Source organism: Phyllostomus hastatus, unplaced genomic scaffold (assembly GCF_019186645.2).
Source record: "Phyllostomus hastatus isolate PE091 unplaced genomic scaffold, TTU_PhHast_1.1 phas_scaffold_78, whole genome shotgun sequence".
Taxonomy (NCBI): domain Eukaryota; kingdom Metazoa; phylum Chordata; class Mammalia; order Chiroptera; family Phyllostomidae; genus Phyllostomus; species Phyllostomus hastatus.
Window position 1 is genome coordinate 25195898 of NW_025334041.1, and position 558096 is coordinate 25753993.

General features: G+C 38.4%; 1 protein-coding gene, 1 non-coding gene and 1 pseudogene across 2 annotated transcripts; 1 reads left to right on the forward strand and 2 right to left on the reverse strand.

Moving 5' to 3' along the window:
- Window positions 1-158538: 158538 nt before the first annotated feature.
- Window positions 158539-445017, reverse strand: NXPH1 (neurexophilin 1). Its single transcript, XM_045828051.1, has 3 exons — window positions 444491-445017; window positions 443452-443615; window positions 158539-162187 (listed from the first exon to the last, which is right to left on the reverse strand). Exons 2-3 carry the CDS (start codon window positions 443503-443505, stop codon window positions 161426-161428), a joined length of 816 nt encoding a protein of 271 aa, XP_045684007.1. The 5' UTR covers window positions 443506-443615; window positions 444491-445017; the 3' UTR covers window positions 158539-161425.
- Window positions 445018-484991: 39974 nt separating this feature from the next.
- LOC123812314 lies at window positions 484992-485118 on the forward strand (annotated as a pseudogene).
- Window positions 485119-492743: 7625 nt separating this feature from the next.
- LOC123812317 lies at window positions 492744-492932 on the reverse strand. The gene has a single exon (XR_006784585.1). It is a non-coding gene; the product is annotated as a U2 spliceosomal RNA (small nuclear RNA).
- Between the last annotated feature and the right edge of the window lie 65164 nt (window positions 492933-558096).

Below are 558096 nucleotides of genomic sequence, written 5' to 3' on the forward strand. Positions count from 1 at the left end.
TTTCCTGCAAATTTGCATTGCAGGGCACAGAGTTCAAACAGAAAGTTGTGGTTTAGAGGACACAAAAATCTTACTGAATTAGGAAGTTAAAAATTGGAGTGTGAGGCTCCAATAAAGCAAGAAGGAAGGTAGGCATTGAAATCATCCTAGAGATAAAGAGACAATAAAAATAAGAGTTCAATATTTGACACAGTTTCTTCTGAAGGCATGTGGGTATTTCTAAAGCAGTGCGTACAATGGACAAGCATTTCAAAGACAGCTGATAATAGGTTAGAATAAAATTTTGGAAATACTATGCTGTTACTAAGACAAAAATTGGGGGTTTAAAGTCCACCAAAGAAGAAGAACATTTCTAAATGCTTTTAACCAAGATCCTAGCATCATCTCAATCACATTGGTTGAACAAAGAAAACATGCCTGTGAGGGGAAGATTAAATTCTCTCCTGGAGAGCTATAGCCAATCCTCATTATTCAAGTATTCCATGTCTGCAATTTTGCTTATTCATTAAAGTTTTTGTAGCCCCTTGAAGTCAATACTTCAAGTGTTGTCATGGCTATTTGTGGACATGCACAAAGGGATGAAAATTTTGAGCTGCTCAGCACTCACGTTCTCAGCTGAGGTCGAACAGGTGGCACTCTGCTTTCTTGTTTCAGGCCTCATACCATAAAACAAACATCCTTTTAGTGCTCAGTGTTTTTCTCTTTTTGTGATTTCATTGTTTTATGAAGTCGTACTGAAGTGTCATCTAGTGTTCTGAAGTGTACAAAGGCTATACTTGCCTTATGGAGAATATGTACACATTAGATAAGTTATCTTACAATCCTGCTGGCTGTGTGTTCAATGTTAATGAATCAACAATGTATATCAAATGAGGTTTCTTCAAAGAGAAACCCACATAAAACAAACTTACATAGTAACTGATTGATGAGAATATCGTAGCCAGAGGCCCTCAGGAATCTAACCTTATGTTTCCCCTAGGAACACTAGTTCAGGTCTCACTAATTTAGTGACTTTATATTACATAACTACCCAAAACAGTGAGAAGTTATTATACCAAGATCCAGAACATCTAACATTATTCTATATAAAATATTAAGCACTTATTCAAAAACTATAAGTTGTAGCAGGAAAAGGACCAAGACACTAAAAGTCACAATAATAAAATACAAACACATGATAGAATGACACCATCAGTGGTCCAAGTATTGGGATTACCAGGAAAGATAGTTTGAATTCTGTTGTGAATATTGACTTTTACTATGATAAAGATAATAAACACAGTAAAAAAAATAACACCCCCAATATCTATAGCTGTGTCTTAATGACTCTTCACTTGGCAGTTTCGGTGAATAATTATTACTAATATGTCCTTATAAATAAATAGAAATAAAATGGGACTGAAGGGTAGAGTCTATAGATATCAATTAAATATAAATTTTGGAATTATAAAATAAATAAATAATGATAAACTGATACGTTTAAGAGCAGACTAGACAGCAGAAGAGAATTAGAAAACAGAACAAGTAGCAAATAGAAAACATCTAGATATAAACAAATGCATGTGTAAAAAATGGAAAATATTAAGGAGTTAAATAGACATATGGGACATAATGAAAAGCTGAAATATAACTTTAATTGGAGTGTAAACATGTGACAGAATATGAGGCAGAATCAATATTAAAGTAGGTGTTAGTCAAAATTGTAGGCATTGGTCAAATTGATAAGTCATATTCTGTTATAAAAATTAGAAGCTCTTTGACATCCAAACATGATCAATACAAAAAAAATCCACTCAGGCATATGATAGTAAAACTACTGTAAACCAAAAACAAAGAGAAAAATGGTAGTAACAGCAATAAAAAATGAGGAGAGGAAGGATTATTTTCGAAGGGTTAACAGAAAGACTGATACCTGGCTTTTAAACAAAAACACTGAAAGCCAAAGACAACAGAATGACAGCTTTAAAGGGCAGAAAATAAATAATTGTCAAATGACAATCTATATTCAGTAAAAGTGCTATTTTAAAATGACTATGCGTAAATACTTTTTCATTAAAAAATAAGAAAATGTGTTGACAGACTTGTGGGATCTTCAAAAGATTTTTTCAGGTAGAAGAAATACAATTCCAAATGATGGTATTATAATACAGAAATAAACAAAGATGACCAATAAGAATAAATCTGCATGTAAATCTAAATAAATATTGACTGTTTAAAACAATAATAGTGATGTCTCATTATTTAAAATATGTGGAGGAATGAGATGCATGAAAACAACAAAAACAAGCAGAAAAGGGTGAATAAAGAAAAAGTCATACCGATATTTACAGTATCAGAGAAGTGGTAAAAGTATTTAAAATACATTCTTATAATGATGGATGTTGTAATCTCTACATTTAGTTATGTACAACAAGTAATATGCAGTGAAATTGACACGATGGGATGTTTGACCCTTGGTCATAATAGTTGACAGGTTTTTGTTGGTGTCTATTTCTTTATCTCTCTTTATATATACGATGTCTATCTCGAAAAAGTCCAACCATTGTTAATATAACAAGACTGGTTTGCATGTCATCAAAGCAACCTGGCAGTCAAGGGAAGTAGACTGGAGTTCATGAGTAAACAATGACAACTTCACTGTACTAGTCAGTGGAAGTGGTAGACCCCATTGAGTGAGCACGTCTACTGGTGGCTGTTACATTCAAAATGACTGAGTGAACAAAGCTTTAAGCTTGAACATTCCTCTGTGGAAACTATTTGGGTGATTCAGAAGGCTGCAGCTATGGGCAACTGGTGACTGGTAGCTTCATCACAACAATGTACCACTCAAGCATCACATCTTTAAAGAATTTTTCAGTGAAACACCAGATCACCCAGGTGACTCGGCCCTGCTACAGCCCAGATTTGGTACCCTGAGATTTCTGGCTTTTCCCAAAACTAAACTCACCTTTGAAAGGGAAGAGATTTCAGACCATTGATGAGATTCAGGAAAATATAATAGGTCAGCTGATGGCAATTGGGAGAACTATGTGAGGTCCTAAGGTGCCTCCTTCAAAAGGGACTGAGGGAATGTTTCTTGTACTGTGTATCATCTTCAATAAATGTCTCTATATTTCATATTACATGGTTGCATACTTTCTGGACAAACTATATGTATAGTTTGTGTGTGTGTGTGTATATAAAGATTATATATATAATCTCTCTCTGTCTCTGGGTACTTTCCCTAGAAATCCAGACATTGTGCTGTGGGAAGCCACAGAGTTATATACACATCCCTATGTAAACATGTGTTTCTGCCATATTCCTAGTGGAGATCGCAACCAATGGGATCTCAGCATCAGGCACTGAATATATAAATTAGTGAAACTTCAGGTGATTCTAGTCATAAGCCTTCAAGGTGGCCCAGATAATGCTATGTGGGGCAAAGGCAATTTGTCCTACCTCATCTTCTCTACATTCCTGATTTCTAAGAAAAATCAATGTTTTGTTTTTAAAGCACTAAATGAAGATGAAACAAATATGAAAAAAATTGAAAATCTCAAAGACTTCTAGTGAAAATGTAAACTGGTACATCTACTATGAAAACTGGTGGTCATATATGACAAAAACTAACATGCAAATACAAAAATCTACAGACCAGTATTTCAATTCTAATTGTATATCCAAATGAAATGTGTACACTATATATATAATATACATTATGCATATATATGTATATTTATATATATAACTGAAATACATAAGAATATTTATAGCATTATAATATCTAGAAACTAGAAATAATCTAAAAGCTAAAATGGATAAATAAATGGTGATTTATTCAAACAATACAATGTAATTCATATATTACAATGTAATGTTACTATACAGTAATATAAAATAAAAATTATTTTATTAACATTTATCAACATGATTAATTCTATCACAAAAATGAATGCTAGCCATAAAGAAGTATATACAATATAATTTCAAAGTATGAAAAAAGTATGCCATTAGTGTCCATTTAAAAAACAAAACTGAAACTCTCCTAGGTTTTCCATAAAGTATTTTTAATACAGAGAATTAAATACACAAGTTTGTGAAAAAGCTAAGAAAGAAATGAAAGGACAACCAGGGTACTCAGAGAATAGTCAGTGCCAAAAGGTGACACAATTCTTCAGAATTAAAAAAAGAAAAAACAACATAACTGCGAGTCCAGGACTGCTGTGCTGATGAGTCTGCTCTAGGAACCACCGCTGTGGATGCTCTACTGGAAGCCAAAACGCCCAGCAACCACAGCACTGCAGAAGCCTGCAGAAGCCCATCAATGTGGCGCCTGCTGCTGGAACCAGAGCCTCAAACACTCTGCATTAAGAACTACTGGAAACATGCTGCCCAAGCTGACAGCCAGATGCCTGTACTTACCCCTTCCCAGCTACTGTTGCCTCAGACTTTACCAGGAACAGATAGAATGTACTTCTCCCTTTCTGCAGTTTAATAGCACGCCTGGTCTTTCCATTTGAAGAAATTAACCAGAAACCTGTCAGAGAAGTCTGTTTAATCTTACTTCTAGCTCCCTGTAATATGGCAGAGAGGCTAGAGGGAGAATAACCAGCATAGTCCCTCTTTCCACACCCATTCAGCCAGGGGATTTAATATAGCAATCAAGTACTGGAGGGGCTGGAAAAAACAGTGGAAATGAGATCATTCATTTGTTGTTTTATTAACTCAGGAAACAACTTACTACCTCTAGGTCAGGAGAAGCAAAAGCGAAAGTCATGTTATCCAGGACCCACAACACTGTGCTCTTGGGGTTTTTGGGTTGTGTGGGGATTAAGGAAAGGGAAAACTCTGGCTCACCTAACTTAGAGAGTGGAGTAGCCATTTACTGCATATGCCATAGTAAAGAAACACACTCACCCCTGCCTTTCAGGAAAGTAAAAATCTGTACTCCCACTTATACTGTAGTGGACCAGAAACCCACAGTCACAGAAAAGGGGGGGATGGACAGGCAGAAAAAGCAAAGAAAGCCAAATAACAAATAACCTAAACAGGGCAAATATTTTTGCTATAAAAATTATATAGAAAACAGCACTCTCCCAGGAGCATGCCCCTGTCTTTTCCCTCCCCCGCCGTCCCTCTCCTGAGCTCCATGAGCTCTCCTTGTGCCTCTGTTACTTGCTTCCTGAACCCATTTCTTCCACCGCTCACTCCAACCTCTGTGACTTTCTAGAAAAAGTTTTGTACAATACTAAACAGTTAACATAGATTACTAGCAAATCAATCATTAGTTTTAATGGTGTTCATTTGAAACCTATGTCTTTTAAAGTTCCATTAAAGAAGTAGAAATATTAAGAAACATTTAAAAATCACTCCAATGACAATGTACATTTGTGTACATGATATCACCAAAGTTGACACAGGTTGACCCAACCAGTGTGTGCCCTAGCGATTATAAACAGAACTAACACAGAAATTTAAATCTAATCACTGTAGGTCAAGAGGAAGCATGAGACACTATGTGGTTTCACTAGTTTAAATCCATGAGAGAGTAAATATCTTCAGAAAATGATTCAAGTCATGCTTCTGAATAGGCAGCTCTATAATTTAAATATCTAAAATCAACTGTTTTCCTGTTCATTTGTATTATCCAAAAAGATTTCATCCTGCTCACAAAAGACACTCTGAAAGCAGTTATTACTGACCTTCAATATCTTCCAAATTATCATTCTGTAATGCTGAACACTATGATGCTGAACACTGTCATTCTAGGATGTTGAACACTATCATTCTGTGATGCTGAACACTATGATGCTGAACACTGTGATGTTCATGAGAGGGAACATATAATGTTTTTCAAAAATATTTCTCCAAAATATTTATTAAAATCCAACTACTTCATTATGCCCCATGTGCTGAGGGAGGAAAAAGGAAATAATGGAGAAAATGATAGATCTTCCTGCCCAACAGATATTTCAATCCATTAAGTAATGGAGACTAACAAATCTGAAAAACATGAAGGAAGCCAGTATAACTGGTTTGAAATGTTTGGAGAAGAATAATGCTAAATGAAGTTGGAGAGCTATGTCACACCCAAATCATTCACAGCTAAGGGAGCCATATTGAAAAGTTTGGTCTTTATGTAAAGGGCAATGAAATTATATTAAACAATATTCAACTGCATAGTGCCAAAATCAAATATGATCCTTTTGAAGGATTACTTTAGCTGCTATGCAGAAAATAGACCAAGTGAGTGAATTTATTGCAGTGGTTAAATAGAAAGACATTGGTGAACCTGACTGGAGAAAAGATGATGTGAGAATGGAAAAGAATGGAGTGGACAGATTTGAGAGACACTTGGTGGGAAAAAATCAATAGAAAGTGTTTGTGGATTGAATGGGAAAAGTGGTGAAAAGCGTACTGAGCATAATGCCAAGGATTAAGCCTAGCGAGAACGAGTGAACACTGATGCCCAGCAGTAAAGCAAAAACACCTCCTATCCTCCTGTGTGCAGCTTCCATCTTCACTGCAAACCCAGCGGCATTTACAATAGGCCCCTAATGACAGTCTTTCTCCAGAACCAACAATTATTTCTTGGCGCTCCTTCTTGGTGTTCTCTGTAGCTATTAATAGGTTCCCTTGGCTGCTCATACTTCTCTCATCTCTGATTGTTTCCCATATGGAGTTTTCTCAGAGGATTTATTCCTAGCCAAAATTTGGCCATTCATTCTTCTTGTTTCCATGGATAGTACTACTCACCCCGCAGGTACTACAGTCAAAACCACAGACTTATTTTATCTTCTTTCTCTCACTTCTTCTGTCAAATTAGTCGGCAAGTCTTTTTGATGTTCACATCTAAAACCTCTCTCATTCATCTTAAACTCTTCATTTCTATACCCCCATTCTACTTCACATACTTCCATTTCTATCTATCTTACAGGTCCCACTGATTTCAAATCTCTTCTTCAGTTCACTTTATACATTATTGACTTATTAACTGTGGATAACTTCTTAATTTTCTATTCAAAAATCTTTAGTTTCTCTGAGAACAAATTCCCCACATTGTCACCTAGTACACAATGTTCTTCATTATCTGAACTTACTCCATTCTTGATGGAAACTGTCCCCTTTACTGGCTATTCTAAGACTTACCAATCCTCATGTCCATGCCCTGGAACACAACATCATTTACATCTTAAAGATATATATGCACATATATCTATATAAAACATATGAAAATGTCATCACACTAGGTTGCATCTATGAATTAGAAATGTGGCTTAGGAACAGAGGTGGAAGGGAAACATATGTTGCTATTGAATCTTTTCTATCGTGTAGCATGCAGCATAGAATAGCTCTAAATACATTCACATAATCTTTTCAGAATATTAAGATGTAATGATGCCACTTTCATCTCAAGAAGCACAATATTTAAAGGCCACCAGGTAAGCTGTACTCTCTTTTTGTTATTCAACAAGAAGAATGTAAGCCTAGAATTGCTGGTTGTGAACCTAGCCACTTCTTCTGCCTGAAATGAAAGACTTTGCCTTTAGCTTGTTGGTACAGAAAACAAAGTCGAATCATAGAGAGAGACTGATTTTCAATAATCTTGATGGAACACCTAAATCCAGCTGTGCCTGAAGCTGGAATACCCCTGGACTCTTCAAGTAGACAAGCCAGTGAGTTGACACTGTTAAAAATAGTTCGAGTTGGGTTTCTATGGCTTACAACCAAAAATCTAATATAGCACACTATTTTTCATTATATTTCTTACAATTATAACTAAGTAATTGTTTCATCATATAGCAGTTATCAATAAAATTATTGTTTGTAAGTATTTGATTGATGATTGTCACCCTTGCTAGGCTAAGAACTCCATGCAGGTAGCAATCATGTCTACCTTGTTTCCTGCTCTCCCTCAGTCCCAGCAGAGGGTCAAAATGAGTCAATGGTTGAGTCAGTTTCCAATGAACTTTAAAATACCTGGGAAATTCTATTTCAAATTCTGTACTGAACATTTCGAGTAATGGTGATGGTAAACTGCCTCTCAGATTTTTTTGGTAATAAATTATCTCAATTCCCAATATAGGGACCAGAACCTAAAACAGAATGTCAAGCCTTGATTAGATTTTCTGACCAAGCCAACTGGTCCGAGTCTCATTTTCAGTAAGGAAGAGCAATCTCAAGATTAATAGCCACAAATAAGCTTTGAAAATTACTCCGGGAGTTCATTATTCAGAAGGAAACTCCATTTGAAAAAGGAATATGATATATGTGTTCACATGTTTTGAAATGTCAGTAAAATAGTGAGCAAGCTTTGGCATTGTTTTCCATTGTTTTGATACTTTGTCACAGTAGATCCATTGATTACATTTATGCCTTAATGTTTGTGTGAATCCCATTTACATAAATAACTATCTTTTTTGTTTTCAAATATTCAAGTTTTTTAAATTATGTGCATGTTGGGTTTGAATATTCTTTTGTTGTAAATTCTAGCCATGGAAATAAGAGCCAGGCTGCATGAGATATCCTTTCCAGAGTTTATTTCAAATAAACTGGGCCTGAAATTATTATGCCAATGGGAGTGGGGGCAGAAACAAGAGCAGATGATTATTAAATGTGTTCAACATTGATACTTCAGAAAGATTACTGTGCAATTTGTTTACTTCTTTCATTTTCAATATATAATCACAAATTCTCCATGGCTGACCTTTTTTTATTCAAATGAATTTTAATAATAGATCTCTTTTATCAGATTATTCTTTATGCTATCCACCACCTGCTAGGACAAAGCTATAGAACACAAGGCTTATTATCATCAAATATAATGCCAGTAGCATAGTATTACTAGAATTTTACAAATTTTATGACACAGAGATGTTTATTTAAAGCCACAAGCAAATTTTCTTTCCTTATAAATAGTTACAAATATACTACAATGAAAGATCAGTCAAAAGGGTTTTGAATCTTAATAAAACATATTTACAGATATCTAGCAGAATCATATCTGCAAAATTTAACAAGACAATAGTTGCATGCTATCTATATTAGTTACCTTGAGCTGCTCTAACAAATCACCACAATCTTGAGTGACTTAAGAGAAATTTATTTTCTCACAATTCTGGAGGCTAGAAGTCAGAAATCAAGGTGTCAGCAGAGCCATGCTGCCTCTCAAGGTCCTTAGGGAGGACCCCTCCTTGCCTCTTCCTAGTGTTGTCACCATTCACAAATAAAGTCATGTTCATGGGTTTGCAGGAATATGAATTTTGGGGTTATAGTATTTAACCCCATATACTATCTAATAACACCTGACTTATGATGTATGCTTTTATGTAAAATATTTGAAATATTACAAAGAATATTCTGAGTTGTGATGACTGCAGAACAGGTGACGGAATACAAGCAGCACCATGTCGTGGGTAAGCGTGGCCTCGGGAAACAAATCGCCTGGGTCTGAATCCTGCATCTGCCACTAGTAACTACGTGATCTTGGGAAAAGCACTCGACATCTTCCAGTCTGACTTTCCACATTTGTAAAATGGGTATAGCAAGGGTATTTTCCTCATAAGGTTTCTCTAAGTGTACAATGAATTTGTGGTTTTAAGCATTCAGAACTGGCAATGAAACATATTTAGCTCTAGATAAAGGTTAGCCACTGAAGGATCTAACTATAGATTGTCTTCTGAATACTCATAAGAACTGTTTTAAAAATAACTTTTATCATGGTGAAATATGTATAACATAAAATTTGCTATTGTAACCACTTTTAAGTTAGAGTTCAGGGTCTTAATGACATTCACAATGTTGTAACAGCAACATGACAGTTTCCTAAAAGTTCACATCACCCCAGACAGAACTCTGTAACCATTAAACATTAACTTCCCATCGCCCTCTTTCCCCAGCCCTGGTACCATCTATTCTACTTTCATTCTCTACAATTTTAACTATTCTAAACATTTCATATAAGTAGAATTTTATAATTGTCTTTCTGTGTCTGGCTTATTTCACTTAGCCTAATGTCTTCAAGGTCCATCTATGTTGCGGCATGTATCAGGACTCTATTACTTACGATGTCTGAATAATAGTCCATTTTATGTATATAGCACATTTCATGTGTTCATTAATCTGTTGGTGAAGCCTTGGTGAAGGGTTGTTGTCACCTCTGATTATTGTAAACACTGAGATACATGTACCTGTTTGAATCTCTTCCCAATCATCTGGGGTATATACTTAGGAGTGGAATTGCTAGGTCATGTGATAATACTATGTTTAGCTTTTGAGCAATCACAAATTGTTTTAAAAAGTGGTCACCTTATTTTACATTCCCATCAGCAAGGTGTAAGGGTTCTGGTTCTCCACATCTTTGCCAACACTTGCTATTTTTTCAGGTTTTCTTTATTTTAGCCATCCTAGTAGGTATGAAGCACTATTTCATTGTGGTTTTGATTTGCATTTACCTAATGACTAGTGATGTGGAGCCTCTCTTCATGTGCTTATTGGTCATTTGTTGGTCATCTTTGGAGAACTGTGTATTCAAGACCTTTGCCCAGTTAAAAAATTATTTTTGAGTTGTAGGAACTCTTTTAAATATATTTACTTATATTTTCTGGATATTAAAACCTTATCAGATATATGATTAGAAAATATTTTCTCCCATTCTGTAGGTTTTCACTTTGTTGCTAATGTCTTTTAATGCACAGAAGTTTTTTTAATTTTGATAAAGTTCAATTTGCTTTGTTGTTGTTGTTGCTCATGCTTGCTTGGAGTCATATCCAAGTATCCACTGCCAAATCCAAGGTCATGAAGATTAACCCTATATGTTCTTCTAAGTGTTTAGCTGTTATATGTAAGTCATTTAACCATTTTGGGTTCATTTCTATATACAGTATAGGTTTAGGTCAATTCCATTTCTTTTGCTTGTGAAAATCTAGTAGTCCTCGAAACATGTTGATGAGATTCTTTTTTCTTTTATTCATTGTGCATGGCACCATGTCAAAAAATCCACAATTGGCCTCAGATATAAGGGTTTATTTCTGGGCTCTTTAGACATACATAGTAGATGTATGCCCATACCACACGATTGTGGTTACTGCAGCTTTGTAGTTAATTTTGAAATTGGGAAGTATGTATGAATCTTCCAACTTTGTTCTTTTCAAAATAGTGTTTTGGTTATTTGGGGATTCTTGCAATTCCATGTGAGTTTGAAAATGAGCTTTACCACTTACACAAAAAGAAGTTCATTTCTCATCATAGATGAGCATTTTCAGTCTTTCAATTGAGTGTGATGTTAGCTGTATCTTTATTATGTTGAGAGAATTCCTTTTATTCCTAGTTTATCGAGTGTTTTTTATCATGAGAGGGCATTGGACTACCTTAAGTGCCATTTATGCATTAATTGAAGTGATCACATGTTTATTACTTCATGTGAGTAACATATGGTATTACACTGGCTCATTTTCTTATGTTGAACCAATCTTGCATTCCTGAGAAAAATCCCATTTGATCATAGTATATAATTTAATGTTATTAAACATTAAATTCAACATGTTATTAGATTGGGTTCACTAGCATTTTCATAAGGACTTCTGAATCTATATTTATAAGAGATATTGCTCTATAATTTTCTTATGATGTTTTTAACTGGCTTGATATCAAGGAAATACTGATCTTATATAAAGAATCAGGAAGCATCCCCTCTTCTTTTAAATATAATACTAAAAATATAAATATCTTGTAGAATTCTGATCTAGGCTTTTATTTATTAAGGGGCATTCCATTACTAACTCAATCTCTTTACTTGTTATAGCACTGTTGAGATTTTCTTTTTGATTCCGAGTCAGTTTAGATTTCATTTGCCAGTTTAATTTGTTTGTTTCTAAGAATCTGCCAATTTCATCTAGGTCATCTAATTTGTTTACATATAATCTTTACGGAACTTGCTTATAATCCTATTTTGGAAGGTCATTAGTAATGTCCCACTTGGATCTCTGACTTTATTTATTTGTGTCTCACAAGAAGTTTTTAAAAATTTTTTTACTTATGTCTCAACCTTATATTGCTCTGTCCAGTGAGTATTTATGCAATAAAAAAGTGTATTTTATTATTCAACAACAAAAAATTCTGATATTTTACATTAATATTCCTAAAAAATCATCAGAAATCCATACATTTAGTGAAAAAGATGTTTCAGAATCTTTTATAATAGCAAACACCATCTACATTCCCAGTATTAGAAAATGTTATACTAACTATGGAAACTCCTTGCAATGAAATATCATCCAAATGACAAAAATAGAACATAGTATTTAATATATGTACTAGAATGGAAATCCTAAAATGCAAATATTTTAAATATTAAATTTAAAAGGATATGTTTGAAGTGTCAAGATATCTTTAAGTTTTAAAAGACAACATGGGACACGGGTTTTTCTGATTTTCTTTGGACTTACTGTCAGAGAAAATTCTGGAAATAATGAACTAAAAATCTGACTTCAAATTCTCTCGCTTAGGGGAAAGAATTGAAACCAATGAGAAATACTGAACTTTCATAGGCCTGGTGTGAGTCCTCTACCAAGAATCGGCTAACGTATTTTAGCTTGTGCTTGCCTAATCTGCAGATCAAGCTATCAGAAACACAGTATTTCCTTCTGTTTTCAAAATTGTATTTTTCTCTAAATGTGACCAGCCTCACTCACTCCTTCAAAAATAATCTAAATTGAAATTGTTGATAGTATATTAGTAAAAAGCATGTGAATTTGATTTTGCTGATTTTTAAGTGATTTAAAATACGTAATGGTTGGCATGTTCAAATATATGCCCTGAGGCCTAATGGAATGTGGCACAGTTATAAAAAGAGAAAGAAAGCGATCTAATTATGTTACTTGTTGAGGAAAATGCAGCAATATGTTCTGCTGTCTGGATTGCATCAATGCCAGTGAAGCTTGCAATGATCCATCAGTGCCGCTCCTGCCTCGGGCTACAAGGCTCTGGGGTTACATCCTGCACCCTGAAGAGAGCGAACCACATGTATCATCTGACCGCTCCTGCTCTGTCACAGCAGCTCCACCCACTTCTTCCCAGGGACACTCCCTACATAGCATCACTATGTAAGTGATGCTATCCCCACATTCACAAACCCAGAAAATGTCCATGCAGGAATAATTTGGACTTTGATTAAAAATTTGTTCTAAAAAACTATTTTAATATAGAAGACCAAAAAAATACTGTTGAAAAATACTACTACTATTACTACTGTGGCTATTAGTACTACCCATACAATAAGAAGCCAAAAACCAGAAGTGATAAAAGACAAAATAATTATTTGTGTGACAGATACTGCCCCCCACCCCAACCTCCATCCGGTCTGCTAGTTTTCAGTTCTGGACCGACAAGAGAATGAGCCACGAACATCACCTTCCTTTGCCATACATTGGCACTGTATTTGTCTCTTCCACAAAACTCTGAAATCTTTAGAGTTTTTCCTATGGTTCCCACGAAATCTTTATACTGATGGAAGTCCTACCTTGCAGGTGAAGACACACTACCTTAACATACTTCTCTAAATATACTTGAGTCAAAGGCCAAAGAGAAATAGTTTTTAACTTTATTAACTTTTCCAGGAACATGCAGGTCCAGTATTGGATGGCCTGCAGATGAGTCCAGGCACGGGGAGACCACAGAGATGGTAGTGAGCACGGACGCTGTTAGCTGTGGACGCTCTAAAGTTTTCCATTCCCCCTTGATGAAACTGCATCTCATAGTCAGAAATGCGCTCTCTAAGCCAAAGCCATGGAAGTTCAAATGTATGCTAAGGCACCGGCATAAGTAAAGCCATTTACTTCAGTATTTTTCTCACTGTGTGATCTCTACTCACCCCACAGTAATGTGACTGGAGAACTGCCATCATAAAGCACCAGCTGTACAAAAACTGATACGTTATGAAAGGGTGTTTCTGGTCCGCCAGGACATGCCATGGGTGACTGGCTGGCAACTGTAGCATTTTTAATTGATATGCAGTAGCTGAGCAGTAGTTCAACCCACTGCTTGGTGCGTGGTTTCAAGTCCTCTTAACTAAATAACATCAGTTCAATAAATTCACGTCAATAGGGACAAAGAATCAAACCCAGGTGATTGACCTAAATGAGTCCATATGATTTAAAGAAAAAGGAAGCCCTAATATTTGAGACTTATGTTTGTGATGTCGCTGAGCAATTTATTTTATGATTTATTTCTCACTCAACCCTGAAAGGTCATTATTTTTATCCCCATTTTACTCTTGAGGAATTCACACTCAAACAGTTAAGAAACATGTCCAAGATCACATATTTATATGTGGGGAAATCCAAATTAAAACTGACCTGCTACCTCCCAACCCAGTGCCCGTTCCCTCCCACCATCATACTGCCTCTCTCCAGCACTAACACTCACTGCACCTCAAAATAGCAGCACTGCAGTGAAGCTGGGGGATCTGAAGCCTATCACTGTGATTCCCATCAGGAACAAAAACAGCAACAGGGCTGACTTTTAAAGATGCTATGGCTTCTACTTTGGTGTTGGGCACACAGGACAAAGTGCAGAACATGTATCACAGAAATGTACACTTGAAACCTATGTACATTCCTTAACCAGTGTCTCCCCAATGAATTTAAACTTAACAAAGAAAAAGTAAAGATGCGGGGGTCTCAGTGTTTTATATGCAGTATCTCCCTTCCTCCTAATGATTCTATGTGCAGGCCTCACTGTTACGTCCATTTTACAAATGAGAAACCGATGTGTGATGTGTAAAAAGAGTAAGAGGCTCACTGAAGGTCTCTCAGTCGGAACGCAGGACGATCCACACAGAGCTGCTGCCAGCCAGGCTGAGGGCGTTTGAGTCATTTTACAATGCTTTCACCACAGCAACTTTTTTCATTAAATACTGTTTCTTTTCATTGCCTCTTGTCATACTGTGTTATTATAGTTTCTTGACAAATAAAGAGAGCAGGAGATGTCTTTTTCAAATGTCCCCCTGCTCACCCACAAACAGGAAGTTGCATATTGACCTTTATTTCTCACAACAAAGACTGTGCCCGCAGAGAACTGGGTAATAAACATTGCCCGACTTTTCACTCTTTCTATGTATCCTGCATCCATGTCTATAAGCATTTTTCTTGCTATAAGTAGAATTAAAAAGTAGGAATTTTAAAGAAAAAAGCATTTTCACAAATATGAAATAATTTATTTATTAGAAATAAAACATTTTCATAATTATTAGAAATAAAACATTTTCATAATTATTAGAAATAAAACATTTTCATAAGTATTATAAATAAAACATTTGTTGGCTCTGGTGTTTGTTAGCCAAACTATGAGTTCAATGTTTGGTCACAAGTTGAACCTATATATATGCAGTGAAGAGGATAATAATTAAATATATTGCCCTATTAATTAAAATGAATAGATATATCATTTGATATAGTCTATCTGCTTATATTATAGTCTAAATAGGCATGCTGTTTAAAGCCTACCCTTCATATACTGACCACAGCTTTTTACCATGGTAGTCTCAATTTATTTAAAATGTATCAGAATTAATGCACTTGGGGTTATTTTATCACTAAAATTGTGTAACAGAGAAGTAAAGTAATACAATCAGATTTAAAATAAAAAAAGAACTTTCAGAAATCAGGCAGTATTGATGAAAACAGAATAATTCTGACAATAAAAGAAAAATACAAACTGTAAGACAAAAGCAAACACAAATAATAACATTAATAAAAATCTGTTCTATTGTATCAATAAGTCACAATTAACACCAGAAGTCTTTCTTAGAAACCATATACCAGTTCCAAGTACGTGTTTGATATAGTATTTTCTTTTCTTATTAAACAGATTTGTGTATACTCTTTGCTAGGCAAATAAAAACATTCCTTATTTATAAACAAAACCTGTGTGATGATGGGAGCTTGCCTAAACCCACTGGAAGCAAATGATTTCAGAGGTAGCACCTCACTGTAGCTTGCAGGTAGTAAATGGAAGAACTCTGCATGGCATGGGGGTGCAGAAGAGAAGCACTTCTGGGAAGATCTGAAGGGAAGCCTTTGTTTAACTTACAAACAGGACTTCTGAGCTAAACAGTCTTTAAAGGAAATCAGTTGAAAGCCCATTATAAGTTTCAATAAGATTTGTGTTGATAAACATTTACCAACACAATATAACACTCTACATAATAGGAAGAAAACAGAACATTGTAGTCAAAGAAGACCACTTGCAAAGAGAAGGATATATGTGCTCTGGAAAAAGCAACTGCTGCGGATAGAGTGTGTCTGCTGTGCAAGGTTCAAACTAAGGTGCCATAGCTGATCTGACTACAAAAGTAGCTTTGTTAACCTGACATCTCCATTATACCCCGCATGATGTGAAGGGAAAGACCCTGTCTTATTCACAACTGCAAGCCCAGAATCACCTGATACGATACATCATAGGAGCCCAGTTAACATGCACGGAAAGGAAAGACTTCAGAAAGCTCCTATGTCTTGCTAAAAGGCATAGGCTTTATTCTGCAAACAATTTATAGCAAGTGTTTTTTGACCAGTGAATATACTGATCCAAGTGTGGAGAAGGCCTGAGAGACGTCAGAAAGGAAGACGAGTTTGAAAATAGTTGCAATGTTGCTGTGTTTTTTAAACCAATTGTCACAAGGCAATAAAAATCGGGTGTAAATTTTTAAAACTTTGCAAACAGTACAAAGGTATATTTTGTGACTCTACGTGGCTTTTATGAAAATGAGGGAAGCCACAAAAATGAGAATGACTTCCCAGTACTGCCCATCAGAAAATCTTTTTCCTAAGCTTTACTTTTTATTTCCAATACCCACTCTCTGAAGGCTCCCACACAATTCAGCATCAGCATTATGAAACAAGCTATTTTCCAGACGCTTTTCAAGTTCCTGCCAAGGTAAACAGTCAGCTTGTTTTGGTTCCCATTCTTGTTTAGTAAACCAAGAACCCTGGCTCCACAGTCTTCCCAACTAGGTCTCTCACCTGATCTCACGTAGCAGTGCCCAGTAAACAGAATGCAAAGGTATATTGTTCATTAAGTAGGGGAAAAAATAGCTTGTAAAAAGTTAAGTTTTTGAATGATAGCTATAGTTCAAAAAATGTGTGAAAGTTTGTGAGTGCCTATGGTGGAAAATAATCTTAAGGGACTCACTGTGATCTGGAGTTAGGGCAGCTGCCTGGAGAGCCTGCCTTGAATTCTTCTGCTTCAAACAGGTGGGATGTTAAAACTGGTAAAATAGCCTTTGGGTTGAGCCTAAAACAGCACTGCATTCCAAACGACTGTTAGCAAAGCCAAAGGGAAGGCAGACATCCTGACCACAGACTAAAAATTAAAGGCATTCTTTCGAATTAGCATCACTGTGTTAGTTTATCAGCACCTATATAAACTCCTTCCTTAGCTTATTAATAAGCACAGATATTCCTTCTAGTCATGTAATCATTCCCTTTCCTTTTCTCCTCAATACCACTTGCCTTGACTTCCTAATCCAGAACGCTATTTGGGCTTCTGCCTGAATCAGTGCTTCCAGATAGTTATTCTTTTTTATCTCAACTAACTGCTTGTTGCTTCACACTTTGGCCTTTCATTTGTAGCTTAAATATCTATGTGGTGAAGATAGAAGAGGGAGGAAGGATAGAATAGTATCTATATAAAAATCATTTAAACATGTAAACAATTTTTATGAGTATTTGAACTAAAAATGATGACATGCGCTGAGAGCAAGATCTCGAATGCTCCAGAGAATAAAAGTTTTGCGGTTTCAGAAAAGTTATGCATTTGAGATTAAGGCGAGAACAAGGGACAATTACATGAAGGTGGGAAAGCAAGGCCAAGACTGGATTAGAAATTCATTAAGATTATGTGTTCTCACACATTAGAGGGAGGGGTCTGAAAGGGTGCTCATGATAAGGAGAGGTGAAAAGGGGGCACCTCAAAGGTGTATTAACCAAGATGCCCAGAAACAATGCGCAGGACATGCTTAAGGCAAAGATAACCCTTTTAGTAATGTGATGTGCCTGGGCCATGACTACCCACCATGACCTGCCCAGTTAGGAATTTATAACCAGATCACTCTGTTAGGTTAACTTTCATAGAACATTTTTTTTTCAGTCTACAAGACCAAAAGGTTTCATGTTCTATTCCCAATCAAGGCACTTGCATAGGTTGAGGGTTTTATCCCTGGTTAGGGTACATATGGAGGCAACCCAATTGATGGATGTTTTTCTCTCACTTCAACAGTTCTCCTTCCTCTCCCTCTCCCTTTATCTCTCTCTAAAAGCAATGAAAAATCTGTCCTTGAGTGAGGATTAAAAAAAATTTAAATATGAGGGGGACTCCCCAAAAACTAGAATTTATTTGTAAAAAAATTGTATATTTATTCTTACATATTTAAACTACAATTGCCTTCTAAGTACTCTCCATTCAATGCAATATACCTATTAAGACATTTTTTCCACTGCTCAGAACAGTTTTGAACTTGTTGATTTGGGTACCTTTTAGTGCTTCTGACATTTTTTGTTTCTCCTCTTCCACATCAGTAAAATGTTTCCCTTTGAGGGCTTTTTTCATCAAGGAAACAAAATAAAGTCACTCTTGGCAAGATCCAGTGAATAGGGAGGGTGGAGTATGGGGCTCATACCATTTTTGGTCAAAAATTGAGGAACATGCAGCACAGTGTGGGCAGATGTGCTTGCAAATCACCCACCATGAAATAGGCAAATGTGTTGAAAGAGTCTACAAAAAAAAATTCAGTAAAGCCAAAGGGTTCTTAGAACACTCACACTCACGGGAAACGTGTGCTACAAGGGGCCCAGCCTCCAGAAGATAATGCCAGTTTTCTGGGGGGTCCCCCTCATACAATAAAATGGACCAAGGCAATGCATTGGACTCACAGGTAAAAGTAAGGGTCAGAGGCAGACAAGAAATTTGCCATTCTTTGTTCCTTCTAGTTATTTGGCTTAAAAGAAGAAAAGGCTGAGTGCCAGAGTCTGGCGGGGGCACCTGAAAGCCACCCGTGAAAGTGTAAAGCAGAGGTATCTCTGGCTCTCAACACAGACACGAAGATGCCATAAAGGAAGGGGTCTTCACAAGATCTTTAAAAATCCCAAAGCAGTATTCTTCCAATACTCTAAGAGTGAAACCATTTGGGACCACCTCTCTGAACATGTTAGTACCTCTCTAGTATATTTAAAGGCAAAAATAAATATCATAAGGAAGAGGCAAGAAAAAAGGAGAAGGGAAACAAAATAAGGGGTGATAACGACCAAACTGGGACTCTCCCACATGCTTAGTCTCCTTCATGTTTGTCAGCATCACCAGCTTTTCTGGGACTAACTAAAAACTGGGAGGAAATAAAATTTGAAGAAAATTCTGTTCATAATAACACCAGAAAAATGAAATATCTAGGAATAAACAAAATATGAATTATGCAAAAAGCCTGGGAAGAAGACTAGAAAGGTATACCGAGGAACAAAAAAACAACACAACAAATAGAGAGCCATATATGTTACCCTCAGTTTAAAGCTAAATATTGCAAATAACGTTGATTCTCTTCAAATGAAACAATAAACTTAATCTAATTCACCTTTAACTAAACCCTGAATTTCTCTATGAAAAACAATTCTATGTTTCCTTTGACATATACAGGAAGAGAAAATAAATAAATAAAATATGTGGGAGGACTTGTTTTTTTAAAATTTTAATATTTAAAAACAAGCTTAATTAAAGGCATATAATTTTAGTCTATGAATAAAAAAAAACCTTCACATGCATACACACACACACACACACACACACACACACTATGGGTCAATATAAACATAGCAAGGATTTAAGAATATAATTCAAGTGACTTTCCAATGTGTATATATTATTGAATAGATAGTGTTGAGATAATAAACTTATTTGCAAAAAACAAAACAAAACAAAACAAAAAAAATGGATCCTTTTCTCATTGTATCAGTTTTCTGGGGATTTTGCAGCAAAGTAGCACAGACTGGGCAGATTAAGCACCACACAATTTCCCGCCATCCTGGGGCCTAGAAGTGAGAGCAGGGTGTAGATGGTGCTGGCTCCTTCTGAGGTCTCTCTCCTGGCTTGTAGATGACCATGCAATTCCCATGTCTTCACACGATCTTCCCTCTGCATGTGTCTGTGTCCTAATCTCGTCTTATAAGAACACCAGATAATTGGAATAGGGCCCGCCTATGTGTCCTCTTTTTGCCCTAATTATCTTTCATAAAGGCCCTGGCTCCAAATGCAGCCACATGCTGAGGCACTGGGGGTTAGGGTTTCAATGTAGAATTTTGGTGGTGGGGGGATACAATTTAGCCCATAACACTTATAAAGATGCATTTTTTAAAAATTACCTTTTCTAAAAAAAAGAACTAAAACATGACCTTTTTACCTCAATGTACAGGTTTCACAGATTCTGTGAACTCCCTGAAATAACAGGCAAAATTTTCTACATATGGCCATTTGTGCATGTTTCTGAGTGAGAGGCTTTATATTTCATAAGCTTTATGAAAGGATCTGTAATTGAAATTATTTTAAAGCTTAGAACACTAAGGTAGGGAAACATATAAATGATATTTATGTAATACTGGAGCAGGTAAAGACTCCCTAAAGCTTAACAGCAAAAGCAAAAGCACACACCCTAAAGGAAAATATGGATGGATTTGACTACATAAATATTAAATATTTTTTTGAGAAAGAAACTGTTAACAAAGTTAAAAGTAAAAGCCTGAGGAAATAATTACAGCATAGATAGGAAGGGAGCATAAAATGGAGTTAAAAATATGGGTTTGCAATTTTATATACACAAATCTTTAATACCAGCCTATCTATTACTGGTTATGTGACTATCTACAGAATGTGTAAACTTCTCTCATTCTTTCTTCATCTTTAAAATGGGGATTATAGTAGCCATGGCTGGGTGGCTCAGTTGGTTAGAGCATCATCCCAACACACCACGGTTGTGTGTTTGATCCTCAGGGCACATACAAGAATCAACCAATGAATGCACAAATAAAAGGAACAACAAATCAATGCTTCCCTCTCTCTCTCCTTCTCTTTCCCTTTCATTCTCTCTAAAATCAATAGTTTTAAAAACTAAAAAAGTCACAGAAAGAATACATAATACATAAAATAGGGACTGTAATACTATTAAACAGGGTTATCAAGAAAATTATAAAGGATAATATATTAAAAAGTATAATGAGTGGCACATAATGTGAGTGAATAAATATTGATTTGTAAAGCAAAGATTAAATATTAGTATTAATTTACATGATTTTATGGGGTTCTTTTTGAAAATTAATATAAAAAACAAATACCTCAAGGAAAAGTTATCAGACATAAACAGAAAACTAGTAAATTAATGCAAATGGTAAAAACCAACAGAAACAATATTCAGTCTCACACTCAGAATAATAGACCTGTACAGTGTTTTACCAATGGTCCAAAATTGAACCTAGTTTACATATTATTCATAGATAATGTCTAGTATATGATAAGTATTCAATGAATAAGTCTGAAATCAATTGTTCTTACTTTCATAATAATAGATGATAAATTTCAGTTATATTAATATTTCAGAAGTTAAGAAAATAGAATTAACCATGAGAATAAACAAGATTAAAAGAAAAGTAATTTTAAAGGAAGTAAATGTGTAAACCAAATGACAAAACAGGATTTAAAGGAACTTTAAAGAAAAAGCACAAATCAAGGCAGTAGAGTGGCATAACCACTTCCAGTCGCCATAACCTGAATATTGATAACAGAAACTCCGGATGGTCCGGGGAAAGGAAGAATTTGTTGGCACCAATCACCCATATAATTAGAATGAGGTCGTTTCACATTTTAAAGTCCTATGTTTTGGTAGGTCCCACTCTCAGATGGAGAATGTCATCTCCTTTCCCCTCACTCACTCACCTTTCTCCATCATTTATTCTCTTTTCAGCACCTGTTGTCATCACAGGTGCAGCCGCTCTATATCTGAAATAGAGCCAACTGTGTCACTGGTGGAAGCACGGACAGCCTTTCTCCAGGCTCTCCTTCCACTATCACAAGCTCCTCCTTCATTTGCTCAAAAATTGTCCTGCCTTGGTTTATTGTGAGAAGGAAATTAGATACCATTTGTGAATCCACTTGAAAAGTACAAAGCAATTGGATATGTTAACTTTATGAATATCTGCTTTGGAGGAGGATTCAGAAAACATCTGACCACTGAGGTTTGAAAGCCTGTTTCTGACTCAAACTTGTATACTACTGCTGACATTCAATCTCATCATTTGTTCCCCAGCAATGTATTATCATCACTCCCCGTGCGTGTATCTGGAGAACTTTGATACCAGCCTTCCACAGAGAGACTAGCAAGCTCAAGGATCTATGATGGATCCTAGCTGACAAAAAAGAATAATGAGACCACAAAACTGCTAATATTCCTATCCTGAAGATAAAGTATACGAGGTCTGTCCGGAAAAAGTCCAACCATTGTTAATATAATGAGTAGGTTTGAGTGACATCAATGTAACCTGTCAGCCAAGGAGAGTGGACTGGAATTTACATGAGTGAACAATGATGACTTCACTGTACTAGTCAGTGGGGGTGGTAGACACCACTGAATGAGCATGTGCACTGTGTGGCCATAGCATTCAAAATGACTGAGCGAGTAGAACAATGAATCTGCATCAAACTTTGCATTAAGTTTGACCTCCTCTGAAGAAACTGTTCAGATGATTCAGAAGGCCCACAGCTATTGGCAACTGGTGATTGGAAGCTTCATCACAACAATGCACTTGCTCATGCATCATGTCCAGGGAAGAATTATTTTTTTGGCAAACATCAAATCACCCAGGTGACTCAGTCCTTATATAGCCCAGATTTGGCACCCTGCAACTTCTGCCTTTTCCCAAAACTAAAATCACCTTTCAAAGGGAAGAGTTTTAAGACCATTGATGAGGTTCAGGAAGATACAACAGGGCAGCTGATGGTGACTGGGAGAAATGTGTGAGGTTTCAAGGTACCTACTTTGAAAGGGACTGAGGCATTGTTGTCTTATACAAGATGTTTTTGTAATCTTGTATCTTCTTCAAAAAAAGGTCTCTATTTTTCATATTACATGGCTAGATACCTTCTAGACAGTAAATTGATCAAGCATCAATGTCTCCTAAGTTTTTGTCTAGTCAATTAGAAGAAAAAACTAATTACCTTGGAATAGGAATGGGAAAAAAAAGAAAAGGGAAGCAAAACATAGACCCACATCACAACAGCAAGAAGGCTATAATCCAAGCCTCTGAGGCAGGAGCACAGTGAGTGAGAGTGGTCAGGAAAAGGTGATGAGAGGGAGAAGGCATTTTACTTACTTTGCGTAAGCCAGCCTTCCAACTCCCAGACTCACATCCATGCCCCCATGTCATGCCACTTCCCATTAGTCTCTGCGTTTGTCAGGCTGAGTGTTTTACAAAGGGCTTCATCTCATCCAGTATATTATAAAGCAAATTTTTGTCATAAGGTTGGATCACATAAGCAGGGTAATGGGGATCTTCAAGTAACAGTGAGTAAACTCATTCTAAATTATTCATGGGAAATATGCCTGTGGACTGAACTCAGCCTCTGGACTGAAAAAATATGTCACATGTGATCAACCCACAGCGGCATACACCTGCCCTATTTTTATTTCCCACTCTGGCTTTCCACCTTGCATACACAAAGTCTCTCTGAGATTACTGGGGTTTGGTTGATTGCCAATTGCTATTACATCGTTGAGATGAAATCTACATTAGCCATGCACTTGATGGGCCTTGCATAGAGTGGAGATGGCAGGATGCGTCCCTGAGTATATGGACCCTACACGTGGCTGAGACAAGGTACAAATTCCTTCTACATTCTGTGTTGCATTGGTTGAAGTGTTAATTTTCATGAACTGAGGTTTTATTGAACCCACCAAATTAATTTTCTCAAACACTAAAGTACAGTTGATAATCTTAATATAAAACTCTCCTCATTATTTTTCCAAGTTTAATTTTGGCCTCTTTACAGCCCATGTAGATAAAGCAAATTAAAGAGGCCATTCTTTTGTTTGTGTTGTTTGCTAGACTGTACACTAGCATGCAAATGAGGGACATCTCAGCTAGGTGGGCAATTAGTAGACACATTGACGTATTTGTGTCTATGCATAGATAAATGCACATAGACCTTGCTGCTACTTTGCAAAAATATACCTACATTTATTCTTAGGTGGGCCCAAGAAGACATTTTGCTTTTAATTTCCCTCTGAAGTAACAAATTATCTAGCTCCAGAATGTTGCTTACCATTACTGGTTGTGGCCTTAGGGACAGTTACTTTATTACCTTTCTGAACTGTACTTCAAAGGAATTAATTAATTGATGCTCTTAGCAGCTTCATCCTGACAAAAACATATGATACTCAAATGTTAAACATGGAACCTCAGATGAAACTGTCAGGAAAAAGCTGAATGTGGTTATTAATATGGCTTTTGATAAATATCTGTTCAACCTCACACTGTGCCTCGTCTGTTTTCATCTCGAAAAGTAGTTAATCTGATTGATGAAGATCCTGGTTCAGATTCTCTCCCATGCTGAGTTTAATAATGGCACTTTTTTTCCAAAAAAAAATCCTATTTTCAAGTGGAAATGTTTGTGCCTTCTGGTTTGACTGCTTTCAGGAGCACAAGTTTTCAGTGGAGTCCCTAGAATATCCGAAGATGATGGGAGTCCCTTACTGTCACACATCACATAAGCACAAGAGATGGTTTTCCAGGCCCCAGCTCTTCACAAAGTGAGGTTTAATGGGGATGCTGTCAAATACTAATGCTAACCCTCCAGGCACAGAAGAGCAAGCCTATCAGGACAAATCAGGCAGCCAGCACAGAGAGCCTATGAGCCTTGGCTCATTATCATTATCCTCCATCTCCCATGAGCCATGACATCTTTTCATCATAATTCAAATCACTCCGCTGCCAGTTTAAGCACGGTCACAACAATGGCTGACACAATAGAAAACAGGCTGCGCTTCATGGCATTCATGCCCTAGCTTGCAGAGCCACTGAAGTTCCCTCTGCCCACCTAAATTGCCAAGTGTTAGCACACATTGCTCCCAATTTTAGTGAAAAAGAAATTCAATGCAGCCCTGGCTGGTGTGGCTCAGTGGATAGAGCATCGGTGTTCGAACCAAAGGGTCTCAGGTTTGATTCCCAGTCAGGGCACATGCCTGGGTTGTGGGCCAGGTCCCCAGTGGGGGGCACAGGAGAGCAACCTCACATTGATGTTCCTTTCCCTCTCTGTCTCTATCCCTCTCACTCTCTCTAAAAGTAAATAATTAAAAGCTTAAAACAAAAAGAAATTCAATGCGAGAAGATAGTTCCAAAATTAATCTGTTGGATAAAGTCAAGATTAGTTTTGAAATAATCTCATTTCCTAGTAATTGATCTTTATGGCAATTCAAGAAATAAATAGAAAACATTTTTGTGGTCATCTATATTTGGATTACATGAATGTGGTCACATTACAAATCGTGCCTGAAAAAGAAAATTAGGTGCTGTAATTCCCTTTCTATCAGAAAAAGGCCTACAGTCAAGTTCCTGTGTTTATTTATTACCACAAATCAAGCAGAGAAAATTATGTTTGTCACTTTATTTGTAGATGCAGATTTCAACATCCCCCTTCACCACCTGATTATGTAGCTTGGATCTTCAAACTCTGGAAGCTATGCATTCTTGTTTTTTCAAGGGTTCCTTTTCTGTCAGTTCCTAATGGGTTAATGGATACGAAGCTTAGTTCACTATCTTCAGTTATTTTCTAAATGCCTTTTTAAATGCTGTGGATGTGTGGGTTTTCATAAACATCATGTATGTGAGTATGTACATACATACTTGCATGAAGTCTCCCAAACAATGTGCATCTTAAAGAAATCAGTATATTTTACATTAACTCATATTGGATAACATAAACCTACTCTGAACTGAAATTGGTCTCTTTATTCAGTGCATTACTAGTAAGGATTTTAAACTTATTTCATATCTCACAAAGTTAATTCTGTAAATTTAGCACATTTTATGTAATGAATAACCTAAAAATAATCACTTTCCCCTTTATAAAATTATTTCTACCCTAGAAAAATATTATAGGTCATCTGTGGGAAAAAGGCTTTGATAATACACCTGTCTCTATGGTAATATAACTTCATGTTGAAATATCTAGTGATAATTATCCAGATATGGCTACCATTCAAGGAAAAAACAAAGCCATTAGTATAAATTAAGACAGTTGTTTGAGTTTAATGAGCACAAATAGGATATCACTTGGCTTTAGAGAAGCAGTTAAGATTGGCAGGAAGATTCCAGGACAAAGAGACTTGTTTTGATTATTATATAGCTCTGGGAAAGTAAATTTATCTACTCAGTGCCCCTAAAAAGCAAATAGACGTTTCCTTAAGTTTCTGAGTTTCAGGCATTCTATGATTGTAAAAATATTTTTAAGTTATCTCTGGTACCTTGTTATCTGGTGATGAAATTTTAGGCACAAATAAAGAATAGCATTACCAGAGAGAGGACTCTGGTCTGTATCTTGAAGAGGCAGCTGCAGAAGCACATTTCACGCAGAGGCACAAGGCATGCAAAGCCCCGGAGGCACAGAGTAGGTGGTACATACAGAGAAGTTCCAGTGTGAGGCTCCCTGCAGGAAGGTTGTTGTAGGCAGATTTCAAAAAGATGCCCCTCACTTATCCTCACTTTATATACTCTTGCTTTTTTGTAATTCCCTTCTCTTGAGTATGGCCAGGACTTAAAGTATGCCCAGGTTCCCAGCCCACAGAATTTACGAGATAATAAACATGTGTTGTACTAAGCATATAAATTGTTGCACAGCAATAAAAAACTGATACAAATGTAAAATTCATTAGAAGAGGGAGTCTGGCATACTTAAAACAGAATTTAGGTACCTCACATGTAGAAAATACAGAATATATATTTTTCATTGATAGAAGGGGGGAAGGGTGGAAGGAATGACTACAAAACACATAAATATTAACATTAAATATTTTTTACCCATCATATTGCAAATGAGTCATTCTTAATGTCAGGAAAAGTGTAAACAAGTTCATTTCTGACCTTTGGGAACACATGCCATATAGACGTGTAAAAGGACTGCTTAAGAGACCAGCAGGGAAAGTGGTGTCCTGGGGTCATCCCAAATTCAATCAAGAGGAGAATGAAGGAAAATGTCTATATTAACTTAAAGAAGCTGGTGAATTGTTCTCAATGTGAAAAGAGGTTCTGTCCTTGGGCTAGACACAACTTCATCAGTTAATCTTTAAACCACTAACATTCTTCTATTATCTCCAGTACATATCCTAAGAGATGCAGGATGAACTCAGCTGCCCTCGTCGAGAGAAGGTGGAAATTCCAGACTAGCTACACCTGCCTGCAGGAATCCAGTAAGGAACCCAAGGACCACCACTAACAAACAGGTTTACACCAGAAAAATCCAAGATAGCTCTTGAAACCCCTTCTCAAATGACCTTTTGATGACCTTTTCTTCAGTAGTATACTAAAAATTAAGTGCAGGGATGAAGATTTAACATTAAAATGAGACATGCAAGGGCTAGGCACATATAATGGGAATGGGAAGCAGTGTGAAACCCTAGGGAAATTTTAAACCTTACATTTCAATAATTTGACAACCCACAAAACCTGTATAAATGTTTCTCTCTATAGCAGAACACTTAAACACAGAAATAGTGTATCTGCCCCAAAAGAATATGTTTTTGAGGTATTGTTTCATTTTAGCATTGACCATTCCCTTAATTGAAATGTTTAAATGTTATTTTACACTTCAATTCCAAGTTAGTGGAAGAGGTGGGGAGGTGTGGGTTAGGCAGCACGAACATTAGTGACTATAAAAAAAATTAAAAATTGAATGAAAGAACCTTGATAATGTCTTTTTAAAATTAAAGTCAGTAAATTTAGTTCCATTATGAAGATTGTAAGTTTTACCCCCCAAAATAATTATTTGAGAAGCTTTGCTTTAACATTAATTATTTCATAGATAAGCATACAAGATTCCATTATCTCACTGGTTTATATTAAATCTTAAAAATATAAAGTATACATCAGTGGCATCAAATTCCATAGTTTGATTAAAAAAACAGTGTATCTTTTTCTAAAAGGCCACTCTGTTAAACCAAATGCTATTAATTCAAGGATGGGAAGTTTAACAAATTATGTAAAAAGAAAGAAACAAACAAACAAAACAATAGGATACTTCACTCCTAGCAACCAGAAGAGGTGGTGATTCATTCTGATCTGCATTCATTTTTCACAACAGAAGTAGAGCTGAAGATATACAGATAAATGCAAATAGACGGGATTCATGTCACATGTTTAAGGGTGATTTATAATATATTTTCCTAATTCCTAACTAAATAAATTGGTAAAACAGAATAAGATCAAAGCGGCGGGCGGGGAGACCCTAAGAAGAATTATTCTAAGGGAGATACAAGAAAATATCATACTTTATTTGAACTAAATTTTTTCTTAAAATAGTAGCATAAATTTCAGTCAAAATATTATTGTTCTTGGAACATTGTCTGACTACCTCCAGTGTATATAGTACATAATTAGTAAAAAATCATACAGTATAACTTGTATTTAGTGTTCTACATAAGTCTATGGAATTATAGAGGGCAGGACAAAAGTAGGTTTACAGTTATGAGTAGGTGAAACAGTATATTCTTATATTTTTACTTATTAATTATTTTCTTATTTTCCATAGAAACAACTGTGAACCTACTTTTGCTCCAACCCAGTATTATATTGTGTTGCACACGTTTTTCCCTCAATTAAATGCACTTAATCTGCTTTCAACAACATTTATAGAGCGGCTACTCCATGGGAGGCAGTTTGGTGCAGTGGTGAAGAGTGCTGGCTCTGTAAGGAAGGTGCTACACTTGTATCCTGAATCCACTGTGCACTAAATGTGTGGTGAGTTGGGCAAGTTCATTCACCTTGCTAAGTCATAATTTCCTCTTCTGCACAAAGGGAATAACAAATAATAGCATACTACTCAAAGATTGAAAGCCATGATATGAGGGAATATATAAATTTTGAAGATACATATATATACACACACATATACCCACACATCAGGATATGCCATATATATCAAATAATATGTTATTATCATTATAGTAACAGGTCTTTTATTTTCATTCAAAAATTGAGAACATATGTATCCATAAATGTCCTTCTATATAAAGAAGTTGAAAGAATTTGACTTGCTCACTCTATTAGTCCACTCTCTGGTAGGTTGTGCTGCAAGGACCAGCAAATTCATATTTTCAGTGGATTTACCTTAAAAGAATAAAGAATTGCTTCTCACTCATGTCATATTCATTTGTGCTGGCTGCAAGATTCATTTCTACTGGCTGCAACTCAGCTTCTTTCCTCTTCATTTCAGGACCCAGGCAGTCTAGAAAGGAGCGGCCCTTATCTAAACAACTGCCAGTGGTACAAAAGAACAAAGAGCACTATGGCAGAACCATACAGTGACTCTTAAGGTACGTATGTAGAAGGCGCACAATGGTCCTGTACTCACATGCTATGGCCTAGCCAATCATACATCCAGTGTGGTGACAATAGAGAAGGAAGCAATAGTCATCTTTTCAAGATGGATAACACAAGTCACATGTCCAAACAAGACATTAAAAGTGTGGAGGGGAGTAATCCCACCATAGATATGGAGACTTACAATAATTATATTTGAAAATCTCCTATATCGACTTCAAAAGATGTGTGTGTGTCACAAGTATTTACTTCAAATCATACTTGAAAGAGCATTTCCATAGGTAATAAAAACAATAGCCTTCATTATGGTTAAATTATCAATTTAGCCAATAATGCATAAAATAAAATGAATTATTTGGTTACAGTGATTACCATTAATTGTGAAACTGGCAAAAATGGACAATTTGTGTATGCCATATTCTGCATTCCTTGGAAAGAAACAGGAATTGTGGATCTCTGATTACTAAATTTAGACATTTAATAAGACTCATATTCTAAAAAATATTGTATGTAAACAAAATACATTTTACTTCTATTGCTTAACTAACTGATTTATGAATAAATATCTATTCATAAATACCAGGAACTGAGGTGCAAGAAAGATTGACTTGGTCTCCTTTATATTTATTTCCAAGCAAGTTCTCCAGAGACTAAGATGCAATAATTTTTGTAATTTCATGGAAATTTTCAGGGAAAAGTACCAATTTCATGGTAACATCTAGGGAAATGTGATGATTTCATGCAGATTTAATTCTCTGTTTCTAAACCATCCACAAACACAGTTCACCAGTGTAAAAACAGACAGCTCTCTGTAAAACCTTCAGTATTGTAGTTATAAAAATGAATAAACAGGTGAAATAGAGAAGTTTGGAAGTTAGAAGAGTCAATCCTAGAAAACCAAATGAATGATTACATATTCTCTTGAAGAAATATCTTCAAAAACATGAATTTATGTTAAAAAATTATTTCAAATCAAATACAATTCCCCATTGGCAAATTCCTAATTTAATTTTGCCACAAAGTTTCCAGTCTTCTCATAAGTAACACAAATTGTCATCTGACAACTCAGTTTACAAAAGTGTGAGTAAATTTGGATTCTTGATGTAATTCAAAGATATGTTTACTTAATTTTAAAATATGTTTTAAAAAATATTATACCATGATAGGACAACTCCTGGTTCTAGGGGACAAGTGAACATTGTTCTGTGTATCCTTCATGAATGCATCAAGTCATAGCTAGCCAGACCTTTAATTTCAGTCTTTTTCCCACATAAAAATGATAAACCTTTTAATAATTTTTTTCAAATACATAGAGTTCTATAACAACTAGTAAAACAAACACACACACACACAAAAAATAATGCAACAAAAATGTATTAAGGGTTGATCTACTTCCCACAAAAGATTTTCTTCAAACTCCCAATTTAATTCACCTATTATCTTCTGATTCTATTTAAGCTCATTAAGAGTTTGATCTTTGGGGGAAGAGAAGGAAATAAAAGATCTGAGGGAAAAATGTGAATATATGGGGGAAGATGGTTACTAGCGTTTTTGGAATCTCCCTACTTGGTTGCAGCAACTCAACCTTCCTTCCTTCTCTCCCTGTAGCACACAATGCGCAGTTCTTCCATTGACAGCAGGCCTTCCATGAATATTAAATTATGAAACAAGAATTTGTGTCTATGAACATAAGTTAATGAGACTGGTACCCGTTTATTGGTGAAACAGATAAAAACAGTACCAAGAAAAAGTGCTAAGTGTAACTTGAGTAGGATAACTATTCTTGAGTAAGAAAACTAAAACTGTGGAAAACTTGGGATGACTATTTTAAAATCTGCTGAGATTGTGACAAGTCTGTCTTTTTCATAGAAACATAACACTTGGTATGAAAACAAGCTGTATAATTGTAATGTCTGTGGATGACTATGGTCATATGAACAAAGTTGTGTATTCATATAAATGCATCCAAACTCATCAATTGTGTAAAAAAATCCCAACTCAATATTCTCAGACTTCTATGATAAAATAAGGGCATACTAATAAAAATGTCTAGTGATAAAAACCGTTTTCAGTTTTTGTTAGTGATAATGTGAAGTGATCTATAGCAATTATTCTCCATGTAATTCTCTCCTACCATTTTTTCAAAGTCAGCAAGCCACATTATTTTCTCTGCCATCCTGATTAGTACTTAAAAATACCTTATTAAACATGCATTCTTGATTATTGAGGACAACGTTTCCAGAACATAGCAAGCAAAAGATAAAGTGGCACAAACAGAATTTGGGAAGGTAGGAAGTCACGGTCAGATCACAAACAGCCTTTCAGCTAGGGTATGGAGGTTGGATTGTGTTCTAGGAGCAATGGGAAGCTTACGGCATTTGTTATAGGCAGCATCAGGGCTTTCTCTGATTTGTTTTTTATTTTCATTTCTCAATTACAATTTACATTTGATGGTCTGTACTAGTTTCAGATGTACAGCATAGTGGTTAGAAAATAGTGTACTTCACAGAGTTGTTCCCCAATATTTCAAGTATCTACCTGGCTCCATAAATAGTAATTATGATATTATAATTATATTTCCTATGCTGTAATTTATATCACTGTGGCTACTCTGTAATTACCAGTTTATACTTCTTAATCCCTTGACCTTTTTTGCCCTGGTCCTCAACTCCCCTCCTTTCTGTCTACTGTCAGTCTGTTCTTTATATCCATGAGCCTGTTTCTATTTTATTTGTTTTGTTTCTTAGACTCCACATATAAGTGAAATCATATGGTATTGTCTTTCTTTTTCACCATCTTACACCATATACAAGAATAAACTCAAATGGATCAAACACTTAAATGCAATACTGAAAACCATAAAACTCCTAGAAGAAAACAGGCAGTAAAATCTTATACATTTCTCTTAGCAATGTTTTTTTCCCAACATATCTTTTCAGGAAAGGGAAACAAACAAAAAACACATAAGCAGACAAATGAGACTACATTAAACAAAAAAGGTTTTGCACAAAAAGGGAAACCATCATCAAGGAACATATATAAAGGACACATGGACAAAGCCAAAGTGGGGTGGGACTGATAGTGGGAGATGGGGATGGGTGGGGCGGGGGGGGAGGGAGTGGTGAGGGGAAAATGGACACAACTGTAATTGAACAACAATTAAAAAAAGAAAAAAGAAAACCATCACAAAAGGAAAAGATATCCAGCTGAATGGAAGAAGATACTCACCAAGGATACAACTGATAAGGGGCTACTATACAAAATGGATGAACAACTCAGACAACTCAATGCCAAAATGCAAATAACCCCATTAAAGAGTGGGCAAAAGACCTGAATAGACACTTCTCCAAAGAAGACATATAGATGGTCAATAGACATATGAAAAGATCCTCAACGTCACTAATCATCAGAGAATGCAAATCGAAACCACAATGAGATACCACCTCACACCTGTCAGAATAGCTACCATCAATAAACAAACAACAAGGACTGGTGAGCTTGTACAGAAAGGGGGAGCCTAATGCCCTGTTGGTGGGAATGCAGACTGGTATAACCGCTATGGAAAACAATGTGGAGGTTCCTCAAAAAATAAAAAATGGAATTGCCTTATGACCCACTGATTCTACTTTTGGGGATATATCTGAAGAAACTCTAAGTACTAATTCAAAAGAATATAAGCCCCCTATATTCATTGCAGCATTATTGACAATAGGCAAGATATAGAAGCAACCCACGTGCCTATCAGTAGATGAGTGGATAAAAAAGAAATGGTACATATACACAATGAAATACTCTTTGGCCATGAAAAATGAAAGAAATCTTCCCTTTGCAACAGCATGGATGGACTTATAGAGTATTATGCTAAGTGATTTATATTTTTAGACTGTTTTGGAAGTGGGGTGAGTAGAAGCAGGAAAACCAATGAGATTCATGTGTGAAGGGCCTTGAATATCAGGTTTAGGAGCCTGGAGTGAAGAGGTAACAAAGATTTGCTAGCAATCAATGGATAGGCCCAATTCTGTATTTTCTAATGAGAACTCTGAGCAAATGTACGTTGGGAAGCTACTGTAATAGGTAAATGTGTGTATGTGTGTGTGAAATCAATATAGCCTGAGGTAGAGAAATGGTAGAAGGAATGAAACATAGAACACCTGTATGAGAGGAGATTGAAAAATGTGTCCATTTTGGTAACTTAGAGATAGACATTAGGATGAGGGGATAAATAAAGTCATTACTAATATTTAAAACCAGCTAACTGAAAGAGACAACAATGTGAGAAACATAAAATGTGAAATAGAATACGGAGCACCGCTCTGTTAAAATGTGAAGATTCTATAATAAAAAGAAAATATAAAAATGTAGAACAAACTGTTAAAAAGTATCTTTAGGAAAGTTGTCTAGATGTGAGAGTCATTAAAATACTTAAAGTCATAAGAACAGACATTCACTCAAGGCAAGTATAAAAATGAAATATAAAAGGGTTGGTGACAGAACCTTGAAGTCACTTAAATACTTAAGGGATGGGTCCAAACTGAAAGCATGCTTTCTGAACGGCCCGTGATAACGTCTTATGCAATCAAGTAAATAATGCATCATTTGATTCAGTCCTGATTAGTGTCTCAAGATTCTAAATAGCAAATTGAGGACATTTAGTCTCTTTGGTATCTTAATAACATCTGATAATCAATAATTCTTAATCATTCCTAAATGTCTCTTTCTTCAGGGGCCTCATCAATAATGGAGATTGGACTTTTCTATTTGGGCTAATGCTTCTAAGATCATTGAATGGCATCCACTGCTGGAAGCAAATTTTTATAAACTGCACCAGTATATGTACAACCCTGATAAAGGCACTGGTGTTATCAGTGAAGAAATAGCTATTATGAAATAGCCAGTGATCATCACTACTGAACCCAAAAAACAATGGTAGATTCAGGGAAAGTATTTCTTGTTATCAGCCTAAATTATATCATGTCCATTATTTGTTTTCTATGCATTGCATTACATTAACAAATTAGAAAAGGGACAGGGATATTTTAATTTCCTAAATTTTAAATATTTAAAATTTTAAAATCTTTCCACAGGTTGGTACTGTGATCTTGTAAATGGATATACATTAAAAAAAAACACAAAAAAACCTCTCAAGCAATAGGTGAACAAGAAGAGCAACCTGAAGCCAGAACAAGTAGAATTAGGATAAGAATTACTGCAGTGCTTCCATGGTAAAATTTGGACCTCTGATCTCAGACCAACATCCAAAATGGTAAAACTGATTGCAGATACAAGAAAACGTGGGTCACTGGATCATAGTAACTATGTGTTATTTTACAGCAAGAGTTGATATCATGCAACCCTCGTGGAGGCAGCAACCAGTTATTGTTTTGCTCACTACTGGGCACTGAACAGATTTTGTAGTACTTATTAAATTGATATATGAATAAATATGTGAATGTGTACAGTGCAATAATTTAGCCATAGCACTAGTGCAACTCACGCTAAGTAAAATATTCCTATCAAAAAATAGGAGGCAACAGAGAACACAGGAAACTCTACTTTCAATTGAAGCAATTAATTTACATTCTTTTCTACACATTCACATATACATTCATATCCATGTTTCTAAACCTGAAGTTATGTTTCAGATTTTACAACTTTCTAGGGAAAATGATACTGACTTTTTGGTTTATAAAATTATTTTACCCTTAAAATAAAACACAATTTATAACTTTAACATCTTTTCAAGTGGACGGGGTACAATATGTTGTTGATAACAGACATACTTGATTAGACTGTCTGGTTAACTGATCATGCTGGCGATTGTGATCAGTGAATGTGGTTGAAATAGTCAATTATGAAACTGAAAAAGATGAAATGAAGGCTAATATTTCAGAGTCCTATTGCCAAGTGAAATAAATGAATACTTATCCTGGTGTTTGGATTCTGTTTGAATTGGATTCTGTTTGAAATGTTACATGTGGCATTTTCCAACAAAAGATGCAATTAATGTCATGGCTGGCACTGTCACATTGCATCGGAAACACTTCACTGGATGTCTGTCAAAATCAAAGCAGCTGTCACAATTTAACTAAAAAAAACTGTTTTAAAGAATTTCCTGTATATTGATGTTAAGTCAAACCAGTAATTACACAGATAACAGCCAGAAATTTAGACTAGAAAATGAATATATTTTCACCCCCAAAATAGTTTTGCTCTACCCTTCTGTTGTTTTTTTTTAAGATGTGACTTTGAAAAAGGAACAACTCAAAAAGTTCGTAACACTATTATGACATTAACTTCCCATTCTATGGAGCAAAAGGCATTTTTTTCCCTCCACTAAAGGCCACCTCAGATATCTGCCATAAAAAAAATGAAGCCTTTTATCCTTGTAACTTTTCTGTCCTTAGAACAATGTGTTACTCCTTTCAGTACCAAAATTACTGGGTATCTCACAGACATTCATTTCAGTGATTGAGAAGAGTGAGCCTAGATAACTCAAAGCCGGAAAGTGACCTTGCAAATAAGACAAACCTCAGGGACCAGACTGTATATATTGTATACTTATGAAACACAAGTTTGTATTTCTTTTTTTCTTTCACTATTCTTCAAATAAAAATTTTGAACATGAAATCTAAAAGAAAATAAATTTACAGATCTCCTTAAAACTTTTGATTGGTGTAACGATTCTGAGAATATAGTTATTATTTTGCAGGTCTCTGTCTGTAACACAGTTTAAAGATAAATTGCAAATAGACCTGGGCCAGAACTTTTAAAATGACTTTTAGAGGGTCATTTCTACCTTCCTAACTCTAGATTTCTTGGCTTTAGAAATTGTTTTTTTTTATTCCCAACTCTTTTTTTAACTTAAGCTTTAGAAAAACATACATGATACAGATATTAAGAATACACAAGCCTCAAGAAATATTGTGAAAACTGATTATAAGATCAAATAAATATGGAAACCATATTTATTTTATGCCTTTCTCAGAGATTAAAGTGGCTTTCATTTGATGTATTTGTCAAAGACTCATTTTTTCCTTTTTAATCTAACTTTTATTGTGGACACTATTATAAATGTCCCCTACATCCCCCCTCCCCCCCACTCAGCCTCTCCTCCACCCCCCAGGGCTGTGAACCATGCACATGCGCAGATATGTCCTTTGGCTTATCTCTCCCAGTTGCCCCATCCTCCTCATTCCTTTTTTATTTGATGAGAGCAGGACCATGAATTCCCCCTGCTGGATTTGAAGTAAATCATGTTGATATCTGTGAGAGTAGCCTTTCTTGGAAGATCAGATTGAGAGTCAGTAGCTCAATTCTCTAGAAAAGGAGTTCAGGAGACCTCTGTGTTTTGGGAATTTAAAAGGTAATTCACCAACTGTTTGGGTAAACTCAGATTAGGATAGAGTTGAGAGGGTAGGGGAGAAAGTGTCTCTGAAAATGCTAGGTGGCAGGTGCCCTAACCAGGGCTGATTTATTACTCTCACGTTTACCTTGTACATAGTTAGGTAATTTTTATATTAACTGGAAGAGCTTAAGGTTGGTTCTTCAGCTTCAGGATGTCTTCATGCAGCTCTGTTAACTAAGTGACCACTGAAGAAGGGAGGCCGCCCTCTCGTAAAAACCACCATAGATCTAGCAGGGATCGAAACTTGCAAAAAGTCTATATAACAGGGCATAGGTTTCATAGGTCAGGCCAATGTCATTGTTTGGCAGTAAAATAAAACGGTATTAATAAACCAATCATTTGCCAATTGGCTTAGAAGAGCCCAAATGACCCCATTTGAACTGTGCAAATGATTCTGGTTCTCTTAGAATATAAAAGACGTGCAAGTATAAAGGGGAAAGTTGTTAATGCCCCTGTTAATAATACAAGTGATAACTTAGGCAACTTATTGGAAAAATTTAAAAAGTGTCAACAATTTGTACGTACTTCTGTATCATTATAAAGGCATATGATGGCATGTAGAGTTTGGGAAGTTTTGACCAAAAAAAAAAAACCCAAAGTATAAAATAAGTTTGGGATGGGAAACTAAATTCTATACTTCATTTGGAATTCTCTTTCTGTTTGGAAAAAAATAGACTGTGCAATTAAATGAAAGAGACTTTTCAACAAAAGGTGATGAGCAATCTAAAAATCCTTAGACAATAAGTAAGCAAAGAAAGAAACAAACAAACCTCATTTTAAGACCCATATTATACAAATATAACTCTAAATGGATCACAGGTCCAGGTGTAAAATGTGAACTATACAACTTTAAGAAAAAAACATAAAGGATAATCTTGGGGATTTAGAGCTAAGCAAAAAATTCTTAGCTATGACACTAAGGGCATGATCAATAAAACAAATATTTGGTAAACCAGACATCAATAACATTATCAGCTTTCATCCATGTCCATGAGTTCTTTCTCCTTCTTGTTCAATACCTCCACCCCCTTACCCTCCCTACTAGCTGTAATCTGCTCTCTGTATGTCTGTTTTGCTGGTTAGATCAGTTTGTTAGATTCCACATATGAGTGAAGATCATATGGTATTTATCTTTCTCTGACTGGCTTATTTCAAGTAGCATAATGTCCTTTAGGTCCATTCATTCTGCTGCAAAAGGTAAAATTTTCTTCTTTTTCCAGTTGAGTAGAATTCCATTGCATAATGCCCATAGCTGTTTTAACAGTGTGGGGTGATTGCTGGGAGGGGGGAACGTAAGGGGACTAATAGGTAATAGGAAAAAAATACAACAAAGGCATAAATTAAAAAAGAAAACATTATCAACTTATTCTTTGCTAAAGGTTCTGTTAAGATGATAAAGACACAGAAGCACAAGCTACAAACTGGTAGACAATATTTGTAGCTCACATATTCAACAAAGATGAGGATATAGAATATATAACTCCCATAACTCAATAATTTAAAAAACTCCAGTTATAGAGTGGAGAAATCACTGGGTGAATCTGAAAAGGTATAGCACCTCTGGAAAACAATTCAACAGTTTCTGTAGAAACTAAACATGCATTCCATATGACCCAGCAATTGCACTCCTGGGCATTTATTCCAGAGGAAAGAAAAGTTACATTCATATAAACAAATAAAATATCAGTACACAGGTGGATGATTAAACTGTTTACCACAAAGAATACTATTCAGCAAGAAAAATGCACAAACTGTTGATGTACACTTACATGACTCAGAAAATTATGATGAATGAATAAGGAAAATCCCCAGACTTTTATATTATATATTATAGACTGAATGTTAGTGTCCATCCAAAATCCATGGGTTGAAGCTCAAAACCCCAATTGAATGGTGTTTGCATAGGGTGCTTTAGAGAGGTGATTAGGATTAAATGAGGTCATGATGCTGGTGATTTCATAATAGGAATAGTGACCTTCTAAGAAGAGACACCAGAGATCTTGCTTTCACTCTCTCTCCACAGCATGAGGACACAGAAGGTGGTGTCCTCCAGGAAGAGGGCTCTCAGGTGGCTCCAGGAACCAACCTGGCCAACACCTTGTCTCCAGAATGCTGAGAAAGTCAATTTGTGTTGTTTAATCTACCCAATTTATTATATTTTGTTATGGAAACATGAGAAACTAAAATGCTATATGATTCCATTTATTTAATATTCTTGAAATGGCAAAATTATGGAAATGGAGAACTGATTAAGGAATGGGTGGGGGCAAGATAAAAGGGGATGTGGCCAGAAATGACAGCTATGGTAAGGAAAAACTTCTGTATCTCTGTTCCATCAATGTCGATAAACTAACTGGATATTATATTGGAGTTTTGCAAAATGTTGTTATTGGAGTAAACAGAGTAAATCATACATGGGATCTCTCTACCTTATGTCTTAGCAGTAAATGTAAAGCAGTTATATCTCAAAATAAAAATGTGTAATTAAGTCTAGCTATAAGTCTCAGGGAGGCGGGAGGATAACAGGTTCTAATATTCCCAGCAAGAATCAAAAAAAGAAAATGAAGATGTGGATAAATGAAGACAAAAGTTCATTTCAGAGAGTAATTACAAGAGGCAGAGTTATCTCTTTTATATTTAGTGAAGAGAGTAGATTTGGAAGAGATTTGGTTTGGAGAAAGTCCCCTCAAGCTAAGAATATTCTTTATTTTCAAGGTGGATTGCTTTTGAGAGTAACCCATCTAAGCATCTAAAATGGAGTTTCATCCTCACAAATTGCCAAGGATTTTATTGTTATTGTAACCTTCTCTTTGCTAAAATATTTCATGTTACAGCATTTATTTTATGGTTTTGTAGGTCGGAGCAACATTAAGAAAGAAGTTCCAGTGTCATAGACAATTGTTTTGTCATAGATAAAAATCTGCAAAATATTATTGGGTACTATGATAAATGAAGAGGACTTGATTCTATGCTTCCTCTCACAAAAGAAATATAAATACATACATACATATATACATACATAAATTTACATGGTTTACATTGCAAGTATTATCACTTGTCAAAAGGTTTAGGGAAAGAAGCAGATGAACTCTTCACCATTCTGTTTACTATTTTATTTTTTACCAAGTAAATTAAATCTGGGTGTTATGGACCGATTTCACAGCAGGAATACCCAGAACCAGACTTTAGAATGGAAAGAATTGTCTTGTTAAAGTGTAAAGGAATCCATGTATTTATTGATTGTCTTATCTTTTTCTTAAAATCCTTTGAAATATGATAAAAAAAGTCTCCATTTTATACACCACACTTATTTTAATAGCTTTTGCTCCACAACAGAGTTCTTCTTTCCTAACTAAAGAGGAAAAAGCTGTCTCAGAGGGGGAAAAAAAATACCAAGCAAGCTAAAGCCAGCCCTAAACCACCATGAAACGTGTGAACATTTGAAAGGTCAGAGGAAAGGCCATCTGGTGACTCAGCTCTCTGCCTCAGCGCCTCTGCCCAGTGGGGCCTCACTGGCACAGACCTAGGGGACAAGCTTCACACCTTCGCTCATCTCCTAGGCATCACCCGAGTAACCTCATTTCCCTTTTTACTTCCTATTTTCCTATTTCATTTCTTCTCTGTTTCCCATCCCTATAAATCAATGGTATTTTATTACCTCCTAGTCCCAGCTGCTAAGGAACACTCTTCTGAGCGTTCATGGAATATTTAGGCCCTTAAAACATGTGTCTTTTAATTAGTTTCTGATACTTGAATCCCATCAACAAATTTTTACCGGAAGATGTCAACCAAACTAACATGGAAAAACTTCCAGGTATGAGAAATTTGCTCTCTCATAAAAGGTTCTTGGAAATTATTTTTAGACTGGTCTGACAGGGAGAAATAGCTTTTTCAAATTTAGGTGAATACGTGCCTAATGCTTTTAATTCTAGTCTTGGGGGAGCTATTCAAGATAAGTTAATTCCTGTCTTATTTGGCAGCTTGGATAATACTTGAAGACAGGAAACATATCAACCCTACATTTTCTCCTTATCACGTTTGTCCTCTGTCTTCTTGTCCCACTTCATTCTAAAATGGCTTTAAAGTTATTGTAAGTTCTTTTTCTTTCCTGAGTTTTACCTGTTGGGTAAGCAACCATTAGACAGCAGCCATACTAAAGAACCATATCTTTTGGTAAATACAATATGATGGTTATAAAAATTTGGTTCTGGCACTAACTCCATGAACTTTGGAAGTAACTCACCCCTTACTGCCTCAATTTCTTCACTTGTAAAATACTAATTTTGACATCTCATAAAGTTTTTATGTGAATTAAATGTGTTCATACATGCAAAAACTTTAAATTGGCTGTCAGATACTGCTCATTAAATGTTAGCTAGCATCATCGTTATCCTTGATAAATTCATAGAAGAGTTAGGTGAGACAGGACAATTGCTACACTCATTGCTAATTTTATTTACTGTAGTCTAAGCTCTGATATGACTTTTGAGACATAAATAACACATAATCCACAAATCTATAAGAATTCATCCAAATGGACTGAGGGTAAGCATATAAAGCTTTGACAGAAACATTAATCTTGAAGCAGATGCTAAGGACTAATAGAATTAAGGACAGAGCAATGCCAGGTGTTTTTAAGTAAAGACATATGGACACAGGGTGTGTGCTCCTGGACCAACACCTACTCTGCTAGTTTTAGCAGAAAAGGCAAATAGTTCAAACCCATTAAGACCAATCCAATTATACAACACTTAGGACTCTTGCAGTGGGGTTCCATGTAGGGCACAGTCTATGGTCGCTGAAAGTAGGTTTCGAACACAGCTAGAAACAGTGGAGTGAAGCGGGGCGGTGGGAGAGCGGAATTGAATATTACACTAGTAGTAATGCCTAACTGCCTAGAATACTGCCTCTGGGGTTTTCAGTCATTTTAAACTAGAAAACAAGCCTCATTTAAGTTTAACTTGATTTCCTGGTAGTTATAATTGAAAAAAATGAGGGGCCATATAACAGTGTTAACAAAGAACAGGTTTGACACCAAATGGAACTGAATTATGTCCAGGATTTGTTACTTAAAAAACAAATTTAACTAGCCTTCCTAATTTCTTTATCTGAAAAAAAAAGGGGGGGCATTTGGAAGGATCATGCTTGATTCCAAATTGAAGATATGAAGTAACTTTACTTATCTAAGGAGGGGATGAAAAAATCTGAATTATAAGAGGTAGAAAGAGACTTAGGACAGTGTATTTGGGGCGGGGGGGGGTCACATCTACCTTAGCAAAACGTTTTACATAACTCTGACATTATTTCTAAAGAGAACTATAGAAATAACTATGTAGTGGGCCTCTTTTGCTATCTATCCCTAAGTCTGCTGAAATTACACATTTTGGTCACCAGTGAAAGCTGCTTTTCTTGAGGCAGGTCCCTGCCTTTCAGTCTAGAGTGAACCATTCTTTTATAATATATTCCCTTTTTTAAAAAATTACTTTATTGTTGTTCAAGTACAGTTGTCTGCATTTACCCCCACCACTACACCCCACCCCAGCCATCCCCACCTCCCTCCTCTGCTTCCACCTCCCTTCCACCTCTGCTTGCTTTTGTCCCTGTGTCCTTTATAGTAGTTCCTGAAAACCCTTCTCCCTTCCCTCCATTATCCCCTTCCACCTCCCCTCTGGTTACTGTCTGATTGTTCTTAATTTCAATGTCTCTAGTTATATTTTGCTTGCTTGTTTGTTTTGTTGAATAGGTTCCAGTTAAAGGTGAGATGATATAGTATTTGTCCCTCACTGCCTGGTTTATTTCACTTAGCATAATGCTCATCCATGCTGTCACAAGGGGTAGGAGATCCTTCTTTCTCTCTGCTGTGTATGCCATTGTATAAATGTACCCTAGTTTTTGGATCCACTCATTTATTGATGGGCACTTAGGTTGCTTCCAGCACTTGGCTATTGTAAATTGTGCTGCTATATTTTGTAATATATTCTCAATATGCAGTTCCTTCTCTTCAGAAATTGTTAGGGGATTACCCGTGTGGTGCTATTGCAAGTTCTATGCAATGTGATTCCAAAGGAATATAGATGCTGTCCTTCCAACAATTCTACCTAGAGAAAACTTCAACTCATTAATTCTTCTCTGTTTCCAGAGCACTTGACAGTTGCAACCATAATGTAAGTTACTGGATCTTCCCCTGAGTTATAGGCCCTGGCACTTCCAGCATTACCTACCCCCTTAATACCATAACCATAGGCCCTTAAATAGTCTTCTGCTGAATTACAGAGTAAGCACAAAGCACAGTACTTAGCAGCAAAGACAGAGCTGAGGCATTCCATCACAACCCCATCTCTGCAATGGAGAGTGCAAGAGTACTTTCATGAATGACTTTAAAATGGGGAATGGAACAAGAAGTTTTTGATCACTAGGTCTCACTGGGATCCTTGATGGCCTCACCCTGCCCTGTGGAATATCCTAATGAAGGGGAGGAGAGAAGCTCCGTCAGTGAGATCATCCCCCCAGAAAACACTGTTATTTACACATGAGGCAAAGCTGTCCTCACCACCCCGCTAGCTACTTCTCCCAGCCTCACTTCCTCAGACACAGTATTATTAGGAATGACATCTTGGCACGGAAAATGCCAATTCTCTAGTGCTGTAATGACATTTCCTGAAGTACTGTCTAAGAAAATGCTCTATGAAATTGTGTTTTTGTGGCCAGGTCAGTGACTACAGAATAAAAGAGATAAACTCACCAAAATTATATTTATTACACAAAATCGTCATTGCTAAGAACCTGAAACTGAAGATGGTAACACTTTTTTACTTGTCAGGAAACTAGAATAACATGGGAAGGAAATCATACTATTTCATTTTATTCTATACCCTGTAAAAGAAAAGAATTTGGGCTATAAACAAACTGCAGCTATGCAGTATTTAAAGAGCACAAAACCACGCAGTGACCACACACAACACAGATAAATATGATCATATCATAACACCATAATTTTTAAAAGGCAATTTTATGTCCTGATGTACATGTGGAGATATGTATATTACACCTTACCTAAATGTAGCAGTTATCAATAAAATAATTTAGCACTCTATTACAAAATTTTGGGACAGTGGTAGATAAACTTAAAAAATGAAAACCCAGCCTCTGCATTCTAGAATTTGATAATTTCAAGTGCACTTGTATGAAGGAATTAATCATTACAGTCAGTGCTCTTTTTGTAAAAAATATGTAAATATATTCTGGAATGTACTCATTCCTCATCTTCCTTACACTGCAAGATCCTTCTCTAATAACACTAGATTTAATGACTTAGATTTAATTTGATTAATGTTAAATTTTAAAATCTAATGAAATTTTATCAATTTAAATAAATCATAATGCTTAACTATTAGTGAGGATTCAAAAGTTAAATAAATCATAAAATTTCATGTTAATGGCTAAAAATGCACAATCTATTGAATTCCTTAAGATGATGACTGTATTTTCTCATAAAACAATACCAAAGTGCATGACCCACTTGAAACTCTGTGCCTTGGCCACGGTCTTATTCCCCTCACTGTCAACAATGAAGAACAAGCAGGATCCATAATAATGTTACACATTTTATTTTGAATGGAGAAGAATTACAAACAAATAGTAGAATTGTTAATTAATTACATTCTCAGAAATGAATACATATCAAATAAAACATCCTTCTTTTTTTCATGGTATTTTTCTGTGACAGCAACAATGAGCTATTCTGCGATCACTCACCTGAGGAGAAATGAGAGAATGAGGCACTGACTTAAAGTAGTGTATTATGAAAATATTCTTTATATTACATGAGCAGAAATGAAAAGGACTTTAATATTTTAACAAATGGCAGTTTTTCTAACCACAAAAGCAATAAAACTATTCTTGTTGAATGAAACAGTCTCATAAAGTAAAAATTAAAGTCTCCAATATTTTTGACCACTCTTACATTTCATAGAATGAATATACCTACTATATTTTAATGAATCCCCTATGATGTATACCAATCATTTTTATTCTAGTTTTTCTTATTATTAGCAATGTTGTAATCAACATTAGTGAACACAATCTTTATACACAAGTGTTAGCTTGTAAACACTGAATCCCTGGAAGGGGAATTGCTAAGTCTATGAGATTTGCATATTACAAAATCTTGATATATGTAAACTAAAATTAAAGTTTAACTTTATATTGCCACAAACAGTATGTAAGAGTCTTTTTCATTTACCAGAAACTATCAAAAGTATTCTCTTTTATTGCTAAGATAGTTAACAATATTTTTTTGAAAAACTATTTCATTATTATACATCTATTTAACTAAGGAGACTGAGCACTTTTTAAAAATGTGCTTAACAGTCTTCATATTTCTTCTCATGTGAGTTGTCTTATATTCCTTTTCCAGTTTTTTATTTTATTTTTAGCTAAAACTATATTTAGGAAAGTGAAAAATGTAACAATACTGTCCCCAGTAAACAAACAAACAAAAATAATGGTGACATCTCTCACTATTCCCTTATATTTAAGAAATAAAAACATCAGTGATAGCATTGAAGTTCCTCAGTTTCTCATTCAGGTTTCTGTCCCAGACATAAATTCATGAACACATATTTGAATGTATATTTTCTATCTATATATTTCTACTTATATGTGGTATACACAGTGTTTTATTGTATTAATTTATATAAATGCTGTTTTACAATACTTATTGTCCTCTAACTTCACGCCTCATTCAATATTATAATCCATTTATGTTGCAACAACAGATCTAGTTGACATATTTAACTGCTATAAATTTCATCATACATCTCATTTCATTCATGTTTTCTGACAAAATGACAATTGTGTTGTTTTTCTATTTGTCTCTTTAAGAAGAAATGAACATTTTTAATACATTTTTCCTTGAAAGGTATGTGAGAGATTCTCTAGATCCCAAGTGGCAAACACAAGGCCTGTGGGTTGAATCCGGCCCTCCACCTTGTTTTATCCAGCCGGGCACCTTGTTTCTAACCAGCAGCAGCACGGAGCCCTTGCTTAACTGTTAAGGAGCACTTACATTTATCCAGTCCTGAAACTACATTCAGCCCTTTGAAAGCAACCTTGAGGCTGATGTGGCCCCCAGTGAAAATGAGTTTGACACCCCTGCTCTAGAGTAATGCTTCATAGATGTTAATCTTAATAGGAGTTACCAGGGGATCTTGCTACACTTCAGGTTCTGATTCAAGATCAGGGGTGAGTCTGAGAGGCTGCATTTCTAACAACCCCCCAGGTGATGCTGCTACTGGCCCAAGGACCTCACTTGAAGTTACAAGTGAAGTGTGTAAGTAGAAAAAGGAAAAAAGACTTCTAGTTACTGCAGGTGTGCATTTACACTTTTACCAAGTACTCCTAATGTGTCCTCGAAAGAATTTGAACTATTTTTATTACTAACAGATGTTTAAGAGAACCCTGGCTTCTTACCAATGCTTAGTATTGTGATGCATCTTTCCTTAAAAGTGTGTGACATGTCATGTCTGGGATTTCCTTTTAATCAGCTGAAGCCTTTTCTACAAATTTCAGTTTGTTTTACTTTTTGACTAGACCCTCATTTTTGTTTCTTTCTTTGACTGAATCACACATTGCTAGAAGTTAAGCAGCTTCTCTTCAAAGAAAAGAAAATGGCTGGTAATGTCTGATGTTTTAATGCTAGAGTGACTAGTTCTATTCAAACTAGTTCTATTCAAACTAGTCACTCTAGACACTCATTACATTTTCATCAACTCCAGGGGATAAGCCAATTTCTCCTGCCTTGATTTGCATTACTTGATGATTAGCAGCAACATGAGTAGAAATTTTAAAAAGCACATTCCTGTGTTTAGATGACAACTGTCACCCAATAGGTGGCAATTATAAGGTACCATTGCCTTTGGGACACACTGTGGTTTCAAAGATGTTTAAATGCTAAATAAAAGTGCATTTTATATTACATTATGGTGAAAAGCCAATTATCCTGACACTATTTGTTGAACAGGTAATTGCTTTTCTACTGACCTGGGTTTCTGTTATCATATTCTAAAACGCATGCAGAATCAGGTCTCCCTTGGGAATATCTTTTCTTCTCCAAAGGTCTATTTCTCCATTCCTTCACCAGTATTATTCACCAGAGTATATGTCTTGATAACTAAATGGGTATATCATACAACACCCCTTTCCCTTTCTCATTCCTTATTTTGGTTATGATCTTGCTTCTTCTTAGATATTTACTATTCTATATAAACTTCAATTTCAGCTAATCAAGTTCCATACCAAATCATGTTGAGTTTTGATGGGAGTTATAGTGAAAACTTAGTATAAATTTGGAAAAATGACCTCTTTATAAAACTGAGCCTTCCCATTACTGAGTTTTGTTTTACAATGCCTTACATATCCTTCAGTAGGATTTTAACCTTCTTTCACTGATGTTTTGCACATCATGAAAAATTATTTCTGTAAATCATATTAGTTTTATGATTACTTGAATATATTTTTCTGTACTTTCTTATTAAAAGTGCAAGTGATGAAATATTTTGTGTTATTCCTATTGTACATCACAATTTCTTAATTATCTTATTCTAATTGTATGTGTAGATTCTTATGGATTTTCCATGTACACATTATCATGTCCACAAGAATCAACTGTCTTACCCCTTCTCTTCCCCTCCCTCTTCCTTCTCACCTCTCTCTCATCTTTCTTTAGCTGCTTTCACCATCCAGGACCTTCGTTACAACATTGAATGAAAGGAGTAAAAACAGGCATCTTTGTCTTGTTTCTGATTTTGTTGAAATGCCTCTAGAAATCATGATTAACTGGCTATGATTAAATACATTTCACCAATTAAAAGCATACTCTTCCATTTGAGTTGGCTTAATGTTATGAAAAGGGAGATTTTCTTTTCCTGGGAAATTGTCCATTCAATCTAGGTTTTCAAAGAAACCATTACCTTTCCCCCTTTTTTAAACTTCAGCTTTAGGTATAATTGACAAAGCTGAAAAATGTTCAAAGTGTCTATTGTGGTGATTTGATATATGTATACATTGTAAAAAGATTCCTCCATCTAGTTAACACATTCATTACGTCACATATGCTTTTTATGTGTGAGAACATTTAATAAGTTCTCTTCACAAATTTCAGTTATACAAGACAGTGTTATCAACTATAGACATTATGTTGTACATAAGATCCTCAATCTTTCATCTTACAGATGACAATCTGTACCCTTTTAAGTTATTTTAAATACTTTAAGTGTAATGGATTACTACTAGATGAATATAGTATTTTCATTTAATTTAATTTTGATACCACTCCTGTATTCTGGGTTTACTACCTTAATACTCTTTTTTGGTATATATTTTTAGTATTTCCTCAGGAGCAAAATAGGCCAGACAGAAAAAGTTAAGAACCATATTATTTCACTCATACATGGAATATAAAACTGGATGCAACAAATGAACAAACAAGAAAATAAACAAAAACTTATAGACACAGACAACAGTTTGGTAGTTTCCAAAAGAAAGGGGAGTGAGGGGGTAGGAAACAGTAAAGGGGGTCAAATATATGGTGACAGAGGATGATCTGACTTTGGATGGTGAGCCCACAATGCACGATGCAGATCACATATCATAGAATTGTACACTTGAAATCTATTTAACCAATGTCTCCCCACTGAATAATTAAAAAACATCTTTAAGCATTTCTAGGTGAGGGAATCTTATGCCTTATTTTACCATTAAAAAATTCTATGAAAAACAAGAAACAAAAAAGAAAGATATAAACAATAAACAAATGGAAAAAATAAATGCAATTGTAAGCAGTGCTGTGGAGATTACCCAGTGGTAACTGAGAGACAATAATATAGGGGTGGGGATATTTGTTGGATACACTACATTTTGTGCTTGGGGAAGAACCATCCATTATGGGGTCGTTCAAACAGAGTTCAGGAACTGAAACCCAAAGAGTAATGGAAGTGTCTTTGTAAGCCAAACAAAGACACTAACGCAGGCTTTGTGTTTGGAGGAGACATTTTAGGAAAATACAAAAGTACAGGGGTATCTGTAGTCCAGGCACTGGGAGAGAGTGGGTTGAGATGAGGTGAGAGGAGCAGAATCAGATCCCACAGAACTGTATATCCCATAGTGAGGAGCTTCTATATTATTCTAAGGATTATGGTTAGCCATTAAAGAATTTTAATTAATTGTAATTAATCAGCTTGTAGCTATATGGAGAGTCAATGGCAGGGAAGATATGGAGAAACAGGGAGTTGGGAGCTGTGGTAGGCTCAGTGACCCAGACAGGGGTGGAAGCAATAGAAATGGAAAGAAAGAGATCAATTTGTGGTATATTCTTGAAGGAGAAATATCAGTAATTACTGAAGTCAGGAAAGACGAGGATCAAAGCAATTGGAGGGATGGCAGGCTTGAGGACGGGAGATAATGAATACAGAATGTGGCACATAGTAGGTACTTAAGCCATTAGTTTTATAGTTTCATTATTTTCAATTCACTATGTTCCTTTTTATAATTATAATTTCAATTTTGTGAGGTTTTTAACACAAAAAATGCAGCAATATAATTCCTATGATTTGTTAAAATTATGTTTTTCATTGACTGGCACAATTTATAGATCTATGACTATTAAGCATAGAATTTCAAATAATAAAGCATGCCTCCCTGGGAAAAAAATATGCTCTTAGGTAACAATTTACTATTTTTATAACAAAACTAAGGTGCTGTGTGCATGTGTCTCTATGTGTGTGTTATTAAGTTTTCCTCTGTAAAGAAGATTTTAGAAAAGGATTTTAAAAATTCAGTTGTGTCATTTCAAATAGAACTTACCTAATTAATTGAGTTATTCAGATATATTTCACTCGCTGCACTTGGAATTATTCTCTATTCCTCTTCTACTAATCACCAGTAATTTGAACTTTTCCAAAAGTGGTGGTTTCTATTTTTTCCAGCCCTTATCAGGCAGCATCTCACAAAGAAAGTCTTAGATACAGACATTTTTTAATTAATAATTTTATAACTGGAACAGTCTGAGAGAAACACACACACTCAAGCTCACTCTTTGTGCTTTTTTGTGTGAAATTATTCACTCTGTGCCAAAATGTACATGTGTATAATTTAATAAACAATATAGGAAAATAACAAACTAAAAGTTTGGCTTTTGTTGTTTTGAATTTGTGGCTTTATTTTGGGTTACTTTTTTTTTTTTGATGAGGACTGCTAAGTGACTGTAGAAGATGTTTTCACATTTTTCCATCCATTTTGATGATCATTTCATGCTCAAAATATCAATGAGTTCTGTAGAAACTGCTTGGGTCCTAATTAATAAGCCACACTCCTGACTTACTTTCTGATAATATTGTGTCAGTTTTGGGGATTAAAAGACTTCAGAAACTAATCCTACTATCTCCACCGCAAAGCCATTCTGCAGTACTCGCTCTCTGATACTGCCTCTGCAAGCTCCTTTTTCCTTATAAGAGGTATGTATTGTACCAGAATCCACAAATAGCCTGCCAATATATGCTATTACTTGATAATAATGTAATACCGAATTTTTAAATATAATTTTATTTTTGAATAGATATCCCCACATGACACAAGATTTAAAAGTTAAAAATTGTGCATATTAAAAGAAATAATATACTGCGTTTTGCCATATATAATGTGCACTCTTTTGCCCAAATATTTGAGGGAAAAATAAGGATGAGCATTATACATATATAATTATAACATATCATGGGTATAATGATGTGTTTAATAATTCCATGTATGATATGCACAAAAACCATGGGAGCACATTATACATGACAAAATACGGTAGGTAGCCTCACTCTTTCTCCGGTCCCTTGGACAGCTTTTCCCTTTCCTGGAGATAGCCTCTTATGTATTTCCTGCATTGGCATCCAGAATATTCTACTTATTTACAAACATACAATGAGAGTGTGTGTGTGTGTGTGTGTGTGTGTGTGTGTGCACAGATGCATCCAGGCATGTCCATTTATATATTTATGTACATCGGTTACCTATTACCATGGTATGTAACACCCAAAAGTTAGTAGCTTGAAATAACAACCCTCTACTTTAACCATGATTCTGCACTTTGGCAATGTGGGCAGATGTCTTTGGGGATCACTCATATACTGCAGTCATCAGGAGCTCAAATGGGGCTGAAAAATCCACTATGACCTCACTCCATTTCTGACAGTCGGTTCCGGCGGTGCAGCTGGACTTTGTCTCTCTATGGTCTCTCATCCCAGAAGGGCCAAGCCTGGCTTCTTTATACGGTGGGCTCAGGACAGCCACACGGCAAGAGCAGAAGATCTTTGAATCCTGGACCCGGAGTTCTTACAAAGTCAATTCAGCTGCATGTTATTAGTCAAAGCATGTCACAAAGGCAGCTCAGGTTGAAGGATGCTGAATAGCCATACTTTTCATAGGAGAAGCTGTAAAATGTGGACATACTTTCATAGGTGTATATGTGTGTATGCACACAATGCATACTCACATAAATAGTAAAATGCCCTACAACTGTGGAACATGTTGCCTTTCCTACATAACATATAAGTTGGCAATATTTCTATGAATAGATATTCTCTACTCTCCAGTCATGTTTATTGCATTTCCACACATATGAACATATCTATAGAATAAATTCCCAGCACTGACTTACTGGCCATGTAAAATTTAAATTCTAACATATATTTGTAAATTGCTTTCTGTTGTGGGTTAAACTGTTGTCCTCCCCCACAAATTCAGTACCCTCAGTACCTCAGGATGTGACCTTTTTGATAATAGGGTCACCGCAGTTTTATTGAATTGGGATGAAGTCTTGCCGGGACAGATTGAGCTCCTAGTCTAACGTGACTGGTGTCCCTTTTAAAAGAGGGAAATTTGGGAACAGACACACACTCACACACTCCATGTGAAGACGGGAGTGGTGCTGCTGCAGTTGTCTGATAATGCCAAGGAACCACCAGCAGCAGGAAGGGAAGGGGCCTGCCAACACCTTGACTTTGGACTTCTGGTGTCCAGAGTTGCGAGATATTAATTTCTGTTGTTAAAATCCCCACGTGTTCACTTCTTCGTTAGAGCAGAAAACTAATGGGCTCTCCATGAATATGGTATCCGTTTATATGCTCACGAGCATGAGGCATGAGAGTACCCCTTTCTCCACTTGCTTACATACCAGGTTTTTATTTCTGCCAATTTGATAGGTAGAAAAATCATAACTTGTAGTATTTTTCCTATTCTTCATTTTAGTAAGATAGAGTGTTTTTTTTCATATGTTTAATAGCCATTTGTATTTTTTCCAGGAAATTAGCAACTAGGCATAATCCAGGCCTTGGAAATAAAATATCAATATTATGTTTCCTCTAAACAATGCATTTCTTAATGGCTTAGTGGTTCTGTAGAATAAAAAACTAGTGCTTAATTATATAATATCATAGTTCTTTTTCTTTCAGGCTACAGTCTTACTTGAGGATATTGAACTTTGTCTCCTTCCTCAACCCACCTTTTTCCTTATACTCTTGCTCCAAAGTAGTTGTGCATTCCTATAAATGTTACCAATACCTATGCCTTGTCCAAGGGGTCAAGAAGTAGGTGTGTGTGAGTGTGTGTGTGTGTGTGTGTGTGTGTGTGTGTGTGTGTGTGACACAGAGAGAGAAAGAGACAGAGAGAGAGAAACAGAGAAAGAAAGACGACAGAGACAACCCAGAAATGTACAATGAAGTTGGTGGAAGTACTTGATAATTATAATTATAAAACAATTGAATTTCCCTAACAAGGATAAAATTAGGACTTTGATTTTAAAGAAATGAACCTGTGTTCTGAAGCCCAATCCTTGCTCATTAGCCAAGATATGGAAAGAGCTATTGAAGTCTGAAGGCAGCTGACTCCATCCCCTTGAAAATTGCTACATCTTGGAAGGGAAAAGCTGAAAAAATACAGAGCCTTTGTCCCATTAGATCAAGCAACGAAAGGCATTTCTGTGGCTTAGTGGGCTTTAGTGGCGTCCGTGCTGGGTATCAAGCCCAAGTCACTCTTTGCACGTATTATTGTAGTATAATCTCATCTTCTCATTGCATGAGCTTGTGTTTAAGACTTCTTTGAAACATAGAGAATTGTTCAGCTGAATTATGCCTCTAATCTAATTCAGGAAAACGACAGATTGTGGTCCAAGTGGGGAAATGGTGGAAATAAAGGAACCCTCATCCACTGCTGGTGGAAATGTAAACTGGTAGAGCCACTATTTAAAATAGTATGGAGGTTCCTCAAAAAAATGACAAATAGAGTTACCATATGAACCAGCAATCCCTCTTCTGGATATCACCCCAATTTTTTAAAATTTATTTGTAAACATATATGTATCCCTCTGTTCACTGCAGCATTATTCATGGTGGCCAAGACATGGAAACAACCAAAGTGTCATGTTGATAGATGACTAGGTAAAGAAAATGTGATACATATATACAATGGCATACTACTCAGCCATAAGAAAAGAAATACTGCCATTTGCAAAAACATGGATAGATCTTGAGAATATTATGCTAAGCAAGATAAGTCAGGTGGAAAAAGTCAACAACCATGTGGTTTCATTCACGTGTGATCTATAACTAAAAAAAAAAAAAAGCAAACAAAACAAACTGAAACTCACGGACACAGACCACAGCATGTGGGTTACCAGAGGGAAGGGGGTAGAGGGGTCCAGAAGGGTAAAAGGGGTCAAATAAATGGTGACACAAGAAGACTTCACTTAGGGTGGTGAATTCACAATTAAATATACAGATGATGTATTTAAAAAGTGTAACTTGAAACCTATATAATTTTATTGACAAATGTCAGTACAATAAATTTAATGAACCTCAGAAGATTCTGGGAAGATTCTAATGTAGCTACTGTTGCCTGAAGTAATACTGACTCCCATGGAAAATCACAGTAAAGTCCTTCCTATAACTGACTTTATCCTACTACTGTAAAAAGATTTTCCCACATCTGCTTCCCAGCTACTGCTTTTAAAAAGACTCCAATACAACCTGGTATTACTGTTATTTTTCACATCCCCAGTATAGCATTAATAGGGATGCAACACCCAACAGATGAGCTGAAGAAAGGATATGAAGAATAAAAGTGTGTAAAAAACTTGGGAAGTTTTTTACTTGGGAATACATAAACTGATACTATTTCCTAAATAATCAAGGATGGAAAATATTGATACCATGTAACTTAAAGTGTACATAACATCTTTTTCATGTTACCAAATTCTGAGTAACAAACCAGTCCAACATTTAGTAGCTTAAACGGTAAGAATATCTGGCTTCCACACAAATCTGTGGTTTGAGCAGAGCTTAGCAGGAACAGCTTGTCTGTGTTCCACTCCGTGCCAGCTGGAACAGCTTGAAAACCGAGGATGGAATCATACGAAGGCTGCTCGCTCATACACCTGGCAGGTGATGTGGGAAGACTCAAATAGGCGGGGGCTTGAACAGCTGGGGGTCTTCAGGCATTTCACTTTATCTCCCTGTGGTCTTCCCAGCATCAGGCTTCAGGGATCCTGATTTTTGCATACAGCCTTATAGCTCCCCAGGCTTATTTCCTGAGAAAGCCAGAAAGCTCAATCCTGCCTTTATGACATAACCTTCAAATGTTCTACGTAGTGTTACTTTCACTACAATCTGTTCATCAAGGCAGTCACAAAGCCCCACCCCGTCCCAAAAGGAGGGAAAATTGACTCCATCCCTTTTGTGGTTTGACAAGGTCCTAGAAGAATATGTAGGACCAGAAATATTTACTGTAGCCATTTTTAAAAAATATATTCATCCTCGTATCTCAGGTTAGCAACTAATTTTACCCTGTGCCACTTTCTGCCCTCTTTACAATCCTAGCTCCTGTGTATTGTTCCTCGTGTAAATAAAAATAAATAAACTGCTGCTATAAATTGGGCTCTATCATAAGTGTGTATTTTCTTGAAATCGTACATATAGATGGACTAGATAGAACGAAGTTTATGTATCCAGTATGGCAGCCCACTACCTATTTTTTAATGTTCCAGATGAAATTGCTAGTGTATTTTTCACAAATACATCCATTTTTTTAAGTTTAGACTTCTTAGCAAGCACAAGTGACTAAACCAAACTGGTTTATTATGAAGAAGATGGAGCACAGAAAGTTTTCCAGAGTTAGTTAGAAAACAGCTAGACTGAACGGCAAATCTCATTCTAGCTCCTGGCTTTTGTTTATGTCTGATTCAGCTAAAATTCAGATTTGCATTTCCTTCTGGTTCCAAAGCATGAATAGTACCTAGTGGAAAAGATCAATTAAGAAGTTCAAATGAAAAATAAGAAACCTGTTTCAGGGACCGCTCTGGGAGGGCTTTGAAGTTCATGGCTAGGGGGAGTTATGAGACCACAGATTTAAGCTATTTGTAATGAAAGGAATGGATTTCATTTCACCAGTTAAGATAAATTCTTGCCTTTAGAAATAACTTTTCTCCATAACTAGTGTCATGATGTGAAAACTTCACTTTTTTTACTTTGTACCATCATTTGTAGTATTTCCTGGAGTTGAAAATGAGGAATTTTTAACACATTAAGGATCTATAAAAAGAAGTTACATAATGAATATTACATCAGGAACTCAACCCTTTTAGATAGAAAGAGATATGAATACATGTTAAAAGCTATGAATAAGCATCTAATTCATTTCAAAATAATGTATACAATTCATTTGCATAAGGGAATGTTAAATAGTTAGAATGTGGATTTCTAGCAGCATAGCAGAAAAACCACTGGACTTGTAAATTAAGGACCAGAATTTGATTCCTGGGCCCACTTCTAAGTTGCTCTGTGACCTTCAGCACATCACTGAATTTAATTAATCTCCCCGTCTGTAAAATGTAGATATCAACTGCCTTATTTCTTGCCCTATTTTGCTATGAGGAGAAAAGTGGATATTATACTAAAATTGCTTTGGAAAATATAAATAATGGTATGATTGCATGTTTGTGTGGCTAATTGTGAACCTGATGTCTTCATTCTTCCATTGTGTCTATATTTGTACCTTGATAAGGAGCATCAACATTCACGGACTCACCCAATCCAGAAACATGGGGTTCCACTAAACCCTTCCTTTCCCAGGGGCTCTCTATCCAGAGTGCCTTTGTGTGCTCTCCCATTGCCAGGCCTTCCCTTCCCTCGCTTCTGACGCTAACTAAAGCGGTTCACTGTGCAACTGAATTATGAAGCTTCTCCTCTGAGAAACATGTTACTTAGGACATTCCAGTAAGAGTAGATAAGCAGAAATTTGGGTGATTTTTAAATCATTTCCCTGGAATTCCTTTTCTATTATGCTCATTGACATAAGATAAAAACTACCTTTTAAATGGCATTTTTAAGCTGATAACAAAACTGATAGTTAAGTGTGAGAGGTAAAAATAATCAACCTCTTATTGTTAACAATTCATAACCCTATTAAAGAAAAACTTTAAAGTCAAATTAATATAATTATGTAGTCTATCTTCTCCCCTCATAATACAATAAAACAAGACACTAACCTTCAGAATATGAACAAAAAACCAACTACTGATATTTTTAAAAGGCTACCCCAAATAAAAATAATTTAAAGATAAAATCTATAATAAAACATAAAACTACATAGAAATATAATAATTAAAATTTACAACTATATTTGAAGTAGTCATAAACCAAAAATTTTAAGTGTGTTCATTATAAGAAATCAATCATAAATTTAATATAAAAAAATTGAAACTAAAATGAAACCAGGTAAGTTATAAATCATTTGTAAAATAAGAAATTATAAAAAGAAAATAACAGTAAAGTGAATTATTATAAAAACAACCAAAGAATATTAAGTGAAGTTATACTCTAGCTAAACCTGAAAATCTCTATGAAATCAATGTTATTCATATAAAAACTTAACAGAAGATTAACCCTGGAAAAGTACATCTAAAAAGATAAAGAAAATACAAAGTGAGAAAATTATCCTAAAAATTTCTAGTAATTAAAAAAAGGAACAGGTTATTTCCTTATGTTATAAACTCTTTCTAAAAAAATAGGATTATCCATGACAAGCCCTGTTCTGTAGCATAAATACAGACCAGATTACCCTGTCTTATGGTTTTACACACAAAAACCCCTTTGCCCAGCTGAAAATAACAGCTTAACAGCAAACCCATGACTGCCGTTTGATCCTCTGACTTTCGAAGTTTGCGCCCGTCCACACAGGGGCCTTGCTCTGCTCAGTGACATCCTGTCGGCAGCTTCCTCCCTCCCTCCCCCCCAGCCACCTGGAGCAGGACCGCCCAAGTCTTTAGGTGTCTTCTGGGCTCCCACAGGGAAATTCCACATCTGCAAAGATGGCTATTATTTAAGCCACACCATCTCTATGATAGTTTCCAAGCTCTAAAATACTCAACCACTTGAGTGATCTAATAAATAGTTATAAATTTACAGGGTGGAACAAAAGTAGGTTTACTTTTGAGTATGCAAAATGGTTTATTCTTGTATTATTATTTATTAATTATTGTATTATTTTCCCTATGAACAACTGTAAACCTACTTTTGCCCCTCCCTATGTTGATGTTTGTTTTCTTTATTCATTTATTTACTTATTGTTTTTAGGCATTGTAGCATTATAGAGCCCCATTTTAATGTTTATAAAAAGAATAAACTGTCAGAAAAGTCCCTGGGTGGCAGGTAGCTAACAGCGTGCACATGGGAATGAGATCTGGACCTTTTGAGGCAAACAAGCCCACAGTCCCTCTTCTTTCTTTTGGAAAGCCAAGCATCTTCTTCATAAAAGTCCTTTTACCAAGAGTCCACGAAAGTCTGAAAATCTAGCCTTTCCAAATGAGCAGATAATTCTCAGATAATTTCAGATTCTCAGGTAATTGCCTAACATAAGATTTGTGGTAGCATCATTGAACATCAAAACAAAATATGCCAATTTGGACAAAGGTTGATTCAATATATATATATGTATGTATATATACATATTTTTTAAATTGGTCAATGAACTTGAACTAGGACTCTAAGACTACAAGTGTTTATGTTGTCCTGTATCACTTACCTACAGGCTGCGTTCCTTTATCAATTACATGTAGTAAATCAGACATGAGGACTATGCACCTAAATATGTGAGTCAACTGTGCGTGGAAATTCACGAGCTCAATTCCAGTTGAAATCAATGATTAGAACTCAGAAGGCCATAGAGAAGCTTACACATGAAGAAAGCACCACTACATAAACTTGGCTCTTAAACTTTTCTCTTTACAGCACCAAATTACCTAATCAAGAAGGTCAAAGACTTCAGAGGAGCTGGAGGTCAGAACAGTGGGGTTAACATGCCAGAGACACCAGGTCCATTCCACACACTCTTGTTTAATGCAACACAGCAGCATATTTACCAGGTTTTCACACTGATTTTTAAGCCAAATAGATAGTGGTATATTCTCTATCGTCCTGGATGGTAGTGATTTTATATCATTTTATGAGGGTATTCAAAATTTTTTTCCTGGAAACAGTTTAGTTACAGTAGCACACTGGTGCAAATTCCTTAGTCATGAACTTATAAATCAACAAAAATCAAATCTTAAAGATGAGCAGGTTCTTACCCAGACTTTTTAATGGTATAATCAAAAGCAATATAATACCACCACTTGGAAATATATCAGTAGAAAACAATAAAGCAGAGAGAAACTCAGATAGCAATATATTATTGAGAAATTTAAAGCATATGTCAAGCTGAAATTCCAATAGAATGTGGTAGTCATAATGCACGGTGTTGATTTTTATCCACAGATATTGAGAATCATCTTACATATATCACAGGATCTCACAGATGCTTGGAAGCCTAATGCTGAATATAAGATCTGAATAACTAACTATGATATGTCTCTCAGATTTCTAACACCTAGATCTTTGTCCTTCAGACTACTTCATTAATATATCACAAGGGTTCTTTTCACCTTACACTAAGATCTCTTCCCTTTGAAATCCAGATGCTGAGGCTAAAAGATCATTTTGCTTGATTGTGTCAGTCCGGATCATAGCCTAAATCCCATCTCTTTTCTCATCTTCAGGCACTACTGGATTATAAACTGAAGAAATTGACATTCTATCTCTGTTAACCTTTAGAGATGCTCAAGGAACTATTCTTTTTTTGTGAAGCCATCTAATTGCTAATCTATAATCCTTTTAATATGCTCTGCTTTCTGGATTGATCTATTGCCAGCTGGCCTAACACTGCCCATAGCTGTATTAATCCTATTATTCACATCCTATTACAGAGTATCAGTGAAATTCTTTAATGAATCCTGAAAAGCCTGCTTGCCACAAACCCATATTAAGGATGATTACACATGTATTCACTCTCCTATTCTTAATTATAAGCTTCTCATTGTACTAATTGTATTCAGTGGGGTTCAGAGCTTTTCTTTCCCACAGCTATCTGTGAGCTGACACTAGGTTTTGGAAAATGTCAGTTTTTCTAAATGTCATTACCATACATATTATTTTGATCTTTCTCAATGGTAAATAAATTCACAAGATGAAATGTAATATATTTAGAGAGAAAATCCTGTTGTAAGGTAAATAAAGTGTATGGTATATGGCAGAATTAAGTAGGATTTATCAAGAGTAGATAAAGTATTCTACAGAAAGGTCTGCATTTTGAGTTCCTGATATATTCACAGTACCATTAATCCCCTAATAGGATGGGTAAATCTGTCCTGGATGATAAGCCTACTTGTTAAGGGAAGTACATTCTTTATTGAATTAATCACCTCATATGAAAGCTGAAACTATCATCAGCCTGAAAAACTATGATACCTTATCATCAATTTTAGTCTGACGAGTGGCTAAAGAGAAGAGTTTTTTTTTTAATCCAGTGAAATGTATTGGCAATGGTACTTCTTTTATTAAAAAAAATCTGAACAAGTATATTTATAAAACAAAAACAATATTGTTGTCAGTGATGTTATTGTGTTTCATGAAAGGGCAAATAGGTGGAGTTCTGTGGTTATAAAGGTTCTGGGGACTGGAGTCTGTGGTTGGATGAGGAGTTCGGGAGCCGCAGAATGAAGGCACATGTCTGCACAATGAGACTGCAGCCAACACCGAAGAGCTATGTACATTGGAAGTACCTAGAATCTTGGGAGACAAAGGCAAATGTGCACACACATGGGTGTTATGGTAACCTCCCTCTAAGGAATTTGTCATGCAGAAAAAGTTCTAGAATGTAAAGCCATCATTGTCCTCTAATGTGTATTTATTGCCCCTTTATAAAATTATAATGATGCCATGAGTTATATTTAAAGATCAGGGTCTTAAGCAAAGCTTTACATTAGTGTCTCTTCTAGCCCTTCACCCGTAAAAACAGTGCCCATGATTTCCTCTTGACTGTGTGCATGTGAGAAAGGTAGGATGCCAATAAAACATAGGACATCAGGTTAAAATAAATAAATATGCTTTTAAGGATGAGTATGTCTTAGATGTTGCATGGAAAATACTTATATAAACAAAATATTCACTGTATATCTGAAATTCAAATTTTACTTGATATTATGTTGGGTTTTGGGGGGTTTTTTTGTTTGTTTGTTTTTGCTAAATATGGCAACTCCAGAGAAGGGGCCCAAAACTTTGGGGGAAAGGACAGAGGAAACATTCTATACCAACACTGCAGGTATTTCTTTAGCTATGGCTCTTCCTGTACTGGTACAACAATATGAAAAAATCCTCCAAGTATATGGCCATGTGGACAAGGATAATAAAATTATTAATCTTCATGTTTCACCATTTTCCTGGACACTAGTTTTTCCTCTTCCTGACTTTATATTTTTAATTTTCACTTTGAAGCAGTATTATTTTAACTTAGCCTGTGGAACATGGTTTTAAAGAAACACTATATATAAAAGTAAAATAATATTGAATTAAATGAGACCTTTCTCTATACAGGTGCAATTTTCAAAACAGCAAGAGGGAGATTTTACACAGTGAAGTAAAAGCATTTAGAACTGAAACTCAAACCAACTAAAATAAATTCACACTTCAGTTGTGATCTTGGTAGCCTCTAAATGCATTTTAAACAGTAGGTTGCTTTTCTTTTTATAGTGTAGAGCTGCATGTAACCTTAAGGGAGAGCAGCAAATGTATACACGGAGCCAGTTATGCAAGAAACATGCCAGGTCCACACTTCCCCACCTGCCAGCCCTGCTTCTTTCCTGATTTGTTTATCTTAGAACTGTGGCTCGAGTTTGATCAACAGTGCAATGCTAAGGCGAAGCAGGGAAATAAACATAGGCATATTCCCACTAATGCACAAGTGGTCCATACTTACTCAAAGTCACTAGCTCTGGTAGAAAGAGAAGTACAGTTTAAATTGGATACAAGTCTTTTTTAAACAATCCAGAAGTTGTACAAGTACCACTTTCATGGCATTGTCGTTTATTTTATTTGGCAGTTTTTTTCTTCAATTCTAGCTTTTGGGAAGTCCTTAATACAAAGTTACCTTAAGTCCTTATATACAAATAAAATGATCTCTTTTTCTCTTTCTCACTCACAAATACTGTTAGAGATTTTTCACCTTCCTCAGTGTTTTGTTTCAAATCATCCCCAACTCTCCAAGAGTAATTATTATTTTTTCATAGTACAACATTATAATAATTCTATGTTATAAGCTTTATTAGCAGCTCTTTATTATAGATATAATTAAATTCTACAAAGTTCATAGCATCCTACAATTTACTCACAAATGTTTAAAATTTAAATAACACTTTGCAAGTCTGTTGAGAAAATTTAGAAACAAAGATCAAATACATGCTTGGTAATGAAATAACTGTGTATCCTAAAAGGCTCTTCTAAAGGCTTAACAGTTTGTATGGATCGAATATCAAAACAACAAAAAAAGCAGGATTCAATGCAACTGACCAGCAGATAAGTGGGTTATACTATCCTTTCTCATTTAATTTATATTATTTTGAAGTCAGTAAATAAAACTATTAACAGAAAAATACTTTCTAAAGTTAAATTAAAAAATCATTCAGGTAATTGGCTACAGGGGAACTTATCAACTCCTTTTATGTCAGTATTCAAAAAAAATTAACGTTGCACTGAGCCCAAAAAATTAGTCAAAATTAGTATGGATTTCAAATTTCAGGAATAAAATATTTCCCCATTGGCTTTTTGTTTTTGTGAGGGTGTTTTGCAATCTACAAACAAAAAATATATTTAATTGTCTTTTCATATAATTGTGCTCAATACATAGATCATAATTACAGAACTGTCTGAGTTTTGATGTGTGTATATATACACTACACAACCACACAATCAAAATACCTAATATTTCCATCACAGCAGAGAGTTGTCTCAATTACCAGAAAAAGTAGACGACCACTATTCTGATTTCATTAAACACAGATTACTTTTGCACCCTTTTAAACTTCATATAGATGGACTTATTCAGTATGTACTTTTCCCCTCTATGGTTTTATACTCAACACAAAGTTTCTAAGATTCACCCATGCGGTTGCCTCACCCTTTGCATCAGTGAGTAGCATTTCACTCTGTGAATGTAACAAGTTTGCTTCTCCATTGTCCAGTTGATAGACATATAATGTGTTTACAGTTTAAGACTACCATTAAGTAATACTGCTGAATATATGTTTTTATTGTTCTTGAGTATATTACTCAAATACATTAGGTAGGTTCAAATTTATAAAAAATAGCCAAAGAGTATTTTATCTAGTCCATGGTTGGCAAACATATTCTTAAAAGTTCACCTACCTAACATTTAAGTTTTCTTAAAAGTCATGTTACAAACACTCAATTCTGCTATTACAAGACATAAATAGCCATTGTCAATATGTAAGTTAACAGTTACAATAGTATTCCCGTAAAACTTGATTTATCAAAACAGGTGGCCGGCCCGTAGACCATAGTTTGCCAACTTCAGATCTGGCCCTACAATCTCTGTCTTCTAATTATTTAGTCCATTGACATTTCATGTAATTATGAATGTTGTGATGCTCAGTTCACCATTTTGTTATTTTTCTACTACTTATACCACCTGTTTTTTTCTTTTTCTTATCTTGCTTTCCTTTGGGTCAACTGAGTATCTTTTAATATTCTATTTAAATTGCTCTATTAGAAAAGAATGTACATTTTGATTCTTTGGGATGAAAGGTTCTATATGTATATCAGTGAAGTCCATTTGATCTAGGGCATTGTTCAATGCCACAATATGCTTGTTGATATTTTGTTTGGAAGATCTATCCATTTTTGACAGTAGGTGTTAAAATCCCTGGTATAACTGTGTTGCTATCTATATCTTTCTTGATGTCCTCCAAGATTTTCCTTATATATTTGGGTGCTCCTATTTTGGGTGCATATATGCTTATAATGTTTATGTCTTCTTGATGGATTCTTCTCTTGAGTATTATGAAGTGTTCTTCTTTGTCTCTTTTTATGGCCTTGGTTTTGAAGTGTATTTTGTCCAATATAAGTATTGCTACCCCAGCTTTGTTTTCCTGTCCATTTGCTTGGAATATTTTTTCCAACCCTTAGCTTTCAGTCTGTGTAGTCTTTTGTTCTGAGGTGGGTCTCTTGTAGGCAGCCTATGCTCTATTAGTTTGTACTTCATACTTTGTATTATTTAGAGCTAAGGGTTAAGTGTACATTTTCAAGTTTTCATAGCTACTCAGAGTTATCATTGTATAATTTCACACAAAATATAAGAACTTTGAAGCAATGCAGTTTTATTTATGCCACCTAAATCCATTCCTTGTGATATTGAATGACATATTTTAACTATGCACATATTTTAAACATAAAAAATCATAATTTTTGTTAAATAATCTGTTGTCTTTTAAAGTAGTTAAGCAAAGGTAAAAAATGAAAACCTCTCATCTTTTCTCATATATTTACCAATTATGGTGCCCTCATACCTTTTGGTAAATTGAAATTTTTATCTTTGGTCATTTCCCTTTAGCCTAAAGAACTTCTTTCAACATTTTATACACTGTACATCTGCTGATAAAATGTTGTCTTGTTTTTTTTCTCTCTGAAATAGTTTTTATTTTACCTTTAGTTTTGAAGATTATTTTTGCTGAATATATAATCATAAACTAGGTGCATTCTTGTTTGTATTTATCCTGCTTGCTCTTTGCTAATATACTTGGATCTATATTTTAATGTTTTTCATTGAAATTTAGAAAAATTTAACCACTAGTTCTTCCAAAAGTTCTGTGTATAATTTCCTCCCTTCTATCCCCCTGGGACTCCAATTAAACATATTTTAAACATCTTGGTACCACCACATAGGTTACTGGGGTACTGTTATTATTTTTAATTTTATCCTTTTGTCTTCAGATTGGGTAATATATATCAATCTGTCTTTGTATTCACTGACCCATTCTTTGTAATCTTAAATTCATTATTAGGTCTAACTATTAAATTTTCTATTTCAAAAATTGCAGGTTTTAATTTTAGAATGTCCACATTTATAGTTTCTATTCTTTGCATACGACCCATACATTTACTCATTATGACTATCCTTTCATTAAGCCCTTCAGCGTAATCATATAGATAGATAGATAAAGCACAAAAATAGCCATGAACGATATGTAAGTTAATGAATATAATAGTGTTTCAATACTAATTCCAACATTTGAGTCACCTTGTGATCAGACTCTTTGTCTACTTGTTCCCTAAGGCATAAGTCATTCTTTCCCATGTCTTTGCATGGAACATTGGTGTGTGTCGAGTTGTTTATTGGGTACTAGATTGTAAATCAAACATTATAGGGGCTTCGGGTTCTTGTCTTTCTCTGAAGTGTATGGATTTTCCTTCTGGCAACCAGAACAATTAGTAATGCATCTTGCCTTCATAATTTTTTAGAAGACATCTGTTTTTGTTTTGCTCTTATTCTGGGGCAATCTTTTTAGTTATAAAATTTAATCACTAATCCTAAAGTATAAGCATTCTTGGGTTTCAATGCAAAACCCACAGTATTCATTACCAAATACGTCATACATAGGAAAATTCAAACTGCAGATTCTGTCTACCTTGCAGTGGGAAGATAGTCAAATTCATGTTCAACTTTTAAGAGTTCAGCTCTTGTTTTTCCTTGGAGTTTTGATGTCCCCACTGGTTGTGTGTAGGATTTGAAAAGAGGATATTACAGCTATTTGGTGTCCCTTTCTGTGAATTCTTCCTTTTCCTAAGTTTCTCTCTTAATTGATAGGTTCCTTTGCATCCCTGAACTTCATACTCTACTATGTCAGGTTTTTTCCTTAAGGTCTAGCTTTCCACATGCACAACATTGGGAACGTCTCTGACAGAAAGCCACATCAGCATGTATCTCACTCAATAGTCTTTCCTTACTCCAAAGGTTATATAGGTTCTAGTTTCTGTGTGTTTTAGTTACTTTCAATGTCTTCACATTGCTATTTAATATTTTTACCAGAGATTATAGTTGTTACCTCTAGGTGAAATAGCCTCATTAAAAGCTACTTTTTGCCCTGGTTGGTGTGGCTCAATGGATTGAGTGCCAGCCTGCAAACCAAAAAGTCACTGGTTCGGTTCCCAGTCAGGGCAGATGCCTGGGTTGAGGGCCAGACTCCCAGTTGGAGGCATGTGAGAGGCAACTGATTGATGTATTTTTCACACATTGGATGTTTCTCTCTTCCTCCCTCCTTTCCCCTTTCTCTAAATCTTTTTTTAAAAGCTACTTTTCTACATCTGGAACAAAAATTCCAAATAAACTGTGTTTTGAATGAGTTAAATCAGCATTTAACTGTCTCTCCTGTATTGGTCAGCATGACAGGCCGTAGAGTGGCAGGGATGAGCTGGACACGATAGGTTGTTGGGTGGCACACATGGAAACACACATGAGGCTGCAGAAGATGCACATTTGTGACCCGTGCAGCACATGTGAATGTTGGTAATTGAGGACTCACTTTGGGATCAGCATCTTTTCTCAGAACAATGACTCATATTCTTTGAACTACAAGCGCTCACTTTTATAAACCATGAATAACAAAGATACACAAAATATTTTGTCATTATTTAAATTTTGTGTTTTGTATGACACAAAGGATAGACTAAGAAGAAATCAAAACTGCCTAATTAATTGTATTTCATAATACTGAAAACTACCTAAATTTGAACCTTTTAAGGTGTACTAGTAAGATATTTGAAAATATAGAAAGACAATTGGTTTCTACAATAATATGCCCATTGATTCATATATGGATTCACATTCATATATATTCAATGAGAAATTTTATGTAGCTATAAGCCAGAGACCGTGCTATAATTATAGCATGTGCTATAAAAGATGGAAAGTGTCAATAGAGGACTACACACAGCATTGTGTTAACACTGAAGGGTGGTTGCCCAAGAGTTCTCTGGGAAGGTTGGTAATAAGCTGGTCACTGGAGCCTTCTCAGAGAAGATAATATTAATGCTAAGCAAGCAATCCTGGGAGCCGTCCTTCAGTCTGTAATAATGATCTGAAAATACTTTCTGTGGCTTTGCAATGGTGTGTGAAATGCTCCTGTTGTACTGACTCAGTCAAAGCTGGGAGCAATTTAACCAAACTCGGGGTTTTGCAGCATTGCTTATGAATAGATGCACCTTCAGGAGGTAGAAGATAATATAGCTAAGTAATACTTTAGATCTTATTTTCTTAAATTACTCATAGTGGCAGAAATAATGTCACCATTGACTACAATTTTTCTGCATGCTACAATGAATTTTTGTGTTGTGGTCACTGGGGTGACTGGAATCCCTTAGCTTTCTTTGAAGAAACACATCAGGAAGGAAAAGGGATAAGATTTTAATTGTTGTGACTTTAAAAAGATCTATGGCATCTAAATTAGGCTATAGAAAGTTGTTCTAAATAAAGGTGAACAAAATTATAATAAGTTTTAAATTAAATCATTATATATGAAACAATATTAACTTTATGTTCTTTATGTATACTTTGCAACAATAGTATTTAATCACTTTTTATAATCAGTGTAATGAGCATGGTAGATTTATACCTATAATAGAGTCCTATTTTTTTTTAATTATTAAAGATACGTCAGGGTCAATGTCAGAGTTAGAGAAATGAAACTAAATAAAAATCTTAAAAGATGCACAAAATGGTTGTTTCTCTACTTTAAAACACAGATTTATTTATGAGTATGGTTTATTTGACATGGAGCCTGGCCACAAACACATATTATAATACACAGCATCCAAAAAAGTGCATTCTCTATTACCTCTTGCCTTCACAGCTATGTTTATTTATTCTGCTTGTGACACCAGCATACTTGCCCCTTGCCAGCTGGAACCAGGAAACACTTCCTAAGTAGAAGGTTCTGGAGGGACAATAGAGGAGAAGGAATTCTCCTTCCTGGAAATGTGCTGCTCTGGGCAGGCTTCTGCAGTGAGGCAATCAGGAACATGCAGCACCTTTCCATGAGAAGGTTTCCCTGGGACCCCAGAAATTAGCTTTCCAGACCACTGTCCCCACAGACAGCTTCCCAGAGAGTTCCATGGTGAAGTATCTCAGTGGCTGTTCCACCATCCCAGTGTCATGTCCACACCCTCTCCAATAACACTTGATCTTAGCCAAAAGGCAGAGAAGTGATATACAACCTCTCCAAGAATATTGGGACCTCATCCCTGGGGGAAAGGAATTATTTTCCACATTAGTTTCTGTCTTAGCCCTAGGGATAGTGGCTACTGCTCTCATTTGCATTCCTGTGTTTTCTAGATTTCTCCTTTCCTCTCAATAGGCAATCCTCTGTTCTGCATAATCATTTATATTAACCTTTCACACTTCAAATCACTATATGGTTCTGTATCCTAATTTGATTTTGAGTGATAGAATGGTATTTAAAGACATAAATCTAAAAGAAGTAGAGGGTGGTTGTAAGAAAAGAGGTGCAATGATTGAGTTCTGGGCCCTCCAACACTTAGGGATTGAACTGAGAGGAAGACTTAAGCAATGGGTCTGAAAAAAGGGTGACAACAAAATAAGAGAAGGACAGAAAGCACATGGAAGTCCAAATGAAGAAACTGATAGGTCACATAAGGTATGAGCTGAGAATGAGCCATCCTGTGTGAGTCACTGCGGCCTTGGCAATAGTAATTTCCACAATGGTTTTGAGAGAAGGGCAGATATGCATAGATTTAAGATAGGTAGAAAAGAACTGGAGATCACCAATATAGATAAATTATTAGAGAACTTTTGAAATAAAGGGAAGTACAGTATTGAAACAGCAGGTGAACGAAAAAAGTACAATCTAAAGATGTTTGTTGTGATTGGTATTGTTTATAACATGAGATACAACATGATATTTCATTACTAATATGAATAATCACTTTGATGAAGAAATTAATGATGCAGGAGAGAGATGCAAGAATTATTGTTTCCCCAAATAATTTGAAAAACATTTAAAATCATTTGTAATTGTGGTCCAACAAGATAATGGTGCATTTAGTATTAGAACCCTTGATTCAGGCCAAAGCCCTGGCTGCAACAGGAACACCTGGGATGAATCACACATTTTGATGTGAAAGTGATCAAATTGAAACATATGTGATGTGTGTATATCATATATATTAAATTGTAAGTTTCTACTTAAAACAGTACTTTATATTAGAAATAATTATAAATGCAAAATTATTTCAAAACAATGTCTAATAATTTATAACTGCTTTGTACATGTATTTATATGCATATATATTCACAAATGTAAAAAGAAGGATGCATAATATTGGTATGTGCATTCCTATATACATACATGAGTAATTTGTGATAAAATATTAATACCTACATTTAATGTGGCCTATATCTTCTTATATTTAATTACACTATACTATCCTCATTTCATGTAAATTATCTCAAGTTCCATAAATATTTCAAGAGGTATAAGAATTTAAGAAACTAGAAGGTGGAGGCATTAGTCAAAGAAAAAGTATGAAGGACCCATGGACAGTGACAACAAGGAGGGTACTGAATGTGGGAGAGTAGGCAGGCTGGGTGGAGGGGGGCAAAGGGGAAAAAATTAGGACAACAGTAACAGCATAAACAAGAAAATATTTAAGAAAAAAACAGAAGAAAGCTACTTTAATATGCTACTGCTTTGCTATATTTCCTATCAGTTGACAATATGAGAATAAATAGTTAACTTTGTTCAGGCAATGACACTTCCTTTCATTTCACACAAAGGCTTAATTATCAGATATGCAGCTCCAGGATTCTCTTGCCCCAGTCCAGCTGTATAGAACTATATGTCCAGTTCTCTGAAGAGTATTATTCTGTGTATTATGGACAAAAAATCATGGAGTTCTGATTGATCCTACTACAATGACTGTTGAACCCCTACTGAGTTCATCTGTATTGTTCAGCCCTGATATTTTCAAAATCACCATTGTGTGAGGAAATAGCCAGTCATACTTAAAATCAACATGAACATTCTTCTATCAAGTCATGTGGCTCTTCCAAAAGAGTCTCTTTTTCTTTGCTGTCTAACATATACTACCAATTAAACCATGGGACACTGACAGAAAATAATAATTACACTGATTTTCCCAAGTCAACAGAGGGTTCTGCACCCAGAAAGCATATTAAACTTTTATCGTGTTTTTCCTCTCTGGAAGATGTACAATCTTAGACCCATCTTTTATATCCTTTGTGAAATATGGTAATGCTTTATTTATTGACAATCTGACTCATTTGATTAATATGATACAAGAAGTACTACGTATACTGACAAAGTTTCTATGCGGGGGTAGTTGATCATTTATATTTGGCTACATTTTTGTTTCTATCAGTCAATTTCTGCATTAATTACAGAGTATTTATACTGATTTGAACAAGCCAGTATTGATAGTGCTCACAGTTCCCCTTTGGATTTCTGACATCTTCCTCAGCCATGAGCAAAATAAAATCATCCATCTGAAAAATATAGCTGCTTGGACCCCAAAATGTACCTCACTAAATGTCAGTCCCTCTTCAGGTTCCAAGAAGCACTAGCTGCATAAATATGTACAGATTGCTAATGACCTTCAGTTGTCTGTGTTTGATTGTGTTCATACTTATTTTTGAACACTAGTAATGTATTATCTATATTGTACCACAAAATAATAATGTTTTGAGGATGTTTACTATTCAGTACCCTTTATTTTCCCCCAAATCATGAAAGGCCTCACACAGAATTCAATAATATAGTAATCCATCCACCATGTAATTTTTAACATCCTATAAGCTGCTATATCACTTTTCATATTCAAATATTTTATAAAAGATAAACCATTTCAGATACATGGATGGCTGGTTAGTATGAGTTATACTGAAGACCTCTGAAATACATTATCATTTAACTTTTAGATTAAAAGATATTTATAAATGTTTATGACTATCTGATATGGGAATTGATTGATCTAACAAGCTTAAACTGCATTATGTTCCACAAAACAGTAATAACCTTGAGGAAAACCCATCAAACAGAAATAGCAACATTAATCAAAAAAGGGCTCTCCACAATAATTGGAGCTTTAATAAGAATAAGTGTATTGAAGCAAAAACAGTTAACACTGTGTACTCTGCTGAATAAGCAAACCCATCTTAACATTTGTTACAACAGAGAGGACCTTCCTCAAAATGATGGATTCTGATCCCAGCTGGGAGCTAAGTATCACCATCAAATCAGCCTTGTTCTTCTGCTGAATATTTCAATTCAACAAGTATTTATGTGCTAGATGATATGCTACACTCAAGGGTTTCCTCCTCCCTTAGAGGATTAAAAATCAGACCAATGAAGTTCTTTCTTTCAATGTTATAAAGTAAATCAGTCATGTTTCCTTAATTCATTATCAAATGGCCCAAATTTGTAATTGTTAAATAATTGCTGTGAAAGGACACATTTTTATTGGAAAGTTATGAGTGTGTAATTATTAAATACATACAGACCAGATAAAAGCATGGGCCATCCATGCTATTGTTTTATTTCCAACAAGTTTAGCATACATAGGCATGTTCGGCTATATATAGCATGAGAGAAATTAGCCATTGTGCTACAACCCATTACTCATTATTTTTACTAATGTTTGAGGACTTTTATCTATAGGAGCATTTCAAAAGTTTTCCAAGTGTTTCATCATTAAAAAATATGAAAGTCTAGTTCTACATTTTTAGTGCTTTCTGAATACAACCACTCCAAAACATCTCAGGATACTTCAGTTTTCAGCCTTTTTGCAGTCTTCATTACTTTTCCGTTCCTGAGCGCTTGTTCCTGTTGCCCCCTGCCAATGGCAGTCTTGCATCACCTTGCCAGTCACCAGCTCTGCTCATTCTATGCCTTATTTTTCATTATAAAGTTTACTTATGTTGTGAGATATTCTCAGCACAGTCAAGCACTGACCTATACATTTGCAACACTTTTCTCTTTGTCAGTACACACATATATTTTATACATAAATGTATCTGCATGTCATTTTCTGTGATAAAGAACAAAGATGTTAATGTCCAAATACATGAAAAAGCCATAAGATAAGTTCATCATTGCTGTCTCTTTTATTAATGGCTATATTGTAAAGCATAACTCTCTAATAATCTGACTGCAACCCTATTATGTTGGAGAATTGTCATGCCGTGAAATATTGACCAAAATTGGTCCTTTCTGCCAAATGTAAGCCAGTATTATTCACATACTCATGTCAATTTCAAGCCAACTATTTCTTACTGAAAGGCAGTAAAGAGAGTAATATAACAGGGAGATCTAAATTAGATCTTTTTAGATTTTTATATGACAATAGAAATGCAAATATGATCCTAATTAATATGTTAATAGCTCTTCTCTATTTATAGATAGCAACTGGAGTCTGGCTTGGGCTAATACAAATATAATATCTTTCCACTCTCTTCTCTAATAAATAGGCAAGATTTTTTAGGGTAGGCCACATTTATATATACTTTTGTATGCCACAAAGTATATATAAATGTGATATTGCTTAAATCTCAGACTTCCTCACTATGTGTTATGTCAGTTGAGAAGAGAAAAAAGGCTGGAAAAACACCATGGGCTTTTTCAAGCATAAGGTCTGTAAGGTAACTTTTTAGTTCTTTGAAAACCCAGTCATTAATTCACTTAGGTTAACCACTTCTACAATGTCAGGATATTGAGTTTCTGAAAATGATGTGTACAGAAATTTATTGTCCTATTTTCTTTATTTGTGTGTGTAAACTTATAATAAAATCACAAAATAAAAACAAAGTGTTATTCTTCTGTGATGGAGAAGTAGAACTGCCTTTAAAAAAATCTCTTGGAACAATTTAGATTTTGTAAGCATCTTAGAAAAGAAGCTGATATTTCTAGTGTTGCAACCTGACTTTCATTCTGTCCGATCTTTTCACACAAGGAAAGGATATACCAGCATCCCTTGAAAATATGTGGAAATATAATGAGTTTTACTTTAGCTGATAGAGCATAATTAGAATACATATTGTCCTGATAATTCCTAAATGGAAATCTGATGTGAGCTCCGAGGGATATTAAGAAAAAAATACTCCTTGCTAATAGAATCCTGTGCCAGGTTACCAGTTACCAGAGAAGGTAGCAAGGCTGAAAATGTGGCAATGAAAAAAGTAGTTCCTGGCAAGCAGTTAGCAAAGTAAATAAATCTTCGGGTTTCACTCTTAATTTAGTCACAGTAATTCAATGGCATGGTAAGTGTTCCTATGTCAAAAACAATTCGAAATAACACCAAAGCAAAATATAGTATTTGAGTGTGACAAGTAACTTAATGAAGAGGAGAAATCCTCTTCTGCTTGGTGGAATTCTAATTTTCTCGAATATCTGGTTAGTATCTATGCTGATGAAGAATTCAATTCCAAGCACAAAAGGAGTAAGACATCCATCTTAGTAATGGATTTCAATCTGGGGTGGAAGACAAAAATAGGTACATGTATTAAAATATGTTAATTTTAGCATTCACATAATATCATAATGCTTTTAATGTACTTTGACAAACTAGAAACAACCAACATTAACAGGAAATAACAAATGTGGTTAGTCTATTCATCCAGTTGTTAATTTACTAGCAGTAATTACTATACTTCTTGTCATGCATTTATAGTAAAATAGCAGAAAAATAAATTAACCTAAAAAGCAGTAAGGAATGGCACTGTCATTGAATTTATCAGCACTTGAGAACCTAAAAGAAATAAATGAGAAGCACCAAAAAATCCATTTTAAGTACTATATCCTATTACCAGCACAAAGGAGTTCCATGAATGCATGGAAGAGTTGCCAGAGCCCTGGGAGAACCTGTTCTAGGTACCTGCCAATAGCAAACCTATCAGCTTAATGGGACTGCTGTTCAGGCTTCCAAGTGTATTGAATGACACTGATGACTCCATTCACAAGAATGGCCAATGTAAAATATTCTTTTCTTGATAGGAATGGGTATAATACTGATTGTTAAATAAACTTGTAACAGTGAAAATTTCATGTACACGGAAATGCTATGAGTCATTTAGCCTTGACTTGAAGTAAGAGATAAAAAATGGTAGACCCATTTATAAACATTCCTTTGCTTACTTTGGAAGCCTCTTTATCAATTTGGGCTAAATTGTAACCACAGTAACTTTATTTTGTCCTTAAGTGCTATAAAATTGAATAAATTATGGAGTCATAATCAAAGGATGAGTCAGGATGGATGAAACTAATCTTTAAAGTTACACATCTCACTAACTGAGCATCAATTTCAGAGATGTCAGGGGTATTATTTAGTAATAATAGGTACTGTGGCATGGCATTTTCTTTCTACTTGTTCACTTATTCAACCAACCAATATTAAATTCTTGTTTATTAAATGCTAGGCAACACAATTAGGCTCCAGGTATAAAAAATACTATTCAAAATAATTATTTCTGTAGACAGTTCAATCGTTTAAAGGTGGGAATTGAAATAGAGTTATGAATATTTAAGGAAAGAGCAGAGATTTGGTCATTGTTTCTTAATAATTTGGGAGATGATTGATTTTAAATATCATTCTCTGAATATTGATACAGCAACATGACTCATCTGTCATCCACTTACTATTCATTTATGCCTGTTAGTGCTTAGATGTTTAAATGTATCTTAACTGAATTTATTTTGTAAAGACGAGACATGTATAACAATAGGAAATTCTAGATATGAGCACAATCCTCTGCATGGAGGCATGTTTAAATCATTTGGCAACAAAAATAATGTTTAAAATAAATCTAACAGAGAAACTTTAAGTTTCCAGAGCTATGAAATATTATACAATTTGCTGTAACTTAGAAAACCATTTTGGGTTGATTCTCATCATCATCCTTCTCCTAAAGGAAAAGAGGAGTAACTTTTATCTACTGTTTACTGACTATATGACTTTCTCAATGTCTCAAATTGCTAAATTAGAATCCTTCCTTACCGGAAAGTTAGAGGGCTCAAGTGGAAATGGCTGACCCACACATGGTATTAAATATGTGGTAGGGTTTTTTTCCATCACATTTTTACAACTGGCCAAATTTACAATGCCTTGAAAACCTTCACATTCCATAGAACTGGGTAGAAAAAAAAAAGGACTCTGGTTTAGAATAGCCCTCTTGGAATTGCTACATTCTCCAAATATAATCAGTGAATGCGAGTGTGACATAAGACTCAGAAGAAGCCATAGGGAGAAGCCAATGGAGTAGAATTTGGATGGTTTTAGTGCTGCATCTGAAACACCTCCATGTACATAACAGGTTTCTACCTCTCTCTTACTATTTCAGAGAACGGAAACTTATCAGCTCCCTGCCATTTCTCTTTCAGCTTCTCTATACATGTTTCCTTCAGTCCAGTTAGGTGCACGTGGTTCTCCTCAAATTAAAGGCAAGTCTTCCACCTGGACTATCACTCCTGTCTCTTACATTTTTCTTTCTGTAATGGATTTGGTCCATTCTGAAATCTGTGCTGTCTCCCAAACTAAACATTCATCAACTCCTGTGTTTCCAGGCCAACTGCTATCAATACATATCCATTCAGGTTCACATTCCAACTACCTGAAGAAGATCTTTGAATATGTAGCCTGTCACGTAAACCTACTCCAATATGGTTTCTTCCTCACAGCTAGTATACCTGAACTGTTTTAGGCAAGATCACCAATAAGCTCTATTTAGCTAAACCTATTGGATGCTAAACCTAAATGAGGCTTTTCTGTTCTCATTCTTCTTATCTCTGAGCAAGATGAAACACAATTGACCTCATAACTCTTTGAAACACACTTCTCCTTGGCTTCCATAACAGAAAAATATTCTAGTCTTTTTTTTACATCTGATCTTCTAACCTTTTACACTCAGATCCATCTCCTTTATCTTGCCTTTAAATGTTAGAACTAGCCAGCCCATGGTTCATGAATTCCTTCCTATTTTCATATGTTCTTCCTAATAATACCAATTATCCTATAGACTTGAGTATCATACCTTTGCTAATAACTTAATTTACATCTCAGTCTCAAAAATCCATAAATATCCAGTCTGACCTACAAAATCATATATAGCCAGCCACTTTGTGTTGTGAATTAATTCTTCCCCATATCCCTTCCTCTTGATAAAATGTTCTCATTTTTCAGTTGGTCCTTGCCTAAGGTATATATTATAGTTCCCCTTTCCTCCTAACATTCCACACAATGACAGATATATCATTGTAAGTAATACTGTATCAGGATTGTAAATATCCTGGGATGCATTCCTCTGTCCTTAAATCTGAGGACAGAACTGAAGGCACCCTATGGTCAGCCTAGCTCCTGGGCCTCAGCAATAGCCATAGTCTGGTACCATACTTGTTCATACTTGAGGTTCCTCTGGAACTCCATAAGTACACCTTCCCTCTTTGTAGCAGTCAGCCCTTGAAGAGTATTACTAGCAGAATACTAAGATTCTCCCTAGTTAAGAACATGGTTTCCTACTCAGTGAGAGTGGACTCATATGTCTAGAGAAGACCTGATTCCTATCTACAATATAATCCAAAGGTTCCCAGGGAAAAAAACTGAGTTGATCTCATATCTGCTTGGTGTACACTCTAATGCTGTTCCTTCCTATTTCTACCCAAAGTAGTCGCATAATAATTCTAATAAAGAGACATGAGGACATCAAACTTTCTCAGATAGTACCCTAAGCTTTTGAAATTAAGTCATGTTTTTAAAGTGGAAGTTAATTCTCGGTTAGCTCATGCTTTTTATCCCTAGAGTAGGATAAGTAAGTGTGCAATTGATTTTAATTTAATATTCATGGTATATTACAGCTGCCAGAGAATATAAGAAATTTTTTTAAAGAAAGAAAGCACAGCCTGGACCTAAACTTACCATTAGAATTTTGTCAGAGTTGAAAGGCTATTCTTGAATACTAAACAGCATGTGTACAGGAAATAACTGGACAAACATATTTTTAAAAGGCGGTGCTTACCCCAAACATTCAAAAACAGCTATGTGCTATGAGGAACTCAAACAGAGGCTTTTCTCTGTCATAGTCTACTTGGCATGAAAAGAATGCTGTAGAGTCTCCTCATACAAATTTCCACTTGAAACATTTCTGTTCTGATCTTGGCTGTCTCTTTTTCATTATACAGTCCCCAGTTCAAATGTCACTTGCTGAGAGACAACTTCCCTGACCACTTAATTATGCATAGAATACCTCCCTCCCACAGCATTTACCACTACAGTAAATTACCTGTTTACTCACTTGAGTTCTTTTTCTGCACCATAAGAACACATTCAAATATAAGCTCCATAAGAATGTGGACATTGTCTACTTTCATCACTGTACTTATGATAGCCATTCCCTACATACATGCATGTCTGACACATACCTTTGGCACGGTATGACACAGAAGCATTTCACTCTTTCAAAGAGTCAGGATCCTTGTCTAGAAAGTGAGTCTAGGTATTATGCTACAAGATTGTTGGAAATTAAAATGGAAGTCAAAGGTGTAAAAGCATTTTATACATAGAAAAATCCTTAATGTATAAATTTAAACTGTAAATGCACATTGTTTCCATAGTTATATATAAAATGAAACTTTCAACAGTCCTTATTTTCACTGAGTGGTGCCTAGAACCAGTAGGAAACTATCTGGTTAATAATACCTCTGAGCCCTGACCACTGTGGCTCAGTTGGTTGGGGCATCTCCCTTTAACTGAAAAGTTGTGGGTCTGATTCCTGGTCAGGGCACATACCTAGGATGTGGGCTTGATCCCTGGTCCAGGTGTGTATGATTTCCTGGTCCAGGTGTGTATAGGAGGAAACCAGTCTCTCTCTCTCTCTCTCTCTCTCTCTCTCTCTCTCTCTCTCTCATTCTATGCATGGATATTTCTCTCTCTTCCTCTCTCCATTTCTTTAAAAGCAAGGAAAAAAATGTCCTTGGCTAAGGATAAAAAAAATAATGAGGCCTCTGAGTTCTTGGCTCACAAGATACAATGTAAGGGCAATGTTATGAATTTCAGGGTATTTTTTCCTTTTTACTTCTGGCGCAAGTCATGTCCCATGTTCCAAGTTCTCCTCCATTCCTTTCCATTAATCTGCTAACTTGGTACTGCTGTTAAATAATGAACCAGTGTTCATTTTTCTACAAAGGCTCATTTCGTAGAAAGGGTTTTGACACTTAAAATGACATTGCTTCTGCAATCAGGTCTAGTGCTTTTATATCAATTTGCAAATGGGCTAGTTCTTTGATGCCAACTCTATTTCATCTTACTTTTTAACCTAAAAATTTAGAGAAAAAAACTAGAATATTATGACAGAGAATTCTTTTTGATCTTTACATTGACAGCAAATTTTCTCTTAATAATAAGTTGGTTGAGGTCATTGAAAAGAAAGTAATGAGAATATGAGAAACAAAAAAATAAGATTGTTGCATATTTTGCTCTTAGAAACCCATTTTAGCCCAAAGATTCCAAGCTTGTTTTGTAACTGCTTTATTACCCCCATAAGATTTTAGAGATTGAAAGGATTCAAAAGGATATGTGAAGACTAAGGAAAACCTCAGGCCATACCTAAGTAGCTTAGGTATGGATGAAGCGATCCACACTGGAGAAGCTGTTTGTCAGGTGTATCACGGATGATCTCCCAGCAGTCTCAAAACAGGACACATCCAATCTGGCACAAATGCCACCTGTTCCAAAAGCCTTCTCAGACCTCTCTAAGTAAGATGAAGCATTTTATTCTTTTCCTTGGTTTGCATGAACCTAAAAATCACTTAACTTCCTAAGAAATTTTTTTTTTTAGAAAATTTCTGAAATATTTTTCTCCCAGTAAGCTGACAACTTCTGTGAGGCACAAAGATTTTGTATTTTTAGATTGAGTGCTTGTTGAATAGCTAGAGTTTTCATTAAATATAATTAATTATTATACACAGCTGTCCTTGGAGCCTATGGAGAAAGCTAAGATATTTTCCCTTTCTACTTCAATGCACCCCCAGACTGTTTTATTTTCTGAGGCCTTATTTTATTTTTTCTCTCCTATCTCTGTTGTCACATTACTTGTACCTATAGCAACCTGTGTTATTAATATCTACCTTGGTATGTACATGGAAACCACACAGGTGCCCTCTGGATTTGAATAGGACTGTGTAGTCACTTCCTATATACCTGCCTTGCTATGACTCTTGGGGCTTCTCGGTGGCCTTCTTAACTGGCAATTTTTGACATGTCTCAGACTGAATTCATTCAAACTTTCATGAATATTTATTATGTTTAGACTTATTTCATAGGTAAGAAAGCTGAACCGCAGAAATGGTTAATTAATTTGCCAAGGCGTACATAACTACTACAGGCAAAGTAGAGACCAGACTTGGCTCTACCCGATACCTACTTAGCATTCTCCTCACTACTGCCCAAGGGAAGAAAGTCATCATTTTGTCCATTATGTATATCAGACATAGGACTTAAACGTATTTTAAAAGCTATTTGGAATTCTTTAAAATACTTTATATTGGAACTTATAAACACTATCAGATGGATTGCATTCTTGTCCTAACACTAAGACTAAGGGACAAAATTGTCCAGGTTTTCAAAAAAAGTATACACACACATATGCACATCCAAACACCCAAAGAGAAATGAATACCAAGCAAAATATCTGCTTAAAGATACCTCAAAAATATCTTTAAATACTTCAAGAATTTAGAGCTTGGAATCAAATAGTAAAACCTAAAACAGAAGCTTGCTAAAGAGTCTGTCATCTGTTAGAAGGCCGCTAACTATGAATTCATTTGTTCAATAAATAATTCTGGGATCAGGTGCTATTCTAGGCACTGGTGAGTGTGATAGTGGAAAACACCAGTGGTGTTCACGTTCTCTTGGGCTATATGTATGTTTTGTGTTATAGAAAAAGTGTCTCTCGTTCTGATTCTAGAGTAAGCCATGGTCTCCCCCTCCACTGTCTTCATGCCTGCATTTGCTCTCCACCTAGAAAGTCCTGCCATACCACCTGCTCAAACCCCACCCAAATTCCTTTTTACCTGACTAGCACTCATGTACCTCTCAATTCTCAATTTAATACCACTTCTCTGAAAGAATGTTCTTTTTCCTCATCAGAATTACATACCTATTTTCATGTTTATATGTTTAAAATAGATCTCCCCACTGAGTAAAACCCTAAAATATAAGACATTAGGATCTGTTTCGTTCACTAATATATATCCAGCACCTATCACAGTGCCTGACACAAGTAGCCCCCATGGTTTGATTCTAGTTTCTTTCCTTACTACAGGCTGAACTAGCTCTATCAAGACTTTTGGCTCCTGTTCCCTCTGAGATCAACCAGAAAGGAAGGAAACAAGGGAAACATGAAATCAAGACAACCATGGGTTGATGGGACAGATTTTGCTTTGACTTGGGGCAGGAGGAAGCCAGGGAAGTTGCTGGAGTTTAAATTGAAAAGCACTGTTAAGAGTTCTAGTTTTTCTTATCCCTTCAATTTCCTTGGAGCAAACAGTGTTTGTCTCCTCCCGGCCAAAGATGCAGACCTTTCACCCAAGTGTTTTTACAAGTAAATCCGTATTATACAAATGTCCTTTGTCTTTGAGGAACTGTGAAAAAATAGATATATTTCTTGGATGCAGAGGGAAGTGAACAACTAGTATTTACTAAGCACATTTCCTTTTAAAATTTTTATTTATTTATTTTTAGAGAGGGAAAGGGAGGGAGAAAGAGAGGGAGAGAAACATCAATGTGTGGTTGCCTTTTGCACACCCCTACTGGGGACCTGGTTTGCATCCCAGGAATGTGGCCTGGCTGGGAACCAAAACAGTGATCCTTTGGTTCACAGGCTGGCACTCAATCCACTGAGCCACACCGGCCAGGGCACTAAGCACATTTTCTCTGCCAAATTACAAAGTGTAATGTTACCTTTATCTCATTAAATCCTCTGTCTTGATTTTCCTCTTAAGAGAAGAGTAGGAAGAATCGCTATTTTAGAGATGAATAAACTGAGGTTCAGAAATTACTTATCCATAATCACAGAGTGTTATAAAAATATAAACAAATTATAAACCTAATTATATATAATTCTAAGACACAAACTTTTTCTAATCAACCAAAATTCTGTTAAGGTACTCAGAGTCATGGTCTAATGCATAACGCCACAGGTTATGCAGTGGTCTAAAACTCAAGTATTGTAAATGAATATCCCATAAGCAAGTAAAATTTTTGTCACACATAGATAGATTTTGGATTTTATATTGGGGTGTTGATGAAAACTATATCTTCAATAGTTAGCACTGCCAGATCCTCTAAACAATAAATACAGGTCATAGAGCTAGACGGTCATATAACTTAGACCCAACACTCACTTTGACGAGAAGTATGTTGGGAAGTAATTATTACTCTATATCTAGAAAACAATAATCTATTTCAATTATCTTGTGTTTTTTAATAGAATTCTAGCTCTTTGGTACATTTTTTAAAATATCACCCAGCAAAAGCAATACTATAGGAACCACTCAAAACATGGATAAAATCTATTCCTACCCACATTATATGGTTTTAATTGAAATGCAAACAAAATATTCATGAAAGTTAAGAGAAACCAAAGTTACCAGAAGAAGGAAAACTCAGTTTACCAGGGATAACTTTGTTTATATATATTTCTGTCTTAAAATTGAGTTAAACACTAAAGAAAACATCTAAATATGGGTAAGCTTAAAAAAACACTGCAAAATTAGAATTTTGTGATTTATGAGGTGACAACATTTGTTAGGTAGGAATTTCTGAAAAAAAAATTTATAATAGTGATAATGTTAATTTAATATTGTAAGAGTTGCACACATGGATTTGCTAGAAAGTCAGTGCCCTTTTCTTATTTTTTCTTCTTTAGTCTCCCATTCTCCCTTAACACCTTTGTGTATACTACAATGTGTTCAGGAAAGAAATTCGTGATGACTAAATTAGGTCATTAGCAAGTGAACCATTGTCCATGTTGTTGTCCTGTCATTTCAGATGTCCAGATTTGATGAAAAAAGTCAAATTTGAGACTGATAATGAAAATTTGAGACTGAAAATCTAATTTGAGACTCAAATTAATTTGAGACTGAAAATGAAAAGTAGAAGTTTGTGTGTCCTCTTACAACCATCCTACAGTATGTAGCCACTCAGTCATTTTTAGAAAAAAGATCCATTCCTAATTGTGAAGACAACCATTTTAAGTGATAAGTCACTTCATTCTGACTCAAAATCTTCAATTAATTTCAATAGCAATTCTGAGTGTATATTTAATACTACTATCAAGCAGGATGGTCTCTATTCCCATTTCCCAGTTTCATCTACTGCCATCCCAATAATCACTTCCCCCAGAGACAACCCCTGAGACAGAATGAAACTACTGTTGTGAAGGGCTGCTCTTCATCAGCTTCATTTTTAACTTCTAATCACAGAAATCTAATTAGATGTGCTATTTTCTTTTTCCTCAATTTTTGAAAGTAGTGGCTTAAAAAGAATTCTTCACTTTTCCAATTATCAAGTCTGGTTTTAGTGCAGACATAAAATTTGGGTGTTGATTTTCCTGACATCTCAAACTAAAATTTAAGGAGACAAAAAAGAGAAAACTATTAGAAACTTAGTTATTTGTAATAAAATTATGTTATTTCTACTTACTATATTGCTTTAGAACTATCACTTTGAAACCTGTCACAGGTCTTAAAAATAAAATTGCTTGAGTAGCTGAGGAGAACTGCATTAAAATGCAAATTTCCAGCTGTTAATATTCCTTCAAAAACCAATAATCCCTCAAGGCCACCAATATGTCATAATACTTAATGGAAAAATATCTCTTAGGCAGAATGGCCTTTCTAAGTTGACTTTTGATTAAACTTAAAATATTATATGGCAAAAAATGAAAATTTAAAAAAGGAACATAAATATAGAATTCAACCAAAATGTCATCCTGTATGCAACTAAACAGAAAAGAGGGGGAGAACCATTTACATTGCTAATTTGTGAATAATACACCCTGCTTATTGTTTATTAGTCAAGTAACAATTGGTAATATAAAGTACATCTTCCAAACCAACCCAATAATTGTGTATTTGCGGTGGTTAATGTGTATGCAAGGATGTTTTATTTTGTAATGGTAAAAAGAATTATTTTCTGGCACCATATACTCATTAGACAAAAATGAAAAAAAAACTAGACATGAGAATTAAATATCTTTTTAAGTAAGACTTTTAGAGGTATTAAATGCACAGAAATTGAGTTTTGTAAATAGTTTGTTGCTGTAATATTTTTGGGATTTGCAAGAAATGAGATCCAATTGTCTCCTATTTTATGAAAAATTATAAATATTCAGAGAAGTCTAAAGAACTGCACATTGTACATCTATATATCTCCCACCTAGATTCTATAAATAATATTTTTACACTTGCTTTGTTACATATCTAAGCATCTGTACATCATAATGAAGAATTCTTACTCTAGATTGATATGTCCTAAATTGGTAAAAGTCTAGCCAATTCACCAGTTAATTACCAAGTACTTAAAAATTGACCCTCCTAGACATGAAATTTTCTAAAATTCGCATTTTAAGTAGTTATATTAGGGCAATATCTACACATGGTTAAGGTAATTCAACCAAATCTCTAGTCCAAAGATGTCTGTGAAACCATTTTTAAAAATAGCCCAAATAATGTAAACTAATAAAATAGAGGACTAGCACGCTTTAAAACATCTTTGAATTTCTCTGACTCTAGACTACATCAAGAATTTTCTTTGTTTAGCTTTTAGCCTTTGGTTGAGAAATTAAGTAGTCCATTTTACTGATCTACAATCCAGCAAGTTAAATACTTCTAGGATGTGTGCTGTCACCCAAGTACTTTCTGTCACACCAACTGCCATTATTTTGCCCTAAGGTCTAATTCAGGTATCAACTAGTGGCAATGAAGGGAACTAGGAATAAACCTCAATATGTGTGCTGGCTCGTGTCTATGGGTGGATGACAGCCCACATATTCACTATGTGCTGGACAACCTCGCAGGCGCAGCTGAATTCAAGTTGTCCCAAATTGTAAATGAATGACAAGTTCGTGTGTAACAAGTAATACTTTAGATTTGAAAAACTCTCATTAATGAGAATGGTGTTTAGAGATTTTTTTTCCTATTAAAGAACTAAAACTTCATTTCACTTATTATTAAACTAGGTGAAATGAACAAAGTTTTATATGACACCTCAAAATTAATTAATGTTAATAGAGTGATCCTTAAGACCTGCCTGTTCTACAAATTGTCCCCCCCTATTTTATTTTCAGTTATAGTTTTATATGTGTTACACAGTAGGAAAATTAGTGACAAATAAAATGAGAAAAATAAATCAAAAACCATACTTTTTATACTTACATCTAATAAAAAGCCTTTACAAAATAAACTATAATTAATATTTAAAAGGTTCTTAGTTTACCAGGATCACTTGGCAAAAATAAATAGTAAGCAAATAATTTACTTCCGAATAATTCTCAGTCCCTAAGATGAAAAAGCTTGTGAAAATGACACCTATGCTTTCTCATGACTTTCCAAATAAAAACACTGATTCTTAAATGAGTCAAAATAAAAATGAGTGCTTGTGTAGGAAGTCAAAGCATGAACAATACTACTTACTGTATCTACTTAAACAAAATATATCATAATTAATTAACAAAGTCTATTGAGGTGCATCCAATGTCCCAAACTACTGTGGACAGTTCCATCAGGTTGGGAGGCTGACATTTGTCCTCAAATTCTGTATCTCTGACCATAAACTCTTATCACTACTCCCAGTAAATTTGATCAAGCTGTTTTGACACTTGTTTTCTTCCCAATCTGCTATTTAATATGCTGCCAAAGCACCTTTCCCGTTTCTAATTTATGTCAAAAATGAAAGGAAACCTCGAAACAATTCCTAAGAACAAGTTCACTTTTCACATATTTAAAGCAGGTCCTTCATTTATAGTTTAGGTTTCTTAGAAAATCAACTTATTACAAAACTATGTGCTGTCTACAAGAAATGTGTGTTAAAGGCAAAAACAAAGACAGGTTACAAGTAAATGATGAAAAAGTTATAATATGCAAACAGTAACCATAAGAAAGTTGGCATGTCTAAACTATTATCAAACAAAGTAGATTTCAAGGCAAAGCATGTTACAGAAAAGTAAGTAATGTTTAAAGGAAAAATTACCAGGAAAACAAAGATTCTGAGAGTGTATGCATTTAATAACCAAGAATTAAAATTAGTAAAAAGAACAAACTACAAAACATCTGTTAACAACACAATTGCAATAAACCCTTTCTTTTTTCAGTGAGCATGAATCATGCTCAGAATGGACCACATGCTGTCCATACAAACTATATCTCAATAAATATGAAATAATTGATTTCTTACAAAATTTGTTCTCTGATTACTATGGAATTAATGTGGAAATCCACAAATGCTAGATACCAATAAATTTAACAATAAATTTAACAACATAAAATTAGACAATGTTTTTGTGAAACAAAATTTACCAAAACTAATTCATGAAAAAAACAGAAAATATAAACAGCTCTAAATCAGTTAAAGATTTCAATTTAAAAGTCCCCAAAAGGAGAAAATTAGTAAGTTTACTATGGGTACATCTGACTTGACCAACTGATCAAAGTCAGCAACACCAATAATGAAGCATGTCAACATTTCTAATCTCCTGATATGATGTAATGAGAAGTGTAATGTACTTCTATGGTGTCCCCCCAAACTCAGAACCCATGTCCAGTCATCAGAGGACATATGCCAAACCTAAATTGAGGGGCATTCAGCAAAATGCCTGGCCAACACTGCTGGAAAGTGTCAAGGTTATTAAAATCAAGAAAAGACAAAGAGTAAGTCACAGACTGGCCAAGACTGAGAAATAATGCTGCTTAATGCAACATGCTATCCAGAATTGTATTCTTGAAGAGAATCAGGGCATTGTTCATAAAACTGCTAACATCTGAGTAAACTTTGCAATTTAACTGAAAGTATTTTACAAATGTTAATTTCTTAAATTTGATAGAGGTGCCCTGAGTGTGTAAAATGTGAACAATAGGGGAAGGTGGACTAAAGGTACATTTTAAAAAAAACCCTGTTTTATCTATGTAACTCTTCTATAAATCTAAACCTATTTCAAAATTAAAACTTTTAAAATATCTCACATAAAATCCTCAAGGCCCAAAAGATTTTACGAGTGAGTTCTATTAAATATTAAAGGAAGAATTATCATCAATTTATATAAACAATTTTAGAAAATAGAGAACAGAGTTTGAAAGAATAATACCTAAATTATTTGAAACCAGAAACAACTGATACCAAAACTTGATAAAAAGTTTACAAGATAAGAGCAATATAGACTGATAGCCCTCATAACCACAGATCTAAAAATTCTCCACAAAAATTAACAATGTCTATAAAAAAGATAATGGATCACAAGCAAGTAGGTGTGTCCCCAGATGGCAAGTTTAGGACATTTGGAAGTCAATCAATATAAACAACCACATTAGCAGAATAAAATAGATGAAAGTAACATTTAACAAGATTTAAAACTAATTGGTGATAGAAACTCTTAGAAAATTAGCAATACAATAAAACTTCAACTTTATTTACAAATGTCCATTGTGAAAAATCCACAGCTAGAATTACACTTAATGGTAAAACACCGAATGCTTTGTTGGTAAGATCCAAAATATGGTAAAATGTCTTCTCTCTCTCACTACCTCTGTTAATAGCAAATGGCACCAGATATTAGACCTCTGTACATGAGTTTGGCTAAGAGAAGAATTCAGAGCCAAGGAACTCAAATCCAAATGAAAGCTGATTTAGCAAGTCAAGGAACAGAAGACCCTTGGGTATGGACAACAGGGTAGGGATTGACTGTGGGAGTGGGGGGGGGGTGAGGGACAGCCCAGCAGGGGAGAGCAATGGGAAAATGTGGGACAACTGTAATAGAACAACAATAAAAAAACAGAAGTGACATATGCATTTAGAAAGAAAAGAAAGTCATGGAGGGAGAAGTGAGTTCCAGCTGGACTGTGTGGGTTCAGGACACAATTACAGAGGAAAAGAAGGGCCCTTGGAGCCAGGAGAAAGAGAGCAAAGGTATGAGCATTGAGGGAGAGGGGGTCAGAGAGTAAAAGGGAGAGAGGGGGAGAGAGCACAAGAGTGCATAGGTTCCTTTGTCTTAAGGGTTTTATTTGTTTCCAAAGGCAGGGATTTTAGGGGAGGTCTCAGGGAGGATCTCAATAGAATATTCAACAACTTTCCAGATGTGTCTTCTTGATCAGGCTTATGGTCTCTACTGATTGGTTGGCACTAGGGTAGGAGATCATTAGTCATTGCACCTGGTCCTACCATCAGTGGTTTTGTTGCTTTTCTGGGCCTGGAACTGAAACACAACTGAGACCTACATGTCATCTCTCACTTGGCCAAAACTCTGCCTCTGTGGTCAACAGACCCAAGGCTTCGTTCCTAAGAGTTTTTCATGTGGTCAGAACCGCACTGTCCTGAGGGCTTAATGCTTAAGGGAATGGTCGTGCAATGGCTAGTATGAGAGTCATATGAGGCTATTCTCTGGCCCCCTTGTTCCTCCACTTAGGGGGTCTACACATGACCAGTAACATGCCAGGGGACAAAAGGTCTGGGGAGGGTGTGAACCACATGACCAGACATATGAAAGGTCAGGTTGTCTAAACCGCATGACCAGTGATATGCTAGAGCTGGAAAAATCACCCTGGGGTGAGGTCCTACTTTACAATTGTCCATTGCTAAGCACCCAGAGCTTTCTGCCTTGGTCACCTTCTGTACCTGGCTTATAGTTCCTACTCTGCTCATGTCTGTCAGTTTATTATATTAATTACTTCTACACAACATTGTACTGGGAATGTTAGTGCACTAAGTAAGAAAAAGAAAGTGGGGAGGATGGGAAAAAGAGGATGCAAAGGGAAGATAGAATGGGAGGGAGAGAGGACAGGGTATAGGAAAAAAAGAGGGGAAGAGAATTTTGTCTCTCTGGTATATGTCTAATGTTTTCTTTTTCATCTTTTGCTTTTTTACTTCCTTCTCTTGTGTGTATAGCAGATATTCTTTAGTGTTCAACTTAATTCTTTTGTTTTTAGGTTTTATAGTTTTAAAATTATGTTCTCAGTAGTTGCTCTAGGGATTACAATATGCATTAATTTGAAAAAATCTACCCCAGATTAATATTAATTTAAAAACATAGAGACTTTGTTCTGCTATACCTAGATTCCTCCCTTTGTATTATTATATTTTTGTATAATAAACCTAACAATATTATTTTATATTGCTTTGTGCAAGTGTTTTTAAAAATCAGTTAAACAAAGGATAAATTATGTTTATATTATATTTACCTACATAATTACATTTACCAATGTTACTTTTTGTGGGCTCAAGTTACATCGTTATCATTTTCCTTCAAACTGAAGGACTTCCTTGAGTATTTCCTATAGGTAATTCTACTAGCAGCAGAATCTCTGACTCTGTTTACGTGGAAATGTCTTTTTTAACTTGCATTTTGAACAATAGTTCTCCTGAATACTGAATTCCAGGACCTTACATGTGCCATACCACTTTCTCCCTGCCTCCTTTGTTTCTGATGAGAAGTTAACTGTTAATCTTAATGTGTTTTTTTCATATTTGATGAGTTGATTTTCTCACTACTTTCTACATTTTTCCATTGTCTATGACATTCAACAGTTTGATTTTGGTATGTTTAGGTGTGGATCTTATTGTGTGTTCCTATTTGGATCACATTGAAATTTTTGGATGTCTAAGTTAATATTTTCCTCAAGCTTGAGAAGTATCAACTATTTTATCCTCAGATACTTTTTCTGTATTTTTCTCTCATTTCCTCCTGAAAACTTATGAAAATATTGATATTCTTGATGGTATACCACAGGTCTCTGAGGGCCTATTCATTCTTATTGATTCTTTTTTTTCTTTCTTTCCTTTGATTGATCTATTTTCATGTTTTCAGATGTTTTTCTGATCAAATCTGCTTTCAGCTTCTTTTCTGAGAGTTTTACTTCAATAATTGTGTCTACTTTCTGAATTTCCATTTAGTTCTTACTACAGATTTACACTCTTTATTGATATTTCCTATCTGATGAATCATTATTACCATACTTTCTTTAAATTATTTAATGGTGTTTTCCTACCTTTATCCTATGTATAGGTTACTCTTTCCTATTTCTTCCCCTGTCTCATAATTATTTTGAAAACGACCTCTTAGATACTTTATTGTAGCACTCTGGAGTCTGATCCCTCTGCTGTTGCTGTTTTGTTTTGGAGTTGTATGTCTAGTTGTCTATTTACTTACCAGGGTTAATACAGTAAAGTCCATCTCATTTGTGATGTGTCCATTTTTAAGCCTGACTTCTTAGGCTTTACACAATGAACAACATAGCTTAGTGGTCAGCCAATAACTGGTTTAAGAGGATGCCCTTAAACTCCTTGACGCAGTTAAGTTTGATCCGTGGTTAATAGACCTGTGTGTGAGCTGGGAGATGCTTTCCAACTTTAAACAGTTTACAGCCTGCCCTGGCTTTTACTTTCAGGTATATGAAGTTGCACAATCAGCCAGAGAGAAGTAGGTGACTAAGACTCTCTCCCATCTCTCCTGAATGTGTTCCCAGCTTTGAACATTTGCTTAGTCTTCCAGACCACCAGGAATATGTTATGTTCTGAAAGAAAATATACCAGATTCTGACTCTAAGTTTGATTTATATCCTTTTACTCTCTGGGTCATATGATATAGAGTAGCAATAATCATAAGTATTCCCATATTTACTAATTATCTAATTTATGCAGGAAACTATGTATACATGTATGTACAATTGTCCATTGATATCTTTGGGGGATGGGTTTCAGAATCCCCATGGATACCAAAATCTGTGAGTGCTCAAGTCCCTTATATAAAATGTCATAGTATTTGCATATGCCCTATGCATATCCTCTGGATATGTTAAATCCTCTCTAGATGAATTATAATACTGAATACAATACAATATTATATAAATAGTTGTTATACTATACCATTTAGAAATAATGACAAGAAAAAAGTCTATATATGTTCAGTATAGATGCAGCCATCAAAGACATAATACATGTTACCAACAAGTAACAATTAATTTCTGTGTATTTTTGATCCATGGTTGGTTGAAATGGTAGATACAGAACCCATGGATACATGGGACTGGTTGTATGTATGTATAATATAAATGTATTATATAATTATATAAATCTTACACATGTATATTTAACACTGTGGGAAATGATCATTCATTTAACAGATGGAACTAGAAAAATTGGATGCCCATATGGAAAAAAAATGAACATCAACCAATGTCTCATCCCACGTGCAAAAATTGATGTGAAGCATATCATAGAACTAAATACTAAATTTAAAAATTAAAACTACTTGACCCATTATAATTTGTATTCTAAATCCCTTTTCCTTCTATCTGAGTAGGCTGTGATTTCTTTGACGAACAGATGTAGCTGAAGTTGTAATTTGTGAGTTCTGAAACCAGATCGTAAAAGGTGATATAGCTTTTGCATTGATCATGATGGGAGCTCCCAGCTGAGACCACAAATACTATGGAGAAGTGAGATGATATCATCACTGTGCTGTGTCTGAATCCCTGTCCCACAGAGTCCATGAGCACACAAACTGGTTGTCTCTGATGCCACTAGGTGTGGAGATGACTTACTACCCAGCAGTAGACAATGGGAATATACACATGCACAAATGTCACATGTGTATGTGTGTGTGTGTGTGTGTGTGTGTGTGTGTGTGTGTAAATTTCCTTTTCATAAAGTGCAGGGAGACTGTTCTTTAATTATACTAACATAGAAGTAAATTGCTGATAACTGCAAAATATAATAACCTGTACAGACTAAGTTCTATGTCGCAATAGAATTCTGAACTTACTTAGCTGCACCATCTCCTAAGATAAATTATTTTTAAATTATTTTTGTAAAGCCTGGCCAAACACCATATCTTAGTAATTACAACCCAAATAAATTCATTTATAACAATAAAGAACTGAGAGGTTTGCCTCCACCCCCATTTTTGGTGTCTTAAAAAGAAAACACTATGATCTTTTAAATCTTTTAAGGAAAGATGAAAATGTTTCTGTATATCCACTCAATACAGGGAGGATAGGAATCAATGACCAATATAATAATATTTTTGTAGTTTACAGAGTCCATTCATATACCTTTTTATTTGTTCTTCATACTTATCCTATAAAGTAAGTAGAGCAAGTATCTATGTCCCCATTTTATAGGAAAGTAAGCTGAAGCTCAAAACAATTAAATGATGCAGCAGGTGTCAGACTGTTCACTAATTTAAAAAACACTCAATTTCAGGCCTCACTCCAATAACCTTAAGAATGTACCTCATAGAAACTTCAATATAGGTCACCACCTTTGAGTCATTGCTCTTGCTACTCAGTTTTTTACTTGTATAAAATATACAAAGCACTATTGTTTAGAAACATACTATGCTAACCATAAGAAGTGATTTCTAAGGGTAAAAGGAGCTAATACTCATTGAGTACTGACTGTATATCAAGAAGTATGTCAAACTAATACTACCTCCATTTTGGTAAAGAGAAAATTCATTAATAAGAACAGGTCAAATTTTAGAAATAAAGAAGCACAGAAAGGTTTTGTAATTACACAGGATCCCACAGGTAATAACAGATGAATTTGAGTTAATGACTAAATGGTATTAACTCTGAAGTTATCCCTTTTCTGTACCAGATAGTCCTCTGAAAATCACCTATGTGTCAGTTTCATCTGTAAATTTGGTGAGGTTGCAGTCCTCAGTTGTTTAACCACATGTGAATGTAGGTATTGCTGTGAAGGTATTAAGTAAGTGTGCCTTTAAGTAAGGGCGATTATCCCAGATAATCTGTGTGGGCCTGATTCATTCAGTTGGCATGGCCTAAGAGCAGAGCTGAGGCTTCCCTGATGAAGAATTCTGCCCAGGGCCAGTAGCATCAGTGCCCCCCATGCCTGATTGCTCCAGCATGCCCTTCTGGACAGGCTCGCCTGCGGATTTGGGGCTGGCATAGCCAGCACTCACAATCCTGTGAGGCAATTCTTTGAAAGAAATATGTTAATATATATCTCCCACTGATTGTTTCTGTGCTTGCTCCCTGACTGATACATACCCCAAAACTTGAATGTTCTGGACCTGCATTTCATAAAGTGGATCTCTGTACTAGAAATTTCTTGATCATTGCTTGATCGCTGTTGGTTTTGTCTGCAGCAACTGGCCACCTTTCTACGGTTTGCTAATGGCCCCATAGGAACTATTTGCATGTTTACAGGGTCCTCAGCAGTATTATGAATGTTTTTGGAGAATAGTGAGGATATTATCTGCTTCTTATCCCCTACAGACATAGGGAAACCAGAAGAGTGTGGTATCACACAGACTGAAGGAATATAGTTTGGGTAAGAAATTTGTAAAGGGGATCAAGTCAGGATACTTTATTTAGGATTGTGGAGCTAATTCATGGTTTGTATATTCTCCTAGCTTTGCCATTCAGTCACTCCTCTTCTCATTTAATAACTTTTTTTAAATTATAGAACAAAAGCCCCAATAAAAACAAGAAAGCAAGCAAACTCTTACAGGTTTTCAAAGAGTAGCTAGAAGGCCATCCTCTACCCAACAAGCATGGGTTTCTGATATTTGGGGATAAAATCATGGATAAAGAGTTTAGAAATAAGGGGATGAAAAAGAATGAATAGAAAATATATTTTCTTTCCTTTTTTTTTTAGAATCATGTAGTATCTCTTCTTGGCCTTTTGGCTCAGATCAAGTGTAGAACTCATGTGGCTAATTCAGACCATTAGGATAAAGTTCATGCCCTAGTTCTTTTCATATGTTAGATTTGCTTAGTTACTTAAATATTATACTTGGGGTTTGTTTTTACTGACTAGAGGTCTTTTTCCTATGCTTCATCTTCAAACAAGGACTTAGAAAATAAATATTCATCTAATCAATTTTTACAGATGTTTAAATATCCAGGAATATTTCCTTCATTTTAAAGGATAAAATTGTCCCATCAAGGTCTCATCAATTGCTCTGTAATTCATGCAGAGCATTGACAAAATTCTTCATTATGTGTAGGTTATCATAATGAGTAAGCACATCATATAATCTTTACATAATTATCTAATGCCAAAAATATAGCAGATCTCCCCCAAACAGACCTCTAAAATTATAATGCAATCCACTATGAAAGCTCCTAAATCCTAAAGTTGCTTTCAAGCATAGTTTTGTGCTGCCAGCTGAGTTGCTGATTTTTCAGCTCTCTCTTATAAAATATTTCTTTTTTTCCTGTCTCTGATCCTCTACCTTGCTGGGCAGCCTCATGCCTGGCAGGAATTTTTAGTCCCAAACTAATTGGCAAAAATCCTCCTGGGAAGATGGATTTCCAGCATTTTAACATCTCAGACTATGTCTGTGATCTAGCCTATGTAAGGGCTATTGGAAATAAGCAGCTCAATGTTCAGTTTGTCAAATGGCATAATTAATATGGAACTAGATTTTATTGTTTTATTTTTCCTGGAGCCCCCCTGTTGCTTGTATATTAACATTAGAGTGAATTGCATTATTTTGCTGAATTTATTATTACATTCAGAAGACTTAATCTTTTTTATACATTCAAACTAGAATGTCATTCTTTTATTTCCCACATTGTTCCCACAGATTATGTACTATCAAAGTCATATTAAATCTTAGAGAAAGGGATAAAGTCTGTTTTTTCCTAATTACTTCAATTTGCTTATGCATATTTCATCTGTCTACATGGGTTCTTCTTCTTCTTTGTATGCCAGGCTTGGTGACACCTCTCTAAAAAGAAAGTAGCCCAAAGGAAGAAAATATAAGCAAATTTACATCAAAATAAGCGTGCTTGAATATCTACATGCAGATGACCGCCTTCCTCTCCACGTTGTGGCTTGGATACCATGCAAATCATGCAAGACAGCACACAGTTCTGAAGATTTGGGAGGCCCTCAGGTTTAAAGTGTGATTAGAGAGGAATAGTAATGCTCTTCTGTCAACACAAGTCTGGGCGGGAACCAAGACTAATTAAGGGGCTTGAGACCTCATGATGGCAATTGTTTTTAATGTTCTATTAGTTGTTGTTTATGGCCTTCTCTTTAGTTTTCTACATTTTTTTCTGCAGGAAAGAATTTTGTATTCTACTTATAAAGTATTTCAAAATTGCATTCTATGGAATTATAAATCTGTACCTGAACCAAATCAAATGTTGCTAAATTCATTATACCAAGTGATCAACATCAAAGCTGCCAGATATAGTAAGGTGCCCAAACTGATGTATGTAATACAACAAAACAATGTCTTGTTCCCACAAAACTTATTTATAAAATATTAATACCAGAAATAAAATCCCTGGAAACAACTCACCCTTTATTTTTTAATAAATAAACTGAAGTTTAACAAAGTCTTAAAAATCACTTTGTGAAGGGATTCTCACAGAAGCTTAATCTCCAAAGATCTTATTTTATACATTGTATTTTCTTTGAAAGTGATTTAGAATGAACAGAACACAAAACTTACGCAAAATTAAGTTGATATTAATTTATGTTACATAATATCATTCAAATTCTCCAAGCCATATTGTAGAGTACATGAATTTTAGAGTTCAGATTGAAAGCCTCCAAATAAGATTTTATTTTATCTTGTTTTAATTCATAAAGCTATACTTAAACTTTAAATACTATCAGAAGCTGCAGTATTGTAAGCCTATAAAATAAATAGGGTTTCAAAGTCACTTTCAACTGTATAAATTTATATATTATATATGCACATATAAATGTGCATGTATGACTAAATTAAAGTTATTATGATATTTCTACAGCAAAAGTCTATTTCATATCTATTTCCAAAGATTGATCGAGTTTATGCAAGAATAGTCCACACAATTTTATGATGACATCATTATCCCTAGAATTACTTACCCATACTATTGAGTAGGGGCTGTAAGAAAAAAGGAAAATATATTTCTGATGTGGAAATACAGCAATTTGAAGCCAGAGGAGCCTACTGTTTGCTATGATTTAGAATGTCTGGGAAAGGCTGGTAAATATTGGATATTGCCTAAATATTATTTTATTCAAACTAATCTATCATGAAAAATGAAGAGATCATTTCATGATAAGATTTTACTGGTATGACTGTGAAGCAAACATTATCAATCATTTACCCCAGGCTTAGGTCATTAAAAAGAAGAAAATCATTGAACTATTGTTGCTTGAGATAACACTGCTTGAAATTAAGGGATAGCTCATTCTTTCATTTTTGTCAGTTTCAGGAAGCAATGTTATTTGGACAAAAAAAACATTTTTTAAATGTTCTTCATGCAACAAAGAACTACTATAATTTAAAAATTGCCATTTACTAATCTCCTGTGAGTATAATATCTTATCCCAAAGCCTGCTTGTGCACAAAAAACAAAAATCAACCCTGTTCTCTCTGGACATTGTGGCTGGTTTATTACTTCATGAGGTTTAATCAAAGTATCCCCCACCCCAACCCCCACCCCCATAGCTTAATTGTTTAAACAGAATTGCTTCTCAGTAATTGTTTGCTCTCTAATACAATTAATCAGTAGTTGCAGTTTATCCATTTCTCGATCAAGAAAGGGAATTTTAGTAAGTAAACAAGAGTACAGTACCTCTATATAGTTGCATGGCAAATAGCACTGATAAGAAAATCTATCACTAAAGCTCATGTTACTAGTTTCCCAACCTGTTGGGTGTGCAGCACAGAAGAAAATGAGGAAGAGTAGTAATGAATTAAGTTGATGAGTCATATTCATATTGTTTTTTGTTCTCTTCTGAAGGGTAAGAAAGAGGGTGAAACAGCTGAGGAGTACCAGGATGAAAGAATCTTGGCTTTAATTGCAATAAGATATGTGGTTACTACACAGTGAAGATGATATTGGTGAGTGATGGAGGGATGTACAACAAACGGACTAAAATAGACTCAAACTCAGAAGTCATCTCAGGGTTGAAGAAAAAGAGATCCTTTATTGCTTTAGGACTTAAGTCTTGTCCTAAACACCTAATTTAGTAACACTCTGGAAACTTGTCCTAACACCTAATTTAGTCATGTCCCTGGTGATCTAATTTCACATTTTCTCAATACTTATAAATATGCATTCTATGACATAATATTATTCCAAAATGCAAACTGGAAGTGGCTATGAAAGCAAGGGATCAACCAACAATATTAAATACAAGGGACTCCAGAACAACACAGTCCTGTGAAATAAGCCAGTTCCTTGGACCTTGAACAATACCACTGGTCACCGGCCCAGAAGTTATGTACTTTTATTCCCATAAGCAATTCTGTTGGTCATTTTCAGTACCTCTAATGAGCCTTGTACACTTTAACTGATAAATCATGTGACAGCTGAGTTTAAAGTTATCATCTCCTTAGCACCACGGCAATACTCTCTCTAAGAATAAGAATCCCTTAAGTATACTTCATATTTTCCTGGCAGAGGGTGGACAGTTGTGGGAAGCCACAGATTCAGTGGTTATCCCCTCTCTCTCTCTCATTTGTATGATTCCAAACAGTGTTAAAAGTGTGACAAAGTATCATTATGCTCATCATCTCCTAGTCCAGCTAATCTATCCTCTTCTCAGTCATCCAGAGCAACAATAAACTAACTAAAAAGAAACATTTTTAAAAAGAATTTTAAAAATTGATTACCACAATATTAGCCAGCATAGGAAAAGGCACATAGCCATTTGAGAATGTGAAAACATCAGAATTCAGGGAGCAGGAGCTTCAGCATCAACATAAAGCCAAACTAGTTGTTGACTCAGTTAAGAGGAATTTAAGAGAGATTACACCCAGGGAAGGCTGCATTTCCAAAGACCTCTTTGATGTCAGGAGCATATGCATTATTTTAATTTCTCAGAATACATAACATTTATATATATATATATATATATATATATATATATATATATATATATATCATGTTATATATAAACATTTTATATATAAAACATTTTTATATAAAACATGATATATATATGAATAAACTAAGCTAAAAATTAGCAGAAGGAAGGACTAATAAAGATTAGATACTGATATCTCTAAAAGACAAAGGATCATAAAAGATGATTGTGAGCAATTCTATGCCAAACAATTGGATAACTTAGAAAAATGAACAAATTGCTAGAAATATATGATTTGCCAAGACTGGATCATAGGGAAATAGAAAATCTGAACAGATCATTAAGGAGGAAGGAGGTTAAAATGTGATCAAAAGAAGCCAAGCACCAGATGGTTGCCCTGGTGAATTCTACCAAATATTTAAAGAAGAATCAACACCAATTCTTCTCTTTCAAAAAATAGAAGACAAAACACTCCCAAACTTAGTTCACTAAACTAGCATTACCCTGATACTAAAGCCATATAAGAGCACTACAAGAAAAGAAAATTACAGGGTGATATACACATGTAAAAGAATAAAACTGTACCCCTATTTTACAATACTCACATGGGTTAACTCAAAATTGATTAAAGACAAGATGAAAAAAGTAAAACCTGAAACCATAAAACTCCTAGAAGAAAACATAGGGAAAAGTTCTATAACGTCAGTCTGGGCAAGAAAAGGGGAAAAAAAGCAATCAACAATTGGGTGATATCAAACTAACATGCTTCTGCACAGAAAACAATCAACAAAATGAAAAGACAATCTACAGAATGGGAGGAAAATGTTAGAAAACCAAGATATATAAGGAACTCACACAACTCAATAGAAAAATAACATAATCCAATTAAATAAAGGGCAAAGACCTAAACAGACATTTTCAAAAGAAGTCAAAGAGCCAACAGATTCATGAAAAGATGCTCAACATCACTAATGATTGGGAAAATGGAAATCACACCTTCTAGAAAGGCTATTATTAAAAAGCCAAGAGATCAGAAATGATGAGAGTACAGAGAAAAAGAAGTCCTTGTGCATTTTGGTGGGAATGTAAATTGGTGCAGCCACTATAGAAAACAATATGGTAGTTCCTCAAAAAGTTAAAAATAGAACTATCATGTGATTCAGCAATCCCATTATTGGGTAGATGTCCAAAGAGATAAAAATCACTATCTGGAAGAGACATCTGCTCCCCCATGTTCATTGCCACAGTATTCACAATAGCCAAGTTATGGAAAAAATCTAAGTGTTTATCAATGAATAAATGGAAAAGGCCAGGTACAAATACACAATGGAATATTGGTTAGCCATTAAAAAAATAAGAAAATCCTGTCATTTGGAACTACATGGATGAACTTTTAGGGCATTATAATAAGTGAAATAAGAAAGAGAAAGGCAAATACTGTATGATCTCACTGATATGTGGTATATAAGTTAAATTCATGGAAACAGAGTAGACTGATGGTTTGCAGTGTATGGAGAAGGGTGAGGGAAATGGGGGATTTGAGTCAAAGGGTACAAACTAATAATTATAAGATGAATCATTTCTAGGGACCTGATATATAGAACAGTGACTAGAATTAACTACGTTGTATACTTGAAATTTGGTAAAGGGTAGGTCTTAAGTGTTCTTACCACACACACACCCCCCAAAATACAAGTGAGCTAATGGATGTGGTTACCAACTTTATTGTGATAATTATTCCACAGTATGTGTATATCAGTCATCGTGTTGTACATCTTAAATTTATACAGTTATCTGCCAATTATATATCAATAGATCTGGAGGATAAAATGTCCTTTAATTAAGTTAACTCCATGACATTAAGCATCACTGACTGAAAAAGAACATCCCATTTGTTACAGGCTCAGTTTATTTACCACCCAGATACGGTCAGCCCATTCCTGCTCCCTAAGCACTGGCCACTTGCTTAATGGCCAGGCTTGGCCATCACCACCCAGTCCTCATTGCTGTCACCCCAACCTGTTCAGGATCCTTCACAATATGCAGAAATTAATGTACTCCATGTTCAGTTACTATGTTCTTAGAAAAAAAAGTAACTTATGTTCAGCTCATATGGTAATGAATTCATTTTCCCACCCAACTTTTTAATTATAAAACACTGACTTAAGAAGGTATAGGAAATACACCCGATGTGTTCATTTGTTATTATATCCCTTCCTTTAAAATATATTGATTTTAAAAAATCTGTATTACTATAAAAGAATCTATACTAAAACTATTTCAAATTTTTTCTTTTGCCTTTTCCCTTTTTTCCTAATATTTTAACACTACTACCTGTGTGGGTTCAGGAATGTTTGAGAATCTTGAGGACATGCACAACCTCAGTAAGGGTCTAAAAAAAACTACACAATGAATAGATGTGCAGTGAAATTTACAAAAATGTGCACTGACATTTTAGGATAAGGCCAAATTGCATTTTTTAAGTATAATAACTAAGGAATATTAAATAATCTGAATCTCATTCTGCCCGCCTCACACTTGAACTTCCTTCTCATTATCTCAAGTGAATTGTTTTGTGAACTTTTGTCAGGCTCACTCAAGCTCTGCTAATGTTTTACTGATGTTTTGATTCAATGTAGCACATACTTGAACTTTTCTCACATTTTTAAACATGTATTTGAGCGCATTGGGATTTGTTCATTACTTTTCCTAGAATGTACCTGAGTTTGAGTGGTAAAAAGCAGTTAGTTGTTCACTCTTGACCATCCCATTAATGTGGAGAAGAAAAGGGTACAGATTATTTAAATTATGGCTAATACCAATGCTACATAGATCTAATTTTCTGAGTAGTTTAATAACTATAGTTAAATATAAATAAAGATGGTGTTCTGTAAATTTTCTTCAAATAGGATGACCAAATTCTACACAATCAGACTTTGCACGACTTACCCAGGAAATGCCATGAAATGGCATTTTCTCTCCATTCATTCTTTAAAAATGCAGTGTGTCTTCCCATGAGGGGTCTTGGATATGTTTTCCTTCTGCTAGAATGGTGTTTCTACTTGCTCCTCCTTTATGCATTAATTCCTTCTCCTCTTTCAAAGCTCAAACCAAACATCAGTTCTTTAGCGCTGTCTTTTGGTGGCTGTATATTTGGTTAGGTTCTCTGGAGAAGCAGAACCAAAAGGATGTGTACATAATGAAAGTGACTTATTCCAAGGAATTGGTCAACACTATGGTGGGAACAAGTGCAAAATTTACAAGGCAGCCTGGTCGGCTGAAGACTTGATATGTGGCTTTGAGTTCAAATGCTGTCTGGAGACACAAGACATTTTTTCTTGGGTACCTGTTTTTGTCTCTCAAGACCTTCAACTGATTGGATGGAGTGTGCCCATATATAGAGGATAATCTGCTTTACTCAAAATACACTGATTTAAATGTAATGTTATCTAAAGAATACCTGCAAAGCAACAGCTAGATTCATGTTTGACCAAATATTTGGGTACCGTGACCTAGCCAACTTAATGCATAAGATTAGCCATTACATGTTTATAAGTTTTTGTTCACACTTTGGTCAAGATCCTGTCACAAACTTCTATTCCTATCATTATTTTTCTTGTAGCACTCATAATAATTGTAATCCAATGGCCCTTTTTGTGATTGTAAACAGATCCAATTTACAATAGTTCCCCTGATGATTTTTCAATTTGATGATGGTGCAAAAGCAATGCATGTCCAGTAGAAACCTAATTTTGATTTTTGATCTTTTCCTGGGCTAGCAGTATGTGGTACAAGGATCTCACATGATGCTGGTTATCCGCAGTGAGCTGCAGCTCCCAGCAGCCTCATGATCACAGGTGTAAACAACCAACATTCTACAGTATACTGTGTTACCAGCATTTTTTAATATTGTGTTTTAGCATCTCATTATGTCTACGAAACGCTCATCTGTGTTTCCCGCTTCCAGTGAGAAGAGGAAGGCCATTGCCCTTGAGTTGAAACTCAATATAATTGCCCAACTGTACACTAATGTAAGTTTTCTAAGCACGTTTGAGGTAGACTGGGCTAAGCTATGATGTTTGGTGGATCAGGTGTATTAAATGCATTTTTAACAGAATACAGTCAACTTACAATGAGGTTACACTTGTAACCCCATCCCAAGTTGAGGAGCATCTGTACTAGTGTACTATATTCTTCCGTCTCTGGAATGTGATGTCCATTAAGCCAAAATCTTATGTGTCAGGTATTTCATGTTTATGGATGAATTCCAAGTTCACATTCAGTCATTTAAATATTTGATAAGTTTTATAGAGTTCCCCTCTTAGTAACAGAAACTGGGGATTTAACAATTAAAAAAGACACAGTCCCTACCCCCTTACAATGCAGTAAGAAACCCAAGTAAATAGTTTTAACATGGTGTTGTAAGTGATGGATTGGGTAATATGAGAACATATAGAGAAGGGACATTGAACCTTACCTGGAAGTTTAGAGAAGACTGTCAGAGAAAATGGCATCTAAAATGAGACCTCGAGGAATAGCAGGATTTAACCAAAGTTACAGGTAGGGAAGGGTGCAAGCAACCCACAGGTAAAAAAATACTTAGAATATTGATGAAATTTTAGAAATCTGCATGCAGAAGATATGTTAGGTATAAAGAGAGTGGCAAGAGAAGAAGCTAAAGTAAAAAGCATGGGCCCAAAAACCATAGCTGCTAACTTATTCTAAATACTATGTGCTAAGTTGATTTTGTAAATTATTTTTTGTTCTGAAGTTGATATTAATTATACTTCAAATCTAAGACCAAAATGGTTGAGATTATAAAACTAGTGAGTGGTCTAACCAATGTTTGAACACAAGTCAGAGCTCTGCTTTCAGAGCTCCAGTTCTTTCCACCTCAATGCAATGTCTCACCAATGTTCTGCCGGGAAAGTATTGGTTGGCCAGTGTTCTCATTCTAATACTTGATCCCAGTCTCACCTACATGAGGCTTCATGGTAGAATAAGATTTCAAACTGGACAGTTGTTACTCTTTTCAAGGACTAAGACTATTTTTGTATCATTGCTCAATGACATCTAAAAAATAACTAAATAGAAAGGGTGATGTCATTAAACTCAGTTACAAAATTTGTGGCAGATAAACTGAAACATTGAACCCTGATGGACTCTGTTTTAGACTCTGAAGTAACACTGATGTTGTCCTGTGCACTGTTATGGTTTCAATTCTTTACATTCTTGACTCTACTTCCTCCATGTATACGCTCGCTGACATCTCTATGAGGTACTACTCCTATCACTGGTCAGTAGAGTGGATTTTTGAACCATTTAATTAGCCAAATATTTACCCCTATATTAATATTCTTCAAGATTTGCCTACATTAATTTTTTCACAGAGTCCAGAACTTTTGTTTGGCATTGTCAATTAGTTTTTTTGCTCATGGTAGCGAAGACTCATGTTGTACCCAGTGAAATAGTTATATCTTAAATAGTTTCTAAAATTAACCTTACAGTATTTGTTATGTAGGGTGATAGACAGCAACAGTTTATGCAGATATATAATTTTAATTCTTAATGATATTCTTGTTTAAAATGTTCAAAATAAAAAAAAACACATCCAATTTTCCAGAGTTGTTTAGTCAACCAAACAACTATCCAACACACAGTAAGAACTGGGCTAGATGGTAAACACAAAATAAAAGTAGCACATTTGAATTCTACAAAAATTTGCTGTACCAAATGCATTAATTTTGTCTCTGTCTTTTTTCATACCCCCAATATAAAAAGCTGCTAATTCATGTTAGAAACACTAAAAGCTCAGTGAATTGGAGAGGCATAAATTTGAAAATGAAAAAACTGGTTGAAACTCTGTATAGGGACCTGCTGGACCCTTTAGTTCCCTGTTCATGTATTAAGAAGCCATACTAAAACCCCTCCTTGTACCATCAGAAAATATAGGCTTTCTTTGTGAAAAATGTAATCAAGAATTTCAAGATCTGGAAATACCAAACACACTTCGAGGTGGGGAAGGGTAGGAGATAGCTCCTTTAAAAATTGGGAGACAAAATAAAAATCAATATATTTAAGTGACAAAACCTCAAATCCACTAGCACTGCATGGCTCCATAAACATGATCAACTTATCAGATATACAATAAGCAATATATTGTAGAGTTTTTCCTAGGCCCCAGGGGAAGTGCACACACACACACACACACACACACACACACACACACACACAGGTACACAAAGCAGCTGATATCCCTTGAATAAAAGAAAACAGTTCTAATGCCCCAACCCGACAAAATGAATTGTTTAGTAGGAATGTAGTATAGTGCTCTTAAATATGAGTAGTCACAACAAGTCATCATATGCTCTGAGAAAATCTCCACTGTAAAGAACATGACCAAGAGAAAAGAAATGTGCAGAAATCTTCTGAAATAGCACTGGACTTAGTAGAAATAGATTATAAATTTGACTACATTGAAATTAAGAATTTCTGTTCAATAAAATTCTCCATTAAGAGAGAAGAAAAACAAATGGGGGTGAGACAAGATAATTGCAGTACATTTAATGGATAAAATTCCCACTGAGAATATGTAAAACTTCTGACATATTAAGAAAGGACAACTAATCCAATAGAAAAATGGAGAAAAATTGAACTGCCATGTCAAGTGAGAAGATAATCAGACGGCCAATAAACACATGAATAAGTTCATAAATATATGAATAGTTTTTCAGTTCCATCAGTCATCTGGCATACAAAAATTTAAAAACATTGTAAGATAGCACCACACACTAGAAAAAGAAGGCTAAAACTTAAAGGATCAACAATACCACATGTTTGAAAGGACTGAGCTTCTCACACATTACCGGTGAGAGTGGGAACTTGTATAACAATTTTGGAAACACCTTGGTAATATTCTCAAAATAGAAACACACATATTTGGACCCAGCAATCCCACTCCTCGAAATGTACCATATACACACAAAATATATAAAACAACAACAATATTCATAGCAGCCTTATTCATAATTTCAGGCAGTAGAACGACACCCAAGAGTAGGATGCTGGTCGTTCCCACTCAACTGTAGGATAGATATATAAATTGTAGCATATTTGTACAATGTGTATTTTAGCATTAGACCACAATGAAAATGATCAAGCTACTGCTAGACAAAATAACAATGAATATATCTCACAAATACAATTTTAAGATGAAAGAAATCAGACCAAAAAAGTATAAAATTATATGACTCTATGATTATGAAATTTGTTTTTGGTATAAAATATTTGTGTTTGTTTTTAATCAAAAAGTATATATTTAAGGCATATAACATGATGTTTTGTTGTGCATATTTATAGTGAATATAGCATCAAGCTGATTAACAGATCCATCTCCTCATGTGGTTACCTGTGTTGTGTGTGTGTGTGTGTGTGTGTGTGTTTGGTGAGAGTATCTGACATCTAATATGAAGTTTTATTTAAAAGCTAATTTACGGTGTTAGAAGTTAGGAAGATAATTATCTTTAGGAATGAGGAAGGTATGAAGAGCATTTCATCTGTTGACTTGGATAATGACAGCACGTTGTCTGTGCTTTGTGATGACTCTTTGGACTGTATAGTAATGATTCATGTATTTTGTATTTAGCAAATATTGTCAAAAGATTCAAAACAGTACCAGCAATAAATGGTAAATAAAAATGCTAGCAATAAAATTGAGAAAATATTCCAGAAAACTGAAAGGGAAAAAGCGGAAAACAGATGAGAATAAGTAAGAAAATAACAATCCAGAAGGTTTAATCTGTTAGAATTTCCTGGAGTGAGAACAAAGGGAAGTAGGAATGTATATTGTAAATAATATTAAGAGAAGAAAGTTTCCCAGAAGTGAAAGGAAAAAATGAAGAATTCTTACCTGACATTAAAAACAATAAATAAAAATAGACCTACTCTAGGTCACATCACTGTAACATTTTAAAAGATAAATAATAAAAAAAATTATTAAGGACTTCATGGAAAAAATTATTTATATAAGAGTTGAAAGGCAAAATAGTCTTGTGTTCCTCAGTAGCAACCCATTAAGTCATGCTTCATGTAGAAATGTTCACCCAGTCAAAATGAACTAGAGAATGAAATAAAGATCTTTCTAGACACACGAAATCCCATTTCCTCTTTCTCTGGAAACTATAGAAAAATGTGCATCTGTACCAAATGAGGATATATAGCAACAATGAGGAGAGCCGAATACCCCGCATATGAACACGAGAGCTCCCTCCAACCATGGGAATTGAATAGGGAAGTCTCAGAATGATGACGTTTCAGAATTGGAAAATATCTCATCTAGAATACAGCAGAAATATGAAGGGACTTCAGAGAAATGACTCCAAGGAAAGGGGCAGGGAGACTTGTGTAAAATATTTTATGATTTTGATGGAAAATTTGGTAAAAATCAGTGGTTATAACAAAGAAACCTGAGTAAAGAGAAAAGCAATAGTTAATTATAAAACTAAACAAAACAAAAAACAGAAATGTAATCTGTAATATATATTTGACCAAGAAACAATTCTTACACAGCCAAAATAATGTGAATGCTGAATATTGATTTAAACAACTGGGCAGAGAGGGCTATCTTTATTTTCTCTAATAGTAAGTCAGTTTTACCTCTAAAATTGCTGAAGAAGAAGTGTGAAAAGAAGAATACTCTTTAGCCACAGAAAGTTGCAAACTTGAGAAAGGGTTCTTTGAAATATTGATGACCACAGCAAGTATCTATTTTCCTTTAGAGTAAAATACAATATACATGTATGTTATAATTATATGTGTACAATTATAATGTGTAAGATATAATAATACACATTACTTTGTTACGAATAAGAATAATTTAAAATAACATCGTCCCTGTTCTCAAGTTGATCACAATTTGCTTATATCTCTGAATATTCAGTCTTCACACTTTCAAATATCGTTAATGTGACTAATATTTAACACCACATAACATGAGAGATTTTCCTAGGTATTTACTTAACAAGCTTTCAAAACTGGTTTTATTTCTGAGATGGTGTACTTACAATTCAAAGCAGCTACCTCCAGATGGTGGTGAAGTCTTGCCTTCTAGTTACCCAGGTATGGCAACATACATTGTTCCCTAACTTAAAATCATTTCCATGTTTAAAGAATATGGGTTTTGAGTTCCATTTAGTACAGAGAAATTAGGATTTATTAGAAACCAGCATCAGAAGTACTGATTTGAGCCAAGTCCCATTGCATGATGCCCACCTTCCCACCCACCCTCTGTCCTGCCTCTTTTCCCTCTCAATCATGTTTTACCTCACCTGTCTGATCCCTAAAGAGCATTGCTTTCAGAATTCCTGGCTGAGTATCTAAAAGTAACCCCAGGTCTATTTTATCACCTTTCCCCTCATTCATGAAAGTGTCATAGGAGAGCCTTTCTCTGTCATTAGCTTTATCAAGCTAAATATCACAGTCCTTAATTCTCTGGAGGTTGAAGCATAAAAATGCCAGTTACATCTTATAGTTAGATTTGCTCTATTTACCCAGCACACAGAACAGTTTCTGTATCTGGCTTCTTGCTCTCAGGATCAATTACTAATGTACACTTTCCTCAAGGATTGCTTTCTTCTATTTTATTTTGCTGTATGTATTTAATTTTATAACTCCAAGTTTTATAAATCTTTTGAATTTTGCCATAGATATAAGGAATTAGTTCATTATAAATACCATTACAATTCTATTGTAATCAAAAGATTTATTTTCAATAGAAAAATGAAATAAAGTCAATCAAAAGGCATAGTTTTCTCTCTCACTTCCTTGCAAAATCACAAGTACCTGCCTGCATAGTGTAGTAAGTACAAGGCTCTACACTTCCCTCTAGCCAAAAATGCAGGCACAAAGGCCCACGTCAGTGCCATCTCGTAGATGTATTTGTGAGGGTGGAAGTGTACATTTGCACCATCCAACACAGTAGCCATTAGCTGCATGTGGTTATTAAAATACTTAACATGTGACTAATGGAACTAATTAATGAAATTTTAATTAACTGAAATTTAAATAGTCACAGTTGGCTAGTGACTGCTGTATTAGTGCAGGTCTGTAAACTAAAGTCACTGTGAAGGTAAGTGTTTCTCAGTGTGATCAGGAGAGGAGATGCTGTGTGCGCTCCTAGACTCGCGGTGCTGCAGTGTGTGCTAGTGTGGTGGGAGCTCCGAGACTGTTCCAGCCACCACTCCCTCAACACAGCAGGCCAGGAAGGTCCCCTGTATGAGTTACAACCATATGAGACCTTTGTTCCAGGGAACAGATTTTGGAAAAGGCAATAATGGAAGTTGAATCTAGTACGTGAACAATATTTTTGTGACAAATACAGTATGTTTTGAAATATGTCTGAAAAGAAACTAATTAGGTGACACAATGGACTTTGACATCAGACTGCCTGGTTTCAGACTCTGGCTCTGTCGCTTAATGGATGTGTCACTTTGGGTAAGTTGCTGAAATACTCATTTTCCTCATCTGTAAATGTAAAGGAATGTGAGCACTCTCTCACGGGACTATTTGGAAAATAAATGTTATAACTTACAAATTACTTAGAGCTATTACTGGCATATTGAAGTTCTCAATAAACAATAGCCATTTATCATTCATAATGGTATCTATGTGTATATAGTAAGCATAATTATGTTGGTAACAATATGAAGATATCAGAACCAAACACACCATTATACTAGTTCACTCCACCTTTGCTTTAAACATTTAAATTGTGTTAAGAACCAGGGGCTGGAGGGGTTGAGCAAAAAGGAGAAGGACTCATGGACATGGACAACAATGTGGTGACTGCTGGGTGGGGGGAGTATAAGGGGAATAAATGGTAATGGAAGAAAATACAGTAAAGATTAACTTTTCAAAAATAAAGTGGCATTATATACATATATATATTTTTTTAACACAGCATTTAAATGTGGAAACGGAAAAAGTTACCTAAATGTTGCTGACACAGGAATTTTTTGGAGAAAGTTAAGAAATGTCTCCTTTTTAAAATCAAATTAGTCAAAGATTGACTGAAAAATGCAACTACATCTCCTTACCTTGGCTCTTACATGTGTGAAGACACATAAAGACACTTTGATTTGGGTAAAAACATAATCAGAGTAAGCAAAGAAATAACCATCTGGATGACATATTATCTTTCCCCCTTCATACTCACCTCAGCCTTCCCAAATCCATCCTAGAAACTGGGATTTTTAGTTATAGGGAGACCTAGAGTTGTTCTTTATATTTTATCATCACTGACCAGTGAGTCTGTAAAAAAATGTTAGGTACACAATGACAATAAACAAATAGTTAGCAATTTATTCTGATCAACAATCAAATGTGAATTTTAGGAGAGAGTGATATGATTACAGAATATATTGATATCATTTGGCTTGGGAGACAATAATTACAGGTGTTCTTTAATTTCCATTTTGTTTTTTTCTTTTCTCATTCTACTCTTGTAATAACTGTCATCTGCTCAGAACTATTGCCTCTTTAACCACAGGGCAAAGAGGATAAATGCAAATATTTGTACTTACTTCATTGTATTTATGAGATGCTACAGTTGCTTGGCTAAGAAGCATCTTTATTAAATTCTCATAAGTGAAATTATGTATTAGATAAAAAATATTAATGCTTTTTCTAGCTTTCTAGATCTTTAGAAAGCCGATATTTGAAGGTAGTGTCACTACAGAGTGATGAAAAAACCTATAATAAAGGAGGTTCCTTTACAATAGTTCTTTCCCTGAGGTAAACATTCTCAATTAAGTTCATTTCTAAATATTCTCTATTTATTAAGGTTTAAAGTAAAATTATAAACTCCTTAATGACAAAGACTGTATTTTGCTTCCTTAAATATGATCAGCAATTGTTCAGAATAAGGAAGCCTCTGAAAATGGAAAAAAACTAGAGCTGCAGAAGCTTCAAAGTGCAAAAACCTACAAAGCCAAGATATATCCAGAAGTACTCTGACATTTAATGAAGACCTGGGTCTGGGGAAATTTGAGAAGTATAAAATTTATTACTCAAGTTGTCTAATTGTCGGATTACCCCCAAAAAATACTGGACACTTTCTCCACTGACTCAGTGTTCTAAGGCTACTCCTCAGCCCTGTAAGGTTTCTAGCTCCCACTTGTAGAAATCCAGCCTGCCTGGCAGGTGGAGTTCTGCCAAGGATTCAGTGTACCAGCTGAATTGATGGATTTGTTAGTCCTGGGTATGCTAAGCCTACATAAGGCCATCTGGGAATCCAGGCCATGGTTGTGAGAAGGATAGCAAAAGGGCATGTTCATTCCCAATTCACAAGTAGAAGGCATGGTTATAAATAAGAAGATAAATAACAAAGATAGAATCCAGTAACAAGGCCAGCCCCCAGGCCCTAATGCACATGGTACAGATAGACCATGCATGTTCTGATCAGATCATTCCATTCATGATACAATGGTAGATAATATGCACTAAAGGATAAAATATCTACATCTTCCCATAGCATCAATTAATTTAGGAAGTAAATTCAATCATAGGAATAAGAGAAATCCACGTAAAGAACTGAGTTTCCCTCTTATATATCAGGAAATACAGAATCAGAACTTCCAGGTTAAAACAGACTTCACAGAGCATGTGGTTCACCATCCATACCGACAAGAAAACTGCAGAAAGCTCAGGTGCCTTGCCTAAATGCGTGGAGCTGAGTCAGTATTTGGTGAATCCCACTTAGGTCCCAGTTTTCTTGAATCTCAGTCCAGGACTTATTCTACTCTAAAATTATTCTCTGTAGTCTTCTATAAAAATGACCCCCTCTGTCCCCTGTCGATCATTGAGCTCAAGGAATGACTCAAACCAGACGAGAATAGAAGGGTTGTATCTTGACAGAACAATGAGTGAGATATTGGTGGGAGAGGAGTTTTTGCTGTATCCTGAAATCATTTCATTTATGAAACCCCATCTGGGCAGAAAGCCAGCCTTGACTTTGTAGCCCCTGTGACCAGACTTTCTGTTAAATAGCAGTATAGGGGGAAGAAAAGAAAAAGTGTGTCTGGTTGCCCAGCACTGTGCTCCAGAACTGGAACAGGCAAATTTTTTCTTCAAAAAACCAGAGTGTAGTTTTTTTTTCAAATCCTCACCCAAGTATAAGTTTATTGATTTTAGAGAGAGAGGTAGGGGAAGAGGGAAGGAGAGAAAGAGATTGGGGGACAGAGAGAGAGGGAGAGACAGAAACATTGATGTGAGGGAGAAACAGGGATCGATGGCCTCCCATACACTCCCGGAATGGGAAATGTGTCTGTGTGTCCCTTTGGTGTATGGGATGATGTTCCAACTACCTGGGCCACGCGGTCAGGGCCAGAGATTGTATTTTCAGCTTTGTAGGCTAAAAAGTCTCTGTAACAACCGCTTGATAGTGCTGTTGTAGCACGAGAGCTGCCACATACCTAGTACATAAATGAGCGTGTAGCTGTGTTCCAATAAAACTTTATTTACTGAGACTAAAATTTGAACTCTGTATAATGTTTACATGTCATGCAAGTTTTTTTCAATTATGTAAAAATGTAAAAGTGAGTCTTAGATCATGAACCATACATAAATAGGTGGTAACCAGAGTTTGTCAACTCCTGCTTTAGAGGAACCTACAAATAAAAATGGTAAAGTGTACAATGTAATACAAAATGTGCATTTAAAAAACCATTGGGGGGGCCCAGTACTGCAATGTCTGCTAAGCCATTGTCCTTTATAATACTTATAGCTGCCCCTCATATATATTTCTTAAATTCCTTTTTAAAAGTTTCCAGTCTTCACGATATATTACTGCAAACTTCCTAATGGAAGAGGCTTTTTTCCTTCCCTTGTGTCATGAGCCAGACCTTCCACAACAACTAACCCTGCAGCCAAACAAGGCAAGAATAGTTTCTGTAGTCAAAAGGGGTGCTTTTCTCCTCCTGCCCACCCTAAGCCTACATGGCACCCTATTATACCAATCAGAAGGGTAACAAAAAGTTTCTTTCCAAATCTAAAAGAATGATCTGTGGCAAATACGAAATGCCCTTACAAAGCCAAGCAAGGTAATTTGAAAAAAAAAAATGTAATGAGTTTCAGGTTCATGAAATGTGATATTGACAACAGCAGAAATAAATTGCTCCTATTTAACTGCAGTCCAGCTCAGAAGAGATGAGCATAAGCCATGCTCCAATAATGCAGCTGAAGCTGGGCCCTGAAAGACACACTCTATTAAGACCAAAGTGCTATTAAGGAGACAGACGTACTGTAAAGCTGGAAGGGGTAGAGGAGACGAAGAAAGCCTCAATCTATACATCTCATGGACTTGACAGCACTTGGCTTCTTATAAATCTGTCTAAGTAAAGTTATTAAGTGGCTGAGAAATATACCATTGGCAGCCAACCTGGGACAACAATGGAAAACGGAGAGCCAATAGACAAGACAGACAAATAAAAGGACCAGGAAAGATGCTTGCTCACTGATTCTGAGAGGTAATAAACACTGCAAATGGGATTGTGGCTGCATCTTTCAGCACCAAGAAATAGCAAATTCTGAACAGAAACTAGATAAGTGCATTATCACCTGCTATTTCCTAAAAATGGTTGAGTTAGAAGATCTGAATTCTATTGGGAAATGATCTGGAATTTACTACTTATAATAAATGTGCTGAACAAACTCAAAATAAAGGCACCAAAAAACACTCTGAGAAAGCTTACTCATCATAAATTCCAGAAGAAAATTAAAAATAATGAAAGTAGCACAGTGCATTCCCAATTCCTGAGGCTTTACTATCCAATGCTAAAAATATGACCAATAATCAAATTAAATGGAAAACTAGTCATTTAGCAATATGTAGAATAAGGTACCAGATTCCCAATTTTACTTCTGCTATCACTAAATTCAAGTTATGTTAAAGTATTATAACAAAGCACACATTTACGAAGTCATTTTAAATTTTGCTAAAAATTAAAGTGCCAGAGACATTGGTATCTTGCCTTATGAAAAAGATCAGTGGGAAAAATGTATAAAGAAGTTGTGTGTATTCAATCTTATTTCCTAGTCCTTATAATAACCACATTAACTAATAACCACACTGAAGGCACAATAGTAAAAGGGCAGAGCAGTATTAAAGTGATAGAGATCCTGATTCTACCACTAACTTAGATGCACGAGTCTTAGCAACTTCATTTGCTTCTCAGTTTCTTTGCCTGTAAAATGAATGGATAAAATTTCTCTAAGGACACTTCCAGCTGACATCCTGTGACACCACAGCAGTCTGAATATTTGATCCAAAAGTTAGAAAAGTATAATTTAAGAGCTGCATAGAATTCAAAATTTAAAATCTTATTTTTGATTAAACATAGAAAAGTAGTGCACTCCATCACGACGGATTAACACCAAGGATCCATGGTTATCATTACATCTGAAATAATTAAAGGTCTAGAATGGAGGTTACTGGGTGGTACAAAATGGACATGCTTTGATTGCCTTCAACTGTGTAAACCAACAATATGTGTTTTTAATAGTTTTAAATTTATTTTCATCTCTTAAAAATATGGGGACATTTTAATCAAAAAGATATGAGATCCAGAAACACTGAGTCTTTATTTGAACATTGCGACCTGAGACAGTGAACGAATTGTCCATTCATCATCTTCCTCACTACTCCCTGGTGTCTCCGGACGCTGAAACCCTGTGTCAGCTGCCATTTATCATCACACCTGCACAGTCAGTTTTATTAAAAGCAGATTTAAGAGAAAAAATGAAATATTTGGAGTCATCTCTCCATTTAAAAAATGGCATGGCTTTCAGGAAAATGGGAAGACTATGTATGCCTGAGAAGACTATCACCACATATATAACCTGCAAAGAAAATGATACAGAAAGAACTTAACTTAGTCAACTAAGAAAACCATTTTTGCAAAAGTCTCTGCCTACTTGGTGCTTGCAGGCATTTAATTTTGCAAACCTGGAGTGAAGAGAGAGCTATGGCCGTTTGGGTAAAGAGAACTCAATGGAAGGAAAAGGGATTGAACTTCTCTCACATTCCTCTTTCATGAAGCACAGCTGCATTTTATTTCCAAAAATTTTGTACAAATTGTCAGCTATTAAACAACAGATAATTCCAAGTGTAAGCACAGAAGCATTTCAGGGAATTATCTCCCCAAATTTCTGTGAACATGAAAAATAATAAAAAGGTGTCTTTTAGCCCCAAGAGGAGAGACTTCTGTGAACTGGCGGAGATGCATCCCTGGACTGATGTGTTCTCCCTTGGCTGACACAGCCCAGAGGGCTGGGATCCTCACACATGGAGGAAACCAGACAGCAGTAACTTCAAGGTCTGCGTCATTAGAGGGGTAAAAGAGACAGGGGAGAGCACATGTGCCCCTCCCAGCATTGCTAAAGAGTAACCCTCCAATCTGGCACACCATAAGTACCATAAGAGTGCCTTTACTCCATTTCACTAAAGGTGTAACATTTCTAAAAATTAATCTGCAAATACAGAAACAATTGCCACATTGGCCTGACCATCAGAAGTGCTCCCTATCACACACATAACAGACTGTCTGGGAACCCTAATGCAGGAGGTCAGAAGGGGACCCCAGTTTTTGAATGTCTTCAGATTCCCCAAGGAAATTCTGACCATTGTCTACCTTTGGTAACCACTGAGCTATTTTACATTACAGCTATTCCCAAGAACAAATTATATAAATGCTCACATTTACATATTAAGTTCCTGGACAATAACACAGACTTATAAGTAACTTAATAAGAATTCTTAGTAAGAATCCCCCTTCAACAGACATAAGGGAAAGCCCATTCTACTGACTAGAGTAAAAAGAATCATTTGGAATTTATTTTTAAGTGTAATTTACAGGAAAGTTGAATCCAATGGAATGCTACCTGTATTTCTAACAAATGACATAATCCCCAACCAAATAAGTAAATCATCACAATAATGGTAACAGCAGTAGTAGGAATAATAGCAAAAAGAGCAAATTAAAATAATATAGTTATCTTCTGAGAACAAATGCCACATACAAACCTACACAATGGACACATTTTTGTCTTTTTTTATATTCACAATTACCCAATGAGATTGCTATTATTTTCTCCATCATATAGATGAGGAAACTAAAGCTCAAGGAGATTAAAGAATTTGCAATTTAGCTAGGAAGAGATGGATGAGGTTCCATCTCTGTGATGCCCAAGTCCATGGTCTTATTCATTTTTCTGAGCATGTCTAGCTACAAAAAACAGGGGTGGCATTTGTACAAGCCAAACATAGTCACAGGGAGTAAGGGAGCAACAGCACTGGGGGGAGTCAGGCTTGTTAATTTCTATCCCCTCTCTCCTCCTTGCCATACTTAGCTCTTCATCCCTGCTGCCTGCATAGTTTCTCCAGGCTATTCGATAAGCCAGTAACAAGCTGTCTATCAAAGAACTCCCTTTTTGAATGAAAAGTAACCCAAAATTATGGGAACATTTTTTATATCGCTTTAAGTTCTGGGTTAATTTTAAGTTACTATAATTTTTTTTCCCTCATTAGCAATATAGAAAAATACTGAGGATCTTTTGAATTGGTGTTTCAGGATTCTTGAGGTATAATCCCAGCAGTGGAGATGCTGGGTCAAAAGGCATTTCCATTTTCAGTTTTTTAGGAAATTCCATACTGTTTTCCACAGTGGCTGCACCAGTCTGCATTCCCACGAACAGTGCACTCGGGTTCCCTTTTCTCCACAACCTTGCCAGCACTTGTTTTTTTTGAGTTGGTTATGATGGCCATTCTGAGCGAAGTGAAGTGCTATCCCATTGTGGTTTTAATTTTCATCTCTCTGATGGCTAGTGATGCTGAGCATCCTTTCATATGTCTCTGGGCCCTGTGTATATGCTCCTTGGAGAAGTGTCTGTTCAGGTCCTTTGCCCATGTTTTAATTGGGTTGTCTTCCTGGAGTGGAGTTGTGTGAGTTCTTTATATACTTTGAAGATCAAACCCTTGCCTGAGGTATCATTTGCAAATATATTTTCCCACATGGTTGGTTCCCTTTTCATTTTGCTGATGTTCTCTTTAGCTGTGCAGAAGTTTTTTTATTTTGATGAAGTTCCATTTGTTTATTCTTTCCTTTATGTCTCTTGATCTAGGAGACCTACTGGTGAAAATATTGCTACATGGAATATCTGAGATTTTCCTGCCTATGCACTCCAATGTTTATAGTAGCACAACTTACAGCCAAGTGCTGGAAGCAACTTAAGTGCCCACCAGTAAATGAGTGGATCAAAAAACTGTGGTACACTTACACAATGGAATTCTACGTAGCATAATAAAAAAGAAGGTGCTCCTACTCTTCACAGCAGCATGGATGGAACTGGAGAGCATTATGCTAATTGAAATAAGTCAGGAGGTAAAGGACAAATACCATATGATCTTACCTGTAACTGGAACTATATCAACAAAACAAACAAGCAAGCAAAATAAAACCAGAGATATGAAAATAAAGAACAAACTGACAGTAACCAGAGGGGAGGGAGAGGGGATAACAGGGGAAAGAAAGGGAAGGCTTGTCAAGGAACATGTATGAAGGACCCACTGGCAAAGCCAAAGGGGAAGGATTAGGGGTGGGAGGTGGGGGAAAGTGGTGATGGGGAAATGGAGACAACTGCACTTGAACAACAATAAAAAAAGAAAAAAAAAGAAAAATACTAAGGAGTCCATGAGTGCCCAGATTTAAAAAAAGAAAAAAAATCCCCATCTTATTTATTGCTTTATTTTACATTCCTCTTTGATTTGTAATATATTGCAATCTCATCTACAATTTGCACTTTCATTTTTATAGCAGATCAATTAAAGATAACTGGACAAATGCTTGATTATACTCTGAAAGCCAATTTTAATATTGCTTTCAGATGAGACTCTAATCTTACCAGAGATGCAATCTCTCTCATTTCCTTTTACTTATTGGGAATTTCCAGTGTTGTAAATCAACTAACTGGTATTTATAAATATACATGGAATTTTGTTTATCAGTTCTGTGTCATGCAAACTAAATAAATAATAAGATAATAAAAACAAAGTTGGAAAAGAATGAGTCACAGAACTAAAATTGCATAACTCTCTTACATTAAATCAAGCCAATTTAACATTAGACAAAGGGAAGTCATTTTAACAAATGGGTATGGATGCCTTTAACATCAAAGAAAAATTTCTTTCAAAGTTTCCAGAAATATTACAAAAGTGGGAAGACTATCAACTAGTCTAATTGAAAACAATTTGACATTGATATATTTTTGCTGATAACTCATGACTTTCTCTTGCTTTGTGAAATTAGAGAATATTAAGACAAGGAAATTAAGAATAATCACATGTAATTAAAAGATTTGCTTTGAAATGGCACTTATGCATCACTAAAACCCTAAGTACATTGTGGAACTATGTTTAAATCAATACATCCATGGTGAAAGACAATTTTACAATACATTTTAAAAGTTGAACTATAAAACCCTTTGGACCAGATTTCCACATTTAGGGGTTTTTCTGAAGAAATTCTTAGACATAGATAAAATTCAAGGATGATTGTCTTGATTTTATATATAATCTATTGATGCTCAAAAATAGGAGCCTGGTTATAATGTGATAATATAAAATATATTAACATTATGTATTGCAAGTATTAATTTGTTCTGTATCACTTAAGTGGAGGTAATGTATATGATTTTATTTTTCTCAATCACTCATGCCCATGCCCCACTTACCAATGAAGCAAAAACCTTACCTTAATTATACTTGGAGGTGGGCATCTCACTCCCTGTAATGCACAAGTCTCCCAGGGCTTACAAAGCAGAAACTGCTGTTCGCCCTTCTGCTGTACCTGGCTGCCCTGGGGCATGCTCTCTGCAACAGAACCCTGGAGAGCTGGTCCTCTAAGGGACCAACAGAGCAAATACACCTTTATGTACTCTGCCCTCAGGGTCTCCATTCAAAGTAACCATGGCAATGGAACCTATCCCAGTTCCCACTTTCCAACCTCTGGGCAAGTAGAGCAGTCTCAGAATTTTCCAAACCAACAATCCTCCTCCTTTGCCTAATTATAGGAAAGATCCCTGGAGCAGACACCATCAGGCCCCACCCCTATCTCTTGGACCTTTAATTGCACTCTGATGAACTCTCTAGGCTTGCGGGAATTTTTGACTTGTTTCTTTCCAGAGACAGAAAAGGCCTTTCTCCAATATAGCAACCTGGAAATTCCAGGGAAGTAACACCAGCCTCCTACCAGAACAGGTTTCAATTCATTGGAGTTGGTGTGTAGATATTCCAGCTCCCCCACCCTGACCCCCACCTCCCCACCCTCCCTGTTAGGGAGGTGAGAAAGCGGTACATAGATGACTGAGTCAGCTGTGTACCATTTCATAGTTTCCTTACAGGACTGACCTCCAGTTGCCCTATGGGAGCAGGCTGAGGGGAGTGCCCTTTGTCTCCTTCCCTTTCCTGCATCACTTCTCCCTTCCTTCATTGTTGTCAGTTCTGCACTTCCCAAATGAGTCTCTGGCACCGGAACGCATGTCAGTTTCTGGAATGACCTAAACTAACACAATTTTCTTTTCCTCCTAGAGGAAAAGCACTCTGAACACTCAGCTACAAAGAACTAGCTTCTCTCAACAGATAAAGACAAAGCAAATTCTCTGTGTTACTACAAATGCCAAGGTCCTCAAAGATCATTGATGCAAGAGAGGTCAGATTCAAGGCACGTAGACTTCAGATACTTTTTTGGAATGGGAAGGGAAATATATTTCTGCCTTTACTTACTTTTCTGGTTTTCTCTAGCCATGGAGAGAATAACAAAAACAAGTATCTTACCTCATATGGAAAAAATATTATTCTAATTATTGTTCCATGTGGTGATATGATCCTATTTTTTTCACTGCGTTTGTATTTATAATCATACAGGGGTGGGGAAATTAGGTTTATAATTATAATACAAATAAATATAATAATTAATAAATAATGATACAGCCATACATTGTTTCACCTACTCATAGCTATACACCTACTTGTGCCAACCCATGTATACAACAGAGAGATGAGTGGCTATGCAAACCTTTTCTATGTGAAACAAATTAATCCACACTTCAGCGGCTTGAAGCCATATTTGTTAAGTCTCACAATTCTTCTGATCTGATTTGTGTGATAGCTACATTCAGATATCAGATATGAGATCCCAAACATTGGACCTTTTCATGTGTTGGTGGTTTATTTTTGAAAGATTTTCCCTAGAATGTATGACCAGGGCTAGAATTACCGGATTGAATGTTATCTATACTCTCAACTATATTAGATAATCCCAAATAGCTTTCCACTGAGGATGTATTAATTTATATTGACACAGTGTAGGAGACCTATTTTTTCATATGCTCATAAACATTTGAAACTGTCAGACTCTTTTATTGGAGTTCAAAAAGTTCCTCACTGATGTCTGACTTTCATTCTCCTGTTTACTATTGAGAATACACAAGTTTTCACGTTTATTGGACAGTTTTCCTTTACATTGGATTGAGAATTTATATTTTTTGCCCACGTTTCTTTAGAGTTATTTCTTGTTGAATATAAGAATCTTTATGTATTCTGGGTCATAGTTCTGGAGGTCCACACATTGAAAATTTCTACCCTAACTTACCTTCTAAATTTGTGTATGTGCCTTTTTTTGGTTTGACTATAAATTATTCAATTTATAATAAGCCAAATTATCAATATTTTCATTTGTTGCTTTGATTTTTCAAGGTTGAGTAATTTGAGGCATCAATCCTCTCCAGATGTGGTTGTAGAATTCGTGTGATGCAGCATGAAAAAGGCACTGAAATAATTTCCACAGTGTACCAAACACAGCAATTTTTTCTCAGTTTTTATAATCTAAATGCATATATGTTATAATTTCCTTCCTTGATGTTATATAAACTTTAAAAAATCACTTTATTCTGGGACAAGAGAGGGACTTCATTGCATTAATGACAAGCTTCATTTTAATCAAGGAGCTTCTTTTTTCTGTAGAAGCTAATAAATCTGTGCAGTGTATTTAGTCGACTCTAGTTTCTAGAGTCAACTGCCAAAGCTGGTTCTAAGGATGGATAAATAATTTCTCACTACATGAAAATATCTATAATTACAGAGTTAGGGTAATAATCACATCTGGTGTGTCGGTGCCAGCGCTGACCAGCAGCAGCACCACGGAGTGCCCTGTCTCCAGGCACCCTGAGATGTGTATGGAACATACACTCTAGAATGTAAAGCTTAACATTAGCAGATTACAATGTGACAGAACAATTTAATGCAGAAGTGGCATTTTACCAATGTCTTTCTTTGTATGTGTCATCCAGTAAAATATAGACAAAGATTCTAGTGCAAGTAGTTTATTTTGGAGATGGGCAGTGTGAGAGGAAGGGGAAGAGGGTCTATCAAGTGCGAATTATCAGGCAGTTTCCACCACAAGTAACTGGGTCTTAATCTTTTGAGAAACACCTCAGATATACCCCAACCCAGGGACAAAGAAGTTATGCTATTTCTACATCAACTTTCCTCCATAACAGGTTGAGGGTTGCTCCCAGAGTTTTATTAATTATTCTTCATTTCTGATGTCCCTTAAAGAGGTAAGAAGGAGTACATGGAGGTTGGGTATTGATTTGCACTCCTCGATTTTAAATTCTTGGAAGGCTCTGTAAACATGGTAGAGGTATACAAATAGAAAATTGATGTGCAGGATGGGTTAACAAATACAGATCACTTTCCAACGTTGTTAGAATGCAGTTTATGCTTAAGACACTCTTTGACACCTCACCCTCATATTGAGAAAAAAATGTTTAAATTTGCTTCCTGAATGATGAATGAAAATTTAATAAGTAGAATAGAGGGCAGAGAAAGTCTGGGGTCTATTCAAGCAGAGAAAATTGAATATTTAAAGGCAAGCCTACAAGAACACTGAAAAATGTTTGATGACCAAGAGATTGCCCAGTATTACTAAAATACTGGATGCTACCAGGTAGATAACACTGAGAATCAGGTCCCACAGGTCTTACACTATTTTAAGGTGTTAGTACCTTACACCACAGGCAATGGAATTTATGCATTTTAAAGAGGTTTCTGATAGGAAAATTGGAAGAAAAATTGGAGAGAAGAAATGGATGCAGCAAATTGGGATTGCAGAAATAATGGTGGTTTGCATAGACAGTGACAGAGAAGAGAACATATAAATATATTTCAAAGATATAAGGGAGGCAGAAAAATAAGAAAGAAAAAATTTTAAATAACTTCCAAATAGTTGCCTTCATATACAAGATGAATAAAAAGCAAATGGCAGAAGCAGTCAAGAAAGCAATATCTCCTCCAGTCTGAAAGAGAGAGATTATTCCTCACAGGTAATGTTACTTACTATGGTAGTTTGTACAGAAATGTTTTAAGTTGTTATTTCTTTATTTAATAAAATTGTTACATGTAGTTCAATTAAAATTGAAGGAGGGAGTGGTAAAGGGAATAAAATATTCACTAGGAAGCATTTCCAGTCAACCACTTGCTCATGCATAGATCAAACATATCTAATAATTTCTTGTTAAATTCATGAGTTTTCATTAGAAGAGTAATTGTATTTGGTAAAAGGTAATGGTTACAATGTGTGACACAATTAACACAATGTGAAATGAATTACAATATATTCTTTATAGATGATTTTCTGAAAACACTAAGTGCTAAGATTGGGATATATAAATACATAATTTTTCTAATCACTCTATCATTTTGTTAAATCATATTAAGGCTTATTTACATTTACTGGTAAGTTGAAACATTGCTGTCATTTAGACATAAAAAATTTATAATGTTTTAACAGGTTGCTCAAGACTGAAAAAACAGAGTTTAATTTTTACAAGTGATTATGATTTCCATATAAAATAGTACAGGAAATATCCTGGATTCATCTTAATAAACCTGCCTAATAGGTCAAACCATAATGTGTATATTTCAGCCTTGGAAACCCAACTGTTTCTCTTTTAATACTTTTTTGTACTCATAATGTAAACATGGGTTTATCTGAAAAATACAGAAAATAAAATATTGAAAAAACATAATTATTATTAAAAAGAAAATATTTTCAGCCCTGGCTGGTGTAGCTCAGTGGATGGAGTGCAGGCCTGTGAACCAAAGCATTGCCAGTTTGATTCCCAGTCAGGGCACATGCCTGGGTTGCAGGCCATATCCCCAGTATAGGGTGTGCTAGAGGCAACCATACATTATGTTTCACTCCCTCTCTTTCTCCCTCCTCCATCTCTCTAAAATAAATAAATAAAATCTTTTTAAAATCTTTGTAAAAAAGACCTATTTAAAATAAAATATTTTCAAAATCCTCATATGCTAAATTACTGTTATCTAAAATATACCAAAATAACCCTTAAAACTCAACAATATGAAAAAAACTCAGTTAAAAAAAATGGGTCAAAGACCTCAACAAATACCTCATCAAAGAATACACAAAGATGACAAATAAGTATCTGAAAAAATGTTCTACATCCTATGTCATAAGAAAAATGCAAATTAAAATAATGAGATACCACCACACATCTTATAAAATAACCAAAATCTTTAAAATCAATAGCACCAAATGCTGGTGAGGATGTGGAGTGACAGGAGCTCCTACTCATTTTTGGTGAGTTGCAAAAATCAGACACTCTGGAAGACAGATTAGTAGTTTCTTACAAATATGAATATATTCTTGCCAAACAATCCAGCAATTGTTTTCCTTAGTATTTATCCAAAGGAGCCGAAAACTTATGGCTACAGAAAAACCTGCACACAGACATTTATAGCAACCTTATTCATAATTGCCAAAAGTTGGAAGCATCCAAGACGTTCTTCAGTAGGTGAGTGGATAAATAAACTGTGGTACATCCAAACAATGAAATATTATTCATCAATAAAAATGAAAAGAGCTACAAAGCCATGAAAACACATGGAGGGATCTTAAATGCATACTGCTAAGTAAAAGAAGCCAATCTGAAAAGGATACACACTGTGTGATTCTAACTATGCGACATTCTGGAATAGAAAGAGCTATGGAGACATAAAAAAATTGTGGTTGGCAGAGGTTGAGGTTGAGGCTGAAATAAACAGACAGGACAAATAGGATTTTTAAAGCAACAAAAACATTCCATAATACCATAATAACAGATATATGTCATTATACATTTATCCAAACTCATAGACTATACAACACCAAAAATAAGCCATAGCGTAGACTATGGACTTTGAGTGAATGTAATGTGTCAATGTAGGTTCATCAACTATATAACAAATATAGCACTCTTGTCTGGGATATTGATAATGGGGAGGCTGGGGTTAGAGAGAGTGAAATCTCTGTATCTCCACCTCAATTTTTCTATGAATTTGAATATGCACTAAGAATTAATGATTTAAAAACAGAGCTAGAAAGTATTTATTCTTTATTTTAGAAAGAAATTTTGACAGAATTCTAAATTGAAAGTAATTTTTTTCTTTAAACACTTAAAAATGTCATTCCATTGTCCTAAGTATTATATAGTTTCTGATGAAAAATCTCTGACATTCCTGCAAGATATACATTATTTTTCTGGTTGCTTTTTACCATTTTATCTTTGATCACTGGTCTTAATTCATTTGATTTTGATATGGTATACTATGTGTATATATATCCTGTTTGAATTTATTGAGTTTCTTGAGTCTGTGATACTTTTTCATCAAATTGTAATGTTGTAGAACTTTATTAGTACTATTACTAAAATACTTCTTACTAAAATACTTCTTCCTGGTCATCCTCTCTCTGTGACTCCAATTTCACATATGTTAACATAGAAGTGGAACCTAATCAACAAAACAAACAAGCAAGTAAAATATACTTTGATGACACTGAAATAAAGAACAAACTGACAGTAACAAAAAGGGTGGGGGGAGGGGAACAAGGGAGAAGAAGGGAAAAGTTCATCAAAGAACATGTATAAAGGACCCATGGACAAAGCCAAGAGGGGAAGGATTGAGGGTGGGAGCTGGGGGTGGGGGGGGGGAGTGGTGGCAGGAAAATGGAGACAACTGTACTTGAACAATAAAATAAATAAATAAATAAATAAATAAATAAATAAATAAATAGCAGGTGTGGGAATTGAGGATGGCTGGGGTGGGGGGAGTCATGGAGGGAAAATGGAGACAACTGCACTTGAGCAACAATTAAAAATGTGAAAAAAAATAAAAACTATATAAAATAAAATAAATAAATACTAAAATGGGAGAAAAAAAAGAAATATGATAGTGTCCCACAGGTCACTGAGATGATATTAAATATTTTTCACTCTTCTTGTTCTGCTACATCTTGAATGATTCCTATGCTATGTCTTAATGTTCACTAATTCTTTATTCTATAATATATAATCTGTTATTAATCCCATCCTGTGAAATTTTAAGTTTGAATGTTGTATATTTCATCTCTAGTAGTTCCAGCTTACTGGGTTGGCCAAAGTCCATTATGTTTTTTCCATAAAATAAAAGACACATTTTTCATTTTTACCAATAACTTTATTGATTTGGATATTTGGAGTAAGTTGGCTATCTCCTGCTACTGGATTCTAGTGGGTAGAAACTGGGGTGCTGCTAAACAGCTTCTAATACATAAGATAGCCCCACAGCAAAGTGTTGTTTGGTCTACATGTCAATAGTACCAAGAAGCTTCACAAGCCACTTTTGACATGTTCAATCAGTCACAGCACCTTCTCCACAAAGTGCACATTTTTTTTTTTGCATTTCAGTTACATTTTTGCCCGTCTTGAAATGATAAAGCATAATACACCAAAAATGTTATGTATCTTCTTTTACCTTCAATGTTAAAATGGCTGCACAAAAATTCACCAACTTTATAAGTTATTTTAAAGGCATGCTGATATGACAGCTGTCATAATACAATCTAACAAAACTGTTTCAAATGAAGTTAAAGACAACTAAGCACTACTAGAGCCATCATATGGAAAACATGTAATAGACTTGTTGGCCAACCCAATCCTTTTTACAGTTTCATTTTTAAAGAATCTTTGTGTATACTGAGCATGACAGCTTTTCAATAATTTTGCCTGACAAATTCCATCATGCTGGTCGTTTTTTCAGCTATTTCTACTGACTGATTTTTTTTTCTTGATTGTGGGTCACATTTATTCATATATCTACAATTTCTGATTGAACAATTCCTTGACTCCTTAAATCAGCAATGCTTACAGACTTTTCATGGATTTTCTTTTCTTGTGCTGCCATCCAGAAACTACGTCCAGACGTAAGCCTGTAAAAACTAAGCCCAATTATTCATTTCTCTTCTCCTAGGGATCTCAATTCTGTGCTGCCTGATGTCCAATGTCTAAAAGGAGTGGCTTCACTTTGTTTCCATTTTTTTCCTGTGGAGAGGGTAATTGCCAGCTATTTCCTTATGTTCAAAAGCAAAAGTTCACATTCTTTTTCTTGCTAGTTCAGCATTATATATAGTAAATATTTTTGTCTGTTACATGAGTTAGAGGTTGAACTTGGCTAAAATGAAAGTAAACCTAAACTATAGTGATTTAACCAAAAAGGAATTCTTTTTATGCATAAGTAGATCAAAGGTAGGTAATGCAATTCTGTTATACAGGACCAAGATGTCAACATGAATACAGTCTCCTTAAAAATGATATCATTCTTATTTTTATTGTTATCTTTTTAAAGCAAAATGGTTGTTCTACCTTCATCTTTGTATCTGTGTTCCTGGAAATGAAAGGAAGAGATAGATGAGCCTGCTTCTACCTGGAACTTCTTTTCACATCTAACTAACCAAAATTATTCCACATATCTGTGGAAGAGGCAAAGCTGGGAATTACAGATTTGGGAAGAGGCAAAGCTGGGAATTATAGATTTGTTGAAATCTGGAACATTGTCAACATTCTCATATCTAAAGGAAGCATGTAGAAACTACACTTTATTAAATATTCTACATTTGTAATAGTTGGATTGCATTCCATAGTATGTAAACACTATAAATTCAATAATTGATTCTCTGCTATTCAACTTTTAGATGCCATCTCAGCTCTGGGATCTATTTTTTTAATTTTTAAGAGCACAAGTACAGGCAGTTTATATAAACTCATCAACTGTCAGGAAATGAGAAGCCACAGTGATAGTGATTTTTAAAATCTAGAGATATATAGGTTATAGATTAAATAGTCAACATTTAATTTTCATCAGGTGAATAAAGATTTTACAAATCATATCACTTTAAAAGTCCCAGGCAACCCAAGAATACAACAGGGTATATTTTCTACATAATATGTGCCAAATTGTTCAAATATAAATCACAGGATCAGTGAACCAATGAAGCCAGAAGTGAATATATAAATGGCTTATCAATGCGAACAGTTACTGACTATCTGAAAAAGAGAGACAGCAAACTCACTGGCATACATTGGATGTTTAAAGGTTCCCAAACCTCTTTCTTGTTGACTACATTTCCTAATAGTATTTGCGTGAAAAACTTCAGTGGTGTACAAGTGCATAAAAATCTAGAGACTACAGTCTTGCAGTGAAAATGACATGCTAATATCAAGACAAAATAGATAAGAATTAAGTACTAATCAAATCAATTTCTAACTCAGTTTTTCTTATCTGAGCCTCAGAAATCAAAAGCAGACTGGAAAAGGTAGTCATTATTATAAATTCTGTTCTATCCTGCACAGCTCTCCTGGAGCAGTCTGAGGGATGAGGAAGCTGCAGTATTACCTTAAAGTGACCATTCCGAAACATCTCTTGGCAGCTGAAAAAGAATGAGACAAATCTTGAAAGAGGAAACCCTACAGAGGCTTCAGACATGCTATTTGTTAACCCTCACAGATGCTTAAGTACAAATAGGATATACCGAATTCCTCTCTACTTGATCTTGCACTCAGCATTAACACTCATTGGGGGTCAAATGACATCAACTGTGTATATTTTCATGTACACTCAGCATCATATCCTTTGGTTTGACAAACTTTCTTCACTTAAAATTGCTGAGTATGCACTTAGTATGTATTTTTTTGTCTCTGACCATCCATGGCAGCTCAGTTTAGCTATCATCCCTAAGTAATATAGTCCATCTTTTGTCTTTATATTAACTGCATTTTTTAAAGAGCAGAGTGCGAGGTTCAAGGTAAGAGGGTTTGCATAGAAATAGGTTGTATTCTAGTATATATATTTGCAAAATTAGAATCTGCTGTTTTAAGACATGTGGTGGTATTCAAAGATGTTTAGAGACAGAGATGTTAAATTTTAGTTGAGATGAAGCCAAAAACTGCCTTTTCACCCATTTACCATTAAGAGGGAGATGCTCATGAAACATACCACTTTCATTGCTTAGATTGTGGTCATTTTGTAAAACAATGATTTTTAAGAAGTAATATTTATAGATGATGTACAGATGAAGTAATATTTATAGATGATGTATCATATGAGATTACAGGCTTGAAACCCTTATAATTTTATCAGTCAATGTCACCCCAATAAATTTAGTTAAAAAAATAAGTAATTTCCATATATACTTGTTTATACTGACTAGTTAGATAAAACATGTTTTCTGAAACATAGGATGTTTGGGAACTAATTTAACAAATACCTCGTTTAATTGCATGTGGTTAGGTATTTTTCTACTACTAAGTCAGTACCTGCTGTGTAGTGCCTTTGATACCTATCCTTAGCATGACACATCGTGTCTGCCCTGATCTGGCCCCTGCTTATTTCTCCAGGCTCATTTCTTCACTTCTTCCTCCCATCAAGTACTGTCAGTGTCACGGTTCTCATGTGTGTGAGTCTTTGATCATACAGCGTCTTCTTCCGGAAATGCTCTTCTTTCTCTGGCCTACCTGAGCCTCACGAAGACCTATTTGTCTTTCAATATTCAGGGGAAGTTTTACTCGCGCATTGAAGCCTTTTCTGGTTAGTCTATGTCCTGTCTTAATGGAATGACCACACCCTTCTTTGTGTTTTACTTGGCATTTCATAAATGCCCCTTGAGTGGATGAGTAAATATAAAAATAAATCATATTTGGGAGATAGCACACACTTATAATATTAAAAATAAGTCCACAGTCCCAACAAATTGGATTTTTTTGTAAATATAAATGCCTGCTTCCAGGAAAACAGTGGACCTCAACAAGATTTCAAGAATTTTAATATCTTCCATATGATAGAGCCATGAACTGTACTGTACATGTTTAAAATAAACAGGGAGTGATGCTTATGTCTAAAAAACTCAAAATGTAATTGGGGAGACTATACTATGAAGTGCTGATTGTTGTCACAAAGCATCAACATTATAATGGGATTTTAAAATATGTTCCTATAAAATTCTGAATTAATAATTTTGGTTTTGTTTTTCTTTGTAACTTCCTAATTTTAAAGGTTTTCTTCATTAAGCATAAATTATTTTGTAATAATAGATAAAAATATATCCTGTTTGACAAAAAAACGTAAAAGGAGTTAAAAACATTACCATTTTAGTAATGCATATTTGTAACTGAAAAGCACAAATTAATAGAATTGAAAAAGGTAACTTGGTAATATATCAAGGCCATAAATTAGATCATACCCTCTGACACAAATACAATAACTAATAAAAAACAATTCCTCACAAATATACTAAAATTTATAAAAACAGAAGAATGTCCATTGCAATGTTACAATAATTTAAGAAATGAATGCATGACAAATGTCCCAAAGTGAGTGAATAATCTGTATTCATTAAAGTAGTATAAACTACAGAAGCATAGAAAAACATTTAATATGCTGTTAAAATAGAAACATATATTTATTGTAAACTATGGCTACAATGATATAAAAGATATGTTGGTAAAGATGATAAAGTATGCAAAATTAAATATTTACAAAGTTACAGAGAAGTGCTATGTGTTTTTTATCTCTTTAAAACTTTTAATGTTGTGGTTTTCTTATTGCTTTATATTTTAAATAATGACTTTAAAAAGAAAGTGAAGGAAACTATATGATGCAATAAATAATTTTCTCTTATACATGGTTTTCAATTACATTTTAAAACTCCTTATATATGAGCTATGTTCATCTTCTTTGGTATATTAATTATGTATCCACTTAATACTAGGTTTAATATCTTATTTTGTGATATTGCCTTGTGCACAGTGTTGTAATATTTAAAGGATTCCACTTTAATATATAAACATGTCAAGACTACCCCACACTTAGTGAATATATGCTATTTAATTGACATAAATGCCTTCAAATGTAACTACCAATAAATTTTACTAGGATAGTTTCCCTATTACTTCTCAAAATCTTACTGCATTATCTCCTTTAACTTGATCTTGTTTCCTGGTTTATTGAATATCAATCAATTATTGAACTTAGGAGAGCCCTCATTGTTAAAAATTCACTCATTCCTCATATTGTCTGGCTGTTTTGTTTATCTCTTAAGAAAGTTAATTTACAGAAATAAAAGATTACTTGGCTGTTTTTTAACAGTGAGAAAAGTCACAGAAACACTTCCAGGAAAACTGAGACTAAGAACCTGGGTTGCTCCAAATGCTCCCTTGCAGCGCGTGTCCCATCAAATATGAGATGTACCAAAGTGGACAGGATGGCAGATGAAGGGGAATTCCCCAGTGGCAGAACGTTCCCCTGCTCGCACAGAGCAGGTGTACCGAAGACAGAAGAGATCAGAACTTGTTAATAAGGCAAGCCAAAAATTCAGGAATTTGCAAATTGAACAGGTGAAAATGTAACTGGTGATAATTGAAAGCTAATTATCATCAGTTAGCAATTGGCGACCAGGTGTTCTGAGTCACCGGAAATGCAAAGCAGGAAGGACTGTGAAGATACTTGCTTTTGGCACAGATGAGATTAATGAGTTTCCTGACTGAGGCTTCAGTATAGGAAAATGATTAGTCTGTGTATTTCAGCCGTGTTTTAGTCTGCTAGGAGTTAACCAGGAAAGAGCAAGGGTTGCAAAGAAAGCAATTATGGCTTGTGTGTAAGAAGTGCCTCGATTTTTTCTAAATGAGTAGTGGCAGAAATACAGAACCACCAAAGCCACATCTACTGGCTGCAGACCATCCTGAGAGTATGGTGTCTTTACTTTTCCAGCAGGGCTAGACACAAAAGTTCCAGGTAAAGAAACCGCTTCAGGTCTACTAACACATACTACATACTCCTTAAAGGCATTTGTTTAGAAACTGAAGATTAGATGAATTAAGTAATGTATTCAAGGCCATAAAACGAGTGAGCAGTCAATTTAGGATTCAAACTCAAAACCTCCTTATGCCATCTTGCTTTCTGATGAAAAATTTTGCCTTACTTGAAACAAATTATTTTCACATTTACTCCCTGTAACTCTAGATATTTCAAATTGTAGGCATGTCCAAAAATTTTAAGGAAGGTTGATATTCATGTATAAGATTTATGTAGACAAGCACACCATCAGAATTGTATTGCTCAATTAATGTTAAATATAGTAAATACATCCATCCAACTCTCCCCGACCCAGAAGCAGACCACTGCTATCAATCCGGAAACCTCCTTCCACCCTTCTTTTCACTTTCTCTCCCCATGACAGTAACCAGTGTCTGGACTCCTAGCGCAGTTTGCATACTCTTGTTTCAGCCTTCTTCCACTAAAAACTATGATTGTGAGATATGTCCTTCTATTGAGTACAGAAATCATTCATTTTATTTACCGCCATACAGCATTCCATTATTCAGGGATGAGCAAAAGTAGGTTTACAGTTGATTGTATGGAAAATAATATAATAATTAATAATAATACGAGAATAAACTGTTTCATGTATTCACAACTGTAAACCTACTTTTGCCTGCCCTGTATTAATATATCATGACATGTTTATCCATTCTGCCTTTGGTGAACATTTTGGAATAGATTCCAGTTTTTGTCCATGACTATTAATACCATGAACATGTTTTTTTTTTATTTTAATCAACATGTGTGCATTTCTAATAATTATATACCACATATGATAGTATTGATTCATAGGGTCTAGATAGGTTCAGATTTACCAGAAAATAGAAAACAATTCTCCAAACAGGTTGTGCTGACTTGTACTCCCACCAAAATCTATGTGAGTCCCCATTACTCTACAACCTTGCTAATCCCAAATAATATCAGTCATTTAGTCTTAGCCATTCTGGGAAATGTGCAGCTGGAGCTCAGAGATTTAATTTGTATTCACTTGAAGCCTAATGAGATGGAGCTCCCTTCATCTTATTTTGGCCGTTTGAATATCCTTTTTTGTAATGTACTTGTAAAGGGTTTTATCCAATTTTCTGTTATTTTTCCATCTTTTTCTTATTGGCTTATATAGTATACCATTATATATTCTAGATAAGACCATAATATTGTAATGGTCTTCTTCAACTCTGTGGGGTTTTTTTTTTACCAAAATAATGGTGGTTTGGGGTAAAAAAAATCTTTTAGTGTTGTAAAACTGTAATATAGTTCTTTTTTTCTAAATGTTTAGGTGTAGTATTTTTCATTCTATTTCAGACATCTTTGTATACCCAAAGCCATGAAGATACTATCTTATGATGATATTCTGAAGCTTTTTTACTTCCCACATCCTTATCTATAATCTTCCAGAAGTGGGTTTTGTACATGGTGTGACATAGGTTTATAATTCACTTTTACGTGGATTTTCAGTTGACTCAGCAGCACTTATTGAAAAGCCTATTCTTTGCCTGCTGCCCTGAAATTCTGCCTTTGTCATAAATCAAGTATTTGCATATGTAATATTCTTTATTCTGACCAGCTTTTCTGATAAATTGGTCTATTTTTCTCTCCTTGAATAATTAATACACTTTTTGATTAATGTAACTTATAATATCTTAAATCTTGTATTATGCCTTACAGGTTTAGTTTTTGTCTTCAAGTTTGCCTTGGCTATTTTCATATGTATTACTATATGAACTTGAAGTGAAATCTTGTTCATGTTACAAAAAGAAACTTTGATATTTTTATTAAGATTGCATTAAATCTATGAATCAATTTAAGAACTGACATTTGTACAATGTGGAGATTTCTAATCTACTAATTCCAAGAATCTACTATATTCCTTCATTTTATTAAGTTTTGTTTAATGTCAAGAGTCTACATTAAAAGTAATTTTTGCTTTAGTGTTTACTTTGTGTATATTCTACCAGGTTAAAGAAGTTGTCTTTCATTCCTGTTTTCTGAAAGTTATTATCATGGCTGAATGAAGAAATTATCAAATGACTGTCCTGCATCTATTACTTTTGTGATATAACAAGTATAATTAATTATCAAAAGTTAACCTTGCTATAGGTAGCAAGCATTATCTGCTGAATTTTGACAAGTTTTCCAATTTTTGGTAATATAAAATACACACACATATTTTGTGTTTATGTGTGTATATATTTATATAATTATATATTTTTATATAATATGTACAAATAGACTTGTATTTCATATAATTAATATAATTATATACTGTTCATTACATTCTTCAAATCTCTTCATACTTATCTTTTGTCTGCTTATTCTATTATTTATTGAGAGAAATACAGTCAAATCAGACTATGATTATGGATTTGGCTAACTGTCTCTACATGTTACTGTTTCACATGGTTTTGAGATATGTTAGTAGGTGCACAAGAATAATATGTCTTCCTGATACATTAACCTTCTATTATTATAAATTCTCCTTCTACATCTAGAATGTGTCTTAGCTTAAAAATCTACTTTTTATAATATTGGATTACAATATTAACCTTTTTTGATCAGTGTATCTTACATTTTGCTTCAAGCTTTTCATGACTTTAAATTTAAGCTTTCCCTCTTGTGAACAATATCTAAATGATTTTAATCTTTTTATTTATTCTGCCAATATGTTTTGCTTGCAGTATTTAGTGCATTTACATTTAATGCAATTACTGATAATTTAAGTTTTAAATAGTACTACTTCACATACAAAGACACACACAAACACATTATATGTATACATGGATGTGTATATATATGGATACATGGATACATATCCATGGATACATGGATATGTAATGTATACATTACATATGTATACATGGAGTATGAAAACATATGTAAACTCCACAGGATATTATATTGTATTCTGATTATTCATTATTTATTTAATTTGATCAACACATTTACTCTTCCTGATCATAAGTACTATGTGATTTGGTAAATCTCTCAAGAGCTTCACATTATTTTCCAGTACAGTGTTACTAATTGTTCTCCCTGGAAATTTTGTTCTTATACAAGAAAATACAACAAACCATGTAAGCTGAAAAGGAGTTTATGAACTGTGAGTCAAACCAGGGAGTCATATTAGAAGGAAGAAGTAGTAGTAATTAAAAAAAAGACTTCATTTAAATATTGAAAAGACTTCACGGTTAAACACAGAATTTTAAAGTAGTATATTACTTGCAAGTCAAGTCCCTTTGCAATATCTGACCCAAACTAGAAGATCTCAGAAAGTGAAATTTATGTAAAATTTGTGGACAGAACACATGCTGTGCTAAATATTTTTAGAACTTTTTTCTATTTTAACTTAAAAACACATTTGTCATAATTTTATAGTCTCTGTAAAAAAAAAAACTATGTTGTGCTTCCATTTTAAATTCTCAGTTGCCTATGGATATGCTTCCACAGTCCCAGTCACCTTCATACAGTACACATCAAATTCTGTTGTTAATATTTGTCTAGTTGCCAGTTTCCCCACTAGACTATAAGCCCATTGGAATGGAGGGAGACCTCTACTGCACATCCCATATCCCCAACATTTAGTACAGTACAGTTGGACCTTCATAAATATTTATTCAGTGGTTTTAACTCTTTTGTGCAGGAATAGTCTTTTCAAAATAAAATGTTTTGCTAAATTATCAAAATTTTCAAATAATTTTTCATTTATTCAACACTACTTACTGAGTATTGGACAATGGCTATGAACAATTCCTTTCAGAAGATATGCTACAAAACATTAATTTTTTGATGTTTTGTGGTGGTTTGAATATGCTTAATTGTCACTATGAATAATCCAGTAGATGGGAAATTGGAAGTAATTTAAAAAGAAGAATAAAGAAATAATAACATTCAGCTTCTGAGAAGACAGAGTTACTTTACACTCAGCCAGGAGAACTTGGAGGGCTAGCTCTCCCATGTAATAGGAGGAGAGGATAATGCATAGAAGTACAACTAAATTTGAGAATGAGTTCTCTTTTGTCTATTCCTATCTTTTTTATCTCTATAAATAGAAATTAACATAATTCTGACACTGAGGGAGTCAAGTTAGGACTTGGATGTGGGCATTAGAGATTTGAGAAGAGTAGAGAGTGGGAGGGTTGGCCAGAGAAATGTACTAGGATTGCTGAACAATACTAAGAGTGAATTTGAAGTTAAAAGGCATGAATTAGTAGGAGCAGAAGTCTGTTTTATTGTAATATTTTCTCTTTGGGCTACCTGGGCACATATACAAATAAAGCAACTAGGTAGGCTATCCAGGAATAGGATTCTGCCGGAAAGGTGTCACAAAGGGAAAAGAGAAAGGAAATTACAATATTAGTGAGAGATTTTTGATGTGATGGGCACTGGCATTTAAAGTGAGTTATGAGGGTAGAGAAGAAAGGAGGGAGCTGTGAGCTGGGAAATGAGGCAGGGAATGGAAGAGCTGAAAAGACTTAAAAATAGGCATCATGAGAGTTACTGAACGAGTAAGCTGGGAAGAGGGGACATTTGGGTCAGAAAGTTGTAGTCCTGAATTACAACTTTCAGTTACAGGATGAAGCACATAGGGGGGAAGATATGACTATAGAAGTATGTTGTTGAGGTAAAGAGAGAGGAGGTAAACTGAAAATGAGGTCAATGAATTGACAAGCAAAAGATACTCATCTGCCTTCTATACAGAATAGCTTAAAAAAACTCTCAAGATTATGGAGCCCCTTTAGTTCAAAAGGAATGGTCAATCAACTCCATTTTTGTATTCTCTAATGCTTCAGATATTCCTCTGTCTGGGATAGGAAACCCCAAACACCGAGGGTTTGAAGAACCTTGGTTTAAGTTAGTCTCTTTAAAAACTTAAATTCCCTCTCCTTATTTTTCTGCCAGTGTCAAAGCAGACAACTGTTCAATGGAGAGGGTATTATTTCGGAAAGGTAGCTCCTGAAATGAGACGATATGTCAAGCCACAGTTATATAAACCCACTGAAAACTAGTGTGCATACTTTCATTGTTGAACCACTACTTCAGAATCAAAATAGTTGTGCCTGCCCTGCAGCTCTACTGCTATTTCATCCAAAGCTAAAGTGGTATGAGTAGGAGACCATTATTCTATTTTTTAAAAAAGACTTTACTTATTTACTTTTGAAAGAGGGAAAGGGAAGGAGACAGAGCAGGAGAGAAATATTGATGTGCTATAGAAATATCAATAGATTGCCTCTCACATGCCCCCAACCTGGGACCTGGCCTGCAACCCAGGCAAGTGGAATTGAACCAGCTACCCCTTTCCCTTTGTGGGACAATGCCCAACCCACTGAGTCACACTGGTCAGGGCAGAGACCGTTATTCTTCATGTTCAGTTATAGTTTTGGATCACCCACAGGGGAAGAAAATATTTCTGTGTCTATAATCCTCACCCTTACTCACATACTAAAAATAGGAAAGAAATTCCAGAAAGCTTTTATCCACATGAAAAGGCATGCAGCGTTAAATTTTCCATGATTTGTTCCTAGAGACACTTACACTCTTATTTTTCAGGAAGCAAAGCAATAGACTTAAGGTACACTTTGTGAAAAGAAAGGAATAAACAGCACAAATAGAAACAAGACAAATAACCACTTCTGATTGCTGGCAGAAGGTGAAGAGAGGTTAAGTGCCAAGCAGTTCTCTAGAAAGATTCATAGAACTAATTCAGCTTGTCCTAGGTTGGCAGGAGAGAATTCAGGTCCCTGCAACCACAGCAATAGTTTGGGAAGAAGAGTGAGTGCTCTTGCCCTGCCGGTAGTAGGTCAAACAAGCACCAGGCAATGCTGGATTACTTAAAGGGGCAGTATCTTCTTCGCAAGTTTCCCCTTAGACCTTGTTCTCTACCTGTTCCTTATTCATGTCCATGGTTTGATCATTTCACTGCCCATTAGCATCTAAATTAAAGAGTTGAGATTCATTAGATACTTTGAGGGGAGAAAACGTGGGAGAGTAGCAGCAGGTTCAGGAATAAGGTTCAGCTGCACCAGTTATTCTCTTCCTACCCCCACATTCCCAGCTTGGAAAAACTCTCCATTTTTTCTTCTCAGACACCATGCTTTATGCCCCCACTGAGTGGGCACTGGTCCATGTAACCTAGTACCCTGACCTTAAGTGATGGGAGTGGAATAATAGTCATCTCAAGATGAACCTACGAGGATTTCTTTCTTGTGATTCAAAACAGTATCACAAAAACATTAGGTATTTTTCTAGGGGTCTTGACTGCAGAGATTGCCTCCAGTCCAGATTGGGACCTCCAGTTCACACCCAAACAGAGCCAATCTTTAGACACAAGATAATTGAAACAGGTACATGGTGAGGAGCAGCTAAGAGACCAAGCTGCTGGTGAAAGAGTCAGCAAAACTAACATTCCAATGCCCAGTTCTTGTTGCTCACAGTGTCTGCCAATGATTCCTGACCTCGCAGTCTGACTCCTGAACCTTTCAAAAAAAATCCCATATCTTTTCTTTTTATTTTTTAAGCAAGTTGAGTTCTGTTCACTATATCTAAAGAACATGTGGTATCCCAAAATTCATGACTGGAGGACTAAAAATACTCGGGGCCCAATCAGAATTAACAATTAAAAAAATAATAAACTATTGCCATATGTCAAGAAATGACACTGTATTACATACATAAAGTAAAAGGCCACTAAAGATTTTATTCTATATATATGGAAGGTTGAAAAAGGTGTTTTAAAGGAAAAGAAAGTGACTGGTCTATGAGGGATGAATTGGGGGGAAATGTCTGGACATTTGTTAATAAAGCTGATATACTCTCAGCACAAGGTGTCTTTAGTTTTGATTGCATAATCAGATGTACATTTCACTTTGGGGAAAACTATATCATGGAAAGAAATTAAATGGAAAAACATACAAGAGATAAACAATTTAAGAAGTGAAACATTTCTACCGGGGAGGGAAGACTGACATGAGCAGGCGAGGAGGCATTGGCACCACCCAGAGTAAAACCTGGGTCCCAGGGGCACCCTCGCCCCTGCCTCACCACAAGCAGAATCACCACTCCTTCCTTGAACAAGCAGAGAAAACCTCTGACCTTTGGCTGTATATGGTGAATTATTCCAAAAACAAAAAGGAATGTTACCTGGATCTACTAACATATTTGCCTTTCAAACCCCAACATCCTTCTTGAATACTACCTCTGCTCAACAACCAAGTCCCATAAATCCCTCCATCACTGAGTTCAATAATATCTATCTATTTATCTATCTATCTATCTACCTTTCTCCCCTTCTCTTTCTCACTCACTCAAACACCCCACCTTATGATGTGTTGAATGCCACCTACCCTAACCATAACTATTTGCCCAGGAGGGTCCACCAATGAGGTCCCCAAATGAGATTTATTAATGACCCTCATTGCCTACAGGATAAAAATCTCAACTCTTTAGCCTAGCATACATGGTCCCTTGTGATATGGCCCTTCCCACTTCTCTAGCTCCATCCCCTGCCAATCCCTCTCACTCTGGCCTTGTTTTAACTCAATGTACTGCCTTCTCACCCTATTCCATCGCACATATTTTACATTCTACCTAGAGTGTCCTATTCCTTTAGCTCATCAGACCTGACTATCAATCACCTTTAAAAAGTCAGATTCACTTCCTCTGAAAACATTCACAAATAAATAGCCACTGCCATTCCCTCCCTACTCTCTAAGACTGGGCAAGGCATAATTACCTATTTATGGTACTTTCTCTTCTACTTGACTATAACCTCTTCGAGAAAGGGAGTATGACTTTGCTTTCTATCTTCCCAACATCTATCATAATGGCCAGCCCATAATAGAAGATCAATACATGTCAGTTTAATAGATATTAATTTAATTAATTTTTGTTTGGCTTTGATGATAGATGATACCTCTAACAAGTTCACTTTGGGTCTCCTATTTAACAGGATTAAAATTTAGCTAAGAGCTGTTTGGGACACACCTTGAGGCTGACTTCTTTTATTGGATTTTTTTTTAAGATTTTATTTATTTACTTTTAGAGAGAGGGGAAGGGAAGGACAAAGAGAGGCAGAGAAACATCAGTGTGTGATTGCATCTCATGCATCCCCTACTGGAGACCTGGCCCACAACCCAAGCATGTGCCCTGACTGGGAATGGAACCAGAAACCCTTTGGTTTGCAGACCTGTACTCAATCCACTGAGCTATACAAGCCAGGGATTATTGGATTATTTTTAGAGATAAAGTATATTATTGATATGAATCTTCACAATCCAGTTATTCATCTGAAATTTTGGTCTAGAACAAGATTTCTGTACAAATGAAATATACTTTTTAAATATTAATATTTTAATAAAAGATAGTTATACACAGGACAAAGTATCTACTTATTAATGATTATAATTATTAGTAATTATAATTATAATATCTTAATTAGCAGCAGAAGTAAAAAGGCAAAGCCTGTTTTCTATTGCTCAGATGATGCTGTCAGTCTTTCAGAGAGGCAGCTTTGGTTGCATTTGCCTATCCTGTCAGGTATCTAAAACCCAAGTCATTACAGAGATTTGCTAATCCCAGGAAATGCTGCTGTTCAACTGAAATAAGGAATGCTCTCCCAGGAAAAAAGAGTCCCGGGTGGAGTCTTTTGCTACATTAGATGCAAAGCAGTGCAATTCTGTTCGAGATGGCCTTGAGATGGAGCCCATTCGTGGATTTTAGCATCCATGAAATTGGAGGAATAAGCATACCTTGAAAATGGTTTTATTTTCTTTTAGCAAGCAGGATAGTACTTTCTTGCTTTGCTGCTTCTTGAAAGTTTTTGGATCTTCAAATGGCATTAAAAGCTAGAGAATGGAAAACAAAAACTGCAAGCAATTGCCCAGCTAATGTGTGCCTTCAATGCAAAGTTGGGGAAAAGTAGAACATCTTCAAAGAGGGTAATCAGCTTGTAATGAGTGATAAAAATTCGATTATCTACCAGTGGAAATTTGTGCAACAAATTGCTATCAGCCACATACAGCCTAGAAAACAATTTGCTACTTTCAAATCATTTTGATTTTCAAAAGAAAAAAATAATCACAAAGTCCTCAAAATTTTTCAGGTTTGTTAATGCCTACCAAATACAGATTTATCTACCATTTATGAGCTTCAAATTCTCTTCTTCACACAATTATCTTTTAAATATAAAACATAAAACACTTTAGAGTAACATTTTTAAAGTGTATTCATGGGATGATAATTGATATCTCTTGAAACAAGAAATTATCAAAATAGATAAACTAGATTCCATGGTCAAAAAATTTTCAGAAAACTCTGAGAAAGCAAAGGTAAAGAGGTTTCTTTATTGTTGCATGTCTTAACTGAACGAAAATGCACTGTGAACCTCCACGATGAAAATGGCTTTCCAAACTCATTTGACCATTGAATCTTTTCTTCCAGAAGCATCATAAGATCACTACTCTACATTTTCCTAATAAAAGTCATATTTAGTACTTGTAGCCAAACAGTCATAGAAACATACCATCTCTATGGTATTTCATTGGACTTTGCTTCTGTGGGTGTGTGTTTTATTTCACTTCAGTTGCTATACTTCAGTGATTCAGTGTGATCCCATTCTCAACATGATATGAAGAGAATGACTTGAAAACAAAGTTGACCATTTGGTCTGACCATTTGGCTTGAAAACAAAGTCAATAATGTTAAAGGAAAATACCAAAAATTTTATGAAGTCTATTCTGACCAGCATTTTCATTGTTCAGCTTCATGGCTCATCTCTTACCCATATTTACTTCCACTTTTTTCCAGCATGAATGTAGAGTACATTCTTTCTAGAGAATTATTCTCAATCCAGCCATTCTGTGGGTTACTTGTGCAAGAAAGATGATGTGACTCTATTTTGGCCCTAAACCTCTAAAATCCCAATATTAGGTCACTCAGTAGCAAAACTCAGCATAACCCAAAGCTGTGCTAAGGTAACATTCTCATCTTCTCACACCTGGTAAAGTCCTCATAATGTCGTTTCAAAAGAACTACTCTTTTAGAATACAACTACATGGGCATTTAAATGCAATGAACTTGTCGGTTTACATTTCCCTATTTTTGTAGTTGATTATTTTTTCTCTGAGGTTTTAGAGTAGCTGTAAGACCTATGAGAGCAGGCTTTTCCTATGTTGTATGAATCAGTGTAACCCTACTGCCTGCAATTGTGTCTGATGTACAGCATAAAGTATTGTTGAGTGAATGAATTAACTTTAGAAAGTAAGTTCCCCTACCTCCGTGATGTTACAAAGGTCTTCTATTAGAAGAAAAATGGGCTTAGGCAAGGGAGATTGACCATTATAATTTTACTCAATATCAGTGGGATCATTATTGAATTCCCAGGCTCATATAATAAATTCTACCTTTTACAACTATAAATAATATGCTAACTGGTATCACCTTGCCCTTTGAAATGCAAATAAAAGTGGGTCTTGCCAATCAAATGTGAAGGGGTATCTCTTAATGTTTCTTGGAATTATTGGGGGTTTATGTCACTCCTCGTCAACACTTGCTTCAAGTTCTTCTTTCCTCTTATTTAGTTCAGGTCATCTTGCTGTTCCATATATACTGTCCCTTTCATTCACAGAGCTACTCCATAGTGGAAAGCATCCTGATTCTTTCATTCCCCAAAATAGTCACTAATAAAAAGCTATGTCTGCAACTTCCTTTTACTAGAAATCTGAATCAATGGATGAGGTTAAATCACAGCAGAACGGACAAACAAGAGCTGAATACTTTGTATCTCAGCTCTTAAAATCCCTTTGGCTACCCTACTACAAGAAAAGTGTAACTGGGCATTCTCTTCACAGATTCCTATGTTCTCATCACATCACTCTCTCCTGTCTTGCCACTTACTTCTTACATAGAGATTGGAGCGATTTTCTTCAGAGTTGTCTGTGAAAATTCAAATAAAAAAATGCTCAACCAAACTCATTTCCAATCATAGTTTTTTCATCTTGAATGGTGTTCCCAATGCCTTCTCATACTATTTCCCACACCACTTGCCGATAAATAGTGACCCAGGGCCTCAAGGGTGAGGGTCTGGTGTACTTCTGGATGCATGATGAGCCTTATTTGAAAACAGATTTTTATCTGTCTTGGGACTAATAGATGTGGACCCACTGCAAGGACTGAGCCATATTTAAGGTGACCTGAAACATTTGAGGGCATTCTTTAAAGGACCCATTTCTTTTGGAAATATTCTATTCTAAAATCAGACAGTAAAAAATTTTCTAACACCACCACTTTACAGCCATGTTTATTTTGCCTTAGAAAAGGATACTCGGAAAAAATAGGAATGTAGAGAAAAGCAAAAGAAAAAATTACTCATTGGCCTACCTCGAAATAGAATCATACTCATCTTAACAGTGGAAAATTATAATGGTGGGAAATTGACCCACCCCACCACCATTCTTTTGACATTGTTTCTGTAAGTTCTAACTCTGATTAATATATAGCTTATAGATGAGTGGCATGTTTGTATAAGAATCCTAGGGACTAACTTCAAAAGATACAGACTCTGACCTTTGGGAATTCCAGTCCCAGGTTGCTTGCTGACCTTTAACTGTGGAGCCAGGATGATGTCAATTCTGGATGACATGAAACTGGGATGACATGAAACCAGGATGACTAAGCTAGGATGATGTACACAGGACCATCACTTGCCTTAATCTTGACCTCTGTGTTCTGTTCCTATCTCCCTCCTTATAAAAACCTCTGCCTCCACTGAGAGGCAGAGGAGATGGGCTTTGTGACATGAATCCCCCATGTTCCAGGCGGCCAGCACCTGAAAATAAACCACTTCCCTTTACAACAGCACCTGCCTCTTGAGTATTGGCTTTCATGGCAGCAGGCAGCCAGACCTGTGTCCAGTTACATAATCATTTGGGTATATCTATTCCATTCTTTTTTCTATACAGAGGTCCTCTATGCAAAGTTGTTAAAACCTTTTATGTAAATTCATTGATACATCATGCTTTTTTACTTAACCTATCAAGCATTTTCAAAATCATTGTCATATTTTAATACCTTTATAATAGTCCATCAAACAAACATACAATAATATAATCAATTTAATGATTCTCTTATTAGATATTTGACTCCTATCTAATATTTTTCCACTGAAAATAATTCTTTTCTAAACATATTCATATATAACATATGTTCAATATTTAAGATTGTTTCCTTAAGATGTATCTTCAGAATTGAAATGAATAAATCCACAAATCTGAACATACGTAAGTCTTCTGATATTTATTGCCAATTGCTTCTAAAAATTTTAGATCATTTTTTCACCCTATGGTGTTTATAGCCTTACTATATCAGCTTTTTGTTGTTGGATCTGAATCAACTATTTGCTGTTACCAAGGCTGTTGAACTTGAGAAGAACAGAGCTGACCCAAAGCTTTTGAGCTGGCATGCGATGGGGTCAGTGGGGTTTCTGAATACTTTTCATCTCTCCCTGTTTGACTGGGGTGATCTACTCTGTTGGTTATGGAGCCATCACCTTGCAGGCTGCTTTTCCCTAGTCACTAACAACAATTGTGCTTTTAAAATTATGGTCTTTGGGGTTTGTTATTATCTTTGTTAGCTAAACAGTGACTGTTTCCATTTATAACATTTTTCTAATAGCACAATTGTACATTTAACTATGAAAATATAGAAAAACTATAGACAAATATAAGGAAGAAAATTTTCATTACTTGTTGTGCCACCAGCTAGCAATAATCTCTAACAGCCAGTACATTTCCTCCCGAAGGTAATGAAACACACAACACCACACTCCCTGTGCTGCTCCTCCTGCCACCGTGCAACAACCAGGGCCACGTTATACAAACAGCCTGCATCCCGACTTTTTCAGGAGACATCATAATGAGAGATTTCCTCATGCCATTAAACATTCTTTGATAATATGAATTTTAAAAGCATATAATATCCCACAGTATGGATATACCATAATTTATTTAACAGTTCTGTTATTAGACATTTAACCTTTTTCCTTTTTCATTTTACATGATTTTCTTGCATGTTAAAAGATGTAATAAAGGTCCTTGTACATTAATCTTTCCACGGAATTTTGATTACCACCTAAGGATAAATTGTTATGAAGAATTTCTGAGCCAACATTTATGAGCATTTTAAAGGTTTTCAGTAAAGACTTCCAAACTACCCTTCAAAAAATTTATGCTAATTTACTCTCCTTGTTCTGTTGTAAAATGGACAATAGACTGCAAAGATAGAAAGAATAGGTAAAAGACTATAGCAATTTAACTAATATTTATTAATACCCCACCATCAGCATTTGAAAAGTTCATACTGAAAAAAGGAAATATACAGCATACAGTGTGCCTGAGTAATTTTTATGGACTGCTCATGATGTAATTTGGAGCAACAATATTTTAAAAAATAATACGAATTTCTTTAATTTTTAAAAACAAAACTAGACCAAAAGATGCTTCCTTATGCATAATTTTGTTTCAAGAACAGACGAGATCAGGTATGTTCAGCTATGGTATGGCCATAGACAATTTGGCTGATTTTCACTGGAAACCTGTGCAAAGATCAGTACAAGCCAAAAATGTTACTTTCAGGCTTGTAGATCCTCTGTATCTTTTCTTAGTTAAATTGACTATGATTATAGAGGACATTCCAAGCAACACATTTACTCATAGTAGTGATTTTTTTTTCTGAATTCTTGTTCAAATTCCTTCTGCTTATGGTGTGACTCCCTTTTCCCAGAGAAAACAATGAGATTTTTTTAATGGTTATTTAATATATTCATGTGTGGTGGTGATGGTGGGATATTTGTTTAAATATGCATATTATTTTAATATAGTTGTTTTATGGGTGGGTAACCTTTAGAAAATATTTTATAATATTTTAGAAAGTAATAAATAACAAACCTTACCAAAAAAAGAACAGAGCTAAGTTACAGTGTACTGCATTTCTTCCAAGTTGGATTTAACATTTTTTAAATAAAATTATTCTTCAAAAGTCCATATAATAAAACTAAGCTACCTTATCTTCATGGGCAAAATTATGGTGCCTAATATAATTTATTATAGTAAGCAACTTGATCATACCTTTAAAATGTATGAAATACTTTTATCATTTCTAGGACACAACTCTATATAAGAGCATGCATTGTTAAAATAAAACAAGCTTTCTTTTTAAAGAAATTAACAGCCAGGAAACTACTATTTACTGAGAGCAACATTGAATGGCATAATTCAATTCAATTCAAATGCATTGAGCATGTAAGATACAGGGGTGGGCAAAAGTGGGTTTACAGTTCTGATTACACAAAACAGAGTTTATCCTTCTATTACATACTAATTACTGCATTATTACTTGTATTATGTCTTCTTATTATTGTTATTATGATTTCATATCCTTACATATGATTTATCTTTTAGGTAATGACGGCTGGTAATTTAACCTACTATTGCCTCAATGGGGCAGGAGAGTCTGCTGTTCTACGGGAGGCCATCAGGGAGAATGCAGGCTGGTGAGAAGGGGCCGCAAACACCAGAAGGGGCTCAGCCACATAAAACCGTATATCAAAAGAAATGGCGCAGCCAGATATAAAGAACAAGGGGCAGAGAAACCAGATAACTTGTATATTTTTTAGTACAAGAGAGTCAATCCAAATTATCTGAAAGTTAAGAATTTTTTTAATACTATGTTTTATAATTTTGGAAAATATTTTCTTTTGTATGTAAATCATTCTCCTCATAGGATCCACATAATATATCTACTATTCCAGATGAGGCCATGTCTTTTCTTCAGGCACTAGCACTCTCAGTTCATAGATAATTAAAGCATAATATATTTTTACTAATACTGTGACCAATGTATAGTTTTGCAGAGGGAATAAGAAGGTAGAGTCATATATATTAATTATAGCTTTATGCTTTTTAGAAACAGATAGAGGCACACTATCTAAACAGGCTATCTAAATGTGCCCACGTAGACATTTACTATAATATCTGTGCACATAGAGAAATGTGTTCTTCCTTTCATCAAGGATATACAAGTTTTATACAAAATGACAACTATCTAAACCACATGGAAATAAAAAAATCCCTTATTACCTATACTGAAATTACTGTCATAGAAAGTCCTAAGAATGTCCCGATCTCCAACAGAGGCAGAGAGATGGATGCTGTAAAGGAACACCACTATTGCTGACTGCCAGGGGGATATTAATATGGAAGATCACAAACACTGATTAAATCTAGGGTTCAGAGTCAAAGCAAACTTTGGCTGCATTACCCAAAACAAAACAGAAGAAAAGAAACAAAAAATCAGCCAGCCATATAAAAGCCCCAGGGCTTGCTCATTCTCACCAGTTAACATTTTCTGAGATCAGCCTTAGTTGAGAATTGATGACTTTTTTACAATAAAGCAAAATGGGGAACTTACTTGTATCAGTAATCTACTATTTTCAGTGTTTCTCCAAACTGACAATTCCTGTGTCTACTTACAGTTCTTGTACTTGCCAATAGCCTACAAGCAAATTTTCTAAACTTGACTTCATTGCTAGTTTCTAATATTCTCATAACCCAGATTAGGAGGTATGATTAGACATTACAGGTTAAGATGTAACTCATTTCCTTAATAAGTTGATTGTCTTATTAAAAACAGAGGATGCAAATGAGGAATCAGTCTTGGAGCCAGGGGACAGTAGGCCAAAGGTTCTCATCTATGGCTGCATCTCATTCAAGGAGCTTTTAAAAACTACTGATGCACAGGCTCCACCCGGGAGGTACTAATTTAAGTGGCGTGAGGTGGGAATCTGAGTATCTATATTCATTTTTAAAGCTCCATAGCTCCCTTATCAAATCTAATAGACAAATTGTACAGAGCTACTGGTTTAGAATAAATGTACACATTTAAGGACACATGAACATAGGTAGTGAAAACAACAGTCATTTATAAATAACGTTGGCTCAAGGAACTTCAGAAGCCTGTGTGCTTGCTTCTGTGGTACTGAAACAGTACTGTGTTGTCATTAACATTACATTTGAATTCTCGGGTTAAAAGATATCCTGCACTAAAGTCAATAATACTAGCTAGGATTCATGAAGTATCTACTATGTGTAAAGCACCATGCAAAGATACTTGATAAACTTTATTTTATTTAATCCTTATAACCCTCAGAGGGAAGTGTTATTACCTCTTATTTCACAGGCTAGGAATCTGAGACTCAAGGGAGATAAAGCGATTTGCACTAAGTGAAACCAAAACAGCTTAAAAAGCAAATCCGTGTACAGATCCTTTCCCAAATGCTGCTATTTTCCAACCCTACCTCCAATTTCTCAAACAAAAACTCATCTGGCTTTATACCCACTGATTGTGAAGTCAAGTCAACACATCTCAGAGTGTGGGAACTGACCTCCTCAACTCAGTAATACAAAGAATTAAATGTTGACACAATTGTCTGTATTTGGGCCTCAAAAAGATACCAATAATTAGAGCAAACTTTAAGAAAATATCTTCAAAAACATATTAACTAATTTCTCTCCCTCCAGGAAGACTTGAATCCAAAACAAGATGCTTGCTGACTGCCAAAGAGCAATGGAAATACAGCACTATGTGAGCTATCAATATGCTTTGGGATGATGATTTATAGGACTCACTTGGACATAAATCATCTCACAAACAGACTTCACTCCCAACTATTTCCATACAATTTCCAGCTACTAGAAGTAGCAAACCTGAGAAAAACACTCATTACGGAAAAGAGAAAAAGAAAAGGTTGAGAGGAAGGACCAAAAACAGTGGAATCTTTTAATGTCAGCTGGTACAAAAAAAAAAGAACTGTTCAAAGTAAGAATTTCTCCTTCAGGCTAATTGTTTCACCAACTCAGCTTCAGGTTACAGGGACATTTGACCCATAAAATGGCCTGCAAATGAGTCAAAGATGAAGCTTTTATGACCGAAATTATAAAATCATTTTTAGAGAGGTTGAATTATCAAGTTATCCCATTCCTGTATCTCAAAAATATGGCTTTTCAGATATCAGGATCAGGTACATGTTTATTTTCTTCACAATTTTCAGCAGAGAACTTCCTATTCAGTAGCTTTTAATTTACATCAGTGGAAAAATGTATCAGTGAACACTTCATCTTCAAATACCAAGTGAAAGAAAAATTTTTCTAATATATTTAAAAGAGAGTGATTTTCTATTCACATCACACTGAAGATTTTTTAGAAAACTGGTGCCAGCTCAGTGATTTATCTCATAGTCAAAGAAATAAACTGGATTCAGATTCAGGAAAATCATTTGACATGAAACATTGTCATTTGATCCATATTACATAACTCCCAACTAACTCATCAATCTAGTAAGAGGAAATAAGTCTAAAATATTTATTTTGAATAATGTAGATCTTCTCATATTATATTACCAATCATGTAACATTAACTGCTTTTTCCCCTCCACAATGCGTCCATTCTTAAAAACATCTATCTTAGTGTTCTCAGCAGCTACTGTGATGCCTGGAACATCACAGATACTCAATAATCTGTTCAATGATATTTTGAAAATACAATGGTAAGGTCAAACTATGCAGGCAGTAAAAATATTGGCAGTTGCCAGGTTGGGAGGGAGGGAGAGATGAACAGGCAGAGCACGGATGACATTCGGGACAGTGACATTCTCATCCACTGAAATAGACCATGTGCTGAACCATAAGATAAATCTCAGTAAATCTGAGAGATTGAAATCACGTAGAGTGTATTCTCTGACCATGACTGGATTACAATAAATACCAAAAACAAAAAGATGCCTGAAAAATTCATACATATTTGGAAATTAAACAGCATATTTCTAAATATATCATGGCTCCTAAAAGATGACAAGGCAGGCTAGAATATATACTTAAATGTGAAATCAAAACACATTGAAGTGCAGACACATGCCGACAAATGGAACAGAATAGTGTATAATAGCAGACCGTATGTATACTTCTGATTAGTTTTTGTAATATTGTCAAAACAATTAAATGGGAAAAAGTCCATAATTTCAACAAATGTTGCTGGAAAAACTGTATGTCCATTTGAAATAATACTTCAACCCGTAACTCACACAACACAAAAGCTGACTTCAAACGCTGCATAGATCAAAACAAAGAAACAAAAAAAAGTAAAATTCCAAAACCTCTGAAAGAAAATAAAGAGCACAGGAAAATTTCTTAGGCAAAACACCAGAAAAGAAATAAACATAAAACAAAAATAAATTGGACTCTACTCTTCTAAAGACACTGCTTAGAAAATGAAAGGCAAGCTAAGACTGAGGGAAATTATTTGCAGCATATACAAGGGTGGGCCAAAGTAGGTTTACAGCTGTTCCTGTGGAAGAAGACATGCAGGTTATGATTATTACAATAGATTTATTAACACAAGAGAATGTCACAGTGCAACTGTGAACCCAATTTGGGCCACTCCTGTATATCACACAAAGGGCTGATACCCAAAACACAGGGAGGGGCAAAAGTATGTAGGTTTATAGTTGTGAGTCCATGAAACATGGAGTTTATTCTTGTATTCTTATTTATTAATTGTATTATATGAACAGCTGTAAACCTACTTTTGCCCTACACTGTATATAAAGAACTTCTGCTACTTACTCAAATATTTTAATTGTCAAATATGTTAACAGATATTTTACCCCAAAAAGATATATAAATAGCAATATGCACCTGAAAAAATGTCTAACCTCATGCAAGATCATGAGGAACATGCAAGCAAATTACAACCTTAATGAGATATACAATTACAAACCTACTACAATTGCTAAGATTAAAAAAGACGGACAATACCTAGTGCTGGGGAAGACACAGGGCAGATGAAACTCCCACTCCAGGAGGCAGGAATGTGAAATGTGTAAAGGCACTTGGCAAACCAGTTTTGTTTTGTTTTTTCTTAAAGGTACACATATGTCTATCAAACAACCTAGCAACTGCACTGTTAGGTATCTACCTAAAAGAAATAGAAACATAAGTCCACACAAAGTCTTGTTCACAAGTGTTCAAAGCAGCTTTATTCACAATAGCCCCACACTAGAAGCAACTCAAATGTCCATCAACACATGAATGGATAAATATATCGTAGTATTTCTACACAATAAAATACTACTTGACAATTAAAAATCTATTGATTCATAGAACACACGACGAGTGAATCTAAAAAAAAAAAGATAACACAGAGCAAAGGAAGCCAGACAGAGTACATAATGATTCCTTTTCTATGAAATTCTAGAACAAGAAAAACTAAAGTGAGAAAGGGAAGTCTGGGTGTGGTAGGAGACTGACCACGAGGCAACACGGGGGACTTGTTAGGGCCTGTATGGAGATGGTCTCTGTCTGGATTGTGACAGTGGCAGTTACACAGTGGTGTACAAACTTACTCAACTACACAGCGACAGTGACTGCACTTTATTATATGTAAATGTATACCTCAGTAAAGGTGATTTTAAAATCTAAATTCATAAAATATATTATTTTACAATTATGATGGAGAGCAACTAACATGACCACAAAATGTTTTGCAATCCACATATGTCTTAACGTGAATTCCTCAGAGGAGTTTCCTGAGACAAAGATCTGAATGAGAGTAGTTAATACTGAATGTGATTATAGGAGGCATTGGAAATGGCATGAGGAAGTGAGGCAGGCAAGAAAAGAAAGTCAACAAAGTGTGCTCCATTAAGCATGTCACTACTGTGGGGTTTGGCGAACCACTGTAGAACACACACACACACTAAAGTTATCCTACCTGAGGATCACTGGTTTGAAGGATTCTCCTGTCAGTGTCGGAAGCCTGCTTGTCCCATGGGCACCCAAAGAGCATTATTTCCTGGGCACTTCTTACCTGCTGCACAGGTAGGTAGCAAAACAGGCTCCCATAGACAGAGAGCCTTTGGGAAAAGATATTCAGGGGCTGATGGTTGGAAGTTGAGCTAATATGGACTGAAGGGGTAAGGGGAGTAGGCAGTGTCTGCTACATTACTGAAAAAGAACACCTAAGAATTCAAAGTTCATTTTATTGTTCTTGTGTTAACTTACCTTTAAAAACCCTTTTGTAAATGTGATGGGAAATAGGATCCCTCTTCCAAGAAAATGGTATATACAGGGTGGGGCTAAAGTAGGTTTACAGTTGTGAAGTACATTAAACACAGTTTATTGTTGGATAATTATTGTATTATGTTCCATACAAACAATGGTAAACCCGTTTTTGTCCCCCTAGGTACACACAATTTGGGGAGTTTCTTGGCCTCCATAAATGTCCGCTCTGGAGCCCCTGCCTTATCTGTAGACCATGTGCAGATCTGCCTAATGCAAATCAGATATCATGGGCTTCAAAGTGAACGTGAAGAGATTTACATATTATGTATTTCTATCTACTTGTTTCTTCCAATTTACAAAGCAAGTTTTCTCTCAAATTTTCAACAATGGATCAATATGAAATAAGTCTTGTACTATGAAAGAGTTATTTATACATTTTTTAAAAGCAATACTTAAAGGAACTATGCAAATCTTACAATGCTTTAAAAAGCAATAAAGTGACTGTCAGAATGAACCCAAAGGAGATATACACACTTTTAAAACTACAACATTCATTATTTTTCCTTCCATGGGTTCCAAAGAGATGGAGCAAACTTATTTATTAGTTAACAGAAACCAGAAGGTACAGGTGTATCTGTAACTTCCCATTAATTTCTTATAAAGCATCTATATATGTAACCTAAATATAAAAAATAAATAAGGCATAGTTGACGCCTTTCTCTCGCACATCCATCAGTCAGAACTAGGCTCCACCTTTAGAATATACCCAGGCCCTACTGATTTCCCACTGCCAACACTGCTCCCACTGTGTCTAAATCTGAGCCATCGTCACCTCCCACCTGCATTATTACAGGAGCTTCATACCTGGTCTCCCTGCTTCCACCTTATCCCCTTATCTTCCATTCTCTACCATGCAGTCACTGTGGTCCTTTAAAAACGTGTCTCCTCATATAACTCTTATCCTCTAAAACTTCTAAAGGTTCTTTTTCCATTCATAGGTGAAGTCAAACTCCTGCTTCCTCTTGTAGATCATCTAGTAAGGTTTTCACCAGTGCTCACTCTGTTCCAGACACTCTAGCCATTTTGCCTTTTCTTAAAAGCCCTTGATTCTGACACTTATTTATTGTTTTTTTTAATTTAAATCATTTTTATTTATCAATTATAGTTGACATGAAATATCATATTGTTTCAGGTGTACACCCCAGTGATTGGATATGATGTTACCTAGTGATCATACCAATTAATGTAGTACCCATGACAGCATTCATCAGGGATTTATGATTGCATTTTTCTGTCCATGGAAAGAATGCTCTTGCCCTATATAGCTACATGACTAGCTTCCTCACTTTCCTCAAATGTCACCGTAAAAAGCTTCCTCTAAACCACCATTTTAAAAATATGAATAAACCCCTCAACATTCTCCCTCTTTCCTTTGTCTTCACAGAACTGATTAGCACCAGATTAGCACCAGAAATGTATTTCTTTGGTAAGGGCTGCCTTCTTCCACTGGATTCTAGGCTACACAAGGACAGGAGCCTTGTCTGCATTGTTTACTGCTGTATCCTTAGTGCTATACCAATGCATGGCACATGGTAGGCATTCTTTATGTTCTGAGTATGTGAATCCTCATGTGAAAGTAATGCAGATGGGTCAGTACTACCTCCTTTTGGCCTCCTTCATGTCCCACTGCAGACCTCAGAGGCACTTTGTTGGAAACTTAGGAGTTCTTGGAACATATTTACAAACCATGACTTAGCTTAAAAATACTATCTTACAAATGCATAAGTGGGAACTCCCAGGGAACGTGGGGAAAGTATAACTGAAGTGTAATGGAAAGAGTGTTAGATTTGAAGCCTGCTGAGTTAGGTCGAGTTCTGTTTTCACCATGGGGCATTTTCCTTGATGGGGCCCTATGAGATATCCTAAACATTCTATTTCTTTCAGTGTGTCAGGAATTGAGTTCTACATTTATCCATAAGCTCTAAAAATGTGACTGGAAAAGAAAGGGAAAAAGAATGATTGAAGGTGTGAGTTAAAAACTTTATTTACCCTGTACCCATCTCTTCCAGACCTCTATAATTATCCCTTTAATACAAAACTATTATGTATAAGGTTATTTAAGCCAATATAAAATTAAGGATTTATATTAGAGAGAATACATCATAAAGGTCACAAAATCCTTTTTGCATTTTAGTAGATTACTTTGTCCTTCACTATAGGTATCTCTGTATTACAATTTCTGTTTCTTTGTGCTAACACAGCACCTTCCCCAAAATAGATATCAACAAATTCTGTCACATGAATGAAATAATATCTAGCAGATGTTAATTTCAAGTCACATAATCAATTGTGGAATAAATGTAATTTTACCTTTCTATAACTCAATTTTTATCTTAAGCCCAAATTCCACCATATGGAGAACTAAAATCTCAGCCAATTGAGGCCAATTTCAGCCTATCTAGGGGTTCTCCCCACCTGTTCCCAAGGTCCCTCAAAACTTTCACAAGCCATATAGAATTCCATGGTGTTGGCAGGAGACAGCACCCAATTCTCACTCACATCAGTGCACTCTGGTCTCCCCAGAGACAACATCCCCCCTGGACTCCAGCAGTCAGGTCTAGTGGACTACGCCTGGCCTTATCCCAGCTCCAAGGCCTTGTGAGTATATTGGACTCTGTCAGGCTTATGCCACTCTTGGATAAAATAGAAAACTGTCTGCTTTCTCATGACACCTTTTATAACCTGTCCCCAATGGCCTAGATACTTCATACAGGCATCTCTACTCCACTGCCAGGCTTGTGACTTCCCCAGGTTCCATCCCAAAGCAGTGCCTTCTGTTCTCAGATCCCCAAGCCCAGACGTCCAAGGCTTTTCCCCAGAGCCATGCTGGGATTCATAATCTTCCCTCCATCACTGAATTTCTTTTGTTCATGGTGTGAATAAGGAGCACAGGTTCCAAGTGGGGAAATGAATGAGAAAGGACTGGATCTGTATGACCTTAACTTTTTCCAATAAACTCTATTAGATATGATGTAGAATGTGTGCCCTACTACTCCAAGTCCCCCCCCCCGTCTTTGATATACATAAGTCAAGCTAAAAAAAAGCAAAAAGAAACTTCCTTGATCAAAGCCATTAGCTTTGCTAAATTTTCAAAAACACAGTTGCAGGCATAGCAGAGGCTTCAGTGTGGAAAGATGGAGTTGCCCAAGTCAGAGGAAGCTCACACGGCCCAAAGAAGGAAACGTGTGTACAGAGGGGTTGGGAAGGGCTGGGAGCATGCATGTACTTCAAAAGGCCATGCAGGGATAATATCTGACAAAAAAAGGAAGAAAGAAACCTGTGAATTAAAGAAAATGAAAAGCTACATTCGTAAACTCAGCTAGTCCCTTAGTTTTTATAATTTATGTGGAATAATATATTATAAGTAGTTCAGACTTGAACACAGATGTGATTTTAATGATATGCTCAATTTTTCCTAAAATTTAGGGGAAATTAAAAGGTGGAGATCAGTTAACAATGAAAGGACAGCTCCTAAGTTTTTTATATATGAAAGTATTTTCAGCACAATTCTAGTAAAACCACTGGAGTATAACTTACCTTCATATTTATGGTTTCTCTTAAAGAAAGTTAATTTTGAACATTAGTAGGAAGAAAAAATGGAACAAGTGCCACTGTTACATTCACAGGGCCAGGTTACAACAGGTGAAAGTATTAAGTAGTCTAATCCCTGTTTTTGTATACAGATCAAGTCTCTGAAAAACTTGAGGAAGTAAAGCAAGAATATGGTTAAAAATTTTTGGCATGTTTCATTTAAGAAAAAGATGTGGCAAAAACAAAAAAAAAAGAAAGGAAGAAACATGTCAGGAAAAAAAAGAGAACTGATCAATCCTCCCAAATTTTCCCACCCACTTAAGGTTTATGCATAAAACACCATCATGCACTTTTGCTTTCCCCTCTGCAGGAAAAAAAAAATCCAAAGTGTATAGCAGGATAGCAGAAGGACATGTGAAATGACATGAAAAGAGTTGAATAAAAACTATATTAAAGTTACTTGAATTGTTTTTGAGAAGGAAAAAACTAAAGTCATTTTGTTGAAACTGTCTTAAACACACAGTAGGATTACCCTGAAACAAGACCCCTATGCAGGGACTGGGTAATTCAAAATTACATCATTTCCATTCATCCCCTGACCTACAGCTTTTCATCCTCATCACGCTCAAAGACACTTCTGGCTCCCAGTCAAAATAATTTCACAGAAAGTGGTTTGGGGAACAATACTGACTGTCACAGTAGTAGTCTGGCATGAGCATTTCTGGGCAGAGCTGAGTTATGCCCAAGCTGGGGCCAGGAATGAATTTGCCACAAGACTCTGAGGGGTTCTTAACAAATTAGAGAAAAGCAAACAGCTGAAGAAAAACAAATGGGATAAATGAATTATTCATGTCTTCTCCATATAATGATACTATGCATATGTTCACATGAAATGTGCTAATTTTGTCTATAAGCTCTTTGAATGCAATTTGAAAAATAATAAATTAGAGCAATACAAAAGAGGTACAGTGTAAAAAGTCAGAATCTGGAGCCCCAGGACTGGGATTTGACTCCTAGACAAATTACTTAAGAGATTGGCTATGTTAGGTAAGTCACTTTCCATCTCCAAGCATCAGACTCTTCTTTGCAACAGGGTCGGAATAAGAGCATTTATCGCATAAAGCTGTGATGCCCAAATGGGGGCATGCATTAAACAGCTCAGCACAGTTAAAGGGCTCATCCCTAAGTGTTCAGTAAACATTAGCCATTGTAAAGGACTTGCACCCCTTTCTCTTTGAGGTGAAGGGAGTAGTAAGAGAAAATAATAATTGCTTACCTCTTTTTAAGGAGGTCATAAGGAAGTTCTGGTTCAGATGGCAAGGCAGAAAAAGATCCTGAAGTCACCTCCTTCCATGCAAATGTATTAACTACATATGGGGAAATTTCCTCTGAAAAAAACTGAAAACTAGCAGAGGCCCTCCTTCTCTTGGGCAAACAAGAGGGAATCCACATGGAATCCACAAGCAGGAACCCACATCTACATGTGGGAGGCTGAGGCACAGCCTTGCCTTAAACTCCACCACAGTCAGGAAGAGACTCACTCAAAACCATGAGTGTCTTACTGAGGAGCAAAGGGTACATATAGCACATCAGACACCCCAACTTTTAAGACCTGCACCTGAGAGATGAGCCCCCAGACATCTAGCTTTGAAAGCTTGCAGGACTGGTCCTTCCACGAGACCCGTGTGGAATTGTGGGGAACCAAGGATGGGCTTTTAAAGGGCCAATGCTGACCTGCCTGACTCAAGGCTCAGCTGAGAAGCAGCCCTTTTCAAAGGCCCCAGACTTCATGTGAAAGAAGCTTTTTAGCTAATTTTAAAACATGGGGCTGAGGAGCAGGGGCCTGCTGGGGGACAGGTGCTGGTGGACACCACTTCACACACTGTTTCTGCCATGCTGAAGGTGACAACGGGTGCCATCTTTGTTTTTTAATGCATTAAAATTGAAAATACACACACACAAAAAACAAAAATGGAGACTAACCATGAAACTTTCCAAGCAGACAAAACTAGTGTAGTCATACAAAGCTTAATTTAGTAGACTTTGCAAGTCTAAGCTGACCTGCATCATCTCTTGCATGTACCTCCAGTAGTCATAAACAAAACAAATTTTCCCAAAATTGATATGCAGTAATCACTACCCACTCCCTGTCGCTTAAGAAAATTTGAGTATAATATCCAATCACCGTAAAGAATAAACAGTCACTGCTTTCTCACTATGTAAGCTGCTTATAGCAACATACCCGTAAGTCTCATTTGGTTTGAGTGATCCCAGTTTTACAAGCTGTTTTTTGGTGTGTGCACAATAAACTTTGGTTAATCACTGCTTTCTGTGATGCATTGGTTTCATTTATGTTATTTCCAAACTTTTGACAGTTCATGGCATCAAAAATAAAATCCAAAGAAGACCACAACAACTCTGACGCCAGTCAGCAAAAAGGTGCTGGAACCCCCAGAGTCCACTGAGTTCACTGCCTCCTATCTGACTCTGGGATTTGAGAGCAAATCACTCTTAGATCTGAGTTCTACCCTCTTTGAGTTTTGAGTTTTCTGACTTGATTGTGCATACCCATATTTTTTGTTGAAGCTTCTTGGTAAGTAACTCTTTTCTATTCAAAAGAGGGGAAAGTGGATCCCTGTTTGGGAACAGCTCTTAAGAAACAGCTCATTCCTCTCTGGCTATTGGCAAAAAGAGTCAGTGGGACAGCCAATTGGGCCTCTCTATAGGCTGCCTGAGGTGAGGGTCCTCAATATATGGCAGCTGGCTTCTCCCAGAGTGATCTAAGAGAGAGAATGAGAACACACACACACACACACACACACACACACACACACACACACCCCCAGCTCATATTTCAATGTAGGAAAAGGTGGGTTCCACCTGGTCTGAAACTCTTTCCACGGAAAACTCCTGCTCCCCATACATACATCCACTGTGGACAGGGTCTCATGCCTTTTTGAAGAATGATTAAACTTATGGATAATTTGGAATTGTAGTGGCCACTGTGGGGAAACTAACTTAGATCTAAGTCGACCTGAAGGAGCAATGTTAATGAGAGTGACTTTCAAAGCTCTCAGTGGCAATGGAGAAAGCATTCATTGGTATGCAGAAGTTTCTAAAAGGCAAAATGACTTGAAAAACAGCTTTAAAATGTCAGATGATTTCGAGAATTCATAAAATTGTATTTCATCAACCCCTAGGAATTGGATTAAAATGTTCAATAAAACCACATTTCTTTCTTCCCCTAAAAATGTTTAAAAGAAAGAAAAATAGCTCAAAATCAATCCTTATGGCATACAAATAAAAAATTTTAATAAAAATCTTTGACCATCTGAACACAATTTTGTTCCAACTGTTCTTACATAAACTAGAGAGTTTTACATTGTGCCTGACTCATGGCTGAAATTTTAGAATGAAAACTATAAGGTTTTTGTTTGCATCTCTCTGTATGTTTATGTGTATCTAGGTATGCATATTATAAATATGTGATATTTTTCTATTTCTGGATGGTATTGCCAAAATTAGCTTGTAAAAAGAAGTTTTAATATCAAAAGTATACTGGTGCAAAACTAGAATTGGGTTTTCTCTCTGTTACAAGAACAATTTCCTTGTGTTATTGGTGGATGGAACTTGAAGGTATTATGCTAAGTAAAATAAATCAAAAAGAGAAATATTGCATAATCTCACTTACCATATTTTTCAGACAATAAGATGTACTTTTTCCACCCAAATTTGGGAGGAATAATGGTTGTTAATGCTGCTGTTGAGTTCTGTTTACATTTACATTGGTGAAATATCATGTTATTTATATTATTAAATATTTTACCACATTTTCCACTTCAAAAATTTTTTTCCTATTTTCCTCCTCTAAAACGTAGGTGTGTCTTATGGTCCAAAAATATGGTATGTGTGGAATCTAAAAACAAAACAAAACCAGCTCATAGATATAGAAAATAGATCGGTGGATGTAGGTCAAAGGGTACACACTTCCAGTTATAAAATGTCATGGGAATGTAATATACATATGGTGGTTATAACACTGCACTACATATTTGAAACTTGCTAAAAGAGTAAAGTTAAAAATGGTCATCACAAGAAAAAAATATCCTAACTATGTATGGTGACATAAGTTAACTAGTCTTATTGTGGTGATCATTTCATAACATACAGTATTTAATCGTTATGCTCAGGTATACCTGAGATTAATATAGTGTTATAAGTCAATTATACTAAATTTTAAAAAATTCCATGAAATATTTTCAACCTGTTTAGGATACATCACTTGACTATGCTTTCTACTTAAAACTTTTTTATAAAATGCCAAAAAAAATAATTTTGATAATAAAATTGCTTTTCAGAAAATTGATGGCATGAACTTAAGCAGTAACAAAAATAATTTATTTTTTAAAAATACTTATTTGGGAACAGCAGCATTTTAACAACTTTCTTGCATTATTTCTTTAAATACAAATACAGTTGACTTCTGTACTTGAGTCAAGGAATTTGACCATTAGAAAGCAGTAACATTCTAGTTGTCTCTGTGGAAGCCTGACATAGAATTAGGAAATAGAAGGCTAGCACCCACGGGGAGTGTATGATGCCAACAGATCTTTTTAGCTGTATGTCTAATTCGCCAGTTAGAATTTGCGAGAACCAACACCTGGCACCTCCAACAGAAACTGCAGTGGCAACAGCCACTACAGCCACTGATAGAAGGTCTGTAAATCTGCATCCATCACTTCTGGGACCTTTAGAGCCATTCTCCAATCCATCAATGATAAAAGGCACATTCCTGCAAATGCAGAGCTATGAATATTAAAGTGCTTTTGATCAAACTTGGGACACTTGGCCAGCTGCTCCTAATTTTAGCCTGTCTCTCTGGACCTTGCTCGCACAAACAAATTGAAACGAGTACTCTCTCATGGGATTTCTGTTCTTGGCCATCCTAGTAAAAAGAGAAGTGATTATAAATTTGTTACTTCAAAATATTTCTGATAGAATCCAATATAAAAAACAATGATACACTGCAATTTTTTATTAAGAAAGATTGTTTCTTTCTGCTACCAACCCCTGAAATCATTCAATATGCATGGGACTCCTGAGAAAAGCTTGACCTAGCAGTTTTTCAGGATTCAGTTCTGGCTATTAAGGTTCTCAATATTTGTTACTTACAAACTAGGTAAAGAGTAATTATTTTTATGCAAATAAAATGTTTTTTAATTTTTAATTTTTGAATGCATCAAATGATTTGCATTTTATTTATATAAAATGAACAAGATCAATATAAAATAGATAATTGAATAAATATTAATAAATGTCCGAAACTGGTATATCAGTCAAGTCTTTCAAAGTTTCCTAAATACAGCCATTGGAATTTGCTTCAGGCTAAAACTTGGCACTCAGAGTTGATGGTGGAGACGCAAATGCTTTTCCAAAGAGCTATTTCTGTGGGTTATGCTCTTCTTGCATGTAAAGCAATGGAAAAAAAGGGAAAAGACAAACACTTTCTCAGGCTTCTCATGATTTTTTAATCTATTCTGTGCAAAAATATGGCTTACAGTTTATTGCTAAAATGTAGGAACCTGAAGATTCCCAGCCCGCATTTTAAATATAACAAGTATCTCAATCACTTGCAGAGTAGTAACTTTCAGAACCTCAGTGCTGAACTATTAACAGTTTGTATCTTTTTTACTCATGCAGAGAAGTTCCCACAAGTGCAGTGGACCCAAAAACGCCCATTATAGCTGTACGATGACAATTCATTGTTTTTACCATAGGTAAACCGATAACTTGTATCATTTTTCTTCCGTGAGGCAAAAAGCTGCAATAATCATTTATTCATATTTCCAATCTTACTAAAATGTTTCTGAAACAAATCATAGGCAATGACAAACCCATGTTCACATCAGATATCATCAGATGTCTTCTCTTTCCACCTTGAAGTTTTTTTCTGTACCTTAGCTAAGGTGTGAAATCATATTTGAGATTCTAGAGAAGGTGATTTCTTTAGTGCAGTTTAAAGTTTACTTTGGCCAAATAACAAATAATTTTCTAGCATACTGAAAACTTAACCAGTTTCTTGAAACAACAAGTTGTCCTAGTGAAGCTCTTAATCTAGATCTTTGAACCTTCCTATTCATCATCTTCTTTAACCCATCTCCTTGTCTAAACCAGGAAGAGTATACTGGATACAAATAAATTGCCTTTTGAATCAAAGATTTCTATCATCATGGCTTTCCTGTATTACAGATGGAGGTGTTGATACATAGGAGTTCAGGATAAGTGTGTACAGACCCAGAAAACAAAGTCCTGAAAGTTTGGACTTTTAAAAATTGAAAACCTTATTGGAAGTTTGCTATGTTTTCTTCTTATTTTTCTTCTAAAGAAAAAACTACAGAACAATAGTTCAGTTCATTGAATGTTAGCTAGTTATCTATGTTCTGAATGTTTGTAAAAATGTAAAATAACCTTCACAAGGAGGTTGGAGAGCAGTGCAGACAAGTGGAGCTTAAAGCATATTTTCATCTCATCTTGAATTTTGGATAACAAAAGGACAAATTTGACCACATAATGAAAATCATGGTCCACGGATCAAATGATCCCCCCAAAATTATTTTTCCCTCTCAGTTTTTCCTCTTTCTGCTAAGAGAGAACTACATATCATCACTCCGATAAATAAACCCCAGAATAACAAGATTTATCTGTGGACAGTATGCCCCAGAGATGAAATTCATGAAGCTCTCACTGCCCGTCATGCCAGAGAACTTTGCTTCTAAATCCCATGGTAAGTTAATTAATACATTGATATAAATAGTTGTCTAGTTACATTGGGGATTTTGAGAGATGGACATTTAACAGGATGACATGTCTTTGATTTGTTCTTGAAGGCTTTCGTTAGTTAAATCAGAGTTCTCACTTTAAAAACTCTGTGGTTTGGAGTTCCCTGTAGTACCTACTCTCATTTTCTACAGGAAATCATATTTATCCCTATGCAGCATGAAGAGACGATGAGAATGTGTTCGTGTTCTTTTTTGGCTTCTTTAGTTGACCTTTAAAGCTCTTCAGATCCTAATCCCCAATTTGTGCATTTAAAAATGAGATACCTTACATATTTCTTCTTCTGTTTATTTTGCTGGGATTGTATACAGTAATTACTTTTTCAAAGAAGGGTTAATGTCCATAAACAGTGCTATGTAGAGAAGTATACCTCACTTGGTGCAGATAAATTGAGCGCTGAAGTCTTCCACTGCTATTGTAATTTTCTCAGTTGAGTTATTACAGTAGAAGGTCAGCCATAATCTCCAGACACCTTCGGGTTTTTTTAAAGAAAAAAAAATCACCTTTCTCTCAATTTTCCTGGTAAATAAAGACTCTATACAAGAAAAAATCCAACTAGTTACAATTAATTTAGGAGACCTTGATTATCTTCTTATTGTCATTGATTTCTGGTGTTCTTGAGTAACTGGCCTGACAGTAAACCAAAACTGTGTGCAATGCTGCATGCCGCAACTGTGTTCCAGAACTGAGATTGAAACTCCTAAGTTGTTTTAACCAGGCAACTAATCGAAATTTATATAGTCCTGTACAAATTTAGAGATATGAGATGCAAAATCGTGAATGTATTTCCAACACATTCTTCTTATCAGAACCATTTAAATCATCATCTTACACAAGTACATATTGAAACTCAACTTTAAGCATTTTATTTTTATGTACATTTCATTTTGTCCAGAAATAAAATATCTAAATACAGACAGACTGTAATGTTGTATATGTATAGCTTTCAACAATACTTGAGCTGAATAAATGCTTTGTACATTAAGTTTCTTTTTTAATGGAATTCACAGCTACATTGATAAAATGGATTCCTCATATCCTTTTTTTCTTTTTTAACCAATAACAGGCAGAGAGACAAATACAAGTTAATATTAATAAGCAGCTCAAATAACACTTGGTTAAACTATATACAATACAAACCATTCATACAAATGAAGACTAGGATATTGAATTTGTTACAATATGTGTAGTAAAGATAAGACAGACACTTCTAACTTACACGGTGTCTGTCAGGCATTTCCCTTCTTACATAATGATCAGAACTTGTTTTAAGCAGCTTTCGCTGGTCTCAACTTTGCCGAAGTCCAAAGGTTGATGATGAGTGCTGTAATCCAGTGTCTGCCCACATGTAAATTCCAAATGTTTGCTCATCTTTACTGAGAACAGGCTCCCTCCATAGAAAAAAAGAGCCATCTCGTATCACCTTGAATGTGCCTACTGTATGCTGGAAAAAAAGTTACTACACTTTGTTGTTGTTCATAAAATAAAGGATACTGAACTCTAAAGACATATTGTTTCCATGTGAACAAGCATATACTCCTACGGTAGTATTGACCAGCACAGCTACTCCAAGCAGTAGGAATGCATGAGTGGGGACTATTGATTAGCATGTACTCAAGACTTTAAAAGAGATTTCCACAACAGCAAGGGTTAGAAACCATTCACTGTCTAGTTAATCCTTTTGCTTGATGATGTTTTTATCCTGAACCATTATGAGTCAGACAATGAAAGCCCTCTCGACAGGAATCATGACAGATGCAAGCTGAAATGTGTGTAAGTGTGTGTCTGTGTACATCTATGTGTGAAAGCATGTCTTCGAGTGTGGCTTTAAAATCTGTGATTTACAATGACACCGAGAGATGGAGCTGACTGGGCAGAGTTACATCAGATTGTTTTCCACTAGCGTGTTTGCATCCAGTTGACAAGAGCAGCAGTGTAGACACATTCCAGGCAACAGATGTGACCTTCTTCTTTGAGGTAACGGCCCTGTCATGTGACCTAGAATTCCTCAGGCTTCAGTCTCGAGCTCACGTTCATCATCATCCGGAGGGGAAGTAAGGTGTGTCGCTGTGGTAGTTGTAGTCGGGGCACACTTTCTGTACTAGTTTATAATCTGTACTATAAAAAGAAATGTAAATACAGATCACCTTGAAGGGCTTGGAGCAGAGCCAGGACACATGACTTTGGGTCTGCTCCTGGTAACAGGTTTTTGAAGGGTCGTAATTGCAGAGTGTGTTCTTGGTAGCCTTGTCAACCTTTTCATACTCAATGCGACAGTTAAAGGACTTGGAATCTTTGGCATCAATCACGGTTTGTTGTGCCAAGTCGAATTCCACTATTTTTGTCGGGGGCACCAAGCTGACGGATACATTCCCTTGACCAGTGGAATTATGTCTGAAATAAACACTGAACGTCCCATTGCCATGATCTACAATTTTCCCAGTTATCAATAGGTTTAGCTTCACTGTTTTGATGTTGGAATGAAAATCACCCCATCCAAACATTTTCTTAAACTTGCCCGTCTTAACGATGGGCCTTCGCTTGGCCCTGGGCCGAGGCTCTTGAAGGTCTGTGGAGTTCCTCAGCCAGTCCCAGAGATCTTGCTCAGAATAAGGTTCTGGGGTGTCATATCGCAGGTCTAAATCTGTGTCATTTTCTTTGCCACGAAAAGTCTGTGACAGGAGTCGGCTGATAGACAAGTCTTTGCTGCTTTCTGTCCATATGTGCTTTAGTGTGGACTTGCTGCTTCCTGATCTTAGAAGTTCTGACTTTCCACCATTTGTTAAATTGGCACATGTGACCTGAAAACAGAACAGAAAATGGCATTTACATCTCTGTATCTGGGAACATTCCACACACAGATCAAAGCCGTTTCAAAGAGACTCAGTTAGATGATGACACTTCTTAAAGTGCCTTTAGCATCTGGACAATATTTATTAGTATGTAACAAAATACCACTTCTATTTTTACATAATGATGGGAGAGAGGAGGTGTAGGTGGATTAAAAAACCCCACAAAACATGACTGAAAGACTGTAGAAAATTGACTTTGAGGAGTGAAAGGCCATCTAACATGAATGAAGCAAAGTGAATTCAAACACAAATCCAGCTAAAGTAATTATTTCTCAGCACCAAAATCTAAACACCTTTAAAATAAAACTATAATTCATGATGTTATTTTTCTAGTTCAAAATTACTATAAGCTTTGAACTGTATGGCTCTCTGAAATGCATCAACCAACATCCCACAGAGGTTCATCAGTCCATGCACGATCACGCTAGAAAGCTAATACTTGTGCAAAGAGTCTCTAGCACACTTTAACTGGTCAAAACAAAATAGCATGCTTATTATCACCTATTACAAGTAAGGACCAAATTATATAAGACAGAATTTTTATCTTAAGGGTTTGAACGTGTGGTCTAGGAAGAGGGACATAAGTGAAGACATCTACTACACAATGCCTTCTACATCATTGTCAAAGTAGAGAAGCAAAAATAAACAAACAAACAAAAAAACATGTGGTCAATAACAGAGATTCAGGTTAGACTGGGAGGGTCACATCCAGCAATTATTCTCCTGGGACCCCATTATTGCCTCTTTAGAAAGAACAAGATCCCCAGCCAGCCCAGGGTTTCAGAGAAACTCTGAATCTAACTGATTCATCAAACAGCCACATCTGTACTTGCGCAATTCCGTAAGCATTGTCTTTATAGCAGCCCCTATGTAAGGAAATAAATGCATGTCCATAATGGCCTCATTGGCCTAAAGTTAAAGCAGTGATTTCTGGTCCTCACATGGAGGGCTCAAGGACAGGAGGGGACAGAGTCAGGACTCACAGGAACCAAACTGGACAATACAAATAAAGTCTTTAAGATATGGATGGGCTGTTCTCCTTTAAGGCTGTTGAAGGGAGTTCCCCACAGCTGACCATTAAGAAGCTAAGTTTCACAATAAGCCTCTATTGCCAGACGCCTTCAGAACCAATTCTGAATCCTGCCTCAGACCTGAGCCTCACTACCACTCAGCAGCCTCACTGGGCTCTCTAGTCTCCTTCCAAACTGGTCTCAAAATGAGAGGTCATTCCTGGAGAACGTTTTGAATTCAGGCTGAGTAAGAATTAAATCTGTATCCTACGGGCCTCCTTTAGCATACAACTCTGGCCTGAGACTAGACTTTCACGCAGTCATTTGTGCTAAGAGGACACTATCCTCACCCCTAGGGAGAGAGAGCATGACCTTCAGAGCCAGTCTCCCTGAGATCTGCACTTAGCCTGCCACTGCCAAGTGGCATGCCTTTGGCCAAGTGAGGGTAACACTGATGCCTACTTCATAGGGTCACTGTGAGGACTGAGTGACCTAAGACATGTAAAACCTTTAAAACAGTGGCTGGCACATGGGAGTGGCTCAATTAAATTTAGCTATTTTTATGAATCCCCAGCTGACATGTGAAGATAATTAGAGAAAGAAGGCAACCAAATGATATACATGGAGGTCTAGCCTGAGAGTAGTTTTGTGCTGGAATACAGTCAAGTACTGAGAACCTGCATGGGATGGTTCCCACATGCAGGGGACCTTGGCAACCTAAGCTAAAACAAAGTCACTTAGATCTTGTAATCTCGCCTATTCAGAAATCCTTTAGGGTCATTGAGCTCTTTACTACCAGCTACCAGCTAGCAAGCAGTCTCTTCTCTCCCCAGTTCAAACTGAGGCAACGTGAGTGGTAAGTCCCACCTGGGGAAAAAATACCAGCCAAAGCTGTTCTCTTCCATTAATGCTGAGCTCAAGAAATCCTTAAGTTTAGCTCCATATAAATGCATTGCTGCTGAAAGAAAATGAGGTTTATCGTGGGTTTATGTCTCATGACTGCACCCTGAAAAAACAAAACTAAAAGAGTAGGAGGCTAATACAAAAAGCTATGTCAACTATTTTGGGCTCCCAGCCTGGGTCCAGTTGCAGATGCTGTGATGCAAAGGCAACAGCAGTGCCCTCGTAGAAAAATCCAGAGGCTCTGGTGCACAGAAGTTAGTGAAGGAAAGACAAACATGACCAACAGCAAAACAGATCCTAGTGACAGGATGAGGCTCAGAAATAGTGGACAGATTACGGTGGGGTGGGGTCACATCTAGGGGAAGCACAGACATGCTTCGTGCACAGTCACTTTCAGGACTCTTAAAAATGTCACCTAACCAAAAGGGACAAATTCCCTTGTGTGGAATCAGAGGTGGTTTTCAGATGAGCCATGATTGATCTTGGGGCAAATACTGAGAATCGACAGATTGTCTTTGCTGTCAACTCTTTTAGCTCTAGATACTTCCACTTCACTTCTGCTCAACTCTTGAATTCTCCTCTCCTCTTTTCCCCAGCACCTGAATGCTTTTCTGTTTATAGATTCTCTTCACGCCAAAACATCATTCAAGAAATGGATCACACTCAAGGAGCAGGTGACTATAAGAATAGCAAAATGTTTGCTTTATCTACATCCATTTTTTTAACAGGAACTAAATATTAAGTCCTAAAAGGATAATATTGAGAGGGAAATGCTCTTTGGAGAAGGGGACAATGCATAGAAACGTAACATTTTCTTAAAGAAAAAAACATAAAGCTTTCCACTGATTCTCTCTGTATGATGATAAAGCCAGTCTTCTGTAAGACAATATTGATTTTAATATCAAAACCTTCATAGTTCCATACTCAATATGTAATAATCATTATAATCACAAGACTGATAGAAACAACTGAAGTTTTCTACAAATTTACTAAGAGAAGTGCATTTCAAAATATATCATTTTTCTATAACAGAGCATCCATAATATAAAATTAAAAGTGAACACTGATGAAACGAGTAGTGCAGATCTTTTGAATTTGGTGTTTATCATGTGTGTGCTTTTGTTTTTCTTTGTTTCATTGAAATCTAATTGATTTGGTCAAACACCCAAACTTTTACTTGCCTAATTAAATAAGCATTGCCCTTAATGCAGCCTATATATTTATGCCCTATTCTAAAAGAAAATTAGAAAATGAATGCATAACTTATTCTCTCATTTTGATCTGGAATTACACAGCTCCCCATTCTTTGAGTGGCAGAAAGAACAACAGCAGCTCACACTCAGCACCAGCTGGATACTTGTATCTCAGCACCAATGCGCTTGATCGAGGAGAGGGGCTGTAATGAGACACATCCACGGTGCGCTGGCTCATGAAGCAGTAATGAAATTGTCCCAAAGAAGGAGGCAAAAGGGAATTAAAGTGCAGTTTCCCAGTGGCATGGGGAGGGAGAGGGTGGAGAGAGGGGAAAACATGTGGAAGTAGGAGATATGATTTCAAGGAAAAAGATCCAATATGTATAAAAGGACTATAAGACTATGGCAGGCAGATAAACATCTGATTTTCAGGCAGAACAGAAATTTAGGGTTAAATTATGCCCTCCACAACTGTAATAATTATGAACGCGAGCTCCAGAGTCAGGATGCCTGGATCCCAGTCCAGGCTGTGATCTTTCACAGCCGTATGACGCTGGCAGGTTGCTCAGCTTGTTTACGCTGCTCCTCTGTAAAATAGGAGAATAATGCCGTCCCTTCCCAGAGCTGCTGTGAAAATTAAACAGGATACTCCACTTAAGGCACTAAGACAGTACCTGATCTATGTTGAGTGTTCAACATCAGTATTACTAACCATTGTACTATCATCCTCTGAATCCCATTGGGTAATGTTTTATTACTTATAATAGGATTTGAGAGCAAAAGGATTTTTCAAAAAAAAATTTTGTCCCTTACATAACCCAAACCTAAAATAAATAATTAAAAAGAAGGCATACATTCTTTTTTTAATTCTCACCTGAGGACATTTTTTTTATTGCTTTTAGAGAGAGGGGAAGGGGAGAGAGACAGACAGACAGAGAGAAACATCCATGTATTTGGTGGGATGAGTAGAGAGTAAAACCAAATTGATGGTGAGCATAAGTTCAGCCATTGAACTGTTTAACTACCTAAGATGCAATGGATTAATTTGCCTTCAGGGGGATGACATGAAAGGCTTCCTCCAGTAGTGCTGACAGTCAGGAAAACACTCTGGAACAGGGGTTGTCCAAACTTTTGGCATCTCTGGGCCAGACTGGTAGAAGAGTCATCTTGGGCCACACATTAAATGCATCGCAACACATAATCACAAAAAACCTTTTAATGTTTTAAGTAAATTTTCAACTTTTTGTTGGGCCTCATTCATAGCCATGCCGGGACCCATGCAGCCCACAGGCCACAGGCTGGACACCCTGCCTGGAACATCTCAGTTTGGGTGCAGAATCCAAGCAGATTTCAGCTGTAATTGTCAACCATCAACAATGTCTTAAATATTCTTTTCTTTCTTAATTTTTACCTGAGGATATGTATACTGATTTTAGAGAGAGAAGAACGGTGGGAGAGAGAGAAACATCCATGTAAGAGAGAAACATCAATCAGTTGCCTCCCATAGATGCCCCAACTAGGGATCAAACCCGCAACCTTTTTGGTGCATGTGATGACACTCCAACAAACTGAGCCACCCAGCCAGGACTATCTTGAATGTTCTTATTCTCTGTTCCCTTACCTTTCACTTAGACGAGGAGAGGAGCAGAGCAATGTTTAAAAGAGAATATCAATCATGAATCATGAAAAACCAAGGAGGGTCCTTAGGAAAATTGCCAGATCTTTCAGTATAAACAACCCCAATTTATGTTGTTTTATTAACTCAATAACTACATAATGAGAATTTGCTAATACTGAGTTAAATAATAGAAATACAAAGATAAATGAGACACGGTCTTTGCCCTCAAGATGTTCACAGTATAATGGGTGACTCAATTAAGCAAAGAACAGTGTGATGTGACCAATACTGTGTGCAAGCATAGTCGAAGTTAAATATAGAGAAGATGTAGCAGAAGAGATGATCCTCAGATCTGGAAGATAAAAGAGGTTTAGATGTTGAGCAGATTAGACAAGAGGAGTTCTTCTAAGCATAAGGAGCAAACTGTGCAAAAGAACAGAGCTGAGAAGGACATGCCAAGTGTAAGACTGGAAAATAGTTCCTTACTTCTGAGCCTTGGGGAGCATTGACATGGAAGAGAAACAGACAAAGAACTTGCAAGAAGTCGATAGAACTTGAACAAAGTATGCTATGGTCAAATTGTAAATATCCCACAAAGTCAGTTCAATTTAGTCTTATCAGTAATGGGGAACCACTAAACTTTGTTCCATTTTGTTTTTAAGTAGGTCATCCTGGCTCTAGAAGAATCAAATTAGACTTGAAAGGGTGCATTGGTAGGGAGAGACCTTGAAGAAAAAATGACTAGGTAAATAATTAATTGCAATACTTGATTTGAGAAAGTCAATGATCCTTAACCAAGGCAGTGACAGAGAAAAAAAGAAAGAATAAATAGATATATGAGATATTTCAGAGGTAGGATTAACTCAACTCGATGATTTATTGGCTAAGCAGGAACATGAAAAAGTTAATGAGTTTGCTTATACTGTAAGGGATACAGGAGTAACAAATTAGCTGAAAAATAAAATTAAATTGCATAGGGACATTGGACATTGAAGTGCCTGCACGTTGTTCTAATGAAGCTATTTGTTTATTTATTTGCTCTTACTTTTTAAGATTTAATTTTTATTTATTTTTCAGAGAGAGGAAGGAAGGGATAAAGAGAAGAAGAGAAATATCAATGTGTGAGAGCCACATTGATCAGTTACCTTGTGCACACCTCCAACTGGGGACCTAGCCCACAACCCAGGCATGTGCCCTGACCACAAATCAAACCGGCCACCTTTCCCTCTGCAGGATGACACCCAACCCATTGAACCACACCCTTCAGCACTGATGAGGCAATTTAAAAGAACATTTGTTAGATGGATCCGAAGGTCTGGAAAAAGGAGGAGGTGGTGATGTTGATTTTGTAGTATGAGTGCATGGTACTATGTAGATACAGTACGGTGATAGAAAAGAAGGCTGGTGGCAATATGTAAGAAACATCAGTGCTTTGAGGACAGGCAGAAGGGGAGCCAAGCCAGGCAGAGACAAAAGGATTATTGAAGAAAAAGCTAGGGAGGAGAGGAGGAAGAAAGGCAGGCATGGGAAAGATCTAAATTCCAAGGAAAAGTCTAATAGTAACGCACCTAAAAACAAGCCCCTTGACTTTTGAAATCCACCTTATTAAAGCTACTTGGGATAGTGGTAAAGAGATAATGCAAGATGAGAAAGAACTAGCTTGACACATCCAGATGCTATCAGAAATCATCGCCTTTCTCATTCTACCATACTGCTTTACGTCTTACGGACTTTCATCTTTGAAACACATAAATAAATACACAAAATAGAAATGGATTTTGAGCCTTACTGAATAAACATCGCCATTATAAAAGAAAACCTATCCCCAGAACATCCTCTACCATTGATAAACATTGAAAGAGTTCCTTTCTCAAAGTCACCTAAAGATCCTTTGATGTCAGCACATCTGAGTGGTCACAGGAGTGGGCAGGGTATGGCATGAAGATGAGCACAAAGAAAAACCAGAAAACTTCAGATTAATGCAATTCCAAAAGGACAAAGCATTGTGAACCTTTTTCTACAACAAATCATTTTTTTTAACAATGAAAACACCGAATATACTGTACTTCCTAACCAAATATAATTTTCCATGTCAAAAATGGCCAATACCCATTTGAAAGGAGCTGGCTTCTGATTCAATGATACCATTTCCATAAATTATATGTGGCATTTGTCTCACTGTTTTTAGAAACATGGAGAATAATAAAGATTGTTAACATGATGAGGTATATACATTTTAAATTATGTGTTTATTTTGAAAATGTTGCTAAGTGGGTATAAAGAAAATGGTCCTTTCTTTTAACCATAAACAAAACCAGGGTCTAAAATGAAGGGAGCTTGTGTGTCTGGGGTAGAATCTCTGTAAAAGATGAGGGAGAAAAAGACGACCTATGTTGGATATTGGCTGTTGGAAGTGTTAGCATGTAAAGAGTTGCCACAGTTTGATCAAACTCCTTTATATGTCTTAGGGCCATACTTTCACATTGCTATCTCTAGTTTCTTTCTGCTATAGGTTTATAATCCTAACATCAATACCTTAGCTTTTAGAATATTGTTGAAAGACAGCACTTTTGGATATTTACCACTCTCCAACTTTATTGCAACCTCTATGATGTTCCTGGCCTTATGAGATTTTTATACAAAAACTACATTCTTTTACATATATGATCTCCAACTACAGGTATCTCCAGATGTTTGTGTACCTCTTTCTATAAAAGAGCAATAAGATGCCTTCTAATTTCTACCAACCTGCACATTTTACTGTTGATCTATTACTGTTCAATATAAATAATCTCAAATTGCTTTGAAAATCATGTATTTATTTCATCAACTGTATGAATACTTGAAGCCAAACAAAAATTTTAAACAACCTGATGCTTAAGTAATATCTTTCATCAGTGAATAACTAATCAACAAAATGGCCTTGCTCTATGATTACAACATCATTTTGGCAGTTTTATGATTCACTATGTTGAATATATGTTGCATACTATTAACGGCTCCTGGTTAAGGGCACACTACATGCCAGACATTGTAATTAGCATCTTACATATGGATCTGATTTTATTTTAAATCACACAGTGTGCTCATGCTTTCTCTCTCTCTCTCTCTCTCTCTCTCTCTCCCTGCTGCTCACATATACACACATATACATACAAACTTAAAAACGTTAAGGTCAATATTTTTATCTTCAGCTTACATATGCCAATATGAAAGCTCAAAAACAGCTGTCAAATATCACGGCTGGTAAGTAAAAGAAATACTTCTTACTTACTCCACAGGGGGCACCCTTTATTTTTAAAAATCATTTTAATCATGCAGTTCAACATTCATACATACTTATCAAAACAGTATAGGATACAAAGGAAAAATTAAAAGCCTGTCATTGTCATCAGCCTCTGCTCCCTTGTAAACCCACCTCTCTCTCTCCTAAGGTAAAACCTGTCCATTCTTTATTCCTAAATATTTTCAGTATTTTTTCATATATAAATATTTTACATAAAAAGTGTCATACTTAATGAATTGCATTTTATGTGTTTTCAATCAATAACATCTTTACTAAGTGGGAATATAGTATTCTGTAATATGAATGCATCGTGTTTCTACTTCTTGCATACCTTTTTGGTAGATGCTTAATTGTTACATTGTTTCACAGCCAGGTTACCTACAGTTATTTTTTAGCCTGAGTCCATTGATTTTTCTGCTTATTGTTGCTTCACACACCTCACCCCTCACCTCTCTTGAGTCATATTTTCATTTTAATGGGTGTACATATTTATGTGATTCTCTTAGAAAGAGTTCATAGGCAATCAACTATATGAGTTGTTCATGCCTAAAAATGTCTTTATTGGCCATAAGCTTACATTGAGTGTGGTATCCAGTCACCTCTTCATTCACTTGGTTCCGCTCCATATTTCTCTCACTGCAATTTTAGGATTTCCTCTGTTTCAGGCATTGTGAAACCTTACAAGGTGGGCTACATATGCCCTTGCTTTCCCTAGCCCCTTTTTTAATTAGTGTAGAGAAAAGCACACAGATATATCTAAATATGTTAGGCTCCTTTTCATTAGGTTTCCCCAAGAGGACTATAAACTCTTTGAGGGATTTTTTTTAATCTTTAATTTTTTTAATTTTTTTATTATTGTGCAAGTACAGTCATCTCCATTTTGTAGCTTGGGGGAGGGGGCACCTGGCAGAGAGTGAGCACTCAATAAATCATCCGCATAGTTTATGGTCTTAGTAGATCTATTTCACTGGTGTAGACTCATTGATTCTTTAATCACAATCAAGATTTGGAGGGGAGGACATGTGGCCCTCAGAGATTTCTCTTACAAGTTTAGAGGCTGCACTTCACTGGCAGGATCTGGAGTGCTTGTGTTATCTATGATAAGCCAGAGGAAATGGGTTAGTGTTTTAATACATCAAAAATACATTGTTTCCATCTGCTACAAAGTAGTGCACCAAGAACGGCAGTGCTGCATGAGAATGGAAAAGCGGAAAAGAAACTCCGTGCCTCTCCCTTAACCCAGTCGGGGCTGGCAAGCTGTATTGCATAGAAGCAAATAGAATGGGCTTTGCACTACAGACCATAGGGCTAAATCCAAAATCGGCTACTCTATCACTAGTAACCACTTACAGCCACGCTTTCTCCAGTTACAGAGTAGAGATGTTACTTCACTCATTGAATTTTTGTGAAGTTAAAAGTTCTACATATAAAGTATGGAAAAATAGTATGAGTTCAACACATGAAAGCTATTGTGCTTAGCTAGGTTATGAAATCCTGGGGGGCAGGGCGGGGGAGGAAAACAAGGCTTTCAGACTGCATATTGCTGTTCTATTCCTGTCTTCTGACTGGTGACATTACATCTGCTCAAACGGTCCAAACAAACGGAGGTGGAAGTTAGTTATCACTGAAACAACGCTGTGGCCATCTTTTGCAGTACATGGTGGTAGGAGACTGTACTGATTATGTTGTGATTTAGTATTGGCAAATGTAGACGATAACTTATCTCTAACATAACTTTAGAAGACATTCTGACCAGTATAGACATTGTATGCCATCCTCAAGGACCAGAAAGATGGTATGTTTCTACCAGTTTGAAGAATCATCTGACAGCTAAGAAGTTTAAGAATTTTAGGTATTTACCCCATGAGTTCTCATGATCCCATGAAGGACGGCTCACTTCTAACACAGGGTGCCCACTGTCGCCTACATTACTGTACTAGAGACTGGTTCTGAGTCTTGGGTAACTGAGCTTTGCACATGTTTCTAGCACCATAATAATTAGCTTTCCCTCAACTCCTTTTCTTGTAGGGACGCTTATAAAAATGTGCATGGTTTTTTAACCACAGGGGGAAAAATACGCCTTGTGAAGAGCCACAAACTATTGTTTCTGCTACTAAGAAACAGAACTTTTCAGTCTATGAAAATATTGTCCCCTCCCTCATGCTCATTGTATAAACACATAAATATACACATAAATTTTGATATGCAGACACATTAGCATTGATGAGAAATTAAGAATTGCTATTCCACAGAGTCCCACTTAATCCATTCTCTCAAAATGTAATTACAGATTACCCAAGTTTGCATTATAAATATTGCTTCTTTTGTTAGTATTTTATATTATTTCCACTTAAAATATATAACTATCTCATATGATGGCCCCTGGGTATGGAGTTAGAATAATAAACAAAACATTTAAAATAATGTGAAACACTATATATTGGCTGAGAAAAAGCCACTTGAGCATAATTTTTAATTACTGATGCAGAGATATGAGTATCAGTAAATTTAGATGCTTTTTAAGGGAAAGAGAAATGCGATATATGAAGGAATAGCTGGATTAGGTCCAGGGCCTTTCTTTTTGAATTAGAGGTAAATATCAGTGATTGTCTATAATAAAGTTTGTTATATAGATGCTAATGGAAGTTTATAGCTTCTATAAGTCAAACAAAGCACATACATTTCTAGAATGGACCAAATGAGGAATGATTGACTCACCATCCAACACTGTTTTCAGCAACCTGTATGAACATACATTCTCACTCACAGCAGAAGTGTATAAGAACATACTGAGTAGTGATAGTAGTATATCCAATCCAGCAGGGGCTCACATTCCTGAGGAAACTACAACTTTGAAATTTTTAGAGACAATATACTTGATATCCTCTGGTTATCCAGAGGTGGATCTGGAAATCTTTCAATAGACAACAAAGGAAGAAATTATATAAATGAAGTGATAGAGAGGAGTTTGCAGGGGAATAGCATCCCTGTGAGATTTAGATCCCGAAATTTGTTCAGAAATTCTTTTAGGGTCTCTCTCTCTCTTCAAGTGGACACTGCACAGAGCTTCCTAGGTGCAGAGGGGACAGCAAGCCACTCAACCAGAAACACGAAAGAGGGCACACATCCTGAAAGAACAGATCTTCCCCACTCCTGTCAAAGTGTGTGGACTAGGAATCTCCCATATTCCAAGAACAGACAAAATCTAGCACGGTGAATGAGCCCCTCACCCCTTCACCAAAGGCTGCTGAGGCTGGACCCCAATATTTCGGGCCATGCCCTGGCCAGAGTAGGATGTGATAAAAGCACATCCAGCCTAGAGCACCAGGCCCCACGTGGCTCTTCAGCACAGCTCAGAGAAGACACAAGGAATGTGCCAAGGGGACTTCAAAGACTTCCCACAGCAACCGTGAGAAAACCGTTCCCTTCAAATCTCTTAAGCCACCTGTTCTTCTACTGCCCCTCCCATAGGAAGACTGGCACCTCTCCTGGACCTTCTGTTTCTTCCTGCAGGATTCCTAGCACTAGGTAAGCACTCTGTCATCCACAGATCTCTTACCCAGTGACTACCAGCTGTGGAACCAGATGCACCTCCGTCCACTAGTCGGGGCTAGATTTCGTTTTGGTGGGAATGCACCCCTTCCCTATTCCTCACTTCTTAAAGCATGGTATGTGGAATCTCACATCAAAGAGCCAGTTGTCAAGGAAAAAGGATGTATCAGCAGAAAGATCTCATATACAAGCAAAACGATGTCTTCAGGATTTAGGTGCTGTAGCTTTAGGTTCATCAGATAGAAAACTGAGTGGTGTTCCTGGAGCCCCAAAAGGAAAAAGACTTCTCTCTTTTTGTTACCAAGGGAATTCAGTGAACAGTTTCACTAAATCAAAGAGGGATGTTCACCCAATGATTATGCTACAGGAGGAGATGGGTCATGAAGAAGATGAAACAAACAGACTCGAACTGCCTCAAGATGCTGTCAGAGAAGTCAGTCAGGAGAGAGAGGTTGGGTGAAAACGTGTGTGGTCAGAGCCCTGAGATCCCCTTGGCCTGTAATGGGCTTTAAAGTGATTTACCACAGTATGAGTAATTTGCCCTGCTGTGAACACTGTGGACACAAGCTATCCTGGAGAGCTGGGACAGGACAGGTTGTCAGGGTTGTCTTTCCTCCCCTGGTTTGTCTCTACACTTGCTTACTTGAGAACGTGGAGAAATAAGTTTAATTACCCTTCTCCAAAGAGCTGGGTCCTACTCCAGCTGCCACTAGAGGGCACAGGTAGGACATCTGACAGCTGTCTATTTGTGGTTCTGAAGTCAGGCAAAATTTTGTTACTAAGGGTCCCAGAGCTCTTTGCAGAAAGATGGACCAGCAATGTTTGTCGCTCCTGCTAACTGATGAGGACCCTGGGAGCCACTGCCTCTCTGGGCTGCAGGGACCAGGAAGAAACCGCTGTTGCTCAAGGAACTGCTACAGAAGCCATCGCCAATGAAAGCAGCTGCAGTCGAGGCTTCAGTTCCCGACAGAGGAGGTGTTCAGTGATAAAGTGCTTAAATTTATGTATTTACAAACTAGTCTAGGTCAATGCAACATGTTTCTACATCTCCAGCCTCACCTTAGCTACTCTTCCCTTTGGCATCCAAGTTCAGTTCACAGCAGACCCTGTGTGTTCTCTTTCTTTCAACTTCAGGGCCTTTGCACAGGCTGCATCCCTGTCCTAGAATCCTTTCTACCCATTCGCTCAGCTAATGCCTGCTCATTCTCTAGCCCAGTTTCAATCTCCTTTCCACAGGGATGGTTGGTCCTCTCAAAGTAACCTGTACCATTTGTTCATAAAAGTAATACTATATCCCCATTTACCATCTATCTATCTATATTGTTTCCCTGAAGCTGTCATCTTCATGGTGGATCCATCTAGTACATTGGTCATGATTTTTGTTTATCATACTTTATTAAATGCCAGGTTCCACTTAGGTCTACAAATATTGGTAGAATGAATAAATGCATGTTGGAATGGATCATCTACCCCTATATAATGATATCCCTTTGTAGATGAGTTTGTTTCATGTACAGATAAACAGTTCATTTTCTTTTTTTTTAAGATTTTATTTATTTATTTTTAGAGAGGGAAGGGAGGGAGAAAGAGAGAGAGAGAAAAACATCAATGTGTGGTTGCTGGGGGTCATGGCCTGCAACCCATGTATGTACCCTGACTGGGAATCGAACCTTCTACACTCTTGGTTCACAGCCTGCACTCAATCCACTGAGCTACGCCAGCCAGGGCTTCATTTTCTTACATAGATAAATGTGTTTATATTGTAAGCCTTCATGGAGGCTTTGTGTAATTCTGTAAACATGCGCAGTGATGCAAGAGAAAAGGTGATGTTTTTCTAGGAACATACAAGTGAATGACTGCTACAATCCATTATAACCAGTCAGGAATGTTTCATCAAAAAATCTCCAAATAAATGTGAGCATTTCTGTTTAAATAACAATAAAAAGTGAGTAAGAATAATAATGCCTAGATGAACATAACTATACTTCGGAGGTTTGACAAACATCAAAAATGCTTAATGAAATGATGTGTGTGGTCTCCATGGTGGCAAAAAAGTTAGTGCTACCCTCTGGATTTTCTTTCTTGAATTTCCAGAAGTTTAATCCTAAAACTATAATGAAAGAAAATGCTGATGAGTGTCAAAAACAGACACCCGTAAGCACTCAACCAGAGGCTGCCAGACCTACCAGGGGCATTTTCTTTGCACTATCCAAGTGGCCATTTGTATTGACAAATAATAGTTGCTTTTTAACAGGCAGTTAGGCCTACACTACACTATTTCTTTGCAAAAACACCCATTTGCTTGGAAAACGCAGTGGGGTTTTATAAATGTAAAGCAATACAACCAATTTTATGGATGTGTTTGTGAAGGCTAGAATTGAGCTGTAAAAGTGTCTGTTAACAGCACAAATGTAACTTATCAAAGATATGAGTCTTAAAGGCATTTTTGGCGTTCCTCTAGTGGGATCGAGTGTAGATAAATACACTGCGGCTGTGACATTTCTGCTCTGTGCCTACGTAGTGGAAGCCCATGACTGTTTTTGAGTTAGAATCACAAAACGTCTGAAGCTGAAAGGGACCTTAGAAATTATTTTATACTTTAGGAAGCTGAGTCCCACAGAGCTGAAGTAATTCACTTACAATTCCTAAGATGGCTCAGGGCAGAGTTAAAACTGCACTGAAGGTTTTCTGGCATCCTCTGCTGCTCCAAAGTTTCCTTTTATCGACAGCTGGTGCTTTATATCTACTTCAGAGTTCACCAAAACTCTGGGAACTAGAGTGTCAACTTGAAAACAACAAACTGGCTTATCTTTGCTAAAGAGCCTTTTAATTCTGTGGGGAAAAAAGGATATGGGAATTTGGCATCACTTGCCCGTGCTAATGCAGCAGCACTAACAATGCATCGCAGGATCCCCTGCACCTGACTGTGTCCCCCGAAACTGTACTCAGACCTGCCAAGACTTTAGTCTCAACAATAACTGCTCTGAAAGACCAGAGAATCAAAATGAGGAAAACACTGCCACAGGTTTTCAGGTAAGCAAATTTTAACACAGAGGGAATTATTCTTCAATAGAGCTTTATACTTGTTTCTAAAAGTCTTATTTGTTCCTATTTTCTGAAGACTTATTTTAACAAAACGAAGGAAAGTTGAAGCAAAAGTCTGTCAGTTTATCTCTTCTATAAATCCATCGAGCAAGTACTTGTTACATAATTAGGACTTTTAAATTTTTGAAAAATTGCCCCTGGGATTTTTACTCACTTCTCATCCATCTGCATGCCCATTCATTCTAGAAAACTTACATCAGTACTTCTTACTCCATACTGGATAAAGGCCCCAGTATTTTGGACCAGCCCTCCTGCCCCAAGCCTGGGAGGACAGTGGTTCTCAGCAGAGAGTGCTGCAGGAGAGCCGGAGCAGAGCGGGCTGCAGCGGATGCCGAGAATCATGTCGGCATTGACACTGGGGTATCGGGATGTGTTCAGTACTAAACAGCATATTCCACGGTATCAATGATTTGCTTATAATCAAAATATTTATGTCACAATTTGACATAATATTAAAAGAAAGTGTGCGATTTATGTTTTTCTTGAAGTGGCAGTTAGCTTTAAACAGTCAAGAAATGCATTTCTAAGTGAAATGATCTTTTGCTAAGTAATCTTGGTTCTTCAGATAGCCTGCAAGGATGACCCATGTTCATTTGAATCTGTCCAGAAAATAGTATTTCTGTTTACATATTTTTGTAATTTTAAATTTTGATATAATTTTCATGTTACAGAAAGTTACAAGGAGCATACATATACTCTTTATTCACATTCACCAATTAATTCCATTTGATCATATGTTGCTTTATTGCTCTCTTTCTCTTATTTACACATGTATGTACGTATGTATATGTCTATAAAGACTTTTTCATTTTCAGAGTAAGTTGGATACATCGTGCCCACTTACCCTTAAAGAGGTTCTAGAGTTGTTCCTATAAAAAATTACATCCTCTCATATAACCATAATATAGCTATCAAAATCAGGAATTTTAATCTTCATACATACTATAATTTAACCCAGAGTCAACATCAAATGTCATCTTCTATCCCGATAATACCCCTTTATACTTACTAATTTTTCTCACCCAGGATTTAATCCTGTGTCACGCATTGCATTAAGTTGTCATGGCCCTTTAGCAGCCTTTCTTTCTGTTTTTTTTTTTTTTGTCCTTTATATTTGTGTAAAATGTAAAGATTATAGGCCAGTTAATTTGTGTAATGTTCCTCAGGTTGGGTTTTTCTGTGTGCCCTGCAAATAATTTTACAAGAGAAGTCTAGAGCTTTGGACTGACAGAGATGATTGAGAGGAAGGAATGTTCCTTGGCTTGAGAGTGAAGGAAGCAATGCTGTGAGTAGATGTTGAGAGAAAAAACATTACTGTGCTATGTGAAATCATAACCTTGTAAATCAGGCTATGTAATATCATTTCATAGGTAATTAATTTATATTATACATAACTTTTACTATTTTAATAATAAACTCATTAACTTTGGTCATTTTTAGCCTCTCTCATTTCACATTTTGTTTAAATAAAGTTAATATTTAAAAATATATATTTCCTGGATTGACTAAATGTATCCAAGTCTGACAAATCTGTTTTAATCAGAAAGATTTTTTAAATAATATTTGCATAGTGTTTGTCATTTTCATGTGTATTAACATGGTATGTGTGTGGACCGACCTCCAACAACATTTCTGGGATGTAGACACCAATAACTCAAAGACAGAATAGAGGACCACTGGCAAAGAGACTTCCTTAGAATCACACATTCAGGCAGCAACACTCAGGTTCTGACTTCCAATCCCAGGATATGCTGTTCTGCTGCTACCAAAAGAGAGAATTTTATGTCTCTTTCTATCTAACAAGAGTATACATGGTGATTCAGTCTCTTAATAGTCATGAGCTAATTAACCTTGACCGAGCAGAGGTATCATCATGCTTCAACTCTGGATGTAGAACTTCAAGTTCAAATGTACCTTGAATCATTATTCCCCAAAAATAACTGATTAGCATATCACACTCTTCATTATATACCAGGTGCTCAGGTGTACACAGACACATAACTGTATATCCAGCAGGTGCTTCATGGCCAAATAACAATTTTAAAGCTATAATCTCTTAAACCTCAACTTATACCTCATTAAATATTAGGGATAGTAATACCCTTGCCACAGCATTATTTTGAGAACTAGAGACAATGTATGTGAATGTTTCTTCTCAGTGAATAGTAGATATTAATAATACTTGCTTTAATTTGGTTTAGTTTGACTGATCAAGAGGGCTGTATTGATTCCCGCAGTTAACTTTGTATGAAAGAATTTAATTTCCATAATTTAAATTCGTGTCAAAAAAGTGCATGTTTTAAGTATCTTGGCATAATGGTGAGAGTGTGGACTCTGGAGCAAAGCCACGGGCTCATGTCCCAGCGCTTAAGGCAAATGCCCTTGGCCATGGGCATTGCCTAAGTGGTGACTTTCCAAGTCATTTTGGCAATGGGAGAATATTAACTTCTTGAAGTGGCAGTATCCCAAGCCTAATATGATTTTCACTAATAATCCTAGTTTTAGAATATAAAATTATTACTATACAAAGAAGCCTGATTCAAACCATAGATTTTTGCATTTCTTTTCTTTCTTGTTTTTGGAAAGCGAAACAGGAGAGAGAAATGTTCCCATCAGAGTGGTACTATCCCAGCCATGACATTTTTGATCTATTCTTTACAGAGGATCCCATTAGAGTTCCATAGAAACCCCTACTTTCTATTATGTCAACGACACCTTTGCTGGCCTTGAGCCATCATCAGCTCTCGAGCACTGAACCAGGAAGCAATATCTCTGTAAGCGGGCCAAGTAGGCCACGACCTGACAGGCTATAAAGTGGTCATTATCTCCTATTAAATCTGAAATCTGTGCTTTGCATATTTTAAAACAACTATTTAGATGTGCTATAGGGGCAGAGCTGCCAAATGAATAATTAGATTTTTAGGAGACTATAAAGAAGACCAAAATGCCTTCTACTGTGCCAAAAACAAAGTCAATTCAGATTTTATTTTCCCTCCTCCCCAGTTTTTATCCTTACTCCCTGGCAGTCAGACCAAAAATATTTCAATAACCAATAAATAGGCTTCTGTTGCACCATTAACTATAGTCTGGGTTGGTGTTACGTGGAGGCCAAAGCACCCTGTGCTCTGCACTGGGGTCCATTTCCTCATAGTTGGGTAGAACACTGTGGATGCTCAGCACCTAATATTTGTTTTGTTTGCTTGATGTGATTACAGAGTTTTATAAAATGGAGAATGACTGAATGAACCACTTAAATGCCAAAGCTCAAAAGAGATTTGCTTTTATGGTTTAAAATTTAAGTGTGTTTTTCCCCTACTTCCTGAGATGTCTAAGTAACTCATTTCATGCAGCTTTAATGGTAGAGATGCAAGTGTCTTTAGGAAGATTTGGAATAAGATTGAAATATAACTATATAAAATATCCTATTAACTCTTGCCCCCTGTTCTACATTTTCAGGAAGATTTTTAACTAAACTCTTGAAGCTCAGTACCTATGATGTCATTAAACATTTTTCACTTCAGTGGGTTGTGACTCTGGAAAATTTGCAACTACTCTCTTCAGCAGTGGATTAAACTTTCAGGGAATAAATTAAATTGGGTTAAAATGTCTAACAGAGTTTTCAGATGAGTGCTTTATTCAAGTAGCACAGAGACATGTTAACTTTGAAATGAAACTCTAGTTAAGTAAATAACTTTTGTCAAGAACCTATTGCTCAGGTGCTACACTACCCTAAGCCTACTTTATTAATATTGGTTTGCAATCTTCAGTACAGGCACAGAGAGGAATTTCAAATGCAATTAAAGATGAGCTAGAAGGCCACACAAGTACGTTTTAATCAAAAGCTGAGTTCAAGCCTACTTTACATATAATATGTGCAAAGAAAGACCTCTTTTTCACATTAAGTATGACTGCATAAATACTGTTTTGAGAGAAGCAAATGCATTTCAAGGAGCAATGCAAAGAAAGAACAGTGCCACATCATAAGGAAGGTTATAAGCACCTAAGGGAATATTGTGTCAGGAATATATTAACAGTTATGACTTTTTAAACCCTGAATCATCAAGCCAAAATGACTGTGTATTTATGTGCATGTGTGTACATACACAAATCATATGCTTTTTGTGTACACACACACACAACCCCATTTTTTTAAATTTATGGCTTAATATTTATTAGTGAAATCTAGAATTGATTACTCTCAAAGTAATTTAAAATTAGACAGATGTATAAAACAAATGTATAAAACAAAATGTTTGTCATTATTCTACCTTATTCACAAGTGGCAACACAATATAGAGCAAGAAGTTAGGAAATCAGCATGCTCAGAGGCATGCTTAATGCAAGGGAAGGGGTGCATCATCTACAGAGTCGTGCTTTTATGGTTCTTTGGGAACCTGTGAAGGGAAGGAAAGTAGAAGAAGGATGAAAGAATCAGGCAAGTTGAGTAAGAGAAGAAATGGATACATTTCCAATCACATTCAACCAATTACTTTGACATGTTAAATGGCTAATAACTGTATACACAGAGGATGGGTGCTAGTCCCGGAGCCTTCCTGCCATGCTTGTCATCTTTTTAGATGCTGGACCATAGGTAGGTGAGGAAATTCTCCTGGGGGAAGGGCCAGAGGCCTGACTGGCCAGAGTCCCCATCATAGCAGCAGGGCCAGAGCAGGGTAAGGGGAACAGTCCGATGGCCTGGGCAGTGGCTATTAGCCAACTAGTACATATGCATTTAAATATTTTAACACTGGTACATACTAGCTGAATATCCGCCTGTTCTTCTTCATCAGTTACCCATCGCTTTCAGCAGCCTAGAAACACAAATGTATCTCAATGATACCCATTTAACTCCAAAAGCCAAGGAATTCAGAATAGCTAAAAGGCAATTGAAAGCCCAGAAACATACTTTTCACACTTTTAACAAACCCTTAATATCTTTAATATTTACTCTTCTGTAGTTTATAGGTAGAATTCTTTTGAATTATTGGTGATATAATAAACTGGATCAAAATCTACTAAATTATAAATTTTATTAGTGAATATTTTTTATATTTTATATAAATGGACGCTTGCACGAGATTATGAAACAACGTTGGTGATTTTTCCCCCATTGATTCATTAATCCTAGCCCCAGAGTTCACGATTTTGAAAATTTATATAAACTAAATTCCTTCCCTAATACTTTTCACAAAGGAGTTGAGATTAAAGTCATAATCCGGGCTGCCTTGGAGGGAATATGACATGACGGGGCTTCCTGCTGTTTGCTGGGGGCTGGGGGGTGATGCTGAAATGAGGTAGCTGAAGTTTACCTGACACTCGTAGTACTGTACTACTGTAGAGAGTTTTAAAGAATATTTTGAGGGGTTTTTTTACCACCTAGAGACGCCAATCCTTCTCCCTGTCTGCAATCCCTCTTTGCAGTCTTCACAACGTGAACCCCCATCAGCCCTGGGCGCCACAGACACCATCATCGCACTATGCATCGTCAGTCCCACTACATGAGCCCAGCACTCCATGTTCTAGCCAGGACTGCAAGTCTTAGTCACGCTCCTACTTTGGGGGCACATCTTCCTCCATCTTTCACCTCAACTGACTATTCCCGTTTACTGCCTCCCTCCTACAGTCTGTTGTGTTCAGTTTATGAATCTGCCATTTTCATGACCTAAAATGTTCTTCTGCCCTGGCTGGTGTGGCTCAGTGGATTGAGTGCCCGCCTGCAAACCAAAGGGTTGCTGGTTCAATTCCCAGCCAGGGCACATGCCTGGGTTGTGGGCCAGGTTCCCAATTGGGGGCACACAAGAGGCAAGCACACACTGATGTTTCTCCCCGTCTCTTTCTCCTGCCCTTCCCCTCTCTCTAGAAAGAAAGAAATAAAATCTTTTTTTTAAAATGTTCTCCTGTAGACACTGATCTAATTTGTTACTTTTTTTCTAAAACTCCAGTTGCCTTCAAATCATGACTTTATGTAAACTTTCCAAATCATTTTACTTGGAATTAAACAGTAACCTTGGCTTTTTTTTTTTTTGGCCTTTTTTATAACTAATTTTTGCAGCCTGAAAGGAGGCCTGGCTCAAAAGTTAGAGAGCCACAGTTCCAATTCTGGCTCTGCCATCGTGTGACCATCCATGAGCAAGACAGCCAGCCTCTCTGAGCTTCAGATTCCTCACCTGCAAAATTGGAGATGCTAATAATATAATTCATAGGGGATACAAGAAGTCAATGAGATGATGTTTGTGAAGTGCCTGCTACAGAGTAATTATTTGATTCAGAGCTGTTACTATTTTAGGGGCCTTCTTAGGTTTTAGTTAAATGCTTAATTTGTGCTTTTCCTCTCTCCCTCATTCGACTGCAGTCTTACCAAGGACAAACCAGTCATCTCACTGTTGCATGTTCCCAAGTCACAGGGGGAAGAATTCTTTGTCCAGTGGGTGATCTTACAACACAGACTGACTTTTCAAAGGAACCTAAACTGCTCATTTGTTGGAGCAGTTGATTTACTTTGCTATCTTAGAGTGCCATGAAAATGGGGCAATATGAAACCTGGAGAGATAACAATAGTTGCTGACACAAAGATGCATTATCTAGATGAGATATTAAAGGTACATTTAATTCAGGAAATCAGCCTTGCAAAAATGTTGGATATTTTACTTCAAAAAGAAGAGAGAGAACTAATTCTGAACTTGAGCATGCCTAATTGTGTTCACTGTCAATCTAAACATAGAATCCAGTACCTTGATTCCAGGACCTAAGAGGCAATACCAGTACTATGGTCATATCAGCAAACACCCAATAAATCAAAACCCACCTCTCATATTTCTTTTGACAAGGGACAACCTTGAACTTTCAGAAAACTAACAAACAGAAAACAGTATGATCAAGTAGAATTTCTGGTTGTGAAGCCAGAAAGTAAATGGCAGGTAGTATAAACACAATTGTCTCACAATTGGATGGCATTCAAACCAGTATCTCTGACCCCAGCCCTTCTCTGCATTAGCCCACCTTCCACAGGGTAACCATATTATTCTCCCAAAAATAGGCTTTCAACATGCCACTTGTCTACTGAAAACAGTCAACGGTCTTCCTGATCTCTGTAGCACATTTCTTAGCCTGGCATTCTAGTTCCTCAAGGATCAGGCTTCTCCTTACCTAATCCTGTTCCTTAGTATCATTAAAACATACCCTCAGTTCTTCTCAATTCATTCCCAGCTCTTTCTTGAAACAAAGTGTTTATTTGTGTTGCCACAATCTGCATCCCCCACCATGTGCATACGTGCATGCCCCCAAATGTGCTACACACACACACACACACACACACACACCAATTCACACTCTCATGCCCTCACCACAGACGCCTAATTTCCGACAGATCATATGTACTCCTCAGGCCCAGCAAGTCTTGCCGCCAGCCCAGAATCATGCCAGGCCGTGCCGACCGCCCTTTCTCTGAGCCCACACAGGCCTCTCTGACACCTCTTATTAAGACACTGCTCTCAGTCAGTCTAAATCATATTTAGTTGCAATGCCCTAGCTTCCCAACCAGATTATTGGCCTCTAAAAGAAAAAAAGTTGCTGCTTTCATTTCAACTTCCAGGCCTGCCTCAGTGATAGTCTCACAGAAGGATACAGTAAATCCTTTGATGAAAAATCATACTATTTTGCACTAAAAGTAAATATGTCTCACCCATGGCTGTGTCAGCCACGAAATAATATTTGACTGATTTCAAAGTGGAAACAGAGAAAAGGCAAAGAAAAACAACTTTACGAACATCTGGAGGGGCACTGGGGTTGATAAATAAGTAGGTCAATAAGGTTTTTGCTTTCCTACCAAGGAGTCTTGAATATCTAGGTCACTCAGATGCCATCATTATTTGGAAATAATTTATTCTTCAGTTTTCCTTTTTACTAGGAACACTCCTGGGATATGACTTGAAAGTTATTTTGCTTTTATCTAAATTGAAAACTGCTGAATATCGAGGTGTAGCAGAAGGATGTGGGAAATAAAATTCATTTTCCAGGGAATACAGTATCCTTGCTTTATCACAAAACCATGTTTAACATGCTCCATTCAATAACCACGTAGGTAAACCGGAAAAGATTTATGTTGGCAGTTGATTACACTTGGCCTTCAATGCCATTTGATTAACAGGGTTCCCCTTGAGCCTGTTTTACTATAAAAGAACTCAAGGTTTAATTCTCCCAATCCTAGGGAAATATGCCTTTTTAAAATGTAAAATGTGAATTTCAGAAGAAAGAGAATGAATCTCACCCATTAGTAAACCACTCTCCCCCCTTACAAGGAGTCTTGATTAAAAGATAAAACTCCACCACAAGATTTCCAGACAGGCATGGAGGCCCATTTGCTCTAGCTGCCTGGAGACGCTTTAATAGCAGGCACTTTGAGCTTTTAATGAAAATCAGGATGAACAGTGTGGCACCCAGACTCTGCCCAATGCGACTGTCTGCCAGAATCAGCTGCTGGACTTGCAGCCCCCTCCTCTTCCAATCAAGAGTTCAAACACCCCCACGAAGACGCAGAATTGTTCTCAAAACCAATGCTCATTTTTATGAAGAAGACTTTTAAAATATCAATACAGTCACTGCTTAATTATTGAATTCTGCTCATGGGGCAAAGGAGATTCTTTTCTGACCCCTGCAGTGATTAATTTATGCCCTGAAGCATAAGATTTGATTACCCCTCTCTTAACACATGTAACGTGTGAGCCTTATTACTGGTTATAAAATTATGCGGCCACCATAGTTGGTTCAATGGCCTCCTGAGGCAGTAAGTTCAACTGTTTGGCTGCCTGCTGGTGAAGACATATAGCCTGACATTAGCTCAGAATTTACCTGCTACTTGTTTTATCAGTACATGTTTGATGTAAATGATTTCTAAATTCCCAGAAAATTATTGTACCTGGTAAAGAAAAAGAATAAAAAACTAATTTGTCCAGAAAGAACTTAAACCCTCATATTCACCACTGTTCTCTTGAACTGGGATATTTTGATTGACGTGAATGTTCTGATTTAAGTCAGAAATCTTTTGAGTTTTCCACTCTTGTTTCAAATCTTCGTGAAACACATTAGCCCGTGTTTCTGGCCCAGTGAGTCCAGTATAATGAAGACTTCTCCGATACCTGTAATCCCCAGAGTGCCTCAAGAGCTCCATACTAAACATTAACGATGATGCTCAGAAGGGTCAAAGGCAAAGAGGGAAGGTCTAGGTTTGCAATGCTCAAATCATGTTTCAGATCCTGGAAATATTTAGGCTGCTTATGTTGGTTTTATTTCTTTATGTTTCATCTCCTTTCACAAAAATTGAAGGCATCCAGTGTACCGCACAACAACTTTTGGTTTTAATTGAAAGTATTGGGTGAAATGAAAACGTGGATGACACCCCAATGAACAAGTAAAAGGGTGAGTAAAGCACTTTTTAAAAAAGCCTGTCATATAGTGCTCAGATCCAACATGGCTGCAAGATGTGACTGAGACAGACAGAGAAGCAGGATCAACCACAATTCAGTGTTCAAAAGATCAAAAGACACCTATAACAACAGCAAAAAACAAACAAACAAAAAAAAACCCTTATTTTGGAGAAACACAGGCTTTTTTTCTTAATTATGTGTAGTCATAAAAATTTTATTGTTTTATGATAAATAAATTTATGATAAATTAATTTGATGAGGATTCTCATAGAAAGGACACTACTGGGTGATGTTGTCCAGTGTGTCTCACACTTGAACGTGAACATGGATCATCTGGGGATCTGACTAGAAGGCAGGCTCTGACCCAGTGCATCCACAGTGGGGGCCTGTGATTCTGAATTTCTAATAAGCTCCCAGGTATTGCCAATGTGCTGGTTTCTGGACAGCATGTCGAGTAGCAGGATATAAAGCCTATTAAGGATATCTTGCTAGCAATCCATCAATAATGAACTCAACTTCCTGTAGCATTGTTCATAGAATGCTGATGGCATGGCATCAATTCAGTAAACGTAACCCTGTAAAGATAATTTTATGACGTGGAGTGTAAAAATATGTATGCCAGGCACACCTCATCTCTTAATGTCTACTTTGGCCCAAAGGCAAAATTTAAAACACCTAAATAAGCAAGGGGTGGAAAACCTGCTTTCCTCTATAGCAGTTGAATGAAAGAATCAACAGACATTAAGTCCCTCATGTCTGATAATTTTTCTGAGTGAAGAAAACAATTAAGATTTCTTTCTAGACTATGATTTGGTTCTTTGTCAACTACCATGATTCAAAATGTGGGGCAAACCCTTTCTAATAGCATGTTATAAGTATTTTCAGTTTAAAATTACTACCATGAAAATTTGCATGTTAATACATATGAATAAATGTTAAATTATTTCAAGATTTATGTTTTGTATTGGAAGAACATTTCAAGCATTGATCATCTTCAAAAGAAAAAAATGATTTTACTGGTGATAACTAAATGATTATTGTAAACTATGTAAAACATAAAGAATAAAAAGAAAATATTTAAGAGTAAATTGTTTCTAAAATAATGTATTTCATTTTGAAATAATTTATTTCATTTATTTCAGTTCATCACTACCAAACCAGTATTACAAGAAACGTTTAAAGGTCTTCTTTAAGAAACAGGAAAATATAAAAATATGAACAATAAAATGGCAATAAATACATATCTATGGGTGAAAGAGGGAAAGGGATTAAGAAGTTCACACTGGTAGTTACAGAGTAGTCATGGAGAAGTAAAGTACAGTGTAGGGAATATAGTTAACAGTACCGGGGAGAGCAAAAGTAGGTTTGTGGTTGTAAGTATGCAAAACACAAGTTTATTCTTGCATTATTATTTATTAAGTATTGTATTCTTTGCCATATGAACAACTGTAAACCTATTTTTGCCTACCCCTGTATTGTAATAACCATCTATGGTGTCAGAGGGGTACTAGATTTATTGGGGTGATTACTTAGTAAGTTATATAATGTCTAATTACTCAGGTGGATACCTGAAACTAATACAATATTGTATGCCAACTGTAATTGAAAAATACAAAATTATTTAAAGTAATAAATAATAAGCCTCCTTTTAGAGAAAGAAAGATTGAGGCCCAGAGAGATTAAGGAACTTTCTTAAGGTCACACAGCTAACAAATCCCAGAGGTTGACTATGAGGTTGACCAATGTTTATCTCCCACACACAGCTTTATTACCATTATTCCAATTGACCTATAGATTCTAACATTATTGTGATTGATACTGTGGTAACAATAGGAAAAATGGAAAGAGGGGTGTATTTCATTCACTCACTGAGTATGTATTGAGAACAATTAGTGTGTTAGTCATGGACTAGTCAGGGAACTGAAAGGCAGCATGCAATAATGGATAGCATTGCCAGCTCCACATGGGACACTCAGCTTAGTGGGGGTGAACGTGTGCTTATAATATGACCTTGTAATAGAAGCCTGAAGAGAATTACACTATGAAACGCATAAAAATGTTGTCAGGAATTAAAGGAGGTGACCCTTGACCTGAGTTTTGAATGTTGAGCGTTCTTTGGCTAGGCAACACAGAAAAGCTGGGTCTGTCAAGAGCACAAGGATGTGGAAGAGAATGTGTTGAGAAATGCTAAGTAAGTTCCTTTTTACTATAGGAAATACAGGGCAGGAGAGAGTGAAAAGCTGGAGAGAGATGGAAATCAAAGACACAAACAGGTTTCTAGCTTACTAGTTAGCAGTCAACCTAACAGAGTCGCTAAGCTCTGTGCCAGCGCACTCTCTGAGGACTGAAGTAAGGCAGAGAGGAGCGTTGACAGAACCCAAAGGGAAGGCCATGAAGATGCATATTGATCCTGCTAGGTTGCTCCTGCTGCTGGTGATCTTTGCAAACTATTATAAAGACAAAACCATCTTTCAGGTCAATAGCTGTGCACCAGGTCCTAGGTGCCCATATCTTTGCCTCTACAAAGATCTTGATAATTATCTACAACCAGAAAAATCTATGAAGCAGGTAAGAAAATGCTTCATATTAATCTGTCCCTGCAGCCTTCTACTAATGTCCTTACCTTAACTCTCACTTGAACCTTGCCCCTCCGTAATTCCAAAGTCCCCAGTGAATGCAGGGGTATAGAAGACACAGTCTCAGGGGTATTCTACTCGTTAATGTATTTCCAATGCCTGATGAAAGAAATGCGCTTTGGAATTTGGGAATATGATGTGCATGTGTGGTGATGGTGGTGGTGATTGCAGTGGTAATGGCTGGGAGAAGACTGATTGTAACAGACATATAAGATAATCAACCTCAGAAATATCTATTACTTCCATATGTTTTTGATAATTTTTCTTATTATCACACAACAGTTCTGGAATTTCAACCTCATTGAATGTAGGCTACCATTAAGTCTAAGTTCTAGTTAACAAACCAAGAACACTTTTAGAACTACTTTAACTGCACAAACTAAAACACTAAGTCATAAATTTCTACCAAGTTTACCATAGCAATAAGTAGAGCATTATTCAGTTATATGTTTCCCCTCTTTAATCTAAAACTCTTAGGAACTATTCAATATTGTTCAGTGTAAATTAGCAAAATCTCACAATTATTCTGGAATACAAGCTATCTCATCCTGTATCACACTTTATTCTTTTTTCCCTGGAGTATTCTGAGATCTGGTTTTAGGCATGGGTCTAGAAGCAATAGTAGGTGTTTGGAATGGGTCTTGGGAAGAATGGGCATCCACTTACAGGGTGGGTGCCCCAGGTTAACTAATTATAGGAACATTGTGTCTGTTTTTAGTGAGGTTAAAGCAAAAAGAAATAGGGAATCTTTCAGAGCTGCCACGAATACTCTCCAGTTCTCTGACAGTGATTTGAAACAAAAGTTTAAAACATAAGTTTGTTCCTTCTTTTATTCAAGCCTCCCAGTACTGTCATAAAAAGACATCCCTCCCATAGTCTTTATAGCCATTATAATTGCCGTACAAGTCAAGTTAAGCATCCATTTGATCCCCCACACCTTGCTTCAGTAGACACTCCATTCAGTCAACCACAGATAATAGTTTAAATGTATGCCACTGCATACCCTATGCCAGGAGTTCAGCACTACTTTCAAGTGCAGTATAACCAAACCCACGCCAGAGTGTCATCTTTGAGAGTGTGTTTCCCTGGACCATTCCTGATACTAAGTATATGGTCATTCAGCACTTCATCAGGAAAACAACATCCAAACCAAGTATTTCAACAGAAAGAAGATAACATAAGGAATTGGTTTTGTAGGTGTTAAAGGGCTGAAAAAAGCACAACGGAGACCCTAATGTAACATGGTATAATAATTATAAAAAATAGCTACCACCTCTGAGGCTAGAGAAGCACAGGAGAGGAATGTGGTTATCAGAACCTAGAGGCAGACAGGGAGAGTGGGTCTCAGAGCTCTGACAGAGGCACTGCCTTTCTGGTGCGGTGGTTCTGAAAATGTCTGATGAAGCTGGTTCAGGGAAGGCATGGGAAGCTTCTGTTCAACTTGTATTGCTAGGTATTTGCCAACAAGAGCAGCACGCAGAATATTACCTTCCTAATGTCTAGTCTCCTCATGTACCCCGACTTGGTACAGCCTAACAAGAAGCCACCTGGTAAAGAACACAAATCGACAGAGTCCCAGCTCCAGGGCCACAAATCAGAGTATGGAAGGGTGGCTTTAGAGCCGAGAGACAATGCTTGATTACCAGTGTGTATTTCACATGAAGAAAACAAAATCACGGAAAACTGACATGGGGTTAGGTACTAGGCTGTAGTCTCAGCCAAATCTCTAATGAGCTGTAAGAACTTTATCAGGTAATTTTACCTTCCTGCACATGTTTCACTTTAAAAAATCACTATAACAATACCACCCATGCCTTCCTCACAGGAGGCGTAATGTAGGTGAACGCACTTGGAATAAGTATAGAGTACTACATAATGATAAGCTTGTCTCACTATTATTATCCATACTAAATGGAGCCAGGAAAATAATAGATGAATGAAACGCATAGGAAATCTTAAAATCTTCTTTTAGACAGTTTTATATTCTTTCCCATCTAACCAGGCTTTCCAGGGCACATGCAAAATAGCTCAGCAAGCTCCATGTTGCTCGCCTTTGTGGAGATGCTAACAAGCAGTAATGCAAGTCCAGGGGCAGTACCTGCAAGAATAATAGAATAACAGGAGCTTAGCTAATTCTCCAAATGAATGACCAGTTGGAATGATGGAAACATAGACACAAACCATTTATACATAGCTGGTTCCTCTTGAAAGCTGAATTTTAAAATTTGCTGATTACCTACAGAAATTGTATAAACAAATAGTAGGCCAACATAAAACAAGTAACAAAATTTTGGAATACAAAGTACTCTTTCTGTTGTTTACACTGAGGTCATAAATAATTATTTGGGAAGGAAATAGCTAACAGATAAATCGGAGCCTTTGATTCAATAACTTTGCAAGCTAGGAAACCACGAAACTAAATAATAAAGACTATAACACTTCAAAATGTCTATCAGAGACTTCTGGGTATTTACCCACAAAGATTCAGAATTTCATTTCAAACCAGACATAATTAACAGACTTGATGATTATTATTTTAGAATTTTAGCTCTGCTGACTTCAACGGAAGAATCTCTCTAAAAGTATATGAGCAGTCATTCATTCAGCCAACAAATATTCACTATCTTCTTTGTAGAGAACGCAAGGCTCTGAGGACACAAAAAGGAGGAAGAGCTCCAATACCCACACAGATGAAGACAACCCAAGGAAGTGCTGAGATGCAGTGGGAGAACAATTAACTTTACCTGAAGGCTCTACGAAGGGCTTCTCGAATGTGACATTTAAGCTGAATCTCAAGAAGTTAAATCGAGTTTGCAATTTAGAAAGTAGTAAAAGGGCAGTAAAGAAAAAGGCAGCTGCGCTGCAAAGGCAGAGAATCATGAAAGACAGCAACGTATTCAGGGGACAATGAGAAGCACTGTGCCGCAGGGATTTAGCATGCAAGGGTGGGAGTGGAACACACAGGCAGCCCAAAGAGATGACCCTAGGGAAGCAGTCAGGGCCAATGAATGAAAGAATTTATTACCACGCTAGGGAGTTTAGACTTGCTTCTGTGAGAAGCAGTGTCCCAGTGACATCTTTAATAGCATAGTAAAATAATCTATTAACTTTTCATACTACAGCTTGGATACTAGTATAGACTTTGAATTTTATTAGAGAGAATCTGGGGTTAAGGAGAACTATTGAAGTTGTCCAGGCAACAGACAGGAGGAACTATGTGCTAAAAGTCGTGGAAGTGAGCATAAAGAAGAGGATTGTGGTCTGGAGATACTCCTCATATACGCCAACAGGATATGCCTCTGTGCATAGGTTGCAAGAGGAAAGGTTGGAAGGAAAGAGGAAAGGTTGGAAGACGATTCAGAGGTTTTGGCATTGGGAGACTAAAGGTTGAGAGACTGGTGAAATCTTTCTCTCAAATAGAGAAGTCAGTAAACTTTTTCCGTGAAGGTCCAGATCTTAGGCTATTTTAAGCCTTTGAGAGCCAGACAGTCTTGATCACAACTACGCAGCTCTGCTATTGTAGACAGAAGCAGCCATGGGTAATACACAAACAAGTAAGTGTGGCTGTGTTCCAAGAAAACATTGTCTATGGACACCGAAATTTGAATTTCACCTAATTTTCATATGTCACGAAATAGTCTTCTTATTTTCTTTTAAAGGCATAAAAACCATTCTCACCTTTCTGAAATTCCATGCAAAGATAGGCAGTGGGCTAGTTTTGTCCCAAAGACAATCATTTATGCAAATTTTTACAATAGAAAAAAACACGAGAAGAAACAGTATTCGGGGTAAGTGTAAGGTGCTGTGGGACAACCAGGTGGGGATGTCTGGAAGGCAGGTAGGTACTCAGGTCTGGACCTCAGGAAAGGGAGCTGTCCCAGATGCTCTAGAAATACCATTCTTCACAGCCATAAATGACCAAAACTGTGAGAAGGCAAATGCAATAGAAAATGAGAGACCATATAATAGCCTAAGGGTGCTTTAAAAGTACTTTTTAATTGCAGGTAAAGCAACATTTGAGGATTTTATGTTCTCAAACCCAGACACTTATCTCTGTAATAGGTAGTTAGAAGCCAAGGCCAAAGAGCTAAAGCATTTATGACAGAGCTTATAAAAGTAACGAAAAATGATGGAGTACAGGACCTGTCTAAGAAACAAACAATAACTCATCCTTTATGGGTGAAAGACAGAAATGAAGCGAGATTTAATTTTAGAAAAGGAATTTCATTTGTTACCTGTCAAACACCGATGGAGAAGATACACAGAAGTTATAGAAACTTCCTCCTTAGGCAATAGGTACCACTCCTCCACAACATTATGCTTGTTGAGTAACATTCAAACCACTCATGAATGGCCCTGAAGAGCAATATTTACAATTCGATCTGGTAGAGAGAGGGTGGCAGAGCCTCCAGTGCCTCACAGGGGGCCTTGGACCAGTACATTTATCTCGAGCTTTCACCATTCATTTGGTTGAGGCATCGTATTTCCAGTCCACACTGGATTTTTAACAGATGAAATATTTCCTAAGCCAAGTAATTTGATTCTGTGCAGATAGTAACCACAGGCAGTGTAATTAATTTCTTTTATATCTTCAACACAGTAAGTGGATCTTCCCTTTCTATCCATAAGACAAAGCCAGACACAAATCACCGTGAAAAGCAAGGTGCAACATGAAGATTAAGAAATCTCTTATGATGTTGTGAATCCAACCTGTTCATTGCCTCACAATGAAAGGGGAATGTTAAAAATCAATCTTTTAATACCATGTCAATTTCCAGCGTAAAGTGGGCCCCCACTTTAACAGAAGAAAACAGATTTAGTATTTTAACTTCTGTCCTCCTCATTGTTGAAACCCTATCAAAAAATCCTTTGAGATAGTAACAAAGCATTGTTGATATGTTCCCGCACAACTATTTATATTTTTCTTAAGTGTTGCAAATTCTTACAACATTAAAATTAAAGTGCTTTGGTGATAGTCCCTAGAACTATAGGTCACAAAACTGTCATATTGGTTTAAGATTACTTTTTTACATGAGAATTACTGCCACATTAAATCCCCAGTATTCCTCTACCAGAAGAGTAATATCAGTGGTACTTCATACCATAACAGATTGACACTAAAAAGAAAATGTTACTAGGTGAATTTCTACAAAGGAAATATTAGAGATAAAAACTGAACAGCTTTTCCAGCAAATAAGTATTCATTTTAAAAAGCTTAAAGTAAGAGTCTATACATGTTTTCTATTGGTAATAGTCATGAAACATTTACCTAACAAATATGAGAGAAGCTTGTAATAAGAGGAAGATAATTAAAAACAGAAACATATTTTCAAGTTTAAATTAGAAACCATGATAAAATCTAGCCTTTTTTCACAAGACATCCCAACAACAAGAAGTGAATAAAAGCCACAATCTGAATTTGTCCTTCAGATAATGGACCAAATAATTATTATATCTCTCCTTACCCTCTGAGTTCAATTAATTTAATCACTAAATTGGCTGAATTAACAACTTTATTTTATTACCAGTAGAGACACAGCTTTCAAATACATTCCTCAGGCCAGGAATTTTAGCAGGACATTCTACCATAATGAATAAACTTCTGAAAATAAATTCTTACACTGATGGGTATGATGCAATTAATATGGGCTGTGGAGACATTCTGAGCTAGATTCAAAACCAGCCTCTGTGGATAATTAGCTATGTGTTCTTGGGAAAATTACATTAATTTAAGAGCCTATTGGGTCTAATTCTATCTAGCTGAACATTAGTCGTCACGAAAACCTAAGCTTTCCAGGTTATCATTACCTAGATCTGTGGCTCTCAATTTATCAGAGCCATGGGCTCCCTTGATAAAACAATAGTTTATCACTCTGAAATAAAAAGTAATCAGTATTGTAAGTTACATATTTTTTCAAAATATCAGTATAGAGTCCCATAAGATGTATTTCAATCTGTAAAATGTATTGATACTATTCTACAAGACATGCTGGTATCAGATGCTTACACCTATACATAGAGCCATTGATAAGATGACAACAATGAATGCAGATAGACGTGGATGTGAGGTACTGGTCACCTAAATACTACAGGTGACATTGCCATCAATGACTTGATTTTCCAAACTGGTGAAGAGCTATTTGCATAGTTGTGAACAAGACGGGTGCAGTATTTTCTTCAATATGCACAAAGTTTGCATTCCTAGAAAACTCAGTGCAAACTAAAACCATGTGAAAAAATTATATATTATGTATAATATATATCTGTAAGTAGGTTTCCACCTCTATGACTCTCCAACTGGGTGTTCAAGGATCACATGGAATATGAGTGGGAAAATGTGTGATTGTGTAGAACTCACCCACACACTGTAAGACATCTCCCATCCCTGCTGCCAATAGTCTTTTCCCTCCTCTTCAACTCTTGCTCCCTGCCCCACCCTCTCTGCAGCAATTCTTTGCATGACAGCCAGAGTGATCCTTTAAAAAATGTTAGTCAGACTGTTACTTGGACTACACCCACGAATGATTTCCTGTCACACTTAGAAAATAGTACAAACTCTTTTGTGTGTCCTCAGACCCTGAATGATATGGCCCATAGCCAACCTCTATGATCTCATTTCTATCAGTGTGCTCCTTGCTTCATGCTCCACACACACAGGCTTTCCTGCTGGTCCTAAAACTCATCAAATTAATTCCCAATTCTGGGCTTTGTATGTGGTCTTATCGCTGCCTCTCTCTCAGGAAACTCAAAGGAAGGGGTCATAGAAACAGCAATGCAGGGAAGTCTGATGATGACAACCTGGTAAGTAAGGGATGAAAAGATGTTCAACAAGCATTTAAGTCAGCAGTAAATTGACTTCCACTAAACTGATGAAAACATAATAATAATAACTCTGGTAAACAAACTGCATTCTGTAAAGAAGTGAGTAACGATAAGGCGTGACATTGAAAACTGTCTCTATCAACAACTCTCTGGGGGACTTTGACCAAGGTATTGTACTAAGCTCAGTTTCATCATCTGTGACATGGAGATAATACCCAACTCTTAAAAAGATTTGGGAGCATTACATGAGACAGTATACATCACAGACCCAGCACCCACAACTCTCTTAAATTGCAGCTGTTATTGTTATAGGGTAATACACCCACCATTACAAAAATTAAAAGTACTTATTCTAACTTCAGATTTAATATAAAAGGGAGTTTGGTTTAATATTAACAATGAGTATTTCATGTTTTTTTCTAAAAGAAGTGTTTTAATAAAACTTGATACCTTAGTTCTGCCAGACAACTCAAATTATGTCCTATGCTTTAAAAAGTCTGCACCATCTAATGTTTGGTTTTAAAGTAATAAGGTATTCATAAATTTTCTTTGCTAAATGGACTGATTAATCAATATAACCCCAAATCCTGTTCTAAAGTTTTCTTTTTTAACTTAATTTAGCCTAGGGTTTTATGCCATATTCTCATTTTCTTCAACTTTTTTTATGTGTGTACTTCTAAGAGCTAGCAAGCTATCTGAAGGCAGCAGCTATTTTGTGAGACTGCTTTGTGTGAATTCCTAGGTACTCTGTGGTGGGCAGTGGGTTGGTACAGAGAGGGTAGTGAGATGAATGTTAAAAGTGACTGACATTTATTAACTATGACATTATGAATGCCTTCACTTTCCTGCTGGAACGTGTAATAGTCAATTGAATCAAATATCACCCTATGAAGAAAATAGATGTGTTATTATAACTGGTTAAGCAGAAATGAGATATTCAGAATTCACAGTTTCACGGTTTCTCCAGTCTAACCAGGTGTTAGGAGTAGACCCAAACTAAATTTTCAAAGAGCTTTTTTCTCCACCATATGGACAGGTCAAGGAATGAAATCACCATCTTAGAAAAATGTCATTCCAGTGTTTCCCCAGCATTTTTGTTTGCTGGGACATTGAAAGCTCATTTTCTCAAAGGAAGCAGAAGCTCTTAGACAAGTACACATGACTTGGGTGGCAAAGTAGGATTCCACCTTCCCCCCAGGTGCACATAACGAGACACCTGAGTCACAGGGACAACCATTCACTTGTGCTTGGAAGAGAGTGAAGCCATGAATGTTTTCTCACATCATAAGCACTTTTGTGGCATGCAGTTTGAGGATACTACTCACAAGAGTGCATCGGGTTGGCCCCAGAATGTTCCAGGAGCAAAAGGTCATAATGTGTATCCCCATACATCAGGGTTTACTGGTGCAATTATTGCATAGTTGGTAAACAAGATATTGCGTTTTTCAGGAAGTCATTTTCTGGACTTGAATTTTCTTTCATAGAGCACTGAATTTTCCAAAGATATATTTGGAAAAAATATTTGAGCAACTGTAGTACCAATTACATACTGAAGGACTACATGAGTAATAAGAACCATAAGTAGAGTGACCACATAATTTGTTGTTCAAACCAGGACATTTGAGAGCAAAAAGGGAAACTATTAATAATAATGCCAAACAGAAAGGAAGAATTCATATCGTTATCTTAAAACAGTTTAAAACAAGCATATACATTTATGCAAACTTAAATACTTGACCATTGTGGGGGAGGAAAATTTTCTATGATGAAGAGGAAGTAGTAATAAGATAAAGAGATGAGGGAAACAAAATAGAAAAAAATAATATTTATTGATTGTCTGCTTTGGGCCAAGCTTTTAAACAGTAAAAACTCCAGCAATGATATGTATAGTGGTGACAACAACCTGTGACATAAATATTAGTCCCACTTTACAGATAAGGAAACCAAAGTTTTAAAAGGTTAAGTCTCTTGCCAACAACACTTAGATAAAAAGGCATAAAGTACAGCATGCAGAATAAAGTCAACAATATTGTAATAACTATCTATGGTGCCAAGTGGGTTCTTGAAATATCAGAGGGAATGCTTTATAAAGTATATGGTTGTCTAACCACTATGCTGTTCACCTGAAACTAATACAAAATAATGTTGAATTCAAACTGCAATTGAAAAATAAAATTAAAAAAAAAGATGGAACTTGGATTCAAACACTGTGCCAAGTCATTAAATTTTTTCCAAGGTCACTACGATTTAGGCATTGTATCCCTACTTTATAAATGAGGAAACTGAGACAAGAGACTGTGTGCTATTAAAGGATTCACATGCAATGTGAAGTGTGCATTCAAACTCTAACGTCAGAGTTCTTTCTACCAAAATATTGACTTGGCCTTGTTCAGGCACTGAGGTTTTGTTCAGTTGGCTGGTTTGGTTTGGGGTTTTTTGAGGGCATTGGGGAGTGAAACTCTTCCCTTCTTCTTACCTTGACTGTACTTAGGCTCAGTTCCCACACTAAACTTTTCTCTTCTTGACCTCTTACTTGCCTTTTTTTTCTCCTTTTCTTAGAGCTCCTTCTAAACATTTAATCAAATGTCAGACCTGGGCTCATCCAAACCCTTTGCTCACTAGTAAGGAATTCCATAATTTATCCTTCACATCATTTAATGGGCTGTGTTTTGTCTAAGGGTGGTTTGTTTGAACCCCCTTCTTTCTTATCAAATTCATTCAGCATGGGTCATTTCATCCTCCAAATCAACTTATCGACAGCATCTCTTTCTATCGTACTTGCCCTTCTCTTGACTTGGGAATTTATCATAACCCTTTTCTATACAGTGTGAAAACCTATACACTACATCGTGTACACAAATGATGTAGATAGGCTAATACAAAGCTCTCCATCAGTATGAGCAAATTGAGGACCAACTATGAGGAATATTCTCACAGCATTGTATATAAGTTTCAGCAGCACTATTTTAGACAAAAGGCCAAGAAAACTAATGAAGGAAGAGTTAGTATAGCAAGGGCATATATAAATCCTTCTTGAGTTCTTATTTAAGAAACCTTGTTCTGTTAATAAGAAACAAACAATCCTCTGATGCCAGTATTGATTTTTATATTCAGACAGACTTTATTCTAAAATCAAAGTGTTTTATTTCATTGATTTGAGAGAGAAACATCAATTGGTTGTTCTACTTATTTATGCATTCATTGGTTGATTCTTGCATGTGCCCTGACTGGGGATCAAACCCACAATCTTGGTGCATTGGAATGACACTCTAACCTACTGAGTTACCCAGCCATGGCTGAAATCAGCTATTTGCAAAGAAAGATTTCCTCATTCTACTTCTCTCCATCCCTGTTACTAGCACCTTAGTGCAAGTCACCACCATCTCTCATTGGTGGTGCCATAACTTTTCAGTGGTCTCCGGACTTACACTCTGGCTTCCATATGGTTAATTCTCCAAACACCATCCAGACTATCTTTTAAATAAGCTCATCAGATCATGTCACTCTTTTATGTAATGCCCTTTCTGCCTCTCATGGCACTCTCCTCCTTGCCCACTCAAGTCTCCCTGACCTTCTTTCAGTGCCTGGAGTGTGCCCAGCTAATGCCCACCCCACGGCTGTTGTGCCCACTATTCCTACTAACTGGAGGAGTGTCTCCCCAGGAGATGGCTTAGCTGGTGCCCCTTGTCACTAAACCCATTGTTGACACTCACCTTCTCTGAAGTCATTTTTTAACCTACAGGGCCTCCACTCTGTCAGGCCCTTACATAGTAATCACCACACAGCACTTAATACTCTCTTGTATTTTTTTTAAATTTACTTATTTTGTGATTGTTTATTGCCATTCTCCCCACATGAAAATGTAAACTCCATCAGAATAAAGAATGTGCCCATCTTACTCACCGCCACGCCCTCTATGTCTAGATGAACATCTGGTGCACGACAAGACTCAGAAAGCACTTGGTCAACAAATAAATAAATAAGTCAGACAATGTATTTATGAATATTTGCTTTATCTTCATGTGACAATTGTAGGGAATAAAAATTTTCAGTTTCTACTTTCTAACTTAAAAACTTGTATTTGGTATAAAAATATTATATTATAGTTACTTATGACCTTTTAAAAGCATGTTTATCAATGTCAAAATATGCAAATTCCTTGATTGTTTCTTGTTAGAGTGACTTCAAAAAGTTCCAGAAAGAATCTGACTGTAACTGCAAACTCTTGCACGGACTTATTTTTTAAAATTAGTGATGCCTATAATCTGTACTTTTAGGAAAATTTGATTCTTAATTGGGGCTGTGACCAATATTGGTTTAGGAGGCTTTCTGATAGCATATTAATTAAGGGACACAAAATCCTACCTCTAGAATGTTGTTGTATCTGCCCCAGTTGAACAATTTAATATAATATACGGTTAGGACACCTTAACTCTAGAGAGCTAATATTTCATTGAAAGCACAGAATAGGTTGAGTGTCCATATTGAATGCTTGCTTACCAATAAATTGTTTAATTTAAAAAATAGCATCAGTGGAAAGGTAGCAGGCATTTTCTTAAAGAAAATACTCTGTCTTCCAACAAGGTTGAAAAAAACACCAGGGCTGAGTGGGCCATATGTCACCCTAACCAATTAGGGTCACAGTCAAGTGATTTTCCCAGTACTTAACTAAAAAGAAGTCTCTGGAGGAAAGAAGTAAGTCACTCCTTGAGGAGACCTTGTTCAAATCTGGATGGATTGCGGAGGAGCAATGCAACAGCCTATGAGCACAAACACTCATCCAAGCTGGGCAAAGGTAATACCTTCCAGAAAGTCAGTAAGTTACAAGCAAGAACACTGGAGATGGGTTCAAGTTCACACTGCCCATGATATCAGTAAAATTCTCAGGAAAGCATGAAGTCATTACATTCACAGCTGTCACAAACAAGGCAGCAAAAACATATATATATAAGCTAAAATATCAATAAACAGAAATAACCAAAATTATTTATTTCCCCAGTGTGTTGTCCAAAATTCCAGCCAATACATATGTAGGAGGGAAAACCACAAACCATATTCACAATTAGAACTTCCTGTGTTCCAAATCCACTCTGTCACATTTGATCAGACCGATGCTTCTTGTCTAAAACTATTTTTGTCTTTGAACTTATATGAACCTATCAGTATATTTGAAATGTTTGTTATCTCCTAATTCCCTGCATTCATTAGTATTCTCCTTTTTCTTGTTCTATATTATATATAATGACATTAAAAAATACTCCTGGTCAATTGCCAATATTTACACAGACTAAAAATATTAATCACAGGTGTCTTCCAAATCAAAGCAACCACAGTGTGCAGTAATTGGTTTTAAGATAAAAATAAGACAGGCCGCAGAAGAATAAATAGCTCCCCAAATTCCCCTGTGCATAGTAAGTACATCCATTTATTCAGAAATAGACTCTTTGTTGCTTCTACTTCTTCTGTGTTCAAACAAGGCTTCTAAGCAGAGCGAGCCTACTGAACAAGATAATCAGGTCTTAAGTTGAAAGAATAACCTAAATCCTTCACATTCTTCTGACAGACTTTAGCAAGGGACTCAGTAATAATTACCAACTTGGAAAGCCTGCCACAAGGGGATGAGTCTAGATTGCTTTATTAAAATAATTCAATCTTCTTTCTCAAAATAGCCACATTACTACAAGATGAAAAAAATCCGAGAAACGTGATAAAGGAAGGGAAAGAAACTCACATTTACTTGTGCTTATTATGCTCCATTAGTAAGGTGACAGTAGTCCCGATTTGTCTGGCACAATTCATAATCTAAGTCTGTTGTCCAAGTGTAATTACTAATAGTGGTGTCCTCTTTCATTATGAAAAATGTTGCAGTTTAGACAGTAAATTATATAGTTACCTGTGTGTTAGGTAGCAAGCATTATGCCCATGGTGTAGCCATAGAGCTACCGACACTGAGAGAGGAACTCTCCTCTTCATTCCACCCTGCTCTGTTCCCAGAGGCTGATCTGTATGAACTGCATTAGTGCATTTCCTCTGAGTGACTCAGATGCCCTAGCAAGCATGTGGGGACAAAGAGAAGTCAGGATATTTATTCCCCAGTCTCGTCCCTCTACCAAATGCCACAGCTGCAGATGGCTCTCCCCCTCAAGCACAGCACTATTTCTGGGCTCTGTGAACTCTTCACCCGCTTTCCGTGCAGACTTAGTCATAGCAATGGCTCCACTGTTGCCAGCCCCGGATACTCCCTGATACCTTGCAGATGACCCCTAACCTCACCCACACCTTTATAATAGTCTCTCCCCCGAGTCTCCCATGTGAGTGTTGCCTGTTTCCTGCCAGGAAGTGGACTGAGAGAGTGTTGTTATTGTAGTTGTTGTTGTTGTTTTACTTCATCTACACAAAAAACTTATTTACCTACTTTAGTTGTGAAAAATTAAGACTCAGAGAAGCTACTTTATTTTTCCCACTAGTATGTTACAGAAGAAATTCAAATCTGGGCGCCCCTGACTCTGAAACCTGTGAGTTATCTATCCTCCTATATCAAGTCAGTCAACCTCTAGACTCCCTTCCTGTATCAGATAATGAGGAACATAATAAGTTCTTTAAAACTCCATTGATATATGAACATATGTACATTCACTCACCAAATACTTTTTGAGCAAGTGACCATTATGAATTAGGTAATGTGCTAATTACAGAAAGCATCAGAAGAGGTTACAAAAGAGGCCACGAAAAATAAAAGTACCTTAAAACGTTAACTGATGTCAGTTTTAAGATGTGACAGTTCAGCAGCCAAGAACATCTTGAAACAGATGTGCTTGAAAGCAATAATCCAATTCTGCAGTGTTTATCAATTACATTCTGATATGTTGAAATCTTGATTGTTGGCTGTGTGCTAACAAGGAAAACTATCTGTAATCTGAAAGCCAGTTTCTCAATAAAGCCGTCAGACAATGGGCTGGGAAAGGAGAGGACCCACATTTCTCCTTCCCCGGCATGGGCTCCCTCCTGCAAGGACGACTACCTTTGGATGAGTGACAAAGTCTTAGAGTTAAAGGAAGGTAAATTCATTCATCTACTTTATAGAAACACACTAAGCTAAAATATCACTTACTTTCTAGTCTTTCGTCTGCTATGCCCAAGCCAATGACCTATGACCTTTTGTTTTCTTAACAGTATTTCCTGCTTCCATTGGGAAATTTTGGGTTTGAGACTCTACAGATTGGTTGGGCCTAAGGAGAGGGAACATGCACAATAAGAACAGAAGCAGCAATCTAAGATATTGTGATCACTGGAAAAAATGAGAACCAAATTTACCAAGATGCATACTAGATTAAATAATAAGAAAAAAACAAGCTTATTGAAAAGGTTGAGTTAACCATAACATATGCAAAAGGATTTACGACATAACAAATTATTAGTGTTATTAATTATATTAGTGTTACTAAAAGGTTTTCATTTTTGTTTATCGAGTTTCTGGACAATGAGTCCTGACAAAGTGAGCAGGGTTCTCTGTCCACAATGCCAGAGAAAAGCAGGTCATAACGTGTGTTCCACAGAGAGTCCATTTGCACAAAGACCCTCAGCAAGCTTTCACACATGGACTCTTTAAATCTATTGATATAAAAAATTAGACCAAGATTCTCTTAACTGACTTGCTTGACATTAAGTTAACTATGTACACATTTGCACCATTTGAGGAGAAAAAGGAGACACAGCCCAATGGTTCTGTTTTTAAAGTTCTAGAGAAATGAAATTTCATCTATTTGTATAAAATCATACCAATCGGCTTATTTTCAGAGAGAAATAATTTTCACAATGTGCCAGCAGGGAAGCGGCTGTATCGATAATGATGCCTTGTACCAGCATCACCCAGATGCTATACAGGCATCCTGTTTCTCCTCAAAGATCTCATCAAGGTCATTATCTCTATTTGACAATGAGAAAATGGATGGTCAGTGCAGTTATTTTACTAGCCTAAGATCACTTTGCTCCTAAGTAGCAATGCCAGTATTTAAACCCATTTCTTTCTCATCATGTGTCCAGACATTCTGAGGGGCAAAAAGCATGCAGAAATATACATTCAGCAGAAAGGGGAACTATGTTTAGAAAATTAGGCAAAAATGATGTTTCGGTGTAATATTTTTCCCATCCAAGTATCATCATGTTGATTTTCCCCATTATATATCTAATGAAAATAAATAAGTAAATAAGTAAGTAAATAAATAGCACTAGATGTAAAACTAGTCTTCCTCAACTGAATTAAAAGATTTAATGAAATTTTGATTACCTGTCTCCACATTTTAGGTCTTCTCTTTTTTTTTGGAGTTCCTTTCCCCTTACTTCTTTTCTCTAGCTACACAAGAGCCTCACTTATCTGCGTGTTAGTTCACTCAAGCAGTGCCCAGTCCTCAAAAATCCACACCCAGCCTTATGACCCCAACACTCCACCAGGCTCACCCCATTACAGTTCCCCAGCAGAGCATGCGCAGAACCTGAGCCCACTGGTGGGCCATGTGCTGTGGAACCTTCCTAAAGAAACAGTGTGGTGAAGGATGACTATGATATGGAGCACAGCTTTAAGTCAGAGAGGGGACTTTTTCTTTTGGGAGACTAAGAGAGCTTTTTTTAACACTTCCCAAACAGTATTAGATTGACAATGATTTACTTTGTCTTCATGGAAAACGTATCTTGTCACACAGTACAACTTCTGGCCTGCTCTTTCCTTAAAGTAACTTTTTTTAATTGTACTTATTGATTTTAGAAAGACAGAGGGAGGGGGAGAGTGAGAGAGGAACATCGATGTGTTGTTCCACTTGTGTATGCATTCATCGGTTGCTTCTTGTAAGTGTCCTGACCAGGGATCAAAGCCGCAATCTCTGTGTATGAGGATGACGCTCTCATGAACTGAGCTCCGTGGTCAGGGCTAAAATAACCTCTTATTAGGCAAAAAATTAGCATAATATGTATACCATAATGTGTAGGTCAGAATAACATACAGCTTTCTTGGCCACAAATACAATAATGATGAGAATGACAGCAAGGTTATCATAAAATTAAGCTGATTTGAAGGAATCTAGATTCGAGTTGCATGCACATTGCTGACCCAACATTTTTAATGTTATTCTCCTTTCTCCTTGATTTAACAATATTAGCACTTAGGCAGGTGAAATAATGTCACTTGTCCCTTTGTCTTTAGCACATGCATGGGGCTAACTTTCTTGAATTTTTCCCTAACTTGCCAGAGCAGGAACCTAATTCTCATATGGCAATTGCATTAAGAAGTATAGTTTTCTGTGTGCAGAGGACCATCCTTTGCCAGACTGTGCCATTAGTCCTACTGTGCAATACAGCCAGGCACTCTCCAATATTATTTTTCCAAAGGTCATATGTAATAAAGGTATAATAAATTCACCTGATATTCTCTACATTACGTGCATGTAATTTGCTTACACCTAAACAGAGTAAGATTTTGAAGAGTACAAACCTAATTTAAATTTTCCTGACCTACTACAGTAAAATGATAACTGCGCTTTCTGAATTTTGACAGCAGTACAGAAATTTTCATTAGATATAAGCAGAAATCACCCAACACCTGAGGAACAGAACATATTCTAAATGCAAACTAGAAGTGGGAAGCTTGTAGGTATAAAATATCAGGCATACCTGCTAAAATTAACGTCATACCTAGAAAGGAGCTTTAGTAAAACCTAACAAAATACTTAACTTTTAAAAAATGGCCCTTTTTCATTGGGATGGGAGGGGGCACAAGATGCATTATTTATTTTAAGAAGCCCAGAACACTTCTCTATCTCATACATCCCATTAGAAAAGAACTTCTTTGGCTTAGGGTATTGTAATATAAGTTATTGAAAGCATGATAAAGGAAAAGCACTGAGAGTTATCACTTTATTAAACCTTAGTTTGAAGGCATTGAAGGGAGCATTGCCAAAGAAAAGGTTCTGAAGGGAACAGGCAGAAGCTGCTCCTCTGAGAAAAGCCTGGGCCACTGGCGAGAGACAGAAGGGACAAAAGAGAAGGCAAAGGAATCAGAAGATAAAGTTTCCCTGCTTCCAGTTCTTCCCAGAAGCAGCCCCCAAAAAGCACATGATGCAGTTAGACAAAGAGCACAGTGAACCTGAGTACGTTCAAACCTCACATTCCAGGTCATCCACACTCCACATGAAGCCCACTTAAAAAATCTCTAAACAATTAACACAGTTAATACATGGAAGATTCTAAATGTCACTTAGGGAGCAAAATTAATAGATCAAAAGAGGTAAGGAAAATGGTTCCAGAGGAATGATAAACAGCATAGAAATACCAGATACTGAAAGAACTGATTTGGAATTTTCTTCTCATGGTATCAAAAGGAGGTTTTAGAATATAATTAATCATTATATCAGGATTGTTCTATACAGTAAAGCTGCTTCAGAGACATACAATCTCTTCTCCCAGTGACACATCTGTAAGTTTGCTGGTTGTTCATAAGGCAATAATGAATCTCTGAACTCCTAAGGATCTCCAGTGCTGAGAACCAGGGGGCCTAAATTTCCTCCTTTATTTCAAGCAGCAGTCTCTTCTTCTAACATACATCCCACCTGAAAACGCAGAGGATGTTTCAAGATTAAGAATTAATAAAGATCAGAGTGTGGCCTGAGAGAAAACAGACAAGTGGAAAGACTGACCTAACCCTTAGCATCCCAGTCTCATATATCAAAGTCCAACACTCAGAGCCAGGACCCCAGTCAAATGCCCTCTTGAAAATAAGCCTTGGTGTGAGGAAGCACACACACTCTCACAGTGATCACAGCCAAAGGCAGCGGAGCCTTAAAGGCAGAAATAAGAAATTACGTAACAAGCTCAGAAATGGCTGGATACGGAGAAAATAGCTTGCTGCAAAGTCAAGCCCGTGAGCCTCGTGAGACGCTCACCGTTCTTTTCAGCTCGTTTGTCAGGGTGCTCATTCGTATGTCCAGTACACCAAGCTCAGTTATTCGCTGTACTCGAGACAGGAGCCAATTCTTTCATCTCCCTGTGCTGCCTGACATGCTGTTCCCCAGCAAGTTTCTATTTCCAAATCCTACCAGAACTTTAGGATGCAACTCACATGCAGTATCTGTAGGTATGAATCATCCCAGAAAGAAGCTCTCCTAGTCTGAACTCTGATGATAATCATTTTCTAACAGTGCCTCCACTTCTGGGAATATTGAATATTTCTTATCATCTCTATTAATCTTTAAATTCCTCGGGGAGTAGATTTTTCATAAGTACCACAGTGTCTTGCACATAGTATGTGTCAATAGTAGTTAAATGAATGAATAAATGAATGGATGACAAGTTAGAATGGTCTATAAAAAGAAAATAGATCAAGGAACCAGAAAAAAGTGGCTTGTCATTTTAAAAAAAATAATTAAATGACCTTTAAGAATCTAGGGAATATAAATGGCAAACCCCAAAATGATCTTGTCAGTTGTGACCTCATATTGGGAGAGTGTAAATGGATTGATGCTTTTTCTCTCTGCAAACCACTATCGGCCGGACTACAGGCATCAGGCCCATGTCTGTCTGTGCAGAGGAAGCCTGGCTCTTTCCTTCTGGGACAGTGGATCAGTAGCTAAATGAGAGGTAAAACCCAGATTTCTTGAATTGAAATCAGAGCTCTTTTTGCTCCAACAAGCTGCCTCCGGGTAAATCCATCTTCTCTGATATCTGAACATATTCAACATCATTAACGACTTGAACTATAAAAAGGTTAATAGTGTGTGCATTCCTTTAAATGGCATACTTTGTGCTCCATTTCTGAAGAGGCATCATTCATCCTTTGTAAAATGCTACAGTGACTTCTTCCGACTGATGGTGAATACTTCTGTTTATTCATGCCAAGAATTTAGTCACTGGGTATTCATTTCCATTAAGCACTGGGGACATGAGATTATGTTTCAATTTTGTATCTGTATGATCCCACTCATGCCTATTTCAAGTGATACATACACATATTTTGCCCCAATGATATAAGAATAGGAGAGGAGAGTCTTGCCTCTTATTTTTATGATCCTTATATGAACCAAAGAAATTTGGCAAGGTGAAGGTAATCTCTTATAAGTATTGCAGATACTATGCTAAACATTAAAATACAATCATTGAATCATTTTGTTTATACTATAAAGAATTTCCAGAGGGACATAACTCTATACCCAGTTGTATGTCCGAATCTTTTAGGATGTTTTTAAAAGCACAGGTTCCTGATCCTGATTAATGACCTATGAAGTCAGAATGCATCTCCTAACCACCAGCCTGGGACTCTCATCCCAGGGACCTTCTGACACTTAGTTAGGTTAAAGAATTACTACTCCAAAGGCCTATGCCTCTAACAAATGTCTGAATTCTCTTCCCACCTGTGTATGTGCACTCAGCTTCTGCTCTTGCTGAACCAGCCATCCTGGTTGGGAGCTCTGTATTCCCTCATGCCCACCCAAAGTATCCCGGGGGTTTCTATGTCCCTCTGTTTGGTTTAGGCCTTAGACTCCAACCTTGGCCTCTCGCCAGGACCCTGCGCCATCCCCATCCACCCTCACTAAAGGCTGTGCCACTTGCCTGTCCTTTCAGTGGTGTAGGCTCCCCCACGTGTATTGCTGAAGGTGATCAAGGGCCTCTACCTCCAAGACTCAGCCAGATCATCCTTCTGTCTGCCACTCATGGCTAGGTGGCCAGCCATGGACACCCATGGTCCAGTGCAGGGAAGGACAGGGGTACCAGCCTACCCAATGGGCTTTTCCCACTCCGAGTAGTTTTATTAAGTTATGTATCAAATCGTATGTCAAACATATATATTGTAATAAGCACAAAGTCCCTTCATCTCTGGAAAAAATTTACTGGTAAAATTATCTCCAAATATCTCAAGATCACTTAACTTTTTCAGAAAGAAATATAAATCGGTTCCAGTTGAAATGTGGTATTTATCATATAGAACCTGGATCACAAAATAAGTACTTATTCACAAAATGTTGTGGGATATGATAGAAAGATCTCAAATCTTAAAGTGAAAATGCTAGATTATTATTATAGCTCTGAAATTAAAGGACTTGGAAAGGCCACTTAATTTCCCCACAAATGTCTATTTATCAATTTACCTAACATGTGATATAATAATTTTTTTTCTTCATCCCTGGTTCCTGGCAGAGAGCTTCTAGGACCATTGGAAGGTCCTGAATGATAGAAGTGTTAAGAATGTCCTGTGTTAAAATATAGCCAGCCTTTTTCAACCTCTTCTGAGTTTATGTTAATGAATGACTTTGGGGGATAGCAGCTGGTTGCCAGCGGAACAAACTTTGTTCCTGTGATTAGAGGGTTGGACCTTTCAGCCCTCCTCCCAGACCTGCCCGGAGAGCAGAGGGGCTGGAGACTGAGTTCAGTCGCCAGTGGCCAATGATTTATCAGTCGTGCTTAAGTAATGGGACCTCCATCAAAGCTACCAAATTGCTAAACACAGGAAGGTTCTGGGGGAGGGCGTGGAAGCTCCACACCCCTCCCCCATACCTTGCACTATGTTCTCTTCCATTTGGCAGTTCCTGAGCTGTATCCTTTGTGGTAACCAGTGATAGTAAGTAAAGCACTTGCCTAAGTTCTATGAGCCATTCTAGTAAATTGATGAAAGTAGGAGGGGGTCATGAGAACTCCTGTTTTATATAGTATGCTGATCAGAAGCAAAGGTGACAGCTGGGGCTTGTGACTGGCATCTAAAGTGGGGGTCAGTCCAACAAGACCAACCTTAACCTGTGGAGTCCAAGCTAACTCCAGGCAGTGTTAGAATTGCAATGTACGGAAAACTCATACACTTGGTGTCAGAAGTATTAAAAGTACAGAAGAACATGATTTTTTATTTTTGTTTATTTGTTTATTGGCTTTATTTTGGATTTTTACTATAATATAAAGGGACTGCAGCAAAATGCATGCAACAAGCTTTTTACTGGATATTAGGACCATCTCTGTTGCTAACCAGCTGGGTGACTTACAGCAACTCACTTTACCTCTCTGAACCTCAGTTTGCCCGTTTGCAACAGCATGGGTGGAACTGGAGAGCATTATGCTAAGTGAAATAAGCCAGGAGGTGAAAGACAAATACCATATGACCTCACCTGTAAGTGGAACCTAATCAACAAAACAAACAAGCAAGCAAAATAGACCCAGAGACATTGAAATTAAGAACAAACTGACAGTAACCAGAGGAGAGGTGGGAGGGAATGAGGGCGAAGGGTTTTCAGGAACATGTATAAAGGACACATGGACAAAGACAAAGGGGGGTAGGATCAAAGGTGGGAGGTGGGGATGGCTGGGGTGTGGGTGAGGAGTGGGGGGGGGAACTAGAGACAACTGTATTTGAACAACAATTTTAAAATGTGAAAAATAAAATAAAATAAAATAAAATAAAATAAAATAAAATAAAATAAAATAAAACAAGGGATTGAACTAGATATGCTCTTCAGGCCCACCCCAACTGAAGTGTTGGGAAGGTTTCTGATAGCTTCAGAGCACAGTGATCCTTTCCCAGCACTAACACTGTTACTAGAAACTCCCCTTGTGGGTTAGGTGGGAGCTGTTTTAGCACCTCCTTGCTTATATAATGTGCTGATAGCAGGTATTTCCAACCAGTGCTACCTCATTAGCACTCCAGGTGCTACCTTCACATCAACAACTCTTCCAGTGATCTCCTTCCTGTATTATGTGAATTTCCTCCTTTGATTACTGCATGATAATTCTACAATTTTCCAGTCTCTAGTACATCTTTTGACAAAGTACTTCACTTTTTGAAACATACCTACACCAGCTTCCTAATTCCACCAGGAACATCTTTTTGTTTTTGTTTTGTTTCTAAATACTTTCCTGTCACCAAATGAGTGTTCCTTAAGCATCTGTGTGCACTACTACCTAATATTTACTCTTGAATTGTTTGGGAAAATAATCTATAAGACAGGAGGTGTTTTTCTCAGAGTACAATCTGCCATCTTAGATTATTTGGTCTAGAGAAGCATGCTCCCTATTTTGACAACCTTTTCTGGGGCTGACTATTCATCTGACATCACTCAGCCCATGTTACTTTCCACACTCTGTGCTTTCTGCGTGTGCTGTTCCCTCCCTCTGACTCAGACTCTCCCTCTGCCCTCTTCTCCACCACCACACCCTCGCCGTGGTTAACGCGCCTCCATGTCCCCAGTGTCACGGTACCTTAAGCACGAAATGTTTGAAATAAATTTAACTTCTTTTGTACAATTACCAGATGGGCACTGAATGGAAGGTTTCCAATGATGGGCAGAGTAATCCTACCATAAATACAACCCCACATCTGAAAAAAATAACAGATTCTTCAAACAGCTAATTTAGCTTAAATGTGAACAAAGTGATTATAACAAATAGACCTGGGCGATTATGTCCACCAAGAAACAATCCTTCACCCAGTTCAGACACATCTGCTCAAGAAGACATTCATTCTTAGTCAAAGGACCTTCAATTCACACCAAGAATAATATTGAGAGTTAATTTATGACAAGTGAGAATTAATACAGAAAATTGAAAATAGGACTCTAATAATAATTTCCCATGACTGGAGTGGCCCTTTCTCTACCTGATAATTATCAAATAAACATTTTAAATTGATTAAGGTAAAATTCTGCCCAATATGCAAAATATGCAGATAAATAAAGTGCAGATTCTATTTCATGAACATTTCTAGTACCTCACTACCTTGAGAATACATTTGCCTAGCTCATAAAGTTGAAAACTGTAGTGAATTACACTTAATTGTAAATATTTCTTGATGTGTTAGGGGGTGCTAAAGTATTATGGTGAGTTGAGTGAAGCAAAGATCAATCTAGAAGGATGAGCCAAAATGAAGGGCAGAGAGGACTGTGAGAACAGAATAGATGTAATATGAAGAGTCCCAAGCAACTCTCCTGTGGGTCCACTCTCAATAAACAAAATGACAACAAAAAAATGAGAAAAGGAATACCTTATTATGAGTAGTTTCTGTGCAGACCACGAACTTGGAGGCAGTGGTTGGCGGCCTAGAGTTGCAAATGGCAGAAGCGACAACCCACACAAAGTGACCCATTACCCAGCAGGCCCCGTGGGACCAGTGAGTCTGTGACATGGCTAAGAACAGTGCAGGGAGGACAGTAGGAGCTGGGGAGCCAGGGGAGGCCTTTGTTCCTGAACACCAGCAGTACTGCACATTGATGCAAGCAGCTCCAGTGCAGGTGTCAGGAAGCAACAACCAGAGGAAGTTTAGATGCAACTGGAGAAACACTACACTGAACTGCAGAGACTGGACATGAGCAACTCCCACAGAGTTGTTCTGGAACTGAGGAGTGTACCTCAGAGAGGCAAAAGCCAAAGTCCAAGCTTCTGAGCAAAAGCCAAAATAAGGAAAAAAAGTTCCTCTACAAAGGGGGAGAGGTGTGAACTTCAAAATCAGCTGTTAGACCAATCACCCAACCAGAGTTTTACTGACCCTTTGACCTAATGACCAGCATAACCTTCTTCTGCATCCATAAGCTGATGAGTCCCATAGTCAATCATACTAGCAATCTGAGACACAGGAAAAACACCTTCTTTAGGGAGTGCTTAAAATAAGGATGAATTTCTTCCTCCTGCTCTGCACATTAGCTCCAAAATTTCCTCCAGCTCCACCATACTTTAACTCATTCTAATTATTCATTTTTCATTAGTGCCATATAAAATTGAGATCCTTACATTTTCTGATACTACAGATTATTTTTTATAATCTCATATAATCTATATCAGTTATGCACAGTTTTTTGACAACTGATTGATACTCTAATCTAATCACACTGAGGACATAACATGGATTGAGGGTGCCTTTTATCAATTAATTTCATAAGTGTCAATCCTATATTAATTGAAGCCTTAAATGCATGATTTTATTATCAAGAAAAATTATCTTGTTTTCACTTGTAAATTTATCTTTGGTTTCTTGTTCTAAATTAAATACATTTGAGTCTTCTTTTAACTTGTTCTAAATTAAATACATTTGAGTTGTCTTGTGTCCTTTGAAACTAAGGGTGGGGACATGGGTTTATCTCTTCCTGTCTCCGTGTCACAGTTCCTGGCCGGGCTCCATGTCCCCCGGCGCCTGTGTCAGATTGTGCGTTCCGAAACTGTGATCATCTGGTGTTGTGCTACCCTAGTCCTTCTTACCTCTCTGGGGAACATCATGTCTGTTGCCGGCATCTGTCCCCTGCTTTTCCTTGTAAAGTTTTTAGCAAATAATGCATTTACTATCTACAGTTCCTGTTAACAAGCTAGCACTTTGTCTTCAGTCTCTCATTTCTTAAATGCACTTCTAAATATTTTCCCATTAAAAACTTAGACAGTTTTTATATTCACACTCTGTTAACCTTATACTCAAATGGAATAGAACTGAGACACTCCTAAAGAGTCAAAATTCTCTGATATAAATATAAGTTTAGAAAAATTTTAGTTTTAATTCCCCAATTTTGCCATTACCGACCTGGTTAAATGTAGCATGGGAAATTTTGGTTTTCAAAATGCCCTTACTAACTGTTCTCTTTGTTTCCTTAGGTCTCAACACCAGATTCATAAGGATGAAATACACCCATAAACTTACTGTTCTTTGTCATCACATCTACTCTGACCTATCAGACAGGACAACAGAGACGGACACCACGTCCTATCTGTAACACTCTCTTGGAGCCTGTAAGTTAGACGGGGTGGTTGAAACAAACAAAATACAGATACCCGGTATTTGTTCAAGAATATAAATTTGTGCCTAGGTTAGCTTATCCGCATTAACCAGCACCCTTTAGAATGATAAAGGTTCACACTCTCTTACAGGATTCAGAGTCTCTTTCCCTCTTAATCATTTCAGTTGGCTTTTGCCAGTTCTTGATAAGTAATGAGATTTTAAATAATAGAATATAAAACTATAGGTTTCATCAGTATGTTTACTTCTGAGCTTTTAGTTCCATATGTCATGAAGTCTCAGATTTATTTGAATTGCTGGTCTTGCACCCAGTGAAGCAACATGTCACAAGCACTGGGAACTCTACAGGCACAGCCAAGCTCCATATAAACAAATAATCACCCCCTGAATTCTTGAGTCGCCGGCTACCACTTCTCTTCTAGTAGCATGCTCAGAACATTCTCTGTAGATTCACGCATCTCCCTGTACTTAGATTTGGCTAGGCACAGCAACATTTTAAAGAATACATTCCAATAATATACAAAGAAAAAGCTCTTTGTATCGAAAAAGTCCTTTCTAACTTGTTTTCCTAGCTAATAAAATTCACACGTGCATGGGGGAGACTGACTTGGGAAGCTCAGGTGGATCTTTATGCAAATCGCTTCAGTTTCCTGCTACTCGCTTTCACTCACTCAACCCCACCAAGGTGCCGAGCTCCAGCACTCTAGCCTTTGCGCTGATGGAATACTTTGAACAAAATTTAATGTTCTTAAAGCTCATTCTTTTATAGCACACAACGGAAGCTTAGGATAACACACATCTTAAGAGTAAGAATTCACAATTCTTACTGGTTATTTCATCTCTAATACTCTTTTTCAAGGCTATATGTAAAGTATAGAAACAACTGCTTTGAAATGTTAATATCTAATACAACTTTATACATTTTTTAAACTAAAACATTTGTGACACTGACCTCAGGGGTTAAATTGTTAAATTGTTTAGAAAAATATCCAAGCCTGTGCCTGTAATTGTGAGGCCAGGCTCTGGAGCTTGGTTAGGTCGCGTAGCCAAGAAGCACAGAAATCTTTTGGAAGTTAGATATGATGGGACAAAGTGTGGCCATGGGTGACAGAGGGGGGCTAATGGAATTGTGTGTCCTCTGTTAGAGTTGGATTAACTAATTTATTGGAAGCCATTTAAATTTCATAAATAGCCTTTAAAATACCAGAAAAAGACCCATGGTTGTCTACCCAAGGCCTTCATGTCTTTGTAAATGTCACACTTTTTGGGGAATACCCCATCACCCTCACCCTCCTTTCCCTGGGTAATCCATACTAATACTTCAGAAGGCTCCACAGACAACCTTTCACCTCACCGGTATGTGGTGCTCCCACAGCATCTTGTCCTCATCACATTGTATTGAAGTTGTCCACAAACTCTGAAGTGGTCAGTACAACCCCACTACCTGGCCCAGGTCCTAGCACACCATACATGCTCAATATCCAATTGACGAATAAATGAAGGAATCTCAAACTTTAGAAAAGCACCAACCATGTGAAGAAATTATAATCAGGAAAAGATAAGTAGTACATAGCATATCAATTCTCATCACTAAATAGAAGGGTACTGACAGAAATCAACATATATTAAATACGTAGTGTGTGCCAGGGTATTACTACATATGCTATCTTAGGCATTTCAAAGTAAGCTTAGTCTTGCTTTAGAGATGAAAAAAAAAGGACTTACCAAGACAGAAAGTAACCTACCAATTTGATAGCAAATTAATGGAAGAGCTGGAATCCAAATCTAGGTCTCTCTGACTCCAGATTTCCTATCCTCTTGCCGGCATCCGAGATGGGGAGATTTAGCCTACCCTTGCTTTGATCTATTTCAGGACCGACCCAAGCATGCCATGTCCAAAAAACTGTGTCAGCAATGGTAGGAAAACTCAGGGCTGCTCTGTCCCTAACTTGGCTTAGAAAAATCACATATTTCATCTGGAAATGCCTACACTGACTGGTAATGGGCTTGGCTATAAGATACCCCTTAAAATACTCGCCTGTTTCTAGGTCAATTGTTCCTGACGAGCATTCATCTGTACCTCATCAGAGCGATGCACAGACTCTCGTTAGCTGCTTTCCTTCTGCGATAGGCCTCCAGAAAGCATGAGTTACTCTTTGGTGCACACTGCTGGCTGTCAGCATGATTCACCCCAAATTGACAAGAACCTGTTTCATTAGCGCAGCCACAATCCCGCCTCTGTCAATACAGACACATTTTACCAGAATATCTCATGTTCAGGCTCTCCCATGCTTCTCATTTCTGGCCTTCTGCTTTTCTGAGCACCTCAAGTCCTGGATTCCTTTAGAGTAGTTCACTTCCCCTTCTGCCAGCCTCAGACCTTCCATGGCTCTCCATCTGAACAGACCCTTGTGTCTTGATTGAGACTGCTTTATAAGAAAGAACTCTCTTTTTAAATAATATACACATCCTGAGCATTAAATATAGCAAAGGCCCACAGAGTGGCATAACAGTAAATGATATACTTTTACAGAGACTAAACTATTGAGAATTCTCCCATGTGCTCAGTGTGTGCTTTTTTAAAAAGATTTATTTATTTTTATTTTTAGAAAGGGAAGGGAGGGAGAAAGAGAGAGAGAGAAACATGAATGTGCAGTTGCTGGGGGTCATGGTCTGCAACCCTGGTATGTGCCCTGGCTGAGAATCGAACCTGCGACACTTTGGTTCACAGCCCACGATCAATCCACTGAGCTATGCCAGCCAGGGCTTCAGAGTGTGTTTTGACAAGAAACACAATCTTTCTCATCCCCAGTTTTGCAATATGCACAACAGAAATATTAATATCTGCCTACGAGGACTGAATTGAATGTGTGTGTATTGGAGATTGAAGTTGCATCTTACAACAAAATAAAGGTGTGATTCATGTTTTCACAATAGATTTATATGTCTTTTAAAAAATCTACTTTTTAAATTTAGACATGACCCCAACACTGTATTTTATTTGTGAATGCAATAGGTGATAGACCCTTATTCAATCTTACAGAGTATTTTCCCGAACCACAGCACTTTTTTTTTAACTGTCACTCTATTTTTTTTAAAGTCTGTTTTATTTTAAAGATTTTATTTACATATTTTTAGAGAGAAGAGAAAGAGAGGGAGAGACACATCAATGTGCTGTTGACTCTCACATGCCCCCCCCCTCACCTAGGACTTGGCCTGCAACCCAGGCATGTGCCCTGACTGTGAATTGAACCAGCAACCCTTAGGTTCACAGGCTGGTGCTCAATTCACTGAGCCACACCAGCCAGGGCAACACTCTTTAACTTTATCCATGAATAAATAAAATACAGATAATATTGATCTCCCTATTTTAGGCTCAGATAGTGGCAATTTTGTTTTGTTTTGTTTTTTTTAGTTGTTGAAGATACTTAATGCTTAGTCAACATTAAGCATAAAATAATTCTGGGAAGGTTACCAAATATAATTATTTCCAAATTATACCATTGCCTATAGCTACCAGTACTATTAATGATAATAATAATAGCACCCAATAAATGTAGAATACTTATTCTTTACCCAGAACTGCTGTCTCTCTTTACATGTATTAACTCAGTTAATTGTCATACACCCATGAACACACACACACAAACTACATTGCACAGAACTACTATTATCCCACATTTATACCTAAAGCACAGTTAGGTAGCTGCCCACATAATGTAGTCACTGATGAATCTGTAATGCTAACCCTGGCACTTGGCTCCAGAACCCACGCTCCTCACCCCCAGGACAGACAGGTCCTCTAACCTGAAACACACCACGGGACAAATGGCTTTCACAAAATAGCACACAGCCTCTACCTACACTGGATTTTTAAGAATATCTCTAAAATATTTTCTCCAGGGTGGCCTCCAATTTAGGAAGAGGACCACAGGCATCCATCATCAAATTATATTTGGGAACTTCATGCTACCATCAGTATTTATTTGGTTTAAAAGCTCAATTGAAACTGTGTTAATATAATGCTTGCTTATTTTTATTTTTGGCTACTCTTTAAAATATCTGTACTTTATCATGTATTCTTTTTATATAGTCAGTTGGTAACCCTTTTATCAGGTTTAACATAATTTCTATATCCAAATTGACAATGGTATTTTTACATGACATAGGAAAACAGATCAATAATTACTGAGAATTAATTTTGTCAGCAACTATACTAAGAAATTTTCTAGATATCTAATTTTGTATCAACTCTCAGAAGCATGAATTACTTCAGTAACTTTACATAGGCAATCCCGACAGTAAGTGACAAAGGAAGGTATAAACCGAAGTCTATCTAAGACAAGATGCAGGCACTTTTTACTCCATCATCCTCCCTCTTTCTGTAACAGTGCACAGGGGAAAAAACAGATGCTTGGGCTGGGAAACGTAATACATAAAGAGATGGCAGAGGGGACTCTGGGAGAAAAATGGCACAAAATCCTCAAAGATGGAAAGGGATAAAAGATTGCTCTTGTAATCCACAGCAGTTAGTACATAATGTTGGTATGAATTGAAACCATTTAGCTCATCTCTATGAGACAATATTGCTTCCTTGACTTTGGTCCTGACTTTTTATTTCTTCAAAATATAAACTTTTTTTTTCACCAATTGCCTCAACTGTCACAGCAGTTGAACTGTGTAGAGATTAGAAAGCAATTAGATAAGATGATTTTGAATTTCTTATTTGGTCTTTTCTAAACAGGCAACAGAATGTTTATTATTTATTTCATCCTTAGGCACTCTCTTCAGAAATGTTGAAAAAATTAAGATCTATGCAATAACTTTATGTCGCACCCAATTTTTCTAAACAAGGGTGCTTTTTCTGAATGAAACTTATCTAAGATATTAGAACTACTCAAAATGACACCTAGAATGACTTCAGAAACCATCACAGAATAACACCTTCACTACAAAAAGAAGAACTTCATTAAGAACTCCAGGAATATAAATGGCCATTCTGTTTTAAAAGGCCTTAATGGAATGTAATTGTATGACCTTCCACAGGTCATTACATTACATTTAGAACATTCCAATGTTCTAAACTGTTTCTCTTGCTGAAAATGAAAGAGAGCATCAGTACATTCATTCTTTCTGGAAAATATCTGAAAGATCATTCAGAAGTCAAACTTTATATTGGCAATTTAAAAAGTGCTATTAGAATGCTCTGGCATGTATCTGTCCAAGAAAGCTTCCATGGCCCATGACAGTCTGGTGCTTAATATGATAAAAGCCTTAGTCAAACATACAGCCTTCTCCACATTACAGTACTTTCCTATAATAACTTACCCAGTTTGCTTATTTTTCACACAGAAATCACACTATAAGCACCACTACATGCATAAATAGTATATGTTATTTATTGAACATAATTGTACAGAAATACTTTTGCAATTATAATAAGTGATCTAAACAATGTACATCCTCTATTAGAACTGAATGACACTAAACTGGAATGCCAGACTCGACATTGCCCACAGCCCATGGTAGGGCAATTTTAGAGGGATTTCTTATGAAAGAGCATGATGGTGATTCAGGGAGATAACCACATCACAGGTAGGTCAGACCATGTGAGAGGCACTATCAGCTTGGGTGCATCTAACACACTGTGTATTGATCTCAAAGATTAGAAAGCAATCCCTGGGGTACACAGAGGAAAAATCTTCCAGATCAGAAATCATTGGAGAAACAGGAACAAGACACTGCTGTCCTTATCTCCAATGTGTTAAAAAAGGAAAAGAAAAGAAAAGAAGGAAAAAAAAAGAAAAGAAGGAAAAGAAAAGAAAAGAAAAGAAAAGAAAAGAAAAAACTCTTCTGTGATGTAGATACTTTAGGTATCAAAAAGTTGTTAAACCTTCTTTTATATTGAGATATATTATATATTATATTGTTATATAATATATATATACCTGTTTTACCACTGACTATTGTTTCAAAGAGTACTTTTTCTTTTTTTAATGAAGACATAGGGCAGCCTAAAAATGAAGGGACTACAAGTAATGTTCAACTGAAAGAGTGAAGGGTTAATTTTAGTAGGGTTAAAGGAAAAGGAAAAAAAGAAAATAACTTGGACATACTGGCAGAAAAAGTGTAAAACAAAGAATTGATATGATCAGGTTTGCATTGGACAATTCAGATAATAGTTAATATCAAATGAAAGAACAGATCAAAACTCCAAGAAAAAAAAAAGAATTAAGCAACAAAGAGATAGCCAACCTATCAGAAGGAGAGTTCAAAACACTGGTAATCAGGATGCTCAAAGAAATGGTTGAGTACAGTCACAAAACAGAGGTAAAAGTGAAGGCTATGAAAAGTGAAATAAAGACAAATATGCAGGGAAACAACAGTGAAGGGAAAGAAACCGGGACTCAAATCAATGATTTAGAGCAGAAGGAAGAAATAAACATACAACCAGAACAGAATGAAGAAATAAAAAATTCAAAAAAAATTAGGAGAGGCTGAGGAACCTCTGGGACAACTTTAAGCACTCCAACATCTGAATCATAGGGGTGCCAGAAGGAAAAGAACAAGAGCAAGAAGTTGAAAACTTATTTGAAAAAATGATGAAGGAGAGCTTCCCCAATCTGGCAAAGGAAATAGACTTCCAGGAAGTCCGGGAAGCTCAGTGAGTCCCAAAGAAGTTGGACCCAAGGAAGCACATACCAAGGCACATCATAATTACATTACCCAAAATGAAAGATAAGGAGAGAATCTTAAAAGCAGCAAGAGAAAAGGAGATAGTTACCTCCAAAGGAGTTCTCATAAGACTATCAGCTAATTTCTCAAAAGGAACGTTACAGGAAAGAAGAGGGTGGAAAGAAGTAATCAAAGTCATGAAAGGGAAGGACCTACATCCAAAATTACTCTATCCAGCAAAGCTACCATTTGGAATGGAAGAGCAGAGAAAGTGCTGCCCAGAGAAGGTAAAGCTAAAGGAGTTCATCATCACCAAGCCCTTATTATGTGAAATGTTAAAGGAACTTATCTAAGAAAAAGAAGAAGATCAAAACCATAAACAGTAAAATGACAACAAACTCACTACTATCAGCAATTGAACCTAAAAAAAAAAAAACTAAGCAAACAACTAGAACAGGAAAAGAATCACAGAAATGGAGATTACATGGAGGGTTATCAGCTGGGAGGGGGTTGGGGAAGAATGGGGTTAAAGGTACAGGGAAAAAGAAGCACAAATAGTAAGTACAAAATAGGAAGAGGTCAAGAATAGTACAGGAGATGGAGAAGGCAAAGAACTTATATGTACAACCCATGGACAGGAACTAAAGTGGAAAGGAAATGCTGGGGGGAGGTTGGGTGCAGGGAAGAGGGGAATAAAGGGTCAAAAACAATGGGACAACTGTAATAGCATAATCAATTAAATATACTTTAAAAAAGAAAAGAAATCTGAAGGTCACAAAAGTCCTGAATTTAAGCCAGTTAAGTTCAATATTACATAGGGTGGATGAGTCCAAATTGTTTTTAAACATTGCTTTTAGGTAGAAATGTTTATTAAGGAAAGAAGTGATAGTAATGAGATACATTTCCAGGCAGAAAAGGTAGATTTGGGAAAAGTGGATTTTCCAGATGGGAGTTTATTGCAGTAAGAAAGCCAAGAACACTGCCTTGAGGACCATCTACATTTAGGAAGAAGAAAAAAAATAAAGAATCAGAGCAAGAGAACGAGGATCAAAGGCCAAGGGAAGTTCATCTCAGGGATTCAGCAGCTACTCCAAATGCCAGAAGATGTCATTGAGCTGGATGACTAGCGGTCATTGATAACTTTGAAGAGAGCAATTCCAGTATTTATTTATAACAGAAAAGTTCTTAACAAGTGAAGATTAAGTCTTGAAGTTAGGGTACATAGCAAAATACTAAACAATCATTAAAAATCATATTTTCAAATAATAAATGAGCTAAGGTAGTTTTCATGCTATAAATGTGCAAAAAATTATATCTATTAAAATTAAGAGAATTATACTTTTCTATATATATGCTTTTTATGTATATTATATGTACATATCAGAGTGTACATGTATATATCAATGTATGCTTGTATATATTACATATATGCATAAACACCACTATATTCATAGATAATATATACATAACTACAGATAAAGACAAAGAAAATTCACCAATGTTAGCATATAAAATCATATGTTATCAAATATTAGCTGTGGTTATATCTACCTATGGAGAATGGAATTAAAGGTGTTTCTTTTCTTTTTTATATCCTTTTAGGTTTTTACAATAACTAGATAGCATTTTTAAAGTCAGAACAAAAATAAATGCCAGCCAAAGCAAGGGAGAAGCAATTTTAGTTGGACAGTAGAACATTATCAACTTCCAGAGAAGGTGAAGTGCATGGAAAGTGAATTTAGTGCAGATTACTCATTTAACAAGTGTAGCAATGAGAAGGGTAGAAAGAGGGCAGTTGCCCCAGGGAGCACCAGGTGTGGAGGTTTTCTTGGTCCTGGCAGTGTGAAAGGAGACAGCAGAGAGAAAGATGAGGGAAAACTTCAGGGAGATAAGATGGGATTAGCCTTCTTTTCTTCTGCAATAGGAGACAAAAAGAAAAGAATGAGTGACAACTGAGACAGAGAGAATGTGCTGAAGATGGAAACTTACAGCATGATACAGGATGTCCAACTTCAGTAAAAAGATAGTGGAATAAAAGACCCAGGTAGCCAGGCATAATCAGAAATAAAAAGATGGCTAGCTGTCTTCCAGAGTGGGAAGGTATCTTCATGAATCAAGACCATCAGACACTGAGAATCTGATTGTTCCTGTGTGTTGCAGGATTAGATTCCCTTCAGAAAGCTACCTTTGGCTCACCTGGCTGATGAGTCTAATAATTAATGAACTCCTTAAGAATTTCCATATGTTAGGTTAACTTTATTCATTTTGCAAGGGATACCTGTATTTTCTTGGCAACTGAGAAAATTGGAACAAATTTAAAACAGGTCTTTTAGCCCCAAAACAGCATGGTGTGTAGCAGAAGCAGACCTTAGCTATATTTGAATGCAGTGACGTACACTCAGCCAATTATACATAAAAAAAAAGCCACAGAATTTTTCAGTAGAAAGAGACCTTGGACTTCATCTACATTGGGGCCAGATAAGTAAAAAAATGTGTGAATCATACAGATTGTGTGAATCATACTAGATTATTAAGACTAGAGAGAGGGATAGAACCCACAGTGAAGTGTCAAGTGTGCGATCCTTCTAAAGGATTCACAAAGGAAAATTGTGTGCATTATGCCCATCAAAGGGAAGGGAAAGAGGAAGCAGCCAGCAGACACCATAGGGAACACTATTCTCTACCAATCCCCTCATTTTTACAAGTGAGAGTATTTTATACTCATGTATGTTAAATGACTCCATGTACACTAAATGACCCCCAGGTCCCAATTTTAGCCCAGACCTCTTTCTCTTGACATCCTCTGACCTGGTTCTCAGTCCTTTGCAGGCAACCATTCCACCTCCCAACATGCCAGAGTGTTGCACCCGTATCACATCAGAGTGTTGCACCCTCATCACATCAGAGTATTGCGCCCATCCCTTCCGTACTTCAGCACTTACTGTGCTATAACCACTGAACATCTGGACAGAGATAAGAACAGGTAACATGGATGCTCTAATGTAGAAATGGCTTCACTTGCTTAAAAGTGCATCACCTGTATGGAGGTTTCTCAGAAAAATAAAACTATAACTATCTTAGGATCAAGCAGTCCTGCTGCTGCGCACATATACAAAGGAAGTAAAACAGAATCTTGAGGAGACAGCAGCACCCCCATATTTACTGCAGCAGGAGCCACAATAGCCAAGACAGGGAAACAACCTGAGTGTCTGTCAACCAGTGAATGGATTAAGAAAATATAATATAAATACACAATGGAATATTATTTTGCCATAAAATGAAAGAAATCCTACCATTTACCATAATATGGAAGAAACCTGAGGACATTATGCTAAGAGAAATAAGCCAGAGAAAGACAAATAATCTCATTCATATGTAGAATCTGAAAATGTCAGACTCAGAACCAGAGAGTACAATGGTGGTTACCAGGGACTGGCAGCTGGGAAAATGGTCAAGGATACACACCAACTTTTAGTTATAAGGTGAATCAGTTTTGGGCATCTAACATACAGCATGGTGACTATAGTTGGTAATACTGTATATTACTTGAAATTTGTTAAGAGAGGGGATCTTAAGTGATCTCACCACACCAGAAAAAAGTAATTGTGTGAGGCAATGAATGTGTTAATTAGCTTGATTATAATAATCATTTCACAATGTGGATGTATATCAAACCATCACATGCATATCTTAAATATATACAATTTTTATTTATCAATTAAACCCCAATAAAGCCAGAAAATAAGGCATAACCTTTTTGTTGCATCTTTGAAATATTTAATATAGTCATGGTGCTTGGTGACAGGGATATGTTCTGAGAAATGCATAATTAGAATATTTTATCATTAATCGAACATCGTAACATGTGCATGTATGCAAACCTAGATGGTACAGCCCACTACACCCCTAGGCTACATGGTACAAAACAACACCAGACTCAGTCAAGCATAAGAGAAAATGATGTAATCAAGGGACATAGTAAACACAAGATGTATGAGTCTCCTGCCTCTATAACATGGCACACTGTTTTACACCAACTTCTTGTTTAAAAAGTAGAAAGAGTATACTCTAACATAATAATAAAAATATAGTACAGTTAAATACATAAACCAGAAACACAAATTGACTATGTTACTCTACATAATGGTATGCACTACACTTTGATACAAATGGAGTGCATCACCACAAACAGGTGAGTAACGCATTGGGCTCCGATGTCAAGACAGCTAAGATGCCACCAGGAATTTTCCAGCTCCATTATAACCTTATGGGACCACCATCATATATTTGGTTTGTCATTTGACTGAAATGTCCATAAGTGCCATGTGACTATAATCGCACATATCTGTGACTATTTAGGTAACACCAATGGCAGCAGCACAAACATCACAAATTATGGCTTATAAATAATACAGCAGTATTGAATAGATTTTAAACACTACTTGTGCTTTAGTGCAAAAAGTATTGAGCCTGAATTCAAATGGCCACGGTTTAAGGCTTGACTCTGACACCTACTTTCTGTCTGACATTAGGTAAATCACTTTGCTTTACCAATGTTCTCGTTTGCAAAAGGGCAATATGGTAATGCTGACCTGTGACCCAGAGTTGAAGAATTACAAGCCTTTCCTACTCAAACTTTACAAATATATCTACATTTAAGTAAAATTTTAAGTTTTTCACAATTCCAATTTAAGAAATAAGATCATACTACTGTTTGAAAATATCACAGTACACTTTTTCATTCCATCTAAAGAAACTCACAAATAAGTTTGAGCCACTTAGGCCAAACTTATCTCCAAAGACTGAGGGAGCCTGTTCTAACAACTGTGAACTGAGTTAAATGACAAGCAAGGTCCTGCCTTTCTCAGTTATGGAAATAACAAAGCATTACCATCACTTAGTGCCAGTTAGAAGTTTATACAGCAGTGTTGAACCAAACATGGAAACAAATTCGAACTATGCATCTCCTCTTGAGATGTACGTATGCAACACGCATTATATTTTACAATGTGTAATAATCATTCTAACTGGAAACATGAGCCAAGGCATAAGACACTGATAAAGTCATTTTCAAGCTTCTGAGCCCATTATGCTTGAAAAGTCTTATTTTTATTCACTCAGCATGTAATTTAATTCACAACTTCAAGTTAATTACTTTTTCTACTTGGCATGTATCAAATATCTGTAAGTTTTCCTCAGTTTTAGAATGCATAGTTCTACATGTCAGTGATACCTGGGGGTTCATTTTTGGAAACATGTGCAATGGGTTACTTTTAATAGTGTAGAGGACCTAGGACTTCTCAATATTTAGGAAATTAAATATTTAGCAATATTTTATACTCAAAAAATTATCTCAACCTCATTATTTCTTGTAGTGACTACATATCTCGAATTTAATTGGGCAAAAGTAATTCCATTTATATTTTGGTTTGCCTTTGTTTTATAGTACCTTTTTAACATCCACCCTCTGTATCTGTTAATTTTTGCTCTAGGCAGTTGTAAGATCCAACTAGATTGAGGGAGACTTATCTTTTGATAAGTCTGGATTTGATAAGCCCAGTTGTTATTTAAGAAGCAGTAGCTGTAGAAGATGATCACTTTGATATTGGTATTACACAGGATGAAAAAGATGTCCTTTTATAACCCACCCTAAGTCCCAGCTGTTCTCCATCAGTATTGATCTGTGTGCTGCAACTTTAAGACAACTAAAAGTTTCAAATCTATATTTTGAGGATAAAACCATTACTGAAATGCTCCGAGGTCAGAACATGAAAACACCTCAATATTCCAAGTTTTCTTGCTTCGACTACTGGTTATTCAGACGTAATTTGGAGAGGGAACAGTTGCTGCTGTCCGCTTTGGTGCCACTGAGTGGCTTCTTCATCGAAAGAGATGACCTGAAGAAGAGATCATTCCATCTCATGCTATGCTATATGGAATGGGGTTAGCCATTCTTTTCTACAAGGGACTGACATGGCAATGATGTCCTCTGATTTTCATGTAATTGGCATTTCTCATCTGTAAAATTAACCATTTCTAAGCTGGAAATTTTTAGCATAAAGAAGACAGCGAACATTAAACCAAACATTTAACCTTCAAAAATGAGCTTAAACTCGTTCTTGCACTGCATTACAAAAGATGTTTGCCTATTTCCAAACTGATTATTTGGAAAGATTGTGAATCTTTTCCTTGCAGTGCTCCTTCAATTATACGTAAACGTTTCACAATTATGCATGTGCCAAAGAAACCTTCCATTGTTATTACTGAAAAGGATTTCTGCTCCAGTGAGCGGTTTCTCTGCTGTCCAATTCACTTTAAATGTACATTTCCTGCCTTCAGACACCACAAAGTTAGCTCTACATCTGAGCCTTATGGATCTAAAAAGTTCAACAAGTTTGTAATTTAAAAAATGTACCAGTGACTTGAAAGTGGGAGGGCTTGCTCTGAACACTGAGTACTTTTGCTAGTTACACACACTATATTTCTGCTAATGTCTCCTTTCAGAAATTCTGCATGTGTGCTTATGAAAATTAAAGTATAGGTTTAATTTGTGCCCAGTCTACTCCAGACTAGTTTTGCGACCATCAGACAGTTAGTTATACAACTTTTTTAAGTCTTGCTTTCCTTATCAGTAAAATAGTAACCACAACGAAACAAAGCGGTGCCTATTTGGTAGGGTAGTTATGAGAATGAAGATGAGATGATGCACATTAAGCATTTTCATTAACATCAATGTTAGTGTTCTTCCATTAACATTATTATATTATTATCTATTTAAATTAATTTAAAGCACTATTGCAAGAGGAAGAAAATTACATTGGTATTTTTTCCAAGCAGGATTATGCCACTCCTACGTGATTCCAAAAGACCCCACACCAATCCCATCCCAGCACTTCTCTGTGCTGGGAATGTCCTCCCTTGCTGGTCTGTGCAACTACTCACATGTTGCTAGCACAGGATGAGTTGCCTGCGGATTTCATCCAGGCTGAGACTGAGTGACTGTGCATCCTCAGGCAACTTCAGAATAAACAATAATTTTTGAGTTGACTGAATAAATAAATCAATGCATTTATTACTAAATTATACTAACTCATTTCTCTTTAAAGGCTATATTTCCTTTATTTAATAAAGGGTCTAGGAAGCCATAATTCCTAGTACTGGGGGCACCTGAAGTTTTTCTAGATAATAAAGTTTCCTGGATTAAGAAAACCGTTTAAATTCCATTTTATCTCTGCTTTGTTCTTGTCAGTGGCACTCAGGTAGTCTTCCTTTTTAACCATGTTAATTAGCCTTCAAACTGCCAGGGTCCTCCTACAGCACTTGGAGTAGGGCTCAAAAGCATAGCCACACAAAGCCACCTGTCATTTGGCTCCAAGCCATAAAAGAATCCCATTTGACAGTTGATCCAGTTCAAACTTTTCTATTTCAGCCACACATAAAAAATTTATTCTCATGCTAACTTTCCCTTTATCACTATCATTTCCCTTTATCATGAGCCACAGCATTCACATATTAAGGATTTGTAACAATTCTTACCCATATAATTCATCATTTCTTTTAAACTGTTCAAAACTAATCTACCTTCCCCTAAAATGTTCTAATGCAATTTAAAGAACTCTGTCTTACACTGTTATATGAATATATTATTCTATATTCCTTTATTTGCTAATATGTAATCTGAATTGGTTGACTTTGTCTTCCCTACTAGAGTGTAAGCTCCTGGAGAGCAGAACCATATCTAATATTATAAAATAACAGGCTTTTTAGAGAGAGCTGGATATCAATAAAGTTTTTATAAGTAAGTGGTAATGTAGGGCCAGGGTGGATTTCAGGTGACTGTTTTAATCTTACTTGATTCTATACTCTACAAATCAAGGACAAGGATGATAAAGGGACTCATTTAAAAAAACAAAATCTGTGCTTGCTGGGAACCAAAGTGTCCCAGATTCGATTCCCAGCCAGGGTACATGCCTGGGTTGCAGGCCATAACCCCCAGCAACCGCGCATTAATGTTTCTCTCTCTCTCTCTCTCTCTCTCTCTCTCTCTCTCTCTCTCTCTCTCTCTTCCCTCCCTAAAAATAAATAAATAAAATCTTTTTAAAAAATCTGAAATGAAGCCACATTTAATCTACATTATTTTTAAAATTCTCAAAACCAGTTCATAACCAGCAATCAGGATAAAGCCAAGTCATGTGATTTGTAGCACGTTAGGCTTGTTGTGGCAGTGGTTACAATTGTTCTGATATAATAAACAAATTGACACTCAAGAAAGAATTTCTTAAATACTTCACACTCATAATATGCTAAGTAGAAATTTGTTCATTAGTCAAACATTTATTGGGTACTTAAGTATAAGTTAGACACTATGGTAAGTACCAAGGATAAAATGATGAATAAAACATAGCATTAGGAATACATAATTTAGGCACTTAGATAACTATGAACATGTAAGTATTAGAGCTAATGATTCAAAATTTATGTGAAAAGTACATACGAATGTGTCTATTAGAAATGCTGTATTTCTGAAGTCACTAAATACTTCTTTGAAAACACTCATCAAGTGAAATGAATTTTGAATTGTTGCATTTTACTGTTTGTTTTTTCCTTCAAAAAACTGCTGCTTTTCCAAGAGTTTCATTATTATTGAGGCCAAGAAACTTCATTTCTGAGGGTTATGATATTAGCATTATCTTTGATGTCTTATGCTGCTCAGCTGCTGGTTTTAAATGATACCTGAATCTTACAGCCCTATCGCCGTGATGACTGCCATGTCTCACAGGACGTTTTACAGGCCAAATTCTTCCGTCACAGCTGGGGGAGGGCCAGTTTTCAAAGGGGTGAGTATTTCTTTTGTACCTGAATCCCTCTATGTGATACTACATGTTAATAAGCTTGTATTATATGTTCCTTCAGTAGAACATGTTTCTAATGGTATAAATTCAGATTAGGAATAATAAATCAGTCATATTCATTTTGTGGATGTTTATAAATCAGATCATTTTCAGATCAGTTGAACTATAATAAGTGCTTGTCCCTCTTTGTCTTTAACTCCAGCTAAAAATTCTTTCTGAATGTCAATTTGAAAAAGTAAATACTAGTTGAAATCTGACCTTATGAAATCTGCAGTAAGTGACCCACTTGAAAAAAATCTAACAGAGTTTGTTTTTGTCAAAAAGGAAAATAAAATTCCAGAATGCTAATTCTGAATTCTCCCAGAAGAAATAGGGAATATCCAAAAGTAATATGAAGAGTTTGCCAAGAGTTGAAGGCTAGAGAGATCTTTGATTTCCATAGTCCTTCTGGTATTCCACCTTCTGAAAATATATTTATATACCAAGAGATGAAAAAAGCAAAATTACAATGAAAGCCGAATTAATTCTCTCTCTCTGAACTTTCACACATTGAATCCAAATAAGGTTGACTAACTGTTATGTTAATATTACTACACTTTTTAAACAAAAAGGTAAAAGGACTCATTGTCATGAACAACAATGTGGTGATTGTGGGTGGGGAGGAAGTATAAGGCGGCTAAAAGGCAATGGAAAAAAAGAAAATAAAAGAAATGAAAAATCCCCTGAAAAGTTCAATCAGCAAGAAAATAACTTAACAGTTAAGAAAATTCTCTGAGGAGGTAGATGGGTTGTTCTTCTGCATTTGAGAGGATACGTGTTTCCCAAAATTGAGAAGAGATAAATCAATTCTAAGTTGTTAGTATAGACAGTATTTAATTGAAAATCCTGCCATTCCTGTATTGAGAAAAACAGTATAACATATTTAAGGGAAATCAGAATCAGAAACTGAGAGATTGTCTGGCTATGTGTATACCAAAAAGGTTTGAAGTCATTTAATCCAAAGTCGTAAAAACTATTTTATGATTGTGCAATGCCTCTCTGTCCGAGCACTGCAGAAATCACCCAGTCAAACTCTTTGTTTTATGGTTGAGGGTATAGAGCAATGTCATACAAAGCAGTATTAGAGTACAAGGTGCCTTTTAAAAATTCTGCCACCAAAACAACTACTAAAATGTATACAGCCTATGAGTCAGATAAAATTATAGTGTAATTTATATACACTAAAATGTGTTCCATTAGGAGAATTTATTTATAACGAGTGACATTAAAAGATGACACTGAAGTCAATAAATACTGATAATTCCAGCTCTGGTTTTAGATTTCTACAAGAAAACAAAGTTCTCATTACCACCAAAGTCTCCAAACAAAAGCATAGAAGCCTAACCATTCCTTGTATAGTTGAGGGTAGAGGGACACAGAAATACACCTAAGGCATTTTTCCTTTAGCTTGTATAAAAAGAATCATCTGTAGAAAACAAACTAAGGTACCTATGTGATCATGAGGGAGAGTAATTTACCACCAAAAAAGAGAGGTTATTTGAATGCTACTCTCCAAAAATAAGTTTCATCTGAGCAGAAACTTACTTGTCTTGTTTACTGAAACCTCAGTGTCTGGAATAGGCACTGGCACGAAGTAGAAACCCAAACATGTGTTTAATAACTTAATTTGTTCTTAGAAATCTCCTGAATTTCTAATAATTAAGGATAAGTTCAGCATGTCTTGGCATAACCATGAACTGAATTTGGAAGATATAAGTTTTAGAGGTATATTCTTTGATACAATAAAACACCCATGAGGTAGGCTGCTCTCCTTGTTGAATGAATAAAAAGAGACTATAAAGTCATAAGCCACGTATGATTCCATTTTTTATCTGTATAAGATAAAAAAATAACAGCTATACTTACATATAAATACTTTGAGGGATATATACCAAAATGTAACATTGGTTATTTCTGGGTAGTAAAGATATAGGGGATTTTTATAGATTTTTCTAATGTTTTATAATGACAATTTATTGCTCATGGAGTTTTCAAATCACTTTTAAAGGAAGCTTGGCCAAATATGTGCTTACATGGAAGGTTGATCTGGTCAAATACAAGTTGACACTGAAGCTAGGAACTCCAGAAAGTAAAAACGTCCTTTGTAAATTGGTGATGAAAAAATTAAAAACCCTCTGAGATAGAGACAGATAAATAGAGACGGGGGCGGGAAGAGCAGGGAGTGGAGTGGGAGGTGCAAAGACAAACAACTCTATATTATTCTGTACACCAGAACATAATACAATTGAGTAGAAGCGAGTCTTCAAAGGAAACTTATGCTCGTTCTCAACAATACATAGACTGCGTGAAAAAGAGGACTAGATAAGCATTTTAACCATGAATTACCCATGATGACATTTGCAAAAAAATGTATTTAAAAATATTCTAGCATGCTCACACGGATTTGAAACTGTTTTGAACCATTTTCCTTCAAGTATCACAATATGTAATAAAGACAAAATATGAACTTGAAATGGACCAAAGTTAAATGTTCTAAAGTCGGTCATCCAAAAAGCTTGCAGGTACAGAGGAATTCTATTTGACAACTTAAAATTATACTGTCCCAGATTAAATCTCTTCTTTTGGATAAATCTTCAATGATATGTTTCCAACATTTCATCCATGCAATTTAATTTTGTTCATTTTCTTCACAATTGAACTCATAATCAGTACAATGAGTGTCTGATTAAGGCTAAGTATTTGCTGCTTCGGTTCATCTTAATGGCTTCCACCTTTGTGGCAACAGCATTTCCATCTCCCTTTTTCTAATCATTCCCTATACACTAACGAAGAATGACAGGCATGTTGTCAAAACTGAACTGAGGGCTGGAGAGAATATTGTCATGTGGCAACTAGAAATATTTATTAAATGTCAAAGGGAGCATATTATATTATAAAGTATAGACAGGCAAGCAGTTTGAGCGTTAAACTTAAAAAGAAGAGGGCTGCAAGAACCCCACGACATTCTCACATCTCTTGGAGTTCAGTTAGGCAGGCACTGGTAGAAGACAAACCAGAAACAAAGAAACTAACAGAATTGCATCGAGGACCAAGACAATATCAAAACTCAGACTGCCTGTCCTCCTGATTAGTTTTCACTCAAACAGACTGAGTTTTTATATGATAAGACATTATTTTAAATTTTATATTAAAAAAAAAACAGCCCTGTCCAGGTGGGTCAGTTGGTTGGAGTGTCATCCCACATACCAAAAGGTTGTGGGTTCAGTTCCCACTCAGGGCACATACTTGGATTGCAGATTCAGTCCTGGTGGGGATGCAAATGGGGGGCAGCAGGTAGATGTTACTCTCTCTCCTTCTCTCTTTTAAATCAATAAGCATATCCTTGGGTAAGGATTACAAAAGAATTATAAAAAATACGTGTGACTGAGTCTTCCTTAACTGAATATGTTCTTTTATGTAGATGAAAATCACCTAGTAAACCTTAATATTCCTTTAAGCAATCTTTTAATTTGTCATATTTTTAGCTAATAGATCATTAGGAAGCAAAAAATAAAAGAAGACTTGGAAGTTTCCAATTCGTTTTAATCTCAAACGAAGAACAAAAGACCCTGGATAAAATTTTTTCTATATGACTCAATGACTATATCTTGTCCTTCTTTAAATCAAAAGAAAGTTCAATAACAATTGTTCCCTGTATTCTACTTGTACAGCTGTTTTAAAATACCAGCAACATAGCCCCTGAGTAATAAAGACAGACCCACAGGTAGATGGACTTCACCAAGTACTGCTGTTCAGTGTCCAGTCCCTCACCATACATCACAGCTTCTCAGCCCCTCTTCAATGTAAGCCTCATTTACCTGTCCAGGTAATAGCATGGAAAAGGGCCAGAGAGTAAAAGAGCACTTTAGGCTTCTAGGTATTCCCTGAACATTCCCACTACCAAGCACAGAAAAGGTGGGATTTTTTAGAAAATTGTCTTATAAAATGTATAGCTGATTTTGAAAAAAAAAAGGTAAGGAAAATATAATAATAAAGCAGGAGTAAAGTAGGAAGTTGTAAACAGTAAGCTAAAGCCTAGGCTATTATAAGGGTGTCTGCTAACCCAATAAATCTGACTTCTAACATAGCCAGTGAGGGCAAGAAACAAAGCCTTGCCCCACTTGCAATAGACTTGGGATCTGGACACATAAAGCTGGAAAAACCCTTTTTCTAAAGGGCTACACAGTCAGTGAAAAAGAAAATTTTTTAATAATTCACCCTCCAAAGGGATATGGTAAGGAAATAGTTTCCCTGGTCTGCTTGTGCAGAGGCATGGTAGGTTTTGTCTATGTGAAATAGGAGGGTTGAGTGTAAATTCTAAAATAAGTGGAAAAATAGAATAAGAAAAAACACCAAATACTAAAATAAAATACTTTTTATGTAAAAATCACAAGCCAGCCCCTGCTGGTGTGGCTCAGTGGATTAAGTGTCGGACTGTGAACCAAAGGGTCACCAGTTTGATTCCCAGTCAGGGTGCATGCCTGGGTTGTGGGCCAGGTTCCCAGTAGGGGGTACCTGAGAGGCAACCACACACTGTTGTTTCTCTCCCTCTCATTCTCCCTCCCTTCCCTCTCTCTAAAAATAAATAAATAAAATCTTTTTAAAAAATAACATGACAAATAGGAGCACAAAAAAGATAAAAGTAAATTTAAGTATATTGATAATCACAATGAACATAAACAGACTAAACTTTCCAGTTAAAAGACAAAGATATGTAGACAGAATTTTAATTTTTTAAATCCAGCTTGGTGTTTTTTAAAGAGATGCAAATAAAGGTTGAAAGGAAAGGGGTAGGAAAGGAAAGGAATATAAATCAACTACATGCCATCAAAAGCAAAGAGGTATAAATATTATATATCACAAAAGACAGATTTTAAGGCAAAAAAAGTATAATTGTGTAAAATTTCCTTACAATAACATTTTAGGCTAAGACAAAGACATACAAATTTGATGCTTATATGTATTTATCAACATAGTTTCATACATACATACATAAAGTAAAAATTACTGTATTTTTCAGACTATAAGATATGCCCCTCCAAATTTGGGAGGAATAATGGTTGTTAATGCTGCTGTTGAGTTCTGTTTACATTTTTACATTGGGAAATATTAGGTTATTTATGTTATTAAATATTCTATCACATTTTTTGCTTCAAATTTTTTTTTCCTATTTCCTCCTCTAAAACCTAGGTGCGGCTTATGGTCTGAAAAATACAGCAATAGAAATATAAGAAATTGACAGATCTACTGTCAGAGTATTGGCTTTTTAGGTGGTGTCCTCTCTCAGTAATTGATAGATTAAGTAAATAAAAGAAAAATGAATGAGGTTCATATGTCTCCAGAGCAATTAACACACTTGATCTAATAAACATATAGAAAATTCTGCTCCACAAAATAAGAGAATAAACATTCTTCTGAAGTACATATGAGCAATGTATGTAAATTAACAATGAAAAGGTATAGAGAAAGTTTCAAGAGTTTCATATAGGCCATGCAGTTACTTTGACCAAAATTAAATTAAGATAGGACTTAATAATAAGAAAATAACTTCAAAAAACCACCTATTAGAAAATTTAAACATAGTTGTAGGTAACCAATGGACCAAGAATAAGTGAAGTGAAATGTCCAAAGTACTTAAAAAGAAATAACTTACCAAAAATGATGCAAAAAGAAAAAGAGACCTGAATATTTAAGAAAGTATAATCAATGGTTGAAAATATCCACATAAGAAAAATACCATGCCTAATGGAAATTTTACTAAAGTTGAAGGAACACATAATTCTAATATTACACAAAATGTAAGTACAGACTAAAAAATAGAAAACAATCACCAAATTATTTAAAGATATTAAAACTAGACAAAAGTATTTCAAATCAACTCATGAATATAGCCACAAACACCCAAACCAAAACACATATACAATAATAATCAAATTGGGTTTATTCTAGATGTAAAGATTGGTTTACCAGTATAAAATTTATTAATACATGGAGAAAACTGTAATTGAACAAAAATAATTTTTTGAAATTTACTAATACATTACATTATATTAGTACATCTAATAAGAAAAATCATATGATCATCTTAATGGATTAGGAAAAACATACAAAAGAATTCAATTGGCATTCAAGATCAAAAACAAAACAACTCAGACATGATATAGAATAGACTTCCTCCATCTCCATAAATTGATGAACATTACATTCAATGGAATACTCTACATCTATAAAAATGACAAATAAATTAGAACTGCATTCATCAACAGGGATGAATCTCATAACCAATTTGTAAAGCAAAAACCTGAAGCTATAAATATGACATTCCATTTATGTAAAGTACAAAAGTATGCAAAATGAAATATACTGTTTAGAGATATAAACATAGAGTAGTCATTGCTAAAAGCAAGAAAAAATTGCACAAAATTTAAGATAGAGATTGTCACTTGGAGAAAGGCATTGAGGTATATTGAGTAGTAATACACAGTAAGATCCAATGGTCATTATAATCTTCTAGGTCTTGGACTGGGTGGCAATTATGTTGTTTCTTATATTCAGATATTTTAGATAATTTATACTCAATTTTTTAAATCCTAATCTTTTAAGGAATGTGACAAGATCAATTCATGACAGTAGATTGAGCTCAAATGTTCTTATAAATCCCAATACAACAGAAAAAAAATAGATCCTAAGAAAAGAATTCAACAATAACTGTAGTCATCAAGATTGAAGGGATGCTGTAAACAAACCAGAAATATGGAAGAATTTCTAGAAGAGAAAATAAAGATGGATCCAAGAGTAACCAAATGAGAAAACTTCAACCCAAACGACCTGCAAGGAGGCTATTGCCAAGGTGAGAATTTTCCTTCCCAAAGGAGCTCCAGAGAAACTCCAAGCTCAGAGTCAGCAAATTCCAAGAACAGGGCAATCGTCGGGACAATTAATTAACAGACCATCAGTGAAACAGCAGCAACCGTGCCAAAATTGGCCCTCCTTCTCCAAGACAGAAAACAAAGCAGCAAGAAGCAATGACATTTGCTTCCTAGGGTGAAACCTTAAGAATTACTTTCCAAACAAAGAAGAATATTCCCTGAAATAGCTCTTATCCTAGATATCCAGGCCAGAGAAATAAGCAAACCAAATTTCCACAAAGGACCAGAAGATAACTGCATAGTAATTGCAGCTCCGAAGTGAAACATATCAAGCTTCCCTATCCCAAGATTTTTGTTGCCCATGAACCTCAAAGAAAGCCTCTATGAACACACATTATTATTCTCAGATAAAATATAATACCAATACAAGACCAAAGGCATCAAATAAAACAATGTATATCTACATTGACAAAAGGCATAATCTATAAAGAGTTTTAAATTTTGTAGATCAAATAATATAGCATTCCAAGTTAAAACTCATAAATATAAGAAGATACTGTTAAAAGTTATAACCATAGCAGGATATATTAATACATCTCTATGCAAAAATAGTAACTACCAAAAAGTAAATTTTTTGTGATTTTAATAATAATTAAACTTTACAATAAGTAGATATTCAGGCAAATTTTGTATATGGCAGAAGTTACACGTGCTTTCAACTGTTCCTTACAATAATTATAAAATCTGACCATGTATTAGTCTATTTTTAAAAAATCAATGCATTCATATGAGTGATATTTTAACAATCAGCCAAATTCTCAAATTAACAAAATGCTAGCTAGAAAATTTCCAAAAACTATGATAACCAGATTACAAAACAAAAGGAGAAAAGCATGATAAAGGTAATCTCCAAACCCATATTTTGTGAATATTTATGTAAAATTCCTAAAAAGTACATTAGCAACAATCCAGCAGTTTCTTTTTTAAAAAGGCAACTTATCATAGACCCATATGAATTATTCAAATATATATCTTAAAAATTAATGCAAAAATAACAAAAATTTAAAACATTCTCTAGTGCTAATCATATTAAGCAAATAAGAAAAATCAAATTTCCACTTGAAATGTATATTCCCCAGATACCAATAGCAATATATTAGAAACATTCCTATTAAAGTCATAAAAAGAAAAAGCTATCTGCTACTACAGTTGCTATTCTCTGTTGAGACTTCTAACTATCCTAGCCAGTGAAATAAGACAAGAAAAAAATAAAAGAATATAGAACTATAAGAGGAAAAAAGTCATTTTCATGATAATATTACACACCTATAATATTCAAGAAAATCAACAGAAACCTGTAGAATAAAAAAGTTCTATTAAGTGGCCAACTAAAACATAATACTTAAAAAAAGCTTTTCTATGTATTTAAAAATATTAATAAATCCCAGAGGGAACCAGTCATGTATTTCCACCTTCAAAAAACCTGCTAAATGAAGGATAAAAATGGCACCTAAGGCATATCATCTTAATGAATACCCAGGATAAATGAGAGAGAGAGAGAGAGTTAAAAGCTTCCACAGAGAATGAAAGGGGCCAGCTACAAAAGATGTGAAATGAGAATGGCTTCAGACAATAACAGCAACATTGGAAGTTACAAGAATAGCAATGCCTTTAAAGTTCTGAGAGAAAACTAATTTCCAAATTGAATGCTGTCCTCAGTTCAATTATCAACCAAATATGGGACAAGAATAAAGATATGTTCAGTCATGCAAAGTCCTCCAGAAAAAAAAAATGTATCTCCTACCCACTCTTTTTAAGGAAGCTAATTGAGACTGCTTCAATATAAAGGAATAGCCCAGGGGTAATGGTGAAGGCAAGTCTGCACTATAGACCTAGAGAGCAAAGTAGAATGGGAAGGTGGAGAGCTCCAGAAGGAATGTTTCCAAAGGGGAAGAAATAAAATCGATATTTACTACCAAATGTGTTTGACTTAACTGAGAGGAGTTTCATGTATTTGGTTGTGAGGGTAGGAGATTCATCAAACACTGGGCAGAGAAAAGTATGACAATTATTAACTCGAGCAAGGATGAAAAGGTTGTGTAAGAATGGAAACAAAAATTGTAATATATAATATAGCTTGTGTGAAAAATACTAGCATAGTTATGATAATGTGCCTGGATAATGAGCTAACTTAAAACAGATGTAACTATAACAAGGTGCAAAGGGGAGTGATGGTATAGGAAAGTGAAACACTTATCACCCAGGATCACAAGTAAATACCATAAACAATGTCTAAAAAAATGAAGAAAAAACAAACCCTTACCAGTAAAGCATGATATTTAGCAACATATACAGATGGTCAAAGAAACTGCTACAAATGTTGAAAATTGTTGTTTCTGGAAGTGTGAATAGGAGTGAGGACTATTGATCCAGTGCTACAGACTGGTATATGTTTAAAATTTGGTCTCCAAAAAAAATACAAAACCCTGATTTGTAGCATATGTCGACTCTTTCAGAGGAAATAATGCCACCACAGTCGATTTAAAGCTACCAGTGTATTGTCCTTGAACACAGACTTGGGAAGAGACCCACAGGAATGGGCTCCTACACGTCAGAGCTCCAGATCCAAGGATATCTGGCTTTATTGTTGATGGTAAAATTCTGCACATATATACTTTTAAAATAACAATCAAATATTTATATAGATTAGTTGGCACAATAGCTTAAAATAAAAAGAAACATAATAAAAATGATCCCATAATTATAAATAATAAAAATTATAATATGTCTGAGAATAGATGTAATTAGCGTTAAAGATCCACATCAAGAAAATGAAAAAAAAACTTAACTAAAGATAGTTAAAGGCCAAAAAAGAAAACTTTGTTTTTAACATGAAAGACTTCATATAATTAAAATGTCAAAGCTTCAGAATTAATGTTTTGATTAACAGAAAACTTAATCTAAATAGGTGTTTAAATAGAATTTTATAAACAGATACTGAATGTAATCTAAAAGATTAAGAACTATGTGAGGTTATCATGTAAAAACAGCACTCGTCATACTCTTAAAATATATAATAAAGCCACATTTATTAAAACATTATGTTATTGGCATAGAGCACAGAAATATACAAATAGACTAGTAAATGTAGTATTCAGTTCAGTGGGAGAAAATGGATTATTCAAAAATTACATGATGAACAGTAGATTTTTTTACAGGAAAAATATTAATTTGAATTATTAATTTAGATTGCTGTTTTATATAATATTAAAAATACATTTCAGATAAAAGTACAGATATTTTTTAAAACTTTAAATCATTTAAATTAAATTTTTTCTTTATATTAGGAGTTAAAAAGATCTTCCTAAGTCAGGCATAAAACTCAGAGGCCTCAAAGGAAAAGAGTTACCCTGACATAAACAATAATAATTTCTATGGACTAAAATGAAACATAACCAAAAATTAAAATTAAAAATTAAAACCATAAGTCAAAAATTAAAAGACAAGTACATTAAGAATAAGGATTTGCTTTATATATTATGAATCAATAGCTATATAAAAAGAGTTCCTATAAATCAGTGACAAATACACAAATAAGTGAATAGAAAAGTGGTAAAAGCACAAGATCAATTCACAGAACTATATAAATAGCCATAACATATAATATAGATGCTCAACCTCACTAATAATCAGATAAGAATGATGAGATCATTTTTAACCACCCAATTTAAAAAAAAATTTAATGTCTTTTTTGTCACTGCTGGTAGTAATACAAACTGGTACAATCATTTGGAGGACAATTCACCAATGTCTATCTAAAAATAATTCTGTCGTAGTGTCTTGGGTCCTAGTTACGAGTCAGTTTGACTACACAGAGTCTAACTCACTGGACCGTCCCTCACATCTCCATCTGCCCGTGTAGCTGCAGTCTCAGACTGTTCCCTTTCCACATTAAACAAGATCTCAGGTTGGCTGATGTGATATTTAAAAAGTCAGAATAGTCATTACCTCATTAATTAATTACTGGAATTTCATTTTAGTTTATATGAAATATTTTGACAATTATGTGATTATTTTTATGTATATGCAGCACTGACAGGAAAAAGAGTGATGATAGCTATCAGTTATTACTGACTGCTTGCTTCACACCAGAAACTATACTAAGCACTTTACATACATTTCGTTTCATACTTTTAATATGTTTATGAGGCTTATTACCTTCATATTACTATCCAGTTTGAAAATGAGGTTTAGAGAGACTAAGTAACTTATCACAGTAGGTTAGTGGGTAATTTGTGCCCAGATTTGACTGTCTCCGAAGATCCCAACCCCTAAGTTATGATTGTAAAATATGAGCAATAAAGCATTTGCAAAGGTAAAAGTAATGCAGTCAAGACTGGTTATATCATGGATTTTATTGCATAGAGTAAACTATAGACTCTATTGTTAAAATCATCCTATTAAAACATTTTTTTAAAAAACACAAATCATCCACTGAATTAATAAGTGCAGAGCTGTACAGACAGAGCCAAGGAGGTTTAAATGTGCTCTTCTCCCTCTTCTTAAAAACCCCTCAATGTGATTGTTATCTATCCAAAAACACAACTATTTATGAAAAATAGGAGATAATAATCAATCCCTAAATAAGCCATTCATTGATTTTCCCCATTCCTTTTCTTTCAAGGTTTCTACTGAAGATTGCAACTTCTTAAAGTAATATTTTACATAATCTCTCAGTTTGCTGATATATTTGAAAGAAAAAATAACACCAACCATATCTAATATGCAAATCTGAAGAGCCTTGCTGGCACTGGGATGGCTCTAATTCCCTTCAGTGACTGCTGGCCCATAGTGAATGTGAGCATCTACAGATGGGTGGTCCTTCTGCTTTTCCTGATACGCTCAAGACAATGAGCTCAGTAGTGCCAATTTGGGTTCCTCGCTGTCTGACATGGTTACCGAGGTGTTTGTTCACTTTTATTAGTCCATTGTAGATGTTGGCTCTCCTCCCAGATTGTCTGCTTTGTTTTCCTAGCTAGTGTTTGTCTGGGCCATCTGCTTCACCAGATCAGCATTCTCCTCTCCAGGTTCTTCATCTTTGTCGCTGCAAGTTGGAGAATTTTCTTTTCAAAGTAATGGCCACCTGCACCTTATCCATTTTTATATTCAATTCTCCAATTTTCTTCAGCAGATTTTTCATTTTGGGGAGGTTTGTCTTATTTAATTTCATAGTTTAGAATGGAATTTCTATTTCAGGTAAGGGATAAACGTGTCCAATGCATTTTTTAAACCCAATACCACATTTAAAATAAATTCCTTTGGTTTGCTTTATATCATGTCACTGGAGTTCCTCTTATTAATATATTTACCCAGTTGGATAACTTATTTATTTTCTGTCTTCAACCACATTCCCAATAGAAACACCAATCTTGATGTTAGCAACAAATTCAATTAAGCTGAAAGAGCAGGGGAAGCACCGTGAGTTCATTCCATAAATTAATAAAAGCTAAAAGATACCATTCACGATATCTAAACAAAAAGGAGCTATTAGAGCAGCAGATTAGTCTGTGGTAGAAGCAGGCTAACCAGGAACAGTCCAGCCTCACCAGCCAGACCAGGATATGAGTTAGTCCCAGTAGCAGGCAAGATGAGGAACATGAGGGGAGGGGGGAGGGCATGGTTTTAAGGGATTGTAGCTGCACAAAAGGCAGAGGTCTTGGAAATTCTTTGGTTTATGTGTAAAATCTGGCCGCACGTCTATGATTGCTACTCCCTAGACAGAGAGGGTAGACCAAAGTAGTACTCAAAACCACTGGAATACCATACACAGGGTTCCCAGGGAGAGCAACCCAGGGAGTTTAATTAGAACTGTCATACAAAGAAAGGTTATGGTCATAGAATCAAAGCCATATCCCTAGTTCTGGAACTTGAGGACCAACAGCAAAGCTGGCCTATTACTAAACTTTCACTTGTTTCTAACATTTTACTTATTGAGCGGTCCAATGGCCTTCCAGTCTGAAGAACTGAGACTTCACTTGGGGCTAAGCAGGCCAAGCTAAGAGAAGATTAATGATCTAGATCAGAAAACCAAACAGGTCACAATAATGGAAGGCCCAAACAAATTCAATGTGGAGGATTTAAGCCGGAGGTGGCATATGTCGCCATTTGAATGTGTGCTCAACTAAGGGGCTTGCTCTCCCACAGCCCTGGCAGACATCAAAGGTCCATCCCAGCATGCTTTCCTACCAAATGAAAATACATTCTCATTGTCTACCTTACCCTGTGCTTGATGCCACAGTCACTAATTGATTAGAATTGGCATTCCAATGGAAGCAAAATCAATTTTCTATCCTTGATTTGCCCTTTCCTTTTTAATCCATTGCTGTTAGGTTTCTATGGAAAATTTTAAAGAAACATCATTATCTTCTGTAGGCAGATGTTGTTGTTCCCTCACCTATTAACATGGGGAGAAGGTGGCTCGCGAACATCAGAGGCACTATTGGAAATTCTGCTGACAGATGAACACTTTTGCAAGCCAAAAAGTATTTTTTGGATCTTATCTGGAAGACAGTTCTACAGATAAATTTCTTTAAATATTCCCATAGTGTCCTGAGTTAAACTTTTGTTTAAAGCGAAAACAGAGACAAACACAGGGAGCTTTCACTTACATTTACTCAAATATCCCAAAGGGCTGTGGCTGGAGTTTAGCTATTGAGTAAAAGAGTCTCCTGAGTCTACAAGCTCAAACACAATCCTTTTCAGGGTATAAATGAAGCTGGGCACAATTAGGCAGGAAACGATATCTTTAAAGGAAAAAGAAAGTCTATGCAGGCTTCAGGCCAACTTCAATAAAAAATAAAAGGGAGGAAGAAAAGCTTTACCCTTGGATAAAGTCACCTTCAATGGGTGTGAGTAAGAAGCATTACTTTTAAGCATCATATTCCTTGGATTTGCTCTCTCTCAAAGAGTAATACTCTTTAGTAAATAGGAGGTGATATTAATATACATTTTATAACTCTACCAGTTAATTGAAACACTTGGGCAAGCTGATCAGTTGCAATTGTGTATATTCTAAATTTAGATGGACCAATTATTTTAATTGTTAAAAAAATGTTCCATGCTTCCATAGCTACTCAGGCAAATGCTTCAAAAAAAAACTATTCAGGAGAATGAAAGATGATTTCCAAATGGTGAAGATTTTTGAAAATATTTTCATATACTTAGTATATTTTCATATACTTCACCAACATTCTAGCAAATGATTAAGCAATGTTTCCGCATCCAAATTATCTGTCTTGATGTGTCTTTATTTTCTTTTCTCTACGACCATTCCATTGCCCTAAAGATTTAACCATGGTCTTGATAATGTGGGAAGTCTCAGAAACCAATTACTAAGATCTTGTAGAATTTAATAGAATAATTCAAGCCATGCCCATGAGATTCAATGTATTTACAATGCCAAAAAGAGAAAGGTAGAAAAGAAACTTGAAAGAAACTCTAAAGTTCTTTTGAGTTCAATGGCTGTCTAAGTAAATAGAATGTGATGTGAGCTTTTAGGGCAAAAGACAGAAAAAACTGCTGTCTATTAGTTCTTAAAGAATTGTACCTTCAGCTTGCTAATAGCTGTCATTCCCATAACCTTTGAAAAACTCCAAGTTTACCTCTACCTCAATGACATGGCTTTTTCTTCTTTCTCTATTTACAAGTCTTATTCAGCACTTTAGTTTGCCTCTTGAAAAACTGCCTACTGGTTGACTGCTTCAGACAGATAAGACTTCTAGACAGCTTTTAACAAAAATGATTACAGATTTGCTATTTAACATATTCCCAGTATTATAACTACATCCTCAAAATATTGTTTGTGCTTTCAGTTATATGTTGATGGTAGAAAGCAAAAGAGTTATTTCTACATACGATAGAAGGTTGTATAGAAATTATTAGGTATTCAAGAACTTGAAAAATGCCTGGTAAAGGAGTTGCAACTTTTGAATTCTGGAGTTCTCAATATTTATGCTTGGAAAAATTATCAGAGATCTGGGCCATAGATGAACTGTTTATGTCTTATTGCTTTCCTATTAGGTAAGCAAATAAATATAAGCCCTATCATTTCCTGGGCCATTTCCATCACCAAGTAAATCACATGCTGAAGGGGAGGCAGCTTTTTGGGGACAGAAATCTTCTGAACAATCTCTATAATGCAGATAACTGCAGAAGAAAGATTTCACTCCAAAGAATTCCATTCCTATTACTTTGTAAATTAATGCACATGTGGCTGTATTATGGGCCTGAGATGCTCAGACAAGTGTGACAGCCGAACAAAACAAACTTTATCATTATCCAGGAAATGGAAAAATAAATAGGAGTTACCATGAGACAGATTTCAGCCTAACATCAAACTCAACTTTCAAGCAATCAGAATTGCCCTATAATGACATAAATGGTTCCATTATGGGGAGAAATCCCCATTTACAGATGTTCTTAAGCAAAGGCTTTTTAATAAATAACAAAATGAGGCCCCACATATAACTTTGTAGTTCAGATTCTTAAGTAAATATTTCACATTCAAATGTATAGATATATCTTTATTGTTAGTACTACCTGACAAGCCACTTCCATCTTTTCTTCTGCAAAAAGAAAGAAAGAAAGAAAAAGGGGGGGTGGGGTTAACTGAAACAGTAATTGTCAAATATGCACATTGTTGTCAGCCTACACTGTTTTTATTCAGGCCAGCTTGATGAACCACAGCCTGAATAAAAATTTCAAGTCCTGTCCTCAGTCTTTATGAATAATTGGCTGGAAATTTCTTTTTATAAATTATTGAAGGCTACTAATAACATTTTGAATTGTTTATTAAATGTTTCTTAAGTTGGGCTTCATAAAAAAGTGTTGATGCATTACCAGAGCTTACTGAGGATGAAATTAAGAATTCTATTAAGAAAGTTGGTTGTCACACAACACTGGAGAACAATATGTGTGTTCTACCTTCCCACAATTGTAGGGAAGGATGCCTTGTTGTCAGAATATCAACAAGAATGTCTTAAGGTAACTGCATCATTTACCTGCTGTTATTCTTATCTTAATAATACTTCATGGTTATGGTAACATCATCATTATTAGAGTTCATGTGAGTTATTTGGTTTCATGTGGATGTGCACAGATTCCTTATTGAAAATGTCTATAAAATTCCATGAACTGTTCATTCACACATGAGCCACATGAATCCCTGACAATCTGATAAAAAGAATCATAGCCAAAGTAATATCATACTGCACAGAACAAAATCTTCTCCAAAATGTATCTGCCATGGTTCCTTTTCATCACTAGATAATTGACCTACTAGAATGCTCATCTAAATAAAATATGACACAAAAATTCCAGAAAACTACATTAAAAATGTTTTAACATATTAGAAGATTTCTAGGAGACTTCATGGACCTCCTTTATATTTCCAACTCTATGGCATGGAAGCCCTTCTTGTGTTGGGGAGGGTGATTTGAGAGAGAGTTAAGACTTCTGTCCAAAACAGGGGCAGAGGTAGATACACTTTGCTTCCTTGCACAACCAAAAGAAGGACAATAACAAAATAAAAACAAAAAAATCAGAACTGCCAAAAATCAAACTGTATGGAAGTCCGACAACCAAGGAATTAAAGAAGAAACATTCATCCAGACTGGTAGGAAGGGCAGAGATGGGCAGCCAGGGTGGAAAGGGCACACGGCAAAGTGCCAGCTGGAGGACCAGGTGGGCAAGGCAGTGGCTGGCAGACTGGGTGGTCCTACCTTGTGTGTGGATAAGCTGGGAGGAACAACTGGGTAGTGAGTCAGACTGTGCAACCCAGGGTTCCAGTGCAGGAAAGTAAAGCCTCAAAAATCTCTGAGTAAAAATCTGTGAGGGTTGCAGTGGCATAAGACACTCCAAGCTTCATAGGAGAGTTCATTGGAATGACCTACAGGGTCCTAGAACAGACACAAACCCACCCACCTGGGAATCAGCACCAGAAGGGCCCAATTTGCTTGTGAGTAGCAGAGGAAGTGACTGAAAGTGGGGCAAGAGCAGAACAAGCGGCATTGTTCCCTCTCATTCCCCTCCCCAACATACAGCACCACAACACAATGAAGTGGCCTACCTCGCCCTGATGAATACCTAAGTTTCCACCTCTTATAACATAATAGGTGTGCCAAGACAGACACATGGCCCAAATGAAAGAACAGATCAAAATTCCAGAAAAAGAACTAAGTGACAAGGAGATAGACAACCTATCAGATGCAGAGTTCACAACACTGGTAATCAGGATGCTCACAGAAATGATTGTGTATGGATGCAAAATACAGGAAAATGTGAAGGCAATGCAAAGTGAAATAAAGGAAGGGAACCAACAGTGAAGGAAAGGAAACTGGGACTCAAATCAATGATTTGGAGCCCAAGGAAGAAATTTACATTCAACTGGCACAGAATGAGGAAACAGGAATTCAAAAAACTGAGGAGAGGCTTAGGTACCCCCAGGACAACTTTAAACGTTCCAACATCCAAATCATAGCCATGCCAGAAGGAAAAGAGAAAGAACCAATTAAAAAACTGATTTGAAAAAGTAATGAAGGAAAACGTCCCCAATATGGGGAAGTAAATAGACTTCCAGGAAGTCCAGGAAGCTCAGAGATTTCCAAAAAAGTTGGACCCAAGGAAGCATATACCAAGGCACATCATAATTACATTACCCAAGATGAAAGATAAGGAGAGAATACTAAAAGCAGCAAGAGAAAAGGAGACAGTTGCCTCCAAAGGAGTTCCCATAAGACCATCAGCTGATTTCTCATAAGAAACTTTGCAGGTAAGAAGGGGCTGGAAAGAAGTATTCAAAGTCACAAAAAACAAGGGCCTACATCCAAGATTACTCAATCCAGCAAAGCTATCATTTAGAATGGAAGGGCAGATAAAGAGCTTCCCAGATAAGGCCAAGTTAAAAGAGTTCATCATCACCAAATCCTTATTATATGAAACATTAAAGGGACTTATCAAGAAAAAGAAGAAGATCAAAACTATGAACATTAAAATGACAACAAATTCACAATGATCAGCAAATGAACCTAAAAAACAAAAGCAAAAGCTAAGCAAACAACTAGAACAGGAACAGAAATACAGAAGTGGAGATCACATGAAGGGTTATCAGCAGGGAGGGGGATGTGGGAGAATGAGGGAAAAGGTACAGAGTATAAGAAGCATAATTTTAAGTAGGTACAAAACAGACAGGGGGAGGTTAAGAATAACACAGGAAATGGAGAAGCCAAAGAATTTATATGTACAATCCACTGACATGAACTACGTGGGGAGAGTGCTGCTGAGAGGGGGAATGCAGGGAAGAGAGGGATAAAGGGGAGAAAAAAATGGGACGACTGTAACAGCATAATCAATAAAATATACTTTTAAAAAAATGTTAAAAAGGCAGTGAGTTGAGATGACATCCTGTCAACTTACAAGAAGAAAGCTGGTTACACAGCTACCATCTTTGAGAAGAGTGCTTTCTAATCTAGTTCAAAAGAATCATGAGGAGTCATGAACAGAGAAATTGCATGCCCCAGTCACTGTTCCAGCTGTTACATTTGGGAAGCATGGAGAGTTAACACTATGGATATAAGTGAGAAAAATTAAAGACTAGTATCTAGAAGTGACTGATACCCCACTCACCTCTGACAAGCCTCAAAGTAGCCACAGCTAAGGCATTCAGAGAAAAAGACAAAGACAAAGATGGCAAGTTATAGATAGACCTACATATAAAGAGGTGAACAGCAGAATCAAGAACACCAGTATTGAAGTAAATAGCAATCTGAATAGATAAAAACACTAAGATTATACTATTAGATGAACTTTGAGATATTTTAGATCTTAAATCTTGCTTCAAGCTAAAATTCTGCTTAGTCACCATAAACAGACTTTCCTAATTCAATATATTTATTTTAAATAAAGACATTAATTAAAAGACAGAAAATTCGGTTATAAGTAAATCTCTGCTCTCCAGTCACCAGTCCCTGGAGAGAAGAAGTAAAGTCAATTTCAAGTTTGTCACAGCCATCTGATGGGCTCCCCAAATGACAGATACGAGGTCTCAAAGCTTCATGAGTCTCTAGCTCTCTTTCAGTATGTAGGTATCTCAGGGTGCACTAAAGAACATCCTATAACCCACATTCTGTAACAGTGTCCTCTGTCAGACCAGGGGACTGAGGACATTTGTCCTATGAATGATGCAATATCAATCTTGATCAAATCCACTTGAAATACTGTAAAGACACATTAAAAAAAAGAATTATGGTTTCAAATTCATGTCCTGACAAGAGTTATAAGGTATAACTTGTTTCTAACAAGAGAACACTGAAAAAGAATGACATAAAATTAAAATGAGTTAATACCTGGAATATCCCATAACCCATGGCCCTGTGGATGTTAACCACAGTATTTGTGAACAACTTAAGCATTGGGGTGACTCAAAATTGTTAAATGCTTATAAGCGGTAATTTCATGGGCACACTACTAACAAAACAAAAAATTAAAATAATGGAAGTAAAAATGGTGAAACAGTGCTAATTCCATTAATAATGGCATGCTGAAAAAAATTCCTGTATTTGTACTTTCAAACAACAAAATGAAGTCAAATTATGCATAACAATCTTCAATGGTTTGACTTTCTTTGGCTCATTAATATCACAGGCAGAAAGAGAACTAGAAAATTTAAGACATAAAAATTAGCTCCATAGTTTTAATTAGTTGGCATATCTCTATTGCTAGTAAAAAATCAACTTACTGAGAATGCTAACAGATTCTATTACCTATGTTTATAAAATATTTTTATAAATATCATGCCAAAATGTCTCATTCTGCTTGCATTATTTTTTTTTCAAAATATCCATTTGTTACATTTTTCTTTGGTCAAATCTGGGATCACACACAGGGAATGCATTGAATTTGGAACAACATTCAAAAGTAGGTGCAAAATGCAGCATTAAACATCTTGAGAACAGTGAGTAATTACTAAACACTGTACAATTTTAAACCTTGAATTGGCTTTTTATTCAGTATTGGATTGAATTTAACTCAACCCTTATAATTTTGGAAAATTTCTTATTAGGAATTACTTTCTATGTGAAATCTCTTAATGAGTACAGGACCCAGCAGTATAATGTCACTCTCTAATTGAATCTATTATAATAATATTATGTCAATGTGATGCTACTAAACTACCATCAGAAGGCCTTATAACATGAGTTGTTCTGGCACAGTTAATATTATATATTTTTTCTAAAACCTAGGGGTGGAATGTGGGGGAGGGAAATATTCATCAACCCATCCTTCTTGTCTGTTTCAGCACAGGACACCCAAATCAGGTGAAGGGATATAAAAATTTAAAACCCTTACAGAGGATATTCAGGCCAAGAATACCTAATGCTTAGAGAAGAGAAGATTTGTAGAATTTAAATTATCCACAGTGACTGCCTAAGCTGATAAATGTAACTAGATAATTTCTAAACTCTCCACTTCGCTTTGCCTCTGTAGCTACAACTGTGTTTAGAGAGTCCCACACACGGCTTTAAATTGACTCATTTGTAATATACTGCAGATGGTACTTCCATTTATTACTGGGGGTTGCTCAGCACTGTATCATAACTTCAGCCTTTGGACAGCAATCTGAACATTTTTCACCAGTGGGCTCTACTTAATAGACAATACTATGTAGTTATTACATACCAACATAAAGAACAATTTCAGTAATTTTAATGAATTGCCCACATAACAGCTTGTAATATTATTTTAACACAGCAAAGTTAAATGATTTTATTCATTTCTATTTTTAACTAGCTATGAAAACCTATTCAAAGATTTTGAATAAAATGCTATCTCCCTCAACTGCGCATAAGTCATTGCAAGCCTTAGATCAGAAAGCATTTATTATGGCTCCTACCAATTCAACCTTTTCAGAAATTATAAATTGGCTATAAATTCCAAAAGTTGTCTCAGTTCAAGAACAAACTTTTCAGAACCAAGCTCGCCTATTTTCAATATCCATGTACTATAATTTTCTAAACTCTTAACTTTAAAAGCTGAAAATTTGGGGGTATAAAATGAATGCTTATGAAACAAATACTGCATGTTTTTTTTGTTTGTTTCCATATTGGATTTTCATAAATATCTGATTAAATTTTTTCTGTGACCACAAACTTCTTTAATAGTGTGGACAAATAATAATCTTTCTTAGAATGACTTTGATAACATAACAGTATTTTTAAATAGAACTTTGTATACCTGAAGATTTGTTTTTATTCATTTCTTAGTTCTTCTACTCCTTCTTTTCAAAAACAGCACAAAGCCATTAGAACAGTTTACTAGATTTATCTTAAATTTTGCCAAGAATTAGAATGCATGTGGCCTTGACCAATCTCATTAGCCTAATGATAGTGAGATATATGAGGCTTTCGTCATTCCACCCCATATGGGGTCTGGCTTCAAGGGAAAATGCAGCCCTCGTAAAATAACCTCAGCAGATAACAACTGCACCACAGTCTGTTCAAGCCAATGCATCAAATCTCTGCTAAATTTTCACATTCTAGCTCCAAATTTAGATTCTTTGTTTATCCAGAAAAGACTGATTTGCATTTCTTTTCTTTCAAGTACATCAATCTTTTTGTATACCACTCAAGAACATACTGGAATCTTCCTGAAGACAATCTATGCCTTGTTTTGGCATATGAACGGAATCATTTTTTTTGCATACCCCATAGTTCTCTTTTGTTACATATACACAAAAAGGCTTCATTTAATCCAGAGGAAATAAAACTTCCAGTTTAGTAAATTTTTTTCAATCATAGCACCAGAAATTATATTCTTGCCATTGACTTTCTCTTTAAAAAATGTTTTTTTTATTTTTTGGTATGGGTCTTTTCCTTTTTTGTTTTGTTTATGATTCTTCTGACCTTAAATTATCAAAGAACTATGCATAAGTGTCCCTACCTAGCTGAATCACTAAGAACCAAGTACTTGCACAAAATTTCATTGAAAGTTTGTCTGAAGACAGATATCTAGCTTTGTAACACATTAGTGATGTTTTCATTTGCACCTTTTCATTTCTCTTCACTATGAAAATTTTTTGAGAACATATTCTCAAGTTACCAAGTCATCCACATATTCTCCCCCTCCATTTCCCTTACTTTGATTCAGGGGAAAATATTGTATCCATTATGATAAAAATAGTAATAACTTCTGAATGCTCTAATGATTCTAGTTGACATGATATTCTCTCATTTTCACTTTGGCGATTGCTTTCATATATACCCAAGATAACCAATTCGGTCCAGGCATCACTTCTTCCTTGTCCTTCTCCTTTTATAAAAAATACTTTATGCCCATGCTGTGCCTTTCATCTAAAAATCTCAAAGTGGTTCTTTTTCTCTAATATGCCTTTATATTCTCTAGAGAACCAAAGAAGCTTTTTTTTTCTCTAGCTTTTTTTTATGAGTGAAATCTGGTCTGGTTGCTAAGAAGCATAGATTTGAATACACTCTCTAGCAGCTTCTACCCTTCTGCTTTTAAAATGGTTATTCTTTTTAATCCATTGAAGTACATTTGACTATCATTTATTAAAATCTCCTTTTAAAAGTCAAAATGCAACTCTCTGGAAACCAATGAATCTCATTGCCACGGTATGGTAGGTTCTCCTGCTTCAAGATCTATCTATAATCATTTCTTCAGTGTCAGTAATAAAATGCTTCAGTAACTTCTCCCAGCCCCTTGGCAATCTGCCTATTAGTGTCAGACCATTCTCTCCTGCAATCCCACTACTCAAAGACCCAGGAATGATGGTGCTGCTGCCATGGCAATTTGGAGCACTGAAAACCTGGAAGTCTTTGTTTTATGTAAGATATTAGATAAAGAATGTATATTGCATAATTAAGAAGCATATTTCATTGTCAAATTCCCCTGAGTCTATTTTCCTCTCCCGTATAGACTTGCCTATGTATATATGGGCTTTATTTCTAGAATAACAAGCGTTTTTTTTAATCCTGCTTTATCTATCCAATGAACATTCTTGCTACCTTGCCCAAGGTCACACGAATGCCCAGCTCCCCACATAATAGTTGCTGGGATACCAAGTGTACATGAAAACTTGCATGAATCTATAATTTGTTCTTTGTCCCAAGTAGGCCAATTCATATAGACATGTATCAATCATTTACTGTGTACCAAGCCCTGAGCTCTGCATTGGAATACAATGATTAAGAAAATCCTAGTCTTGTTTTCAAGGAGATTGTCTAATGAAGATAACATACATAAATGAAATTTAACCAAGATGGGAGGTTTATAGGCAGAGGTAGTGCCGAGTATTCAGAGAATGTGCAGAGAGGCCTTTAGCCCAGTTGAGAAAGAGAGTGAGGATGTCAGGAAAGATAAATTTAGAAAGAGAAAATCTGAGCAGAGGTAGATTGAATGAGTAGGAGTTAAGTAGACAGAATGTGGGAAAAAGCATCCCAAGAATAAGGGAAGCATGAATAATGGCTTGGAGATGATAAACACCACATTGCATCTGGGAAATTACTAGTTTGCTGTTATTCAAGCATAAAATCTGAGTGGTTATGCCAGTATGAAGAATAGAGGACATTATCATGAACCAGATCATGAAGCGCCATATGCAGCTTTTGAACTTGCAAAATGGGAAATTAAAGAACACTTTAGTTTTGAATGACCTGAAGCCACAAACTGGAGTGTAATATTAGCACAAAGTACAGGCAAAGTGTGCTAATGAAACCTGTCTTTATCAGCCATTGTAAAGAGCCATTTAAATGAAAATGATGGAAACTCAGGTGCTTGCTCAGGGACCCTCCAGGGCAGTGAAAGAGACTTGGGGTCTAAATTGGGAGTCAAGTTACCCTCAACAGAAATGAGGACCTGGAGTAGGGAGAGCATTACCAGTTGTCAAAAAGAAAGTAAACTGCATGGCAATGATTATAGTCTTTTGAAATGTCAGACTTACGGTCCATGAAATTCAATAAAATTGTCGGTCACCACAGAGACTAAGACCCAAAGATGCATGACCCATTAGGCGTGTCCCACCAGGCTGCATCACACCCACTATGATGAGGTTGCCAGCACTCTCCTTACCAAAAGTGTCTCCCTCAGAACTGACTTTCCTCATCAGTGAAGTCTACTATGCTTAAACAGAAAGGTCCCGTTCCCCCAAATGTAAGGAATGGATCACCCCACAATGTCATAACAGCACCTTGAATCTCCTATACTCCTAAAGCAACAAAGAGAAAAACAGTGTCCACTTATTGCAGATAAGATAACTGATTCACAGACCAAATGAAAATTATGCAACCACACAACTGAAGGTCACAGAGCAAAATCAGTCATCTCCAGATTAGATCCCAGGCCTCTGACTCATTGCTTAAAATCCCTCATTATGTCACTTATCTAATGGCATGCTGTGGGTTAAGCTACAATTGCACTTTGCCAAAATCCTTCCCAAAAATCTTTAGCTTGACATTGATCTAGGATAACAGATGATGCCTGAATCATAAGGAGGATTTGGGACTTTTTTATCTCTTTTTGTGAAAACAAAGATCTGAAGGCTTTGTTAAGAAAACTGGTTATGAGCCAGTTTCTGCTCAAGCCTCTGGTAAATGTTCTGAGAATTCAGAGCTATAGAGTTAAAAGGAGTTGGTAGATTTCTAATGCAACACTACCCTCTTCAAAAGGTCTGTAATTCCTGTATTTTATAGTCTGATGTACACTGTGTTTCACAGCATTTCTGTTAGTCATTGAGCGCTCTGGCAGAGGTTAATTGACCAGGGAAGGCGTTTATCATTCCAGGCTTGTTGTCTGAGCGGAATGGTACCATCTGCGTGATTCTTTTCTGCATATTTGGACCTGCTAGGACTTAGAGATGCTTCTAATAGAATAAAGAAAGGTACAGAGTTTTGAGTAGGTCTTCCCCTTAACTTTCTACTAGAAATAGCTACTAATGCATAGCTAGCAATTATGATAGTTCCTTAGCTCTTAAAAAGAAATCTTTGACATTAGAAGTAAAAAATTAAAAGTTCTGCTATTCAACCAAGCCACATTTTAGTTCAAAATGTTGTATGAGCACATTATTGACTGTTTCGGTTCCTAATTTTAAATCAGTGAGGATGCCACTAAGAGAGGAAAATATTTCTAATTCTACATATGGGCTCTATGGTCAACACAACATGACAAAAAGGATTCTCAAATGACACTGTAATATGGAGCTTGGAACAGTTGTGTCTAAATATATTTTTTTAAAATAGAAGAGCCAATAAAATGTGAGTGTTGGAAGAAACATTGGGCATCACTTAGTCCAAATGCTTTTTTAGGAAAATAAACATTGAAGCCCAGAGAAATCTTTCATAGCTGTGGCGTAGGTCCAGGTTTTTCTACCTCCAGGCTCCACTAAAGAGTAGTCCTCAACTCAGCTTCTCCTCTTCCTGATGCCAACTTGTGCTTCACCAATGACCCATTGCAAAGTCCACTCATAAACCTCTAGTCTGAGCTAAAAATAATCTCTTCAACCTCTGCACTGCCAATTCCATATGCCTTTTTTTTTTCATTTTCTTGATGACTGTATCTTTTTACTTTGATGATCTTCATTTCTTTGTAAAGCTCCATTCATTCATTTGTTCAAAAAAGATTTATGGAGTACATACTGTATGCAGTATCCTCCCTCAGTTTTTCTACATGACACTAACCTGTTCCTTCTGACTGGCTCTGTTCCATGTGTTTTACAGGCACCACTTTTTCTTCCTACCACCTAAAAATTGGCATTTCTCAAGCCTTTTCTCAGTCTTACTTCTGTATACTTCTTCACTCATAACTTTCATTCAGTTCCAGTTTCAGCCAGCACCCTCTGTGACTGAATGACTAAGTGGCATCTCTAGCCCAGGTCACTTCAGAGCTTGGACCATCTTCCTCCAGTAAGTGTTCAACTGGAAAGCTCAGGTTCTCTTGAAACTAGCCCCTTCTGAAACTGATTCTGTACTCTTTCCCCAGCCTACTTCCTCTGAAGACTTTCCTATCTGAATACACAATGTGACCACATGCATTCAGCAAAGCCTTAATGCCAAGACACATGTTTAAGCCAGTCCTGTGATGCTTTGGGTTAAACTAACACCCCAATGTTAGCAATTATCCCCACACATCTGCTCCTTCTTTTCCACACATAATGCTTCTGCTTATGGCTCCAAGGCCTGACCTATTTCTTCTTCTTCCCTCTGGCTCAATTATTATTATAAAAATCTTTAAAAAAAGAAAAATTGAAATAATAACACAGTGTTCATGTGCATAACCACAAACTAGATTTAATAATTTATAACATATTTTATTTTTCTATGTGTATATCTGGATCTAGCTATAGGTATAAGGATACATAGAGGGATGAGTATGGGGTTAGATATACATATGAATATAGATAAAAATATAGACATAGATAAGATGTAGATATAGATACAGGTACAATACAGATATACACATACATATATTCTCTGAGAAATTTGAAAATAAGGAGTAGAGATCATGAAAATGTTTAGCATACATCACATATCTCTTAGGAATAAGAAATTTCTGGGCAAAGAACCTGAATAGACACTGCTGCGAAGAGGACATATAGATGGCCAACGGACCTATGAAAAGATGCTCAACATTACCAACCACCAGAGAAATACAAATTAAAACCATAATGAGGTATCACCTCACACATGTCAGGATGGCTATCACCAGTAAATCAACAAACAACATGTGCTGATAAGGATGTGGAGAAAAGGGAACCCTTGTTCACTGTTGGTGGGAATGCAGACTGGTGCAGCTACTGTGGAAAACAGTATGGAGGTTCCTCAAAAAATTAAAATGGAACTGCCTTATTACCCAGGAATCCCACATCTAGCTGTATAACCAAAGGAACCCAAAATACTAATTTGAAAGAATATATGTACCCCTATGTCCAAGGCAGTGTTATTACAATAACTCAAGATATGGAAGCAACCCAAGTGCTCAACAGACCAGTGGATAAAACAGTGGTACATATATATAATGGAATATTATAGTCATGAAAAGAAGGAAATGTTACCCTTTCCAACAGGCCAGATGGACCCTAGAGGGTCATACTAAGTCAAATAAGTCAGGCAGAGAAAGACAAATACCATATGATTTCATTCATATGTGTGCTGTAAAGAACCAAACACGCAAAGTGAAAACAGACTCATGGATACAGGGAACAGACAGATAGTTGCCAGAGGGGGAGGGGGAGGGTTGGGAGATAGGTGAAGACAATTTGGTAGCTACAAATTAGTCATGAAGATGAAAAGTACAGCATATAGAATACAGTCAATAATATTTTAACAACTATGTATGGTGGCAGGTGGGTACTTGAAATATCAGGGAGATCACTTTGCAATGTATTTGATTGCCTAACCACCTGTAACTAACACAAAATAATATTGAATGTAAACTAATTTTTTAAATGTTTTTAAAAACAAATGTAAAAATAAGGTGAAAAACAATAAGAACTTTTTCTTACATAACTACAATATTATTATCACAGCTGCAAGTTAACAATAATCCACAATATTATCTAAAAGACCAGTCCACATTCAAATATTCCCTCTGATTGCCCAATGACTTTTATAGCCATTTAAAAAATAATTATTCAATCACAGTTCACAAGCTATAGTTGTATTTAATTATTTTACTTTTTGGTCACCTTTTTATTTTACTCCCTTCTATAAATTTTTCACAATAGTTTTTTTTGTCTAAGAGAATGTCAACAAATTCAATTATTTCCTTGAAATGCCATTCATCTTCTACCCTTTCCCTATAACTGTAAAGGCTTGACCTGTTCCAATCACTTACTAATTGGCCCTCTTTATTTCATCTAATTTTCCCAGCCTTTTATATACCAAATAAATCTTTACTCTCCTCACTTTCAATTTCTCTTCTAAAGTTCTCCCTGTTCCCACCCCTCTGTTCCAACCCCTCCCAACCACCATTCCTCCTGCACCATAAAATCCAGGCCATCTGGTTTTCCTTTAAGACCTCCTCAAGATGGTCCTGACCCACACCTGCCCTTATCCCTAACTATTCCCCTATTTAAATCTTTGTTTCAGACACTCTGCTCCCTGGAGCAATCACACACTTCCCTATCTCTCTGCCTTCATTCTTTGCAGTTTCAGGAGCTCTCACCTGTTCCAGTCCTGCCTCCAAGGCTTAGATTAAATGAAGCTTTTCCTGACAACTCCAGTGCCCACAATTATTTTCTCCCTCTGAACTCATCCTCCATAATGTTCATGTGATATTATTCATTTGGCAATTAGTGATGCATTGCCTCCCAATAGTCATTTAATGTTTTCTCATAGATTAATCATCACTTGTACTATATAACTTATCATACTGATGTGTAACTTTGCCCATCCACCATATTTTAAATTTCATTAGTGTAGGTTTTAGGCAACTTGCCTAATTTCACCCAACAAAGGTGCTCAATGAATATTTGTTATCTGGCTCATTGATAGATCATGGGAAAAAATAACCAAATGAGAAATCCAAAGTTTAAAAGAGGTTTAACCTCTGTCAAATCATTTCTAACATTTAATAATTACATTGTATTTTCTTACTAACCAGTAATGAAACGAAACATAAAATGTCAGAAATGTACACTTCAGCCACTGGTGGTCTAAAGTAGCAGGAAAAAGCCAGACTTTAGAGTCTCTTTAAGTCACAGGTCTGCTCACACTAACTATATGCCTCTACACAAGCTATTTAAATACTTCCATCTCAGTTTTATTGTCTATACAATGGGAATAAGGACAACTTGGCCTCACTTTGTTGAGGAAAAATAAAATCCTAATGATACAAGTACATTAACTCAATCTCTAGCTTAAATGTTCTCAGTACTGCTCTGTTTATCTTACAGAGGAGAGGGACTTTCATGATCAAAGTAACTATATGAGTTTCAGAGGCAGAGTGACCTCGGGTGGTTCTGCCCAACCATGTACAGGCTTGGTAAACACATGCAATTCTGTATAAGATGTAGGCAACAATAACATTTACTGGAAGGTACTATGGAGTAAGACAATCCATGTGAAGTGCTTGACCTAATGCCATATACTATAGTAAGTGCTCAATAAAGGTTTCCTATTGTGTTGCTGTTCCTCAATACAAACCCTAAGCAAAGCGCTTTGTTCCAAAGTTGTTCTCAAAAGTAATAGACAAAAATTCCAGAGCTACTTTTTTCCTCATCCTCCCCCTCTGTTTCCACCCACCCTGTTGAGTGGCTACCTTCACAGATCACACGTCTTCCCTGTACCGGAGTACTTGGGCTACACTACAGCTCCTGGAGAGGCTTCTCCCTCACTGCCCATCCCAGTCCTACAGGTCTGCCTCCATCCTTGTCTCCTTCATAAAGACTGTCTTTTTTTCGGTCTTGGTGGCCTTGTCCTCTCTTGACCTTTCCAGTGACACTCACATTCTTTCCACAATAATGTCTTTTCTAACCAACCAAATTATACATTTTTTGAAAGCAGAGATGATATCCTCTTCCCTGGCCTACTTTGGTGTCTTCACAGTAACTATTTATTGAGTTAATTTTGGTTACTGTAACTGTCCGTGACAAAAGCACCTTCTAGAAACTCGTCGATTATGTGAAACTTTATACAGTGACAGCTTTTATTCATAGGTTATGAATCATCTTCTCAAAGGTAGAAGAAAAACACACTTAAGCCAGAAGAGATCAGATCAAATTGGAGCATTCATTTCTAAATCTCTCCTGTCTCCACAAGGCCTTTAATGTAACAAATCAGTGTTTCACAAACCATTTGTGAAAGTGTGCAGATGATTTTTTTTTGCTTTGACCGAATATATATTAGACTTCTTCAGACTTCATATGACAACAACCTAATCCAATTATTTTAAGGAAATGGGGAATTTATTGGTTCATATAATTCTAAAGTACAGAACTGGTTTTTGCTGTTTTGTTCAGCTTAATATCAAAAGATATCAGCAGTGCTCAGTGAATTTCTCAGCCCTCCTCAGCTCCAGTGCTAGCTTCAGGAGAAGTCAAGATGGAGGCAGGAGCTCCGGCTTGCATATCTTCTTGTTCAGCTCCAGAAAGGTAGCAATGTTCTCTCTCTCAAAAGTCACAGAGAAAGTCTGTAAGATGCAGCTAACTCTTGTTGACTCCTATGACTATCCTTGAGCCAATCACCATGACAAGAGGAGCCAGCTCACAGACCTGCTGAGGCCCTCCCCGCAGCCTGGGCCAGAGATGCGGTTAGTTGGCCTCCTGGAACCACACAGTCTGAGAGTGGGGAGGGGACGTTCCTCAGAAGGAAATGGATGCAGATGTCAGTGGGTAGGTGAATGCCCCCTGAGGAAACACTTCCAAGACTCACAGACTGTTATGCACATAGTAATCTTTCAATAAACTCATTCAGTGACTTAAGTAGGTCTCCCCTCTTCCATTATATGCAATGATTGTGCTTCCAAGTGTTTCTAATGTCTTGATATATAGAAAATAATAGTAGTCCTATGTCACAACAAGTGCTGGGAGAGTATCTCAACACAGCACGTGACAGCAGCATGTGGGTGGAGAAGCTCCACCCAGGAGGCAGCATGACGTGGTAGAAAGACCACCTAATCAAGTGAACGTTCAAGTTCTGCCTTGTTGATCTAGATTCACCACCCACTTGCTGTAAATACTTGAGGCAAGTTTCAGTTTCTCTGTACCTTAATTTTCTCATTGGTAAAATAGGGACACTAATAATAATGCAATAATAATAACACTCTCAGTATTGCTGAAGAAAAATCACATAAAATAAGGCCTATTGGTATACTTTGTAAACCTTAGTATGCTATACAAACGTGAGCCATTATTTCTATTTTATGGGACTCAGTTTCCCATTTGAAATATAATTTGGATGACAGGAGATCTCTAGATACTTTCTTACACTGAATTTATACCAGTACCTGAGCTTCACAGCTGAATGAATCCACAGGGACCAATGGGGTTTCTCAACATAAAGACAGCTAACACTACAGGTACATGTTGGTAGAGTCCGCCAGGATACACACTCATCGAAGCTTAAATTATTGATTCCATTACTTTAAAGAGCATTGAGCATCCTTTGCCTAAGCAAACATAAACAAAATAAAAGCAGGATTAACCTAAACCGTAAGTGTTCATAATGATAAGACGATTCTAAGAGTCATGCGCTAAGCAGGCATTATTAACAAATCTTAATAAGAGGATAGAAGCAAATTATAGAAGTTAAGTGAAGATAATAGAAGATTTAGAGAGGGTAATCTGAACAAGGCGATCAAACATGGACTGCTGACTAGATCAAGTGCCTAATTCCTTCCAAACAAAATCAATGCTCCCCCAAAATAAGCGTCATCTCAGAGCTATGTCATGAATACATAGCAAGTGCAGAAATGTTTGCACAGGCAGACGCAATCTTAAAAATCAAGCTTAATGAGTTCTCAACTTTCTTCTCAAAAAGAGAAAATAACGAACTGACGCCACAGGAATTTGTTGACATCCCCCCGTTAGTTCACACTAAACTTTTCTGCTTAAAAATAGCAAGACATAAAAGAAAGAGATGTGGATTTTATAATTTTCCTCTTCTACCAGATTCCCTCTGTGAAATATGCAGTGACAGAAGAGAAGGAACTGGGGTTCGGGTAAGTTTAATACGTCACACCCAATCAGATATCACTGGAATTCTGGGTAGTGTGTTTAGTGTAAACAGATACAGAAAAGTACATAGGAAGAACACAATCAGTTACTCTTATACAAATTCAACATATACAGATGTTGGCTTAAATATCTTGTACAATCTTAGGAGGTCCTCAAAATGAAAAAATGATTCAGTGGTTACACTTCTGGGAACATCCATACGTTAGCGAAAGGCTAAATCCTGCCTCCACAGTTCCAGTTTCTCTCCTAGTTTGCAAGTGAAATGTGAGTGTCACAGATCTCTCAGTATCTCAAAGTTTGTTCCATAACACATCTAATTTGGCTTCTTCTTGTCACTACAGGGACATAAAGAGCATGAAGGAAAAATGTACGTAAAAGTTGCTTTTTTATAGGAAGTTAATAAAATGTTTAATTATCTTTACATAGTCACTCATTAGCTGGACATCCAAGTCATTAATAGTGTGTTAATGTTCCCAAGGATGGATTCAACAGCTGTTTTGATGAAGCCAGCTCTGAGACTCAGTGCTATACAGCTCAGCAGTCTGAACACAGTGACTCAGTAACTTAGTTGAGTGAAATGAAATATCAAACCAAATGTCGTCATTCCTAACGGGCATATCACTGCCATAAAATATACCCCACAAGGCCCCCATCCCAATCGTAAAGGACAAACATGACTCACCACTCTACATTTTCAGTCAGTATTGTCACTGTCCAAGAAAAGACAAGACATGGAACGCCCACTGATTCCATAGGGGCAGAAAAACCTAGAACTGTCATAATTCTTAGGTAAATGACACTGTTATCCATTCAGTTACACAAGCCCCCAGTATAGGAGTTACCCATGATACCTCTCTTTTTTAACTCTCGTATCTACTCCAATGCCAAGTTCTGAGTTTTTACCTCATGTGCCTATAATAGAGCTTCTCAACCTCAGTACCAGTGATGATGGAGCTAAAATTCTTTGTTGTGGGCACGGTCCTGTGCATTGTTGATTATTTTGCAGCACCCCAGTCTCTACTCGCTAGATGCCTTTAGCGACTTCCTCCCCCTGCCCCCCACCATTTTAGATGACAAAAAATGCCTCCAGCCCTGGCTGGTGTAGCTCATTGGGTTGAGGCTGGCCTGTGAACCAAAGGGTCATGGGTTTGATTCCCAGTCAGGGCACATGGTTGTGTTGTGGTCCAGGTCCCAGTTGGGGAGGCATGAGAGGCGACCACACATTGATGTTTCTCTCCCTCTCTTTCTCCCTCCTTTCCCCTCTCTCTACAAATAAATAAGTAAAATCTTTTTTAAAAAAATGCCTCCAGATATTGCCAAATATCCCCTGGGAGGCAGAATGGCAGTTGAGAACCACTGGTCTCCAACCACCCATTCCTCTTCCGATTCATAGAAGTCGCTGGCTTACACTGCCACCATCTCTCAGCACAGATTCCTAACTGATCTACCCACGTCCATGTTGCCCTCTCCAATCTTATATGCACACACTAGTGAGAGTGGGGCTTTTTGTAACATAAGCTTGATCAGATCGCCCCACTCCCTGCTTAAAACGCTTTGGTAGCTTCCATTTGCTTTTAGAGAAAAATTCTTAGTAACTGCATGATCCAGTCTTTTCCTACCTTTTTAGACTATTACTCCACACTCTCTTGTGTTCAGTGTGTTCAACAGCACCTCTGTCTTTCCTTCAGCTCCCCTTAGTGGATATGCTTCCACCTGCCCCAGGGCCCTTCGCACATGCTTCTCCCACAGCCTCAAATGCTCTTACCTCTATGTCTCTTCATCTTTTATTATTCCCCAATTATTGAATGAGTGCCTAGTACCTTCCAGGCACCTTTCTGGGATCTGGGACTTCAGCAGTTACACATAAACCCCTGACCTCATGGAGTATGCAGTAAGTTGAGTAGAGATAGAGAATAGGAAAAGAAAGTAAATATATGAAGTGTGAGGTGGTGGTGGTAAAGGCAATGTAAGGGTGAGGTGGAGTGCTGATGGAGAGTTGCCATTTTGTATAGGGCCATGCAGAAAGTTCTCACTGAGAGAGAGGGAAGAGTGTCTGCGCAAAGAGATCAGCAAGATCAAAGATTCTGACTCAGAGTTTGCCTGAGTGTTCAGGAAACAGCAAGGAGGCCAGTGTGGCTGGAAGCAAGTATGTAAGAAGAAAGTAGAGGAAGAAGAGGAAGAAGGGGAAGTAGAGGAAGAAGGTAGCAGGAAACCAATCACATAGGGCTCGATAAACTGAGGTGAGGACATGAGATTTGCTCTGAATGAGATGGGAAGTCATGACCAGAGATCCAATATAATCTCACGTCTATTTTAATGGAGTCACTCTGGCTTCCATGTCAAGAATAAACTATAAGAGGGCAGTGGCAGAAATTGCGAGACTAGATAGCAGTCTACTGCATCATCTATTTAACTTTCATACTTTAATATCCCTGCTTTGTTTCCTCAGGCAAGTCTTCCCAACCTCCTAGATGCTCTTATAACCCATGTGTCTGTCATTTATGTAGCACCTGGCATACTTGAAATTTTATATTTATTTGTGTTGTCACCTGATTAATATCTGTCTTCTTCACTGGTCTATAAGTTACTTCAGGAAAGGGATCCAATCAGTTTTTCTTTTTCCAAAGCCTAGCAAAGTATAGAATACTGTTGGTGCACAATTAATCCCAGGGAAGGGGAGGGAGGGGAGGGGGAGGGGAGGGAGGGGAGGGAGGGAGGGGAGGGGAGGGAAAACAGAAAGAAAGGAAGGAAGAAACAGGGGAGAAAATATTGATAGAAGAGTTATTCTAACAATTCTAATATAATTGCTCCAAAATGATGCAATTGTGGGGCAGAGTAGAAATTTTTGCAAAGAATGTAAGAATCTTTAGGCCCTACCATCCAAGGGAAGTGTGGCCCACCAAAAGATAACAGCAAAAGCTAACATTTATTGAGAGATTACTAGGTCCCAGGCACTTTAGTTAAAGTATCTTGTTGAATCTTCTCAATAGCCTTAAGGGGTTGGCATTATTACATTTTTCAGATGAGTATATGTACTTAGAGAGGTTAGTTACATAGCCAGTAAACTGCAGAGCTGAGGGTTCTGGCCTTCCCATTCAGCACCATGCACACTGCTTCCTGCAGGGACAGTCAATAGCAATTTTATTAAAGATTTAGCTCCTGCAATCACATTCTTGAAAATCCATTGTGTCAAACAAATAGCAGGTTCAAATGCAGCTGAATCTCTGCTGCACATCCAGTGTGTACATTTCCCCCCAACAGAAACAATTCCAATCAGTGTCAAACAGTTTCATTTGAAATTTTAATGAGGCACAACAAGTGAAAAGGAGGAAGGAAAGAAAATGGAAAATCAGAGGCACTTAACGTTAGAATCTAAGAAATTATATTTGCTACAGTATTAAAGCACAAACAGAATCTTTAATCTCATTTAAAGGCTTTGGTTTGTTTAATATATTAACAACAAAAACAGTTTGATGTCACTTTGAGGCATAGAATAATTTTTATTTTAGGATGTTCAATAAAACAATGTTACAAATATGAATATCTCCTTTTGATAAATTTTTAGAGAGAAATCAGAGAAAAGTCAATTTTGGGCTATAATTTTGGAATTATCTCATCATAGCTATATAATGAAATATGAGGTTTCTAAAATATTTATGGAATTATTCATCATTTAAATATTTCTAGTGAATTTTATCTTTCCTGAGGAGCTTTTCTCTTAAAAGAGAGGGAGGGAGGGACAGACTTAGGGGGAAAGAAAGAGAGACATATATATGTCTATAGATACTATATATACATATATACATATATATGTATACGTATATATAGTAAACTGGCTCAACCTTTTGGAAGGCAATTAGGGAGCATATATCAAATTCTTATAATGTCATATTATAACCCAATAATACAACATCTAGGCATTTATCTTATGACAATATGGAAAAATTTAACTATAAGTATAGTTATCCTAGAATGGTTTATATTCACAACAACAAGAAGGATGTAATCCATCTAACAAGAGATAGTCAGTCAATACATTACGGCAATCCAGATAGTGAAACACTATGGAGCCATTAGAAATGATCTTGTAAAGCACAGCTGCCAACTTGGGACAATGTTTAACAGCATATTACTAAGTGAAAACAAATTAGTTTTAAAATAGTAAGCACAGTATATTTCCACCTTTAAAAGGGGATCTTTATATTCCAATAAAAATATAGATATTATGAACAGAAATAAGTTTGAGGAACAACTATCAAAATAATAGTTGTATATGGTATTGATACATATATATCATATGTGCATGTATGATATGTGTATATGTGTGTATGTGTGTGTATAGAATGTTTACAATTTTCCAGTGAAAACTAATTGGCCAAGCCCTGACTGGTGTGGCTCAGTGGGTTGGGCATCACCCTGCAAACTAAAAGGTTACTGGTTCGATTCCAGGTCAGGGCACATGCCTGGGTTGTGGGCCAGGTCCCCAGTGAGGGGTGTGCACGAGAAGACTGATGAATTTTTCTCTCATACATTGATGCTTCTCTCCCTCTCTTCCTACCCTTCCTTCCCCTGTCTCTACAAATAAATAAATAAACATTTTTTTAAAAGAGAAAACTAATTGACCAAGGTATGTTTCTTCCTAGAAAGAAACTAGCAATGTTAATTTTAAAAAATCAAACCTCTATAGGTCTTTTAAAAACTATGAAAAATAAAATATATACAACCTAAGTCAAAATTTAAAATATTTAATGAGCTATAATTAATAAAATAAAATATATCCAACAGTTTCTCCTAGTTATATATTAAACCATAGATAAATAATGAGTACTTACTCATTTTTACAAAGATATCTTACATTAGCCAGCCATTTTACCTAAATCTGCATTTTCCCTAGGCTTTTTAAAAAATTTTTTACCATTTTTCAGTTACAGTTGTCCCCATTTTTTCCCATTACTTTCCCCTGCCATGCCCAACCCCTACCCCCACATTCAATCCTTCCTCCCCCATTGTCCTTGTCCATGGGTCCTTTGTACCTGTACTTTGACTTGACCCTTCCCCTCCTTTCCCCTGTTACCCCATTCCCCCTCCCCTCTGGTCACTGTCAGTTTGTTCTTTATTTCTATTTCTCTGGTTCTGTTTTGCTAGCTTATTTGTCTTGTTGATTAGATTCCACTTATAGGTGAGATCATATGGTATTTGTCTTTCACTGCTTGGCTTATCTCACTTAGCACAGGCCTTTTAAGAATATTCAGAAGTTACATCAAGTGCTTTTCTATAATTAAAATATCCACTGTGTTCACAATCAGCTTGTAAAGAAATCAAAGAAAGAAATCAAGTTAAATCTGGCATGACTTCTTTTTGATGAACCCATGTTGCCTCTTAATTATTTTCCTCCAGATGTTTGCAAACTGAGTGAGCATGGAATGTACCCTTTGTTGAAATGTACCATAAAGGCCCTGGCCAGTAGACTGTATTCAAAAGCTCTTCAGTTACTGGGTTTGCCAGCATTTGAAATGAAGCTTATCTGGGTGGAGGGGAAATGTGCGCTTATTTTAAAACACAGGTATAATTATTAAAAGTATCTAAGTAAAAGTAATGAAGCTAATGATGAAAAAATGTTTCCGAATCCTATACACTAAGGAAGAGACAGGATCATGTACTCTGAATCACCCAAACAAATGGAAGGTCAAAGTGTCATGAAAAGGCAAATATATGGTTATGTAAATGTAGATACATTATGTATAGCTATACGTTGGCAACACATTGATCATCTTTATTATGGTTTATTCTGTTTATGAATACATAATCCCCAGGTGCACACTTGAGACCTAACTTCATGTAAGATAAACAAGGATTTGAAGCTGCACTTTTTTCAATGTGGTTATCTAATAGCAGCAAGAGCAGTGAGTGGACAAAACACTTGCCAAGACTGTTGACCTCTGTGTCTCTTTATCTACAAAACAAGGTTAATGATACCAGGCTGGGAAGAGGAGTAGATGAATGAGTGAGACATACTGTGAAGACAGAATGCTAGCAAAGTGAGTTGTCATTTAACATCAAAAAATCAGAAAATAAACAGAATACCTTAAATATTCACTTAGATCTGTAATAAGAAGTACTGTCATACTGCAGATCTGATTAGGTTCCTTTATAACCTAAGGGATATAAATGCCTATTAATCCATTCTTGGCAAAATTGGCCAAGTTGATACTTTTAGAGATCTAATGTGATAGCATGAGAATGCTTACGCAATTACAAGGTAAGTCAAATTTCTGTTTAGCATTCCTACTAGCCCTCAATCTCTTCTTCTGACAAATATTTTTGAGAAAATAGAGAAGCAAATGCTCACCAAAAATAATACCTTTATTGCAGCCTAATTTCCTGAGCTGGTTGATTAGATCACTATAAATATTCAAAAGGACAAAGAAAATAAAGAAATAAAGAAAGGGAAGAAAGGAGGGGGAGAGGAAAGGGAAGAGAAGGGGAAGGGAGGGAAGTACAGAGGAAGAGAGGGAGAAAGGAAGGAAGGTAGGTAGGAAGGAAGGGAGGAAAGAAGAAAGGAAGGAAGGATATAAATGGGAAAGAAAAAAGAAAGGAAAAAAGAAGGTAAAAAGGAGTAGAGATAAAAAAAAACTACAGTATTGAACATGCCTATAAAATAAACTTCACGTACTCACTCACCTTTTGATACTCTCGATTCCCAGGGAGTCAATTCTTCATATTCTTTATTAACTTGTAAACTTCAAGAAATTCACAACCTTGCAATGTTTACAAGTACATCTGGTTGATTCTAAAAGTACATTTCCTTCCAGAGTTACTTGTGTGCCAGGAACTTTCTGATACCACAAATTCACTGCCTAAAGTTCCACTGATGACACTATTTTAAATAATGCTCCGTGGCATTGTTACCGGAGATTTCATGGAACCAGTACAAACAGCCAAGCCCTGCTGAGAAGCAGAGGCTGAGGGGTTGGTCAGTGTACCAACACTCTTGCCATTACCTCACCACAAACCTGATTTAAATTCAGCAAAGTTATAAATTCCAACATACCAGATCACTTGGACTTATTGGAAAGGTATTTGTCAGATGTGCCACATGGATTTACTGTACAGAACATCCTCTTCATTTTCCTTTCACTTTTTTCGTACCATCCTTCCTTCCGCCAAGATTTTAGGATCCTCACAAGGTACACTGGGGGCTCAGAACCCTCCACTGTGCTTCCATCACCTGTGTGCTTTTAACGGTGATCCATAGTTCAAGCCATGCTCTCCCCTTTCCTCTGCCAAGATTCTTGTTTTCTACCCATTTCTCCAGAAGTTGGATCACTGGCTGATAATCTGTGTAGGATGACCATCCCTCCCATGTAACACATTTATTTTCTAAGATACTTTCTGAAGACACAATGGTTTCACTCAAAAGGATGTGGTGATAACTACATGCCATAGGGCTAGCTGTGAGAGAGAGATTTAGGATAAAAGGGACATCACAGGACCCATCAAATCATATCACGTACGTAGTTGCCTGGCCTTCAATTTAAAAAAGCCATAAACTATACTGGCTGTACTTGTATTAACACATCAAGTGTGACATGATCATAGGGATGAAGATATGAAAATAGTAATAAAATGAAAACAGAAGGGAGAATGTGGATAGGTGTATAAAATGGCATTGAACTGGAAATGCCTAGCTAATTCCACTTTCCTGTGTTATGGAGAGTTCTTGGATTACATATGGCTGTATGTAATATGTCAAGCTACATTTTGGTTTGCAGAAAGGCACTCAGCACTTTTTTAGAAAATTCTAAGGTGGGAAAATGAAGACAACTGCATTCGAACAATAAAAAATTGTTAAAAAATTAAAAAGAAAGTTCAAAGGGAAACAGTTGCCACCTCCCTTCATTGGAATTATCTCTAATGCTGACAGCCAAATGTGAAGTTGAAACCAAAATTGTCTTGGATTATAAAGTGCAGTTATTTTTTTAGCATTTTTCCAGTTAAAATCAAATGTTATGAATTCTTCAAAGCTATCACTCTAGCTGGCAAATAAATCAAAATTAAAGTTCAAAACTTTTACTGTGTCCAATAGCAATACCTCTAAATCAAAAACTTTAATAATGCACTACCTTCCTCACCAAGGGATTTGAAAAGCTGAATGGCAAAAATAATCATCCTCATTTATTTTAACTGTAAAAATGTTTTCCCTAGCAGAAAATAAGACAAAGTTAGTTCTTTCTTTGAACTGCAAAATAAGAAAGCTACCATCTCTGTCACATTGAAATTAATAGAAAAAAAGTGTTCTAAGATCTTGGCAAAAAAATACTAAAATCGTATCACGTTGAAATCATATATTTTTACATAAAATTATGAGACCACTGAAATACAGATACACAATAGATGGTAACACGGGTGACAAGGATTTTTCTTTGAAATATCAGTTCAAAGATAACTGTGAAAAAACACTCATGAACAATAACGTACTTTGTACCAAGAAATATGTTTGCCTTAAGCCCTTATGAGAGTATCTTAGGGTACTTCACAGTCTTAATCCCAATCTCTTCCTCTCATAAAATCTGTTTGTGTAACACCAGTTGCTTGTTATTTGAAGCAACTCATGAATTAGCTAAGGCTTGTGCTTCTTCTGTCTCTCTTCCATAAACAATCTCTAAGACTGTTTTCTGTTTTTTATATTCTCCATCAATGAAGAGTAGAGAAGGACTGGAAAGATCTTTTTCATAATGCCTGCTATAGTTTTGGAGTAGAAGTTTGAAGAATCATCAAACATGATGATTTTGGTTCTCGGTTGCTTATATATATATATATAAGTTCCACAGCTTTCTCTAGTTTAGCTAACATAGATGATTATCTCTTTGGACCTAATACATAGTAAAATTTTGCATACATATGTAAATTTTATATATATATATAAAATCTCCCTGGTTCCCTTTTTAATGTTGTACCTACTTATATGGATGATTTTTAATGTGACCCAAAACTCCCCTACCAGAGCTGTCAATCACATGACACAAAGGATTTACATATAAATTATTAAAATTACTTGTAATCATGTAATCATTTGCCATTCACATCACATCAAAAGCAGATTTTTGTTTTTGGTTTATTGTGTCTGAAGTTCGTGATAGTATCTTAGTGACACACTTTTGTCATTAGAGACAGGCAACGCACAAAAACCTTCAAAGTTTTCAAAGTGGCATCTCCAAAAGGACAACCAAACCCCCATATGTTCCAAAGGCACAGGAAGGGCTCTTTCATTTGGGTGACTCCCTCCAATTCTGCATTTTACTTCCATCTTCTCTCTTTCCATCTCTTACCCTTTCCTTGCCACTACCCCCATTCCTATTCCTACTCCTCTGTTAAAAATGTCTCTGCATTTTTTAGAGTTTGTCCTGACGAACAGCTCGTTGACTTCTGAGCCTCCCATTTATTTAATCTTGAGAACAACTGATCAAAATATCCCTATTAATTTAGCGGTTAATTTATTATGGTTAAAATGAATCTATTAGTTTCCTTGTGCTGCTATAACAAAGTACCACAAATTGGATGGCTTAAAACAACAGAAATTTAGTCACCCACAGGATGGTGTTGAGAAGTCCAACGTCAAGGTGCTGGCTCCCTCTGAGACTCTGGGGGAATCTTACCTCTTCCCAGCTGCTGGAGGTCACTGTCAGCCCTCGGCACTCCTTGGCTTGCAGCTGCATCACTCCTATCCCTGCTTCTGGCATCCCCTGGCATCTTCCCTGTGTCACTTCTCCTCTCACAAGGGCATGAGTTCTATTGGATTAAAGGCTCACCCTACTGCTCTAGTATGGCTTCATCTTAATTTACATCTGCAAAGACCCTATTTTCAAATAAAGTCAGATTTATAGGAACCAGGGGTTAGAGTGTATTTTTAGGGCACACAATTCAACCCATAACACTGTCCTATAAAGGCACAGCAAGCTATAACACAACAAAGGTGTCAGGTAAAATAGTGCCAAAGAGCAATGTCAAACCATTGGTGCTATACGGAATATTCTAAGTGCACCCAGGAGGATTTAATGATGAGTTCAGGGGGGAAAAAAAGCCAAGGTTATTACCAAAGCTAAACTGATTTCTTGTCTGCGGAGGCAATTCTCCTAAGAATAAGTTGCAGAAGTCTGCTGCATTAATAACCAAGGGCAAAATGTAGTCTGTAGCAATTATACTGATAACATGATCAACTAATGAAGTTCATTAGTCTAGTTGATAGAAACAGGGATTTATTGACTTTTTTATTTGCTACTGGTAAATGAATACTGTATAGAGAGACCATCCAGGCAAAGTATGAAGCAAAATGCATTCTTTCAGCATCACAATGGTCTTAATTAAATTGTGCTTTTAACTCACTTAAGCTAAAATTATCCAGAGCATGTAAAATTTAAATACCTATTTAAGCAATAATACATGTAAGCCCTGTATTAATTATGAACAGGTCAAATATTGTTACTAAATTTAAAACAATCTAATGTGATTTCACACTTCTCAGGTTTAAATTTCTTGATTTAATTGTATTAATATTTACTATATCCTTAAACTTCTTGGTCCTACAACAAACCAGAACCAAAGTCCCAAGAAAACTTGCTCAATAAAATATGTTCTTAGATGATCAAATTTACTAAGAATGTATTATCTCCAAAAAGTACCCAAAAAATACATAATCATTAAACTTAGCGTTTTACTTCTCAAGACAGAAAAATATCTCAAATAAAGAAAGAAGTTATTTTTCAGTGCCCAAGAAGCCACTTGTTTTCATTTAATAACCACTTCCTACTAACTTTATGCCCTTTTAGTTCTTCAGATGTTGTCATCAGTATCACTCTTTGATTTACATATATTATTCTATCCATATTCACTGATATAAGAGGATATATACCTAAATTTGAACTAAGGACCCTGCATAAATATTTCAAATTTACAATATTATGGAGCCAATTCATTTCACAAGGGTTTTTTTAAGATTTTTATTTATTTACTTTTAGAGAGAGAAGGGAAGGAGAAAGAGAGGGAGAGAAACTTCAATGTGTGGTTGCCTCTCACATGCCCTCTGCTGGGGACCTGGCCTGCAACCCAGGCATGTGCCTGACTGGGAATCAAACCAGCAACCCTTTGGTTCGCAGGCTGGCACTCAATCCACTGAGCTACCCCAGCCAGGGCTGATTTAACAAGCTTCTGAAAAGGCTGAGTGTGAGAGGGCAACAGTCCTGTATCTTTGCCTATTACAAAAGTGGGTCAAAAACCATGCCTTCACTTCCAATGCCCGGCAGGGGGTGTGTGCTGTTCTTGTTCCAGACTGTTTTTCTGGATCCCCATTAAGTTGTTAGCTCAGCAGAGGAAAGAGACAGTTTTAAAAAATGTCACAGTGGGAAATGTTTTAACGGTGAGTGATAAATTCCCAGAGGCAAATGCAAAATATATCCACATTGTTAACAGTGTCTTTGATGCAGGCACAAGATTGTTAAAATACATGACTGGGGTTTTTTTCCTTCCTTTGGTGGAAGTTGCTTTTGGTTTGGGGTAGCCTGAGAGTGGGGAAATGAAGTGTTTTCCATAAAACATAATTTTTTTATATTCCTAGATATTTTACATTATACCACAACAGATGAGAACTATCCCTCACATCTTCTATCATATCTCTTAAAATTAACAGAGTAAAATACATATAGAGCCGTGATGTTAAATTGGGTATTGAACACATCAAAAGATAAACATACCTGCTGTACAGTGTTTAATGTGTGATTGTGGGTTATTGCTACCCTGCCCGCCATCCCCCAACAATCACCAAGAACTACTTTTATACATTAGACATGGGAAGAATTATGACTATTCAAATATGATCTAACTACTGTTCTAGAATGACAAATTTTGTCTTTCAGGGAAAAAAATATGGCCTCATTTTAGTCATTGTATTGAAGAAAATAACAAAGATATCACAAACTACAGTCTGTGGAGATTAAAATCAAGAATGGGCGCTGATAAAAAGCTGGAAATAAAAGTCTAGGTACCTTTGGGAACTTCCACACATCCCTCTCTGATGCCTTTTGTTGCTTTTGGTCCTAATATCATTTGACCTTTATTGTCCTCACTGGAAAAGATTTAAGTTATTCATTTTCAAAGTGCTTAGGTTTTTGGTATACACTGCAACTCCTTTGTAGGCAAAAATTGATATTTTGATCTCTGACGTTGAACATCTGCAAACTAAGTTTATATGCATGATAATGACACACAGTCATAAAGAATGTGAGATAATCTGTCTGTGTTACAACAGATGTCAATTTTGGTTGCTTGTTATTTTGTCGCTTCTAATTCCTAGCAATAAATGCACCTAGAATATGTGCAGAAGTGGCACTCAGCCTGAATATCCATCACCATTTTGATTGTTTGAAATGCATCTGGTCCCTTTGAGTATATTTACTGTGATTACCCAGTTCAAGCCTTTTCACACTATTGTACGTGTCATCAAATGACAGTAATGAAAATAACTGCAACCATTATTATAGGTTTAAGGACTTTACCATCTGTTGAGTATTAGCCTTTGCCATTCCCCAACTGGCATTCCAGTGAGCCAAAATTACACAGAAGCTACCCTGCAGTACTGCATTTTATATCACCTTTCATTTCCCGCACACAAAAGGTAAGGTATTCCTTAAACAGTCTTCCTGGAGTCTAGTAATTAAGAGTCAATCTAAATGTACTCGCCTGATGCTATTTCAAAGCTTAAAATACTAGCATAAAGCCTTAGAAATAGAGATGGCATATGCTACACAGTTCTAAAAATTAGCAGTGAGACATAACATGACATTTAAGCATCAATCTAAAGTGGGGGGAAATGACTAGTATTATTATTTCCATGTAATGTAAATTATTTGGAAATACCCTATCCATTTCCTATGTGAAGTGAGTAAGTAGGGTCAGGCTTTTTTCAGGCCACAGACTTCTAATTTATCACAATGTCAGCATTTTGACCAGACACAAATCTATAAGTAATTTGTATTAACAAAGCCAAATATATATTTGATTATGCTATTGTTAGCAGTAGTCTATGACCACAGTAGAACCTGACCACACCACCTTTTTAACAAAAGGATTCGATATAAATTCTAAGTACAAATAGGGTATGTAGACATACAGATATATGTAGTATGAGATAACACATTAGATTCCAAAATGCAAAGAAAAAGATTATAAACATGAAGCTCAAACTTTGACTGCAAACTGTATTTCCAGTATTGTTTGTTTCAAAGTCCTTTTTGCATAAGTCAATTTTAATAAAAAAATCTGTGAGAGAAAAGCATTCTGCTATGGGAAAGAAAAAGGCAATCATGTAGTAAGAAAGCAGGAACAGTGCAACTATAGAGAAAATGCAGATGAAAATTTAATGTTTTCTCTAATTGCAATACCTTATACTCCATTTGTTCCCTTCAGAGAGCCTACTTCAGTTTGGGGATGTTGTAAGGACTCAGGAAATATTTGTAGAAGATACTGAAAATTAAAGCACCAGGCTGCATTAGAAATGGTTGTAGAGAATGTTGAATCAATGAACAATTTAAAAAAAAATACATGGTGTTTTTAACAAATGAATCCAAATCACTTATTATATAAAATTCTGAATTTCTTTAAAAAGATTTTATTTATTTATGTATTTATGTGTTTGTTTGTTTGTTTGTTTGTTTGTTTGTTTGTTTGTTTTTAGAGAGAGGGGAAGGGAGAGACAAAGAAAGGGACAGGAACATTGATATGAGAAAGAAACATCCATCAATTTCTTTCTAAAGAAACGCCCCCAACCAGGAGCCTGGCCTGCCACCCAGGCAGGTGCCCTGACCAGGAATCGAACTGGTAACCTTTCCATTTGCCAGACTGATGCCCAATCCACTGAGCCACACCAGTCAGAGCTAAAATTCTGAATTTATTAAGTAGCACATGATCCTGACCAAAACAATGCTACCAAGACTGAAGGCAGGTGCCAGTTCAGTCTTCAAAAGAAGGGGCGGAATCCCCATACTTTTTTCCTTTTTTTTCTCAACTATATGCACTATATTGCTCATACAATGTAGCTACCACTCTATTATCACATATTTGTCCCATGAGAGTACAATGATTTGGGACATTTATTTTAATGTAAAAGAATAGATTTTAATAAGGATTCTTATACTTTTTTCAGTTAGAATTGAAGACTAATTTTACTCAATTAGTTTGCCAGAAAGTAAATGAAGTAAGAATGATGAATATGGCAAAAACATAACCAGGCATGATTTTTTTTTAAATTGAAAGAAAACCCCAACAAATAAAAAAGAGGGACTAAGGAGACTGTACAGTGTGATGAGAAATATATGTACTATTTCCTATTAAGATCCTAGACAGAATGAGAAAATTCATGTACCTTGCAATGTCACTTAGAGAACAATCAAATAAAGTAAAATCATATCCTATTTAAAAGTAGACTTGGAAAAATAATTCTAACCATAGTAGCTAAAATCTGAAAAAGTACCATGAATTGTGGAAGAGCTAAGCAAATCACAATGATGAGTAACAAAAGCAGACTTGAGTGATCTTAAGTAAATGGATAGTACTCCTCCTGGAATGTAGTTGAGGACACAATTATTGATCCAGTCTTAGTGATGATGTGGCCAGCTGAACAGAAAACAAAAATAGTAAGAGCAATACTGTTCCAAAAGGTTATAGTGGCTACTGAGGTCACTAAGAACACTCTGTAATGTCACTGCTGCCTGGAATATTTACTTACTGAACTTTTATTCAAAATGCTATATACTTCTGAATAACTTTCTAACTAATGAGCTTATTTCCTTTGAAAGTGTTCCAAAGGATTTGCCCAAGTCAAAGCCTTTGTTGTTTGTCACATGCATGTTCTTTACTCTGGTGGTCAATAACAAATAACTCAATTCAATCAATATCTCTAGATATTACCATGTCCTAGGCATTATGCTAGAAGCTGGAAACTACACAAGAGTAAATGGGACTCAAATATTGACTGTACGTTTATATCCCCAACCAATGGGAACACGACGTTGGGGCTAGGGAGGTGGCCCCTGTCTTTATTTGGATTATAGCAGAGTGGGAGAAACTGACATTAAACAAGTCATCACAACAAATTATGAGAATGATAAAGCCTTCACTCTAGACTTAAAATCTAGGGGAGAAAGAAAGCATGCAAACATAGAGCAAAGGTAAGGCTGACTGAGAGATATGCTTAATAGAGAGAAATGAGTTGTGCAACAGAGTGAAGCAGGTCATTAATTCTAGCTGAGAACATTCTGAGTGAAGGATGATTTGAATAGGTTTAACACAATGGATAATGATGGGGGAAGGGCATTTGAGACAAAGGGACCAAGTACCCAAAACACCACCTACTCAAATGACAGAGGCCAAAGAATTGATCAAGTTTAAGGGAGATAGGAAGCTATGAAGTCTTAAAAGACAGGCCAAGGAACTTGAGTCTGTTCTATAGACAAGGTATGGCAAGTAAAAATTTTTGAGTTAAACAGAAATGTGATCAGACCTGTGATTCAGAAAGAAAATTTTGGAAAGGATTTTTGAACAATTTGCAAAGTTATTTTAAATAGAAATGACTAAAAGAATTCCTATCAAAATAGTCACAAAAATAGTATCTTTTTAATGATAACAGGTAAGTGGCTCTTGACTTATTGATATTTTCTAAATATTTTAGAGTGAACATGAATGACATTTGTATTTTTAAAGAAAGTTGTATACTTTTTTGATATACTACATCCATCAATATAAATACATTATTTATTGTTACTATTACATAAATACAAGAGGTTGGAAGCCATATAAGTATTTAACTTTCAGAATCAATTAAGCCAAAATACAGCCATTGGTCTTTGGTCAGGACTTTTACTGAAATTGGTTTAAAGCCAAATATTTCCAGCAGCCAGCAAATGATGGCACTTCCCTGAATATCCTGCCGTCTGGCCCAAGAATAGCACTGTTACTCCTTGAGTTACAGGAAGAAGAACCAGTTGGGTCACAGATCTGGGAAGTGAAGGAGCTTCTCGTCATAAAGCAGGAAGACAAAAGGGCACACCGACTTCCTGTATTTTAGGGAATCAAGCCCTGACATGGTATATGCCAGGGACTACATGTCCCTTTGCCCATTTTTAATTAAAGGTCATCTAGATGTACCATTGGTGAGGGCAAGAATCAGCACCACTTCCCCTTCCTGGTACAATATTACTTGTTCTCCATGTGAAAGAGAAAAGGAAAATAGTGAAGGGGCTTTTTCTGGGAGATGCCATCCTGAAGAGCAGGAGTAGCATACTGAGAACTTTGGTTAACTGCGGGATCACTGGATACACAACTTTGTTGGCATTGTTTTAGTGCTTACCCCTTAACATATTAAAAAGTGATTTGGAAAGAAAAACAATTCTTCTGTTTTACTTCCTTTTATTTTGATTCCCCTCTGACCTAACAGCATTGTAGTTTAAAATTTAAATACTAAAAAAGAAGTTTGATTACTTTAACATGAGATTAAAAAAAACACGCAAAGAGGAGTAATGATGGTAACATTTCATAAGCTTCAGAAAAGTTTATGATCACTAGATCAGAAATACATATGGAGTTGTTGCATTTGTATGAAGTCTAAAGAGAACAAAGCTGTCCATTTATATTATGCAACAAAATTTAAATATGCTTCTAAACCAAAGGTCAAACATAAATCCTTAGTGGGGCAGAGAGAAAGTTCAATGAAGGCAAGTGGCTTAAAGGTCAAGACTTAGGACTGTTTGGTCATACCAAACAGTTCACAGATCTTCTCTGGACACGTGTCTGATTTTTCCCACCATCCCCTAGGAAGACAGAGCCTAGAAGCTGCTACAGGTACAGACATCAGGGCCTGCAAACCACTCTAGTTCAGAACAGTGAATCTCCCACCTATCAAATAAAGGGCACAGAATGCAATCTGAAGCCCAAGTAACCAAGTTTAAATACATCAGAAAGCAGAGCCAACACAAGAAGCCAAGTGGGTCAAGCACTGAGTGAGCTGAAGCATAAAGAGGAAATAAACTGAGCCTTGCAAAATCCCTAGAGCTGGATTCCAGTTTTTCAAATTAGTTTTATACACGGTTCCTCTCAACCACTGGCATGGTTTACCAGGATCCATTAAAAGAGTCAACATAGAAAAACAAAAGCAAAACAAAACAAACAGTCAGAGGTCCCAGATCAAGCATGTACCTGGTATCTTGTAACTAGCCTATTTCAGTAATTATTTACTGAATAAATGAATGATCCCACTTTTCATCTGAAGACCAAGATCATATAAATACATATTTTATGTATGTTGGAAAACACCCTCCACCATGCCAGCTTCTCCTCTTCAGCTACTAATATTACCCTCAGATACTTCTTGTTCCCCTACTCCTTTCTTTCATTTCTGAAACTCTTCAAAATCAAGCTATTCTAGTATCTGCTTAATTATCACAATATGACTAAATGACACATAAATAAGCACTAAAGCGGAAAATTATATTTACTAATAAACTGACATCAAAAACCCCTCCCCCACAAAAAAAACCCTACCATATGAGGTAAATGGGCACAACTAAATATGAATAAACTTGGTTAAATAGCACTCTACAATGGTGCTATTCATCTACTCCATTCATGCTACCCTGCAGTACTAGTTGAGTAAACCAGGTCTTTATTGCTAACTCTAGTAGAGGTAGAAGTGAATGTATTTAGTGTATGACCTGTAGATGAAAGTGGAGGACATTAAAGGCAAAAAGACAAATAGGTATAAATGTATGCTTGTCAAATGGGTAATTCTGCAGAAAGACATGACATGGCAGACACAGGTACATATCAGATTCTGGCAATCTTCATATACGAAGGCAGGAATCTTAGTCTTTGTTTGGGAACAATGGGATATGATTGTACTGACCAAGCAGGATGGGACTTGTGAGTTACAAAGCTTATTGTGGTAGCAATATAAAGAATGAGATTTGAAATAATGAATGAGACTGAAAGAGTGGAACAACCATAGGAAAGAGAAGGATCCTAAAGACCAGGACAAAAGCAGTGCCAGGGAATGGTTGAGAAGATGAAATCGTAGAGTTCAATGCCATTTGTGACTGTGATGGCATTCCCTCAGCCTGAATGTGAAACCCCAAGCTGCCCATAAAAATTCTTCTCGGTCTCAAGGTTCAGTTTAGTGTTTCTCCTTCCATGACATTATCTCTTTGAGAAACTGGTCCTTCTTCTGTTCTCCCACAGCCTTTTGTTTGATTCTCTTATAACACTGAGTTCATTCTGCCTCATATTAGACTGAGCTGTGTACTTCCTTCATTATACCACAAACTCCTTGAGAGAGGGCCCTTCATTGACCCATGCAATCATTCCCCTTCACCCAAGAACATCTAGCACAGTATCTTGCATGTAATAGTTTGGATGAATAAATGAAGAAAATGAAATGCGTCAAAGAAACACTTTGCTGGTTTTGCAATGCTATAAAGATAAGAAAATTGCAGAGCCAAGAGCATGCATAAAATGATGAGAAGCAATTGGACTAACTTCAGAAGACTTTAACTAGGCTACAGAGAAAAAAAGGAGTAACTGGAACATGAGGTATTTCTAGGTAAGCATTGATATTTGTTTCTTTATAAAAAATACTTCTCTTTACATCTCCCTGCAAATCATGACAACAGTTGTAGATCCAAGAGCATTTTATTTGTAAATTGCAAACTGATAAATACTGGAATTATACAGAGATACCTGTGACTCACTACAAGAATAAAATTGTTTTTACCTCTCCCCTTCTTTCAGCCCAACACTGAAATGGAAAAAGAAAACACACCCTAGTGGTTCCCTAGTAGAAAAAAAACACAAGCCCTTGGGGCCCAGAAGACTCTAGTGATGAGGTAGGGTAATGGGGGCAGAGATAACAGCAGCCATCCTTTAATTATGACTTCACCACCAAAAAATGAACTATGTCCATTTTCCTCAATATTAACCAAAGAGAAGATTGAATAGTAAGTTACTCATTAACAACTTAACAGGCATTTTGGGTATCATAACTGAGAAAGGGTGAAACACAATAGGGGAGTTATCTCAGGCTACTGGCTTTCTAAAAATTTCTTAGTATTAATACCACTCCTCTTAAATCCTTTTGAGGGTAGGTGCTTAGATGCTGAGAGGCAATAATTGAACAATTTCATGGTGACATTAAATAGCAGCTTATAATTGACCTTAATATGAATACAAATAAAAATGAAGAGAATGATGTACATTTTATATAGTGAGCATGGGCAGGATTCAAATCCTAATGCCTGCTTCTGGTCAAGATGGAGGCATAGGTAGACAAGCTTTGTCTCCTTGCGCAACCACTGAGAGAATTACAACGATATCTCAAAACAAATAACCAGAACTGTCAGAAAACTGAGCTGTTTGGAAGTCCACCAACCAAGGATTTAAAGAAGCCACATTCATCCAGACAGGTGGGCGGGGGCAGAGTCATGGAGACACAGTGTGGTGTGGAGAGGTAGTGGTGGCAGTGGGAGAATGGGTGGTCCCACATTCACATGGAGTGGATAAAAATCATAAGGGACACCTTGAGAGCAAGCAATCCCAGCTCTAGGTGAGACTGCACAGACCAAGGTTCCAGCATCAAGAAGATAAATCCCCATAACTTCTGTCTGTAAAAACCAGTGGGAGTGAAGTGGCAGAATAAACTGCCAGATTTTCAGGAGAATCCATTTAAAGGGCCCATGTGGACTTAGAAAATACATAAACCCACCCACTCTGGGATTCACCACCAAGGCAACAGCGAGAACAGTGCCAGTTGCATATAGGGAGTGGTTAAAGTAACTGGAAATTGGACAAGTGCAGAGCAAACCTCCAGAGCCAGGCAGCAGCACTGTCCCCTCTCTGCGCCCTCCCCAACACAGAGTCACAAAATGGTAAAGCAGGTTGCCCCTGGAGATTACCTAAGTCTCTGGCCCACGCAATTTACAAGTGCCTTTTCTGAGACAGAGAATCAAAGCAGCTACACAGAAACAAACACAGGGAGGCTACCAAAATGAGGAGACAAAGAAATATGGCCCAAATGAAAGAACAGAACAAAACCCCAGAAAGAGAACTAAATGAAATCGAGATAACCAAACTATCAGATGCAGAGCCCAAAACACTGGTGATCAGGATGTTCAAAGAACTCATTGAGTAAGGCAAAAACATAGGGGAAGAAATGAGGGTTACCCTAAGTGAAATAAAGAAAAATCTACAGGGAACCAACAGTAGAGAGGATGAAGCTGAAAATCAAATCAATGATTTAGAACATAAAGAAGAAAAAAGCATTCAGTCAGAACAGCAGGAAGAAAAAAGAATTAAAAAAAAATGAGGATAGGCTTAGGAAACTCTGGAAGATCTTTAAACGTACCAACATCGGAATCATAGGGATGTTAGAAGGAGAAGAGGAAGAGCAAGAAATTGAAAATTTATTGAAAAAATAATAAGAATGAAAGAATACTTCCTGAAGGAAAAAGACATACAAGTCCAAGAAGCACAGAGAATCCCAAACAAGTTGGACCCAAAGAGGACCACACCAAGACACATCATAATTAAAATGCCAAAGGTTAAAAATAAACAGAGATTCTTAAAAATAACAAGAGAAAAGCAGAGAATTACCTACAAAGGAATTCCCATAAGACTATCAGGTGATTTCTCCAAAGAAACTTTGCGGGCAAGAAGGGACTGGCAAGAATTATTCAGGCTGATGAAAAGCAAGGACCTACAACCTAGATTACTCTATCCAGCAAAGCTATCATTTAGAGTGGAAGGGCAGATAAGGTGTTTCCCAGACAAGGTAAAGCTAAAGGAATTCATCATCCCCAAGCCCTTATTTTATGAAATGTTAATGGCACTTATTTAAGAAAAAGAAGATCAAAACTAGGAGCATTAAAAGAGCAACAAATTCACAACTATCAACAACTGAATCTAAAATAACAAACTAAGCAAACCACTAGAAGAGGAACAGAATCACAGATATGTAGATCATTTGGAGGGCTATCAGTTGGGAGGGGGAAAGGAAAAAATGGGGAAAAGGTGTAGGGCTTAAGAGCATAATTGGTAGGTACAAAATAGACAGGGGGATTTCAAGAATAGTACCAGAAATGGAGAAGCTGAAGAACCTATATGCACAACTCATGGACATGAACTAAGTGAGGGGAATGCTGGAGGGAAGGGGGGCTCCAGGCAGAGGAGGACAAAAGGGGAAAAATTGGGACAACTGTAATAACATAATCAATAAAATATATGCTTTAAAAATACAAAAATAAAATAAAATAAAATTATCTTGATTCTGTAAAACAAAACAAACAAAAAACAAATCTCAATGCCTTTAACCCCATCAAGAAAGGAACACACAAGAAGACTGCTTAATAATCACCAAAAGCCTGTTTGCATCTTATAGCAAAGATAGACATTTTTATATCACCTCTGCTAATTAACTACACTGAAATGATAGGACCCATTCTCTGCAGCAAAAGAACTTCTGGGTTTGCATTGATCCAGGGATTAACCAATTTAGTAATGCCACTTGTTTCTTAAAAGGGCATTTCAACTGGCCAAATCAAAGTGAAGTGCTGTAAAATTTTCTGTATAATCAGCATTAACAGAAGCTAAAGAATAAACGGTCTTCAGAGTAGGAAGGCATATTGCCAAATATAAATGTTATAGCTACCATTTACCCCTCCCTGTTCCCTCCTTTTATATCTTGGATGTGACTGTATGAGCAAAGCTGGACACAGTTATTCTCAGCATTCTGATTCTTCTTTAGAAAACTGTGAAGTCCGGATGAGCAAACAAAGAGAGGCTGTTTGTTTTTTAATGCTGGCTCCCCTGAGTATCTATTTTCACAAAATAAATCATTTGGAGTCAATATTTAAGACATCTGCATATGCTAAGTTGCATTAAAGAAAATTCTAGACAAAAAAGAAAATACAAAATTCTACCAAGTGACTCATCTAGTACAACCCTGTCAAACTCACTGTCTTTCCCAAGTCTGCTGATGCTCTTGCTCTTGTATTCTCAAACCCAGGCACTCCACCATCCACCTACTTGCCCGTTCCAGACCTGGCATCGCCCTTGGTTAATTCCTACACTGTCCCCTTAATGGTCTCCCATGCATCCTATCTGTCCACCACAAATTTGTCCACCTAAGCAATCTAGATAATTAACAAATCTGACCCTTTAATGGCTGACGCCCCTCTGTCTCCCTGAAAATACCCACCTCTCCCCATTATTGCCAAACACTTTATTCTCATCTCTTATATACTCCACCTCTTCCCACCCCATGCAACAGGTATCATTACTAAACTACTCATAGTTACACAAAACAGACTCATGTAGTACCAGGTCTCCTGCATTGCCTATACTCTTCTTCAGCCAGGAGGGGCCATCCCCACTCTGCCCACTTAGAAAGCTTCTCTTTATCCTCAATACTTTGCCTAAGTATCACTATCTCTAAAACCCCTTTGCTAAGACTACCAATGCAAACAACATTAACAGTCCCTTTTTTGGTAGCACATAGTTTTTTTATTGCATTTATCCTATTACATTAAAATCACATGTTTCCCGTACTCTGCTAGACAGTGAGCTTTCAAGTGCTTCTCCTAAGGTAAAGCAGCGATGAGAAACATGAGCTTTGTTGCTCCCCGATTTCAAACCCCAGCACCACTCCTTTCTCTGTGACCTTGAACAAGTTACCCAACCTCTCTGTGACTCCGTCCTCAACCGTAAAATGAGGATCACGACAATATAGACCTTAGGGAGAGGTTGTAAGGATTTTAAAATCTGATTTCCTGGAAAGCATAGTAAATGTGTAATGAATGTTATTTATCAGACTGAAAAGTCAATGGCATTCCTAATCTTCAATGGACACATGGTAAAGACCTACACATAATAATTGAACGGGACTGAAAGAAACAATAATAAAGTTCATTTCAAGAAAAACACTCTGGCAGTGGCTGATGCTAGATTCTGTGGGCCATCTTAGCAGGAAACATTCTTCTAAGAGACTCAATACCTGAATGTCTTCATTAACTTCTTCCACCAATGTTATTCTGTGTCTTTTCCAACTTTGATTCTCAAGCACACTCATCTTTTCTAGGGTTTTTATTTCTGTACCAAAGCTGTCATTCTTGTCCTGAACAGAACTTCCCCAGGTGAGTCAGAAAGAGCTAATGAGCTTACTTACTTACAGAGCAGGAAATAACTTCCCAATCTCAGCTTCCCTGCTCACCTTAAGGAAAAAAATCACAATTTCACAAGTTCTTAATCTTATCTAATTTTATATCATTTTAACAAGGAATAATGCAAGATCCTCAGGAAAAAAAACCTGTAATATATAAGTGAATACACGTACCATTTGTCTCTTCTGTGACATGCACACCAGAACCATATCCAATTTATATACTGAGTTTAAAAGTGCTTGAGTGTTAATAAAAATATTAATGTATAAATTAATTCACCTGAGTGCCTTAAAAATCATTATATCGATTATTTACCTGCCCTCATAATAACCTTTGAAGAATAAACAACACGTTATAAAATGGGGCCACAAATAGATATGTGGCCCACAACCATGGCAGAGAGGATGGTCTTTGTGCACTGTTCTTTCCATTAGAACAGGAAGCTTTACAATCCAAAAGAAAAACAGCCCCTCAAACAAACACAAAGAACAACAAAATTAGGTTCAACTAAAATATACTCTGAACATTCCGAAGTCTGTAGAAGTGAGTTACACTTTCACAAATTGTGGGAACTTATAGCATTAGAAATTTAATTTTATCAAACATCTCTCAAAAATGCTTAGTATATTAAGTCCATATCATATCTCAAATTGCTAACTTATACTTACAGTGATTAATGCAGCTAAACAATATAGGCCAAATTATAAAATATATATATATATATATTTTTATTTTTGACAAACTCATCAAATCATTTCCAAATGGTTGTTAGCTTTTCAGCTTGTGGGAAACATGACTTTACCATCCATTTTTCTTTAGTCGGAAATACATTATTATTTATATATCCAATTACATTTTAAATGTTCTAAAATTTAGGCCACACCTTTCATAAACCCATATTTGTTGTCTGTATTTTATATTTTCTTTCATTAGTGTTCCTCAGAATGATATAAACCTAAATATATACAATTAAATGCTTAATTAGTTACATTCCTTCTTTATACCACAGAAAACTTACTTTTACTTTTTAAACTACAGATAAAGTATGTTTCCAAGGGAGATCGTGGTGATAATGCTATTTTAAAATTGAGGACAAATAATTCACCAGGATGACCCTGAGATTTTACCTTACAGTATAGACATTAAAACTTCATTTTGTCGACTTAGGTAGCTTTTAGTCACATACAAGAACACTTGCGTCTTACCTAGGCTGGCTCATCTTTTGGCTTCTTTGCTTCCTCCCTTGCTGATTAATGGAAATACTTACTCAACCTGCAGCAAATGCAGGAAGTGTATTCCCCATGAAAACCTAATGAAAAGGCTGTGCTCCACAAGACAATAATTTGGTTAACTTTGAACATGCCAGCTGGAAGCAGCACTGATTCTTTGGGGACACCAGGACTCCATTAAGCACAATCTTCCTTCACTGGACCACAGTACAGTTAAGTAGACGTCCAAAGATATATAACTTGCCACCACCTCTCCCTTGAGAAGACTCCACTGAGCCCAAACTCCTTTCCCCTTCCCCTTTGTCCTCGCTATCATTTTGTGGAAATCAACTGCTGAAGTCAGAACCTACTCATTTAATTTATTTTTTTTCACAGCTTTGTGCCCACAAACAAGCAAAGAGAAACATACTTTTAAGCTTGAATGGCTGCTCTCTGGGCACATAGACTGTGCATCTATGTTGCTAATGTACTCTGTAGTTAGGAAAATATGCTTTCTTCTGTTTCCAGACTTCTAAACAGGGTAATGTTAACTCTCTTCTGCAGCTGCTCAAGGCAGTTATCTTCTCCAGCTGTTTACCATTTTCAACAATGACATACTTCTGCACGTCTAAAATATGTGAAACTTCAAAACAGCCCTTTCATGTACCTATCCAGAGTAAACATCAAAACATTTCCTCTTCCGGCAAATACTGGAAGGGAAACGCAACTTATTTCAAAACTACTATAGCTGATGTGCATGTCATTACCTCTCCCTTATCTCTTTTTTTTAAGATTTTATTTATTTCTGGAGATAGGAGAAAGGAGGAAGAGAGGGAGAGAAACAATGACCAGTAACCCAGGCACGTGCCTTAACTGAAAATCAAACTAGTGACCTTTCCATTCACAGGCCAGTGCTCAATCCACTGAGCCACATCAGCCAGGGCAACTCTCTACCCTATTACATTTACCATTCAAGCAAATGTGAGGATCGAGTAGGATGGCCCAGGAAAACATCTGCCTATAAGGGCAGATAATTATTAAAGATCTTGAAGACGTCCATCTTTCAGAGAAACCATTTTAGAAGAGATTCCCTAAATCAGTGGTCTTCAAAATGTGTGACTATCATACCCTCCAGAAAAAACTTTTAATACCATGCTCACACATTTTTAAGTTGACATCTTAAATTTTTAACATGAGCTGAAATATTTGTAAAACAAATGTATTGTGGCATGTGACATATTATATATCTGTACAATAACTACTGTCCAGAAAGTATCCAGTCATGTAGTATGAAAAATAAAGACATTTATTGAAGATACAAGAAACATTGTACATAGGACAATGGTGCCTCAGTCCCCTTCAAAGTAGGCACTTTGGGACCTTAGGGACTGTTCTCCCAGCATCTTTTCCACTGTTCAAAATACTCTGCAAAGTCCTTTGCTAGAAGAGCCATGAGCTGCCCAGTCACATTCTCCTGAATCTCATCAACAGTCTGAAATCTCTCACCTTCAAAGGTGATTTTAGTTTTGGGAAAAGCCAGAAGTCACAGGGCACCAAATCTGGGCTGCAGAGGGGCTGAGTCACCTGGATGATTTGATGTCTCACTAAAAAACTCTGTACAATTCTGGTGCATAAGCAGGCACATTGTCGTGATGAAGCTGCCAATCACCAGCTGCCCATAGCTGAGGCCATATTCATCATATTGCATCCCTCAACCAATGAAGAACATTGAGGTAGTATTCCATATTAACTGTTTGGCCTGGAGGGGTGTACAGCACCTTTCCAATTCAAAAACACAGCTCACATGGTTTTGATCTTGCTGCAAATTTGCTGCACCTTTGCTGCACCTTCTTCAGGCATGGAGAACCAGGCATCTTCCACTGGGATGTCTGGGCCTTTGTTTCTGGATCATACACGTAGCTGCAAAACCACGATTCATCTCCAGTTATGAGCTTCCTGAGGAAATCTGGTTCATTGGTAGCAGTTTGAATCGTCATTAGCAACTGCAGCTTAATGGTCCTTCTGCTCTGGTAGCAGAAGCTGCAGAATGAATTTTGCCACAACACATTTTATGCCAAAATCCTGCACCAAAATCTCAGACACAGTACTTTTTGGAATCCCCAGACCAGCTTCCAGTTCTCGCACTGTCAGTGCCGATCTTTGTTGACTGCAGCCCATACACGCTCAACATTCTCAGGTGTTCTGTTCTTGCAGGCCTTCCAGAATGTGGATCTCTTTCAACAGATTCTTGACCATCTTTGAGACATCTGTGCCTCTCTTTTACTTGTGCTGTACTCATTGCATCATCCCCAAAGCTTTCCAAATCATCAGAATGTTTTCCACAGAGGAATGCCCAAGCTTAATGTAAAATTTGATGCAGATCTGTTGCTCTACTTGCTCAGTCATTTTGAATGCGAAGGCCACACAGTACACGTGCTCACTCAGTGGCACCTACTGAAATTATTGTTCACATATGCACACTCCAGGCCACTCTCCTTGGCTGCAAGGTTACACTGATGTCATGCAAACTGTCCCCGTTATATTAAAAATGGCTGGACTTCTTCTGGACCGACCTCATATATTTTTTCTGGCAAAACCTCAATACTATATATTTTAGATCTTTCAATTCATAGATAATATCTGCACAACCAGTACCTTAAATGACAAAGTCAACATCTCAATTTGTAGCTTAATAAAAAGAAGTGACAAAAAATAGTAACAAACCAATTCTCATTGTCAAAACAATCAGCCATTTTTTAGATGTTAATAAATTCAATTGACAACTTTGTCACCTCTGAATTTTAATTTTAAGGTAACTAGGGAGAGAGATGGAGAGAGAAACAGGGAGACAGCAAGACAGAGATAATCTGCCCACATATTATTAATGATTATGAAACTTTTCAAGCATTTATCATTTATTTACTCATTTTTTTAGGTTTTAAAAGCTCTTCACCTTTAATTGACTCCACAGGCACAATTTCAAAACAAGAAATTAAAGAATCCCCCATGGTTCAGGGGACAGGCAGGCAATTTATTCCACAAAGAAAGAGAAATCAAGTGTTTTGTGTTTTACGAGATTTGCATGTGAAAACAGGTAATCTGACACTAATTCTACAAATGTGACAGGAGAGATGCACCTGGAATTTTAATCACATTTCTAATCAGTCTTCAGGGCCACATTTTAGGAAACTAAATTACGTTGGCGATAGAAATACGATTGTGATATATTCCCCAAAATCTTACAGTTTCAGAGCACTTTCAGAGAAACTGAAGGACAGTTAAGCCACTTTTGAATGCCTGCTGCAAATCCATCATTGCCATGACAGGAAATAAGAAAAAGAGAAGAGTCTCTTCCTCTGAGAAACATGCAGTCTGGTTGGGGAATAAAATTTATACACCAGAAACAATTAGGAAATCATTCCATGAACCCAACAGAATTGTTAACGCTGTGAAGCTTTGGAGGTAAAGACATGGGCCTTGGAACCCCCCAGACCTGAATTTCCATTCTGGTAATAAATTACTTCTCACTGACCTCAGTCCCTTGTCAGCTAAATGGGGACGATGACAGGGACCACAAGCTACAGTCCCTGGGCCACATCCTGTCCAACACCTGTTTTCACGTGACCTGTGAACTAAGAATGGTTTCTACATTTTCAAATGGTTGAATCAGTTTTTTAAGGTATATATTCTAATATTTGAAAATTATATAAATTCAAATTTCAGTGTCCAGAAACAGTTTTATCAAACCACACCCATTTGTTTACATATCTTGTATAGCTACTTTCATGTTAAAATAGCAAAGCAGCAGAGGCCATGTGGTCTGCAGAGCTTAAAATATTTACTGCGTGGCCCTTTACAGGAAAATTTGCCAAGAACCCTGTTGCAGAGAATTAAAATAAATACATAATGTGAATAAAATGGTTAACACAGAACCTGGCATAGAAACTCTGAATAAATGGCATATAATAGGACTGTTTGCAAGATCTATAATTTGAACCAAATGTACAGCTTCAAAGGTACACAAGGCTACAATAGGCATGACTTACTAATTAAGTTATTGGACAATTAAGGCTCCTAAAAATTTGAAATATTGTCATGGTCCAACCTACAACCAGGCAATCAATACAAATAGAGCTTGTCATGCATGCACGATGGAGAACTGACCGCCAGAAGTAATTGTTGCTGTACTCCATGACATTTGGGTGGATGGTGACTCACTTCTTCAAGCCCTTTTCCATCTCGGGACTCTCTCACAGGACGTCCCTCCCATCTGCTAAGACCACTCTTCTTCCTGTTAACCTCAGGGTTCTCTCCTTCTCCATCCACTAACTCTTTGCTTAACTATCGTTTCCTCAATTATCCCATCCTAGCACCTTCTTTTTCCTTCATAATATGTTTGTCATTATATATTTATGCAGCAACTTGCTTATGATTATCTGTCTTCCCCCTTAGGTTCTAAACTCCAGAAGAAGAGTGATACAATCTGCCTCTGTCAGCAGTATACACACCCAGCTCCCAGGAGACTGGAAGTTGACCCTTAGTATCTGGTAAATAAATGCTTATAACCCTGGAGGTCACTTTTAAAGAGCTTGCCCTCAAACATAATGAAGTGCCACGAGGACTGTCAAAAAGGAAACAGCCTTGCACACTTTCTTTCAATTCAGAATCAGAAAAATGCAATACTCATTAAGTTGTTAGTGATTTGGAGCACGTACCACATTTAAGACACCATTCCAGGTACGGGGGCAGGGGGTGGGGAAATATCTCACCTAAGCTAAATTGCTGACTCTCCAGAAACTCACAGGACAGATGCACGATGCTAATACAAGGTGGACTTGGAATATGATAATAATGGAAACAGAAAGTGTTATAGGATTGAGAGGAGAAGAATGTTAATTTTGGCTGGAGACAGATGGAAAGTCTTGTTGGAGAAGAGGAGATTTAACCTAGCTTTTAAAGCAAGGTGGAACTTCAAAAGGCACTTAAGAGGGGCAGAGTATTTTCAGCATAGCCTGAGGAAAGACGCCTATGGTAAGGTACAGAAGTGCTCAGTACCAGGTTCGCCACCTCACTCAACTAAGCTAAAGTAGTGGTTAAAAATGTGGTTTTGAGAATCAAATCAGTTTGAGTACAAACCCTAAATCTATCACTTACCAGCTTGTTATCTCTACAAGCCTCAGCTTCCTCATCAGCAAAATGGGAATAATAACATTACCTACCTCAAACCATTCTTGTGAAGGTCAAATAAGATAAAACACATGAAGACAAAACACAATGCTTATCTCATGGTAGTAGTTCAACAATTGCTTTTCTTGTTCTTAGTAACTTTGCTTCCTCTCCACAAATGTGGGAAATAGTGCCCTGTTCTCTCCTTTCTGCTTTCCTCAGGCTATTCTGAACTGAGCCATTCCCTGGTAGCAAATTAAACATTTCTGAAACTGCATGAGTACTTTAAAGCTCTCGGGGTGCCATTGTGTACACAGCAGCAATACCTAATTGAGTAGTAGCCTAATAGCCTCAGAAAGCTGCTGCAATTTAAACAAAAAAAAATTGAGTTAAAAACAGAAACCGTTCAGGGATTGAGAGAATGAGCTCCTATGAGTTGCCTTGACATTCTTCCTCAGCACCCTTTTAAAAGGAGCATAATCTAGCAAAAAAATAAATAAACTTACAAATCCAAATTGCTCACCAATTTAACAAAATTGGAGTCAATTACTGTGATAAGAGGCTTATATCCCTAAGAAAAATCATTGATTAGGGCAAAGAAAATCTTAAAATAAGCAAAGTCAAAGAGTTAATATTTCCAAATGGCAAAATGTGGAATCCATTTTTTAACATCTTTTTCCCCCTATGAACAGATTAAGTTTTTGCAGGAAAATATAAGCTTTAGTTTCATTATCTTAAACGGCTGCATTCTTGGAATAAGCTAGGGGCTGTCTGTATATGAAAGGGCATTTGGAAAAGTATCTCCCTGACATAGCTGAAGGATTGGCTTTCACCACTAAACTCCAGACATAAGGAGACTTTCTCTTGCGAAATGAGTGAAGCCAGGACATTGGTCGAACCTGCAGGTTCTCTGACATGTCAGGCTCCCTGTCTGTCAGAGCCTCTTAGTGCTCTCCAGTAGAACTACCTTGCTGCAGTGGAAATGTTCTGTGCCTGCACTGCCCAATAACAGCCTCTAGCTACTGAGCACTGGTGAAACAGGAACTGCATTTTTACTTTACTTAATTTTAATAAATTCAGTACACATATGTATCCAGTGGCTACTTACTAGACAGTGCCATCTGATTTGTTTGTCCTTTCCATGAACTCATTCTTTTTTTTAATCCTCACTTGAGGATATGTATTGCTTTTAGAAAGAGATGGAGGGAGAGAGACAGACAGCAAGATAGATAGTGAGAGAGAGAGAGAGGGAGAGATTAATCAGTTCCCTCCTGCATGCACCCCAATTGAGAATCAGAACCTGACACACCCCAATCAGGGATCAAATCCACACCTAAGTATGTGTCTGGGCTGGGAATTGAACTTACAATTTTTTGGTGTGCGGAATGATTCTCCAACCAACTGAGTCACCCACTCAGGGCCCACGAGCATGTTCTTTAACCGCCACCAACTGGTCTGTTTCATGTTTGTTTCCAGATTCAATACTTGTTCACCAACTTCTTTTCAGGTCATCTTTTGTGTTTGTTTATTTACTGACTCACTGACCTGCCCTCTTTGATGTTTGTGCTGCCCACATGCCATCTCCTGTCCCTGGAGTCCAGTGTCTGAGCTGATCTCATCACCCTCACATTTGCTGAGCACCACTGATCCTGGTATTCTGTCCGGTACAGACTCATGCTCACTCAGAAACCACTCTGCCACCAGCTCCTGTCTTTGGCAAGCTTGCATCCACACAGTCCTCAGCTGTCTGCTCCTGACTACTGATGAACATAGTAACACTTTAGGCGTCAATATTGTACCCATTAAAAATTATAATTTCCAGAAGCTCTTAAATCTTACACCCTGTGGTTTAATATAATAGAAGTGGCCAGGCCTGCCAAACAAAGAGAATTCAGCTCCACCTCAAATCCTCTGATTCCCAGATTCCTATTTTAGGTATTTATTTTCATCTTATTCTTTAAGATTCATCTCCCTCTTTGATTGTTCATCTATAGCCTGCTTCCACAGCCCAGAACAGAGGAAAAATATTTCAGAAGTTAAATTTTCTTTTTCTAAAGGTCAGTTATCCAGGTGTGAAAGCAGGCAAACTTTCCACCAGAAACTTGTTTTGAATTTTTTTTTCTGTGCTGATAACAACACAGTGCTTTATTATCAGATTATAAATGTTCACAGTCTAGATATTTCTCCCATAAGTTTCTATATAATGCTAATGTATAAAGGGGTAAAAAAAAGAAAGATGATCACATGCATATAAATAAATTGTACATTAATCAAATATTATTTCTATAATTGTAAACAATGAACTGCCAGAGTGTCCTCAACATTTTAACCATCACTCCCTTGTTTCTATAAATTTTAAGCCAAGTGTAGTTTTATAAACATATTTGACACCAATTAGGGGAAGAAGGCTGCTCAGCTTCTCACCTTGGAACACACCAGATATATAGGAATGAGCCCTTCATTGCCACACATGTACCAGGTGACCACATCCAAAATCAGTTGGGCACCTGACCCAAGCCCAACAAACCAGACCTTCCTCCAAACCTTGCAAGCCAGAACTAAGGGAAGAGCACTTCTCTGGAGGGCTGTGGGATATCAGGCCCAGCGGCCTTGAGCAACCATGTTTGCCACCTACATGTGAATGTGTGGTTGGCTGTGCAAAGGGAAGCCAACCTGCAGTGACCAGCAGAGAGTCAATTCCCTACTCTCCCCAGTCCTGGGGCCTGTCTTCCCCTGTCCTTCTTGCTTTACATTAGGTGACCCAGTACAGTTCCAGCAAATTCCATCTTCTCCAATTAGTTCAAATTGTGTTTCTGCTATTTGAATCTAACAGTATCAATCAATACTATATTTTTAATATTAAAAATATCTACCCCTGGGTAAGTGCAGCATTCTGGATAAGAACAGGAATTACATACACAAACCCAGAAAATTGAAAATCAAAAATCCCATAATAACTATCCTCAAATAAATATCACATATATATTAAAGTTTCTGAGAAACACAGTGCTTGAAATATGACTAGCTAATGAAAAAAATGTCATTTTGAATTCTCTGATGTATCAATGTTTAGTTGTAGTTTAAAATTCTTTACCATTAAAAATAATAAAAAACAGAATTCTCAAAGCATGTACAGTATGATGCTCTTTTTATAAAATTAATTCTGATTATTTATCAGTTATCTATTCACCCATCTTTATACACACATAGAGAATTGCCTGAACCTTTACCTAATGTCAATGATGGCTTTTTTTTCCAAGGGCCATATTATTACATGATGTTTTATTTTTCTTTCATAGTCCTATGAATTAAAATTATCAAATCAATTTAAATACTCTACCCCAGACGTATCAGTACAGATTCTATGTGAATACATAAAAGCAAGGGAGAAAAACAAATCCAACAGGAATACAACAGGTTAAAAAAATACAGAGGGCCCAGAGACATATGAAAAGATGCTCAACATCACTAGCCATCAGAGAGATGCAAATTAAAACCCCAATGAGATATCACTTCACACCGGTCAGAATGGCCATCATAACCAAATCAACAAACAAATGTTGGACAGGATGTGGAGAAATGGGAACCCTAGTGCACTGTTGGTGGGAATACAGACTGCTGCAGCCACTGTGCAAAACAGTATGGAATTTCCTCAGAAAATTAAAAATGGAACTGCTTTTTGACCCAGCAATTGCACTGCTGGGATTATACTAATCCGAAAGAACCTATGCACTCCAATGTTCATAGCAGCACAATTTATAACAGCTAAGTGCTGGAAGCAACCTATGTGCCCATCAGCAAATGAGTGGATCAAAGAACTATGGTACATTTACACAATGGAATTCTATGCAGCAGAAAGAAAGAAGGAGCTCCTACCCTTTGCAACAGCATGGATGGAACTGGAGAGCATTATGCTAAGTGAAATAAGCCAGGCAGCGAGGGACAAATACCATATGATCTCAACTTTAACTGGAACATAATCAACAAAAGAAAAAAGCAAATAAAATATAACCACAGACATTGAAAATTAAGAACAATCTAACAATAGCCATGGGGAGGGAGGAAGAGACAGTGGGGAGAAGGATTTTCAGGAACTACTATAAAGGACACATGGACAAAGCCAAGGGGAGAGTGGAAGCAAGGAGGGAGGGAGGTTTGGCTGGGGTTAAGGGGTGTGGTGGGGGGGGGGAATGCAGACAACTGTAATTGAACAACAATAAAGTAATTAAAAAAATAAAACAAAAATCCAATTTTCTGAGAGATCTTGTCTCACAAAAAACAAAGTTCAAAAGTGACTGCTTTCATTCTAAGACAAATCTTCAACTTATTTTATAGTATGTAAAGCTCTTGCTCAATGTATATCTCTTCATCATTTTCTAAATATTCCATTCCTACTACTGGAATTTTTTTATCACGTTCTTGCTTTGTCTATTTTCCACTTTTCTGACTTGCTTCTACCCTTCAAGAATAAACAAAACCTACATCTTAATGCTCTGGGCCTCATTTCTTCTCATATCTCATGGTCCTTACTCCCATTCCAGCACTACAATTAGCCCCTGAACATATGGCAAGAGATCTTATTAAGTTTCTATGAATCAGTCCTGAATTCCAACCTGTCTACTCTTGGGGGTCAGAATCAATTCTGAAACTCATTTCACCACAGTCTCCCTTCATAATTTCCTCCCCTTCCACTCTCAGCCTCTGGGGTTGTAGTACTGTTTCCCAGAGTGTTGTTGGATTTGAATTTTCACTGTTTCAGTTTCCTCAGGAAAATCTGGGGATGGAAAATTTTATTTCATTTTAGTCAACCAGTTCTATTCTTACCTCATCAGCAAAGACAGTGTGTTCATTCAGACACCCCATGCCACTATTTCGCAATCTCTCTTGTCCAGATCCCTTCATGGTAACTGGTAATGGGACCATGTCTACTCCACATGGAGCTTCCTGATTATTAATATTATCCCAAATATCTCCATGGAAAAATATTTTGAAAAAGAATCAGTTTTATGACTCTAGCCAAAAAGCCACCTAGTCAGATCAAGAAGTAGTCATTTCCGAACCTCAGTAAAACCCTCCCGACAAAAACATGGTGCTGTCACAGACTGCAAATTAGCATGAAAAAGGATCTGAAGAGATTGCCAAGGCTGGCAGCCTGCCTTCCCTACCCAATCACTTAGAGTAACACCAAGGAATTGCAAATGTTCCAACATATGTGATGCATACTCATCCTTTTATTTTTAAAACACAAAAGGAGCTTCTTGAAATAAAACAATCCAGCCAAAGCATATCACATTGCCAAACTGAGGGTGAGAATAAAAATACCTTCACAAAACTGATTTAAGATTTAAGGCTAGATATGAGCCCCTTAGATGTAAGACTGGCAAAGCTGGAGCGTGGTCTCCTGGTTCCTAAGATTCTTTCACTACACCTGACTGTGTTATCAAAAACTCTGGTTATGATATACCCATGAATGAGAATATCAAGTTTTACTGAAAGAATTGAGTTACCCTGTAAGAAATTCGGTGTTATATGAAAACCTCAGTTCAAGATCCCTAATGAAAGATTGCTTGTAGCAGAATCACAAAAACTCAGTGACCTCCCTACCCTCATGCAGAGTAAGTGGGTCTCACTGGACACTACAAGTAGAGATGGGCACCTCTCAGCAGGTTGCACTCCTTATAGAAAGACACCAATAAATAGAAAAGGCATGCATCCTTTATAGTTTAAAAACACAAAAGAAAGGGGCTTATCAAAGTATAAACACTATAGATGAAATATGTGAGATTATCAGATATTGCAGATATAGAATGAATGATTTTAGAGAAATTCCCACAAATTATTGAACTGTCCCAACAAAAGGAATCTATGATAACACTTTGTAGATCCATTCCCCAAACTTTAACACTACTGGTGTTTCAGGTGTCAAGAAGCAAACAAAATGTAAGATAACATTTCTTAGGCTGAACACCTTTTTATGTCCAAATACCCTTTACCTGAGCAATTCCTATATGGTCAGTCTACAGAGACTAAAAGGAACCAGAGAAATGTTTCAGGATCCTCAATGTGAAGAAACATAAGATTGTGAACAACGATAAGAGGTCACTGAGACACACAGTAACCTGAAGTAGGCTACCTGGGCCACAATAGGATTATGAAATAAACTAGGTATTTTAAAAAATGATCACAAACAGCTTCCAACCTCAAGGACAGTCTCCAATCTGATTATACAGGTTCCGTTAGAACCAGTGGTTAGGGATCTAATGAGGTGCATATGCCTTTTGAACAAGTCATTGAACTCATAATATTGATCATATTTCCATGTCACTCTATGGTAGCAATTGATACTTTGTCTTGGGTTGAATTACAGGTGCGTGTCTGTCCCTCTGTATGAAAGTTTGGCTAACTGGATCTGGACCTCTTGTAAGACATCTCATTCATCTTTAATCCCCCAATGGAACCTAAAGTAATACTTTACACAATAAAAATATGAACACATATTTTTTAAGTCAGGAAAAACTACTTTGTCTTGCTAGGAAGAAAGTCTGAAAGGAAAGAAGGAAACCTAACCTATAATGAGCTCCAGCAGTGACTGGAGCACAATTTAATTGATGCTTCCATAGTATGTTCTAATTTTCACAACCAGAAAGGTTCTAAGTCTAAAGGTTAAGAGTGAGAAAGTTCTAGAGTCTGACAGCCTGAAGTTAAATCTTGGTTTCACTTCTTAACTGTATGAGCTCCAGCAAGTAGTTTAACTTGTCTGTGCTACAGTTTAATCATATGTTAAATGAGGATAACAATAGTAACTACCTCACAGATGTGTGATTTTCACTGAATTTATACATGTAAAGTATATGAAACAGTGTCTAATGTAGAGTAATATCTGAAGAAAAGTTAGCTCATTAGCTAATTGAGAGTTTGGGGGAACTAAGGACCTCAGATGTGTTAGGTTCATCACAACAACTGAATTTCTACTACATATCATCAGTAGATGAAACCTTGAGCACCTTTATATCTTCCCATTTCTGCAAGAGGTCCACGACCAGGCTCTGCAGAGTAAAAGAATAACTTTCTCTCCCCTACCTCTTGGAGGAGATCCAATAGGAGATAAGGAGGGAGCCCTCTCTTTCATCAGGTCTGATGTTCTGACCACCGGACAAATGCCTGTGAAGCACTGTCATTGGGCTTGTAGCTCTGGGGCCCTTCGGGACTTGCACCCCCACTCCTTGGCTCAATGTCCTCTCCCTCTTTCAGGAAAGGAAACTGCAGCCTCCCTCACCCAAGTAATGCCAACCTCCATCCTGTCACTAAGTGTTGCACAACACTCTACTGAAACCCCTCAAAGCCCAATTTCTCCGTCTGTCAAAAGGGGAAACAACAAGAACAATGGCAATGTACTGAATGCTTAGAATCTATTGAGTACTGACCTTGTGTTACTTAAAATTCACAGGGTCTTACAATATGAGTATCTAAGATTTGCATATAGATAAGGAACCCAAGGTGCAGGCAGGTCATGAAACTTGCCTGAGGCCACACGGCTAATAAACGGCAGCACCAGATTCAAACTCACACATTATAATGCCAGAGCCTATAAACCAGTGCACAATGCCTGGCAATGCTGTAGGTGCTCTGAAAACGCCAGGCCTCTGTACCCATTTTGTGAAGCCGTAGTGCATCTGGGCAGTGACAGACAAAATAGAAGCCCGTGCAGCAGTCATTACACCCTGTGGGTAAGAGAGCCTCTAGCCTATACTTGAGAAGATCCCTAAACGTGACTTTCACGCTTTTCATAGGCTGGCCCTACTTATCTCTCCTGTGTTACTTCTCACCACCTGCATCCCCACCCTCAGTAGCATCCTCTCCCAACATCATGACGACCGACTTCACCCCGCCCAAACAAATTTCTCCCAAAGCCTTAAATGTGTCACAATCTGTCATCTCTGTATTCTGCATCTTTTCAACTTGCTGGTCACTGGGCTTAAAATACTCTGTCTAGCTTCATTTCACCTTACTCAGTATTACTTAGTTTAAAAGACATTTCTCTGAAGAGTTTTTTTTCTACCCGCCCCCTCATCTTCCTCCCAAAAGAGTCGAGTATCACTGCTTTGTCCTCTAGCTCCTACAATTTCCAGGTAAGACCCTCGGACACTCTGAACAGTAATGGGATGTTTCACAGCTGTGTTTCCTTCTAGAGTCTAAAGCTCTCTGAGGACTCGAAATATGGTCTGCTTAGTATAGTTTTCCCCACTGCTTGAAACAAATATGTCTTGAATAACTATCTACTAAAAGGAAAAAAGAAAGGATGTGAGAAAGAAAAGGCATAAAATACTTGCTTCCTCTTCTTTTATCCTAACCCCTCTATAGAGATGTCAGTAAGCCTCAAGCATTGTAGGATTTTAAACCAATGACCTTCATGATTGCAGAGGTGACAGGTGAATGGGCTGGACTCCCACCTGGTCCTTGAGCACAACTTCTTTTCCTGCTCAGGGATTGGGCATTTCTCAGGGGTAGAGATTTATTCAGAAACCCCAGAGGACTGGATGGATTGATAATCTCCAAATATAAAGGAAAATGTGAAGAAAGTGAGGCTAATTCCATCTGCCAAGTGCCAGAATATAAACTATTTCACTGACAGAAGGTCTGAAGCTTGAAGGAAGGCGGTTCCTAAATGGTCTGGAAGGAATTTAATTTGTTGAGAAGCCTAACAGGGCACTTGTCTCCCTCTCCACAAGAAGGAAAAAAAAATATGAATATGACCACACAGGTCAGCCTGCATGAACAGAGCAGATTCATCTTGGATGTCAGAGAACATGAAATGCCAATCACCGGAATTCTCAGCTATCCAGGGGTTTGGCTGGATCACTGCCAGTCAGTACTATGACTGATATCTTTTTTTTTCAGACATCGCAACATTCAAAAATAAAAGGAAAATATGTTCAGCTGCTACCACTGTAGCAGCTTTGCAATTTTCCAAGGATCAGCCCTTCTCCTGTTCTCAGTCCCCTAATCTCAAAGCAAAGTAATAGCTTCTCCTGGCCTAGGGGAGCAGTCTCTGGTTAGTAATCCAAGAATCCTCGGCTTCCTAATCTCTTTCTGCCAGGAATAAGTCAGTGGATGTTAGTTAAATGCAAGACCTCATGCAAAACCCTCTTTTTCTCCTTCTCTGGCTCTTCAGTCTTTCAAGGTATCATAGACAATGAAAGTATAAACTCTCGGTAATAGCAGTCTGTGGCTATCTCCCATAAACTCCCCATTCAATCGCCATTACCTTTCACCCACATCACCACTCTAGCAATGCCCAGAGATCCTCATGCACTTTCCTGTTCTCGATGTGGGCGGTCACAGGCCCAGTCCATATGCTGGTATGTTCCTGCCCCCCCCCCACCCCCATGAAACAGGTCACAGAGAATCAGCCTGTTTTGTACTTCTTACCTAGCAGCCACCACCCATTTCACACTTTTCAGTTCTTGGCCAAAACAGCTGTGAAACAGCATAGACTCTTCCCAGCTGTCTCTAGTCACTGCTCCTGATAACAAATACAGAAGTCATTTTTCTTAATAAAGACTTTGCTTCCAGTCTCTATAGGTACTGAAGCCAGGGGCATTCAAAGCTGGCAAATGCTTGACTCCCTTCTAGGTGGTCCCTCGGAGGCCCCATGGGGGTTGACAGGGTGGGCTGTAGGCAGACGAGCCTCGGGGCTTCCTAACAGCCACCAGGGATCTACCCTCTGTGGCACACAGTCAAGACACTTCTAGCAATCAGGTGGAACAATCACGTGGGTCAAATGAAATCAAGTGGATAAAATGAATTACATACTGAATTTTGAGTCCTAAATCCTGAATTCCATGAGCATTAGACCCACATCCAAGTTCCTGGCTCTACCACAGATGAGTTTTTAAATGTCTTTCCTTGCCTTCACTGAATCTCGGTTTCCTTCCTCACATTTAAAGCAGTTATGTGGTTGCTTACTGTCTATCTGCCAAGGATGCTGTAATACAGAAATAGTAAGTGCTGTAAAATGAAAGGGGTGGAAAGAAAACCTGAGTTCAAGTTGTAGTTCAGCCACATACAAACTTTAACTTCAAGTAGTTCCCCTTAACTCTTATAACCATGTACTATATACTACTTGGTCTAGGGTAATAAATGCCTGGCTCCTGCCTACTTCTCTAGCTTCATCTAGGGCCATTTGTCCCTTTCCTTGTCCTACTCCATCCATACCTGACTTCTTCAGTTTTTCAAACAGAGGTAGAGCATGTTAGGGAGCATGCTCGACCCCTGACTCAGGGCTTTTTATACCTAGACTATGTGGTCTCACCTTCACCTACCACATCTTTACTTTAAATAACTTCCTCAATCTTGTATGTCACAACTGAACTATGGCATTTGCAGAGAAGACTTCCTTTACCCTCATTTACTTTGGCTTTCCTCTGTGTTACGTTTTCACGGTGACTGGTTGTTGAATCCTGGCAGCAAGCAGGACTCTCGCAATCATGTAAGCGCTTCTGCCCTCGTCAGTGAGAATGGAGGCTTTTGTCTCTGCTATTACTCTCATTCCTAGCTCTCTGACTGGCATATGGTAGAGACTCAACACAGATTTAGTAACTAGCTCCTCTTCTTAAATCCTCACTAGTTTCAATGGGCTATGGTTGTAACATATTGCAGGAAAGCATCTTGTAAACTGCAAAAGTAAATTGCAAATGGCTATAAAATTCTCAGTTGCCACTATTATTTAACATATGTTTTGAATTCCCCAAAAAATCTTAAATTGTAACTAAATTTCTATGCGCTGAAGTTATGGCTGAGCTTTCTTTATTGTTGGTTGGTACATGTCTGAGATGTGAACACTACCCTCTTCTGCTATAGGAGGAAGTACATGATTGCAGGAATCTGTAGTAGCATCTTTTGCAGTAAACCAAATTACCCCAAAACTTAGTGCCTAAAACAACAAGAAATAATTATTATCTGTCCCAGTTTTGTGGGAAAAAATTTAGGCATGACTTGGCTGGATGTCACTGGCTCTGGTCTCTCAGGAGGCTGCAGGAAGGCGTGGGCGGGGGATGCGGTGATCTGAAGGTATGAGCGGGGCTGGGAGAACCACTTCCAAGTCTGCTCACTCATATGGCTAACAAAACCGCACTGAACAGAGCCTTGGAAACCACACAGCACCCCCTCCATCACCCCTGGTCAGTCACACAGAGGAGCCCTCACTCACTGCGGGGGGACACTACACAGAGAGTAAGTGCCAGGAGGTAAGGAACATTGCGGTCCATCCGCATTGGCTTCCACAGTCTTTCTGTCTGTCAAGAGTCACTAGAATAGTGTTTCATGCACAGTATGCACTCTAAAATAAATATTTGACAGGACTTATGGCTGGGATCATGGATGGAGCAATGAAAGGGCGGGCCAAGGAGTGGATGTTACATCGTTTCTGATTCTAGCAAAGAAAAATCAGGACTACTGATGCAGGTGATGACACTACATGCATATGATTTCCCAATCACCACAGCGAAGGTTTTGACTAAGGGTTTGGGGAAGAAATGCAGAAGAGACAGTGAGACATTAAGAGTGAGAGAGGACATGCGTCCCCGGAGTGACTCTCAAGTGTCTAAACTCAGTCTCACTTCCCCTTAGCCCTCAAACATAGCCGAGAACCAAACGTGTAAATAAATGGACTTTTCTTTTCACTTCAGTACATTACAAAATTTAATGATGAGAAGCTTAGATACTACCAAAGTTGATATTTTTTGCATTATCCTTATTATGGAAATTCATAATTTAGCTACCCTCATGAATATTCTGCAAATACATCAAACAATACAGGGGGGGACTTTAGCTTTTAGAATTCTTGCCTAATACCAGCATTACTATAATTTTCATTTCAAAGTTCTAATAATAAGACTGTTTTTGACATTGTTTTTTAAAGAATTTCTAAATGCTTGAGTAAATATTTGTAAATTACATGAAACAGTAAAGGCCACTCACGGTAAGGGAACACTGCAGACCAGAATTGATTACTTTAATATTCAAGCTTATTAGTTCACTCCAGAAACATAGCTCTGACCATATAGGGGTGTGTAATCTAATGAACCCAAGAGTAGGAGAGTGTTTCAATGAAGAGTAACTGCCATCCACAAAGAATGCAAGTCAGAAACCTGCTAGTTATCCCGAACACCTCCCGTTTCTCCACCTCCCTTATCTAATCCCTATTCCCTGGGTCCATTCTCTTTTTGCTACCACCACCTCAGACCATCACAATAGCGCCACACACACAGTTTAACACACATGCTCTAACTCCAAATCTGTACACCCCTTAACAACCAGACTGGCCTTTTAAAAAACAAACATCTATCATGTCTCTTCCCTCTTCAAAGGTTTTCTATGGCTTCTTACATCTTGAACATGGACTACAGATTACAATTTCTAACATGGCATACAGAGTCATGTATGAACCATGCAGATAACACTCTCCCATTTCAGCTGACAAGACATCTCCTCACACTCTGTGCTCTGGCATCTTTCAGCTTTAGAAGACACAAATTCTCTTATGACTTTCTTCTGTGGGCTACTTTGCCTAGATGGTACCTCTTTCCCTTCTTTCTTGAAAGTAACTTTTTCAGGGAGACTTTCCGTCAGTGGACAGGCCTAGTAGAAATGAGTTCTTCCCATTACACACCTCATAGCACTAAGTATCTCCTTAAAGGTCTCCTTAGTAGGTCTTAAAACAATGGTCCTTTTTACTCCCTGTGGGACAAATTGAGCACTACTGATCTCCAGTTCTCCCCCACTCCTATCCCAAGGGCACAGACATGACTATTGTGTTCATTATTGTGTTTCCTATGCCCACCACCCAGCTCAACACACAGCTGCCGTTCGCTATGTGTGGAAGGATTGGATAAATGAAGGTTTTGAGAGCAAACCTAGAATGTAACTTGGACCATGGAAGACTTTGGTGCACTTATTTAAGAAAAAGAAAGTAAAAAGCAGAAGCCCAATGTATGTCTTGGTGAATTCTTTTGTTACTATTGGTGGCTAGAATAAAATTGAGTTGGGAGGTTTTTACAGATAAAATCTTTCCAGAGAGGTTTGAAATGTAAGCTTGTGGATGACAGATCTTTTCCATTAGAAGCCCTTCAAACATTCAACTGACAGGGCAGGAAAAGAGAGGGAGGAAGGGAAAGTAGGGAGAGAATGTGATGTGGTAAGAGCATGCAGAATAGCTTCACTGGTATCAAAACATTCTCCACTGCCCACATATAACCACTGCTAGCGAGCCTTCACCAAATAAGAGCCTATTTTCTTAAAAAAAAAAAAAAAGTAGAATGATCGCGTAATCTCTCACTTTTTGGTAGGATTAAAGAAAAAATACAATGCTTCTCAGAAATACAGGAAGGCATTATAGAAAGTTCAGTTAAGTGCATAAGACCCACCTAGACAATACAAATGGAATGAATATATTCACACTGAAAATATGAAGTGTACAAAACTTGTGTCTTTCTGTGAAAAAGTTAGCAGCAGACACTCAGGAACAGAATGACAGCATTGGCTAAGGGTAGAAGTAATTTCGTGTACTTCAACTCTTTTCAATAGGGTTTTTATGCTTTTTATTCACTTTAACAAATTCTAAACATGAACTCCAAATTTCTATTAGGACAGTTACATATAAAACAAATGAATTTTAAGGAGGTTTCTCCCCAAAATACCCAGAGGTACCAATCTACATTAAGGATTAATGACCTGTCAGAGTGTACTTAAAAAAGAGAAGACAAACTTCAGTTGTAGAAATTTAAAAATAAAAAGTCTGAAATAAGAAAACGTATCATTTTTCCCTTTTGTGTCATAAAAAGAATCAATGTGATTTATTTGCTTTAAATTGGCCAAAAGAAAAGCATATTAAATGGTTGGCCTTTAAGTAAAAATTCATTCTGGGCAAAGTTTTATGGCAAAATTAGAAAGCCTGATCAGAACTACTCTTTGAATCACTTAAATGGTACAGCATTAATGTCAGAGTCAAGCATTGTATGAGAGGGAGAGGCTATTTACACGTTGGATTTAACCAAATGTCTCCAATGGCCACGGTAACACAGAAGGTGTGCCTCACACTCAGCCAAGCACATCAGGTGGTAGGCACCATAAAATACTTAAATAGCTATTTCAAACCATCAGTGCAATTTTACCCCTACTTTTTAAAGTCATCTACTTCAAGTAAAAGTTAATGCTCAGTTTTCTGATCCATTTACACTGGATGCATGGCCACACCAGAGAAGTCCTATTTGAGTTGCTATGAATCTCTTTTTTCCCCTATGAGTCAAGAAGTGATGTTATGACAGCAGGAGACAGAATCCAAAGGCTGAAAAGATCAAGCTGAATCTGACACTCAGAACCCACGGTGTTTAAACAGATTCCAAAATGGAAGCTTGCATTCCCCCAGTCCCAGCATACCTGACACAAGACGCCAAGAAAACAACCCATGAGGAGACTCATGATTGTTAGAGTTAGTGCCTTGAGTTCCTTTTTGTGGGCATGCACTCATATAAATGAAGTAAACATACTCCACATTTCTCCCTCAGAAAGGGACAATCTCTGTTGATCATACTGAGCAATGTCAATCTGAGTCTATGCTTGCTTCATGAAAGCATCTACGTAATAGGAGAACATAAGAATACCCAGTTTTGCCTACAAGATGTAAAATAAATCTGGACATTAGGATGGTTTCTTTAACTTTCCATATAAATACTTGGTGCCATAGAGGAATAGAATCACTTGGGGCAGGGGGAAGTGCGGTGCTTCCTGACTTGAAATAGGCAACATGTAACTGAATGGACTTTTTTATGGCATTTTTGCTCTTCTGGTTCTGCTCTGAGCCAGGAATGGTTACAGGGCACATCATTAAACAAGAAGGTCCTAGAAACATCTTAAATCCTCAATAAATCTTTATAACACTCACAGCTCTACATTCCACCAGAGTACACATTAAAAGGTTCCCGTGACATAGAGTTGACCCAGCAATTTCTGCCTTCCAGGTGCTTTGTGCAGTCACTGACAGAAGTGTGTAAAAATCAATTTATGTTCAATAAGGTAAATGTCAATGATATCTTTAAACATGATGAACCAATGGAATGGTTTATTTCCAGACATTCAAATTTTGATAGTCAAATGACCTTAAATATTATTTGGGAATCATCCAAAAGTTCAGAGGCATTTAATAACCTATAATTAACTGGAAGAAAGTTCTAAAATCATGGCATTCTCCTACCCAGAAGCCTTCCATGGTTCACAACTCCCTGCAGAAAGAAGGCTCATTGCAATAGTTGGACAATTAAGATTTGCCATAAACTGGTTCTAACCTACCCTTCTAGTCTGATTTCACTTTTCCATCACTCACCCCTTTACATTCCAAACAGATCTGACTACTCCTTGTTGCTGACTGTGTACCACACTTTCCCATGTCTGTCCTCCAATGCTCCCCTTCCATCCTTTCTGTCAATTCTTCAAGTCTAAACCGGGGCAATTGATTCAGAAGGCAGTTTGGTAAGATGTGTCAAGATCGTTAACGTTATTATTTTATACCTTTAACCCAGTAATTCTACTTCTAAGTCTTAGAAATAATCAGAGCTATAGATTTTTTTAAAATGTACAACAAAGAAATTAAAAACCCTGGAGGTAACTATGACCCCAAACTTAAAGAATTATATTAAAAATCATTATTCACCCATATAGTGGATTATTGGTTAGCTATTTAAATGATAACATCTTTTGATGGCAAGACATATGTTAAGGGAAATAGCAGGATGGAAAAGAGCATGTATATAATATGATCTTAATTATGTAAAAATCTTTAAAAACTGAAAGAAAATATATCAAAGTAACATTGGTATTTCTAGGTCTTGAACTTCGGCATAATTGTTTTCTGCTGCTTTTATAAGGTCTCCTCTGCTTTACAAAATTTCTGCACTTACTACCATAATAATCAGAAAAAGGAACACACTGAAAAGGTTTTTGAAAGTCCTATATTTTAGGTAGATGCTCATAAGCCACCATCTGTGAAACCTTCCCACATGACCCTTGATGAAAGTAATTCCTTATTTCTCTGTAATCCCATAATACTTTGTGTTTCCAATTATATTTGTTGATCACGTTTTCTGCATGATATACTTGATGAATTGAAAAAGAAGACCTAACATAGATATGTGTCTTAAAATTTCTAAAAGCACGCCCACTTGAAGAAGAGGTTTCTATATATATAAGATACTACCTGAAATACAGTTTTCTTTTCAACATTGCTGTGTTCAGTGGAAGCACATCTGTTTAACATGAGAGTCTCCTTTATAAACCAAGCACCAGGCCTACTCTCATAGTTCTACATCTGCAGTTTGTTGGAAAACGTATGCCTTAATTATAGACTGTCTTCCCACTAAATGCTGTGTTAACATTATGAAGCAAGGTGCTAAATGTATGCAGGGGTTAAGAAATAAACCAGTAATTTTATCACAAGCATAGGAGGAAAAATTATAGCACAATTCTCCCAGCAAGCCTGTTCTGATTTTTTTCTCCAAATTGCAGAATTTATGTTATAGATCTTCATGCCATCTTACAAAATTCTCAGGTTATCCTTTAAACATTAATATTGCTATAATTACATATATATTTATAATCTTGGTTATCATTAGGGCATTGGAGTACGTTATACATAAAATACATGACACCTAGTTAAATTTGAGTTTCAGATAGTGATTCTTTTTTTAGTATATGTATACCCCATGCAATATTTGTTGTAAAATTTATCTCTAAAAAATTATTTGTTTATCTGAGATTCAAAATTGGACTGTGGGTCCTGTATTTTTATTTGTTAAATCTGACAACTCTGGGTGGCAGAATGATTATATACTTAGAGGTTCTACAATCTGGCTGAACAACCTCTCAAATCCATCCCTGGGTAGCATTTCATTTAAACTCAGCAGGTAGTGAAGTCAGATATCTGAATTCCCCACATCCTTCTGAACTCAGGTATAAAAAAAAGAAAAGCCACTAGTCTTGATGGCACGGAATCACCAGGACTCTCTAACCTCTCCAAATTTGAATCTGCATTCTCGCCAAGTCTATATGGGGGAACTGCGTACAAATTGTCAAACGCTGTTGTGCTGTACGGTTTTATTTTTATATATTCATACTTAACAGAGGAGCCAGGAGTGTTGACTTTACAATCTCAAAAACCTTTCAGAGTATTTAATGCACACTAGAGAACCAATCCTAATGTGCTCTTGCTCTTTCATAGAAGAACAGTAGAGAAGATATGTCTAGCATTTGTTATTGTTGGATTCATCCTTGACGATAACTTACTTTCTACAGATTTTCTTCTTAATAATGTGATTCCATTTTCCTCAGTCCTTTTTTAATGGATCTTCTTCCATGTTCCACAGGCTGCTTAAAATCACTTTATCGTAAAATGCATCCTTTTTCCTACCTTTATTCCTCCAAATTTCCCCCTTTGTGTGTTTTGCACCATCCATCCAGAAATTCTAGTAAGGAATCACAGATTTCTTTTCACTGCATCCTCTTCAACCACTCCCTCCTGGACCCCCATACCGTACCAGTCAAACCTTTTCAGTTTCACCTCTTAAATGTATGTCAGTGGTCCCCATTTTCTCCTTTCCATCCGCCATCTCTGCCTTAGCCTGGGTTTGCCTGGGCTATCTCCAGACCAGTGTTTCTCAAGTTTCAATGAGCTCCTGAATCACCTGCAAATTTTGTTGAAATGTATGCTCTGAGTGCATGGATGGGGTGGGGCCCAGGAATCCCTACTTCTAACAGATTATTGGTGACACTGATGCTGATGGTTCAAGAACCACACTTTGAATAGTAAAGTTTTTGCTTATTTTTATAGACCACCAGCAAGTCTTCCTTTCATACCAACTAATCACTACATTGCTTTAACTATTTTGGGTAAAAATTTTGCATGATCCTTTTTGTCTATTAAATTGCAAAGGAGCTCTAACTACCCAGGCTCCCATGAGAGCTTCATGCCAAATTCCTCTCAATGGACTTCTTTGTGCTCTTGAAACCCTCCTTTCCTTCTTCTGGGACTTTATACATTCCAGTCCCTTTGACTAAAATATCCTCAATCTTGTTTGCTTGTATTAATATTATGGAACATATTAATATTATGGAATAAGGGGATAAAATGTATGCAGCAGTTAAAAAATAAGCCAGTAGCTCTGTCTGGGTTGGTCAATTGGTTAAATCGTCATCCCACACACCAGAATTTTGTGAGTTTGATTCCCAGTCAAGGCACATGCCTAGGTTGCACATTCAATCCCAGGAGGCAACCAAGTGATCTCTCTCTCTCTCTCCCCTCTTCCCCCTCTCAAATCAATGAACATGTCCTCCTCAGGCAAGGAATAAAAAATAAAGAAATAGGTACTCAAACCAGTAGTTTTACCAGAAGCACAGGGGAAAAAATCACAGCACAGTTCTCCCAGCAAGCCTATCCTGTCTTGTCTCTCCAAACTGAGTATGTAGACGTTTGTATGAGTTAACTTTCTACCATCCCCTCAGCACCAACCCCCAGCACCTAATAAAATTATATGCACCTCACACAATAGGGTATCCTCATATATCACTTTGTACATGCATTGGCAACTATAATATACAGGGTTTATTATGTACTAATAAGTACTGTTCTGTATATTTTACATGTAATCATCCTAACAATCCTATAAGGCAAGTGCTGTGATATCCCCACTTTACATACCACAAACAGAGGCTCTGAAGGTGACTTTGCACAAGAGCACCCAGAGCCGAGTTTCAAACACAGACAGTGTGATACCAGCATCTACCATGTTAACATTACACCGTTCTCTTCGCCGATGAAATGTCACTTCAGTTATCAGGTTGAACCATATAAAACTGCTGGTATCTGACTCTATCAAATCTAGAAAGCAGTAGTCTCCTATGATACAACTTTTTTAAAAGATTTTATTTATTTATTTTTAGAGAGGGAAGGGAGGGAGAAAGAGAGGGAGAGAAACATCAATGTGCAGTTGCTGGGGGCCATGGCCTGGAACCCATGCATGTGCCCTGACTGGGAATCAAACCTGCGATGCTTTGGTTTGCAGCCTGTGCTCAATCCACTGAGCTACTTCCAGCCACAGCTGATTCAACTTTTCCAGTAAATTAAGAACTCTGTGGGCAGATGCCATATCTTTTTCTCCGTAGAAATTTCCTGGATTTAGCACAGGTTTGTCACATACATGACACTTAATTGGTCTTTGTTAAATGAGGCAAAGATAGTAACAGCTCCATTTATTGAGGAGTGAACACATGCTGGGCACTGTACCAGGTGCTTCGCATGTAATGTCATTTTTAAATCTCATTGTAAACATATACTGTGGATCCTATTATTTTCCTAATACAAATGCTAGCTCTACTGCTCATTAGGGGTTAATGCCCATGGACATGCGGTCAATAGTGTAGCAAAGTAGTAGCTACTGCAGCCCTGTCCTAAGAGACAAGTTGTCAGCCTTCAGTGTAGAGTGGTGTAAAATCTTAAAGAATATCTATTTTTGTTACCAAGTCTAAAGTGATTTCTGGTTTTAAAAATCTTCCATATTCTAGGAAGAAGTCAGAGCTCTTTTTGTTAGCTTAATTTATTAATGTTTTATTTTCAAAAATTTGAAACATACACAGAAATAAAGACAAGAGCATAGTAATCTCCCATGAACACATCACCCAGCTTCAAAAATTATCAAAAATACACTATTCTCGATTTCATCTACCCTCCCATATTTTGCTTATCACTGAACTATAAGTATCATACCATTTCACTTGTAGATTTGTTACCATGTATCTCTAATATGTATCTTTAAGTAGCCACAGGACTTTGTGTTATCACATATAACAAAACTGATAAATACCCAATCAGATAGTCTAATATCCAGTCCACACTCAGTTTTTCCGGATCTCAAAGAATGTCTTCCTACCACAGTGATGTGTGAATTAGGAGCCTACCAGTGTCTACCCACTGGATCTGTTATGTGTGTTGTGAAGTTTATTTTAATTATAATCGTTCATCCTCTATTTTTTTTCTCATGCCATTCACTTGTTGAAGAACTGGTAGCTGTGTCTAGGGGCTTAATTAGTTGCAGCTTCAATCACTTTTGGCAAACATCTCCAGAGGTGGGAGGTGCACCTCTTACGGCACTGATCGGGATGCGCACAAGGTCAAGGATCCTCACTAAGTGTAGTGAGATGAAGACTAACCGGCGGGTTTAGGACTGTCAGCCTCATCCGTTAGTACTCAGTGTTCCAACCAATTCTATCAAATTCATTTTAGAAGTCATTAACTTCCACTTTCAAGGGCCAATATGTTCGGGTTTTTTAATGATAATTATTTCTAATTTTATAATTCCTTTGCATTTGCAAATTGGAATTTTTATTGATCTTCAGCCCCTTGTCAGGTTGCTCAGCAGAGGGGTCAGGGTACATGTGCAAAGATATCAAACACTGCATCAGTGCTGGCTTGCAGCCAGATAAAGGGCCCTCATCTTAGAAATTATAATTTATATCAAGATAAATGTTAAAATCCTCCATCAAATTATAGTTGACATCGACCACAAATACCAACAGAACACTTTTTTTATATAGAACATTTTGGCACTGATTCAATAAACATTTGTCCTGTTAAAACTATTATTTTGTGAACTCTCTTTTATATATTATGAAAGATATTTGATTACCTGCTGCTTGTTCAAAATATCAGATTTGGAGATCTACACACCAAATAAATAGAACCATACTTAACAGGTCATAATACTGTGAAGAGAAACTTAAATTAAAAAATATTGTCCTGCATTAACAGAGCTGACTCTACAAAACACGGCCCTTTTTGATGTATCTACATGATAAGCTGCTGTGCTGGACACTATGTAAAAATGACCATCTAAAACATTTGCACAGAGCATCAGATAAAATATTTCATAGTATCATGGAGAACATAGCTAATAAAAGTACATTATTAGTTCTTGTTTGCCTATTCATTGGCAAAGGATATTGGGCCTCAAAAGAAACACGCAAAGGAAATTTTAAATGCTGAAAGTATTTGAGGAAATTAAAGCCTGGCATCTTGATTCAAAACCAGTCACAGGGGACAGTGGTCTCTACCATCCGCAGGATATTTTTAGTAAGTATCTGCATAATCTGCTCTGAAGCCTTCATGATGAGTATCACTTTTAAAGTCATATGTTTTATCCATCCTTGGCATGGGTCATTGGAAAGAGCCTTGCCCTACAATTCAACAAAATTAACTACTAATTTCCACATCAACACTGATTATCTGGTTTTGGAAAAATTCTTTCCTATAAATATAAAGACATTGGACTAGATGGTGTAAGGTCACTCCCGGCTCAACCATCTATGATTGTAGTAAGTACTATACACACAAAAAATCTATACAAGTGAAATTAGCCCAATGAAATAATGTCCAGAGCAACACCACAAGACCATATGTTCTCCCTGAACTCAACTGTTTAGATCTATAATGAACAGCACACTCTATCCACAGAGCCTCACTAGCAGAAAACTAATCTTAGTGAGCAGCAAATACAGTTCACCTCAGAGAACTGTACAGGTTTCCAGCCAGAGGCGCTGAATACCCAAGACAAAGAAAATACGAGACTTTGAAAAGATGTGGTACAAATCACAATATTTCAATATTTTTTCATTTCACATTTTTTTCCTCTGTCATTCAAAATATAACAGATTAAAATGTTCAAGCTCAGATTAAAGTAAAATGTGTCCCTCCTTTATCTTTAAATATATGTCTGACTCATAGGGATTCTATAAATATAGATCCATCCTAAGGATGGTATAATAGGCACACAGGTGTTGGTCACTGCAGGTGCTGCTCACAGCCTTTTGCACAGAGAAGTGTCCCAGTCACAAGTCCCAGACACAGTACTTACCCTAAGGCCCCTGTCAAAGATGATTTGACCGGAGGTGTAAACATAAACCAATGGCAAATAATTCAAACTTAGCAACTGACCTATGAAAGGACTGGATACTTAAAAATGAAACAGGATTTTTCAGGATATAGTTTCTGGAAAAACCAGAAGACCTTTAACAATTACTTGGGAGGATTAAAGCCACAGTTGAAGTTGGAATTGTACGAAGTAATCTCAAAGTATGAGGGTGCAGAGGTGATCAGTAAAGAAACCAGTTAGCAGAGAAGGTGTGATGGGGGATGAGAAAAGCAAGACTTCCATCAGAGAAGTCTGTGCAAGGCAAGAAGAAGCAGCCAGCTAGTCAACAGAGAGGCCTAGATTTCTCACAAAGTTCCCACCAAAATTGTGGGCATGGGAATCCTTACTCTAAACACAACTTTGCTGGAAATAATCTGAGTAAGTGATGGGCCTCTAGCCATTCAACTGAAATTAAGGAAAAGATTTTAGCTTGGAGACAATTTCATGTTCATACCAAGGAAGGTATCACAGTGCAGTCACATAGAGGTTTCCTATGATTCCATAGGGACAAGTGCCTGAGTTACCAGGAGAAGAGATGGTGCCAAAGAACTAGAGAGTAAAACTCCTTAACTGATGTCTGTGGGAAACTCAGGCACCACAATGCTGGGTTTTCTGGGAAACCAAAGGGAACAAGGAGGAAGCAATGAAGACTGGATTCTCTTGACAGTTGAAGTCTTACCTGGTATCACCCCATCTAGTTAGGAATGGTCAAAGGCAATGGAAATTTCAAGAGTAACGTCAATGTTTTAGGCTCACAAGGAATCTTTCATCCTTGATCCAAAGAAAAAAGTTCTGCTATAGTGAGATTTGTGGGAAAAGACTGAACCAAAAGAATGTTTTTTGCCATTTATTTTGTGACCCTGCAATTCACAAGGTCATGGCCTTAGAAATGTAAATCCATTGTAAAGCTGTTTTTCCCAAAACACTGGTAACATTTAACACAATGTCAGTGTTAAGAATCAGTAATTCAGCACAGCCAAGACCTGGTGTCAGTTTATTCCAAAAATATGTGATGGAAGCACCTAAATAGATCCGTGGATCTGAAGCTCTTTAGATCCAGATTTAAGCAGCAAATCTGGATTTTTACCCTTTGATTTTTCTGTTGACTCATGTTCTTGTTGGTGTTTTTGGCTTTAAAAATGCCAAGGTCCTATATTGTATGCATGCTTAAAAGCTGGGTATAAGACAAAGATTCTGGCCATTTTCCTGGGAAATACTCTTGAGAGAGAGAAATGAATGCTCTAATGACAGCAGAAGCACACTTTGCTTGTTTTGAAAGGAACCACCCATGGTGACAGGGGGCTGGAACCTATCCGTCTTCACTCTCCAGGATTCTGGGAATGAGCCTGAAACCAGTGGGAATCACCAGGAGAAAAAAGTGCACCAGGTCACATCTGCTTTGAGTACTGTTTTATAAGCCAGAGGTAATCAGGCTGGAAAGCGTTCTCAGCAAAAGTTTCCTATTTCATCTCTACTACTTGCTACCTCTTACGCAAAGTTTTAAGGGGACTTTTGAAGTCCACTTCCCGGGAGGACACAGTCCAGCAACTAATAGAAGGTTCTGCAGAACGACAGCCCCAGCCTTCCTTAACTAGCACGGTACTGTCAAACAGTACTAAACAAGGAACAAAATAACCCTATGCCTCCTGCTCCATCACTTATTTCCAGCCAAGACTGTCTCAAACTCGGGCTTTTTCTCAGCATAGGCAGCCATGGACTCCTTCCATCTAATGAGATTAAGAACAAAAATGGGCCACACGTGACCAGGATTGGGTTCTGGGCTGAAAGAAAATCACCCTGCCTTAATGGATCTCCAGTGAGCAAGGCATTCAGCTGACATTTATCCTCTTACCCTCCTTCCGGATTTTCTCCTCCCATCAGGAATTTGGAGGAGATGTTCAATCCAGCAGGGAAGCTGCAGTGTTTACTAACTGAGATGGCAGCCACTATCCCTCGATTCGAGATATGCCTACAACTCGGTGGTGCCAACTCTTCTTCCAGATGGCTGCTAAGCACCCACCACCAACAACCAACACAGTCTCTGGCAGCAGATGGGAAGAGCTGGGAGCTACGCCGCATCCCGAAGTCACATCTTCCCGTATACTCATTCCCAAGCCGTAGAGCTCTATTTTTATTAGCAGGGCAGTTTAGAAGAGGCATGAAATTAATTTATTGCTACACTGGCTTAAAATATTCACTTTTTATTATCTCTGCAGTTGGCATGAATCTGTCTTGCTAGAAAAGATTAGGTTGGGGAGCAGAAAATGAACAAGGGAAGACTACACGGCCCCATCAGAGCAAGCGTTTGGCAAGGTTATTGGGATTCCGGCCCAAGGAGTGAGCCGTTAGGCACACAGTGTGGGCCAGATCTACGAGTTTTTGTGCCCTGCGTGCAGCAGGAAGAACCGAGAGGCTCTTACGTCCTTGTCGCGGAACTGGGATGGACATTTCCCCTCTCCTTTGCACAAGTTCTGTCTGGCAGCGAGCAGGTCTGGCATTAGCTAACTGAGGAAGCATCACTTATTCATTGGTTTTGTGGCTATTTGTTTTGCTCTTTTAATTTCAATGGACCATCAATTTTTAACTAAGCTCTCTCCAGGATTTATAGTTTGGACAGGCCAGTTAGCGAGGATAAGCAGCACTCCTATGGAATTTCTGTGTGCATTACTAGAAGAACACAGTGGCCTTGAACTCCAGGCAAAGAGATAAAGCATTTGCTGGTGAAGTTTGTTTCAATCTATGAGAAACAGGAATTTCCAAGAGGGTAACTCCTTTTTCCTCAACCAGAATTGTCTCAAGATTTTACTTCTTCGGAAATCCTTTTTCTTTATCAGCGCTCATACTACATCGCCCCTCGTTTGATCATAATCAGAAAGTGCTTCCTAAAGTCTCATCTCAATCCCCTTTGCTTCCTCCCTTCTTGTGCCATTAATGAAAATAGTAACATTAACACATAATACTTTCATAAGTTTAGCTCTCTGGTCTCCAGATAATATGTACTGATTCCACTGTCCATTCTAGTAGCTGAGTAGGAGCGTATATACCCAAATTCCTAATGAATGGGCACTCTCCAAGAGCTCCATGAATTCATACCCAATAGTTAATATATAGCTTACAGAAAACAAGGCTGATTTTCACTTTGAAACATAATTTTCTCTTTTAACACACAACATTGTTTTTCTTCCCCTAACTAAATTGTGCTGTATACTAAGAAAGCCACAAAAGATTCCAAGGACCTAAAGTTTAGAATGAGAGCTGACAGTTTTCTTTGTGATGTGTGATAGAGAGTTGGTTCCATTTTGAGCTTCTAAAGCTTGACTAACCCTGTTTTAGATTTGGAAGTCAGCGTTCTACCTGATTATTAAGTCAGAAGATTTAATCCGAATAAAAAGCATAGCTGTATGATGGCCGGTTAGGATTCATAACTTGATTAAGTATCTGCTGGAGCCATTTCTAAAACATGATGCTGGAACTATATTTATTTTCACTTTTAATAGCATTTTGCTGCTTATACAGGTAATACATGTCATTTTTAAAAACTGGGAAATTCAGAAGAGCAAAAAGAAAAGCATATGAATTCTGTAAATTCTCAGAGATAACTGAAGGTCTTTCTTTCCAGTCTTTTAGGATATGTACACATACATATATACACTTTTAAACAAAATGGGGCTCATTCTAAAAGTACTATTTGTATATCGTGAGCATTCCCAATTATGTTATATACTGGGAATATATGTCCTAGTATAGTATTACTATATCAACTGTATTTATTTTTTTAATTAAAGTTTCCAGTTAACATTTCTCACAAGCCCAAAATAGTAGCCATTAAAGAGTATCTGTAAAAAACACATTCAAGAAACTTCATGGTTTAAAGAAAAGAAAAACTCATTATTTCACTGTACCCAGAGCTGAATACAAAGTTATGGAAGCAAAAGAAAGTAATTTCACCAGTTACTTTACGGAAATTAACCAACCTTGAAAAAGCATGTCCTCTTGTGTGGAGATATCCATTTGCTAGAGTGTTTTTGTTAATACCATCCATCTGCCTGGCTCAGTTATACAAATTTTGAGGACCAGTCTTCCCCATCTACCTGGCTGCTCCAGTGTTTGCTTTAAAAAGCTCTTTTATCTCTTGGAAGGAAGCTCGAGTATAATGGTTAAAAATAAAATGTTAATCTTGAGCAAGCTATTTAAACTTTGCATGCTTCCAATTCTTCATCTGTAAAATGGGGATAAAAATATTCCCTTCCTGATAACATTGTGACAGGGATCATAAGTCCATATATATCAAGCATTGACAGTGGCTCTTGGGACACTGCAGATATTCAATAAGTGCTACATATCATTATCTCTAACTCTCATTGATCACTTAATCACATACTGGTTTTTTTGTTTGTTTCTTAGCATTTATTTGTGTTTTCCTTTTTTTTTTTTTAGTTTTCCTATTTTAGCACAACCTTCTTTTGATATAAATACCTAAATCTTTCCTTGCCCAGTGCTGTGCTCTCCATTTTCTTCCTCCTTTCTTGCTGTTGAGAACTCATGACCTTTATGCTCTCCAAGTGTAAGGCTTTTGACTGTACGCCTCAAGTTAGGGAGTAGTCTAGCAGAAAAGTCAGTCTCGAAAGATTCCCTCCATGGATCTGTTCCTGACAACAGGCTCCCTACACCACGTGCCTCGGCCCGTTTTATAATCTTTGCTCATTTGTTTTCACCCTTGGGCTGAATGTCCTTGGGCTCAGAGGGCCTGTCTTTCAGGTGGTAGTTGAGGTGAAAATAAAATCTATTACTACATTTCCTGGTACACTATTCTGATTACTGAAAACAGCCCAGAGGAGTGAGGAGAAACTGAGAGAGAGAGACATAGAAAGAGAGACAGACAGACAGACAGACACAGGCTTCCCTCATCGCCACAACCGAGTGTTACAGGAATACAGGAGGAGACCCCACCATGCACCTAAGGGCAATCTCCTACACAGCTAACTCAGCAGTTGTGAGTGGCTCTCCCTCACCAACCAAACCTCCTTGCTGGAATCATTTTTCTCTTTTAGAGTCTCAGTACACCAAAGCACAGGAAAGCATCCCAAGTATCAGAGCCCAGCAGAGTGTCTGTGCGTGCATCTGTGTATCCCACTGGGAGAATATATAAGATTCCTGTAGTTATAATTGGAGCTGCTGCCCTTCGGCTTAGAAATGCATTACTCCAAAAGCAGAGGGGTTGCTGTTGTGCTTACGATCATTAATATTTCAATCCAAGGGGGATTGTTTCCTAAACCCTAGGAGAGAGAACAGAGGTTAGCCTGGTGAAACGCAGCCAAAATGCCATAACCTGCAGCCAGATGTGGTATAAATAAAAACGGAAAGGGGGAACAAACTGCTAGTGCTAAAAATCTTAGCAAATTGGGATTTTGTTGAAGTATGTGGGAGCTAAATGCCACAGAGAAGCCCCTGACCTGCACAGCTTGCTGAAAGTGGCTGTCCATAATTCAGCTCCTCTGCCTGGGAAGTTACACACAAAGGTTGAGAAAATCTGATCTAATGGATCAACTAATGCCCTGGAAGGAAGTTATAGGACCAGACAGCTCATCCCAAACTTGTCTCCTTCTCCCTCTTTACATTCCCTCAGGGCTCCACTGCCTTGGAAAAGGAATTTAACTTATGCCATGCAGAAGGGATAAGAAATACTTGCCAACAACCTACCATTGGAGGGCACAACAGAATTAAGAAGGGTTTAAATAAGGGGCTGCTCCCAAAACGACAGCATCTCTGTGACCACAAAGTATATTCCCTTGCAGGGTATCACATCAAATACAGCCATACATATCAGATCATCTTTTCTGCTGGAATTACAGCGTGTTCTTTAGAGACCTGGCGTTCAGCTTCTCTGGTTTTCAAATGTCAGCAGTCTTTGAAGTATGTACTACCAAGGAGTAAAGCAGGTATGTGACAATCTCTAGTTTCATAAAATGAGAAGATTACATCTGAGAAATCAAACTTCACAACCTGTAATCTTTTGATAATGATAAACTGCTACAGATGCTGTTATTTTTTGTATGGCCTGACTAGGTAGATAGAAGTAAAGTGAGTGTTAGCATGTTCAGAAATGAGTCATGCTAACTTTTCAAGTCGAATCTTGTTTTGTAGCTGAGGCATCTAAATGAAATGAAAATGAGCCCCCCTTTGTTTTCTGAATAAATAATAAAGATGGTAGATATGTGGTTCTTTATTACCATGCTTTTCTTCAGGAAAGGCATGGAGGGAGCTATCAGCCCTGGCAGTCTTTCGTGTCAGCCTGGTTGTGATCACAGAAAGGCAGTGCTTCCAGCAACCTCTACAAATGGATCAGAGTCGGCAAGCAAGTTGAGAACTGCGCCAGGATGTCATGCCCACTTCAAGTTGGTGACATCATGTAGCCATTGAAATATTTGTGTATCTATGACTGCAGTCTACTTCTCTGGAGAGTTGTAGAATACGAGTGAAACAATATGAGATAAAATATACAGACCTAAATTAATAGGGGCTACACCTGTCTCTGCTTGGCCACCAGAACCAGCCTAAGCTCCCTATCAACACTGAATGGACTAATTACATCTAAATGAGAAAAACAAGCAAACAAACTCATGCACCTATGTACTTAACTGCTGAAAGTTTTAGGAAGCTCGGCTAAGAGACAAAAGTGAGTATTCTCAGCATAGTCAATCACTATTTCTTGAGGAAATGGGAAGAAATAGGAATCATAAGCATTTATATTTTCATTAAATTTTGAGATCCAAATAATGAGTTTGTCTGGTTTTGATTTCCAATGAAAACACATAAAGCAAAAGTGTGGCTTAATCATCTGCAGGCAATTGTAAATAAAGATCTCCTAAGCCACCAAGAAGTGACAGAGAAGGAAAAGACACGGTTTTTAATCACCTGAAAAAATGTTAATGTTTGTATTAATGTTCAAATTATTACGATGTGATCAATTTTCCAGTGTCTTACTTTTTTTGTTTGGTTCACTATACCTCCAAAACCAGCCAAGCAACAATAGCAAAATGATAGTAAAATAGAGCATCAACACACGGGATGGCAGTTATTACTGAAACAATTAACAGGAAAAGCAAGTAAGACGGCTAGGCAGTTCAAACAATCAATTCTAACTATAAAATAACTTGAAGTCTGCTGTAGGTTGATGAAACTTAAAAAAATAGCAAAGAGAAATGAAGGAGTTTTTAAATATCAGTAACGAGCACATAAAAGGTAAGGGTTGGCTTCATAGATGACTTGAGTCTAGGACATGTAAGAATCCAGCTTAGCCATCTTCCAAATTTCGAAGAAGTGAACCAACCACTAGGAAAGATGACCAAGAACAAAAAAAGAGACCAAACTGAAAGCATCATTAATATATGTTATTCCAAATAGTAACCAAGTTTTATTGGCTCCCCTGTCTCCCAGACACTAAAAAACAAAAAGATAAAATCAAAAGCCTATTTCACACTTAACCTTTCATCAACCTTTCTTAAACCTCAGCTGCTCTAATTCCTCAAATCTAGAAGGATGTCCAGGTGGTCATTGAGAGACAAGAGACGCACTCTAGAAGAATCACCAGTTCCACCTCCATAGTACACAGAATGTTGTTCATGTTGTTCTTTAAAAACACAGATAAAATTCTGCCTTAATAAAGAAACCCTCAAAAGCCTAAGTCATTACAAGAATTTAAAATTAAAGTGCTGCTGAGGTGTAAATTTCAAATGAAAACCTCTCTCAGATCTTATTAAGAAAACCACAAATTAGGGAAGGCAGAAGAGAAATGTTACTAGTGAGCACTTTTGGAAGTACTTTGAGCCTTTCTTTTTATAATAGTACTGGGTTAGGGTAAGGGAAGAAGGGTGGTTACTGGTCTACACAGAAGAAAGTGTATTAGAAGCTGGGAATAAACTGGGAAGATCTGTATCCCTTCACTTGGTACTAAATCTGCAGGATGCTTTCACACAAAGAAGTAAAATATGGAGCCTGGCCTGCTATAGAACACTGAAATGTAAGCTGAGCCATTTATGTAGCCACGTGTAAGGGATTTGCTGTATGGATTTCTTTGGAGATTTGCTCTGCCTTTGGAGGGTAACAGCTACTCAAGAAGGAAATGGTTTTAGTGCACCAGTTCTGTGCGACACTCAAAATACCTTTAAAGGAAATTACACCGATGAAAACTTATTACTGCTAGGTACATTACCCATGGTATATTATTTTGTACTCCCAGCCCTTAAAGGTCATTAGCCCTGTTCTAAAAACCAGGAAACTGGGCCTTGAAGGGATCGGTCAGTAATATACACAATATTCTAAGGATCACAAAATAGTGACTAGGATTTTTTACCAAACCGCCGACCCCAGTATACCTTGCATGCCTCTTTCTGAAGGTTTTAAAGGAACAAGTTAACTGATCTTGCAGGATATGTGAGAGTAAACCCGCCTTAGGAATGGAGGGAAAAATTATATTTTTAGACATTTAAAAGTTTACAACACGTATGTTTTCAGACTCTGATGGAAGCAAAGGCCACATACACATGATGCTGTGTAATAATCAGATACTTCCAGTGCCCTTACAAACACAAGAACCCAGACCCAAGTTCTTTTTTGTATTTTTTTCCTATTAAGTCTCTTTTAATCTCAACATTTCTCCCATCCTACTCTTTCAAACCCAGGTTCTTAATTCCTGGACTAATGACCGCTGGGACTTTCTTGCATCCCTGTGCCACATTACAGTGTCTCTCTATAATAACTGAGCAGGAGACAGAGGAGTGTGAGTTCTAAGGTTAGACCACTTGGATTAACATACTGCCTTTGCTATTTAGTAGTTTTGACCTTGAGCAAACTACATCACTTCCTCCTGTCTCAATTTCTTCACCCGTAAAGTAGGAATGGTAAGAAATGTCCAATTCATTATGTTGCAAGAACCACATGAGCAACTGTGCATACACCTTCTAACCTACCACCTGACATAGAATACATGTTAGCTATCATCATCAATATTGAGAAGAGTTCACTATCAAGGGGTCCCTCCCCCTTTATTTAATGTAACTGTGTAGTTTCATTTTAAAGCAGTAGTTGGCAGACTGTATTTCCCAAATATGTCAAAATAACGTCTCCCATCACATGTGGTCTTCTACAATATGACCATGTCATGCCCCATTAAAGAGGCAGAATTTGTTTCTGATAAAGCAAGGCTATTCCAGTTCTAGACATAGCCCTTAACCAGCCTGTTAGCTTTACTTCCTGCGCTTTGGAACACCATGCTGTAAGGAAGCACAAGTAATCTCATGGAGGTACTCACATGAAGAGTAACCAAGGCCCCCAGCCAACATTTGCAGCTGAACTCTCCATTAACAGCCACAGCCAGCTTGCCTAACAGATGAGTGAGCAATCAAGAAAGTAAATCCTCCAGGCCCAGTCAAGAGAGCCCATCTAATACTATTTGGAGCAGAGCTAAGCAGTTCCTTTGAAATCCTACTTAAATGACAGATTGTCATTGTGTCAAGTCACATTTTAGCATCATTGATTATGGGGCAGTAGAGTCCCAGAACACAACATTTTATGTAATTGCTCTTTTTTTTCCACTTCCCTGGTACTTACCTTCTCTAAGTGGGTCCATCATAAAGATACTTTTTCTGTTAAGATTTATAACCATAACATGTGCATAGTGTGTGCTGTTTACCAACCATTGGTCTGTCCTGGATGAGGGAGGAGGAAAGGCTACATCGTGTAAGTAAATACGTTTCTTCCCTCGGGCCACAACAGTACAGCTGGGGAGGATATACCCATGTGTATAAGTAACCAAAGCACACAGCTACCAAATACCTCGTCCCAGTGTAGGGGGCTCAAATTACTGCCAGTTCCATTTCTTCCAAATACAGATAAAAGGCCAAGCAGGGTGTACACAGTCAGGACCAGCTCCATTATGGTGTGTTCCCCCAAGAGTTAGATTTAAGGCAGACTTTTTTAAGATTTTATTTATTTATTTCTAGAGAGGGAAGGGAGGGAGATAGAGAGAGAGAGAGAAACATCAATGTGCGATTGCTGGGGGTCATGGCCTGCAACCCAGGCATGTACCCTGACTGGGAATCGAACCTGCGACACTTTGGTTTGCAGCCCACGCTCAATCCACTGAACTATGCCAGCCAGGGCAAGGCAGATTTTTAACAAAACAAAGTAAATATGCGAACAGCACACAGAGGATATGTTCTGTAAGTTAGAAATGGTGTATGGAAAAGTTCAAAACTAGTGATGAACAAATCATAGGTAAAAGCCATGAATGAGAGTGCCTAAATTTCAGCAGAGGGTCCTTGTCAAGAAGAACAAAGAAATGAGGTTGGGGAGATCGAGACAAGGGGTCAACAAATTTCCACTGGAAGCTTTGACAACCTGCTGTGCTTTGGCCTTGGGAAAGGTTTTCTTTTCCCCTTGCAGACAGAAGCCTTCTCTCCAGCCCTCAAAGACAAGCAAGGCCAAACAGTGACTTAGGTGCTTCTGTCACAGAATGCAGGGTCTCTTTACAAACTGGCTTGCTGTGTTTTATTCAGCAGTCTGTGTCATCTCTTCTGGGGAATGAGGATTTCTCAAAATCCGGTTGTATCTTCTGCCTTCTTCTGTCAGAGGTGTCTAAGCGGATTCCTCACACATCCATCAAAGAGACAGACTTCAAAATGGGAACTAAAAGCAAAGTGACCATATCAATAAAAGCTGCTCTTAGTTGATTCATAAACGCAGCCACCAATGGAGTGCTGAGCAGAAAATAGCTCCCACTGGACTCCAGTCTGGGAGTGTGTGTGTCAGTTTTCCCCAGCCAGTGGACTGCGCTCACTCCTGACCGTTCAAACCACAGGTTCTTAACACCAGCATGTCTGGGTTGCATGCTATCTTTTCATTCAGTGCCTTTCATGGAGGACCTGCCCTTTTCAGAAACAAAGCCCAACTGTAGGGAGCCTTTGATACTGCCACTCCATAGCTATCCTTCCCTACTGTCCCGCTTGGCAGAAAATGGCATCTACATATGTCCTGATTCAAAAGGGACCTAAAGCCCATGTATCAGGAAATCACAGCCATTTCCCACCAGTTTTAGGTTCCCCTCTGGAATTTTGATGGAATCAAGTAAAATTTTAAACTGCAATTTAAAAAGCTGAGGTCTTACTATTTCTCTATTTTTTAAAAAAATCCTTAAAATACCCCTTTCCATACTGTTACAAACACTATTGTTCTGGTGACCAGACTGTATCATTTTAAGCACAGGGCCTTTCTAGGGAATAGGAGGACCTCAAATTCAAAAAGCCTAAAGAATCCAGAAAATAGATCAGCCATGTTCTGTGTGTTTGTAATATCAAACAGATATTTCTAAAGCCTCTTTTCCTCCCAAATACTACTTTGTTTTTCCTGAATTGTGAAAAAGAAAAAGGATGTGGAAGTATGAAGAAAATGTAAATAACATATAATAATAGGAAAAGAACGCTTCTACTTTAAGTGTATTTATGTATCACAATTCAGGCTGCTGAGGACTGTCATTCACTTACCTACACACACACACCCAAGCACACATGCAATCCCATAAACACAACACCCCCAGCGTCAAGGCCAAAGGGCACCAATGGGCTCATCCTGAGGGATGGGAGCTGACCTCACACCACATGGCCCACCTCCCTCCTCCACTGAGGAGTACATCATCTCCAGGTTTGGATCACAAATGTCTCATTGGACTGAAAGACGGCCCTGGCTATCACAGTATTCTTAGACAACTTCAGTATCACCCTAAATGCCAGAAGGCTAACACGTAAACAATGGCACTCTGCAAACATTTATGTATCCTTTTTTCTTCCTTCATGTTATAAGCTCCCTGGGTCCCACATCCTATAGGGACCAAGATTTTATCTCCTAACGAGTTTCGTTTCCACCCTGACCACTTTGTGTATCTCTTAAGGCTGTATGCATTAAAATCACACACTGGCTATCAATATGATTGTTTCAGCTCTCTAGAGATTTGGTACTAAACTCCAGACTTAAACAAAGATTTTCCTCTAAAAAGCATGCTTGGAAACATAGCTGAAAAGCTTTCCCATTGCCACGGGAACTCCCAATACCAACCAGAGAACTGTGGTGGTAAGAAATTAGTAATATGTCTCAACTGCAGATGACCTATACACTTCATAGTCTTTATGAAACAGAACCAATGATTAAGATGATCACAGCCCAACAGGACTGATTCCCTTCTTTGAACATGTTAGCCTGGTGGTTCTTAGTGACTCATTAAATCCATGGAGACAGGCTACTTGAAAGACTGAAGGACACGGAGAATATTGGGTGTATAGATCAACCTTCAACTGGACTGCTACACACAGTTTCTCCTCAGTATCTGAAGGGAATTGGCTCCATGATGCCTGGGATACCAAAATCCTTGGATGCTCAAGTCCCTTATATGTAATGGTGTAGTATTTGCATGTGATGTACACACATACTCTTATATACTTTAGATCATTTCTACATTACTTTTAATACCTAATACAATGTAAAAACTATGTGAATAGTGGCATGTTGTACTACTTAAAGAATAACAACAAGAAAAAAGAAACTCTGTACACTTTCAGTACAGTCACAATCACCTTGGCCTGACTGCATAATACACATCAGCAAAGGTAACATTTTCTTTGAATATTTTTTATCTGCGATTGGTTGAATCTGCAGGTATGTAACCTGTGGATACAGAGGGCTAATTGTATATGCTAAATTAGCACCTTGAGAAACTTTGCTGAGCAGCTCCTCCGCCCCTTTGAGACCCATCCTGGATGAGGACTAAAACCCGGGCATAGTACCAATAAGTCAAATGGTCATGAAACTGGTCCAGGCTTCAGGCCACAACTATGCCAAATAATATTTCATCTAACAAGCATTTACTTAGCAATAACCATATACCAGGCAATTTTGGCCTTGGCATTTAAATATAGAAAATTACCAGATTGTTTCTGTTTTTCTAATAGATAAAATAAGCAAAAGAAAATTCCCAGCACCTCCCTCAGGGGAAAAGAATGAACCATTGTCTAAAACACTACCAAATTTCCAATCATTTGGGATGTTGTCTTTTTAAACTCCAGTGAGGAGATAACTTATTTGTCCACTGGAATCCATTTTTCCATTCAGAGCAATAAGGGCAGAGAAACAGATTTGTTTGTCCATTTCTGTTGTTTCCTTTCCAGCCAAACAGTCTGCACAATTTCCAAAGGCAGCTTCACTAAAACTGTCTTTCAGTCCATAGTCAATTTTGACAGAAGGGTTTGTTTGATGGGGGTTTGTGCACATGTGCATTCCCCCTCTTCTGCTTCGCGGCTACATTTGGTTTTTGTTAAGGTGGCTGCCGGAGATCTTATATGGACCTGGGGGCTATTACTTTTCACCACACTTCACACATGACCTTCAAAGCTACATCTTTAAAAAGTGAGTATTTTATTCGCCCAATCCGATTTGCTTAAGATGTACTGCATATATCCTGAAATGTAATATCCTGGGCAAAGAGTAAACACAAGTAGTTTTCAATTAAGGCTAGTTGAATGGTGACATTGAGGGAATTGTGGAAATAAACAAAATGCAGTAATCATGCAACAACGAAAAAAAAACAAATTGAATTTTTTTTCTACGCACTCAAATTCAATTGGAAAACTTGACAGTACACAGTATATTTTTAAATCATGGAACTGATTGCCCATCGTAGACAGAAAACAGTTTAAGAAAACAAAACTCGATACTGTACAAGGTTAACGTTATTCAAAATGCAAAAGCTAAGAAGATGGAACCCCTATTACCTGATATTTTCAACATTTATGCACCCAGGAGCAGGCCTGTTTATCTTTCAACTTGACGTCTGATTGCTGTACTAATGCCATTTAAAACTAGATGGAAGAAAATTATATTCTCCTAAGGAGGTGACTAATCCTTTTCTTCAAAGAAGAGAAAAAAATAAAGATAGCCATTTTGATTCAAACAAAGTGCTACATAGAAACCTCTGGGCACAAATCGCATCGGGCCTCTCTAATTTTTGCTTGCTGTCGGTTATTGCTGGGATAATTGCACGGGAACACCATTTGTGTAATTGTCAGCAGTAACGCTCCTGGACCAAGGACCAAGGCTTCCTGCAGGTTTCTACAAATCATTACTCTCTTTACAGTTTGTGCTTTTTTTTTCTTTCTGAAGACCACTGGAGCTAAGCCAAATGGAATATTGTTCTCAGACTTGGGAAGAATCACATTAATTTCTGAAAAATACAGACAAAATTTTGCAGCTAAGCAAACTGTGTCCTTTGTTTAAGAAAAAGAAACACCAGAGGGTTAAAAGGGAAAATGTTCAAACAAAATGCACATTTCCAAAGCTATAGATCTCCATGAACAAACTGAAAGCTAATTTGGTGAACAGGGCCGAAGAAGTCATTAGGCAGTTTAACCGATGGGGGTTGGATGGAGGGGGGGCGGTGGCGGGAAGGCATCTGACAATGCTTTGACAACTTGTTTTTCTCGCTCATTTGTTTTCTCTTTCAAGTTGTTATAATGCATTGTAGGAATGCAGAAGCAATGAATTATACACTTAGAGTAGTAAATAAAGCTCAGGAATGCATGCGTATACACAGAACCGTTTTCTCTTCTTCCAAAATTCTACACTATAATTCTGCCCTATAGGAGATATTATTAACATGCTACTCATGTGGACCACATCTTTGCACACATTTCATAAAAACCACTCTTGAGCACTGATAAAGAAAAAATTTTAAACTCTTGTGTGGTTGTTTGATTGGCATTTAGTATGTTTTGTTTTCAACAAATTTGTCCAGAATTTCCAACATTTTGTTCATAACATATAATAGCAAACTCTTCTTTAATATGTTAAATTTAAGAAAAGAGTGTAAGCAGATATTTCATTTGCAAAAGAAGAAACATAGATGACAAACATTTAAGAAATGGGAATTAAATAGGATAGGATGGTTGGACTATCAAATTAATTAAACACTTTTAACAATAATGCTCCAGCATTCAAATATAGATAATTTCAGGGGAGAGGATTTAATGAAACAAACATCCTTTTATGGAGCTGACAAAACAAAACAAAATCAGTAAGAAATTTCTGTAAAAAATTATAATGCATATTAAAGATTTTGTTTTAAACTGCATAGTCTTTGAAAACGAATGCCTATCCTAAAGAGGACTATCTTTAAAAATATAATAATTTTAAAAATTCAGACAATGATTCATGCATAAAAAGACCTTTTACTCAAAATAACAAACATCTATAAAGAACCTAATCATCCAAGAAGAGAGTACATTAAGTTATGGTACAATGTGCAAGTTATCATTCACTCATTCAATGGTGTTTGCAAACCCAAATTTTAAAAATATGTAATGATCTGGAGAAATATTAATATAAAGTAAAATACATTCATATAAAGTGAAAATTATAGATGCATGTGATCCCAAGTTGTTAGAACTACAAATATGCACAAGGACAATTCTGCCCTATGATACTTTATGATAGTTTCTGAATAGAGGGATTATAAATTATTTTTATTTTGCAATTTGTGTTGGTATTTTAGTTTGTTTGCATATAATATGCTTATTTAACAGCCATTATTTCTGATATAAATTAATACCATACTTTCCCAATCAAGAAAATACAGAAGCGCTATGATTCCCAGTAAGACTAGGGAAGAGTTTGTGGGATTGCCCATGTGTATTTGCCTCTGGAAAAAGATTTCAGGGATTAGAAATATGGGCTAACTCCAAAACATGGATGTTTGGAAGCATTGGAATAGTAAGATCCTTTTGGAAGGCCATTGTAAAATATATCATCAATCTTATATTAAGTTGAGGGTGGCAATGAAGTTATTACCATCAGCCAGATCCCTGCAACCCTCTTTTCGCCCCCAAGCATTTCATGTTCTGTCACTTCCCTCTGGAATTACTAATTGTCTCCCAGTTATTTCTATCCTCTACAGCCACTGATGATTGTCACTGGAAGACACATTCTCTAGTGGCTTTAGCTAAGAAACAGAGTCAGACAGAGGCTCATCCCTATTCTTGCTCTCTTTCATACCTCCAGATCACCTCGGGCAAGTTTTATAGCCACCTCTCAGCTGATTCTCCTGTTTCAAAATTGGGCTGCATTTCATATCATATTCTTCCGCACTGAGAAACAAAATAAGACATAAATATTGCCAGGTCCAAACTTGCATTCTATGGTTTCAGTCTCACCATTCAGCATTTAGTGTGTCTGCCTGCCTGCCTCTAGGAAACCAATATAATTAAGGAGAAATGTGAGAAATAATAGTAGTTTAGGGGTTGAAACTGCAGACCCAAACTGGACTTCCTGGATGTGAATTCAGCTCTACCACTCACTAGCTTTAGGATCACGAGTAAATGGCACAGCCTCTCTGTTCTTCTATTTCCTCTGCTACCAATAGATTAGATGAGTTAGTTAACACATACACAGCATGTAAAACCATGTCTGGTACAGAGCAAGTGTTAGCAATTATTATTAGAAGGCAATGTGTCATTCCTTTTTCCAAGGCTATAAATATGTTTACAAAATTCTTGGCTATCAAAAAGTGCAGATTACACTCTAATCTGTTTACAAACAGTTAATTCTTCAATAGAGGAGCAAAATCATATCTATTGAATTAGTCTTTGAGGTGACTTATTTAAAAGAGGATAATACTATGGAGTGGTTTTATATTGAGTTTTTATTGACAGAGCCTCATTAAATAGGTTTGGTATTCAGCATACTTACTCAGGATACAGCCTGGATACAGGAGGTTTCCCAAGTCGTTTTGCATGTGTTTGTATCTGCTTGTGATGTGCAACTACAGGAAGAGGTTTCAAATCATTACGTTTCATTTTTGTGTCATGTCAGCCACAAGGTAGCTCAGCACAATTTAATGGAAAAGTGCATAGTCTTTTGCACTTAATGAGGCCACATTTGATAAGAGACTCTAGCGGGATCTGGCATCATAATAGTAATGAAATCCAAGGTTTGGGTTCTTGGTTCATTAGGCACCAACGCTGGCTCTTCAATATCCTTGTTTCCAAAGAGAAAGAAAAAGGCCAACTTGTTGATTTTTTTCACTTATTTTTTTAATATGCTAGAGAATAAGTGGGCTTTTATTTTTCAATTATTTAACAAAAGACTTTCACAACAACTTCGACTTCAAAATAATTTTTCACAAGTGTGGTATATACAGATCCAAGGCTAACCCTAACTGTAATTTCACTACTGAGTGTCACCAATAAAACATGCTTGCCAATGCCAAGAGGCAATTAGCATTGAAGGCAAGATAAAGCATAATGACAGCAATTGTTAGTATTCATTGAGCTTTTGTGAATCACAATATTAGTTCATTCAATCCTCAAAACAGTTCCATTTAACAGAGGATGAAAATGAGCTGGCACCATAGGATTAAGTGACTGGTCGAAGGTCACACAGTAAGCAGAGGGCACCAACTCCAGAAACTGCACTCTAAACTGTAACACAAGGCTGACTCTAGTGACTGGACACGGGACATCCTTCTTCTGTCAAAGCAGCCTCAGAGGCATCAGAAAATATTAAACCTCCTTTCTATTTCCCAAAATCTACACAACCACTCAAGAGCCTTCTTAAGAAGTCACAAGTTAACTATGCCATAGAATTTTGACATCTGGAAAAAATAACCTAGTAGTTAGGCATCATATAGTTCTGAATTCCTTTTAAGAAAAAATGGGCCCTAGTTGGTGTGGCTCAGTGGGTTGAGCACTGGCCTGAGAACCGAAAGGTCGTTGGTTCAGTTCCCTGTCAGAGCACGGGCCTGAGTGGTGGGCCAGGTCCCCAGCTGGGGTCAAGGAAGTGGCAACCAATGGTATTTCTCTCACACAATGATGTTTCTCTTCCTCTCCTCCCTCCCTTCTCCTCTCTCTAAAAATAAATAAATAAAATATTTTTTTAAAAAAGAAAGAATAAAAGGAGCTTATGCACATAGAAATTTTCTTGGAGAGAGACTATTACTGCATAGCTTGCTCCCTGAACCAGGGCAATGCTAAGTATGAGCACCTCAGCAACAATTGACTATACAAGAAGTTTTCATTGCTGAAGCATATGGCAAAGTTCATGAATAGGAAACTTGCTTTTTAATATGAATATCATTGTATTAAATTATATGACTTCAAAAGTGTTGCTAAATTCCCCATCTAAAATGTTGGGAGAATAAGATTTACAATTTTTCCATTCATTCATTCATTCATTCATTCATTCATTCTGTGTCTGTTTTGTACATCTAGCTGCAAGGTGTCTATCACTGAGCCTGGTATGGACAGAAGTGAGTTTACTGAGAAGCTAATGAAGCTTGGGTTGCACGGCCTCTCACTCACTTGGGCCTCTTCAAGGGAATGGCTGGCAGAGGAGGACAACAATGTGCTCTAATAATCATATATTTCTCAACACTTTGCAAAAGAAGCTACTTTAACATAATCAATTAAGGCCACTATCTGTTTCCCCTCAGCTCTTCTCTCTCATACCTCCTTCCCTCATGTACTGTGACTTTGGAACGACTAAGGGATGTTGGGCATCCACCTACAGGGAAACTGAGTTGTAAACAGTTACATTTGATTAGAGCTTCATGGGATACATTTTTGTGGCTCACAGCAACTCCCATGTGCACCTAAGTTTTTGCTAACCATCTCACTTCAGGAGATGTCCAGGAGCACTCCTACGTCCCAATGTGCGCAGTCATCTACAGTGATCACACAGAAGTCCAGGGCCAAGGTCATCTTGCAACATGGAAATGTCTCACAGCCTCTGATACAGGAAGTATATGGGTAAAGGGTAAAAAGACACAAGGTTTGCAATGCATAGAGCCATGTATAATAATTATTATTATTAATTAAAATAGAAATGCCCACTATCTGGCCTAATGGGCATTGGGCTGTTTCCAAATCATGGCTATTATAAATAGCACTGCATTGAACATAGGAGTGCATATATTCCTTCAAATTAATGATTCCGTTTTCTTCACATATATTCTCAGAAGTGGAATTGCTGGGTCATAAGACAGTTCCATTTTTAATTTTGTAAGAAAAATCCACACTGTTTTCCACGGTACCTCTACCAATCCGCATTCCCACCAACAGTGCACAAGGGCTCCCTTTTCTCCACATCACCACCAACACTTGTTATTTGTTGATTTATTGAAGATAGCCATTCTGACAGGTTTGAGGTGATAGCTCATTGTGGTTTTAATTTCTGTTTCTCTCATGATTAGTGACACTGAGTATCTTTTCATATGTCTATTAGCCATCTATATGACCTCTTTGGAGAAGTATCTATTCAAGTCCTTTGCCCATTTTCTAATTGGATTGTTTGGGGTTTTTGGTGTTGCATTCTATAAGTTCTTTATAGATTTTGGATATTAACCCCTTATCAGATGTATCAGCAAATATGTTCTCCCATTCACTGGGTTGTCTTTTCATTTTTTGATGGTTTCCTTTGCTGTGCAAAAACTTTTTAGTTTGATGTAGTCTCATTTGTTTATTTTTTTCTTTGCTTTCCTTGCCCAAGGAGATATACCATAAAAAATATTGCTACAGGAAATGTCCAAGATTTTACTTCCTATATTTTGTTCAAGAATTTTTATGGTTTCAAGTCTAACACCTAAGTCTTTAATTCATTTTGAGCTTATTTTTGTGCATGGTATAAGAAGGTGGTCTACTTTGGTTTTTTATGTGTATCTGTCCAATTTTCCCAACATCATTTATTGATTAGACTATCTTTCCCCACTGCATGTTCTTGACTTCTTTGTCAAACATTAATTGACCATGAGGTGTGAGTTCATTTCTGGGTTCTTTATTCTGTTCCATTGACCTATATGTATGTTTTTATCCCAGTACCATTCTGTTTTGATTACTATGGCTTTGTAGTATAGTTTGATATCAAGAAGCATGATTCCTTCAATTTTGTTCTTCTTTCTCAAGATTATTGTGGCTATTTGGGATCTTTTGTGGTTCCATATACATTTTTGGAATATTTGTTCTAATTCTATGAAATATGCTATTTGTATCTTGACGAGAATTGCATTGAATCTATAGTTTGCTTTGGGTAGTGAAGATATTTTAATGATGCTAATTCTTCCTATCCCTGAACACAGTATATGTTTCTACTTATTTGTATCTTCCTAAATTTATTTCTTCAGTGTCTTATAATTTTTCAAATACAGGTCTTTAACATCTCTAGTTAAATGTGTTTCTAGATATTTTATTCTTTTTGAAACAATTATGAATGGGATTGTTTTCTTAATTTCCATTTTTATAGTTCATTATTGGTATATAAAAATGCAACTGATTTCTGGATATTTATTTTGTATCCTTCTAGTTTACTAAATTCATTCATCAGTTCTAGCAGTTTTTTGGTGGAATCTTTCAGGTTCTCTATATACAGTATCATGTCATCTGAAAATAATAATAGAGTATCAGAATCACCTGGACATTTTGTTAGAAATGTACATTTATTCCTGAGCTCTATCACAGACCTATAGAAACAATATCCGGTTGTGAAGCTAGGATGTACGCATTTTAAAAAATTTAGGTGATTCTAAGGTAGGGAGTCTATAGGACACACCTTGCTCTAAGGAGATAAATTACTAAGAAACCTAATCCAATTAATTCAGCTGGAATATCCACAGATACCTGACTAGAGGCCTGACAACCCCACTGAAGTATATCCCTGTCTGGTTTCAATAATGATCTGATGAAACCTACTTTTCTCCATGTCTGCAATGTTGTTTCTCAAACTCAAATGCCCTTTGGCATGACTAGGAGGAACATACATTAATGGACTCAATTTTGTAAAGGATAGAAGAAACAACCCCAGGAATGTTTTCCTCACTATTCTTACAAAGGCTAACAGTGTAGATTTTCTGGGCACTCACACATCTACATCCTTACTCCAAAGGGTACAGTCATAACATATATGAAAAAGAACTTCTGCTTTACACTCACACCCTGATCCAAGAATAAGCTTACAAGGTACATATATCATTAATATTTTAATTACTTTGCATCAAAAGATCCCTGACCTTTTGTTGCAGTCTTTAGGGTGAAATCAGAAGTACAAGTGCTGGGCTCCCTACACACAGTGAGCATTTAGCTTACCTACAAAAAGGCAACTTTTTTTCTCATTAACATAATTAAGACCAGATATCGATTGCCTGTGTCAGACTTTGGCCAGGAGCTAGCTTGTATGAGGGCTTGACATAGTCCTATTAAGAGCTGACAGTGCTTCCTTGCCATGGACTGAATAAGAAAAATGGTATCAATAATGCAAGTGTGTATTCCCTACTGCATGCTAATAAGCTAATTGGAGTCTAAGCAGTTGATATTTATAATTTCTATATTTTAATTATGAAAATCATCAATATTTTAAATGCTGAATATTATTTCCTTTAAGTGTTAAACCCCTAATGGACCTAATTGAGCAGAATATTGCTCAGAGCAAATGCAGTATTTTGTTTTAGCCATAGAACAAGAAAGTCATTGGAGGTTAGTATTTTATTTTAATTAGAACCATTGTGTATGAGGTCTCTAGGGGCATATGTCCTCCAAGTAAAATCCCATGTTTGACTCTAGAACAGGACAGTTTTTCCTGATGAAGTTTACATTATTACATGGAGCATTTCTCTAGCACTCTTTTTCTTCTTTCTGCCAAAAAATATTTTATTCTGAGCATATCATAATTGGAATTTGTACTATAAATGTGCAATACAGGCTTAAACAAGATCTTCTAGTCCAACTCCATCATTTATAGATGTAAACCATTCTTCATACCATAACATAACATACCACGAAAAGAAACAACAAGCACCGTAGCACTGAGGATAAAAGGAAGTGTAATAAAAATTTGTATAAATAAAAAAGTCATAAAAATCCATCTAAATCCCATCATCACATGCCTTAGTACACTCTCTAACACTTTATAGCATTGCACTGCACTCTTAATGTCACTATCCTTTTGTTTGCAACATACGTATGGTATCTTCAGAGACTGATGGCTTAAAATGCAAAGCATCCTCCCCTGCACAAATCTCTGTCTTGAAATGATCTTGAAAGACCTTTTATGAGTCTTTCCAAGACTCCAAGAATCTAAGAACACAAGAATGTATGTTTTCACGTAAATCAGGGGTCTTCAACTCGTAGTGATTTTGTTTCCTGGGGACACCTGACGATTTCCAGAGACATTTTTATTGATCAAACTAGGATAAAGGATGCTGTTGGCAACCAGTGATCAGAGGCTAGGGATCCTGCTAAAATTTCTACAATGCATAGGACAGGCCCAAGACAAGGAATTATCTGACCCAAAATTATCCAGACCAAATAAGTGAAAGCCAACAGCCATTGTAAGTTCTTTAGAAAGACATGAAGTTTTCAGTCACTTATTGAGAAATGCATGTTTAAATCTTATCACTTGCATCACTACCAAGAGTTACAAGCAAATTTCTTAGTGAGGAATAACATGTACAGCAGCAAAAGCACTAGGCTGGGGAGGCTGAAGACTTGGCTCCTGTAGGTATAGTTCTCTCAGCAATTAGTTGTGTGAACTTGATTAAGTCACTTAACCTCTCATACCCTCAATTGCTTCATCAACAAATGAAAGAACCAAGCTAAGTTAATTCTAGAAATCCCTTTCAGTTCTAAAATTCAATGATTCAAGTGAGAAGTCAAATCACAAGTTTAGGGGGAAAAAATTTAAATTAAGAAGCGTGGCTATGCAATCATTAAAAGCAAAAATAACTGAAGAGTACATACATTAAATGTGTAACTACACTGCTTCAATAATTTCACTAGCATTTCTTGAGCATCCATTATATTCTTAGCACTTTTACTTGTTAATATAAAGATACAAAAGAATTAGATGCTGTGCATCTCTATGAGTGAACTGGGTTAAATCACTGAAATCCATTTAAAAAGTGAGGGTTTTATACAAAGGGTAATATGCAAATGATCACCTCAGGATATCCTGGCAGTTTTGGTAAAATACAAATTCATGATTCCCTAGTCTTATTGGACTTGAGATTTCTGAGGTTTGGCTCAAACCTTGTATTACTCTCATCACTCTCAAGTGGTCATGATGTATGCTGTAGTTTAAAACCCACTGAATTAAAAATTAATAAATAAAGGAGTCTGTATTATACTTCATTGTGTTGACTGTATATGAAATTCTGTAAGATTTCAGAGTAAGGAACATTATGGACAGGTCAGAATACTAGAGGGGAAGTCTTTAGCAGGTAAAATAGGAGCTTAAGTAGACAGGGTTTGGAAGGCCAGGACAGGCATTCATGTGGAGTTGCAACATGAGCAAAGGCACAGATGTGGGAGTGGATGCGAGGTAACTGCAAGTCAATGAACAGGCCCAAAACAACAGTTTTCATGCTGAGCAGAAATAATTGATAAAGTGAGTTAGCTGCAAACATGTATGGTAGAGCCAATTTGAAAATGTTGGTTTCCCAAAAGGACAACCATCATGAAAAAAAAAATTTGTTCAAAATTTGCAAGTCCTATTTAAATGTTATCTGATGGAAATGTGTTTCACTGATTTTTGGCTAGATGTGCAATGCAAGAAGAAAGTACAAATATTCCCTGCATTAAACCTTCTAGATCTCAAAGTCTCCTAATTCATTTCATTTCTCAAGAGCACGTTTATTGCTGAATAAGCATTTCCTCTAGTATGTACCCTATTTTGCCAGTGTAAATTTATGAACAAAATGATACTCCTATGTCGGCCATTTGTAGGTACTCTAACATGATTTTTTTTCTTTTGAGGGGTGAAAACCGAGAGGTTTTCTTTCCCCCCAAAACCCCAAAATATTTTCATTTGAATTGTTGTACAGTATGAATAATTCCATTTGTTAATTTTTAAATGGACTACAACTTTATTGATTTCTAGTTTATTTCCATTGTGGCTGGAAAACATGCTTTATGTGACTTGAATGCTTTTAAATTTATTCAGATATTTTATGGCCTAGAACATGATCTGCAACCTCTTCAAACTTCTTTCACACATTTTGTCCATCTTTGGTTGTTTTGGGTAGAAGTATAAATCTGCTACTTAATTTTTTCTGAAAGCAGAAGTCTCAGTTCAAGTGACTTACTATAAAGATATTGCCATGCTTAAAAATAATTTGACTTCCTCTCATTAATAGTATTTTTAAGCCTTCTATGAGAATATCAGCTCTTATTACAACCATGGAATTAACATATTGAGTTTACAATATAGTTCTCAATAATGTCTTACTAGAATCAACCTAGGGAATATTTTCAAATAGCACTTTTCTCAGATCCTGATGAGAACCACCCACCAAGCCCCCCATGGTACTGGAGACATATGTTGAATATTCAAGGTGGAAAGTAAGTTAATTTCTCAAATAATTTCCCATGTGACTCAATGATTACACTGTGACATCACTCACCTCCTTTTCCAAATAAAATGAACTAATCTATTGTTTTAAGATTACAGAAATGAATAATATAAAATTAATGTGTGATAGGATATTTTTCTGAAAAGTAGAAAACAAAACACCAAAAAAGCCCACCAAAATCATCTTTTTGACTAAGTAAATCATTATAAAGCTTTGCTGTTTTATATAAATTCATAAGAAGAAATGCCATGTAATTAAAGTAACTAATGAAATGTGTAATTCATCTATTCAATATTGGGTTCTCAGAGTTATCAAAAATAAGTAAGATTCGGTTCCTGCCCTCCAAAAGCTAAAAGTACATTAAAAGAATAAGAAGTGTTATCATGTATTATCATGACATCTATCTAAAAAAAATTCCAAACTACATTTCGTTTGAAAATATAGACTTAATCATTTATTAATATAAGCTTATTTGTAATATAATCAACATAAGTTTCATATACAATACTAGTAATACTTTAAGTTTGCATCTAAGTAAATACTGCTGCCTTATTTACTAAGCGTAGATATTATCCTTCGACTTCTTGTCATTTTAGAAGAGAATTTAGCTCTTACTCACCACCACCCTCAATCCTTTCCATTTTCCCATCCACTTTCCCACTAGAACACATTTACTACTTTGGAGTACACAGTGCTTAAATAATTTTGACCATATAATATGTTCATCAAGCCAATGATATACAGTGATGACATTGCCTTTACTACCCATATTTTCTTGAAGTTACTTATCTCATTTACTTAGATTTACATGAAATATCACTAATATTTTCAAAATTTTCCACACATCTGTCAAACAGCAATAATATTTTTCATAATCAAAAACACACTGGATAATCTAAGTTTCATCTCTTTCCTGGAGACCTTTCTTCAATGGCCTCCACCCTCCTGTTCAGTCCACACCAGTTGTTGGCTAGGCCTTAGGCACTGTCATCTCCCAACATCCGGACTGAGCTGCTCTGACAATATTTCCAAGGCAGTGTTTGATTTCGTATCTTTGTCAGCCATGACTGGCAGTGTCCAGACCTTGCTTCAAGACTACATGTAACAACTTCAATGTAGAGAATGTGGAGAACCCCACCACCTAGCAAGGTGGAGCTACTGGGAGCTGGTGGGGCAGATAATCAGGACAGGATACCTTACTGACTTTATCCATGCCATGAACACTGCCAAGAGCTTGATATATATTATATCATGTAGTCTCTCCTCATCTATTTGAGACTGGTACCTATTATTATGATCCTTATATTACAGATGAGGAGACTGAGATTCAGGAACATTCATCAAGTTATCCAATATCACACAGATACATGGTATGAGAACCTGCTTTCAAACTCTTGTTTTATCATATTCTGAAGGTATGCCCATAACCACTTGAGTACTCTCTTCACAGTGTCTGAGTGTATTCAGCTCTGATGCTAGGGGAAAAGACAGGAAGGGCCTGGAAGAGAAATGGAAGGCTTGTGCCTCTTTATTTTTTAATTGATTTTATTTCATTTATTTTTCCTTCTTTTATTTATTCTTTTTATTTATTTTTATTTTTTTATTTTCTGTTACCCCCATTGCCCTTCCCTGCCCCATTCATCCCCCACTCCCAAAGACAATCCCCTCCCCATTGTCCTTGACAATGGGTCCTTTGTACATGTTCCTCTTCCTTCCCCTGTTACCCCACTCCCCACCTTCTGGTCCCCATCAATTTGTTCTTTATTTCCATGTCTTTGGTTCTTTGTTGCTCATTTGTCTGTTTTGTTGATTAGTTTCCACTTATGGGTAGAAGGTTTGTGCCTCTTAAGGAAAAAATTTAGTCCCAGCTGGGCCACTCGCTGGTCAGATATTCCTGCACAAGTCACATGACATCTACCAATAATGATCATTGTGAGAAAACCAACATTTCTGGAAGATGTATTCCTAAACAGGCAATTTTGATGTTTTTCTAATTTTAGTCCCACAAGAATCTGTCGATGTAGGTGTTGTTATTATTATTATTATTATCATTATTATTATTTTCAATCTCCTTTTATAAGTAGAGAAGCATATCTCAGGGTTCCACATCCTCACCTTTCATGTGTTTTGAATGAATCCTCTCTAAATTGTGTGTTTCTAAAAATACATTTCTTCAAAAAGGTTATAAAAACCTGAAAGTGCTTGTTGGATTTGCACATCTGAAAGAGAAAAATACCAATTACAGAATTTTCAAATGAAGAAATCCTCAGAAAAATATTCGCTGGAGCTTCCAGAGTCACAATCAGCTAGTGGAGACCTGTACCCAAAAGAAATGATTCCCAGTTCAATGCTTTTTCTTAAATGGAAGGAATATGCAAGGGTATGGCCCAGAGAGTTAATGGGGCAGTACGGGGATAGAGAGAAAGAGGCAAGGCCTGGCAATAAAGAATATGCAACGTGGAAGTCTCTACCACCATATTTTCATTTATTCATCTAAGTGGCAGGCCCCAGAAATATAAGGAGTGTGAAAGTGAGTATAAAAGCCTGTATCGTTAGAAGGATTCCACAATCAAAAATAAATTTTAAAAAATACAAAAGGTTAAGAAATTATTTTAAAACATTATAATAACTGTAATTATTTGCACATTTAGTCCAAAAGAGAATTGCATGTACAATTTGGCATCTGAAATTTAAAGTATTCATAATGGAACTCTTATTTTCACTCACTCACCAGCAAAGCTTCACCATCTCAGTAAGTACCACCACCCTTTAGCCAGTTGCTCTTGGCAAACCTCACCTCCTATATACAATTCATAAAATAAATCCTCTTGATTCTACTACTTCCAGGATACATGTCAAATACGGCCATTTCTCTTTTTTCCACAACTCTAGTCTAAGTGTCCCCTATTCCCTTGTCTGGGCTATTAATATATTTTCCTAAACAGTCCCTCTTCTTCCTACAATCCATTCTTCATCTTGCAAGTAGAATGTCTTTAAAAACAAGTGAACCAGATGATGTCACTCCCTTTGTTAAGCCTACTAATGGTCATAATAGCCTGTTTTTGTTATTATAACTGAGCTCATTAGTGCTTTTTCAGATAAACCCAAGACTAGCATCCCTTGTCAGCTGCAACTTACTAGCAAAAGAGCCATTCACAACTTCAGTTACCATAATATATTACATGATATGGTTCTTTACAGAGCAGAAAGCACCAGCAGAAAAGTCCATGGCTAGTTAAATCTTCACAATGCAAAAACAAATGTTCTAAAATCATTCCCTTATCACCCCAGAATCCACTACCTTCACCTCAATATGTGCTAAGAACTGCACTTCAATCATTCTATGTTACTATATGTATTTATACATGGGAACCCAATTCCCCTAAATAGAAGATAAATTCTTATGTTATTATCGTAAGTCATGTTTCTAGGGATAAAAAAAAGAAAATGCAAAGCTGAACAGGGAAGCGTGATCTTAACACTCTGGTAACTCAGTCAGCAGGACAGACTGGCATTAAACATAAAATTACAAGTGTCATTACTATTTCAAAAGTGGAAGTATGGAATATTTAGAGAGAATTGAGCAAGGGATCATCTAAGCCAAGACCTGAAGAACAGATGGATGGAAGTCACCAGAACTCTGTGGGTAAAGGGGAGAGCTGGGTGGGGTGGCAGAGTCAAGGAGAAGCTCCAGTAGCAGCAGCAGCAGCAGGGCAAACAAATGAGCAGGATGTGATTTTGCCTTAATCTTTTCATATCTACTGTCTTTAAAAAACTCAGCCTTTTTACATAACCATAATTAATTAAAATATACTATTGAATTTTACCTTGTCAAAGAAAAAAAGGCTTTGCCTAACCAACTACCCTATCTGAAACAGCGCCTCAGTCACTCCCTTCTCCTTCTTCCTACCTGTGTTTTCCATCCTAGGACTTACTACTGCCTGAAATGGCATGCATTTTCTTTCCTTCTTCACCCACTAGACTCTTAAGTGCCTTGCAAACAGGGTCTTGGTTTGTTATTTTTGTTCGTTCTGTGCTGTATCCCAGTCAGTCACAGTCAGTAAGACAGCATTGGCTCAGACTCACATCAGATCCCTATGGTCAGAATCCCCATTGCCTCCTTTCAATCTCTTTGACTGTTAATAGCCAAGGGTAGTGAGAAACACATCATCAAGGACTTAAATTGGAAAATCCTTCCTTTTTAAATACTTCAAATTTCCCAAGTGAAGCATGAGATTCTACTACGTATCTCTCAATCTGTCCTCATTATTTCCAACAGTTGCTTTTTTGGCAAACAAACTTAAAGGTGGCAATCATCTAGCTGTACTCAAACTTAAATTACAACTACTATAGAATGCATAATTTAACCCCATCAATCTTTGTTTTGTGTCTCAATGTCTAGCCATATCTTAACTTCAGCTGGGCGTAAATGGTGTCAAAGCATCTGGATAAGAAGAAAAATAGTAGTCAATTACCCAAACTTTTTAAAACACTGCACTTCACATTCATTGACCTGGGCATGTCTATATATTAAATGTTATTCAGACAAAGCAAACTGGGTGGTGGTTTTTTTGTTTGTTTGCTTATTTGCTTTTACTTTGCGTACAGACATGTTTGTGCCATAACAACAAATTCTCAAGACAGACAATTACAGTGTGTAAGCCCCAACTTAGTAGCTATAGTGGCCTGTGTTGTAAGTTTCATTCTGTCAGTAACTTTGAGCAAATGATTCAACCATACTTCAGTTTCTTCATGGCACAGGGTTGTGACAGAAACAGAGTGACAAAACAGATCTGAAAACACATCAAAGAGTTGAGAGTATTATAATTTCTAAATGTGAGATCCCATTATTGTGTGGTATCTCCTCTTTGGCGTACACAAATAATAGGCTTTTCCTCTCTACATTCTCAAGAACTTAACAATAGCATCTCTCCCCACTTCAGAAACTCCACTTTCATAGAAAAGATTTTGAAATGTCTTAGTTCCAGAGCCTCCTTTCCCACTAGCTACTAAGCAACTCTTATTATAAGTAGTTTTAATGGATCGATGTAGCTGGGAGATTATTACTGGTGTGGAGGATTGTTCCATACAATCTATAATTTCTTTATATCCAAAGGTTTCCAGCCTAGTAGTAAATGGATTTCACTGTGCTATCAAAAAAATAAAATAAAAAATTAACAATCACTTTGTTAGAAAATGAAATGTTTCAATGGGTCTTTTATGCCCCTGAAAGGTATGAGAGCCTTTTTCATTCTATTTCCTTTTGCACCATGGCATTTTTATAATTACTCTCTTTCAGACACCAGTATCTGTTCAGAATCCAGTGTGACCTCTAGCCGTGTCAGCTGGCAACACCTGAACAGATGAGAAATTCTATCTATAAAATGATAGCTTGATCTATAAAATGACACCCATATTGATTTTTGAGTGTTTCCAATGGCTTGACTGATGTTGTTTTTCATTAGATTAGTAAGTTTCAGCATCGTGGAAACATAACATGTTGTTAACATTTGGTCAAAATTGGAGATGAATTTTCTTTCTTGTTTATTTATTCTGGGACTTAGTCCTCTGGTTACTCTAGGTTAATTTTCAAGGTCAGTGAACTGAGGCATACTTCTAACGGAGCTCGCAGGATTTTTAAACATTCCCTCTCTCACCATCCCCTCCCCTTGGCACCAAAATATTGATCAGCTTTTCTTTCACAGTCCTATGGAGGTGACCAGGATGCATGCCTAGGAGTGAGCAGGAGCCTGAAGCAATACAAGAATAATGCTGTGAGCTCCTATTTGCAATCAACTTGCCTTTTATTTGAAGAAAGCACTTTCTTACGATTACAAAAGTAATATAAGTTCATTGTGGCATAAAATTAAGAAAAGGCTAAAATTCTAAAGAAGTAAAGAAATAACTCACAATCCCATGATTAGCCATAAACGATACTAAATTTTCAATTTGGTTTTTAAGTATTTCTCACCAATTTCTCTTAAGGATTTACACAACCCTGAAGCAAAAACATCTATGCTGATTATTGTGATATGTCACCTAACATTGGTTTTATCCACATGTACATATATTTGGAATAGCAGATCTTTGCAGTTCTTAAGTTCTATGATGTACGTTTTTATTCTACAATGTATATGTCAAGAGTTCCTTTCCACCAATAAATGTATCAGTGCTGGAACATCTAAAGGAACAACAGGATGAACCAGGAAGACAAAACGAAAGTGGAACTGACCATGGCAAGTTGTAAAGCTAGAAAAAAAGGAGACAGGTGGGCCCCAGCCGACAGGAAGTACCAACAGCCAATCAGGCACGTGGAGTCTGACATCACACTAACCTGGATTCTTGTCTTTGCTCTGCCACCTTTCTGCTGTGTGGCCTAAAAGAGGACTCTTCATTTCCTGGTGCCTCAGTTTCCTCAACTGTATAAATGGGCATAAAGCAGTGCTTACCTGGGATGTAGCCAAAGAGGATATAAGCATAACTCATAGATATAGATAAAACAGTATGGTGAAGGCCAGAGAGAAGGGGAGCAGGGGATAGACAGAGACAGGCAAAGGGGGATCCGTGGGGACATCTGTAACAGTGTCAACAATAAAAATAAAGGGGAAAAAGTGAATACATGTAAAGCACTTCTAAGAGGGCCCTCAGACAGTAAGCAGTACATCTTAGCTGCTGGCAGTAGCAATAGTACAAATTTATCAGACTCTGAGGTAAGTGTTTTATATATATTGCCTCATTTACTCCTACACCATCCTATAAAGTAGGATTAAATGAGAATGTATCCAGAACACTTTAATCATCCATAAGCTCCAATTACAAGTGAGAAAATTGAGGTTTAGAAAACGATTCATTATCTCGCTCCAGGCCACAGAATTTGTGCATGATGGAGCCTGGATTCTCACCCAGGCTTTGTGGCGGCAAATGGCACTCTATTCTGAAGTACGGTGTTGGGACTACCCCAAATATAATCAGAATTAAATCCACAAGTTTACCAACTTCCCCAAGTGGATTTTAGCCTCGAGCTCATGGCTCTTTGCTTCATAGTGATCTACAAAGGAAAAGTCACTTAGTCATGTTTTTCCAGAAATGGTTAACTTTAAAACCTCCATGTAAACACAGAAACTCAAATTTTATTCAGAGCCCTGCACAAAGCAAAAGCTCAGAAAACACCACAAAATAATCCTGCAGCTGGTGAGAATAACCTCCAAGAAAAGACCAACAGGGTACAGTGTAGGAACGGGGCTGTAGCAGATGCCTGGCTCTTTTCCCACCTGAAGATGTCTGTTTGCATGTGATTGATTTCTATCTTTCACTTGATGGATTGATACATAGATTTAATTATATCACGTGTTGTCCCATCAATACTGCTTTGCAGCTATTTTACATTCAGCCTGGGTGCCAGATTGAATTAAATGGTTTTTTTAAAGCCTATAAAGGAGGAAAATATCTTTCCCTAGTTGGTATTTTTTACATATTGGTTACTAAGAGTCTGTAAGCTAAAGCGGGCAGTAAAGTTCATTTGCTGGTAAGGAAGCCAATTTGACTTTAATGGCCATTAATTTTTTATGGGGCACCGAGCAGAATTATTGGTGTTGCTCCTAACTAACACACTTCTGTAGCTGTCAGGATTGAGGGCACCTCTATTTGGGAAGCAATTATGCTAACCATCTCTAAGGAGATAAATGATCATATACAAACAACGTCCAGGTCCTGATCATAAGATCCATCCATATGCAGGGATTCCTACTATAGCCCCCCAAAAGGATAACTACTTTTCTTGCCTTAAAACTGGATGTAATATATTATAAACTCTGAGTAATGATGGATAGAGTGAAACGGGCTTGATCATTTAAGAAAAGTTACTTTCACTGCTGAAGAATCCCCAAAAGGTATCATTAACCCCTCATCTTTTTTGTGTGCCTACTATGTGCCATGTACTATTCTACAAATGCAGTACCCATTCGGGAGAAAAGACAGAAACAGGCAAAAGACCTGCTTTCCCAGATCTCACAGTCCAACATGGTGAGTCAAATAAAAAACAAAAATAGACTTGGCAAGTGATAGTGTGAGCTGAGGTGGAGGAAAGGCAAGACAAAGGGTAGAGAGTAATGGGAGGGAGTTCTATATTAGATGGGGCAGTCAAAGAAGGTATCACTGATGCAAGATAACACACTAGCAACATGCCATCTACCTCACTTAGGTAGGGAGAGATGTGTAAGATTTGAGGGTTTTTCTACAGTGCTGCTGTATGTGTGAAAACCGTTGCTTCAGTCAACAAACAGAGGATAACATTCTTACTGGGCACTTGCTTTGAATTTATTTTGACTTACTTTGAACTTCACATCTTTTTTTCCTTTTTTCCACACATCTTTCTTCATTCATTCATTCAATAACTGTTCTTGACTATTTCTAGTCTTCCAAGTACTGTACTAGGACTGGAAATATACAGTAAAAGCTAATAGTTACGGAGCATTTACTAAGTGCAAAGCATTGTGTAGACCACCTCACATAGCTTTATGGGCTGGTAGGACAGACGTTATTATTATTTCCACATCGCTAATAATGGATGGGACCCAGATGAGTTATAGATGCTCATGTTCTCATCATCTCTAGTTACTGTCAGAGCTCACACTGAAGTCAGGTTTTCAGATCTCTATCCTACTTTTCCTTAAATTCTGACCGATAAAATGTTAGATTAAATTCTTTGTCTTCTTGTGAGGCAAATGAGATCGTGTACATCCTGAAATAAATTTACCTCACAGATAAATAAACAGAGAGCTACATACCTTGACACTCCCCTCCAGCCTTCAGACAAATAATTTAGCATTAGCCTCATGTACAGATGAAACTTGCACAACAGAATTCAGTAACTAGATGATCCAGTCAGAAATTGTCAGCCAGGCTGGGAAAGTGGGCAAGGGCCCGAACGGCACCCTGTTCTCCCCTGTCACCCATGAGACCTTCTCCTCCATTGATCACCTCACCCTCGTGCCCCTTGAACTCCGACCCCATCCAGGTCAGTCCTCACTGTTGCCCACAGAAACCCTACGACAGCCTCCCTTCCTGCCTGCCCCTCAGAGTAGTCCTTCTGGAGCATGTGTTGCTCACTGGAGTGGTTGTGCAACTTTTATGCATGAAGATCAAAAATTTTACAAATCCACCGTCTCGGCTGTCTAGTTTGTAGAATCTTAAAAAAAGAACCCCAGAGATCACCCTAGACCAGCATTGGTCATTCACAAATGGAACCCAGAAAGGATATGTGATTTATGGTTAATTAGTCCTAGAACCAAACTGGAATGCAGAGTCCTTGCTCTCAGTTAAAAAAAAAAAGAAAGAAAGAAAGAAATCTCTGAAATTAGTATTTGGGGCACTTGATGGAAGATTGACAGAAGAGCTTGTGGGGGAGGGGGCATTTGACTTTTTTGCACCTCTCAACTCACATTCAGTTCACATCCTTTAGCCAGACGGTTACTCTGTCCCCCACAGGGGATGTCCATTCCAACATGCTCTTCATGATGATTGGTTTTCTCTAGGTCCAACTGAATGACAGGAAATTTTCTGGACTTGTTCTTTCATTGTAGGGTGACTAATAAAAAATGAGCTCAAGGAAATCAAGATTGTTTTCCTCTAGATAATCATACACATTTCATAAATAACCAGTGATGATTTCAACGTGCTCTAACATCACAAACTTACTTTCACTATGATTAGCATAATTAACCTAACCTTCATTTTTAAAAGTGACAAAACAATGACACGAAGGAGGGAGGATCACACAGCTAATGGAAGGGAAAAAAACAGAAAAAATAAATCCCAACCATTGCCAGCTTGATGTGAATTACTCTGAACTGTTTTTTCCTGATACAGGAAAAGAGGGAGGCAATAAAAAAATTACAAACATGGATTGACCACTGATTATATGCCAGGATATTCCTAGCTCATTTATCCTTACCACATGTCTATAAACTAGGTATTATTATCTTCATTGTGTGTGTGAGGAAATCCAAGCTTAGCAGAATTAAATAATTTTACCAAGGGAGTAAACTGAATAAATGGAAAAGCCAGGCAAAACTTGAACATCAGACATCTCCGTCTGTTTGCGCTTACCCATTATACTGTACTAGTAGGGGAGCCCTTCCTTGCCAACATGAATAACGGGTCTGGCCAATTGTAGATCCCCATCATAGTCTTATCCCCCTTCAGTAGTCTTATCTCCAGTGTTCTTTCCAAACTCAATCATACAAATGATTATAAAAACACTGAAAGTACTATAAATGTCTCTCTTCACATTATATGCATGCCAGGCCCACACCTTCGTTCATACTGTGCCTCCTGCCTTGCATCTCCTTCTCCCTCACCATGGCAGGCAGAGTTTTGCCCTGCTCCCCCACCCCAGTGCCACAGCCGTGAATGTTACCTCTTATGGCCAAACAGATCTCGCATGTTGTAGAAGGGCAAAAACAGAAGTCAGACAGATGCAACAGGGAGAAAAGTCAGAAGTATAGAAAGCATGAGAAGGTTTCAACATACCACTGTTGACTTAGTGATGAAGGAGCCACGTGTCAAAGAAATGGGAACCAGTCTTATAGCTTGTAAGGGGCTGAACTCTGCCAACCAGAGAACGTGGGACAGAACTCTGAATCTCAAATAAGAACTGCAGCCCCAGCTGATGGCTTGACTTTAGGGTGGAAAGACCCTAACCAACATACCCAACCATGTCCTGCTGAGCTGCTGACCTACAGAAGCTGTGTGATAATAAATGGCTATTGTTTTAAACTGCTAAATTTATAGTAATTAGGACAGCGGCCATAAAAATAAATATACCCCCTCTGTCTTGGAAGCTTCTATTCTTCAGGGTCCACCTGAAATAAGAAAGCAGATAGCTCAACTTTTTATTTAATTTTATTAAATGTATTAAATTTATTTCAGTGCCATTTGCCAATAAAGTTATATAGGTGTACAATTCTATGATATATCATCTGTACACTGCGCTATGCATTCACCACCCAAAGACAAATCTCCTTCCCTCACCATGTATTTGACCCCCTTTACCTTTAAACAAGAATGTGCACTTTTCCCCAATGTCTCTCCTTTCAGCCACTACCTCTACTCTACTCTTCAACAAAGTACACACTTTATGCTTCTCAATAGTAAACTAGAGCTGTTCCTTGAAAGAAAAAATGAGAGGGAAGAGACCACTGCAGAAAAAGAACATATTTCTCATATGCAAATAAGGCATCATTCCAGACAAAGAGTCTTAAAACAAAGACAACTCAATATGGTCCCTGCCTTGCACTTCATCTGCGCAGATTTCATGTTAAAACAAATCATGTGTTGGTGCACGCTGTTTACTTGTGGGATGCAATCTGTTGGAAAAACAAGAGCATTTCTGTAATCCAAAGTCATGCCTAGTCCCACCACATCCTCCTGAAAGGTGTCCAGCCTATAGCGCCAGGCTGGGGGTTGGTGCGCTGGCCCACACCGGCTCCCCACAGAGCTGTCTGCACTGCAGGCAGTCCAGGCACTGTGAGGAGGGCACAGTCTGTACTGGGCATGGCCTCAGGCCTCTAAGCTCACCCTTCGGGGGAGGAAGGGTCCTTTGCAAGAGAAGCCTTTGTTTCTTGCACCCTTCTCACCTCTGTTTTCTATAAATGAAACTGCTCCTGCACACCACAGCTCCTGTCTCATTCAAAGCACCAGTTACTGTGCTTTTGGAGCTGAGTCAGGAAACCACCCTTGTGAGTTCTGTCAGCTACAGTGTGAAAATGAAGCAAAGAAAACAGTCTACAGAGGGGAGCTTCTCCCCCAGGAAACTGTGCACTAAACAGTTAGAAATAGATAGTAAGCATGCCATGGGCCATTAATAGTGGATCAAAATCCATTCAGTCAATTCCCACATCCCATGCTCCTCCTTTTCCCTAACTAAAAAGTGCACCATATTATGTGTATCTTCTTGCCATGTGAAATCACTGTAGCTAGGCCTCTTAAGGAGGGAGAAGTGTCTGTTGAATGATTTGGGGTTGGATCCTGGATAAATGAGCTGTTTGGAGGACACATCACAGATTCAGCTAATCCAACCAGTCAATTTCTCTCCTTGCCAGAGATGATCCTTATGAAAATATATGCACTTTGGGGTTCAGAGAAGAAATCTCATTCAAAAATATGGACTACCTATACCACTTCATGAAAAACTCACAATGATTAAGACCTGGTCTGAACTAACGCCCTCCCCTTCTAACTGTATGGACCTGACTTGTCTTCTCTTTTGGTTTGTGACACTTATTATCATTTTTCTAATGAGGAGACTTGTTACTTTTATCTAAAAAGACAAAATGTTAAGTAGGAATACTAATTGAATTTACTGAAGAGAAGGTCCTGACAACAATTCACCTGATCTTCCTCCTCAGGAGCCTCCTCCTCCCTGTCCTTTGCCCCATCATCTTGCATGGATTGGGCTTTTGGTCCTTGGTGCTCTGCACGTGAGGTGACAGGTCAATGTATGAGCCCTGGCAGCAATAACCCCAACCAGAATCTCTGCAAAATAGGAGCTTCACCTTCTCCTACCCAACGGCCATATCTCTCCAGCTAATAATGAAAGAGGAGAGGGTTGTCAGGTAGCAGGAAGATTCTGTGCATTTTCTTTTGGAAGTTCTATTGGGAAATGACTGTAGAGAAATTCTTCATGAGATACCATCATAGTGTAACAAGGTGCCTAGCATATCCCTCTCAATCCTTGATTGGGGGAAGGGAGGAGTGAATGATATGCTGAATGGGCATTTAAGATATATTGCATAACAATGGCAAAGTAACAGACGTGCCTTCCTGAAGAAAAGACAGGTGGCCCCCAGGGCAAATTGTGTACTGACTGTGACAATGTTCAGGGACTTGTGACTTATCAGGGTGGAGGAGGGGAGGAGATTATATAGCACCTGCACCAGAGGCAGTGGGTGGATGCCCAACCCTGGATGTCCCTGCATTGTTGGGAACTTTTGCCCTGATCAAAATGGCAGCAAAGAGAAGGTAAAAGACACGGGGGAATTGGCAAAAATGGTACACACTAACACACCATAGTAAAGGCCAGATATGAGATCATGCAGGAAGTTCCAGTCCGAGCATTTAAAATGAGGGTGGACTAAAAGAGAAGAGAGAAAAGCTACTCATCTGGAGTAAGAGAGGAGAGAAGCCATGCAGTCTGGAGTGAGAAAGGAGGTACTTCTGCTTCCCTGAGGAATGTACTGAAGGATGTATGGGGAAGCCACTCTCTTGACATGTGTGCCTCCCTGGACTCCACCACGATCCAGTGTAACATGCACATGTTTTTCTGAACCACTACATGGATCCTGAGAATAGCGCACCCCAGATCCTGAAGGAGAGACCAGCTGCGAGAGGATGGCGACTCTGAAACCCACAAGTGCACATTCCAGATATTGGAGACCTGTTCGCATGACTGGCTTAAGGATGGATAAGGAAATGGAAACTTCTGGGCATGGTTTTGGCTTAGGCTTTTGGGGAGCAAGGGAGACTCTGGGGTTTATGGAGGGCTTTGAGCAGGAGTACTCTCAGCCCCTCCTCCAGAGTTGGAACCCTGTTAAATCAAAACCTGTTTCCTTTAACACTAATTGTTGGGTCATATATCAAGGTGCCAGGAAGCACAGTCCTGGTTTGCTTGGTAACAGTAGCATTTCTGGCTGGTATTAGGAGAACAGGAATTAAAAGCTGTTATAGTCCATATGCTCCAAACAGAAAAATGCATTTACCTGTGGTGGGACACCTTTACATTGTCTCCCTAAAGCAAAGGCAGTACTCAGTTTTTCAGAGGGTCCTTTGTTTCAGCAAAGAGTAGGAAACAAGCCAACAAGCCACTCTGCGATTTCCAAAGGGCAGTTGCCAAGTCAGTACAAGCAAGGAGGAGAAGGACAGGGCAGGTGAGCCTCTGAAGCAGCCTCAATGACTGGCTATTATTACAGTCAACTCCTGCCTGCCTGGGGTGCTCCTTCTAAGAGCTTAGCATCTCACGGGGAAAAGGGTTCAAGACCATATTGACTGAGAAGTAGCGGGGTTACTACATCCAACAGAAGACCTCACAAGTATGGACATAGCTTTCCTGAATGTTTAACGCACCAGAAGCACTGGTGTTTTCTCTCACATCCTAAGGATCAGAGCAGGGGCATACAGTTCTTCAAAAACATGTAGCTAGTGGAGAAGGGGGGCAAGTCAGGTCCAGGCTCATGTAAGGAAGGGATGAAATGGGAGGGGAGAAGGGAAGCTGATGAGGTGCAAAACTAGACCAGAAGGACCTAGCAATCTAGGTCTAACTCAGCCATTCATTTATTTATTCACTCATGGAACAAATATTTGTTGCCTGTCTGCTCTACAACAGGTCTCTTAACATCCGTGGCACAAATCAGAATATAAAAACTCTGAGAAATCATGAACTAAAAGGGAAAAAAACCCCTGGCTGGGTGAGTTGGTTGGAGCATCATCCTGTAAACCAAAAGGTTGCAAGTCTGATCCCCTGTCCGGGCACATGTCAGAGGCAGCCAATCTCTCTCTCCCTGCTCTTCCTCTCTCTCTAAAATCAACAAAGCATATCCTCAGGTGAGGACTAAAAAAAACTGTTTAACCCAAGTTTCCCCAAATGTTTTTAATCCTTAGAATCCTATTTTTCCTTCTAAGAACATGTAACCATCTCAGAAAAATCAGTATTCCCTGGGAACAGTTTTAGAAATGCTAGAATAAATTGTACTTAAATCTCATTAAAGGGCAATTGTATCATCGTGTTTATCAGATTCTTCGATCATTTTCATACAGTCCTGAGATTTTTTTTAAAAAATGAAGAAATTTCATATAGTGGTATCTTGGTTGCAAAAACCCTGACTTTAAGATGCAGATAGACACCACGGAGGTCAAATGTCAGGGAATCGTGAGTGTGCTTGTTATGAGTGAGAGGCAGCAACGGGCTCTCTGCCTGCACTCTAGAAGACGTGGGCTCAACGTGGACCCTGAGTCGGGCCCAGGGAGGCCACAGGGAAGTCCTGGGAGAGCAGCGTGTCAGCATAGCCAGTTAGGTTCATTCATATAGTGATCAAACTGAGTGCCTGTTATCTTCAAACATAAAACACACCTTCTCTTATAATGTTCGCAACTACCATCCTTGCATCATTTTCATTTTACAGGTGAGGAAATTCAAAGAAGTAGAGGTAGCTAGGTTTGCCCAAAGTGACAGAGCTAATACATGACAGAGCTGGGACTGCATCCAGGCCCGTCTGCTCTCGAAGGAGTCCCACAGGTGTCCAGCAGATTCTGCGGAGACTGCAGGTCTTGGAGCTCAGAGCCTGGAATAACCACTCTCTCTCACTGTCCGGGAAACAGGGTGCACATAGGCCCAGGTGAGAATCAGCAATGAATCCAGCTTCGGCCATTTAGGAAAGATACAGGCTGCAGGAAACCAGTCTTGAGCTGGCAATGCAGCCTTTAAATGGGAAAGTTTGTTTTCTGTAACCTAGGAGGGAATTAATCTAAATGACAATGGAATAACATTAACAATCACAAAATGCAGGCTTGAATTTTAAGTCCCTCACCAGCATGCTCCACGCTTTAAAAGAATGATGGTGGAGTTGATAAAATTCATGAACAGATCTCACAAAGAATTGTCTACTCTATAAAATCAATAATGCATACTCAATAAAATAATATTAACAGCATAGAACAAATTAGATCCATTTTCCATGGGACTTTCAATAAAGCTGTGGCATAATTAGTCATCCCATTCAGTGGTGTGAACCAGCTGATTTACAGGACAGAACAGTGTGTCATAAATGAATGCTGGTGCTGTCAAAACCACAGACCTCTGGAAAACTAGCACAGCAGAGAGGGGGCCCATGAGATGGAGCTAGACTCCTGCTGGTCTCATCGATTTCACAAGAATGGCCTCCTACTGCCCAGAGGTCTTGTTGTCCTTGTTCAATTATAACTTGTCTTGTTCCCTTCCACATAATAAATTCTGATACTCTCTCCCTTGAATGTTAGTAGTATCACAGCCCCAAAATTTGAAACACTGTCTTTTAATTAAGAACAACAACTACCTGCGTGTGTCTGGGTTTATAGCAATTAATATTTCATGAGAAGAACTTCTGTTTCCTCTCCAAGGCAGCAGTGCCAGTGTCCTCTGCTGAGCTCTCCCCCACGGCCATGGGCTCACAGCAGCCTGTCAGCACGGCCTTCCTGCAACATGGCGCCTCCGGCCCCTGTCTGCCTCCCATTCAGAGCTTCCACAGCTTTCAAACCACTTCTATGAACTTCGATCTCACCCCTCCCTTTGCTAAGGAAACATGTTGACCTTACTTTGCATCTGGTGATTATTCTTATACTTCCTGGTAACAATTACTTTGTCATTATCTTATACTGACATTTAATTCTTAGGGTTTTGTTTAACATCACATTAAGCAGGGTAGGCCAGACTATGCTGTGGTGTCTAAAAAAAGAAACTCTCCATCTTCATTTTGTAACCTTTCAGAAGTTCATTTTTCACTCGCATAAAGTCCAATGAGAATGATCAAGGTCTCTCCATCATTCAAAGACTCAGCGATCCAAGTTCCTTCCATCTTGGGATGTTGCCATCTCAATACCTGACCCTCAAAAAATCCATAGTGGAGGAAGAGAGAGCACAAAGGTAGCTATCTCAGTTCTTCCATGCCCCAGCCTGGAAGCAACACACACTGAAATCACTAACATGTAATTGACTAGTCAAACAACCCCCAGGTCAACAAGGAGGCTAGGAAGTACATCATTCCCCAGTGTTCCAAAAGAACAGGAAGACTGCATGTGGGTGAGCCCTGGCCTGGTAGTCTCTACCACAGTGAGTTCACGTCAGGTCTCTCAAACAGCCTGGCACCTCAGTGATGACAAGTTAGACAGAGCTTCAGTTGTTTGGTAAGGGGTTGGCTTGCCTGAGCTCTTTGGGGTCCTTCAGTTGAAGGCACTCATCCTACACATCCTTGGCATCCTGCCAGAGCTCCTAGACTGTACCTCGTATATACTGCACCCACCTTAGAGTATTCATTGATGGATTTAATCTGAAGACCAACAAGGAAACATCATATCTGTTCAAGTTCTGTCTCCCCCACAGTTCTTTGCCCCATTTCCTAGCTTCAGGAAAAGTGCAGCTTACAAGACAAATGATGCAGCAAGGATGGCAGACTTCCTTGTGGCTATCTCAATTGACACATGCAATGCTACAACTTTGAAATTTCTCCCTTCGCTGGTCTGTACTCTAGGACAGGATAAAACCAACAATGATAGACAAGACCCTACAGAGGAGAAAATGCAATGGCAAAACCTGGCAAGAAATATGTTTATGGTACAATACAACCCGTTTGTATTGCATAATACATTTCCCCTGAGCAGGCTTAGACAGAGGGGCTCAGAGCTCGGACAGGGTTCTGCCCATTAACAGATGGGAAAGATGATACCTGAAACGGTTAAGTTTCCTGGGCATAGTCATACAGCCACCCAAGAAAAGCCAGGGAGAGCACCAGCAAGGTTGCTGGCTTCGAGCTGTTCCTATTAAATTAGATGATGTTCATTCGTCACTGACAGCTTTGGGGGAAAACGGATCAATAAGCACTTCCCTTTGGGTCACTTTCCTGCTGTGTCAGATTTATATCTGCAAATGTTTAAAGAGTTCCCATTTACCTGGGGTTTTATGACTTGGTTATAATTGCCAACACTGAGAGAAAGCTGCCTTCCGTCTGGCTTCCCCTCCTGCAGGGAGCAGCCCAAAAACCATGTCATCTCCTTCGTAGAACAAAACTGCTTTGAAGGAAAACAAATGCTGCTTTTTTTCCTTAAAAAAAATTGTTGAGTGCCTGGAAAAGTCAGATAGTGACTTGCAAGATTTAAAAAAAAAAAAAAAACCTTTATTTTAGGCTGTCTAGCGACCAGCAGGGGAGGACAGATCTCTTCGATGGGTTCACTTGGTGCCTCATCAGGGTGGGCGTGAGAGATGGAAGGTGATTCCACAGCCACATGGCACCATGGCCAAGGAGCTTTTCAGTCCAGGCTTCCCGATTTTAAATTTGGCAGTTACACTCGCATTTCTCTATATAAAAAAATATACTGGGTCTGACACAAATAATGCCCCCCTTTTTATGAGGTGGTAATCTATACCAAATCTTTTATTAAAAAATCATAAGCATGTAATCCTGTAACATAGCAATATCACACTCAAGCACATCATATGACATTTCAGGTGAAATGTTCAAATTGCTGTCCACCTCACACAAGACATTCATGTACACTGCCAACCATACTCAATGGTGTTACTTCTGCCAGACCCTGAATATTGTATATACTTTTATATAAATAATTATGATTAAGCATTATCATGATGATAGCTAGGATTAACACTGGCACATGTATCTATATCTGCTTGATGATGTGCCATTGAGTTTTTAACATATTTTTTCATAAACTTTCCATTTCAACTTACATGTTAACATATATGCAAGTACATGCCCACCAATATATATTTTTTCATGTTAACAAAACAGTGAAAATCAATAAGGTTTTGTTTACCAATTTCTTGTTTTCTCTACTATAATATCCTTCAGCTCATAGCTGGCTTTCAAGTAATGCACACGAATGTGAAAAGGGTAAAAGATAGAGGGAAAGAAGAAAGCAGAGGCAAGTAAAATGCTCTTTTGTAATTTATCAAGATAGGAGTATTGACAGTTCAATTTCACAACAAAAAAAGTGGTGAATGTGCTTGTTTCATATTATAGCTCTTTCTCTGTGTATTCTATTCCTTTTCTCTCCTAGGAATCCCCTAGTTCAAATGTGTTTTCAGTTTAAATATATTCATTGCTAAAAACAAAATAGCATTTGTAATGCTGAGAAAGGTTACTACTAAATTGAATATGGTAAAGCCATTCTGAATTTGAGCAAGTGAATTACAGACTGTAATATTAATCAACTCTTTTAGGAACTATCTATATATATGAAAGGGCAGCTTTAATTAATATCTGTGTCATTTGCTTCACCATTTAAAATTGGATATTTTTTAGTGTATTTAACACATTTCCTATCATTTGCTTGACACTATTTAAGAACACTTGCCCTTATAGTGTATACAAAGGAAACTTCTGTCTGTCCCTGGCAACATAATAAATAATTTGGAATACATAGATAATACTAACACAGCTCTGAAGCTTGGATCTTCAGAGCCAAGGAGAAGGTATTAGGAAGAAGAGAAGAACAATAACAATTAAATACCTCCTTTGAGCAAATACCTCTTCCTCCGCTACATGCTTTACATAAAAATACGTATCTCATTGTATTGTCACAAAATCCTATGAAATGTATATTACCTTCATTATGAAAGAAAAAAAAATGGTCAGCAGGTAAAAGGACCTAGAGAAAGAGACACAAAGAATTTAAGAACTTTCCCCAAATTCTTCCCAGAGGAAAACAGCTTTAAGCACAAACTTGTATGGCTCTAAAACTCATAGATTAAGAAGAGCTACTTGTAGCTAAGAAAATAAATGTATATTTTACAAAATTGTCTGTGTTTTTACTATCAACATCCTTTCCTCCTTTTTTGTTCTTGTAAGTTAGGACAAGTACATATGAAAACACCTTGGAAAAAGCAAGACGTCATAATGAAAGTTGACAATGAAAATACTTCTTATGCTACTCTTACTAGGACTACATTCCTCCGTATGTCAACAAATATTACACACCCAGTCCCCGGCTCAGGACGAGGGATGGTGTAAAGAAGTAAATAAATTGTTCTTCATATGGAGAAAAATCTGGAGTTTTCCTTGAATTTCCTATTGATCTGTAGTCTTCCAATTTCAATAAAATGTTTGTACACCTACTGTGCAAAAAGACTGTGTCGTAATCTAGTTGGGGGCATACCTGAGGCTTGCCAAGGACCACAACATGACAACTAAATTCAGCACCTAAGTATGGCTATTTCTATCTAACTTTTACCTGTGTGTCTGACAAATATGGCAATGGTGGAGAGAAACTGCTTCAGGTCATTAAACATACAGGAAACTTTCAAATTCAAATACAGTTTTATTCACCAAACCCAGTCCCAGGCAGCTCTGTTCACTTCTAACAGTTCTTTAAAGACATCAAGGATCATCTCTGTAGCCATCTCCCCGGCCCGTTTTATGTTGTCTCAAAGGATTGCTAGAATCTGCCTCTATGTAAACATCCCTAGTAGAGTATTCAAAAAATTAATGCTACTCCTCCTCCTTGTCCCTGAGCCCTGCTCTGCTATCCCTATAAACTGAAGCGCAGGTGCAAATACGCGCAGAGATCTCTTCCAGGGAGGGCACGGCATCCCAGGGCCATGTGTTCTTTTTAAAGAGAAATGATCAGAGCACCTCTGTAGTCTTTGTGTATCGGTCTGCTCCAAACTCAGAGTCAGGTCTCAAGCATCCCATGTGAAAGCCACTGTGCAATGACCATTTTAGACTCTGCTTCTCTCTGCCCCGTCCAGGAGAGGGGCTCCCACAGACACAAACCTTACATCCGGGCAGCACAGAATTGTGCCCCTGGCCTCTGTGCTGCAGCCGCATTGACCTTTGTGCACATCACATTCTGTTTCATCCCAGATCTTCCCACGCCCTTCTCTCTGCTCACAACCATCTTCTCATTCTGGCTAGTTAACTCCCACATAGCCTTCACTTCCCATTTTTATAGGACGTTCCTGTGAGCCCCACATCTGGGTGAGGTAGCTCTCTATGTACCTGTAGCACCCTGTCATTCCCCTGTAATGACCTGGTCACACTCCACTGCTGCCCACTGCCAAACTGCTGTTACACACACTGGCCTACAAGCAGGGCTAGGGCAAATGCTGCCTCTACCCTTTTCACTGTTGTGCTCTTGGTGCCTCACATGATCTCTGCACTAAGTAGATGCTCAGTAAATATCTGTGGGTTGAATTAATCCTTCAATGAATGAATGCTTGTTGATAATATATTGATTTATGCATGCTCTCTTAAATATTAAATGACAAATCCTATGAGATTTAACTTTAAAGGGAATAAAACTCTATGGTGGCCAAACATGGGATTGTGATAGAAAAATATCTGTCTTCTTTCTTTTCCATCTACCCTTCTATACCCTGGTACTGAACCTCTCTGCAGTTATTCATGGTTTTGTTTGATAGAGAACTTTAAAAACCCATTTGAGTGGGAATAAATGACAAGATATTCATTCTCTTTCTCTCCTTACTTCCTACTAAGCTCTAAATGCAAAAGATTCCAGTGTTCTACCACCTCTTGGCAATTAGACGTAAGGACAGGAATAACTTAAATAAATCAATTCCCCTTCTCCAGTGTTGTTGGTCTTAAGAAAATACTTTCCTTGAGGAGGGGGGAATATTACTTTTATTGGTCAACTTAGTGAAAATATCAGTAGAATCAAGCCATCTCTGGAATCCAAATAATATCTGAAATGTTTCAAATGATACTTCATACAAAACAATTTAATTCCTAATCAGAAAAAAATGTATTAAATAGACCTTTGAGGTTCACTATAATGCTCTTTGATCTGTATTTGTTTTGTTACTTCATGGTGGACAACTGAGCAAATATTCTTGATTGATTGATTAAGTTATTGGCTTATTGATTGATCATTGCAATGTCTCATGATCCCAGAGAGCACCCAGAAAATGACATGAGATATTCAGGAATTAATAAGCAAATCTTAGTTAGATAGAGCATGAGAAATTTGAGCGGGGAGAGAGAAAGTTAGAATGCATGGTCCAAAGAACTGGTGGAATTTGAGCAGTTCCTTAAAGAAGGCCAAGATTTAAGCAAGCAGAACTTGGTTAATAACATATAGTGTTACAGATGAGAAAACAATAATAGCAAAGGTTTGGTGGCAGCAAAATATATGGCTAAGACAGAAGATTTTAAATAGCCTAGCTTGGCGAGAGTACCGGATACGTGTGCATGAGTGTGTGAGTGGGTGAGTGGAGTGTGGGGTGTGGCGGGGAGTTAGAAAGGAAGGGGGAGAGTTAGAGGGAGATAAGACTATAGAATAACAAGTAACTCATGGGCCACAAGAAATAAAAATTTATTCTTCATTCAATTTTCCCTGGTTTGGAGGGCCCATGTGATCAGATCCATGTTCCATATGTGAGTTTACTGATGTCGTTAAAATGCACAATGTTTCAGTTCTCCCACCTTTTGAGTGGAGATAATGATAACACTGGCAGTAAACACATTTCCCAGCAATGACTTGAAATACGTCTCAGGTCTTGTCTAAAGCACCTTAGAATGCATTGTTGAAAAGTAATATGCATTTGTTGAGTTATGTTATTTCTGTACTCTTAGCAGGGGGAAAAAAGCTAGTTTTTACTCTAATATATACATTTCTCTTCCTCTCTATGATAATCAGCTAAAAACGACACATACTTATAAGAGTTTTCTCTTGATTCCAATGACTGTGAAGTAATTTTATAAACACCCTACAAATGAGTCCCTTTAACCAAGTGTTCAAATCTCTCCCATTTAGATGTGAAATGTAGCAACTCTCCAGGATCCCATGGCAGGAGATAAAATATTACCCTTTAGAACAGCACACAGTGCCGTGTGGCCCATGATCTATCACTCAATAGATATTAATTGATGATGATGAAGCGAATCACGCAGACTAGTGGGAGATCCGCAGAACTGCTCTCTTATTTATCCCACCTGCCGTCTAGACACACATCTGCCCAGAAATGCAGGCCTCTCGCCTCACTCAGAATCAGTCCCCATGGGAAACATGTTCAGCCCAGCCAGAATAGAAACTAGTAGAAAAGGTCATTTTAGCTGCCAAGCGTTTTGTAAACTACAAACCATCTCTCTCCTTCTCTCTCTCTCTCTCTCTGTCTGTCTGGTCTTTCTCTCTCGCTCTTGCCCTCAGCGCATGTGCACACATCCCCTCCTGCAGCGCTCTGTTTATTCTCATGTTCTCTGGAAACGGAGGAGAGGATTAAGTATGCAGCTGCTTCTGTGTGGGACAAGGACATATAGGCCATATGAATTAAACTGACTGTAAAACATTGGAAAACAGGACGGTAAATTCCCTGTAGAGCGTGTAATCTGTATGACATCATTTTGTGTGAGACGCTGACTTGTAGCCAAGGGAGGTGAGAGGAGGGGCAGGAGGGTAGGAGGTGGGGTGAGGCGAACACTCATCTGGTGAAGCAGAACAGTGTGGAAGTGGGAACCTTGACATGTCACCTCGCAGAGTGCCTGTTTGGATCAGAGTCGAGAGTGTATTTCTCAGAGTCAAGAGATGGCAGGTCCTAGTCATCTGACACATAGAGCCCATAACATTTAAGAATTCACAGCCACAATGTGAGCAGCAAAGGGGTAAGTGAAGTTTTATATACCATTCTGAGGTAGCATCTGGGGACAGATTCTTCTTTTTCTGGTTTAACCATTTTCCTACAGAGGTAGAAAAGCCAAAGACTAAATCCAAAATTTACTATTTACTGTGTAACCATAGGGATGTTACTTGATCTCTCTGAGTATCCCTTAGAAATGAGGTTAATAATAATCAATGTACAGGTTTTGTGAATATTAAAGGCTTATGCTTGAAGAGGAAGTGTGGCTATGAGAGAAAAGCAACACATCTTCAGTCTAGTAAAACAAGAAACAGAAGGAACTGAGACCAGGCAAGATGCGGAGGGTTTATAGTTGAATTGTATACCCCCCAAAATTCATGTGTTGAAGTTCTAACCCAGTACCTCAGGATGTAATTTTGTTTGGAAAGAGGATCTTACAGATGCAATTTAATTTGGTAAGATGAAGTCATTATTAGGATGAGTCCTAATCTGACTGGTGTCCTCACAAAAGGGGGACTTTGGACACGGAGATGTACGCAGAGGAAAGACAATGTGGAAAGGCATGGGAGAAGACAGCCTTCCAAATCCGAGGAGAGAGGTGTGACACAGACTCCTCCCCACAGCCCTTAAAGGGGCCAACTCTGCTAACACCCTGATTTCAGACCTGTAGCTCCAGAACAGTGAGAGAATAAATTTCTCTGTAAGCTGCCCAGTATGAGATACCTCATTATGGTAGTCCTAGGAAACTAATACATGGAGCAGGTACAGGCAAGTCCCGCAAACCATATTACATCTACAAGGTCTGTCCAGAAGGGATCCAGCCATGTACTGTGAAAAATAGAGACCCTTATTGAAGAAGATACAAGAGACACTGTACATAGGACAATGACACCTCAGTCCCCTTCAAATGCAATGGGGCAGTTGCATTTTCCTGAATCTCATTGATGGTCTGAGATCTCTTCCCTTTCAAAGGTGATTTTAGTTTTGGGAAAAGCCAGAAATCACAGGGCACCAAATCTGGCCTGTAGGGGGGCTGAATCACCTGAGTGATTTGATATCTCACCAAAATCTGTGCATGAGACATGATGCGTGAGCAGGCACATTATCGTGATGAAGCTGCCAATCACTACTTGCCCAAAACTTAAAGTGGGGTAGAGTAATATGCCTTATAATCAACACTTTAATATTTCTGCAACTAAAGGTATGAATATTAACATTAATGGGGATAAACAAAAACTACTAGTAGCTGGCTTCATGTCAGTTCAGGTCAGTTTGTTGCCAAATGAGTTAAGAAAAACCTTCAGGTTTTAAAGCTACAGGGATTTCAGAATTGCAGGTAAGGCACCGAGAACCTATTTCTCCATATCCCTGCACATTCGGTTTCCTTCGCCTAGAATGCCCTTCAGGTATTCTCACCCACCTGCAAAATTCCTATACCATGTTTATAACCCAGTTCAAAGAGCACCAATCCCAAGAAACCTCCATTCATTATCTAGGCATTTGGACATTGTTCCTGATTCTTCCTCAACACCTTCTACACACACGCCTGCCTTTTAGCAATTCTCACATGGACTGTTTCCACATACAAAAAGAATACCTTTCTCCAGGTCTTTAAGGATAATGAAGGTCAATACCATACACCTTCACCTTAATGTAGCACTAAGGGCTCCCTGCTAGTGTCAAGTGTGCCAGAAGATTCTAACACATAGTATTTTCAAATGAAAATTAGTGCTTCTAGGAGTGCACTTAGAATGCAAATTCAGTTTCTACTAAGAATTCTGGCTGCCATGCAGTGCTGATCAACATTGCAAAGCTCCTCCTCTGCACACACACAGCCAAATAGACAGGTTCTGCATGTGGAGGAAAAACATCGGATTACCACCACATTGTCAATACTATAAAGTGGATGTAGTTTGTATTTGTTACAAGGAGTAAGAAATTAGTATTAATTTAACTTCATCATCATGAATTTACTTTAGGTTACTTGGGTTATCCTACAATGTGAAGAAATGTGTATTTGCATCAAAATTATCTCAGTCTGCCCTGACTGGTATAGCTCAGTTGGTTGGAGCATCATTCTGTAAGCTGAAAGGTGGCAGGTTCAGTTCCCCAGTAGGGCACAAGCCTAGGTTATGGGTTCCATCCCTGCCTGGTGGAGGCTCCTACAGAGAAGCAACACATCGATGTTTCTCTCTCACAGTGATATTTCTCTCTCTCTCTCCCTCCCTATCCCCTCCTCTCTCTCTACAATCAGTGAGCATGTCCTTGAATAAGGATAAAGCATTATCTTAGTTTATAGTGTGTATATTACTAGACTATGCATTATGATTCAAAAATGAACCACACATATCACTAATCCCAAAGTAACTTCATCATAATTATCCTCTCAAATTTGCACCACTGAAAGAGGGGAAAAGATGGGGTTGCTGAGCCACAGTCTTTGGACCCTCCTAAGTGGGCTGTGTTCAAAAACTTTGAGAACCACACCTTAAGGTAACTTACTATATGTTTATTTAACTTCTTTATTCTCCCTTCATGCCATGTAGTGGGCATTTAATAAGTATCTGTTGAATGACTGCATGAGTGAATACTTGAAGAATCAAAAAGGAACACAAAAATATACAGGATTTAGCTCACAACCTCCTCTAGGTATCGCAGTGAGACACTGGATTCAAATTATTGTGTGATTCTTCATGCTTCTTAAACTACAGTGGAAATTGTAATGTTCTCTTGGCTTCCCTTTAATGCTGTATTTGGAGAGGCGCCACGGCAATCCCTCTGGTTCCTTCCTGTCATCTCCATCAGAACAGCCAACTCATTTGGGCACTCGGGGGGCTAGTTTGGCAGCTGTCAAGCTCTGGATTATGCTTCTTGAGCCCTGGCATCTGCAGCTGTGGTGAGATTCATCTCTAGCGTCTGGCCTGGCTGGGCTCCAAGGGCCGGAGCTACTGGGGCAGGGTTGCCCATCCCTGGGCTGTTAGAACCTCCTGGTGGCTACTCTCTTTCAGTCAACCTTGATGAAAGGAAATATGCCTTCAATTCAGTCCCCTGGCCCATGTCTTATTGAAACTGCCTGCACTAGCACTGAAATTGTGCCAGAATCTTCAGCAGGGTCTACAGACCTGCTGCGTGAGGATGTGAAGCAAAGAATGTAATGCAGCACAAAACAGAAATTGCGGTTATTAGCTATATTGTGTTGCTGCCAGTGGCACATAGCTCACCCATGCTCTGCAGCCAGAGGGTCGGTGCAGATGGGAATGTCTTCCTCACATCCTTTAGGTACAGTGTGCAGCTTCCCCTATGGTTCTATGTAAGGCTGCTTATCTCCAGGCTTCATAAAAGGAAGGGGACATTTCAAGGTCTCTAGCTGAATGAGTGATCAGTCTGCACTGCACACAGTGGCCTCACACCTGAGAGAAGGGGCAGGGTGCCAGATGTCATTGGGCCCAGGACCAGTTGCAGCAGAAACCTGAAATCCAGGGCCAAGACAATAGTCATAGGCAGGACAGTTTCCACAGTTAGGAAGGAAATGCAAAATTTTGGTCAAAGCCTCCAACATAAGAGTTGTAGCCTCTATAGAAAAGGAGACAAACTTTTCAGGAATTAATTCAGAAAGGCACCAATACAAAGCCTGGTCCTACAGCACGGAGTTATAAGTGAGGTATTCATAATGTCCCATTTTGCCTGTTATCATGAAGGGTTAGAATGATTGTTTTATGCCATACACAATGCCTTATTTCTTCAGAAAACTTGTCTGTAGTTGTAACTGAAGTCTGACTTTTTTCAGATTCGAGTTCAAACCAAGCCCCATTGTTCCGCTGAAAATAAGGTTTGTTTGCAAAGCCGAGAACAACTACTGCAGCCTCACCTTTACTGATCCAAGGTCAAAGCAGCAAAGACCCGACCAGTGCCACATAGTACAGATATTTATTTCCCCAGATCCCGTGACAAAATAAATGGAACTTTCCAGTGAAAGGGAACAGAAGTTCAAGCTTAAATAAATTGGAGCCAAAAGGCAAGTGTTTATTGAGAGAGGCTGTAGCTCCAGCTAGGAGTGACACGTACCTTACATTTGTACTATTTCCTCACTTTGATCCTATAACAAAATATTTAAAATAAATATTAATGACGGATATATTTAAATACACACACATATGAACAAATGCATGTATAAGTACATTTTAAAGTTATACATTATTACATTTTATATAAGTATATATTTATATAATTTCCCCCAAAGAAGAAGGTTTTTTATGCTTTTGTCCCCATAGTTCTCATTCTACCTAAAACCAAAATGTAATAGTTCTTTAATCATCAAACAACAAAAACTTTCTAAACTTATACCTTTCCTTGAGACTTTATATTTTTTCATGGGAATAATGCTAGAATTGTACGTGTTAAGTATATGAAAATAAACAAACAAAACCCTTCTGGATTCAAGTCTCAATCCTACTACAGACAAATGTCTCAAATTCTCTGAGCCTCAATTTTGTCATCTGTGAGATGATTATAATAAATGCCTCACAGAGCAGTTGTGAAAATATATGAATAGTGTTTGTGAAAGTATTGCACTTAATACTTAAATACAGTGATGCACATTAAGAATTGCTAAGAAGACTATGATTACATTCATCTCTGACTTACAGTGATCTCAGGGCCAGGAATAGGCAAAATGTCAAGTTTATGTTTCTTGCCTTCTGGCACACCTGGATTTCAGCCCCCCTCGTCCCTCAGCTGGGCTGCCCGGATGTAAACGACCATCTTAGTCACATGCAGGAGCGCTCCTTAGAGTAGGGCCTGGCACTTAGCATGCCTGGGCCTGCACTCAGCATTCTAAAGTTTGGATTAGCTCAGAGCTAGTGATTCTGAAAGAGTAAACATCTAAATATACCCCTTCAATGCAAGATTGATAACTAAGAGTTTTCCGCTAACTCTTTCCTGATGAAGTTTAAAAGAGCTGTCATTAAGCAGATGCTTTCAGAAGAAATAATCATTGCTAATTCTCAGCTACATGATAAAATGTCATCCCCCATACTTCCTGTTCCTCATCACACAAAGACATTGATGAGACATCCTCACACTGGTTTTGCTTTTGTCGGCTGCATTAACTGTTTCACTGGTGTTAGTGAAGCTCCTGGTTACAAACGTCAAAAGAAACTCAGGTCGCACTGAGTTTCCCAGTCACGCTCAGCTTCCCCAGTCCCCTTTTACTACTCTCCTCTCCCTCAGATAAAACGCAAGCTTCTGCCCACAGGAGACCCTTGCCAGTTCCTTTACAAACCCTCCCAGACAGGAAAAGTGGGGAGAATACAACAGAGGGGAGAATCAGAGTCACTACCAGTTTCCTCGGGCTGACTCTGACACTGTAGACTCTTGGCGAATGAAGATGCTTGTCCTCAGAGACAGAGAAGAGAAAAAAGAGAAAGAAAGAAAATGATGTCTACATATGATGATATTACTCTCAAAGACAGGGCAGAAGTGGATCCTGCCTGGAAAATAAATGTGCTCCTCCAAAGCTAGGTGTTTATCCTAGACACCACAACATATTTATTAATGTGGAATTAAGCTACTCAAATTATACAAATGCTTTCTAAAATTAATTCCACCTTGCAATATTAAATCAGCATGACTTGGATTCTTCAATAACTTGGTGTAACCAACATTTTAATTTTTAAATAATATATGTAAGTTTTGCAGCTCCTCTCCGGCTGGTAAACAGTGGACTCAGCAGTCGTGCATTAATGGATAATTTCATTCAATAAAGATATCAGAATTATGCAAAGTGTGGGAATGTTTGCTTCGTGATGCTTCGTGCCTACTTCAGGCAAATCTGATCATCTAAAATGAGGAAATAACCGCAAGTATGAGGTTGTTTTTACAAATGTCACTTGTTGAGACTGTAATAAGAAATCATGTTGCAAGCACCAGCTGTCTATTTGCCATGGGTCCAGTCCCATTTTCTGTACTGTTGCCCACTTCCCCAGTGGCCACAGGAATGGTAATGACAGCTTTGGGTTGATTCCTCTCTTTTTAGAAGACCCTGACTTCTCCCTTCCACAGACACTGAGGACCGATAAAAAGCCTACAGACCACTGCACTCTGTATTCGTGTATGCAACATACATTGATTGACCCTATAGAGTGCATGGGGCCAGACACAGCAGTTATAAAGAAAAGCAGATGAAGCTTCTATCCTCCAGGATTCACAGTGTAGAAAGAAAAAAGATGCCTAGCAAATATGAGATCTCATAAGTAGAAAGGCAATTTCTTGTGGTCTGGCTTGTACTCTATCCACAATGCTCAACCAACAATAGAAAAACACTTGCATTCTCTCTCTTCATGTTGCACTAGAAAGAGACTCCAACAGTAAGCATAGCCCTCACCAAATGAATGCATATCGCAATCCACTGAATGTTTATGTCCCTTATAATTCATATGTTGAAACCTAATCCCCAATGTGATAATATTTGGAGGGGTAGCCTTTAAAAGGTGATTAGGTCATGAAGGTGCAGTCCTCGAGAATAGGATTAGTGCCTTTATAAAAGAGACCCCAACCCTGGCTGGTGTGGCTCAGTGGATTGAGTGCCAGACTGTGAACCAAAAGGTTGCCAGTTCAATTCCCTGTCACGGTACATGTCTGGGTTGTGGCCCAGGTTCCCAGCTAGAGATGTGTGGCAGGCAATGGATTTCACCTCTCTTTAAAAATAAATAAATAGCAGAAGGGAGAGGGATAATGGAGAAAAGAAGGGGAAGGTCCAAGCGAAGGAATGTGTATAAAGGACCCATGGACAAGGAAAATGGAGTGGGAAGATTGACTGTATGAGCAGGGAGTAGATGGGGCAGGGGAGACCAATAGCGAGGACAAATTGGGAGAAGGGTAATTGAACAACAATAAAAAATAAAGTGTAGTAGGGTATGGGAAAAAATATAAATAAATAAATTAAAGTTTTTAATAAACAAATAAATAAATAAAAGAGAGCCCAGAGAGAGCCCAAAGAGCTGCCTCGCCCCTCCGACAATGTGAAGACACAGCAGGAAGAGTCATCAATGAAACAAGCAAGTGGGTCCTCATTGCAGCTTGAATCTGCTAGTGTCTTGGTCTTGGACTTCTCAGCTCCCAGAACCATGAGAAACAAATTGCTGCTCTTTGTAAGCCACCCAGGCTGTCGCATTCTGTTATAGCATCCTCGATGGACTAAAACAGTTATGTGGTAGCCACTGTTCAAAGCATTTTGCAGATGTTTACAACAGATATTTGCTTCATTTAATTCTAGCAATTACCCTATGAGGGAGGGAAGATAATATCATTTCTATTTTATAGATGAGAACAGCAAAGTTTAGGGAGGTAACTCAACATAGAAAATGCCACACAATTAATGAAGCCATCAGAATACTAACCTAAATCAGACAGACACCAAAAAACCGCTCACTTCATGTTCCCTTAGCAATCTATCTAAATTTGTCAGGCAAAAACATCAAAATATTCCATTGGGTTGAAATACAACTGTAATTATGTAAATATTCATCTAATTATGATTTTGCTTCTCAGGTAAAGAGACAACAACATTTATTATAGAAAAATAAAAGCCAAGTCACAATTGCCTGAGTATTGTTGCACTGAAAAAATATCAGCCATTATTTAATAATGGTTAAACGGGCAATTGTCTAAAGTTGAAATCAGAAACAGTGGATGGGCACTAGGTGACCAGTGATATGAGATCTACTTACACCAGTCTGGCAAAGCATAAGGATTATTTCAAAGTGTGTTCCTGATTTCATCCTTAACCAGCTTATTCCCCCCTTTTCCCTATTGTCTGGCTATCTACTTCAATAGACCACTTTTGGCTGTTTTCAGAGCTTTCTCATTCAGCCTTTAAATGAGCTAACTGCCCAGCCACAAGGCAGGTAGCAATTTATGCCAAACAAATCGTGAGGTAGGAGGCACTGAGGAAAGACTGCTTATTCTCCTTCTGCTCTTTTGCAAGGAGGGGGGAGTGTGACAAATGTTTGTGGGTTGGTAAACTGTACTAATTTACAAGCCTGCTGTTATCTTTCTAATGTAACACTCCCTAGAGGAGCGTTGAGGAATGATCCAGTTGAAGCTTTCAGCTTCAATCAATAAACTTGGAAGATTATGAAACAAGGGCTTCAATTTAATACAGTGAAAATCCTACTTTCACACCATTGGGGAAGGGCTTAATGCTATCAGTGATTTTGAAGTATAAGTTAAATTAAAACTTGAATTAAGATATGGCTTGCCCCATTTTATGACTAAAATAATAGTTATAGCCAATGTTTGTATAGCTCCTCACAGCTCAAGATACCGACTAGTATGCTTTGATGGCATCTTGAAATCACCACCACCACCACTGTTCCATCCATTCATTGATCAGCCAGGCTGTTCTCAGGGCTTTACATGAACTCTGTTCATGGTCCCCCTCTTCACCTTCCAGCCCTTTGTCTTTGAAATGTTCCATATCCTAGTGAATGAACCACCACTATTTGATTACAAAAGCCAGAAATCTAAAAGTTACCCATATACCACTCTCCAAATATAACCCACAGCCAAATCCAATCAACTTCATCCACCTAAATCTATTTCAAATGCACCAGCATCTGCTACCTTAGCCCATCATCCATCACCTGAACTGTAGCAATAGCTTCCCAGTTGGCCTTCTGGCATCCTCTGCCCTCCCACCACTCCCCATTCATCTTCCCAGAGCGGGCACTGGAAATGCACATCTAGTCATGCCACACACACACCTGTCCATACACTGGACACCCTTCAAGGGTTAGGCCCCGAACCTTCACTTGGGCTACAGAGTATGCAGGGTCTGATGTCTGCTCCCTAGTGGGTCCTTCCCCCTTGAGCTTTGCCCTCCAGCTACTACAGCATTTGTTCACATCCTTCTAATGTACCATGTACCCTCTGCAATGCTGTCCCCCTCTCCTTCCACCTAGAATGCTGGCACCATCACCCCCTTTCCTAGTTAAAGCCAGTCCGTCTGTCAGCTCTCACCTCAAATATTTCTCCCTTGGGTAAAACTTTCCTGACTTTTCACACAGGCTCCCCTCTCCCCACTCAAGTCAAACTTCCCTGTTATAACCCCCATAGGGCAATGATCGTTCTATCTACTATCTGTTCTGGTAAGCAGAGATAGGTCCGTATTATTCATTCATACATCTCTGCTTCCTAGATCAGTAATTGAGCAACCCCAGGTAGGTACTCATTAATTGAATAATTTAATACACTTACAAATTGCACTCCAAATCATTTTTCCCATTTAATTCTCTCAAGAGCCTTATAGAAGAGATATTAATATTATCCCCATTTTATAAATGAGGTGATTAATACTCAGAAGGGCCATGTCCCTTGCCAAAGCTCAAACTTGAGTGTTTTGACTCCCTGGTGCCCCCAAAACACTTTGCTGCTTTCCAAATAAGAAACCACACCACAGTGTACATTGTCACCCATTGGCATAATGGACTGGGCTGAATATTAACCCGGGCAAGGGAGGGAAGGTCACAATCATCACAATAATAATTGCACAACTCATCGAGTATGCTAAAAATACTGGATTGCCCACTAAATTAGGTGAAGTATATGACATATAAGTTATACTTCAGTAAAATTATTTTTGAAAATCACCACAATGTCCTCAGTCTTATTCTGGAGTTCAACACAGAAAGGGCCTCTAAAACTGCTCACCTTCCCTAGACACAAATTTAGTGCTTCTGGAAGTGCAGTCCACACTACATGCATCAGAACCTCACTGGATGCTCTAAAAATGCAGGTGTTTGGGCCCATTTCCAGACCTACTGACAAAAGGGTTGGGGACGAGGTCCCAGAAACCTACATTTTGAATTTGCATGGAAAGTGGTGTTTATGCACATCAAAGTTTGGAAACAGTGATCTATGTACAGCAAGAGTGCTTTCAACAGGCAAGTGTCCTCAAGGAGAAGGCGGACCACCTGGTAAGACCTTGTAGGGAGACATCGGCCTGCTCTTCAAAGTTAACTTTCTAGCAAACAATGAAATTTCTGATAACTGAGAACAAAACACTGTTCAACAAACACCTATTAAATGTTTAATGTATGCAAAACTTGAGTGCACACTGAAATCTTCAGTCACATGGGAAACCTAATGGGCACAAAAAGTGCAAGTTTTACAAAAACTTTTATGAAAATCATCTAATAAGCATACACGGTTATGTATCTCTAGAGTTTGCTAATGTAAAAATAGGATTTTACTATTTTTCTTACACAGCTTCCACCAGGAACTTTCACTGAGTGGTGGCTCAGGAAGCCAATCTGCAATGCTGAGCTCTGTTGTTCCTTCCTAGATACAGGCTCTCCAGTGGTGCTGGGCTCACACATTAGAGCTGCATCTACTCAGGTCACTCTGGGGAAAATTATACACAGTGTGGACCTAGAACTGGAGAGGACATTGGAGCAAACCTTTAAGAATCAGGCAGGTTGTCAGCCTTGAAGATGAGCCCAGGTCATCAGAAAAGTTTTGAATATGAAATTGTACCTGTGGACGAGGTTAGGAATTATATAGAAACAGATAGGTAAGGGCATGTAGAGACCGAAGCCCAGCCAGCAGAGGGTCAGAAGCTCAGCATTCTGTTGATAAGCAAGAAAATGTTGATTCCTTAATGCAAAGCAAAACAAAATATTTAATCCACAATGACATAAAATCAAATTTTTAAAAAAATTTAAATCTCCTACTCTGTTCATGCTATGGAATGTCCTTTATACTTTTAGGGCTATGTAGCTAGCAGAGAAGAACAAATGATCTCTCTGGTACAACTTGCTTTCATTCATTTACTACTAATCTTCATAGAAGCATGTCTCAGCACTGAATATGAGACAGAAACTGCATCTGAATGGCCGCTGCCTCTGTGATGCTGCTGCTGCTGGACATAGTTGTTTTCCCTGTTTTACATCCTCTCAAAGTAAACTCGAGGCTAAGGAAGTCTATTGGAGTCTTGTGACCTTGACTGATGATCGAGACTTGGAAACCTGTGTTAGTGGTCTCTTTATGTTAGACAATATGATCAGTCAATTAGGTGGGTGGGTGGGAAGGTAAATGGATATAGATGGATGGGTGGATGGAGGACGATAGGAAGGAAGGAAGGAAGCAAAGAAGGAAGGAAGGGAGGGAGGGAGGGGAAGGAGGAAGGTCCTTCAAGGAATTTGTGATTCAATAATGGTCAAGAATAATATTGCTATTGCAAAAAGATATAATAGAGAAAATATAGCACTGTGGAGCTTCAAAAGAGAAAGAGATTATTTGAAAATAGAAGAGGCTTTGTGGAAGGTGGGTATTCTGAGATGAGGTGAGACTTGACCCATACAACCAAGCAGAAAAGCCTCCAGCAAAATGCATACCTAAAACAGAAGGTGGAGGCAGGAAGCAATACTGGAGGAGCTCTGAGGGCTCACTTCATCCAGGAGAGTGGGAGTTAGGAGAAGAGAGGGGAGTTAGGGCTAGAAAGTGTTTCAGTCAGGATCATAACATAGAGGGTGTTGCAGGCTGAATGGAGGGAACGTGCTTTAGTGGGGTAGCGAATGGGGAGACACTGGAGATGATGGAGGAGGATGGTGACGTGACCAGGACTCCTCTTCATGAAGGCTAGTGTGGTGATGGTGTTCAAGGTGACCTAGACCTCTGGTTGGCGGCAGACAGACTGGTAGACAGGCTGTGTTCATAGTCAAGTAAGAGGCACTATGGATCTGCGGGTATGGCTCTATTGGATCTGCACTAGTGCAGTGAGATGGAAAGCATAAAACAGATACAGAAATGTATAGATATAGACTGTACAGGTGGAGAATGTATAGGTAGAGAATGTATGGATACAAAAGTGTGACACAGAGCATCCACAGTCTGCTCCTTCAGTTTCTCCCTCATACACAACAGGAAATGTTAAAAGAGAATAGGTTTGAGATTTGGTTTGTATATATGATTTTTGACAAAAATTGAAGAAATATGGAAAACAAACAGAATAGTTAAAAAGAAAAAGCAACAAGAAAACTATGCGCTAAAGTTTAAGGATCGTATCCAGTGATCCATAAATGTAGAAACCCATCATCAAGTGGGACAGTCATGAGGTTTGCACAGGAAGCCACGGAAGAACTAGACAGCCATTACAAGCAAGAAAACACACACAGAGGCTGCACAGGAGAGTAAGATAGAGAAGATGTCAGAGCCAGAATGCCAGGGTTTAAATTCTGGCTCTGCCACTCACTACCCATGTGACCTTTCCTGGGCACCTTGTTTGTTTCAGTCTCCTTGTCTATAAAATGGTGATAATAGTAGTACCTATTTCATAGTACTTGTCGGAAGGTGTGTTCCAGTTACAAATTTATTCCACCAAAGCTCTAAATTCAACCTTAATTTTCTGCTCTGTGCAATTATAGATGGGACTTTTAAGTATTCTCCTTTGCTAAGTAGCATGATAACTAAGCATCACCATTAGAGGTCACTGCAGGAACAATCGAGGAGGAAGGGGTTTCCCTCCCAGTTCAGCAGGCCCCTGGGCCCTATGGTCTGTCCAGTATCTTGCATGGAATGGGTTTCCCAGTGCCCAGCTTCTGCAGCGTGCAGCAGACAGCCACACCCAGCACCCAGCACCCAGCAGCTTCCCTGCAACCCCAGGACTTCCTTGGGCAAGTTCTGAGTTGCACACACAACTATGAACAGCTTTCTCCCCATCCCCACTCCCCACCCCCCAGAAGATGAATTTCCAGCAGGTGCTACCAGAGAGGCACCTTGGCATCTCCCCTGCCTTCTGATGGCAATGGCCACACCTTCTCCATTGAGGTCAGGATCTTAATCCTGGGTAGTGGGAGACCACTTTCAGGTTTGCTTCTTCCGTGGGAGCTCTATCTCAGCCCAGGGCAATGGCTATTCTTGTACTGGTTACTGCTATATTTATTAGAGTTCTCTTTACTGCTTACTAGCCAATCTTTCATTACCCTGATCCCACATTATGGTTATTAATGATACATGTTTTACGTGCACTATTTAAATTACCACGGTTTTTGCCCTGGCTAGATGGCTTGGTTGGAACATTGTCCCATACACCAAAAGGTTGTGGGTTCAATTTCCTGTCAGAGCAGATACCTAGGTTGTGGGTTCAGTTCCTGGTCAGGGCGTGTAGGGGAGGCAACCCAATTGATGTTTCTCTCTCTCCCCCCTCCTTCCTTCTCTTTCTAAAATCAATAAACATTTCCTCAGGTAAGAATAAAAAATAAAATAAAATAATACATTACCATGGTTTCTGTCTCCTAATTGGAACTTGACTGGTGTAGAATTATTAATAAAATCTTATTTGTTAAGTATAAAGCAATGCCTTATATATAATAAGTACTCTTAAAGTGTTTATTATAGTAATCTTTTAATATGAGGGCCAGAAAAGAAAGAAACAGTATAGTTTCAGATCTAGTATCATACCCATGTCCCCTGTGACTTGGGAAAAGAGAAACTATTCATTTTCCTTCTATTTTATCACAGTTTTTGCCATTAAGTATAGTATTCAATACAATAAAACCTATTGCCTGACATACTAGGTAAAGATGAGGGACTTACATTAAATAATTGATATTAAAAACAAATATACAGTGAAAGTACATATATCTTAGTGTTTTAATTGGTAGGAAATATTGTCACTGGCTGGGTGATAAATCAAAGTTGTTTACTATCATACTTCTATTTCATAAAAAGACATTTCCCATATAACAAGGTTAAAATGAATAAAATGTTATACTTTTCAGTTTTTCTTGTACATTTTAAATTTTTGTGTTCCTAATGATCCCATAAAGCACTTGGGGAGACACTGTTCCTGCGGTTTCTGACACACACGGAGCAGTGACACTGGAAGAGGTCAAATGACGTACCTACCAACCCACAGCGCTAATTGGCGATGGGTGTGGGGAGGAACCTCAGATCTCACCGTTCTCAGCCAAATACCTTTTTTCTCTGCTCTGTTAACTCCCTGAAAATAACGATCAAGATTGATCCAACCTTGAATAACATTTTAAATTATGTTTTTCCTCCAAATGTGAAATACTGAGAAAAGAGCTTAGAAGATATATGCAAACTAATTTGATGGGTACATAGGCCTTGGACCTTGCCCTCTGATTCTTGTCCCCACCGCCTATGGGTCCACGACCTTGGAAGAACCCTGAATGTGCCCTATTACAGCCCCGTTACCTCTGTGCTGGGGGCTGGGGCAGACCTCGGCCTGGCCCTCAGACGGTGATCTGGGGCCAGACACACAGCCTGGGCTCTCAGTTCCTTCATCTCTAAAGTGTTAATGATATAGATTATTTATGAGCTTCTTCCTCCTCTAAACCTCTAGCATCCTAAAGTTGATAAGCCATTGTCAATCTTACTTTGTTTACCTATAAAATGTAGCATTAGACTGCATGTTACATTAAATTTTTACCAATCCCCAAGTGATTTGATTCTAATATTTGAAATATGAGTCCAAAGTTTTATGACTGTTTTAATGTGTCATTTGGGAAAGTAGTTCATCAGAATCACCATGGAATTTTTTTGAAACAGTTTCACCTGCTAGACATACTAATTCCAAGGGCTTGAATGATCCCAGGAATCTGGATTTTAAAAGGCTTCGGGAGCCAGGGATTGCGTGGCTGAGTGTAAGAATCGCTGTTTCCAGGCACTTGGGCTCATTGTTTCACAGCCATATCTCGTACCACGCAAGTCCTAAAAGCTTCTGGGAACCAATGATTTGCCATCCGTTACTTGATAATAAATTACAGTTTCTCATTTTTGCATTGTGAACATGAATAGCCCTACTTCAGTTCAGTAGTGAGAACTGATAGCCACATTATATTATGAAATTTAGACACGACAGGTCCTTAGTGCTTGAAAGAGCCAGACGACAAAATCACACCCATGACAGCTGACAGATTTTTTGAAAGCTCTGAAAGCGAAGACCAAAAACATATGCTGCAGATTACAACTCAAAAATAAGTATCATTAAAGGATTTAATAGGACACCTTCCACGATCACAGACCAAATTAGAGTTACAGAGTCCTCATTTGTGGTATCTGCCTTTGAACGCTGTTTTATTGGAGACTTCTTAGAAATACAGGTACAGAGACCAGCACTCAAATTCGGACTCTGTAACTATGACCTAGGGGACTGTTACTACTTATTGTACTTAACCTTCAGCCATCTGTCTGAGAAATGAGGAGGTCCAAGTGCAGAAGGTCTGCATCAAAATTTTATGATTCTGTGAAGGATGAGGTGAAAAAGTAAAACGTGTTGAATTTTTATTTTGCTATCAGAATTGTGGATAATACATCAGCTGGTTCTAATGGCTGTAGACAGTGTTATTATCATTCTAGTTAAGAAACAAGCCTCTTTCAAAAATTCTACATTGCAGCAGCAGGAAAAACCCTGAGCAGTCCAGACAATATGGTGCCCTTCACAAAAGAGGCTTGTGTTTGGAAATAGTAAGAGCAAACACTTACATGTTAGGCACTCTTATTAAGGCTCATAACACAGAAGCTTACTTAATCCTTGCAACAGCCAAATGCGCAGAAACCATCTCGGAAACACAGAAAGGTTAGCAGCCCCCTCAAGATTGCACAGCTAGGAAATACCAGGCTGGGATTCAAACACAAGCAGTCCGATTCTAAAGTCTGTCCTCTTAATCGTCGTGATACACTGCCTCTCCCCAGCTCTCCAAACAAAAAAACTTCCCAATCAGGAATTGTTTCCACAAATCAATGAGTCACAAGTTTTATAGAGTCATACGTTTTACAGAGAAACCATAAATAAAAATTCAAATACCAGATCCAATGCTGTTACTATCAGGGACTATTTGACAGATGGGAATTGATGCTGTCGAAGCAAAACCGAGATTTAAAATGCAAAAATGACCATTACTCAAGAACACAGAGCCTTTTGCCATCTTTTTAAGTTCACACACACTCAGACACTAAGAAAGCCTTCCTTGTTTTGCTTTATTTTGGTTCTAGAGTCTTGACCTTAATAGTCAGGGAACTTCTGCTAGTGCAAGTCTACACATAACAATACCTGGACGTAGCATTTTAACTAATATATGTGGAAATGACAGAAAATTCTGTTCAGAATGTGGAAACCCACACTCTATTATAAAAACATCATTCACTTTATTTTGTAATTCACTGACTTCACCCAAAATGTGGAGAGTTTTCTGTCTGTGGTTCTTGCTCATAATGGAAATGGAGATCAGCTGGAACTAACTGGCTGCAGAAGGAGTTCTTTTGCTGGTCCAGTCCTTCCCTCTCCAGGGCTGGTGCAGGAGCATGGTTAGGTCAGTTGACCTATGCTCAGGCCCACGCTCAGAAGTCTGCAGCTATGGTTTGGAGAGGAACGACCCCCAAAATAGACCTTTGAGGGCTGGCTGGGCCTTTCCACAGCCTGGTCTCATAGGGAGCCCAGCTTTTGCTGTTCTGACCTGGTTTACCACCAGGCATAAGCATCAAATATAGAATTTGGGGACATCTATCTCTATGCAAAACTAAGAAGCCCTAGGAAGGTGCTGTGCCCACTCACTCACTGTATCCTTATCTTCACACTGTTTCCTGTAGCAGCTCAATAGTTAACCAAATTGCAAGCAACATAAGCTAAATCCAAGTTTCATTCTTGCTTTAATGGGCTGGCATAGCCCAGCTGCAATCTCCGCTGTTCATATCAGGGTCCTTATTACCAAGTCTCGGTCTTTGCCTGGGCATTTGATACAAGAGCAGTGTTGGAGTACTGACTGTTTACTGTGCACCTGGGTCTCCTGAGCATCCCATCTGAGCTGTCTCAGCCAGAAAAAGCATTCTGACGCTCACCTTGTTCCCTTTTGTAGTAGTGATGGCAAGGGTCCTTAAGAATACCTCTTCCTGCCTGATGTAGGAACTGAAAAAAAATCCTCCACTGGCATAGCCCAAAGATACTTCCCAGTCTCACCTCATTAATCATCACCCAGACTCTGGTATTGGGGTTCCTACTGGCATTACTACTTCATCTCACCTCAACTGATATGAGGTTTACACTATGTAGAATCTATGTACTTTGTGCCAAATAGCCACAAGTCCAAGCTGCTGGTATGCCAACCACCATGTTAAACACAATATGTACCATCTAATCAGAGCTAAAATCCCAAATTCTTACCCTGACTGGTGTGGCTCAGTTGGTTGAGCATTGTCCCACAAAGCAAAATGTTGCCAGCCACACCCATGCATTATTTTTCCAGTCCTAACCTGGACGCTATTTGTTCATATCACTCTTTCGCCTGACAGTCTTAGGTCTAAGTCTAGCTGAGTTCTAAGAACAACGTGGAGCAACTATCACATTTGACATCTTCCCTAGGACTTAGCACAAAATAGCTTTTCAAAATAGTGTGATCATTGAGTGCCAGCAATACTGAAGTTCATGCCTCACAACCACCAGGATCTATAAAATCAAAAATTTGTTGTGCACTAATTCCCCAATAGAACTTTAATAAGTTGTTCCAATAAGAATAAGCAAAGTAAGGAAAAACTTTCCATAAATGGAACTTCAAAAACGGTCAATTTCATCCTTAATTTCCTTTTGGTTTGCAAATGTTATGATATTCACCTCACCCAAGCCTGGGTCTGTATGATGGGCAGAAACATTTTTGAAAGTGGAGTGGGGTGGGGAGGGCAGAACAAAAGTAGGGATTGATCAACCAGTAGTCATTAAGTTATTCTAAATACCCAATTTTAGCCTTGACAAAATTCATCAACTCTATTTTTTTTCTCCTCACTCAAGTCAAAGCATTCAGCCATGGTTTGACAAATTTTCCCCTCTGATTTGGTTCTTCTGCTTGACACCTAATTGGTTAGTGGTAGGAACTGGTTGACAGGTGTGATAATGAAAGCAAAATGACCAGCAAACCCCAGGGATATCACTTTCAAAATGAAGTTGATATCCATGTAAATAAAGTACTTGTAATAATAATAACTTGCATATGTACAGTGCTTCGTGGTTTAAAAACATTTTCAAATATATTAGCTTATTCAATATAATATTCTCACAAAGTAAGCAGAGCAGAGGTGGTTATCTCCTACAGAAGAGGAAACATCAGTTGTAATATTACTGCTGTAAGGAAACAGGTTAAAACCTTTGTTGTTTACATATCTCCTTGATATTTATTATTAGAGGCACTGGCCATTGAATAGATTTACCTGAGCATGGTAGGAGGATACTACCTATTCTTGTGCTATTGTCAGACATTTATCCTAGCACAAAATTTTGAACTAAATTCAGTGATTAGCATGCATCATAGTCACTCGAAGGGCTTAAGACCGTTGAACCCGAGTTTTGGAGTCACTAGGTTGAGAGCAGAGGTGCAGGGGTGGGGAGTTGTGTTGCATGTCTAACACTTCCCAGGCAACACTGAAGCGAAGGGTCTGGATGGGGACCAGACTCTGAGAACCGCCTGTCGGGGACTCAAGACATGGTTCTCTTTTGACTCCCACTGACCCCAGATGAAAACTTGAGCAGGTTCTGAGGCTTTTCTGCCCATCATTGGTTTCATCTAAATTGCAGGTACAATTGTTTGATGTTGCACATGGGTCACCGGCCAGCAGTGACCACGGAACGCTGTGGATGGCTCAACGAAAACACGCGAAAGAAAACACATGCACAGAGACAAACTAGTTTCTGTGGGGAAGTAGGGACGAAATGGCCACCCCCCCTAGTAGGGAGTGCGCCGATTTACAGTCCATACCTGCTTTTATTGGGCTCATTCTGCATAATAATTCAGGTAAAGTACAGTACTCATTAGGGGGAAGTAAGGAACCATAGAAAACAAAGAACTCTGCCAGTCTATTGAGTTGGGGGGTCAAAGAGCTGTAAGACTGAGGAACAAAATAACTTCCTCCTAAGACCCTTCTCATTCAACTGAGAGCATTCTAAACAAAGAAGGTTTCACAGTAATTTACATGTTCTTTCTTAGGCCTGATCACCCTGGGGAATCCGCACTTCTCAGTACCAAGCTGCACCACCCTGTCATTGTTTCAGGCTTAGGTGGAGCAAGGGAACTAAGGCAACTGGGAGACAAGGAGGGTTTTTTTTCCCAGATGCTGAGAACTCAGGCTATGTCAAAGCCGAGGAGCGAGGGTCCATCACCCCCCTTTGCTGCAGCCCCCCCCAAGTCCTTCTTTTGGGGGTGCCTCCCAAAGTGATCGTGCCTGGCTTAGGTCGTTCCCCCCCGTGGGGAATCTTACCCGTCTTTGGCTAACCGACCAAGCTTTTTGGGGTTCAGTCATGAATAAAGCAGCAGAAGCAGCATTCCTGCCAGGAAGATAAGCTTTTGTCTCCTTGCTGGCTTACGGTTCCAAGGGCGTTCCCTTAGCCTTAGCTAGGCGGGGGTTTCAGCTCCTGATACCAGTCAGGGCGGTTCCCAACAGTTTGAAATTATAAACATAATCTCAATTTAGAAAGTAGAATGTCCAGGTTATGAGCTTAATCAAAACTGTGAACTGAATGCTAAAACTTCTCCCTTTCTCTGTAGGCATTTTTTAAAAGGCAGCAGGGTGGGAAAGAGGGGCATGGCTGGCTTCTGTTTTCTCTGCCTTGTGCTTCCCCCCAACCCACATACCAGGGCCTCTATGGTTGATGGGGAAAGTCTTATGAGGAAGAAAGAAAGATGAAGGATGAAGAGAGACCTTACACGAACTCGTACTGTCTGTAATGACCTTCACACACTCTCAGTCAGGCAGAGTTTGAAGCTGACTCTCCAGAGGGTGCTTTAGTGGATGATTTGGAGAATCTCCATACTGTGAGAACTCTGATATGTATCTCTTCTGACTAACTGCCAACTACTCCTTCCTCAGCCCCAAGAAATCTAGTGACCGCCCTCAAGGTTCTTGCTATGGGTTGTTGTTGTTTTTTTTGTCTCTGCAGGGGGTCTTACTGCTGAGACCATGACCACCCACATAAATCTCTCTCCTGTGGTTCACCATAAACACTACCACACCTTCTCCAACAAATTCTGGGAATCCACACCAATCCCATGCAGTCACTTCTATGCTGCTGCCGCAGGCCACTTAATTCTCACACACGTGTAAGTCCTAGTCCTCTGGGTCATCTCCCAACTGCAAGAAATACATTTCAAGTCCTCCAGGTAGACCTATGGAAATCTCCTCACAAAGCTTGAGGCAAAAGAAGTAACACCCACCCCTTTCCTTGAGGCAAGGAGGGTTGGAGGGAGTAGGGAGCCACAACACACTCACTGTACCTCTCTTTGATTACATCTCCCCCAAATCTTGACTCCTCCTCTTTGTCCCTGGACCCTTTCATATACTCAGAGTGTGAAAAGGCTACAAAAGTGTTAAATTGGCTCTAGATCACTTATTCTATGAATTCAACCTAGCTTTGGAATTTCTCAAACATTATATCATAATGTATAATGGTTCATTTTATGTGTCAACTTGTCTAGCTATGGTGTCTAGTTGTTTGTTCAAACACTAGTCTTGGTATTCCTACAGAGGTATATTTTTACATATAACCAAGAGTTCGATCAGTAGGCTTTGAGTAAAGCAGATCACCCTCATAATGTGGGTAGACCTCATCCAATCAGTTGAAGCCTTAAGAGAAAGACTAAATAAGCTCTCCTAAGAAGGAAGGAATTCTGCCTCCATACTGTCCCTGGACTCAAGGCTGGAATATTAGCTCTTGCATCAGCAACTCAGCCTGCTGGCCTACCCTGCGAACTCCAGACTTACCAGTCCCCACACCCACAACCATGTGAGCCAATTCTTTAAAATCAGTATCACAATCTCTCTCTGTTCCTTCCTCTCTCTCTGTCTCTTTCTATACATACAGAGAGAGATATAGATATCAAAGCAGTAAAATAAAAATAATACCCACCTCAAAATTGATGTTTATCTACATATCTATAGATATATATCTACATATCTATAGATATATATTTACATATGTTTCTCTCTATATATAGAGAGAGAAAGAGATAGGATATATATATCCTATATATATCTGAGTTTGTTTCTCTGGAAAACCCTGACAAATACAAGATATTGGTTGAAATTTTATTTTAATATCCCTTTCAAACCTCATAAAAACCTAGACTATCCCATTTACAGATGAGGAAATAAAAGTATAAACTTAACCAAGGAGATAGCTTTCAGTGAAGGTGTGGTCAGGACGTAGCCCTGGGATGTGAACAGGTCTCTCTGACTGCAGGGACCATATTCTCACCACCGGAAGTGTCACCACATGCCCACAAAGGCTGAACCACTAAATCAGTTGTATCTCACATGTGGATTCATCCATGAAATTACACATGCCTAGAACAAGATCAGTTAATTCAGCAATCTAAGCTCAAGATAATTCTGTCTATTTGATTGAACCAATTGGTTGGCACTTCATGAAGATAAACCATTCAGATGATTGACTACATTTTGTTTGCCTTGTCAAAGCAATTGGGGGAGAAATATACATGTAAAAATAGTAAAAAAAAATAAGCAATCATTTTCCAAAATCTTAACTATGTGTGATCTTCACTCTTTATGCATTATGTCATTAAACATCTGTGAAGAAGGTATTATTAGCTTCATTTCACACATATGAAACTGAGGCTCCAGATGTCATGTAAAGTTGCACAACAAATAAAGTAAAATAATCTCTCAGCAGTAAAATGGTAATTAATAATAATAATACTTACCTCAAAATTTGATACAAAGAGAAAAATTTAATAATATATATAAAAGTGCTTATCACAGGTTTTAACACAGTGTACGTACTCAAGAAATATTAGTTCGTTTTTCTCTGTGTAAAAATAAATATCTGCCTAGAGAAATTATACTTCCCTGCCTAAAAACTGTATTCTGCTGTGAAAATTCAAGAAGGAAATAGACAACAAAGTGTGCTGTTATATATCTCTGTGAGCCTGCTGACTTCCTGTGTCTCTGTAAGGGCCTCCAACATTGAAGACGGAAAAAATCTAGGATCCACAGGTATGATCCTTCCCAACACAAAAATAATTTTAAAAATCAACTATGCTCCCTATGCTTTCCTTCATTGTGCTTTTGCATTCTCACACTTATTTAAGCAAACAAAATTAGAACATCATGTCCCATTCTATGGATCTTACCCAGCAGTACCCTCATGTCATTCCTGACACCTCGAATGTGCAGGAAATTCTCCCAACTTAAAAAAGGAAAGTGAGCTCACTTTCATTTACATATGAGGATCCCACCTGACTAGAAGTGGCTTCTTCCAGACTTTTGTTCGTAAGCCAAAAGGTAGACCTTGACCTCACTGGAAAGTTTCCTTGACCATATAATCTTTCTGATTGCATATATATGAGCATTTTATTATATTGCTGACCTCAGTGAGCTGAACAGAGGCAATTAATTTTCCTCTAATCCCAAAAGTGGACACTTAACTCCAGGTCAAGGTGAGAAAATATATTGTAGTCATATAACAATGAAGTTTATACTACTCTCCAGGTTCCTTCAAGGTAAATTAGCCTGAACTGTTCCCTCATTCTATCAGAACAAAATGTTCTTCCTTCACATGGTACAGACAAATGTTCTAGGAGACTAAGAGGTTCTGGGAACAGCAGGAAGCAAAGTCAATACATAAGGTGGTCTGACCATTTTTCACTTACTTACATGCTGCCATTTTTTATGCCAGCGAAGCACTGGGCTTGAACCCCACCTTTCTTCCATTTTGCAGTGTTGAAATAGCCAGGGCTGTGCAGTTAAAATTACAAGTAACTTAAAGCACATTTCCTTCCATGACTAGTAACGAAGGCTCAGAAGGGAACCTCCCTCCAAGTAAGCTAACCATCATCCCCACATTAGTTGAGAGATATAAAATTCTATCATATAGCCTTATCGATGACAGAAATTTTCTAGTTCAAAGGCCCACAACCCCTTAACCACAAATTTGTCCTGCCTCATGAAGGCAGTTGAGATGACAGTGGATTATCCATCACTGGGTAACCCAAGAGAAGACCCTGAGGGATCATGGCTGAAGCAGGAAGGTTTATTCTGTGAAAATGAACTTCCCATGTGCATTGACTCTGACAGATTACATTTTAGAATATAAATAAGAGGCCTTTTCTTCTTTTTCTTTCTGTCTCTTTCACTTAGAATACCCAGACTACAAGGAAAGTAATAAATAGAGCTTCCAGACAAATGTAAGGGGATAGACTAGTAAATGCCAAGCTCTGGAGCATTAAGAAGGCTCATCGTGCAGTTTTACAACAATTTCCAAGTCATTAGCTCTAACAGCTCCTTCCACCAATGGGACTGACTGTCAGGAACAGCATCAGCATCATTTTGCTTTCTGGCCTCAGGAGTGACAACAACAACAGCAATATACAGCAATGATGATGGTGATGTCACCTTCCATAGGTGTAACATATCAAGCACCTGGAGTTTATTTACATGCCAAGTAAGCTCCATGAGGGCAAGAATCCTGTTTGTTTCATTTGCCATCATCTCTGCCAACACCTGCCAAAATGCCTGATAGGTAAATATTTGTTGAGCAAATAAATTAAATATCTCATTTAATCTTCAGCAAACAACTCCCATGAAGTGCTCTATTGGTCCCATGTTACAGAGGATAAAACTGAAAACTTAGGGAAATAGGCAGTGTACCCAAGGTACAGACTATTAACTGGCTGAGTCAGAAAACAAACTAAGGTCTTCTGACACCAAATTTAGTATTCATCGCCTAATAATGCTGTCACACTTAATGAGAGCTATATCATGGATAAGGCAAGTGATAAGACTAACATGTCAAAATACAGGAATAACCCTGCCTCTGAAAAGGACTGCAAAAGAACAAAAAAAATCTAAGGTCAGATCACAATAAAAGTGCAGTGAGGAGTCAAGTTCAAGAGATTGGTCATTATTAATCAAATTATAGATCAGCCCCAGTAGCCACATATTTCCTTGCACTTGCACTCAAGAGACCCTTTTGTAAAACATTCACAGAAAAAGATCGATACCTCTCTGGAGGTAAGTGGCATAAATTATGTCTCAACATACACACCACAGGAGTTTTACTGTGTGTTGTATACAGTAATTGCATTTTATAGATGGCCGTGGAAAGCTTCAGTCCTCATTGATTTTGATCATAAACTAAAAGGCGACAAAAAGAAAGAAACAGCACTTTATATGAAGAAGTCAGTCAGCTAAAGCTGCAAAAGAAAATGAAAATTCCACATGCTCAATGTGATCAATTCATGTTTCTTGGAAAATGAATGTAGATATTTGAGGGCTTTCATTATGAGTCGGTAGCAAGACTTGAATGGTACTATGAGAATCTCTGTTCACCTAATAGTCCTTGGGGGTACCTATCAGCAGGATTTAAGATGACAGGAAGCCAGCCTTATCTAGAGTCCTTTCTAACTTTTCACATTATGGATGCCATCAGAATGGCTTATGAGCCACATGAACTGAATATTTGTGTTTTTATTATTGCATTTAATGTGTCTGAGATTTACAATCGAAATTAAATGGAGATTGTGATGTAATCTGGGACCATCAATATGTCACTAACATTTCTAACTTCCAGAAGCATATTTTTCAAGCATTATTCTCTTGATTTCCTTCATTTCTTTATGCCCTTCACAGCAGGCAATTCTGAAGGGATGTTAATGCAGCATAACAACTCTTTACCCTTTTTCAAGGCCAATTTTGCAATATGGGCAAAATGATTGGAAATGGAGTCCTGAAAATGCTGAAACCATCTGTCAGGGACTCAGTTAAGAAGATCCACACTGTTTCACAGCCAAGGTTGGGGATAAATTATGCCTGGCTAGAAATGGCCAAAGCAAGTAGGTTCCCATTCGAGCTTATTAGGATAAATTACAAAATTTTTTACTAGTCATTGCCCTGGTAAAAATCACACCTTTTGATGATGATAAATTCATAAACACAATCCTGTAAAATGTTCCTGTGAACATTGTAAAAATAACCCTGTTAATATTTAATCGCAAACTCCAGAAGTACTTGGCTAATATTTATCCATGAAATGTGTTTGGTAAAATATTGAAGAACTGGAGGGTGGGGCTGTTGTGATTAAATTATATAGCTCGAGATGTCAAGCTTTAGAGTGACTTAAATACTGTGCCTCCTTCCTCCCTTAAATATTTATTGCCATTATAAAACTGTTGACATCTCACATAGAAAACAACGATTCTCACATTTTTAACACAGATTTTTATACCAGTAAACAGTGGTCGTCAAGATGTTCTCACAAATGTTGGCACTGATCTGCTTCGCAGGAAGCAAAGCTCTCCCAGTTGTGTGACACCACACACGATGAGTCATCACTTCCATATTTCTTCACTCATGCAGAGTTGAGTAAAATGAAAAATTGGACTCTTTCTATGAAGTACCAAATAGAAGGTATGTTTACAAAGTTGCAGTTGGTGAGTGAAATGTGTTGGAAAAACAACCTGAGTATATGTGACAACAAACACCGTTACTCCCCCTCCCCCAACCTCCTGCTAAAACATGGAAATATAAATAAGTGAATCGAAAAGTTAGTCCGGCAACGACTGTGCTAATTAGAATAGCATTCATGGATTCTTTTCATTTCTCTTGATTTATTTTTGTTATTTACCCTTAATCTGAAGAACTGCCAGAGTGATTTGCTTAATTTCTCTGGAAGCAACATTCATGAAAGCCTTTTTCCTTAGTAGAAGAAAATATTAATACTAATATTAATATTAATATTGTACTATTAATGTTCAGAGAATTATGACATTTGAATGAGTTTACCTTGAGAAAAATGGTCAGTAGGCCAGATTAGGTCAGTAGGTAACTCAGAAGGAACACTGCTTAAGGCTGGGTCTCAGGGTTGTGAGCTCCTGGCTTTACCAGTGAGGATGCAACAGGACGTGAGAGCTGGAGGAACCAAGGTACAGGCTCAGAGAACGAGGTGGAATTCTGCTTAGTTAAATCAAAGATCCAATCTCCCTGAATCATACAGAGAAATCCTCCAATCATTAAACTGGTCCCTGAACACAGAGCAAAGAATTGAGATTGAGTGTCCAGCTAGGGAACCGAGAGAATGTCATGGTAGGCCCTTTCAACAAGCCACTCATAACACTAGCAAGCCTCCTGTCTAAGTGACTTTGTAGATCAGAATCCCAAGGCAGAAACTTCCAGTTTTTCATCCTAAATTGGGAACTCCTGATATTTGACAACTATTTTTGGAGGGGCCACTGCTAGCTAAGTGAATGTTTCCACTGAACAGCCCAGGGACTCATGAATGAATCAATCATTCAGATACAGCTACAGTGCCACCCACTCAACCATCAGCCCCTGCTAGACCTTTAGGGCTGTTGTAGCTATTAACTGTGAGGATGGTTCTAAATCACCCAAGCTCATCATGTAAACTTTACACTCAGTAAATTTTAATCCCTTTCTCCTTCTTCATTTTGATGGTTAGTGGTTCAATGCCCTGGACTACAGCACCAGACTCTTCTGGAACTGAAACAGATGACTACTGACACCATAAAAACTCACCCTTGAATGCAGAAGAGTTATCTTCCATCTGGAAAGGCCACTCACCTTCCAGAGATCCCAGATGGAGAACTGAGAGGAGAAGAGAACATCCCACAAGCAGACAGGCCAAATCCACCCTAGCACACGGGAGGCAGATGTCACTGTGATGTTACCCTCACAGTTCAGCCTTTGGTAATGAGGCTGCCAATCACTTGAAATCCCCTTAAGCAGGAATCCTATACCCAGGTCCTATCCTTCAGAGCTCCATATGTTACGATTTACAAATCCAAGGAACTCAATAAAATGCCTCTGAAAGGTTTGAGTCTGAAGCCCTTTATCAGAACCAATATTGAGATGAGGAAGACTTACTACAGAATTTAGAACAGTTATTGAGGTTCAGTGGGATATCAAATGATAGCCTGATAGACAATTTCATAACAGGATCAAAAGCTGTTATTTATTGACCTCTTATGATCTATCAGAAACTATATAATGTGCAAGGCACAGATTACCTCATGTAACCTTCATTGCCTTTAAGATTAGTCCTGCCATCCACCCATTTTACAAATGAGGAAAGTCAGCTTGGAAAAGGTTAAGTCACTTGTGTCAGGTCTCACAGCTAGTAGGTGACTGACGTAGTTAGAGATGCCAATGGGAAAGGTTATGTGACAGAGAGGTCCTCCATTAACTGTCAGAAGGTCAAAGTAATCTAAATTAGAATAAAAGACACAAAGTAGGATTATAAGTAAAAGACATATCAGGTAGCTTCTGGGAGCACCATAAGTGGCCACAGCTGGAAGAAAGAACACAAAGCTAAGAGATGTGAGGCCTGGGTTTTGGTCATTTGGATTTCTATAATATTTGCTTTATGCTTTTGGGAAAATCACTTAATCAGTTTAATCTCTAGAGTTAACCACCACTAAATGCCCAAACATAATAAGTTGTAAGAGGGAAAGTCATTACTTTTTTAAACTTGATATTATAATTATGAATAATTTATAAACTGATAAGTCACATTATAACTGATAGTATAAAAATGTTTAGTATATAATATTTATAAAGTACCAGAGCATAGTATGGTAGAAAAGAAATAACAGAAGCACCTAAAATAGGCTGATGTTTTCTATGCAGTATTTTCATCAGTCTTATAAGTTAGATATTGTTATTAACATTAAACAAATGAACAGAAACTGTGAGAGATAAAACGCTAAAGGTGTTAGTAAACTGGGTAAATACCTAATCCCACCCAGCTACAACTGGTAACCCCTATAAGCCTTGTGATAGCCCTCTATAATTTTTTTTAACATATGTTATTTCCTATGGCCCTTGATATTCTACAGATGAGGAAATTAAGATTTGTCCATTTTAAATTACTTAATCATATGATTAAGTGTTGGAAGAAGGACTCAGAATCACATCTGATACTAAACTCTCTCTATTGCCCCACACCGTCCCAAATTCCAATGCCTCATGTCAGATGGGGAAGTTTCCCTTGTTAAGTGAATTCCAAAATTTTATTCTCTAAGACTTTCTATTTTGTAGAGAGTTACTTATTTCAGGGCAAGCTGGAGAATAAAGTTAAATAAAAAGATTTCTATTTCAAGAAACATAAAGTCTTCCACAGCGATTAAAGAGATACAGTACTAATTCATAAGTACCCTACTTATGGAGGTAGAGATATAAAATGAATAGACAAGAAAAAAGCTTTTCAGTAATACCATCACGTAAACCAGTGAGCTCATGATTTTTGAGGGGGAATAAAAGGAAACTAATGTTGATGGAACACTGCATGCTAGGCACTTAACATATTAATTCAATATATATTTATTGAGTAACTGTTATATGTCGGGTTCTCTGCAAAGCTCCCAGTGTACAATAGTAACCAATATAAACACAGTCCCATTCTCATATGCATAATATCCAGTCAGGGAAAATAGACATTAAACAACTAGTCACTTAAATAAATATAAATTCTGAATTATAAGAGCTATAAGGGAAAAACAATAAAAAGCAGGTAGTAATAGGAGGTCAGGAAAGGCTGAATTAATGAGTCTGAGAACTAAAGAATAAGCGGGAATTAACCAGATCAAGAAAAATGGGAAGGCCTCTCCAGGTAGAGATAACTGCACACCAAAAATCAGGAGGCACCAAAGAGCTTGAGGCATGCAAGGGCTGAAAGACAGATTGTGAAGCTGGAACACTGAGAGTAACAGTGGGGACAGAACGAGAAGAGTTTTGGAAAGGTGGACAGTGTACATCCAGCTTATTCTATCCATCAGTTAAGTGAAAGAGATAGGTCTTTATTGTGTACCTTACAGGTGAGGAAGCAAAGATTCAGCACCGTTCATGAGTTATCTGAGTTCCCACAGCTCAGTGGGAGAGCAGAGTGTCTGTGGGCTCCTGGCTGTGTTCCTCCCTGTCTTACAGCAGGAGCCACACGAGGCCATTTTGCTGCCTTAAGCTGATGGGAATTCTGCCTATCTCTGCCTTCAAAATGAGAAAAACCCACTCGCAGGCAGATAAAAGCCACACGCTCCAAAATCAGTTTTATTGGAAATAAAGATAAGTTTTGGACTTATCTTCCTGACACGTCCTGTCTCAGCTGGTCCAAACTCAGGTGGGGAATAAGTGATATTTATGAGGGCATGTCAAATTTCATAATATGTTTTTTAAATCTAAGGACTAACTTCTTCTAAGCATGTTATCCTAACTAGTCGAGCTGGAAAGGGAAAACCAGGTAGGCTGACACTGATCTTTAAGATCAGAGTCAATGTCAGATGAACACCAGGGGAGTATAACCCACAAACAGGTCCGGCAGCTACTGCTCTTGCTTTTATGACCTTGATTTGAGCTTATCAACCCTACCTTCCTCTCATTTTCACAGAGGGCCTTAATCAATACCTGAATCCAAAAAAGCTCTCATCAGAAAAATAATTTGCGGTTATTGCCTCTCACACTCCATCTCTGATGTATCCCTTGAAATGTGTTAGCCTGAAGTTGACAAATAGGTTTCCTCTCTTTAACACTATGTTAAACCACAAGAAATGGCTGCCAGACGGGAAGTTGTGTCTTTTGAGTCCCTCCCCCCACCGTCTCCCCTCCCCATCTCCTGAAAGAAAATGGAATCTCATGGGGCCTGGAGAATAGGGCAGTTGTGTGTGTGTCGTCCTTCTGTGGAACAAGCAGAGGTAATGAGAAGTCACAAGTTCCTCTCACAGGAACATCTGAGATCTCCATGAACAGGACACTCTGAAGGAAGAGTTCACAGGTTGTCATGTAGTTCGATTTCAGTTCGGGGGTTGCTACACTTCATGCTCTCAATGACCTCACCTGTCTCTTTATTCCTTTGGTCAGAAGCTTACACATTTTGTAAGTCACATAGGACAGAAATTAAATATTGGTTTTGGACTAATTTCATTATTGCTGTTATTTCTAGAGTTTTTTTTTTTAAACATATTTTTAAAATATCGAACTTAAGTTTTTCTCATTTTTGTTAAAAACGAGGTCCAAATGGTTTGTAGAAATCACACACAGGGCCAGAACCTCTTCCTGGGCAGCAGCCACCCCCGGACCCTCGGCCACAGGCATCGCATCAGCCTGCTTCGTCGTGTGGACTTAGGCAAGCCACAGCACACAAAGCAGATCAAATATTTCAAGTATAAACATCAAACTATTTTGTTGCACCAACCCTTCAAAACCAAATAAAGTCTTGGTACATAAGACCCAAGGTACGAAGTTTCATTTATAATTTGTTGAGCATGGTTTTTAAATTTGTGTGATTCTGTGAGGTCCCTGAGGTAGAGCTGTGTTTTAGTGACCTTTGTAGTGCTAGTGTCAGCATTCTACCTGGAACATGGATGACACTAACTATCTTCCTGTGGCCCTGAGTTTGCTGCAGGAGAGGGTATAGAGAATTCAAGGCTGGATGAAACAGACGTCTCCACAGAGAGTAAGAGATGTTTCAGGTGTCCTCTACAGTCTACTTTTTAAAAGAAAATGAAGGAACAGCTGTGTCATTTAATCTAGCTGCTGCCTGGGTTTACATAGGCATGGCTAAAAATTTCCAGTGTTTCTACAGAATTATAATAAAGTTGATCAAAGCATTGAGAGATTATTCTCCTTTGCTCAGGGGGAATCACAGAATGTTAAAGATTAGAATGGACCTCGTAGAACACCTGGTCTACTGGTTTTCAGATTATGGTCCAGGGGACCCTAGGGCACCACAAGGGTGTCTCTGGGACACTGGCAGAGGCAAAATAGGCAGGCATCTGGACACCCCACCCCCTTGTGATTTGGCACAACTCCTTTTGTAAAGTTCACTTATATATTAGGGTTTCATAGCATTTCGTTACAAAGTAATTTCAAGTGCTAAAAACAATGCTTTACACCTACTCACCTAATTTAACCTTCTATTTTTACAAATATGGATGTAGAGCCTAAACACCCAAAATTTTGTAAGTAATTAGCTATAGAATATAAACAAAAACCCAATTATGCTGAGAACCATTATACTGCTTGCTCCACAGCACTACTAATACTGGAAATTTTGGGAATTCAGTTAGAGAAACTAGCACCTAACAGCTACTGTGAGTCTAAGAGATGGGGAAGCAGAAATTCGCAATATACTACATTACAGCTTTTATGTATGTCACACTAGGCCGTTTGTGAAAAACATCCATATCCATTTGTTTATTCCGACAGAGTTACAACAAACTTCAAAGTATTTGGAGCAGGAATTCCATTTATTCCAATGAGGAAAACTATGTTTTGAAGAGATCAAATACAGGGTCCAGCACAAATAACACCCTTTTTTATTACAAAATCATAAGCATGTGATTCTGTAACGTAACAATATCACACTCAAGCACACCGTATGACATTTCAGGTGAAATGTTCAAATTGCTGTCCATCTCATACATGATACTAATGTACTCTATCAACCACACTTAAGCAAGGCTTACTTCTGCCACACCCTGTATATTTGTAGCAAACTGATAAATGGCAGAGCTGAAACAGGAACACACTTCTAACCATTCTATACAAGACCATTTATTCCAATGCTGGGGCAAGGACAGCCCACCAGTCTCGTGGGTCACTCCACTGTCACTCAAGCACCACTGACCAAGGAAAGGAAAGAGGATTCGACACATAGCTGATTCATTGATTGGCCAGATTAATAAGTATTCTGAGATCAAGTACAGATTTAGCAGAAAGGACTCAGTGATCATGAGCAATGGAATGGAAAAAAGGAAAAAAGAAATGGAGGCATGGATGGTAAATCATCACCATTGTGATATAAAAGACCAGAAGTTCAATAGAGAGAAAAAAGGCTGGAATGCTAAGACTTAGGTCCTGAGCTAGTGCAAGCTAACTTTCACTTTAAGTCACATTATCTGCCAGTTTAGGCTTAGGAAGCCCAGAAGGGGACCTAAAGACCCCCCAAAGTCATATGAGCAATAAGTGCTTCCAGATAGTTCCCTCGCCTAAACAGCTCCCTGCTAAAAACAGAAGTAAGTGGGCCTGACGAGAGGAGGTTTGATTGTGTGGGAAATGGACTTTAAAAAGAGAAATAAAACCACCCTCATTTCACCGAGGCACAATTAGATGGTTGTGTTTGGGCACTGCTGACAGTGGCCGGGTTCCACACACTTACTTGGGAAAGCCGGCAAAGCTCATGGAAACACTCTCCCCTGCAATTCAGCCCCAGCTGTTCAAGCTGAGGCTGCTCTTTAAAGTGAAGCAAACTGGTGAAAAAGCTGAAGTTCAGCAGTTTCACTCTGTTGGGCCAAAACTTCTGCATAGTCCCAGCCCACGGATTCTGCTACATTGGCCAGATGCTCAGGGCCTCCCCAGCCAGTCTTACAGTGAGCTCCGTAAAAAGTCAACAGGGCTCCACAGGCCAAAATGAAGCAGTCCAAAGGGGGCCCTGGGTCCTGGTCAGCCTGTTCTGCTAGCACTGAGTCTGGCCTGGGCAAAAACTCCGAGGGCGCTTGAAACTGAAGTCATCATGATCCATTTTAAAAAGTAGCTATCGAAGCAGGATAAAGCATTTTTCTGGAAGCGGAGGCTTTGTTTCTTAGCTTTATAAATTGTATGCTTACTCTGCACACTATCTTCTTCTTGGTAAAACATCTCTAAATTTAAAAAAAAAATCTGAAAACAATGCATACGAGCCCACTCTTTCACCTCTGACCGCTGTGGTTAATTTCACAGTATTTATTTTATTCCCCAATGCTCTGAAACCCTCAAATCCAGAAATCTTTCCCAACCACCAATGAGTGTTTTAATGAAATTTTTTTCTTCTCTTTAGATGTTCCTACACCCATCTGATCACCACTGCAACTAAAACAACTGCACATGCCTCTCTGATATGTATGCTGCACGGCCTAATGCCAATAATTTGCCTTCAGCCCTCCCCAGGCACTCTGTTCCTTACTTAGGAAGCAGTTAATTTTACATGAGTTCCGTAAAGAAGAAATAAAGAGTTGACTGGGATCATCTTCACTGAGTATCTCTTTTACTTTTTAAGGTATTGACTGAAAAGGTAGACCCCGAATGGAGTTTCAGAAACCTCCATCATGAACGAGACTGCTGTGGCTCATCAGGCGGTGCACTCAACAGGGTACATGCGTGGCCCTCGTCCCTGAGCTCTGACGTACAAATGAAACCTCGCTACTTGAGCCTCTCATGTCCAGTTTCTGCCAGTAATTGAAGTGCCGAGAAGATAAAAAGAATCTCACCATGAAATGAAAAAAAATAATTCTCTTAGAAACATCCATCTTGACAAAACCTAAATGAGTGGACCATGATTGCAAACACTTAGTGAGTCACTAAGGAAAAAAAGATTTAAGTTCTAGGGCTGCTTGGAGGAGGGAGAGTATGCCCTCCACAACGTACAAGTCTTGGTGACTCATTTTTCTTCTTACAATTCTCAGGTGGCCAAGTTCACACAATGGATGGATAGATTAAATAAAGATCAACTCCAGCTTCTGGAAAATACAGCTCAAAATCATTGTCAGCGGCTATTCAGGGAGCACTAAGCCACTTAGGGCAATGGTTTAGTCCGCTGAGATTTATTGCCCAGCTCCCCAATGCCATTCGCACTGATGACAACAAGACTTTAAAGTCACATTGTTTTCCCTGGAGGCAAATAAAATGGAGAAAAAATGCTGGATTCCAAAAGGAAAATATGTCTGTTTTGAACCATGTCGATTCTCTGGATCATTGGGCATACTCTCACATAAAGATGGATTTGACCTCTACTTTAAGAGTCTTTGGACTTTTGACTTTAATAAGATCTCAGACCTCATACATGAGCAGAGAGAGAATCACAGAATTTACTTAGGATTACACAGAAGAAAAAAGAATCCCATCCAATCTTATTTTCCTTTTTGTTTTTAATGTTTTAATTATAAAAAACCCAGACAACACTCATGTGTAACTTAATGAGTTACTATGAGGCAGACACCCTGCAACCACCACTAAGTCACGATAAAGACCTTTGACCCCACGGAAGATACACCTCACCTTCCATATGTCAAGACCCATCTTCCTCCCAAAATTAACCACTCTCCTATCTTGTAATCAGTTCTTTGTGGTTTTATCATATAAGTGCACATTCTTGGACACCCTATTTTAGTCTTGTCCTTTTATTAAATGTGATATATTTTTTAAGCTTCCCTCCCTTTTTTTTTTCACAATTTATTGATCCACAGATCTGGAGCATTTGGCCCACAGAGCTTCTCACAGTGCAGATATTGCTGACCGACGTGGCACAGTGCAGGTCCTGTGCCCTGTGTATTTCCTGCGAACTGGCAGCCAGAACCAAAACCTTGACTTGCTTTGGGTCCCACCCCTTTGCAAAGATTTTAATAAGTGTGGTCTTTCATCAAAAAGCACTTGATGTCTGGTTCTGTGTTTTCCTGTTAGCCCCTGTTGAGGCCTAATGCCTAAATTTAGTAATAATTCATTTAGGGTTTATAAAATGGTGATAGTTAAATTTCATCCATTCTTTTTCTTTTATTAGTTAAAATATTTTTGTCAGTAAATGCTTCCCCTCCTCTACTATTTGGTTTCCTAATGGTTCATCTTGGAAAGACAGGATAAATATTTGATTCTTTTGCTTTATTGACCCATTTTCAAGAAAATGAATTGGTTCCTTAGAATCTTTTGAAGATAGCTATATTTTTAACATACAGTTGTGTACTCATGAATTTAAGCATACTTTATAGGTTTCATTCAATTATAATTATTATCTCTTTTGAAGCTTAAATTATATTAATGGGAAGTTCTTAAAGTTGGTTCCTGAGTTCTTTTGACATAACTCCAGTAGATCTGATAGCTTCCTAGTGGTATGGCATGACAAGATGTGCCAAATTAATATTGTACTTTTCCAGCCCCAGACCTAGAATTAGCCAATTCTCCAAGTCCTAGTTACTTTTTATGGAAAATGTTATTTCAAAGCCACCTCAATGTAGATGTTAGGTGTGTTCTTTGCTATTGGTTTGCTCATTGTTTCTAGAACTCTTCAGTAGGCAGAGATAAGATGGAGATGTACATTCATATATTTACACATCCAATACTTCATAAGTTCACACTGATATTTCTAATTCAAGAATATGGAGATTTTTGGTCAATCATTTCCAGATTACTTCTATATCTCCTTTCTTCCAACCAAAAATTGTAACCCTCAAAGCACATAGGAAGATAGAATTAGAAAATCACATAATTTCTAATTTACTTTTCCTCATATTACATGCATAATTGTCTCCAAATAACAATGCTAATTAATAGTGCCAACACCAATACAAGTGAGAATAGTTTTTAAATGTTTATTTGCATATACATATGATTTCCCCAATTTTGCAGTTATTTCTTATCTACCATATTTTTCAGACTTTAGGATGCACTTTTCCCCCCAAATTTGGGAGGGAAATGGAGGAGGTGTCTTATAGTTCAAATGTAGCTTACCTGGCTTGCTGGCAGGGGGGTAGCAGTGGAGCGGGGTCACAGGTTATTAAATACTTTACCACATTTTTTGCTTCAAAATTTTTTTTCCTATTTTCCTCTTCCAAAACCTAGGTGCATCTTATGGTCCTCAAAATATGGTACATTTTACAGCATACTGCTATTTTATAAATACTTGCTCCATTAGGCCTCCGTTATTCTTTATCACACAAGTAACTCTATGTTCGATATTCATCACCACTCCTAACGACAATATCTCTCTAGTTATTTTCACTATGTGAAGTTCATTCTCTTGTAAATTCCTCAAAAAGAATCTCATGGGAACCATAGTCATTGGGTCATCATACGTTAATGACAACCTTTGTTCTTTACAATTGAAGGTCAGTTTTTCTAGCTATAAAAATTTTAACTTGTATTTTCTTTCTTTGAATCTCTTAAATATTTTACTTCATTTCCTTCTCACATAAAGCATTGTTGTCAAAAATAAAGACGCCTGATAGTAATCTAATTTTATTTCCTTTATAAGTCACTTTCTGTTTTGTCAAGATACTCAAAGGATTTTTCTCAGCAAATTTCACTTGAATAAGTCTTGACATTAGTTGTTCTGGAGTGATAATCTCAAATAAATCTTTTTTGTATAGTTTTAAGTCTTTTTATTAATTTCAGGAACATTTTTCTGAATTACGGTTTTTAGAATTTGTTCTGCTCTGTTCTCTTGGTCTGCTTCTTCAGGGATTCCTAGTATACTTAGGTTGGATTTTTTTTAATTTCTCTTCTTTTTTTTAAGATTTTATTTATTTATTTTTAGAGAGGGAAGGGAGGGAGAAAGAGAGAAAGAGAGAGAGAGAGAAACATAAATGTGTGGTTGCTGGGGGCTGTGGCCTGCAACCCAGGCATGTGCCCTGACTGGGAATCGAACCTGCGATGCTTTGGGCCGCAGCCTGTGCTCAATCTACTGAGCTATGCCAGCCAGGGCTGGATTATTCTCTTTCAAAGTTTTTACTTCTTTGTTCATTGCTTTTTGATCTTAAAATTTTTCCTCTTTTTACCTTATATTTCTTCTGAAGCAATATCTGTTCTGTTGATTCATTTTTGTGTTAATTCTATTTTAGTCTTTAGTTCTGAGCTGATTTTTTTAAATTGCTGATTCTTTCCTGCATTATATGCCCTCATTTCCAAGTATGTTTCATTTTGATTTGACTGATCCATGTACCAAGCCATTTTCTTAATGTTTTTACTTATTTTTAAATTAGATATATATAAAATTTAAATATCAGTTTTGATATTATCTTTTAACTTTTTTCTCTGGTGGTTTTTAAGAGGGTTAAGAAGAAGTGGTAAATGTTTGCCAGTGCTTAACACAAGCTAACTTCTAACTAAACAATCCAACTTAAACCTCAGTGAAATCTCTATCTGCAATGTCTTCCCAGTTACCATGCTTCCATTCTTTTATTCATTCTGTAAATGTCTAATGAGCAACTACCACCTGTATGACAATGGGGATCGAATTATTAACAATATTATTAATGATTAATAACATGATTATCAAAAAGACATTGTCCAGGCCATTACAGGTATACCTTATTTTATTGTACTTTATTGTGCTTCACAAATTTTGCATGTTGTATAAATTGAAGGCACAACTCCCCGCCACAAGCAACAAGGCTATAAGTCACTATATTGCAATACTGGCGGTATTGTGGTGGTCTGGAACCTGCAATATGTCTGAGGTCTGCCTGTACAGATTTACAACCTATTAGAGGAATCAGAAAATCAAAGAAGTAATTATAATAAAGTCCTTGAAGGTAATACACTTCCTTGGTCCTCAACTTTTTTCCACCATAACATATGTAAGGGGTAGAACATCAACAGGCAATAGGTCAAAGAGGCAGTGATGACTGTTCAGCTCAGAACATGTTCCCTTAAGGCAGCACATCAAACACTTCTCTTTGTGACACAGCCATCCTCCCCACCACCACCCCTGCAGCAGGAAATGATTCTTATTAAGGATCATTGGTCTGATTCAAACACTCAATTGCCACTAACCCTAGAATTATATTAAAGAGCCCATTAAAGACTTGTGATGAAATTAGGCACATTTACATATTCCTTTTTTTTTAATTATATAGTTCACTCTGTCTTACAGGACATTAATATGTGCTTCTTGGTGAAAAGCTAGGGAGGAAAGAGAATGACTGCTGTTTCCCAGTCATGCTCATCTTCCCAGAGATAGATATTTACCTAGCCGATGTGAGCACCTAGAGTCATCCACCACCTGCCCTCTAACATAATTATAAAGGAACAAGAAAAGGTAAACAATCGCAAAGTGGAGACATCTTTAAGCAGACCAGATTTTTGCTGCTGTGGTTGCTTAAAGGGAACTATGGCAGTTTGCTGCTCCAGGTCATGTACCAGGCAGCAAAGTATTTTCCATTTGTATCTTTTTTGAGTTGTGCCTCAGACTGTTGTCTCCATTTTAGAGCCAAGAAGAAGGAGAAGAGGAATCCTTCCTCTGCTCGCTCTCCCAGCTATGCAGACAACAATGCATTCTGGTGTAAGATTTAAGATAGACAAGCTCCGAGTCTCACAAAAATGTGACCACATGTGAACTTAGATACCTTCCTTTAACTAAAATTCCAGCCAATCTTCACTGGGAATAAATTTGGGGGTGGGTATAAGAAAAGAGGAACACTTGTAATCTGCTCTAGAAGTCAGCTCTGAGAACACTCCTGCAGTGCTGTTAGATTTCAAATGCAATGACAGATTTATTGTCTTTTAACATAAAGCATGTTAATATATTTGTTAAAAGACAGCATGCCTTTCGTTGACATACTTCATAGCGTAGGCAGAGAAAACAACTAAGGCACAGAGTTGCATTTAAGGATGTCAGAGCAGAGGAAGTTTAGTGTAAAAATATCATTAAATACCAAAATAATGTTGTATGTGTCAAATAACATCAAATATGAATCAAGGAGTCTTGAGGCAAAGAAAACAAGCTAAGATTTGAATAACATTGAAAGGGTAGACAATGAATTCAGTTTGATCTCAGATAAAAAAATGATTTCAGGAAATAAGGTTCTGTAGGAAGAGAGCCAAAGGGCACATCAGTGCTGGGGACATGAAGACGCAAGCCCAAGCCTGAAAGAATAGAAAACAATTAGATAAAGTAGGTCAAGTGCTTCAGGATAGAAATGATCAGCTTACAGAGAAAGAACCACAGTTTTCTCACATTTCATTGACACCACTCAAGTAATGATAAAAATAGGTGCCATAGACAAGAATTTGTGAACTTCCTTTAAATACATACATAATGGGAGAAGGGAATACAATCTTTTTTAAATGAGGAATCCAGTCCTGGCTATTGTGGCTCAGTGGACAGAGTGCCAGCCTGTGACCCAAAGGGTCACTGGTTCAATTCCCAGTCAGGGCACATGCCTGGGTTGCAGGCCAGGTCTCCAGTTGGGGGTGTGCAAGAGGCAACCACACATTAGTGTTTCTCTCCCTCTCTTTCTCCCTTCCCCTCTTTCTAAAAATAAATAAATAAACTCTTTTTTAAGAAAATAGAAACCATGAATATTTTCATATTCAGATAAGGGACAGAAATGTTGAGAAACTTGCCATAGGAGAATGTAAATTACTTTCAGATTCAACAGAATAATGCATCAGATCAGATTTCCATTGACCTAAAAGCCAACTAAAATATCCCTTTTGACAAGGTGGCTAGAAATTGGAGGGGTTGGACAGAGATGAATGGCATGCCCATTATCTGGAACAAAAGTTAGAAATACAGATCAAAGATCAAAATGTCAGTTTGAGATATCATTTTATTATACATTTTACTTCAGTAAAATTGTTTAACAGTACCTAATCCATAATTATATATGTGATATCAGATCCTCTTTATTTTAATTGGGGAAAAGAGGTAAGGAAAGAGGGGTAGACAAGTAAAGAATAAAGATATCGGAAAACGCTACCATTAAAGCCCTGAAAGAGATTCCCACCAAAAAAGAAAAATCTTGCACACTAAAATTTTCCCCACAATCAGTCCTGATTACCATGCTCTAAGCAGCAGAGCGCTGCAGCACATGTAGCTGTCAGCTTCACGTGATTCGTAAAGGGTTATTTTCTGGTCTAGCTGGTCTTTCAGTGGGGTTATTGCTATTTCTTTTTTTATTTTACATTTTTTAAAGATTTCATTTATTTTATTTTTAGAGAGGGGAAGGGAGGGAGAAAGAAAGAGAAACGCCAATGTGTGGTTGCCTCTCACATGGCCCCCACTGGGGACCTGGCCCACAATCCAGGCATGTGCCCTGACTGGGAATCAAACCTGCGACCCTTTGATTCTCAGCCTGTGCTCAATCCACTGAGCTATGCCAGCCAGGGCTATGCTATTTCTTATAAAGTATCTCCATTCCATGGTTTTCTGTAATCATGCTATAACTGTCAATCACATCCAAATTTGCTTCATATACTTAATGCCAAATATTCCCAAATGATCTATTACTTTTCAAGCAAAGATAAATGGCATAATTTTATAGTTTGGCTATAGAACAGGAATGCTCCTATTAAAAGGAAACACCAGCCCTGGCTGGTATAGCTCAGGGGATTGAGCACCAGCCTGTGAACCAAAAGGTCACCTGCTCAATTCCCTGTCAGAACATATGCCTGAGTTGTGGGCCGGATCTCCATTTGCAAGTGAACAAGAAGCAACCAATTGATGTTTCTCTCACACATCCTTCCCTCCCTTTCCTCTCTCTGAAAGTAAATAAATAAAATCTATTTAAAAAATAAAATAAAGGGGAAACATTGGAAAAAGCATAAAGTTCCTGAGCTTCCCTCTGAGGAGACCAAGGAGAAGAGCTTAGATGGAACCGTGGGGGACAGGCCAGAATGAGAATCAGGCCTCCCATTCCAGAGCTCTTTGCACAAAATGTAAACAACTGAAGTTCAGGGATTTCTGAAGAAGGAGTCTGAGAAGGTGACAGTAAAATCAAAGAGAATAACACACTGCAGGAAAGCCATGCCTAATCACCCTTCAAATCAGAGAGCATGGCCAAGGATGACCTTCCAAAAGTAGAGGTGACTTCCAGGACTTGGCTAGAGGCATCCCTGCTCTCATAGATTCATCTATCCTTATATTCATGCCTCAGCTGTATTTATTCTTCTCACTCTGGGAGAAGGTCATGGAAGAACCAGTGTGGCCACAACTTCATAATGTCTTCACCTTGAACTCCAACTGAGAGAGAAGAAAAAGCCAGTGGGAAGTGGATAAAGCAGCATGGAGAGAGGAGCATAAAAGTGAGGTTGGAAAAAATAAAAATGAAAAGGCTTGGATGAAGTGAGCTGATGAAAAAAAGAACAATAATCAGGGCTGGATTAGGTAAAACCCTATGAACTACTATTCAACTATTGAAATCATACATTTTCCTAATACATGTAGTGATATGAGGGAGATGTTCCAATATGATCAACTATAAAAGCCAGTTACAAATAGTTTGCAGAGTATTTATTTACTTCTGTGAGTATGTCTGAACATGAAGAACTTACTATATTTGTATATGTATTATATTAGATGTGTGTGATAAAGAGATGGGGATAGAGATAAAGGTAAAGAGACAAGCAGATGTACAAGGAAGGGAGGAAGGGAGGAAGGAAGGAAGGAAGGAAGGAAAGAAGGGAGGGAGGGAGGGAGGGAGGGAGGGAGAAAGGAAGACAAGCAAGCACGCATTCATTTTGTATAATGGAATTATGGGTGATTTTTACACTTCTCTATATTTTCCAATTTTGTACAATGTATACAATAATAAGAATAATTAATAAAAACAAGAAAGTTTTGCTACTAGTTCTTTTTCCATATCCTTTCTCCCAGAACCCATCACATGGACACTTGTGATCAAAATTGTTTGCACCAACAGTTTTCAAGAGAAAGAACAAAATAACAGTCATCACAATCCTAAACTTGTCTTTACCACCTGATTCTTAATTCTAACCAAGTCCTCCAGTGTTTTCCATTTCAGTAAGAAAAATAAACACCATGAAAGAGAACATCACTAAACATCATGAAACAGAACATCAAACAGATTTCCGACAAGGCCACAGTTAAAATTCATGAGGGTACATTTTGCTGTTAATTGGTTATCCACCATTAGAAACCCAGCTTTTTGATTCAGAATAGTCACAGCAGGCCCTCCAAGACTGGCTAATGAGCTGTCCACTCACTGGTGAATGCAGCTATTCATCAAGCCCCTGGGTAATTTGAAGGGAGAGCAGGATACCTGCAGCAGTTCAAGTGGAAAATGAAATCTGAGTAGCCTATAAAGGGGAAATGACATCCTGCCCAAGCTGAAAACGTCTGTTCTTTTGGGGTAGATTCATCGAGACTAGTCAAATTGGACTGAGAAGTTAGCTAAATGCAAGGTCTCTCATTGCCGGAGAGTGGCAGCTTGCCCACTCTCCTAGAAAAACACGGCACTTGAGCATCCACCTCAAGTCACTGTCGACTGCCTTGGAATCTAGTAAATGACAACATATGCTTATTTATACAGAAAACACAGCATAAGGAAAAGGGACTACTGAAAAAAATAGAACTAAAGTTTGGCAGAGGTAGACAAGATGTTGCAACTGACAGTACAATACAATAAGTGATATGGGAGGAAAATCCAAAAGAGGAGCAATTATTTAAGTGGGTTTTAATCTGAATCTTCCCAACCATGCACCAGTTTTAAACAGCAGGAGGTATAAAAGGACACTAGAGCTTAGCAATGTCAGCCAACTGTCATCCTGTCAAGTGTGCAGACAAATTAGTCACCATAAGAAAATCAATAGCCGTGGGAAAGAGGCTTTCTAGTACATTTATGATGGATAACACAGTCTGGGTGTAATGCGTTGAAACAACTAACTTAGATGATGCAGCCTGCTTCAGTCTGCATCATGATTTTCAAACCTTGGATAGGAACAGTCGCACTGCTAAAGCATTTACAGTTCTAGGCACTTGAGAGTGGCCATGTGCCTATATCAAAGAATTAAACCAAAGGTGTCCCCTGGAAACGCCAACTCTTGTAGTTGTAAGAAAGAATGGAAAGAGTCATCATTACGCCATGTCTGAACACCCTAACTAGAAAAGTGTCTCTTACCCATGGATCATTCTCTGCTTCTAGAATTGGAGGACAACACATAAAACAAATAGTAATTGATCCCTTTTATGTAAGTCCCACAAGGTGATGTTTCAGTGAGGAGGTCAATTAGCTCTGTTGTTGAACTAATGGGAAATTGGAACATCAGAGTGGTAACGGTCCTTCAAACTTCTTAGAAACCCGTGGGAAAGCCCAGACTAGGTGCTAAAACCACCTGAGGTTCCCCCTTTCAGTCCAGATCCTTGTATTCAAGCCTTCTGCCTCCAGTAGGCAAATGGAATCTATCATGGTTAATGAGCTGGTTCAGTTCTCAGCCTAGTTTCACTTTTTATTAAGCGGAGAGGGATGATTTGCAATCAACAGCTCCTCTGCCGTGGCTGGTGATTTCCTCTGTCTCTTCCCCTGCCGTGGGGGCACTCTTGGGAGGTAGTGTCCCAGCCAGAGTCTCTTTCCTGCCAGGCAGTTGGTCCCACCCAGAGGGAATGTATCCACAGTATTTCCAGACACCAGCACTTCTAAGAACATTGGAGACAACAAGACAGGCAGCCTGGTGACAGAAACAGGGACCCAGCCCTGGCTGGTGCGGCTCAGTGGATTGAGCGCCAGAGTGTGAACCAAAAGGTCGCCAATTCAATTCCTAGTCAGGGCACATGCCTGGGTTGTGGGCCAGGTCCCTGGTTGGGGGCATGTGAGAGGCAACCAGTCGATGTATCTCACACACATCAAAGTTTCTCTCCCTCTCTTTCTCCCTCCCTTCCCATTTCTCTAGAAATAAATTTAAAAATCTTTAAAATAAAAAAGGAACAGGGGCCCAGAGGACAGCCACAGCCTCACACACTCTGATGCTGATCCAGGGTGACTTTGGACAAACCAGTCAACTGCTCTGTGGCTCAGCCCCTCATCTGTAAAACAGCAATGATCTTAATCTCCCTCCCTGGGAAGTCAGGGAATCAAAGGAAGTCATGAATATGAAAGTACTTTGAAAAATGGTCGCCCTCAAAATTACAGAGATCAGTTAGTACAGCCCCTTATTATACAGATGAGGAGACAGTCCCCAAGCGATTGAATGACTGGAACAAAGTCAAACAGGAGCAGAGCTTCTATACAAGTCAAAGCACAGTTATTAAAAAGTTAGTACAATTCCAGTGTGACTGAAAACATATTAATAACTTATTTTCCTTTCTTCTTAGCACAGAAAGAAGACACATCACCTATAGAAATGAAAGGAAATAATCAGAGAGGCCACCGAGCCTGGAATACATAATAAATGGCTTATTGCTGTTACATTTAAACTTGATAAAGTAATATTTTGTATTTCAGTTTTTATGACCACATTCTAGATAGCAAAAAATAAATAAATAAGACTTTCCCATTATTTCCCTCAAGAAAAATATCAGTGTTAACATTATGGTAAGTACCATTTACTATGAGATTATAGTCTATATATTGTTTTGTAATCTACTATTTTGAATAAGAATTAAAAGTATTTTATATCTTCCAACAAAGTAATGTCTACGGACCATATTAATGAGAAATATGAAATAGTAGTAAGGTGCTTGGTTTCATGAGAAAAGGAAGCCCCCATAAAATTCTTGATCAATTCTCCAAAGAACAAAAGAAAAAGGTAGGTAATTCAAGAATGAAAAACCTAAAAGTGGTTTCTCCCATTAGTGGAAGGCCAGGAACAAACCCATCCTGCTAATGTTGCATGCTAAGTCAAGATCCATTCTGCAATAAGCAACAAAATGAGTTCCTAAGAGAAGTGACTCCTGTTGCATTTACAATCTATTTCCAAAGCAGTCGCTGACTCAGCAGTTCCTACTCTGAGTTGCAAAACTGAGATACCGTGACTTTTAATATTTGTCTTCCTCAACCCTCTGCCCTTTCATCCTTTTGAATGAAAGGTCAGTTTTGTGAGAATGTATCTTTTATGTTAATGATGTTCCTGTGACCCAGAGTTTTTATTCCTCACATATCCTTCCTCTCAGAGTGAGGGGCTCATTCTACTTAAATTCCCTTAAATGCAACCCTTATTACAGAGTGCTGCTTCAGTGGCCTGAAATTCGCCTAAAAGAGTGAAATTCAAAGATGATCATGTCTCATCGCTTGTTCTCTTTAATTCTGAGATGTTAAAGTTGGCAGTTACATGTAAATCACTCAGATTCAATTGGGATAAAACCAGGCCTGCTGAAGTAGCTCTGATTTTCAAACACATACCCACTGGAAGCTCAGATGCCATAAGTTTGCATCTTCCCACTGTCTGATGGCCCAAAAGGAAACCCGAGAGGCTCCAAGTAGTTACTCCCGTTCCTGCCCATGTCCTAACTTCCAGTTATCTTTCTGAGTTACAGAATGTTGTAAGACCCCATCACCATGACCAAGCCATCTTGCTGTTTCTTTCTTTTTTATTAAAAAGATCCTTTTTTGTCATCCCAGAGAAGCAGAGTTCACAATCATTGGCGCTGAAAGCATTGTATAAAAGCAGCAGCTTGCAACAAGGTTTTTATGGTTATTAAGAAGATACTTGAAACAACTTGGTAAAGAGCCATTATAAAAATCTCTAGGAAAACAAGACTGTGGAATGCATAAACAAGGATCATAAGAGTGGATGCTTGTTTCATACACACCCCTGACCCACCTGCTGGACAGATCTGCCCTCTCCCACTGACCCAGCCAGGTACTAGGTCTCTCTCCCTGAGAGTTGTCTCTATCTCCCCATTTTCCCCTACAAAGCTGAAGCTGGGCTTAAATGGTCTAACATTTAAACATGCTGCAGCTTTAGAGAAAATATAAATTTTCTGAGAAATTTTAGAAACAACACACATTGAATAAAGTGAAATGTTTTCCTTTGTAGGAAAATTATTACCCAATTCAGGATTTGTTGGGAATGTTAGTCTATAACTCTTGACCACTTATCAAAAACTTCAACTTCTTAAATCCCTCTCATTCTTAGATGTTGGATATTATTGAATAACAACACTTATATATGCACCAAATCGTTGAAATCTACATGTAACCATTTTAGCGGTCAGTGGAGATCTCCCCGTGAGCCATCGGGCAACGCCAGTACAGCATAAATGGCAAACAGTCTTTTCTGAAAGTCTGGCACCTGCAGCCATGGCTAACTCTAGATTCTTAAGCTCAACTCAGCCCCAAAATACTTTCGATCAATCTGACTGCACCTGAGCTGGATTTTTATAACACATGCACTTTATATAGACAAGACATACAATCCACACTGTGTAATTTTTTCAACATTGAGATATATCCAGAGGCCAGGTAGTAGAGTGTGAGGGGCATCGGCTTTGAAAGCAGTTCACAACTTGGATGGAATCCGAGTTCTGCCAATCATAGGCCATGTAGACTTGAGCAAGCCCAGTACCACTGAAGTTCAGCTTCCTCATATAAAAATAGTCATGATAATGATATTTCACAAAAACGTTTGCATGGGTTAGAGATAATATATAAAAATGTTCACCATAATGTCTAGCCTACACTAGAAGCTGTACACATATAGTGGACTTCTATAGCTAGCAATAGTAGTAATGGGGTATAATTTACCCTCAATGTAGTGTGCATTTCAGTCTATAATTAGATAGAAGAAGTAAAGTGTCAAGATTCTGGGAGCCTTCATGGTGTACTTATTTTACTTATTCATAGTTAACTTACTCAAGATTAGATGTAATTATCTAATCACCTGACTGGTTGCTTCCTAAGACAACATTTTGAAAAAGAAAAATGAAAGACCGGTAGTTTCATGAAAGATTAAGGGGAAAGAAACAGAAGGATACCTTACTGGGGGAAACAGGACTCAGAAAAGAAACAGCTGAGCAACAAAAACAGATTCGTCTCTCTGTATCATTGTGTGCTAGAGGATTGTCCTCACAAAACTGAGAGCTCCTGGGCTAGAGCTGAGTCACTTAGCACAGGGTGCAGCACCTGCTAAGTACTCAAAATAAATGCACTGACAAGTAAAAATCATATTTATGTTCATGTGACTATTATCATGGAAAGTAAACTGGTCACAGTAAGAGAAGTCATTTTCAAAAGTCTATATAAATTCGTTGTGCAAGTCTAGAAAAGCCCATGTCTTAAAATTTTAGAGACTGCTGATGTCAAAAATTTACATTATACCTTTAAAAAAGTTTTAAGGTGTTCTCCTTTTTCTTTGTATGATATGAAACTCTAAGGAAACTGACATGATTTTTATGTTTCTTTTTTCTACATCTTAAAGATACTTGTGACTAAACATTTACTTTTAGGTGAGGTTTGAATTTATCAATTTTTAAAAATAAGCATTTTAACATAAGCATTTAGTTAAAAACAAAATTATTATATCAATATCATGCAAGAGAAATAGTCTTAAAACCACAGATAAAATGTAACAATCCTTAAAAATTGATTAATTGTCTTATGTGTTTTCCCAAAAATAGAAAGAAATGAGATAAATTTTTCTACATGAAACCACCTTTCCAGAATTTTATCTCAGGCAATTTTTCACACTAACACAATTAGGATTATAGCTCAAATCTAAGAACCAAAGTTATCAGGATGGCATAATTACCAAGGAAAAGATTAACAAAGAGACAAAAAGTACCTTAACAGATCAGCTGCAAGCACCAAGGAAAACTAGCCCAAAGCTTTGGACCTTCTAAGGCCAGCATTATCTCAGAGGATCCCAGGGACAGTGCGGCACCTTCCGTGTGGAGGAGCATCCCAGGCCACCGTGCCCTGATCAGTGGTGAGTAATGATGAGGAACAGGCTACACAACACAAGTTCAAAGTCAAAAACCAAGCAAAAGATTTTCTATTCATGGACTAAATCTCATCAATAGAATGAGACACATGAAAATACATGAAGATTTATTAATGATGGCCATTCTGGCAGGTGTGAGGTGATCTCTCATTGTGGTTTTAATTTGCATCTCTCTGATGGCTAGTGATATTGAGCATCCTTTCATGTCTCTAAGGGCCAGCTGTATGCCCTCCTTAGAGAATTGTCTGTTCAGGTTCTTTGCCCATTTTTTAATTGGATTGTTTGTCTTCCTGGTGTTGAGTCCTCTGATACCAGGACTCAACACTCATATTTTGGAGATTAAACCATTGTCCAATGTATCACTGGAAATATGTTCTCCCATATGGTTGGTTCCCTTTTCATTCTGATGATGGTTTCTTTAGCCATGCAGAAGCTTTTTAATTTGATGCAGTCTCATTTGTTTATTTTTTCCTTTATCTCCCTTGCCCTAGAAGATACTGTATATCAGCAAAAATATTGTTATGTGGGATATCTGAAATTTTACTGCCTATGTTTTCCTGATGTAAGTTATGATATAAGTCATGATATCATGACTTATATTTAAGTCTTTTATCCATTTTGAGTTTATTTTTGTGTATGGCGTAAGTTGGTGGTCTAGTTTCATTTTTTTGCATGTACCAGGCCCGTTCTCCCAATGTCATTTATTGAAGAGGCTATTTTTACTACATTGTCTGTTCCTACCCTCTTTGTCAAATATTAATTGACCATAGAGACTTGGGTTTATTTCCGGACTCTCTATTCTGTTTCACTAATCTATATGTCTGTTCTTATGCCAGTACCAGACTGTTTTGATTACAGTGGCCTTGTAGTATAGTTTGGTATCAGGTATTGTGGTCTGCTGGTGAGGATATGCAGAAAAGGGAACCCTAGGGCACTGTTGGTGGGAATGCAGACTGGTGCAGCCACTATGGAAAACAGTATGGAAATTGCTCAAAAAGATTAAAAATGAAACTGCTTTTTGGCCTGACAAGTCCACTACTAGGAATATACCCTAAGAATTCTGAAACACCAATCCAAAAGAACTTATGCACACAAAAGAACCTATGGTCACAACATTACTACTGACAATAGCCAAGTCTGGAAATAGCCTAAGTGCCCATCAGCAGATGAGTGGACCAAAAAATGGTGGTACATTTACACAATGGAATACTACGTGGTGGAAAGAAAGAAGGAACTCCTACCTTTTGAGACAGAATGGATGGAACTGGAGAGTATTATGCAAAGTGAAATAAGCAAGGTGGTGAAAGACAAATACCATATGATCTCACTTATAAGAGGAATCTAATGAACAAAACAAACTAATGAGCAAAATATAACCAGAGGCATGGAAACATGGAACAGACTGACAGTGGCCAGTGGAGGGGAGGGGAGGTGTATAATGGTGGAAAGACAGGAAAGGGACTAGTCAAAGAACATGTATGAATTACCCATGGACACAGACAATAGTGTGTGGATTTATTGTGGGAGTGGGAGAGGGGGCTGGGTGGAGGAGGACAAAAGTGGAAAAATTGGGGGGAAAATTGGAGCTGTAATAGAAAAACAATTAAAAAAATTAAAAATTTTTATTTGTCAATTATAATTCAATAAGGCTTAAAACCTAAACATAAAAGGAAAAGAAAATCTACAATATGCTACAACATGGATGAACCTCAAGACTATTATGCTAAGTGAAATAAGCTAGTCACAAAAGGACAAAAACGGTATGATTCCACTTGCATGAGGCACAGAGACTAGTAAAATTCATGGAGGCAGGAAGTAGAATGGTGGGGCAGGGGGGAGGGGAATGGGGAACTGTTGCTTAATGGATACAGAGTTTCAGTTTTGCCAGACGAAAGAGTTCTGGGGATCGATGATAGGGATGGTTGCATAACAATGTGAATGTACTTAATGCCATTGAATTGTACACTTAAAAGTGAGTATGTTGATAACTTTTATATGTACTTCATCACAATTAAAAATAAAGATAAAATTAAAATTTTAAGCCCTGGATGGTGTAGCTCAGTGGATTGAGTGCGGGCTGCGAACCAAAGAGTTGCAGGTTCAATTCCCAGTCAGGGTACATGCCTGGGTTGCAGGCCATGACATCCAGAAACCGCACATTGATGTTTCTCTCTCTCTCTCTTTCTCCCTCCTTTCCCGCTCTAAAAATAAATAAACAAAATCTTAAAAAATAATAAAATAAAAATTTTAAGTTAAAAAAGAAAGAAAATACATGCAGATTGTGACACACACAGCTTTCATCTGATGGTCAGTATTTTCAGAGATCAGGCTTTTAAAAATAAAATGCAAATGGGTTTTTAATTTTTGAACTAATTTCAAATCTTCAACTTCTCTAAACTGATCTGTATAACCATGTCAGAAGAAACTCTAAAATAATATTATTCCTTCTTGGCCATTTGCTAAGACATTTGTCTGACTTTATTTGTAATGCTCTAGCCAACTTCAAGATTTGCTTTCAAATAGCATCCTATATATTATATTCTGGAAGGATTTATGTTAATCATTTATGTTTAACCTGTATGTTTGTTTTAGAAATTTTAGTGAAAGCATATTAAAACACGGTACAAAATACTTTCCTTCCCTATTTTTTCTGCTTCATTTAAATAGGATATAGACAAATCACAATTTCTTTTATCTTTTTTGTTTTTGTGCAACTTATTTCACAAGTAAATGCTCAATAAACTTTATTAATTAACTGCATACAAATTACAGACATCTCTACAAAGTGCAATCAATAATGCTGATTACACGAGATGCCCGAGAAAACCTGGAATTGAACTCAAAATAAACTGTGGTGTTTGGTAATAAATGTCTAGAAGAAAATAGGCAGAATACCCAGTAACTCCTTTCTTCTAAGAAAATGTCTACTTAAGATTAATCACATTAGAATCAACAAGTTCTAAATTGAGAATGGTTACAAATCTTGTTACTGATCACCATATTAACCAACTGGTCCTAATTGCATACTGATATCCATGAACTTCCAAGATGCCCTAGCGACACTAAAGATGCTAGACTGAAAATTCAACACTTACAGACACAGGCTAAAATGCCCTGGCAAAGGTTTATGCTGGCCCCCTACTCTACCCCTCACTTTGCTTATATATCTCGTGTCTTAGGCTCATGCTTTTAGATAATTAACAACATCAAGAGCAAAAGATATAAGAAGGTCTACGAGAAGATTAGGGAAACTCAGGAAATTAGTGTCCTGAGGGGAGCTATAATAAAAGCCTAAATTGAAAATATCTCAGAACAGATAGGAAGCATCTGTAAATCATATGGCAATTATATGCAAATTACATGATATTGCCTTCGGGGAATTCTGGAAGAGGCCTCATCACCTGATGCTTCTATAGGTCCTCATTTACCAATTTTTAGCTACTAATCCTTTCTCAGGCCTATAAAATACACTGACCTTTTAAACCAGATTTGAGTTAAACTCGGCCATACTAGAAGAAGCCCAAAGTAGTCACAAACTTCCATATAGAAAAATGTACTTTACAATAGGGGGATTTTGCAGGATTCACACCCAAATAATAAAAAACATTTACACAACGCTGTATCAGGCAGTGCACTGAATGTTTTATATTTCTCTCACTTATATTTTTTCATCCTCAAAACAGCCCTCGGGGAGCTATTATCTCCATTTTACAGATGTAGAAACTACAGTTGAGAAAGATTAAGGAAAGGGTCCCAGATGACATAGTGGGAAAGCCCATTTTACATCAGCCCCAGCAACTCCAGATCCTGGGCTCATTACCGCTGCTCTGCACCACCTCCTGCACACACACCTGGGGGAACAAATGGACTGGGGAACAGAGGACCAGGACTCAGCATCTCCTAAGTTTTTCTCAGTGTAAAACTTTTTTAATGGATAATATGAGTAATATCACAGCAAATCAGATAAAAGGATTTTTACACCTCATCTTCCTTAATAATATATTAAAAACTAAGAATATGTGAATTCATAATGTCCCTTTGAATCTTTATCTAAAGAAAAGTGAAACATAAAGAGATCAGAACTGCAGCAAGCATCGCAGACACCTTTGTTCTCCTGGTCTGTGTTTTATTCTTCTATTCATAAGCATTCATAATTAAAATTGCAAAGAGCAGCCTAATCTGCTCCCCCGTTTTAGTGCCTCCATACATCACTGGTTCTGCTGACCTAATAAAAAGAGCTCATCTTTCCCATATCAATTGATGTACCAAATCACTAATTAGCTCGTGTCCATTTTGTATTGGACTAGGGTTGTATTTAATATATCAACCCCATTAGCTGCTTAATGCCATTTTCAAGAGTTAACAAAGCAAATTCAAAAAACCATTCAACAAACTTCCTGACAATGTGATGGCCCTGGTCTTTATTTCCTTTAACTCATTGATTCCTTTGTATTTTGTTACCACTTTTCAAGATGCCCGCGAAAGTCAGGAAAGGTCAAGAGAGGCCAACAGTACCAAATCCCCTTTCACTGTTTCCCAGTTTTCACAGATCATTTCATTAGGAATGAACTGAGTGAAGTGAAGCAAATCAAGAGTTCCCCTGAACACCTAAGAACAGCTCGCTGAGGTTGCCCTGTCCACTCAATGAGACTCTGGAGTGCATGGGGGAGGGGGAGGGGCATCTCACCTTCCTCTCAAGGCTGGGAGCAGAGCAGTCTCCAGTTTTGTTAATAGTGTGCCACACCATCACTTCTGCTCAGGGGGCTACTGAAATCCCCACGAGAGTCCCAGTGTGTGACATGAAGCCAGCTATTGCTAAGTGAGGTCTAGGGAATAATTAGAAAGCAGGCATTTTGACTTTTAAATATTCTACCGTCTTTAAGGAGTTTAAATAATTCCTAAGCATAAGTGCCACTGGGGAGAGCAGGGTGTCAGCAGCAGAATGGATGTTGTTGCTGACAGCCAACAGCTGGAAAGGGACTGTGACAATGCCCCCTGCTTTTCGGTACTTCCCTGGCATCCCCGCTACACTGGCTCCGGAGTCTAATAGCACAATACGGGAGATGAGAGCTCATCTATCTACTTGTCAGGGCCACTGCAGGCATCCCACATACAAGCCTGCCCAGCTCGACCCGGCTGAACAGGACCATGACCTAAAAGCACGGCTTTCAGGGGTGAGAGGCCTTTTATAGTAATTAATCCTCCAGGAGAAACAATCCCCAATGTCACCTGAGCAGAGGAGTAAGTAGGAAATTCCACTCTTCTAAATTCCTTACATAGATCACATTGAAACAAGGCTATATTAGAATTTCTAAAAGAAAACCTGTATTTCTATATGGATGCCATTGTAATCCTCTGGGTGTGTTCATCAGATTTCACTCATGTTTTTCCATCAAACAAAAACCTTGTGCAATTGAAAACTTTGTTCTCTATCTTTTCCTGTTATAGGTGCCAGCATTTCCCTAGTGAGAGCTGCTTTCCCCGCCCCTCCCCCTCCGTCACCCATTCTAGCATCTACATCCACCACTTAATTGGTCTCTGTGTCTCCTTCTCTCCCATCTGGCCTATATCACACTGCCAGATTAATTTTCCAAAGTATACTTTGATCATGTCTCTCTTGGACTCAAAAAACATCAACAGTCCAAAGTCTAAACTACTTGGTCTAACTTTAAGGCCCTCCAAGCATGTGCATATGAATGCTTGGCAATAAATGCTTCCAGCCTAATGAGCAGCGCACTCACCATCTGAATTCTCAGGAGACGTCCATGTGAGCTGTCAAGGACAGTCTTCAAGGATAAGAAACCTGCATGCATCACAGAGCCCCTGAGTAACCTGCACTCTACTAAACTCTTCAACAATCATCATTTTATTATTTTTATTCTAGATTTTAATAAATGAGGAAATTCAGTTTCAATAACTTTTCCAGGTCATCTTACCAGAATTAGTGTTTAAATCTAGATCTGCTTGACTCCTATCATAAAACAAGTCACATTATCTTAAAAGGCTTCAATGGGTGCAAAGTGCTGTTTTCATATAAAGAAAACTAGTTCTGGCCACAAACATGTGAGAATACCACTTAAAGGACTGGCATTTGAATTGTCCCTAAGGGTAAGGGACGCGTGAGGCTTCAACAGACAGTGGTAGGTGTAAAGGGCAACAGCCTGGGCATGTTCAGGGATGAAAGAGGAGAGCAATTAGTATGGTCAAGTATCAGGAAGACAGGAAGACTGAAACTGAAAAGTACTTTGGAGGCCAGGCTGAACTTGTGGACAACGGGCAGTTATCAAATAATTTTTAAAAGATGCATAATAATTGATTTGTTTTATACAAAGAAAAACTACCAAAACAGTGAGCAGAATGGATTGAAGAAGCAAGAGGTCATAGTTAAGGAAGGTAAAAAAAGCTCTACCAATGGGCACAAAGGGAATGTCTAGAGAGGACTAAGAAAGGAAATTAAATGGATTGATTATTGAGATAGAATTGATAAGATTTGGTACCTGATTCAATATGGGGAAGGAGAAAAGGGGAGGAGTGGAGAGAAGCTTTGAGCATGGTCAAACCTGAATATGTAGGAGCATGAATTAGCCACTAAGGTAGAGAAGAAAAGTTTCTGGAGATATACTGTTTTAAGCAAAAGAGAGGGATGAAAATATGAATCTGGAGCTCCAGAATAATAAATCCAAGTGCCAGAGAAAAAAGATTCTGGTACATAGTGATTGTAGTAGTAGAAATAATAAAACAATAATCACAGTCAACCTTCATTAACTGCTTATTTTCTGCCAGGTACTGTGCAAAACTCCCTTATATTCTCATTTAGTCCTGAAAACCCTGTTTACAGATGAGGAAACTGAAGTTTGAAAAAGCTTCAGTGACTAGCCCCTGAAAAGGACATGAACAATCCATAGAAAAGGAAATTCGGCTGGCTCTCAGCACATGAAAGGTAGTCAAACCAAGTCAACATTAAATAAAGGCAAAAAATGAAAAGTTACTATTTTTATGTATGAAAATGCTAATGATCAAAAATGTGGTGAGGATGTGCTAAATAGTTCTCTCTCATACTTTGTTTGTAGAGATATAACTTGGGCCAACATTTTTGGAGGACAATTTGTAAATATCATCATTTTAAATGTACATGCCTTCTGGCCAATTCCGTATCTAAGAATTTGCAGCATTGTTCTATTTGCACATGAAAGCATATGCATGAGAGAGAGAGAGTCAGTCTGTGTTATTCTTAAAGTCAGCAAAAAATAAAGCTATTTGGATGGGGAGAATTCAATGACCTAGATAATACTATCTACTTCAAATTAATGATACTATTTCCAGAGTCTAAGGCCTTCCAGTGTCTTCTGGTTTACTTAATTACTTTCATTTACCTTTTTTCTCTCTCTCTCTCTTTTTTTACCCTCACCTGAGGATATGTTTTTTATTTATTTTAGAGAAAGAAGAAGAGGAAGAGAGAGAGAAAAATCTCGATGTGAGAGAAACACATTGGTTGCCTCTCCTACACAACCCGACCAGGATAGAACCTGCAACCTTTTGGTGTGTGGGAAAACACTCCAGCCAAGTCACCCGGCCAGGGCTACCTTTTCTTGTTTTCTTCTTCTTCCTTAGAACCTGGTAGTAGGTAAAATTACTCTGTTCAACTGGCATGTGTGTGAGAGAAAGAGAGAGAACCGGAGAGTGAGAAAGAGATTTGTGCCAACTGGCACTTCCTCCTGATCATGTGATGTGAGAGAAAGGGGAAGGAGAACTGAAAACGGAACATTTAGACAGTAGGTGCGGAGGGGCAGGGTCCACTCTCTGAACGTTCTCCTGTTCTGCAAGGCAGTGCTGAGCTCATCACCAAGCAGCTCTCCAGTTCTGGTGTCTTCCCAGTCCTCTAAGCAGATGATAGCTATACTTCTACTAGTCCTAGTACTCTGTCAGCAGTGTAAGTCAGTCATTTCTATTACCTAATATTGAAATGTTCCAGACACAAAAAAGTACTTAGACAAATTCAAGGATTTTCAAGGCTCATAATGTTTTGCTTTCCACTTCCCATTATGCCAGAAGGCCAAAAAAAATTGAGTGCAAGAAGTAAAATCCATTCAAAACTTTCATCTGGAAAGATCAGTGCTAGGCATGTCCCACCGTCAATGCAAGGTCTGAAAGTTAGCCTTCCCACAGAGCACCTTCCTGCTAATCCTATTCTGTTAGTAACATAACAGATCTGCTTTAAGAAACTCCTAAACAAAGTATCATTCAAAGAGGAATCAATTTTGCTATCAAGGCTCAAATACCTAGATTTGTACACTGCTGCTTGATTTTTTAAAAATTGATCCTTTATAGAATCAAGATCAAAATAACAACTAGGTAGACAAGAAAAGATATAAAGAGAGTTTCCCTTCACTTCCATCTTCCTTTGGAATGGGAAGTCTGTGGCCATTAGGGAGAATGAATAAAAAAGAACAGAGACACAAAACTGGTAAATGATAAAATTAATACACATTTAACTTCAAAATTTAGGCTGAGTAAACAATGATATAAATACACAAAGAAGATCTGATTTACTAATCTGAACAAAAGTAATAGTGGACTTAAAGTGAAAACAAGAAATGTCACAGCTTGAACAGTAATCCTAAGGAAAGCCACTCATTGTATTCAACTCTGTGGGTCATTGTGGCATTGCTCAATCTGGGTAAGCTTCCATATTTTATATACCTCATAGTTGCCTTGATTTTCAGGGGGTCTTCGGCACTGTATCATTCATTCATGAATTCATTCATGCAACAAATATTTCTCACCTATTTAGGTCTTTCTTGCTTTCCATCATTCTCTTCACAGACACACAAACTGCGTAATGGGATTCGTATCTACTACACATCCTACTCTCTCCCCTTAAATTTCCCTTACTTTTCCCACTCTATTTGGATGTTTTTTGACTCCCTAACCTCACAGTTTCTTTCAGCCTTTAGAACCTGCAGTACGTAAATTTTAAAACCTGGAATCAAAGCTGAAGGCAATAGTAGGGGGAAGTAGTGTGCATTTGCATTAATATTTCTAGAAGGAAGAAGATGGCAGGGCAGCTCACAATTACACATTGTCACAAATTGAACTGAAAATGCCATTTAACATTTCACAATTCTGGCCCTCAAAGTTGTTTTCAACTGTTGTCAGTGTTGATGAAACTGTAATTAAACTATTGAGTAATTTGATTAATTATATGTTTTATTACAAAAGTCTATGATTCTTCCTAAATACATTTAAATTAATGGAATATAAATCAGTTTGCCACATCTCCAAGAACTTTTGTGAAGGGTATTTGTCTTTAATTTGTAAAATCCAGTAAAGTCTCTGTGTGATAAAATTAATTATTCTTCTCTCATATCATTTCATCTAGAATTCAGGTAAAAATGAATAATTTTATGTGCTCACTAACCACTTTGCCTGAAAAATACTAAAATTCTTAGATAAGCATTAAATTATTAGACCACAGAGACAACACAAGATGTTCATTAAATTAACTCCTTCTGTTTAGAAAAAAAGTGAAAGAAAAAGCCTCAGTAGATCAGCATCATAAAGCTACTATAGGGTAGAAGGCTGTTTTATGTAATTATCGGTTTATGGATAAGAACTTCCCCTGGACAATAATTAATTTATAAATCTAGTTTAAGAAAAGAGACCGTCATTTGCTCCTTCTCAAATCTGCCCCCAAATTCCATCCCTAGGCCAGACGCTGTCTCTTCAAAAAGTCATGCAACTTGATTGTTTCCATCAAGATTATTTCAACCTGCTAAATTTGCAATGTTTCCTACCCCTTCTCCACTAAATTATTGTAACATTCTCCCTCTTTCTCTCTCCCTCTCCTCCTACCTCCTTCTCTCCCTCCTCTTCACTTTCTCTCTTATTTATTGCATCCCATTCTTTTCTCCAACCCTATTAAATACTGAAGGAAATACCACAGTCATCACTCCACAGATGAGAAAACAGACTTGGAGAAGCTGAGCAACTTTGAGAAGAGTTTAGCATAGGAGAAATACTGAGGGATTTGAAGTTAGGAGTTCAGGATTCTATTCCTTTTTCCCCCTGTAACTACATGATCCTGAATTAGTTCCTTTATTCCTCAGCTCGTTTTCCTTAGCATTAAGATTAGATACTAGTGTAAATTAACTCTAAGGTATGTTTCAAACTCTAAATTCTAAGCCTTGCCCAAGACAGAGAATCAGAATTAGGTTTTCAATTACTCATCTGGTCCTTTCTACACTGTTCAACTCAATAAACCTAAAAGTAAAAGATCCTCCGTGCCTCCTGGAACATCTTTATCTTTTCACATCAGCACGATCCTACAGACCACGAAGGAAAAAGAACAATTTCGTTAGACAACAGTTCATTAGGACCACTATTGTTATGTTTGTGGAACAGCACTTATTTTTAAAATATATTGTAAAATATAAAGTAAATATAAATATAAAAAGTAAATATAAAGTAAAATATACTTTGAAAGTATTTTTAAAATATATCGATTCAATTCAAAGAGGTCTCAAGGAATTAAATAAAAACATTTTGTATAACATCATGAAGAACTGCTCTGGGACCCAGCTCAGGCCTTGGATTAGCATCTGAATGCAAGCAAGTGAGTAAACTGAAATCGGTCTAATAATTTTTAAATTTTTATAGCTCTAAATTTTTAAAAATTATTTTAATCGATGGCAGTAAAGATGATCGAAATGCCTATCTTAGTCTCAAAGACACACACGCACACACAGGTGAGGTGTCGGAAACACTCCGCGCCTAGAGTTTGCCAGCAGGCTGAGAAGCAACGGACCGGTATGGGACTACTTCACGAGGCCCCTCGCCGAGAGCTGAATCCAAACAGATGATGAGATGCTGAGGAAAGCCTAAGTGCGAACAATGGGGGAGAGTGCCAGCAGTTATGAGCCCTAATGGGCCAATGAAATTGGCTTACCTGCCTTCTGAGTTTCCCTTTCAATGCTTTTTAAATTTTTTTTAAAGAAAACTTGGCAAGAATTAAGGCAAAAACATCCTACCAGTAAAAGCTATGGTGTGTGACTAGACCCTCCGTTTCTCGACTACGCTGAGAAATGAGGGCCTCCAGGCGGAGCGGCCACAGGCTCCAGGGTTCCAAGGTGCACAGAGCTTGACGAACGTTGACTCCATGGGTGCACCACTTCCGAGGCAGCATCTACTAGTCACAGATTGCATCTGTGGGCTGCTGCTTTCCCCTGCTCAGGAAGAGGCTCTGGGACTGCCTAAGAGAAATAAACTAAGCAGGCCAGAGAAGTAGAGATTTGTTTCATTTGCATCAGCTGCCAACTGTTGTAAAACGGTTGCACAGTAAAGAGCATTTCTTTAATCCCCCCAGAAATTAAGTGGAAACAGCAAGAAGTGATTCCTCCTCCATAAGCAAAGAGTTTGAAAATACCTCTTAAAAGCCATTTAAAATGAAAAAAAACTTATAGCTCCCACGAAGTGTTTTTTTAATGTCAAAACTATTTTATTATTCATAGTGGGACTATGATATTATTTTATTTATCAAAGTGGGACTTAAAACCTCTGCCAGTTATACACAAACAAAATTATGCTAAATTCTCAAGTATAAAATATAAGATTTGATTAACTAACTAAAGAAAGATCAAATTATCTTTATATTCACCCTATAGAAAATGATGTTTTGAATTTGTAGTTATATGAAGAGATAATAGAAGACTATGCTGGAAAAAAATGTTAAAGTATATACAGATGAATATTCTATAATACTGGGTAATAAATATACAGTATTAACAAAAATATTGCATTGTTTTTCCGTTTAAATGTTTGTAATTTCTACATGTGTATACATTAATCTAGTTTACTGAAAATATAATAATTACTATTAATGACATTTATATCCCTAGCCTAAACATCAAAGGCAAAGTAAATGATCTATTTATTATGTCACAGTTAAAACTGGAAAAATTTAGTGGTACAATTATCATATTCTTCACCCAGATCTCATTAGTTTTTCTTTGTCAATCATACACTCCACAGATCCCAAGTGATACTTTCTAATAGATACAGATTATTTAGTAATTCCAGAACACTTTTCAGAAATGACTTGCTTGGTTCTGTCATTACGATGATATACATTTATAGTGACTGAATTATGGCCCCAACTCCTGTCAGCCAATTGCTTAACCTCAAATTCCTAGTAAAATTATTTTCTCATCTCTTTCTTTATCCCTTTGTCTGGTGTGTCAATAAACCCTATTAATTCTACCTTCGAAATATATTCAGAATCCAATCCACGGTTCCACAAAGCGTTTTTCAAAGTCTACCTGTTGAGCATCAATATGCAATTGAGCTTTGTAGAAATAAGAGATTCTCTGTTATAGATGTGAGTTATAGTGACTGGAAGTATACTTAGGATACTATGCCACCATTTTGACAATTTAATATGGTTTGAACTTCTAAGAAGTACGGAATAGCCATGGGGAAGTAAAGTACAATATAGGAAATGGAGTTGCCAAAGAACTTTATACGCATGACCATGGACACGAACAATGTTGGGGATGGCCTGAGGGAGTGGGGTTTCTGGGTGGAGGAGGAAAAATTGGGACAATTGTAATAGCATAATCAATAAAATATAATTTAAAAAATATGTTCTGAGAGTGTATTTAGACAATAATAGGGAGAGTGGTATAAATAGAGAGTTAGAAATCACTGGCAACTAACATAATATAGCCTTATGGATTTGGGTGTACAAAGTATGGGAAAATCAGCTACTCTTGTTTTTGTTGATGTTTTTCTGCTCAAAATCAAATAGACCAGAAAGAAAGTCATGTTTTCAAGTCTGTCGATTTCTTCTTCCACCACGATTCACTGATCCCTAGTATGCCGTGTCTGGCCTGGAAGAGAAGCAGATGTCATTCCAATAAGACCTTTGTTTCCTTGAACCTGCATCTCCATTCATCATTTTTGTCACATGCTGAGCACACACGGCCACTTGGACCAGACTCAAGGTCCCACAGCCTCTGTGAATTCTAAAGAGATGGGCATATTATTTCATGAAACTGTTCAAACCACAGCAACCTTGGCATTAAGAAATAATAATGAACAATCACAACAATTACTCATTATTTATTATTCCCAAGCCAGGGATCAATGAGTTAATCAGCTACCACCAGGATGAAGAGAATTCTTTATCTCCCTTACAAACGTGCATTTAGGTTAAGATCCCCTAAGTCAATATATTAGAATTTCACCCTTACATATAGAGAAAGTAATAAAAATAGTATGAAGTCCTGTGGCTCTTAATTTCTCTTGCTGTCAAGAAAAGTCAGTAGCATTCCAATTCCACATGTGTGACCCAGGTAAGACATTTAACTATCCTGTGCCTCAGCTTCATCACCTACATGGTAACTTACCAGCACCTGGCTTCCCTCCCTTCCCATTTCAGAGCAGAAGTTATGTCTAGAAAAGTGCCTGAGGATTTCATAAGAATGATGTGTACCATTCCCAAGAATTGTCCTGTTCTGTAGGGGTCAGCAAATCAACAATTAGCAAGAAATAGCCCTTAGGACACATGGGAAAAAACCCTGCATCTCATATTTTGTTTGAATGAATAAAAGGCACACCAATATGCATTGTAACAAACCACTTAATATTTTATAGGTTAGTGGCTTCCAACAGCATCTGATATTGAATATTGGCCCAAACACTTTTGGGAGAAGTGACAAAAAGTGGATTTTGATAAGCATCAGGCAATTTCCTCCCAACTTGTGCTTGCAAACGGCTTGTGAATGTTAAAATTCCAGGCTGGAACATTGCTCAACTTCGGATCCTTTCTGGGAAGCGCCATTCTCTCCAGACAGGAAATGGCAACCCAGGCCACAGGGCTGTGCGGATGGTGTGCAGAAAAAGGAAAGCCTGTTCTCATTGTGGGCACAAATGCCCTGGCTCGGAAATAAAGCTTTACCTTTTACCCTTCTGCTCAAGCTGTAACAGCCCTGATTTCCATTGAAAGATCCACTCATTTCCTTTTTTCAATGGTACCACAAAGAAAAACAGGACCAGAGATTACTCACCAAGACACAATGTACACTACCTCAATTTTCTTCAGGCATGGAATATTACGCCAGCTGATTAGAGTCTCAGGATTAGTCTTTTTAAGTGGCCACAAGCTGATCTTTTATTTAAGCCAATTCATTTTCTTTTCAGCCCCCGTACTACATTTCTGCAAACACAGCTTTAGTCCCCTTTTGTTAAATTTACATATAGGAGAACTAACAGTATAATTCCTGAAATAATTCACTGATTCATTTGTAGTCTTATGGTAAGTAACAGTGTGGCATACCATCGCAGTTACCTCTGATGATTTAAGGAACAGATGCCCAGCCCTTGTAGCTCATGATTCACACATTCTGTCATGCATGGCAATTTAAATGATGAAATTAGTAGCATAAGTTAGATTTCTGCACTATTTTTAATGTCCTGTCTTTTGCATTTACCAAAGAAAAAAGATTTCTACATAATCTCTTTATATTTCCATTTCTTGTCTCTCAAACACAGCTTACCAGGAGCACATAAATACAATGCAAGGCTCCTAGGAAAGATGAATGTCTAGTGTGATAACCCCTGAGAATAGAGAAATTCATGATTGACAAAAACTATTATATCACCTAATAGGGATGCGAACTCTGGTTTCAATATTGGGATTCCAGTGAATGCTGATTGCTAGAAAAATTGACTCATTCTTTCTACCTTTACCATGAACCAGCAAAGTTTCTCCAGAACCATGTTTTTTTTTCAGTGCAACCCTTTGCATTCATTCTTAATTTTGTGTATATCCCAGATAGAGGGAGGAGAGATAAAGTATGGGTCAGAAAGAGGAGTTGGTGGCCAAAACACATCATCAGAGGATCCCCCACATTCTGCTCCATGAACAGTCCTAATTCTACCACTTCCCCAGTCATTAGAAGCCAAATATGGAAAAGAACTAAGAGCTGGGGAAAGGTGAAGAATTGGGTCACAAGGGAAGTGTGGTATACAATGGAGGGGAGAAATGCTTTGTCCCAAACCTTGTAGTACTTAAAACTGATCATCCTCTCTAAACTCTAAACACTAAGGCACAGAAAATCATCTATTATTTTAGCCATATCTCATTGTTCATTGGTAATCCACCAGGCCCAAACCCAGTCCTCTTTTGTTTTTCTGCAAAATTTTGTATAAGGCATATGTTAGAAAAGTCATGCACTTTTGGAACTCACTGGTATCAATATCATGGTAGTCTTCAGAACAGTTCTAACATACACAACCCAGGAATTCCTCATCTAAGAAAATTAAGTAAATAAAAAACACTGACCTTTTTTTAAGCAAATGGTTCTTTACAGCTCTTAAGAGTACATTTGCCCATTTACTATATTTTAAAAAACAACCTCACTGCAGAATGCCCTGTTTGGAACATACACTCATCTTCAAAACCAATGAGACATTTCCATAAAATTTTAGGTGGTTGTACATGATTTTTGTTTTGATGAGGGGAGGTTCCCTTGGGCTCTTTCTTATGCATTAAAATATTTAGAATCATGCCTAGCCAGTGTGGCTCAGTGGTTGAGTGCTGGCCTGCAAATCAAAGGATCACCACTTTGAATCCCAGTCAGGACCCGTGCCTGGATTGGAGTCCAGGTCCTCAGCACAGGGCGCACAAGAGGCAAACACATATTGATGTCTCTCTCCCTCTTTTTCTCTCTCCCTTCCCCACTCTAAAAATAAATAAATAAATTCTTTTAAAAATATGTAAAATGCCAGATGTTAAATGGCTAAGAAGGTAGGATCTTACATTAACCGTTCAGCTCATTGGAAAGGGTAATATTTTATGGTAATAGTTTCTAAACACAGAATAGATGCAAATACTAAATGTTTTTCTCTCCTCCTCCTCCTCCTTTCTCCTCTCTCTCCCTCTCTCTCTCTCTCTGCCCCTTCTCCCTCTCCCTCTCCTTCTTTCTCTCCCTTAATGCTATAGAAAGAAAAGACTATCTTTAAAAAGAAACCTGATCATTTCTATCTTCTAGTCCATTGTAGTTTCCAGGCTGGAATAAAATTCCTGGCATAGCATATTAACTTCTTCCTTCCTTCTTGATATTGGTTTTGCAATGATTTTTTGGATTTGACTCCAAAGCACAAGAAACAAAAGCAAAATCAGTAAGTGAGACTATGACTACACTGAATTAAAAAGCTTCTGTACAGCAACAGAAACTATCAAAATTAAAAGGCAATCTGTGGAATAAAAGAATATATTTACAAACCATATATTAGATAAGGAGTTAATATCCAATATATAAAAGGAACTCATACAACTCAATAGCAAAAAGTAATCTGATTTTAAAATGAATAGGGGACTTAGAAAGACATTTTCCTAAATAAAGACTAAAAATGTCAACAGGTACATGAAAATGTGCTCAATATCACTAATCATCAGGAAAATGAATGTAAATCAAAATCACAGTGGCATATCACCTCCCACATGTTAGAATGGCTATTATCAAAAAAATAGAGGTAAATACTGTTGAGAATGTGGAAAAGGGGGAAGTGTGTTGGTGGGAATGTAAATTGGAACAACCACTCTAAAAAACAGTATGGAGATACCTCAAAAAATTAAAAATAGAATCACCACATGATCCAGCCATCCCACATCTGTGTATACCCCTGAAAGACATGAAAACACTAACTCGAAAAGATATGTGCATGTCCATGTTTATTGTAGCATTATTTACAATAGCCAAGGTATGGAAACAACCTAAGTGTCGATCAACAGATGAATGGATTAGGAGAATGTGACATATATAAAATAGGAGTATTATTCAGCCATTAAAAAAGAAAATCCTGCCCTTTGCAACAACATGGATTGACTTTGAGATCCTTGTGCTAACTGAAATAAGTCCTAAAGAAAAAGAAAAATACTGTACCATCTTGCTGATTTGTGGAACCTAAAAATAGAAAAATTCAAGAAACTGAGAGTAGAATGGTTGTTGCCAGGGTCTGAGGGGTGGGGGAAATGGGGAGGTATTGGTCAAAGGGTACAAGCTTTCAGTTGTCAAATAAATAAGTTCTGGGGATCTACTGTACAGTATGGTGACAGTAGCCAACAATATTGTGTTGCATACTGGAAAGTTGCTAAGAGAGGAGAGCTTTAATTTTCTCAGCATAACAACAACAAAGAAATGGTAAATATGTGAAGTGAGAGAAGTGTTAACTAACATTATTTTTCTAAACAGTTCCCTAGATATGTGTACCAAATCATCACATTGGACATTTTAAACTTCCATAATGTTATATATCCATTATATTTCAATAAAGCTAGGGGAAAGCTATGAGAAGGAATGCACTCCAACAGAATTAAATAAAGCTAGACTGCCTTTACAACTAACACAGGGTGGTGCTGGTACATACAGAGGTCAACAGAACAATCAAATAGAAATAGATGCAAGGATATTTAGCATATAAGAAAAGTGTCATCTCAGATCACTGAAGCAAGTATAGGATTTTAAATAAATGATACTAGGATATCTGTTTAGTCATTTGAAAAAGTAAAATAAAACTATACTTTACATCACACACAAGATATAAATTCCAAATGGATAAGGGTTATAAATTTGAAAAAATAAAACCACATATGTGCAAAAAGTATATATAGGGATGAATTCCTGTATTAACTAGGTATAGGCTAAAGTTCTCTAACTATGACTCCAAATCAACAGGCTATAAAAAGATTGATAAATATGACAATATCTTAAAATAAAAAGGAAGAAAATTCTGGCACATGCTACAACATGGATGAACCTTGGGAACATTGTTTTAAGAGAAATAAGCCAATCACAAAAGGACATATACTGTATGATTCCACTTATAGGAGATACCTGGAACAGTCAAATTTCATAGACATTAAGTAAGGGTGGTTGCCAGGGCCTGGAGGGAGGGGCAACTGGGGACTTGCTGTTTAATAGATATAGAATTGCAGTTTTACAAGATGAAAAAAGGTCTGGAAATTGGTTGAACAACAATGTACTTAACACCACTGAAATGGAAGTACACTTAAGACTGGTTAAAATGGATTTATGTTGTCTGTATTTTACCACAATTAAATATAAAAATAAATAAATGTTTTAAAAACTCTATCCTTGCCCTGGCCAGTATGGCTCAGTTGGTTGGGGTGTCATCCCGTGAACCAAAGGATTGCAGGACAGCGGGTTCAATCCCCGGTCAGGGCAAATGCCTCAGTTGTGGGTTCAGTCCCTTGTTGGGCATAGAACAGAGGCAGGGAGGCAACCAACTGATGTTTCTGTCTTGAATGGATGTTTCTCTTCTCTTTCTCTCTCTCCCCCTCCTTTTCTAAAAAAATTTTTAAAATATCACCAGGTGACGGGGGGCAGGGCGCGGGAAACCCTAACCTTTATCCTTACCAGAGACCTGCACAAATTAGATTTCTAGGGAACAATTCCTCATGAGATTTTCCCAGAAATGCTAAGTAGGCTGCAACTCATCCTCTGAGCTTTCAGAAGGGGCTATCGACCTTTATGCTTCCTACCAGGGACGATCCAGTTCATTTTTGCAAGAGCATTTGCAACATACAGCAGAATTTGTGAAAGGGCTCTAGGGCCAATCCCACAGCCACTCACTCTACCCCCTCCTCTTCCTAATGTTTTACCAGGCATCAACTTCTATAATCTCAAGAAATTTAGAGAAACCAGGACATGTCTACAGAATGTCTACTATGAAACAAATAAACAAACAAGCAAACAAAAAAAAACGGATTAAGCATTTGAAGAGTCATGGAAAATGGTTTCTTCTTCCCTCCTGCCACCACACACAAAATGGTTTTGCCTAGGAGTCCACTTGAATTGTCCATCATTAATAATCCCTGAGTTGAGATGTGAACAAGAAACCTATTTAATTAACATCATGTGTTTATTTTCCTAGTCTCGAGGCCTTAGAGAGCCCTGAACAAAACATGTGAAACATGGTAGAGTTAAGGGTGTTAATGAGGTTCCAGTCCATCAAGAACCAATATAAGAGCAAAAACAATCTTGAGGGGATCTATCCCCTTGAGGGGAATAAAATCCACAAAAAAATATGGCCACAAGAAAGGCTGTTTGACATTTCATCAGTGATAGTGGCACATTTAAGGAAAGGATATCAAAAAAGACCAAATGGGTTTGTCAGCACAGGAAACAGAAATTCAGAGAAGTAAGCAAGGTGATGCATGCTCTAAAGGATAGGAAGACACAAGACAGAAAAAAGGAAGCTTCAAGTCCACTTTGAGTTCCACCATGGTCTCTTTTGAAATTACCTCAAAGATACACACACACACACACACACACACACACACACACACACACGAATGTGCTCCAAATAGTGTTTAAGAGATTTTTCTCATAAAAAAAATGCCATTATCAAAATCACATTCTGACAGTGAGTCTACTTCTCAGTACTGACTCTAGAAGCATTGGCAAAGTTCAGTTTCTGAGCCCTGGACCAAAGCAACTTCACCAAACTGGTACCACCCTGCAAGAGCTGTCAGACTTCTACAAGCTTCTCCCATGACTGTAATGCTCAGTATTTAACTTAAAAATTACTAGATTTCTAAACAAAAGAATATGGAATACATTCCACGAAGCATGTCATGGTAGTGAACACCGGCTACCCAAGTGTGCAAGTACCATCAAGGCCTCATGAGAAAGGGAGCATAAAATAGCAATGGGAATGCTCTTCTTGCCTGTTCAGCAATCATTCCTAATCATCAGCCTTCCACAAAGGCTTATAATCAACCTTTCTCATCCACTATTTGAACACTGCATCCTATGTAAGATGAGTATATAATTTATTATCCACACTAAGACACTTTTGAAAATAGGAGAAGGTATTTTTGGTATAGACAACAGGCATAGGACAGGACTGTCTAAGTAAACGGGAATGTATTATCATCTTAGTTTTATGGCCTTAGTTGAATATTCATTACATATCTACTCAGAGGATTAATATTCTTTACCAAAAAAAAACTAGAAACTTGAAACAGAGTGATCTCAACTCATTATTCAACAAACTAAATAATTACCCAAACACAGAAAAACTTGGGATGCCATTGGTCTACTCATCTTTCCCAAAATAATTTATTCAGATCAAGGTTAGTAAGAAAAAGAAACTCCTACTATGTCTGATAAAGCCTTCTGTGCTTCAGAAACAGCTGACAGATGCCTCCAGAAGAAGCAATCAAAGGTCCATAACAATCAAAATCATGACAATTAAAAAAAAGGATCTTCAGGGTCTTATCCAAATTCCAACACAAAGAATTCAAACCCCCTTCCCTTTCTTTCCCTTCCAGCCCCTCCCCTTTCCTTCTCTTCCCTCCGTTTCATATCTCCAGCTCCATCTCCATCTCCAGCTCCAGCTCTAGCTCCATCTCCATCTCCATCTCCAGCTCCAGCTCCAGCTCCAGCTCCAGCTCCATCTCTAGCTCTCATGGAAGATCAGTACTTTACTAAGTCCCCCAAGAGTGGTTGCACCCTGCTATCAGGTTCCCCAAGCCCTGTTTTCTGACTGATCTACTAGGAAAATAATAAGGAAAAGTGAAATGAGTGATACCTGAAATAAGCTTGAGCCATCAAAATTTTTCAAAAGCCCATTCTTCTCTCATTGCAGACATTCAGCCAAACCAATTTTATAACAAAGGAACTGTTTTCTGGGAAGATTTGGCATTTTTAAAAGTTCAAAGTTGAAAGCACATACTCTATAAATAAATCTACAATGAAGTGCTAAAAGGTTTATTTCTGATTTCCTATTTCACAAACTAGGAACTAGGCATAAAAATATCGCATCATAAAAATGCTTAAAAAGTAGATTACTAGAAACTAATAGAAAACATTATTATCTATTGAGCCAATGATGGGTCAAATGGCATTTTGAATTCTTGCAGCGACTATGAATATGACCTTCATGTATACCATTTACAGAAACCAATTTTATTTACATTTTTAAATCCACATAAAGGTGAAAGATGACACTGCTGCAAAATGGAACATTTAATTTTTTGCCCCAAGGCATAACTAAGCTCTTCCAAGGTCAAATGTAGTACATGACTGAAATGGAGCCAGGCTCTCCCACCTCGTCTCATGCCAGAGGGCTTCCACTTTGGGCAGGAGGATCTTGGATCTACTTTTATTCTTCAGGAATAAAAAATTCTTAAATCCAACACATAGACTGAGATAAATCTATAAAATATTTTGTGAGCATTTTTCTATTTTATCTTTAAATCACATATCCACACAACAGTGAAAATGCCTGTGCTAAGCTAGTTGAATATTTTGGACTATTTCAACTAGAAGGTGTTAAGCTAAACAGATTTTTTAATGTCTCTTAGTTTGCATCATTGTGCAAAGATTTTATTTTTAAAAGAATATGGATCTGCATCTCTCTTTTATATCTGGGAAGCTGTGAGAATCACCGGACTCAGGAGAATAAATGCCATGAAAGAAACTAGAGTTCATGCTTCTTACACAGAGTTATCCCCTTATAAATAAACTCTCCTCTCCTCTCCCCACTTACTCCTGCCCAAATGTGACAAGTAATTCAAAAACCAGGTGTGTGATTTGTTAGGAGAGATACAGATGTTATGGATCATTTTAAACTCCATCACAAATGACTGTGAGGGCTGTGCTTTATGCCCTGGTCTCACTTATTACCTTACCCTGAGGCCCAGGGATCATTTTTCATAGCACTCAGGTCAATAGATGCAGACTTCCTAAAGAGATTGTGTCCCACACACCATCAGCACAAACCAGAGTCACAACCATCAATATCAAACCTATATGTGCTGCCTTGTCTTCCCCATTTAAGGGCAGACTCTCAAGAATAAGAACTACATCTCATAAAATTACTAAATTACAGTAGCGCCAACTGCACACTCCAGTTACCCAAATAAGATCTACCCAGAGAAGTGAGAAAGAAGAACTATTCATTAGAATGGAAAGTAGCATAGTTTCTCCTTTCAAGGATATTTTTAATTGAGACCACCCTTTTCCCCCTGCCATTATCTGCACACAAGTGTGCATGTGTGTGTGTGTGCACACACACAGTTGATATAGGAATAAACGGCCTGCGGTGGAATCTTGCCACCTTGCACCAGACTCATACTTTCAATGCCTCGATTTCCTCATCTATAAAATGGAATGTTAGTGATGATATGACTAGGCTGGGTATATTAATATATTAACACTAGTAATATATCTTACTGATATCAGCAGTACCTATCATTCCATAGGGTTATTAAGAGAACTAAGTTTTTTAAAATCATGCTAATGTCTTGACACAGTGTGTGGCTTAGGGTGTAAACAGGAAAGAGAATATTTTGTCCTTTGCCATCAGCCCCACACCATCCCCATTCTCCTGTCAAATTCAAGAGACAACGCTGTGTTTCTGTATAGGAACTTTTCTTGGGTACCCAGGGTAATGCCTTGGCAGGAGGCATACAATAGCATACAGGAGACATTTTGAGCAGAATATGATAGAGGTGCTGTGGCTCTCATCCCACCAAAGCATTTCTTCTAGTACTCCAGGGAGTGAAGGTGCTGTCACATCCAGTCATCCAGTTATAATAAACTTCAGTGAGGAAAATAGCCCCTATACCCCGGCCAAAAGTTCCTTGACTTCAAAATACAGTAGTCTATGTTTTGCTTACCTTGTGTGCAAATTTTAAGGTAATTCCAGATGTTAGAAGTAATTAAAAGCAAATACCTCTCACAAATAAATCAATGTTTTAAATCAGCTCTTAATAAACATCCATAGCATTTGCCACATGAAATTAAAACATCACAAGAATTCTCATCTCAACTAGGCAATCTGTTCATTGGATCTCTCGATGACTTGTCTCATCGTTTCTATAAACACTTGACTAGTTGCTGCAGAAATGGCCATTTTCTTCTGGTAGAGTCACAGTGATTACTATTCGCATTAAATACATATGGCTTTCTAGGCAGCACTGGGGGCAACTACACAACAATCAACCAGCTGCAAGAGGAAAACAAGAGACTGAATGGTCCTTGGGCAGAATTAGGCCTTGCATTTCATCTCTAAGAGCTGGGCTGAAAACATAGGACCCTGGTCCAGAAACATTTCTCCCTGAGGGGAGCAAGACTTTTTCTTTACTAGGTCACCACTGCTAAGTGCCAGGCACCTTTTTATGCTCTTTGTCACACATTAGTACAGTTAAACCTCAACAATTCTGTGCGGTAAGAATTGTTAGCCCCATTTTAACAGATAAGGCAATTGAGGTCTAAGAGGTTAAAAAGTTCACCTAAGGTGACAGAATTAAGAAAACAGTTTGCCTTTATCTTCTCTTCCTTTCTCCTAATGTCTTTTTCAATGCTGCTTCCCTTAAGAAGTAAGTGAGGGGGGGACGGGAAGAGAGGTGGGAAAGAGAGAGAACGAGAAAGAGCTTGATTGATTGATTTGGGGACGGATGACTAAAAAGGGCCTGTTTTCTCCCTCCCATGGCCAGGTACTCGTTGGAGCCAAGAAGTCACCCACCTGCTCATCAAGCTCATCTGTCTCTACCATGCATCAGTGTTGACACCTGCACAAGAGCCATGACTTACCCACCTAGATGCAAGTACTGGTCTTTCCTCTGCCATCAACCATCTTTTGGTATGTGGATTTGCATTTAAAGCCTTTCATTCTTTTCACCATTTGTTTAAGGAGAGGGTGTGTGAGAGGGGGAATCCATCAATCTGAAAGATGCGTAATGCATCTAGCCACACATTAATTAGAGCCATTCTAAGTGTGAAAGGTTTCAGTCAAGAATGCAAGGCAGGATTAAACACCCTGGGTGAAATCATTTATTTTTCATTCCTCTTCACTCCAGAGCTTTTTCAGCCTGAGAGCGGAGCTGCAGGTTGAAAAGTGGTAGTTCTGCTCATCTGCATTAGCTTGGTAATGATTAAATGTTGTGGCTGCCTCTTGGTGCAGCTGTTCATAACTCTGCCTCGTTAAACCGAAAGAAATAAGGTTGAAAATCTAACATGAGGCACTCATCATTCAATTACATATTTCTTGTGAAAGAGGCAAAAACTCTGCCATGTTCTGCAAAATATCCCCATCAATAGCAATTAAGTTTCACATCGAGACCAGAGAAATACTACACTGACTGTGCATGAATAACTTCCTTTCATATGCAGTGGTTTGCATCTTTCACTGCATTTCATTCTGTAAAACAATAAATGATGGTGCCCTGGTACCAGGAACTATTCACACACACACACACACACACACACACACACACAAATGGAAAACATAAGTGAGTAAAGGTATTTTACATTTTCAATTTCAGAGACCAGCCCTGTTACAAACAACATAGCTGCTCTACCAACAAATCACAATTCATCATCCTCCAAATAGGTTTCAGATCCAACCTAGGATTAATTATGGCATTTTCATGGAAAACTTCTCAAACAGAGAATATAATGACTCTCGTGAGACAGTCCATGTTTTTAGGAGTTCTCCATTGAGTGTTGAGCAGTAGGAGCAATGTATGTAGCTGGTCAGTAAGTTAGGGCATCGTTCCTTATTTAGAGCAGGTGTTAACACAATAGTCTGGTGGCCATTTTTACAAGGAGGAAAAAGAAAGTACTTTATGTCTATACTAGGTAATCTTCAAGTGAAATAGTGGGGAGGGGACAAAGTTTTTGAAATTGTCACTATGCTTTCCAACTATGGATAATTCTCAGCCCAATAAGGCAAGTGAAAAAAACTGATTCATTCCCCAAATGAAAATGCACTGTAAGGAAAATAAAATTTATAGTAGGGCTTATGGCATGTCTTAGAGATCCATAAGTCAAATAACAGAATATAGAGAAGTGTACCCTTTAATATATGTTCCGAGGAAGAAAAGAATAAGGACCTCCATTTTTTTTAATTTCACCCACACCTATGGAAAACATGAAAAGATTTATTGTCATAATTTCACTATATTCAGAAAATTTTACTTCATGAAGTTTGATACTAAACTAAAACTTTTATTCATTTTTCTTTTTTCAAAAATGTATATTAAATATTCAAAGTATACAACTCCAATAAATTTGTTGTTAGTCATTTTTAAATAACAAAACAGTGTTAGAGGGCTTTTTATTTCCTCCTCATCTGTGACCTCACAGTGACCCACAGATCTGTCTGTGATCTGCCAAGTCAACAGATGCACCTTTCCCGAAAATTTGACTACATGCTTAGAAGTTGCCTGGCAATCTCACAATTAGTTTAAAAACTGGTCGAGTACATAAAAGGAGGGGGAGCCTTATGATTAGCACATCAGTGAACAAAAACGGACAATAAATTTTCATCACATTATCAAACTCACTCAAAACAAATATTTCACCGAACCCTTTACAACTATTGATTGCACACAGAACCTGACTTTATATTCTTCCTATTTTAAACAGATGTGATACTTTGCAAGGGCTTTACAAGTAAGAGATAGATTGTGAATGTAAAGCAGTCCATTAATTTTATATAAGCTGTTTTATATACCCGTGGGCCTCTAATAGCGTTCAGCTACAAGGTTACAAGGAGAAATACCATTTTCTAAAGTTCAGCTGGAGAGGTTGGCATATATATACATAACTAAAATTCTCACTATCTTGCCAGTAGTTCTTTTCTACCAAAATTTCTTTCATTCTAGAGCTGAAAATATTGACATAAATAGGACAACCATGCAGTGTCTGGTACCAGATTCGTATCGAGGAAACAGTACTGTCAAACCCAAGTTAGAATTTCAAGACCAACAATTTTATGACAACAAAAGATTCCCTTCCTAAAATGTTCCATAGAATCCTTCAAAGAGTAGATGTACAAATGTATATCCAGTCTTGGCCTGTTGTGTGTATGTGTGTTTCACCTAAAAATACAGGCTCTTCTAAGCCAGGAAATGTTCTCCAAGTCTTTCTAGCGTAATTTTTCTGGCAATAACCTATCTTTAAAAAGGAAATCTGTGCCTTCTGCCTATGAGTCTGTGAATTTCAGTTTTATTAAGATTCTCGCTGGTTTGCAGCATGATGCCTTTGTGTTGGCTCCGGAAGACCCTGTGTGTAAATCTGTGCGTTGTGACGTGGTTAAGGGCAGGAAGGGGCAGGAAAATGGAGGGCCTGGCAGCCACGTGCAGCCAGCTCTCTCTGCTCAGCTTCCTGCATCCTACTGCAACTTTGCCATGCGAAGCCTCATGTGCATTTCCAGTGAGTGGCTAGCTTGGCCTTTTGTTCCACTGAGTTAATACAAGTTAATATGTGTCTTTTTCACTCGATTGGGATCTCTCCTGAAAAAGGCATGACTCTGGGGTATGGTCTCACAGGAAGAGTCTTTTAGACTAAAAAAAAAGGTAAATTAAAAGAACATTTCTGTTAATATAGTAGCAAGCATACTACTTCAATATAAGCATTTCCTTAATTTTCCTTTCTCAGCATGCTACATAAATAAAAATAAAAAGACTCTCCACTGGATGTATGCTACATATAACTCACAGAGTTTAATTATAAAGCCTCTAAAAGTGAAGATGGCGGGAGGAAATGATTCCAGCAGGTCATACAGTCTGGCACTGTGTTGGCTGGCTGTCTCTGAAGGCAAGGAAACAAAGACACTCAGGTAATCACAACACACGTAAGACTGGGCTGAGCAAAAGAAAATTCAAGGGGAGAAGTACCTTATTACTACTTTAGTGCCTGGCAGTCCACAATTTTTAATTTCGCTCTCATTAATGTTATAACTATGATTAATTTGACTGCAATTAAGGAGTTCTATTTTTTAAGTGCCACGCCCTATCTTCTCTGCAATAATCGATCTGCTATAATAAAGGAGGAACCTGCCAGAGGGAGGCCAAGCACTCAAAAACACACATACACATGCGCACATACTCACACACCCCTGTGTTGACCAGAAGAACTATGGTGCTTTAGAGAGCTGTGAAGACACCCGTCCAAGAATACACATTTCATCCCAGCAGCTGCCCACCAGGGCCATCAGACAACTTCTAAGAGTGAGAAAGGCTGTGCCAGGGAGTGCAGGCTGCGGAAGGCTGAAGAAAGGGGGGATGGGGGGTACGGAGGGATGCTATGTAATCCAGTAAGCAGACCCTGAACGGTTCCGCGCCTTCAGTGGATGGAGGCGGGGCCGTATTCACAGCGCTGTGAAAGAGTGGAGGGCTGGCCCAAAGGCAGCTCGCCTGGAGAAAGAAGCAGGCAGAGGTCACCGGGGCCTCGAAGAATACCCTGGTGGCGATGCACCTAAGCCTTTCCTTCCCTTCCTATTCAATTCCCAACCTCGCTTCACCTCCATTCCTTCTCTTCTCGAGGGCTTGCCTTTCTCCGAGTGACGTCTCACGTGGAAGGATGGAGCTCTACCGGCCAGACCTCTGCTCCTTTCAGTACTGCGGGGATGCTTAGAGCCCGGTGTCCACAAAGGACTGACTCTTAAATAAGACGAGAAACACGGACGAAACTTCCCAGGCAGTCTTCGCCTTTGACACAGAGAACCCCTAGCGCCAATGCTCGGTACTCGCGGGTTTATTTCTGGACCCAACCACACGTGTGACCGCCGCCTGGGAGGAACTGCGCACGTTCTAAGTAACCGCAGTGCCTGCTCTGGAGCGCTCAGCGGAGCTCCCAGGGAGGGCGCCGCAGCCGCGGCAGCCGGGGTGGGGGAGGGGAAGGGGAGGCAGGACAATGGCTGTGCTTGTGTGTTTGGGGAGTTGTTTAGGGCTTTGGGGGTGTTTGTTTTGCTAAGAAAATAAATAGAAACTTCCCCACCCCCATCGCAGGCCTAAGGATGATAGATTCCGCGCTGCATCAGGCCCCACGCCGGGGAGTTTAACCACGAAAACTAATGAGGCTGCACTCCTTATTCGTCCGCATTACAGGCGAGCCAGGCACTTTCGATAGCTAATGCATCGATTCCCTTACCCGGGCAGTGGTTTGTCCTGCTCCCCGTGAATAATCACTGCTCCTTTAGAAATTCATAACAATTAGGACTCCCCCCGCAACACACACACACACACAGCCCCACATGCGCCACTTTTTAAAGGCGCCTAATCGTGGTGGGTCCTTTAGTGGCTCCAGCCGAGTTCTCCGCAGACGGGAGATAGAGCAGGAATTACTCCTCCCCACCTGGTTTTACTCTTGCGAGAAAGTTGATTCCGCTCTCAGTACCTCAGTTTCCTTATCGGCCAAAAGAGGCCTTTACGCTGTTAGGGGCACTTACAGCTCTGCATTACACGATTCGCGTCGCTGTCTGGGAACTGGGCGAAGGAGTGGGAGCAGGGGAGGTGAAAGTGGGGGAAGGAAGAATTCGCCTCGGCTCAGGAGGAACTCAGTGGGGATCACGTGACGCCGCAGCCCCGCAGTGGGTGGGGACAGGGGTGCAAACGAGAGGCGGCAGGAGCTCGTCTAAGAGTGAGCTAAGAGGGAGCTCCCAGATGACTGGGTGGGAAAGCCGGGTCTTTTCAGTCTCCATTGGACTGTAAGGAGGTGTCTGCGGGAAGCGCCAAGTCTACCTCTGAAGCCTTTGAGCCAGCGCAGGGAATGGGCGGGGACGCGGACACCCAGACCCTGTGGAGCGTCAGCGCTGTCCGTGGTCCTGAGGGACCGCTCTCAGAAACCCGGCCGGCCCGGGCGCCCGCCACTGCCCCACGCAACCTCGTTGCCAGCGGCCTCTAGGCGGAGAACTGCTGCAGATTTGCCTGCTGCGTCCGGAGCCCCGAAGCTGGGCGGCGTCGATGAAAAGTTCCCAAGAAGCAATGCTTTGGTGTGAGGGCTTGGGTTCAGAAACCAGAGGACGGCACCTGTGCTTTCATAAATCAGTAGGGACCGCTCGAAGTCACCTGAGGCTTAAAGCAGACGATAGAGCTCGCAGCTGTGGAGGCAGCGACTCCTGCTGGGAAACTTCCCTGGGCCCGAACACTCCGCAGCTTCGGTCAGCGGACTCAGATTCTGAGTCGAGGGTGTGAAGTCTATGTCGAAGAAAGTTTCTCGCTCCTACCTGCAGAAGACGACCTGCAATGGCCTTTAAACCAATGGGTGGGGAGTGGGTCTGAGACACAGGGCGAGGTGTGTCCGGAGAACGGACCCTCCCTCCGGTACAGCGAGGGCGCACAACCTCCCTGTGCACCCTTTTCGGCCGCTGCCTCGCACCCTTCCCGTCAGGATCCATGAGGGTGGCGAGGTGATGGGCGAGGCCCTGCCAGAGTCAGGTTCAGCAAAGATGCGCTGAGCTCCCACGAGCCAGTTCCTAAGGAAACACTCGGTTTTTCTAAGCAGCAATTTGTCTTATTGTGGGAGAAAGAAACAATACAAGAAAAGCTTCTGGTCCACCATTCTTATGCAGATGAGGCGATGCGCTCCGACTGTGGCCTCTGTATGCCCCTCCCCATCGTATTTCCATCTTGAAAGAGTAAAATACCCTCATTGATTTAAAGGAAGTAGGAGCGGAAAAAGGTCTTTCTGCAGCCGCAGCGGCAAAAGCACTTGCTGCACTCTCCCGGCTCCTGGAACCCCGCGGTGTGCACTGTGCCAACGCCCCCGCTGCAGGTGCCACCCGCTTTCCACCCTCTGGAACCCCTCTGTAGACGCTGAAGGAACTTTCTAGGACGAAGAGAACCCGAGCAAGGGAATTCTTTCTGCCCTACCCCCACCCACCCCCCGCCAGTCCCCACCTCCGTACTAGGGAAAGCTGTTTACAGAGGAGGTAATTAGGTTTTCAGCCCCAAGCAGAAACGCGGCGCGCTCAGCAGAAGTTTAAACAACAGCCAGCAACCCGCGGGGGCAGACGTCAAACTTGGAAAATGCGCAAACGCACTTCTGGGCGCGCGGAGGGGCATGAAGAAGCCGCCAATATATATCATCTCAATAAAAAGCCGCTCTTGGAAAGCTTGCATAGTAATTGAGATGGGCGCTCTTTTCTGATCTGGGTTGGCATTTCCTCATCTCAAGCTGACAGAGCCAACTCAGGAAATTGCTGGTAATATTCATCTGGGGAGCACTTTCATTAAACGTAATTCATTCGACTTTCACAATAAATTGAGTGACATCCTTACAGCAGAGCCTTTTTATCCTTGATTAAGTGCTTGCCAAGCTTTGGTTTCTCACTTTATTGTCACATTCCTTCAAGCGGCGTCGTCAACATGCCAATCGGCAGCAGAAAAATGCGCGCGCCGTGTTTACCAAGCTCCGGGAGGAGTTAGTGCTGACATAGAGAAAAAGGGCTGGTCGCGAGCTTAAGTAGCGGATAAATCAAGACAGCAAGTTCCTGCGAACGTGAGGCGGGCCTAGACGAACGGTGGCTAGGCAAATGTAGGGGAAGGCGAGGGAGCAGCCCCACTTAGCCGCCCGCTGCTCCGGGAAGCCGCTGACCCCTTGGCTTCCCCGCCCGTAGATTCTCCGGCCTCCTTCTATTACAGTAATTAAAACGGTGAGGACTGTTGGGGTCTTAGAAAGAGATCTGAAGCTCCTAAAGGATGTGGTTGCTTTAAGAGAACTTTCCTGAATCGAATCAAAGCTAGACAGACACTTTGTTTAAAAAAAAATCAGAAATAATGCACACTTCCTAACTTGCCACCCTACAGCAGATAGACTTTCAGAGCTTACAGTGGCCTTCTTTATGGGCGCAGGAGTGCAAGAAGAGCGCTATTCCTTATTCTCGGGATTCCCTTTTGACCCTTAACAACAACGCTGGGACAGCCGCACTCACGAAAGGCTGGAACTTCAAACCTCAGAATTCCAAGTGAAGCTGATAAGCACCTGGGTATTTAAGGTCTGAGCCCAATGGGGAAGCCATCCCTTTGCCAATACATGACCCCTTCTTCCCACCCCCTATAAAATCAAAGAATCCCAAGACAGAAAATTGTTTATTTGAAAAGGCAATATCCAAATGCTTTCATCACTCAAATGTCCTTTTGAAAATATTGTCAACGTGGTTATTACCTGGACAATGCGGTCAATTTTTGTAGTCTGCAGAAAATCTTCCTGCAGATAGAAAAGTAGGCCATTGGGCACCTACCTCAAAAAAAAATAAACCAATTTCTCTGCCACCCGATATATTTTTCACCCAGACAACGCTTTCATTAAGGAGGAAATCACCGCCAACAATTCAATGCCAAATAGAAATCAACTTCGCACAAAGAGGAGCCACGAACTTAATGGCTTTCTGGGGAAAGTATGGGCTGAGAAAGTTTGAGCAATTCTGAGTCAGCCCTTCTAATACTGAAGACAGTACCCCCTCCCAAGCTATCACTAGAAGAATCCAGACCATGATAATCCTCCTGGAAGTGAGGCAGAAGAGTAACCTACCCAAGGGTTTCCCACACACCCAGAGAGCTGCTTTCCTGCTCAGTGAAGAGTTGAATGTTTTAGGAAAATGTAACTTCTCTCTAAGAACCCTGGAATATGTCTTGGGACTGGTGAATTCTCATGTGCTGCTGGGGCACAGGCTGTTTCAAAAATCGAGCTTTAATCCTATGGCAGGAAGGCTGCCATGAAGCAGAAGAGTAAAGGAATGCAGTGGGGTGGGGGAATTCTAGTACTGCCTCTAAGAATTGGCCTTAATAGGGAACACGGCATAGCCACTGTTAGGTAGTTAATTTGTATGTGTGCTGCAGGTATAAACTCAAATTGATTAAAGTTTTTAATTGGCAGCTGGCTTAATTGGCAAAGGATGGGAAGTGCACATACCCAGTCCAAAGAATAGACATGTCCAAAGGATAGACTTTACTGATCTCTCTCTTCTGCTGCTTTCCCCCCAGCTTCCACATTTTTTAACAGCCACCTTCATAACCAGGGAATTCACCCAAAGGGTCTGGTTTTCAACAGTGCAGAGATAGTATTCCATGAATATACTAATCATTATTTATTCTCTATTAGACAATTGCTGTGGAATTGACATTTTAAGGATACCCTAAATTTCAGGGAATAGATGATTCAAAATGTTTTTCCAGCACTAGGTTTAGAAAGAAGTTTCTATTTTGCCCATACTGGTTAAACAACAACAACAACCAGATCATTAGCAATTTTAGTTCCTAGCAGAACTGGTTGGCAGTGCCTAAACTGGAGGGTGAGCGTCTCTTTTCATTAGAATAGTACTATGATGTGACTGGCCACAGTGACATCATTCAACCCCTTGTCAGATTCTCTGGACTCAATTTCTGAGTAAGTATTTTTGTTGATATGCCCAGGAAGCCCTCGTTACACTCGATCCTGGGCTCTGAAAATTACCACAGGTGAGCCCCCAAACACGATACCTTTGCTTTCTGCTGGGAGATGCTCTCCCTGTGTGCTCTGGCCTGTCCTTTAGCTTGACTCATGAAGAATAACTCAATTCAGGATGCCCAGTCCTCAGAGCCAGAAATACATTTCCCTGGTTCAGCCAGGGTGTGCTTCCATTCAGTTAAAGTGCTACAGTCCTGTTACCCCATAAAATCATACTGAAAATATCCTGGAATCGGTCCAGAATGGATAGAAGGATAAAAACTGCAACACTTTTTTATTTTTAACAAGTACATTCTTTATGCCATAGGTGTCTCTCCTGATGAATTCAGATTTTTAAACCTGCAATACACAACATTCAATAAATAGAAAACTTCCTTCTCTTTATTTTTTAAAAATAACTTCCCACTTCTCTGCATTTATGACTGGAATAAATATTGTGGTAATTTTTGAGTATCCTAATATGCTTTAGAAGGCAACTTTGAAGATATATTTCTAATTAACTTCCCACTGCAGTAGTAAAATAAGCTTCTAGTTTAAAATAGGACAGACCCATCTCTCAATAAGCACACACAAAAAATACTCAAAATCCTCAACTTAGAACAAGCATTCAAAGAACCCAAAAAAACAGTTCTTGAGAACATTCACCCAAACACACAGGCAGACAATTGTGGCTTAAATATGGAGCACTGATCTGCTGGATAGAGAGTTGTTTTTCATAAAAAGTGCCTCCCAAATTTGGGAGTATTTACTGTATTTCTCTATGAGCAGAAGCCTAAATACTTTTACATAGGGGATACCTAAATAAATCTTGCTCTTTGTACATAATGTGCTGAGCACTCCCTGGAAAATATAACTGGGATTCCAGGAGCTTAAAGGCAAAGGTGTACTGTGGTATCAGGAGGCAATGCATAAACAGAGTGTCCCTGTCACCAAACTTGTGGTGTGAGCTCACAAAGACAAAAATATATATTACTGCTTAAACTCCTCCCTTGCTTATGTCAATTCAAGGGGGGAGCAAAATAAAATACTGTCATGATTTGCCACTCCTTCCTTCTTGAAGCATGACTTGAATCAGCTCCAGACAATGTGCATGCATCTACTGCAGTTGCTGGCAAAGGTCTGGATGTTCCAGGGTGAAGCTACCAATAAATGCTAAATTCAGTTACTGTATCTGATGTTTAGTGAAATAGATGGAGAGAGAAGCTTTGGCCACTTCTTGGACTGTCTCATTGCCCTAGAGCTTTAATCAGGGCTCTTCACTTTGTTAGTTGCCTAAAACCAAACTATCCTGACTGCCCAATTCACCAATTTAAATTCATCTCCATGATAATATTCAGCTTCCAGCTCCTCCAAGAAAACAGCTCAGGATTCCGCTGGCAGTCAATAACCCTGGGATGACAATCCCTGTAAATACTGCCCTGGGTCAGAGCCAGCAGTCTTTTGTCTTTGTGGTGGGTGTGGATTCTAATCCCCAACACACAAAACAACTTAAGATCAGAAAGAAAAGAATGAACTTGTAAATTGCCTTCTCTATTTTATTGTTCACATTTGGTATTGTTTTGAGTGAAACTGGAAAAATTGTCTCCTTTCTCTGTATTGCCAAAAGGCATTCAGGTAATGAAGTCTGTAACTAAACGGTAATTGAATCAGCATAATTTGCACACTGAACGGTTTTCAAATGCTCCCAGTTTACAATTAAAGGAGAATTAATGCGCTTGTTGTTGAGAACGCAGCGCATTAGAATAAATCCAGCACTGTTGTTGTAATGAGTGGAAAACGGTTTAACTGCCAACAAACACATTTAAAATTTAACACAACGTATTGATTTCACTTCTGCTTTTGATAGATTATTTTCCAGAATATCGAAATACTTGCCCCAAGCAATAAACTGAACCGCAGCCGCGAGCCTTTGCCGTGTATCTCTGTGTGTGTGTGAGAACAGTCCAGGGCGTAAGAACGGTCCTGAGGTTCAGGTCGTGCGCAAAGGTACGCAGAGGAGAGAGGCAAGAGGGTTTCCATGATCGAGGGAATGGTTAACGTTTTCCCTCTGGAGCTTTCACTTTGTGGTCCCTCCCCTTTCTTTCAATAAATAATTTCTGTATTTCCTCTGGCCAAACTTTCTGCCCTCGGTCTCTGGGCTGTCAGTGTCAGTGTGTTTACTGGACACAGGTCGGGGCAAGAATGATTGAAGATGGGAAGTGGGAAGGACACTTTTTGCATTCTGTCTGCGTTCCAGCCAGAGCAGGCACAGACGCTGGTGACAGTCAGAAAGGCTGTTCTTTTGGATTGGCTGCCCCGGCTTTCACCTGTTTACCCCAAGGTGTCCTGTAGGCGAGGACATTGACACGCAGCGCCCTCTGGCGTCCTTAGCTGCCACAGTCAGGCGATGAAAGTGCTAAGATCGGCAACATTCAGGGTTCTTGGATTGAAGGGGACACCCATTAAATGCACACACCCTCACATATCCACACAACGTATACTTACACACTCATTTACACAGGGCTCACACAACTAGCAGCCCTGCTGTCACATGCACCAGGGCAATGGCTGGGAAATGTTCTCAATTGCAGGGATGGCAACTCCTTTGCTCCCAGACTTGTGGGTTCTGAAGGTCTTGGGATGATGGAACAGCATCACCACCCCCAACCCATTTATCCAGCCCCATCAGAGATCTCAAGCTGCTCCAGCACTCCTAGCCCGTAAATAAAACTCATTGAACCCTCAGTGCACTCTCGTGGCCCACAGACGGGCAAATGGGGGTCAGTGCACTGAGCGCAACTTCACCAGCAGGATGTGAGTGCGCCCGGCCCTCCCTGAAGCTAGACCGAGAAATTGCACTCTGCGTCTCAGTTCTGCGCGATGCCCACAGCTACCAATCCACAACCACAATAAAGCGCTTCTCGCCACCCCGCCCCCACAACAGTGTGCAAAGTCCAGTCCCCCAGAAACAGCTCTGGGAAAACTGGGACGACAGCTTTAGCTAAAATTCTCCCCCTGACAATGTCTGCCATCCCTAATACGGGTCTCGGCCCTGGAACTGGGGTTTGGGTTTTGGTTATTTGGTGAAAAAGGTGAGTTATGGAAAGAGGGAGGGGGAGCAGCTACATGTTTGCCAGAGTATCTCTGACCTAACTCTGCCTGATCTGCTTATGATGCTCCTAACTCATCGTCAAACTTGTCCTGTCTCAACCCTACAAGTCAAACAAAGTTACCTGCACATTATTTGCATTATTTGCAAATCTCCAAACTGGGGGGCTAAGTGGGTGGGCTGACTTTGCAAGTCACAGAGCAGATTCGAGTTCCCCACTCTCCACCTCTTCCCTTTTGTTTAAACTCTGTGGATGAATCAGTGAGAGTTCACGCCTCCCGCCCCTTCTCTCTGCCCTCTCCTGTAATAAAGCATCCTGTCCCACTATCTCTTCGGTTTCTGGGTGTTTAGGGTGCCCTAAGGCGCTGTTCCGAATCACACGCAGGAGAGGGGGCAACAGAGAAGGAAATGGGAATGGGATCTCCGGAAAATCTCGCAGGAATCCGGAGACCAGCTCGCCAAAGTTGTTTCAACACAGTCTTTAGGAACGCTGCTCTCGCTGAACTGACGGTCTCCCCCTCCTCCCGCGCGCCCCCAGGTGCCGAGGCTCGCGGTCAGGGTGGGATGCGGGGGGTGGGGGAGCGGGACCCGGGGCGACTTACCAAGTAGACTGTGGGCTGCAGGAGGAGAACCACGCACCAGCACGCAGCCTGCATCCTCCCGCGTCTCAAACTTCCTCGGCGGTGCCTTCGCTGAGTCTTTGTTCCTTCAAAAACATAGATCCACCTGACATCCACTTTACAGAGCAAGGAGCGCTCTCAGCAGCCTAGATACAAATGAAATTAGACATCCCATGACCACGCGGGCAAGGTTAGGCTTGGCGACCAAGCAGGGAAAAGGGGTCGTGGTGGGGAGGGGCGAACAAAAAAAAAAAAAAAAAAACACGGAGGCGGGGGAAGAAAAAAATGGAAAAGCGAGTGAATCCAGAGCCTGAAACTAGCGAGCGCTAGGTCCGCAGGCAGGCGGGCAGGAGGTTGGGAAGAGGAAAGGCTCCTTGCGCCCTGTGCTCCTCGGGTGCGAGTTCCGGGCTGTGGGGACAGGAGGTGGCAGAGCACAGAGCCGCGTGCAGGCTGGTTCGGAGCCCAAGCGTCTCTGGCAGCGAGACTTGCCCTAGTGTTTGCTGGCGGGGCGGCTCGGACTAAACGCGACGGCTGGTTCTTTGCCAGCCCTGGCAGTGCTCACACACGTACACACCAGTAGAGAGAGATGGAGAGAAAAAGCGAGAGGGAGAGCAAGCGAAAGAGACTGAGCGAGGGGGGCGCAGGAAGAGGAAAGGGTAGACAGAGCTGACCAAGATTAGGTGCTGGGTATCTCTACACATTCGGTGGGGTGAGGGTGGGGAAAGGGAGTGTAAAATTTGCAAACAGGAAAGCCAGGCTCAGTTTACCCTTTTGAGTGCCCTGCACCTACAGAGATACACACACACCCCTCTGGTGATACACACACCCACTACTTTTATTCGAGCCAAGGGGCACAGCCAGTGCTAACTTCTAGAGTGGAAGTCTGCCCGGGTCTGTGAGAGTCGCCCGTCTACAGCACTCTGTCCGCCAACCAGGGACCCTCCCCACCGCCCCTTCCCAGAGCCCCACCACCCCGCGCGAAGGTTTCCCCTCCGGGACGGTAGAGGCTAAGAGTACGTACCGCACTGGGCTGGGGGCAAATCCGGTGAGCAGGGACCGCTCTGGGCAGGCTCCATGGAGGAGCTACTCGGGCCTGGCGTCTCCGGCGCCCCGGACATGCCCTCCCTGGCGCTTGGTCTCCATGCTCCGGCGCGGACCAGTCCCGTTGCCGCGTCCTGCCTCGGCAGATTCGGCGTCCCAGTGCCCGGGTCGCGCTCAGGATCAGTTCCACGAGACGCGAGGCTTGGCACAGCTGAATTCACGGCGCAGGAAACTTAAGAGGCAAGAAAGGAAAGGGGCAGTATAGGAAGAAACAGAGGAAGGGAGGGAGGAAGAGGGAAGGAGAGAGGCGAATGCGCTGGACGGACTGGGATGCCAGCGCTGGCTCTGGGACGAGCAGTCCAAGGCTGTTGGCTTCCCGAGGCTGCCGAAGGATTGTAGAAATGACTTAAGGGGAGGAGTCTGGGCAAGTCCTCGGAACTTGAACTTGAGAGATAAGACACTGGCCTTTCCGCAGAAAAAAAGCCACACGGCAGTTGCAAGCAGACTGAATTTCTGAAAGAGGGGCAGGGTGGCAGAACCTGGAGGCTCCTGACGCAGGGAGCCGCTGTACCTGTACGCGCGACACTGCGAAGCTCTGGAGCCACTCCGGAGCGGGGTCGCAGGTGCTGCCTGTGGTGCTGCCCAGCCACTGAGGGACGCTCCTGAGTGCGCTGTGATTCGGGGCGCAGCCCCGGTGGAGCTTGGCTTGTAGGTCCGCGGTTCCGCGCGCCTACTCCCCGAGACCGGCGATCACATTGGCACGTGGGTAAACGATGCCTGAGATTAATTGGTACCTCGTGTAAATAGATCCCACTCCCAGGCTCTCAGGGGGCCTGGCCCGCAGGGAGAACTGGCTCCTGTGGTGTCTCTGTTGGCCACAGCGCCCCCTCCCCGGGGGGGGCGGGGGGGCGTGAGTAGGGGACTGCCACCGCCGGAGGAGTAGCGGGGAGCGGAGCACCGCGGTGTGTAAATTGGAGATGAGCGCAGGGCAGTGCAAGTCTCCCTCTCGGGCCTCCGGCACCGACACAGGGCGCCGCGGACCTGTGGCTGCAGGGCCCGAGGCGGAGGCGCTGCGGACCGCCAGCCATTCAGCGCGCAACAGACGAGAGGACTGGGCGACCTTGTAGGTTGACACCTCTCGGCGGGCTGGGCAGAGCGAGAGGAGGAATAGGGTGAGGGTGGGGGCGACACGTTGGTGGAGGGAGTACGCAGGGGGATACTTTGCCACCTGTCTCTCTCCTGACACCTCCTACTCAACCATCGTCTCCCAATCTTGGTCTCTCTGCTGTCTGTCTCTGTCTTTCTCAGTCTCTCCCTTGCTGTTTTTATCTCTCAGCGTATTGTCTACCTTCTTTCTCCGTCTTTCTTGAACTCCAAGACTGTCTTCGGCGTCTATCTCTGCGCGTCTCTCTCAGGATTTCTGAATCTCCCCATCTCTGTAACATGTCTCATCCGCACCCCTGGCATTCCCTTTCTTCTCGCCTTTGTCCTCTCCAGCACACAGCTCGCCGCTGTCTGGTGAGATCCCGGAACCAGACCCTTCCGGCTGGTGCCAGCGGGAGGCCAGCGCCTCCTCAGTGTGCTCACACTCAGTCCACAGTCCCAGCTCGGCCGAGGGCGTGTTTCTCCTACTCCCCCCCCCCCCCCCCCACCAACCTTGCCTGTTACTACCGTAAGACTGCTCTTCACCAGAGCCTGGCCTGGAATGATGTACACTTTGCAGGATGAAATTTGATATTAATCTGTAGTTGGGCTGAAATGTATCTCAGGAGCCCAAATAAGTGGCATCAATATAAAATCATGATTTTTAAGGGGTTTTATGGAGTCCTTTCTTCCAACGTGGCTATGACATCTTAGGGTCTACGGTTTCCGGTTTCCACTTCCATCAGTGCAGAGGGGCCTAGACACAATGCATGCGCCACACAACAGGTCCTGGGGACCACCGAATGAGTTCCCTTGGGGAACCCTCGTAGCCTCCCACCCCCAACATAACAGTAAGTATCAGTAGAATCACCCTTTTCTGGAGCAAACACAGAAACCCCACAGAGACCTTCTCTTAGAATCACACCTCCAATTTAGATGACTTCTAAATTGTAGGACCAGCTGCCAGGCACTTTGAGGCCCACACTCTCCCTTCCAGCTAAAAATAGCTCTTTAAAGAGCAAGCTCTTCTAATCTCAAAGTTGTGCTTTACCTCCATGACCCCTTGGAATTCATTGGGGCATATGCAGAGTAAGGCCACGAAGCACATTTTTCTAATTGGGACTCCAAAAAATGAATGCACTTTAGAAAAAATACACACTTATATATAGCATACTTGCAGTGGTATGTTGGGTCTCTTCACTTACCAGGTTTTCCATGCTCTTAAAACATATAAAGAAGAAACATAAATATCTCAGGGCACTCCTATCTGAGGCTGAAGGGTCAGAGTAAGGCAAGGCAAGCTTTGTCTGTTTCACCCTCTGGGGTGCAGGAGGCCACCCTAAAATTGATCTCCACTTTTATGAGCTCCCAGGCCCTCTCAAGCTGGAGAGGGGAGCTGGAGTCATCGCTGCCGGCCTCTACCCAGATGCCCAAGTGCATTCTGTCTGATCTGAACTTGCATCAGGCCTTTGGGAAAAACTAGAAAGAATCAGGCCAGCTTCGGGATACACCAAGTTCTTTTCTAAACCTGACTTCAAAAACATACCTCTAGTGCCATTTAGCCTTAAAAAATTACTGCTTGTGAAATAGAAAGACAATCAAGGACCTTAAAATCTCTGCCTGAATGGGACTGATTATTTAAGAAAAGCACCACAGGCACCTGGTAATGGGACCTGGTCTGACACTTTGTTCTATGACACGGGGTGCCAAAGAGCTTTTTATGGTAATGACCTGAGACCTTCTGCCCAGACATGCAACTCTTACTGGATCCTATGACATTTGGCCTAGGATATAATACAGGAGCAGAATGTCTTTTTTTGTCTTTTTTTTTTTTTTTGTATTTTTGCAGGAGTCTTCATTTCCTGTAGTGGTCAATCAGAAAAGGACATGAAGCCAAGTAACATAAAGAAACTTAATCATTTTTCTGCTAAATATAATTTTAATGACATAATATTGGGGGGATGGAAAGACAAGGATGGCTCAGTCACCCTCCTTTTTTCCTGTCATTTGCTTTAAAAAGAATGAAAACCAATAAGGATATGAGTCTCATGCACACTTCTGTTTAAAGCATCACCCCACTCTAAAATGCACTCTTAGAACACATCTGCGATCAGCCTCACTGTTGGGATAGAACGAAAGTGTGATTATCCGTAAGGAGAATAGTGCTTTTCCTGAAGGCTACCTGATCTGTTTGGAAATAAATAGTACAAAGCAATAATATATTTCTCGCCAGAAAAAATATATTTTTAAAAGAATGTAAAGGAATTTTCAGGTAAAGGAATTAACCTGAAAATGATTATATTAAATAATTTTCCTGAAAACCAGAAAAAAATTAAAATTAAACTTCAACTGAAATAAACTGATAATTCTGTTAACAATAATTGGCTGTTTTGGTTGATTTGCTTTGGTTCATTTGTATGATTCTCTTTATTATGAAGGGGAGAGGGAGGGCATAAGTTAAAAGTACGAATTATCTTGGGCCTGAAAAGAAGAGAAAAAAAGCAAGTTTAACTCGAAGATGACCCTGTCTTAAAATGCATGAATACCACTATCTTTTACCTACACTCTAACTAAAAGAAGAAAACCATTGTTATAAATCATCCAGCTGTGGTCTTACTTAAGCTTCAGGCCAAACTATATCACTTTGTACATATAGTACTACATTGTATCTATTTTTCCCTAATAGTGACCAAAAAAGAAAAAAACTTACAAAGCATGTACTGTCCTTCTGCCCTGACCTTAGCAAAACCTTGCATGTTCATGACCTTGGGCCAGTGCCGGAAAGGCTTCCCTGGCCTCAGACCCATCATATGTACTCGCAGAACAAGGAAGTAGAGGTAGGTGATGGCCCAAGTGCCTTCCCATTCTAGAATTCCTCTATTCTGTTTCTATATGATTGAATGGGAAGTCATCTCTGGCTTTAAAAACTTACCTCACAAATAACAATTGTACACTGTATTATCATTCTCAAAGATACTGTAATTAAAAAATGTATTTTGTTCAGTGCCTTTCAAAGATTTTAAGAGAACTGTGTCTGTGGTTTTGCACCAAGGCCTTTTTTGTGCATTTCTTCTCTTTTCCACGCCTTTCATTACCTTCCTTTTAGGTCAAGGGTTGACTCAAGTATATTAATTATATCATTTTTTCATATAAATCATTCTGTGAATGTTTTTAATGTCATTGGTTTATGAAAATCTACACTCAGAGTGGCATACTTATTTATGAATACTTATTGAAGAAGACCCAAAGCCATTTTCACTACCCTTGCAGAATTCTTAAATGTCACTCAGGACAACTAAGAAAGCTTGGGGACCCTCCACACCCCAAGCTATTTTGCTAGTGGAAAGAAGGATGTAAAGTGATTTGGTATTTGAACTAGAACTTGGTTAATAACTGTAAGGCATGTGTGCTAAATTACCTTTACAAGAATGCTTTAATAACAAGATCACTGGACTAGAGAGAAAAAATAGCCATCAAGCGCAGGAATTAAAAAAAAGGTAAGGGGGAATCAAAAAGCTTTATGTTGAAGGCATTTTCTTTTTTAGAGGTAATTTATATGCTCAGTCTTTGTATACATATTTCATTTATTCTGCTACGTGAGGACAGAGGGTTCTCAAAGGTAGGGCAGTTTCAATTATACTCACAAACTTTAAAAAGAGAATGAACACAATCAGAAAAATTGAAGTCAGCATTAAAAAGGCAGTTGAATGTAAAAGATGGGAAGATTGGAGTCATTGCCCAGAAATCACAGTTAAAAACTTTTTAAATATTGTGAATAAGCAAACCTTTGTATTATAACCTAATTATAGAAATTCTTCATGGGGTCTCTCCAGGGATTATTAACTGACACCCCTAAAGCAGAATTACTAAAAACAAAGAGCTTGATAACCACCGATCTGTTACCAAAGCGAAATATAGTACATGCTTTCAGCCAGAACGCACACTGGGACTCTGAAGCACACAGGGGTGGAAGAGACGATGAGGACAGAGGTGGATGAGCTCTGTGGTTATCTGGAAAGTGAAAGCAACTCTGCAAGTGCGTGTTTCATCTCCATAACCTAAAGTACCTGGGTATTCTGAAACACGCATGCTTTTCCAGCTTTTACCTGATTTGGCGATATGAAGACAGAACTCTAAAACAAGATGATTGATATAGGCAGGGAACAAATGGCCACTTCAACCCAAATAGTAGACTGATAAGAATGCCTGGGATTGGGCATCTTTTTTTAAAGATTGTATTTACTTATTTTTAGAGAGGGAAGGGAGAGAGAAAGAGAGAGAGAGAGAAACATCAATGTGAGGTTGCTGGGGGTCATGGCCTGCAACCCAGGCATGTGCCCTGACTGGGAATCGAATCTGCGATGCTTTGGTTCACAGCTCGCGCTCAATCCACTGAGCTATGCCAGCCAGGGCTGGATTGGGCATCTTTTAAATAACAGATACCACAAGGATGCGACAACCCTCTCAATTTCCCTTTTTAACATTAACTTAATGAAAACAACTACCTCCAGAATTTCACCCCAGTTAATTTCAAGGGTTATACCATAAAAATCATATAACATTACATTTTTCTACCTCCTCTAGCTCTAATAATAAAGTGTTTTTTTATAAAATTCAAAGCAAAAATGGTATAACATCAAATTTTGTATTAAGCTGGTGGTGATTTCTCAATGTTTCCCAGTTTTCAATAGGATAAAATGACTACCATTTACTGAGTGCCAGGCACATGTCAGGAAGCGTACCCTGGGTTTTATTTACATTATCCCACCGTCTCCATAGCAATTCTATGAGCAGCAATCTGAAATTTTGTTTTCAAAGGAAATCTCTCAGATTAGATGAAATCACCCTCTTCCCATTAGTTCTCCATCAAGGCCAAGTTAAATCTGAAAGCTACTGGACCATTCATTTCCACTTCCTCCTTCTTGGAACTCTCTTCTATGTCCAGTTCTGTTAATCCCTCTAAGTTTTTCAACTGACCCTTTAAATGTTCCTTCTCAGATTTTCTATTGACTCATCTTCATACAAAGAACATTGGTGCTTCTCCGGTCTTCATCAGTAACTCTCTTTTTCTCATTTCACTCTAACTATGAAATCCTGTCATTTCTATGGCTTTATTTATTACTTACATCCAATGACCAACAAGTTCTGAAGTCCAACTCTGATATTTCTCTTGTCTCAACTATTCAATTGTCTGTATGTCCATCTAGAACATCTCTAAATGTTCTAGAGATACCTAGAATTAATATGCCTACAACTGAACACATTATGTCTTTACAGTACACACACATTCTATTAGCTGGCGTGATAGATTCTGGAGTTCTCCGCTTATAATAAGGTTAAGGCCATGCCCTTTGCCAAGTGACCTCACAGTGAGGAAGTATACCTCCCCATATATGTGAAATTATCGAATTTCTTTCTTTTTCATTTCCTAGGAAATCCTTCCTTAGCTTCCTCTCGATTCTAATCAGAGCCTTCAAGAGGGGCAGCATGTCTCCACTTGTCCTTCTAGCCACCGGGAGGACTGCACATATCAGGTAGATGCTGAATCCTCAGGCGTGGGTCCTGAAATGAAAAGATACATGAAGTTGCCCAGAATCTGACCTGTGATCTGGAGCACAAGCCACCAAAGCCGACTTACGGTCCTGCAGATGCAGAAGTGAGAAATAAATGTTTACTTTTTAACCATCAACATTTGGGGGTTGTTTTGCAGCATTTTCACGGCCAAAGGTGACTACTCAGTGACACCACTACCACACTGGAAAACCTACCTACCAGATTCCCTTATGCCTCCCCCCACATTAAAATATAAAATTACACATCAAAAGTAAAACTACTAACACCTGTCAATTTTTCACCTAACTACTTCTCATCTCTCTCCCCTCTCCTCTGTTCCCGCTCACATCCCTAGGTCACTGGGCCTATGGCAGTGGCCTTCTAACTGGTACCCCCCTTTCAGCTTCTACCGCCACACACATGCCCTCTGCAGTGCCACCTGAGTGATAAACTAAAACAAAAATACGTCCACATTACACAGTTGAAATCTCTTCACAACTTCTCATGACTTACACAATCAGGTCAAACTCCTTAGCTCAGCACAGAAGACACCTTCTGAGCTGGCCTCTGTCTGACTCTCCAGCTCCAGCTCCTGCCTCTTGGCCCCTGCTGACTACTTTCACATTCCTCGGGCACGAGATCCCTAGGGCTTCCGACATATGACTGTACATCTCAGCGTGGGTTCTCCACACCTTCTTTCCTTTACTTTGAATCCTCTCAACTCAACCTCATGGTGGACTGCTGATCTGCCTGTAAACTTCTACTCAGAGTCCTGTCAATGGAGGGAATTTTCTCAGAGATTTCTGCAATAAAACACAGTACTAAATTATTTACACCGTGCTGTTTATACCTTTGTCTTCTCCACTAGACTCTACTAGAGTCTCCACTCAATTCAGTAGCCATTTCCAATCTTACTTAACTTCTCAAAGCATTTGACTGCATTGCCTACTCCTCTTTCTTGGCTTCCTCCTACATCAGTAAGTGCTTCTTCTCACCCTCTTTTGTTGGGTCTACCCCACTCCTGACCCAACTCCTGACCACCATGAAGTGCTCAAGGTTTCTTCTTTATTTATACTGATTCCCTTGATGATCTTCTATTTTAAAATACCATCTATATACTGGTAATATATAAATATTATCTAGATTTATATATTCAGTTTTTTAATGCTTGCCTTGCCTTGGACTAGATTGAGCTGGACATTTAGCCACACTCGGAAGCACAGTGTCCAGAAAACCACCTAGTGCACCTTTTGCAAGGAAGCATATCGGACACTCTGGAATAGCAAGTCTTCACCTGTGACGTGCTTGAATAGTGCATAGTTGCAAGAAATTCTCAGGCTGGGTGAAGTGAGCAAAAGGAACAGGACCTGAGTGGGGTGCTTAGGCCAGAAGGCAAAAGCTCCCTCACCTCAAACACCCACAAAGACTCTGCTCAGAAACAGGCACCGACCGACCGACCGACTGAATGAGAAATTTGGTCTGAATGGGTTACTGGTGACTGACTCATTAACCCTCTCACTTCTAGTGCCAAGCATACCTTAGTAGCAAAATGTGCCTGGACGTGCTCATGTTACAGTTTTATTCTGCAAATTTCAGTTGTTTCACCCCTTATTAGTATCTCACCCAAAGATTTATTACAATCAGACCCCACCTTATTCTCTCTGCCTCCAGGGACAGATGAAAGAGAGGGGGAAGATGGAGAGAGGCTCGAGAAAGAAACATGAACACTGTTGTAACTACCACCAACTCTGGACCTGGTGAATGGGGTTACCACACCCACAGAAAAACAGGACATTAGACCTTTTGGCTCTGGGCCTTAAACAGTAGTTTTCAAGCCTTAGTTTACTTAATTTTTACCTGGAGGGTTTATTAAAATGCATATTACCAGGCTCCATTTCCATTGTGATTTATTGGTCTGGGCTTTGACCCTGAAAAGAATGTGTATTAACACGCATTCAGATGACCCTGATGAACACTGTCAGAAGAATACACTTTGAGAAACCTTATGCTGGAAGGTGGTAGATTGCAATTTAAAAACCTTATCTCACAAGATGTCTTCTGAACCTCTAATGGTAGCAATTAAGGTCTATCAAAGTGTAGTATTCATCTCACTCATCAAGATTTAACATCACAGTGTTCCCAGGAACATTTGCTACAGTTTATTTCCCTATGACTCCCCAGTCATAGTAGGCTTAATTCAAACCGTAAGTTCTTTCTTAAGCTACACCCCCTAACTGGAGCCCTTCTCTATGCCCTTTCTCTTTGTCTGAACCTCTCCAAATCCAATCATTACTCTTTATCTAGATCAAGGCCTTCCTCCTTGATGCTTTCCCATCCATCCACCCTTCCTTCTAACCAACCATCCATCCATCCCTTTGTCAATCCATCTATCCATCCATCCATTCATTCCATTAAATTTATTGAATAAGTCATGGTTCTAGGTTCTATGAGTACAGCAGTGAACAAACAAATACAAATCCTTGTCCTCAGGGAGTTTATAGTCTCACGAAGGGATGTTGACAGTAAATAAATTAAAAGTCAAACCTATAGTAAGTTACATAGGGATAAATTGCTCTAAGGAAAAAATACAAAAGAAACAAGAGCTAGAGAATGACAAGAGTGAAAATGTAAAAACAGTTTTATATATCATGGTTGGGAAGGCCTCATGAGAAGAAGACAATTGAGTAAAAATTGAAAGAGATGCGGGAGTAAGCCCTGTGGGTATTTCAAGTAAGCACTTTCCAGGCAGAAGGAATGGCAAGTTATAAAAGCTGAGACAGGAGTACACCTCAGGTGTTACAGGGACGGTATGAATGCCGATGTGTCTGGAGGAGAGTGAGCCAGGAAGAGGTGGCAAAGAGATGAGGTAATTGATTGAGTAGCATCTGAAAGGCATTGCAAGGACTTAACTTTGTAAGTCCTTACTCTGAGTGAGGGAGTGACACGTCTGACTAAATTTGAACAGAATCATTCTGGGGGAAAGAGCGGAAGCAGGAAGAACAGTTAGAAGATTGTTGCAATAATCCAAGCAAGACATGACGGTGACTTGCTGCATGGGCAGTGGTAAACGTGAGCCAATTCTGGATATATTTTGAAGGAAGAGGAAATAATTTGCTGTTGAGCTGAATGTAGAATGTGAGAGACACTGTTGCTTCCAAAGTTTTTGCTCTGAGTTCCCTGATTAATATGAGGAAGATCATGATAGAATAAGATAGGCAGAGGGAGAGGAAAATCCAGCTGAGTTTGAGATATGGTGACATGTTAAGTTTGAGATGTGTGTGGGACATCCATATGGATGTATTGAGTATTATGAGTCAAAAAATTTCAGGGGAAATGTCTGGACTGAAAATATAAATTTAGACAACACTTAGATATCAGTATACAGATGGCATTTAAAGACAGGAGGTCATGGAAATCAGTGCAGGAGGAAGCCAAGAAAGGGGAGTAGGCAACTCAATCAAGTGCTTTGATAAGTTAACTAAGATTAGAAATGACCACTAAGTTTAGAAATACTGAAGTCTGGTGACATTGACAAGAGCCGTTTCAATGGATAAATGAGATAGAAGCTGAATGTAGCAGATTCAAGGAAGAAATGTAAAGAGGAGAACATATACACAGTGAGTAGAGACCACTGTTTCAAGATAATCCATTCACTTCAATTCCTTCTCCTTGAGCCTCTGTACCATCCAGTAGCAATCTGCTCATTTCAGCATTTTACCATTTTATTCTCAATAATGCTTAACTCCTCATTATGTTTATATGTTCTTTAAAACAAATCTTACACTGCAACACCCCCCTCAGTGCTTTGCACAATTCTGTGCCTAAAATAAGTTTTCAAAAATACATGATGAACTAAATACATATTTCTCTAATGATAGTCTTTGCCCCCTTTTCTAACTCTTTGCCTGATTATAATTTTAAACAGCCTGTAGGTCAAATTTCTGCTCTTCAATTTGACCTTTAAGGTCCTTCTTAAAATTGTCCTGCCCAAAATGTTTCTTTTTGTATTTTCTTATATTGCCCTTTGCTGTAGTTAAGAGAGTTTACTGACCATTTCCTGTAAAGAGGCTGCTTATTTTTATTTGTCATCTTAATTATATTATCTCTGTCTGGAAATTTCTCCTCTAACTCAAGGGTGTTTTTTTTGTTCATTTGTTTTTGTTTTGTTTTTGTTTTTGTTTTTTTCAGAAACTAACCAAGAAAAACCCCTAATCTCACCTTTTGGTGCTCTTTGCTATAATATATAGTTCTCTAGATCTTAGGCTTATCATCTGTACCTCAATAACATGGTCTTTCTTATACTAGCTATAGGATTCAAACCCTCTATTTTTATATACTTGCTACTTTAAAAAGTATCTCAGACCAAGCTTAGCACTTTTAGTTTTCTATTTATTCTATCCAACAAATAACACTTTCAGGATCAATAAAAAATCAAATGAGAAACAAACAAAATATTACCATACATGAAGACACTTAATGAAGGATCAATATGTGATAGAATAAATATATTATGAATGGATGAGTGGATATATAAATGGATAGGTGGGTGGATAGATGGATGGATGGATAGATGGATGGATGGATGGATGGATGGATGGATAGGTAGATTAAAAGGCTTTCTGCTGCATAGTTATTTTGTACCTCATACATTATCTTCTTCAGTCTTCTCAGACTCACGGGATGTGGGTAGTAAACACTTGATAAGATTGTAATAAAATCAGGCTTAAACAAGTTGACCTGCCCGAGGTTATTCCAGGACACTGGAACCTGAATCTCTGACTCTAGAATCCAGCCCTGTCCTCTTTCCACTTTAGTTGCTTCCTGGATAAAAATATAAAATCACTCAAAACTTAATTCAAAGCTATTCCCAAGACTTTTCACTTAGAATTGATGAGGTTTTGCTGAATTTATTTTTCAATGAAATGATAGTTCTTCAATTCTGTTTTTTCTCTCTTTAATATCATATGAACTATTAGCCTTACAATTGATTTGATCATTTAAGTACGTGAAAGTTTCCTTAATCACTCTCTTTGCTTTTGATCCTTTCCATCTAGAAAGGCTTTTCAGACCACCACTGACTTAAACAGGAATGGTTTACAAGTTTGAGTTTCTGAAAATCAGATACAAGTGTTCTCTGGGAATAAAACTCCTCTTTGGAGTAGATTTCTTTCTGCCACAAGATATTCCTCTCAGATATCTGATTTTAAGAGAACACAACATAGTCTATTGAGCCTGTATGAACGCCACCCTCAGATATATTTTATAGAGATGTTGTGTTTATTTCCTCAGTATGGAAACACTTTTGAATGTTGAAAGCTTTCTTAACCCCCTTAGGTCACTGGGGCACCATTAGAGATTAGAGTAAATAATTTAGCAACAGGTATATATTTGAGTCCTTCAAGGTTAACAACAAAATTCCGGCTATCTTTTTGCCTTACTTTTGATCATAGTTTCTAAAAAGTGAAAGTTATATGGCAACATGTGATGCTGTAAAGGAAATATATTCTCCACTAAGAAGGAACAACTAGTCAAGGCAGCCAAGGAGTTCACTCAGTGTCCCAAGCGCCCGTCCAGGGTGCCCTCAGTCTATAGGATGCACCCTAAAATCATCTGTCCCAAAACTTGGGGTTACACTGAGATCTTCAGAGGGGCTGTATTTAAAACCAAACTGCTATTTTTTAATTTTCAAATTATCTTTGATAAATAAATAAACATTGAAATAATTTCATAAATTTAACTGTATATTAGTAATTATTTTTACCATCTTATTAATGCTAAATGTTTTTGGTTGTTTTCATGCTAAATTATAAATCTGTAATGTGGAGATTTTGAGTTTTAGCTTCTACCTTGTGTCTCAGGTTTCAAAATTAATTAGTGAGAATGGAACCTTTCCGCATACAACAGAGGAATTTGACAAGCTGATTGAAAAACTAGGTACCCGCTTTCTTTTACCATTTTCAAAAAGATAATAGAAATGTAATGATAATTATCCTTGCATACTATTTTCTCTCCTGTCAAATCCTAATTGACTGCCAGAAAGTGGATACCTTTCTACTAAAATGAACCAAAATTTTTTAAAAGAACCGTCAGTGAAATGATTGATTACGAAATGGATTTTCCAGTTGAAAAGTGAAGATAAAACACGAAAAAGACCAGCTTGTTCAGTAGACATTTTTCCCTTTTTCACAACATGAGCAAATGGAGGATGAAGGAACAGTCTTCATCTTTCATCATAGGTTCTGCTGCATATGATTCAAGATTTACAGTGACCCTTCAAGTTTAATAATTTTTTTAAAAGCTACCCAAAACAAAGAAGCTGTCGGTCACCAGACAGATGACCTTCAAGCATATGTTCATGTGGGTCGTTCACAATGAGCTGATGACTGTTAACCAAACTAAGACCATGACTTTGAGGACCAACACAATCTGAAAATGGGAGCGCCCAACCAAAGGGGTGTTGGTTCTCCAGTAAAATTCGTTTTGTCAGGGTAAAGCAGTGAGCACTTAGGAAAAAAATGTGCTTGTACTTTTTGGTGAGCAAAGCCCTAGTAAGAAGAGAAAGGAGTCTGATCATTTGCATCATTTTTAATGTAAAATTTCATACTCTTCATTCTGACAATGGTGTGATGTGGAAAAGGCTCCAGTTGTGGGCAATTATTACAGTCCTGCAACGCCACCTAGTGTTCCACGTGCTGTTGTGGCCCAGCTCACCTATGAAGCCAAACGAACACATTCTTACAAAGGCATCCTGCCTCCTAAATAAAAGGAAACAGGAAGACTTCAAGGGGGACTTTGAAATCTTATGGTCAAAATATTTTCTATCCTTTTAATAGTTTTAAATGGTTGAATGGCTCTTCTCACTTTTGTTGAACTGGAAGTCTCTGACATCTTTGGGGTTCGTTTCTATTCATAAATGCCTAATTATCATCACTTCCCAGCAAACTGATGCGATGGTGAGGTGGACCCTGTTTTTGCTAAGAGGCAAGTCACTTTATAATTGATCATCTAAGTGACTCAGAGTTGCAGATATACACATTAAGTGCCGAGTTTACAGAAACAGCCCAGGAAACCTGGAAACAGAGTATGACCCATGAATACCCAGTTTTTGTGAGCTCCTTTAAAATTGGTTGAAGATGCTCTCAAGTTCTTCTTATTAGAAACAGTGGTCACCAAAGAAGGTGAAGGCCAGTGGCAGCTACTCCCCCACATCCTCATCACCAAGAATTATAATGAAAGCATGTCCCAGATAAAACTATGCCATGCATATAGGCATTAATAAATATTCCATAGCAAGCAGATACAGAACTATTCTGTACATTTAGCAAACTCCCAGGTCTCTTCATTGCTCAAAAAATCTACCTTCCATGAAAGAGGCAGGTGGGCAACATCCTGGAGTCAGAACTTTGTTATGTTACGCTCAGCACCAGGAACCTGGACAGAGGACCTCTTAAAGGTAAAGCTTTAGGCATTATTCTTATGGATAAAAGCTACAGACCTCTAATTTCTTATGATAATTACTGAAAAATAATTTTTTGGTAGAAGAAAGGTGATGTTAAAAAAATGACCCCCTCCAAAGGTCAAATATGTTAGATACGTCACAGCATAACACCACTAAGAAAAAAAAAATACCGTGTTTTTCAGACTATAAGACGCACTTCCCCCGACCAAATTTGGGATGAAATGGGGGTGTGTCTTATAGTCCGAATGCATCTTACTTGGCTCTCTGTGGGGGTAGGGGTGAGGGGACAGTGGAGCGGAGTCACAGGAGGCAGGAGCAGGGTTGCCACTGCAGGAAACCCGTGGCAGCAGGAGTGGGGCGATGCTGCGAGGCCCTGGGCTGGGAGGAGCGGGCGGGTTGGTGTCCCGCTGTGGCAGACTGTAGTGCTAGGGTGGAGGAGGGTACAGGCCGTGCAGGCACGTTAGGAGAAGAAAGCCTGCGGTGCCTGTAAGTGCCTCCATCACGTGACTGGTGTGCCCCCCCCCCATTAACATTAACATAGGCAAATTCCATTGCAGGGTCACCTGTCCATGCGCCCCTGCAGCTGTTGCAAAACTACAACGCCCGCCCATCAGGCTTGGACAGGTTGGGATGATGGGATGGGAGCTGTAATATGGCAACAGCCACACAGGTTTTGCAACACTGTGGAGTTCTGTTTACTTACATTGGTGAAATATTGTTATTTGCATTATTAAACATTTTACCACATTTTTTGCTTCAAACTTTTTTTTCCTATTTTCCTCCTCTAAAACCTGGGTGTGTCTTATGGTTCAAAAAATATGGTACGCTCCATTGTCCTTCTTGAACACACTTGGGAAGGAGAGGGCCTCTGTACATGCCTCGAGGAAATATCCTATTATTCTTGTCATGGTTTTCTCTTTCTCCAATCTCTTTACAAAGCAATCCAACAACCAGAAAAATGTCTTTGCTTCTAGATAAGTGCCAGGATTGGGTCAGATAAAAAGCATTGTGTAAGCAAATAGAATTGCAGTCTGGATCTTTCAAACCCAGACACGCAGCAGGGTAAACTAGCTTAGTCTGCTTGTGAAAAAGCCAACATTTTGCTGTGCGACTCCAGGCAGGGAACAAAGGAGGAAGGAGACAGTGCATCATACAGGCCTGCGTGGCCTTTCCTCCTACTTCTAGCTGAGCCAATGAAGGGAGAAGATTCTGGGGTCCTTGTAAAACTGCTTCAATTTTTTCATTTACGAAATACGAGTGAGAGCAGAAATGTATTAGAGGCATCTGATACTCAAGAGGGGTTAGGAAATCACTTTGTACCCAATTTCTCGATAACTATTTCAAAGGGGACGTGACTTTTACAGCAAAGAAAATTTATAGTATTTTATAACATTAACAAATGATTACTAGATACGCCATTTTATTTCCATACAATAGGAGATACACCCAAGCTAAAATAGGTCTTCCCTACAGGTGACTTGCTCCATGTGACGTCAAGGACACCATAACGTTCCCTTGTGCCTCTGTATCTCCCCCCTCACTCAGTGAAGTGCCGTCTTCCCTTCTGCTGCACCTCAAATTCTCAACTTTAAAGCCAGTGCTCTCATTTAGATAACCCCAAAGGAACGGGTTCTCTATGTTAAATCCCAGAGGCAGAGGTTGTAAACACCTTTGAAAAATGCATGTAAAATATTGTGAATATATATGTAACTTCTGTTTTTTTTCCCCTCCGGAAAGTGTGTTTCACAGCTTTAATTAGATGCTCAAGAGAGGCTCTGCTCTGACAAAAGCGCTCAGGAGCACTGCCCACAGAATTCACCTAGCCCTTCCAATTATCTTACTATTATGGATGTACCCGTCAGAGTGGCCAGTTCTCCCGACAGGACACGTGAGAAGGTTAGATCTTCTGCAGATAAGTGCTGCCTTGCATGACCCAGGAAATAGAACTGCAGGTAATTGCTCCCTTGTGTGACCCAGGCCTGAAGGATCAGTTCAGGGTTAGAATCGGTGTTTGACAAAGCAGGTGTTCTGGGGGAGGCAGATCTGGGACCACAGGTCCGCTTTGTCCCTCACCCAGTCCGACTGTGGTCTCAGCCACCGTATCCCCCCACCTGCATCCCTGCTGTAGCCACCGATGGCTTCTGCTCTTGCCCTTCCTCACTGTCCTCAGTGCAGCAGCCAGGGCGATCCTTTGGTCTCTCTACTCGTCCACCCTAACCTTCCCACACCTTCTCAAACCAGCCGGCTGGAAGCCAGAGAAGTAAACTGACTGGCAGGCATGCAGGCCGGCCCAGCACCACCTCAGTCTGCCCTCTCCACTCTACCCTCACTTCTTTCCACCCTCCTTCTCCCTCCTCCGTTGGGTTCTTTTCTCAAGCACTGTTTCTCAAACCTGGGAATACTCTCTGCCTGGGCCTCAGGGTCTCTCCAGTTCCTGCTGACTGGCCCGTGCATCCCCTAAATACCCTCGCCATCTACTCCCTCAGTGACTTCAGGTCTCTACTTCTGGCCGCCACTCCGGAGAGGTCCTCCCTAACCCTGATTACATCACACACACACACTGACCCCGCTGCTGCACTCCCTGTCCCTCTCGCCCTGCTTCACTGTTCTCCATTCACCATCACCATCCCACACCATGCGTAGCTATTTTTATCTCCCTCCATGCCTAGCCACCCCACCCCTTCAAACCCTCTAGATACAGGGGTGTCCAACCCACGACCTGCAGACCGCATGCAGCCCAGGGTGGCTGTGAATGCAGCCCAACACAAAATCATAAATTTACTTAAAACCTTTTTCTTGCTCATCAGTTTTCATTAGGGTTTGTGTGTTTAATGTGTGGCCCAAGACAACTCTTCTTACAGTGAGGCCCAGAGATGCCAAAAGGCTAGATACCCAGAGACCTCTACAAGGGCCAGATAGTAGATATTTTCAGCTTTGTGGGACATAATTCTTCAATGGGCACAACTTTTCAAGTCTGCCATTATAAGGAAAGAAGTTATAGACAACATGTAAACACAGGGGAGTGGCTGTTCCAGCACAACTTGACAAAAACAGGTAGCAGGTGCTGCATTTGGCCCGTGGCTGGTATTTGGCCAACCCCTGCTCTCGAGCAATAAGCTCCATTAGGCAGGGGCTTAACCTGCTTTATTCACTGTTTTGATCCCATCACCTGCAGGAGTGCCTGGTACAAAGCCATTCCTCTGTAAATATCTGCAGAATGAATTAATGCCCTTGACCAAATATTAATTTCTCATCAGTTACATGAGGTGACAGCAACTTTTAGGGTTATCAAAAATAAACTCTCCGTGAAAGTATGTCACATCACACAACTAACAGCATAGGTAGGTAATAACTACTATAATTATTATGAACTTCATTTCCCAAGAAGAATATGAAAAACACTGGAAGACAAACAGGATTTAGAAGAAAACTAAAACTACGTATTTCAGGAAACATTGAAAAAAAGAAAGAAAGTATTTTGTCCAGAGGATGCCCAAGAAAAGCATGGTCATTTTATTCATAAATTTGGAGATAATTTTGATTTTCTGTATGTTTCGTGGCACCAAACAGAGTGCCACACATGTGGAAATAGGTGTCTGCTCATGGTACAAATGCACATTCTAATCAGCCCCAGAAAACAGAGGCCACATTCCCTGCCACCAGAGGTACCTTGACACCCTAGCCTGGGGACTGGAGGGGGACAGGACCCCATTCCGGGTGTCAGATAGCACCTTGTTGTCCTGTCTGCTTAGGCACCTCTTGACTGGAACAGTTTCTCAGGCTTCCCTTGTTTTTGATGACCTGGACTGTTTTGGAATCTATTATAACAAGTTCTTCTATATGAATTTGTCAGTTTTCCTCATGATTAGACCAGGGTTATGGGCTTGGGGGAGAAAGACCACAGAGGTCAAGTGTCATATCTAATTACCTTATATCAAGGGTACATGTTATTAATATGACTTGTGACTGTTGAGCAATGATATTAGTAACATTGACCACCTGGCTGAGGCAGTGTCTGCCAGCTTTCTCCACTGTAGTTACTCCTTCCCCCTTCCTACACCCCACTCTGAAAGTATGTGACTGCATAGCCCACTGGGGGGGCGGTGGGAGGGCTTGAGCTTCCCGTCCTGCAGGAGGGAGTATCTACATAAATTACTTAGAGCTCTTCTGTAAGGAAGAGTTGTCTCTTCTCTTATTTATTTATCTGTCTATTCAGCCAATCATTTATGTCAATACAGACTCATGCACATTCATTCTGTTCTTGGGTTACAATCCAGCATTACCATTATTCTTTTCAGTGTTCAGGTCCTTCCATTTGGCCATGTGTTACTCTTTCAGGTCGGCTTCTGTGTCTCTGAGACATGGTCTTGTCTTTTAAGTTTGTTGTCATTGTTGTTGTTATTGTTTACTACTTCTTACTTTCTGTTACGACAAGATGTTCCACGTTCCATGCTCATCTCATACTTTCCCCACCCCATTCCTAGAATCAGCCATTTCCCCTAGGAGCCACCGCTCCTTTTGTTAGAAAATAGTGTTAGAATCCAAGATCTATGCTCTCAGTATGCTTGTTGCTACTGGAGTATCACTGCTTTTTAAACCCTCTCAGCAGACAGAACGAGACATATAGGAACATGTGTGTACTAACCCATGTGTGTGGATTATACATTATCTATAATTACTTCTGTATCTGCCCATCTTTATCTATAGTAAGTGAAACACAGTTTCGCACTGATGGTTCTGTCCCTGCTTCAGTACCACATGGTTCATTCCAGCCTCCTGTGCTGGTTCCTAGCTCATCTAAAACTCCCTTCTCCAACAGCGAGAAACCTGGTTTCCAGCATCCACCATCTATCAATTCACTTGTCCAGCTCCAGTATACAGGCACGGCAATTTCTGCATTGTTAACCCTATAGCTATGACTTTTTTTACATCAGGCACTTTACATGTATCTTATCCCATCTTGCCTTCGTGACAATCCATTATATAGATAAGGGAACTGAAATCAGATTTGTTAAATTACTTGCCCCAGGTGACACAACACCCAAGTCTGGGGCTGGAATTTGAACCCAAGTCAGCCTGGTTTGAAAACCAATAATCTTGCTATTTTACGTATGGCTTTCCAACAGTATTTAGAAAAAGGAAACTAGTGTATAATACACAGTTTGAAAATAACAAATGTATTGAGCTTTCATTATAAAAGATAATCAAATTCATTATAAAATCTAGGAAAACTTATTTAAGCAGTCATTTTATACTATATGGTACAGTTTTTGGTAGACCATTTTTTCTTAAATAGCATCTGTATATTTGTATACCTAATGAATAGTTTGTAAATATCATTTTTAATGACTGCTTAATAGCCCTAGTCAATAAACCATAATCAGTTTAACTATATCTGTGTTATTGAAAGTGTACATAGTTTTACATTCTTTATCAACATAAAAATGCTGAAATTTATTTTATGTCTCCAGGAGACAGAATTACTGGGCCAAGGTGTTTAAGGTTTTCTAAGCATTTTGCTAAATTGCTAACATAGGAAATTATACTAATTAATTCTCTGAAATATTATCAGAGGGATTATTTCACTGCCACATTTTAATATTGCTGTTTAAGAGCAATCTCTATTCCACAAATGGCAATTAGAACTGAGTCTTGTTCTTATCATGACCAACCACAATTTAATTCACCCAACTCCCTATACTTCCAGGTAGTAAGTTATTTCAAAAAGAGTTGAACTTTGCCCTGGCTGGTATGGCTCAGTTGGTTGGAGAATCGTCCCATAAACCTAAAGGTCATGGGTTCGATTCCCAGTCAGGGCACATGCCTGGGTTGCAGGTTTGGTCCCAGTCTAAGAAAGGCAACTGACGGATGTTTCTCTCCCTTTCTCTCCCAGTTCCACCTCCTCTCTCTAAAAATCAATAAACATGTCCTCCAGTGAGGATTAAAAAAAGAGAGAGTTAAGCTCTCTGTTTAGGATTCTGACTAAACAATGAAAAAGCATGTGTCACTGGATATTGTAAGGTATTGCTCTTTTTAATAAGTCTTCTGAGGGAGTATGCCTCTGCCCCTACAGCTTAATCTTGGTTTGCTTACCACCCCTTAAGTAAGTAAGAACTCTTGGCAATATCAGCTATTCAAGTCAACTACTGTTTGTGACTGCTGGACAGTCGCGCTCTGATCGTGGCCCCAAGCTTGTTGTGAGGAGTCCCAAAATTAATACGTGAACCAAGAGTTATTTACAGATTAAATAAACATTGTGTAACCTATTTTTCCAATGTCTGTACATATTGTTGTAAAAAATACACATATATTTTAAAATGTTGCTCAATTCATAATAGCTTTTGTACTATTTTCTCAGAGGATCCTAAAAATGCAACTGCTATCTTAGAGATATTTAGACATTGGGAGGCATTAAAAATGCTTCTTTATATTCAGAAATGTTAGAAGCATCTTCAACAGGTGTCAGAGTTCACCTGTAAATGTGGTGCTGTCAGGCAAGGTAAGCAGTTACTGAACACCATAAACCACATGCTGTGCAGGTGATCCTTAGTTAGCTTGTGTTCTATGCTGGGTAAAAATTTTAATTATCTTAGCCCTTTCTAAGAAGTTCAAGCACTGCTGTTTTTCAATGAGGAATGCTGTAACCATCTAAAAAGAAAAAAATGACAGTGGCACCCCCCTACAGGGCCAAATTTTTCTTTAAGCCCACAGTATTTGGGGTGACAGCCAGCAAAGCCCAATTGCTCTCATGGTTTCTATATGCGTGTATCCAGTCTGGCCCACAGATCTCAGACACTTCCCACAGCACAGACCTGGGGCCACGCATAGTCAGTGAGGGTGAAGAGGAAGAACAGGGGTGCTAAGCTCGTATCAGCTAATGGGTGGTTTTCTTGGATTCCTTTGCTACCATTTAAATATCCTCAAAGCCTGAGTGACCGTGCTGAGACAGACACAGGGCAAGAAAAAAGAAGGCTGATTTTTATAAAGAGAAATGGAAGTGCTGTTACTCAGCTCTGCTGTAAGACTGTGAAACCTTACAGCTTGTTTTATTGGGAGGAGCAGTGAAGCAGGAAATTGCTAATGCAACGTATTTGAAAGAAGAGAGGAAATGTGAGAGGGTACCAGGCAAAAAGGCAGAGATTTTAATACCTACCTAAAGGCCCTGCAACAGAGACTAATGGGTTTAGAGTAAGCATTCAAGATGTGAAATGCCACTTAATTAATTATGGATTTGAGCTTGATTAGCTTTAAGGAATCTTATGAACAAAGAAATGGGGTTAATCCATGGCATTTAGTTAGCGGGCTTCATTCCTCCTCACCAGCTTTCATCTGCCATTGCTCTTATTTCTGATAAAGCACGGGAGCCATCACGTATAACGTAGGTTGTGAAAACATATTCGCTGTTAACATTTTATAAAACTTATTTCTCAGATATTTAGACTGCACTACACACATTATATCTTTAAGTCATCTACATACCTAATATTCAACACATAGGAATATCTAGAGCATATGTGGATACAAATAGCTTTAAAGGAATCCATTTCAAGATCCTCAACATCCACATATACCCTTTCTTAAAACTTATTTGCTTAGCTAGTACTCAGATCTTGGTTTCTAAACATCATTCTCCAATAAAAGAACCCAGGGCCCCTTTAAGAAATTAGTTGTTCCAGGGATGGGGCAGAGAAAATACCAGATGAGCTTGGAATAATTTATAGTGCCAGAAAATAAGGAAGTGGAAGGGGGAAGAAGGAGGGAGGCAGGGAGAGAGGGAGAGAAAATAGGAACATGTCACAAAAGGACAACCTAAAAAAATTATCAACAAGCCAGACCTAGAAGAAATTGCTCAACAAAATAAATAACAAGAGCATTGGTTTATAATCCAAAGGATAAAATAACTATACATGAATTTGTAGTGATACAAAAAAAATGACTGAATAAGTAGATAAGTGGAGGACAAGTTTTCCTTTTATAGTTACTTGGCTATGAGTGAAGCCAAGAAGGAATGAGTGAAACAGAAAATTATCATTATAATGTCACAGTAAAAACTGCTGCAGATAAGATCCACTAACTAATGCTAAAATTAGTGGGCAGAACTTTAATAAGAAACAGGATAGTTGAGTAGCCTCACAGAATCTCCTCCAAAATACAGGGCCCAGCATAAATAACGCCCCTGTTTTTTAACAAGATCATAATCATGTAATTCTGTAACATATCACATGCAAGCACACCATATGACATTTTAGGTGAAGTGTTCATATTAAAACTATAAATTATTACACCCATATTATTACCCTAGCAACCACACTCAAGCAGGTGTCACTTCCGCCGGACCCTGTATTTAGTTACCGTGGTGGCTTTAACATACATCCACCTTCTCTGATGCTCCTCTCCCCGGGAGCTGGAGCTTGCTTTCTCTCCTCATTAGTGTGGGCTGACTTAGTGACTCTCTTCTATCAAACAGAAAATGAAAAGGGAAAAATAGTAGCTTTACTATGGAAAAACGTAACATCCAGCACTTATTAAAGTGATCAAGTTTGCAGTAAGTCAGGTTGATGATCAAGTACCCCAATATAATGCAATCAGATGAGAGTCCTTCACCACTGGGGTGTTCTTAGTAAAAATGTATAACCCCAGTCCAACCATGAAAAAGCATCATACAGACCCCAACTGATAGACATGCTACAAAATACCTGACAAGTATGCTTCACAAGTGCCAAGGTCACGAAACACAAGGAAAGACGAAGACACTGTCAGAGATTGAAGAGTTTACGAAGACACAAGGAAAAACTGGTGAAATGTGTACCGATCTGTAAAGTCCGTACCAATGTGAATTTCTTAGTTCTGATAAATATACTAGAGTGGTGGGAGATATTAACATTAGCAGAAACTGGAGATTTCTTGACAAAGCCGTACATTTATTTTCATTGGAAATATTAATGCTTATAAAATTGTAGGAACCAGTTACCATAAAGAGACAAGAATCAGAAGCTAGGGTGGGGGTGATGGCCATATGAGAAATCTTACAAAGACTAACCTAGATGTGATGCTTGCTCTAAGACTAAGTCACTTAGCGGAACAGTTGAAGCACTGTATTGCCCAATGGCTGAACCAATACCTCCTTTCCTTTGTTCCCTTTGTGATGGTGGGTGGGTTACAGGGCAGTGATCTGCTCTGGAGGCAGCAGAAGTATGTAACAGCAGATGCGTAGAGGTCGATTATTGGTTTAGAATAGATTCAGGCTGTTAATGTCTAGATGCGGTTCCCATAGTGGGGAGAATTTCCTCTCTGACCTGGTCCAGAAATAGTTCTCCGACTGCCAGTCATCCATTCTCTGCTGGGAACAGGGACGCTCTAGTTTCCTGACAGGACTTACAGATCCCTTAGCCATCTCCCCTTCGGAGCAAAACTGAAGCCCACAGAAAGACAGGACTCTGGAGTCCTAGGCAAAGCCAGAAAGAGAGTTCAGCATTCTCACCCTGGGTGAAGGGTTTATGCAGCCTCTCTGGACTATTTTTGCTACTCTTCTATAAATCTCAAGTTACTCCCAAATAAAACAAAAATGTTCATGGGTCTGCTTAAGAGTGCTTCTCCTCCAGACAGTTTTCTTTTTCTTTCTTCTCCTTTCACGCCAACTTTTTTCCCAGTTGACAAAAGGAAACACATTTCTCCCCCATATTTAATTTTGCCGTGGTAAATTGCCCCACAGTGTAAAACTGTAGAACCACCTGCAAAGCAAAACAAATGTGAAATGCCTGTGAGGGTGAGTCCAGTGGGAGCAGAGGGAGGAGAGAGGACAGAGCACAGAGAGGAATGATGAGCAGAGTCTCCTTCCCTCTTCCTCCCTCTCTCTCCCCCTCCCTCCCTTTCTCTCTCTCCAGGTACTCCAGCCCCAGTCCTACTTTCTTAATTACTCTGATATACTTACCATCCTAACAATTTTAATTTAGACTGAGAAAGTTACCCCAGGAGTGTGGTAATACACTGATTTGTATTTTAAAAAATCTAACATTTCCCTGGTACAAAATAACTTTGATTTGGCTGTTATGTTCAACGACAAGGACTGACTATGCTAATTAAATTGTATGTTGGACAACTGAATCAACTGAATGATCTATGTTTGAGACTTGAAAGTTTTGATGCAAATATAATGTGTAATATGCCCAAAAGACATCTTTTGCAACTATTTAAACTTGATATAAATTTTTATATATCTATTTAGACGTGAGGTTTTAAACAATTTTTCAAAATTCTTTTTGGAAGAATGTCAGCAGACACCTTTGAAGACCAGCACAGTAGGAAGGGAAGAATCACTGTTCCCACTTTGCTAAAGATGTGGTATCCTTGAGAGCTGGAAGGGCCCTGGGCGGTGGGAGTACACTAGTCAGAGTTCTGGGAAATGCATTTTTAACCTGTCTTGGGTCTTGAATCCTTTTGAAAATTTGATTAATATTATGGACTTCCCCCTAAAGAGTAATGCATATAATTACATACTCTCTAAATCTGGGGTACAATTTGAGGACCCAGTTAGGAAGCCTTGGTTTTTAGGGAATGATAAAAATGTCACTGAGTATGTGTGAGCATTTCAAAGCATGTCTGCACCCATTAGAAAGCTCAGCCCACATGGTATCATAGAAATGATAGGGTATGAGTGCAACCCCACTCATGAAGAGGTATGTCAACTAGATATTTCATTAGCACACCAGCCACCCTCCCCTCCTCCTCCCCTTGCTGCTCCATCACCTTCAACCAGTATCCGTCTCAGCCTCCCTTCTTCCCTCTGCCCACTCCCCACTCATTGCCCAAGGTCTGAAAATCACTTTTGGATTTTTAGTCTGAATGAATCTTAGCCAAACTGCTTGATCTGATAATCTGCTTTTGGAATGAGAGTCCATGTTGGTCTATAAGATGTTTGAATACATTTTTAAAAGTTCCCTATCTGGGCAAATAAATTAGAAAAGACCCTTCTAGGAAGATGTGAATCCTCAAGCAGGGTTTGGCAAGCAGTTAACACTTTTGTGCGAGATAAAGGTTGCTGCTTCCTCTGGGTAGGTGGAGCCCTGCAACAAGATGTAAGTTTTGGTGCATAGTTTGGTCTGGGTTTCAGCCCCCCGTCATTCTCCAGCTGCACCTTGGGCTGTGTGCAAACTGCACAACCCTACACAACCGCTCCGTGTGCCACATTACAAACACTGGTCACCGCACAACCATGCTGATCTGGTGAGAGTGCCGATTGTTCTGTTTCTAGAATGTAGAATCTCTACCCTCAGCAAGAACCCAGCCTCTGTTACTGTGATCATTACATCTTCCAGTTTGGGAAGAATTTGGCCCCAGAGTTTCTCCCTGGGTCCTTGGAATCCATTACCACTTCAAAGGGATCCAGGACCAGGACACAGCTTAGCCTATAAATTCCTCCATAGATCCGAGCTGCTGGCCTGAAAGGAACCCCAAGACTCAACCAATCATCTGAGCCTTGGATTAGTTTTCCCTCTGCCCCTGTTTTATAGTCACTAGCACAGTTCCCGGATGGCCAGACAGACCCTCAAAAGCAGTCTAGCTTCTGGATTAACAATTGGTGACAGGGTCATGGATACAGACAATTGCTCTCTCCTGTTGATTCTCCAAGTACCATCAGTATACCGGTTTTCAAAGCCTTCTGAAACTTCTAATGATACTACATAGTTTTGTATTGTAATAAGATACACATAACATAAAATTTACCATTTTAACCATTTTAAATATACAGTTAATACACTCACCTTGGTGTGCAACCAATCTCCATAACACTTTTCAGTTTGTGAGTTTGAAACTCGACACCCATTAAACAGTTCTTGGTACTCCTCTGCCCCAGGCCCTGCCAACTATCTTTCTACTCTTAGTCCATATAAATATGACTGCTCTAGGTATCGCCTATAAGTGGAATCATGCAGTGTTTGTCTTTGTGTGGCTGGCTTATTTCACTTAACTTGTCCAGAGCAATTGCTTCTGGTGGAAAGTTCTTCCTCTTATTATCTGTGCAGGTAACTTCCTCCTTTCCCTCAAGTCTTTAGTCAAATATCATCTTCCCTGTAAGCCTACCCTGGCCATCCTGGTTAAATTTACAACTGTCATCCAACACTTACAATGCTTGAGTTCCCCTTGCCCTCCTTCAATTTTTATTTTTCTCTTAGCTTTATCACCTTCTAACAAACCATGTGGTTTACTTAGCACATGGGCATTTACTGCTTATTGCCCATCCCCCTCCATTGAAGTATAAGCTTTACAAGGGCAGGAACATTTGTCTGTTTTACTCATTATGTATTCCAGAATTGTAGCATAAAGCTGAGTACATGCGGTTGCTTGCAGGGGTGCCCAACCTTTTGGCGTCTCTGGGCCACACTGGAAGAAGAGTTGTCTTAGGCCACATATCAAATACATTGCAACACATAATCACAAAAAAATCTCATAATGTTCTAAGTAAATTCACAATTTTGTGTTGGGCCATATTCATAGCCATCCTGGGCTGCATGCAGCCCGCGGGCTGCAGGTTGGACACCCCTGGAATGAGTATTTGTTGACTAAAACAATGAAGGGAGACTATGTGAGAAGGAGGGAGAAAGGGGAAAAAAATATGTTCCTGGTACTGTAATAAGGGGCCCCAAATTCCTAAGGTGGAAAAAGAAAAATGTGGCATTATTAAGCCTATGTGCTAGAATTGCTCATGATGTCTCAGCCTGAGTTTCCCCCGAGAGCGGAGATTGATGCAAAGTCTTGGGTACAGGTAGTTTATTTGGGGAATATGATCTGGGGAGCAGCAGTGAGGGATCAATGAGCGTGAACTGGAGGGAGAGAACAATATAAAGCTACATTGCTGAGCTCACCACTACTACAGGTTACTCTTACCTGATCCTGCTGCAACCTTCTGAGCGGCCTTAGCAATATCAGAACTGTCCACTGAGGGGACAAAAGGGAAAAAGATGCACTTTATCCATTGACTTCCGTCTCCAGTGCTCGGATGACTCCACGGATGCATTTTCAGAACGCACATGCATGGAGACCAAGACCTTAACAATAAAGAAGCTCAGGGGCAGGAAGAAAGGTGGATGTAGCACCTGAGGTTAGATGCTGCCAGATGCCACCTGTGAGAAGCTATCTAAATAACTAAGATGAAAAGTGGTTCAGAAGGGGTATCCTATAAAAGTACTCACACCTTCTGGAATCCCTTTCTGATCATATTTGGAATGTTTCCTTAGCCCATATCTTTTTAAATATGTATTGTTTCAATATCTTACATTTGCCCCACCTTGAAGCCTGCCTTCAAGTTTCCTGGGCTGTAAAGGACAAAAACCTCAGCCCAGCCAGGGCCTTATATAGGAGTTGCTTGTAATTCCATCACAGTGGTTGCTAATGAGGTCAGAGCAAGAAATGGATCAATCCCTGCTAGAGAGAAACTGGAGAGGGAGGGAGGAAGGGAGGGAGGGAGGGAGGGAAGGAAGGGAGGGTAGGGGAAGGAAGGAAGGAAGGAATGAAGGAGGGAGGGAGGGAGGGAAGAAGGAAGGAGAGGAGAGCAGAGGAGAAGAAAAGAGAAGAAAAAAGGAGAAGAGAAAGAAAAGAGAGAGGAGGGGAGGGGAGAGGAGAGGAGGGGAGAGGAAGGGAGAGGAGCGGAGGGGAAGAAAGGGGAGGGGAGGGAAGGAGAGGGGAGGGCAGAGGAGAGGGGAGGAGAGGAAAAAGACATCCATACAGCCTTTTGTTTATGTGGGATATTAAAAACTGATACTTTATTAGAAATAAAAATATGTAAGAGGCATAAAATTAAATTAAATTTTAAAAGGAAGTTATCTCTTGGTATGAAAACAAAGGATCTGTATTTTTAATAAGAATTTCATATTTTTATTACTTTGTTTTGTCTTTAGCCATAACTACTTCACTCTGTATTTGACTTTTCTGGACTTATTATTCACCTTCATTTCATGGAAAAAAATAGTTAATTAAAATAAAACATTTCTTCACTGAGAATCTACTTTGAATTAGACACTGATACAAAGAGGAGCCGAGGTCCCTGCTTCCAAGGAATGAACACTCTGAAGAGGCAGAGAGACAAGTAAACAGTCACATGCACGTGAGGAGGGCTGCGGTGGAGGTGGGGTGGGGGCAGGGAGGGCAGGAGACCTGTCAACTCCACCTGCAGAAATGAGGCGGTGCTTCCTGCGGGACTGACCCCTGGGCAGCAGTGAGTGGGGGGCAGCAAGTGTGTCTGTGGTTTCTGCTCTGTGTGTGTGCACACGTACCTCTTTCTCCCTGCCCCCCATTAGTTTGATTTACTTTAGCCATTTCCTCTCTACTGTTTTCAGTTCTACTAATTAAATGCCTCTGTTCACCTACTTTCATATTCCGTCTTTTTTTATTTTTCACTAAACCATTCTGAGGAGCCAAAACTCTCATCTCCAGTGGCCTTGACCTGCCAGTTTTCTCCAGGTCAACCAGTTATTTCTTCTGCCTTTACTCCTTCTTCTGTTCCCTTGCTCTCATTAGATCTTGGATGTATAGATGGATGTTCTCCTTTGGGATCCCTGCAACCCCATACACTGTGCTGTGGGCCCACTAGTGGCTGACACAGCTGATCTCTGACACTGACTGCGGAGGTATGACTGCCCCAGAACATGCACCATGCCTTCCTCTCCACTCCCCGGCGAGAGTCAGGGGCAGGTGGTTTCCTGCGGCCTCTCCTGCCATAGCTCCGCCCCACACCAAGTGGGCCTGTTCTACTTGCTGCCTCGTTGGGATGGGTGAAGGCTGTAATATTGCCAGCCCTCCAAAAAGATTTTGTTCATAAAATATGTGTCATACTCATTCTGGATTATATCCCTTGGAGTACTCAAGGTGACAGACGGTGGAGGTGTGCAAACGGCCATGGTGTTCTTCACAAGGGACTCACATCAGGGGGGTGTCCAGCACCTCCACAGCCTTCAGAGACATCTTACCCAAAATATGTACCTGCTTCACTTAGAGGACAGCCTGCAGCCCCAGAGGGTCAAGAGGAGAGGCTGCCCTCGCTGTGGGTCCACCGCTCAGCCCTCCCCTGAATGAAACTTCAGAGACTGGACCGTTTTCCCAAGGCCCCTCTCCCCTTCCCTGCTCTTCTTCCATGTTTGTAGGGGATCTTATTAAAGTATTTTGTTCTTCTAAATTTTGTCATAAACTTGATGCTCCAAAAAGATGTATCACATACTCTGTTTTTTATCCTCTTTGCAGAGAGAGAATTGAGGCTGTGCATTCTCCAGTTTGAGAAGCATGTAGTGATATAGCACTTGGACTTTATTATGGGAACTCCCAACAGTAATGAATGTGGTTTTGCAGGGAAAAGGCCAGCATCCAGCGTGCCGGCCCGTCCCAAACACCAGGTGCGGCAGGAGGTGAGGCAGACAGAGGTCTCCATTCTCATTCAGCTGACAGCCTGGGTGCTCTACATCCACAGGCATCATCTCTCCAGACCTCTTGGTTTTGCTGACTTCCCTCTGTGCTGGTGTCATTCCCTGGTGGCTTTTCCTTTGTGTCAGTCGGGCTTTTGAAGTTGGAGGAAGAGCATCTCAGGCAGAGGAAACAGCAAAGACAAATGGATCGATGGGAAAGAACTTGGCATTGTTCAAGGTAGCCAAAGCCTAGGGGGCTGAAGTGAGACCAGCAGGAGGCGTGGCTGCAGCGGAAGGGCAGAGCTGGTGGGTCAGGGGAAGGAGCACAGGTTTCTTTCTTTAAGAATATCCAGGTCTCTATTTTTATCTTCAATTACACTTGTTGCCTCCATCACTTCCTAGCATTTCTACTGATTTGCTTTCTGACCTTTGGTTGCAGAAGGATCGAAGTACCACATATTCCCACACGCCCAGGAGTGTAGATTCAATCTTTCTGTCTCACCAATTACAGTCCCAGGTCTAGGAAGAAAGCTCTCCCAGGAAATTCTTGCCATCAAACATTTTCTTCAAATTCTGTGTAAACATTCTTTTTACTTTTCAATTATATACTCAAAAAAATCTTTCAATCAAGAATGCAAGAAGAATGAAGACAGTCCAGACAAGCAACGATTTCTTCGCGACTTCAGTGATTCTGGCTCAGCCGTAGGTTTGACAGGAGCCGAATGAAGGTGCACATTACAAGCCCGCCTGGAACTGCTGACACGGTGATCCATGGGCCACGCGCGGTGAGAAAGCCGCTGTACATTTATTGAACGGCAGAGAGCAAACCTTATCCTGACCAGCTATCTTACAGTGATAATGATGTCCAAGGGCATACAAGTACCGTCAAGAAGTTTCATCAGTGAACATGTTCTCCTGGGGCAGGAGAGGCCAGTAAGCACCTTGATCCCACCCAGGGCCACGTGCATCCATGCCAGGAGGCAGAGAGGGGAAAGCAGGCGCCACCCAGAGGCTCGGCTGAAACAAATGAACATGGCAGGTTGGCTGCGAAGTGCATGCGAGTCCCCCACAGTGGTAACTGTGTTTAATTTTTTTTTTCCAGAGAAAGAAGGCTAAGAGAAAGTAAGAAAAATAATCAAATATGCTTCATAGGAACTTTTATCCACTGTCTGGGAAACGTGGAGGAGCTGTGCGAGGGTGGGCAGGTGTGGGGGGATGAGGGTGTGCTGGCGGAAAGGAGAACGAGACGACAAACGGAAGAATCACAGAGAAAGGCTCCTGAGTGCCGAGTTTCACTGAAGAATTTTAGAAATGCCCCTAACAGTTTATATAAGCCTTGGACACAGGTTTAAGAAAAATCAACAAGCCCACCAAGGGGTGAAGAAAGATTGTCAGTAAAACAGGGCTATAAAAAACAAATCTGGAAATAAAAACCCTTCCTGGGCCACAGCCTGTCATTGCGGTGTCTTCCATTACATTATTTACGTGGAGCAGGTGCCCACCCCTCATCGCCAAACAGAGGGAGCTCCGCAGATACCCAATGGTGCAATCCAAAAGAACACACCCCTGAGAATTTGTGAATGTGAGGAAAATAATGGTACCAAGTAAGCCATACAGATACGGGAAGGGCTGCCCACTGGGCTCAACCTGGAAAATCTAGAAATGTTTAAATTAGTCTGATGCTATGAGTAGCACAGAGTAATTTTGCAGGAGGGTTGTGGGATTGTATTTTTTTTCTTTTTGGCATGAGAAAATACTACGTTTCTTTAAAAGATAAAATGTCGATGCTTTTGAGAAAATACGCTAGCCTGTTGACAGAAAAAGAGGCATCTTGCATCATCGGGTCGGTGGGACTGGGGACAGAGTGACACAGGGTCACGTAGACATTGCTGGGGTGAGAATCTATCGGTACAAAAAAATTAAAAGAAAGCTGACAGTATTTATTACACATCATAAAAACTTTTATAAAACCTTTTACCCCAAAACTTTACTTTGGAGACGTACCCTAGGAAATAACTGAAAACCTTGCTGTTTATCAGTGTCATTTAAAATGGCAAGAAAATGGAAAAAATATCTGAACATTTTTATAGTGAACAATCGGGGTTTTGGCTATGCAACACAGGGGCACCCTTCTAATTGACGGGAAATCCCAAGAGGGAAAGAATTCAGGGCCACACCTCCCACGGTGAAAGACAACCCTCGGCAGGTGCCTGCGACACTGGCCCAGTGGGCCACCTGGAATTTTTCATGTTGAGAGAGTGACACAAGCAGCCAGGGGACAATAGGAAATAACAACAATTGACAGTGTTTACCCTGGACATTACAGAACTGCAACATCATTTGAATTCATAGGTTCACCAAGCATCACATGTGAAAATTATGATGTTAAGAGGAATACAATTGGACTTTGAGAATTATACTGAGGATACATGGTGCTATGGACTGAATTGTTTTCCTCCAAAAATGTGTATGTTGAAGCTACTACCTTTAATGTGATGGATTTGGAGGTCGGGCCTTTGGGAGGTAATTAGGTTTAGATGAGGTTGTGAGGGTGGGGACCCCGGGAGGGCATTAGAGCCCTCATAAGCAGAGACACCCGAGAGGCTGCTGGGTCTGTCCTATGAGGACACGGAAGGCAGCTGTCTGAAAATCAAGAAGAGAGCCCTCACCTGGGAACTGCATCAGCACTTTAGTCTTTTGATTCCCGGCCTCTAGAAGTACATGAAATAAATTCCTGTTATGTAAGCCACTCAGTCTACAGGATTTCGCTGTGGCAGCCTCAGCTGACTAAGCCTGGAAGATTTGGAGACCTCTGAGCACCTTGAATCTTCCATTGTCGCCCTTCTCTGATGAAGCTATCCCTAGTGTACTTGATAGCCCTCTGGTAACCTCAGATGAAGAAGTTGCTTTGCAAAAAAAAAAAAAAAGCCAATCTGCTTTACACTTCACTTCTCTCCAGCACTAGTCTTATTACTAGAGTCAGATCCCAGCATGTTTTGGGAATATGATTGCCAAGTCGAATACACGTGGAGATTTATATAGCAAAAGAATTGCTGCACTCTGTAATTTTAGATCAGAAAACTCTGGGAAATTAGTGTGGAAATGAACTCTGAAGGTGCTCAAACAAGCAGTCCTCAGCACGAGTACACTCACCAGAGATCTGGGGTCTGGTAAACTAATTCAAGCAACCACAGCTTGTTTTAATTGCTCTTTGGATGGTTTTCCTGACACTTAGAGGTAACAGTGGACATCACTAAATGAGGGTGAGAAAAAAACACTTCCTGCATAATAAACAGGAATATATATAAAGAGCTCATGAAATAAGAATACTGGAATGGATTAATTATATTCAAATCATCTCCCACTCATCAATCATGATGTCTGTCCCCTATATGGATGATGTGATATGATCTGGGAATCAAAGTAGGGTGGACATTATCCAAGAAACCTTGGGAAAAAACCTGCATGACACACAGTGGCATATAAATCCCTAAAAATATATGGACCTACCAATGTAACGAATTTTAGGGGAGCTGATATCAGAATATTCCCTCCAAGGTGAAGAGCAAGTTGCTGTGCCTCCTACCATGAAGAAAGGCACAATGCTTCCTGGGCTGCTTTGGATATCGGAGGCAACATTTAAGGACAGCACGGTCAGAGTGAGAGCCATGAGCAGGACCCCAAGCAAACTGAGCAGTGTGATCTTCGCTGCATCTTGTCTCCCTTGATTCCTCGGTCTTCCCATCGGTTCCATAAGCCACCTGAGTACTCTGTCAACACAATGACTTCTGTTTTCATTAGCCAGAGTTGATGATGCATTTTTTGTGTGCAAGAACCCTTATGAGTTTGGGTTTATCCATGAATCCAAATTAAAGAACTGAAAAAAACATACCATTACAGTAAGTTCACAAGCATACAGTGATTATTTATATAATATTAAGTGAAAATAACAAGATGCATAATGTTATATACATCCATGAGTACAATAATTATTTAAAACCTGCATAGAAAACACTGGAAGGAAATATATAAAAATGTTGGGTGGTTTTCTCTGATAATAGAAAAATGAATGCTTTTTTCTCCTATGTCTATTTCCAATTTTCTATAATGAATACCTAATTCATTTATAATAGAAAATGCTGATTTTGTAAAAATCAAGTTAGCAGGAAGATAAACTTTGAAAACACTCTATATACCAGAAACTGTTAGTGGTTTTGGAGCTGAATTAGAATAAAATTCTTTCTAATTTAAAAAAAAAGCCTGTTAGGGTAAATGAATCAATGCAGAAAAGTCCTCTGAGCCTCTACAAATCTCATGTGGCGTTCCTCTCAGGACCTGCATTTCTTACTAAACCCGTTCAGCTCATGGAAACCTCTAAACAGCTCTATGAAAAAGGAAATGTGAAAGGTACCTCCAAATGAGAGACACACCTAGATCCTAGATGTATTCATTTCTATTGCTGCTGCAACCAGGTACCACAAACTCAGTGCTTAAAACCACAACAATGTGTTATCTCACAGTTCTGAAGTTCAGAAGTTTAAAACTGGTCTTGGCAGAGCTGAGTTCCTTCCAAAGACCCTGGGGGAGCATCCCTCCTTTTGCCTTTTCCAGCTTCTAGAGACCACCTTCCCTCTTTGTGTCACAGCCCTTTCCTCTCCCGCATGTCACCACACCTTCTCTGACTCTGCCCTCCAGACTGTGCCTTCTAAGGACCTTTGTGACAGATGACATTAGGCCAATCCAGATGATTCAGGAAAATCTCCCCATCCCCAGGTCCTTAACTCAATCTTATCGGCAAGGTCCCTTTTGCTATGTAAAATAAAATATTCACAGATTTCAGAAATTAGAACATGGACATCTTTGGAGGCGTGGTGGGTGGGGCAGGCATTATTCGGCCTACCATGCTTGAGCTTTCAGAACTTCAGCTACCAAATTCTAAAATAGGACTTGTTACCCTTCTGGAATGAGAGAAGGAATGTGAATCAATCCTTCAGGATAATTTTTGTCACTTCATTGCCTGGGGCCTGGTCATGGCCCCTCAGGGGCTGCCAAAGGCACTGAAGAGACCCCCCCAAGCCCTCAAACAGGCTTCATGACGTTGCATTTTAAAGAGAAGTGTTGCTGAATATTAACGTCCAAAGACCACTGAATGCTCGGGCACTTAGCAGGGAATGACGCCCTTGGCCGCCTCCCTCCTTTCTGTCTGTCCAGGTAGTGTGTCTTCGGCAGATCACTCACACCCGGATCCTCACCTCAGAGTCTGTTTCTGGGCGCCCAACCTATCATGCCCGGGCCTTTCACTGGCCCTTGGTTCAACCTCACCCTCTGAGTCCATTAACAAAACTATTTGTCTAGCTATCAGTGTACATTTATTTAGAATTTCTGATCAATTATGAGAATTTAACATACTTTTAACAATATTCAGTGGGCATTTAGGGGGTGGGTGGGGTACCCAATTCCAGGAAATGTGTGTGTGTTACACTGTTTAATTCAAATAAGAGAAACGTGAGGAGTGTCACACGTATTTTCTGAAGAGTCTGGCTGCCGGCTGCCCGGCACAGCACAAGGCTATTTCATCGCAACGCCACCTTCCTGCCTGCACCCAGTCCCCAGTCACGTGGGCGGCACTTCGGGAGATGCCCAGTGAGAAAGCTCTGTGGTAGTAACACAGGGCATTCTGTTAGTAACGTAAGCTAACGAGATCTTTTCTGGCTGAAAAACAATTCTCCGCTCTCAGTAGTAAAGATGTAATTTGTCTTAGGAAACACATCTTGTAACTAAGTGGAAATGTCTGTCACGCTTGTGAAGATGATGCCAAATGCACAATCTGCAGTGAGAAACCTCTGCAACTGGCCCCCAACGAGGCCGTGGGAAGACATGGCTCCTGGCTTTCGCAGACGTCCTTCGGCGCCACACACATTAAAAAAAAGAAAAAGAAGAGGAAGAACCAGAGCAAAGCCTGTGTTTCCAGACTAAACTATAATAAAAATCCTATTGCCAGGACATTTTTACAAAGAAGTTCTCTGCGATCAGCACTGAGAATTCCTCTCGGTGTATGAAGCACACACCTGCCCGTTAGCATACACACCTGACTGAGGCAAAACTGTGTCTTCTCTCTGTGTGACTCTTAAATTTTAAATAGGGTAAAATGCACTGCTCAACTGGGAAATGGGAAGATACAAAATGACCCCCTTAGAGCTTCATCTGTCAGTCTTTCTGTGTCTTCTAGAAGAGAGAAGGTGAAATTCTCATATAGTTTCTAGAGAATATTGCCGTTGCAGCTGGGAAATAAAGCAGAGGCTGGTGACAAGGATAAAAATTTGAACAAACTGGAAAGTATTGCAGAACCTTATATAATCTGTGTCTTCCCATGAACCATTATTTCCATTATTGAAAAAAAATGCAATCCAAACATAAATGCACAGGCTATGCATTCTCCGGCGCCTTGCCTGTTGCTCTCTGAAGATAGCATATAATGGGTTAAATCTTGAGAAATTTTTTTTTTATTTCACTGATGTTATCATACCACCTAATTATACCATTTTTCAGTTTAAGGAAAAAGACAAAATTTCAAAGGAAAAAGGAAAGATTTTTAAATGCTCCAGTCTGGAAATGGGTTAGCAGATTAAGGAATAAAAATTGTTAGAAAATTTTTGATATTATGCTAACTCACAATGGCACTGACAAAGAGAATTGCACAAGGCCACCGAGGTCATAGAGTGCATTGCAGACCACTCACGGAAGACATTAGCTGTCCAGGAGAAGACAGGGCAGAGACTGTTGTGAGCAGCGTGCATGTGCGTTCACACTCACTGCTCTCAGAGAGACAAGTCCAGGGATGGCATACATGCCCGTCACATACATATGGTGGTTACACGCATTTTTACCACCAAGGAAATTCAGCTTGAGTGACTTTAGTGCCACTAAGGTAGGAAGGATGTTTCTACATCTAGTCAGGAAAAAAGAGAGAGATGAAATATCTGAAGTGTAGTCCCACGAGAAGACCATTAGGTTTCAGAGGCAATCCACCTGTATCTAAAACAAAGTCAATTATTTTATGTCTATGCAAAACCTTTAAGGAGTCCTTAATGGGTGTTTCTTCCAAGCCCACTTCTTCTGTAGCACCTTCCCCGCAGAGGTGTACTGGCGACAATTTAACTGCAATCTCTTTTAGTTCCCATTCATTGCATTGGTATCTCTGACCTTCACTTTTCAAGTCCTAAAGTCGTCCAGTTTAAAATCCCACTTCATATTTGCCAAAATTTCTCACTCTCGGGCAGGGGATAAGTGGTAAGTAGAGTGGGAGGGGTGCAGGGAAAGACAGCACAGAGCAAAGCCCAGCTGGAACTGCCTCATAGAGACACAACGTTGGACAGGTGACTGAGGTCGAGGCTCCTCCTAACCCCGCCTTCTGCTGAGCATCACAGGAGCCCTGAGCCAGGCACTGGGCCTCCGTCCAATGCCAGAGTGGAGGTGAGTGCAGGGAACAATGAGCAGGAGCGTAGCTTTTGAGCTGTGGGTGACAGGTTGCTGACAAGCTGTGCTTGATGCAAGGCTGGCAAAAGACAAAGCCAAGGATCTGACACGGTTTGTGCGTGTAACTGGGCACCCAGTACAGAAACCTGAAGGAAAGGTCACTGGGCTGAACGCACGACTGACAGAGCCCAGGAAGGTGAAAGTCACGTGCCCTCACCGGCATACGATCAGGGCCAGCAGCGGTGGTCAGCAGCGAAACTGGAGGTGCCCTGCACAGCCTGGACCCCCACCCCCACCCCAGGCAGGGGACTGGCAGGGGCAGGACTCGGGACTCCCAGTCAGCCACCAGAGGCCAGTCACTGCCCCGAAAACACAGCCCTGGCCCGTCAGGCCCCGGAGTCCTGTTTAAGGACTCGGCGCCACCCCTGGGTGATATTCAGCTTCGCTGAGAGCCCACAGTGGGTGGAGGTCAGCGTTCTGAGAATCCTCCCTGTAGAGGACGACACTGCGGCTGATGCTGCCCCACGGGCCTGTGGGGAACCGAGGGGCCAGGGTGCGCCCCCGACTCCCAGGAATGTCAGCAGGCCGCACAGTTTCAAGGCTTTGGGTAAAAGCTAGAGGACACTCACTGACAAGGAAAACTGAAATGAAGCACAGTCCGTGTGAGGCTGTTTCAACTCGGATTACGAAAGGAAGGGCACCCGAGATCTGAGGCTCACCTTGAAGGCAAATCAGTGAGAAAACCGTCCGCATGGAAGCGCTCCCAGTCCAGCCCTGGGACAGCAGGGGGCTTTGCCTTTGGAACAGGAAACCTGAGCGTCCTCCTCTCTGCGCCACGTGGTCTGGACGTGCTCCTCCACTCGGTCACCTGGGCCACTTTGCATCGGTGGGGCAGGGTCGTGTCAATCCGGTCTCCCAACCTTCTCTTTGTGTGTCTACCCTTGAAAGACATCAAAGCCAACGTGATTATCAACAGCCTGACAGCTCTATTACCACAAACGCAACAATTCGTAACTGCTGCGAAGAATGAAAAACAACTCGGTTTGTAAATGTATACCTCAAACGACGTTCCAGAAAAAATTTATCGAAACACATTATGAGATTAGTAGCAGCAGTTAATGAGGAATGAAGGGTGTGTTTTTAAAAGCCCTTTACAAATCCTCTTCCTCTAATGCACTCTGAGTCAGTTCCACCAAGCTGGCCTTGACTCCTGCAAACACCACTGTTCTAAGACAGGCTTCTGCCGAAGACCCGCAGGGCTCGTTAAAAGTGTCACCAGAATATATCATCTCACAGTCTTTGATATTTTCTAAAGTAAAGGAGCCGTTAGAATGTAACTCTGGTTTCAGTTTAGCTGGATCCAATGCAATCAATTTATACACTAATAGCTCTTTGTGTTTTAACGGTAGGTGATGTATAATTAGTTTATTGTTTCCAGCCTTAGTTCAGAATTTCACATTCTCATGAGTTAAGAGTTTTAAATGAGTGGATGAACATTCAGCTAGAAAAGTGTTTGTGCCTAACCTTCTGTCAGAACACTGTATCAACCTTCTGTCAGAACACTGCGGGAATTAAGATTCCCAGGTGTGACAAAATTACAGTTCTCTGTCTCCAGAATTCATAGTGTTTCTGGTGGGAGTCACAAACAAGCTGCCGGTAGTACTCCAGGCCTCTTCTCTCCTTTTCTTTCTCTTTCTTTTCATCTCTCTCTCCCCCGACACCCGCCCCCCCCTCACTAGACAATGTATATTTTTTTATTGGTTAGCATCAAACTAAGTAAATTCACATAGATTCCACATTCCGGAGGGCGGACGGAGTGGAGTAGCTGCAGCCCCTTTGAATAGATAAGCGGGTGGGTCTCCCACTCTTCTCCACTGGACGGGGCCTGTGTCATTGACTGACTTCCTTGAACCGCCCCCTCCCGGGGGTGGGGGGAGGGGCAGACACACACACTTGCCATCACTTACCCCATACAGGGCCATGCAGGGTCTGGCCTTAAGGCTCTCCCTTTCCCACATCTTGGTGGTAGATAGATACTCTGTTCCTGGGTCCTGCAATAACCATCTCCTTTTCTCACCAGGCACACTGGGAATAGTATCAGTTTGCCAAATATTAGGATATAAAGAAAATTGAAATCAAATTTACCAAATATTCAATATAAAAGGAATTAAGGCCAACATCAGCAAATGCTCTAGTTCCAAGAGACAGCCAAACGACTAGGCATTGCCTATGATTTGGCAAAAAGGGTTAAGGGTTGAAGGTGTTATTGAAAGGAAAAGGAGGAAAATGTGACACCCAGGGAAGACTGCAAAAATGAGTGAGTGAGGAGAAAGAGAGGAGTCACAAGGAAGGAAAGACACACTGTCCTGGTAGAGACATCCACAGTGCCACCCACCACTCTCTCAGGGGCAACGACCAGTAACCTACCCAGGACTAAAGCAACACATTAGAGTAGAAACGGATAGGGAGTAGGAGGAGGGAGTCAGGATTTTTACCTACTAGGTAACAATGTTATGAAATCACTTGGACATGAGTCAAGATATCCCATTTTTCAACACAATTCCACTAAGGAATTGTGTTGAAAAGAAATGCAGTTCTCCAAAAATGTGTCCATTTCTCTCAAGGTTTTGCTAGCTTGGCTGCTTAAGGCCCCTAAAAGTCAGCACCAGACCCTGATCCCATATCTTCTAAACCAATCACTCCAGTGACAGAAGAAAGGCAGTTTCATTATTTCAGCTTATTCCCAATATTTAATAATAGGAGACATTTTGAGGGCACTAAGAGTACTTGTCAGGAACTCCTTTTACATAAGGCTAAAAACACGCCAGGAGTGACACTTGAAATTGATCATCCTTTTAGCCATTCTGTCAGGCTTCGGAAAATTAATGAGTGGGCTGCAGAAGGGAAGTGGCTTACATCGCACAAATGTGCTGATCCTGACTTGCTGGAATTCTGCTTACCTAATGCAAAGCTAAACATTCCACTTCTCCACAGTGTTTACATTCTACCCAAACCATCCCTTGGGTTTCCTCCACTCAGTGCCTCCCCACCCTGCCCTCCACCCAGTCCCCTCTCTTGTAGCTTCCCCCCACCCCCGCCTCCCCAGCACCATCCCTGCCTGTCCCACATCAGCCAGGGGAGCAGCAGTCCACCTCAATAAAAAAAAAATCGCCTTCTCCAATGTCCCTTCCCATACTTCCCTTATACTTACAGAGCTCAAGAGGACCTTCAAGGACTCTTCCCCCGTGCCAGGGTGGCCTCCTCAGGGAAGTAACAGTGAAATACAAAAGAAAGGAGCAAAACTCACTGCTTTCATCCAATGGAAGGACACAACGGGTACTTTTCAGACTTAAATCACAAAAGCTTTTCTATAAAGATCAAGATTTTAATGCTGGATGACATTTATTCTACAATATCAGGTTTGGGTGAGCATCATGCTCAAATCACTGCCAGATGAGAAACTTACCTGGGTGAAGAAACACCTTGATCAGGAAGGTGATTCTCCCAAGGAAAGGTTTAGCTCTTGCACTCTGTAGGAATGACTTCTGCCATTTCTCCAAGTGTGAGAAATGCAACTATAGGAGCTATGGAAAGATATAATATTCTCTGTCCCTAAAATACTATAATTCACAGAATTAATGGAACACATAAAGAAACTCAAAAAGTTCAAACATAACAACACGTAACCATCATTAATAAGGCCTTCTCCAAGTTGTAACAATTGAATAATAAACACCCTGTACGTACTTATCACCTTACCTCCCATGCAAACCCTAGGATCTGGCTAAGCAGCTGTAATCACAAAGCTGTCTCAGACAACACTGCCCCCCTGTGGGCCTGTGAGGAAACCATCAGATCCCACATTTATGAAGTCTTCTTTCTTGGATCAGTTAAAGAGCACTTGGGCGTGTTCCAATTCCATGTTTTTCTCTTTTAATGCTCACTGTTTAGGTTTTTCAAATCTGTTTCTCATAAATTCTCTCTAATTCCTTTCCTCTTTTCTGTTTTGAATTCTTACCAAATTCATACAGAAAATTTTCCACTCGCTTTCTCCTGCTTTCTTTACACTCTTTTCTCTCTATTGCTTTTGTAAGTCAAAAAACTTGATAAGAAGGCAGCCACTGGCTGGAGTTCAGCAGCATTGTCTGGCCAACATCTAAAGCACCTAACAGTGTCCCAAAGTTGTCTTCTGAATATATCTCCTAAAGTTGTCTTCTAAGCTTTCTTTCTACCTCAATTATCAAAGTAAAAAAAAAAATTAAACAAACAAAATTAACATTGCAGTTAAAATCATAGGATTTTTGTTTGTTTGTTTAAGTCCTTGGTCTCTAATTTCAGCTCTGCAGTATCCTAGCTAAGCAAATTTGAGAAATTACCTAGACTGACTTGGGCCTTAGTTTCCTCCTCTGTAAAATTAGCAGAATCACAATGCATACCTGACAGAAACACTGACAAAAGCCAATTAACTAGTACTTGTCAAGGATTTAAAACAGTGCTGGCATCATAAATCACTAATATTTTATTTTATTGTCAATATTGCAGTAGTATTTTCTGATGCCACTTTTTAAATTTAAATATTTGTACTTCATCCACATTTTGGGTTATAAATAGATTTGTGGCTTGGCCTATTTCCAACACTGTTCCAATTATAAAATATGTCTAGATTTTTAAAAATACTCTTAAACTTTAGAGAGCATCTTAGTTATAAATTAATAGCTATCGATCTGTTCATAGTAACTTCACAGACGCAAAGGAACCACTGAGTGGGGGAGCAAGGCAGGATCTGGCTGCAGATGAGATTAGGAAAGAATAATTTCCTGAAGTATTTTGTTTGGGTTTTTGTTACAATTAGAAATATTGAGAAGCAGAAAATGGGGGAGGGGATACATTCCAAGTGCTGAAAACAGTATGTTCAAAATCTTAGAAGAACGAGCAAGCTGAAAGCCTACAATTTTGATAAAGCTCTGCTAAAATTTAAAAAAAGATACCTTGGCAATTCAATGTATTTTAATGGCTTGGTAGAAACTCCTTTTCTTCCATTCTGGAACATAAAGCTGCTGTCTTCAAACACAAACTGTGGTCTAGATCCAAAAAGGAAAGTGGAATGTATTGCCAACATTTTTCCCCACGTATTTAAAGTGGATGGAAATGGAACACATTAAAAGAGACTTGCCTTCCATTTTCCATAATGCTCTAAACTGAGCATGAGCTGATGCAGGAGATTGGAGCAGTGGGGGCAGGTAGCAATGGGCCTCTGCATTCAATCAGAATCAGATGCTTAATTTATGCGGTCCTAGCACAGGAGACAGAAAAAAGGGTAAGCACTTACAGTAGCTGCTGCTGATTACTGACTATTCATTAAAAAGGTATTTGGCTTGTGCCAATGCAACCCCAATGTTCTTTGTGAAGAAAAAGTCTATCATGCAGTTTTCCTATAAATTATGCAGTTTTCTGTTTAATCTTCGTCAGAAGCCCATGCCCTGTCTCATAATAAAGAACTGTTTAAAGGTTCTTACAGCCCAGGAAGTGTAGCTAAAATACTGGAATCACACAATTAAAAGGAAGCAAAAACTAAATTAAGCCTCCAAAAAGGGACACTGCCCAAGTTAATGCATCCCTTGTGCTGGAGGGATTCTCGCCCTGACAAGCGGGGCTAATACGTGCTCTGGTAATTGCTTCTTTCCCCCACCCTGCTGAGTAATTGCTTTGCAACTTTGCCCTCCTGGCACACACACATAGAGTTATCATGATGTGATCTCAAAATGATACGTAGACCCAAAGAGAAATGTTTTATAAATCATGCAGTCAAGAAGAATGGGAAAGATTACCAAGAGAACTAATTCGGTTTGCAGTCTAGCAGCATCTTAGGCATTCATCCAGAAAGGAAAAAAACACATCCAGGATATCATCAGGGCTTACACCTTAGCTCCTCTCTCTAGACACCAGTCCACACAGCCAAACACAGCACATCCAGATGTTTTGACTTGCCAGCGTCCAGTCCCATCACAAGAACTAGGGAACGTAGGAAGGGTCTTGATGGATCAGACAAATGGCTTATATTATCCACAGAGAGGGAGGTTCACCCTCCCCAACACCATTCTCAAGAGAGGGAAGGTTGACTAGGAAACATCTCTAGATTCCCTTTCCTTAGTAAAGCTAGTATGTTTATAATATTGCTCCTTTTCCCCTTAAATCCTTCCTGACCCTATATGCATTTTTCAGCTTATATCCACCTCTTGAAATTCCTAGAGTTTATAAAGATTGCTATGATAAAATAATGTCTCCTGTGTTTGTCTTAAAACAAGCCTTTTACATATGGCTGGCACAGGGGTAAGCACACAGAAGATATTTGGAGGGAAAATATCTACTAACTCGAAACTGACTGAATTGGAAATATGCAGGGTCTGACCCCTCATTATAAATGCACCACCTGATTGGGTCCCCTTAACTGGATGCCTTAGGATTCCAATGTGAATGTTTCGGCTTGGAAGGGGAGACAAGCACGTGATGCCTGGGTCTTTGACTTTTTCAATATTGATTCCAAAAGAGATAAGACAAGATTTTCAGTGATTTCATTGGATTAAGGGTAGGGTTAGGGGTGCTAACTCTCTTATTTGATAAAACTGACCATATTCTTTACCACTTGGCATAAAGCCAACTCTAAAATAAATGAGCAGATCTTGCTTTAGCCTGTTCTAACCTCATTTTTTTTATGAAAAGCAAGTTGATCATTATCTTTTTCTCTGTTTCCTTGATCCTCTGTAGCCATCCAGCCCTCCAGAGGTCCCACTGCTTATTATTGAGATATTTTACTGAGAATTCCTCCTTACTTTTTATCACCAGCCAAGTAATATTTAAACTCAGAAAAGGGACCTGAGATAAGTCCTTTGTAACCGTGAACCTTTGGGAGATAGACTAAGGGACAAGTCATACCGTCAACATGAGAAAATCCCCAGGAATCCAAGACTCAGTTGTTTCTATTCCCAAGCCAAGGCATCTGTCACCAACTGAATGTTAAACTGTATGTATACGAGCCCATGTCTTGCAAATGGAGTTGAGACATTAGTTTCAATAGGATCTGCTCATTGGTTAGATAAGATTTTTCAGGTTTAAAGAAATCCATGCTGTAAGTTATCACCCTATGAGGGTGTCTGCTCCACAGACCCACTACTCTCTAGTCTAAGTTATACCTCAGTTGAGAGAGAGAAACTCATACTGCTACAATCATACAATGATGACACTTATTTCTCCCCCTTCCTGAAAAATCCCATCTCATTCAATGGTTGAACAGTAAGATACCTGTTCTTCCAGGGCTCAGAAATATAAACAACATTTGACACTAACGTTCATTTTCCCTCTGCTGCTGTCACAGCTTATCGCTCCTGTTTGATGGTAGGTAGACCCACTGCTTTGACTTATTCTGTTACTTATGTGACAAAGGCTAACCCACCAAGGTCAGCAGTTGGGTATCATCCATCATGTTGCCAATACGTCTGCCGTGATTGATGGGGATGATGCACTGCGGGGTCCCTGACTTCTGTTACTGTCGCATTTTTGCCTCTCAGCCGCACCAGCACTGGAGCTCCCAGGGGTTGTGCCATCTTGTCTCATAATGGTCCTCCAACGGCAGTGGCTCAAGCATGGGCTTGCTTTCACAGAGCAGTGGGGAGCCAGGGAGTGCTGGTCTGGCATGCCTGCTGATTCAGGAAGTGTGCCGACGAGGGCGTGACCTAAGGCAAGGCCCACACTGAGTTGTGATCCTTTGCTTGAGTGTAAACATGGATGATTTTTACCCAAATCCATGTCCCTAATAAATAAGCACATCCCAAACATTGAAACCTAGATGATATGAATAATCCTATTAAAGTCACCTTGAATTTTTAGCAAAGTTAGCAATAGATTAGTGAATTTTATAGCTAAAAAAAATGAGGAAGGGGTCATTTTCTTGTTTTTGTAGATAACATGCAGCCTCAGAGACATGATTAAAATCCTAACCCTAGGTCAATAAACACAATACTCTTGATTTCCAAGCTTTTCCTCCCGGCAAACCTGACAACTCCAACACAGGCAGAAGTACAGAAGTCGATGATGGGGAAAATGCAACGGGACTGTGTGTACACCTCCTCTTCATCGTCTTCTCCTTGTAATCAATAGCACACTGAGTCTCCAGCTTCTATTGAATTAGGTTTACAAAGCTTTTTTTGTTCTCACCTGTCGCTAAGAAAAATCATTCATGGCATCCTGGATCTGAACTAGCGGAGACTGCATGAATCAAAAAGGTAAAAAACGTTCCCTCCCCAGGGAGGCCGCCAGCTGTCTCATTGATTCAGCGCTGCTCTTGGCTGATTCAGAGGCTACTCTGGCACCAGTTCCAGAGAGCGTGCCCGTATAATAAGGTACCACAATGCAAATTGTTACCAGGGAGAAACAGAACATCTGGTCTGGAACAAAGGCAAAGTCCATCGCTAAGCAGCAGCCTGGCCATCCGCATCCAAGCATGAGTGTGCAGGGGCCCATCACCTGAAAGAGAGGTCCCTGAAGCCAAATAAGTGAAGATAACAGAAACCACAAGGAAAAAGAAACCCTGAGAGAGAAATCATGCATTATTTTCTCATTATTTTTTGTCTAAATGTAAGAGGATACTATCAACTAGGATACTGTTCCTATTTTTAGAAAGAAGGAGCTCTATTTTTTAATGAGACCAACAATAAAAATTGAAAATTGAAAAAGCAGAAGTCAGTCTATTCATGCCTTTATTGTGTGTGTGTGTGTGTGCCTGCACGTATTTAATGGCTGAAAGCTTCCCTTGTCATCATCCTACTGTTACCAGCCAAGCTCATGACTGGCCTCTGTTCTGTGGAAATATTTGACCAACAGCATTGATGTGGGCAGTGACAACAAGAGCAGTAAGGAGTGGCAGCAAGCACGAGGCCCACCATGTGCCTTCTACCACGCTGGGCACCTACATTGGGCACTTTACAGTCTCAGGCTAGCCAGGGAGCTTTCGATGCTATTGTCATTTTTGTTGCTTTAAGTACTAAACCACACCTTCAGAAAAAAATTTCTTTTCAACTGCTTTAAAATCCAGATTTTTTTTTAAAAAAAGGCTTACCCTGTTGACAAAGCCCCTGTCAGAGTGAGTTGAGAGTCATTATACTCTACATAAGGTTTGTGTACTTCGTTCCCTTCCAAAGCCATCTGTCTGAATTTAATTCACTGATAATTTTATCAGTCTCCCCATGCTTTGCCTGAAACCTCTCCATTGCATTTTTTATGTTTCACAGATGTTAACTCTTTGAATGACAGTTTCAACACATTTAGAATTTTGATGAAGATGCCCAGTCTCTCCGAAGGCCCCTCTCACACACAGTAGCCCTTGTGCTCTCCTACCAAAGTGTGCTTCCCTGGGGCAAAGCCCGTCCAGTTGCAAAACTGTACCTGGGACTTGCTGAAGAAGCCGCCCACAGGGGCAGATTCCGTGCACCCTCAGTACCTATTATTTAAGATGCCTTTCTGGAAACTGCTCATCAAAATACACTGTATAGGAATCATTCCAACCTTCCTTCCGACCTAATTGGTCCACCTAATATTTATTATCTTTTAGAAAATGCAGACCATCGAATGATACTACAGACATATTTAAAAATTAACTGTTTGAAGGAATTGTATCTTTTTCCACAAAAGGCCATTTAAATGCATACTTCTAGGTTGTGCATATGTAGATTATCTCAGTCATATTATCAAATCATTTTGAGAACAGTCGGTTACAGATTCATTCAGGGTAAAGTTCTTTTTTTTCTTTTTTTTTACCATTATCTATTCATTTTAGTCTTTTTATTTCATTAAATTTAGTGGGGCAACATTGATTAATAAAATTCTATAGGTCTCAAGTGTGCAGTTCTATGATACACCACCTATGTATTGCATTGTGTGCTTACCGCCCAAACCCAAATCTCCTTCCATCAGCATATATTTGGCCCCCTTTACCCTTTACTGCCTCCCACTCCCTGTCCTCTGGTAACCACCATATTGTTGTCTGTGTCTGTGAGGTTCTCTTTTTCATTTTTCTGCTTCGTTCATTCATTGTTTTCAGTTCAATGCCCTACTACCAATGACTGGATAAAGAGGATGTGGTACATATATACAATGGAATACTACTCAGCCATAAGGAAAGATAAAATACTGCCATTAGTGACAACATGGGTGGATCTTCTTGAGAATATCATACTAAGAAACATAACTCGGAAAAAGTCAAGAACTGTATGATTTCACTCATAGGTGGGATATAAAAGGAACATTTTTTAGTTGATGTCACATCCTGCTTTTCATTTTGCCCATTCAGCTTTTTAAGCATCTTCGGGGAACAAGGTGCAATGCCGGGCACTGTGGGAGATGGACAGGGAGGTTCACAAGACACCAGCTTCCCGGGAGTTTGGGATCTAGTTGGGAAGGGGACACAGAGCAGACAGTGACTATACAAAGTGCTGCATGTACACAAGCAAGAGAGGGTTTACTTAACCAGAAACATGGGTGCTGGCTTCATAGAAGAGATGGATTTTTACTTGGGCCCTGAAAACTGAGTAGGACTTTGAGGAGTAGATAAGGGGATGTAAAGGTACCCAGGCACAGGGAACCTCACTTGGAAGAGCATGGGACACTGGCACACAATGGGCACCAGTCTGGTTGGATCAGAGCATGTGTGAGGGAGAAACCAGAGCCAAAGTTAGAGCCTTGAGGTGGAGCAGTGACATGGAGATGGAGCCATGGTATGGAGAAGGAAAGGTGCCATTGGCACCAAGAATGAGACCAAGAATGGTGACTGAGCAAGAATAAGACCTAATGTGAACTGCACTCTCTAAAGATAATGGCAGTCTCTATAGGAGGAGCTAGGAAGGAAGATACTAAAGACAGGAAAATTTTTAAAATATCCTAAGGAAGACAAGGGAGGTTCTGAATGAGGGAAGATGTGATTGGAATGAAGCTTGGAAAACTTGTACAAACACTCCAACCAAACAGATGGTGGAGATACACTCAGATCAAAAGAATGGCTCAAGTAGGCTGAACAAAGCAAACTGACTAAAGTGCTTTGCAGATTTGCCTCTTTCTAAGTTACCTGTTGGTCTGCCAGGTGTCACCACAATTTCCCAGAGGAACCTAAGCAGCCTTTTATGGAAGTGTCTTCCTCAAACTTGGGATTATTTTGTTCCCCAAGGGGGCGTACCTTTCCTGGAAGCATGGCAATCCCAGCTTGCTGCATGGAGTGTATGGAACAAGCTTCTATTCCATCTCCTTGCTCTGAAAATCCACTTAATGTATCATTCTCAGATAGAGGGTGTACCAGATATTAAACTGATAAGAAAAGATGACACCTGATCTTAGCCAAAAAGCCAAGAAGTGACTGTGATTATATTGTTACTATTAATTTAACACTAATAGTGTCCTCAGGGTAATTAGAAAGTTCCTAGCACTCATCTGTGTTTACAGACTCAGAACCTTCACTGGAAAACACTATTCTGAAAGCCTAATGCAGGGACAAGATAAAGGTCAAGAAAACAGACGTTACATCCACGGTGGCCCAGGTCCCCCACACAACAGGAAGAAATGAGGAAGAACAGGTATAGTGTCTTAATGAAAATAATGTCAATACCACCACAGATGGAAATGTCAAAAATTAGGAACACAAATGTATTACTTAAAATTTCAGAGGAGGGTGATATATGAACCTAAGATGCAAATCTTCTCAGGACATGATTTGTGTTCATTTTCACCAGCTAGAGAATTATCTGTGGCACTAAACCAGGTCCCCAGCCTAGGAAAACTGCATCTAGAAAACATGTAAATATTTTTCAGTGAGAAACTTAGGGGAGAATTTGGCTTAATATGTTGCAGTTGGGACTAGCTTACTGTTTATCAAAACCCGTTCTCTTTTTTCCTGAGTACATAGCCAGACTGTATTTCCCACTCCTAACAGTAGTTAGGAGGCATGCTGCAACTCATTTCTGCCCAAATGAATGTGGTCACAAGTGATATTCTTCCCTTATCACCCTGAGAAGCTTCCAGGTCGATTCTCCACACTCTTTTGCCTTTCGGTGAAGTGGAGGAGAAGGGAAGTCCAAGGCCCCAGGGGGAAATGGCGCCACTAGAGGGAAAGACTGTGTCAGGCAGGAATTTCTACCAGCCCATGCTGGAACGTGATCCAAATGAGAAGAACATTTTCATAAACTGTTACTGCGTTCAGCCACTGAGATTCGGAGCTTTTTTGTTACAGCAGTTAGCCTACCCTGACTGATACACACTTGAGGTTTTAAAGTCAGAGACTTAGATCTTTGTTTCAGCTCTGTTGCTTCATTAGTAAAAACTTCAGCAAGTTGCTTAATCTCTTGGAGCCTCAATTTCCTTGTAAGTAAAACAGGAAAAATTGGGCAGCTAAGAGCATTAAGTAAAATAAAATGAATGTAAATCTATTTGCACAGTGCCTGGCAATAGAAAGGATATAATAGAAAACAGCTATTATCATTAGTAGAGAGAAGGCATCCTTTGTATGGTTACATTAGGCATTAAAATGACCTTGGAGAATGGGATAATAAGGTAGATCTAGGAAAAATGTTCCTCTCTAGTATTTTCTAGAAAGGAAAACTGCATTTTAATCTTCCTATATCATCAAAGAATTACTTTAGATTAAAAGAATATCTTGTTTCTCTTAAAGAATGCTGGAGAAACCTAAGACTTAGAGTTGAATCTAAGGTCCAGTACTGAGATATCTGCATTTGGCCATGCTGGAATGACTGGTTTGGAAATTACACTCTTATTTCAAGCTATAAAATAGTACAAAATGTGTGAGGCGATTGTTGTCAAGCACTGGATGACAAACTGAACACAGCTGCGACCTCTGACAGAGGGAACCGTGTGAGATAAGTGACCCCACGTTGCTATCTAGGGCACTTTCGGAAGTGAGGTACAGTAACTGGCAGTATCATTAGACAGAGGAGGCAGAGTTTGGACTTTAGGGTTGCTTGAGAGGCTACAATCTACAGGGAACACGACTTGAGATGGGGGAGACATAAAAGGCAGAGCCCCCACAGCTCAGCATAGAAGCACCCCTCAGGACCTTGGCCAAGCATTGGACTGCACCTGTGCAGGTGAGACTCAGTGAAGACAACCAGAAACTAGCTGCTGGGGAGTGATTTCTGAATGAAGGTATCGGAAGGTGCAAAGTGCTGGGAGACATTGCAGTTCTAGCCAGAATAAAAAGACTTCAATTTGTACTTTGGGCATTTCATTAAGGCCCCAAAAGGGCTACACATTGGAAACAAGGACTATGGCCTAAAATAAGGGATGTGCTCTAGTGCCAGGAAGGGGGCAACGGAAATAGACCCTTTCTAACAATATCTAAAACATCTGCAACATGGTTTGTCAACTTCAGCAGTATTAAAATCGTTGTGCAGTGCTTTTCTTGTGAATTGGGATATGTTTAGCAGCATCCTTGTCCTCTACACACTGTCTGCCACCACCAACCCCAACTGTGGCGACCAAAAATACCACCATACACAGCAAATATCTCCTGCGTGTGGAAGCAAAACTCTGCCTGGCTGAAAGCCACCGCTCTACAAGATCTATATGACCACTCCATATGAACTGTCAGCCAAAAAACCTCATCATTCTTTAAAGAAAATATTGAAATCCGTAAATCATGTCTTATCCATAATATCCAGCATACATTTTTAGAAATAGCCACACATACAAATACGTTAAAAAGTATGACTTAAAGTCAAAAGGAAAAATAGTTGATAAAAGTAGTCCCCTGGGATTATGCAGGTGTTGAAATTATCAGAGAAATACTCTTAAAAACTATTATAAATATGTTTGATGATTTAAAGGAAATTATGGATAGAATAAGTCAACATACAGAGAACATCAGTTGAGACATGAAAACTACAGAAAAAGAACCAAATACAAATTCGAGAACTAAAAAATAAAATAGATAAAATAAAAAGCTCACTGGATGGGCTTAAGAAAAAATTGAACAATGGAAACAAAAGAATTAGTGAGCTTAAAATAAGTCAACAGAAATTACCCAAACTAAAGAACAAAGATAAAAGTGACTTTTAAAAATGAACAGCACCTCAGTGTCCTGTGGGAGAATAGGAAGATACAAGGTCTGTCCAGAAGGTACCCAGCTGTGTAATATGAAAATTAGAAGATACAAGATACAAGAAACAGTGTACATAGGACAATGACACCTCGGTCCCCTTCAGAGTAGGCACCTTGGAACCTCACACAGTTCTCCCAGTCACCATCAACTGCCCCATCGTACTGCCCTGAATCTCACTGATGGTCTGAAATCTCTTCCCTTTCAAATGTGATTTCAGTTTTGGAAAATGCCAGATGTTGCAGAGCACCAAATTTGGGCTTAGGAGCCTGAGCCACCTGGGTGATTGATGTTTCACAAAAACACTCTGCACGACATGTGATTTGTGAACGAGTATATTGTCATGATGAAATTGCCAATCACCAGTTGCCCATAGCTACGGACTTCTGAATCAACCAAATAGTTTCTGCAGAGGAATGTTCAAGCTTAATGTAAAATTTGATGCAATTTCGTTGCTCTACTCACTCAGTCATTTTGAATGTGACAGCCACACAGTACACATGCTCACTCCACGGCATCTACCACCCCCACTGACTAGTACAACGAAGTAGTTATTGTTCACACATGCGCATTCCAGTCCACTCTCCTTGGCTGCCAGGTTCCATCATTGTCACACAAACTGTTCTCCTTATAGTAACAATGGCTGGACTTTTTCCGGATAGATCTCATATTTAACAGACATGCAATTAGTCTCACAGGAATAGGAGAGAGTCAGGGTACAAGAATACTTGAAGAATTAATGGTTAAGATTTCCCCAAGTTTGGTATAAAACATCAACCCACAGGTCAAAGAAGATGAGCAAACCGAAAACATTACAAATACAAAGAACATAACTGGGCACATGACTGGGCCACATAACTGGGCCAAAAATAAAGAAATATTTTAATAGCAGCCAAAGGGGGAAATTGTCATACCCAGGGGAACAATTATAGGGATGACTCTGACTTCTCATCAAAAGCACTAGCGGCCAAGAGACAATGAGACAGATCTTTAAAGCGCTGGAAGGGACTACTTGCTTCCAGCCAAGAGAAACGAATAATCTAAAATAGAAAAAAGGAAAAAAAAACACAAAGTATATGCAACAGTGGTTTTCAAGACACTGGACTTAGTCAGCAAAAGAAAATGATCCCTGGGAGACAGGAAATAAATAAGGTGAGCCTCGTAACTGCCTCAGCTTCCTGGTTTGAGAGTTTCTGGACCCCTAGCAGGGAAGGAGGAACCAGGAAAAGCCCATCAGACTTTCTGAGTTGAGAATATGAAGCTTAGAGTTCAGGGGAAACAAAGTGAATGGTGTTGGAAGGGCAGAGTACTGGAAAGGAGACAGTTGCACAAAGAGAAGCATGGACATGTCCCGAGAGATCCCTCACGTATTCTGTACATTCATTGGAGAAAACTACCAGAGGCCAAGGACTTAAAGGGAACAGTATCCAGCAGTCACACAAGACAAGAACTGGTGCTCATTAGCACAACCTGATTGGGAAGCTACATTTTTCATAGGGCATTGGATAGAGTATTCAGAAGGGTATTGCATTAGACATGAGGAATAATTAACCCTAGGCTAAAATGATGCTCTGGTCACATCTACCAAATTGTAAAAGCAAGACCCAAAAGTTCCAAATGATTTCCAAGAAACGACTGCATCGCAGAAACAATGACAAAAATATTTATAGAATATAAAAGCATTCTGCACCCAAGAAGATAAACTCACAATGTCTGGCATCCAATCCACATTTACCAGGAATACAAAGAAGTCAGACTAGACAACACATAAAAAGGAAGAAAATCAGTCAGTTGAAACTGGCCCAAGCTAAGACCAACGTTATAATTACAGACACGGGCACTGAAATAATTATTATAACTGTATTCTATGTATTCAAAATAATAAATAGAGCCCTGGCTGGTGTGGCTCAATGGATTGAGCCCTGGACTCTGAATCAAAGGGTCAGAGGTTCCATCCCGAGTCAGGGCACATGCCTGGGTTGCAGGCCAGGTCCCCAGTGGGGGATGCTCAAGGGCAATCACACATTGATGTTTCTCTCCCTCTCTTTTCCCCTCCCTCCCCATCCCTCTAAAAATAAATAAATAAAATCTTTAAAGATATATTAAATAGACAGGAAATATTTTTTTTAAAGGGAGCTTCTCTGAAGCCAGAAATCTGGGACGATCAAACTGTAAGATGTGGAAACTGCCGTGGCTGTGATGAGAACTACAATGAATGGGAAAAATAAGAGATTCAATATTTCAGAGGAAAAGAATAGTGAACTCAAAGAAATAACAATAAAAATGATCAAAAATGAAACACAAAAAGAGAAAAGAATTAACAAAAATGGACAGAGCCTCAGTGAGTAGTGGGCCAACTTCATGTGGCCTAATATTTACGTAATTAAAATCCTTGAAACAGAGGAGGGCGGGTAACCCAAAAAGTGATTGAAGAAAAAACAGCCAAAATTTTTTTGATCTGATGAACATCATAAACTCACAGATCCAAGAAGCTCAACAAACCCCAAGAACAAGATATATGACTTTAACTGTCAAAACACACCATAATCAGATTGGTCAAAACCAGTAATAAAGAGGACATCTTCAGAGAAGCCCAGGGAAAGAGCATGGGAGTGGGAAGAGGGAGAACATGTTACACTAAAATAAATAAATAAGGATGACCGCAAATTTCTCAGACAAAGCAAAGCAAGCAAGAAGACAAGGGAGCAACATCTTTAAAATGCCGAAAAGGTAAAACAAAACAAAACAGAACAAGCTGTTGACCTAGAATTCTATACCAAATATATATATATATATATATATATATATATATATATATATATTTTTTTTTGCAAAAACTAAAGGCAAAATAATGGGTTTTCTTGGAGACATACAAAAGCTGAAAGAATTTATTGCCAGAAGACATGCACCATGAAAAAATGTTAAAGGAAATCCCCGAGGCAGAACACAAATGGTATGAGATGGAATGCAGACTCCTAGGAAAGGTGCCTACGTGAATAAAGATGTAAGATTTTGCTTTTTTTTAGATCATTTAAAAATAGAATTTGCTATTTAAACAAAACTACTGGCAATATATCATAGGGTTTATAACATATGTATAAATAAAATGTATGACAAATATAGTTCAAAGGATAAAAGGGGGAAATTGAAGTATAATTATTATATTATATGGGAAGTTACATAATATTGATTCTAAGTAAACTGTAAGTTAAGTATGCATGTTTTTCCCAGATCAGTATCTTTTAAAAATGACCTATGGTTCTCAAGCCAATATAAGAAATAAAAGAATATCATAAAAATATTGAATTAAGTCAAATTGTAATTATACCACTTACTGTCTGTGTAACTTTATGCAAGTAAATCCTATTTACTCTAACTTCAGTTTTATCATCTTCCACTAGAGGCAACTTAAGTAATAATTTCATTAAATTGTAAATAGTCCTCTGTTTCTCTCTCTCTCTTGTACACACAGACACACACACAGGCTTGAATACACACACAGAGATGAACACACTAACACAGGCTTCAAAATTAGTCAAGTTTGGTTTGGATTTGGCCCCACCACTTACAAGTTGCATGACATTGACAGAATATTTAACTCTCTGGTTTAAAATGAGGGTAATCGGGTCTACCTTGAAGAACTTCATGAGGTTTAATTTAGCACGGGTCCTGCTTTAGTCTCCAAATATCTAAGGGCTGTGTTTGCCTGGTCTCTTCTTGTTGGCTCAGTGACCTGCCACCAGGTGGCAGGAGATGTGTGATGAATCAGATCCATAAGGACATCACAATGGGGAATACAGGCATTCCAGAGAAAGCCAAGATGCAGTACGGACAATTCTCAGAGATAGATACAAGACATTGTATAGACGACTCCTACTGTCCATGACAAGGTAACGCTTAAGATCTCTTCCAACTCTTGGGAGCCATAATCTTACATTTCTCAGGAGAGCTCTAGTCCAGGTTAGATTCACAATTACGCAGATTTCAGCAGCAGGACTAAGTCAGTGTGGATCTAAATTAAACTGATTCTAATGTATCATAATGAAGAATGGCAGAAACCAGTATAACTCAATGAACTTTTTAAAACCCTTCAGTCCGTACAGATAAAAATATATCTTATATATATTTGTTTGTGCATATGAATGTATAATTACAAATAAATATGATTTTAAGTGGGGTGGAAAAAGAAACGCTCTTCTCATAGAAGTCTAAATAATCAGTGTAGAAGGGTCAATAAAGTTAGAAAATCACCATTGGCAAACCACCGTAGTGGTTGTGGTAACAATCAGCCATAGATACCAAAACATGGGTGAAGGGTTGTTGGAGAAGAGAATATTCACATAGTCTGAAAGTATAACTCTACAGATTATTTATTAATTTCAAAGAGGAAAAAGCATGTTTGAGAGTGGGGAAACTTGATGAACCCTACCTTAAATAAATGATCAAACTTTACCTCACCAATTATAGGATATAATGACCTAACTTGCACAGGGGTGTCCAACCTTTTGGCATCTCTGCACCACACTGGAAGAAGAAGAGTTGTCTTGGGCCACACATTAAATACATTGTGACATGTAATCACAAAATAATTTCATAATGTTTTAAGTAAATTTACGATTTTGTGTTGGGCCGTAGTCATAGCCATCCTGGGTGCATGAGGTTGGACACACCTGAACATGTCCCTTAATTACATATACTGAGAAAGGCACAACATCACCTCATTGTATTTTTGCAGGAAAAAAAAAAGGTTTAACCTAAATCATAAGAAAACAGATAAATTCCAATTAAAGGATGAGCTGCAAAAACAACTAACCTGGACTCTTCAAATGTGCCCCAAAAGGGCCGGGGACTATCCTATAAAGGTTCTAAAGAAGCATGACAAGTAAATGCAATGCTCGATCTTGACTAGACCCTGGGTTTTTAAGTTTTGAAGGAAAAAAAGACCTTTTAGTCCTATAAAAGACATTATTGTGACAATTGAGAAATTTTGGATATACACAGTGTGTTAGGCCATCGTGTTATGTTGTCAGATGTCTTCAGTGTGACAACAATGCTTGATTATGTCAAAGAATGTTCATTCCTCAGAAGACACAGGCAGAAGGGGAAGTGGCATGGATGCTGCAAAACTACAGCTAACTCTCAAATTGTTCGGAGAAAGGAAACAAGTGCGTGTATATAAATATATCATTTCATATACACGAGTACAGCTGAGGCCAGAATAAGGAGTCATTTCCTCCTAACACTGGCAAAGTCTACCGTCTAGACCTTAATCTTTTGAATTGCCTTTCCAGCTGGAGCTGCAGAAGTGACTGTCAGGACCCATATAAACCTGGCTGTGTTCTCCACTTGGGCGGTGTGCTCATTTGTAAGGCCACTGTGGGCCCCATGCACCAGCAGCATGCATCTTTATCTGAAGTTACCCTCCACCTGGAACAGAAGGGGTCATCACAGTACAGCGGAGAAAGGTCAGACTTCAGAGCTTCTCTCAGCACCCAAGCTGTTCTTCCTTATATTAGTACACTTTATAGGGCTTCACCAACTCTATTTTGAGATTGTTTTTAAATTTGGAAGTTGGTACAGTGTCTGTGATTCATTGAAATGTATCCACCGGAGGAGAGGCACCATTCTGATGCCTTCCCACCCCAATGCCCCGGGGCTTGACCCTCAACCATGTTAAACCTGGAACACATCCAGGAATCTCTTAGACTCAGATGTGAAAAGAAACAATATGGGCAGAGAATTCATTCTGGCATGGACATCCCTAAGAGATTTCCCCTGCTCCGTCTGAATCGTCTTCAGGTTTTGTCCCTGCGTTTGTTCAGTACTATGCTAGTTGTAAAAGTGTCGTCTGTATTTTCCACTACTGTATAAACCTCACTCCAAAGAGAACACAGGAATTTACAACGTTTTAGGGTGTCTCAGACAAACTACCTGATCTGTCTGCAGTTCAGTCGCCTCCCCTCTGGTAGAAACAAGACATGTCTCATTGAGTTGAGTCGGGAATGAAAGCGGGAACTTCCCACTTGATCAGGAACTTCCTCGTTCTTCTTAGCTCCATGGCACCAAGGACTTCTAAACACGCTTGACTGAGCGGTATACCTGAGTATAAATAGAATGCCTTAACAAAGACCGCTCCTTGCTCCCATGTTGTCTAGGAGAGAACATTTTTACTAACAGGTCCTAGCAATATGTGCTATTGCAGTTCATGTCTTATACTGAATGGCAATCATGTCTAGATACAAGGAAGTACTAATTGGAGGTTAGAGCACACTGCATTGCTATCTCATTAGATAATTAAGATGAACCAGGTGATAAAAATATTGTTCAAATATTTTTAAAAACCTGAATCGATATATTTGAACAAAATATTGTTCAAATATTTTTATAGGGTAGAGGTCAGCAGCTTTTTCTGTAGAAGCCCAGACGATAAATAGCTAGGCCATGCAGGCTGAGTGGCCTTTGTCACAGCTGCTCACTGTTGCCACCGTGATGAGAAAGCAGCCACAGGCAGGATGTCATGAAGGAACGTGGCTGTGTTTTATGGACACTGAAACTTGAATTTCGTATCATTTTCAGGTGTCTCAAAATAATTCTTTGATTTTTTTCTCAAGCATTTAAAAATGTTTCTATGAGCTAAATCATGTAAAACCAGGCATTTTGTGTCAGGATATTACTTTTACTGAGATATTACATGTGTTTATCAAGCATTTTTACATCAGTGTATAAATTTTAACTTCTGAAAGCATGAGTTAAAATAGATATTGCATTGAAATGAATATTTTAAAAAGAGTGAAGACAATTATAAGTGCTTCTTTCAAAGGCAGTCTTTATTCAGAAATTTACTGATTTATTTTTCATTGTTTTCCAGTGGCAATAAAAATTTCTAAAGTTATAGGTAAATTGTAAAATTATTTTCACTATGTAAGTGATTAAATTAGGGTCTTAATGGGTCACAGGTGTCATGGAACATCATATTTATTCATTTATTTTACACAAGGAGCCCCCAATACTAACTTATAGTTCCCATCCATTTTTTGAGAAATAAATATGTATTTCTTTCCTTGACATGTAATTATCCCAATTAGGGGTTCAGCATGTGTCACCACCAGGGACAGTGTCACAAAGCCAGTAGGGGGCTAAAGTACATCAAGAACTCTTACAGAGAAAGAAAAAGAGCATGTTGGATGATTGTTCACCCCTCTTACAGATTTGCCCAAGCTTTTAAGACTCTCTGCTTGAAAACCTGTGTCAATATCATGTGCAAGGGGCAGGGGAAATGGGCATTACTCCTTTAACAAATATTTACCGAATTCCTGTTATACGCCAAGGACTGCTCTAGCATTAGCAAAGCAATGGTCACCCGGTCAAGCAAGTTCCCTATTCTCCTAGAGCTTAAATTCTAGGAAGGGCAGATAGACAAATAAAGAAAAAAAAAGTTAGATAATGGTAAGTGTAATGCAAACAATTTTAATAGGCTAACATGAAAGATTATAAATTCCAGAAGCTAGTTAAATGAGGTGAGCAGGAAGAATAAAAAAGGCCTCTTAGAGGAATTCTGAAGTAGAGATTTACTCTGCAAGAGGAGACTTGTTGCATCAAGAGCAAAGAGCAGGGGGAAGCACATTGCCAGCAAGGGAAACAACTAGTACAAAGGCCTGCAGGAAACATGAGGAGGTCAGTTTGTGAAACATAAAGAATTCCTATCTGGTGAAAAGCACAGTGAGTAAAAGTAAGGCGCAGTGGATTCACATGGCTGGGCACCCATCAGATCAGGTGCGGCTTTGTGAGCCCGAGAAAGAAGTCCGGATTTTATTCCAGGTGTGATGAGGCAAGGACACAAGGAGAAAAACCAGAGCGGAAGGTGTTAGAGAATTCAAATCAGAGATGATGCTGGTTCTGGCCAGGGTAGTAACAATGCTGCGGGAGAAAAATGGAGGTGGAAAAGGTCCATCTGTTATGAAGACAAAGGCAACAGGTATGTCATGGACAAGGTGTCAGAGGTGGGAGGCGAGGAAAAGAGAAATCAGAGAAGACTCAGATTTTGATTTTAGCAGCTGGATGAGTAAGGTTGTCATTTGCTGAAAAAGCAAAACTAAGGGGAAGAAGGTTTCAGATACAGGTAGATCATATTTGTTATATTAAGTTACAGACACTGCATTAGTTTCCCACTCCTATTGTAACAAATTATCGCAAACTGGGTGGCTTCAAACAACAGAAATGTATTCTGTCACTGTTCTGGATGCCAGAAGTTCAAAATTGAAGTGTGGACAGGGTAATAAATTCTAATCGATCCATTTCAATCCTACATCTATTGAAAACTGAAAAGAGCTCTTTGATTAAGATAGACAATAGCCTAATGATCAAGAGTAGATTTGATTTTTTTTTCTGCCAGATAACTTGTATTTGATTCCTGATGCTGCCTGTCATTAACTGTCAGATTTTGGACAAGTTATTTGACTTCTGCATGCCTCCATTTCTCCACCTGTGAAGTGAGGCTATGATATAATTCTGACACCAACTACTTGGAATTAGTATCTGAAATTTCACAGGTTAAGGGCTCAGGCCTCCACAAGACTGACCTTACTTCAAATGCTAGCTATCTGCTCAGGGATTCCCAGGCTCCTGTACTTCTGACTGACTGGCCACATATTTGAGGTTTCCATTACTAGGTTTCATAATTTTATAACACAACTTACAAAACTCAAGAGAGTACTATACTATTACAGCTATATTAAAGCAAAAGAATACAACTCAGAAACAATGAAAAGACGTAGAGGGCAGGGTCTGGGAGGGTCCCAAATGCAAATTTCAAGTCTTCGCCATGTGGAGTCAGGATACACCACCCAACTCACCAAGCTTCGGTGCCCAGGGTTCTCTGTAGGGTTGCATTATGTAGGCATGATTGGTTGAGTCACTGACCATACAATTGAACTCAATCTCCAGCCCTACTCCCAGCCCAGGAGGATGAGCTAATGTGGCATTGCTCAAAGACCCAACCCTCCAATCACTTTCTGGCACAGTCAGCCCCTATTCTAAAACTGCCTAGGGACCTGCCACACGTCATCTCATGGGCATAAACAACCAGGACCCACCATAAATAACAAGGATATTTCTACAGAAATTCCAGGGATTAAGAGGCTCTCTCCCAAGACCCAGGGAGACAGGCCAATGAAGCCTTCATTATACAACAGGGCCCAATGACAAAACCTACCTCAAAGGGCTGTTTCTAAAGATTAAAAGAGCTCGTAAATGTAAAATAGTTAAAATATAGTCTGGCACTCTAGAAATGTTATATTTTTCACTAAATATTAGTTATTTCTACAAATATTCAATAATATTTTCCTCCCAGAGGTAATCCACCTTGATTTCCCCAAATGTAATAGGCTCCATAGGAAATTCTCATAAAGACTGAATTACATGTACTTTGCATCTATCTTTTCAAGATCTGTGACAAGTTTCTAACATCACACCATCAGTATAAAGCCTAAAACACTGAGTGACTGAGAGAATTACCAGCAATCAGTGCTCCCAATGAAACCTTCCAGCTACAGCGTAACATAGCTGATTTATAGCTTCCATTTTTTATTTGTTGTTTCAACAAACATTTATTTTGTGGCAAGGACTAATCTAGGTTCTGAGCCTACAGTGGTAAACCAAAGGTATTACCTTCACTGAGCTTATAGGAGTGAAAATTCACATATAATCACATTTGTAAATATGTGCATTTATAATATACATTTAACATATAATAACATATATAAGGAAACAGAAATATATGAGGGATGAAGACTGACGTATTTTTAATTGGGTTCTACATGGAATGGGGTGGTCAGAGAAGTGTCGTCCAAGGAGGTAATATTTAAGACTCTGGAAAGAAGTGGCTTGCTTGTCTCCTGACCGGCTCCCTGCTCAGGGCACCTGAGGGTCTGGCTCCCGGATTTCTACACACAGTCTTCCTGCCTCACCTTGCGTCTAGACTAAACCAGTTCGACCTGCTTATAGCTGCCCATTTTCTCCCACGTGTCAAGGTCAGTTTGAAATTCAATGATGTCCTGCATTTAGTCATTTTGAGTCAGCATCACATTTAATGAAATTGTAATACCTATCCTGATGTTTTAAGTACTTGAGTCAGAGAGAGTGGTTAAGAGGGTGATTTTGTGGAAAGGACACAGGAGCCAACTTCAGCAAGACAGCTTAGGAATCTTTCCCTTGAGAAAGCAGCCGTTATTTTTTATTTCTTTTTTATATTCTGCAACTGCAGATTTCAGTTAATATTAAATTACTTATCAGAGAGAGTTGGGAATATGGTTTTCTTTATATTCCATTTGACTTAACATCATTTCTCTGTGGTAAAGTCCCTTTGCAATAAAAGCTCTTTTTATAGATAATTGAGCCTGAGAGTGAAATCTAGGCATTTGAAGGAAATATAGCTGATTCTCTTTCCAGGGGAAAATATCCTGGCCTCCTTCCTAGAACCAGTGAAGTATGAGGCAAATGACAGTCCTTGATTTCAATCAAAGATCCAAGACTATTCCGTGACAGTTGGGGGCAGACCACCAAGTGAAAGCCGGCTTCATGTACTCCACCTCCTATTCACGGCACACGGCGCTCAGATAATAAATAATAGGCTACAGAAGCCATTAACTAGGAGAAAATGCATTGATAACATATCTTCTCTTCACAAAAATCCAGCAGAAATATTCATCAACCTAAACTGTGAAAGAAAAATACATATACCAAAGAAAGAAAGGAAGAAATAAAGGGAGGGAGGGAAGGAGGGAGGGGGAAGGAAGGGAAAGAAAAACCGAAAGAAAAAAGGAAAAAGAGTCATCAGAAAACAGCACTAGAAACAGATGAACTCCTTAGTTAAAACCACGGAAGGGGCAGTACTCAGCTTTATTACTAGATAGCAAGGTTGTACATTACAGACCATTACAAACACAATCATATGAACAAAGCAACAGATACACACAATCAAACTGTCTATTGAGGCATGGCACCACAGAGCAGAAGCAATCACCATGGAAAGCAGTGCAGTGACAACACAATTTTAAATCCATTTGATAGGCAAACTCTATCAGTTGAAATTTCTCAGGATGAATGAGTTTAAAACTCGTTATCTGTAGAGCAGCCTATCTCACGATGCCACTTTATTTATTCAGATGGAGATTGGAGAATATGGGTAAACATTACGGCTCCAGCCTCAATGTGTTTTGTAGATAAATCCTGTACAGTATTTGTTCTCTGTGCCTTTGCACGAGGCTCTTTTCCAGTGCAGGAGAAAAGAGTAGGGAGTGAGGACAGCAGTGAAAGGGATATCTTTAAAAGACACCATGCACGGAACTGTGAAACGGCCATGCAAGCCACAACAACGCTGGGAGGCAACCTGTCATTGAATGTTCCCACTTGAGAGTTTTAAAGTGCTCTGACCTCTTCAAGCAGTCTGTCAGACTGTAAGATTCATTATGTCTAATGGCATCACTTAGCCAGAACACACAGCCAGCCAGGTAACACCACAAAACGCAGGTCATAAAATACATATTTGTTTTATGGTTAAATGTTCACATTTTCCCTTTTCTCCACTAGGAGCCCTAGTTAGTTTCAGCTGAATGAAGGAAAGTGTCTAGAGTGGAACTAAAGGACAAATGTTTCTGTGAAAGCACAATAAAAATAATTCTTGAGGGAATTGTGCTTTGAAAAGTTTGGAAACCGCTTCTATGGCAAGGATAGAAACTGCAACACAAAATTTAACCATTCAGTATAAAATTTCAACACAATTCTTATGAGTGGTCTGCAGATATGTTTTCATTTAAGTCAAGGCACAGATGGATTCTCACTAGACAAAGGTCTCTGACTTAGTAAATGTCTTAACTGTTCTGCTGAAGATGGAGACCTCTGTCTTATCTGTCCATTTCTTTGAAAATATGATATTTTAGGCAGAAAAGAGAATGCAGAGATCATAAAGATCTCTTTTGGTGAGTTCGCTGACTTGGGGGTGAAACATATGGAGTTTCTTGAAGTGAACAGCATACATGTCTGTTGGAAGTGCCACACATGCTCAGTGTGATGGAGGTGGAGTCGCATTTGGGACATTGGTGTGGGATTGGGAGCATATCCTTTAACTTCCACTTGGTTTTTGTTTTCTGTTTTTTTTTATCTATAAAATCAGGAATTTAGATTAGATCATCTGAGTTCCAATGTTCTGTGATTTGAGTCTTTGTTAATGACCTTGCAATGGTAGAGAAATTTTTTCAGTACAGAAATGTTTTTTAGAATGAGTTCTCAGCTAATATGAACTACTCTTTATCAAGCACATGTATTATCATCTTTAATCCTCACAACAACCCAAGGAAATTATTATTTTAACATTTAAATTATTTTTTAAGGTAAGGAAATCAGCAAGTCTAGGGTGATTAACTAGAATTCTCAAGGTTTCACCATAACGAAGGGGAAGAGGTCCGTCAAATCCAGGTCCATCTGAGGGCAAAGGTGGGTTCTTACCCACTAGGCAATATCACCATGCCCAGGAAATGCGGTCAATACCAGGGCCTCATTTTACTTCCGCAACTGACTCTTAACCAAGGCCACGTAACTTTCCCATGGCCTCAGAGCCAAAACTATCAGAGTCAGAACCTGAACCCAGGTTCATCTTCCTCCAAGTCAGCATATGTTACCTTATACCACACTTTTTCCTGAAACTGCAAAAAAGCACATAAATAAACAGGAGATTAGTATTCCCTATGATTCTAATGATCTGATTTAATAAATGTAAACTCAAAGAACTAGAGATCCTAACTGAAGTCCAGGGTAGGTAAATTTTCCAAAAGAGCAAGAAAAAATAAAATAAATTCAATGAGAAAGAAGGTTAAATTAAAGGGGCTTTAATGTTATCTGCTTCTCTTTCCATCAATTTGCAACCCAAATGATTATCTAAATTCCCATTATTTCCTGCTCCTGGGAATTATCTAGATACAAAAATATCTTGAGTCCAAGATGCTTGATAGCCTTCCTAGTTTCCACTGACCTTAACAGAAAGGATGAGCCATACATAGGGAAGCAATTTAAATGGACCACCTCAGTTCCTGCAGAAATCTCATCACTCTTAGCCAAGAGGAGTGAGCATTTTTTGTAATGGTAGGCAGCCTGATGCATAAAACTTTAGTCAATTTTGAGCTGTCAAGAAAAAAAAAACAGCAGGTCCTTTGCACAGAGGGAACGTGTACATATATTTTGTCCCATCAAAGATGACTTGAAAAGTCCTCCTCCAATTTGCTTTGAGAAAAAAATAGCTTTTAAGTTGAGACTAAGCAGGGGAAACTTCAATAAAAGAGAATATTTTTCAACACTTGCAAGTGACTGCAAAGCCAGTTAACACAGAAAACCTTGTCACCTTAAGTATGCCATTTGTTATCACACATGCTGGAATACATCTATTCATCTTCTTTTAATTGCTTAGCTGCACTAGAAATACAAAGCAGCTCACTGATGCAGAGACTGTGAGAGAATATTTTGTCATAGAAACTTGGAAAACATTTCAAAGCAAGAGCTCTTCCCTGGTGAAATGAAACCTTCTAGCTGTTTGTTGGGCATTGTATTCAGCTGATAAGTGTCTAGAATAAGAGGCCTTCTCTCTTAGTGGCTTCTGCATTTGTTGTCTTGTGCTCGCAGATGGCTGAGAAAATTCCAACAATTTTCCAAGCAGAGTTTAGAACAGCAGTGAGTTGTTCCTTCTTCATCTTTTCTCCCGAAAAATGACAAATGAGACTATCCCCGAGTTAACAGGTAAATACCTGAGTAAACTGAGTGTTGTTTTACCGAGTACCTATGATATGTTTTATGATCTGGGTGCTTTAACAGTGTTATTTTACTGAATCTTTACAGCAGTTCTATAACCTCTATTTATAGATTGCCCCAATTCACTAGTGACAACACTGGCAGTTTGTTAATGAGCAGCAAAACCAAAAAAAATCGAAGTCGGCCCCGCAAACCCAGGGTCTTCCCACTACACCACTCTGACTGCGCTTGCCCCTTGTCGAACCCTGCCCAGGCTTCCCAACCCTAGGTAGCGGAAGGCGTGAAAGTAGTTTTCTCTTCAAACCCTTTCTACTCGTCAATGTTCTACTAGGAATCATGGGAAAGTTATACTCCAAGTCTTCCAAAAGGGATTGCTAGCGCCTGGGGTTCAAGATTATTCCAAAAAAGTGGGCACAGAAATTTTAAGAAACTCAGTTTCCTCCTCAGACCCTCAGCCTCTGCATACAGTATGTTCTTTCCTAAAACTGATCTGCAGGAGAATACATCTGCAGTGATATCTACTGGGGGTTCCTTTCCCCACCCCATGCCCCTTGCAGCTCTTCTTCCATTTCACAGAAGAAAAGCACCCTCCCACTCACACCTCACCTCCTCATGGTGTACTGCCTCAGGGGATAGTATGAGGCACTGCTCTCCAGGAAGCCCTCTCTCATCAAGACACGCTAAGGTTCCCTTCCCATCAGACTCACACAGAGAAAAAATACTTCTCACTAAGAAATGAGCTTTTAATCATTTGTAATGGTTGCAATGATAATATACCAAAAATGCAATATGTTCACTTCAGTTTTATAAATTAGTAATTAATAAAAAAGTTAAAACTCAATAGAGAAAAACATTTTAATTCACAAAGCCTTGCAAAATTAGGGAAAATAATTCCAATTTATAAATTATTTTGGTAGCAGAGAAATATGATAGAATGATCAATAAAAAACTCAAAATTTTACCTATTTATCATTGGGATAAAATAATTCTGTGGGGGATGTGAGAAAAGAGAACAATGTAAAATGATGGAGTCTGTGCTATAGTTTTATTTTCAATTTTTATTCATTGATTTGAAAGAGAGATAGAGAAAGGGGGGAGAGAAGCACTGATTTATTATTCCACATATTCATTCATTCATTCATTCATTCATTCTTGTGTGTGCCCTGACTGGGGATCAAACCTGCAATGTTGTCACATAGGGACAATGCTCTAGCCAGCTGAACTGCCTAGGCAGTGGTGTTCTAGTCCTTTGAAATGGATGATGGTAGATAACAAATCATTTTGAAGTCAGCTTCCACTGGATACATTTTAAAGTGACAAGTGTGAAAGAAGGTGAAGTGATTAGCAAAAGAACATATATGCATGACCCATGGACACAGACAACGGTGTGCAAGGGGCATGGGGTAAAGGGGGGCAACAGGAAAAAAGTGGGGACAACTACAACAGCATAAATAATAAAGTATAAGTTTTAAAAACTGTTTTATTTTTAAAAGAACATAGTTTTAAAGCCAGTGCAGGTCCTCACAGAAGTGCCATATTGATTTGCTATTCTTGAGAGAAAATGAGAACAGGAACTGGGATACTCGAAGATGAGTGAAAAAGGCCAATATTCAGACTGTAATGAATGCAAGCAGGTTGGTATAATTTCCTCTCTCCTATCCCATTATATTCATTTCATGAAAAATGCTTTCATAGTACACTATTTCCTCTTCTTGTTAATACCTTTGTCATGCGGAAAGATATCAGCATTTTAATGATTTAGTTATTTGAACTTTCTTGATAATCTCTGTCCCTTCATCGACCCTCCCACTTCACCTCCTCTCCTCCAGTTACAAGAATTGAGGATAGGAATTGTCAGCAAGTCAACTTACAGAGTGTTGGAAAGGTTATTCTGCCAGGAACTGCTATTATCTTTCTGACAAAAATTATAACAAGCACAGAGAAAGGTGCAACCAGAATTTATTAATAACTACCACTCAGAGGGAGAGGACACCATGGTGCAGATTTTAGAAACTTAGAAATGGTTCATATCCAAAGAAATGCCATAATTCACGTTTGGAATTGATTTTCTAGCCTTTTTGCTGAGATTGTCAATAAATAAAAATGGCTATGGAATTCAGCAATGGTTGGGGTAATATGATGCCAGCCAACAAGAAACTGAAGACGCTTCATCATTCACTACCGTTATAAATATCGCCTGAGCTCTCAACAGAAGACAACCCATTGTACCATGGAGTTTGGTCCAGTAAAGGTGCATCTCACCCCTGGAAGAATTTTGTCAGAGTGTGTTCTCACCTTTGTACTCTTCCCAGACTGTGGGTGGAAACACACGCGCACACACGTGCACACACAGTGTGATGAGATGCCATGATGTTTGGTGGTGACACATTTCACTCTCTGGCACATGTCTATGCATTTGCCATAAAGTGCATTTGCACTTTATGAGAAGACATTATTAGTTAAGAAAATGGTTTCAAATACACAAATTAGCATTTATAGTAAAATAAAAATTTGTATTCTTGACTACAAAAGGTTTTTGTCAGATTAGTTGAGTGCTATCATCATGTGGTGTGTATGTTCTACGTATCATGTCAGTTAGGCCTCACGACAACCCTCTGATAGAGATACTTCGCTAAGTTCCATTTTAAACACAAGGAATCCAGTGCTTAAAAAGGTTAATTAAATTGCCTAAACCCATTTGGCGAATAAGGCACAGAATCCTAACTCAAACCCAGTCCCAACTCAAAACCTGCTCTGTCCAACAGGGTGGCTGCAGCACTCAGAAGGTGGCCAGTAGAAAGTGGCCCGTGCTGCCTGTGTAAGAGATTCACCAGGTTCCAGAGACTTAGAATGTGAAAAGTAGGCAACATATATTGAGTAATTTTTAAGTTGATTACATGTTGAAATGACAATATTCCATATATATTGGATTAACTAAAAATATTTTTAATCTAACCTTGCTAAAAATTTTTAACATGGCCACTAAATATCTTAAGTTACCTATGTGATTTGCAATATACTTCTGTTGCACAGGAGTTCACTAAATCATTGGCTTTAGTGCCATATATATGTATATATGGCACTAAATGTATGTAGTTTTAGTCTAGATGTATAAAAGTTCAAAAGTGTATAAAATATTAGTCTGTATCAGTATGTTTGAGCTGCCATAACAGTACAATAGAGTACTGGGCATAAATAAAAGAAATTTATTTTCTCACACTTCTGGAGGTTAGACATCCAAGATGAAGGTGCCAACGTAGTTTCTGGTGAGCTTTCTTCCTGGCTGGTGAACAGCCTCGTTCTTGCTGTGTCCTCACATGGCAGAGAGACAGAGAGAGAGAGAGGGAGGGAGAGAACTCTGGTGTCCCTATGTTTTTTATAAGGGCACCGGCCCTATTGGATTAGGGCTTTAACTACATTCCCTCCCAATGGCCCCATCTTCAAATCCCATCACATTAGGGTTAGGGCTTCAACCTATGAATTAAGGGGGTGGGGGTGTCTGAACATTTAGTCCATTAAAGGGGGTTGGTTGTCTTTGAACAATTGAATCCTAACTGATTTTTGTTTTCTCTGTTACATTTTATAATAATTTTATACAATGTACTTCTTTTTCAAGGATGTGAAAAATTTTACAATATTACTGTGACTAGAAGCAGGAGAATCATTTTTCTGGGCCTTTTCTCATGTTATAATTTTATGATAAAGATAAAAATGCTTGTCAATATTAAGCACTTATTTGTTATATAGAATTCTATTGTTTCAATGAATGTGTTCATGATTTGTAACTTCTGGGCAGCAAGTTGTCCCAGAAAAGATATATAGGACACAAGCAGAACCAGACCACCCGAGGTAATATCTAGGTGCTCAGAAGTTCTCCCTCCATCCCCTGGGAGACCCTGGGCCCCCAGACCATGATTTCAGTGGCTCTGGAAGCATAAAGAAACAGGAAGAATAGCTAAAGATGGAGCGTGCTGAGGATTCCAGGTAGGAAACTCAATGCCAATGTGTGGGCAGACAAAAGAACTAACCTTGCTTATCCTTCACGTATTTGTATACAAACAAAGGGTATTGAAAATACACAAAGGGATACACCTGTGTGTATAACATAATAATATATTATTACTTATATAAAACCGCTGAAATCTTCAGGTTCATTTAACCACTTGTCAAATGACTAGGAAAGCAGCCAGGAGCTCCAGACCAAGGTACTTTAGGATAATGGGATGCTAAATGGGAGAGACAGATTAGTTAGAAGCATTTGATTCTCAGCAGAGTTCACACCTCCCTCTCCACCCCAGTTCCAACAGCCATATCTGCTAACTATTGAATAATGAAGTTTAAATTCTCTTGCACTATTTTTATGACGACAGTAGCAATCTTCTAACAAAGCGCTTGCGCATTCAACTCCTATTATAATTTACAGTGAAATAAACTATCACAAAGTCATTCAAATTCATGGACTAAAGATATATCTGCAGTGACAATGTAAAGTATAGGATAAAATTCATTATCCTGATAAACTGATGAACACGGGCAGTCGCTTTGAATAATTTGAGATAAAGAAACTCTTTCTCTCCACGGCTGGATATTTCTGGCCTGACTTATGCACCTAATTGCCTCAGCCCTCCATTTCATTTTGCCCACGTCAACACAATGAGGCCTCCGTGCTTGATTTTGAAGGCTTCACTATTTCATGTCACGTTGGCGAGAGAGACGCACATAGCAAATTCTGGATGGGTTCTTGTGACAAATGACTTCTATGGTTTGCACGTGTCTCTTCAATGACAGCTGCTGGGAAGAAACATCACCTCCCAGCTGCACAACTTGATCCTTCTCTCCCTTGTGAATTAGGAGGAATTGAATGTTTGGCTTTAAAGTGGCACTTCCCACTCCTCTCATCGAATATCACAATTGTGCCCGGATGAAAGGAAACAAAAAAACCCATCATTGGCACTGATGGGAGAAAAAATAGCCCTCTCATTACAGAAATAATAAGCAGTATGCTCTCCTGCAACCTTTTTTCTTAATTCTCCTCATTGTATTTTATTAAATGAAGCGATTTGAAATTAAGGCTCTGGCAACCTTCATGCACACTCTGCATAAACAAGCCAAACAGAAACACAGTTCAAAGAGCAAGGATGAGCTCCTCCCCAAAGCCATCTGCTTTCTTTTTGTTATGAAACTTCAATTCATCAGCAAAACTCTAAATAAAATATTTATAGAAGTGTAAGCCTGCATTCAGAAGCTGCTTTGAGGCAGGGTTAACAGAGCATTAGAAAACTTGGTTAGGTTGTGCCACTTACTAGCCAGTCTGGTACTAGTCGTGAATCTGTTTTATCTACTCATTCAATCTTTTATTCTCTGGTGCATTCATTCAACAACATTTTTTTAAAAACCCCAGTGTGCCAGGAAATGCAGCAAGTGCCTCTGTTTTCATATCACTGACTGAAGGTAAAAATTATACCAGCTATGCCTACCTCCCAAGGTTTCTAAAAGCACTGCTATATAACATAAAGCAACAAAAAACATCTGTGTTTGTTTTCTAGCAATAAACCACCAGAAGAAAGTGCAGCAGTCATTTAGTTTCCCATGCAAAAAAATTAAATATGATTATTACTTAGAAGAGATTTTATATTACATGTCCACTAGCACAAGCTTTCTGCTAATTTTCATTCTGGTAAATCTAATAAAATACTTTCCTCTTTCTATTCTTGCCCATTGCTCTTCTCAATGGAGGGAAACCAATGACTCAGGCACTATAAACTTTCTTAATCACATTGAATAAACATGAATAAATATGCCTAAAACAATAATAGTGGCACATAATCCCAGTTTGCTAAGCAAAATGTCACCTTGAACTCCCTTCTCCACTTTCTTCATAATTTATACCCAGGTGATCTGATGGTAGCTTATAATCATGGCCTATCGTGGAATGGGACAGAACCCTGGAGGTTTTGCATGAAAAAGAAATAAAACTCCACTTTGTTCAACAACCAGGTTGGGATGGGAATACTTGTTGCCACAGTGCAGTCTAGCTTACCCTAACACGTTTAAAAATTGCACCAGTGAAAAGAGGCCATAACAAAGAAGACTAAAATGTATAGCGATGGCTTAGCAATTCGAGGGCCATGAGGAGCCTGATTTGGAGGCCTGGAAAATGGCAATCCACTATAAGCAGTGGGAAGGCATTTGGTCAAATTATTTGCTGTGGAAATCTGGGAGGTGAGCATGTGCTTCTAACCCACTAGTTTGGGGAAAGAATGTTGAAAGTGAATGTTGGTTCTGTTTGACAAAAGATTACAAGGATGAAATAAACTCAGGAAAACCCTGGCTGGTCCACAAACAGAAATAAAAGGGATGCAGAATAATCGTTCAGAAATTTGGAGACTCTCAAATGGAAGTGACTACCTCTAGAGCCCAAACAATAAATCTCAAAAACCTGCAATGAAATCACAGTGAAACTTTACCATTGGATGAGAGTAGACTCAGGACAAGGGTCAGATTAAGTGTGTGAATTTCTCACCTTAATTCAGACATCTTCAAGGTAGTCACCATAAAGTTGACAGAGAAGTGCATGGAAGTAAGACACAATGAAGCAAAGAGCAGATTTTAGAATCCTGCCCAGAAAAGAACTTCAGGTGTGATTACCATCACATGGATCTTAAGCAAATACATCAAAAGACTACTGCATTTCTGAGAGAACTATGCTGACAAAGAAATCATCAGTCTGCACTAAAAAAGAAAACCACTGGCATTTGAGACTGACAATTCTTGGGTCCCCAGGGTTCCCCAACAAGGAAGATCACTGAGAAACCTGTTCAGCTCCCAATGAAACCATGTTCCCAGATATCCACTTTAGAGGTGGCTAAAGAGAATAATGGAAAAGAAAGAACATCGAGGGTGCAGCTTGCAGCCAAGGAGTACAGTGGGTGAAAGAACTCTCAAGTTTCAGAACTAAGGTCTAATCCAGATTCATTATGTTTTTCCAGTGGGATTTCATCATTGTGGTATATCCCCAATCCTCTTCAAGTGGGAATGGCTACTACCGAGATTATCCTTCCCACCAATGTATATCCATTGGAGGAAAGAAGTTCAGATCATTTCCCTTTCAGTTCATAGTTCATCCAAACAAGAAGAGTTTCGTGCAGACCAGGCCTGTGTATTCCATATAGTTTTATGTAGCAAATGGACTGGACTTTGGGATGTGTCCCCAGAGGCTGGGTTGAGATGTCTTATGTGTATGAAGAAGGGAGTAACTGGAAATTTGATAACTAGAAGGGCAGACAGTGGAGAGATACTGTAAATGCCTACCTAATATTTATGTGTTTCTCTACATTTCCAAGCCCCCGTGTACCTGTGTAAATGGAATTGTGTAGCCAGATCATGCCAATAGAAGATGAGCAGAAGGGATAACTTACTTCCCACCTAAACCTTCTCCTGTATTTCCCTTTCCCTGATGGCTCCCAACGCTCTTCTCTCAACAGAGGAAGCAGATTTCAAAACAGTTGCAATGCGGGCCCTGGCTGGCGTAGCTCAGTGGATTGAGCGCAGACTGCGAACTGAAGTGTCGCAGGTTCGATTCCCAGCCAGGGTACATTCCTGGGTTGCAGGCCATAACCTCTAGCAACCACACATTGCTGTTTCTCTCTCTCTCTCTCTCTCTATCTCCCTCCCTTCTCTCTCTAAAAATAAATAAATAAAAACTTAAAAAAAAACAGTTGCAGTGGTATATGCCAGCTTCGTGGCAGGCCAGGGTTCTTGCACAACTGGTTATATGTCATACAATGGTGTGGCAAACTTACCTAGTGTATTCACAGGGAGTACAAAGGAGCCTCCTTGGAAAGAATTCATCCTTAGGAAGGAAAGAGTTCGGCCTGACAAAGGTCACCCAACAGCAAAGCCTTCATCATTGGAGAGTATTCTCACCTGACATGGCATCTTCACTCACTTCTTTCCCTGGCCCAGTCTCTAAGCTCTGGGAGGACAGAAGGCTATAAATAACACCTAAATTTTATTTAACTTAAACTTCTTCAAAACATTAGGTATATTGACATAGCTTTGATCACCATGTAACAGAGAACAACCAAAAATGAGGAGCAAGGTATTTCTATAACTTTGCCTCTCTCCCCATGACAAAGCTTCAGCACCTTGCAGCACTTGTGGAAGCCAGAATACCAGCTCATGGAAGGTAGGAGCAATCACTGCCATGAATGCAGTGTCAACAGCTCAGTGGGAACCACAGCATCCAGCAGAAAGGGTGGTGGGACCTACTGGATGCCATTTAGCTGATCACGAGACTTTTCATGAGCTCTTAATGAAACACTGCCAAGGGACCCCAAGAAATAGAGCTGGAGAGAAAGAACTTTGCCAGTAACCTGATTTTTGAGTAAATGAGTGAAGAATAGAGTCAAGGATATGTCACATACCAGGTAGCTTTTACTGTATAAAAATACCAAATACCAAATACCAAAACTTATTGACATAATGCAAGAATCACTTATTATTTCTCACAAGTCTAGGTGGCTTAGGCAGCTCTGGTGACCTGGGCCAGGCTTGCTTTATCCCACCTGGGCTCACTCACGTGTCTGTGTCAGCTAACAGGTCAGCTGGGGATCTGCTGAACTAGGTGGGCTTAGTTGAAATGACTCAGCTTTCCTCCACATGTTTCCCACATCCTCCCATTGAATTAACCTAGGTTTGTCCTTATAATGGAGGCAGGGATCCGAGAGAGAGAGCGAAAAATAAAATTAAAAAAAAAAACTTCTTGAGTCCTAGGCTTAGATCTGGAACACCATCAATTCCACTCCTTTACAAAGATCAAAGCAAATCACAAGCCAGGTCATATTTAAGAGGTGCAGACAGACTCCGCCTCTTTATAGAAAAATCTGCAAAGTCAATTGAAAGGGAGGCAGACACTTAGAGGGAAATGACTGAGCCATTTTGACAATCAATCCACTGCATCCAGGTTGTTACTTTTGTCATGACACTGTTTGCACGGGGGAAACTCGGTGATACTCTCCATACGTTTCCCAGAACTCTAAAATTGGAAGGATCTTAATGACCATTGTCTATTCCAACCCTGTAATATCAGAGAGGAGAAATCTGAGTCCCAAAAATGTTATGCAATTTGACTAATTTCTGGTAGGCAAAGGAGGACTAGAAATTACTTCTGAATCAGTTCAGAGCTCTTTCCACTGCACTGTATTACCCTCTCATCCAAGAACACTTCTAAGATACAACAAAATATGGTTTTTCTCTCCATTTTTTTCACCCACCACATTTTCTATGAAACAGTTATCTAGAAATTTACCAAAAGAGCCAATGAAGACTTAGTCTCTCAGCCATGGTCCCCTCACTGGGGACCTGTGCTGCTGGACCAGGACTACCCTTTTGCCCATGAGTATACTGCCCAAGCCCTCTCCCGCAGGGAACTTCCATAATCTCATTATCTGCCCAGTCACATGGCTGTCTGTCTCCACAGAACCAACCAGAGGATCCCAGTATTTGCCTAACAATGTCCATATTTTATGGTCTTGAGAGAACTGTCCTCAGGAACAGTTGCTAGTATAACCTTAACTTTGCAATTCTGCCCTCCTATTTTGCATAAGTAGCTACAATTCTGCCTTCCTCAACTGTAGTTTTTTTCCAGAATCTATATTACAATGCAGAAAGTTGAAAGTGCAGTACTTATTCCCACGTCGAAACCCATTTTAACTGACAAACCATTAGAAGCACAGCTATTCCTTTGGTTTTTAACTTGAATGAGAGGGATAGAGAAAGAGAGAAGGTATAGCTTTCTGGCAACATCATCTTGATCTAAGGGCTGGAGGCTGAGGGTCACTGGTGGGTCAAGAACGTCAAGTGTCACCACAGTCTTGGGGTCAAGAAGATGTTGAAGTGACTTGTTACCGAAGAGGCCCGCTGCCCATACACAGAGCATGAAAATAGGAAGAAAAGCCTCAGATTTTTAGCCATTTTTATGATTCATCTCTGTTTTTATGGGCTTCCCAGCCTAGTTCACCTCATTAGCCATTATAGAGATTTTAATTCTTGAGTTAATCCTGTGTTCATTCATCAGAATGAATATTAATATCTTCCTAATGTAATTTTTAATTAAATATACCATCACCATTATAACACCCCAAAGATCTAAACAGTGTTTGAAAGAGAAGACAGACGCTATCACAATACAAATCAGAAAATTCTGCTCACATTTTTTTCGAAAGGCTGATCACCTATGAAGTAATGAGAATAAATTGTGAAATAATGTAGGACAGATCTAATTAAGATAATGAGCTATGATTATGGACATGATTTTCCAGGGTTAAAGATCTTAACAAAAGGCAATATATGGATATATTTTAAATATCCTTTTTGGTCTATTTATATTAGCTGTGCCTCTTTAAAAGGAAAACATTCATCAAAAGTAATGACCTGAGTCTGCTGCAAGTGCAGAGTTTTAACTGTTTTGCTATTACTTATGCACTTAATACTTTGACAGACTTTTTTAAAAATTTATTTTTTATACTTGACTAAAACAGCTTTTTCTGTTTTCAAATCGTGGCATCCCAGGGGAAAGAGACATTAGGATCGGAGTTCCCTCTGCACCTTGAAAGCTGTATTACAAAGGTATTTTGATTTGGCTAGTACAGATTTAGATGGATATTTCTGGAAGGAATTAACTGATTAGCTTCCTTTGAGCAGCCTTGGTTAAGCAAGACAACCAGGGAAAGGTGTCATTGAGCTTTGTGGGGATGCCTGGCTGCCACTTTGTTCTTCTCCAAAGACAGAACAATAACCACTTAATCCTTGGTCAACAACGCTCAGTCAGCAGAAATAAATATTTTCTGAAGAGTGCACAATTGCTGTAGGAGAGCCCTACCTGGAAGGGTCCAATGTCTGCACAACTTGATAAAAATTCAGCACTGCACTTTGAAAATTCAGGCACTTCAGGGGCACCCACCAAACCTGACCGTGGAAGGAACTGTAATCCCAGCAGCACTGAGAGTTCTTCCTGTCCTGTACCTTATCACCAGTGGCTCTGAAAGGGAGACTCAAACTCTAATTAGTGATGTGTGCGCCACAGCAGATCCCCAGCCCAGAGTCAGCCTCATATTAATGCCATGCACGGTTGCTGTCATTTGCCTCAAGTAGCATTGTACCAGGGGTCTATTTTAGACCATTAAGCAAGTTCAGCTCATTACCAGCAAGGAAATTGTAACTCTGGCGCTGTGCTTGACCATAGTGCAGAGATTTCTGGGCTCCATTATGTCCCCCATCTCCAGGACCTTTTAGTGACAACCTGTGTGGATACATCAAGTGGCATTTCACTGAAATTTTGAGAGTCTAAGGATCTCTGAGTAAAGGTGGACAGAACAAAAGGATGAATGCCAGGAAGACATAAATGAAACATCTGAAAGCAAAGAAATTGTCAGTTCCCCATTCCCTGATTTTTATTGAACTTTGCTTTACGTTCCTTTTCTCTACTATGTTCCCTCTGCCTCCCTCTCCTTCGCTCTCACTAAATCTACACACACATGCACACCCATGTCTGTGTAGTATAGTAAAAAGGGTATTGCCAACAAATCAAAAGATTTGCATTTTCTAGCGTTGGCACCAACTCTTACTAGCTGTGCAGGTCTGATTAAGACACTTAACCTCTCTGATCTTCCATTTCATCAACTCTGGGATTGGAAAAACACTGTCATCTTGTAGGACTGATGTGGGGACTAAATGAGAGTTACGAAATTTAAGCACGTATCAACCTCTAGTCTACATATTCTCAAAGCATAATGTTGTCAATATGCTCCCACTATGTTCAATGATTTAGGGAGCAAAACCACTGAATGGAAAGCTTACAACCAAGGATTAATTGATATCTTGAGGAAGTAAAACAATGATATTTGAATTTGGCTTATTTCAAATGCAATCCTCAGGGCCCTGATCAGAGATCGGAGGATCTGGGAAGAGGTGTGAATACTGGTACAAGAAGTCACGGGCACATCTTCTCCAAGGCCCTAGACCCATTAAGCACATTTAAATGACGTTACCCATTCTTTCCCATTAACACCTCCGCTCATCCATGCTCATTCCTCCCTTTCCGCTCCCTCCAAACAGAGCTGATTTAGTCACGTGCTATGTCTCTATACATTACAGAAGCTGTAAACCTCGAAAACCTGGCTTCAATAAAAAAGAATGCTATCTCAACATATTTCTTCAAGGTATCTCCACATAGCAGAACAGTAAGTAATACCTGTTATATTTTGACACTGCATGTAGTATTACTGAAAAGAAATTATAATTTGTGATTTTTACCACCACTTTTTTCCTTACCCACATTTCTCTAATATTTGATTCTCAAGGTGCTGCACCAATGCTTCTTATTGTTTTCATTGCCATTTACAGCACTTTCATCTGAGAATCCTGTCTCTCTGCTTTCTGATGGTCTTCATTCAGTCTTTCCTGTTGAAAACTATTCTTTGGGAATATTCTTTGAGTAGTAACAGCAAACAAAAAGTACATACAGAATTTTTCAATTGACATTGAAATATCAGGCCAATAGCATAGACTATTTGCTGTTTCTCAAGCCCACAAAATTTATAAACCCTTTTAAACCAACTAGAAATATAACTGTGTCTGTTCTGCTCTGGCCTACCTTATTATTTATGTGTGTTCACCATCATATAAAACAGAGGAGATTTTCTTAGGCAATAGTATACAAGATCAATTTCATTGAAGGTTTGCCCATTTAATTAAATTAATTTTGTGGGGGAAGGAAAAGAGGTACTTTCACAAGTATGTACATGGCAGGTGTTTATCTGAGGCTTTTGTGGTTGCTGCTGCTGTTGTGGTTATTTATTCCTTCTCACACCTGATGGTTTGATTTAATTAAAATTACTCTCACGGCCTGAAAGGAGTTTTCTGCGTTCAGGATGTACTACTTTATATTATATCAATAGCTATTGATTAAAGGTTTGTTTCCAAAATTTGGGTACAAATCGTAGGTTCTTGTCAAAAGAGCCCTAATAGGACAGACGTCTTTAGCTTGAATCTCATTGAAAAAAAATATTAGCTGTGGCAGTTCATGCAGATGCTTTTGTCAGGTGGGATTGGTGATAACCTAAGCCAGACAGGTTCTGACTTCACAGCAGTTTTCTTATCATTTTCCTTAAAATGCTGCCTCAAATAACACTGCAAAACACTACTTCATGGAAAATGCTTATGTAGATAAAAACTGTGTTTTTATAACAGCAAATTAAGCATGTACAAAGTCCTAGACTCTTGGAGAGCAAAGAAAGAGAAAGAGCAGACTCTCCAGTGCTCAAGTGTCCCTGAATCAACCAAAGCTGAATGGATGTTGGACTCGGAGACTCCCAGAGGCCTTCAGCCACTTTCATGTGAAAATTTAAATTGATTGCTGATCCTTCAGCTCCATGAGCAGCAAAGGATGGATTTTTTTATCTTTTTTTTTTTGGTAGAAAAAAATAGTTAAAGAGGTAATGCTTCTTAATGAAATTACAGCATTTTCCAAGCAGGTTAAAAGTGGGAGGCAAGGAGAGGCACAACATTTCAGGAAGGCTCAGTTACGGTGCATACCCAGGTTCAGCCTCTGTAAGGTGGGCTACTTTGCTCAAGGTTTTATATGTTTTCAGCTAGAGCCTCATTGGAATGCATATTATACAGGGAAAATCCAGCCCAGAATTACTATAGTTAAAATCCACTATAATGAATACCATTTCAAGTAAGGGCGCAATAGAACAGAGCTTTTCGCAATAGAACAATGCCTACTATTGTGGATCTGACTTATTGTGGATCTAAACACAAATAAATAACATCCCTGGTCTCTGAACATGTAAAAGATGGTCTCTGTCATGACCAAACCTACTTGTCTAAGCTATCCAATTTAGAACTCTATTTCTATTACAATCCCAGAAATTTGAATAATATGGATGTTTGAGGGAGAAGAAACTTTGGGTAAACTCCAATCACTGTGTTTAGCATAGATAAGAAACAAGTTTCCATTTTCACCCAGGAATATTCCTTGCACCTATCCCCAAGACAGAGTTCTATAGTTTTGTTTTTGTCCATGATCATTGCAAATCCAGATCACAGCCAAAGCCAGCAGGTCATTGTGACCTGGCTCTGTCTGCCCCCTTCAGCCAAGACTCATCCCTCTGCTCCCAGACAGACATCAAAATTTAGTCCTCGGTCTCAACACCCTTTTTCTCCTAAGGAGAAACATCAAATAAACCTCTGCTTTTAATAATAGCAAATTTGATTGTCAATATCAATCTTTCCACTGAAAACAAATTAGGAATGTTGAGCAAAAGGGTTTTAAAACAACTTCTTAAAAGCATCAAACAGCTAACAAGAGAGTGAGGAATAACCAGGCCAAGGCGGAAAGAACCCAGGTGTGGTGGGTGCCTTTCCCTACCAGCATTTGTCATTTGTCTCTTTGAAAAGGGTGGCTGAGACACTGAGCTGCCCAGTTAGCAGCAAACATCACACTGGGAGGGACTGAGGAGGTAAAAGATGAAAGCCCAAGGCCCATCCAGGCTGGGGGACTTGTTAACCTACCCTCTGCTTTAGGCCGGGGCCTCAAAAGGCTCCGACCTTGGAATAAGAAGAATCTCAAAGAAATAAGCTACCATTATTTATGAACAATGTAATCCAGAATGTAGACAATTCTAAAAAATCTACAAATAAATATTAGAACTAGTAAGCAAATTTAGCAAGGTCACTGGGTATGACACCAAAATCAGTTGTAGTTCTCTATGCTAGTGCCAAACAACTGAAAAATGAAGGTTTTGAAACAACAGCATCTACACATCAAATATTTAGAGATAAATCTAATAAAAGATACATAAGACTTCTACACATAAAATGATAAAATGTTATTGAAAGAAATTAGATATCAAACAAAGGGATATACCATATTAATTCTCCCCAAATTAAATTGAACTATACTTTCTATGTAATCCCAATCAAAGCTCTAGCAGTGTGTGTGTGTGTGTGTGTGTGTGTGTGTGAGAGAGAGAGAGAGGGAGAGAGAGAGAGAGAAAGAGGAGACAGTTGACCACCTGACACTAAAGATTTATAAAATGCAACAGAAAAGAACAGCCAAGACAAGCATAAAGAAAACAAAATTGAAGAATTTACTCTACCTATTGTTAGGCTTATTATAAAACTATAGGAAGAAGCCAGTGTGCTACTCATTCAATAATAGACGAATAGGTCATGACAGGGTAAAGAGCACAGAAAAAACATGTATACAGTCACTTGACTTACAGCCATGTGACACTGTACAACAGTGGGAAAGTGTCATATTTACAATGGGGCCTGGTCAATTGGATATCTGTATGGAAAACAATAAAACTTGTCCTGGCTGTTGTGGCTCAGTGGACTGAGTGCTGGTCTGAGAACCAAAGGGCCGCTGGTTAGATTCCCAGTCAGGGCACATGCCTTGGTTGTGGGCCAGGTCCCTAGTAGGGGGCACACAATAGGCAACCATTGATATTTCTCTCCCTCTCTTTCTCCCTCCCTTCCCCTCTGTCTAAAATTTAAATACATAAAATTTTTTAAAACAGGAAAACAATAAAAGTTGACTCTTACTTCACATCATACAAAAAAATCAATTCTAGGTAGATTGTAGATCTAAATGTAAAAGGTGAATCAATCAAGCATCCTAAAGATAACATAGGAAATCAACTTTGTGACCTTGAGGTAGGCAAAGATTTATTTAACAACACACATACACACACAAAAAAACACTAACCATGAAGGAAAAACTGATACAATGGGCCTCAATAAAACTAACCATTCCAGTTTAACAAAGACACCACTGACAGAGTGAAAACGCAAGTCACAGGATAAGAGAATATATTTGTAACACCAATAACAAAGGGCCAGTATACAGAATTCAAACAGAATGCCTACAAGTCAATTTCCATGCCAGACAACTGCACAAAAGTCTTGAATGGGCACTTCACAAGAGAATCGCCAAATGACCTTTAGACATGTGGAATGATGCTCAACTTTTTCATGTGAATTAGAACCACAATGGGGTATCACTACACATCTGCCGGAATGGATAGAATTTAGAAAACTGACAATACCTAGTGTTTGCAAAGATTAGAACAACAGTAACTCTCAGGCATTGTTTGTGGTCATGTAATATGGTACAAGCAGTTTTGCAAAGTCCTTGGTATTATCTATTAAAGTTAAACCTATCCTTGTGACCCATTAAAACCACTTCTAACTTCATACCCAAGAAAAGTGTGAGCATATATATACCAAGCAATTTGTACAGGATGTACAGAATATTTATAGAAACATTGTTCTTTTTTTTTTTCATTATTCCTAATCACCAGAAATCAGAAAACAACCAAAATATCCATCAAAAATACAATGGATACATAAGTTTTGGTACGGTTATAAGACGAAATATACTATCCTTTGCTCAGTGCCTTTAACTCATTCCTGAAAACAGCACCACTAATGACTCGATTATCAGTCCCAATGTGCGGGGGGTCGGGGGGTGGTTACCTCACACCAAGGAACTCTCAGACATCAGCTGGGTGTTCCACAAGTCAACTCAATTCTGACACTGTTTACCTGGAAGGAGCTTCAGATCCCACAGGTTAAGAGCTCAGTCCTCTAAGACTACACACATACATCTCAATCATGGAAACGCCACACACCAGTTGCCAGCCCAGGTTATTACCTATGCTTGTGACTGCCTGTATATAGATTGGAGATTCCAATGACCCTCTTTTTGGGTTCAATTAACTTGCTAGAGTGGCTCACAGAACTCAGGGAAACATTTTACTTATTGGATTATCAGTTCATTATAAAAGGATACAATTCAGGAACAGCCAGATGCAAGGGATATACAGGGCAAAATACGGGGGAAGGGCACAGAGCTTCTACGCCCTCTCCGCCAATCTCCACCTGATCGCCCGCCTGGAAGCTCTCTAAGAACCCCGCTCCCTTTGGGGTTTTATGGAGGCTTCGTTACATAAGCATGACTGGCCATTGGCCCTACAGTCAACTTCCAGCTCCCCTCTCTGGAGGTCAGGAAGATGGCACTGAAAGTTCCAACCTTCCAATCACATGATCGGCTCTCCCAGCAACCTTAGATGAAATCCAAAACTCACCTGCTCCACTTAACAAAAGCACCTTGATGGTTCTAATCACTCAGGAAAAGCGAAGGATTTAGGAGCTCTATGCCAGGAACAGTGGAAGAAGAATACATATTTCTTATTATAAATCACAGTAGCTCAGCCACTAAGTGAAAAAAAAATCAAAGAAAAATATATTTTACTTTTAATGAAAAGAACTGATGCATTTTATTCCAGTCACAAAGCCCCATTTAATATTCACAGATAGAAAATATCCACTGAATAACGAAAACAAGTTTTTATGAGCAATAAGCAATAGTTTAAAAGTAAATAATTTGCACATACAATGTAATGTGATAAAAGGTTCATTGTATTCATTCTTTTTCCTCTTTCTGCACCATTTTTATAATTTTTGATCTTTGGGGAGTTATTTTTTTTGCACTGAAACTGCTGCTACAAGCAAACAAAACACGGGACAAAATAAAGGTAAACACGAGATCCCTTGAAAGCAGATGGAAACACAACATCCACACGGCAGTCTGAAGGGTCATGGAGGATGCCACTTCTGCCTCTCTCTTGGTGGGCCTGGGCAAAGTGACACATTTTGGGTTCGTGCAACTACAGCATGCAATTGGAATTCATTCCACATGATTGTCTTGGACTAGGAACAAGAATTCCAGTGAGTGTGTCTGCCTAAAATCACAATGCTAAAACATCACTGCCTATAACATATTCATTTCATATGTTTTATGGTTGAAAAAGTCATTGTATTGAATAAAAAGGAATCATCCTCAAAAAGTGGAACACATGTTCAAGTGCCATATAAGTGAAGAGTTATTAACTAAATAGCCTTTAAATAGGGTAAGTCTGAACTACCAGCCATGAAAATGAACAAACTACTGCTACATGCATGAACATGGATGAATATCAAAAACATATTGTTGACACAAAGCCAAATAAAAAAGAATGCATACTACATGCTTCTGCTTATCTAAAACTTTTTTTTAAAAAATGTGCAAAACTGTCACATTAGAAGTCAAATTAGAGGATACCTCTGGGGAAGAGAGGATGTCGTAATTGGGACAGGCAGGCATGAGAATGGCTGTGGGGAGTGGGTCATATTCTCTTTCTAGACCCGCACAGTGGGACCAGGGCTGCTTGCGATCAGTCATTCCATTGCACACTTGTATTATGTGCACTTCTCTGTTTGGATGTCATCTTTTACTGAAAATATTTATTTACAGCAACCCAAATGATGATTGAAAATAGCAACAAAAATCAATTACCTAAGGAATAAAACTAATAGAGGAGTACATACTGTTTGACTTTGTATCTGTAAAGCTCAAAAGTGGTTGAAATAAATAAATAAGACTTATAGTATTTATTTAACAATGCATTCCCCATAGATGAAACGATAAAGCAGAAAAAAAGCAAGGAAGTCCTAACTACAAAAACCACGATAAGGATCTCCCCTGGAGCAGGGAAAAGGGTTTGATAAGAAAAAGCCATGCTGTCACTTCCCAGGAGAGACAACATTCTATTTTTTGATGTGGGTAGTTTTTACATGAATATTACTTTAAGCTATGTGTTTATGCTTTAGGCCTTTTCCTGTATGTGCTATATTTCACAAATTTTTTAAAAAGAAAAGAAAGAAACCTCAACATCCTATATCATCCAGTTTACTACCCTTTCCTCTTGTATAACAACGTTCAATATCGTTTCTTGTTATTTGTTTTTTATACCATGGTTACAAGAAAGGAAAATTGAGAATGTTCATATGCATTAGCTTAAGTCCTGCATGGAGTAAAACAGCCTGAGGGCACGGGCCATATTTTTATCTTCCGTGGTATCTTCCAGAGGGTCTGTCTGCGTGGTAGTCAGTACAAAGTAGACCCTCAGGACTCGAATATCAAAACATTTGGAGAGACTTGCTTGCCAGCCAACCAGAATGAATCTCTCCCCAGTTAAAGCTGAAACTCTTCTTTGCCTGCCTTACACTTCTCATATCAAAAATTTATAACACACACCACAAAAAAAATCAAAGTTTATTAATCATAACCAAAATAACCCCACAAGTTCAGGCTCTCAAAGGAAAAAGAAATTGAGAGAATATAGAAGGTGAATTCCTCCTCAATGCATTCCATCACTTCCTTTCACTTTCTAGGTCATTCAGGAAAACGCAGGCACCAGCCCTAATTCTTTTAAGGTTCTGAGAGAGCAGGAGATACATGCAGTCTGTATTTTTGTGTGGCTTTGGCATTCCTTGAGGTAAGAGTCATCGCTGTCTGTGAAATATTTGTGACATTCTAATAAAAAGTGTTGTGGGCTTCTAAGAATCAATTCAAAAGTTAGATCATGTTAAAGATAGTAAGGTCTGGGGTAAAGAGTCAGATGACCCCTGGTCCAAAGTCCAGCCCCCTCTCTTTATAAGCTGACATTAGCCATGTGACCCTCTCAGGGCCTCCGTTTCTCAAAGTATAAAATGGGGACGACATTAACCCTCCATCTAGATATCTATGGATAGTAGTGTAACCATACCTACAAAAGGTCTTGGTGGATAGAAGGTTCTAATCAAATGTTATTTTATTTCCACCCTTTGCATTTATTGAAGATTGTGGTGGGGCCAGCCCTCAGTCTGTAACCTTCATTCCTTCCTCAAGGCACAGGTTGCTAGACCCGGTAAATCGGCTAATGGTAGAAAATCAGCCAAGATGAAATTAAGAAAATGCCAAGTAAGGACACTAAAATTTCACTATAGAAACCCTAAAAACACAAAAACACAAAGAAGTAGGAAACATTTTACAGAAATAACCTATGATATTGATGCACACAGTTGTTTGTATAGACTCATTTGAGAGTCACATTTTTTAAATACGTCACAATTCTTTTCATATCCCCAAGTGTGGTGATATTGAAAATTTGTAATTTTATTTCAGTTATCAGTTAATTAACTCCTCAGTCTCAGAAAGATATTTGAATCAGTTAAACCCTTGCAACCTTATTAACGTATATAAATCCAACAAACTCATTATTTCAAGATCCTAAGTCAGCAACCTCTTGCAATTCAGCCATTAGAAAAACTGACAAAAATGACCAGATTTCCCTGGCTGCATTTAAAGATTCTATGTTAATCAAGATAACCAACACTAGATTTGTTGAACTGTTCCTACCTCTTCCATGGTGTTCCTTCTAGATTTATCAGGGCAACGACTGGAAAAAGATACCTGCCTCATTCCCTGGCAATTCACATTTTTTTAAACCAGATTTGAGATCCTCTAACTCTCAGTCTGGTTCCACCCTGTTTACTGGGTAATGTTTGTTCTAGCCGGTGCCACTGGAGCCCAAATATCACTCCTCTGCTTATGTGCTGTCCTTCCTTCCCCACCCACCTTCTAAGCTCAGCTCACCTGCACAATGCCCTTCTGCACCCCGTCCTCAGCGATGACCCTCTTGGGAACTCCTACTGCATGTACAAGCACACATCATCTTCAATTGCTCCCTATCATTGGTTTGTCCTACCTCCCTAAATTCATTGTAAATTCTTGCAAAATAAAGATCAAGTTTCCCCCTTTGCCCATTTTTCCCACAAGATCTCTCATAGTTCTCAGCACCTGAGAGGCCTACTGAGCGAGGATGACAGCAGAGGCACGAGAAGGACATCTGTATTGCACAGCCTGCTGCTGCTGCACACACTACTAAATGCAGACACACCTGAAATCACCATGTGACTCGCCCACAGAAAATCAAAACAGGCGGAGTACGAGGGCGCAGCAAACACACACTCACTCAGAGAAGCCCCTTACGGCTCCTTTGCAGTTCTGCTTTAAGTCTCACAAACTTCATGTTGTTGGTCTTTTCACCTTTCCTTGTCTGGGAGAGGAAAAAGAATATTGTTGTTCACTATGTTAGCCTCAGAATGCTAACTTGCATGGACTCATCAGCTGGCTGCCTTGCCCACTGGCTTCCAGAAAGTTCCACTGGGGAGTACCAGCAGATTAGAGAGAGAGAGGTCAGAGTTTTTAGTCATCCATCTCCCTCCTTGAAGGGTCCCCTCAAGCTGGCTGCATCTTTCCACCAAAGGTCTGAGCAGCCCTCTTCACATAGCCTCACTGTGTCTAAGTCCTGGTGACCCCCAGCCCTCCCCCTTACACCTAGGGGTGCTCACACCTCCCCGCCCTGTTCTCCACCACACTGCACCCAGGGGTTTCCCTGCACCCTGCCACCCATCTGCAGAACTCTTCGAATTCCCCACCTCCATTAAACTGACTCCTGTCGGGACCGTGTCTGACACAAATGTTTCACTTTATAATCTTTATAACTTTAATCTTTATAACATTTATGGCACATTTCCTAGTTTCTCTAAGTAAACGAGTACATGTTTTGTGATGTGTCCTTCTCTTTATAATTCAGGGTCATCAGTGGGACTCTCAGAGATGGTCTGATTGTTTATCAGCTCTTCCCATCCACATTGCGCTCTACAGACATTACCTCATTTAATCTCCCTCTCCTGTGTAAAAAAAAAAAAAAAAAAGAGCCTAGAGGTGGGTCCAATAAGTCAGTTCTACTGCTGTTAAGTAATAGGACTAGAAATGAGAACCTGGGTGGCTCCCTACAAAACCTGTGTCCTTAACCGGTACATAAAATCAACCCCCTCCCACAGTTCGCTGTCTTAAAGGGCTAATGAGTTGTGTTGATCTAGTGATTCTTACATTCAACAGTTCACACTGCTGTTCTTTCTGAGTTGCAATGCTGATTTATACACTTCCTCTAAATGATTAAAAACAAATCTGCAGCCCCAGTACAAATCTGACAGTGCCTGCCCCTATCGGGTCACCCGCCTGTAGCAGACAGCCTTGAGCATCTAACGGGCTGCTTATAATCTGCTACACCCTGAGTAACATGAGACGTACCCCTGCTAGAATTGTGTGTGAAAATAAGAGCCACAGTTTTTTGAACAAGGCCCTATGAGATTTTGGAACACAGAACTCATGAAAGAATTAGTGGCCTGATGAATGATCCAATCAAAATTACATTCCCTCCTCTTCCAAAGTGAGGAGGGGATGAGGAAATGGAAGCTTTTTCCAGAATAAAGAACTGAGTAAAGAGCTGCCACTCCACCCTAAGGGCCATTACCAGCTCAAAGGTAAAATTACACATGTTGCACCCCATTTCCCTAGGTATTACTAACATTAAAATGGAAGTTGCCTTCTCAAGCTAGGGATGTTCAAATCCTGCCCCCTCTGTATGAGGCATGGCTGAGCTTGGTGACGTCAGAAAAGCTCCCTGGATCTGAATCAGAAGGAAGGTGCATTGTCGGGCAGGTCAAGTGCACATCACCAGACAGGCAGGCAGGGACCTTGTGCAGCAGCACTCGGAGTGTAATCCAGGAAGGTAACAACATAGGTCCGATGGGTAAGGTGAGGGGGAAATGAGAAAATTCTAGTAAGGTAACTGGATGGGGATGATGAACAGAACAAAGTGAAATGTCGTCACCCTTTTAATATGGTGACAACACCACATGGTGCTTGATAGTATGACAGGCGAAGCCAGTAAAAGGTGTCAATAGGGATCAAATGCATGCTTGTCCTGCTTTGTGTAGAAACCATCAGTACAGCAGACACCAGAGGTGATTTGAGAGCTGGTGACATCCACAGCAAAATCAAACAAACAAACAAACAAACAAACAAACTGGGTGATTCCTGGGAAGAGCAAAGGCCCTGAGGCAAGAGATGCCCAATATCCGTGAACCGCAAGCAGGGCAGTGGGGTTGGAGCAGAGAGAAGGGTAGGAAGAAATGAACACAGAAAACAAAGGCCAGATAATGCAGAGCTTTGACGACTGTTATAAAGGCCTGAGCTTTTACTCTATGAGGCCACAGGAGGGTTTAGAGGAGATCAACAAAAGAAATTATCTTTTTTTTAAAGCAGGATGACCCTGGAAGCTGTATTAAGAAAAAAACGGAAAGGGTTCAAGTTAAAACAGGGTATCTAATCCAGAGGCAACTGAGTTATTCTGCCTCAGACACATGGGTAGCTTGGCCCAGGCAGAGAAGGTTGGAAAAGCAGTTGGGTTCTGAGTATGTTTGAAAAGTAAAACTATCAGAATTTGCTGATAGATTAGAGGTAAAATTTTCCTTTCTTGCATTATTTTTGTTCATGGCACTTACCACTTTCTGACATACTACATATTTAATTTTCAATGCTTTTATTGTCCTTCTCACACAAATGAGAGCTCCTCGAAGGTAAGGAAAATTTGCCCATTTTGTTCACTGCTGTGCCTCTAATGCCTGGTACACAGTAGGCACTCAATAAATAGTTGCTAACTGAATCAGTTCATCTGAAGAATTTTAATGATTCGGTTAAGATATTTTACCCTTGTCACTTCCTCTTCCCTTCACAGACATTATTTACCACAAGTTTGATCCCATTATTCCACCGTGAGTCACCTACCCCAGTAAATCCACTTTAAATTGGTCTTCATTGTTTATAAAGTGCCGCCTAAATTACTTCTACAGCTTCATAGCCCTGTTCTGATAAGTGATATAAACAAACAGATGTTATGTGCTAGACATGGAATTAGGTCATTGCTGACTTGGAATCAACTTGATTTAATTACTGTGGACGTCAGCGAGGCGTGTTCGAGAGAGCAGATGGTGCGACAACCAGTCTTGTGTTGAGGTGATGCGCCTGTTCTCTGTTTCGAGTGTGTGATCTGTGGATGAAGCTGCTTTGACGCAGCCATTTGGATGCCAAGACAGTGTGATGAGACCAGCCTGAGGGTACCGCTGGAAGCAGGAACGTTGCAACGCCATCTGAAAACACCATGAGATTTCCACCTTACGTTTTCTACCCAGTGATGAGCTTTGAGCTTCACTCCGTCTCTGAGATTCAGGGTCTGAGGTTGAAGATGAGGTGGGGCCGTGAATAAACTGAGGGATGGGCTGAGGTTAAGTTCCACCTTTTTAGGACTCATACGCTTGCCACATTTGCATATCTCAAAAGCAGACATCAGTGATTCTAAGTGGAATTTCTGTCATCCTCTGAATATTGACCTATGTCTTGGAAAATCTGCACCCTGAATAATCATTTGCTTCTATTTAAAAATTTTAGTTGTTTAATAATGACAATTTGTCCTATTTTGCATATGAGAAGCTGCACTGGACTCCTTTGCATTTCTGCAATGCTTCCTTCTTGTTGGGCCAGCCGCGTTTGATCAGGTTTCTACCAACCTCCCTCTCCCCGCAGGTGAGGGAGGAGAAGGAAGGCAACAGGGCAGAGCATATTTCCTAGTCTTAGTTTCAGGTGCACCGGAAACACTCAGCTGTGTTTCCGATGGTTTTATGAGGGCTCTCCGTTATACCTGGAACTATGTGGAAGCTCCTTTGTTAGAAATTCAAGGGGCTGGCATTTAACTACCAGGTAAAGAGAAGGGCATTTACTGTTTTCCCAACCAAGTCTATTCTGTAGGTACCTGCCCTCCAAGGCATAACTGGCCACCATGAGTCACAGCCACAGGCCACCTGGAAGCAATTCTTTACAGAAGGGGTAATAATTGCCAAGCCAGCCTTCCTGGGGTGCCTATTTATTGAAGGGAGGTGTGCTGGGCAGTTGGAACTAAAGGAAGGGAATTAGGAATTTGCCTTTGACTTTATTTTGAAGATACCTTTCCCTCACCCACCCTGTATCATATCACAATGTTTCCCACATTAAGTTTAGAATACTTCTTTTTTTAAGAGTTTTTATTTATTTATTTCTAGAGAGGGAAGGGAGGGAGGAGACACACACACACACACACACACACACACACATCAATGTGCAGTTGCTGGGGACCATGGCCTGCAACCTAGGCATGTGCCCTGGCTGGGAATCAAACCTGTGATGCTTGGTTTGCAGCCCGCGCTCAATCCACTGAGCTACGCCAGCCAGGGCTAGAATACTTCTTACATAATAAATCTCATATATAAGGTAGTTACATTATACTTCACATCACAAAACTCATTTACAACGATGTTTTGTGTGTGCATGTGAACAAAATCAGCTCTTGTTTTAGGAGTCTGAGCACAGCTTAGCTGGGTCCTCTCTACAAAGTTGCAATCAAAGCGTTCCTTTCTGAAGCTTGGGATATTCTTCCAAGCACACAGGGTTACTGCTAGGATTTAGTTCCTTGTGGTTGTAGGACTGTGTGTTCTCCGCCAGGTGGCCCTCTCCAAAAAGCAGGTCACATCCTAGGAGCCTGCTTCTGCAAGTCCAGCAAAACAGCCTCTTACCTCAGAGAAGGCTCAGTCTCTCTTAGAATGTGTTTCATCTGATTAAGTCTGGTCCATGCAGAATAATCTGTTACCATATAACACAATCACAGGAGGGACATTCCATCACCTCTGGCATATTCTACTCATAGAAGCAAGTTGCAGGTACCCACACTCTAAGGGAAGGTATCACACAAAGGAGTGGACATTAGGAAATTGAGAACTTTGGGGGACACCCTCAGCTCTGTCCACCACATTAATTAATGTTTGATTAAATTAACTATGTGTTTTGTCATGAGTATAAATATAATCTGTTTTTATTCAAAATCCAACCATTACAGCAATACATAAGCTACAAACAAAGTTTCTAGCACCTGGTTAGAAGTCAGAGATAGAACACAGAGATTTTATACTCTGGAGCATTGGTCAAAATGTTCTATATTCTATTTTACATTGCACATTATTCTAGGTAAATAGCTAACAATGATCCATTCAATGGATCCCGTAAAGGAAATATTCCCAACACAATATGCCACTCTTTAAAAAAAATGCTGGAAAACATATACAAACCAGGCTTGAAAGAATTGAGAACTCACTTACATGCAATGAGGAAGTATTCCTATTATGGGCCAGAGCTGAGGAGAGGGGTGATGTCTGTATGATCGTCCTGACTGAGGGAAGCCTCTGAGAAAGCTGTGGGCAGCTCTCGGTTCACGTCGCTTTGGGACCACTTCTGACAGATGCCCAGCCATACAACAGGCCAAGACAGTGTACTCATGGAACCAAGGTGTGAGAACCAAAGCGACACTCTAGAAGGTCATGAGCACTTATAGGCACTAAATTTTTCCCCAGAAACATAAGGTTCATGGTAGTCAGCCCTTTAAGTACGTACATCATGCTAATACTGCTGTCCCAGCACGGCCCTGTAGATTTCGATGTGGGGAAATTATGCTTATCTCACTTGTTCTAATTAATCCCACCACTACTCTGTCCAGTCAAGGTGAATGCCTCCTCCCCCCACGTTCCTTTGAAATTCCAGGGACACCACTGCAGAGGCCGCGTCACTGTGCTCCATCCTCACCCAACTGACCAGATGGGCCAGGAATCAAAATACACATTCCTCAAGGCGTGTTAGGCTGTAGGTCTCAAGATAATACCCAACCCAGCCTTATTTCCTTCTTTATCTTCTTCAACTCTTCCAAAGAATTTAAATTTCACCTGTCAGGAAAGACCAGAGATAGCATTTTTACATAACGCTTTAATAAAAGTGGCATTGACTGAAAAAAAAATTACACAGCAGACTTATTTAAATAATTCAGAGCACTGAAAATACACTTAAAAACCCTGAAACATGCAACTAGGAGAGGTCAAAACAATTCCCTGTATTGTAATCATAGAAGTTTAGAATGGGTTTAATCCCAGCTAAGTGCTTATAGTTAATTCAAGGAAATTACATTACACTATAGATTTTATGCATTAGCCAAGAAGCATGAAACAACAATAATTCTACCCTATGGTGAAGTGCACTTATAAGACTGTTTGCAATTTAATCAACAGATATTTATGGAGCATCTCCTAGGTGCTAGGTACTGTTCTATATCCTGGGGATACAAAGGTACACCAAGCAGAGAAAGTACCTCATATCAGAGAAGTATCTTGGAAATAGAAAATAAGTAAATAACTCAATATGTAAGATAATTGCAGGTTATGGCAACTGTTAAGGAAAAATAAACAGCAGAAATACAAGAATCGAGTACCACTGGAGGAGAGATGAGGGATAAGGTGGTCAGGAAAGGCTTCTCAGAAGAGATGTTTTAACAGAGACCTGAACTGGTGAGGAGAGAACTAAACACGGATCCCGAGGAAGAATGTTCCAGGCTTTGACAAAAGCAGGTTTTAGAACCGAAAGGCTGGAGGCAAGGCCGATGTGGCTGATGAATGAGCAAGAAGAAGAGTTATAAGCAGTCGGTTTGAAGAGAGAGGTGGGAAACAGGATAATGCGGAGCCCTAGAGGCTCACAGTGAGGGTCTGGAGTAGAAGTGGAAGGAGAAGCCATGGGAGTTTTAGCTACTATATTTGAAAAATTTGAGCACATGCGCTGACTATGTCCTTGGACTGGCCTAAGTGCTTTACAAATGTGAACTCATTTAATCATTTCACAAGCCTATGAGATAGATGCTACTACTGTCCCTATGTTACAGATAAGGAAACTGAGGCCCACAGAGATTTCATGACATCATCCCAGATTCTTGGATATAGCAGAGCCAGGACAAACTACGTAACTGATCTATCTTAAAAACTCACTCTGATTACAATGTGGAAGACAAAATATAGGAGGGCAGGAATGGTCCAGACCAGCAGTGATGGGGACTTAGAATCAGGGAGGACAGTGGAGGAAGTGAGAATGACTGGTGTCTTACTCCGTTCAAATTGCTATAACTAAGTACCAGTACTTTTGCTTCTACAAAACAAAGCTTCTAACAGCAGAGAGATTACCTACAAAATAGGAAACCAAAATTATATGACCCACAGACCAAGAAGAAATTTTCTAATCCTTTAGAAGATTAAAGAAATTTTAACTCCAGAAGATTACAGAAAACCAGAGGTCTATATGGAAAAAAAATTGTTTTAGCTACATATTCTCTCCAGATGTTTGAAAAAGACACACAGCAACCTCACTTATGCTTACTTATTCACTGCCCTATCTCTGTATTGCTATCCCAGTAGTTTCTACTATAGGCAGGCCCTGAGCTAGTTGTCTGGGGGAACAAAGGCAAATAGGAACTTAAATACATATATTTTAATTAAAAACTTATGCAAGTGCTATAAAGGCAACAAACGAGGTGCTGAAATGGAGAGTAGTACAGGAACTGACTTAAATAGGGAGTTGGGGAAGGCCTTTTTGAGCCCAGGACATTTTAAGGGGGACCTGAAGGACAGAGAAAAGTGTTTCAAGCAGAGGGGAAACATATGCAAAAGTCCTTGGATAAGAGAGAGAGTTTCAAAAGACCAGTGCAGTTGGGGCTCCATGAGTGAGGTTAGAAAAGTAAGCGGAGCTTGAAGGTCAGGGTCCAAGATGGTAATTTGTCATATGTAAAATAGGAAGCCTGGGATTCTAAGCAGAAACACGGTATCACCGTCACCTTAATTCAGGCAGTCAGTGAACAATTCCATGTAGAACACCTACCAGGTGGCAGTCACTGTTAGGTGCTGACCAGTGCTCACCTTAGAGTTTGGGGAGATGACAGGCCATCCCCTCTGCCACGGATGTGCGCTCCAGAACTCATTCTCCCCCAGACCATCTGGGCCAACGTGAATGAAGGAGCAATGTTTCACAGAATGCTGGGTTCATCACAGCAGTAGCTGCTGAATTAAGGCTCATTGAGTCAATGTACAAATACATAAATGATAAGGACAACTACAACTCTAAATAACAGAGACAATAAATGAGTTCAGCATTCCTAGAGTAAACATTTGCCTAAAGTCATTTATAAATAATTCAGATTTCTGTCTGAACCTCCTGTTCGTGTTCCAGGGAAAACCAAGCTGAATGTAGTATACCTGCTATGGCTCCAGCTCCCGTTTCCTAAGCCACAGGGAACACACATACAGAGGATGCAGTGTGCAGCGGCTCTCTCCGCATCCTCTCCTGCTGAGTCCACTTTCTTCTCCACCCACATCCCAGAAACAATAGATGACTGAAGAAGGAAACACTGAAAAGAGGGAACTGAATGGGGAGGGTCTCACCCTTCCAGGAGTTAACGCGGTTTCACTGGACTGTGAAGACTCCGGACCGTGAAGCCTAAAGACCTCAGGTGGGTTCCTCCCTTTGCCCCTTCCTCAGGTCTCAGGGAAATTGTAAATGTGCTGACACTCAGGTTCCCCATCTTACACTGTAGGGGGAAAAAAACAACAACAGATAAACAATGTCAAATGCTGTGAAAAAAAAAAGGTTAACTAGAGCACTGCGGCCGAGAGACTGAGACCCGCGGAACTCCGAGTCACCCCATAGTTTGGAGACTGCCTGAGCCTGAAGTGCTGGTCCGCGTGTGCGTCCGGGAAGGTCAAGACCGTCCACATCTCCAGTTGCAAATATTAAATGAGGGGGGAGTAGTAAGCATTCCATAACAGCGTGCTTAGAAGCGAAGAGCTGCCTGAGAGGAGGACAGCTGGCGTTCAGAAGGCCGGAGTGCGGACCTCACGACCGTGAAAAGCACAGCAGGAAATAATGACAGAATGAAAACCGAAGCCCACCTTTCTGCTGTCCGTGTGTACAGAAAGGAGCTCAAACCCAGGCCGGTGCGCTCTTAGTTCCACGGGCGCTAAACCACAGGCTTCGGCAGCTGAGGGGCGTGCTTTTGTTTTCCGTCCAGCACAGAGGTTGACACAAGAACAGGAGTTAACAATAAACGAGTTGTTTTTCAGTTTAAGCCTTATTGAATTAAAAAAGAAAAAGACAACAGGCCCAAAATGGAGCTGCTTATGCTAAGACCCACATCACCGAACATGACTTAATTACAGTTTTGTTGTTCCCAAAATGGAATCAAACCAGCCCATCAGGATCAGCACTAGGTAGGCCATCCGCCTGACAGGCCCCTATGATCCCCTAAAAAAAAAAAAAAAACAGACCTTGCTGTAACCACCGCACTCTTTCCCTCGGATAAAAACGCCCTTGTTCCCTCTGCCTTCTGCCTATGTATGTCTTTCATTTTGTACAGCTCCTCGGGGCTTCTAGCTACTAGATTGGATGCTGCCCAACTCAAATCAATTTTTGCTCAAATAAACTCTTAGAATTTTTAATATGCCTCCATTTATCTTTTAACAGTTCTGGGGTCAGAAGAACACACCGAAGGACACCCGGCCGCCCCAGGAGCCGCAGCAACCAGCCCGAGGTACCTGCTGCGGCGCTCCTCGGGCCTCGGGAGTCGGTGCACAAGCCCCTCTCAGATCCGAGCTTCCGACCTCGTTTGAACTTTCCCTTTCCTGGGCTGAGTCCTGCAACTGACCAGCGCCTGATGAGCTCCAACCTGGAAATCAGGCTGGATCCAAATTGGAAACTGCGCCGGGTCCCAGGACAGACTGGTTCCGACGGGGAAACCGGCCTGGATCTGGGGCCAGACTGGTTCCCACGGGGAAACTGGGCTGGGTCCAGGACCGGCTTACTCTGACTGAGAAACCAGACCACATTGGGGGTCGCTGTGGGTCTGACTTGAGCTGGACTGAGGCTGCAGGTGAATAGAATTGTGTTTTAAGGCTGAACAAGCAGCTTAGCCGTACCAATAATAATCTTGAATTACGGTAGCCACAGTGGAGAAGTTCTATGTCTAACCTAGATAAGCTTATCCATCTAAGAGGTGCCCTAGAGAAAAAGGGTCTCGGCCAAGCATTCGCTGTAAAGGGTAGAGGAAAATTTTTCCCTCTTCCCGAGTCTCTGATGACCAGGTGAGATCCACCCCAGAACCTGCAGAGGGAATCCTGGGAAAACAGGCAGAAGCGGGCAAAGGGTGAGAATTGTTACTAACATCAGCTTTCCCAGATCTGTGTATGTGGTGCCTGGTCCAGAGAGGAAAATAAAATTTCCAAATTCTGGTTGGCAGCCCCCCCCTCCCCCAAAAAAGAAAAAAATTGTAGGAATTAGATTTTTGCATTGTGTTCCTGAATTGGCTTTTGGGTGCCCTTGGTGTTGACCCTTTCTGTCCCAGGGACCGCGACCACCTTCTTGTTTATCTCATTTTACATCCTGAGAATGTGGCTTGGCAACCATTAGGTGGGGTGCCCCAAAATATGGCCGGACAGAAATGTGCTTTGCACCCCACTTGCAGCTAAGGTCCTACTGACTGTTGCTGACTGTTAGGGGAATTGTTTGTCTTTATTTCTTTTGGTCCTCTTTGGGAGTGGCTCGGGATCTTGGAGGGTAGTTATCTGTTGCACCTTCTCTAAGGATGCCTCCTGCACCCTAGGGGTTGTGTGGTACTGCCAAGAATAGTTACTGTTGTTCTGGCCAAAACCTGACAGTCTTCAAATTCACTTTTGCTCAGATTACTTTGTAACATGCCTCAGTTTATCTTCAAACAGCCTGGACCAATCCAAGCAATTTGCAAGCAGCATAATCTGCTGCAGAGCAGTAGCTCCAGGGCCAGAGGAAGTTAGAGCTTTGTTTTATACTGTTTCATTTAAAAGAAAATGATTATCTCCCTGGCGAGGTAGCTCCAGGGATTGGAGCGTCATCCTGTATGCCAAAAGGCTGCTGGTTAGATCCCCAGCTGCAGTGTGTAAAGGAGGCAAACAATCGCCATTTCTCTCTCTCTCTCTCTCTCTCTCTCCAATAAAGATGATCACATTGTCATTCACTAAAAAACGTGTTCATTCACCTACTTAATCATAATTTTTTCCAACTCATAAACAATAAATTACAAAGACCAAATCTGAACAATAAAATTTCCAACTGGCCCTTGGAACATTGTCAAAAGGAAAAGACAGCCATTTTTAAGAAGCAAGCTCTACCAAGCGCTGGGAAGGCCTGAATAGATCTGAAGCTGTCATTAGCATATCTAGCCACCAGGTGTCACCATTGGCTTAAGCAAATATGCTCTTGGCTCATTCACACAATTTTAGGTCTCAGAGAGATTAGATGGCATTCCTTCTGGACAGTTCTTCAAACCAAGCCTCCAGTTAGTTCCTGTGTACTTACAGAGAAAGTAGGACTCAGTCTAGCACATTTGAACTCCCTTTCCAGTGCTTTCTTTGTTTCATGTATTTTTATTTTTTAAAAAATGAAACAAGCTCAATGAAGCCCTTTTGGTTAGTAAACTACTACTAGGAAGAATTATATCAAAACAGTTGTCTGTATCACAGGGCTCGGATCCAGGCAACAGAGCTTGCTCATTTTCCTCCCCTTCTTAAAATGCCACACTCCTGGGTGTTGCCAGATGAAACAGATTTTCATGAAGGGAAAGGAAGTAAAAAAAGAACTTGTCAATTAAAGTCCAATTCAATGTATTCTTTTTAGGCAGATAATAATTTAAACAGTAGCCCCCTAGAAGGCAGTTCCTATCTAAGATTTACAAGTGACTTTTTCACTGTGTCAGTGTACCCAGGATTGTTTGATTCCTTAGTTTTTCTGTTTTTTGATAAGCATAAAGATTAAATGTTAGTATCTTTTGTTGTTAGTCATGGGGCTTCTCTCTATAGATAAGCAAGTAGTTTTCCATTTACATAAATTCATCTTCTCTCCAACAAGACTCCTGATGCATCCTCACCCTCATGCAAGTATTCCAACAAGCAATTCTTCTGCTTTCCTATTCCCTCCTTCCTATTCTCACATCTGCCTTCTGAGGGAGAAAATATCTAATAGATTTCTATTTCCTAAAGATAATACAAAGATATCGTGTAAGTTCTCCACTTTGTGGAAACCATCAGTGTTCTTTTTCCCATCACAAATGGAAATCTCAAACCAAGACACAATACATGACAAGAGCAAGAACCAAAAGCAAAAGCAAAGAAGTGCGTGCAACCCACATCTGAAGAAGGAACATTCCACGTAGAAATTTACTCCTGACTTGTTCTTATTAAATCTCATGATTTTGGCATTGTGTTTTTTATAGCTCTGTGATTTTGCTATTCAAACAAAATGACAAAGAATTCTGTGAGCCCAAATGAATGAGAATGCATAGTTGATTTATTTAAGTCCTAAGACTAATTGAAGACTTTGAATAAAATTTGCCGCTAAAAACAGGACATTAAAGATCATTTAAATATATTTAGTGCTGACATTCATTCCAGTTTCATGCACGTTAAGTAGCTTTTTATCTCTAAGGTGCCATCAACGGAACTCTCAGATGTTCAAAATACCAGCATTATGTCATTAAAACACTTGTGGTCAATGAGTTGAGTAATGTAGAACTTAGGAAAATATTATTGCCATTCTCTTTCAAATGAGCCGCATATTACATCCATTAGCATAACTACACTGATCTAATTTCGTTATTTTTAGTGGAGTGCAGTTTGGAAATGTAAAATTGACAAACGTGAGCCAAATGAGAAAAGGGGCTTAACACCAAAGGTCATAAATTATAAAACCTCAATGAGGAACATTCTCGATAATTGCTATAATGTAGAGAGGTTAAGTAGTGTGCATTTTTAAATAAAGAAAATCTTACATGTTTTAACATTTTATTTCGGCCAGACTAAATGTGTTACTGATAGATCATTTGATCTACCTTTTCAGAAGTAGTTTGAATTCTCCCAAGTGTATAGGTATTTATCATGTGAACTGTGTGTGTGGAAGGGTCAAATCAGAGCCTAGACAGAGGTCCTTGGAGTCTGCCCGCCCCGCCCCCCCCGCCCCAAGGGGGTTACTGTTTTAATTGACCTGGACTGCAGCCTGAACAGACGATACTGAAAAGCTTCCCAGGTGATTCTGATGTGCAGACAAGGCTGAGAATCACTGCGTCACACCTCACATTGTACACACATGGGCATTAACACATTACTGCTTTGTTATTTTCCATGTTGCTTATAAAGGGGTTTAGTTCTGAGTTAAGTTCAAAATGTGTTGGGAAAAATCTAAGTTACTGAAAAAGATGATTGCAAACTAAACATTTTTTTACAGCCAAAGGAAGGAAAATATATCATTAGTGGATGCACTTTCACTCATCTCTACCTTAGCAATGGATCCCTTCCAAAATTCACAAAAGCCAATTCTTTGGAATTTCCACAGAATGTTACTGATGTTAACAAAAAAAGGTCAAACAACAACAACAACAAAACCAAACGTCAAATAAGTTGGGGTTAAATATACTTTTCTTTTTTACAGGATTTCTCAGAATCTAGACTATGGCGATAGACTGCAGATCTGTCCCCCTCAGAGGGACAGAGTCCCAGTGTGTCGTAGTGTGAGTGTGCCGAGTGATCAAAGGAACCAAGGTCCTAACATTTCACGGAACACACTTCAGGAAGTACAACCCCAGGACGACTCTTTAAGGCAACAATAATGAAGACCTAGAACAACCACCACCAAAAAAAAAGTTACTCAAAGACTTTATTCTGCATGTCCAACATACCACTTGCTCTTTAATATTCTCTTTCAGATATATCATTATATTGTCTTCAAATATTTGGAATTTTTCTACCAGAGGCCTAGCAGAGTGCTTAAGATTACAGACTCAGGAGCAAGACGTTATAGGTTTGTAGGAGACAGTTTTGCATGGTGTGGCCCAGCTCCCACTCGGAGATGCACAGGACCCATGCCCACTGATTGGTCCTCTCATGGGGAATCAGGCCTGCAATGTGCCTAGGCCGCTTTGAGTCTTGCTCTTGCTAAAAAAAACTCTCTCACCCTGAATTGAGGACATTTACTGCTAAGTAACTTCCTAAAATCCATGCTAAACCTTCCAAGGATGAATGTAACCAGTTCAACCACTTTTGCCTTTTCATTTGCAAATATCCCTCTTCTGTGATGTGATTAGCAGCACTGGCTCCTTTGTTTTCTGTCAAAGGTAACCACCTAAAGTGAACCTGGGCATAGTAAATGAGGACCATCAGGTAATATGCGGAGAAACTCAATAAAGGCTGGTCATGGAGTAGGCCACGGCTTTTGCTCTCCTTGAGAGAGAAGCCGCTGGCTGGCCCTTTTTCCCCACAGGACTCGGTAGTCCGTCTGAATTTCTTTTGTTTCAACTACAACGATGTGGACCCCAAGAGAGGGGGTCCGCGACATAGGTTCACATCCAGCATTTTTGCTTACTCTTTCTGTGCTTCAGTTTCTTCACTCATAGAATGGGGACATTTATCATGCTTTCCTCATCGTATGTTGTTCCTGCTAAACCTAGATTGCTGACTCTCTGTTATAATCACAGTGACAAGAGACATTTGAAAGTGAGGAACCAAATTTTATATAAAGGATTTGGAGCAGAGCAGGCCCGTCCAGCATTTTTTGTGATGAAGTCAAGTCCCTCGGCTTGTGTTTGTCTAAGAAAGCCTGTATTTCTCCTTATATCTAAAGGATAATGCTGCTGGATATATTATACTTGGCTGGTGTTCTCTCGCTTTCAATGTTTTTAATATGTCATTCCACTCTTTCCTGTTCTGTAAGGTTTTCACCGAAAAACTTAATGATAATCTGATGGTGTTTCCTTTGCAGGTTACTGTCTTTTTCCCTGGAGGCCTTGAGAACTCTTTATCTATCATTCATTACCTTTGCCAGTTTTAATATAATGTGTCTGAAAATAAAAAAGTCACAGGATGTATTATACAACGTAAGGGATATAGTCAACACTGTTGTAACAACTATGTATGGGGGTTTATTGTGGTGACCACTTTGTTGGGCATGTAAGGGATGAATAAGTACAGTATGCTGTACCCCTGAAACTAATACAATAGTGTATGTTAACTATATTTTAACATTAAAAAATTTGTTCGCTGTAAAAACATTTTTCAAAGGAAATTTCTGAAAATCTACCCCATGACTTCTAAACCCTCTGACCCCTTTTGAGAATAGGAAGCCATGTGAGAGAGGGAGAAGAAACATTTGTGAAGAGAACACTATGAAAGAGCTGTCGCCTTGTGAACAGTCTCCTCCACGCCCCCTCTACTGAGACGGCCTCAGATGGGTCGATTTGGCCATCAGAAGGGATGTATGCGTTCCTGAACTCTGGGCACCTCAGGCCTGCCGTCTGCCTTCTGCTGGGAAACCTAGAGGGCCAGGGGTGGCTGAATACCTGCTCCAGCGGCAGACACGCCAGCATTCCCAGAGTCTTTCCTGGCACAGGACACTGGACGGTTTCCTGTGGACCAGAGGTGGGCAGCGGATGAGAGAGGGCCCACACAGTCTGGCCAGCAGGGGTCCTAGGAGCCCTTTAGCAGCAAGAAGCTAAAAGTGAAGCCAGATTTCTAGAATTCAGAGCAGGAGGAGCAAGTGGCCACCTGTAGTCCAAATGGCTCTACCAGACCAGGAGACTGCAGGGGGAGGCCTCCAGCACCTGGAATCACAAAGACTCCACAAACGCACCCCAGGAGGGAAAATCAGCTTCACAGCAAAAGGTCCAAAATGGGTAAATAGAGAAAAGCTAATGTGAGCCCCTCCCAGGGTACCCTTGAGGTGGAAGCAAGCCCACCTTGGGCCAAGGGAAGTTTGTGGTTAAATCAAGTTCAGGGCTTAGTTAATATCTTGGGTCCCAGAATTTAATTACTGAATTAAGCCTGGTTTGTGATCTTAATTGACAGTCAGATGATCCATTACTTAAGTATAAACAAATCAATGATGGGACCTGGGGACATTTTTATCCAGGGGTACAAATGATTACTGAGTAAGTTTTAAAGGGGCAGGAAAGATGAAAATAAAGATGGTTTGCAGTTGTAGCATGGTACATTTTATATACTGTTGACATTTAACAAATAGACTGCCAGATATTGCTCCTGAAAAATAGGTTTATTTGAGGAAGACAAAGAATTGCAATTTGAGTCATGTCGTCTAATGGTGAACTGTGAGCAAGTTCAGAGAAACGAAGAAGGGGAATGCTTCTATGTACTTGGGAAGAACTGCTGTAAATGAAGAGTCCACTGGTGGGAATTGAACTTTTAAAGAATGGTGAGAATCCATCGCAGGACTTCATTGGTTGATTTATAAGTCTCCCATTGGCTAAGCTGTTGCCAGGCAAAGAGGACTCTTTCCTTTCTCCTGCTGAGGAGTCACTTCCTGTCAGAGATACAAGGTGTGTCTTCCTGTTCAGAGCAATAGTGTGTGCTGAGTGGCACATACGAGAGATCTCTCTTTTAGCCTCCCAACTCCATTTTAGATGAGGTTTCTGTTTGTTAATTTACATACATGAAACATACACTGTATGTGACAGAATGTTTCATAAATCCCTGTGAATTGAGAGATGATGATACCCTTAATTTTATATCCACGCTACTCAAAAGGTGATCCATGAACTGGCAGCATCAACAGTATCTGAGAGGTTCTAAGAAATGTAGAATCTCAAGTCTCACCCCAGACCTGCTGAATCAGGACCTGCATTAAACAAGAGCCCCAGGAGATTCATACACATATCAGAGTTAGAGAAGTATGGCCTTGCATCACTCAGCCATCCATAAGAAAGTCTTAGTGAGAATTTAATACCTACTAATGATGCATAACCAGTCTGTTGAAGTCCATCGTAAAGGACTCATAATAGCAACAAGTATGCTACAGCGTTTTGGAATTTTCAAAGCTCACTTTAGGTCTGTTGTACTCACAGCTAACTAGTTACCTTTTTTAACCTGGTTTGGGTATTTCACCTATTATCTCATGCACTTAGTGCACAGGCAACTGGCTAGACAAGTGACAAAGAAACCTGTCTCTCATACCTGGTGTTCCTAGGCCACCTTCCAAAACGGAAAGGAAAGATTAGATAGTTCAGCCTCTGTTATTGGGTGATATATGCTCATTAGCTTATCTTTGCAATATGGCCAGAGCTTCTAGATTCTGTGGATGATAAATGAGAGGCAGCTTTCCAGATCACTGTAGCCTCAGGAAAACTTGCTTGGGTGGCCTCAGCAGCAGAAATGGATCTTTTAGATTTTCATTCTCCATTGTATCAGCCTCTCTCATGAATGGGGAAGCCCCTTGCTGCAAATCAAGAGGAAAATTATCGTATGTTGCGGTGTATAATGTGCACTTTTTGCTCAAATTTTTGAGGGGAAAATAAGGATGTGTATTGCACATGGGTATGATTACATACCATGGGTATAATAATCCCATGTATAATGCACACCAAAACCTTGGGTGCACATTATCCACAGCAAATATGGTACCATGTGAGCTTTGGTGGGTGAAGCCAAAGACAGAACCTGCAAACATAGATTTCACTCTGCAGAACCAAATAAAATGCAGCATGGTACCAGGGAGTTGCCCAAGACCCACACCAGGTGTGAGCAGCATAGGCCCATGGTATTTGGAAGGTACCAAATCAATATTCATTGAATAAATAAATAAATCATTAACAAATAAATGAAATAAATTGCTCTGGAATTTGTATCCTTTAAGCCAGTTCACACTCCTAAATCTCTATGAATGAAATCTTCATACAGTTTTTTTTTTTACTTTCTTCTCACCTTATAACTGTGGGGATTCCATTGTGTTTGGGCAGAATATTGAAATCCAGACAAGACCATCATCATAAGATCACCAGCTATGGTGTTGGAAGTTTAAATCTGGTTCCTGCCACTTCTAGGTTGTGTAATCTTGGGTAGTTACCTAACTTTTGGAGCCCATCTATCCTCCTTTGCAAAATAAGACTACTAGTGCCTTGTCTATAATGTTATTATGGAGTTTAAAAAAGATAACATCTGTGGAAGTTTGTAGCATAGTGTGGGTACATCCTGAGTCCTCAATAAATCACTGTATGTTTTTAATTACCTCACCCTCACCCTAGATGCGTTGTTCTGGATTTACCTAAACCTCATCCCTGTTCCTACGAGATTCAATCTCTGAGGGTAATTTACATCATCTCTTCCTATAAATTATTCTTAGAAGCACAGAGTTAGCTTTATTTTTCTACTTTCAAGTTCATTTGTTCATTCATTTATATATTCATTCTAATAATCATGCCTTGAGCACTTAGCAAGCATCAGACTTAACCCAAATATATCCAATTAGAAATAGGCCTCATTAAGAAAAAATTCTATAGTGGGGGGCACAGGCAAAAGGGCTGATGCTTGTTCTGCTCGGCACCAAAGTCCACCTGCATGGGTCATCCACTCGTGATGCCAATGGACATGGGTCGACATCGACTGTCACAGGACTAGACACACAAAAATTCTCTTCACAATAAAACATATTTGAGCAGGAAATGGCAGGTATATATCATGCCATATTTATGTCCATTATTTTCTCATTTTTTATTTTCTAGGGGGGAAAAAGCTCAAATATTAGACTATCTGAATTAGAACAGGATGCCTGTCAGAGTTTTTAAACTCCATTCAGTGAGAAGTAGCTTTTCCTAATTACAGGCTGAATTCTTCAGGATGTTAAGCTATAAACACCACGATCTTCCCAAGAAAATCTGTAGGAGGGTGCAGCCAAAGGGTGCCCAAAAGGATTTATAATGGAGTTCAGAACTCAAGGTGTCCAGGTAATTTTAAGATGTCCTCACCCCCACCCCCCAGGTGTGGCTTGGGGAAAGGGACAAATGGAGCAGGGCCATTGAGAGCTGTTTCGCATAGCAACAGCCTTGCAGCTACCCTCTGGCGTGGTCATTTAGCATATCTATAACCTTTAACTGGTTGCATAGATATGTTAAATAGCTGTGATCAGCTCTGACCCAGGGGAATGGAACTTCCCCACCCAGATGTAACTGGGGGGCAGGTCCCCGGAGTTACAGTGCCTGCGTGGGAGCTGAGAGATGATTGGCTCCATGACATGGGGCCACACCTGCCCAGACTCATGATGGCAGCCCAGTAAAGCTGAAAGGATATGAGTTCTGACATGTGAGGCCGAGTGTGGGAGGAGTCAGAAATGGGGCTGCAGAGGAAGATTCGCCCTGGGGATTTAAAACCCAGACTTGGCGGCCATTGAAGAGAACCATGCGGCTTTAGCAGAGTGGGGAGGACCTCAGCCATTAAGAAGAGAACCATGCAGCTGTGGCAGTGCAGGAAGGACCGCAGTCACTGAGGAGAGAACCATGCGGCTTTAGCAGAGTGGGGACTCCCGGAGCCGTGCAGACATTGTCCGCAATACAGCCGCCTGCGGCTCCTCTACTGCCTGGCTCCGAGCCCCAGCCGGCTCTGCAGCCGCGGCCACAAGAAGGGGCCACCAATAAGTGACTCAGGAGTGTTACAGAACACAACAAGGGGGGCCTGAGACAATATACTATTATTGAAAGAAGGCCCCGAGTCCGTTATATCCGCCGCCAGAGGAAAGACGTCTCTCAATGCCAGAGATTCGTGAAAAGGAAAGGTTTATTTAATGCTATACAAACTTAAAGTAGTGACCTAATGTCTTTATCAAAAATCCCAAAGTCCCCCAAAACACCCACAAACACACACAGTCCTTCCTTCCTTTCCCCTTTGCCCAGTCCAGAATACCGTATCTCAGGAAAGGAAATAGAAGTCCATGGCTCAGGCAGTCCTCTGGTTCTTCCCAGTTAGTCCTCCATCTCGACTGGGAGACCTCCCTGGGTTCCCAGCACCCTCCTCTGAGTCGCCGGGATCTCTGCTAAAACCAGGTGGTGGTTCCCCTTCTAAAGCTGTGGGGGTCCCCACTCTGTCCAGACCTCGTGGTTCTCCCTCTCAGGGCTGCGGGAGTCTCCACTCTGTCAAGGCCGCGTGGTTCTCTCTCCTAAAGCAGCACGGTTCTCCCTCAATGGCTGAGGTCCTCCCTATTCTACTAAAGCCGCATGGTTCTCTCTCTCAGGGCTGCGCATGGCTCTCCTTCTCAAAGCAGCATGGTTCTCCCCTTCTCAGGGCTGTGCATAGCTCTCCTCCTCAGGGCTGCGCATGGCACTCCTTCCTAAAGCAGCATGGTTCTCCCTCAATGGCCGCTAAGTCTGGGTTTTAAATCCCTGTGGCCAATCTTCCTCTGCAGCCTCATTTCCGACTCCTCCCACACTCGGCTTCACATGCCAGAACTCGTATCCTTCCTGGTTTACTGGGCTGCCATCTTGAGTCTGGGCAGGTGTGGCCCCATGTCCTGGAGCCAATCTTCTCCGAGCTCCCATGCAGGCGCTGTAGCTTGGGGGATCTGCCCCCAGTCACGTCTTGGTGGGGAAGTTACTTCCATTCCCCTGGCTCAGAAATGATCACAGCTATTTAACATATCTAAGCGACCAGCCAAAGGCTATAGATATGTTAAATGACCATGCCAGAGGGTAGCTGCAAGGCTGTTGCTATGCAAAACAGCTCTCAATGGCCTTGCTCCTTTTGTCCCTTCCCCCAACCCACATCCTGGGCGGGGGGCGGGGCGCGTGGAGACATCTTAAAATCTCCTGGGCACCTTAAGTTCTGGACCCCATTTGGAGTCCCCCCTCTTGGCTGCACCCTGTAACAGGAGCACCGGGTCACTGCCCGGCCGCCGCAGCCACCACCAGGCCTCCGCATGCTGCGCCCGCGCTCTCACCGCTGGGGCTCAGCCAGCCTTGCAGCCAACTGCTCTGGCCAGGACATGATGAGCTCCGCGCTAGCCTTCCTTCTCGGTGCTGCTGCTGCTGCCGTCTCTCTCCCAGAAAGGGGAATCCCCCCCTCCCCGCCGCAACCATGGGAAGAAGCACCAAGCATCTTTAGCTGGAGATCCTGGCAACACAACCAATGGTGCTGGGAACTAAGGAAGGCCTGCCAGCTGAGCACAAATTACTAGGAAAAACCAAGAGCTGCCTAAGCCACAGACTTCTATTTCTTTTCCTGAGATACGGTACCCCAGACTGGGCAAAGGGGGAAGGAAGGACTGTGTGTGTTTTTGGGTGTTTCAAGGGACTTTGGGATTTTAACAAAGACATTAAGTCATTACTTTTAGTCTATATAACTTGAATAAATAACTCTTTTCTTTTTCACCAGTCTCTAGCATGGAGAGCTATAATTCTCTGGCTTAGGAAAAGGTGAACCTAGTACAGGGGGACCCCAGGAGAAACGGGGATTAATTCCGTAGCATTGTGGGACCCTCTTCCCTGGTGGCCAGTCGGGGAGGATCATGGGAAACCACATGTGCAGTAGCTTTAAAGTAATGCAACTACTTGTATATACTCAGTAAAAGCCCACCAAAACTAGCCAGGAAGGATCCACCCTATAGGCATAGAGCCCCTCCAGCCCATGAGGTCAATCTCTGCTTGGAGTTGGCCTGCTCCCATGTTCTCTTCTATAAACTCTGGGTGTTTGGTTCAATTCTTTGTCCCCATCACCAAGAACCTGGTTACCTGTGCCCACCTGTGACAAATCCACGAAACACCACACTGGTAACCACACAGAAGCCACTTTATTTCATCCTGCTCAGTGATGAGTGCTTGTATTAAGTACTTTCATGACACAAGCCTTTCAAGTTCTACTGAATCACGTGGATCAAACTAAGAAAACTAATACCAACAGTCTGTAGAGGGCTGGAACACTATTTTAGGTATTAGATTGGAAACAAAAATAATTTAGCCTCTGTTGCAAGTGACTTTATAGCCTGTACTTTCTGGGGAGGCAAACAACTAAAGAAAAAGGAAAAGATCTAACCTATAAATTTTGTAGATGCCTTCAACAATAAAGGTAGGAAATGCAAATGAAAAATAAATCTCGTTAAAAAGTTACACTTTCAATAATAAAACATTAAGTCCCCGGAACACAGGTTACCACAAAGATGCATACATCTAGTTTGGACAAGAGTTGTCAACTGCAAGAAGATGGAATTGCCTATCAGAAGAGAGATTGTCAAGAGATCCGACGGCAGAGAAAGGTGATGAGACCTCTAGGTGGGATGTGGGAGCAGAGCCTGAGGCCTCTTTTCGATTGTGCAACATCTCTGGGTTTTAGGAAATAAGCATTGGAAAACACAATCTGTCAAATGTTTGCACAATGCTCAGAATTGTATTTCATCCTATTGAGCTGGCAACAGAGTTTCAAAGTGTTTCCTGGAGCCCTGCAAACCTTAAACCTTGTGTAAACACGGCTGAGCCCTTGCTCGTGACTCACGTGAGTCACCTGTGTCCCCAGCTTTCTGCCAGACCCAGGACCCGTGTTCTGTAAATATTTGTTCGATGAAGAAGACCAAACTGGACTAGAAGTTTGTCGAGACAATCCTGTATCTCAGGATTTTGTAATAAAGTGTGACCTTTTAGTGTGTGCGTATGTGTTTCTCTAATAAAAATTAAACTAATAAAATAGACTTTATTTTTAAAAGTCTCAGTGTTAGTTTGTCACATTATTAAAACAGAAGGTCCAACATCTAAATACTAAAGTAATTTTTAAATATCATTTAAATTTGAATTCTACTTGCAATAATGAAATAAAGGCTAGCTGTGAAGCCGGTGCCGCTCCTCGCTGCCTCCCTCCAGTATTTCCCGCTCAGAGAGCAGACAGGCCAGTGCAGACAGGAAATAAAGCACAGTGCGAGAAATCCTGGGAAGGAGCTGATACTCTTTTTAAAATTATTTTAATAAAGTTTTATTTTTAAAGACATGCAGCTGGTGGGACATGTTGTGCGTGCATCTCCACCAGCTGCTGGGGCACCACACCTTGGCCACTGCTGTTGTGCACGGCTTGAGCTCTGTCCTTTGAACTAGTTGGATCAGTTCTTTACTAAGGAGCTCCCAAAGGCCTGCCCTGGACAGGGGACCACGGGTCTTCAGTCACTCAGAGACAACAGCTGGGGTTAGAAGCTACAAGTTGGGAACTTCCAGAGTTTGTCACATGTTGCTTTGTCAAACAAGACTATTGGCTGACGTTCAGACATCTTTCTTCCTGTTGGCCTTGGGTGCCATAGCAAAGCTCGAAGGGCAGCTGCTACCATCTCTGCCTCGATACGATGTCAGATGAAAAGTAGCCGATAGGACTGTTGGTTTGTGTGCCAGCAACAAATGCGGAGAGATCGTGGCAGGGCTACTTCCCACCCAGGGAGAAAGGACTCTGGCGCTCTCACCATCCCGAGCATGCATTAAGCAAATAGAAGAGAGCAAACACTGAACACCAAAAATGAACTTTGGCCTGTCGGAGAGACCCTGCCCAGTAGTAAAAAGGTGGCTCAATTAACATGAGAGTCTAACCCATCAGATTAGACCATTGCCCTTAGCATATGATTAAAGGAGAAAAAGAGAAAATTCTCTCTGCAGTATTTCCTCTCAAGGAAAAAGAAAAGAAAAGAAAAGAAAAGAAAAGAAAAGAAAAGAAAAGAAAAGAAAAGAAAAGAAAAGACTAGAATCACCTTCTCCATTGGCTGAGGCTGCCATGTGAGAAGGGATCAGATTAAATTTCTCTCCATGTAGTGTCAGAAGTAATGATCAAGATTCTATGTAGAAGTTCTACTTAGGGTCTCCTGAATTCATGGAATAGAGTCACTGAAATTAAAGCAGGGGAAAAGGGAGACAAGTTATAAAACAAGCACTTAGGAAGGGCAAAAACAAAGTTAGTCGTGATAAGCTGAACAGTCTGTGTGTGTGTGTTCCTCTCCTCTCCTCTCCTCTCCTCTCCTCTCCTCTCCTCTCCTCTCCCTCTCCCTCCCTCCCCCTCCCCCTCCCCCTCCCCCTCCCCTCCCTCCCCTCCCCTCCCCCTCCCCTCCCCTCCCCTCCCCTCTCCTCTCCTCTCCTCTTTCCTTATTCTCTTGCTTATCAGCTCCATTCTTCTTCTTTTATCCAGCCCCCCACCCCCCTAACTCCCACCACCCACCCCACCTAGGATAGCTACCTCCACTGGGAAGCAGATACTTCTTAAAACACCAACTTGCAATAGTCTAAATGCAAACTTCAATTCTCAAGACCATTTGACCTTTTGGGTCCAGCATCCGTGATTAATTGACAGCTTTTCTCTGTGACATTTAATTCACATCTCATCGAATCAGTGCATCTTTAAGCCAGTAGGGGGATATCTTGTTCCTTCGTAAAGTAACCTCTCAGGAGTAACCTATAATGAGGCTTTTAAACATATGAGTCTAACATGGTTCTGAGCCCTGTGGACGAAAACAGAACCAGCCACATGCTAAGCCTGGCAAGCTCAGGAGAGGCCTGCCTGGTGGGCCTTACAAACTCAGAGACCTAAATTAACCACACAGGATGGTCTGAAATTAAAACTTCCCAAGTAAAAGTGAGTCCTGGTGGGTAGTCATGTCCTAGGCTGCTGTCTTCCCTGATCAAAGTTTATCTTAACCTTAATGGAGCCCCTCTGTTGTGTGTTTGCGTCTACAATAAGGTGCCTTTGGAAGGTCAGAGCAATTTCTGTTTTATAGGCCCCTGAGGGCACATTCACAAGGCAGAGGCCCAGAGCCCCTCATTGGCATTGTCATCCTGTGACCCACCCTACACCCACCTACCTAAAAGAAGTTTGTCTCTCCGTTTTCCTCTTTATCGGATCTCAGAGATTCCCCGGCTTTACGTTCTTCCGCCTCCCTCATCGAGCCCTGGTAAATTTCCTGTAACCCTCCTTCCACCTCCTCCTTTGATTCTGATCTATGAAATAAGGGGTAAAACTGCCATTTCCCAGAGCATTTCTCGACCCCTTGAAATTTTGCCTCCTGGCAAATGCTCCATTTTGGCTCAAATAAACTCATAAAATTCTCTACAGGTTTGGACATGTCTTATGTCAACAGCCCTATTCCAACAAAGTTGTATGATGGGGGGCTTCCCCCTATACCACCAAGCAGTGCTCAGGACACCAGCTGGGTGTTCTACAACTTTACTCAATTCTGACACTATCTATCCAAAGACAGCATCAAATCCCACCAGCAAAGCAGTTCGGCTCTACAAGACATCCCACCCCTCCTTCAATTCAGATACCAGTTGCAACTTCTGAGGTTCTCATAAACCCCTGAGCTTGACTGATTTGCTAGAGCAGCCCATAGAACACAAACATTTTACTTACTAGACTACCAGTTTATTGTAAAAGGATGTAACTCAGGAATAACCACCAGGAAGAGATGCATAGGGCCCATTCCAGTGCACCACTCCTCCCAAACCTGCACGTGTGCACCAGACCACAAGCTCTTGGAGCCTGTCATTTTGGTTTTTAGGGAGGCTTCTTCATTACATCAGCCTGATTGATTGATCTAACAAACCCTCTTCCTGGAGATGGGGGGTGGGACTGAGAGTTGCCTCATTAACATAACAAAAGATGCCTTTTTGTTGCTGTTGTTCTCTCCACTTAGGAAATTCCAGGGATTTTAGGAGCTCTGTTCAGAAGAGGAACAAAGACCAAATGTATATTTCTTATAAATCACCGTAAAGTCATAAAACACTCGTCTGACCTGGGTCCAGTCAGGCAAGATGTGAGCACTGAGGGCCGCAGAAGCCGAAGGCAGGAGCTGCTGTCACAGAGAGTAGTTCCTGGTGCATGTATTTGTTCTTGACGGAACCTTCTGTCCTGCCAGACCTGACCGGACAGAGCTGGCTAGCAGCAACGGCTCCCAATTAACTACATCGCCTGAGCAAAGTGTCCATTTTTTATTTATTTCCTCTTTCTCCTGATTCTTTCCTCGTAGAATAATCTATAAAGATCCAAAAACAAAACTTTATTTGAGAAAGGTCAATATTTAGTAAATGGAATAATTTTGACATGACTGCCAACATTTTTTCATGTGTCTCACTTTTTCTATGCTGGATAAAATTATTCATTTGATCAAGTGGGTGCATATTAAATGATATTAAGTTATAACATTTACTTGTGTTTAATTTGCCATTTTAAATAAAGCTATTGCCAAGAAAGGTCATCCAGTTTTCTGTATTTCTTACAGATCTCAGTGAAATTTTATACATGGACAAAGACCATATGAATAGAAGGTTTCACTACTTAGACTCAGAGTTATCAGAACTATTAGTGTATTTAGCAGCCATGTCTCTCCAATCTATAAATATAGTAAAGCTCAATCAACTATGCAAGAGAATAAAGTACAAATCAGAACAAAAAAGTTAGTTGTAAGCTTACTTTTTGTGGGCAGCCTTAGCAATATAATCCAAAAAAATGACAAATGGAAGGAAACAATAATTAGTAAACATAAACTAATTCAGTGTCTGGCCCACAAGTGGTGCTCAATGAATACCTGGCCAAATGATCACAGGGAAAATAACGCAATGTGGGATACACATGAAGAACTATAGGACTTTACATAGGAGAAATACAAGAACATGTCTATATGTTCAAGGGATCCAAAAGGTTATAAAATAAATAATGTGCAAATAGTTGCTGGAAAGGTAGGAAAGTCAAGGAAAATCATTTAGATCAATTATGAATATATTTATTCTCCATTATTGATTAGAACTAATAGGAAATATTAAAATCCAAGAATAATTACAGTTTTAATGTACTGAGGAAGGAGGAAATTTTAATTAAATTTTGCAAACAATAAATTTCACTTAAGTATGAATGCCTCTTCAGAAAGGAATTAATAATAAAAATGCTAGTATAAGCAAGAAAAAATCAAGAGCACTCAAAATATTAAAAATAAAGACAAAGTTAATTTATAAAGACAGAGCATTCCAGCACAATAAATACTAATAATGCAATAGCAGAGAAACATAACAGGAAGTCAGGAAGGAATTAGTTTCACAGTAATAGATTTACAGAAAGAGAAAATGTCTAAACATCATTAGGAAATCTCCTGGAGAAATGTGGGTTAACAGCTGAAAGTGACATTTATTTTATAGAAAATACACACATCATCATCTGGCCTATGCATAGGAAAGATTTGTTTAGAGTTGACATTTGCTTTTTGTTGAATTCTTAAGGAGAGCTAAATCTAAATAAAGATTTTCAACTTATGGTTTTTAAATTGTGTTTACAGTAATTAGTCTGTGAGAGATGAAAGGTCAAAGAAGAAAAATAACATTTAAATAATATGTATCTCTCCATCAAAGTGCTTTATGTTGTTCCAAGTCTTTTCAAACAATCTACAAGATGATGCAGCATCAACAAAGATCAAAGAATGATATTATCTTCCTAAGTAAATCCCCACCCTCTTTTTTATATAATAAGAGAGAAAAAGTAAACATCATAGAACTCTTCTAAGCTCACCAGAACTCTTAACTTTAAAAATTAGGGAGCAGGATCTTTTTCTCTTAATTTTTGATTTTAAAGAGAGAGAAAGGGAGGGAGAAAGAGAGGGAGAGAAACATCTGTGTGGGAGAGAAACATAGACCTGGGACCAAACCCGCAACCCAGGCCTGGGCACCAACCCAGAACTGAACCAGAGACCTTTCAGTTTGTGGCAAGACGCCCAACGAACTGAGCCACCAGCGGGGTAGAGGGACCATTTTTATGAGGCAAATAATTCAATCTTTTTAAAAGAATATTAATGTATCCATGTCACCATGAGGGTAATTTGCTAATTTACCTGTGCAGCGAACACCATATTTTATTAGTGGCTTGAAATAGTAAGTGCTTTGCTCATCCCTGGCAGATGCCTACTTTTCTGCCACACTTGATCTGGTCTCTACAGTGCAAACTCAAAACTGACTATAAAGGAGCAAGATGAAACCTTATCTTCACCAACAAGTGTGATTCTAAACACCCTGACAATCATGCCAGACAAAAGGGACGTCGTTTTACACTTATAGTCTCACATCACTTACAATGCTTTGAAGGAACTAGTCCTTTGAAGGTTCAGG

What these genes read in the sequence shown, in the direction of transcription:
- NXPH1 (XM_045828051.1), bottom strand. Translation starts at nt 443,505, where the DNA reads ATGCAGGCTGCGTGCTGGTGCGTGGTTCTCCTCCTGCAGCCCACAGTC. An exon ending in TGCAGCCCACAGTCTACTTG is followed by an intron (nt 162,188 to 443,451) that starts GTAAGTCGCCCC and finishes TTCTGTTTTCAG; the next exon opens with GTCACATGTGCCAATTTAAC.